Source organism: Barbatula barbatula (genome assembly GCF_947034865.1).
Source record: "Barbatula barbatula genome assembly, chromosome: 13".
Lineage (NCBI taxonomy): Eukaryota > Metazoa > Chordata > Actinopteri > Cypriniformes > Nemacheilidae > Barbatula > Barbatula barbatula.
This window is the reverse complement of record NC_136776.1, coordinates 21498369-22047837: the sequence shown is the minus strand read 5'-3', so window position 1 is coordinate 22047837 and position 549469 is coordinate 21498369. Positions and strand designations below refer to the sequence as shown.

At 38.9% G+C, this 549469-nt stretch overlaps 64 protein-coding genes and 1 long non-coding RNA gene across 118 annotated transcripts; 41 read left to right on the top strand and 24 right to left on the bottom strand.

Annotated features, from left to right (window-relative positions):
- The first annotated feature begins 3543 nt into the window (after nt 1–3543).
- Nucleotides 3544–6594, top strand: LOC306903168 (CD48 antigen-like). The gene is made up of 5 exons (XM_079472141.1): nt 3544–3646; nt 3854–4183; nt 4599–4901; nt 4987–5103; nt 6402–6594. Exons 1-5 carry the CDS (start codon nt 3580–3582, stop codon nt 6422–6424), a joined length of 840 nt encoding a protein of 279 aa, XP_079328267.1. The 5' UTR covers nt 3544–3579; the 3' UTR covers nt 6425–6594.
- A 178-nt stretch (nt 6595–6772) lies between these two features.
- On the top strand, nt 6773–9279 carry LOC306903173 (SLAM family member 9-like). Its single transcript, XM_079472146.1, has 4 exons — nt 6773–7224; nt 7341–7670; nt 7967–8550; nt 9045–9279. Exons 1-3 carry the CDS (start codon nt 7137–7139, stop codon nt 8152–8154), a joined length of 606 nt encoding a protein of 201 aa, XP_079328272.1. The 5' UTR covers nt 6773–7136; the 3' UTR covers nt 8155–8550; nt 9045–9279.
- A 794-nt stretch (nt 9280–10073) lies between these two features.
- Nucleotides 10074–12380, top strand: LOC306903171 (signaling lymphocytic activation molecule-like). Its single transcript, XM_079472144.1, has 4 exons — nt 10074–10311; nt 10454–10783; nt 11557–11859; nt 11945–12380. Exons 1-4 carry the CDS (start codon nt 10263–10265, stop codon nt 12049–12051), a joined length of 789 nt encoding a protein of 262 aa, XP_079328270.1. The 5' UTR covers nt 10074–10262; the 3' UTR covers nt 12052–12380.
- A 3178-nt stretch (nt 12381–15558) lies between these two features.
- Nucleotides 15559–18461, top strand: LOC306903170 (SLAM family member 9-like). Its single transcript, XM_079472143.1, has 5 exons — nt 15559–15946; nt 16598–16930; nt 17147–17449; nt 17533–17626; nt 17714–18461. The coding sequence occupies exons 1-5, from the start codon at nt 15898–15900 to the stop codon at nt 17754–17756; spliced, it is 822 nt and encodes a 273-aa protein (XP_079328269.1). The 5' UTR covers nt 15559–15897; the 3' UTR covers nt 17757–18461.
- Nucleotides 18462–22758: 4297 nt separating this feature from the next.
- On the top strand, nt 22759–24945 carry LOC306903014 (uncharacterized protein; the record flags this gene model as incomplete). The annotated part of the gene is made up of 3 exons (XM_079471934.1): nt 22759–22822; nt 23015–23344; nt 23806–24945. 3 exons carry the CDS (start codon nt 22759–22761, stop codon nt 24105–24107), a joined length of 696 nt encoding a protein of 231 aa, XP_079328060.1. The 3' UTR covers nt 24108–24945.
- Nucleotides 24540–27655, top strand: LOC306903148 (uncharacterized protein). Its single transcript, XM_079472109.1, has 6 exons — nt 24540–24758; nt 24938–25287; nt 25884–26186; nt 26270–26378; nt 26479–26546; nt 26739–27655. The coding sequence occupies exons 2-6, from the start codon at nt 25002–25004 to the stop codon at nt 26873–26875; spliced, it is 903 nt and encodes a 300-aa protein (XP_079328235.1). The 5' UTR covers nt 24540–24758; nt 24938–25001; the 3' UTR covers nt 26876–27655.
- A 3940-nt stretch (nt 27656–31595) lies between these two features.
- On the top strand, nt 31596–36460 carry LOC306903144 (SLAM family member 5-like). 4 transcript variants are annotated; one of them, XR_013787523.1, is made up of 8 exons: nt 31596–31830; nt 32027–32356; nt 32962–33264; nt 33350–33469; nt 33568–33635; nt 35283–35422; nt 35508–36190; nt 36306–36460. XR_013787523.1 is itself a non-coding variant. In XM_079472094.1 (6 exons), the coding sequence occupies exons 1-6, from the start codon at nt 31770–31772 to the stop codon at nt 34174–34176; spliced, it is 930 nt and encodes a 309-aa protein (XP_079328220.1). In that variant the 5' UTR covers nt 31599–31769; the 3' UTR covers nt 34177–34860. The 4 variants fall into 4 exon arrangements, 3 of the variants coding, with proteins under 3 accessions (XP_079328220.1, XP_079328221.1, XP_079328219.1); XM_079472094.1 differs by lacking the exons at nt 35283–35422; nt 35508–36190; nt 36306–36460 and adding an exon at nt 34129–34860 and having other exon boundaries at nt 31599–31830; XM_079472095.1 differs by lacking the exons at nt 35283–35422; nt 35508–36190; nt 36306–36460 and adding an exon at nt 34129–34237 and having other exon boundaries at nt 31599–31830; nt 32027–32360; nt 32990–33264.
- A 2443-nt stretch (nt 36461–38903) lies between these two features.
- Nucleotides 38904–43430, top strand: LOC306903145 (SLAM family member 9-like). 8 transcript variants are annotated; one of them, XM_079472096.1, is made up of 7 exons: nt 38904–38981; nt 39247–39531; nt 40165–40494; nt 40710–41015; nt 41427–41552; nt 41640–41704; nt 42746–43425. In XM_079472096.1, the coding sequence occupies exons 2-7, from the start codon at nt 39483–39485 to the stop codon at nt 42794–42796; spliced, it is 927 nt and encodes a 308-aa protein (XP_079328222.1). In that variant the 5' UTR covers nt 38904–38981; nt 39247–39482; the 3' UTR covers nt 42797–43425. The 8 variants fall into 8 exon arrangements, with proteins under 8 accessions (XP_079328222.1, XP_079328227.1, XP_079328224.1 ...); XM_079472101.1 differs by lacking the exon at nt 41640–41704 and having other exon boundaries at nt 38913–38981; nt 39247–39339; nt 39437–39531; XM_079472097.1 differs by lacking the exon at nt 38904–38981 and having other exon boundaries at nt 39063–39355; nt 39437–39531.
- A 2187-nt stretch (nt 43431–45617) lies between these two features.
- LOC306903161 lies at nt 45618–51922 on the bottom strand. The gene is made up of 3 exons (XR_013787528.1): nt 51801–51922; nt 50990–51049; nt 45618–46913 (listed from the first exon to the last, which is right to left on the bottom strand). It is a non-coding gene; the product is annotated as an uncharacterized lncRNA (long non-coding RNA).
- Nucleotides 47413–50911, top strand: LOC306903160 (uncharacterized protein). 3 transcript variants are annotated; one of them, XR_013787527.1, is made up of 4 exons: nt 47413–47686; nt 48357–48686; nt 49158–49265; nt 49745–50911. XR_013787527.1 is itself a non-coding variant. In XM_079472129.1 (4 exons), the coding sequence occupies exons 1-3, from the start codon at nt 47638–47640 to the stop codon at nt 49753–49755; spliced, it is 390 nt and encodes a 129-aa protein (XP_079328255.1). In that variant the 5' UTR covers nt 47440–47637; the 3' UTR covers nt 49756–49791; nt 49876–50749. The 3 variants fall into 3 exon arrangements, 2 of the variants coding, with proteins under 2 accessions (XP_079328254.1, XP_079328255.1); XM_079472129.1 differs by lacking the exon at nt 49158–49265 and having other exon boundaries at nt 47440–47686; nt 49745–49791; nt 49876–50749; XM_079472128.1 differs by lacking the exon at nt 49158–49265 and having other exon boundaries at nt 47417–47686; nt 49745–50881.
- A 755-nt stretch (nt 51923–52677) lies between the features above and the next one.
- LOC306903157 (uncharacterized protein) lies at nt 52678–55278 on the top strand. Of its 5 annotated transcripts, XR_013787526.1 has the most exons (6): nt 52719–53005; nt 53088–53190; nt 53265–53469; nt 53551–53622; nt 53715–53891; nt 54257–55278. XR_013787526.1 is itself a non-coding variant. In XM_079472124.1 (5 exons), exons 1-4 carry the CDS (start codon nt 52739–52741, stop codon nt 53579–53581), a joined length of 606 nt encoding a protein of 201 aa, XP_079328250.1. In that variant the 5' UTR covers nt 52691–52738; the 3' UTR covers nt 53582–53622; nt 53715–55278. The 5 variants fall into 5 exon arrangements, 2 of the variants coding, with proteins under 2 accessions (XP_079328250.1, XP_079328251.1); XM_079472124.1 differs by having other exon boundaries at nt 52691–53005; nt 53715–55278; XR_013787525.1 differs by having other exon boundaries at nt 52718–53005; nt 53265–53622.
- Nucleotides 55279–56394: 1116 nt separating this feature from the next.
- LOC306903142 (uncharacterized protein) lies at nt 56395–62184 on the top strand. The gene is made up of 9 exons (XM_079472091.1): nt 56395–56556; nt 57571–57593; nt 58159–58441; nt 58571–58879; nt 58954–59226; nt 59378–59488; nt 59730–59780; nt 60037–60090; nt 60193–62184. The coding sequence occupies exons 1-9, from the start codon at nt 56514–56516 to the stop codon at nt 60309–60311; spliced, it is 1266 nt and encodes a 421-aa protein (XP_079328217.1). The 5' UTR covers nt 56395–56513; the 3' UTR covers nt 60312–62184.
- Nucleotides 62185–62311: 127 nt separating this feature from the next.
- LOC306903150 (SLAM family member 5-like) lies at nt 62312–66334 on the top strand. Of its 3 annotated transcripts, none has more exons than XM_079472112.1 (5): nt 62312–62505; nt 63864–64193; nt 64299–64601; nt 64824–64944; nt 65306–65992. In XM_079472112.1, exons 1-5 carry the CDS (start codon nt 62466–62468, stop codon nt 65352–65354), a joined length of 843 nt encoding a protein of 280 aa, XP_079328238.1. In that variant the 5' UTR covers nt 62312–62465; the 3' UTR covers nt 65355–65992. The 3 variants fall into 3 exon arrangements, with proteins under 3 accessions (XP_079328238.1, XP_079328237.1, XP_079328239.1); XM_079472113.1 differs by lacking the exon at nt 62312–62505 and adding an exon at nt 63298–63588 and having other exon boundaries at nt 65306–66334; XM_079472111.1 differs by lacking the exon at nt 65306–65992 and having other exon boundaries at nt 62327–62505; nt 64824–65125.
- A 2543-nt stretch (nt 66335–68877) lies between these two features.
- LOC306903159 (uncharacterized protein) lies at nt 68878–71595 on the top strand. Its single transcript, XM_079472127.1, has 5 exons — nt 68878–68919; nt 69035–69692; nt 70699–71031; nt 71137–71202; nt 71284–71595. The coding sequence occupies exons 3-5, from the start codon at nt 70743–70745 to the stop codon at nt 71346–71348; spliced, it is 420 nt and encodes a 139-aa protein (XP_079328253.1). The 5' UTR covers nt 68878–68919; nt 69035–69692; nt 70699–70742; the 3' UTR covers nt 71349–71595.
- A 2019-nt stretch (nt 71596–73614) lies between these two features.
- Nucleotides 73615–75837, top strand: LOC306903152 (uncharacterized protein). The gene is made up of 6 exons (XM_079472115.1): nt 73615–73723; nt 74382–74443; nt 74558–74607; nt 74685–74964; nt 75043–75345; nt 75432–75837. The coding sequence occupies exons 2-6, from the start codon at nt 74398–74400 to the stop codon at nt 75539–75541; spliced, it is 789 nt and encodes a 262-aa protein (XP_079328241.1). The 5' UTR covers nt 73615–73723; nt 74382–74397; the 3' UTR covers nt 75542–75837.
- A 756-nt stretch (nt 75838–76593) lies between these two features.
- Nucleotides 76594–79893, top strand: LOC306903143 (uncharacterized protein). The gene is made up of 9 exons (XM_079472092.1): nt 76594–76732; nt 76920–76989; nt 77078–77124; nt 77208–77469; nt 77585–77899; nt 78085–78372; nt 78557–78667; nt 79090–79140; nt 79244–79893. The coding sequence occupies exons 2-9, from the start codon at nt 76941–76943 to the stop codon at nt 79360–79362; spliced, it is 1242 nt and encodes a 413-aa protein (XP_079328218.1). The 5' UTR covers nt 76594–76732; nt 76920–76940; the 3' UTR covers nt 79363–79893.
- An 8229-nt stretch (nt 79894–88122) lies between these two features.
- Nucleotides 88123–93166, top strand: LOC306903156 (uncharacterized protein). Of its 4 annotated transcripts, XM_079472122.1 has the most exons (9): nt 88123–88182; nt 88774–88891; nt 89447–89497; nt 89601–89676; nt 91649–91981; nt 92163–92216; nt 92315–92422; nt 92724–92791; nt 92883–93166. In XM_079472122.1, exons 5-9 carry the CDS (start codon nt 91693–91695, stop codon nt 92928–92930), a joined length of 567 nt encoding a protein of 188 aa, XP_079328248.1. In that variant the 5' UTR covers nt 88123–88182; nt 88774–88891; nt 89447–89497; nt 89601–89676; nt 91649–91692; the 3' UTR covers nt 92931–93166. The 4 variants fall into 4 exon arrangements, with proteins under 4 accessions (XP_079328248.1, XP_079328247.1, XP_079328246.1 ...); XM_079472121.1 differs by lacking the exon at nt 88774–88891; XM_079472120.1 differs by lacking the exons at nt 88123–88182; nt 88774–88891; nt 89447–89497; nt 89601–89676 and adding an exon at nt 91181–91375.
- A 10734-nt stretch (nt 93167–103900) lies between these two features.
- Nucleotides 103901–105985, top strand: LOC306903154 (uncharacterized protein). Of its 2 annotated transcripts, XM_079472118.1 has the most exons (6): nt 103901–104238; nt 104396–104731; nt 104858–104961; nt 105044–105136; nt 105283–105366; nt 105547–105985. In XM_079472118.1, exons 1-5 carry the CDS (start codon nt 104172–104174, stop codon nt 105298–105300), a joined length of 618 nt encoding a protein of 205 aa, XP_079328244.1. In that variant the 5' UTR covers nt 103901–104171; the 3' UTR covers nt 105301–105366; nt 105547–105985. The 2 variants fall into 2 exon arrangements, with proteins under 2 accessions (XP_079328244.1, XP_079328243.1); XM_079472117.1 differs by having other exon boundaries at nt 104858–105136.
- A 3641-nt stretch (nt 105986–109626) lies between these two features.
- On the top strand, nt 109627–111340 carry LOC306903153 (SLAM family member 9-like). Its single transcript, XM_079472116.1, has 5 exons — nt 109627–109811; nt 109934–110269; nt 110463–110765; nt 110847–110930; nt 111004–111340. Exons 1-5 carry the CDS (start codon nt 109766–109768, stop codon nt 111054–111056), a joined length of 822 nt encoding a protein of 273 aa, XP_079328242.1. The 5' UTR covers nt 109627–109765; the 3' UTR covers nt 111057–111340.
- Nucleotides 111341–132452: 21112 nt separating this feature from the next.
- Nucleotides 132453–140051, top strand: LOC306903149 (uncharacterized protein). Its single transcript, XM_079472110.1, has 6 exons — nt 132453–132696; nt 134257–134571; nt 137253–137558; nt 138126–138233; nt 138625–138686; nt 139036–140051. Exons 1-6 carry the CDS (start codon nt 132645–132647, stop codon nt 139078–139080), a joined length of 888 nt encoding a protein of 295 aa, XP_079328236.1. The 5' UTR covers nt 132453–132644; the 3' UTR covers nt 139081–140051.
- Nucleotides 140052–145706: 5655 nt separating this feature from the next.
- LOC306903155 (uncharacterized protein) lies at nt 145707–147334 on the top strand. The gene is made up of 4 exons (XM_079472119.1): nt 145707–145806; nt 145884–146444; nt 146536–146631; nt 146734–147334. The coding sequence occupies exons 1-4, from the start codon at nt 145764–145766 to the stop codon at nt 146754–146756; spliced, it is 723 nt and encodes a 240-aa protein (XP_079328245.1). The 5' UTR covers nt 145707–145763; the 3' UTR covers nt 146757–147334.
- A 7314-nt stretch (nt 147335–154648) lies between these two features.
- LOC306903147 (SLAM family member 5-like) lies at nt 154649–161593 on the top strand. Of its 4 annotated transcripts, XM_079472106.1 has the most exons (7): nt 155769–156059; nt 157610–157939; nt 159065–159177; nt 159265–159367; nt 159874–159999; nt 160363–160427; nt 160782–161496. In XM_079472106.1, the coding sequence occupies exons 1-7, from the start codon at nt 155999–156001 to the stop codon at nt 160824–160826; spliced, it is 843 nt and encodes a 280-aa protein (XP_079328232.1). In that variant the 5' UTR covers nt 155769–155998; the 3' UTR covers nt 160827–161496. The 4 variants fall into 4 exon arrangements, with proteins under 4 accessions (XP_079328233.1, XP_079328232.1, XP_079328231.1 ...); XM_079472107.1 differs by lacking the exon at nt 155769–156059 and adding an exon at nt 154649–154728 and having other exon boundaries at nt 159065–159367; nt 160782–161593; XM_079472105.1 differs by having other exon boundaries at nt 159065–159367; nt 160782–161593.
- Nucleotides 161594–170933: 9340 nt separating this feature from the next.
- Nucleotides 170934–173266, bottom strand: LOC306903114 (CD48 antigen-like). Its single transcript, XM_079472062.1, has 4 exons — nt 173173–173266; nt 172600–172929; nt 172096–172398; nt 170934–172001 (listed from the first exon to the last, which is right to left on the bottom strand). Exons 1-4 carry the CDS (start codon nt 173228–173230, stop codon nt 171838–171840), a joined length of 855 nt encoding a protein of 284 aa, XP_079328188.1. The 5' UTR covers nt 173231–173266; the 3' UTR covers nt 170934–171837.
- A 505-nt stretch (nt 173267–173771) lies between these two features.
- Nucleotides 173772–178780, bottom strand: gls2b (glutaminase 2b (liver, mitochondrial)). Of its 3 annotated transcripts, none has more exons than XM_079470700.1 (18): nt 178499–178780; nt 178251–178353; nt 177700–177821; nt 177488–177617; nt 177334–177413; nt 177092–177255; nt 176825–176883; nt 176280–176312; nt 176141–176199; nt 175993–176059; nt 175582–175632; nt 175205–175381; nt 175002–175133; nt 174828–174920; nt 174657–174718; nt 174491–174567; nt 174340–174403; nt 173772–174160 (listed from the first exon to the last, which is right to left on the bottom strand). In XM_079470700.1, the coding sequence occupies exons 1-18, from the start codon at nt 178660–178662 to the stop codon at nt 173998–174000; spliced, it is 1800 nt and encodes a 599-aa protein (XP_079326826.1). In that variant the 5' UTR covers nt 178663–178780; the 3' UTR covers nt 173772–173997. The 3 variants fall into 3 exon arrangements, with proteins under 3 accessions (XP_079326826.1, XP_079326827.1, XP_079326828.1); XM_079470701.1 differs by having other exon boundaries at nt 178438–178759; XM_079470702.1 differs by having other exon boundaries at nt 177092–177247; nt 178499–178750.
- A 70-nt stretch (nt 178781–178850) lies between these two features.
- rdh5 (retinol dehydrogenase 5 (11-cis/9-cis)) lies at nt 178851–182868 on the bottom strand. 2 transcript variants are annotated; one of them, XM_079472044.1, is made up of 7 exons: nt 182678–182868; nt 182330–182513; nt 181168–181233; nt 180728–181050; nt 180387–180645; nt 180149–180312; nt 178851–180015 (listed from the first exon to the last, which is right to left on the bottom strand). In XM_079472044.1, exons 3-7 carry the CDS (start codon nt 181197–181199, stop codon nt 179795–179797), a joined length of 999 nt encoding a protein of 332 aa, XP_079328170.1. In that variant the 5' UTR covers nt 181200–181233; nt 182330–182513; nt 182678–182868; the 3' UTR covers nt 178851–179794. The 2 variants fall into 2 exon arrangements, with proteins under 2 accessions (XP_079328170.1, XP_079328171.1); XM_079472045.1 differs by having other exon boundaries at nt 182330–182425; nt 182678–182862.
- A 377-nt stretch (nt 182869–183245) lies between these two features.
- On the bottom strand, nt 183246–185283 carry bloc1s1 (biogenesis of lysosomal organelles complex-1, subunit 1). Of its 2 annotated transcripts, XM_079472047.1 has the most exons (5): nt 184489–185275; nt 184348–184409; nt 184122–184194; nt 183699–183831; nt 183246–183561 (listed from the first exon to the last, which is right to left on the bottom strand). In XM_079472047.1, the coding sequence occupies exons 2-5, from the start codon at nt 184406–184408 to the stop codon at nt 183451–183453; spliced, it is 378 nt and encodes a 125-aa protein (XP_079328173.1). In that variant the 5' UTR covers nt 184409; nt 184489–185275; the 3' UTR covers nt 183246–183450. The 2 variants fall into 2 exon arrangements, with proteins under 2 accessions (XP_079328173.1, XP_079328172.1); XM_079472046.1 differs by having other exon boundaries at nt 184348–185283.
- A 195-nt stretch (nt 185284–185478) lies between these two features.
- tbc1d20 (TBC1 domain family, member 20) lies at nt 185479–189869 on the top strand. The gene is made up of 8 exons (XM_079471446.1): nt 185479–185881; nt 186556–186732; nt 186908–186988; nt 187063–187249; nt 187384–187485; nt 187703–187844; nt 188159–188340; nt 188460–189869. The coding sequence occupies exons 1-8, from the start codon at nt 185824–185826 to the stop codon at nt 188725–188727; spliced, it is 1197 nt and encodes a 398-aa protein (XP_079327572.1). The 5' UTR covers nt 185479–185823; the 3' UTR covers nt 188728–189869.
- A 75-nt stretch (nt 189870–189944) lies between these two features.
- On the bottom strand, nt 189945–194908 carry rbck1 (RanBP-type and C3HC4-type zinc finger containing 1). Of its 2 annotated transcripts, none has more exons than XM_079471444.1 (13): nt 194719–194908; nt 194227–194284; nt 193952–194096; nt 193773–193869; nt 193473–193671; nt 193304–193395; nt 192914–193090; nt 191805–191965; nt 191608–191719; nt 191206–191385; nt 191023–191121; nt 190792–190935; nt 189945–190701 (listed from the first exon to the last, which is right to left on the bottom strand). In XM_079471444.1, the coding sequence occupies exons 2-13, from the start codon at nt 194261–194263 to the stop codon at nt 190621–190623; spliced, it is 1524 nt and encodes a 507-aa protein (XP_079327570.1). In that variant the 5' UTR covers nt 194264–194284; nt 194719–194908; the 3' UTR covers nt 189945–190620. The 2 variants fall into 2 exon arrangements, with proteins under 2 accessions (XP_079327570.1, XP_079327571.1); XM_079471445.1 differs by having other exon boundaries at nt 192914–193087; nt 194719–194889.
- Nucleotides 194656–198537, top strand: rpp14 (ribonuclease P/MRP 14 subunit). Of its 2 annotated transcripts, none has more exons than XM_079471448.1 (7): nt 194656–195030; nt 195159–195273; nt 195879–195997; nt 196164–196248; nt 196402–196478; nt 196592–196670; nt 197452–198537. In XM_079471448.1, exons 3-7 carry the CDS (start codon nt 195924–195926, stop codon nt 197521–197523), a joined length of 387 nt encoding a protein of 128 aa, XP_079327574.1. In that variant the 5' UTR covers nt 194656–195030; nt 195159–195273; nt 195879–195923; the 3' UTR covers nt 197524–198537. The 2 variants fall into 2 exon arrangements, with proteins under 2 accessions (XP_079327574.1, XP_079327575.1); XM_079471449.1 differs by lacking the exon at nt 194656–195030 and adding an exon at nt 195361–195416 and having other exon boundaries at nt 195219–195273; nt 197452–198531.
- Nucleotides 197592–198065, top strand: LOC306903013 (hydroxyacyl-thioester dehydratase type 2, mitochondrial-like; the record flags this gene model as incomplete). The annotated part of the gene is made up of 1 exon (XM_079471933.1): nt 197592–198065. One exon carries the CDS (start codon nt 197592–197594, stop codon nt 198063–198065), a length of 474 nt encoding a protein of 157 aa, XP_079328059.1.
- A 378-nt stretch (nt 198538–198915) lies between the features above and the next one.
- Nucleotides 198916–209504, top strand: pxk (PX domain containing serine/threonine kinase). Of its 4 annotated transcripts, none has more exons than XM_079471442.1 (19): nt 198925–199206; nt 200602–200652; nt 200991–201038; nt 201224–201410; nt 202061–202138; nt 202583–202656; nt 202915–202989; nt 203893–203997; nt 204131–204232; nt 204491–204652; nt 204737–204854; nt 204962–205040; nt 205337–205385; nt 205476–205553; nt 205757–205843; nt 205933–205996; nt 206674–206736; nt 207172–207199; nt 207979–209504. In XM_079471442.1, exons 1-18 carry the CDS (start codon nt 199093–199095, stop codon nt 207186–207188), a joined length of 1551 nt encoding a protein of 516 aa, XP_079327568.1. In that variant the 5' UTR covers nt 198925–199092; the 3' UTR covers nt 207189–207199; nt 207979–209504. The 4 variants fall into 4 exon arrangements, with proteins under 4 accessions (XP_079327566.1, XP_079327568.1, XP_079327569.1 ...); XM_079471443.1 differs by having other exon boundaries at nt 198968–199206; nt 206677–206736; nt 207979–209422; XM_079471440.1 differs by lacking the exon at nt 207172–207199 and having other exon boundaries at nt 198916–199206.
- A 701-nt stretch (nt 209505–210205) lies between these two features.
- pdhb (pyruvate dehydrogenase E1 subunit beta) lies at nt 210206–212899 on the top strand. The gene is made up of 10 exons (XM_079472077.1): nt 210206–210371; nt 210469–210528; nt 210972–211079; nt 211181–211243; nt 211330–211365; nt 211435–211720; nt 211792–211902; nt 212006–212097; nt 212220–212361; nt 212456–212899. The coding sequence occupies exons 1-10, from the start codon at nt 210336–210338 to the stop codon at nt 212599–212601; spliced, it is 1080 nt and encodes a 359-aa protein (XP_079328203.1). The 5' UTR covers nt 210206–210335; the 3' UTR covers nt 212602–212899.
- An 824-nt stretch (nt 212900–213723) lies between these two features.
- On the top strand, nt 213724–216082 carry kctd6a (potassium channel tetramerization domain containing 6a). 2 transcript variants are annotated; one of them, XM_079472241.1, is made up of 2 exons: nt 213724–213817; nt 215023–216082. In XM_079472241.1, exon 2 carries the CDS (start codon nt 215023–215025, stop codon nt 215707–215709), a length of 687 nt encoding a protein of 228 aa, XP_079328367.1. In that variant the 5' UTR covers nt 213724–213817; the 3' UTR covers nt 215710–216082. The 2 variants fall into 2 exon arrangements, with proteins under 2 accessions (XP_079328367.1, XP_079328366.1); XM_079472240.1 differs by lacking the exon at nt 213724–213817 and adding an exon at nt 214169–214368.
- A 4181-nt stretch (nt 216083–220263) lies between these two features.
- ccdc71 (coiled-coil domain containing 71) lies at nt 220264–230768 on the top strand. Of its 4 annotated transcripts, none has more exons than XM_079472007.1 (2): nt 220264–220548; nt 228410–230768. In XM_079472007.1, the coding sequence occupies exon 2, from the start codon at nt 228451–228453 to the stop codon at nt 229450–229452; it is 1002 nt and encodes a 333-aa protein (XP_079328133.1). In that variant the 5' UTR covers nt 220264–220548; nt 228410–228450; the 3' UTR covers nt 229453–230768. The 4 variants fall into 4 exon arrangements, with proteins under 4 accessions (XP_079328133.1, XP_079328135.1, XP_079328132.1 ...); XM_079472009.1 differs by having other exon boundaries at nt 220270–220293; XM_079472006.1 differs by lacking the exon at nt 220264–220548 and adding an exon at nt 220825–220949.
- Nucleotides 230769–233078: 2310 nt separating this feature from the next.
- stab1 (stabilin 1) lies at nt 233079–257881 on the bottom strand. The gene is made up of 69 exons (XM_079471491.1): nt 257693–257881; nt 256411–256541; nt 256208–256323; nt 255381–255466; nt 255209–255278; nt 255032–255127; nt 254826–254936; nt 253961–254148; nt 253740–253870; nt 252995–253122; nt 252833–252909; nt 252586–252726; nt 252352–252489; nt 252197–252268; nt 252002–252115; nt 251867–251920; nt 251587–251667; nt 250277–250435; nt 250111–250173; nt 249918–250016; nt 249753–249839; nt 249553–249664; nt 248132–248318; nt 247950–248043; nt 247629–247784; nt 247188–247283; nt 246957–247052; nt 246076–246123; nt 245685–245812; nt 245480–245588; nt 245292–245369; nt 245047–245148; nt 244652–244756; nt 244417–244551; nt 244218–244346; nt 244057–244110; nt 243850–243963; nt 243586–243781; nt 243230–243325; nt 243103–243148; nt 242703–242782; nt 242487–242612; nt 242162–242235; nt 241994–242065; nt 241795–241914; nt 241644–241691; nt 241480–241560; nt 241186–241332; nt 240975–241109; nt 240835–240894; nt 240534–240710; nt 240246–240332; nt 239886–240032; nt 239420–239476; nt 238938–239142; nt 238665–238814; nt 238466–238570; nt 238244–238351; nt 237641–237834; nt 237410–237554; nt 236601–236734; nt 236057–236222; nt 235849–235955; nt 235434–235553; nt 235075–235224; nt 234844–234957; nt 234437–234583; nt 234084–234191; nt 233079–233966 (listed from the first exon to the last, which is right to left on the bottom strand). The coding sequence occupies exons 1-69, from the start codon at nt 257744–257746 to the stop codon at nt 233928–233930; spliced, it is 7680 nt and encodes a 2559-aa protein (XP_079327617.1). The 5' UTR covers nt 257747–257881; the 3' UTR covers nt 233079–233927.
- A 2461-nt stretch (nt 257882–260342) lies between these two features.
- nisch (nischarin) lies at nt 260343–274668 on the bottom strand. The gene is made up of 21 exons (XM_079471850.1): nt 274468–274668; nt 273809–273892; nt 273523–273705; nt 272842–272890; nt 272128–272291; nt 271951–272046; nt 271784–271879; nt 271499–271651; nt 270714–270782; nt 270450–270635; nt 270220–270348; nt 269849–269962; nt 268759–268852; nt 266745–266860; nt 266213–266262; nt 264857–266092; nt 264578–264764; nt 263189–263339; nt 262958–263086; nt 261837–261998; nt 260343–261648 (listed from the first exon to the last, which is right to left on the bottom strand). The coding sequence occupies exons 1-21, from the start codon at nt 274546–274548 to the stop codon at nt 261032–261034; spliced, it is 4146 nt and encodes a 1381-aa protein (XP_079327976.1). The 5' UTR covers nt 274549–274668; the 3' UTR covers nt 260343–261031.
- Nucleotides 274669–275792: 1124 nt separating this feature from the next.
- Nucleotides 275793–277085, top strand: LOC306903067 (uncharacterized protein). Its single transcript, XM_079472010.1, has one exon. It carries the CDS (start codon nt 276193–276195, stop codon nt 276808–276810), a length of 618 nt encoding a protein of 205 aa, XP_079328136.1. The 5' UTR covers nt 275793–276192; the 3' UTR covers nt 276811–277085.
- Nucleotides 277086–284309: 7224 nt separating this feature from the next.
- nol8 (nucleolar protein 8) lies at nt 284310–290342 on the bottom strand. 2 transcript variants are annotated; one of them, XM_079472191.1, is made up of 17 exons: nt 290280–290342; nt 289587–289724; nt 289419–289481; nt 289249–289327; nt 289022–289172; nt 288873–288941; nt 287137–288747; nt 286395–286562; nt 286196–286309; nt 286021–286114; nt 285795–285918; nt 285532–285618; nt 285170–285447; nt 284957–285086; nt 284783–284844; nt 284588–284670; nt 284310–284506 (listed from the first exon to the last, which is right to left on the bottom strand). In XM_079472191.1, exons 2-17 carry the CDS (start codon nt 289705–289707, stop codon nt 284447–284449), a joined length of 3294 nt encoding a protein of 1097 aa, XP_079328317.1. In that variant the 5' UTR covers nt 289708–289724; nt 290280–290342; the 3' UTR covers nt 284310–284446. The 2 variants fall into 2 exon arrangements, with proteins under 2 accessions (XP_079328317.1, XP_079328318.1); XM_079472192.1 differs by having other exon boundaries at nt 290007–290296.
- A 260-nt stretch (nt 290343–290602) lies between these two features.
- On the top strand, nt 290603–333251 carry cenpp (centromere protein P). Of its 2 annotated transcripts, none has more exons than XM_079471647.1 (9): nt 290603–290673; nt 291277–291414; nt 291620–291777; nt 291957–291979; nt 292715–292803; nt 298695–298791; nt 330988–331067; nt 331354–331445; nt 332020–333251. In XM_079471647.1, the coding sequence occupies exons 2-9, from the start codon at nt 291290–291292 to the stop codon at nt 332133–332135; spliced, it is 780 nt and encodes a 259-aa protein (XP_079327773.1). In that variant the 5' UTR covers nt 290603–290673; nt 291277–291289; the 3' UTR covers nt 332136–333251. The 2 variants fall into 2 exon arrangements, with proteins under 2 accessions (XP_079327773.1, XP_079327772.1); XM_079471646.1 differs by having other exon boundaries at nt 291957–292045.
- ogna (osteoglycin, paralog a) lies at nt 299594–305111 on the bottom strand. The gene is made up of 6 exons (XM_079471648.1): nt 304873–305111; nt 303172–303226; nt 302885–303049; nt 301784–301986; nt 301532–301624; nt 299594–301353 (listed from the first exon to the last, which is right to left on the bottom strand). The coding sequence occupies exons 1-6, from the start codon at nt 305023–305025 to the stop codon at nt 301183–301185; spliced, it is 840 nt and encodes a 279-aa protein (XP_079327774.1). The 5' UTR covers nt 305026–305111; the 3' UTR covers nt 299594–301182.
- Nucleotides 312064–316987, bottom strand: aspn (asporin (LRR class 1)). The gene is made up of 8 exons (XM_079471645.1): nt 316763–316987; nt 315985–316220; nt 315638–315750; nt 314957–315170; nt 314445–314555; nt 313579–313672; nt 313368–313506; nt 312064–313256 (listed from the first exon to the last, which is right to left on the bottom strand). Exons 2-8 carry the CDS (start codon nt 316205–316207, stop codon nt 313059–313061), a joined length of 1092 nt encoding a protein of 363 aa, XP_079327771.1. The 5' UTR covers nt 316208–316220; nt 316763–316987; the 3' UTR covers nt 312064–313058.
- Nucleotides 318744–327734, bottom strand: ecm2 (extracellular matrix protein 2, female organ and adipocyte specific). 4 transcript variants are annotated; one of them, XM_079471639.1, is made up of 10 exons: nt 327490–327734; nt 325478–325724; nt 323882–324088; nt 323029–323724; nt 322743–322858; nt 321532–321667; nt 321231–321388; nt 320823–320962; nt 319712–320038; nt 318744–319454 (listed from the first exon to the last, which is right to left on the bottom strand). In XM_079471639.1, exons 2-10 carry the CDS (start codon nt 325713–325715, stop codon nt 319286–319288), a joined length of 2187 nt encoding a protein of 728 aa, XP_079327765.1. In that variant the 5' UTR covers nt 325716–325724; nt 327490–327734; the 3' UTR covers nt 318744–319285. The 4 variants fall into 4 exon arrangements, with proteins under 4 accessions (XP_079327765.1, XP_079327768.1, XP_079327767.1 ...); XM_079471642.1 differs by having other exon boundaries at nt 323882–324079; XM_079471641.1 differs by having other exon boundaries at nt 323882–324079; nt 327485–327727.
- ippk (inositol 1,3,4,5,6-pentakisphosphate 2-kinase) lies at nt 331767–343046 on the bottom strand. The gene is made up of 13 exons (XM_079471644.1): nt 342826–343046; nt 340785–340844; nt 340139–340234; nt 339984–340050; nt 339755–339876; nt 338876–338965; nt 338182–338240; nt 337773–337845; nt 337411–337690; nt 334907–335042; nt 334524–334626; nt 334359–334438; nt 331767–334277 (listed from the first exon to the last, which is right to left on the bottom strand). The coding sequence occupies exons 1-13, from the start codon at nt 342904–342906 to the stop codon at nt 334061–334063; spliced, it is 1464 nt and encodes a 487-aa protein (XP_079327770.1). The 5' UTR covers nt 342907–343046; the 3' UTR covers nt 331767–334060.
- A 789-nt stretch (nt 343047–343835) lies between these two features.
- LOC306902321 (protein BTG1) lies at nt 343836–345355 on the bottom strand. Its single transcript, XM_079470791.1, has 3 exons — nt 345196–345355; nt 344894–345030; nt 343836–344417 (listed from the first exon to the last, which is right to left on the bottom strand). The coding sequence occupies exons 2-3, from the start codon at nt 345009–345011 to the stop codon at nt 344074–344076; spliced, it is 462 nt and encodes a 153-aa protein (XP_079326917.1). The 5' UTR covers nt 345012–345030; nt 345196–345355; the 3' UTR covers nt 343836–344073.
- Nucleotides 345356–346202: 847 nt separating this feature from the next.
- atrip (ATR interacting protein) lies at nt 346203–353214 on the top strand. The gene is made up of 14 exons (XM_079470792.1): nt 346203–346453; nt 346865–347178; nt 347262–347338; nt 347420–347590; nt 347669–347784; nt 348104–348201; nt 348287–348370; nt 348449–348575; nt 349018–349677; nt 350700–350842; nt 350928–351019; nt 351096–351182; nt 351759–352017; nt 352631–353214. The coding sequence occupies exons 2-14, from the start codon at nt 346878–346880 to the stop codon at nt 352702–352704; spliced, it is 2289 nt and encodes a 762-aa protein (XP_079326918.1). The 5' UTR covers nt 346203–346453; nt 346865–346877; the 3' UTR covers nt 352705–353214.
- A 203-nt stretch (nt 353215–353417) lies between these two features.
- Nucleotides 353418–357960, bottom strand: LOC306902796 (protein shisa-4-like). Its single transcript, XM_079471635.1, has 5 exons — nt 357558–357960; nt 356299–356458; nt 355914–356038; nt 354683–354892; nt 353418–354591 (listed from the first exon to the last, which is right to left on the bottom strand). Exons 1-5 carry the CDS (start codon nt 357616–357618, stop codon nt 354413–354415), a joined length of 735 nt encoding a protein of 244 aa, XP_079327761.1. The 5' UTR covers nt 357619–357960; the 3' UTR covers nt 353418–354412.
- A 459-nt stretch (nt 357961–358419) lies between these two features.
- On the bottom strand, nt 358420–361991 carry LOC306902797 (protein shisa-5-like). 2 transcript variants are annotated; one of them, XM_079471636.1, is made up of 5 exons: nt 361623–361991; nt 361281–361437; nt 360386–360507; nt 359603–359797; nt 358420–359450 (listed from the first exon to the last, which is right to left on the bottom strand). In XM_079471636.1, exons 1-5 carry the CDS (start codon nt 361681–361683, stop codon nt 359317–359319), a joined length of 669 nt encoding a protein of 222 aa, XP_079327762.1. In that variant the 5' UTR covers nt 361684–361991; the 3' UTR covers nt 358420–359316. The 2 variants fall into 2 exon arrangements, with proteins under 2 accessions (XP_079327762.1, XP_079327763.1); XM_079471637.1 differs by lacking the exon at nt 361281–361437 and having other exon boundaries at nt 361623–361801.
- Nucleotides 361992–363396: 1405 nt separating this feature from the next.
- Nucleotides 363397–368847, bottom strand: bap1 (BRCA1 associated deubiquitinase 1). Its single transcript, XM_079471634.1, has 17 exons — nt 368610–368847; nt 368317–368346; nt 368156–368210; nt 367941–368073; nt 367572–367691; nt 367403–367464; nt 367143–367285; nt 366983–367061; nt 366592–366730; nt 366345–366486; nt 366070–366230; nt 365765–365895; nt 365161–365651; nt 364871–365082; nt 364681–364773; nt 364252–364324; nt 363397–364173 (listed from the first exon to the last, which is right to left on the bottom strand). The coding sequence occupies exons 1-17, from the start codon at nt 368644–368646 to the stop codon at nt 364040–364042; spliced, it is 2235 nt and encodes a 744-aa protein (XP_079327760.1). The 5' UTR covers nt 368647–368847; the 3' UTR covers nt 363397–364039.
- A 1003-nt stretch (nt 368848–369850) lies between these two features.
- On the top strand, nt 369851–381291 carry rad54l2 (RAD54 like 2). Of its 2 annotated transcripts, none has more exons than XM_079471633.1 (22): nt 369851–370006; nt 372420–372595; nt 372710–372968; nt 373099–373211; nt 373300–373413; nt 373509–373744; nt 374064–374246; nt 374326–374459; nt 374547–374743; nt 374828–375170; nt 375333–375510; nt 375584–375808; nt 376108–376226; nt 376567–376676; nt 376797–376896; nt 377048–377253; nt 377336–377511; nt 377595–377791; nt 377914–378092; nt 378178–378267; nt 378391–378480; nt 378726–381291. In XM_079471633.1, exons 2-22 carry the CDS (start codon nt 372472–372474, stop codon nt 379661–379663), a joined length of 4311 nt encoding a protein of 1436 aa, XP_079327759.1. In that variant the 5' UTR covers nt 369851–370006; nt 372420–372471; the 3' UTR covers nt 379664–381291. The 2 variants fall into 2 exon arrangements, with proteins under 2 accessions (XP_079327759.1, XP_079327758.1); XM_079471632.1 differs by having other exon boundaries at nt 369884–370006; nt 372707–372968.
- A 107-nt stretch (nt 381292–381398) lies between these two features.
- On the bottom strand, nt 381399–383530 carry cyb561d2 (cytochrome b561 family, member D2). Its single transcript, XM_079472085.1, has 3 exons — nt 382661–383530; nt 382391–382428; nt 381399–382292 (listed from the first exon to the last, which is right to left on the bottom strand). The coding sequence occupies exons 1-3, from the start codon at nt 382785–382787 to the stop codon at nt 381789–381791; spliced, it is 669 nt and encodes a 222-aa protein (XP_079328211.1). The 5' UTR covers nt 382788–383530; the 3' UTR covers nt 381399–381788.
- Nucleotides 383531–384419: 889 nt separating this feature from the next.
- Nucleotides 384420–391484, top strand: rassf1 (Ras association domain family member 1). 2 transcript variants are annotated; one of them, XM_079471232.1, is made up of 7 exons: nt 384420–384729; nt 385708–386114; nt 386651–386775; nt 389918–390022; nt 390103–390397; nt 390486–390601; nt 390715–391484. In XM_079471232.1, the coding sequence occupies exons 2-7, from the start codon at nt 385823–385825 to the stop codon at nt 390862–390864; spliced, it is 1083 nt and encodes a 360-aa protein (XP_079327358.1). In that variant the 5' UTR covers nt 384420–384729; nt 385708–385822; the 3' UTR covers nt 390865–391484. The 2 variants fall into 2 exon arrangements, with proteins under 2 accessions (XP_079327358.1, XP_079327359.1); XM_079471233.1 differs by lacking the exons at nt 384420–384729; nt 385708–386114; nt 386651–386775 and adding an exon at nt 388456–388711 and having other exon boundaries at nt 390715–391479.
- Nucleotides 391485–391741: 257 nt separating this feature from the next.
- Nucleotides 391742–394555, top strand: tusc2b (tumor suppressor 2, mitochondrial calcium regulator b). Of its 2 annotated transcripts, XR_013787442.1 has the most exons (5): nt 391742–391921; nt 392436–392642; nt 392842–392962; nt 393052–393288; nt 393790–393930. XR_013787442.1 is itself a non-coding variant. In XM_079470942.1 (4 exons), the coding sequence occupies exons 2-4, from the start codon at nt 392491–392493 to the stop codon at nt 393115–393117; spliced, it is 339 nt and encodes a 112-aa protein (XP_079327068.1). In that variant the 5' UTR covers nt 391742–391921; nt 392436–392490; the 3' UTR covers nt 393118–394555. The 2 variants fall into 2 exon arrangements, 1 of the variants encoding a protein (XP_079327068.1); XM_079470942.1 differs by having other exon boundaries at nt 393052–394555.
- A 2255-nt stretch (nt 394556–396810) lies between these two features.
- Nucleotides 396811–408045, top strand: hyal2b (hyaluronidase 2b). 2 transcript variants are annotated; one of them, XM_079471001.1, is made up of 4 exons: nt 396811–397065; nt 402902–403889; nt 406063–406152; nt 406643–408045. In XM_079471001.1, the coding sequence occupies exons 2-4, from the start codon at nt 402909–402911 to the stop codon at nt 407027–407029; spliced, it is 1458 nt and encodes a 485-aa protein (XP_079327127.1). In that variant the 5' UTR covers nt 396811–397065; nt 402902–402908; the 3' UTR covers nt 407030–408045. The 2 variants fall into 2 exon arrangements, with proteins under 2 accessions (XP_079327127.1, XP_079327126.1); XM_079471000.1 differs by lacking the exon at nt 396811–397065 and adding an exon at nt 401179–401803.
- A 986-nt stretch (nt 408046–409031) lies between these two features.
- On the top strand, nt 409032–412810 carry abhd14a (abhydrolase domain containing 14A). Its single transcript, XM_079471957.1, has 5 exons — nt 409032–409238; nt 409549–409823; nt 410934–411049; nt 411180–411415; nt 411506–412810. Exons 2-5 carry the CDS (start codon nt 409552–409554, stop codon nt 411686–411688), a joined length of 807 nt encoding a protein of 268 aa, XP_079328083.1. The 5' UTR covers nt 409032–409238; nt 409549–409551; the 3' UTR covers nt 411689–412810.
- Nucleotides 412811–413142: 332 nt separating this feature from the next.
- mfsd14a1 (major facilitator superfamily domain containing 14A 1) lies at nt 413143–417846 on the top strand. The gene is made up of 12 exons (XM_079471669.1): nt 413143–413462; nt 413788–413883; nt 413967–414029; nt 414106–414233; nt 414401–414515; nt 414587–414805; nt 414891–415004; nt 415095–415166; nt 415251–415363; nt 415822–415919; nt 415996–416147; nt 416314–417846. The coding sequence occupies exons 1-12, from the start codon at nt 413385–413387 to the stop codon at nt 416518–416520; spliced, it is 1455 nt and encodes a 484-aa protein (XP_079327795.1). The 5' UTR covers nt 413143–413384; the 3' UTR covers nt 416521–417846.
- A 48-nt stretch (nt 417847–417894) lies between these two features.
- sass6 (SAS-6 centriolar assembly protein) lies at nt 417895–422554 on the bottom strand. 3 transcript variants are annotated; one of them, XM_079471473.1, is made up of 17 exons: nt 422110–422554; nt 421902–421962; nt 421699–421778; nt 421508–421612; nt 421251–421422; nt 421102–421179; nt 420889–421008; nt 420579–420770; nt 420310–420504; nt 420137–420226; nt 419883–420062; nt 419725–419806; nt 419500–419618; nt 419237–419377; nt 418991–419070; nt 418823–418917; nt 417895–418733 (listed from the first exon to the last, which is right to left on the bottom strand). In XM_079471473.1, the coding sequence occupies exons 1-17, from the start codon at nt 422172–422174 to the stop codon at nt 418657–418659; spliced, it is 1932 nt and encodes a 643-aa protein (XP_079327599.1). In that variant the 5' UTR covers nt 422175–422554; the 3' UTR covers nt 417895–418656. The 3 variants fall into 3 exon arrangements, with proteins under 3 accessions (XP_079327599.1, XP_079327601.1, XP_079327600.1); XM_079471474.1 differs by having other exon boundaries at nt 418541–418730; nt 422110–422474; XM_079471475.1 differs by lacking the exon at nt 419237–419377 and having other exon boundaries at nt 417920–418733; nt 422110–422474.
- lsm7 (LSM7 homolog, U6 small nuclear RNA and mRNA degradation associated) lies at nt 422466–423849 on the top strand. Its single transcript, XM_079471477.1, has 4 exons — nt 422466–422548; nt 422777–422867; nt 423126–423197; nt 423389–423849. Exons 1-4 carry the CDS (start codon nt 422543–422545, stop codon nt 423529–423531), a joined length of 312 nt encoding a protein of 103 aa, XP_079327603.1. The 5' UTR covers nt 422466–422542; the 3' UTR covers nt 423532–423849.
- A 1477-nt stretch (nt 423850–425326) lies between these two features.
- Nucleotides 425327–431245, top strand: tmprss9 (transmembrane serine protease 9). The gene is made up of 15 exons (XM_079470940.1): nt 425327–425382; nt 426027–426198; nt 426338–426465; nt 426637–426704; nt 426784–426959; nt 427153–427194; nt 427283–427396; nt 427914–428079; nt 428166–428440; nt 428631–428773; nt 428853–429237; nt 429581–429749; nt 429836–430101; nt 430181–430317; nt 430774–431245. The coding sequence occupies exons 2-15, from the start codon at nt 426072–426074 to the stop codon at nt 430933–430935; spliced, it is 2358 nt and encodes a 785-aa protein (XP_079327066.1). The 5' UTR covers nt 425327–425382; nt 426027–426071; the 3' UTR covers nt 430936–431245.
- On the bottom strand, nt 431240–432988 carry timm13 (translocase of inner mitochondrial membrane 13 homolog (yeast)). The gene is made up of 3 exons (XM_079470941.1): nt 432744–432988; nt 432203–432271; nt 431240–432123 (listed from the first exon to the last, which is right to left on the bottom strand). Exons 1-3 carry the CDS (start codon nt 432858–432860, stop codon nt 432025–432027), a joined length of 285 nt encoding a protein of 94 aa, XP_079327067.1. The 5' UTR covers nt 432861–432988; the 3' UTR covers nt 431240–432024.
- Nucleotides 432989–434411: 1423 nt separating this feature from the next.
- enc3 (ectodermal-neural cortex 3) lies at nt 434412–444014 on the top strand. Its single transcript, XM_079472193.1, has 3 exons — nt 434412–434567; nt 436651–438448; nt 442634–444014. The coding sequence occupies exon 2, from the start codon at nt 436658–436660 to the stop codon at nt 438425–438427; it is 1770 nt and encodes a 589-aa protein (XP_079328319.1). The 5' UTR covers nt 434412–434567; nt 436651–436657; the 3' UTR covers nt 438428–438448; nt 442634–444014.
- Nucleotides 444015–450844: 6830 nt separating this feature from the next.
- Nucleotides 450845–480599, bottom strand: arhgef18b (rho/rac guanine nucleotide exchange factor (GEF) 18b). Of its 4 annotated transcripts, none has more exons than XM_079470705.1 (31): nt 480463–480599; nt 476571–476692; nt 474928–475346; nt 474334–474481; nt 474116–474242; nt 473159–473210; nt 472467–472511; nt 471938–472015; nt 471742–471853; nt 471019–471196; nt 465987–466051; nt 465691–465745; nt 462939–463092; nt 462747–462853; nt 462526–462666; nt 462099–462349; nt 461788–461913; nt 461573–461690; nt 461245–461499; nt 461054–461130; nt 460799–460977; nt 460648–460721; nt 459991–460176; nt 459540–459686; nt 458975–459093; nt 458820–458879; nt 458540–458587; nt 457618–458097; nt 453438–453762; nt 453177–453302; nt 450845–453060 (listed from the first exon to the last, which is right to left on the bottom strand). In XM_079470705.1, the coding sequence occupies exons 3-31, from the start codon at nt 475092–475094 to the stop codon at nt 452915–452917; spliced, it is 4146 nt and encodes a 1381-aa protein (XP_079326831.1). In that variant the 5' UTR covers nt 475095–475346; nt 476571–476692; nt 480463–480599; the 3' UTR covers nt 450845–452914. The 4 variants fall into 4 exon arrangements, with proteins under 4 accessions (XP_079326831.1, XP_079326829.1, XP_079326832.1 ...); XM_079470703.1 differs by lacking the exon at nt 480463–480599 and adding an exon at nt 478657–478743; XM_079470706.1 differs by lacking the exon at nt 472467–472511.
- Nucleotides 480600–481331: 732 nt separating this feature from the next.
- Nucleotides 481332–525808, bottom strand: insrb (insulin receptor b). Its single transcript, XM_079470829.1, has 21 exons — nt 524563–525808; nt 514832–515380; nt 495260–495581; nt 492878–493017; nt 492501–492645; nt 492170–492384; nt 491957–492083; nt 491565–491815; nt 491195–491362; nt 490913–491111; nt 489522–489787; nt 489283–489431; nt 488977–489133; nt 488798–488891; nt 488645–488712; nt 487675–487904; nt 487486–487596; nt 487236–487395; nt 486876–487005; nt 486589–486723; nt 481332–486507 (listed from the first exon to the last, which is right to left on the bottom strand). Exons 1-21 carry the CDS (start codon nt 524639–524641, stop codon nt 486156–486158), a joined length of 4047 nt encoding a protein of 1348 aa, XP_079326955.1. The 5' UTR covers nt 524642–525808; the 3' UTR covers nt 481332–486155.
- Nucleotides 525809–528717: 2909 nt separating this feature from the next.
- use1 (unconventional SNARE in the ER 1 homolog) lies at nt 528718–532050 on the bottom strand. The gene is made up of 8 exons (XM_079472207.1): nt 531913–532050; nt 530963–531012; nt 530720–530798; nt 530479–530631; nt 530363–530378; nt 530236–530266; nt 529974–530136; nt 528718–529740 (listed from the first exon to the last, which is right to left on the bottom strand). Exons 1-8 carry the CDS (start codon nt 532012–532014, stop codon nt 529558–529560), a joined length of 777 nt encoding a protein of 258 aa, XP_079328333.1. The 5' UTR covers nt 532015–532050; the 3' UTR covers nt 528718–529557.
- Nucleotides 532051–534465: 2415 nt separating this feature from the next.
- Nucleotides 534466–535981, bottom strand: LOC306903011 (GTPase IMAP family member 9-like; the record flags this gene model as incomplete). Its single annotated transcript, XM_079471931.1, has 2 exons — nt 534466–535672; nt 535925–535981. 2 exons carry the CDS (start codon nt 535979–535981, stop codon nt 534689–534691), a joined length of 1041 nt encoding a protein of 346 aa, XP_079328057.1. The 3' UTR covers nt 534466–534688.
- Nucleotides 535982–538450: 2469 nt separating this feature from the next.
- LOC306903010 (GTPase IMAP family member 9-like) lies at nt 538451–539300 on the top strand (the record flags this gene model as incomplete). The annotated part of the gene is made up of 3 exons (XM_079471930.1): nt 538451–538455; nt 538514–539177; nt 539277–539300. 3 exons carry the CDS (start codon nt 538451–538453, stop codon nt 539298–539300), a joined length of 693 nt encoding a protein of 230 aa, XP_079328056.1.
- Between the last annotated feature and the right edge of the window lie 10169 nt (nt 539301–549469).

The window sequence follows — 549469 nt, the reverse complement described above, 5'->3', positions numbered from 1 at the left end:
ACGTCTCCGAGACGTATTGCAGATGAGCAAACTCTGTAAGTCAATAACCATTTCTGAAATAGTCACACAAATTGTTACGTCTTCCTTTAAGCCTTAATGTTGGTGGTTAGAGTGGGCAAGTTTTATAGCGTGATAAAAGAATGGGTCCATAAACTTGAGATAAAAGAAGAGAGTTCCTTTATTAATCCATGCAAAGATCCAGCGTTGAATTTACAACTTGGTTTATCTTTATCTAGATAAAAACTATGTTTCCCTTCACCAACCTCACACCTGACACCAAAAACTCTTTGGCCTTCGTATATAGGTCACACTACGCCACCTAGTGGAAAGCAAAAAATGGCTCCTACACACATAAATGGAAGAAAAGAAGGGAAAAATACTATATAAACAAAATAATGAAATCAGACAGGCAACTGAGAATCTTAACAATGAAAATAAAGCAAAGTGCAGAGTAAACAAACTGTTTTGATTCACTTCAGCGAAAATGTAGCAACAAGCCACGAATCTGAAACGTAACATGTTTCTCACTCACTTTAAAGGTGTATATTCAACCCCATATTTTTGAGTAAAGAGCACCTACATTTATAAGTTATACTTCAAATTAAATTGGAAAAATTTGACCTAATATATTATACAAGTAATTACTTCAAAAAATGGGTAAGTTTTACCCTTTGACAGCAGGTATTGTTCATCTACCTAATTATTATTAGTAATGTATAGCCAATATACATAATTACATTTTACTTGTTAAGAGATGGTTGAATTCACTTAAGAACGGTGAAAGGAGATTGCAATATATTTTTTCAATAAACACATTTTATTTTTAAAACACTTAAATCCTTACATGAACTTACATTCAATTTCAAGTAAGAGACCACATCACTTTTACAAAATCACTCCTTGAAAATCTTACATTTCAAAATAAACATGGATTGCTGACACAAACATTTCATCTTTTAAATATTAAACACTAATGAAAGTACAAAAGAGCCCTTCTACATTCATGTTGAATTACAACTATTGTTCACATTACAAATTCATGAAAATGTTCTATTTTAAAACAACCTAATGTCTTTACTGGATGTCAGAAAATACCTTAAAATCAACATTTCCAGTAAAAAAGCTTATTCTATTAGCTTACGTTTAAGGCTTTGGACCTTCTTGAGGGGGTTTGCTCCACCAAGGTCCAAAAAAAGATTTTGGAACACATCAAAACTGTACTTCTGGTTTCTTAGATGCTCTAGGTTCAGGGCATATATCAATCCCATCAACAGTGTGCTTGTGTGGTTCTGTTTCCACACCCACTCAGAACTTTGTTGCCTTCTATATAGACACATCTGATGGGTCCTGCTCAGCTGTGGGACTATGCATCACAATTACTTTCATTACTTGGTTTGTTTGCCTCTCAAATTCTCCTACCTGTTAAAAATAAAAACAAAATACATGTCAATTTTCACATTAGTTAAATAAACATTATTCACATATCCTCTTATGTTGTGAGGGCTGTCTCCTTTACAAGTCCTGGCAGTCTTGAAAGAGCTCTTCATGGTTTTCCCCCAGGTACTCACAATGAGGCAACAGACAAGTGTATCCCTCAATGCTTTGAAACTAAAAGAGAATATACAGTTGTTCTGTGAGCTCACTGCATCAAAGAGACCATATAAACAGAAAAAAATGTAATTTGTTAACATTCACAAGTTTAGAAAAAGGGATTTTCTTTCAGTGATTGCTAAACATGGCTTAAAATGAATTCCTGTTCTGTAAATTTGAGTGTTTGTCATGTGCTGTCAGATGCTGTTTATGTGGTTAAGGCCTTTTTAGAAAACTGACATTTACAGGATGTGGAATTAGACTATGCTAGTGTATTTTTACGGTTTGTACCGAATGGTTACAGGAATTTTTTTTACTGAAAGTGATCACTTAATGCCCTACTCCCTTCGAAGGGGCGGGGAGTTATTACTTTGCTCACTCCAAAGTCTAAACTCAAAATAGAATATCTGTGCAAAAACATACAACAAATTGTTTAACGTTACAGGCAGAGGGGATTCTAGGTTTTCAATATTAGGGGGGCTCAGCCTCCAATGAGGATACATACAGTATATAGATAACCATTCTCTAAGCACCACATATAACTTTACATTACTTTAATTAGGCCATGTCTGTCATGATTCTCGTGGTGAGACACGGAGAGAGGACCCAGGTGCAGACAGCGGGTAAGGGGTTAACATATTTAATAAATAATAAAACAAAGACCCACGTGGGGGTAACATAACAAAACATGGATACAATAACAAGACAGGACTAAAACTAACTACACTTAGACTTAACAAACTCAAAACAAGAACTACAAATACACTGAACTAGACTTGACAAGACTTGACAAGACTTGACAAGACTTGACAAGACTTGACAAGACTTGACAAGACTTGACAAGACTTGACAAGACTTGACAAGACTTGACAAGACTTGACAAGACTTGACAAGACTTGACAAGACTTGACAAGACATGACAAGACATGACAAGACACATGGACTCACCACACAACCACAATGAACCAGCACAAGACAGAAGACACAAGACACAAGGGCATTAAATAAGGGAGCAAATCAAGAGGGAAACAGGTGAAGGGCATTAATCAATAACGAGGGTAACGAGAGGATGGGAACAAAGACGAGACAGGAGAGAGTATGGAAGGCCATAAGAACAATAATTGCCTCTCTCCACACAAAACACGAGGTTCTGTCATGATCCTGCCACTACACTAAGAGAAACATGACATGATGCAGCAGAATCATGACAATGTCAGCCTGTGGCGCCGAGAAAATAGGGGTATTACACAGAATTTTAACTTTTTTTAAACCCAAAGAAGAAAATAATGGTAGAGCTAACATTTAAACATGTGCCTAAATGATGATATAAAGAAGTTGAACAAAAACTTACCGGCTGCTCCACAAATCCTGTCAGCGAATCGGTAGGATGGTTCCAGGTTTTCCGCCGGGGCGTTGATGAATTCGCACTCAGCAGTGTCATAGCTAATATTTTCGGGTAAATTCTACCTTATAACCTTATAAAAAGTAGGTAGTGTAGGTAGAATGTTCCCATTAATATATATTATATGTATTTTCAGCAAAAACAACTCTGATTTTAATGGGTTTTATTTAACACCCTCCAGAATATTCTTTTACAGGATACTGGTTGTGTATTTTCTTCAATGTGGGCTGTGCTCTTTACTAACACCAACGTTTGTGTGTATATTTGAGTGTTCAATGTGATTGCAGATTGACTTTTCATGATGTTTTTTTAATTCCTTGGGTGAGATTCCCAGTGAGATAATATATGTTTGATTAGTGCACAAGTGCTTCACCCTTGTATGCCACTCTTGTTAACCAGGATTATAATATTTTTTGGAGAAGTTACACTTTATGAGACAGAAATGCATTCTGTGAGCCAACACTGCGCTTTTTTGGATTACTTCTCTATTTTGGGTTTAGTTTCTTGGTGACAATGTGAAGCAGAACAGAACTCTTCTTTTAAGTGGATTATTTGGTACATTTCTTCTTTCACTTGGTATTTGTGCAATGTGCAGTTATCCTAAGAAGATCATAATTTTTTTTTCCTGCCTGTATGTACTATTACTCAGGAATGGTATGTGATATATTTTCTTTTATGGAATTTGAAGATTTAATTTCATTTATATAAGTTAGTAAATTCAAACTGAATTCATTAATTAAACTTCGTGTTAAAAGCATAAGTTTAAAAGTGATTTGATCGCATGATATTTATAGTCAGTAACATACTGCTTGATCTTTAAAAGGGTTTTTATGTATTAAATCAGAGAGTTTTGTGTTTCAGGTGTGTCTGATGTTGATGGAGATGAAGTGAAGTTAGTGTCAGTGACGGAGGGAGAATCTGTCACTTTACACACTCATCTTACTCACATACAGACAGATGATCAGATACTGTGGCAGTGTGTTAATCAAGGGACTCGTAGAGCTGAAATATATAATGGAAATATTTATATGTTTGACAGTAATGAGATATTTGGAGGCAGGCTGAAGCTGGACAGTCAGACTGGATCTCTCACCATCACAAACATCACCATCACAGACTCTGGACATTTTAAACTACACATCATCAGTGACAGAGGAACTTCATACAAGAGATTCAATGTTGATGTCTATGGTGAGTAATGTGCATGCATGGGTGTGTGGAAACCAAAACTCTTGTTTTTATCTGTGCAGTATTTGCATTACAGATAATCTTTACTGATGTCTTTACTAATTCATTTACATTTACATTTAGTCATTTAGCAGACACCTTTATCCAAAGCGACTTGCAGATGAGGAAACATTGGAAGCAATTATAACAACATAGGCAACTAAATGCATAAGTGCATCAAAACTAGTCCATTAAAGCCTAGCACAGTACACAGAGTAGTTCGGTTAGTACTTTTTTTAAATAAGAAGACAGAAAAGAATCGGAGGTTAAAATCAAACAGCTACATGTTGACGGAAGAGATGCGTTTTTAAAGATGGCAACAGAGTCTGCTGATCTTGTAGCAAATTCCTGAATCAAATGCTTATTCTATGTTTTCCAGCTCGTCTGTCTGTTCCTGTCATCATCAGAAACTCTTCTCAATGTTCTTCATCATCAGAAAGATCTTCAGCATCAACATGTGTGTTGTTGTGTTCAGTGATGAATGTGACACGTGTGAGTCTCTCCTGGTACAAAGGAAACAGTTTATTGTCCAACATCAGTGTGTCTGAATTCAACATCAGACTCTCTCTTCCTCTGGAGGTGGAATATCAAGACAACAACACATACAGATGTGTGGTCAGCAATCCCATCACAAACCTCACGCAACATCTGCACATCAATGAACACTGTCAGCTGTGTTCAGGTAAGACTATGATGAATGTTGGAAAACAGTCAGATTTAAGTCATAAGACCGATAATAATGTCTGTTATATCTTTATGCTTCACAGATCTCCTGAGTTCACGTTTGATACTACTGATAGTTGTCGCTGTGATGTTGCTGGTGGTCAGTAGTGTAATTCTAGTAGTCTGGTGTTTCAAAAGGTGTAAAAAGACATCAAATCAAGGTAAGTTTAACATGCACTTTATATAACATAAACCAATGTGAATTTTATTTAGGTTAAATATGTGATTTTTCTGCTTTAAGCAGATCAGACTCTTGAGGAATAGGTATTTTACACAGAAACGGGTATAATACGGTATGATAATTTACCATTATTATCTGTTTCTTCTTTGTATTCTTTGGCTGAAGTATTATATTGTATATCAGTATTTTGCATGGTCTGAATAAAGAAACGCAAAATGGACTACTGTTTGGTAAATTCAACCAGAAATGTTTGTTTATACGTCTATACTGAAACCCAGCATAGACCCAGCATTGAAAATTGTTTTTTTACTTCACTTCAACTCTGCAAACTCATATCTACTAATGAAGACTTCTCACAACTATGAGTTTGCACGAGTTCTCAAGGTTCATAATAACATCACAAGGCAATGTTGTGAAGATATAATTAATAAACTGTCTGTGCTGGTATATGCACCTGATCATTGTATTTCTAGTCCGACGACATTTGAATGAGCATCTAAACGCATGCTATGTTTTCCATAATAAACTCACCTTAAGCTCATTTTATTATCATCACCAAGGTGCTTAAAAGGTTCCTCGCAGTGATGCCATTGATGAACCATTTGTGGTTCAACAAAGTACCAGTCAGTCAAAGGTTCTTTAAAGAACCATCTCTTTCTTACCTTTTTATAATTTGAATAAACCTTTTTCACCACAGAAACAGAACGGTTCTTCAGATGTTAAAGGTTTTTTATGGAACCATTTAGACCAAAAAGGTGAAGCACTATTATTCAAGAGCGTAGCGTGAAGTGGGATGGATTCCCATATCCCACTGAACCACTGAAAGCATTCTGGTATCACTCTGCTAAAGATCAGCTTATTTCACTTAGAGTTTCCATTTCCCGCTCCATCTGCTCAAAAGATAGATTGTCCCTTCGACAGGTACAATCCACTTTACAGCCAGCGCTTCTAGTGACCTCAAAGCAAGAGACTAGGCAACACAGAGCGACAGAGTTGCTGGCAGTCTGAATGGGGCTTTACAGTCATGAAGTGCCATTACTGAGTTGTTAAGTGGTGACGTAAGGAAGAACTTTTTCGGGTCCAAGCATCTATTAATTTCAAGCGGGGCTATAGTTAAACACCTGTTGTTTATGATCGCTGTTTACTCAATTATTGCATATATAAGCTAAACGTTCAATAACCCAAAGTAGGCCTATACATACCGTCTCCAGGCATAAGGAATGTTTGACATCTATATTTGAATAAAAAAAAACTAACCCTCTCTCTTTCTCTCAACAGGTAGTGGTCAAGCTTTTGTTTAAACTAGTAACTTTGTGTTAGCACCTGTTGTATTATTGCTCCTGTATGACATATCAGTTTATTGCTCCCTGAACTCTTTGTAAGTCACTTTGGATGAAAGCATCTGCTAAATGACTAAATGTAAAAATGTAATGTAAATTAATGAATTATGAAAAATAAACCTCTGACTGGCCATGTGGGATTTAGTTATGAAGATAAAGATTTTTGATCGCAGTAGTCCTCTCCATGAGCGTATAGAAGCATTTTTTGTTGTTACCTGTAGCATCTTATTGAGTATTTGGACCTGCAAACAGTGTACATTCGCACCGCATTGATGATGGAACAAAGGGGTAGCAGCCTAAAGGCAGGGCGTGCACTTCAAAGATCAGTGGAATCTGTGTGTTTTAGCATTTTCTTCAGCAAAACAAAGATATTTCCTCGCTGCATTTCTTTCAGTCATTAATCGGCCGAAATGCATTTAAATACACAAAGACTGTAACTTAAGTTACTTGTCGTGAACTGTTTGTTCTTCTATGAGCTCCTGGCAAGTTGAGACAAGCAGCAGATTCCTCCTCCAAGAAGCTGCTTTCATTTTCTCTACAAAAGGCCGTTCTTTAAGATGTCGGGAAACTATGTAGGCGAACTTATATGAAGATAATAACGTTATAAAAAATTCGATGTTTGAAGTTGTTACATTTCGGATGTGATCCTGTAAACGAGCTCAATTTACAGAAGATGTGGAGTTTGGTGATAACAGACCGTCTGAGGAACTTAATGATTCATAACACATGTTGGCTTTGTCTGTGCCTGTGGGTTGCACGTGGTAAGTAGTGGAAAATGATACAAATATAGTGAAATTAAACCTAATGCATTTATTTTAACTTTTTACCTTATAGCTGAATTTCATGGTAATAAATTTGACATGTTTTTCTGTTTCAGGTGTGTTTGGTGTTGATGCAGATGAAGAGACGTCTTTGTCAGTGACAGAGGGAGAAAATGTCACTCTTAACACTCATTTTACTCTCATACAGAGAGAGGATCAGATACAGTGGCAGTTTGTTAATCGAGGGACTCTTATAGCTTCAATTCGTAGAGACAGTATTAATATGTATGACAGTAATATGATATTTGGAGACAGACTGAAGCTGGACACACAGACTGGATCTCTCACCATCACAAACATCACCATCACAGACTCTGGACTTTATAAACTACAGATCATCAGTGACAGAGGAACTTCATACAAGAGATTCAATGTTGCTGTCTATGGTGAGTAAAAGTGATGTCTTGATGTTAATTTTAGGTTTCAATGAGAAATGGCAATGACAAATAAAACTAAACTGGCACCTGTTTTTTCATTCTTGTACAATTAAGCTTGTCGGTACACAAAGCACAATGTAATCATGTTCAACGTAAGCAAATAGGGTGTAGCTGGTTAACATCATCTAAGGATTGCTATTGTTCACAAGTGTTTCGCCAGTCATTGTCATTCAAATGTGTCTTTCTAACTTAATTTAAGTGTTCCTAAAATGATAATACTTAACTTTCTCTTTCATTATTTCCAGCTCGTCTGCCTGTTCCTGAAATCACCTGTAGAAACGCCACAAAATGTTTTTCATCATCAGAAAGATCTTCAGTGTCAACATGTGTGTTGTTGTGTTCAGTGTTGATGGTGACACATGTGTTTCTCTCCTGGATCAATGGAAACAGTTTATTGTCCAACATCAGTGTTGACGATGATGACGTTTCTTAGCCAGTATTGATTGTAAATAATTTAGTCTTATCCATAACATATTACAAAACAATTAATACATTAAGTGGGTGATAATGTAATATGTGCTTTACTTTAAAATGTTTTAGCTATCAAAGTTTTTTTATACAAATATAGTTATATTCCTTTAAACGATATGTTCAATATGTATTAATAAATATGAATTATAAACTCATAATGAAGATATATGAATGTGTTTTGGATTATAATTGGTAAAAAACCCAAACCAGATTCGTGAAACAGGCCACTGGTCTTGGTCTCGACTCTGTCTCGGCCTGCCTTCGTCTTGTCCTGGTATCGGCCCCTTAAAGTCTTGTCTTGGTCTTGACTCCCTCAGGTCTCTTTCTTGTCTTGGTCTTGAATTTGGTGGTCTCGACTGTCACACTACTTCAAACTGTAGGTTCATATTTGCTCAATGAGATCTGTTGTCAGTCTTATGTCTAATCTAATGAGTGTTGACTGTTTTCTGTTGGTTCATGATAGAACACAGGAAACATCTCAAAGCACCAGTAACAGGTCTGCTGGTGGTGCTACTGGTCATAGCCGGACGTTTGGGAGTGTTCTGGAACAAGCAAGACAACAGCACCCACACTGTGTTATTGCAAGTGGTTAACCTTCATTTGGCTGAGGAAACGCCATTTTCACATGTGTAAAAAGGTGACTCCGGAAAAGTTTTATTACACCATTTTTTTCATGTTGCGTGTCATTGAACTTTATTGGAGGCAATCTGGGACGCTCTTTGCTATTGATTTGCACTTTTTCTTCTAAACTATATGCAACCAAAACATAGAGGTAAATTATTCCTATAGACGTAATAAGACTTAAAATCATTTAAAACCTAAAGTACCAAAACTTAGAGGAGCCAAATTCAGTCGTTCATTCCCTATGATTGCAAATTTAGCTTAATATTTGCACTTTTGTACAAACTGAAATTACAGTTTTAATTACATTACATGAAGACACTATTCAAAAAGTACCAAATTGTAAAAATATTATCTGAGTATTTAATATTTTCCACTCAAATATATAACCCCAGAGGGCGCTCTTGTTTAACATTAAATGAAGTGAAACATTAAACAAATCATGATTTATTAAAAGACATTAGACAAGAATCTATTTTATTTATCAGTTTAAGAGTTTATGAATAACTGTTGTTTTAGTGTTTGAAGGATTTATTTTAAGCAATACCACAGTGGCTGCTGTCGTTTCTTTGACAATCTTGTACAAAAGCAGATCTTTGTTCTTGGTGTTTTTTATGTGGTTTTATTTACACAGAGCAGGTGAGAATTATTACTTACCTTTTCATCTCACTGCAAAGGAACTACATCTAAAAAAAATTAATTTAATGCAGGTGCCCTTGCAAAAAATAACAAATAAAAAAAAACTTTATAACTTTACCTAATATGAAGAGATCAACTCATCTAGAGGGCTACTTGTTGGATATGATGAGAAAATACTTTCAAACTTTAAAATGTGGCACAATGTGACATTATTTTTGTTATACTTAACTCTTAAGGTTTATGATTTTTGTTACAGTCAATTTCACCTTACAGTCACCATAACCATTCACAAAAGAGAAACCCCCCGACAACCTTGCATCAGTGGAAATTTAAGGATGTTTCCAAACTGAACCTTAATAGGTTTTATATCAGGAGCGAAAATGATCCTTGTCGTCTTACACAATTCATTGATAAACCTTCTCATTACATCTTATAACAAAGGTAAAATCTCCTTATGTATTGTGTACTGAAAATGCTGTTTTGATTTATGATATATTTTTGATATATTTTGGAGTGAATGGAGTCATTTACACAAAGAACAAACACAAGCTCGCAAAACTGGTCCTTGTGTCCTTGGGGCATTAACCCAACTGAAATTTAAGGAGATGAAAAAATCACGGCATATTTCTACTTTCATATTCAGTGAGCAGATGTGTATAACCTTCTGTGAGCCGTGTCACTGCATGCTGTTAGATTATTTCTTTATATTGTGAGAATATGAAGAAGAGCAGAAATTTCATTTTTTAAAGTGGATTATCTGGCTGACAGCCTTTAAGAGTCATTTCTTTTCTCTCTTCTTGTTTTTGTGCAATGTGGAGTTATTATCAGAAGAGTTTTTTGTATCTATTGCTCATGAATAGTATGTGATGTATTTTCTTAAAGGAATATACATTTGTTTTATAGACTTCTTAAGATGGTCTACAGGATCTTTACAGTCAATAACATTCTGTTTGATCCGTAGCTGGTTTTTGTTTATTAAAAGGTTGGGTTGTGTGTTTCAGGTGTGTTTGGTGTTGATGCAGATGAAGTGAAGTCAGTGTCAGTGAAGGAGGGAGAATTTGTCACACTGCTCAGCGATGATACTAAAATACAGACACAACATCAGATAGTGTGGATGTTTGGACCTCAAGATTCTCGTATAGCTGAAATCCATAAGAAAAATATAGATTTGTATGAAAGTAATAGGGTATTTGGAGACAGACTGAAGTTGGACAGTCAGACTGGATCTATCACCATCACAGACATGAGAATTTCAGACTCTGGGCTGTATAAGCTAATGATCATCAGCAATCGAGGAACTTCATACAAAAGATTTGATGTTCGTGTCTATGGTAAGTAAATTATTTTCATGTAGCTCAGTGGGTGGAGCATGGCACTAGGACATAGGTTCGAACCCAGAGATTGCACATACTCATATACAAATGTATTACATTTACATTTAGTCATTTAGCAGATGCTTTTATCCAAAGCGACTTACAGATGAGGAAACATTGGAAGCAATTATAACAACATAGGCAACAAAATACATAAGTGCATCAAACTAGTCCATTAGTCCATTAAATGTATAGTATAATAAAAATGTATAGTATAATAAAAATGTATAGGAAAAATTTATAGTATACTGCAATGCAGGTCATTTTTCCCAAGAGATGGAAGTTTTTATTACATCCTGATTCATGATGTTCCATTTATGAGGAAGTATACAGTTAAAAAAAATTATTTTACAGATATTGTAGGCTATGTATTTTTATAAATACAGTATAAAACCAAAAAAAATTCAGAAAAGAACAAAAAATGTACAAGAAAAACGATTTTGTATATACTTTGTCCTCGTGTCCTAACATCATTTTTCTTACAGTGTCGACAACAATCCTTTAACGGCTAAATGGTAAAAGCAAAAAATAGCAACAGCATTATGTTAGGTAGAACTCATAAATTAATAGATCACTGTCTTCCAAAAACGGTTAATTTATGTATGAAAGCTGCTGTTTGTCTTGATGGTGTATTTCTCTGGAGGTTTTAATTTATACAGCATACGTATACCTGCAATATACAGATGTTATAATTCCTAATATTATAATAATACTTTGTTACATATTTCCAGCTCGTCTGTCTGTTCCTGTCATCTCCAGAGACTCTTCTCAACGTTCTTCATCATCAGAAAGATCTTCAGCGTCAACATGTTTGTTGTTGTGTTCAGTGATGAATGTGACACGTGTGAGTCTCTCCTGGTATAATGGAAGCCGTGTACACTCCAGCATCAGTGTGTCTGATTTCAACATCAGACTCTCTCTTCCTCTGGAGGTGGAATATCAAGACAACAACACATACAGATGTGTGGTCAGCAATCCCATCACAAACCAGACTCAACAACTCAACATCAAAGATGTCTGTCGGCCGTATTCAGGTGAGACAGTGATGAAAGTTGGAAAACAGTCAGATTTAAGTCATAAGACAAACAATAATGTCTTTTTTATCTTTGTGCTTTACAGATCTCCTGCGTTCACGTTTGATACTGCTGATAGCTGTCGCTGTGATGTTGGTGGTCTTAAGTGTAATTCTATTCTGGCGCTTCCGCACAAAATGTTGGCCAAATTAAAATGAATGATTTTGTATGTAACTTTGGCTGGATGTGAGTAAACTGAACAGAGCATATTTAATTTTGTTCAGCTGTTTGGATTGACCTATAATTAAAACATGCAAATGCCAGGGCTCACATTCAGGGCTATGTACCTGGAATGACCTCAGAAAAAAGAAATCTGTTTTCCTTATACGTGTCATATGAAATACATCCACTTCCCTCAATTAGTTTTCTTTTCAAAAAGTTTTCAATTCATATTTAGCAAAAAAATGCTATTAGATGACACACTTTTTATTCTGAGCTGATATTTAAATAAAAAAAGTTAATAACCTTAAGTGCAACAAGTCAAACTTGCATCACAGCCTGTTTTAGCCGTTGGGATATTATCCGCAGTGATCTTCCTGGTAACACCTATTCCCACATTCTTCACTGTTCATCTACTGGAAATGTGAACTTCTCGGGTCTCCGATGTGTTAAAATATCACAATATAGTCTTTCAGTTTAGCTTTCACAGAGAAATAATGGAACAATACTTCCATATTGTTGGTTATCTTGAGCAAAGTTAAAAACAGTGCACTTGTTTGTCTCATTTTTATGTGTGTGGAGAACATTATTTAAAGTATAATACTTACATTTATATAATGACTAATTTAGTATAGGGCAGAAACTGTCATTTTTCATTATAGTTAGAGCTTAACACACAAAACAAAACAAGTAGTTATAGGCCTTATAAAAGTGTCTCACAACACTGCAGACCTATGTTTAATAGGCTGAACTTGCATAATCTGCTTGAACGAACATGTCAAAATTCCCCAGCAACGCCACAAAAACACGTTCTTACAACATGAAGTAGCATTCAAAGGTTGTCATGTGATACCAATGGCAAAAAAGGTATCCATCAGAAACACTCACCCATAACTTCAGCCACCTGACATGTTTTTACAGCAGCTCTTCTGCCCTCTGCGGTCTGCAATGATGTACCTCAGTGTATTTTCACAAAAACACAGAAGAGTATTTTCAATGATTTTTTTTTAATAGTACATTTCAAGCACTATACAATGTACACCTGTATATTTGCACAGAAATTTAATATTTTTACATTTTACTATTTTTTATTTTATGATGTTTTGTTAATGTTCATTGTTTCTAAAATCATGTTTGCATTGTATTTGCAACAGTAAATAACAATTATTTATCAAACTATGTTAATTCAATAACATAAAATAGTTTGATTTTAATAGGCAGTTCCTCACATCACCACCAGAGGTCTGATTCCTTGAACTTAGAAGTGGAACTTTTCTTAATAATAATGTTTTAAATTTATTTTAAGACAATAATACATATATGTTATACAACATGCAATACTTATATACAAATACATATATAGAGTATTATGAAAATCAGCGCAAAAGCATTTACATTCACAGATTATGAATGGTTCTTGGAAGGCAAAACATAAGCAGCTTAAAGATCTGTTGCTGTTTCTACTTCATGGTAAGTGAAGATTTTGACTGGTAGAAAATGTTAATTCAATTGTTTTTTTATTAATGTGTTGTGACGATATAGACGTGCGTGATGCATTTTGGATTTGATCCAGAAAACAAGCTCACTTGACACAAAATGTGGTGTTTGATGAGAGACTGTGATATGTAAATAAAGCATCTCCAAACAACAGCAACTTTTATGTTAAATAAAATAATTTAGTGATTATATTTCTTTTTTTAACTACTTAGGCTATACATGAACATACTGTACATGAAAAAGGTGATTTTTCCTAATTTTGTGTAAAGGAATCTTATAGTTTCAGGTGTGTTTGGTGTTGATGCAGATGAAGTGAAGTCAGTGGATCTCTCACCATCACAAACATCAGATCGCAGACTCTGGACTTTATAAGCTACTGATCATGATGTTCTGGAAGAGAAGGACTTAAAAATCATATTAAACTTAAAGTACCAAAACGTAGTCATTCATCGCCTTTGATTGTTTTAGTTTCGTAATAAAAATGACGAACAGAACCGGTGACAAAGGGCAGCCCTGCCGGAGTCCGACATGCACTGGGAACAAGTCCGACTTACTGCCGGCAATGCGAACCAAGCTCCTGCTTCGGCCGTACAGGGACCTGACAGCCCTTAGTAAAGGACCACAGACCCCATACTCCCGAAGCACCCTCCACAGGATGCCACGAGGGACACAGTCGAATGCCTTCTCCAAATCCACAAAACAAATGTGGATTGGTTGAGCAAACTCCCATGAACCCTCCAGCACCCTGTAGAGGGTGTAGAGCTGGTCCAGCGTTCCACGGCCTGGACGAAAACCACACTGTTCCTCCTGAATCCGAGGTTCTACTATCGGCCGTATTCTCCTCTCCAGTACCCTGGCATAGACTTTCCCGGGAAGGCTGAGAAGTGTGATCCCCCTGTAGTTGGAACACACCCTCCGGTCCCCCTTCTTAAAAAGAGGGGACCACCACCCCGGTCTGCCATCCCAAAGGGATGGGATATTTAATTGATTAAAATTATTTTATGTGGGTTAGTCAAACAACACATGACCATCGGGAAGTGAAACCTGCCAAACAAAAGATTAAAAGACTTTGCATTATAAATAAAATATCGACTATATACTATCAAATACAGCTATTGGATTTTAAATGAAAATCTATTTACGTAGGAAGCATTGCTCCTCGGTTTGTCGCTATGAGCTGGGGTCATCCGGGAAAAGGTCCGGTGCACTAGAGGGTCAGTCCGCCCCTGTTTTGGAATAAATAAAATCACAAATGGTTCTCATTAAAGGAAACGCGCTCACCAAGATTGTTTAATGTGAACGGTCTCTTTGTTCTACAGGAAACAGTGGCATATACCAGAAGCCAAAGTGTTAGACTCACTAGAAAGTGTGAATCCTGAGGTGGGTTTAAAAGACAAATATACCCTTAACAGTATTTAGTTTCTCTATTAAAAGATATTTGATATGATTTATGAAAGGAACTTCATTTACAAAAGGCTCTATTAGTGAACACGAGAAGGCTTAAAAAAACACAAAATAATCACTAAACCATGTGTACTGATACCCTGCATCTTATGTTTTTATTTATATAATATGTTATCTGTTTGATAGACGAGAGATATCGAGCAAGTTCATACAAGTAGATCTGTAGATCTAGATGCTGTGAGAGATGAAAATCTTTTTATTCTGGCAGACAGGCACATGACAGGAAGAAGAAGAAGAAGTGGCCTGACCACAGAGAAGAAGAAGAAGTGGCCTGACCACAATGATACAACATGTATCAGTATATAGATGAACTGTTTTATGATAATCAAATATATAATTGTTCAGATGATTGTTGTTTACACGTAACTAAAAACTAAGGTATTTAAGGTATTATTTTTACATTTACATATATTTATGTTTACCAGGACAGTTTAATAGGGACTAGTGCTGTGCCGTCATATGGGGAGGGGCGCACTAAGCGGGGCGTGAATTGAAATCAGCAGAATCTGCGTGTTTTAGGCAAAACAAAGATTTTTCTTCACTGCAGTTGTTTCATTCATGAATCTGCCTTAATGCTTTAAATTCCACAAAGTAACTTACGTTATTTGCGTGAACTGTTTGTTTTTCTTTGTGCTCCTCACAGCTCGCAAGTTGGGACAAGCAGCGGATTCCTCCTCCATAAAGCTGCTTTCATTTTCTGGTCAAAACCTGCTCTTTATGCTTTGGGGAAAACTATGTAGGCGAACTTATATGTAAATAACAACGTTACAAAAAAGTGATGTTCGAAGTTGTTACATTTCGGATGTGATGCAGTAAACGAGCTCACTTTACAGAAGATGTGGAGTTTGATGATAAAAGACCGTCTGAGGGATTTGGATCATGATTCATAAATCGGTTTTCCTTTATCTGTGCCTGTGGTCTGCACGTGGTAAGGTTTCACATTTTTTGAAGGATTTTCACATTTCTTAATTTTTCTCATTGACCATTTTAATGTGAAAAAATGTGGATGCGTATACAAAGCATTATGATGATTGAAATGTAATTTAAATGAAAATAAAAGAGTACATTATGGATTACTGGGGAATTATTATATGTGACAGGGGAAAAGTGTCTCTACGAGTGTTTTGTTCAAATAAATAAAATAAACGACCGGTGTGTGAAGAAAAGTGGTATTAAAACAAAAGATCACCAGACAACAAGCTCATTTGTTTAGAGATATAGCCCTACCACTGTTTAATCATGTCATGAAGCCTTTATACAAGTTGAGTCTTTGTTGGTTGAAGCTTTGGGGCGGTTTTGCGGAGAGGGATTATTTACTATGCCTTTGGTAAATTAGGACATTAAAGCAGTTTTTACAATCATGCTTCACAAAAATCTTTTACTTGTGTGCATTTGAGACAATACAAGGGCACTTGTGAATTTTAAAATATGTAAATGGAAGATATATTAAGTTTTGACAGCTCTAGCATTTATTTTAGTCTAGGACTAGTCTCAAACCTTGTCCTGGAAGCTGCCCCACATCCTGTAATCTAATTTTGTGGAAATGAATATTAAAGCAGCATCTCCTTTTGTTCTTCAGGTGTGTTTGGTGTTGATGGAGATGAAGTGAAGTCAGTGTCATTGACGGAGGGAGATGTTGTCACTTTACACACTGATGTTACTGACATACAGACAGATGATCTGATCCAGTGGAAGTTTGTTCCTTATGGGACTATAGCTAAAATCATTAAACATGCCGACTCAAGCTCTATATTTGTTAATGATTGGAGATTTAAAGACAAACTACAACTGGACGATCAGACTGGATCTCTCACCATCACAAACATCAGCATGAATAACTCTGGACCTTATAAGCTACTGATCAAAAGCAGGAGAATGTCATACAGCATTCGATTCCTTCTTACTGTCTATGGTAAATTTCTTGTAAAATGTAAATTTGATGCATTTAAATCACAGTTTTATACCATTGAGTGCAAACAGAACCTTAAGAGTTTTTGCAGATTTGATAATGGAGACATTTAAAATCAGCGGTCCTATATGAATGCTTTATACTAAACAAGTGTGACACTAATGAGAAACAGCTTGCAAAGTTATTTCTGACAGTCCTGACTCCCCTTTGATTTTCCAGCTCGTCTGTCTGTTCCTGTCATCTCCAGAAACTCTTCTCAATGTTCTTCATCATCAGAAAGATCTTCAGCTTCAACATGTGTGTTGTTGTGTTCAGTGATGAATGTGACACGTGTGAGTCTCTCCTGGTACAAAGGAAACAGTTTATTGTCCAACATCAGTGTGTCTGATCTCAACATCAGACTCTCTCTTCCTCTGGAGGTGGAATATCAGGATACAAACACATACAGATGTGTGGTCAACAATCCCATCACAAACCTCACACAACATCTACACATCAATGAACTCTGTCAGCTGTGTTCAGGTGTGACAGTCATAAGTGGGGAAATGGTCAAATTTAAGTCATAAGATAGACCATAATGTCTGTTTTATCTTTGTGCTTCACAGATCTCCTGCGTTCACGTTTGATTCTGCTGATAGTTGTGATGTTGCTGGTCAGTAGTGTAATTCTAATAGTCTGGTGTTTCAAAAAGCCAACAAGGCAAGTTTAAAATGTACTTTATATAAACTATGAAAATAATACTAACCAATGTGAAAGTTAAATATGTGATTATTATTCTTTAAGCAGATCAGACTCCGGAGGAAGACATCTCTACACAACCGCTTCATAATATGCATTTACATTCATGAATGGATCTTTACTGGAACATACAAAACATAAGCACCTTAACGATCTGTTGATGTTTCTACTTTATTTGTATTTAATTTCAGCTGCAAATGTTGTGATGTTAAACACTACAAGACTTTTGCTCAGATTTTTCCCAGATTATCAGTCTGGAGTTGTTGACACCAGGGGGCCTGCATTACAGCAAATGTTTATGCAAGACAATAAATGCAAATGAGATGATGATAGGGCAAGCCGAAATAGCTTTCCGAAAATTTTCCCAGCCCACATTAGAGATCTCTATAATTTAGTTTTTACTAGTAAAAAAACACATTAAGGATATGTGTAATTACAGAGCTCTCTAATTGTCATTGTTACTAGTAATAATTAATAATGATTTGTACAGACCATTTCATCGGTCTGTGTTTGTTTATATTATATATATTATTGTTTAAGTGCCTAATTTAACTATTTAGATTTAATTTATGTTATTCTTTTCTTAATTTATTGTATAATAATTGTATTATATAAATGATTACGATTTGTAGAATTGTATTGTATGTTAATTTTATTAAGTAACGCAGTTTTTTCATAAGGGTAGGTTGTGTCACGCCAGGCTCGGACCGATGTACACACCACAGGCGAATAGGAGGTAACACTAGGGATTTTATTAAAGGAGTTATCCAAGAACACAAAGATGTCCAGAGCGTACAAAAAACCAAGGATGTTTCTTCAAAAAAGGAGGTAACAAAATTCATAACAGGTACCAAAGTAAACGGGTAAACTCCAAAACAACAAGCAACGGATAAATTCCTTCAAAAACACGGGTAAATTCCACAATGGGTAAGTGACGTAAAGCATAACGACATCACTACCAAACAAAGACTGAAGTAAAATTCCTTAACTAAATAGTGTCCAAACAAATGAGATGACGAGCAGCAGGTGCGGGTGTAATTAGAATTCCGGAGAGTGTGAGAGAGCTCTGTTGTAGGGGGCGTGGTATTATAAGTTGTGGCATGTTGATGCATATTGGGAGACTATGGCAAGCCGTTTTGACATAGTAGACAGGGGTAACTGCAGCCTGGAGCAATGGGCGTGCCGAAAGGTAGGGGCGTGTCAAAAGGTAGGGGCGTGCCAAAAGGTTTCTGATTGGTGAAAGGAGTTTTACTGTATTGGCCAATCAGCGTTAAACTTTTGTTCCACACTCCAGTCCAGCAGGCGGCGGTAAAGCACTTATCAGTTGGTTTGCAAACCGTGCCAAACTTTAAGAGGAAAAAAGCCCCTACAGTGGTAAGTAATTTCCTTTAGCCAAAGAAGATGGCGGCGGTAAGATATGGTGCAATTCATCATATGTTTATCTATGATTTATATATAACGTAATTATGTATCGTTGACTGGAAATCTGTCAGTCCAGAAGTAAGAAAAGAATACAGATTGGAGTTTGAGCTCACCAGGTGCGCTTGCTTTGACAACATCTACAAAAACACCTTTGTATACAGTGGCAATGGAAAGAAGGGGGTCTTCACAGCATTCTATTCAGAGAAAGAGTTTGCTGGGTTCTGTTCAATGGACTGCTACTACAAAATGAGTGACTGAATGTTTCTGTTTACTTGAATTGGAAACAAAGCTGAATTTTTTTGTGAATAAAGCTGTGTCTGTTTCCTAAATTGGTTGTCATTTAGCAGAAAGATAGTAAACACTTCAATTCTGTGGTGTTTTTATTAACTAGTTTTCTCTATGAAGCAAAACATTGTTTTCAGGGTAAGGTATAACAATAGGTTTTGTTTGTTAAAATTAATGTATTAATTAACGTTAATTATGAGCAATGGATTTGTTACAGTATTTGTTTTAAGCTTTGTTACTATTGTATTCTGTATTTATTCTAACTGTATATCCTGCACTTGCTAACTGCACTTCTGGTTAGACCTAAACTACATTTCGTTACACTGTACTTGTATATGTGTAATGACAATAAAGTTGAATCTAATCTTAATAAAAATACAGCTGCTCATAGTTTGTTCACTTCAAAGTGCTTTAATGTTAACGAATACAACTTTTAAATAACTCCTATCTAAAAACAGATAGTGCGACTGTGTTAAGAGGCTTTTGTACCCTAAAAATAGTTGCTATTTGTTTTTGATCGCTATATTTAGTATTAAGTTTTGTAAACTTTTTTAATCGTAAAAGACTACAATATGTAAAAATGAGAATATACTATGAAATGTTGAAACAAAATAATAGTAATGAAAGCGAGAAGAAAAGATGAAAGGAAGTATATATAATTTATATTTACTGCTTACAGTTTTTGCAAACTTTAACCTAAACTTGCCGTGGTGATGACGTCAGTAACCCGCGCCATGCAGGCAGTTTTCGCAAAACATTTTGGCACGCCCATACTGTTCGGCGAGACCAATGAGAAACCTTCTGGCACGCCCCATGCCGTTTGCCACACCCTCACCTTTTGGCACGCCCATTGCTCCAGGCGGTAGTTACCCCACTTGCATATTGGCAGTAATATCCTGACTCATTTTATTTTGTGAGGTCATTAAACAACTGTAATCTTGAACAGAGTTGAGCATGTGTTCCTTATTTCATTATATTTTGTTTTTACTGTCCTTGTCTTTCAGAAGATGATGCTATCTGTAGTTGTCCCTGTTGTAACTGTTTGTTTACTGCAATTATTATTTACAAATATTAGAAATGTCTGTACAATCTTGAATCTGCCCCAAAATCATCTTTGTGTCTCTAGATGTTTTTATTGTCCTGTCAAGATCTTCAAATGCCACTGCATATGATACCATATTTAGGTTTTTCAATTAATGTTTTCAATTAAAAAAAACATGTACTCAAGGAGAGGCCGATTAAACAACATGTTGTGCATATAGGAATGACTCTTTACTACTTTGTTTTTGTCAGCTTTATGTAACAATGCAGTTAAACTGAGGGACCAAACTCCATTTAATAATCTGTTAAATTAATATTACCCAATTTGATGGAAAAAAGCAATATGCTGCACAAAAGCCGTTGTGACATTTAGTCAGCGATTCTTCAGTTCAAAAACATACAGTCCACTGCACTATGACTGGAACTTACTGTAAAAAAACTGGTAAAGAACCATAAAGTGTAGGACTCCTATTATTACCACTCCATACCAGAATGTTGTAAACACCACAAATATGCTGGCCCTTTTCACTGCAGCCTGAAAGATGAGTAATTCACTTTTCACTTTACACACTGTAAAAAATTATATCTTTATATTTTGGGAATCATCAGTAGAATAAGTTGCTCCACCACATCTTTAAGCTTGGTGGTTGCTGTAAAGATGTTACAAGAATTCAGCACTTGTACTTCTTTTCATGAATAGTATTTGACATTTAAAAAGTACTTAAAGGGATTATTTGCCAGAAATACGTGTTTTTTTTACGTCTTTGGTGTGTTATATGTTGCCCATGCATGTATTTTGTATTAGCAAAAATGTAAGTGTCGGAACAAAATATGTATTTTATCTAGAAGCGAATGCTCACCAAGACCTGCCTGAAACGCCTCGTGTAACCACACCCCCACAAATTGGCGTCAGTTCCTGGTATGACTTGACTAAGACCGCCCAAATGTAAACGCAAGTAAGATGGGTGGTCTTGTAAATCTCATTGTACCGCCACAGCCATGTCACGGAGATGCTGTGTGTTTCAATGTGAAACGAAGGCCTCTTTGTTTGACCTTCCAAAGGATGAGGCAACTTAAAACAAATTGTTAAAGTTTATGTACAATACTGTTCCAGAAAAGTACAGTCCGAATATTCAAGTGTGTGCAGCGCATTTCACGGACGATTGCTCAGGAACCTGGGAGAGTTGAAGAGCGGATATGCACAGAAGCTTCTGTTTAAAAGTGGGGCAAACCTTTTTAAACCCTAAATCATCTCTAAACATTGTATTACATCTAAAGCAAACAATAATATTCGTTTTAGCCGTGTCGAATGACCCCTTTAACATAGAGGTTAGGGGAACGTTACCGGAGTTCAAAGGTAGGGGAACGTTCCGTTTAAAAGTGTTATATTATGTATTAACGTCAAGAAAACATTTTTGAAAAACCAGCGGGTTACGTTAGGTATTTATTTTCTGGGAACAAATAGCTAACGTTCCCAGAAGTTTCTTTTGTCAGGAAACGTATTAAGCGGGTCCTCGTGCACCTTGACCCACTCTGGCTCAGTTTGCATGTCAGCTTTTGATGTCTGGTGTTTGGGCCTTTACGGTATCTAGCACAACTTCAAGCAGTGGTCTTGTTGTATTTGGTTGGAAACAGCATCAGGTGTTTACTGGATACATGCAGTAGACATGTATGTGGTTTTGACTTCAGTGTGTTTCTACCAGAGCGAGATGAGGAAAGTTCATTTTCTCACAAGCTTACGTGAACCCCCTGACCCCCTCGCATCAGTGGAAACAACTCTTGTGATAACGCTTAACACAGGAGATACAAGACTAGTACATAATTTCCTCTGTGTGCATGTGCTCTGTATGTAAAGCAGTGGTCACAATGGTCACATCTAGTCTGTAAGGAAATCCTTATCAAAGGACGTAACACCATCACATTTATCCTGCAGGTGGCGTTGAAATGTAAATAGTACTGCAATGCCGGACACATGCTGAAAACAAACACAACTAAAATATCGACTATATACCATCAAATACAGTTGTTGGATTTTTAAATGAAAATCTACCAACGTCAAAACAGCAGCATTGTTCCTATAACATCGACCTGTAAGTGATATTTGGCTTGTCAGTTTATTTCAGTTTTTTCTAAGAGAAGGAGGAGTTCAACTGAGCATGTGAACTGATGTGAAAGAGCAGAAGTGCATTACCTTCTGTGAGCCGTGTCACTGCATGTTGTTGCATTATTTCTCTATGTTGGATGTAGTTTGTTTGTGAAGCAGCACAGAAATAATTTTTTTACATGGATTATCTGGCTGACAGCCTTTAAGAGTCATTTCTTTTCTCTCTTCTTGTTTTTGAGCAATGTGGAGTTATTATCAGAAGATTATTCTGTGTTTCTTCTGCTCGTGTTTCTTGCTCGTAAACAGTATGTGATATTTGATTCTTTTAAGGAATATGAAGATTTTATCATCTTATCTTTATTTGTGTTGGTAAAGTAAGAACAGCATTCATTAATTCAACTTTAAATGCGATCAAGATTGTTATTTGAACACTTTACAGTCTGTTTGATTTCTGACAGGTTTTTGTTTATGAAATGAGTGTGTTTCATGTGTTTCAGGTGTGTTTGGTGTTGATGGAGATGAAGTGAAGTCAGTGTCAGTGATGGAGGGAGAATCTGTTACTCTACACACGGATCTTACTGATGTACAGAGAGATGATCAGATATTGTGGATGTTTGGACCTCAAGAGTCTCGTATAGCTGAAATCTATACACAAAACATTAAGATGTATGTTCGTATTGACACATTTGGAGACAGACTGAAGATGAACGGTCAGACTGGATCTCTCACCATCACAAACATCACCATCACAGACTCTGGACTTTATAAACTACACATCATCCATGATAGAGGAACTTCATACAAGAGATTCAATGTTACCGTCTATGGTGAGTCAGCTCATGTGTGTGGGTTTTAACTAATAGTTATTTTTACATCCTGTATAACGCAGATATCAATTGTTACGTCTGTAATTTTTGAGGAATTATACAGTATGTTTATTTTTTGTTACTGTTTGTTATTTGCATATCGTAAAAAAAGGGACAAACCCACATTTCGTATGAGAAAGTAGAAACAGTAATATGCCATAATAGTTGGACAAAATGTAAACAAAGAAATTGTTTGTTATTTGCAAAATAAGTCTAAATTAAATTGATTATCTGTAGAAAGAGAATAAAAAAAGATGTGAGTAAATTCAATACAATGTTACCTCAGAAACACAGTTAAATATAAAAACTGCTGTATTAAGTTATATTTGTCATTATTTTGTAGAATTTATCTTTGATGTTGTAAACTTGTGAGATTGAATTCACTGAAACACTCATTATACTTTTATTCTTTTTTTATGAAGCTCATTTACCTGTTCCTGTCATCATCAGAGACTCTTCTCAATGTTCTTCATCATCAGAAAGATCTTCAGCGTCAACATGTGTGTTGTTGTGTTCAGTGATGAATGTGACGCGTGTGAGTCTCTCCTGGTACAAAGGAAACAGTTTATTGTCCAGCATCAGTGTGTCTGATCTCAACATCAGACTCTCTCTTCCTCTGGAGGTGGAACATAAGGATACAGACACATACAGATGTGTGGTCAACAATCCCATTGCAGTATCCCATTGCACCATAGACGGTAACATGTTTAGCATGGCTAAGTGAATGCAGTCCCCTGAACATCATGGTGTGCAGGTGCTCTGTATGTAAAGCAGTGGTCACAATGGTCCCTCACATTTAGCCTGTAAGGAAATCCTTATCAATGGACGTTACACCATCACATTTGCGTAGAATAACTCGGAAATCAACTCAGAAATGAATTCCACCATCATTAGTTATTAATCCCGCAGGTGCTGTTACAATGTTAATAGTACTGCAACACTGCACACGTATTGAAAACAAACAGGACTTTGCAATATAAAGAAAATATAAACTATCGTTGGATTTTTAAACGAATATCTACTTATGTCAAAACAGCAGCATTGGTCCTATAACATCGACCTGTAAGTGATATTTGGCTTGACAGTTGATTCCAGTGTTTTCTAAAATGAGGAGGAGTTAAAGTGAGAATGTGAACTGATGTGAAAAAGCAGACGTGCATTACCTTCTGTGAGCTGTGTTACTGCGTGTTGTTGGATTATTTCTTTATGTTGGATGTAGTTTGTTTGTGAGAATATGAAGCAGAACAGAAAACTATTTTTTTACATGGATTATCTGGCTGACAGCCTTTAAGAGTCATTTCTTTTCTCTCTTCTTGTTTCTGTGCAATGTGGAGTTATTATCAGAAGATTATTCTGTGTTTCTTGCTCATAAACAGTATGTGATATTTTATTCATTTAAGGAATATGAAGATATTACCGTCTTATCTTTATTCGTGTTGCTTAAGAAACAACAGCATTTATTTATTAAACTTTAAATGCAAGCAAGACTTGTTATCTGAATACAGGATCTTTACAGTCTGTTTGATTTCTGACAGGTTTTTGTTTATTAAACAGGGGTTTTTCAGGTGTTTCAGGTGTGTTTGGTGTTGATGAAGATGATGTGAAGTCAGTGTCAGTGATGGAGGGAGATTCTGTCACTCTACACACTGATGTTACTCACATACAGAGACTTGATCATATACTGTGGATGTTTGGACCTCAAGAGAAGCGTATAGCTCAAATCTTTAAGAAAAGCATTGATATGTTTGACAGTAATGAGATATTTGGAGACAGACTGAAGCTGGACAGTCAGACTGGATCTCTCACCATCACAAACATCACCATCAGAGACTCTGGACTTTATAAACTACTGATCATCAGAAACACAGGAACTTTAGACAAGAGATTCAATGTTACTGTTTTTAGTGAGTGAGTTATTGGGTCTTTCTCCCCGGGAAGTTTTTATGAGATCGTGGTTCAGGTTGTTCTGTCTATTGCAAAGTATAAATTTCTCTTTTTAGTTTCTATCAGTTAATGTTATTATTATTATTAATTTGCATTTGACAGCAAGGATTAAATACACACTTAGAGAGACAAAAAAAACATGAATATCCTGTAACAGCTAAATGGTAAAAGAAGAAAATGGCAATAACAGAACTACAGTATGTTGAGTAAAGATTAGTTAATTTACACTACGTCATTTAGCAGACGCTTTTATCCAAAGCGACTTACAAAGAGTTCAGGGAGCAATAAGCGATATATGTCAAAGAGCAATAATACAATAGGTGATAATACAAAGTTACTAGTTTCGACAAAAGTTTGACCACAACCTGTTGAGAGAAGAGAGAGGGTTAGTGTACATTTAAAAAATATCTGAATTTAACACGACATTGTCTTCCAAACACGGTAAACTTCTGTATGAAAACTGCGGTCTGTCATGATGGTGTATATACCTGCATAGAGAAACTTACAGGTGTCTGAATTCCTGAAATAATAATAATATTTTGTTACATATTTTCAGCTCGTCTGTCTGTTCCTGTCATCTCCAGAGACTCTTCTCAATGTTCTTCAACATCAGAAAGATCTTCAGCGTCAACATGTGTGTTGTTGTGTTCAGTGATGAATGTGACACGTGTGAGTCTCTCCTGGTACAAAGGAAACAGTTTATTGTCCAACATCAGTGTGTCTGATCTCAACATCAGACTCTCTCTTCCTCTGGAGGTGGAATATCAAGATACAAACACATTAAGATGTGTGGTCAACAATACCATCACAAACCAGACACAACATCTGCACATCAAAGATGTCTGTCGGCCGTGTTCAGGTATGACAGTCATAAGTGGGGAAATGATCAAATTTAAGTCATAAGAAAGACAATAATGTCTGTTTTATCTTTGTGCTTCACAGATCTCCTGCATTCACGTTTATTATTGTTGATACCTGTCGCTGTGTTGTTGCTGGTGGTGATAATTGTAATTCTGGCTCTTCAAAAAGTGTCACCATCCACAGAGAAAAAGCAAGTATTTACATGCAACAATATAAACACCTACATAAAAATATTACTAATGAATGTGGAGATTTTTAGGTTAAATATATGATTCTTATTTTTTAAGCAGTTCAGATTCTGGAGGAAATAATATGTTACACATAACCGAATGTGTCTACACAAGCGTTTCACAATACGGTAAGATATTTAATGTTGTTTTTCTTGTCTGTATTGGTTGAAGTGTTATAATTGATATACAGCATATTTAAGTGTGTCCGCTCGTATCGTTTTTATTGAATGTTAAGAATAAAGAAACGCAGTCACCAGCACACAGTATAGATTGAATTATAACATATCTGCTATTGACTGTTTTCTGTTGGTTCATTACAGAACAGAGGAAACATGCATCTGCTGGTTGTGCTGCTGGTCATAACTGGAGTTTATGGAGTGATGTTCAGAATCAGAATAAGCTTTATTCGCCAAGTGTGCACACACAAGGAATTTATTTTGGTTACAGGAGCCCTTAAACACACGGTAAACAGATAACACGATACAATTAATATGAGTCTCAGAGGATAAAAATATGAATAATATACAAAGCGGTTTAGAAATGTGCGAGTGTGCCTAGTAAGTACTGTATTACAATTGTGTACTGTTTTTATACATCTTTATAATATTTAATAGGTATTTACATAAAGTGTAAGAGTAAATATACTGCAAAGAACAAAGAGGAGGTTATGGTGGATGAGAGAGAAGGAACTCTGAACAAGCAAGACAAGAGCATCACAATGTATTATTGCAAGAGATTTGCCATCACTTCACGATCAAAATATTTATATATTTTTTTATTTTCATCAGAAACAACTTTTCACAGGTTTAACTAACATCAAATCTATTTACAACACAAATAATGCATTAGTTAAAAACATGTAAGGATGTTGTTCATCTTTATTGTACTAGTTTTTTTGAAAGATCATATTGGTTGTGTAGGATGTTCCTCATTGTTCTTAAAAAGACAGACGTTTAACATCTCACTTTAAACTTTATTTACAACTTTCCTTTTTTATGAAATACATTTATTGGTGAATTTACTGTTAATAATCCTACTGCATTTTGTAGCTATCTAGCAATATTTCAGAGTCTTTCTGTGATTTTATTATTTCCAATGATGCCACATTTCTTTTGAAGATTTCTAATACACACATGCAGTAAGTGTGAAAATGAGAAAAAGTTTATTACTGCATTTATCCGTACGTTGTGGTCAGTATCTTCTGTAGTTTGCACTCTTATTAAATGTTATTGAAAGTAATCTGGTACGCTCATTTATTTTTTAATGACTTTTTCAAAACTATGTTGTTGATCTGCACTTTATTCAGCAAGTTTGATAAACTCTTGGGGCTTAAGTTTAGCTTATATTTGCGCATAAAAGACCATTTAAAAATATCTGATTGTAAAAATTATAAAAGATTTAATTGGAGAATATTTCTGTGTCTGTCTGTTAAACATTTGCAATTATGCTCCTGCATGTTGATCAACGTATCAACAGAGGGCGCTCTGACAGAAGCTGCTCTGCGTTCGTCCACTTAGCTCTGGAGGTAAAAGGTTTAACTTGATGCTTTGAGGTGCCTGACAAAAAGTGTTGTAATATTATAATGAATAATTTCTCTTTTTAATAAACAAAACACACTGTGAGCCATGAGAGTGTTTCTGCAGCCAGATGGTGTTATCGAATGTATATGATCAGGGGCTGAATATTGACTGACATACTATCATAAAGGGTTCAGCTTATATCCTCCTTCTCTAGGATACTGATGAGAGATCAAATGTGTACTCAAATTGTCCATGCAGCTGATGTTTGTTTAAAGGTTTGTGTACATAGGAAGCGTACACCATCATCACACGCAAGCTTACAAAAGTCCCTGAAAGGTTCTTTGTTGGGCTTTCTGGCTACTAAAACCCTTTAACATCCACATGTTCTGTTGAACAAAAGGTTCAGAAAAGTTTTGGTTTTATGACGTTTATGTGAAAAGCTTTGTGTGGCTGTGTCGGGACATTCACAGGATGTGGTCTGTAAACACACTATAGGAGAAATGAGGTTATAAATGACTGACAGCTGATGTCTGAAGCTCTATTCAGCCAGAAGACTGCAGATGTCTGTACAGTTCGTCAAAATCATTTATTATTTTCATTTGAAATATTAAAATTCAGTTGATTTAAATTCTTTAATGCGGGTTAGTCAAACAACACATGACCATCGGGAAGTGAAACCTGCCAAACAAAAGATGATTATGACAAATAAGAGGAAGCATCCGCAAACGTATCTGTTATGAGTCTCTGTGACCTGATCACCTGTTTGGACTCATTTGATGTTATCGTCATGATGTCATATATTTCTTAGAATGTGTGTGTGTTGATATCAGCCATTGACAAATATTGGTTGGTGACTCCATTAAAGTAAAATGTTTAATTTGTGGATGCTTCACTGATATAGTATATGATGCAGTAATATCTGTCCTACAAATAATCAGCTATTGACAAGAGGAGCAAACATCCATCACAAATGTACATGTTAATATCACATTGTTGGCAGATGAAAAGAAGCGTCTGTCAGGAAACTTATGTAGCGTGCACCTTGACCCACTCTGGCTCAGTTTGCATGTCAGCGTTTGGTGTCTGGTGGTCTGGTGTTTGGGCCTTTACGGTATCTAGCACAACTTCAAGCAGTGGTCTTGTTGTATGTGGTTGGAAACAGCATCAGGTGTATTTCTGGATACATGCAGTAAACATGTTTGTGGTTTTGACTTCAGTGTGTTTCTACCACAGCGAGAGGAGGAAAGTTCATTTTCTCATGTGAACCCCCTGACCCCCTCGCATCAGTGGAAACAACTCTTGTGAGAACGCTCTACACAGTAGATACAAGACTAGTACTTTAATGTGTTTAGTGATGTTTCCAAAACTGGAACTTAATAGGTTTTATATATCAGGAATGAAAATTATCCTTATCATTGTACAAAATTCATTGATTTAACCTTCTCATTACATTTATAACAAAGGTAAAAGCTCCTTTATGGAAAAAAAAATTTCAACCTCTATTTCTCATGACTGATATTGCATGGAGTGAATAGAGTCCTTTACACAAACATAAGCTAACAAAACTGGTCCTTGTGTCCTCTTGGCATTAACCCAACTCAAGTTTCAAGAAATGAAAAAGAAAAACAATTCAGCTTTTAAGAGAATTATAGACTCAAGTACCAAAAACATTTGGGTTCTTGGCCCAAATGGTTAACATTAACCTACAAAATAAAAAAAATCAATAATTCACTGAAAGGTAAACAAATGGAAACAACTCTATCAAACAGGGAAGTCTCGCACACAAATGACATTTAGCCACAGAATTACTGACCTTGTTATTACTGATCATGACAGGTCCGCGTGTTTTGTGTGGAGAGAAACATATTATTGTCAGTCATGACATAATATGCGTTCTCTCCAGTCTCGTCTCTGGCCCCACCCCTTCCTTGTTGGCTTGCCCTGAGTGTTTCATTACCCACACCTGTCCCTTATTATCCTCTGTTAGTTTCCCTATTTAATGCCCTCATGTCTATTGTCTTGTGCTCGTTCGTTGCATCGGTATCTGTGCTTGTGCCTTGTCCAGAGAGCCGCCGTGTTCATGTAGTCTAGTCTTTTTGAGTGTTCTGTTTAGTCTAGGTGTTTTATTTATCGTGCCTGTTTTTGCCCCATCGTGGGAAGTTTTCAGTTTTGGATTTTAGTTTTGTCAGTGTTTTCCCCCATCGTGGGTGTTTGTCTTATTATTTAAGCCTTTTAAACCCCTTCACTGCTGCCTGCGCTTGGGTTCTCCTTTCATCCCCTGACACCTTGCAACGGTTTCCAAATATCAATGGCAGGTTAGTTTTGATCAGATAAAGGTACTATACACAAGTCTAAAGTTTGTCCATGTGAAAAAAAAACAGGTGATGGTTTGCACATACAGAATAAGCTAAATATCTTTCTTGAACAGGAAACAGACTTCCGGGACCTATAGATGCAAAAAAGGTGACATTTTTCTCCGCAGCACAGTCAATCATCATTCAGGTCTCAGACAAAGGTTGATCTAGACACACATTTACTTTTATAAACAGATATTTCTAAATGACGGCAAGGTCAATATTTGATGAATGCGTTTGGAAAAGGTGAGTGAATGCAGTGCCCTGTATATCATTTCATCTGTGTGCAGGTGCTCTGTATGAAGCAGTGGTCACAATGGTCACTCACATCTAGCCTGTAAGGAAATCCTTATCAAGGGATGTTAAACCATCAAATTTACCTAAAGCAACTAGAGAACAAAGAAACCTTCAGTATCTTTGTACATTTATTTCTAAAAATGAACTTAAGCTGATTTCCCTTAAGGGAATATCCAACCATCATTAATTATTTCTCCGCAGGTGCCGTTGAAATGTAAATAATAGAACAGTAGATTTTCCTAATCACTCCCTCAGAATCAACCAGGCAACTCGGAGTCACATTTGATGAACAACTGTCCTTCAAAGATCACATTGCAAAGACAACGCGATCCTGTCGATATGCCTTATTCAACATCCAAAGGTTCGACCCTTTCTCACGGAGCATGCATGGCTGAAGCCCGGATCAGATTCAAGTCACTGACTTTCACTTGATCTGCTCCTGCATACTTTCACACCCTTCTACACCCCATCAAGAACCCTGCGTTCAGCAAAAAATGAGTCTCCCACTCATTCTCCTTTACAACTCCTTCCTGGTGAAACATTCATCCTAATGCGGTCCGGTCAACCACATCTTTCACAACCTTCAAAAAACTACTTAAAACCCATTTCTTCTGTGAATAATTGACAGACAAATGAAGAGGAAAAAAAACACTAACCCTCTTCTCTCAATAGGTAGGGGTCTGGCTTTTGTTGAAACTAGTAACTGTATTAGCACCTATCGTCCTATTGCTCTTTGTATGACATATCGCTTATTGCTCCCTGAACTCTTTGTAAGTCTCTTTGGATAAAAGCGTCGGCTAAATGACTAAATGTACTGCAACTGGACACACATGCTGAAAATCAAACATGGCTTTACAATATAAAATAAAATGTAGACTATATACTATTAAGCTGTTGCATTTTGTTAAAACGGCAGCATTGCTTGTAACATAAGCCTGTAAATGATAAGTGGAAGAGAAGGAGGAGTTAAACTGACAACGAGAACTGAGGTGAAAAGCAGAAGTGCATTACCTTCTGTGAGCCGTGTCACTGCATGTTGTTGCATTATTTCTCTATGTTGGATGTATTTTGTTATGTTGTGAGATTATGAAGCAGAACAGAAAACTCTTTTTTTACATGGATTATCTGGCTGACAGCCTTTAAGAGTCATTTCTTTTCTCTCTGGCTTTGTTTTTGTGCAATGTGGAGTTATTATCAGATTATTCTGTGTTTCTTCTGCCCGTGTTTCTTGCTCATAAACAGTATGTGATATTTGATTCTTTTAAGGAATATGAAGATTTTATCATCTTATCTTTATTTGTGTTGGTAAAGTAAGAACAGCATTCATTAATTCAACTTTAAATGCGATCAAGATTGTTATTTGAACACAGGATCTTTACAGTCTGTTTGATTTCTGACAGGTTTTTGTTTATGAAATGAGTGTGTTTTGTGTTTCAGGTGTGTTTGGTGTTGATGGAGATGTAGTGAAGTCAGTGTCAGTGATGGAGGGAGAATCTGTCACTTTACACACTGATGTTACTCACATACAGAGAGACGATTACATGGCGTGGCAGTTTGGACCTCAAGGGTCTCGTATAGCTCAAATCTTTAAGAGAAGCGTTGATATGAATGACAGTAAGGAGATGTTTGGTGGCAGGCTGAAGATGGACACACAGACTGGATCTCTCACCATCACAAACATCAGAATCACAGACTCTGGACTTTATAAACTACAGATCATCAGAAACACAGGAACTTTAGACAAGAGATTCAATGTTACTGTTTTTAGTGAGTGAGTTATTGGGTCTTTTTCCCCGGGAAGTTTTTATGACATCCTGGTTCAGGTTGTTCCGTCTATAAGAAAGTAAACAGTTCCCTTTTTACTTTCTATCAGTTAATATTATTATTATTAATTTGCATTTGACAGCAAGGATTAAATACACACTTAGAGAGACAAAAGTACATTAACATCCTGTTACAGCTAAATGGTAAAAGAAGAAAATGGCAATAACAGAACTACAGTATGTTGAGTAAAACTAAGTAAATGTACATTTAGTAATTTAGCAGATGCTTTTATCCAAAGCGACTTACAAAGAGTTCAGGGAGCAATAAGCGATATGTCATGCAGGAGCAATAATACAATAGGTGCGAATACAAAGTTACTAGTTTCAACAAATCTTTTGAGAGAAGAGAGAGGGTTGGAGTATAAAAAAAATCTGAATTTAACACGACATTGTCTTCCGAACACAGTTAATTTATGTATGAAAACTGCTGTTTGTCATGATGGTGTAGAATTTATTAGTTTTAATGTATGCAGCATATACCTGCATAGAGAAACTTACAGGTGTCTTAATTCCTGAAATAATAATAATATTTTATTGTCATATTTCCAGCTCGTCTGTCTTTTCCTGTCATCTCCAGAAACTCTTCAAACTGTTCTTCATCATCAGAAAGATCTTCAGCGTCAAAATGTGTGTTGTTGTGTTCAGTGATGAATGTGACACGTGTGAGTCTCTCCTGGTACAAAGGAAACAGTTTATTGTCCAGCATCAGTGTCTCTGATCTCAACATCAGACTCTCTCTTCCTCTGGAGGTGGAATATGAGGATACAAACACATACAGATGTGTGGTCAACAATCCCATCACAAACCACACACAACATTTGGACATCAATGAACTCTGTCAGCTGTGTTCAGGTAAGACTATGATGAATGTTGGAAAAAAGTCAGATTTAAGTCATAAGACAGATAATAATGTCTGTTTTATCTTTGTGCTTCACAGATCTCCTGCGTTCACATTTGATTCTGCTGATAGTTGTCGCTGTGATGTTGCCGGTGGTGGTCAGTAGTGTAATTCTAGTAGTCTGGTGTTTCAAAAAGCGTAAAAAGTCATCAAAACAAGGCAAGTTTAACATGCACTTTATATAAACTATATAAAAATAATACTAACCAATCTGAACATTTTGGAGATTAAATATGTGATTATTATTCTTTAAGCAGATCAGACTCTGGATGAAGAGGTCCTTTACACAGAACCAAACATCTCTACACAACAGTTTTATAATGTGGTAAGATCATTTAACATTATTATCTGTTTCTTCTTTGTATTGTTTGGCTGAAGTATTATATTGTATGTATGATAAACATTAGTGTGTCTGCTTATATCAGTGTTTTGCATGTTCTGAATAAAGAAACGCAGTCACCCAGTTTTGGGTCCAAAAGGGTCAACTTGTTTGGTAAATTAAACCAGAAGATGTTAATGTTTATATTTAAAACAACCCATAACTTTGGGTTGAAACAAACAAGTATAGACCCAGCCTTGAAAACACCCCAACCTTTTATTTTTGCAATGATGCTTCACTGGTTTCAAAGAAAATACAATCCCATATCGCACTAAATGGACAGACAGGTCACTTTACATTCGGGCTCTGCCTATTCACTATTGTACTTGTACTATTTTTGCTTTAATATTTTATTGTCTGGCATGTTTTCTTGCTAAGTGTGTGAAATTCATCTCTTTTATTCAGTCCTTATTTTTATTTATTTCTGTTTTTCTTATAGAATGTTGTTGAAGCAGAGCGCACAGAATATTCTAGTGTAGCGACATGATATGAATAAAATTAATTATTTTTATATAACTTTGGCTGGTTGTGAGTTTTTTTGAACAGAGCATATTTGCTTGTAATGGCATATTTATATTATCTAAGGTTACATGCCGTGTAATACAGTCATATTTATGACGTCAAAGCCATAACACCTGAAAGGAAACCAATGATCTTTCCCATCTAATTTGTATTTTGCCTAAACCCAATGATAACATGCAAACATCAGGGCTCACATTCAGGGCTGTGTGTTCTGTACCTGGAATGACCATAGGAATAACTTTCAGCCCAGAAGCAACTTACTGCATGGACTCTGTTTTCATATACTGTATGTTTGGTTTAGGCTACGTGCATCCTATTAGATGACACAAGTCAAGCTTGTATTGCAGCCTGTGTGTTTGGCCGTTGGGTTAAACCGTTTTTTTATTGTCTTATCAGCACTTCCCCTTTTCTGTATTTTTTTTGCTGGTAACACCTGTTCGATAATATATAGGCTTTTCCTCAATACATTTATAAGTTTGCATGTATAATTTGCTGTGCTATTTAGTGCTTTGAAAACATGTTTGAATGTTATGCAAACTTAGTCTGAATTGTACTTTAAAACAGTGAGTTTACTGTAAATGGAAAATTACAGTTTCTGCCTATACACTGTTTTAGTTATTAAGTATTATTCAATAAACATGCTTAAGCTAGATTCTTTCTGTTTTTCTCCAGACATACCATAATAGACAAGTTTACGAGCTTCCGTAACCACAATAGATCTAGTAAAAGGCTTTATAAAAGTCTCTGTCTCACAACACTTCATACATTTTTAAAGGCTGAACTTGCCGAAGCTGCATCAACTTGTCAAAATTCCCCAGCAACGCCACAGAACAAGTTCTTACATGCAGTAGAATACAGAGGTTGTCGGTCAAAATGTAATCCACCATCATCACTCGCCCATCTCATCCACCCAACATTGTATTTAGCTCATCTGCTCTCTGCTGTCTGCCGGGATGTACTGCAGTGTAAATCACAAAAACACAGAAGAGAATCTCTGGTGATATGGTGCGAATACTTGCTTTTCTGTGTCTTTGGTGCGTTATAAGTTTACATTTACATTTTGTCATTTAGCAGACACTTTCATCCAAAGCGACTTACAAAGAATTCAGGTTGCCCATGCAAGTTGCCCATTCATGTATTAGACACGTACAATTGTGTCGGAACAAGAGATGCATTCTATCTAAAAGTGGATGCTCACTTTCTACTTGATGGTAAGTGAAGATTTTCACTGTTAAAAATATTTGTTTTGATAATAGTGTTTCAGTGTTATTCATATTGTTGTGTGTTTCATTTCAGCTGAGGATGTTCCGATTTGTTATCTATGGCTAAAATACACTACAAGACTTTTGTCCAGGTTTTCAGTCTGGACTTGTTGCTGTCTTTCCCAGTCTGCAGTGTGTTTCTATCTTCAAGTGTATGATGTCTAGTTCAGATTTTTAGAAGTGTTGTAGTTTACTGGTAGACACCAGGGGGCGTGCACATCGAGCAAATGTTTATGCAAGGCAATAGATGCAAATGAGATGATGATGCTTAATAGAAGTCTTTAGTAAATGGATTTTTGTGCAAATTGTGGTTTTCGTGCACTGAAATTATACATAACTCGGCAAATTATTATTATTAGTCATTTACGACTAATGCTGTGAGTCACTAACCGTTTCTGAAATAGTCACACAAACAAAGGGGGAAAAAAGTAACAGACAACTGAGCATCTCATGGTTTATCTGTTGTTTATGGTTTATAAACCCCTCACATCTGCTTTGATAAACAGCAAGACTCGATGCTAGCGGGACTTTCTCACGCTGAGATGTTGATTCTGCTTGCATGTGCGCTTGGTTCATAACCTTTAATTTGCCTTTTTTGTGGTGTAATTTTATATACAGCAGATGTCTCTGGAAAAAAATCCCCTCCCCTTCTCTTTTTACGCTTAGCAGATGTCCAGGTGAGCCATTATTCCTGTTCTCCCAGGCAGAGCTGTACAGGTAAATGTAAGATGTGTTGGCACAACGTGCTTCATCCGTGACCTTGTATGTTCCGTTTCATCAAAACCAGTGTGATAGTTGCCATGAGACCTTAAATGATGTTTGTTTATTACAGACGTCAGTGGAAATGTATACACAACACAGCACAACAAAAGGATGACTGAGCAGACAGTGATAAGGGTTGACCTGATATGGGGTTGAACAAGAGCGCTGAAGCAAATAATAAAAATGTGATGAAAATGTGATGAAAATATATTTTGTAGAAGGCTGGTAACCTTTTGACCCCTTTTGATTTCCATTGTATAGCTCAGAACCACAAAACCACATTTCCAAAATGTATTGTTTTGTGTTTCACAGCAGTGTCGTTGATAGGACTTTTTACTTCTGTGAACTATCACATGAGCATTCTCTTAATATAATAGCATCAGGTTTGACATTATGCAGATCTCAAAATGAGTTAAAATATTAAAGTAACCAAATCGTAGAGCAAACCATCCTCTCAGCGGAGAACCCTCAAGCTGTGGCTCTGATGATAAGATGAGCTTTCCAGATAAACCGATACAAACGTTTCTATGTATCTGGTCACAACACGCAATCTTAGTTCACCCAAAACGTTTTATTCTGTCATCTCAGACTCACACTCAGATATATATTTATTTTTTCTGGTGAACACAAAGGAAGATATTTGAAAGTATGTCCGTAACTAAACAGTTCTCATCCCCCATTGACTCACATAGTATTTATTTTCCCTACTATGGCAGTCAATGGGGGACGAGATCTGTTTGGTTCCTGACATTCCTTCAAATATCTTCCTTTGTGTTCACAGAACAAAGCAATGTATACAGGTTTGGAACAATGTTCATTTTTGGGTGAACTATCCCGTTAAAAATAAAGTTTCTGAAACGAGTTTTGCAGAGATGCCATAGATAAACCATCTTGGTTCCCTACAGAAACTTTCATTCAAGGGTTCTTAAAATAAACTTCTTCTAAGAAAGTTCTTACTTACCTTTTTTTATAGTCTGTAAAAACTTTTTTCCACTATAACGAATATTTTGTGCTACAGAAAGGCTCTTTGTAGGCCTACACTATGTGTGCATGCTTAAAACAGAAGTGTTATGATCATGCATCTTATTTTTTTTCTTTTGCATTGAATTTTTTTGAAAACCCACATATGAAACGTGAGGCAACAGAGAACTTTGCTCTGTTTCCTGACTCATACAGAGAAGTTCTGTGGTGTTTATATAGGTCAGTACAGGGCATCGAGCGTGCAGACCGATGTATAAAAGCGTGTCTATTATTGGATGCATGTGATCGGTTTGCAAACGCTATCTGGCAAACGCATGTTTGCAAATTGTGGGTGAAGAGTTTCTTGTATTCACAAGGTCTTCATAAAACCTTGCCGTAGCTTTTGCCAGGAAGTATAAAGGGTGTTCTTTGAAGTCGATTCAAAATGTTTGCTTTCATACACCACATTTGTATATTTGCAAAAAGTATTTAAAACTACTTTTATGACATTCAGCTTGTACAATGTTTTAGAGCATTCCCAGATGGCCCAGATCCGGGCGGGAACTGGGCCAAACTAGGTTGCTCTCTAGGTTTTCCATGGAAATCAATCTCATCGCAATCTGCAAGAAGACATTCAATGACCACTAAATAGTATAATGTGTCAAATATAAGGCAGAACTTGCATTAGATTGTGAAAAATGGTCATAATGGTCAACAGGTGCTTAAAGTTGAGAAAAAAATTGTATGCTGGACAAGAAATGAGAAAGAATGATCTTCCTACAGTCTTGACAGAGTTTGTGGGTGTGTTGTTCTCACGGAGCACAGAGTCTTCATTCAGCCTTGAGGACAAAAAACGAACTGATATCAATGAATGAAAGCTCCTCTCTATACACAGACTTCATACATTTGATATGCAAGGAACAGCTCATACTGTATATAGTCTGGTATATAGTCTGCCTTAGGATGGGAATTTTTCTAAATCATCAATGCCATTCTTTATGGAGACAATGACGACTGAAAATATAAGACCTTTCTCAAAGAATTGGACTGTGATCGCACCAATGTGAAATAACACACAAGCATGTGTTGTCAGCCAAATCCATTGAGTGTTTCCTTCCCATTTAGGGCGTACTGCATGTGTATCCCTCTCGGTTTGTTCCCGGTGCACTAAAATTCCCGGTGCACTAGAGGGTCAGTCCGCCCCTGTTTTGGAATTAATATAAAATCACAAATGGTTCTCATTAAAGGAAACGCGCTCACCAAGATTGTTTAATGTGAACGGTCTCTTTGTTCTACAGGAAACAGTGGCATATACCAGAAGCCAAAGTGTTAGACTCACTAGAAAGTGTGAATCCTGAGGTGGGTTTAAAAGACAAATATACCCTTAACAGTATTTAGTTTCTCTATTAAAAGATATTTGATATGATTTATGAAGGGAACTTCATTTACAAAAGGCTCTATTAGTGAACACAAGAAGGCTTAAAAAAACACAAAATAATCACTAAACCATGTGTACTGGTAACCTGCATCTCATGTTTTTATTTATATAATATGTTATCTGTTTGATAGACGAGAGATATCGAGCAAGTTCATACAAGTAGATCTGTAGATCTAGATGCTGTGAGAGATGAAAATCTTTTTTTTCTGGCAGACAGGCACATGACAGGAAGAAGAAGAAGAAGAGGCCTGACCACAATGTTACAACATCAGTACTGACAGATGTTATATGATAATCAAATATATAATTGTTCAGATGATTGTTGTTTACACGTAACTAAAAACTAAGGTATTTAAGGTATTATTTTTACATTTACATATATTTATGTTTACCAGGACAGTTTAATAGGGACTAGTGCTGTGCCGTCATATGGGGAGGGGCGCACTAAGCGGGGCGTGAACTGAAATCAGCAGAATCTGCGTGTTTTTAGCAAAACAAAGATTTTTCTTCACTGCAGTTGTTTCATTCATGAATCTGCCTTAATGCTTTAAATTCCACAAAGTAACTTACGTTATTTGCGTGAACTGTTTGTTTTTCTTTGTGCTTCTCACAGCTCGCAAGTTGGGACAAGCAGCGGATTCCTCCTCCATAAAGCTGCTTTCATTTTTTGGACAAAACCTGCTCTTTATGCTTTGGGGAAAACTATGTAGGCGAACTTATATGTAAATAACAACGTTACAAAAAAGTGATGTTTGAAGTTGTTACATTTCGGATGTGATGCAGTAAACGAGCTCACTTTACAGAAGATGTGGAGTTTGATGATAAAAGACCGTCTGAGGGATTTGGATCATGATTCATAAATCGGTTTTCCTTTATCTGTGCCTGTGGTCTGCACGTGGTAAGGTTTCACATTTTTTGTAGGATTTTCACATTTCTTAATATTTCTCATTGACCATTTTAATGTGAAAAAATGTGGATGCGTATACAAAGAATTATGATGATTGAAATGTAATTTAAATGAGAATAAAAGACTACATTTTGGATTACTGGGGAATTATTATATGTGACAGGGGAAAAGTGTCTCTACGAGTGTTTTGTTCAAATAAATCAAAATAAATGAAGAGTGGTATTAAAACAAAAGATCACCAGACAACAAGCTCATTTGTTTAGAGATATAGCCCTACCACTGTTTAATCATGTCATGTAGCCTTTATACAAGTTGAGTCTTTGTTGGTTGAAGCTTTGGGGCGGTTTTGGGGAGAGGGATTATTTACTACGCCTTTGGTAAATTAGGACATTTAAGCAGTTTTTACAATCATGCTTCACAAAAATCATTTACTGGTGTGCATTTGAGACAATACAAGGGCACTTGTGAATTTTTAAATATGTAAACGGAAGATATATTCAGTTGTGACAGCTCTTACATTTATTTTAGTATAGGACTAGTCTCAAACCTTGTCCGGGAAACTGCCCCTACATCCTGTAACCTCATTTTGTTGGAATGAATTTTAAAGCAGGTTTTGTTCTTCAGGTGTGTTTGGTGTTGATGGAGATGAAGTGAAGTCAGTGTCATTGATGGAGGGAGAATCTGTCACTTTACACACTGATCTTACTCACATACAGAGACAAGATCAGATACTTTGGATGTTTGGACCTCAAGAGAAGCGTACAGTTGAAATATATAAGCAAATCATTGATATGTATGACAGTAATGAGATATTTGGTGGCAGACTGAAGATGGACAGTCACACTGGATCTGTCACCATCACAAACATCACCATCACAGACTCTGGACTTTATAAACTACAGATCATCACCAACAGTGGAACTTCATATAAGAGATTCAATGTTACTGTGTATGGTGAGTACAGGTAAAAGGCTTGTCTAAATGTTAAAGGAAAAAACAGGCACTTGTTTCTCAGTGCTGTACAGTAGAGCACAATGTCACTATGCACTGCGGTGGAAAGCAAACACTCATGTGGTCTGGCTGGTCTACATGATGCTGAGGGATCTACGCCATTTGTTGTACATAGATATTATTCAAAAGTGTATTCATGTTCTCTTTCATATTTCCAGCTCGTCTGTCTGTTCCTGTCATCACGAGAAACTCTTCAAACTGTTCTTCATCATCAGAAAGATCTTCAGCGTCAACATGTGTGTTGTTGTTGTGCTCAGTGATGAATGTGACACGTGTGAGTCTCTCCTGGTACAAAGGAAACAGTTTATTGTCCAGCATCAGTGTGTCTGATCTCAACATCAGACTCTCTCTTCCTCTGGAGGTGGAATATCAGGATACAAACACATACAGATGTGTGGTGTCCAATCCGGTCAGCAACCAGACTCAACATCTCAACATCAATGATGTTTGTCAGACATGTTCAGGTAAAACACTTGAAGATATTTAAAGGTGTACTGTTTCATTTCATCAACTATAAAAAGATGAAAATACATTATATGATACAAGTGTTCCAAAAACGGCTGTTTTGTTTTATTCCCGTCAAGATCACATGACAAACCATATTATTACACTAATGGATGATAAATGTATGTCAGCATACGAATATTTCTTAAATTACAATTAATGAAAAGCTTGTTTTGGCGAGTTATAACAAAAAATACCCAAAATGACATCATAGGTCTTTAACTGATATTGCAGCATTTGAACATACTGTAGACATGAAACTTGTTAAATGAAAGGTAATGAAGATTATACAGTTTAGATACTGAATTCAACAACATATTGGTTAAAGTGAAATACTGAAGGACTAATTTTTTTTCTGTTGTTCATTGCAGAAAGCAGAGATTTTCTAGTAGGAATCGCTGTTGTTTTGGCAATTGTTATTGTGTCAGCAGTACTTGTTGCGGCGACTGTAGGCCTATACTTACACAAAACAAAATGTAGTCAAGCAACAAATGGAGGCAAGTACTACCAATCTCTTTTTTTCAAAACCATCTGAGATAACAAATCATTTTGTATTTTGAAAACTGTAATTATCATTAAAACAGTTCAGACTCGTGAAGAAGTGCTTTACGCCGAGACGACATTTTGTGCACGTAGGGTACAGAGTTCGGTAAGAGTTTAAGGAATCGCGGTGTGCGCTGTCTATTTCTGTCTGCCTGTAAGAAAAATCAGCGAGAGAAAAATCTAAATCTGTTTGCAAAGCTGAAGGAGAAATCATTGTTGTTTTGTGCTTCTGCTTCACATCTTCATTTTGTGTGAGAATGACACGGATTGCAATAAACTTGAAATGTTGTATTACATTTACATTTAGTCATTTAGCCGACGCTTTTATCCAAAGAGACTTACAAAGATTTCAGGGAGCAATACGCGATATGTCATACAAGAGCAATAATACAATAGATGCTAATGCAAAGTTACTAGTGTCCTGTTGAGAGAAGAGGGTTAGTGAACGTATTTTTCTTTTTTTCTCCTCATTTGTCTCTTAAGTATTCACAGAAGAGATGGGTTTTAAGTAGTTTGTTGAAGGTTGTGAGCGATGTGGTTGACCGGACCGCATTGGGAAGAATGTTCCACCAGGAAGACGATTTACTGCCCTTATGAGAAGGCATTACAAGACGCCGCTCGTTCGTGAACGCAGGGTTCATGATGGGGTGTAGGAGTTTAGGAGGGTGTGAAAGTATGCCGGTGCAGATCCAGTGATAGTCCTGTATGCAAACATCAGTGACTTGAATCTGATCCGGGCTTCAACCGGTAGCCAGTGGAGAGAGATGAAAAGGGGTGTCAGATGAGCCCTTTTGGGCTGTTGAAAGATGAGGCGTGCTGCTGCGTTTTGAAACAGCTTAACCTGTATTAAGATCCATGCTTCATAGCTTAAAGGTAGAGCTATCTGTAGCCGGCTGTGTTTATATGATTATGAATGTTTGTGATCAGCTCCATGTTTGATGTTTTTCAGTCTGCTTTATTGTTATGATGCTTATGCTTATTAAAAGTGTTTAAATGCACACATTTGTTTGGCATATGGAAACAAATGTGGTTCTTGGTTTGATGTTTTAATGAATGACTGGCATTTACAGGGGCGATTTCATTACCTCTTTTCATATTGACTCGGCATTACTTAAATGTCTCATGTTTCTATTTCTATCTCTTACAGAACCGGGATGAAGGGGAACACGTGCTTTACGCGAGTGTCATTAAGAGGTGACATACATTGTACAGTACAATTGTCAAAACATCTCACCCCTAAACAGTACATGTACATGTTTTCACATTCGTAAACTGTAGCACCGCTGTTTATCAGCCAACAGCATTCATGAGACATCTGTTGAATTCCCCTCTCCATGGCCTGCCTGGCCTTGAATAGTTTAGATGCCATAGGGACTGTTTGGGAATGTTTAAATATTTGGACCATCTCTAGCGTTTCACTGCCTCTGAAGCACATTTTGAGTATTGTTTATAGGAAAATTAAGGAAAGACTTGGTGTAGCCCAGTTTTTCAAATTTTTATCGCAACAGTTACTTGAAGTTGCATAAATGTTTTTTAGAGAACGTGTTCCCACATGATCTGTCATGAGGTCAGTGGAACATTCCATGTACTGCCAATATCAGCACTTAAATGTTTAGTATTCAATATTGCCTTAAAATTATTATTATTATATAGTATGCATATTTCGTATGCCTCCCAGTTTTTATATACTTGCGACATTAACATTTCAACACTTTTGTATTTGCATAATTGATGTTTTCCTCGAAAATATGTTCACATTTATGTGTGTTCTATATCTTGTGTATTAAAACAAGCATTTCTAAGCGGATTGAACCCACTTGAAAGGTCTTTTGAACTGTGTGTGATCATTTACATTTAGTCATTTAGCAGCAATAAGCGATATGTCATACAAGATCAAACTCCTGGACGAGGAGTTGTGCCGCATGCTCCGTGAGATAGTGTCAACCTTTCGAATGTTGAATAAGGCATATCGCGTTGCAATGTGATCATTGAAGGACAGCTGTTCATCAAGGTGGAGTGTGCCGGAAACACGAGTAGTTGTGTCTTGGCCGGGCTCAGCTGGAGATGATGGTCTTTCATCCAAGCTGTGATGTCATCTAGGGTGTTATGCAAGCTGCTAAAGTGGTATCGTTTGGGTAAAACAAGATTTAGATCTAAGTGTGGCCAGCATAATATGATCCATTTAGCCATTCAGCACCTTGATAGCACACATACATCTGGCTTGCGTCTATTTGATGCCTGTATTTACATCTGCAAGACATCTACAATACACAGTTTTCATATATGCAATACGTGTCGGAGACGTCTGCTGTCATCTAGAAGATGTCTGTGAGATGTTTATGATTTTGAACGGATGTAAAGCTGCACTTTCTAAGATGTTTAGCAGATGTTTTTACGCGGCAGATGTTTCCAGATCTTTAGCAGACGTATTGCGGGGAGCAAACTATGTATTGCAGATGTAAATCCAGACGTCAAATAGTCGTAAGCCAGATGGATTGTGCTATCTGGGCATTGATTTTGTTTCTTCCCGAGGTTCAGAATGGGACACATTTTCACATTGTGGCAATCGAGCAGAAAGTAAAAATCGACTGTTAATTAGATTCAACTTTATTGTCATTACACATATACAAGTACAGTGTAACGAAATGTAAATTAATGGCTCTGAAGGCACTTTAGATGCTTTTGGTTTGGTCATTTATTGTGTTAAAATGGATTGAGCAGAACCAGATGTTCTATGTGGTTCACTTTAAATGATTCAATTATCTCTTATATTCGCTAGTGACGTAAGAGTTTCAACAGTTTTAATGAATCAAATGTGTCATTCGTGTGCGAATCGTTCTGAACGCAATGTGCGTTCATACTGGCGAACTCGCTTTGAACATTATACGCTGAATCAACGATCCAACTGCACAGCTAAAGACATTACAACGATGTACGTCATGTTCATTTAAGATATTTCAAGAAATTAAACATACTTGGATGCAAAACAAACGGCGTGAAACACAGCCAGCTACGCAGGTTGCGTAGGCCCCCTGCACCACCAGGGGCCCCCTTGAGTACCGAATCAAAAACACTTAATGTAAACAAGAAGCTATTTTTATAACTTACATTACTTCCATGCATCTTATTTACTTGTTCACTTTAAGTTATTTCATTAAGTGAGCTACTGAGACACTCATGTAGCCTAATTTTCATAGATATTTATTAAGTCCCTTGTCCTGCCCAGATTAAGAGATGAATCACTTGCCAACTAAAGAACGCCTCAAGTTCTTGCCTCGGCTTGCAATTATTGAAGCACTTGTTGTGTACCTGCCCTAAAAACAAGCTATCCGTGTTTTTAATGTGTTCAACTATATTTCAGTATCAGTTATGTCCTGCATATCGCATCTCGTGATCTTGTCTCTTGATAATACCTAGGATAACTTAATCCACCGAAGGGGGTCGAGCTTTCTCATATGTAGCACCTAAACTCTGATCCTCAAATAGCGTCGGGAAAGCAATTCCAGACACACTCGCCCGATTTAGATCTAGATTAAAAACGCATCTTTTCAGCCAAACATTCATTTAATGCAAAATATGCTAAATAAGCCACCAGGAGACTGCTGACGTTAGATTTAATTTAATTTGTTCTATAAACACCATGTTTTTTTACCTTTTTTGTGTTTTTCAGTTTTTCTTGATAGTAAGACACATAAGAACTTGGTGCTTGTTATCACTTTCACATTGTCATTTTCTTCCAGTAATTCTGTCCAAGACAAGTTTTGACATGCTCAAGGCGGGAATACTGGAAGGGTTCAGCCCTTGTTTTGATATTGTGCTGCTCCCATCTGGTCTTGGAACTAACTCTTGAATCGTTTGCCTTATAGAACAATCAACTAATTCCTCTATTCATTTTTCTTTGTATTGTTTGTAAAAGCAATATACACACACACTCATGCTGTCCTGAAAATCGACTAAGGAGGCCAAAAACGGATGTTAATACACTGCCCGTCCCAAAGAAAAGTCACACACTTATATTTCGCCAAGATCTTTCATTAAAAAAAAATTAAGTCGACCACACTGCCCAATGTCTTATAGATTCTCAATGGGATTAAGGTCTAGATTCTTTGGTGGCCAGTCCAGGTGTGCAAATGATGTCTCATGCTCCCTGAACCGCTCTTTCACAATTTGAGTCCGATAAATCCTGGCATTGTCATCTTGGAATATCCCCGTGCCACCAGGGAACAAAGAAGCCATTGAAGGAATAATGGTCTCTCAGTATATTCAGGTTGTCAGCTGATCTCAATCTTTGGGTACAGAACATTGATGAACCTAGACCTGACCAACTCCAGCATCCCTGGATCATACCACTGCCCGTGTGTTGACTTTTCTTTTTAGGTTTCCTGCTGATGTGTGAAGTACAACAAAGGAAAAACACTGCCCTCTAGTGCAGACTATAATGCTGGCGGCATTTAATGTGTCTAAATGTATTTGTTCTGATGAACACAGTGAAAGATATTTGGAAGAATGCTTATAACCGGACAGATTTTGCCCACCATTGACTAACATAGTAGGAATTTATTCATTTTTTATGTTGAACAGTAAAGAAGAAATCTTAAAGAATGTAGGACAGCAAACAGTTCTGGTGTACGTTTGACTGCCGTTGTATTTTTCCTACTGTGGGAGTCAATGGGGGGCAAAATCTGTCTGGTAAGCATTCTTCCAAATATCTCAGTGTTCATCAGTAAGTCTTCAGAATGGTGTTCATACAAACTGCATGCAGATGTATGGGTTTGTAACAAGATGATATACATAAACAGTATATAAATTGAAAATGGTTAAATATAACAAATTATGTAAGGTGCATGTCTTTGAGTGTTTTGTTTATTATACATCTGGCTTTGTTAAAGTATGCTGATATATTTACATTTAGCAGACGCTTTTATCCAAAGCGACTTACAAAGATTTCAATAAGCGATACGTCATAAAAGAGCAATAGTACGACAGATGCTAATATAAAGTCACTATATTTCAACAAACCTATTGAGAGAAGAGGGTTAGTTCGTTTTTTTAGAACTCTAACATCTTCAGAAAATGAAATTCAAATATATCTGTATTTCCCAAAATTGTGTATAACAAACTTAACCTTTTTAATTGATTTGTTTATTTAACTGAATTTGTGCCACATATTAACTGACATACTGCAGTGTTGTGTGGGTGGAGGTGGCCAGCAGAGGGCGTATTTTACAAGCAATCTGTTCATCTCCTGTGGAACCTTGAAGAGTGTTTCCGGTGGATGTCGGATGTTGAACGTCACAGATGGTTGTATGTTGCACCTGTAAATAAAACCAGAGTTCATATTTCCTTCCTGTCTCATAATTGTGCCACAAAGGAAATCCCACATACATCTGGAGAAGAAAAGCAATTCAAAACTCTTACCTGTAAGGAGCGCGTAACACCGCTAGAGGGCGGAGTCTAGCTGCGCTACACAAAATTAATAAATAGCCCAAATGATGCGTCGCTGAATGAAACTAAACAGTAAATAATACATTATAAAATTAATATTAAAGAAATTCTTAAATGAAAAATCGAGTTGCTGTTTGTCTTTGTTAATATTGACAGTGTCCTAAGGGAAACTTGAATAGGAAAAAAGTTTCGCGTTTGTATCAGTGCACACACTAAAATTAAAAACTAAAATAAAAAATATCAGTTTTCCTTTACAAACCAGAAAATACTATTAAGGAGAAGGCGATGTTGCCGACATCTCATTTTGATATCTCGCGTTGTTTCGTGTGATTGGACAATTGCAAGTCAAGGCCCTTCCCAGTTACGCCCCTCTCTTCACAGTTTCACTTTACCTTCACCTGTATCGCAGGTAGCTTTTGATAGGGAACAACTTTTGGAGTCGGTTCTTCCTTAAAATATATCTAGGCTATAAGAAAACAATAGCGTCACAAAAAAGTGATGGTCGAAGTTACTACATTTCGGATGTGATCCAATAAACGAGCTCACTTTACAGAAGATGTGAAGTTTGAACAGGCCGTCTGACGAACTTGGGCCATGATTCATAAATCGGTTTTCCTTTGTATGTTCCTGTGGTTGACATGTGGTAAGTTTTCCAATTTTTAAAATGATTTTCACATTTCTTAATATTTCTCATTGAACATTTGAAAAAAATTGAATGCGTATGCAAAGCATTATGATCATTGAAATGTAAATAAAAGAGGACATTATTATGGATAACTGAGGAATCTCTACAAGTGTTTTACATTTATGCATTTGCCAGACGCTTTTATCCAAAGCGACTTACATAGCATTATCCTATACATTTATACTGCAATCCCTGGGATCAAACCCACAACCTTGCGTTGTTAACACAATGCTCTGAGCTATAGGAAAGCTGTTTATTTGTTTTGTTAAAATAATTACAAATAAACGACCAGCGTGTGAAGAAGAGTGGTATTAAAACAGACAACAAATTCATTAACATTTAACAGACGCTTTTATCCGAAGCGACTTACATTGCATTATACTACACATTTCTTTCTAAGTATCTGCAACCCCTGGGATCGAATCCATAACCTTGGCATTGTTAGCAGCATGCTCTTACCAGTGAGCAACAGGAAAGCTGTTTTTCTTAAAGAAAGTATAAGTTGCACTGTTTAAACATGTCATATAGCCTACAAAAACAAGTTCAGTCTTGGTTAATTGAACCTTTAATCCTGTAATCTAATTTTGTTGGAATGAATTTTAAAGCAGCATCTCCTTATGTTCTTCAGGTGTGTTTGGTGTTGATGGAGATGAAGTGAAGTCATTGTCAGTGATGGAGGGAGAATCTGTCACTTTACACACTGATCTTACTCTCATACAGAGACGTGATCATATACTGTGTATGTTTGGACCTCAAGAGAAACGTATAGCTGAAACATATAAGGGACACATTTATATGTTTGACAGTAATGAGATATTTGGAGACAGACTGAAGCTGGACAGTCAGACTGGATCTCTCACCATCACAAAAATCACCATCACAGACTCTGGACTTTATAAACTACAGATCATCAGTGACAGAGGAACTTCATACATGAGATTAAATGTTGCTGTCTATGGTGAGTAAAGGGAAAAAGTGGACAATAGGAAAAACAGGCACTTGTTTCTCAGTGCTGTACAGTAGAGCACAATGTCCCTATGCACTGCAGTGGTTAGCAAACACTCACAGGGTCTGTCTAAAACAGAAAGGCTGTTCTGTTTTAGACTACCTGTCGAGATCACATGACCAACCATATTATTTGACTAATGGATGACAAATGTATGTCAGCAAATGAATATTTCTTAAATTACAGACATTGAAATAGGTGTGAGTCCAAGTCCTTGGTCTTGTTTTGGCGAGTTATAACAAAAAATACCCAAAATGACATCATGGATCTTTAACTGATATTGCAGCATTTGAACATACTGTAGACATGAAACTTGTTAAATTAAAGGTAATGAAGATTATACAGTTCAGATACTGAATTCAACAATATATTGGTTAAAGCGAAACGCTGGAGGACACATTTTTTTTCTGTTGTTCATTGCAGAAAGCAGAGATTTTCGAGTAAGAATCGCTGTTGTTTTGTCAATTCTTATTGTGACAGCAGTTCTTGTTGCGGTGGCTGTATGCCTATACTTACACAAAGCAAGAAATTGTAAGTACTACTAATCTCTTTTTTTCAAAACCATCTGAGATAACAAATTATTTTGTATTTTGAAAACTGTAATTATCATTAAAACAGTTCAGACTCGTGAAGAAGTGCTTTACGCCGAGACGACATTTTGTGCACGTAGGGTACAGAGTTCGGTAAGAGTTTAAGGAATCGCGGTGTGCGCTGTCTATTTCTGTCTGCCTGTAAGAAAAATCAGCGATTCATTGTTATGATGCTTATGCTGCTTCTTTGTGGTTTTCATAATAAATTGCCTCCAAATAGTATTTGACACTCAAAGGTGTTTAAATGCACACATTTGTTTGGCTTATGAAAACAAATGTGATACTTGGTTTGATGTTTTAATTAATAACTGGCATTTATAGAAAAATGCCAAGATACTTTCTGAAGTCGAGGCGATTTCATTACCTTAGCTTTCCGATTAACTCTGTATTACTTGTTTCTCATGTTTCTATTTCTTACAGAACGCAGGTGAAGGGGAACACGTACTTTACTCGAGTGTCATTAAGAGGTGACATACATTGTACAGTACAATTGTCAAAACATCTCACCCCTAAACAGTACATTAAGATGTTTTCACATTCATCAACTGTAGCACCGCTGTTTATCAGCCAACAGCATTCATGAGACATCTGTTGAATCCCCCTGGCCTTTCTTGAATAGTTTAGATGCCTGTAGTGCCTGAGACAGGTCAGACCTGCAGTAACTAGTTAGATAATATAACAACTTCACCCCTCACCAAGCCTCCAAGCTAGACCAGGGGATCTACACCCAAGATCTAACACAGCAGAACCAGATCTCTGGTTACCATTGCAACCCACACCAAACCATCAAGATAAGACTAGTACGACCCAATGGAATGCTGGGAGATGTGCTCTTTTTATTCCTTGGGGGGACAGACATACAGTCCTATATACATTCATATACCAATGTACATATATCCGTTTATAACCTTACAATGTATTGATGTTCTTATTAATATGACTGTCTTAAACATTAACCAAAAGTAGTTTGAATGAATGTGTATAACTACTGGAATTATTAGATAAGCAGTAATTCATTTAACCAAGATGATATGAATATCATGTTTGGGGTCTATGAGATGCATTTGTGATTTCCTTTATGTTAATGTTTGTTGCATTTTGGTAACTTTTATTGTATTAGATTGATCACACACTTTTATTTCATTGTATTTACTCAAGATTATTTTAGAAAGATATTGAATTCTATATTAACAGAAAACTGTAATGTATGATCAGGGCCGTTTGAAGGAATTTGGGGGCCCCAAGCAAAATGGACATGGAGGCCCCCCCAACCCCCCGCCCCGCACGCACACACGCAAAGCCTACAGGAACCACAGCATAGCCATAAAGTTTAAGTTCAACCACACTTTATATAAATAAAAAAGGTTTACAGTGCATAAACTGCTGTTGCATAAACAGTGCATAAATAAAACATGTTTAAAGTTCAAATACTCATGTTGCATATACTGTGCATAAATAAAATTAAATTACAGTGCAAATACTGCTGTTGCATATAATGTGCATAACATTTTAACATTTTCAACAATTGACCATTTGCAAAAAACACCACTGTACCATAAAATAAAAAAAAATCTGAAATTACCTGTGAAGTACGTTTTACCATTTCACTGTTAGCATATTGAAAGAGGTCACTATTAACAGCTCAGTGAGAGAAATTCACTCTACCTTCATCAGTGGAGGTCTCCTTAGGAAGAGCCTGAGGGCTGAGAAATTTAAGCAAAGCACCTTGAGGGAGAAAGAAAAGATGGTAACACTTAATAATAACAATCATTAATAGATGGTAAATTGATAGTTAATTAATCTTTAGTTTACTGTCATTTAACTGTTAGCAAACAATCTTTTACTGTTAACAAACAATGAAATTATAATTATATGTTTACTAATTATTAGTAGTGCTGTAAATTAACAGTTTATTGTAACACACATTATATCTATCATATAATATATTAGGTATCGGGTAATGATTAAACATTTTTTGTAAACCTTTAAGAAACCATTTTAAAATATCTATAAACATTACATAGATAGACGACCAGATATTCCTAACACTTTGTTAAGGGTTACTAATGCTTAAAAACATCCCAAGCTAATGTTTGATGCACGGAATTTATTGTGTGGTTTTCCTAACCCCCCCATTTGGTAAATAGATCATCACGGTGGAATAGTTAGTATAGCATGCTAACGTTATGCCACTTTCATCAAAACCTATTACAAAGCTATAGCATTGTCATGTCATTAAATACGATAAACAGTGATTCTGGAACAGATCTGCATCTTCCTTATCCCGTTAAAAAACATGTTACAGTAGTATGTAACCATATTCCGTCCGAAGTTGCACTAACTGTTCGTTACAAGCAGCATTTGCCGTCAGGCAGGTTACAGGTAACGTTAGCTAACATATTTTTGCAAGCCTACCTGCTGCAAAATGACACCAAGACAAGAAGAGCTATTTTATCCAGTGTAATTTATCACTTACCACTATCCTGTTTATTCTTATCCTCCTCTTCCTTTCTCTTCTTTCTTTTTTGGGATCCTGAAGCATAATTCCGCTTCATGACTGCCGACGGAGGTTTTGTTTTTGCCGGCAGCAGAGATCACGAAAGGGGCCCCTTGAGGGGGATCCCAATAAAAGTGTCATTGCACTTTACTGCATTGACTGTCAAAGGGGCGCTCAGTTTGTCGTTGCATTTTATTCTTAACCAGTTGTTGTCTTTGGGCCCCAGGCCAGCTCGGGGCCCACGGCCAGCTCGGGGCCCCAAGCAATTGCTTGGTTTGCTTGCCTTGTCGCGACGGGCCTGTGTATGATGGAAATGTGTATATTTGATGTGCTTTTTCATTCACAGAAAATGAAAATTAGAACTGTAAACAACAACATCATATACGTTTGTTTAGAAAATTGCATACACATAAGAATTCTATCACATTCATAAAATGACTTCAAATTGTGTATGATCTCATGGAACAAACAAAAAGCACTTAAGACATGTAATGCTCTTATAACATTGAAATGGGTGTAATTCTATTTCTTTTTTCTATTTTCGTTTCCATCTGGCAACGAATGTTAATGTGACTTGAATATGTAATACCTCTTGTTCTTATGGAATGTATGTATTAAAGCATAAAATAATATAAATAAAAGATGGAAAAAATAATAAAATGTAAAGAGAGACAGTTTCTGGAAACAAAGTAACAGACAGAAGGCACACATAATGTCTTTAGAGCTAATATAAGGTAACAAATTGGTAATTTTGATGAGAATATAAGTTATTTTGTTTAATTTTTTACTTTTCCTCTTCGTCACTTCACACTCCAGGTCAGTTGGTGGCGCTGCTACGCTGAAGGTTGGCTTCCCCACCGCTAATAAACGTTACACGAAGAAGAACAATTAGAAGACGAAGAAGAATCGAAAACAACATGGTCGTCCGCTGTGTATTTGGTTGCGCTCTTCCCCACGTTCTCTTTTCTATCCCCAAACTACCTCCTTTGCGATCCCGCTGGCTCGAATTCCTACATTTCGAAGAAGGAGGAATAAATGAGTATTCGCGTGTGTGCGCAAGGCATTTTACAAAAGAGTGCTTCACGAATCTGAGGCAATATGAGACGGGCAGCGCCAGCTGTCTGGATCTGACGGACACGGCTGTGCCATCTCTGTACACGGTCGGAGTGTCAGTGAATGTGAAGGTTGGTAAAGCGAATAACTCGTAACATTTCTACTTATTACACATTTATTAATCGCCATTTGCACGTTGCATTTGTCTGACAGCCACTTACGCGAGACGTGGCGTGCCAGTGTTCCGCCATGTCTGTGAGGAGCACTGGGGCGCAAGCAGCCATCCCACGTCCAAAGCCGAAAGGATTGAGTAAAGGTAAAGTCACAGTAAAGCGACTTCAATACTTATGTGTCGTTTGTTTGATCGTTTTCTTTGTTTTGACATTTCAGCGATTCAGGTCAAACTTTTCGGCTCTACCAAGGATTTTGGATCCATCTTCAACGCTTCATTTCTAACATCTCCACCCACCAAAAGGCCACGTTTGGAAGATCACGATGAGATCAACAGCACTTCGTTGAGTACACTAAGGGAATCAACAACTTGTGATTCTACACACGAGCCCCGTGTGACTATAAAGAGGACAGTCAAGAGAAAGTGCTGTGTTTGTGATTTTTATTTATTTAGTTGTAGATAATAGTTGTGTGTAAATGTGTTTGTGTCCTGCGTTCTTTATAGGGTTTGTGAACCGATCTACAGTGCACCGTGAGCTTGGATAACAACAGAGTTGTGGACGTACAGCTAGTGCAGGTAAATGAAACCATTACCTCATTATTATATGTTTTAGGAGAGATTTAATGTCTCTTTGTATGGGATTTATATCAAATCATTTATTCTGTCAGAGGAATGAGGTGGGCGCAAGCTCTCGGGCGGGACTCGAGAGGAGCATCAACTGCTTAGAATCTGCAGGGATGAAGATGGGTGCGGTTGTCACTGATCGCCACCCTTCAATTCAAAAGTACCCGGGGGAGCAGGCGTTTATTGGTGTTATTTTTACACATGATGGCATGTTTCAAAAGGTATATCCTTTACAACATGATTAAAAAACAGGAGAAGCATGTTTATATAATAACTTTTGTGGGAAAATTACTCTGACATGCAGATTCAATTTCTACAAATGTTTTCTTATTGGGTAACACATTTTTCTGACACAATTGATATAATTTTTTGGTGTTTCCATCAAGAGATTTTTTTATTTGTGAACCGAGTGTACGAATAATATATCTGCACACATCAGTTTTTATTACTTGAATACTGTAATGTCTTATAAGAAATAGAAACATGTCATGCAAATTGTTCACAGGAGTACCATCGCTAAACATTGAGATATTGCTGCTATCACATAGTACATTATTAAAATGGCGTGCTGTTGATTTCCTTTCAGCGTGCCACTAGTGGTTGCCGTCCCGCGGTATTGCTCATACACACATCATGATGAATATATTTATGATAAATAATGAGAAACTTTATCATTTGCTTGTATATTACTGCAGCTATTACTATTAACAAATAAAGCACTGCTGTAACTATGCAATTTGAAAATAACATTTTGATTTGGGTTATGATTGAATATGTGGTCTTAATCCGTATCGTAGCTGATTCATCTTGTGTACTGACTTTTTAAAGCGAGGCTGAAAACGTGTTTATATAATAATAACGAAATATATGTAGTTTACAAATCCAGAGCTGGTTTAGTGCTTATCACAATTGGTTCATTGACACCAGGCTCCAGTCCATATGGCATTCATTCATTGAGATCCTGTTAATTGATTTTGTTAAGAATCTGCTGGAAAACTTAATTGTAACCGAAGCTTAATTCAATTTCTGTGTTTTGATCGAGGATGTTGATCCTTACGAAAATTGGTAAAAGTTTAGTAACCATGTTTTTGCTGTTTGATTACTATTGGCAGAACCATTGTTTAACTATATTTTCAAAACCATGGTTATTTTGTGGTTTGCTTGGGCTGCTTTGGTCTGATGCAGTTGCTATAGTAACTGAAGGTTTGTAGTTTTGTTTTGTGTAAAGCTCTAACCATATGACCCACAGTTCATGTATGAGTTTTTCTTGATGGAGTAATCAATGCTTTCCTGCTTATTCGAGATGTTCTTTTGTATTTGATGCCGCTTGGCATCTCCGATTTGAGTTCTGAGTATTAAAGAAACCCAATATAGTTACTGTGCAAATGTCATTTGAAGATATTTGACGAAGTGTATAGAGAACATGTTATTTCTCTTGGCTGTTTCTCAGTGTTCTTTCCAGTTTAGGATCTTATTTTTGTTTAAAAACCTCCCATTGTGTAGCGTTTGTTTCGGAATGCAAAATCGATACTTATTTACTTGAGTGAGTTTCTCAAACATTCCTGTAATTTTCATAGATCTCAATAAAAAGCCAACATAACACCTCTATTTCAAGACTTGCAATTCTTGAAGCACTTCACCATAGTCCTCTATTGAGGTCAATCAGGACCAACTATTCCTTTACAAAACAAGCCATCTGTGTTTTTAAGAATATGAAATTATATTTCAGTATCAGTTAACTCTTGCGTATGACAGTGATCTTGTATTTAAACACATCATAACGGAGTAGAGGACATCTCCTATTAGTCTTAAAAACGAACATACTATTTTTTTAACCTTTAGCAATGCAGCACCAAACTCATCTTAACCGAACAAAAAGGACTTTTTGATAGTTACACATATTGGAACTCAGTGCTTGTTTTAACTATCATCAATAACTATCAACGATTCCATTACTTTCCAGTATTCCTGTCTAACAAGAAAAGTTTTCACATGCTCAAAGCTACTGGAACAGTTCAGCCCTCATTTTCATATCGTGCTTACATGTTTCAATTGATCAACTAATTCCTCTTTTCAGTTCTAGTTTCTTTAAAGAAAAAACACTGTCAACCAAGGAGGGCAAAATTGTCAGCCTTGCTGATAATATGACTTCAATGTTTTCCTGCTGATGAATAAGGCAAAGAAAGTTCAATGCAGCCCTCTAGTGTAGACAGATTTTAAAAATCCATGTAACTTCACAGGAAATAAGTGTAAATAAACTTCTCAAGATGCATGTGTTATGTTTTTGACCTCCTCTTCATCGCTGAACACAGAAGATATGATGACCACAAATGAAACATGGTACAGTTTCACTAATATAACCATGACTCATTCATCTTTAAAAAAAATGTGTAGGCCTGATTATTAGTATTTTAGGGGATGGTGTGTTTGATTTAGTTATTGACGTTCAGTGGCACATATCCCGAATATAAAGAGTTGTGGCCAAATAGTCCCCTATAGTTTCAGTTCCAGGTGAAAACACGCAGTTCCGTTTTTAATTAACAAAAGCTATTAATACACATTATTTTAACTGCGAAAATGACGTGAGAAATTCCCTGCGCCCGAGCGTGCGTATTACGGTTTTCGTTTCAAAGCATCTTGAACATGATTCTTTTTGAGAAAGTTTCTTAACAAACTTGGCACGGCGTGGTCATACATTAGGCTATAAGCTAACTGTACACGATATTGAAAATGAAAGTGCACTTCCCCAACAGTGCGGGTGCGCGCTTTTAAGTTTGCGGAACGCGCAGTGACTGATTGATGAATAAACCCGCACGCACGGATCGATCCAACCGGTAAAGAACATGAAGGCATCTCGGTTATTTCTCTTTTTATGTTCCCTCAGTGGTAGGTCGAATTTTCATTTCTACATGAAATAATACATTACTGTAGTATTAATATTTCCTCTAGTGGACCTCTGTCACGAATAGCCCTACACATTTAATTTACACTATATTATTAACCTTAGTTAATTTATACTAACTGTAGCAGCAGATAGGCTACTTTATTATGTATATGGAAGGATTAGCTGTAGTATCCCATGTTTTAACTAAAGTTGAAATGCATAATTGTCCCTATATTGGTTTGTTCATTGCTTGGGAAAAAAGCAGAAGTAATAAGCTTATTTTACTTTAGGCATTCTTTCTCATCTGCTAGTTTCAAACTAGTTTCAAACAACCAAGTCGAGAACAGTTGTTGAAGCATAACTTTGAATGAGCTATTTTCACCTTACAGATCTCTTTTTGTCTCAATATGTACATCTCCAATGTTCTCCAATGCAGAACTATTTAAATTAACAATTCGTTTTTTTAAGATGCATTAGAAAGTTGATAAGAATGTTTATTGAAAAAATGGGAACGACAGAAAATGAAAGAAATGTTGCAGGACTCATCAGAAAACAAACTGTCGGATCATTTCTATGAATGTACGTATTCCTTATAAAACTGTATAAGGGAATTATTTAAACAATGTCATATTTGACATACTCTGTGAATTCATGCGATACAAGGCTGATAAAAGTATATGAGCCCTTCATCCTGTCCTGCTGAAGAGGAGGAGAAATGCCGCCCTCTAGCGGACACAGTGTGCCTCAGACGTCAATAGGCTTACCTATTTCAAAATTAACAAATTTAATTGTTTTAATGGGAACTATATTGGATTGATTAACATCTCTCGTAATGTAAATTGTGTACAGTATCAATTGTTTATGTGAATAATCCATTTGCTACAAATGTCTGGTATGTGCAATGCTTCATTTAGTCTCTTTGTTCTGACCACTTCTAACAAGATGGAAAAAAGAAAATTCTTACACAAATCCCATGATTCGGTTGTATCCATTCATAATTTCTGTCTGTGTTCCAGGTGTTTTGTACAATACCGTGGAGGTAAGATGATCAATTTTTCCTTACTCCTCAAAATATGGGGCAAAAATAAGGGCATGAGTACAATAACAGTTGGCTACCGCAGTGAGGCTACCACATATTACAATATATTTTTACAATATATATATTATTAATTAAATAGTTGCGGCCTAAAACATGTGACCATGCAGCATGTGATATTTTCTCTGCATGTGATAAGATGTTTTTCAAATGGGAATTTACATGGGATTCACAACTAAATGTTCCTAAAAACACACATCTCACGTGTCTTTTCTTTAAGGATGTAACAGATCCATAATATTATTTTGTCTCAGTTTACCCCACAATATTTGGCTCACATTGCCCTGCCATTTCAGATAAAACTACAGACTATATTTAGCTAAATTATTTGCATGTTTTTTATATATTTTTATAGTTTTTTTTAGCCTTTATTCATACAGTATATTGGACAGCGGAGGCAGAGGGTTTGTGGGTGTGGGACTTGAACACGGGTCTCTCCTGCTCGCTGCGTGTTTTGTCCTGTCCCTTTTTATATCTGTTTTTTGAATCACTTTCTCGTGGTTTTCAGATCTCATCTCCTAAAATAACCAGAACATATAAAGCAAGTACAGGAGGAAATTCAAGTCAAAGTTGCCACATCAGATGTTCCGTGTCAGATGTGAAACAGGCTCTTCTCTCGTGGTATAACGGAAGCGATCCTCTCCTTAACCTCACCATTTCTCCTCTTAACACCAGACTTTATCTTGAGGTGGATTTGCAGGATCAAAACAGCTACAGCTGTACGGTTTCCAGATCGGGCGTCAATCAGACGACACATCTGGAAAAAAAACGGATCTGTCTACCGTGTCCAGGTAGCTGGACGTTAATACTTTGGTGGCATTTCATCTTTTGTTTAACTTCATTCTTTGTTTCTAACAGAAATCACTAATTATGCAGATTGAGTATTGCATGTTTTATTTGATCAATGTTTTCTAAAACAGAAACCTCAATGATGCCGGCGAGCGAGGGGGAGTGTGTCACTTTATCCACCCACCTCCAGGAACTACATAATGAGGACGTAGAGTGGGTGTACCAGGATAGCTATCTCATTGCTAAACTCTACGGACAAAACGATGACTATTATGACTGTGACGATGGAAGATTTAAAGACAGACAGCAGCTGGACTTTAAGACTGGATCTCTCACCATCAAAAACATCAGTAAAATCCACTCTGGAACATATGAACCTAAGATCACTGACGACTCACTGATGAACGGGAAATGCCTGACTTATATTGTTAATGTATACGGTGAGTTTAATTTCACTTACCTAAAATGGCTGTAAGGCAGGCCTGACTGATCTTTGTTCTCTGATGTTCTCCAGATTCTCTGCCCGATCCTGTCATCAGCAATGACTCAACACGATGTTATTCATCATCAAAATGTGCCGTGATGTGTTCAGTGAGTGAGACGGGTGGGACTCTCTCCTGGTTTAATGGAAGCCGTGTTCACTCCAGCATCAGTGTGTCTGATCTCAAAAGAAGCAACTTTCTGCGTCTGGAGGTGGAATATCAGGATACAAACACATACAGATGTGTGGTCAACAATTCGTTCACCAACAAAACTACACAACTCAATATGAGTGAATTATGTAAAGGTATGAGAGATTTTTCTGCAAATGGTTTGGCCGTCTATCAGGGTAAACTGGGTATGAGGTGGTTAAGACTATTGTTCAGTCCCAGAACTGTCTCTTGCAAAAAGACTGAAATCTTTTACTCTAATAACTGTTTTCTGTTTGTTCAATACAGATCAACAGAAACATCTTCATCATTATTTCTTTCTTCTTCTTCTTCTTCTTCTTCTTGTTATTCCTGGCCTGATCTGTTTGGGGTACTGCCTGAAAAAGAAGCGTCAAAACGGCTAGTATCACCATCCAACAGCATACATATTCATATGTTGATATTCAGTAAACATGCTTTTATACACCAGGCACCAATAATGATGTGATGTGTACATATTGTACTGTATATATATTTATACATTGTGATATAGTTTATATTTTCTGAATATACAGTATTACATATAAAAACATTGTTTTGAAAGGATATGGGTTGATATTGCACGGCAATGACAATCTCTCTGAATGTGTGTGTTCAGCAGATGGCAGCAGAGGTCAACATGCGGTCACTTATACTGCTGCACAAGGAAATGGTAGTTGATGCTTTACATTTTTACACTACATGGTAAACCACTCAATATGTAAAATAACAAAAAAACAAAGTTTGACAGCATCAACCTTTTGGTTAGATGCTAACACATACAAAATCGCAAATGGCACTGAATGTCCAAAACACCCTAAGTGATGCTAAAAGAACATTGATGAAGTTAAAAGGGACAATACAGAAATACAAATGGTCAGACACTGTTGCATCTCACAACTGTGATGAGACTGAATTTGTGTGTTCAGCAGGTACCAGTGGAGGTCAACAGGAGACCAGTGGAACTGCTGCACAAGAAAACGGTAGCTGATGTTTCATATCTTCACACTGTACATATTACATGCAGTTTAAATCATGAATAGGATGTGAGTGAATATTTAATGGAAATCTTGTTTATGTAACAGGTGCATCTGGAGAGGTCACACCAGTCAACAATCCTAAAGAAACGACATACCTGATAGATCAATCATCATCAGAGGAGTCCCTGCCCTTAAATACATTTTGCTGTGCAAAGTCACAGTGACCTTCTGTTTATACCTAAACACTATAAACCATTACAAGTTTTGGAATCACCGTGGAATCTTCACGTTTCTTATAAGAAGTCAAATCTCATCACATCTCGTCACTAGTGGGCTTATCTGTCATGACCCGACACGGATGACTACATGTGAGAACCGATAAGATTCAGCGTGCGGCCACATGTTTGACCTTCATGAGCTTTACAGGATTACTGTAATGATGAATGGATGCACTTCAAAAAACTATTCACTAGCATTACAACGCTGGGAAGAACCGTATTATTTAGTCGAACTAGAGAATTTCTCTAATTCTACCAATGCTGCAATTGTTTTGAAGTTCAATTTGACTAAAACTATTGTTTTGGTTTTATTGAACGCTGCTTTCTTCTGACTTTCTGTTCATCTAAGCGTCACCTGGCAGTGATGAAGCGTTGATGATTATCATGATACTAAGGTAGAGTTTCACTTTCTGTGTTCTCACTGACCTCAAATATCATTTCCTTCCACATATTTAACGTTTCTCTGCTGTCTACGGTTCCAAATACACCAGTGAGAATTACATGTGGTACATTTGTTTTTAACCTTTATTTTATCTTGTGCATATGAGTGCACAGGCACAGTGACATCATTGAAAGTGTAACTGACTTGAGACTTTTGGAATTGACACAATTGATTTATGTCCGGCTAAAACAGCCACGAATACTGACCTTGTGGATCTTCTGACAGACAGCTTTGTTGGAAACTTTTCTCCATCAATGAAATTGTTTATTGTGCTTATTTATTTATAGCAATAGGCCTACACTTATTGACTTTATTGCAACTTTATTTTTATATCGAACAGCTATTTGTCTGGCTATGGAACCGCCAGCTTATTAAACTGAGTTGCTGATTCAGTTATTCTCAGATTTCCTGTTGAGAGCTGGTTAATATGAATAAACTGTGCCTGAACTTCAATACTTCAATGAAAGAGGGATGTCGGAAAGAAATGGTGCCGGAAGGTTTCTGTATAGACCGCTTCACAAGATCTAAACACTGAAGCCCTTCCCGTTTCACTTATTATATTTTTTAAATCTTATATGATTCTATCTTTGATTCGGGGTGACGTCGTGCATTAAAACCCTTTAACGCAAGGCTAGCTGTGGAGTATCCCTTACTTATACTTTCAAGTTTTCACCGAACAAAAAACAAGATGGTTTAAGATGCTTTGCTGGTTTTAGATGGGTTGGCTCTGGTCTTGTCTGATTTCTGTCTGTGTTCCAGATGTGTCTTGTGATGGACTGAAGACAGAGATGGGCAACACTGTGTAATACTCTAGAAAGTTCCTGATGCTGCTTTATTGCATTATTAAACAGTTTCAGAGTTATATTTAGTTTTTAATAGTTTTCTCGTGTTTTTTGATGAAAAATTAAGACTTGTTAATGTTCAATGTTCATTTATCTTTGAACAAACTGTTGCCAATAAATCAGATAAATATAAATCTACAGTAAGTGTCTGGCAACAAGCTGCATAACTACTGCAATAATGTTTAAATGTTTCTATTTCTGATCCAATGGAGTATATTTGTAAATCATTCATAAACCTTTTCCATTTAATATAAATCTTATAAATTAGCGATTGCAAATGTATTGCATTGTATTATGTTGTTTTGTCACTCTATTATTTTTTGCGTGCTTGGTTTTGTGTTATTTGAGGTCAAAGGATGATGTTTAAAGAATATGTTTTACTATAATAGCTGGTTTAGTGAACTGTGATGGGTTTGAGTTTTATACAAACAGCTGTGAAAGAGTCTCTTTAGTTGTGAGGAATGTATATCAAGATAAATACCAATATATTTGGCTTAAGTTGTAAAAAATAAATAGAAGTTTGTTTGTGAATACTAAGGAGTTGGGTCTGTGCCAACCAACCTGACTGGCATAGCCATGAACATGTGGGGATTTCAGATAAGCAGTCAACAGTAAATAAATCAGAAAATATTTTGTTTATATTCATGCAAACAATAATACGCATTTCCGCAGTGTGTGAGTCGGAAGCATCCCCAAGCATGGAAGCACTTTCAGTTTTATTTTCTCTTATAACGTTACGCTATGTTTAGGGCCATATCTTGTTTCATTTCATGTGGCGATAAGTGAACTCTCAACGCTTTCAATTTGACATCTGAAATGTTTGCTTTCCTTTGCCTGTGTATCCCGATCGCGTGCGGTAAGTCTAAATATATTTGAAAATCGTTCACTTTTTATGAACTGTTGAAAGATGCTTCACAACTGGATTGTTATTCATTAAATGGCGCAAAGTTCCGCGTAACAATTCATCAAAGTCGCACCAAACTTCCAGGTTTCCAGTATATAGGCAAACGTTGTATAGGGCTTATGGGAGACTCGGTTGATGGAGCAAATATCATTATTGTGTTCTCAGGGGTTCTGAAAGAAAAATGAAGATGCACGACCTCAACAGCTGCACCACAAGCCTCATTATACAGAGTTTATATTTTCATGTTAGTTTTATTTTAAAATGTAATGTGTGTATTTGACTCGAAACTGCGCATGCAGGCGTTTGCATAGGCAAAGTGGGAGAGCGAATCGAAAGCTTTTTTATGAAGGAATTGTATGGCAAGCCGAATTATCTTAAATTGTCACAAGCATTACTCGTCGTGATCGCATTTTTACTAGAAGGAATTCAATTCGAGAGCCCTATAATTCAATTGCTACTAGTAAAGATCATGATCAGATAGCTTTCTGTCATGAACGTGGTGGAAGAACCCAATGGCAGGCAGCGGTGAACGGGTTAACAAGTCTTTAATATGTACACAACAAAACAGACACCCACGATGGAAGCAAGTACAAAGAACGAGCACAAGACAATAGACAAGAGGGCATTAAATAGGCAGACTTATAAAGGAGATAACAATGGGCAGGTGTGGTTAATGAGACACAATACTAGGAACGAGATGGGCGGGGCCAATGACGCATATTATGTCCTGATTGACAATAATATGTTTCTCTCCACACAAAACACGTGGGTCTGTCTTGATTCTGTGCACTAGACTGGAAAATCTAGTGGGAATTGAATTACAGAGCTCTCTAATTTCATTAGATTTCAATAATGCAATTGCGACGAGTAACGGGACAATTTAAGATAAGTTGGCTTGCCATAGAAATACGCAATCACATTTCCATTTAGGGATTTCAATGAAGTTGTACGTCAGAGTGAATCAACAAAAGGAGAAGTGCTTGTTGCACAATGCTAACAATACCTGTTGAGAGAGATTATTTTAATTGAATAAAGGTAAGAGCGGTTAACATGTCTGATTCAAAACATTTTAAGTTTCTATAGTAAGTTTCTTCTAAAAGATCAATTCTGCATATGCGCAGAGACAGATTCCCTATTGTCTGTGTGGTTCTCAATGATCCAAACTAACACGGATGTTGTTTGATGACTGTTTATTGTGTAATGCGTTTTTTAAACATTGTGACATAACACAGAATTGAATTGTATGAAAGCCATTAATAATCCATCTCACCATATCTAATACATATCATTTGTATCACTCTTTGTTTCAGGTGTGTTTGGTGTTGGTACAGATGAAGGGAGGTCAGTGATGGAGGGAGAATCTGTCTCTTTACACACTGGTCTTACTCACATACAGACATATGATTTGATAAAGTGGATATTTGAACCTAAAGAATCGCTTCTAGCTGAATTCAATATACGGGACAATTTGACGTCTATTCATGATCCCCTAAACTTCAGAGATAAACTACAGGTGGACAATGAAACTGGTTCTCTCATGATCACAAACATGAGTATCAGAAACTCTGGACTTTATAAACTAACTATCCACAGCAGCAAAGAAACCTCATACGAGAAATTATTAAGTGTTACTGTCTACGGTGCGTTTACACAATACAACTTAACTTGACATAAATGTGTTTACTGAATTCTGAAAGTTTTCCATTCAGAGGTTTTACTTGACTTGTTTTTCTTCGGTTTTCCAGCTCGTCTGTCTGTTCCTGTCATCATCAGAGACTCTTCTCAATGTTCTTCATCATCAGAAAGATCTTCAGCGTCAACATGTGTGTTGTTGTGTTCAGTGATGAATGTGACACGTGTGAGTCTCTCCTGGTACAAAGGAAACAGTTTATTGTCCAGCATCAGTGTGTCTGATCTCGACATCAGACTCTCTCTTCCTCTGGAGGTGGAATATCAGGATACAAACACATACAGATGTGTGGTCAACAATCCCATCACAAACCTCACACAACATCTGGACATCACTGAACTCTGTCAGCCGTCTCCAGGTAGGGTAGCAAAAGAACAATTATTTTTATTGACCTGCTTGTTGGGTTGATGTATGTTTTTCATAACCAACATAAAAAAATCTTTTTTTACAACATTACAGTCATCTGAAATGAAACAGTAGCTTCATTAAGAGTAGATGGATTTTTTCTTTTGTTAGATTCTATTATAATTGCATTATATTACAATAAACCTATTGCTTTTTCTCTCATCTATGTGCACAGAACTCCAGCATTCATTGCTGATATTTGGTGCAGTTATTGTTGCTGCATGGCTATTAATAATCTTAGGTATAGCCTCAGGTGTGTATTACTACCACTACAAAGATGAAATGAAAAAGAGGAGGCAAGTATTTACACGAAATCTAAAGCCGCGGTCAGACTTGACTTTGAGCATGTGAAGATCGTACGGACTCCGCTTTTCAAATTTCTGTACCGAGAGGTCACGATATGACGTTTTTATCAACTATTGGTCTCAAGCACTCCCATGATGCGAATTTGCAGAGTTCGCCAAACTTGAACTTAGCTACGCACTGAAATGCAAAATATCGTTGGACGCGCCTGCGTTTCCGGTCTGTCGGATTCGCATGCGTATTAATGGAAGTCAAAGGAGGGATAAGTCAAGTGTGACCGCGGCATTAGTCTTAAAAATGTAGTTTTTTATAACATTTTAAGATTCTAAACTTCATGTGATCTTTAACCTGCAGGAGAAGAGAATACACACAGACAAACATCTTTTTTCATACCATTGAATGATGTCAAAAAACATTCTTCCTGGGATCAGTCCATGTACATGACCTTTAAAGGAAATAATGATTGTGTTTATTCTTTGAAGTGGGATGCAGTCGAGAAACATAAAATGTGGTTAATTTAAAGGCAGCCACTTCATCTTAAACTTAAGAGGTTAAAACAACAAATTCATTTAACAGCGTTGTTATAAATGTGAACTCATTTAGTTTCATTTTCATATCATGCATCTTCATAATATAAGACCATGTTACTAACAGCCAAATGGCCAAATGTATTTTATAAAATGACATCTGGTAATTTCTAACCTGCTTCGTTTCATCTTTTATAAACTTTTAAGATATTTATTCATATTTACGTAGTTATTAATCAATATATAGGCTACATATTCTATGGGCTGCCAGATATCAAGTGTTACATTTTGTGTCATCTTGGAAAATTGATTTGTTTATTATAAGAGATGAATGAAACTAAAATGTAGACCATTGCTAAATCTTTGAAGCGTAATTTACATTGCAATCCACATTTGCATTCCTTGCTCAAATCCTAAGGTTCCTTTTTTAACATGTGTCACTTTTTTGTGGCTTTGTCTTTGAAACTCAACACACACAAATAAATTCCACTAACTGAGTTTTTGGTTTTGTCAGTCATTTCTTTCAAACCCTTTACTGTATTGTAACTTCAGACCGGAAGAACACAAACAATGCCAAGCTCATGTTCCTTAACAAGAAATGAAAATATTCGGCACATCCCACAAGTGAGACTCTTTAAATTCTTGTGTGAACTTTTCTGAATGCTTTATGCCAAAGTGGTGTGACCCCAAGATGTCAGACATAGTTGACTAAAACATACAGGAACTATTTTACTAGTTCTGCAATGCTCTTAAAAAACGATTCCATACCGTTGTGTTCTGTTTATCTGAATTCACTGTATCCCATGCAATATGTAGTATTTTGAGGCCATATATGATATCCTTTGATAACATTTTCAACAACATTCAAACATGACACCCTTTCTATTAGTTGGGACCAGTTGTGAATGTGAAAGTGGACGTTAAAGATATGAACCAACCAGCCTCCCCTGTATATGATCAGAATAGACATGCCTCTAGATGGCGCGATTATCCATAAAAATAAAGTTTACAGAGAGCAATACCTGCAGGATACTAGATCTGATACTTTGTCTCGCTTTAATGTTTGTATCTCAAACATAAATCAATACATTTGAGATGTTTTGTGAAAGTTAAAGTACAAATACTGTCAATATTTTGCAGGTCTTTAGTTTTGGGTTTTGTCTTTGAGTTCGTCCATTATTTACTCTCCCTCTTGACATTTCAAACCGTATGACTTTATTTCTTCTACAGAACACAAAAGAGGACATTTTGAAGACTGTTGGTAACAAAACAACCCTGCACCCCAATGGTTTTGTGTCCATACAATAGGAATCAATGGGGACCAGAGTTTTCTGGTCACCAGCATTCTTCGAAATATCTTATTTTGTTTTCATGTTGGGGTGAACTATCGATCACTTTAAGAGACATGGGTCTGTTTTAGTTCGTGTGAGCTGATGGTCTTGCAGGATGTGGTTTGTTGGTGAAAAGTTGGACAGGTCAGTTAAGCAGGTGAGAGGTCAGAAAAAATGTAGGAAAGTGCACCATGTCTGGTAGACTTTAGATCTGAGTGCTTTTATAATCATAGCTCATTAATTATAGATAAGGTCCTCCGACATAATACAGGACGTTCAGGATGTTAGAGGAAGTCTATCCGTATGAAGAAAAGAGAACAACTGCATATATGAATTAACGGTTACAGCAAAGAATGTAATATGATATTCCATTAGACGCATTAGGCATTTTAAAACCCTTCCGGGAAGTGGAAAACTAAGCTTCAACTTTGGGCTGGGAGTACATGGTGTAAATTCTCCTGGTCAGAAGGCCCACATCACAAGTTAGACCACTGTATATGAAAAAACATACAGATGCCGTGGTACATGATATGACTGTACAATCTGACGAATTCCGACACATAAAAAGTACAACATATACGGATGCAAGTAAATACTCGGTGTATGTTTGTTTCGTCGTTCTGTGGTCTGTGGAAAAATGCTGGCGGGGATAGAGTTAATGTGCTTAAAATAACTCATGCCTGTAAGTACTAACCCACATGTGAGATAATATGCTCAACCGCGAGTCAGATACCTAAAGCTAATGCAGTAGCCGGGAGACAAAATGATGCTTGAAATAAGACTAACCGATTTAAATTAGATAACGTTTTTTTATACTTTAGAAATTAGGATTAAGTTCCACTGGAGGACTAAAAGGAGTAAGTGGGTGTTATTGTACAGTATCTCATGACGCTATCAAACACTTGGAGACACCTAGAGTATGTTTACACGTGAAGACGAGACGACGCCCAATGTGATATTAAACAAGTTTTTGAAAAGTTGATCCTCTGACATACTACGGGACGTTCAGGATGTTAGAGAAGGTACTATCAATATGAAAGAAAAGAGGACGAACGCATTGATGCATTAATGTTACAGAAGTGCATGCGATAGGAAATTCCAATCGGACATGATGACGCTTAAGGCATTTAAAAACCCTCAAGAGCTTTCCTGTAAGCAGACAACTAAGCATCAATGATGGGCTGGGCTTACAGAGTCTAAATTCTCATGGGAGGTTGGAAGGTTTCCTCAAGTTAGATCACTGTATATGATGAAGTACACAGATGCCGACTTGTCTAGAATTGCGAAGGATCATCAGAGGTGGATAATGGAAACAATAGACATATGGTGGAAACTTTTGCTGATTGGCTTTCAGCCAGGGCTTAATGAGGGCAAACTACAAACCTTTATTACAAGCTTTCTGTGGTGAATCCAACAAGGGTAGTGACACAGTTTTTAACATCTGTCAACCTGTCAGTCAGATGGTTCTTTTATGGCATGTCAATCTTAATGACATTGATGTTTTATGGCTGTTTGTAGGAGTCTATGTCCCCACTTCCTACAGTGTTCTAGTTCCCCTCACACTTTAACCAAAAAACATTTGCTGGCTGATTTTCTAATAGGGTACATGCTGTGAAAGACCTTTGTGTTTTGCAAATTAGAGAGAGATAAAGTAAACGTTTATGTGATGTATATTCTAAGCATATTATCTGGCAAATGAGTGATTGAGACTTTGGGGATCTGCAAAGTGTGATTTGCCCACCTCTCTCCCAGGCCGGTCATTTCATCCAGTCAATAAAGTAAATGCTTATGTGATGTTTCTTCTAAGAGCAAGTTGGTTCAAGGTTAAATACTTTAATCTGATAAATGATTAAAGTGTTTGGGTCAGCCTTTTTTCCATTGTGCCATAAACAAGGTTTTCATTAAAGGAAGCTAATTCTACTGAAATGTCGAGGGAGGGGGTTGTATTTGTTTACATTCTTTTACTTCTCCCCGACCCACTAAGTTGCAGGATCTACCCCGCCCCCTGTCAGCCGTCACCTGACACATCATGTATCTCTATATAGGCTTAATAATATTTGTGAGTAGAGATGAGAGAGACCGTTTCAGGGAGACGAACATCAGCCACAAAGTAAGTAAAAGGTCCAATAAGTTTGCTTGTTTTCCCAAGGTATGGCTGTTTACACACACGTCTTCTGTATTTTTACATTGGATTACTCACATGTTTGTATTCTTTATTTCTGCAGGATTTGGATTCGTTTTTGGCAACATTTCTGAATATTGTTCATCTGTTTCATTAATGAATATTTACGTGATCTGCACAGATTTCCCGAGGCTTATTCCTTAATGCACCTAATGACGTAATGTATCGCACACAAAAATATTGCTGTATTATTTTATTGATATTGGTAGTGGTACTATACTGCAATTTACTACATGTAGTATTTCTAAATGGGTGGTATTGTAAGTAAAACTATGATAATATTAACGGTAATCAATCTGCCAAAAAGAATATGATTATTACTAAAGGGATGGCAAAGGGTTAGATCACATATTACTGTAGCTCTTTAATGTGTTTAATGTCAATGAGTTACACGTCTTTATAAAACATGATACAATTTGAAGCTTCTAAATTTTAGGGGTGGTTTCCCATACAGGTTTTAAAACTAGTCCTAGAATAAATGTGAGAACTTTCTAAAGTGAAAACAGCTTGCACTGGCATCTCTTAAAATGCATGAAGATAGTGCGAATTTTCAACCACACTAGGACATCTACCACCAGGCGGTGCATGCGGAAAGCCTGGAGAATAATAAGCAGACGGTTACGCCGTATCCAAACACGCACGACTGAAGGACAGCTTTTTCTCACCTCTCAATACCATTCACCAAGCACTTTAACCATAATGTATTTTTTGTAAATGTGTATAATGTTCATTGTCAAGCGTGTATTATAAATGTGTATGTTACTTGTTAAATGTGTCAATTGTATTCTGCAATGTCTCCCAAGCTTTTCACTCACCACGTCACATGTGATTTGTGATTTGAATACCATTATTTTGTCTCAAGATGCACACAAGTAATGTTTTTTGTAAGGCATGTTTGTAAAGTTTGTACATTTAAATGTCCTAATTTAGCTAAGACTGAGCCCTGGCTTTTAAATAAAAAAAAATGTTTTGAAGGGATAGTTCACCCAAAAACTGAAATTCTGGCATTATTTCCTCTCGACATTTCAAACCAGCAAAACACAAAAGAAGATATTTTGAAGAATGTAATGTTGACCAACTGTTTTTGGTTACCAACATTACCAACGTTTGTGTTTTGCAGAACAGTCATACAGGTTTGTAAAGACAAGAAGGTGAGTAAATGATGAAAGAAGTTTCATTTTTAGGTGAACTATCACTTTAATGATAATGCCTAAAACTTTTATGCCACCTTGGCTTTAGACCTTCATTGTCCTTATCCGGTCACCGGTAGTGCAAAACACAAGTCAGCTGACTTATCATGGCGGCGCCACGTTCTAGGTGCTTCTTCATCATGTGGATTTGATAAAGCTATATCGGATCTAAATATATATCTATATCTATACATATAGAAATATGACTCGCTACGCAATGTTTCTCTATTTGTATGCACTTGCTACAGGAAATGCAGGTGAGTTTAGAGTTAATCTTCTTTGGTGTGAATTAAGTGCAGTCGTCTTCAGCACGTATAGTACAATATAATGCGATTACTCTTAACACTAAATGACAGTAAACTATTTCCTGAAATCGACGTACAAATATATCCACTCAATATGATACAGCACACACACTTAAGCATGCAGCTTTGGACTGAACGCGTGTTTTGACGTCACGATTCTTTTTTTTTAAAACCTGTTTATTTACTACATACATATTTTTTTTATGTTTCAGGTGTGTTTGGTGTTGATGGAGATGAAGTGAAGTCAGTGTCAGTGATGGAGGGAGAATCTGTCACTTTACACACTAATCTTACTCACATACAGACAGATGATCAGATACTGTGGCAGAGTGTTAATCGAGGGACTCATATAGCTGAAATCCATAAGGAAAAGATTACATTTTTTGAAAGTGACAATATATTTGGAGACAGACTGAAGCTGGACAGTCAGACTGGATCTCTCACCATCACAAACATCACCATCACAGACTCTGGACTTTATAAACTACAGATCAGCAGACACACAGGAACGTGTTCATACAATAAATTCAATGTTACTGTCTATGGTAGGTAAATTATATATATATATCTATTTCAAAGTTACTAATATCGAGTGGGAAAGTGTTTTTTAAAATCTTTTCATCTCTTCTTCCTTTTCCTGTCATCTGCAGAGTCTCAAATTGTCATGAAGCACACACAGCATCTCAACATCACTGAGATCCGTGGGTCGTGTTCAGGTAATGATTGCGTATCTTGGCTTGTGTGTTTTTGTCATGGCATAAGATTGGCAGATCCAGTATTCCGTTTTTTTATTTCAGATCTGAGCCGATCTTTGGACGCCGCTGCACTTATACTAGGCCTGGTGCTGTTGGTCATGCTGTGAATGCAGTTTCTGGAACGAGTGTAAGAGAAGCAGGTGCTCTGAACAAAAAAAACAACCGGCGAAAAGATTCCAAACAGAAAAAAAAACTTGTTTTCAATATTTTTACTAAGCACATATATACATTAACATTATTAAGTAGTATTCATTTAAAACATTCACATAAAAGACCGTCCATCTCATGATCCATTGGGCATTATGTTTGTGAGTGTATAAAATGAACGTAGTGCAATAAAGTGATAGTTCACCCAAAAAATTGAATATTCTGTGATCATTTATTCAACCTCATGTCATTTCACACATGTATGACTTTCTTCTACAGAACCAAAGACATTTACATATTGGGCAGATGCTTTTATCCAAAGCGACTTACATTGCTGTTAGGAGCTGTCACGGCCGGGGGGGGGGTGTTGAACTCAATTGCAGGCAGCAGAAGGAGGTGGGAACACAAAGACTTCATTACAGACACAAAACAAACACACACGATGGGGAAAACACCAACTGAAAACACAACACAATGTACGGCACGGCACGACACAATGTACGACACGACACAATGTACGACACGACACAATGTACGACACGACACAATGTAGGGCACGGCACGACACAACGTACGGCACGACAAGACACGACACAATGTTGGACACGGCACGATACAATGTTCGGCACCACACGACACGGCACAACACGACACAATGTACGGCACGACACAATGTACGGAACGGCACGACACTATGTTCGGCACGACACGGCACGACCCAATGCACGGCACGACACAATGCACGGCACGACACAATGTACGGCAGGACAAGACACGACACAATGTTGTACACGGCACGACACAATGTTAGGCACCACACGACACGGCACAACACGACACAATGTACGGCATGACACAATGTTTAGCATGACATGGCACAACACAATGCACGGCACGACACAATGTTCGGCACGACACGACACAAGGTACGGCACGGCACAACACAATGTTCGGCACGACACAATGTACGGCACGGCACGACACAATGTTCGGCACGACACGGCACGGCACGACACAATGTACGGCACAGCACGACACAATGTTCGGCACGACACGGCACGACACAATGTACGGCACAACACAATGTTCTGCACGACACGGCACGACACAATGTACGGCACAGCACGACACAATGTTCGGCACGACACGGCACGACACAATGTACGGCACGACACAATGTTCGGCACGACACGGCACGACACGGCACGACACAATGTACGGCACAGCACGACACAATGTATGGCACGACACAACACAATGTTCGGCACGAGACGGCACGACACAATGTACGGCACAGCACGACACAATGTTTGGCACGACACAATGTATTGCATGACACGACACAATGTATTGCACGACACGAAACAATGTATGGTATGGCATGGCAAGAAACGGCACAACATGACATGACACCTCACGACACGACACAATGTACGGCATGAACAAGGTAGGTTGGGCAGGAACAAGGTAGGTTGCACACGAACAAGGAAACCAGTACAACGAACGAGCACAAGACAATAGACATTTGGGCATTAACTAGGGAGACTAACAAAGGAGATAACAATGGGCAGCTGTGGTGAATGAGACACAGATGGGAAGCTAACGGGGAAACGAGAGGGTCGGGGTCAAAGACGAGACCGGAGAGTCTCAATGTGACTGACAATAATATGTTTCTCTCCACACAAAACATGTGGCCCTGTCATGATCCTACCACTTGAAGACATGAGGAGGCAGAACGATGACACATTGCATTATACTATACATTTGTATGGTAGTATGTGCAATCCTGGGATCAAAACCTTGACCTTGGCGTTGCTAGTGCCATGCGATAACCAATGAGCTACAGGAAAGCCAAGCCTATACCCATTGACTTGCATTGGTTTCGTGTAATTACAATAGAAGTGAATAAGTCTCGTTGTTCGGTTACCAACATTATATTTAGTATAGTATATGAAATGTATGAGGCTGTACGCACTGTGACACAGATCCGGCTCTGTTTTATGACTCATACAGAGATGTGCTGTGGTGTCTATATTGGTCATTCTTTGTTTATGGGTTATGGTTTCACAGTGTGATTTTTACAGAAAAGAGGGAGAAAAAAGATCTCTGACAGTATTTGTGAATCGTAGTGGTGTTGTGTTTTAATCCCTTTAAAATACTGAAACTGACCGAAGACGAATGCTTTGTCGATAAAAGTCAAAACACCAGACAGGAAGCTACTAACCCACAGCAACATCACAAGAGTCAAGAACACAGACACATACTTATTCTGCACTTTTAGTTTTGTTTTGAATCCTTGTGAAGACGGATTTAGATCAATCTTGACACCATTAATGTAAGTATGAGCACCAACAGAAGACCGTAGACCTTTTCAGACCTTCATTTCTCTGTCATATCATCGTCTTTCATTATTTCAATCTCCTTCAAGCTAAAGATCTTATTGCATTCACACTTTAAGAGCTGACATCCTTAGGTGGGATGAAATGTTCAATAGCATTTTTATTATATACAGGACAGTAATTTTTTCAACCTTTCAATTTATATCCATTTTGCGTGTATGTTTGGACAGTAAGTTTTTTTATATTTTATTTTTTGTTGTAAGTTGCCAAAATGGACAATTCTGGTTTATGTAGAAAGGTTCATAAGCATTTTTCTTTCGGTTTCTCTTGTGCAGTTCAATATTTTTACATTCCTACTTTTACGGACTCACTTTAAATGATACGTTTTGCTTCTAAATGAAGTTTTATTTTATTACTAAAACATATAATATAAACGCATTGAAAGAGATTTGACAGAAAATTACATTTAATTTAACTCCTAGCAATGAGACATCTGACACACTTCATATTAAAACTGTTTTGGAGCTTGATTCCAAAATGCAAATACAAAAATACAAAACATTTATTTTCTATATGTGGTAAATCATTAATAAACGTTAAACTAAACTAAAAAATATTGCATTGCAATTTTTGTTGCTTTGTCCTCTGTTCCAGATGAAGAAGGACTAAAATGTTTATTCTGTTTATTTTGCCTTTTCAACTAATTCTCCTTTCCGGTAATTATTTTCAACTTTTGCATTTTAACACAAAATGTAATTGATTCAACATAATGATGGTTTGTTTCACTACAAAATTCATGAAATTTTAGCCTGAACAATTCTGTGTTCCAGACGTTTCTTGTGATGGAGGAAGGACATCGGAAGACACCCGTGTACCTGACGTAATACAGATTAGAGACTGCAAAGTTCAGATCGCGTGTGTGTTTTATAAAGTTCTTTAACTTATTTTCTCATGCAGATTCCAGCTCCTAACATCACGAGAGATTATCCACCATGCACCGCAGGTACAAGACCGAAATGCCTCGTGGCGTGTTCAGTGCCGAGCATGGCCCGATCTCATCTCTCCTGGTACAACGGAAGCGTTTCGCTCTACAGCCTCATGATTTCTGATTTCAACACCAGACTTTATCTCGAGGTGGATCATCAGGATCAAAACAACTACACCTGTGTGCTGTCCAGTCCAGGCGGCGACCAGACGACACATCTCAACGTTACACTTCTCTGTCAGTCATGTCCAGGTGAGACAGCTCTTCATAAAACTCTCTGACGTTTTGTCTTCAGTGTGATTTATGAGGTCTTGATGTTTTCTGAAACAGGTAGAGAAACATCGATGTCGGTGAAGGAAGGGGAGTCCGTCAAGTTATCCACCAGCCGTGAACTTCAGGACGGAGATGACATCATGTGGTTTTATAGAAGCGCTCTCGTGGCTGAATATTTGGAGAACGTGACCACGTACCATCACTGTGATGATGGTAGATTCGGTAACAGACTGCATCTGGACACTCAGACTGTATCTCTCACCATCAGCAATATCAGTGAAATCCATTCTGGACGGTATAAACTACTGGTCACTAATCGAGAACGTAGAGAATGTCAGAGTTATAATGTGACTGTATATGGTGGGTATGAGTTACATTAATGTTCATAAGAGTATATGTATGTATTTGAGATAAACTCATTACTCTTTTTCATCTCTTCATTACAGAACACAGCCAGCAATCACACCTTTCTCTTATAATCGGAGTTTCTGGTCTTTTTGTCATCGTGGTAATTGTTTTTGCTGCTGTTCGCTACTACCGCAGCAGGAGGGAGTGAGCCGGGCAAAAGCACAAATATCACCCGCATCAGATATGAAGCTTTTGCAGAAAAGTACCAGAAGATATTCTTTGTCTGTGTTTCTAGTTTTATTATCAGAATATGCACCATCTTTGAGCCTTTAGATATAACAGAAACTAGATTATCATAACAATGCATTTAATTCTATTCAATGTAAATGATGTATGTATAAATAATAATGTTGTTTGCTATGTATATCTGGTTTGATCTTTGATACAAATGAAAAATCACATCAAAAACTAAAGAAATGAAGAATAAATGAATCAATTTCGTCTAGTGATGTTTTTGTTCAGTATTTTGGACCTCTTGGTCAAATTCAAGTTCCTTTTTTCCAAATCCAAACTTTGGAAGGAAATGTTTTTAGAGATCCTTTTCAACCAACACGTTTCGAATGACAAACATTGATAATATCACATCTGTCCTTTAATACTGTGTTCAGTTATTGAACTCACTGTCTGAGTATGTCGCCACCTTCTGGTCTTTAGTTGTAAGTACAATTACATTCGTTCGGTGATCAATGTCGGCTGATCCAGTCAATGCAGGTGATAAAGGTTATAACATTTATTTAAAATCTATGTCAATATATTAAAGGATTAGTTCACCCAAAAATGGTCCCCATTGACTTGAGCATCGTTTTTATTCGTACTATGGAAAGTCAATAGGGACCATTTTTAAGGTAAACTACTCCTTTAAGTAATTTATATATTCGTATAGAATCTATTAGATATATTATTTTAATATATGACACTATTACAATATATTGAATAGGCCTACTACATAAAGTTGACGCTTTTTATATATAGCTATTAAAAATATAAGTAGAGCTACTTCAACGGAACTATATAATTTAATAAATAGCATTATAGTTTCCCAGTAGCTTATTTTCGCTATAAAAAAACAATTCAACATTGAACTTGGAAGACTAACAAAATGCATATATGACAGAAGCTAAAGATCAGCTGGCAAAAGACAAATCACGAGACGAGTCTACCAACAGGAACCTTTAGGGCAATAGTTTTGGTTTTCCTTTTGTCTTCAGAATAACGGGTAGATGCCTTTAACCGAGTCACGTCTCATTTCAGAAAACAGCTAAATGATGTTATGAAGTAGACTAGACTAGTGTTCTAGTCTTCCACACTGACGGTGAACCGGACCCTCTGCAGGACACAGGTGGGGTCAAATGTTGAGCATATTGTGTGTGTACCGGTAAATCTCCTTTATAGTCGCCTGCCTCAGATGTGTGTATTAATAATGAAATCTTTACAGAAACTTGACTATTTTTTTATATCAATGGACTTTACCGAGTGACCCAAACGTATAAAATAAATGTATACTTTCAAACACTTTTGTTTTTCAGGTGAAGAAGGATTTGAAGAATATGGCTCGTACTTTCTTTATTCTGCCTTTTCTTCTAAAGCTCTTTTGTGGTAAACGTTACGTTTACTTTCAATCTTCCTTTTATGGGTTTAAGCCAGTTGTTCCTGATGTTTCCCATCATTTCTGTTTGTGTTCCAGGTGTGTCTTGTGACGGAGGGAAGACAGACGACACTTATGTGCCCGAAGTAAAACTGAAACTCGGATAATCTAATTTACAATGTCACAATGTACTTCTTCAGCGTTTTAATAATTCTCTCATGGGTTTCAGATCCCTACAATCTTCCAGCATTATCCGCAAAGAGGATCAAAATGCGTGGCTGTGTGTCTGGTGTCGAGTGTGGCACAAGCTCGGCTCTCGTGGCTCAACGGAAGCGTCTCACTCTCCAGCATCACGATTTCTGATTTCAACACCAGACTATATCTCGAGGTGGATTATCAGGATCAAAACAACTACAGATGTGTGCTGTCCAGTCCAGGCGGCGACCGGATGACACATCTCAACGTTCACCGTCTGTGTCAGACATGTCTAGGTAGGACAGATGTGTCATCTGATCTGTGCCATCATTTACTGTCTGACGTTTTCATTTTAACGCCACTTTTAGTTTCTTAAGTCACACATTTCTATGTTATCATGCATTTTTTCAGGTGCAAACGCAACAAAAGTGGAAGATTTTGAGGGGAACTCTATAACTTTACCCGCTAACTTTACGAAACATGAGAAATACGATGTCGTAGAGTGGTTTTATGAAGAAAACACTGTCATTGCTGAACTCTACAACAATAAAGAAACATATTATGACAGTGAAGATGGGAGATTCGGTAAAAGACTGAAGCTGGACAGTAACACTGGATCTCTCACCATAAGCAACATCAGAACAATTCACTCAGGACACTTCAAGCTAAAAATCTCAAAGAGTTACCAGGAAGTGGAATGCGAGAAGTATAGGGTTACTGTCGACCGTAAGTAAAAACAAAAGACATGTATGAAGAGTTTGGTTGCAAAGTGAGAACACAAACCAACTGCAATTTTGATAGATATTCATTGAAATGCACAATAAAATACTTTTATTCCACATAAATCTTCGTATTTGTTTGACTATTTTGACGTCTGTGCACACTAAGCTATTTTATTTGATGTTCTCCAGCATATCTTCCCGCTCCTGTCATCACCAGAAACTCTTCACAAAGTTCTTCAACGTCAAACATGTCAAAATGCGACGTGACGTGTTCAGCTATGAATGTGACACAAGTGACTCTCTCGTGGTACAAAGGAAACTGTTCGATCTCCAGCTTCACTGTGCTTGAGCTGAACAGCACCGACATCTCTCTTCCTCTGGAGGTGGAAAATCAGGATACAAGCACATACAAATGTGTGGCGAACAATTCATTCACCAACAAAACTAAACTGCTCAACATCAAGGATTTATGCACAGGTATGACAACAGCTGATCTTGTTTATTTACTAAAGCTGATCTCGTATGGCTGACATCAAACTTCCTAGTCACGGGGAGGATGCTCTCGTCCCGTATCTGATTCATGCAGCTGTTTACTCTCTGATAGAATTCAGTATTTCAGGAGTCAGTCTAATAATAAATGCTTCATGTTTGTTCATTACAGATCACAGCTGGACAGTTTTTTATGTTTTTGCTTGTGTTGTTGCTGTTGCTGTACTTCTGGGAGTTTGGACATACAGGATTTGTCAAAAAAGGAAGAGACGGAGTCAAGAGGGCAAGTATCATAGACCTCAACAAGTGTTGTGGGGACACCGTTTGGTCTTTTCATGTGTTTGTATTTTTGTACTTTGTATTATTTTATCATTTCCTCAATCATGCTCCTGCAAAAGACAGCGGTGGCTATTTCACATATGCAGTGGAGATCAAAATCAGAGAACCATTTATGAACACTTGAAGTAATGTAATCTTCATTGTGAAGAATGCAAAGGAATCATCGTTGTGTCTACACCAGGCTGGCAGAACAGTGTTTACAAAATAATATCTTTAGACAAAACTACAATACCTTGAGATTTTTAACAATGAAGATTACAATATTTTAGAAGAAAATCAAGTGTTCATAAATTGTTCTCTAACTTTGATGTATACTAACCGTACGTCTGTCTATCTGTTTTTTTGCATTGTTCTGTGTGTCTACAGATGTCAGCGGAGATCAAGATACGGCCAATGATGCTCCAGCACAAGACAATGGTGACATACGCTTTACGTCATACTACATCTCTACCATGTAAACCGTTGCATTAGTTGTCAAATGGCATCATCACGACTTTGAAAGGAAATGTTTATTTAACAGGGCCATCTGGTGAGGACCGCCCAGACAGCACAACTCATGAGGGGACACGTCTGATTCTCAATCCATCATCACAGAGGTTCATTTCCTCAAATCAGATGATCTGCTGTCCTGTTACATAATTCACTTACTGTAAACATCACGGAGAAATCTTTGTTTCTGATGAAGGTTTTGTTCAAATATTTAATTTTTTAAGTCAAAACATTACAGTGATAATGTTAGAAATGACTATTTCTATTTGAAACTACAGACTGGAGTGAAGACGAGTGTGAAGGTTGTTGAAATATTTAAATGAATTTCTGAAGCACTTCCTGTATTATGGGATTGTTGTGGTTTTCAACTGCTTTTATTTTCTACATCAAATTGGCGCCAGGGTTCACAAAGTGAGGGGGCTTCTATGTTTAATAAAACAATGGCGTCATTAAAACACTAAAGAGCGAGCTCTTGCTTTCTGATCGCTACTTGTCACGTCTGCATAATGGTGAAGCCCGTTTTTTGTCAAGCAATGCAGAAACATTTCCCCTGAACGCAAGCAGACCATTAGCTTGTGTTTTACATCAACACATGAAAGAACAGCACAAGACACTGTTGTCTGTAAAGTCTGTTAACAAATAAATAAAATAGATGTCATAAAAGGGCACTATATATTTTTTTTATCTTGTCGATTCGTTTATTACATTTACATTTACATTTATTCATTTGGCAGACGCTTTTATCCAGGCCACAACTGACCCAATTAATATTAATATAAACCAAATTCATTTTCCAAATGTTTTTAAAATGATTTTGTCTATTATAATTTTAAAGTGAGGGGGCACAGTGACTGAAGTGCCCGGGCTGTGTCCCCCTAGTGCCCCGGCTGTGCCCCCTAGTGCCCGCTCGTGGCGCCGACGCTGCTCAAATTCAAATGTCTTTAGGTCAGTTGATTATTTCATTTGTGTTGTTCTTTAGTATTTAAATCTTAAATATATTGTTTTCAAAGATTTTAGTTTTGTCTGTTTAGTAAAGAGAAAAATTTGAAGTCAACTAAAGGTACAATTTCACTCCATATATTTATGTCCTAACATTTCCCGACTTTTACAACAAGCACACCTAATATTACAAAAGGAAAATATTTAGCAAGAAGATCTAATGCCAAGATCCATACAATTTTACACTAACGTAATACACATTATCAGTATCAAGATTTTGATTCATTGTTGTTCAATTTATTATCACAGTGTTTGTATGTAGTGCTTGTAACAACAAGTCAAGGAACATAAGATGGGAGAAACTGAACCGATCTCTATTCTGAATCAATTGAGTCGATTGTTTCGAAACTGTGTTTATACAACAGCACAGTTCACAAATTCAAGTCATAACAAGACCACTTCGCCAGCAAAGGGATGTGATGGGTTGATCTGTCTGAATCATTTACCTTCCCATTTCCAAACCTGTTCATTGTTAATCATTGTTAAATCAGACTCAATGGCTCCTTGAAACCCTGTTTTAAGAGAAAAGCTTTACCAGCTTTTTTATTTCACGTAGTACTTTTATTAGTTTCCTCAGCAGTTTTTTTTCACCATTATGAAATGTCATGCACATCGCTGACTGTGCGGTTGATGTGATGGATAAAATAGACTTGAAAACAAATACTGAATTTGGTTTAGTCTTCTATGTTGTGCTACAGAAGATTTGTATCTTGATTCAGAGCGGCTTCGTCCATCATGACCTGATTAAGTTTATGGCTTTTGTATGTTTTTGAATAAAGATAATAATAATAATAGACAACAATAATGACTCCAATTCAAGAATAATCAGACCACTGTATATTCGTGCATGTTTTCTGCTTGTAACTTAAACGCATCACAGTGATCTCTGATGGTATCAGATCGTGGCCCTCGGTTTGTGTTGGTTGTTGTAGTACAGGGGAAAATAAGAGGAAGGGGCTTTACGTTCAGAGAACAGCTAGTAACCGCACTCTTGGTTAGGATGTAAAAGAAAGCGTTTATCACTTCAAATAACACGTTACAGACATCAGGCTTACAGTATATTACAGTATATGCAGGCAAATATGAATTAGGCTTTCGTGGACTCGAGTCCTCCTTCAATCTCCCCATATCCAGCCCTGTATGATTTTACAGTGGGTTTATTATATTTGATGACATTTCTAAAACTCTTACACTATTTTAATAAATAAAAAGAGGCTTATCTATGCAAATAACTGTGGGCGGGACTATTGAGATATGGTGATATGATCTACTGATGAAAAACCAAACGTCTTTCAGGTCTTATAACGCAGCGCTAGCACATATTTACGTCACGTTTATTAAATAGTTTATTTTCTTCAGGACAACATTGATGAGGATTTGTGTTTTGACGTGAAGTTTAGGCTGTTTATGTTTTGGTGAGAATGTCGAGGAATAATATTGACAGAAAAACTTCATTTGGTCTCTTCTTATTGATCGTGAATGGTAAGTGTATATTTCATACGAGAAACATCATCTCTGTTTGTCCTTTTATCGAGTGATATGTATTTATTCACTCATTATAATGTTGAAAACAAATTGATTTAGTAAAATAATTGATTTAAAATGATAGTTCACCTAAAATGAAAACTCTGTCTTTGCTTTGTCACTCTCGTGTCATTTCAATCCTGTTTGATTTTCATTCCTCTTATAGAAAAACCATCACATAATATTTAAATCATGAACTTATAATCACAACCGTTCTGACTTGTGTTTCAGGTGTGTTTGGTGTTGATGGAGATGAAGTGAAGTCAGTGTCAGTGATGGAGGGAGAATCTGTGACTCTACACACTGATCTTACTCACATACAGACAGAGGATCTGATACTGTGGAGGTTTGGACCTCAAGAGACTCTTATAGCTGGATTATCTAAGAAATACATTGATATGTTTGACAGTAGGAAGATATTTGGGAACTGGACACTATGGCTGGACAATCAGACTGGATCTCTCACCATCACAAACATCAGTACATCACACGCTGGACTTTATAAACTACAGATCATCAGTAACAGAGAAACATTCGTGCAATTCAATGTTACTGTCAGTGGTGAGTTTATATCATAATTCTTCAGTTTCTGCTGGTTCGCTCTTGACAAGATATTAATATTTGTAGTTCACAACCTACTACACAAAATTATTAGATTTACAGACTGATAGACAAAAGTGTGAGTTTTTCCTCAGGGCAAGAAAATGATAAAGTTATGCTTTTACATTATGCTCTTATGTGAATTATAGAGAAGAATTCTTGTGAATTTATTGAGAAGTGTTGCGTTTTATTTATCCCAGTGGTCCAAAAAGAAGAGGAAGATGTACTTTACATGGACTGAAATGTATACAGAGGACTGTTCCCCAGCTTTATTTATAACAACGATGACGTCATTGACGTCATTAAAACACTAAAGAGCGAGCTCTTGCTTTCTGATCTCCACTTGTCACGTCTGCATAATGGTGAAGCCCGTTTCTTGTCAAGCAATGCAGAAACATTTCCCCTGAACGCAAGCAGACCATTAGCTTGTGTTTTACATCAACACATGAAAGAACAGCACAAAACACTGTTGTCTGTAAAGTCTGTTAACAAATAAATAAAAGAGATGTCATAAAAGGGCCCTATATTATTTTTAACCTCTGCTCTTGTTGATTCGTTTATTAATATAAACCAAATTCATTTTTCAAATGTTTTTAAAATGATTTTGTCAATTATCAACAATTAAATGTCGCAGCTCATGGCGCTGAAACTGCTCAAATTCAAATCACTTTTAGGTCAGTTGATTATTTAATTTGTGTTGTTCTTTAGTATTTAAATCTTAAATATAATGTTTTCAAAGATTTTAGTTTTGGCTGTTTAGTAAAGTGAAGTATTTGAAGTCAACTCAAGGTACGACTTTTACAACAAGCACACCTCATATTACAAAAGGAAAATATTTAGCAAGAAGATCTAATGCCAAGATCCATACAATCTTACACTAACGTAATACACATTATCAGTATCAAGATTTTGATTCATTGTTGTTCAACTTATAATCACAGTGTTTGTATGTAGTGCTTGTAACAACAAGTCACAGAACATAAAATGGGAGAATTATTTTATGGGATTATATGGGTTATTTTATGTAGTACTTTTATTAGTTTACTTAGCAGTATTTTTTCACCATTATATAATGTCATGCACATCGCTGACTGTGCGGTTGATGTGATGGATAAAATAGACTTGAAAACAAATACTGAATTTGGTTTTGTCTTTTATGTTGTGCTACAGAAGATTTGTATCTTGATTCAGAGCGTCTTTGTCCATCATGACCTGATTAAGATTATGGCTTTTGTATGCTTTAAGATTATGCATTTGAATAATAGACAACAATAATGACTCCATATCAAGATTTGGTGTAGAAGTTCTACTTTCCACTTTTTTAATCTAGTTCTGTAGAAACTCATCTATGTGCAGGTGCCTCAAAGAACCTGCAAACCACATTTACAAATATAAAAATGTAGTGCACAGAAGATTAAGATCTTTTTGTGCTGCCAAAATAATCAGACCACTGTATATTCGTGCATGTTTTCTGCTTGTAACTTAAACGCATCACGGTGATCTCTGATGGTATCAGATCGTGGCCCTCGGTTTGTGTTGGTTGTTGTAGTACAGGGGAAAATAAGAGGAAGGGGCTTTACATTCAGAGAACAGCTAGTAACCGCACTCATGGTTAGGATGTAAAAGAAAGCGTTTATCACTTCAAATAACACGTTACAGACATCAGGCTTACAGTATATTACAGTATATGCAGGCAAATATGAATTAGGCTTCCGTGGACTCGAGTCCTCCTTCAATCTCCCCATATCCAGCCCTGTATGATTTTACAGTGGGTTTATTATATTTGATGACATTTCTAAAACTCTTACACTATTTTAATAAATAAAAAGAGGCTTATCTATGCAAATAACTGTGGGCGGGACTATTGAGATATGGTGATATGATCTACTGATGAAAAACCAAACGTCTTTCAGGTCTTATAACGCAGCGCTAGCACATATTTACGTCACGTTTATTAAATAGTTTATTTTCTTCAGGACAACATTGATGAGGATTTGTGTTTTGACGTGAAGTTTAGGCTGTTTATGTTTTGGTGAGAATGTCGAGGAATAATATTGACATAAAAACTTCATTTGGTCTCTTCTTATTGATCGTGAATGGTAAGTGTATGTTTCATACGAGAAACATCATCTCTGTTTGTCCTTTTATCGAGTGATATGTATTTACTCACTTATTATAATGTTGAAAACAAATTGATTTAGTAAAATAATTGATTTAAAATGATAGTTCACCTAAAATGAAAACTCTGTCTTTGCTTTGTCACTCTCGTGTCATTTCAATCCTGTTTGACTTTCATTCCTCTTATAGAAAAACCATCACATAATGTGTAAATCATGAACTTATAATCACAACCGTTCTGACTTGTGTTTCAGGTGTGTTTGGTGTTGATGGAGATCAAGAGAAGTCAGTGTCAGTGATGGAGGGAGAATCTGTCACTCTACACACTGATCTTACTCACATACAGACAGAGGATCTGATACTGTGGAGGTTTGGACCTCAAGAGACTCTTATAGCTGGATTATCTAAGAAATACATTGATATGTTTGACAGTAGGAAGATATTTGGGAACTGGACACTATGGCTGGACAATCATACTGGATCTCTCACCATCACAAACATCAGTACATCACACGCTGGACTTTATAAACTACAGATCATCAGTAACAGAGAAACATTCGTGCAATTCAATGTTACTGTCAGTGGTGAGTTTATATCATAATTCTTCAGTTTCTGCTGGTTCGCTCTTGACAAGATATTAATATTTGTAGTTCACAACCTACTACACAATTTTTAGATTTACAGACTGATAGACAAAAGTGTGAGTTTTTCCTCAGGGCAAGAAAATGATAAAGTTAAAATGATGAATTCATGTTTTTCAGCTCGTCTGCCCGACGAACATCCCAACATCACAGGTATCAATGTCCGTTTACAAAATGTTCCATCAAATCTTAAGTATATAGATACTTTATACTGTAAACAAAAGTATTTCAGAATATCATCTTCATTTCAGACATTTTCTCAATGGCGATCTCTGCAGTAATTATTTCAATAGTTGTGATTGTAAACGCAGCTGGGATCTTCTTCCTGTACAGGAAGTGCAAACATGCTTCTAAAAGAGGCAAGTGCCGACTTCAGCGACTTCAGCGAGCAGATTACACTGTAAAAAATATATTTCAGCTGAAGCAACAGAAATATATTGTAAAATAACAGGTTTTCCCTGTAAAATGACATCATTTTCTTTTAAATGTGCATTTTATTCTGTCATATTTCGTTTTTTGACCGCATTTCTAAAAATCATGCAAATCTTTAAAAACGTTATTTAAAGTGTATGTGAATGCTTTTACATTATGCTCTTATGTGAATTATAGAGAAGAATTCTTGTGAATTTGAGAAGTGTTGTGTTTTATTTATCCCAGTGGTCCAAAAAGAAGAGGACGAGGTGCTTTACATGGACACAGGGTTTTTAAGACAAGATAAACAAAGGGTAAGAATATCCTTTAACATTAAAATAAGCATACAGGTGTGTTTTATATCAAATAAAGCAGTCATTTTTACCTTTTTTTGCTTTTTCACAGAAAGCTAGTGATACTCATACTACGGTACTATATATTCAACAATCCGACACTGATCAAGCCACCAGCTCTCCTTTAATGTCCGTTTCTGCTGTGGTTCCGTTTTAAGGCACAAGACTAAGCAGAAAAACAAATGTATTTTGTAGAAAGCCTGAAACAAGAAAGACGATGCAATAAAGACTGGTGGTGGACAGGCATCTTCATTGCTGCCGTCTTTGTTTATGTGTTATCAAGTATTCAAATGTTCTGCCCGTTCTGTGTAAACTGTTCAAACAACAAATAAACCTCTTGACAAAAAAGTCATAGTACATGTTCTTTACTCTTGTTTATGGGATTCAATTATCATGACTAACCTTTTTTATATTAGTTAACCAGACATTTCATTGCACATGCATACTGAATCTCTATACAAGGTCTATACAAGGTCATCCCAAAACATCCATCTTTAAACAGAATTTTCTCCTGTATTTCTGGCCTTTATGAAGATCACATATTACAACATTATTGGTACTGTAGGGTCTGACCAAAGGTTACCGTCTGGGATCGTAAAACACAACAAGCTCTCAACAGGCACCAGCGAGTCTGGTCCATCTGCCCCATCTAAACACCTTCATCACTGACCAGGACAGAGTCCAATACTCTCCCCTGGACTTCAGATGGAGGAGAGACAGGGCTGTTCACCAAAGTGAGAAAAGTCATGTGGCCCTCAGAGAATAGAGAGGCTCTTTCTCTCTCCTAAACCACAAAAGAATGATCTAAAGTGATATACATGTATCTCCACATTGTATTATTGTCCCCATGTTATTCTACCTCACCTATAACCTCAAAGTTATGTGTGTTTTGTTGTATTCTGTTTATATTTACATTCTTGTACAAACAACAGGTAAATGTTCTTAAAAGCCTTTCATGTTTCATATCGAAATGTTTCCCTCTTCATTCCTTAAATGATCAAGAGGCGGTCCTGAATGAATTGCCTGCTTAAAACTTTAATCGCCAAAACCCTAAAACAAGTGCAAATTACAAACTTTACTTACCTTAAAGTTGAGCTCCTGACCTTTGTCTCTGCTTACCAGTGATGTACATCTAGGATACTTCTAAGATCAAGTGGTTCTCTGTAGTAGCGACTCAAGTAAAACCACCGAAATGACACGAATCGACATTCTTTGGCAAATTCTGTTGACGAAAGCACAAATAAGTCAATATGTTCTACACCGTCTTATCGTATATTTGAAAGTATAGAGAGTGATATCAGTTTTAGTTTATATTTGAGAGGTTGCATTTGAAGAGAACTCTGTGCAGAAGTTGGATTTGACAATGACTTTGTTGTCAGTGCTGGTCACTTACCTTCAGGTACATCGTCCAGACAGCCACGTTTGATCATAACATGCAGCACACGACCCAAACAACCGACCAGCCTTGCAGCATTAAAAGCTTGCCCTGTAACGCAAACAAGAATTAAGAAAAACGATCAATCTTGATCATGTCAGTGTGCTATTGGGTTGGACAAAGTTTTTTTAAGAGTCCCAGCAACAGAGAAACGTAACTCACAGTGGGTTTCAGGGTCTTCGAAGTAATTTAAGATGAGTTTCCCATGTCCTTCTCCAAATTCTGATACTTTGAGGTCCATCGTGTCCGGGTTGATCAGGATACTCCACAAAGGATTGTAGACATTGTGGTCGATTAAGTGTTTGACGGCGGTCACTGCTTGCTGCATTAAATCACAGAACTGCTGTAAATGATATTCTAGATATATTATTTATATTGCCGACTTACAATGTTGATGTAAGTGTCAAACCTCGACCACTTTGGAACACATTTGATGGCGACCTGCGAGGTAAAATCATCACATGTAAGCAATACATCAAACGTTAGTCTTTTAATTCATTGAAATACATTTGAATAAAAAAGCATTACACTGATCACTGTGTTAGGTGATCTGTGTGTTTGATGAATACTAGGGATGTCATGATTCTGCCTACTCTTGTCTTGATGTTCTAGTCTAGGGGCAGAGTCATGACAGACCCATGTGTTTTATGTGGAGAGAAACATATTATTGTCAATCAGGACATAATATGCGTTCTCTCCAGTCTCGTCATTGGCCCCGCCCCTCTCGTTCCTAGTATAGCTTTCCTCCTGTGTCTCATTACCCACACCTGCCCATCGTTATCCCCTTTGTTAGTCTCCCTATTTAATGCCCTCTTGTCTATTTTCTTGTGCTGGTTTGTTGTTCATGTATCCTGCCCTGTTTGGAGTGTTCGTGTTTCATGACGATCCTGTTGAGTATTTGCTAGTCTTGTTGAGTGTTTAGTTTTCAGTTGTGGTATCTTGTTTAGTAGTGTTTTCCCCATCGAGGGTGTTTATGTTTTGTTCCTGTGTTATTATTTAAGTCTATTCGTTAACCCCTTCATCCCTGTGTCTGCCTCCAATTGGGTTCTTCCCCACACAGTTCTTGACAAGGGATGGGCAATGTCTAAAGGGAAACATGGATAGAGTCTAATAATAAACTATTTATATTTAATTTGTTAATATTAATTTATATTATTTATTGTATAAACATGGTATTTACTAAACAATTTGTTGAATATTGTCATGTGACGAAAGTGAAATATTTGCTGGAATCACGATGCCGGCTCAACATCGTCATGTCTGATGGTATCGTCTATCGGCCAAACTCTAATGAACACATCCAAAGCGTTACTACCTTTAGGCCATCGTATCTGCGTGTCCCCTCGTAGATCAACCTATGATTTGTAACAGAACAGTTATTCATTCAAAAACGTCCATAGAATCAAGAGGGGTTCATTACATTCATTGCGATTCAACAGAATGAAAATATCAATATGAATTTCTTTCACCTACTCACTAGATGACTGTGAATCAGCTGGTTCTGTTGGCTCGAGATCATGCTCCTGCAAAAGACAGCGGTGGCTATTTCACATATGCAGTGGAGATCAAAATCAGAGAACCATTTATGAACACTTGAAGTAATGTAATCTTCATTGTGAAGAATGCAAAGGAATTATCGTTGTGTCTACACCATGCTGGCAGAACATTGTTTACAAAATAACTAAAGCACTTCAACAAAAAAAACTATTTTGTGGAAAACACAGTGATCGAAATTTGTACGCTTTCAGATTTCATGTTATTGGTGTTACTGTAATCTGGCACCTGGAGTTTATTTCTGGGACTTTCTAGCTTTCCAGGTTTTCTGATTTTGCAAGATGGTACTAAAGTGATGGGATCAAGCTTTTGGCCATTGCAAGAGAAGTTGGTCGTTCCAAATCTGTGATTTCAAGAATGAATCTTTACAGCATTTCGTACGGCTGTAACAGTGTGTTTTCCACAAAATAAAGGGTTTTTGTTGAAGTGCTTTAGTTATTTTGATAAAACACTGTTCTGCTGGCATGGTTTAGACACAACTACAATTCCTTGACATTTTTAACAATGTAGATTACAACATTTTAGAAGAAAATCAAGTGTTCATAAATTGTTCTCTAACAGATCTGTCAATATTTTTGGATTGTTCTGTGTGTCTACAGATGTCAGCGGAGATCAAGATACGGCCAATGATGCTCCAGCACAAGACAATGGTGACATGCGCTTTACCTCATACTACATTTCTACCATGTAAACCGTTGCATTAGTTGTCAAATGGCATCATCACGACTTTAAAAGGAAATGTTTATTTAACAGGGCCATCTGGTGAGGACCGCCCAGACAGCCCAACTCATGAGGGGACACGTCTGATTCTCAATCCATCATCACAGAGGTTCATGTCCTCAAATCAGATGATCTGCTCTCCTGTTACATAATTCACTTACTGTAAACGTCACGGAGAACTCTTTGTTTCTGATGATGGTTTTGTTCAAATATTTAATTTTTTAAGTCAAAACATTACAGTGATAATGTTAGAAATGACTATTTCTATTTGAAACTACAGACTGGAGTGAAGACGAGTGTGAAGGTTGTTGAAATATTTAAATGAATTTCTGAAGCACTTCCTGTATTATGGGATTGTTGTGGTTTTCAACTGCTCTTATTTTCTACATCAAATTGGAGCCAGGGTTCACAAAGTGAGGGGGCTTCTATGTTTAGTGGGGGGTGCCGGTTCCCCAGAGCTTTATGTATAATAAAACAATGGCGTCATTAAAACACTAAAGAGCGAGCTCTTGCTTTCTGATCGCTACTTGTCACTTCTGCATAATGGTGAAGCCCGTTTCTTGTCAAGCAATGCAGAAACATTTCCCCTGAATGCAAGCAGACCATTAGCTTGTTCGCCAGGAAAGGGATGTGATGGGTTGATCTCTCTGAATCATTTACCTTCCCATTTCCAAACCTGTTCATTGTTAATCATTGTTAAATCAGAGTCAATGGCTCCTTGAAACCCTTTTTTAAGAGAACAGCTTTAACAGCTTTTTTATTTCACATAGTACTTTTATTAGTTTACTCAGCAGTATTTTTTCACCATTATGAAATGTCATGCACATCGCTGACTGTGCGGTTGATGTGATGGATAAAATAGACTTGAAAACATACACTGGTTTAGTCTTCTATGTTGTGCTACAGAAGATTTGTTTCTTGATTCAGAGCGTCTTTGTCCATCATGACCTGATTAAGTCGTGTATATAAGAGTAATAATAATAATAGACAACAATAATGACTCCAATTCAAGATTTGGTGTAGAAGAACTTTTCCACTTTTTTAATCTAGTTCTCTAGAAACTCATCTATGTGCAGGTGCCTCAAAGAACCTGCAAACCACGTATACAAATATAAAAATGTAGTGCACAGAAAATGAAGATCTTTTTGTGCTGCCAAAATAATCAGACCACTGTATATTCGTGCATGTTTTCTGCTTGTAACTTAAACGCATCACAGTGATCTCTGATGGTATCAGATCGTGGCCCTCGGTTTGTGTTGGTTGTTGTAGTCGAGGGGAAAATAAGAGGAAGGGGCTTTACGTTCAGAGAACAGCTAGTAACCGCACTCATGGTTAGGATGTAGAAGAAAGCGTTTATCACTTCAAATAACACGTTACAGACATCAGAGTATATTACAGTACATGCAGGCAAATATGAATTAGGCTTCCGTGGACTCGAGTCCTCCTTCAATCTCCCCATATCCAGCCCTGTATGATTTTACAGTGGGTTTATTATATTTGATGACATTTCTAAAACTCTTACACTATTTTAATAAATAAAAAGAGGCTTATCTATGCAAATAACTGTGGGCGGGACTATTGCGATATGGTGATCTACTGATGAAAAACCAAACGTCTTTCAGGTCTTATAACGTAGCGCTAGCACATATTTACGTTACGTTTATTAAATAGTTTTTTTTCTTCAGGACAACATTGATGTGGATTTGTGTTTTGACGTGAAGTTTAGGCTGTTTATGTTTTGGTGAGAATGTCGAGGAATAATATTGACATAAAAACTTCATTTGGTCTCTTCTTATTGATCGTGAAGGGTAAGTGTATGTTTCATACGAGAAACATCATCTCTGTTTGTCCTTTTATCGAGTGATATGTATTTATTAACTTATTATAATGTTGAAAACAAATTGATTTAGTAAAATAATTGATTTAAAATGATAGTTCACCTAAAATGAAAACTCTGTCTTTGCTTTGTCACATTCGTGTCATTTCAAACCTGTATGACTTTCTTTCCTCTTATAGAAAAACCATCACATAATGTGTAAATCATGAACTTATAATCACAACCGTTCTGACTTGTGTTTCAGGTGTGTTTGGTGTTGATGGAGATGAAGTGAAGTCAGTGTCAGTGATGGAGGGAGAATCTGTCACTTTACACACTCATCTTACTCACATACAGAGAAATACTACGATACTGTGGATGTTTGGACCTAAAGAGACTCTTATAGCTGATTTGTATGAGCAAAACTTTGATAAAAATTATGGTAGGAAGATATTCGGGTCCTGGACACTGTGGCTGGACAATCAGACTGGATCTCTCACCATCACAAACATCAGTACATCACACGCTGGACTTTATAAACTGCTGATCACCATGAACGGAGGAAATCGATTCATGCAATTCCATGTTACTGTCAATGGTGAGTTTATATCATATAATTCTTCAGTTTTTGCTGGTTCGCTCTTGACAAGATATTAATATTTGTAGTTCACAACCTACTACACAAAATTATTAGATTTACAGACTGATAGACAAAAGTGTGAGTTTTTCCTCAGGGCAAGAAAATGATAAAGTTAAAATGATGAATTCATGTTTTTCAGCTCGTCTGCCCGACGATCTCAACACAAACCACACTCAACATCTCAACATCACAGGTATCAATGTCCTTTTACAAAATGTTCCATCAAATCTTAAGTATATAGATACTTTATACTGTAAACAAAAGTATTTCAGAATATCATCTTCATTTCAGACATTTTCTCAATGGCGATCTCTGCAGTAATTATTTCAATAGTTGTGATTGTAAACGCAGCTGGGATCTTCTTCCTGTACAGGAAGTGCAAACATGCATCTAAAAGAGGCAAGTGCCGACTTCAGCGACTTCAGCGAGCAGATTACACTGTAAAAAATATATTTCAGCTGAAGCAACAGAAATATATTGTAAAATAACAGGTTTTCCCTGTAAAATGACGTCATTTTCTTTTAAATGTGCATTTTATTCTGTAATATTTCGTTTTTTGACCGCATTTCTAAAAATCATGCAAATCTTTAAAAACGTTATTTAAAGTGTATGTGAATGCTTTTACATTATGCTCTTATGTGAATTATAGAGAAGAATTCTTGTGAATTTATTGAGAAGTGTTGTGTTTTATTTATCCCAGTGGTCCAAAAAGAAGAGGACGAGGTGCTTTACATGGACACAGGGTTTTTAAGACAAAATAAACAAAGGGTAAGACTATCCTTTAACATTAAAATAAGCATACAGGTGTGTTGTATATCAAATAAAGCAGTCATTTTTACCTTTTTTTTCTTTTTTACAGAAAGCTAGTGATACTCGTGATACTATATATTCAACAATCCGACACTGATCAAGCCACCAGCTCTCATTTAATGTCCGTTTCTGCTGTGGTTCGCTTTAAGGCACAAGACTAAGCAGAAAAACAAATGTATTTTGTAGAAAGCCTGAAACAAGAAAGACGATGCAATAAAGACTGGTGGTGGACAGGCATCTTCATTGCTGCCGTCTTTGTTTATGTGTTATCAAGTATTCAAATGTTCTGCCCGTTCTGTGTAAACTGTTCAAACCACAAATAAACCTCTTGACAAAAAAGTCATAGTACATGTTATATTTATATTCTTGTACAAACAACAGGTAAATGTTCTTAAAAGCCTTTCGTGTTTCATATCGAAATGTTTCCCTCTTCATTCCTTAAATGAACGTGTATACAGTAATGTATTATACACCTTCATCAGCCAATCCTTGCTTTAAATCCATCAGGACTCTGAAACCTTCTTCATCACGCACCAGAACTTGTCCCATCACACCCAAAAGCTGATCTATTTCTAGCTGCGTTTAAGGAGATTGTTGTTTATGCAGATTTAATACTCCCACTCTTTGCATTGTCTATTTCTTTCAATCTTAATTTATTTTACGTTTCATGTGTTGTTTGCCAAAGTTCGTTATTTGTTAGTTAGTTGGTTTGTTTCCTCTTTAATGTAGTCAATAAACCCGCATCTGTATCCACGCTCGAATCGGTTTATTGATCACATCTTATCGTCACTTAAACTCCTTGATTTCCAAGTGTTTGAAGTGTTTTCCAAGGCCAGGAAAGTCATATGTCATAGAGTTAAGGATGGTGTGATGTGTTGCTTGCTAATGAAATGTATTTATTTTGGGGTCAAAGAAATTGAAATGTCCCCATCAAAAATACATTTACAAAAGGGATTTTATGTCCACAGAAAGCCCATTAAATGCCAGTCAAATGTCTACTTAATGGTTTCAACTAAGTAAGTTTTTGGAGAATACAAATAATTAGATTGAAGACTATCATTAATGATCTAATAGCAGTTGAAATTTTCTAGTGAAGACGTGTCGGGTCGACATGTCCTTTTTTATCCAGCTCTATCATCTCAGCTTTTGTCCGGTCTGGGTATGAACTGCGTCATGCCCGCTCTGGTAACAATGAGATAAGACTGGCAGACAGTAGAGTAGTGTTCCAGGTTGATCTTACTAGTGTAACATAAACCTTCTGAATATTTATATTATGATAGTGTAGTGTATGCAAGATTATAAAGATGCGTCTTTAGTCTAGATTTAAACTGACAGAGCGTGTCTGGCTCCCGGACAGTGCGGGGAAGACTGTTCAGTGAAACACAATATTTATGTACAAATTCAAACAACATGCTTATCCTGACTTTTTGTTGTGAATATGCCTGACAAGATTTGATACACTGAAACACATTTTATTGGGCGTCTTCTGTAAATCAGGGAAAAATGTATGATATTTAAAGTATATCAAGTTCAACCGTAACATAAACACGAGAACCTGATTCATCACGCCGTATTCGTTAACTCATATTTGACATTCTTAAAAGTCAGCTTGTTTTAAATCACTTCGACATATACAGAGTTTGTTGTTGTGTACATTGGCGTCTCTTAACGTGGTGTGAATGACATATGACCTGCTAGGTTTCTCTTCATTTCGCGCGCTTTACAGTACACAGATGTACAGTAAACGTAACAGTAATCGCGGTAACTGCTTCTTTTTCACAAAAACCTGGATAGACTTTCGTAGGTTTGTATCGAGTCGAAACCTCAGAAAAGTGCGGAGACTCGCGGCTTGCGGCGTCGGATCGCTGACTGAACTGAAGAACTCGATGTTTTGAAGTGCGCGGTCTATGACGTCACAAAGCCAAACGAACGCTGCGGGACATTCGCTCAAAACGCACTAGAAAACCCTTTTAGTAATGCGCTATTATTGTCAAACGCTTATTTTTATACTTCTTTTTATATCGGATTTGCTTAAAATAGCTTTTAAGCGCACAGTTAGATTGTTTTGTTTGTTTTCCTCCGCGCGTGATCCGATTGGTCATCTCCGCTCTGGTGGGCGCGGCTGCGGCAGTTTTCGCGAAACTTATCTTTAGACAAAATCTTAGATCGTATTTCGTAAAAATGTTTCTTTTGAAGAGGTTTTCAAACCTTTTCTTGATTTATTCATTTTTTCATACGAATAAAACGACAATCTTGAGGGGACAAACGCGGAAGAACTTTTTCTTCGTTTTGAATTGAAGAAACAACACAGGTAGAATGTTCTTAAAATTGTTTGGTGAATGCAGCCGATTCATCGCTTCAAAATGATCCACACATATAAGAGCGCCACCAAAGATGGACACTAGGGGGCAGTGTTTCCACGAAAAGTTGAGCAAATGAATGTGATATATAAGACTGAAACATGTCACCCTAGCTGATTCTCTTACAGTATCTTTCTTTTTATAGCACAGGGTGTAAATCCAACAGTATCTCTCTGTATCTGTATCTGCTGAGGTCTGTGCAACTGTCATGGACATGCTTTAAAAAAATAGTCCCAAACAACAGACAACGATCTGTTTGCTCGACTGTTCCAGACATTTATTGTGTTTGTGTTCTCACTTTTATCTGTGTCTAACCATTGCACATTCGGACATGTTTTTTTTCTCTCCTGCCTACATTTGTTTTACTTTTTGTTTGGTGTTCGGCGCGAACACCGGCAAATAGTTTTAGTTTCTAGGACCTACATCTTTAAACTGACCCAAGAGCGCAGAAGTGGGTTGTCAATGTCAATGTCAATGTCAAGTTTATTTATATAGCACTGTGAAGTTCAACCGAGGTTGGCCAATGTGCTGCACAATTTAAACAGATTAAAATAAATGCAAAAAAACATACAGAAATTCAATCACAGAAAGCCAGTTCAAAGAAACGGAAAGTGAAAATGTACAGTGTATCTCTCAATGTCATCAACCACATGTGCAACTGATGTACAGTACCTATCCTTACAGCAAATTACAGCTTGAATAAGTGCTAATAAGCTATTGAATCAGAATATAACATGATTTTGATGCGAATTGCGCCCATTTGGTCAAGCATTCGGACATGCTTAGGTATTAAGGATCATAATTATGGTGTGAAGAGTGACCGGTTGGGGCATCACTGCTCTATGCAGCCACCTGTTGTGTTGTTACTGTAAATATAATCCGATGTATTCTGGCCAAACACTGGATCTTTACTGTTTGTTTGATATGTATTTGGCATGATTTGTAATGGCTTCATTAATCATAAATACTTTCTCAATGAGTTCATCCTCATGTGAACCACATGACAATGATATACACTGAATATCAAATACAGTAAAAAGAAAAGGGGATGCAACTCTCATTATCGGGGCAGTGATTCGATCTTAGATATTAAAACACGTTTTTTACACATCTTGTGGAAGCTAGAAACCAACTAGTCTGAAACTGAAACCAAGTAAAACTTAAGGTCATTCACTCGATCAAACGGAAACAAAATGTTGCATATATTGGCATTTTATAAAGCATTTATTGGGATTGAAAGATACATTTTTTATTTGCAATACTTCATGTAAATCATGACTGATCCTATATAGAGTGCGCAGAACAGCGAGTGTCACAGTTCTGAAATCGATGACGAAATAACTATTAAAGGATATTGTAAAGCATCGGAAGTTCTGGTACGTTTCAAGATTTTTTTAAACTAATAAATGTCTTACTAAAATGATATACTGTTTACTGAAAAGAGCTGAATTGATGAAAAGAAAAAATCACAAAAAAAACACAATCTTGTTAACGTGTAATCCATTGATTTGGATATAGATATATTGTCCCAAAAGGCAAGAATCATAGATCATTGTTTCCCCTTCTACACCTCTTTAAGCAGAAGTCCATAGGGCCGGAAGGAGCTCTTCACAATTTCTTTCTCTTTCTCAGCAGATGTCCCATCAGGGATGGGGACCAACCAATAGTCCATGTCCTTGATGATTTCCCTCTTCTTGGGGTTGACTCTGTTCTGCATGATGATACTGTAGGTCTTTCCATCCTTCTGCGATTTGAAATTCTTGCTGTATTCATCTGCCACTTCTATGTCTGGAGATGAATAAATTCCTCTCCCGAACATTTGTCTATTGCCCGCCTTGTAGTGGCTTTTTATTATTCCCTCAGCTCCTTTTAAATCGGTTCCATGGTAGGACACCGGCCACTCACCGGGATCAGAGTGGTTCCTCCATCCTTCTGTTCCAAGCCAAGCGTTCCCGTCTGGGTACTTATCCCGCACCTTCAGCGCATAACGCTTCCAACCGTACGGACGCTCGTACGACTCGTTCCCACGCTCGCAGTCAGAATCAGAGTCAGACTTGGACATGTGAGTGAAGTCAAAGTCATACGCTGGGTCGAAGAATTCTTCTGTAATCACGAATAATACTTTTCCCGTAGAAGAGCTTGTGCTTTTTTTTTTCTGGGTTTCTTGTGGTGATTTTTGCGACCGGTCACCAATAAACCAGCCTGCCAGCAACGAAGTCAAATACGACAGAGGACTGAACAACAACTCTAACAGCTCTTCACCAAGAAGAGCAATCTCCGGTAGATTGGTAACGTCCAGTTTAACAGCTCCATCTGAATCTGAAACGTCCGACAGCAGTTTCACCGTGACTCCCAGAAGAGCTGTGAGCCCTTCAGCTAATATAAACTTGTCTTCTGCCATCGTGTTGAGGTTTGGCCTCGTCCAGAGAGCTAGAGCTCTGCTTTAATGTCGACAGGTGACGGATAGGCCTATCTAAAGCGTGTAACACTCATTTGAAACTGAAAGTAAAGCATGATATTTTATAAAGGGCCAAATAAAGGGAACAATGCCAAATATCATTTCTGCTTTCCTGTAAGCGAATACAAAAAAGAAACCCTGTTTATGTAAGCTTGTACAGTCAACATAGCTGTGATCCTCTGTGATGTTCATAGAAAAGTAGACACAGAGATGAATTTGTATTTATGCTCATTTATTTGTGGTGTTTTTTTCACGATCTGTCACCAGCTATAAATTAAAGCAGAAAATGTAAATATATCTTCATATATAGTACCTTAAACAAATACATAATATTGATTTTGTATTATATTAAAGCAAACATTTTGCGAAATCTCCTTTTTGTCGTGAGTCAAAGCACACGGATGGGCAGCGCTCGAAACGTCGCTCGCTGGCGACGCCTGCGACTCAAAACTGTGTACACGCGAACCACACAGTCCAAACGTTAAAAAAACTCTTAACAGACCAATTTCAAACGTTTTCATGAAATCTAAATGTAGTCTACAAACCATTAAATGCTATTCAATAGACAAAGTTTGGAAAACGTATGTCTTAATGTTTGGTGTTCTTCTGTGTTTTAATTGTTACCAGTCAGAAGAAGCATGTTGTATTTCATTTATTTTGATAAAGATGATTCCATTCAGTTTTTATTTGCATAACTACATTCAATATTAGGACTATATTGAATATCCTCTGTAATTCAACGCCATTTTTATTGCATTGGCCTAAGGAAATCTTTTAAACAGGAAACGTTTTAGTCAATGGGTCTACACATGACAGCGTGTCTTCCTGATGTATGTACAACTGATGTACAGTACCTATCCTTACAGCAAATTACAGCTTGAATAAGTGCTAATAAGCTATTGAATCAGAATATAACATGATTTTGATGCGAATTGCGCCCATTTGGTCAAGCATTCGGACATGCTTAGGTTTTAAGGATCATAATTATGGTGTGAAGAGTGACCGGTTGGGGCATCACTGCTCTATGCAGCCACCTGTTGTGTTGTTACTGTAAATACAATCCGATGTATTCTGGCCAATCACTGGATCTTTAGTGTTTGTTTGATATGTATTTGGCATGATTTGTAATGGCTTCATTAATCATAAATACTTTCTCAATGAGTTCATCCTCATGTGAACCACATGACAATGATATACACTGAATATCAAATACAGTAAAAAGAAAAGGGGTTGCAACTCTCATTATCGGGGCAGTGATTCGATCTTAGATATTAAAACACGTTTTTTACACATCTTGTGGAAGCTAGAAACCAACTAGTCTGAAACTGAAACCAAGTAAAACTTAAGGTCATTCACTCGATCAAACGGAAACAAAATGTTGCATATATTGGCATTTTATAAAGCATTTATTGGGATTGAAAGATACATTTTTTATTTGCAATACTTCATGTAAATCATGACTGATCCTATATAGAGTGCGCAGAACAGCAAGTGTCACAGTTCTGAAATCGATGACGAAATAACTATTAAAGGATATTGTAAAGCATCGGAAGTTCTGGTACGTTTCAAGATTTTTTTAAACTAATAAATGTCTTACTAAAATAATATACTGTTTACTGAAAAGAGCTGAATTGATGAACAGAAAAAATAAAAAAAAAACACAATCTTGTTAACGTGTAATCCATTGATTTGGATATAGAAATATTGTCCCAAAAAGCAAGAATCATAGATCAAGAATATTGTTTCCCCTTCTACCCCTCTTTAAGCAGAAGTCCATAGGGTCGGATGGAGCTCTTCACAATTTCTTTCTCTTTCTCAGCAGATGTCCCATCAGGGATGGGGACCAACCAATAGTCCATGTCCTTGATGATTTCCCTCTTCTTGGGGTTGACTCTGTTCTGCATGATGATACTGTAGGTCTTTCCATTCTTCTGCGATTTGAATGTCTTGCTGAATCCATCTGCCACGTCTATGTCTGGAGAGGAATAAATTCCTCTCCCGAACATTTGTCTATTGCCCACCTTGTAGTGGCTTTTTATTATTCCCTCAGCTCCTTTTAAATCGGTTCCATGGTAGGACACCGGCCACTCATCGGGATCAGAGTGGTTCCTCCATCCTTCTGTTCCAAGCCAAGCGTTCCCGTCTGGGTACTTATCCCGCACCTTCAGCGCATAACGCTTCCACCCGTACGGACGCTCGTACGACTCGTTCCCACGCTCGCAGTCAGAATCAGAGTCAGACTTGGACATGTGAGTGAAGTCAAAGTCATACGCTGGGTCGAAGAATTCATCTGGAATCACGAATAATACTTTTCCCGAAGAAGAGCTTGTGCTTTCTTTTTTCTGGGTTTCTTGTGATGTTTTTTGCGACCGGTCACCAATAAACCAGCCTGCCAGCAACGAAGTCAAATACGACAGAGGACTGAACAACAACTCTAACAGCTCTTCACCAAGAAGAGCAATCTCCGGTAGATTGGTAACGTCCAGTTTAACAGCTCCATCTGAATCTGAAACGTCCGACAGCAGTTTCACCGTGACTCCCAGAAGAGCTGTGAGCCCTTCAGCTAATATAAACTTGTCTTCTGCCATCGTGTTGAGGTTTGGCCTCGTCCAGAGAGCTAGAGCTCTGCTTTAATGTCGACAGGTGACGGATAGGCCTATTTAAAGCGTGTAACTCATTTGAAACTGAAAGTAAAGCATGATATTTTCCATACTACGATTCCAAGGCGACCTTTGCCTTTAGTTTATATGCCTATTTGAAATGATTTACTAGAGAGTCAATTGTTGGATTTAAAGTAAAGTAGATCACTTCCGAGAAAAGAGATAAGAAACACTATTTTGATGAGTTGTGCTGACTTCATAATGTTGATAAATACAAAATACAAATAATATACAATGCTTTAATCATATTCTCAAGGTCTCTTACATCTACATGGGTGTGTAACCCATTCCTATTCTATAGCCATTTTCATATATATGCCTAAACTGGCACAGAACTGCTAAACCGGGAGTTTTAGTTTGTGGTGAAACTAAACATCACTGGTATCTCTGTGTTTTTATTGTGTGAATTGTGAAGTTGTATTAAATTGTGCTATACAAACAAATAAATAAACAAACTTTTAGTTTGTGTTTGGATATTGCATTTTATCTAGGATGTCCAGTTTTTATGGAGGGCATATACCATATACCAACTAGGGGTACACCCCTATGTTTTATCATTTGATGACTATGAGGTTATATTGCACAATAAGCTGAACATCTGTAGGGCCATGTAAAGGGAACAATGCCAAATATCATTTCTGCTTTCCTGTAAGTGAATACAAAAAAGAAACCCTGTTTATGTAAGCTTGTACAGTCAACATAGCTGTGATCCTCTGTGATGTTCATAGAAAAGTAGACACAGAGATGAATTTGTATTTATGCTCATTTATTGGTAATGTTTGGTGTTCTTCTGTGTTTTAATTGTTACCAGTCAGAAGAAGCATGTTGTATTTCATTTATTTTGATAAAGATGATTCCATTCAGTTTTTATTTGCATAACTACATTCAATATTAGGACTATATTGAATATCGTCTGTAATTCAACGCCATTTTTATTGCATTGGCCTAAGGAAATCTTTTAAACAGGAAACGTTTTAGTCAATGGGTCTACACATGACAGCGTGTCTTCCGACACTAAGAATGTATGTGGGTATTCACAAAACAAAGCATGTCATGAACTGTGACAGAGAACCCAATTGCAGGCAGCGAAACGGGGATGAAGGGGTTAACAGGTTTTAATAAATAATAAACAAAGCAAACACCCGCGATGGGGGGAAAACACTGACAAACTAAAATCCAAAACTGAAATCAAAGACTTCCCACATGGGGGGCAAACATAACCAAACACAAGACTCACTAGATAATTTAACATTAAGCAGACCAGAACATGACATGACCAAAACTCTACATACAGTGCCGGGAACAGAACAGCATACAAGTCAAGTATAACGAACCAGCACAAGACAATGGACGAGAGGGTATTATATAGGGAGACTAACAAAGGAGATAACGATGGGCAGGAGTGGGTAATGCGACACAGGAGGAAAGCTATACTAGGAACGAGAGGGGCGGGGCCAAATGACGAGACAGGAGAGAACGCATATTATGTCCTGATTGACAATAATATGTTTCTCTCCACATAAAACACGTGGGTCTGTCATGATTCTGCCCCTAGACCAGAAAATCAAGACAAGAGCAGGCAGAATCATGACAGAACCCCCCCCTTAATGAACGCCCCCTGGCGTTCACCAAGGGAGCAGACTAACGAGACAAGACCGACTGGGAAACAGACAACATCCAACAAAACATGGTAAACACAATTAGGGGCATACAAGAATACATGATAAAAGGGTTAGGGTGACATACTAAAAATAACAAACAAGGGAGGGGGGGAGGGGGAACAACAAAGTTCATGGGGGGAACACATGAGTCCATGGGGGGAAGTCCAAAGGGGTTGGGATAAGGGGGAACAGTTTTTGTCCCTGGCGCTCGGAAGCGCGGAGTCCCAGGGGACTTGGGGGACACCCTGGGGGGCGGCGCTCGAGAGCGCGAAGTCCCAGGGGCTCTAGGAGTCCCCGGCTGAGGAACAGGGCTTGAGGCCGGCTGGAAGGCCGGCTGAGGAACAGGGCTTGAGGCCGGCAGGAAGGCCGGCTGAGGAACAGGGCTTGAGGCCGGCTGGAAGGCCGGCTGAGGAACAGGACTGGGCGCCTGCGGGACCACCGGACTTGGGACCACCGGACTTGGGACCACCGGACTTGGGACCACCGGACTCGGGACCACCGGACTCGGGACCACCGGACTCGGGACCACCGGACTCGGGACCACCGGACTCGGGACCACCGGACTCGGGACCACCGGACTCGGGACCACCGGACTCGGGACCACCGGACTCGGGACCACCGGACTCGGGACCACCGGACTCGGGACCACCGGACTCGGGACCACCGGACTCGGGACCACCGGACTCGACGGGACCACCGGACTCGACGGGACCACCGGACTCGACGGGACCACCGGACTCGACGGGACCACCGGACTCGACGGGACCACCGGACTCGACGGGACCACCGGACTCGACGGGACCACCGGACTTGACGGGACCACCGGACTTGACGGGACCACCGGACTTGACGGGACCACCGGACTTGGGACCGCCCTCCGTTGCCTCTTCTTCTTCAGCCGAGCCACCCGTCTGGTGGGCGGCTGAAGGAATGACGAGAAGGGCACGGGCGGCTCGGGATTGGAGGCCTCGGACGAGGACCCCCAGGATTCCCGTCTCCCACGCTTGCCACCAAAGCTGACTGCGGGTGAGGAGGCTGTAGGTGGTGGAGCAGATGGTGTGGTGATGCCCATAACCCCGATCTGCAGGGCACGACCCTCTGGAACTGCGGCCAGCGGAGATGAATAGCCAAGTTGGCCTGAGATCCTGAGCTCAGAGCGTGCGACGGCGCACCTCCACACATCCTCAAACTCCAACGGCTTCAGCGATCTCATCTCCGCTGGCGAAAGAGGGTCCCTCAGACCGGCGTTAAAAAGCACCGCCAGCTCCTCCTCACCACGGACCATCTCCTCTGCGACATCCAGGAACCTGCCCAAATAACTTTCCAAGTCAGTATTCCCTTGTTGGACGCCGCAGAGAAGACGAGGCTTCCGGGCCCGTGTGGTCATTGCTGCCTGCTGGGTTCAGTAATGGCTGGTTCGTTCTGTCATGAACTGTGACAGAGAACCCAATTGCAGGCAGCGAAACGGGGATGAAGGGGTTAACAGGTTTTAATAAATAATAAACACAAAGCAAACACCCGCGATGGGGGGAAAACACTGACAAACTAAAATCCAAAACTGAAATCAAAGACTTCCCACATGGGGGCAAACATAACCAAACACAAGACTCACTAGATAATTTAACATTAAGCAGACCAGAACATGACATGACCAAAACTCTACATACAGTGCCGGGAACAGAACAGCATACAAGTCAAGTATAACGAACCAGCACAAGACAATGGACGAGAGGGTATTATATAGGGAGACTAACAAAGGAGATAACGATGGGCAGGAGTGGGTAATGCGACACAGGAGGAAAGCTATACTAGGAACGAGAGGGGCGGGGCCAAATGACGAGACAGGAGAGAACGCATATTATGTCCTGATTGACAATAATATGTTTCTCTCCACATAAAACACGTGGGTCTGTCATGATTCTGCCCCTAGACCAGAAAATCAAGACAAGAGCAGGCAGAATCATGACAAAAGCATCTCTTTACACATGTTCAACGCCCCCAAACTGTGTTCCACCCATGCTGACCATTGATCAGTACAAACTCTATGAGATAATTTCAGTTTAATGTACTTCAGTTTCATCCTGTGTCTCTGCATGGCTTTCCAGAAAAATGTTTAGCATGACACTCTTGAAAGGAGAAAAGTATTATTTGCTGGTTGTTTCTTCAATATCGTTCCGTGTCACAGCGATATAAGTTTTCATGCAATTTGTGAAGAAAATGTTTGCGGAGACTGTTTATGTTTGCTTGTGTATCGTGACATCTAATGGTAAGACTGACTATCTTCCATGTTATGTTTTTGCATTCCTATTTCCAACCGCTATAGAAAAGTCCACTATTGTGTTCCTTCTTAAAGATAAATGCAGAGAGATCCATTACAAAGATGAGCAAAGTTCCCATTTGTATGAGATCTATTTGTGTTTCAGGTGTGTTTGGTGTTGATGGAGATGAAATGAAGTCAGTGTCAGTGATGGAGGGAGAATCTATCACACTTCGCACGGATCTTACTCACATAAAGAGAGACGATACGATAGTGTGGATAGATGAATCTCAAGGGGCTCTTCTGGCTCAAATCAATACTCAAGCCAAATCTAGGTTTATAAGTGATGGTTACGATGACAGATTCAGAGTCAAACTAAAGCTGGAAAATCAGACCGGATATCTCACCATCACAAACATCAGCATCATTCAGTCTGGGCTTTATAAACTTATGATCTTTAACAGTAAAACTTCATACAGGAGTTTCAATGTGACTGTCTATGGTGAGTTTTGCTCATAGTTTTGTAGATTTTATGCTTGTTAATCCCATTGCAAGGTCTCCCTAAAGAACAATGTATAAATTCAAAGCTTTTTTGACAATTCAATTCAGTTTCTCTTTGTTTCTCCAGCTCGTCTGCCCGTTGTCATCACCTATGACTTTCTAAACTGTTCATCATCGGAACCATCTTCAAACTGCTCCGTTCTGTGTTCAGTGATGAATGTGTCACATGATGTGAGTCTCTCCTGGTACAAAGGAAACAGTTTATTGTCCAGCATCAGTGTGTCTAATCTCAACATCTATCTACCTCTGGAAGTGGAATATCAGGATACAAACACATACAGCTGCGTGGTCAACAATGACATCACAAACCACACACAACATCTCACTGACGTCTGTAAATGTTCAGGTAAGACATCTGAAGTCATCTTCAGCCATGAGATGGACAGGAGACAAAGAGATTTAGAATAAAACATCAAGACGTGAAACATATTAGGAGACAACACGAGCTTTTGTAACTTTAAAATGAATGAGTTTCATGTTTGTGCATCACAGAACACCAAGTCGTGGTGATGTTACTGTTGTTGTGGTCACTCCTTTGTGTCTGCTGGGGATAGGTGTCATTCTCCTATGGTACAGGTAAGTATTTACAAGAAAGAAATATGAATTATTTTGAATTAATAAAATACATACAAACATTTAACAAATGTGAACATCAAACAAAAGATAATGGGATGAACACTTGTCTCTACACACTACTGAATGAGAATGTGAGAAATATGTATTGTCTATTGTCTCTCATGACCGTTCTTTGCTCAGATCACGCTACAATCCCCATTCAGAAAACACTGGCGACACAAGCGATCAGAGTCAACTGGAGATGAATGCCGGATGGGTTTCGCCATCCTTAATACCTGCAGATTTACTTGCAGCAGAAAAATGCTGAGTGTTCATAAGCATAGAAACCATGTAGGTACCAGGGTCAGAAATTAACTTCTCCATCAAAAGGGCAACATTTCCGGAGCATTTTTGATCTCTATAAGGGTTATTTTTAAGAACCACCTTGTCTTTAATATCAAATACTTCAAATTAATCAATTCTGCCAATGAGAATAATTATGTTGTATTGACAGGAAAATAAAAGCTACAAAAGCCATTTGCAAAGGTTGCATCTGTTATGGCTTATAACAAAGACAGTCAATGCTGCTCAAATGTGCCATAATTGTATTAAAGCGGATGTGACATATCCTGCGTATCTCATAATAATCTCGAGAACCTATAGAGCATTGCATACAACAGAAACGTATCTTCGAAGAGTCTTTAGTTTGATCACATTTACAAAAGACAGATGCAGCTGTACGATTATATGATATGCTTCTTCTCTCGGGGGTTAACGCGTGGGCCATAGTCTCACTAAGCAGGGGCGAGTTTTGCCCCTTTCACCAGGATTTTCCCCCTTTTTACCTGACAGCAGGATAGAGGTATTGAGTACTAAAACCAAAACAAGAATAGTTTTTTAAATGTCCGTAGAATGTATCAAACAACAGAGATGTGAGGATACAGCCTGAACATTTACACTTGCTATTAACAAAATGTTATTGATGTGTCTTTAATATATGCAGGTATTTATGAATCTAAATTATGACAAAAGCTTTTTGTTTAGATTAAAAGTTTATTATCAGGTTGCCGTCTGAATACTTTTTGTTTTGCCCATCATTGGTATCTACACTTTTTTGGCGGTACAATAACCTTAATCCAAAATACCACGGCGCTTTGCGGTACAACACTAAAATGTGTTATTTCCAAATGTCTGCGTAGACAAAAACAGCTTTCAACTGTACATTTCATTTCATTTTGAACCAACATATCGAACATGTCTGGTAAAATAACCAGTATTATTCAAACAGACAATTGCTTACAAAGGCCTTTAAATATATGAAAACGTGTTTTTTTAATGTGTCTATTTTTATATTTTATATATATATATTAATGATTCACTATTTTGGTTGTTGTTTGCTTTCTTGCAAAACGTATTTTATCTGCTGTGGAAAAGCTCAGCTTTAATCTTCTATCTATTTAAGAAAGACTGAGAGATTGAGAATTAAGAAAATAAATCATGAAACATTTGCATATTTGTATTCTCTCGGGTGAAACTAAAACGATTCAAAGTTATATTCTTTAAAACATTACATAGCCTATTAAGTTTAGTCTGAGAGCTTTGATGTGTAACAAAGTCTTGTATCTGGCGACATCTGCCGGTCACAAGTGGAAATTCAACCTGGAAGTTTACGGTGGCCGGTCTGTTCTGGGCTCAATAACTCAAACATTTCTTAAACTTGATTAATCCGATTTTTGCACAAGCTACATACACATCTTTGCTACAAATGAACACTTAGAGTTTGTTTCTAGAGCATCGTTCTTGTTCAATGACAGCACGTCACAACTTGCCCCATGGGTGGGGTTCAGAGGGTTAGTTGTAATTCAGTTTTAACTCAAGATTATTCCGTCCATAAACTAAAGGTGGATATTGTTTGCTCACCTGGTCTATAACAGAAAACACAGATTTAAGCCAAACGACAGGATGCCGATGGCCTAATGACAAGTCATTTATGGAAAAAACAAACAAATAAGCCATTTATATTTAGATTTTATGAACCAGCCATACAAATATTTTCTGGCAAATGCACCTTAAAGTGATTCTAAAGGCATAACTCAAAATGTTCCCATGTTTTACTCACACTTAACGCATCCTATGTGACTGTGACTTTCTTACTGAAGAATAATGCAGTCGGAGTTATAATACCACGTATCCATTTACTTCCAAAAAGTGCATCCATTGATCAAAGAATGGTTCGTGAGAACCTTTGTCATGATCACGGGGGTGAGACACGGACAGAGGACCCAGGTGCAGACAGCGGGTAAGGGGTGTTAACAGAAGACTTTATGACAAGACAGGACTTAGACTAACTACTAACTAATTAACTTTAACACTAGACTAGACTAGACTAGACTAGACTGATGAACCAGCACAAGACAGAAGACACAAGGGCATTAAATAAGGGACCAAATCAAGAGGGGAACAGGTGTAGGGCATGAATCAATAATGAGGAAACAAGACCGGAGAGAGCGTATGGCAAGCCAAATAAACAATAGTCGCCTCTCTCCACATAAAGCGTGAGGTTCTGTCATGATCCTGCCACTAGACCAAGAGAAACATGACATGATGCGGCAGAATCATGACAACCTTGACATCATTCATCCAAACATGTAGTATGCAGTACTTGTAATACAGACCAATATGCAAACTTTGCATTGTGTATCCATTCCTTTAAAGAAGTCTTGCACGTACAGTATTAATAATTGGTTCATATTAGTGATGCGCGGATGGCGGTTAAATCCGCGGGCGCTGCGGATGATCCGCGGGTCGGGTGGGTCGGGTAATAAAAATATATATTCTGATTAATTGCGGGTGGGTCGAGGGTTGATGAGATCATTCGTTAATAATACAATTATTTATAACAACATTTCTTTAAAATACGAATGTGTTTTAATAGCAGTTTCAACCAGGCAACCGGCAATTTGCACTCATGTAAAAGAAATACGCGGGTGTCGACAGTGGAGGGGGGTCCTTTTCTTAATGCAGAAATGGAGGCGAAACAGATCCGGGAGAAACTTTCTGTTAGATGAGTCCTCAGAGGAAAAAGTGTTATTCTGGGACAAACAAGATCGCTTATTTCCACGACTGCAGCGCCTTGCTAGGAGAATATTGTGCATTCCTGCAACAAGCTGTGCAAGCGAACGCTCATTTAGTGCGGGTTTTAGAGGCGAGGCGGAATCGTCTGAATCCAGGCACAGTAGATGCTATTCTGTGTTTGCACAGTGCAAAAGAAAAGGCCAAGTAGCTAATGCTGAATTGGCACCGTTTTGCTATCGGACTTTGTTCTGTTTTCTGGAAAGAAAAAAGTTCTTTATTGTTACTTTGAATATCTGTTTTAGGAATGTTCCAGTATAATATTTCAAATTATTTGAGCTGTGTTTGTGTGGCCGAAGCCAAACTTTTTGTTATACAAATAAATGTTCATTTAAAAGCATTTTACGATTCATTTTAATATCGGATATTGACAGACTAGTTCTAACGTCACTGAATCTGATAACATCATGCTTAAAGAAAATAATTAGATGAATTAAAGTGACGATCGGTTGCGGGTCGGGTGCGGATATCTATATCATAGAAAATTATACGTGCGGGCGGATGGCGGGTGGATAATTGATTTGAAGCAGCGGATGCGGGTGACATTTTAGCTCATCCGCGCATCTCTAGTTCATATTTTAGATTTTAATTTATCATGAAATAGCTTTCTTACCCCTACACAATCAACATTGTTAATCATTTTAACTTTGAATATTATTCGATGAAAATAGAAAATTCAACACTGATTTCATAAAGCGTAAACCTCAAACCGTTAAATACTGTTAAATATAATGCGTCTGGATTATGTTTTCTTCATTTGTTATGTTGGGTTGTGTGTTTTTCACTGCACACACATTTGCCAAATTCACAAATTTCTTCATTCCCTTTTAGTTTCATAAACACATACACAATATTCGAACGATATAGAATTGAACACAGTTTTAATGTTGTATCGGCCTGAACTGTATATACAAATCTTTCAAATGAGGCACTTGTGTGACGCACATGGGAAATATTTGCACATCAGTGTGAAGCCCAGAACTGTCTCCTGACATATAAAGAATTTGCGCTGCCTTTCACGAGACAAAGCATCTCTTTACATAACATCAACTCCCCCAAACATTGTGCTCACTGCCCCACCCAAAGGCATTTCCGTTTCATGGACTTAAGTTTGATTCTGCATCACAGGCTGGAAAAAACACTTTTAGAGGCGTTTGGCATCCTCAACACATTTTTGTTTCCAGAGAACTACATTTAGCATGACGGACTTTAAAGGAGAAAAGTATGTTTCGTGGTATTGTTTCATGTCACGGCAATGTAAGGAGTTTTCAGGGAACGTTTGAAGAGCATGTTTGCGGCCGCTTTTTTGGTTTGCCTCTGTATGCTATCTAACGGTGAGTGAGATTATCTTACATGTTTCAAAACGGTTTTCCACTCCTATTTCCAACATAGAAATGTCCATTATTGTGTTACAACTTTCTGGACTTTCTCGTCAATTCGTCTGTTTGTTCTCCAGGTGTGTTTGGTGTTGATGGAGATGAAGTGAAGTCAGTGTCAGTGACGGAGGGAGAATCTGTCACTTTACACACTGATCTTACTCACATACAGAGACTTGATCAGATACTTTGGCAGTTTGCTCCTCTGGGGAAAATAATTGCTGAAATCAATAAACATGCCAACTTAAGCTCTGAATATGATCCTGATGGAAGATATAAAGACAAACTGAAGCTGAACAATCAGACTGGATCGCTCACCATCACAAACATCACCATCACAAACTCTGGACTTTATAAACTACAGATCAGCAGTGACAGAGGAATTTCATACAAGACATTCACTGTTACAGTGTACGGTGAGTTTTGCTTAATACAACTTTTAACAAATGTATTTTGTTTGCTGGTTTCCATCACTATTATGATCTGATGAGTCGAATCAGGTTTGATAAGCGAGACCTGGAGGCCCTGAAGTGTAAATATGATTGTATTATTACACCAAAACTATTGTGAAAGCAATTTCTTATAGTTCTGTTCCTCTTTGGTTTCCAGCTCGTCTGTCTGTTCCTGTCATCATCAGATACTGTCCACAGAATCCGCCATCATCAGAAAGAGCTTCAGCTTCAAAATGTGTGTTGTTGTGTTCAGTGATGAATGTGACACGTGTGAGTCTCTCCTGGTACAAAGGAAACAGTTTATTGTCCAGCATCAGTGTGTCTGATCTCAACATCAGACTCTCTCTTCCTCTGGAGGTGGAATATCAGGATACAAACACATACAGATGTGTGGTCAACAATCCCATCACAAACCTCACACAACATCTGCACATCAATTATGTCTGTCAGACGTGTTCAGGTAGGACAGTAAAATTGTTTCTGATTGTTCCTTTTTTTAGATGTTCTGATGTTATGAGTTGCTGTTTTTCCCCTGTTACAGAATCTAAAGCGGCTTGCATAGTTTTAGCATTAATACTGTTTGTTCTCATATGTGGGATATGTTTCTACTGGAAAACAAGGCGAAGTAAGTATAACAATCATGGTACTTTATAAAATGGTCGATCTTGATTAACATCTTCATGTTTTTGTGTTCATAGAAGCAAGACAAAAGCGACTGCACCAAGGAACAAAAAATTCCATAATTGGTTAACAAAGAAGAAAACCGTCTGTTATTGATGCTTATGAAGATTTCTTGGATGATAGGGAAATTTGAATAGATCATAATTTATTGACATAAATTATTGATATTTACATATTTTGGTCGTTTCTATGTTTTTTTGTCCTTTCTTTTCATCACGGAATCATTGTGATTATTTGGTCTTTTTGTGAGATGTTTTCTGTGTAGCATGGCTCAAATTAAAGATGATCGCTCGTATTTCTCTCATCTGAGACCAAGCCATATCAACTTCAATAAAGAAAGACGAATGCATATCCAATTTTTTTAGGAAACACGTTTTTCTAGGTTGCTTCATAAATAGCGCAAGTGTTGGCAATCCGCACCGAGCTCCCTCAATTGTCAATATGTCTGTATTATTACACCAAAACTACTGTGAAATGAATATGAGAAACCTTCCAATGCAATTGCTTTCAGATCTGTTCCTCTTTGGTTTCAAGTCTGTCTGCTCCTGTCATCATCAGAAACTCTTCTCAGTGTTTTTCATCATCAGAAACTCTTCTCAATGTTCTTCATCATCAGAAAATGAGTGTTGTGTTCAGCGAGTTTCTCCTGGTACAAAGAAAACAGTTTATTGGCCAGCATCAGGGTGTCTGTTCCCAGCTTTCCAGTTTTTACATGGTGTAGACCATTTCAACATCAGATCAACTAAAAAAAAAACGATTCTAACATTATTTTGTCTGGCAGGAATCTGCTGCAAAACGTCCCATAATGTGATGAAGTGGTGTTCTGTGAACAGTCCCTTAGTTTACGGTTCAGAATAGCTCAATCTCGAATCGATAGGAAAGAAAATCTTTATGGTGTTTTTAACAACACCAAGCTGATCTCTTTGCCTGAACTTGTGTTCTGTCATTCAAACATCAAATACTATATCAAACCAAAACTAAGTCTTCTTTCATGTATGCCTTAAGTTCCAAGTTCAAAGATCAGTTTTGTCATAAATGTTCCCTTAAATGTTTTGGAACATATTCGTAACTCAATGAATCGATTATCTGAACCAGCATTCCTGTATCTTAAACAGCGAGGACGGCTCGCAGGTCACAATTCCCAGAGAATGTATGAACTTTATCGCTTTGGATTAAAGCATCGGAAAAATACATGAATATATTGAGTAGAAAGATTTGCAATTGCAAGATTATTAATAAGCATTCAATAACCATTGTGGGATCGAGATTCACGTCTACAGTAAGACGGAGGACTAGGCTACTGTTTGTCAAACAGTTCATAAATTGTTAAAAATTGGTATAAAATGTAAAAAATCATTTTGTAATGATTACAATGCACATTTCTAACGTTTTCCTTTTAACAACTTCAGGGATTATAGAAAAATGCACAACGAATAAACTAAAAAGAAAGAAAATTACAGATTTTTCTTTTAGGCCAAAAATCATTAGGATATTAAGTAAATATCAAGTTCCATGAAGAGATTTTGTACATTTTCTACTCTTAATATACACAAACTTTATTTTTATGAGTGGACGGCCTGCTACAGCATCTCTGATTAACAACTTCAAAGGCAATTTTCTTAATGTTTAGATTTTTTTGCATCCTCGGAATCCAGTTTAAAACTGTTGTATCTCGGTAAGATATTGTCCATCCATCCATCCATCCATTTTCTACCGCTTATCCGGGGCCGGGTCGCGGGGGCAGCAGTCTAAGCAGAGATGCCCAGACATCCCTCACCCTAGACACTTCCTCTAGCTCTTCCGGGGGGACACCGAGGCGTTCCCAGGCCAGCCGGGAGACATGGTCCCACCAGCATGTCCTATGTCTTCCCCGGGGTCTCCTCCCGGTCGGAGGGGCCCTGAACACCTTCCGGGGAAGGCGTCCAGTAGGCATCCGTAACAGATGCCCAAGCCACCTCAGCTGACCCCTCTCGATGTGGAGGAGCAGCGGCTCTACTCCGAGCTCCTCCCGGGTGACCGAGCTTCTCACCCTATCTCTAAGGGATCGCCCAGCCACCCTGCGGAGGAAGCTCATTTCAGCCGCCTGTATCCGGGATCTTGTCCTTTCGGTCATGACGCAAAGCTCATGACCATAGGTGAGAGTAGGAACGTAGATTGACCGGTAAATTGAGAGCTTCGCCTTGCGGCTCAGCTCTTTCTTCACCACGACGGACCGGTACATCGACCGCATTAAGCTGCACCGATCCGTCTGTCAATCTCCCGTTCCATCCTTCCCTCACTCGTGAACAAGACCCCGAGATACTTAAACTCCTCCACTTGAGGAAGGAACTCTCCACCAACCTGAAGTGGACAAGCCACCCTTTTCCGACTGAGGACCATGGCCTCGGATTTGGAGGTACTGATTTTCATGCCAGCCGCTTCACACTCTGCTGTAAACCGTCCCAGTGCATGCTGAAGGTCCTGGTTTGAAGGGGCCAACACGACAACATCATCCGCAAATAGCAGAGACGAGATCGTGTGATCCCCAAACATGACACTCTCCGGCCCCTGGCTGCGCCTAGAAATTCTGTCCATAAAAATTATGAACAGAACCGGTGACAAAGGGCAGCCCTGCCGGAGTCCGACATGCACTGGGAACAAGTCCGACTTACTGCCGGCAATGCGAACCAAGCTCCTGCTTCGGTCGTACAGGGACCTGACAGCCCTTAGTAAAGGACCACAGACCCCATACTCCCGAAGCACCCTCCACAGGATGCCACGAGGGACACAGTCGAATGCCTTCTCCAAATCCACAAAACACATGTGGATTGGTTGAGCAAACTCCCATGAACCCTCCAGCAACCTGTAGAGGGTGTAGAGCTGGTCCAGCGTTCCACGGCCTGGACGAAAACCACACTGTTCCTCCTGAATCCGAGGTTCTACTATCGGCCGTATTCTCCTCTCCAGTACCCTGGCATAGACTTTCCCAGGAAGGCTGAGAAGTGTGATCCCCCTGTAGTTGGAACACACCCTCCGGTCCCCCTTCTTAAAAAGAGGGACCACCACCCCGGTCTGCCAAGATATTGTCCGACCCTGAAAATCCATACATCAGTAGAAATCGTAATTATTCAGATTATGTAAAAATGTCAATTCCGAAAAAATTGACTATGTGTCAGGACCCAGGCTTGAAGTCGGGTCTCTAGCGTGAGACCATCACCACATCAATCGAGCCACACGGGTGAAGAGGTGGAACCCAGAAGATGAGGTTATTGAAAGGGCAAAATGCCCAAACGATAGTAGTTCAACGAGGCAGGGGAAACAAACCCACAAAGCTCGATGGTAGCAAATCCACAAGTCAAAATCGAGTAATTTCTCAAGAACCAAAAACAAAAAGTTATAAGTAAACCCGTCTCAAGAGAGCCGCAATCGCCCATGACGGTATCACACATGTGATGGATGCAACACATATAAACTTAGTGCAAAGAAGTAAGGAAAACCAAGGGTTGAAATACACTCAGGTGCAAGAAATAACTAAAATAAAGTGAAAACCAGGGATCAAACAGTGCAATGGGGGTCTCTAGTGACAAAAACATGGAGCGACAGGCAAGATGCTGACACGTAAGACTGGTTCTGTTGTCCAGGAAATATAAAGTAAAATTCAACAAATGCCTCATTTAATACAATTATTATAAAATAAAATAGGATTTGAATATAAATTCATATGAATAGTCAGTAATTTATTTGTATATCAGTTATATTGCACATTTGTAACAAATATGACCAGATGAAGGTAAGAGTAACCGTGAACAACAAGTAAAACCAGTGTTATTAGCAAACAAGACACGATTAAAACAAAGACTCAAATGTTGATAAATGACATCATGTTAAATGAATACGTTTGTCGTTTCTGCCCTCGAGTGTGGGTGCGTTTTCCCTTCATTCCCATTAAGGGATTATTTCTGTTTCATCTTGTATTTTCTTTCTTCCGTGTGTGGCAGCCATGGGCGGGACATCCAGCCCTATACGACCCCCAAGAGTTTCCTGCGGAGACTTGTCGGTGTCTATCGTCTTGGTTGGAGCGAACTATGTTTTTGCAGCTCTGTGTATTCTTCCGACTTTTCGGTGGTAAATGATCAGACTGCTTTATATCGATGATTCGAAACAATTGCTTTACAGAATTCATCATAATGTTATCATTTGCTATTCTTTGGTGCTGCAGGTGTGTTGGCTGTTGAGACGGTCATTCTTCACACTGGTGTTAGTGAGTTAAAGCCTTATGAAATGTTACAATGGAGATTTGGATCTGTGTTCATTGCTGAGCTTCCTCCTCACAAGGAAGTTATTTTTCATAATAATGGATTCGGAAACGGACTGGGACTGAACGATGAGACTGGGTCTCTCACCATCTTCAGCATCAGCGCAGAATACTGTGGAGTTTACACAGTTGATGTCTCCAAACTAGACCTAATTGAACCCATTATCGAACCGGTCTTGCAGAAGACTTTCAACGTCATTGTTTCTGGTATTATTGTTAGCTTTTACGATCATAAACTTTATTTAAAATTAGAAGACGAAATGATTTTTGAATCATTCCTTTTTAAAACGTATTTGTATTGGTTTTCTAGATCCTTTGTCCATGCCTGTGATCACCAGAAACTCAAACTGTTCATCGGAAAGATCTTCGGCGTCCAAATGTGTGTTGTTAGGTTAAGTGATGAATGTGACCCGTGCGACTCTCTCCTGGCACAAAGGGAACTTTACACTCCACTACTAGTGTGTACGTTCCCATAACTACTCCAGCTGGAGATAATGAATATATGAGAAAAAAGATCCTACGATGTGATTGCAAATCCGAACATCAACCATCTTAACACCTCCCTGTCTCTTCCTCTGGAGGTGAAATATCGGGTCACAAACTCATACAGATGCGTGGTGTCCAATTCAACCGACAATGACACTCAACATCTTCATATCAAGCAGTTTTGTGAGGAATGTTCAGGTCGGCAGTCATCATGATATTTGCTGAGCTGATAAATCGGTATTTCTTATGTACTGAATTTGTTTTGAAAAACTGTTGATGTCGTTCTCTTACAGGATCCCTTTATTTCTTTTAACACTGATACCTGTTGTTCTCGCGTTGTTCTTGGTTGGGATATTTCTCTGGAAGTTTGGTAAAGGGAAGACAAGAGGGCAAGTATTAACTAAAATGAATGAACTATTAGCTTAACCATTATGAATGATAGATGAACACAATATGACGTACTGTAAATCAATACAGTATATTAAACTAACACACCTGCAATATACAAACAGTTTTAACAGGTAACATAACCATTATAACAGATCAACACTAAAACATGGTACTTACATTGTTTTGTCTTGCAGGAATCTGCTGCAAAATGTCCCATAATGCAATGGAGTGGTGTTCTGTGAACAGTCCTTTAGTTTACTAATAGCTCAATCGAGGTAGGACTTAGAATCGTATTAAATTCATATAACTGGTTTTAATGCTTTTGGGTTTTTTAATGTTGTAATTGCAAGCCTCACTTCTTCACTATAAAACACCTTTAATTCCTGATTTTCTGGATCTTCTTGACAGTTTGGTGAAAGAGCTGAATTACATCCATAACAAAACCATATAAACATCATTTACTCCAAGCAACGCCATGTCTTCGCCCGAACTTGTCGTCGCAGGTCATCTGATCGATTCCCAGGGAATATATTGCATATCTTGAACGTGCAAGTAGCTTTGAATAAAAGCATCATAACAATGCATAAATGTAGAAAGAAGACAGATTTGCAATAGCAAGATTGTTTAAAAGCATTAAATCTGGAATGGATGAGGTGATTTACACCTGTTATGAGACACAACAATTTTAACCCACAACTGAGTTGTTTGACTCTTTGGAGTGAAGCGTTTATTTGTTTATTTAAAGGCCATGCAAAATAAAGTAAACTTATACAAAACTTTATGCAAAATAATGAACTATTGCACTAATTCACTGTGTTTATATTCGTCATAATCGTTTGTTTTATTACAAAAATGTTTATTTAAAACATACAGCCACATAAAAATTATTTAAGGTACTATATAAAATGAATGTTAATTGTAGTGACAACAATTCTCCCAGATACCAAATGATAACAGGCCATCATTTTCTTTGAAGAAAACGGATGTGGAACAAAAAGGTCAAAACGACACAAAAGATGTTGTGTTATTACATTTAACTTGTCATAATAAATAATTCTTTTTCAACACAGTCCTTATCTATAATCTAAAATGTGTTATTTGTATTGTACTGCTGCCTTAAATGTATGCATAAATGTAAATAAATGAAAATGATCACAGGCACATCACATATACGACACTGACACATATTTAAATATAGAGGTTGTTAATAAAAGTCTCATGATGCAAAGAATAAAAACAACAAGAATGACCCTTCATCATCATATATAGGGCTTGAGTCAGACTGTTTATAGATTTCAGCTATAATACACGCTCGAGGTACAAACTTCCACTGTATCAGATCATCTGTCTGTATCTATAAAGTGACAGAATCTCCCTCCATCACTGACACTGACTTCACTTCATCTCCATCAACACCAAACACACCTGAAACACACAAACCACATCTACATTCAGAAACAAACAGAAAGAGACAAATTCCTGACTTCCAGGAATCTAGCATCGGAAACATGCAAAGAGTTCAATATGCATTGGGTGTGTCAGATTCGTGTAGCCTCGACAACTCTACTGCAGCTTCTCAAAACATCCAACACAGACAAAACATGGGTTTGATGCACGCATATGCGCTGTAGTTTGGGATGGATATCTAACCTGAAACGAACTTAATGCGGTTTATTTCCGAAATTTTGTTTCGTGTCGCAACGATATCCTTGAAGCTTATTCTTGCAAATAGTATGTCCAATGGCGCTGTTTCCTATTCTGTTTACTGCCTGTGTAACATCATCGCCAACAGTAAGTACCCCTATGTTTTATTGTTCCAAAGAACTACATTCTTGATGCGCCTTCGAGGCATGTCAGTCGGATATTTTCAATGACGCAACAAAGGAGACGCGTTGAGCTTCGGCATTCAGTAGCGTTTTCAAAAGAAAGTTCCTAGAAAGTTATGTAAACAAACAGATCCAGTATCACTAACCAGATAGAAAAGGTACGTGTGTAAATGTCTGAATGTGTGTTATAAGGGTAATGATGTAAACTTATCTGGGAGTGAGTTGAACCATATGATTTCCATAAGGTAGAGTAACCGAACCAACCAGCCATCATGTCCACTGTACTGTTAAAATCATTTAAATGCAGCTTTTAAAACTGCATACTATAGCCTACTAATACATACAAGATAAACAAGCAAAACAGCTATTCCGAAAATATAACTTGAAGTCTGTTTGTCTCTGACTGTAGCTGTGTTTGTGTGTTTCAGGTGTGTTTGGTTTGGATAGAGATGAAGTGACGTCATTGTCAGTGATGGAGGGAGAATCTGTCACTTTACACACTGATCTTACTCACATGCAGACAGATGATCTGATCCAGTGGAAGTTTGTACCTCAAGCGTGTATTATAGCTGAAATCTATAAACAGGCCAACTCAAGCCCTATATATGATGATGACGCGTCATTCAAAGACAAACTACAACTGGACGATCAGACTGGATCTCTCACCATCACAAACATCAGCATGAATAACTCTGGACCTTATAAGCTATCGATCAACAGCAGGAGAACTTACAGCAAGAGATTCAATGTTACTGTCTATGGGGAGTGGAGTTGTTTCATTTTGATAAAATGATATGTACATTTTGTGCATTGAAATCAGAGTTTCTTCATTGATCGCAAACATAAATATTTGTTAACATTTTTTTTCATGTTTTTATGTCTTTAAGTCCTGTTTCTCTTTGGTTTCTCCAGCTCATCTGCCTGTTCCTGTCATCTTTAGAGACTCATTCCAAAGATCTTCAAAATGTGTGTTGTTGTGTTCAGTGATGAATGTGACACGTGTGAGTCTCTCCTGGTATAATGGAAGCCGTGTACACTCCAGCATCAGTGTGTCTGATCTCAACATCAGACTCTCTCTTCCTCTGGAGGTGGAATATCAGGATACAAACACATACAGATGTGTGGTCAACAATCCCATCATAAACCAGACAATGCATCTCCGTGTCTCTGATCTTTGTAAAGGTTTGACAACTGTTGACTATTTCATTACATTTTTATCCAAATATTTGAAGGTTGAATTTAGGTTCAAAAGAAGTTTGGTCGGAGTCAGTTACAAGAATAACCTTTTTCTTTTTGTGTTACAGATAACATCCAGCAATCGGATATTAATTATCCAATGATTATTGGTGTTGTTATTTTTATTCTTTGCATCATGGTACTCTTTTCCTTTTTCTTGTGGCGAGCATCTCATGGGAGTATATATCACCTCGCTGATAGGATTTTTTATCGAATACTTGAAACATAGTCAAAGATCCTTGGTGGGTCGATGTGTCATGATTCTGCTGCATCATGTCATGTTTCTCTTAGTAAAGTGGCAGGATCATGACAGAACCTCATGTTTAATGTGGAGAGAGGCAATTATTGTCTTCCATAGACTCTCTCTGGTCTCGTCTTTGTTCCCATCCTCTCGTTATCCTCGTTATTGATTCATGCCCTTCACCTGTTCCCCTTTTGATTTGCTCCCTTATTCAATGCCCTTGTGTCTTCTGTCTTGTGCTGGTTCATTGTGATTTGGTTGGTGAGTTTATGTCTTGTCAGTTCAGTTATTTGTAGTTAATGTCAAGAGTTTATTTAAGTGTAGTTGGTTTTAGTCCTGTCTTGTCAGGATTCATAATCTCAAAAAATTAAGTGAATTGTTCTTAAAATATATATGAACTTTCACATTTTTGTCCGTTTACCTCTCTAGATTTTTTCCAAAATGTGAAATTTTTCACCAGATTCAAAAAGGTCAAAGAAGCAGAGCTCTTGTTTTTAGATGAAGGACTATTTAGATTTAACATACTGGATAGTTGCGTGTTTAAAACCCCCAGAGAGCGCTATTGAGTCAAATCTGGGTTTCGTATCACTTTCCCAGACTATAATACTCACCATTTCTGACATCTAGTTACATTAGCAATATTTGTTTAGTAAACAGGTCACACATGGGCCAGGGTTTGACAGTCGGACTTGTGAGCAGAAGGATGCCGGTTTGATGCTCAGGTGCCGGCGGGTAACGATTGAGGTGCTCTTGAGCAAGGCATCTTACCCATACTTGCTCCCAGGGCGCTGCAGTCACTCTGCCCACTTCTCCGGGTGTACGTGTGTTCAACTAGTCACTGGATGGGTTAAATGCGGAGGTCACATTTCGTGTATGGGTCACCACACCTGACAAATAGGTCAATTTCACTTTCACTTTACAATACAGTTGAAAAAGAAATATGCCAAATATATATTTCTGAAATGGCCAGAATTAAAGGCAAAAACAAAAGTTTTTTCATTTAGTCTTTTACTGGTTTTACTGTTTGAATAAACAAAAAAAGCTTCTAGACTGAATATGAAATCATATTTTGACATTTGTGGCTGTAAAAGCTTGCATAGTCACTCATGCACAGACATGCACAGAAGCACGTGTTGTACCACATCCATCCTTTCTGTTCAATGAAACGCCCTTGCTTTTACCTTCAGTTTGACCTGTTGTTAAATTGTATATCCGTGTCGTCTTCGCATTTAAGCAGATTCATCCCTGATATGCTGCTGAACTCTTGAAGAATATGGATCTCTCACTTCTCGCTCTCTGCCTGTGTCTCTTCAATGGTAATTTACTAAATGCACATTTATTATTTTAACTTTTGCCAGAGTAACATTATTGCATGTAAATTAACCAAACATTTTTATCCAAATCATTTTTATCAACGTATCGTGTGTAATTCTTTTATTAGCATATTACAGTTATGATATCACTAATAATTATGTGCTTCTATTATTCAGGTATGTCTTTCTAATGCTTTGTGACATGAAATAACGCTTATTTATTGATTTATTATTACGTATTTTATTTATATTGTTTTTGTTCCAGATGGGTTTGGCTTGGAGATTGGACATTATAGAGCCAATGAAGACCCTGTAGATACTGCAGCGATTAAACATTCGGGAGATCAGATGAGATATGCTGAAGACAATCCAGAGATGAGATATTCCGGAGATAAACGAGAGACGAGATATTCTGGAGATAATCCAGAGACGAGATATTCTGGAGATAATCCAGAGACGAAATATTCTGGAGATAATCCAGAGATGACATATTCTGGAGATAATCCAGAGACGAAATATTCTGGAGATAATCCAGAGACGAGATATTCCGGAGATAATCCAGAGATGAAACATCCAAGACATAAACCAGAAAAGGATTATCCAAAAAATGAAGAGGAAAGGACATATCCATTTTTGGGTTATGATCCAGATTATAATCATACAGATAACAGACAGCTAAAAGTGATGGAGGGAGATAATGTTACTCTAGATTCTACAATAACGAGTGAAGATTATAATATAATATGGACTTTTGCATCTCATCCTTCTTACCCTAGTATTGTACTAAAGGCTAATGATGTTTATTATGATAATGTCGAACGATTTGGAGACAGACTGCACCTGGATGCTTGGACTGGATCTCTCACTATCAGAAACATCACAAGCACAGACTCTGGACTTTATTATCATCATGCTTTTAAAGTCACTCCCAGAAAAGAGCCGATGAGGATATTCAATGTCACAGTTTTTGGTGAGTTCCTTAAAATGTTTCTTAAATGTGAGGAAATTTATTAAAAACTGTTCAACAATTCAAATTGAATTCTCCGTGCGGCATATTTGAGAGCAGTTTATGTCAATTGTTTTTTTTTATCTTTCTCGTGTTTTTCCAGAACGCTTGTCAACGCCTAGAGTAACAGGGTCCACAAAATGTTCTTCATCATCAGAAAGATCTTCAGCGTCAACATGTGTGTTGTTGTGTTCATTGATGAATGTGACACATGGTGTGAGTCTCTCCTGGTACAAAGGAAACAGTTTATTGTCCAGCATCAGTGTGTCTGATCTCAACATCAGACTCTCTCTTCCTCTGGAGGTGGAATATCAGGATACAAACACATACAGATGTGTGGTCAACAATCCCATCACAAACCTCACGCAACATCTGCACATCACTGAACACTGTCAGCAATGTCCATGTAAGTGAGTGAGATGAATCTTGTGTTGAACATTTTTTGGGGGAAAGTGTCATTTAAGATTTGGTGTGTCTCCATTACAGCACCGCAGCAACTTTACACTCTTTTGGGATTGTTGGCTTTGCTTCTGCTCATCATATTTGGGATATGCTTTTATTGTTGTTACGCAAGACGTACAAAGTAAGTATGTTGCCATTTATAAGCTCATGAAATTAGTTCTTAAGCTTTTATTTGTGAAGTCCTCTCTGATCTGTCGTATGTTTATTTTCTCACAGGACTCCTCCTGATCAGTTGGTGAACTCAAGTATAACAGAAATGGACTCAATACATTAGTTCATTGTGCAATACCTTTAACTCTCTGTTTTGTGGGACACACGATCTATGAGACAGTCCTGATCTTCTTGTTCTTCTACATGACACTATCTGCCCAGAGAGACGTCTGATCCATTTTAACAACTGAATCATAATAACAAGAATCACCACCAGCAACGCCAAGTGTCCTTATTTGACCTTGTAACCTGCTTTTATTGGTGAAGATCAGTATATGATATTAGTATTTGGGTTGAAATTTTATTTTAATTTCCAAAGCTTTAAAAATGTTATGTTTGCACTTTTTGTAGCAACTTTTATTTGACTGTGAATAACATAAAATGCCAAATATTATATTAAATGAATACATACAGTAAAAAAACATCTTTATATATGCCACATTTATAACATAGTTTAAGCATTCAATTCAACTGTTGTAAATGAGTAAATTGAGGATGATTTATGAGAAAGGTTCGCCTGTCTGTGCGTGGGACAGCAGTTACATATCGTGTATTACAGGTGGATTTTCCCAGGTCGTGGTTGGTTACATGCTGAAATGTTGCCATGATTGTTCATATATTTATGACACCTCCATTGTTGATGTGGGATGGGGAGGGTGTGATACAGTTAAGCCTGCAAAATTATGAAACAGCCCTGCAAACAGACCTGCTGCTGACTTACAAGATTGTTACGCCAATTTTCATTTTCTTGACCTCACAGTGAAAACTTGTGTTTGGAATAATACAGAAGGGTTTCTTGGTGTCCCAAGGAGACTTTTAAAGTCTGTTTTATTTCTCGATCCTACGTTTTTATGGTAAATAGGCTATATGTAAAGAGATATATGTAAATAGGCTCCGTCGATGCTTCCGCCATCTTGGAAGATGCTGTCGTCACTTAATAAACGTCTTAAAATATATAAATGTCTTAATCTTTTTGTATTGTGTTAGTTTAGCAATTATAATGTTTAAGTCTACAAAAGAATGCTACTTTTGAATTATTTATAATCACTCTACACTTACTCACCTTGCTCTCGAGTGTTTTGACTGTTCCAATATTCTGGTCACAAGCTATGTACATATGTACAGATTTGAGTAAATTAGCCCAATTCTACACTTTTATTCCAGTTTCATGCGACACTTTGTCTCTTATACTGTTTAAATGTTTTTATTTGGTGGGGTTGTAAAACTTGTAAAGTCTCTCATGTACAGACACGTGAAGAGGGAAGCATTCGCGTCCATCCTTTCTGTTCAATTAAACGCCCTTGCTTTTACCTTCAGTTTGACCTGTTGTTAAATTGTATTTCTGTGTCATTTTCGCATTTAAGCTGATTCATCCCTGATATGCTGCTTAACTCTTGAAGAACATGGATCTCAGACTTCTCGTGCTCTGCGTGTGTCTCTTCAATGGTAAATGAAAAGATTCACGTTACTATTTTATTCTAACAGTATTGCATGTAAATTATTAAAACTTTTTTTCATAGTACATTTTTATCACCATGTATTGTTTGTAATTCTTCCATTAGTATATCAGTAATATAACTAGGCCTATAATTATACTAGCTATTTTCATTTATTATTGTTTGTATGTCTTTCTAATGTTGCTTGGTTTTAACAGCCTCAAAAATGAAACATTGACATGAAAATATATGCTTGAATTTTATTATTTATCATTTTTGTTCCAGGCGTGTTTAGTGTTGAGACTAAACATAATAAAGACAAAGTAGACTTTATAGATACACCAGAGATTAAACATTCGGGAGATCATCCAGAAACGGAAAATTCGGGACATCATCCAGAGACGGAGCATTCGGGAGATCATGCAGAGACGGAGCATTCGGGAGATCATTCAGAGTCGGAGCATTCGGGAGATCATCCAGTGACGGAGCATTCGGGAGATCATCCAGAGACGGAGCATTCGGGAGATCATCCAGTGACGGAACATTCGGGAGATCATCCAGAGACGGAGCATTCGGGAGATCATCCAGTGACGGAACATTCGGGAGATCATTCAGAGACGGAACATTCGGGAGATCATTCAGAGACGGAACATTCGGGAGATCATTCAGAGACGGAACATTCGGAAGATCATCCAGAGACGGAACATTCGGAAGATCATCCAGTGACGGAACATTCGGGAGATCATTCAGAGACGGAACATTCGGGAGATCATTCAGAGACGGAACATTCGGAAGATCATCCAGAGACGGAACATTCGGAAGATCATCCAGTGACGGAACATTCGGGAGATTATTCAGAGACGGAACATTCGGAAGATCATCCAGAGACGGAACATTCGGGAGATCATCCAGTGACGGAACATTCGGGAGATCATTCAGAAACGGAACATTCGGGAGATCATCCAGTGCAGAACATTCGGAAGATCATCCAGTGAGGGAACATTCAGAAGATCATCCAGTGACAGAACATTCGGAAAATCATCCAGTGACGGAACATTCGGGAGATCATTCAGAGACGGAACATTCGGAAGATCATCCAGTGACGGAACATTCGGAAAATCATCCAGAGACGGAACATTCGGGAGATCATCCAGAGACGGAACATTCGGAAGATCATCCAGTGACGGAACATTCGGGAGATCATCCAGTGACGGAACATTCGGAAAATCATCCAGTGACAGAACATTCGGGAGATCATCCAGAGACGGAACATTCGGGAGATCATTCAGAGACGGAACATTCGGAAGATCATCCAATGACGGAACATTCGGAAAATCATCCAGTGACGGAACATTCGGGAGATCATCCAGAGACGGAACATTCGAGAGATCATTCAGAGACGGAACATTCGGAAAATCATCCAGTGACGGAACATTCGGGAGATCATCCAGAGACGGAACATTCGGAAAATCATCCAGTGACGGAACATTCGGAAAATCATCCAGTGACGGAACATTCGGGAGATCATTCAGAGACGGAACATTCGGAAGATCATCCAGTGACGGAACATTCGGAAAATCATCCAGAGACGGAACATTCGGGAGATCATCCAGAGACGGAACATTCGGAAGATCATCCAGTGACGGAACATTCGGGAGATCATCCAGTGACGGAACATTCGGAAAATCATCCAGTGACAGAACATTCGGGAGATCATCCAGAGACGGAACATTCGGGAGATCATTCAGAGACGGAACATTCGGAAGATCATCCAATGACGGAACATTCGGAAAATCATCCAGTGACGGAACATTCGGGAGATCATCCAGAGACGGAACATTCGAGAGATCATTCAGAGACGGAACATTCGGAAAATCATCCAGTGACGGAACATTCGGGAGATCATCCAGAGACGGAACATTCGGAAAATCATCCAGTGACGGAACATTCGGGAGATCATCCAGTGACGGAACATTCGGAAGATCATCCAGTGACGGAACATTCGGAAAATCATCCAGAGACGGAACATTCGGGAGATCATTCAGAGACGGAACATTCGGGAAATCATTCAGAGACGGAACATTCGGGAGATCATCCAGTGACGGAACATTCGGAAAATCACCCAGAGACGGAACATTCGGGAGATCATTCAGAGACGGAACATTCGGGAGATCATTCAGAGACGGAACATTCGGAAAATCATCCAGTGACGGAACATTCGGAAGATCATTCAGAGACGGAACATTCGCTTCTGGTCACCATATTTGCGATATGCTTTTGTTGTTGTTTTGTAAGACGTAAAAAGTAAGTATTGTGTGCTGCTATGTGATAGATTTTGTTAAGTATTTGTTTAATCATTCCTCTCTGATCTGTTTGTTTGTCTCCTTTTTCTCACAGGACCCTTTCTGATCGTATGGTGAACTTCGCAAGAAAGGATTCTGTTACATTTGTTAATTTTGCAAACCAGTTTGATTCCAGATCTTCTTGTTCTTCTGACAGCATCTGTCCAGAAACAGCTGATCCATCTCAACAATAGGATCAAAATAACATGACTAACTGCATGTAATGCCAAGTGAGCTTATTTAACCATGTTACATGCTTTTCTGCTAAAAAAGGAATATTTTATATTACTATTTGGCCAGCCACGAGAATTTTATTTTCATTTCCAAAACTTAAGAAAGTTCAGTACCGTACTGTTACAACTATTTTGGCACTAGTTCTGACATTTTTCTATTCTGAATATACTGAATAAGTCCAGTGCCACACATGATATTGCATATTATATTAATACAGAGATCCACAAGGAAAGATTATATTAAGATATTTTTTAATACAACATTTATAAAATAATTAAAAACATTAAATTCAACGGAAGTTATAATGAAAAAGGTGGTTTGTCCTGTCTGTGCGTGGGACAGCAGTTAGATATTTTGTATTAGAAGTATAACACAGTTGGTAACTAGTATAATTTTGCCATAATTGTTGCTTTATCAATAAATGTTTGACACATGAATTGTTAATGTGGGATTGGGCGGGTGTGATTCAATATAGCCTGCCACATTTTTAAACGGTTCTAAAAAAAGTCCTTACACACCTACTGCACCTGCCTGACTTTTCTTTAAACAATGTTACACCAAATGTACATTTTCTTGGTATAAAACCGCAACTTTAATATGTGCATTTATTTTTTCTGAAGTAACAGATCACATGCCGTGTGCAGTTCGATAACATCACAAAGAGTTGTGTAGCACCAGTGTGTTTTCACATTTATAAATCAAACCAACTGGGCTGAGGTGTACAAGAATACACTTTATAGTATAGGGTATTTAATCGTGATTATATATATTTAGATTTATAGTTATCATCAGTGTTTAAATATGTGTAGTGTTGTCCTACTATGGACCCTGCTGTTGTAAACGTTCTGTCCGGATCATCACGGTTGGATTTTTACGAGTCTAAATGGAGACATTTACAGTATGTTTCTGAATGTCTAGAATATCTACACAATTATTCAGTTGTGTGTTTATTGTATGTCCAGTACAGAATCGTGACACAAACGCCTGCTGTTCATTCAACTCTCCACTAGACATCAGCACTAGATTTAATCATTGCACCTGTCTGCCATTTCTTAGTTTTGTTCCTGTTTTATAGGCTAATAACAACTGGCACCTGTTTCCAAATCTTCTGTCATACCTCTAAACTTTGACTTTTGACTTTTGATGTTGCTTTTGATTTTGTTTTAATATAGATATATATGTCACATGACGCATGTCTGCTCCAGACACGTCGAAGCGTCCGCCATCTTGGAAGGGTCATGCTGTCGTCACTTAATAAATATGAATTATAACTTTTTGTATTGTGTTAGTTTACCAATTACAATGTTTGGGTCTACACAACGTGTGATATTGATTCATGTTTATAAGCTTGCGGACGCACAGTCAACACTTGTTTTCGAGTGTTTTGACTGTTCCAATATGAAGGCATCTGCTTTTTTCCATCTACATGACAACCTTAGGACCCGTCATACAGGCACACAGCTTTTCTTATCACTGTTATGCTGACGACACCCAGATCTACATCTCGGTTCACCCAAACGATTCCACTGTAGCAGCATTGCAAAGACAAGGCGATCCTGCCGATATGCCTTATTCAACATTCGAAAGGTTAGACCCTATCTCACGGAGCATGCAGCACAACTCCTTGTCCAGGCCATGGTAATCTCAAGGTTGGACTACTGCAATGCTCTCCTTGCTGGTCTTCCTGCAAAGGCTATCAAACCACTTCAGCTGGTTCAAAACGCAGCAACATGCCTCATCTTCCAACAGCCCTAAAGGGCTCATGTGAAACCCATTTTCATCTTTCTCCACTGGCAACCGGTTGAAGCCCGGATCAGATTCAAGTCACTGATGTTTGCCTACAGGACTATCACTGGATCTGCACCGGCATACATTTACACCCCATCAAGAACCCTGCGTTCAGCAAACCAGCGGCACCTTGCATTACCTTTTCATAAAGGCATTAATAGCTTCCCTGCTCATTCTCCTTCACAACTCCTTCCTGATGGAACATTCTTCCTTATGTGGTCCGGTCAACTACATCTCTCACAACATTCAAAAAACGACTTTAAACCCATCTCTTCTGTGAATACCTGGCAGACAAATGAATAAGAAAGTACCCTAACCATCTCTCTTTCTCTCAACAGGTAGTGGTCTAGCTTTTGTTGACACTAGTAACTTTGTATTAGCACCTATCGTACTATTGCTCTTTTATGACATATCGCTTATTGCTCCCTGAATTCTTTTTTAAGTCGCTTTGGATAAAAGCATCTGCTAAATGTAAATGTCTATGGTTGGCTAGTAATGTATGTTCAACACATGGATGTTTAGTTTAGATTTTTAGTTGTTTGAAGCCTCAGACTGACATCACTCCAACTTTAATATGTATGTTCAAAACTTGGATGTTTGCTGTTGTCACTGGAGCGGGAGGGAATTGTAGGTGAGCGGGGAGCGGAATTGATCAGGCGGTCTGGTTCTAATTTGTGAAGGCTTTATTGTCTGCCAGTCATCACTGTGTATTGTACTATCGCTCTGAGCTACAGGTGTGATCCTAGATACAAAAGAACAAAACATCGTGCCTCAGGACCACGGTCGCTCATATTTAACAAATGCAAACTTGCACGTATGTGCACATGATGAAAGTAATGATGAAAGTAGAAGTTCACACGCACGCGTGATCCATCCATGCTGCATTTGGTTTTGCGTTGTAGCTACTTTGCAGCAGATTTGCATCTCTACAGGAAATGGTGGTCAGTCAGAGTCTGAGCTTCTTCATCCATCATGACCTGATCAAGGTTGTGCAATTTGTATGCTGTTGTGGTGAGGAAGGCGGGACGAGAGCAGTGACGCGGGGCCGGTGGCGTGAGTGATAAGTGCAATCAGCTGTGCGCGCACCGGTCCCGCATCTTATCACGGAGGAGATTGGGAGCTTAAATGGATGTTCGTCAGGACTGTTGACGAGAGAGGACCGGGCCCGGACATTTGTTTAGTGTGTGTATGTTTCAGTTACTTCAGTGTTTCTTGTTTATTTAATTAAAGTTTATTGTTTGAATGTTCGCCGGTTCCCGCCTCCTTCCTTCCCTTGTTACGAACTTTGCTACATTGGTGCCGAAACCCGGGAGGAAGGAGGGGCATGCTGTCGAAGAGCCCTCGCTGCCGAGAGGCATCGTGGTGCGGAGCAGTTCGGGCAGCGCGGACAAGGGACGTCCGCCGGCGGCTGCCCGAGGCGGTGGTGCTGGAGCAAGAAAAATCGGCTGGGACGGAGAGCCCGCTGCCGTGCTCCTGGGCCGAGGTGGGATGGCGGCCTTAAGGAGGGAGCGGAGGGGTCGTCGCCGTTGGCCGTGGGCCGGAATCCTGTGTCCAACAACTATGAGGGTGAGGAACAGGAAACGGGGGACCCGCTACTGGCTGCCCTCACGCTGAGGGCCATCGCCAACCGCCAGGAGGCGAAGGAGGATCGGGCCGTCCCCCCGACGTCCAGCACTACCGCATCGCACCGCGAGGAAGAGCCTCTCGGCTGGGCTGAGGACCGAGTGACAGCGTGTCAGGGAACCGGACAATTTTTTTTCTTTTCCTCTCTCCCCTCTCTCGTCCCTGTCGCTCCGGGGGCTCCCGTCTCCGTTCTTTCGTCTCGCCGGTGCATACCCCCAGGCGCTGCCGACTCCGAGACTGGCTCCCCGGGGGGGGAGTAGGTACAGTCTCGGGGGTGCCCCCCGGCCTGTAAGGGGTGATGGGGGTATGTGGTGAGGAAGGCGGGACGAGAGCCGTGACGCGGGGCCGGTGGCGTGAGTGATAAGTGCAATCAGCTGTGCGCGCACCGGTCCCGCATCTTATCACGGAGGAGATTGGGAGCTTAAATGGATGTTCGTCAGGACTGTTGACGAGAGAGGACCGGGCCCGGACATTTGTTTAGTGTGTGTATGTTTCAGTTACTTCAGTGTTTCTTGTTTATTTAATTAAAGTTTATTGTTTGAATGTTCGCCGGTTCCCGCCTCCTTCCTTCCCTTGTTACGAACTTTGCTACAGCTGTCATTTATCTTTTTGTTAAAATAATACACGATTCCAATTGTAACTATTTCACCATTTAGTTCTATAGAAAAGCACGTGCTGGTGCTTCTAAGAACCCGGAAACCATGAATGCTGAACATAAAAATAAAAGCGCACAAACATAATCAGACCGCTAATAGGAAAATATCTCTCGAACACTACCTGTGCATCTACTCTGCTTACATTACAAACATGTCATCTCTGATGGTTGATTTAGATTGTGGTTGGTTTGCGTTGGTTGTTGTAGTACAAGAGGAAGGGGCCCTGAATTCAGAAAACTGCTGAAAACCATACGCTTTATCATTTACACTAAACATTATTACACCAGCTTCAAATATGTCAGTGTATCATTGGGAAACTGTTGTATAGTTAAAAGATACCTCGAACGGGCTTGACCCAGAGCATCCCGTTTTCCGGGATAACATAATCTCAGTTTGCACTTACCCTGCTTACTGAAACGGCCCCCAGTACAAAGGTATAATACACGACGCGTCAACAAGAACACAGTGATACAAACAAGGCGGTCGACATGAACCAAACGAAACCAAATGAACCAGCACAAGACAGAAAACACAATAGGGAACCAAATCAAGAGGGGAACAGGTGCGGATGAAATCATTGACAATCAATAATGTGGAAACGAAACAGGAGACCGTGCATGACCCAACAGTGCCAAAACAAACAATGCCCTGTCTCTCTCCACGCTAAACACGTGGGGCTGTCATGACAAAAACACTCTGTTGGGTCACCATGTTTAAAGTATACAGTTAATACAGCGAAACTGGCCAGACTGGCTTTGACAATGAACCACTTTGGAGCAGTGTGATGGGTTCATCTGTCTGAATCATTTCCCTTATCTTCAAACCTGTGAGTAAGTCATTGTTGTCATCAGGTGTGTTTCAGACTCCTTGGCTCCTTTGAGATCTTGTTTAATGCAGTTATGGTTCATTCAGAGAGTCCTGAACACTTTGCATATTTGTGCATCTTTCTTCTGTGCTTGCATCGTAAATAAGACGAAGGGGCTTTGAATTCGGAGAACAGATGAAAACCACGCTCATGGTTAGAACGTATGAGTTTCTGCATTGTGGACTGTACAACACGTTATAATGACATAGATCAGGCTTATATTGGTGCAATTCGCTAACTATTGTATTTGATAATGCTTTAAGCATATGTTGCATGTTCAAGTTTTACCTCATTATGTGTAATGTTTAATGTAGGTCAAGACAGTAGTTTGGTTTGTTGTGGTGGGCTGAGAAGCGTGCTGCTGGAGGTGTGACTTGTGGCCTGACCTTCCTAGACTATATAGACTTCAACATAAAGACATTAAACACGCTTTTATCTTTATACAGAAAACATAGTTTGCTCATCTGCAATACGTCAGACTGTCAGAAGCCATATAGACCTCTAGAAGATGTCTGTAAGATGTTTATGATTTAGAACGTATGTAACACTGCTCTTTCTAAGATGTTTAGCAGATGTTTTTACGCAGCAGATGTTTCCAGATCTCCGGATCTTTAGCAGAAGTATTACAGACGTCAAATAGACGGAAGCCAGGAGGTTTGAAAAGGGTCGTAAGCTAAATAAATAAGTTATATTTGTAACACTTTCAGCAAGGGTAACATCATGCATTAACATTATGAGCAACACTTCTACAACAGTTTTTATTCTTCATGTGAATTTTTGCATTTACCGATACTGATACAAAACCAAACGTTGTATCTGTATATATATATATATATGCTATAATGAACTCACGATAAATATTCTGTTGCCATATTGATAAAAATGAATAAACTGTGTGTTTATGTTCGGATGTTTTAAGATGTTTTAAGAACTACCTGAATTCCTTATTCATCCTCCCCATCCTCCAGCCCTCTTCTGTCATCTTTATTATTTTATTATTTGTTAGATGAAAAGAAACCCAGCTTTCAAGAGACACGAATGATGATGATTCTTTGGGCGTGGCGAATGGCTTGAGCTGGAGAACCCCACTCGCTTTGTCGCTTGATCTTTATTGAATATATTTTACGTTTTGATATAATGTTGCGTTTTTCGGGACTACGCGAACGGACTTTTGCTCGTGTCTTTTGTGCGTTTTATATACTGTGAGTCTTTGATTCATCATCATGTGAAGGATTTATCTTTTGTTGAGAATGTTGAGGAATATGACTTTTGACAGAGTAACTTTCTTATTGCTACTGAGCGGTAAGTGCATCATCTTTTGTTTGTTCCGAGTGTTTTGTATTTATTCACTTATTCTCGCCATTGTTCTCGTCGTATCCAGGTTGGTTGTATCTATTCAAACAGTATATGATTATCAACTCGACATGTTACAGTGTTGCTGTTAACAAATATGTCGAATATCATTATTATGCTACCTATAAGGCAAAGCCTATGGTCATCTTTATTTTATATGCTATAGTGTAACACGCAGTTATAAAAAGTAGAACGTACTTAAAATTTGCATTCCCCTTTTAACGTTACGTTCCCTTAAATGAATATTCAGTCATTTCCTCACATTCAAGTCTGTATGCATTTATTTGTTGAACACATAGAAATATATTTGGAAGAATCCCTATTACCAGACAGATGTAGCCCCCCCATTGACCACCAAAGTCAAAAGTGAACCAGAACTGTTTGCTGTCCAACACTCTCAAAATTACTTATTTTGTGTTCAAGTTGTTTTGCAATTTGTCTGTATTTTTCCTACAGTGGGAGTCAATGGGGGGCAAAATCCGTCTGTTTATAAGCATTCTAACAATTATCTTTATCAGAACAAAGAAATGTATACAGATTAGGAACAACTCGAATGTGAGTAAGTGATGACAGACTTGATCCCTTGACTAATAGCAGGTGCACACCTATTTTCACATTGTAAGCACAATAATTAATTTATAGCTAATCCCTTAATCGACGTAATTCCATAATTGACCCTATTTTACTAGACGTTCCCGCTCACTTAAACTCTAATGCAGATGTTTGATAAAGATCCGGCAAACGTGTCAGACATCCATTCTGTCTTTATGACATCTGACGGCAAACATCTCTGAAGTATTGCAGATGACCAAACAATAAAAAAACGCCTTGCAGAGGTCAAATAGACGTCTCCGAGATGTATGTGTGCTATGAGGGAAGATTAAGTGTTAAGAAAAGGTCTCATCTTTTTATTTAGGCCTATTAAAGAGAGTTGGAGTGGCTGAGGCCACCTGACAAAATGGCAACAGAGAACGATAAAGATACACTAGCAGCATCACATAAACATATATAAATAAAATAGGAATTTACTCAACATTATTTCAAACGTTTAGTAAATGAAGTCGAATGTTAGATGCCATGAGTGTACCTTCAATGATGCCTGTTGTCTGATGGGTATTGAACGGTTTCTGCAAGCTTTTTAAAACCGAGATGGATGTGAGAAGGCAGGAGTTACGGAGAGATTGACAGCGGCAGTACTGTATGTGCACACTTGAAGTATTAGACAAATCACATCGTAAAGAAAAGTAAGCCATTTTCACAAATGTTGATATCTCGCCGACTGAAATGGGGGACATGTATGGTATATAAAAGGAGGTGTGGTCATCCTAAAGTCATTAATAAAACATACAAAGATTTGTTAAATAAATCGTTTTTGAATAATGTCTCCTAATTGTAGGCAGGTCTTACTTTTTACTGTTGTTTTTTGGACTAAAGTTAAAGATTATTCGTGAGAGAATTTCTCTAAGTTTTGTACACACCGGCCTTACACTGTTTATAACTGTGTTTCAGGTTTGTTTGGTGTTGATGGAGATGAAGTGAAGTCAGTGTCAGTGATGGAGGGAGAATCTGTGACTCTACACACTGATCTTACTCACATACAGAGACTTGATCAGATACTGTGGATGTTTGGACCTCAGGAGAAGCGTATAGCTGAGATATATAAGGGAAATATTGATATGTTTGACAGTAGCAAGACATTTGGAGACAGACTGAAGATGGACACTCAGACTGGATCTCTCACCATCACAGACTCTGGACTTTATAAACTACAGATCCGCAGTGACAGAGGAAATTCAGACAAGAGATTCAATGTTACTGTCTTTGGTGAGTTTAATATCACTTTCTCTTTCAAAGTTAAAGTGATTTAGAAATCATCCGGACAAATACTGTTTTGAACTCTTCTCTTTCATTCAGCTGCTGCAAATTGAGCAGATTTATAAGTCCATTGTTTTTATTAAAAAATTCTTACTAAATAAGATTTACAGAGATTAGTGACATTTAGGACTGGGCTACGTTAACCAATATCATTTTCAGTTATTTTTATAATAACAGACATAATTATTAACGTTATTAATATTAAAGAGACTACCACACTCTCATTTGCTGTACTGACGAAAATGTCATTTTGCTCATCAAGAAAATGTTTTTGACACTTTTATTGAAAAACAAGACTAAAATATGAAATAAGAAAGTAATTTTTGCAGTGTTCCTCAAGTTTATATCGTTTATTTTGATCAAGTAATCTTTTTATCAATCATTAGACAGATAACTTTGGAGATGTGATGAAGTCGTTTTCTGTGTATATACAGCTTGGTGTTATGAACTGTGTAGGAGAACCCAATTGCAGGCAGCGAAACAGGGATGAAGGGGTTAACAAGGACTTTAATAAAAAATAACAAAACAAACACCCACAATGGGGACAAACACTAAATAAACTAGAATACAAAACAGAAAACAAACACTTCCCACATGGGGGGCAAAAACAAACTACTAACTATACACAACCAAGAACAAGGGAACTCTAACATTCAAGGAATACGACATGCACAGGCAAGGTAACACGTACAACGAACCAGCACAAGACAATAGACAAGAGGGCATTAAATAGGGAGACTAACAAAGGAGATAACAATAGGCAGGTGTGGGTAATGTGACACAGGAGGAAAGCAATACTAGGAACGAGAGGGGCGGGGCCAAATGACGAGACAGGAGAGAACACATATTATGTCCTGATTGACAATAATATGTTTCTCTCCACATAAAACACATGGGTCTGTCATGATTCTGCCCCAGACCAGAAAATCAAGACAAGAGCAGGCAGAATCATGACAGAACCCCCCCCCTTAATGAACGCCCCCTGGCGTTCACCAAGGGAGCAGACTAACGAGACAAGACCGACTGGGAAACAGACAACATCCAACAAAACATAGTAAACAAAACTAAGGGCAGACAAGCAAGAACAATAAATGGGTTGGGATGGGACAATAAAAATAACAAACAAGGGAGGGGGGGTGGGGCAAAACAAGAGTTCATGGGAGGAAGTCCAAAGGGTGTGGGACATGGGGGAACAGTTTTTGTCCCTGGCGCTCGGAAGCGCGGAGTCCCAGGGGACTTAGGGGACACCCTGGGGGGCGGCGCTCGAGAGCGCGAAGTCGCCGGCAGGGCAGGACTTGACGCCGGCTGGAAGGCCGCCAGGGCAGGACTTGACGCCGGCTGGAAGGCCGGCAGGGCAGGACTTGACGCCGCCTGGAAGGCCGGCGGGACCACCGGGACCACCGGACTTGACGGGACCACCGGGACCACCGGACTTGACGGGACCACCGGGACCACCGGACTTGACGGGACCACCGGGACCACCGGACTTGACGGGACCACAGGACTCCGAGCCGCCCTCCGTTGCCTCTTCTTCTTCAGCCGAGCCACCCGCCTGGTGGTCGGCTGCAGGAACGATGTGAATGGGACGGGCGGCTCGGGATTGGAGGCCTCGGACGAGGACCCCCAGGATTCCCGTCTCCCCCGCTTGCCAGTGAGACTGGGCGGTTGTGGAGAGGCTGCAGAGTGGTGCGTGGCAATGCCCACAACACCAATCTGCAGAGGACCACTCTCGGGTATCGCAACCAGCGGAGATGAGTAAACTGGGTTCGATGAGGTCGCGGACTCCGAACGCGCCGCGGCAGTTACCCACACGGCGTCGGAATCCAACGGCCTCATCGACCTCATTTCCGAGCGAGAGAGTGGCTCTCTGAGACCGGTGTTGAACAGCACCGCCAGCTCCCTCTCCCCGAAGACGCCCTGTTCCGCAATGTCCAGGAATCTCTCCACATACTCGTCCACAGTCTCACTTCCCTGGCGAAGACTACAGAGGCGACGGGCCACGCTGGACCGGTCAGTGTCCATGCTGCCTGCTGGGTTCAGATTTGGCTGGTTCGTTCTGTTATGAACTGTGTAGGAGAACCCAATTGCAGGCAGCGAAACAGGGATGAAGGGGTTAACAAGGACTTTAATAATAAATAACAAAACAAACACCCACAATGGGGACAAACACTAAATAAACTAGAATACAAAACAGAAAACAAACACTTCCCACATGGGGGGCAAAAACAAACTACTAACTATACACAACCAAGAACAAGGGAACTAGGAACTCTAACATTCAAGGAATACGACATGCACAGGCAAGGTAACACGTACAACGAACCAGCACAAGACAATAGACAAGAGGGCATTAAACAGGGAGACTAACAAAGGAGATAACAATGGGCAGGTGTGGGTAATGTGACACAGGAGGAAAGCAATACTAGGAACGAGAGGGGCGGGGCCAAATGACGAGACAGGAGAGAACGCATATTATGTCCTGATTGACAATAATATGTTTCTCTCCACATAAAACACATGGGTCTGTCATGATTCTGCCCCAGACCAGAAAATCAAGACAAGAGCAGGCAGAATCATGACAGCTTGGGATTTTCTATTGGAATAACTTACATTTCTTTTCTCACGTTCAGCTCGTCTGTCTGTTCCTGTCATCATCAGAAACTCTTCAAATTGTTCTTCATCATCAGATAGATCTTCAGCGTCAACATGTGTGTTGATGTGTTCAGTGATGAATGTGACACATGGTGTGAGTCTCTCCTGGTACAAAGGAAACAGTTTATTGTCCAACATCAGTGTGTCTGATCTCAACATCAGACTCTCTCTTCCTCTGGAGGTGGAATATCAGGATACAAACACATACAGATGTGTGGTCAACAATCCCATCACAAACCAGACACAACATCTCAACATCACTGATGTTTGTCTGACGTGTTCAGGTGATGTCAATAACTTGATTTCTATATCAAATTATATCATTATTAAAATTTGAAATATTTATGATTATGATATTTAAAGATGGTTTCAAAGTGACAACTTATGTTCCGATAACAAGGTAAAGAAACCGAGAACAACCATTACTTGTCCAATATTTTGAATATAGACTGCGATACCAAGCTCAACCGCTAGGTGTCAATGTACTGGACGGTACTAAATAAATGCTAAATAATTACAGGACCAATTCAACAAATAGTTAATAACATAAAAAAATTCAACAAATCGTTTATTTAATAAAAAAATTATAAAAGAAAAAAATTACATAATATGAACATAAATTAAATAAAATGTTGTCATATTATTATTAGACACTAGTCGGACTGATAAAGAAACACAGACCGAAAGATAACTGCAGTCCAGGCACGGCGTCTGATGAAACCATCTATAACTTGTACTACATGACGTATTTATTATTCTACACTATTAGTGTAGATCTTCTGTACAGCTAAAAAGTGACAACGAGTGTAAATATTTATGTATTAAAACTATTTTACATGTTTATATTTTAGATTCTTCCCTCATAAATCTCCCGGTGATTATATCTTCAGTTCTGGCAGTACTTGCACTAGTTGTTGTCTACATTCTCTACAAGAAATGCAAAAGAGACCCGTTAGAAGGCAAGTCACACACAGCTTATATGTATGTGTTCTGTATTCTTTTTATTGTCATATTTTATTTTGCGATTTGTCTTTAATAGTCCACATCCATGGCATTTGCGGTCTATTAATGTTTCCCCGACCTTATTGTTTAGCTGTTCCCTGTTGCCCTTAATTGTAGTGTGTATCATTGTCATTTCTCCCCGTCAACTCATTGTTCATAGCCAAGCCAAGTTTAGTTTCTGTTTCTATGTTTGCTTTGTAATAAAGTGCATGTGGATTTGTCACAACTTTCCTCTAAGTGGATTTAATGACAAAATAGCTTGCTTAATATAATTTTGTATTGTTCATATTTGTGTTTGGTTTGGTAATGATTAAAAAAAGCATTTTTTTCTTTTACTGTTGACTTTAGGTCAAACAACAGAGGTGCTTTACGCTGATTCAACGTTTTATGAACAAAATCCACGAAAAGAGGTACAAGTTTCACAAAGCACCAGATATACAGTATGTGTGTTTATTATATCATACACAAAGCAAGTAGGTATTGCTTTAAATCATCGGTAGATTTGTTTTTACCAAATGGCCTGTTTGTGTACAAATATTCACAAACAATCACATGGCATTTTTGTAAGCCGTTTGTTTTGTTTATAGTGCGTTTTGTTCAAAGAAAAGACGAAGTTTAAGAACGGCATCGGAAAATTACTATTCTGAGATGTCTGATATTCTGCTTTCTGAAAAACATGTTTTGTGCCATTGTTGCCAAATGTAGCTCATCCACACCATCACTTTAACGTCTTTGCTTGTGTGTGTGTGTGTTTTATAGAGATTGAGAGAATCAGAAGCAATATACTCCACCATGAGGGCATGAATCAGTCAGCGGTGACCAACAAGCTCCAGCATCTCAATTCAGCCACATGTGTCTACACTGGATTCAGCAGAAGTTGTATGAAGTCTTATTTTGATAGAATGTATTTTCTTTAAGTATAATGAAGTGTATTGTATAATAGCCAGAACCGGTCCGTCTGTAGCACATGAAGCTCAAGGGAAATTCTCAACTGAAATTAAATGATTTGAAGTGTCCTTATTTGACCTTGTAACCTGCTTTTATTGGAGAAGATCAGTATTTGATATTAGTATTTGGGTCAACCTGGTGAAATGTTATTTTAATTTTCCAAAGCTTTAAAAATTTTATGTTTCCACTTTCTGTATCAACTTTTATTTGACTGTAAATAGCATCAAATGCCAAATATTATATTAAATGAATACATACAGTAAAAAAATATCTTTATATATGCCACATTTATAACATAGTTTAAGCATTCAATTCAACTGTTGTAAATGAGTAAGTTGATGATTTATGAGAAAGGTTAGTCCTGTCTGTGCGTGGGACAGCAGTTACATATCGTGTATTACAGGTGGATTTTCCCAGGTCGTGGTTGGTTACATGCTGAAATGTTGCCATGATTGTTCATATATTTATGACACCTCCATTGTTGATGTGGGATGGGGAGGGTGTGATACAGTTAAGCCTGCAAAATTATGAAACAGCCCTGCAAACAAAAACATATTTCCTCACACACCTGCTGCTGACTTATAAGATTGTTACGCCAATTTTCATTTTCTTGACCTCACAGAAAAAACTTATGTTTGGAATAATACAGGAGGGTTTCTTGGTGTCCCATGGAGACTTTTAAAGTCTGGTTGATTTCTTGATATTACTTTTGTTGTTGGGTTTTGTTTTTAATGTAAATAGGCTATATGTAAAGAGATATATGTAAATAGGCTCCTCCGATGCTTCCGCCATTTTGGAAGATGCTGTCGTCACTTAATAAACGTCTTAAAATATATAAATGTCTTAATCTTTTTGTATTATGTTAGTTTAGCAACTTTAATGTTTAAGTCTACAACAGCATGTTACTTGTGAATTATGTATAATCACTCTACACTTACTCACCTTGCTCTCGAGTGTTTTGCCTGTTCCAATATTCTGGTTATTTGTCACAAGCTATGTACATATGTACAGATTTGAGTCAATTAGCCCAATTCTCTTATTTGGTGGGGTTATAAAAGTTGTAAAGTCTCTCATGTACAGACACGTGAAGAGGGAAGCATTCGCGTCCATCCTTTCTGTTCAATTAAACGCCCTTGCTTTTACCTTCAGTTTGACCTGTTGTTAAATTGTATTTCTGTGTCATTTTCGCATTTAAGCTGATTCATCCCTGATATGCTGCTTAACTCTTGAAGAACATGGATCTCAGACTTCTCGTGCTCTGCGTGTGTCTCTTCAATGGTAAATGAAAAGATTCACGTTACTATTTTATTCTAACAGTATTGCATGTAAATTATTAAAACTTTTTTTCATAGTACATTTTTATCACCATGTATTGTATGTAATTCATCCATTAGTATATCAGTAATATAACTAGGCCTATAATTATACTAGCTATATTCATTTATTATTGTTTGTATGTCTTTCTAATGTTGCTTGGTTTTAACAGCCTCAAAAATGAAACATTGACATGAAAATATATGCTTGAATTTTATTATTTATCATTTTTGTTCCAGGCGTGTTTAGTGTTGAGACTAAACATAATAAAGACAATGTAGACTTTATAGATACACCAGAGATAAAACATTCGGGAGATAATCCAGAAACGGAGAATTCGGGAGATCATTCAGTGACGGAACCTTCAGAGGATCATCCAGTGACGGAACATTCGGGAGATCATTCAGAGACAGAATATTCGGGAGATCATCCAGTGACGGAACATTCGGAAGATCATCCAGTGATGGAACATTTGGAAAATCATCCAGTGACGGAACCTCCAGAAGATCATCCAGTGAGGGAACATTCGGGAGATCATTCAGAGACGGAATATTCGGGAGATCATTCAGAGACGGAACATAACATTCGGAAGATCATCCAGTGACGGAACATTCAGAAGATCATCCAGTGAGGGAACATTCGGAAAATCATCCAGTGACGGAACATTCGGGAGATCATTCAGAGACGGAACATTCGGGAGATCATTCAGAGACGGAACATTCGGGAGATCATCCAGTGACGGAACATTCGGGAGATCATTCAGAGACGGAACATTCGGAAAATCATCCAGTGACGGAACATTCGGAAGATCATCCAGTGACGGAACATTTGGAAAATCATCCAGTGACGGAACCTCAGGAAGATCATCCAGTGAGGGAACATTCGGGAGATCATCCAGTGACGGAATATTCGGGAGATCATTCAGAGACGGAACATTCGGGAGATCATTCAGAGACGGAACATTCGGAAGATCATCCAGTGACGGAACATTCAGAAGATCATCCAGTGAGGGAACATTCGGAAAATCATCCAGTGACGGAACATTCGGGAGATCATCCAGTGACGGAACATTCAGAAGATCATCCAGTGACGGAACATTCGGAAGATCATCCAGTGATGGAACATTCAGAAGATCATCCAGTGACGGAACATTCAGAAGATCATCCAGTGAGGGAACATTCGGAAAATCAACCAGTGACGGAACATTCGGGAGATCATTCAGAGACGGAACATTCAGAAGATCATCCAGTGACGGAACATTCAGAAGATCATCCAGTGAGGGAACATTCGGAAAATCATCCAGTGACAGAACATTCGGGAGATCATTCAGAGACGGAATATTCGGGAGATCATTCAGTGACGGAACATTCGGAAGATCATCCAGTGACGGAACATTCAGAAGATCATCCAGTGACGGAACATTCAGAAGATCCTCCAGCGACAGAACATTCGGAAAATCATCCAGTGACGGAACCTCCAGAAGATCATCCAGTGAGGGAACATTCGGAAAATCATCCAGTGACGGAACCTTCAGAAGATCATCCAGTGACGGAACATTCGGGAGATCATTCAGAGACAGAACATTCGGAAAATCATCCAGTGACGGAACCTCCAGAAGATCATCAAGTGAGGGAACATTTGGAAAATCATCCAGTGACGGAACCTTCAGAAGATCATCCAGTGACGGAACATTCGGAAAATCATCCAGTGACGGAACATCCGTAAAATCATCCAGCGACGGAACATTCGGGAGATCATCCAAACACGGAACATTCTAAAAATAATAGTGGAATGAATTATCCTGAACATAATATAGAAATTAAATATTCTCATAATCATACTGAAATGAAACATGCCAAAAATATAACAGATTTGAAGCATTCTGACGATGATACAAAGACCAAACTTTCTGAAGATTACATAAACAATTCTTTAGACATTGATGTATATAATGATAATAAACATAATGGACAGAACATAGAACAGATAAGAGTGACGGAAGGAGATCATTTTACTCTTTCAGGTTCTACTTCCAGAATGAGAGGAAATAATCAGATAAAATGGACTTTTAGACCTAAAAACCTCAACAATAGAAATGGAAGATATTATAGTGTTAAACAGTTTGGAGACAGACTGCAGGTGAACCCTCGGACTGGATCTCTCCCCATCAGAAACATCAGAACCACAGACTCTGGACTTTATTATCAGAACTCGCACACAGAGACGGCCGCGAGGACAGAGATGTTTAGTATCACTGTTGATGGTGAGAGTCTTAAGTAAACAAATTAACATCTAACGTTGGACACTCTGGAGTTGATTCTGTCATTTTTCTTCCAGCATTTTTCTATTGTTATCCAGAACACCTACCCACGCCTACAATATCAGGCTCCACAAACTGTTCTTCATCGTCGGAAAGATCTTCAAGCTCAAAATGTGTGTCGATGTGTTCAGTGATGAATTTGACGGATGTGACGGATGTGACTTTCTGCTGGTATAATGGAAACAGTTTATTGTCCAGCATCAGTGTGTCTGATCTCAACATCAGACTCTCTCTTCCTCTGGAATATCAAGATACAAACACATACAGATGTGTGGTCAACAATCCGGTCATCAACCAGAGTCAACATCTCAACATGATGTCTGTCCGCCGTGTTCAAGTAAGACAGTGAAGATTAATCTTGTGTTCATTACTGTGAATTGTTCTGGAATAGAGTTAAACAACAACTCTTATACATTAACAACTTTTAGCATTGTTGGCATCGCTTCTGGTCACCATATTTGCGATATGCTTTTGTTGTTGTTTTGTAAGACGTAAAAAGTAAGTATTGTGTGCTGCTATGTGATAGATTTTGTTAAGTATTTGTTTAATCATTCCTCTCTGATCTGTCTGTTTGTCTCGTTTTTCTCACAGGACCCTTTCTGATCGTATGGTGAACTTCGCAAGAAAGGATTCTGTTACATTTGTTAATTTTGCAAACCAGTTTGATTCCAGATCTTCTTGTTCTTCTGACAGCATCTGTCCAGAAACAGCTGATCCATCTCAACAATACGATCAAAATAACATGACTAACTGCATGTAATGCCAAGTGAGTTTATTTAACCATGTTAAGTGCTTTTCTGCTAAAAAAATGAATATTTTATATTAGTATTTGGCCAGCCACGAGAATTATATTTTCATTTCCAAAGCTTAAGAAAGTTTAGTACCGTACTGTTACAACTATTTTGGCACTAGTTCTGACATTTTTCTATTCTGAATATACTGAATTAGTCCAGTGCCACACATTATATTACATATTATATTAATACAGAGATCCACAAGGAAATATTATATTAAGATATTTTTAATACAACATTTATAAAATAATTTAAAACATTAAATTCAAAGGAAGTTATTATGAAAAAGGTGGTTTGTCCTGTCTGTGCGTGGGACAGCAGTTAGATATTTTGTATTAGAAGTATAACACAGTTGGTAACTAGTATAATTTTGCCATAATTGTTGCTTTATCAATAAATGTTTGACACATGAATTGTTAATGTGGGATTGGGCGGGTGTGATTCAATATAGCCTGCCACATTTTTAAACGGTTCTAAAAAAAAGTCCTTACACACCTACTGCACCTGCCTGACTTTTCTTTAAACAATGTTACACCAAATGTACATTTTCTTGGTATAAAACCGCAACTTTAATATGTGCATTTATTTTTTCTGAAGTAACAGATCACATGCCGTGTGCGGTTCGATTACGTCACAAAGAGTTGTGTAGCACCAGTGTGTTTTCACATTAATAAATCAAACCAACTGGGCTGAGGTGTACAAGAATACACTTTATAGTATAGGGTATTTAATCGTGATTATATATATTTAGATTTATAGTTATCATCAGTGTTTAAATATGTGTAGTGTTGTCCTACTATGGACCCTGCTGTTGTAAACGTTCTGTCTGGATCATCACGGTTGGATTTTTACGAGTCTAAATGGAGACATTTACAGTATGTTTCTGAATGTCTAGAATATCTACACAATTATTCAGTTGTGTGTTTATTGTATGTCCAGTACAGAATCGTGACACAAACGCCTGCTGTTCATTCAACTCTCCACTAGACATCAGCACTAGATTTAATCATTGCACCTGTCTGCCATTTCTTAGTTTTGTTCCTGTTTTATAGGCTAATAACAACTGGCATCTGTTTCCAAATCTTCTGTCATACCTCTAAACTTTGACTTTTGACTTTTGATGTTGCTTTTGATTTTGTTTTAATATAGATATATATGTCACATGACGTATGTCTGCTCCAGACACGTCGAAGCGTCCGCCATCTTGGAAGGGTCATGCTGTCATCACTTAATAAATATGAATTATAAATATAACTTTTTGTATTGTGTTAGTTTACCAATTACAATGTTTGGGTCTACACAACGTGTGAAATTGATTCATGATTATAAGCTTGCGGACGCACAGTCAACACTTGTTTTCGAGTGTTTTGACTGTTCCAATATGAAGGAACAGTTACCACCAGCTTTTGAATGGTCAGAGAAACAAAGCTTGAGTTTGGGAGGACTATATTTATATTCAATGATATATTGAAAAGCATGGGCGGCGTTAAAATGTTTTTAAACTGCAATGGGTGCTGTCGAGTCATATGTTTTGAACAACATGAGGGTGAATAAAATGTAAATTTTTGGGCGAACTATGCTATATCTTTATTGAGGTCCATATCACCCTCTCTGGTATGTTCACCCTCTCTGACACGGCAAGTCATATTAGCAATAGTTTGTTTAGCAGGAAAATTAAGTTTTGTTTTACATTACATCAACATTGTCAAACAATCAAAATTGTTAAAGCAAAACTTGTAAATTTGGCTTGAGCTCACAATATGCAATGCTCCAATAATATACAGGGGTTACCTGCCACAAGTTGCCAACTGAATGGAGCCAAATGGTCAAATTCTTCATCATTATTTTACGGTTTAAATTCCCCGTTGAAAAGCTAATTGGCTTAAATGAAAGGGTTTGTTGATACGTTGGTGGGGCTGTAAAAGCTTGTAAAGTCTCTCATGTACAGACAAGCACAAAAGAAAGTGTTGTAACGCTTTCTTAATTTCTTGTCAATGACACACCCTTCCTTTTTTCTTCAGTTTTACTTATTGTTTTACTTCCGTATCATCTTCACATTTAAGCCGATGAAACTGATTCATCCCTGATATGCTGCTGAACTCTTGAAGAACATGGATCTCTCGCTTCTTGTTCTCTGCCTGTGTCTCTTCGGTGGTAAATGAAAAAATGCACGCTTTTTATTTTAACTTTTGCATTAAAAGACACTTTTAATATTCATTATTTTGTTCCAGGTGTGTTTGGTGAACATTTGGGAGACAATCCAGAGACAGAACATTCTCAAAATAATACAGAAATTAACTATCCTGGACATAACACAGAAATGAAACATGATAAAAATATTACAGAAATTAAACATTCTGACCATAATACAAAGACTGAACTTTCTGAAGTTTATATAAGCAATTCTTCAGATATTGATCTGAATAATGATACTATATATAATGGAGAGGACATTGAACAGATAAGAATGACGGAGAGAGATAATCTTACTCTTCCTTTCTTCCAACACCTGCCCACGCCTACAATAACAGGCTCCACAAACTGTTCTTCATCGTCGGAAAAATCTTCAAGCTCAAAATGTGTGTTGATGTGTTCAGTGATGAATTTGACGGATGCGAGTCTCTCCTGGTATAACGGAAGCCAAATACACTCCAGCATCAGTGTGCCTGATCTCAACATCAGTCTCTCTCTGTCTATGGACGATAGAAACACATACAGCTGCGTTGTGTCCAATTCCGTCATCAACCGGACTCAACATCTCAACGTCAAACAACACTGTCGGCCCTGTTCAGGTAAGAGAGTGATGCTGTATTAACACTGTGTTGAGAATTTTACTGGAACGTTTTTAATGTGTGAAAAACTTGTCGTCTTTCTCTGTTACAGAACCTCAACTTCACCCTCTTTTAGCATTGTTAGCAGGGGTTCTGGGCGTCTTAGTTGGGGGGTGCTATTGTTGTTGCAAAGGAAAACAAGGAAGTAGTAAGTATCATGAACTGTTTGTAGGTAGACTCAAGCATGAAAGTCATCTCTTCAGCTTCCATTTTTCAAAAATAAATGATGTGTTTGTCTATTTTCTCACAGGAACCATTATGATCCTAGCCTGAACTGAAATATACAAAAATGTGATTTATTACATTAGTTCACTGTGCATAACAGTATGTTTGTTCTGGGACATCCCATGAGACATTCCTGATCTTCTTGTTCTTCCTCGTGACAGTATCTGTCCAGAAACCTATACAGGGTCAGAAAAACAGGAATAACTGCCGGTGATGGCAAGTGTGACCTTGTTACCTGCATTTCTTGGAGAAATAAATCCTGCCATAATTATTGCATTGTTAATGGAGTTATGACCTTCATTATTGATTAGGGATGGGGAGGGTGTGGCGTGATATAAGTAGGCTTGCCAAATTTCGAAACTGCCCCACAAAATGTATTTTCTTAAACACGCAGCGTTGACACCCGGAAGAAGTAAAGCTAAATCATTTTTGTATATAAAGAAAAACATCAAGTTATTTTGGAGAATATTTCACTGGCTGAAAAAGCATGGACTCCACTAGGTGGCAGCAAAGATCCAAGTCTTGTGTATGTTTCTTTTTTACATTAGTCTGCTTTAAGATGCATGTGCTGTATGCTTTCTATGTTTAATATTTTATTTCCACCATTAAATGCAACTTATTTCATTGAAAAAGTCTTGTAAATTGTGGTGAACATAAATGCTTTCGACTTTCATGTATTTTAATAAATAGGTGACTGCCTCATTCACTTACACTTTTGAGATTCTTGGGCATTAAATTAATTTAATCATTACGAACTGGGGGAGTCGATTCATTCACAAAAATGACTGACACACAAACAGTGTTGACTTTGTACCTCTTTTTAAGAAGGGGGACCGGAGGGTGTGTTCCAACTACAGGGGGATCACACTTCTCAGCCTTCCCGGGAAAGTCTATGCCAAGGTACTGGAGAGGAGAATACGGCCGATAGTAGAACCTCGGATTCAGGAAGAACAGTATGGTTTTCGTCCAGGCCGTGGAACGCTGGACCAGCTCTACACCCTCTACAGGGTGCTGGAGGGTTCATGGGAGTTTGCTCAACCAATCCACATGTGTTTTGTGGATTTGGAGAAGGCATTCGACTGTGTCCCTCGTGGCATCCTGTGGAGGGTGCTTCGGGAGTATGGGGTCTGTGGTCCTTTACTAAGGGCTGTCAGGTCCCTGTACGGCCGAAGCAGGAGCTTGGTTCGCATTGCCGGCAGTAAGTCGGACTTGTTCCCAGTGCATGTCGGACTCCGGCAGGGCTGCCCTTTGTCGCCGGTTCTGTTCGTAATTTTTATGGACAGAATTTCTAGGCGCAGCCAGGGGCCGGAGGGTGTCAGGTTTGGGGATCACACGATCTCGTCTCTGCTATTTGCGGATGATGTTGTCGAGTTGGCCCCTTCAAACCAGGACCTTCGGCATGCACTGGGACGGTTTACAGCAGAGTGTGAAGCGGCTGGAATGAAAATCAGTACCTCCAAATGCCAGGCCATGGTCCTCAGTCGGAAAAGGGTGGCTTGCCCACTTCAGGTTGGTGGAGAGTTCCTTCCTCAAGTGGAGGAGTTTAAGTATCTCGGGGTCTTGTTCACGAGTGAGGGAAGGATGGAATGGGAGATTGACAGACGGATCGGTGCAGCTTCTGCAGTAATGCGGTCGATGTACCGGCCCGTCATGGTGAAGAAAGAGCTGAGCCGCAAGCTCTCAATTTACCGGTCAATCTACGTTCCTACTCTCACCTATGGTCATGAGCTTTGGGTCATGACCGAAAGGACAAGATCCCGGATACAGGCGGCTGAAATGAGCTTCCTCCGCAGGGTGGCTGGGCGATCCCTTAGAGATAGGGTGAGAAGCTCAGTCACCCGGGAGGAGCTCGGAGTAGAGCCGCTGCTCCTCCACATTGAGAGGGGTCAGCTGAGGTGGCTTGGGCATCTGTTACGGATGCCTACTGGACGCCTTCCCCGGAAGGTGTTCCGGGCACGTCCGACCGGGAGGAGACCCCGGGGAAGACCTAGGACACGCTGGTGGGACTATGTCTCCCGGCTGGCCTAGGAACGCCTCGGTGTCCCCCCAGAAGAGCTGGAGGAAGTGTCTAGGGTGAGGGATGTCTGGGCATCTCTGCCTAGACTGCTGCCCCCGCGACCCGGCCCCGGATAAGCGGTAGAAAATGGATGGATGGATGGACCCAAATTAGTAGATTTTATTTCCAAGATTTGTACGTCATTTTAACTAAAACATTTAGTTAAAAACAAGAACATAATTCTATTAAGTATATTTAAATAATTTATTTTCAGAAAAATATACTAAGGCACATAATCAGTTTTTCACATGATGCACAGTTTGCCCGAACTTAACTTCCGGTCTGTTTTTGGTTACAATCTAACAATTTATTTTTAGATTCAACCTATATTAATTTCAAATCCATACTTAAATGTTATTGTTTATTGATTGTATTAAATTAAATGAAAATATCTCAACAGTTATTGATTCTTTGTGGTGGTCTACCGGAAGTTGAATTTGTGTATGTTTATGTTGTTGCTGCAGAAACCGTCTATAAGGAAACTTATGTCACATGCCGATTTGAAAACATGCATACATTTTGAAGATGCTGGGAATGGCATGTTATAAAAGCATATTACCACAAGGAGGCGGCAAGTTTTAAGAGTTTCATAATAATTTTGTTATTCATTTCTAAATCTTGTGTATATCGAAACATAATCATCCTCATTGACACAGTTTAAATTATTATTATTTGAAGTGCAAAGACTAAGGCTTTCCAAAGTTTTTGAAAGCTTTTCTGTTGTGATGCGATTCACAAAGGTTATGCATAAAGCATGTCTTTATTCTAATGCATTCCTCTGGTGCACTTTCTTTGTTCTGCAACATTTTGTAAAAGGATAAAGACTGGAATTTTTTACATGTATTTTATGTTGTAAAATATTTGTAACTGTCTATATCTGATATACTGAAGCTTTACTTAAGTAGGCATCTGCATTGCATGAGGACATCTCTAACATTCCGGGACATTCCCCTTAGAGAAAGATGATCATATGGGTGTAAGGAAACTTGACTCGCTCTGGAGTGTTCATGACACTCTCTGTTTCTCCAGTCCTCCAAACATTTCTAGGACCTGATTCTGTGGTCTGAGAAAACGTAGCCCATTGTCCTAAAACACACAGTCCTATGGGAGGAAGGACGTGGAAGGCTTAATCACATCCAAATATTTGACATATATCCTTAATATGTTACATCCAAATAACAGGATGTCAGAGGAAAGAATTGCTGGTGTCGTGGAAAAGTAATATCCCCGTCTGGCCAAAGTAGCTTGCACCGTCTTCAGCATCTCCGGCAGATCCTTCAAGGTGTCATGGAGGGGCTTGCTGTCCACTGCTCACCACATGATCACTGGGGTCCCTCACGGATCGGTGCTTGGACCGCTGCTTTTTTCCATCTACATGACATCCTTAGGACCCGTCATACAGGCACACGGCTTTTCTTATCACTGTTATGCTGACGACACCCAGATCTACATCTCGATTCACCCAAACGATTCCACTGTAGCAGCATTGCAAAGACAAGGCGATCCTGCCGATATGCCCTATTCAACATTCGAAAGGTTAGACCCTATCTCACGGAGCATGCAGCACAACTCCTTGTCCAGGCCATGGTAATCTCAAGGTTGGACTACTGCAATGCTCTCCTTGCTGGTCTTCCTGCAAAGGCTATCAAACCACTTCAGCTGGTTCAAAACGCAGCAACACGCCTCATCTTCCAACAGCCCTAAAGGGCTCATGTGACACCCATTTTCATCTCTCTCCACTGGCTACCGGTTGAAGCCCGGATCAGATTCAAGTCACTGATATTTGCCTACAGGACTATCACTGGATCTGCACCGGCATACATTTACACCCCATCAAGAACCCTGCGTTCAGCAAACCAGCGGCACCTTGCATTACCTTTTCATAAAGGCATTAATAGCTTCCCTGCTCATTCTCCTTCACAACTCCTTCCTGATGGAACATTCTTCCTTACGTGGTCCGGTCAACTACATCTCTCACAACATTCAAAAAACGACTTAAAACCCATCTCTTCTGTGAATACCTGGCAGACAAATGAATAAGAAAGTACCCTAAGCATCTCTCTTTCTCTCAACAGGTAGTGGTCTAGCTTTTGTTGACACTAGTAACTTTGTATTAGCACTTATCGTACTATTGCTCTTTTATGACATATCGCTTATTGCTCCCTGAATTCTTTTTTAAGTCGCTTTGGATAAAAGCATCTGCTAAATGTAAATGTCTATGGTTGGCTAGTAATGTATGTTCAACACATGGATGTTTAGTTTAGATTTTTAGTTGTTTGAAGCCTCAGACTGACATCACTCCATCATTAAAATGTATGTTCAAAACTTGGATGTTTGCTGTTGTCACTGGAGCGGGAGGGGGAGGGAATTGTAGGTGAGCGGGGAGCGGAATTGATCAGGCGGTCTGGTTCTAATTTGAGCGGTGAAGCGGGGGAGCGAACACCCACGTGAGCAGGGAAATTCTCACCGCTTAGCGTCGCTCACGCTCTGCAACAGGAACACTGTTCGTTTGCATTAAATCTGTATTTATTCCAATGAACTTCATTTTAAGAGGGTAATAAAATAGGGTTATAATAATGATGCTAAATATATGCATTTAAAGAATGACCATAACAATGTCCTTAAAATTACATTTCAGTTGGGGGCGGATTTGCGACACTGCGGTAGACCAATCATAGCAGACTAGACCATCTGACCAATCACATCAGGCTGACAGAAAGGAAGGGATTAGACAGATGATTCGCCGAACGAATCATTTGATAGTTAGTCAAGAAGTAAGCTTATAACACTGACTATTATTAGACATTTTATAAATGAAAATGTTTTTACACCTTGTTGTTGGATACTCCATAAACCAAAGTAGGTCCTTCAAAAATATCACAAAATATTTACTCTTTAATAAATATATACAAACAGACCCATCAAAGCGTTTAGTCAAGGTCCTTTTGCAGAATAAATGTGACACTGGGTTGCTGTTTACTGTATCTATATAAGCATCAGATAAATTTTACCCTGCTAAAACCTGTTCGGTCATTTAATGTTGGCAATACAAATATCGTATGCCCTAAAGGACAGATAGGAGGGGGGAGGTGAAGGCTTTATTGTTTGCCAGTCATCACTGTGTATTGTACTATCGCTCTGAGCTACAGGTGTGATCCTAGATACAAAAGAACAAAACATCGTGCCTCAGGACCACGGTGGCTCATATTTAACAAATGCAAACTTGCACGTATGTGCACATACAGAGACACTGAATGGAAGCATGCATTGATGTGCTTATGCTTATTACCCTGGCAAAATGTTAAAGTCGCTTCGGATTGAGGTGTGCCCTCAACGAACAAATGCAAATTTGAATCTAAAGTCAAACTAAAGTCAATATTTGTAGAGTAAAGGACATGGCAGACGACTGCTCTATGTTGCCACAGGAAATTTTTACTTCTCTTGGTCTGAAAGCACAGGATGCGGTTGATGAGTGAAACAGTGACAGACCAAATATATACCCTTGTGAAACCCCTGTTGATGGCAAGTGTAATGCCGACAATTTATGATGGTGCCTTTTCAACAGTTAAAAAATGAGGAACTATATCAAAGCCTTTGCTAGTTACATCTGGTCCTTCCCTTATTAAACAAGGACTTTTCGGTTTTCCAAAGATCATAAAATACACAAATAAGCCCTACCTTCAAGCCAAACACATCTATGCAAATGTTTGTTCTTTTTCAGTGGTGTCATTTGCAGAGGAGCCATGAAGTCGCTTATCTTAAATTACAGCCTTCCTGCCTGCTTCCATTATCTACACAACCCTGCCTAATGGATGTTGGGCGTTACAGCGCAAACGGGAAATGAGTGCATGATCAGACGCTTTCACATTGAAAGACTGTTGTTCATATAAAATGATGATTGTAGAATGCATCGCCATCCTTTTCCAACCATATTTTTTTATCATCTTGCAAACCAAAGACAAAGGGAAACCTGATCATCTGAGACCGGTGTCTGAGACCTATAACTTGGCAACCGCTGTCATGACGACACAAGGAAACAGATTGGCTGACTTTTTATACACGAGGGAGTTTGGTAGACCTGTCTATGTAGAGAGGAAACACGCCCCTTAAAAATAAAGGTGCTTCAAAAGGCACCCTAGATAGAATAACCTTTTTTCTCTAAATGGTTCCATAAAGAACCTCTGTTTAACAAAAGGTTCCTTGTAGCGGATAAAGGTTATGAAAAGGTTCTTTAAAGAACCTTGGACGTTCCTGTGGCTCAGTGGTTGGAGCATGGCTTTAGCAACACCAATGGGTTTGATCCCAGGGGTTGCACATACTTCAAAACAAATGAGAAGTATATGCAATGCAAGTCGAAAGCGTCTGCCAAATGCGTAAATGAATGGTTCTGTGTGGTTTTTCTATGGCAATGCTGTTCAGAACCTTTGAGTGCAAAGGAAGATTTGTAGTTATAGTTGTTGCCCTTTTGCTTATATAGGAAAACCCCAAAGCAAGGTATATGCACCTGTGGAGGGAAGAAACACTATGTGATTTATAGGAAACAGTGGCCTACCAGAACCCCAAGAGTGTCAAAATATTTTTCGAGTGGGTTTCACGCCTTAAGAAGCAATGATCACTTATCTGAATTAAACTACATCTTGGTGGCTGTAGATGAGATCAGGCGTGACCGTGAAAACAATAAACAACTGTGTGCAGACAGAGAGATGGGATGGAATGAATTCTCTGGACCATCTTTTCCTTTTTGTCCATGGTAAATCATTGTTGCATTTGAACCGATGGCTCATTTGAGATCCTGTTTAAAAGAACAGCTTTTCATGTTCCTTTGACGTTTATTCACCAAAAAACACTTCTAGTTAATTGCATAAGCGTCATCATAAAATGTTACCTATGCATTGTTGAGCACTAATGATGAAAGTAGAAGTTCACACGCACGCGTGATCCATCCATGCTGCATTTGGTTTTGCGTTGTAGCTACTTTGCAGCAGATTTGCATCTCTACAGGAAATGGTGGTCAGTCAGAGTCTGAGCTTCTTCATCCATCATGACCTGATTAAGGTTGTGCAATTTGTATGCTGTCATTTACCTTTTTGTTAAAATAATACACGATTACAATTGTAACTATTTCACCATTTAGTTCTATAGAAAAGCATGTGCTGGTGCTTCTAAGAACCCGGAAACCATGAATGCTGAACATAAAAATAAAAGCGCACAAACATAATGAGACCGCTAATAGGAAAATATCTCTCGAACACTACCTGTGCATCTACTCTGCTTACATTACAAACATTTCATCTCCGCTGGTTGATTTAGATTGTGGTTGGTTTGCGTTGGTTGTTGTAGTACAAGAGGAAGGGGCCCTGAATTCAGAGAACTGCTGAAAACCATACGCTTTATCATTTAGACTAAACATTATTACACCAGCTTCAAATATGTCAGTGTAACATTGGGAAACTGTTGTATAGTTAAAAGATACCTCGAACGGGCTTGACCCAGAGCATCCCGTTTTCCGGGATAACATAATCTCAGTTTGCACTTACCCTGCTTACTGAAACGGCCCCCAGTACAAAGGTATAATTCACGACGCGTCAACAAGAACACAGTGATACAAACAAGGCGGTCGACATGAACCAAACGAAACCAAATGAACCAGCACAAGACAGAAAACACAATAGGGAACCAAATCAAGAGGGGAACAGGTGTGAATGAAATCATTGACAATCAATAATGTGGAAACGAAACAGGAGACCGTGCATGACCCAACAGTGCCAAAACAAACAATGCCCTGTCTCTCTCCACGCTAAACACGTGGGGCTGTCATGACAAAAACACTCTGTTGGGTCACCATGTTTAAAGTATACAGTAAATAAATACAGCGAAACTGGCCAGACTGGCTTTGACAATGAACCACTTTGGAGCAGTGTGATGGGTTGATCTGTCTGAATCATTTCCCTTATCTTCAAACCTGTGAGTATGTCATTGTTGTCATCAGGTGTGTCAGACTCCTTGGCTCCATTGAGATCTTGTTTAATGCAGTTATGGTTCATTCAGAGAGTCCTGAACACTTTGCATATTTGTGCATCTTTCTTCTCTGCTTGCATCATAAATAAGACGAAGGGGCTTTGAATTCGGAGAACAGATGAAAACCACGCTCATGGTTAGAACGTATGAGTTTCTGCATTGTGGACTGTACAACACGTTATAATGACATAGATCAGGCTTATATTGGTGCAATTCGCTAACTATTGCATTTGATGATGCTTTAAGCATATGTTGCATGTTCAAGTTTTACCTCATTATGTGTAATGTTTAATGTAGGTCAAGACAGTAGTTTGGTTTGTTGTAGTGGGCTGAGAAGCGTGCTGCTGGAGGTGTGACTTGTGGCCTGACCTTCCTAGACTATATAGACTTCAACATAAAGACATTAAACACGCTTTTATCTATATACAGAAAACATAGTTTGCTCATCTGCAATACGTCAGACTGTCAGAAGTCATATAGACCTCTAGAAGATGTCTGTAAGATGTTTATGATTTAGAACGTATGTAACACTGCTCTTTCTAAGATGTTTAGCAGATGTTTTTACGCAGCAGATGTTTCCAGATCTACGGATCTTTAGCAGACGTATTACAGACGTCAAATAGACGGAAGCCAGGAGGTTTGAAAAGGGTCGTAAGCTAAATAAATAAGTTATATTTGTAACACTTTCAGAAAGGGTAACATCAATGCATTAACATTATGAGCAACACTTCTACAACAGTTTTTATTCTTCATGTGAATTTTTGCATTTACTGATACTGATACAAAACCAAACGTTGTATCTGTATATATATATATATATGCTATAATGAACTCACGATAAATATTCTGTTGCCATATTGATAAAGATGAATAAACTGTGTGTTTATGTTCGGATGTTTTAAGAACTACCTGAATTCCTCATTCATCCTCCCCATCCTCCAGCCCTCTTCTTTCATCTTTATTATTTGTTAGATGAGAAGAAACCCAGCTTTCAAGAGACACGAATGATGATGATTCTTTGGGCGTGGCGAATGGCTTGAGCTGGAGAACCCCACTCGCTTTGTCGCTTGATCTTTATTGAATATATTTTACGTTTTGATATAATGTTGCGTTTTTCGGGACTAGGCGAACGGACTTTTGCTCGTGTCTTTTGTGCGTTTTATATACTGTGAGTCTTTGATTCATCATCATGTGAAGGATTTATCTTTTGTTGAGAATGTTGAGGAATATGACTTTTGACAGAGTAACTTCATTTAGTTTATTATTGCTACTGAGCGGTAAGTGCATCATCTTTTGTTTGTTCCGAGTGTTTTGTATTTATTCACTTATTCTCGCCATTGTTCTCGTCGTATCCAGGTTGGCCGATCTATTCAAACAGTATATGATTATCAACTCGGCATGTTACAGTGTTGCTGTTAACAAATATGTCGAATATCATTATTATGCTACCTATAAGGCAAAGCCTATGGTCATCTTTATTTTATATGCTATAGTGTAACACGCAGTTATAAAAAGTAGAACGTACTTAAAATTTGCATTCGTCTTTTAACGTTACGTAATATTCAGTCATTTCCTCACATTCAAGTCTGTATGCATTTATTTGTTGAACACATAGAAATATATTTGGAAGAATCCCTATTACCAGACAGATGTAGCCCCCCCATTGACCACCAAAGTCAAAAGTGAACCAGAACTGTTTGCTGTCCAACACTCTCAAAATGACTTATTTTGTGTTCAACAACAAAAATAAGTTGTTTTGCAACTTGTCTGTATTTTTCCTACAGTGGGAGTCAATGGGGGGCAAAATCCGTCTGTTTATAAGCATTCTAACAATTATCTTTATCAGAACAAAGAAATGTATACAGATTAGGAACAACTCGAATGTGAGTAAGTGATGACAGACTTGATCCCTTGACTAATAGCAGATGCACACCTATTTTCACATTGTAAGCACAATAATTCATTTATAGCTAATCCCTTAATCGACGTAATTCCATAATTGACCCTATTTTACTAGGCGTTCCCGCTCACTTAAACTCTAATGCAGATGTCTGATAAAGATCCGGCAAACGTGTCAGACATCCATTCTGTCTTTATGACATCTGACGGCGAACATCTCCGAAGTATTGCAGATGACCAAACAATAAAAAAACGCCTTGCAGAGGTCAAATAGACGTCTCCGAGATGTATGTGTGCTATGAGGGAAGATTAAGTGTTAAGAAAAGGTCTCATCTTTTTATTTAGGCCTATTAAAGAGAGCTGGAGAGGCACCGAACAAAATGGCAACAGAGAACGATAAAGATACACTAGCAGCATCACATAAACATATAAATAAAATAGGTTTTTACTCAACATTATTTCAAACGTTAAGAAAAAGAAGTCGAATATTAGATGCCATGAGTGTACCTTCAATGATGCCTGTTGTCTGATGGGTATTGAACGGTTTCTGCAAGCTTTTTAAAACCGAGATGGATGTGAGACGGCAGAAGTTACGGAGAGATTGACAGTGGCAGTACTGTATGTGCACACTTGAAGTATTAGACAAATCACATCGTAAAGAAACGTAAGCCATTTTCACAAATGTTGATATCTCGCCGACTGATATGAGGGACATGTATGGTATATAAAAGGAGGTGTGTTCATCCTAAAGTCATTAATAAAACATACAAAGATTTGTTAAATAAATCGTTTTTGAATAATGTCTCCTAATTGTAGGCAGGTCTTACTTTTTACTATGTTTTTTTGGACTAAAGTTAAAGATTATTTGTGAGAGCATTTCTCTAAGTTTTGTACACACTGGCCCACACTGTTTATAACTGTGTTTCAGGTTTGTTTGGTGTTGATGGAGATGAAGTGAAGTCAGTGTCAGTGATGGAGGGAGAATCTGTGACTCTACAAACTAATGTTACTCACATACAGAGACAAGATCAGATACTGTGGATGTTTGGACCTCAAGAGACTCGTATAGCTGAAATATATAAGGGAAATATTGATATGTTTGACAGTAGCAAGATATTTGGAGACAGACTGAAGATGGACAATCAGACTGCATCTCTCACCATCACAAACATCACCATCACAGACTCTGGACTTTATAAACTACAGATCATCAGTGACAGAGGAAATTCATACAAGAGATTCAATGTTAACGTCTATGGTGAGTTTAATATCACTTTCTCTTTCAAAGTTAAAGTGATTTAGAAATCATCCGGACAAATACTGTTTTGAACTCTTCCCTTTCATTCAGCTGCTGCAAATTGAGCAGATTTATAAGTCCATTGTTTTTATTTAAAAAGATTAGATTTGTCACGGGGTGTGGACAGAACCCAAACGCAGGCAGCAGAGTTAAATAACAAAAACTTTATTTAAACAAAAGACCCTCGATGGGGAAAACATGATCTAAAACAAGACAAAAGTGTAAACTAAAACTTCCCACATGGGGAACAAAACAAACAAAGTCCTTTGAATAATAAATCAACAAAATCCACAAATTTAGAACAGGAACAAACACGATAATCCATAGACAGGAATAATCCAACAAGGTGACGTGAGGAGGTACGATAATGACAAAATGACAATGAACCGACAAGGGACAGAGGGAAACTGGGCTTGATAAAGGGAAACACTAACAAGGACAGATGACACAGGGAGAGTGGCCACAAGTGACATGGATAAAACACTAAGGGAAAGCTAACAGGAGGATTGCACGAGGCAGGTGAGGGGACTGAAACACTAAGGGAAGGATGGATCAGGGCTGGAGACAAGACTAACACTAATGGACTGCTAACAGGGAAACAAGGGGGCGGGGCTAAAGGACGTGACACCGGAGAGAGAGCATGGCTTCTTAAACCAAAACAATGCTCTTTCTCCACACAAAACACATGGGACTGACATGATCCTGCCACAAGACTCGAAAACCAAGACAAGGAGAGGCAGAATCATGACAAGATTAGGGACATTTATGACTAGTCTGTTAACCAATATCATTTTCAGTTATTTTGATGATAACAGACATCATTTTTAACATTATTAATATTAAAGAGACTACCACACTCTCATTTAATATAGTGACTTCACTGCAAAAATGTCATTTTGCTCATCAAGAAAAAAAATTTTTGACACTTGTATTGAAAAACAAGACTAAAATACGAAATAATAAAGTCATTTTTTGCAGTGTTCTCAGTTGCAGTGTAACTTGGGAGATATGATGAAGTCGTTTTCTGTGTATATACAGCTTGGGATTTTCTATTGGAATAACTCGCATTTCTTTTCTCACGTTCAGCTCGTCTGTCTGTTCCTGTCATCATGAGAGACTCTTCTCAATGTTCTTCATCATCAGAAAGATCTTCAGCGTCAACATGTGTGTTGTTGTGTTCAGTGATGAATGTGACACGTGTGAGTCTCTCCTGGTACAAAGGAAACAGTTTATTGTTCAACATCAGTGTGTCTGATCTCAACATCAGACTCTCTCTTCCTCTGGAGGTGGAATATCAGGACAACAACACATACAGATGTGTGGTCAACAATCCCATCACAAACCTCACACAACATCTCAACATCAATGAACTCTGTGGGTCGTGTCCAGGTGATGTCAATGACTTGTTCTCTACATCTAATTATATAACTATTAAAATATGAAATCTTTATTTTTTAAATGAATACTATATTTATAGGTGGTTTTAAAGTGACAACTTGTGTTCTGATTACAAGGTAAAGAAACCGAGAACAACCATTACTTGTCGCAATAGACTGCGATACCAAGCTCAACCGCTAGGTGACAATGTACCGGACGGTTTCTTTAAATGCTAAATAAATACAGGAACCATTCAACAAATAGTTAATAAACATACTAAAAAATTCAACAATCATTTATATAATATAGTATAAGACACTAGCCAGACTGATAAAGAAACACAGACCGGAAGATAACTACAGTCCAGGCACGGCGTCCGATGAAACCATCTATAACTTGTACTACATGACTTGTATTTATTATTCTACACTATTAGTGTAGATCTTCTGTACAACTAAAAAGTGACAACGAGTGCAAATATTTATGTATTAAAACTATTTTACATGTTTATATTTTAGATTTTCCCCCCACAAGTATGGATCCCGCAGTGATTATATTTGTAGTTCTGGCAGTACTTGCACTAGTTGTTGCACTAGTTGTTGTCTACATTCTCTCCAAGAAACACAAAAGAGACCAGTTACAAGGCAAGTCGCACACAGCTTATATGTATGTGTTCTGTATTCTTTTCATTGTCATATTTTATTTTGCAATTTGTCTTTAATAGTCCACGTCCATGGCATTTGCGGTCTTTTAATGTTTCCCTGACCTTATTGTTTAGCTGTTCCCTGTTGCCCTTAATTGTAGTGTGTATCATTGTCATTTCTCCCCGTCAACTCATTGTTTCTGTTTCTACGTTTGCTTTGTAATAAAGTGCATGTGGATTTGTTACAACTTTCCTCTCAGTGGATTTAATGACAGTTTAGCTTGCTGAAATATAATTTTCTATTGTTCATATTTGTGTTTGGTAATGATTAAAAAAAGCATTTTTTTCTTTTACTGCTGACTAGGTCAAACCCTAGAGGAGGTGCTTTACACTGATCCAACGTTTCATGAACAAAATCCACCAAAAGAGGTACAAGTTTCACAAAGCACCAGATATACAGTATGTGTGTTTATTATATCATACACAAAGCAAGTAGGTATTGCTTTAAATCATCGGTAGATTTGTTTTTACCAAATGGCCTGTTTGTGTACAATACAAATATTCACAAACAATCACATGGCATTTTTGTAAGATGTTTGTTTTGTTTGTAGTGCGTTTTGTTCAAAGAAAAGACGAAGTTTAAGAAAGGCATCGGAAAATTACTATTCTGAGATGTCTGATATTCTGCTTTCTGAAGAACATGTTTTGTGCCATTGTTGCCAAATGTAGCTCCTCCACACCATCACTTTAACGTCTTTGCTTGTGTGTGTGTGTGTTTTACAGAGATTGAGAGAATCAGAAGCAATATACTCCACCGTGAGGGCATAAATCAGTCAGCGGTGACCAACAAGCTCCAGCATCTCAATTCAGCCACATGTGTCTACACTGGATTCAGCAGAAGTTGTATGAAGTCTTATTTTGATAGAATGTATTTTCTTTAAGTATAATGAAGTGTATTGTATAATAGCCAGAACCGGTCCGTCTGTAGCACATGAAGCTCAAGGGAATTTCTCAACTGAAATTAAATGATTTGAATTTTTTTCATTTGCATATACAGGAAGACAAATAGCCTATAAAAGCACAAAAAACAGTTCGATGAAGTAACTGTAGTATTATGGTCTTTTATTTTATCTGACCAAAGGCTGTTTTAACGCATGGCGACCTTATTTATTTAGATTTTGGTTTCGAGTCATATTTTACATGATGTTAAAGTAGTTGTCTTTCGTGCATGTTGATGAACTGGAGCATAATGTCATTTGAAGTCATGCATAACTTTACTAATGTGACGCGTGTCTACTGTACTAAGTTATTAAGTATTTGCATCCTCTATTGTAAACCACCAGAATACTTCTCTACAGAGTATCACATCATATAGTTTTTCTCTTAGTCTTCATGCGTGTTCTTCTTTATTCTTTGTCTGCTTTGTGTGTCACTTCTCCATGTCATTTTATTATTTCCTTGCAACATGTTTTCTGCACGTGAAGAATAAACTGTGATCAAAAGACACGTGTTCACCTTTCCGGTGTGTTTCTTGGTTCCAAAATATATTCGTAATTTATATTTTGTGTTCCAGGAAAGAAATAAAAAATATTTCTAAATAAAGTTGAAGCAGTGCAAGGATGACTTAAAGATGACAAAAAAAAATGATAAAACAAAAGAGTTACATTAAGCTCATATTTACAAAAACTTGACTAGTCGTGTGATGGAACAGTCCTCCAGTGACTGAATGACTGTTGCGGTCACCTCTGTTAGTCTGAGAGGTTTGCAGAGCTTTGTCTTTGCTTCATCAGGTCCGTTCAGACTCCATTGCTCTTTTAAGATCGTGTTTAATGGTTAATTTAAGAAACAACACATTTAAAGAACGTGGAGCATTTTAATGGGAAGATATTGAGCACCGTTAATAAAAAAAGATATGCTTGAATCACTTTATTTTTAATAATGTTGCTGATCCTAATGTTAATTATTAATGATAAATGCACTCATCCGAGCATGCACATGTACTGCATTTGGTTCTGTCTCGCCACTCGCTGCCTGAGCTGCTTCACCATTATGACTTAAATTAGTTTAGGGCCGCCATTTACCATTTGGTAATATGTAAAACTTGTTAAACTAAATGGAAGAATGTAGTGAACCTACAACATCAAGAAGTGTTTTTGTGCTGCACAGAACCACCATTTTGAAGACTTTAGACACTCAATAGCTCTGAAACACTTTGCACGCTCATCGTGCATCTCCTGCATTATTAAGAGTTGAGTCAGTCTGCGGGCCTAGGCTGTTATTACAGAGAGGAAAATAACACGAAGGGGCTTTGAGTTCAAAGAACACCTGAAAACTGCTTTTAGGTTTGGAATGTTAAATAGTGGTGAGAACGGCACTGCAAGACACAACAGGCATCAAATATGTCACCAAAATATATTGGTCAACAAATGGCGACCTGTTGATTTAAGCAAACTGCTTGAGGAATGGCACGGTTTACTTCATATGTAATGCCATCTCTGTTGGTTTGTTGTAAAGTAGGTCAGGACACTATATGGGTAAGACATAAGTGTGGTTTGTAGTGTGCGCGTGTTGCCTACCTGATCACACGCGTTCACTTGCCTCCTATGGCCTGCTGCTCTTCACACTATACATCAATTTCAACAGAATGCAACCAGTACGTACAAGAAAAATATGCAAATGATTGATGCAAAATGTTTCAAGACAGCCAAAACTAAATTATGCATTTGAAGGGCCTTTTAACAAACAATCGTGGTCCTTTCAAAAAGACGTAGCTTACATAAAATGTAAAAAGATGTATTTCTAACAACCAAGCCCACGAAGTGCTGCAAAGGGATAAAGGCTTAGCTATGACTCGAGTGGAATGTGTGGAAGTTATCAATATAATTTTATGTATATCTTAAATAATAATCAAACGAAATATTCATAAATTCCTTATAGCATTTATTCCTTCTGTACTATTAAATGCGCTCGCAGGTGTGATGCTCTTGCTGTACATGAGATACAGAGGAAACAAAGGCAGGTTTAAACAGTAATTATTTAAAGGGATACTGCACCCAAAAAGGAAAATTCTGTCATCATTTGCTCACCTTCGAGTGAATTTGAACATGGAGACATATGGGGGGCAAGATCTGTTTGGTTATAAGCATTCTTCCAAATATCTTTCTCTGTGTTGAATTATATTTATACAGCTTTGGAACAACTCGAAGTTGAGTAAATGATGACAGAATTTTCATTTTTGGGTGAAGTATCCCTAAAATGTATAGTTTAACATTAGTATAACATTTATTAAGGAGTTATCTTTTGTTTACCCTAATCTTAAGGTTTCGAACCACGTGAACATAGATAAAGACAGAAGAAGTAGATTACGTTCATACAACATCTTCTAGACACACTAAGCAAAAACAGGTAAGAGATCCTTTTTAGTACATAAAACACTAGTTATTGGCACGTTCGTCTTTAAGCTAGAAGCTGAATACTAGTACCCGCTGAAACCTTAAAACACGAATTTATCACCTTTTTGCTCTACGGAAAGCTCATTGTAAGGACACGATATATTCCAGTGTTGTTTTAATGGCGCTCCTGTCATTTTAACATTTAAAAAGCATCTCTCTAGCTGGATGAACCAGCCAGTGTTAGACCTTCCTGCTGCAGGAATCTGACTGGGATTTGCATCAAATCCCTCTGATGAGGACGCATTTGAATGTACTGTAGTCGGGAGTGAGAAGTAAAGGGTCGTATAGTGGGCCTATACAGTCAGAAAATGTACTGTATGGTGACAAAAGGTGTGCAGCTGGTGTATGATTTATCATACTGTATTTTCCATCGTTGGACCGCAGGGGTTCTGTTTTGTTTTTGTGACTTGCATGGTACGTGCCATTTCAATGCCCACGTTGTTCTCTGAAAACTGCGCTAACCACAAATAAACCTATTGACTGTCTTGAAACCAGTTTGACTTTCACTTGCTTTATCCATGTTGCCTGCTTTCATGTCATCTGCAGGTGTTTCGTATACAAGCCATGCTGCAACCCATTGTTTATCTAGCAACATTACAAATCCGGTAAGTGTTTTTCCCAGGATAAAGGGTTTGGCTAATGTTCTTCAGATGTTTCTAAAGAGCTGCTCATCCATATAAAAGTACAGCATTAGGATGACGGCAGATTTCTAGTATGTGATTGACTTACATACATCTTAACAGTTGCTATATACCTTGTAAAAAATGATCAGTTTCATGTAAAACCTCGTCTTGCAATGTAAACACAAAAGACACAAGAGCCTTGTCTCATAAAGCTATTGATTATTTCATATCGGTATATTTTCCGTCATCATAAAACGGCTTAGTAAAGCTTGACACTTTTAACACATATCAGATACCGGGTGGAAAATCATTGCTTCAGAAAAAGCACTTTGGTCATCACTACCGTCATGGTGTGCATATCATCTAAGGGTTTGTACTTTTGTTGGGATCTGATGCAATACACAAGTGACAACAGTCATGCCCACCAAAGCATAAACCAACGAGGGAGTCACTCTCTTCCAAGGACTGTCTGGGGAAATAATAAAAACCATATTATACCATCTTGCTTATCAATACATTTCCAAATATTTATATAACTAATTAAGAAAATATACAATTATTATTTATGGTGGTTAATGAAACACCTTAGTAAATAATATATCTGCTGTCTTACCTGAACACAGATGTTGTGTGAGGTTGGTGATGGGATGGTTGACCACACATCTGTATGTGTTGTTGTCTTGAATGCGAAAAGGATACATTACTTTCTTCTAGTTTCTTTATCTTTCCATTGCGTTGACTCTGACAACTAGGCTTTGAAGTAAAAGAATGGCATCTAAAAATGATTATTCTGAGATGTCTGATAGTTTGAACATGTTTTGTGCCATTGTTGCCAAATGTAGCTCATCCACACCATCATTTCAACTTCTCCTTTGTGGATTTTACAGACACTGCGTGAATCAGAAACAATATACTCCAGCGCGAGGACATGAATCAGCCGGCGGGGACTCACAAGCTCCAGTATCCGATTTCAGCCACATTTGTCTACTTTGAAGACACAGGATTGTGTCGAAGTTTTTGTTCTCGAATGTGTTTTCTTGAGGTTTAATGAAGCGCTTTACATTGTTCGAGTCTGAAGTCTTTGTAGGAAAGAAGCTCAAGGGAATTTTTCAAAAGTCATTTTGTTATTTGCATATACACGCAAATGTTAAACGTGTTTCGTCCCTTTCAACCTCTGTTGAACCATTTATAATATTTCTATTCTGAGGATAACTGGATTGTATGGTAAAGCCACAAGAAGACACTCGGACTGCTTTTCTGCAGAGCATCATATTACATTACACTCGCTTTTCTGCATCTTCTGATATTTAATATGACTCTGTGATCTGCGTCACTCCTTTTATTCTTTGAAAATCTGCTCCGTTCTCCATATCGTTTCATTATTGCAATTTTGTAGCAGCGTTTGTTTGCCGCATGCGAAGAATGTTATTGTAAACGTGAACATTGTTGTTTCTCCCTCATGAAGTAAAACTTTTCACGTTTTAGTTTGCAGTGTTTTCTATGCTGTAAATTGTGCATGAAACGACTATTGCCATCGTCCGTCCATATTAATAAGTGTCACCAGTGTGATGATTAAATTATTAAGGTTTCTTACACAAATCTCTGAAAGAGCTTCTTTTATACATTATAAACAAGTCATACCAGCTGGTGGACGATGTCATCATAAACTTCCCTTTTGTGTCGCACGGAAGTAAGTCACAATGCAAGGAAGGAAGACTAAATAAACTTCAATTTCAAAAAGATGTGAAAGTACTGGAGAAACAGCACAGCCTGCTGTTGAATGTTGCACATTAAAACTCCAACAGCATGCCTTTTATGTTCTTGTGTAAGCAAAGACATTTTGTTATGAACGTGGAGGAAGAACCCAATTGCAGGCAGCAGTGAAGGGGTTTTAACAACAAGACTTTAATTAAACAAAACAAACACCCACGATGGAGGAAAAAAATGACAAAACTCAAATCCAAAACTGAAAACAAACCCTTCCCACAGGGGGGGGGCAAAGATAAACTAATTACAAAAGACAGGGCTGTTAAACATCTAACAAAGAACTTCAACACGAGCAAGGTAACAAGGATAACAAACAAGGGTGCTTGGAGCAATGAACAAGCGCAAGTCAATAGACATGAGGGCATTAGATTAGATTAGATTAGATTCAACTTTATTGTCATTACACATATACAAGTACAGTGTAACGAAATGTAGTTTAGGTCTAACCAGAAGTGCAGTTAGCAAGTGCAGGATATACAGTTAGAATAAATACAGAATACAGTAGTGAGAATATAATACAGTGGGCATGGACTATAGAAATATTTTGCAGTAGGTGTGTTCTATAAAAATATGACAGTAGGTATATACTATGAACAATATATACAGATGACTATATACTATGAACATTAATGTACAGGTGGATATGAACAGATAATAATTTAGACTAAAATAGTGCAAGTGACTTAGGTATGCATAAATTATTGACATTGGCTATTAAAGTTGCAGTGCAATAGGTGAGTTAATGCAGTTGTTGAAGTTGATGCAGTTATTAAAGTTACGGTGCAGTATATGAGTTAATGCAGTTAATAGGTTGCAGTCCAGAAGTTTAGTTAATGCAGTTAATAGAGTTACAGTGCAGTTGATTAGTTAATGCAGTTATTGAAGTTATAGTGCAGTTGATGAGTAGATGCAGTTAATAGAGTTACCGTGCAGTTGGTTAGTTAATGCAGTTATTGAAGTTACAGTGCATTAGATGACTAGATGCAGTTAATAGAATTACAGTGCAGTAGATGACTAGATGCAGTTAATAGAATTACAGTGCAGTAGATGACTAGATGCAGTTAATAGAATTACAGTGCAGTAGATGACTAGATGCAGTTAATAGAATTACAGTGCAGTAGATAGGTTAATGCAGTTATGGAAGTGGTCCATTAGTGCAAATGAGCATTCAGTTAAATATTCCTGGTGTGCAAGTGAGCAGTATAGAGTGCAAATGATGCTGTGTGTGTGTAAACAGTCCGGTAGAGCAGATACATGAAGTACTGGTGTGTACAGTTCAGTCATGCATGCAGCCCTGTAGTGCAATGTAAACAATGTTGTAGCAGCATTGGAGTTAAGGGTATGAGAGGTACTGGAATCAGTGGGGGGCAGAGTTCAATAATGAAACAGCTCTGGGAAAAAAGCTGTTTCTTAGTCTGGTGGTTCTTGTCCGGAGGCACCGGAAGCACCTACCGGAAGGCAAGAGAGTAAACAGTCTATGAGCGGGGTGAGAGGAGTCCTTGAGAATGCTGCGAGCTCGACGCAGACAGCGTTTCTTCTGGATGTCCTCAATGGCAGAAAGTGTAGTCCCTGTGATGCGCTGGGCTGTTTTCACCACCCGCTGCAGTGCCTTGCGCTCAGCAACAGAACAGTTTCCGTACCAGACTGTGACACAGTTGGTCAGGATGCTCTCTATCGTGCAGCGATAGAAGTTCACCAGGATAGATGAAGACAGTTGGTTCTTCTTCAGTGTCCTCAAAAAGAAGAGACGCTGGTGAGCCTTCTTGACCAGGCATGAGGTGTTGGTGGTCCAGGACAGGTCCTCCGAAATGTGAGTCCCCAGGAACTTAAAACTGGAAACACGTTCTACAGCCATTCCATTAATGTGGATGGGGTCGTGTGTGCCTCCTTTCGCCTTCCTGAAGTCCACGATGATCTCCTTTGTCTTGGAGGTGTTAAGGAGCAGGTTGTTATCTGAGCACCATGTGGCCAGGTGCCGGACCTCCTCCCTGTATGCAGTCTCATCGTTGTTGCTGATGAGACCAATCACCGTTGTATCGTCTGCAAACTTGATGAAGGAGTTAGATCCGTTCACAGGCCTGCAGTCGAGTGTGAAAAGGGAGTAGAGAAAGGGGCTCAGTACGCAGCCCTGTGGTACACCAGTGTTGAGGGTGGTGGTGGTGGAGCAGATGGGGCCTAACCTAACAAGCTGAGGCCTGTTCGTCAGGAAATCCATAATCCAATTGCAGGTAGAGTTGTTGATGCCTAGGTTTCCAAGTTTGACGATTAGCTTGGAAGGGATGACGGTATTGAATGCAGAGCTGAAGTCTACAAACAGCATACGTGCATAAGTGTCCTTATTGTCCAGATGTGTGAGCACGGAGTGCAGCGCCATGGACACTGCATCATCTGTGCTCCTATTGTTTCGATAGGCGAATTGGTATGGGTCCAGTGTGGGTGGTAGAGAGTCCTTTAGGTGTGCCAGGACCAGCCGCTCAAAGCACTTCATGACAATTGGTGTGAGTGCTACCGGGCGGTAGTCGTTCAGGCACGTCTGGTTTGAATTTTTGGGGATGGGCACAATGGAGGTGGATTTAAAACATGCTGGAACCACTGCTTGGGCGAGGGACAGGTTGAAGATGTCCGTGAAGACCCCAGCGAGCTGCTCTGAACATGCCCGGAGTACGCGACCAGGGATGCCATCTGGGCCAGCAGCCTTGCGCGCGTTGATCCGACTTAGTGCAGTGTGAACATCAGTGGAGTTAAGTTTGATGATTGGGTGGTCAGCAGAGGGTGTGAGCTTGGTTAAATAGGGAGACTAACAAAGTAGATAACACTGGGCAGGTGTGGGAAATGAGACACAGGTGGAAAGCTATACTAGGAACGAGCGGGCGGGGCCAATGACGAGACTGGAGAGAACGCACATTATGTCCAGATTGACAATAATATGTTTCTCTCCACATAAAACACGTGGGTCTGTCATGATTCTGCCCCAGACCAGAAAATCAAGAAGGCAGAATCATGACACATATTCTCAACAATAAAGCATGTGTCAAACTAATTATTTATATTAATGTCCTACTCAAAATGGTGTTGTCATCTTAACATCAACACAAGTCAGGGTTGTCGGCTTCCTCTGTTCTACAATCTTTAAACTTCTGTGCTGAGATCCCAAACTGATATTGTCAATATTGTGTATCCATCTTGTATTGTACATTCGCACTGGCATCATAAGCTTGGCTGATGAGAGAGAGGCGTGGCTACTCCAAAGGAGGGGCTACCTGTGTTACTCCGCCTACAGGCCTATGTTGTTCAAAAGTGATGATTGGTTGAGGAGAACGTGATGCTGAGAAAGAGAAAGGATAAATGAGGGATAAAAAAAGAGAATAACACACATATTTGTATGTCTTGAAAACACTTGGCTATTGAATACGGTATAGGCGGTTGGTTCTCGCAAGAACAGCAAGTGTAAAACTAACAGTAGGCTATAGCGTTTCTCCCCGGACATGTATGACATATCGCTTATTGCTCCCCGAACTCTTTGTAAATCGCTTTGGATAAAAGCATCTGCTACATGACTAAATGTAAACATGCAGGTAGTCGATTTATACAAAAGGACTTTGCATAGCATACAGGCAATAGATAGCAGCTGGATTTCTCTTGTGTGACTTCTGAACAGGAAGTGGTGGCCTGAGATGCTTCAGCCATCATGACCTAAAAAGGTTTATGACTGTAAATGTACAATATTTTAGATGTGTTTGGTTAAAAACCACCCAGTATTTTGATGTGTGTGATGATTCTTTAATAAAAGCATCATTATAAACCTATAATAACCTGTAACTTCCACACCAATAGGAACGTTCCACTCTCACATCTTCAATGCCAGCATCAAAGAGAGACTGGTTTGAGGGGAAAATAAAAGAAGGGGGCTTTGAGTTTAGAGAAACGCTGAAAACCACATTTGTTGTTAGAATACTAAATCATTTCTTGTGTTAGATTGTGGCGAGGACAACACTGCAAAACATATTTTAAATGCAAACATTGGGCGTTAAATATTTGGGTAAAAATAGCTAGATTTTGAATTACAGTGAGCAAAATATGCTCATGAGATAAGCATGTTGTTTGCGTGCCAGTCTTACCTCAATGCCGTATCTGTTCATCTAGGTCGTGTAGGCTACAGTGACTAGGTTCTATAAGAAAGAAAGTGTGGTTTAAATGAGCACATCATGTCCGATCACAAGTGTACAGGTGACATGAGGTGCTTTTGATCGCCTGACCGTATTACTGTCCTAAACGTATAACCAAATATGTTGTATAGACTTACACTCGGGTATAGGAGTGCAACAAGGTTACACGCTTTTCGGTTACACACATCTGTGCAAGCGAAAATAATGACAACAATGATATCAACAAATAATGAAACAATATATATTCAATTATTAAAATGTGCAAGACGTTGTGAGATCAAATATACACAAAAGAAAACAAACAGGCAGGGACTGCATGTTGGCATAAAAAAAATTCTTGTGAATATATTCTATACTATATATATATGTATGCTGTAAATATTATGATTATTATAAGGACTAGTATTAACCTATTGCTATTGTTAACCTATATTATTATATTAATTCATCAAACGAAGAGGTACAATACGCTGAAACAGTGTTCAGCAGACAAAATGAACAAAAGAAACTGTCATTAAACGCCACATGCATTTTTACTTTTACAATACTAGACTAGACTATCAAACCCCTGTTCAATAGACCCTTTGCTCTGTCCTCACCTATTATATCTTAAATGCTCGCAATGTACGTGGAATAAATACTCAATCTTTTTGCATTATTACAGACAGCTAATGGTGCAGATGAAAGGATGTATTCCAGCATCACACACCGATCAAGCAAACAGCTCTCATCTTAATGTCATTTTCCTGCATTTGTCTACTTTAGTCTCTAAGCAGAAAAATACAAGAAAACATGTTTGTAGCTGACGGAAGAATGAGCTGATGGGAGAAAGACAGAAGCGTAGATCTGAGTAGACATCGGTAGGCATTTGCCTGCATGCAAATATGCTGGTTTACATATGCAGTCAGCACAAAAACAAGTTAAAACTCACTGTACCACTTTAATGATAACAGGTGACAAGTTCATCACACTTTTTTTGGTTTTTGTTTGTTTATTTGTTCTCAGGCTAATTGTTTTTGCGTGATCCCAACTCTGTCAATTGAACAAAGTTTCTCAATGCCCTGTTTGTTATGTGTAAACTGTTCAAACAACAAATAAACATTTTTTGTTTCGACTAGAGAGCGACTCATAATGTTCTGCGTTCTGGTTTATCTGGTTAAAATATCGTGATGTTTAAACCTTTTTATTCTGTAGGTAACCAGCTATTTCATTGCACCTACACTGTATAGTGCATCTGCGTGTTTTTAATATGCAAGGTTATCAAAAACAAGTTTGTAAGACAACACTGTGTTGGGATGCTAATGGATTCTAAAGTGCAATTCAGTCCTGAATATCAAATTACAGCATTATCGGTTTATAACAAAGACCATGAAGCACATGGAGAGGATAGTTAACTGATGGTTGATGTGTTACTTGCTTTTGAAGTTTATTCATTAATATTATTTTCATTAAATTGACACAGAAAAAATATTTTCTTGGTTTAATGCTGAAAGTAACACAAACTACATTTACAGCTTCAGCTTTGCGGTGGCTCTTTGACCAGATGGCTGTCTGTCGAAATCTGCTTCAGAAAGCTTTGGCCTAGCCATCAACACCACCAAGTGCGAGTTAAAAAAATTACACCTGTGTATTTTTCATATGCGATATGACATATAAAAACATACATGAACAGGAGTACATTCATATCTCGTGATGCATAATACAATGACAAAACAAAAAGTGAAAAGAACAGACACCTAAATTCATTTTAAATGTGTTTGTGGTGTCCTTAAATGATACAGTAAAGGTCATCTTCAGCTCTAATACGTTCTCAATTTGTGACGCTTTATGTTTAGAGATATCTCAAAAAAAATGTATGGATTAAACCGGTGTTTTTTTTTGGTTCTTGTTTAGATCTGACATAATAAACCAAGAGAGCGACAGCGGTAACGCCCATCAGAGCATAAACCATTGAGGGAGTCACTCTCTTCCAACGACTGTATAGCTCCACAGAGACTGTGGAAATAAAACAAATGTTATTCATTATGCATAAATATCACAAGATTGTTTGATGTTTATGATTATAAACAGACCTGTCATACTATCTCACCTGAACACGGCTGACAAAGGCCATTGATGTCCAGATGTTGTGTGAGGTTTGTGATGGGATTGTTGACCACACATCTGTATGTGTTTGTATCCTGATATTCCACCTCCAGAGGAAGAGAGAGTCTGATGTTGAGATCAGACACACTGATGTTGGACAATAAACTGTTTCCTTTGTACCAGGAGAGACTCACACGTGTCACATTCATCACTGAACACAACAACACACATGTTGATGCTGAAGATCTTTCTGATGATGAAGAACATTGAGAAGAGTTTCTGATGATGACAGGAACAGACAGACGAGCTGGAAAAGATGACCATATAAAGTTTCTTTTTAAGGAAAAATCTACACTTAAGACGGTCTACACTCAAACTGTTTTTATAATGTATCAATCCATGTAAATCACTAAGGTGTGTAGCTTGTGAATTTTAATTGTTGAAATGTGTCATTAACCATCATGAACGATAACAAAAAAAGTTGTTGAGAATTTATATATAAACGCACCAAAGACGGTAACATCGAATCTCTTGTCTGAGTTTCCTCTGTCACTGATGATCTGTAGTTTATAAAGTCCAGAGTCTGTGATGGTGATGTTTGTGATGGTGAGAGATCCAGTCTGACTGTCCAGCTTCAGTCTGTCTCCAAATATCATATTACTGTTAAACAAATCAATATATCCCTTATATATTTCAGCTATACGCTTCTCTTGAGGTCCAAACATCCACACTATCTGATCAAGTCTCTGTATGTGAGTAACATCAGTGTGTAGAGTAACAGATTCTCCCTCCGTCACTGACACTGACTTCACTTCATCTCCATCAACACCAAACACACCTGAAACACATATGAAGAGCAGATTTATTACATTATAGGCAGTAGTGAAGGCTATTTACTAACAATTGCTGTTCCGTCAGTTCAGAAATCAGCTCACACATGAATAAGTCTGTTAAAGGTGGATAAACCACTTAAAATTCAAGTTGATGCTATAGCATATACAGCATATACTATCTGTAATGCCGTATGTCAATCAAATGACAGATAAGCATTCATAACAGAAAAATAAATGGTATATCTTACCTTTTGTGTCGATAACAAAGCAGATTAAAAAGCACAAGAGCATTTTAGAATCGCTCATGTCTCTGTGGTTGCATTTCTCATGCTCGAACAGTTCTCATGTGGTGAAGATTCAGCCAGTAGCTGATGTTAACATGAGGAAGTTATCATCATATATATTTTTTTATGTCAGAATTATAGTCCAGCATATCCAAAATATGTTTCCACATTGCCAGATCATATTCTTTGTAATCTAATAAAGTAGTGTGATTACTGTATTTTATCAAACAACAGAGCAGATTAAACTCGGGACTCTCTTTTTAAACACACCAACCGAATTAACTGTCCGCCTCGAGTCAAGTTATTTTAAACAATGACTACATGTAGACGTAAGACCCCCGTCCACGCATATAAAACCCACTAGCATATAACAAACATCATAGAGTTTTTTGGATGGGGTCGTTGTTGCAAAGAAATAACCGTTGGTGTGGTGGGCTTAGCAACATTCGTGAGAAGTTTGTGTGTGAAAGGCCAAACAACATCACCCTGTGGGTTTTTCCGACAAACCTTCGTCTCAAATTGGTTTGCATTGTAAAGTACGCTAAAGTAAAAACTGCAAACGTAGATCCGACTCTTGCTTTATTTGCTATAGTTTGAACACAGTGTTTCATGCGACTTGCCACAACTTCCGTCCGATCTCTGAGACACAATGGGTCGCTGTCAAAGAATTGAAAGTCAAAGAACATATAAGATGAATATAACACAATTTATTTACAGCAATCTCATATTTACAAAGCAAAATACACTGCACTTTTGTTTCTCTGTAGTGTCTGAAGGAATTCCAGCGAATCACACTCTTCTTTCTACAGAGGTCAGATTGGAATGACCGTTGCCTTCACCTGCGTCACTCTGAGAAGTCTCTGGACTGAAGTTCTGCTCATATTCCTGTAATATCTTCACCACGTCCGTGTGGCCGAACTGCATGGCGTCATCGCGAGGAATGTTTCCCCACCTGGTTAACCAATCGAACAACCAATATCTTTAAAGTCTCAGTTGGTTAACATGCACTACGACACGTAGTCATGATACAAATGAGATTTCAAGGCATATTTATATTTATATTTCATGTGAATTTTCAATTTCGGGCAACTATCCCTTTAAGGAAAAGTTAGGAATAAAGAGGGTCTGTACCGGTCTTTCACAAAGGGGTTGACTCGGCAGGCCTTTGTCAGAAATGACACAACTTCTACATGACCTGAAACAAATCGGACACAGAAGGCATTTTGTAGCCACAACGTTACTCCATTTCTAAAAATGTACGTTTACAAAAGTAAAAAAAGACCTTCTGCAGAAGCCACATGGAGAGGCGTGCGAGCGTCATAGTCCTTCAGTTCCATATCCATAGATGAGAGAGCAAACCTGTGGAAATAAACCCCCCAAAAAACATTTAAGTCGCAATGACGATTGTTTTCTTAAATAGAAAGATATTATCCAGTGTATAAAAAGACCTCCTCAAAGCGGAAACATCTCCACTGTGGGCGGCAAACATCAGATTCACCACTGACTTGTTCTGAAACATCACATACATATCAAAGTTTACACTTAAGAAAAGGATTATCATCCATTGTGTGATAACTTTAACCGATATCTAGAAAACACCTGTTATAAGGACAACTCACCCTGTCGTCACCGGACTGTCTGCGAGGGTCCTGCTTCCTCACAAAGTGTCTCATGTTGTCATAATTGTGGAAGTTGAACAACGACACCAGCTCCTAAAGAAAACAAGATGATGTACGTTCACCGAAATGTATGTCAAAAATGACAGGAAACGCACAAACCAACTGCGCAGTCACCTGACAGAAGCGGATTCCACGGACGCTGTTACCGACTTTGTCCAGAGGGGGCGACCAACACATGACGCCCATCACGTTTGGCACCACCAGCAGCACTGCACCCGACACACCCGACTTTGCGGGTAACCCCACCTGACACATACACAAACACATTTTTGACGTGCCACAAAATCTAAACTTCTAAACTTCAGGTCCCAACTTACGTGAAACGCAAACTGTCCGGAGTAATCGTACATCCCGCACGAATGCATGAGACTGAGCGTGTTCCGTACGGCTTCTGTGCTCAGGACTCTCTCTCCGGTGATTGGACAGATGCCCCCGTTGGCCAACGTCGCCGCCATCACGCTACTGGACTCGCACGTGACCTCGATGGAGCACAGCTATGAGGAGAAAAAAAGGGCAGACGTCTGAAAACATTTCACATACATTCGAAATTATAAACATCTGATGTGACATCTGTCTCAGAGACGTATTGCTGATGAGTAAACAACAAAAATTAGATCTTGCAGATGTCAATGAAGATAACAAATAGACGTCTCCGAGGTGTATGTGGGCTTTGAGTGGTATCACTAGAACATACCTGAAAGTAAAAGTCGAGAGCATCTATCATGTCCGCTCCCAGAGGAAAACACTGCATAGAGTGACATAACAGTTCGTGGTTACGTAATTCAATTACAATATACTTTCAACAAATCATTATGAAACCATATTACATTTAAAATCAAAATTTTGTGGAATTTGCTTGAAAAATAAGTTAATTTCGTTAAATTTCATATGAAGATATATGTTTATAAAGAGTGCAATGTACCATGTTATAGGAAATATTTGATTTCATGTTACCAGTCAATGTGACCAAGGTTGATACGTGTTTTAATAAGTAATTTGTGAAATAAAGCACCCAACACTGCTTGCTCGATTGACTTTGGAACAGTACGTCCTCATGTACATGTAATGGATTATCCTATCATAGATGAATCATTCCAGAACAAACCTTCTTCTCTTTTAGGTAGTACCCTATTGCAAAGTTTCTGTCTCCTGTCTCTTTCTCTGACTGGAACCTGATAAGCAAACATCAAACAAACATTAACAACAACGAAACACGTGCAAAATGAGGACACATCGACAAATCAGAGACTCACGATGCATTGCTGAAGCCCACATACTCTCTGCCGGTCATTTTCTTCACAAACTCCATCACCTGGAACAACAGTGCCATGTTTCTTACATGAAAATCCAACATCAAAAACTCCAAGCAAAAGGAATCAGGATGTAACTCACATAGTCAAACTTCTCGGCCTTGTTGACGCCAGGCTGGACAGGAAAAACGAGTCAAATTGTCAGATAGTTGGGGTCAGATTGAGAGGTTCTGATCCAACAGACCTGTCAATCTCATTCATGACCCTCATACCGAATCATACACACCTACTGTTAAACACACTTTCAATTGGCTGGATAGAGGCCGGACCCCCCATGCATCTGTTCATGGCTTTTTGTGTGGCCAACAACAACACTGTGTGTTCGCACACCTGTGTGCCGACATTCTAGGTCGAAGGTTTCAGCTTGACCTGAATTCTAGTCTCGATCCGTTCATCTATACATGTGCGTTATATGAGTGTTTGTTTTGGACGTCATTATTGATCAAACGTGCAAATAAAAACAACGATCAACGACATCATCTTCATTCCTTTATACTCCACAATGTGCTGATTTGAAAATAAATGAATGATATATTAAAGTTTTAATGTCTCTCTTGTCATATGGGGGCTGAACTGACTGATGTAATGCATCGTGCAACGGCTTCAACCAATCAGAGCGCTGTTTACCTTGATAAGAGAACTGATGACAATCGCACCAGCGTTGACCATGGGGTTGTGAGGTTTATCTGAGGACAGAGACAACGTTCATTCAACCGACGAGATGGCATTGAATATCTTTATTTATGAAGTATTCAACACATATGTTTTTTCTACAAAAGAATATATTTCAAAGTCACATTTGATCTTTTCATGTCGGTTCTTTCTTTACTCTATATGTGCAGTTGTGTATCGTAAGTACATCTACAGGTTGATCGTCTGTGTGCTCTCACCCACCATCCTCATCCAGAGAGAGTTTGTTGAATGTGAATCCGCTCGGCTCCTTCCCCACATATCGGTGAACCCCATCCGTCCCATGTTCGTGCACGGCGATGGCATATTCCAGCGGCTTTATGCACGACTGCAAGCAAAATGGCACTTTTGTGTCCCCGACTGAATGCCTAGGCATCATAAACACTTTTACAACTCCAAATATTTTATAAAGGAAACACATTTGGCGGAAACGTATTTTGATTTACCTTTGGCCATCTACGGTGCAGAGAGAGACGCCCCACAGATCAGGACTAAACTTGGAGAGATGAGGAATGTACTTTGCCACCTGAAATAAACCAGACGGTTTGTCTGACTTGAACCTTACCAAATAAATAACCAAAGGAACGTGTGAAGATTTACCTGTCCATTTTCTTGCTCTATACACCTGTTATAAATCTGATCGATGATGCTCACAAACGCCTCAAATTCAGGAATGATGAACTTCCGTCTGAAAGCCAGACTCAGCAGAACAATGTTGCCCCCCACACACCTGTCAAGACAACTCAATGCACATTCTGAAATCCTTCGCAACAACATTGTGCTGTTATCAAATGAGTGCGTGTTAACCGTACTTCCGGAACAGCTCGCGGTCCATCATGACCTCTCCGGCAGATTCCCGGACAGCTTGACGGATCTGTAACATGCAGTCGCGCAGTCTGGGGTCTGATGTGAGAAGGCCGGTGCTTTTCACGGCCTGTAAACCAAATTCAATGAGTCAAAAAGCGATTCCGTTCACATGCGTGTATTTGTGTGTGCGGCAGACATTTCTCACGTGTCAATTTTTAGATATTGTGTGCAAACGTGTACATTCATATCCTCTATAAATGGGTTGTTTTGGGGTTGGGTCCAATATGGAGGAACCCAACCATCAAGCCGTACAGTAGGGGTGATTACGGACCCTCTCAAAACCCCCATCCTGTAACCGAGCTCAAAACACGTGTGCAAAAATGTGTCTCAGCTGTTGCTCATAAACAGTATCACAGCTGAGATAGACGACCCGAGGATTGATGAAACTTCTTGAGATGTTGCGTAAGGACCAGATTCTTCACAAACTCAAGTTTGAACTGATAAATCTGATCCGTGTGTACAAAGATGTCCAAAAAAATCAAGAAGCAAATCTTACGGAGATGAAGTGCGATACAGGAATTTGATCTACTCCTTGAGTTATGGTGTAGAAAAGCATGTCCTCCAGACCAGAGAATAAACCTGTACCGGTCAAGTTTGTGCTATTGATATAAAAGAATGCCATTAGATTGTAGACTATTATATATAATATATATATACTAATAACAACTTTAAACACGATTTACTTGGTCATATTTATGCATTCAATTGTGCGCCATAATCCAATGCGAAAGAAATGAGACTCACGCAGGTGAATCTGCGGCTGCAGGCGCGCGTGTCCGCGCTGTAACGCTGACCGGTCTTCTCGCCGCTCTTTCATTGACCGACACTGCGCTGTTCTTTACGAAGTCTTTCGACAGCAACCCCATGAGCCCGGCATTGTGCAGTCGCAAAGTCTTTAAAAAGAGCATTTCAAATGTCTCATAAGAACTTGTTCAAAGGTTGGAGAGAAAGAATGGGAGTCGTAGAGGTCCGTGTCGCAGATAAATGCTGTTTTCTGATGCGCGTGAACAGGTGGGCTCGAGTCGGGAGCCGTGTGACATCACCGAAGAGTTCACTGGGTCACGGATTACAGAATAACTTTCACTGTCCAAACATTGAAGTACGAACGGACATTTATTTTTTTAGACATAAGTACGAATCAGAAGTCAGCAGAACAATTTAATATTGAATTCAAATTGTATATTTATCATTAGAAATGTGTACAAACTCGTATTTTTGTTTTTAGTAAGGTTTAATGACTTCATTTTAAAATATTATACTATATTTCATTGAAAATTAAGTATTTGTTTCATTCGAAAGTTGTAGCCTAGTTTTATTAGTGATTATTAGGGCTGTCAAACGGTTATTCGGGATGCGATTAATCGTTTGACAGCCATATTAATTGTATGTGTTTACGTGAATTTGGACACGGAGGTTGGTGCACCGAAAAAAGGAAAGAATCCAAATATTCGTATAATGTTTATTTAATTCTTTATATGTTTATGCAAACTGTTTGCCAACAAACTTTGTCATTAGCAAAAAGTGAATTTGGACACAGAGGTTGGTGCAGCGATAAAAGGAAAAATCCAAATATTAGTAGGCTATAATGTTTATTTAATTCTTTATATGTTTATGCGAACTGCTTACCAACCAACGTGGTCATTAAATTATAGTAATATTATAATACTATATGCAAGGTAATAACTTGTAATATCACTTAGAATTATTGACAAAACATAAACTAGCTGAACAAGAGGCACAGATCGGTGTTTAAACATTGATAACATACATAAATTATTATTTTACAACATTATTGGTAATGTCCATTTAAACAGTTTAAAATATATTTTTTGTGTTTTTTAAATTTAAAAACACCTTTACTTTTTTTTTAAATGACACGTTATTGTCATCACCCACTAACCCCATTTAAAACCTCCAAAATTAGGGGCTCCAAAAATAGACCATTATCCAGTGTTTCATAATGGTGACAGAAGCCAAGACTAAAAATAGAAATAAAATCTGTTACCAGGGTCTCTGGGCTAAAATTCCTTAACCAGAACACTAGACGCCTTTTGCAGGCTTTGGCATCACCAACTTTAACGCAATGTCCACAAAACAAGCAGGCATGTAGGACAGGGGGATCCATAAGAGCTTGGCATCCCAGCCTGCACTGTAACGCGTCCTCGGGTGGACGGCCAGCAGGGCATGCTCCATGCAATTGGTTACTTTGCTGATGTCCGGGTCACAAATGGCATTCATGATCAGTCTCTGGATCTTGATGTCTGGGGTTTAAAGAAGAACATTTTGACTAAAATGTAACAACATGAAAGCAAGTCCATATTTTTGGCTAAAGATCATTTGGTTTATCACACAACAGTTAATACAGAAGCTGGTCTATAATGTTAAATAACTTACATTTGTCCAGGTATTTATCACCGTAACTTTCTTTCACCTCAGTGGGCAGCTGGTTCCAGAGGCGATGTAGTTCCCTCTCGATGGGCTCTAAGCTGGTCACCTGAGTCTTGAAGAATCCAGGTTCGATTATACACACCTTGATTCCAAAATACTGGATATCCCTCCTGAAATTACATGAAGGGTTTGATTAGGTCTACATTTAAAAACTAGATTGATGGAAAGATGGATTGTTGAATACCTCAGACAGTCGGAAAAACCTTCCACCCCAAACTTCGAGATACAGTAGCCCCCACCATTAGCCGCGACTCTGCCCAGCACCGATGCCACATTCACAATTCGACCACGAGCCATTTTGATAAGAGGTAAGAAGTTCATGGTCGTCTCGATAACGCCGATCATATTGACTTTGAGGGTGCTCTGAAAGTCTTCAATCGTCATCCACTCAGAGGGACCCATGGGCAGCGAGCGCCCGGCGTTGTTCACAATACCCCAAAGTCCTGTAAAATTCAGAACCAAGATGTAATGCTTCAAGATTTGTAAGAATCAGATGAGAATAATAAGTTAGCTTAGCGCCCAGACCTTTATCTCCAACTTCCTTTTTGGTCCATTCCGCGGCCTTCTGAATGCTAGCCGTGTTGGTTACGTCCAACATACACGTCTTCAGGTAAGGTCCGGTCGCCCTTTTCAAATCATCTGCCCCTTTTTCTGTCAGACACCCGGCGAGGACGTGGAATCCCCGTTTGTCTAGGCGTTTGCAGACTAGATTCCCAAAACCAGTGTCGCAACCAGTCACAAAGACGTATTTTTCCTTGACGTTGTCAATCTCTAGGTTGTCCCGGCAGAACCAGACCAGAGCCCAGAGCAGCACGAACGCGCCCAAGCCGTGTATCCATGTGAAATCACTGTAAACACAGGAATAGAGAATACACAAACAATATACAAAATTACAACATTCTGTATAGTTGCATCATTGACTCGCTTGTCATGTTTTTAGTGGATTTAAAATGAGATGTTCTTACCTCAAGTACTCGAAAATAGTTTCTAGCTCCATGTCTGACTCGGCGAAGATGTTTTGTAAACAGATGCTGTTTGGTAAAATGCCAAGCAGATAAAACAATGCAGACACAAAATTAGAGAAAGTTGGAGATGCAGTTCCCATAATCAACACAGGGGGCGAGATTATTTAAAATTGATTTTGTAAATTTGTTTATTATATTAGTTTTCCTTCAATTTAGCATAGATTAACCATCAATAGTTAAAGTAAACTGCTGTTTGTTTTATATCTATTATTAAATTCAAGTTACAGCCTATTGAATTTAAACCTTTGTTGATCCACACACGCATGGTTTTAGATTATGTGGTCACAGGGTAACATGCGTAAGGCCGTCATATCTGAGCACATGAGAAATCTTGAGATAAGACTCTTATGAAACAAAGGGGAACATTGCAATCAGTGATAAGGTTTACAGAAGGCTGAGACTGTTTTCTTACAAGAAATGGACAATCCGGTTTCACGGAGGTACTATAAGCTCCTCAGAGCACAAAACCTATTAGCTTTAGAGACTTAACAGTATACAGAAAAAGAGATGATTCATTCAGAAAGAGTGGATGAAATTAACCAGAGACAAATTTAGGCCTAAATTGCATATTGCTTTGGAAAAAAATTACTTTACTGTCTATATGGTTCCTAGTTTATGAAAGGCTCTAAATAAATAAATAAAAATAATAATAATTTTATTATAATGAAGTATTTAAAAAAATCTACAAATATTATATATTTTGTTATAATAATATTCAAAATAATGATTATAATAATTATAATGTCAAAATAAAAGAATTTTTTTAACTAGATTTCATCTTTAAAATTATTTCTAGAACACTGGCTAAAGCAGAAACTACTTGGATAAAAATGGCATGATTTCATATAAACATACATCCACCTCCTAAACAGATAAATAATTCAAAGCAAATTATCATCCTTTTTTATTTAAAAAAAACGTTTGAAACACTTTCTGCTAATCCATGTGACTCTTCACATAAAGTATTTCCCTTAATCTAAAAGTGAATGACTAAATGGGATCTCAAAAAACTAATAGACAAAAGAAAGTTCTTCAATTCAGATTTTTGATAATATAAACATAGGCTTTCCACATAATAACAGAAATGAATTATCGGTCTTACCGTTTCCCTTCTTGGATGGAGCTGGAGGTTGTAAGGTTGTTGGTTCAGTGGTTTGAAGTGGAGCTGCCGCTCGGATTTATCCCTAATGCTGATCCTCTAAAACAGAGTGACAATTTCTAATCTCCATCTCACAGTTTGTGCATTTTTGAGCGCCTGATCCCAAAATAGCCGGGGTGGGCGGGGTCTATTTTGAAGAAACATGCCATTTTAAGAAGCAATGTTTATTTATTTTTTCTGTATTTGTGTTGACAACAAAAGTTTAAAACATGCCCTTAGGTGTGACCTGGCATAACAACTATTTCAAACAAGATATCAATTTTTAATAAATAAAATAGACTCAGTACTTACATTTCAAATCGAGTTTGTATTGCAAATGTATTTATTCCATCTCTGTACAACTTAAATAGTATTACACTTGTATAAGAAATTGTAAATAAATTGCAATTAAAACTGGTGTATGAAAAGTAGCCCGTCTGAAGTTCAGTCGTGCAGTGGACATAGACCTTTGTCCACACTCCGCTCTTTCCTTTTATGACCCCAGAAAACAATTTGTTTTCTTGTGTAAATACAGCTAATCTTGTTGAAAACATGAACGTTACAAAGCGTCACAGTGGGTCCAAACACAGATAATTAGGGTCGAAAATTCGCCACAGAGTTATAAAAGGTAAATCCCATAAATTCTCACCTAGAAAATCTAGAAAGGGAATTCTGGTTTGTAGTTATTGTATAACACATTAATTGCTTAGACTGAATAGAGTATGGAGTTTGCCAAACATAGGTTCATATATAAAGGACACAACATGCCGTCCAACACTTCAGAGCTGTGCTGTCTAGTGCAAAAGCTGTTACGCAATATTAGCATATAATGGCTAGGTTACTTGCAGCTTTGTTAAAAAAAGTGACAGTCCACAATCTATAACACGACAGAGGATTTTATTTTACAAGTGCATTGACGTTAAAAACTTTTAATTAAAAAAGAACAGATATTTCAGAAAAAACAGCGAGTGCAGCAGCTCTTCTAAAATAAATAAGACACAAATGTCTCAAACAAAAGTGTCCAAGGTACCCAAAGGGTAACGTCTCCAAGCTCCCGTCCACTAGTAGTGCGAAAGTCTGTTTGCTCACGAGGTGACGGGCTGAGCCGGGCCTTTGTGTACGTACTCCAGAGCTGTCGAGATCGTCCTCATGTCCATCTCGATGCTTCGAGCCCAGTTCTCCACATCTCCAATTTCCTATCATACAGACGGATAAAGTCAGCTGTCATTTTACGGATTGATGAAATGTTAATAAATGACTGTAGACCGTTTAAAAAATCTTAAAGCAGAATCTGATTTCCCTAAACCCTGTTACCAGATAAACATCTGTGCACCTTTAAAGCTTGGTTGAAGTTCTCCACCATGCTGATCCACTGAGAGGTCTGCTTGGCAAACTGACCGGCTTGCACCTGCAAAGTCTTCACCTCGTGGTCCAGTTTGCGCTGGTTGACGTACGCCTGTGCCACCCTGAGTCGATCACAAATTGATAGACAAGACAGCGATAAGACATCAACATAGGTGCCAACACAGACTACGACATCCAAAACTGAATTCATGCATTAAAGGGCCATTTGCAGTCCTGCTTATATAAATTTGACTGTCTCGAGAAGAATTTGCTGTTTATAAGCTGCTTTAACAGAATTGCATCACAAAGACCTGGATTATGACCACACTGATCGCATGAACTTACTGCAGCCTTGTAAGTGCATTAAATAACACCTTTAAAGACCTAGTAAGTGTCTGGGTCGTGTACTCACCCTACATTAAGATGATCCACCAAAGCCTCTGTTAAACATGTGGCAGCTGCTATAGCATCTCGTCGCCTCCTCTCTGTACACGTCATCGCATTATTTGTGTATACATAATCAAACACTTTATTATCACACACATTTTAATTATATTAAATGCACTAAACATATGATTATGTTCCATGCCACATGATGCACGGCAGTGTGTACATTGTAGATCGTCGAAAACACAAACCTTGTAACTCTTTTCTTTCGTTTTGTTTAGCTTGGTGTTCTTTTGATAAACGGGAGAGCATCCTGGCAAAAGGAAAATAACTTGTATGTTTACCCTAAACACAAAATTGACTGTGATTGTTTAGGCAGTCGCAGAACTCACGTGACAAGCGGATCTACAAACGTAAGGAACACGCGAAGGGTCAAAAAGTATCAACAGCGGTTCCGAACGACATTTCAAAATAAAAGCGACACTGCTTTTGGCTTAACGAACATTATGACTAAATTGACTATTTTTTTCATTACAATTCAACTAAATTAAATACGATGTCAATTTATTTCCGTAGAAAGTAAACGTTTAAATAAAATCATGTGAACTTATGAAAATACGATTTGAATACACTCCAGAAAATAGTACATTTCAATTTAAGTGTGCTGTTTCGTATTGAAGTAATGTGTCAAATAAAGTAAATCGTTTTGTCAAAAAGTATCAACAGCAGTTCAAAACGAAGTTTCAAAATAAAAGCGACACTGCTTTTTGCTGAACTAACATTATGACTAAATTGACCTTTTTTTCATTATAATTCAACCAAATTAAATGCCCTGTCACGATGTCTATTTTTTGCAGAAAATAAATGTTTAATTAAAATCACGTGAACTTATGAAAATTCGATTTGAATACGATCCAGAAAATAGTATATTTCAATTTAAGTGTGCTGTATTGTATTGAAATAATGTGTCAAATAAAGTAAATAGTTTTGTCAAAAGGTATCAACAGCCGTTCAAAAAGACATTTCAAAATAAAAGCGACACTGCATTTTGCTGCACTAACATTATGACTAAATCGACAATTTTTGTCATCATAATTTAACTAAAAAAGAACGCGGCATAAACTTTTAATCATTTTGTCGCTGTTAACCTTCGACACGTTCGGGAATGTAGACCAGTCTGGATCTGCGGGGACATCCCCACGCCTCTAAACATTAACGCGGCTCAAGACGAAAAGTGATTGGTTGCTCTATCTGTCAGTCACATGACCTAATGGGCGGGCCTTGGACAAAGAAAGCGGTGATAAGCGTGTCAATAATTGCGGCGACTTTTATTTTGAACGCTCGCCGCCGCACTCGCTTGTTCTCCTAAAACTCCACTTCCCAGAATCCCCTTCATAAACATCACACCAGATGATGCTACAGCTGCAGATTCAGAAGCGACGTTTGTGAAATGACGCAAATGAGAGTCTGAGATCCCGGTCCGGTTCTGCAGGACACGCGCGTTTAAAACCTTTGACATGAGTAGATCGGCGAGATAGTTTGATCTCTTTTAGCATGTGTTCAAACGGCTAACGGGGACCTGGATGTAATGATGTGGCCTTTTGAATTAGCTGCCATGCTAACGTTAAAGTCTATCGGGTGTTTTTTATGTTGAAATGAAATGATGTAGCTGGATTAAACGAGCGAAAGCCCGCAGGAAAGGGACTGACATTAGCGACAGAACGAACATGAAGGAGTCTCGGAGCGTCGGCGCGTCTTCGGCATTGAATGGACTCGGAAAACAAGGTGTGTTTGTTTAATTAAGATGTTTTTGCCTACAGTATAAATGATCCGAGCCCGGAAAACACCGGAAGAACGATCAGCTGATAAAAAACGATAGAAATCTGTTGGTTTTCGTTATAAATATCACTGTGAACCATCAGCTATACTATTAAAACCACCACAACATTACTTCGTGTGACGTTAGTAGGATTTGGGTCTTATTCCAGTAAGATAGTTTTATTGGTTCCTATCCACCAAACAACATCCCACGAATAAAACTCAACACATTGGTTACCAGCCTGACACCCACAGAAACCATTATGGTTTCTATTAAAACCAACACCATTCCCATTCTTAGCTTTGCATCTAGTCCAGTAATTATATTATTCATCATTTTATCTCATATAATTGTTAAATGTCATGTGGCATTTTTGCATTATTTAATTTTGTAAACACATAATAATATAATATCTGTATGTACAGATGGAGAAAGTGTAAGCTTGACATTTTGTGTGTTATTTTGGACATGACTCTGTGTGAATCTAGATTTTGCATTGCAACATAGGCTATTTCACTTGAATGTCCCTTTGGGAGCTGTTTTGTGCAGAAGAAGGGCAAAGGTTACAAATATTTGTCAGATTGAGACTGTGTTGTGGGAGAGACTTCAGTGTTCTTGTGGTTTGCTTCGGCGCTGGCAGAGTCTAGACGGAAGAAGAAGATGGTCATCGCTCAGGCGCTGAACGCGAAGCCCGTGGACGTGGCCACTCTGAGGCGTATGGCCATCAGCGAAGGCGGTCTGCTGACCGATGAGATACGGCGTCAGGTCTGGCCCAGGCTGCTCAACGTGTCTGTAGACCAGATACCCGAAGAGCTAGGTAAGAGATATGTATACATCAACGTGCACGATTCATCTAGATTGCAAAGGGTTTACGTAACGTCTGAAAAACCTTCCCGTTGTGGTGACATCATCAAGTGTTTATATTGTGTTCCCTTCTGAAATCGCGAATCTAGTTTGCAGCTCAATGATTTCTTCCGCCTTCTGTCCACTAGAAAATGTAGATCGTGACAATAACAAGGACTTCAACCAAGTGCTCCTAGACGTTCAGCGGTCCCTGCGGCGCTTCCCTCCAGGTGAGCAGAACGTGCATTCTCTGCTTAGTTCATCCCTGTAGCCGGTTCTGAGTTTGTTTCCGTGTCGGACGCAGGGATGCCGGACGAGCAGCGTACAGGTCTTCAGGAAGAGCTGATCGACATTATTCTACGGGTGCTCGTGAAAAACCCTCAGCTGCACTATTATCAGGGTTACCATGACATCGTGGTGACCTTCCTGCTGGTGTTGGAGGAACGGCTCGCCACTGCCCTGGTGGAGAAACTCTCCACGCATCATCTCAGGTTTGAGCCAGTCAGAAGGTTTTTAATGTACATGGAGAGAAACTTCGGATCGATTTCTCATGGCAGCCAATCAGTTTTTTATGGTTGTTTGCATTTTCTATATTAGTGTTGACTAACATCATCATGCATCACAGGGACTTTATGGACCCAACTATGGACAACACCACACACATCTTAAACTACCTGATGCCCATTATAGAACGGGTCAACCCCGAAGTTTACGATTTTATGCAACAGTAAGTATATAACCTTAAAGCACAGCGTTAGCAAAGGGACAAAGTTACTTGATTTCCAGGGAACAAGAATTGATCAAATTACTGTAAGACCCGTAAATATTATTTTGGCTTTGATGTTACATTTGTTATGTCAGAATTGCAATGTTTAGTCATCAACACATAATTTCCGTTTTCATTTGTTTCACTTAAAATAAGCATGTCTGCATTTCGTCTGCAGAGCGGAAGTCGGCACCATATTCGCCCTCAGCTGGCTCATCACCTGGTTTGGACACGTACTGTCAGATTTCCGTCACGTCGTTCGGTTATACGACTTCTTCCTGGCCTGCCATCCTCTCATGCCCATCTACTTCGCCGCTGTGGTACGTGTTCTTCCGTCTGATCTTTCCAAAGCGTTGTTGGGCGGTTTGGTCTGATCTACAGGAGAAGTGGGTCGGCAGTTTCAGCAGAAGCTATTTTGAAGCCCCGAGTTGTGTCCGAATAATTGAGATATTCGTTTGTGTCTGGGCTACTTCGTCTGATGAATAGGTTCTTTTGTGTATGTTCTCCACGATAAAGTAAAAAAAAACAGTTATGAACTCAATTTTGTACAATATGGATCCTTACCTTTAGTTCTTATCTGCATTGTGCACAATTATTCTATCTTGTAATGCTCAGAAACATGATTTCTCCTCAGATTGTTCTTCACCGTGAGGAGGAGGTGTTGGAATGTGAGTGTGATATGGCCATGATGCATCATCTTCTCTCTCGAATCCCAGAAGATCTGCCGTACGAGACTCTGATCAGTCGGGCAGGAGATCTGTTCGTACAGTTTCCTCCATCCGAGCTGGCCAGGGGGGTCCATCAGCACAGTCAGGAGTGAGTCCATCCACTTTATTTGAATGTATTGTTTGGCAACCTACGATTAAACTTAATCATAAAAGCAGTCATTAAATACACAATCTACTTTGTCTAAACACACTTTCACTTTCATTCAGAACCGCCGTCTCCACTTTCAAAGACTTCGAGTTGGCGTCCACCCAGCAGCGTCCGGACGTTGTGCTCCGACGGCGAAGAAAAGAGCAGCAGTTACAGCAGCGCACCCTTGAGGCCAAGCACGGAAAAGTCGCTGTTGTCAGACCCACGGCGCGACGCTTCATGAGGCTGGCGGTCATGGGTCTGACTGTGGCGTTGGGGGCTGCAGCGTTGGCCATGGTGAACTCGGCTCTTGAGTGGGCCCCTAAACTGGACATTCTCTTCCCTTAAACTAGCCAATTGACCGCACAGAATGATAGCGCAACGTTTGGAAGAGTTTATATGAAAGGACTTGTGAACATGTCTGCGTTTATTTGCCTTTTTCTTTATTTTTTTAAGTATTTATACACGTGACTGAAGTCGGACTAATAAATAACGTGCTCATAGATATGATAATCAAACATGGTGTTTGTGCTTATGATCGATGTGTAGAGTCTGAAATATTTGGTGAAAAGTGAATCATGAGGCTGCAGACCGATTCTTTGGTTAAGTGGTTGCAGAATAATTTGTTTAGGTAAATGGTTCGTAAAGCCAATTAATGCTTTAAACAATGTCATTTAAAATGTATGTGCATAAAAACACATTCAAACAAACATGAATGTATATTGTTTAAAAGCGTAACCCTACTAACTGAATGCAACAGTTTACGCAAAAAAAGTGCAACAGTGCAGGCAGAAGTCAGCCTGGGTTTTGTCGGGTGTTGCGCAAGTTGTTGCATTCAGTTCAATGTGCCATTTTATGGAGGTTAAGGAATGTTTAACGTAGAAATTAGTTTTGCTTGCACTTCTTGCGAACAACGAGCCCTAGAATATCGAGACCAAACTATTTTGTAGATTCGGCAATTGAAGCTGTTCAAAACCTTTAAAATGCAGAAATTGAATTTGTTTTGTGTAGAATGTAGTATGTTACACACAAATATATAAAGTAAAATAGGAATGAATAATAAAATCTTTTTATTATGCTCACAATTTATAGCCTATATTTATGTTTTCGCTAAATCGTTTCTTAAAATGTCCTTTATTACAGTTTATTTTTTATTTTTAGCAATGACTTGCTCTTAAATTCAGTTGTTTTTATTCAGTATTGTGTAACTCCAGATAAAGTTAAGAGCACACTCTCATCTATCACAACACCACAAAAACAGCATTTCACTACAGTAACATCAAGTGGTTATTTGTCATGGTCCTTTCGTCTTTGTTATTTAATGAATATATTATTAAAATATCACATAATTGCTCATCCTTTTATTTTGCACTAAAGAAGATGTTTCTTGCTTGTTGTTTTGCACAGATTCTTATGAATTGTCTTGAATCGTGTCACCTTTGACCGTGTTGATTTCAATAAAAATAACAGAGTACAAGAAATATTTCTGTTGAAGTTTTGTTGAATATAATCTATATCATGTCGGTAAAAGAGTTATAACATGTCCATTTAAAATAAGTCATAAATGTTTTGTGCCAGCTTTATTCATTTATAAAATATAGTAGACGGTTGCAAAAATGTATTCTTTCATCATGTTATTTCCGTTATGCACATCGTATATGAAAAATGTGCAATGCATCCGATTAAAGCCCTTCCTGTCTTTTTTTATTACATCCCTAATAGTTTCAATTATACCTTGGTTGTACACATTTTGAACATCACACTAGAGCAAACAAAAAATTTCCTTTTACAAATCGAGATGCACCATAAAGCCTCTTACAATTCGTTTCACAGCACTAATGTTCCGCTGACGACAAAAATAAAACAGTGTGATTATTGATCATTGCACAAGTCCCATAGCGTGATTTTACAGAAGATTTTTGATTTAAGACATCAGTTAAGCGTAAACACTTTGGTCGAGATACTTGTAGTCACATCTTCATCCTACTGTTTATCATTTAATGCATAAAAATAACTTAAAGGCACTTTCTATCTTTAAATAATAACATCCAAATTCATGTCCTGGTTTGATCTGTGTTTAAAACACAGGTCTTTAATCTTTAGAATATCTATCAATGTGAATTATCCAGACAAATAAAGGTGGTAAACATTTGATAGTGTCACAGCAGTCGTTGACCCATCATGAGGTGTGGAGTGTGTAAAAGTGTTGTGTTGATGTAGTAAATCAGCAGCGAATGGCGCTTAGTGGCAGTTCTGACACTTTGGATGGCAGAGAACTCCGTTGACTCGACATTTACAGCCACCTGATGTATCTCCAGCACCCTGCGGTGGCGAAACACAACAAGATCTCAGCTTTCTCATTACATTTAATAACACACCGTATTATAAAACAAACAGCACGAAATCTCTGACCTGTGGTCCCCATCGAGCTTGTTTGGTCACCCAGCAGATCTCTGTCTTGCACATCAGACAGCAGATCCAGTCACAGCCGTCCTTTTTCTGGACGATCACCTGACATTTGGGACAGTTCATCGCCTCGCCGGTTCGCACAAGTTGCTGAGGTCAAATGAGCAAATGCTTTAATGACCAACGTACAACTTATAATTACTATCAATATCTTTAAGCCCAAAACGTTCTGCCCACCTCAAGTGTCTCGGTGGTCTGCCGGGCTGCATCGTCGTTCTGTGCTCTTATACGAAGATCATCCTGATACTCCTTACAATTCATATTCTTGTGAATGGCCTGTAACGCCGCACTTTGTGTTAGTTCCTAGTTCAAATGCATTTCTCAAGCTTCAATAAAAGTAATAAAAGTGCACGTGTTTACTTTGCAGAGAAGGCAGTTGGTCTCGTTGCAGATGTCGCATGTGAACTCGTTCACGTCGTCCTCGAAGATGCACCAGCCTGCGCAGTCGGGCATCTTGCAGTGGTAACTGTTCTCGCTGCGGGACTCTGCGATGCTCAGCCTCAGTTGCAGAAACTTCTGATACTCCTCCTGGGTGAGAAGCTGGAGGAAAAATACAAGTTATAATGTTTGAAAACCATTTAAAAAATGTATTAATGGTTGTAATGGGGGTTGCATTGGTTTAAATGGAAGCTGTAATGTTCTCTGTGGGTCTCCAGTGGGATGTTATATGCCGGCTGATGCTTCATAATGTTATTGTAATCTAAACCATTACAATTTCTATTGGGTTTAAGCAAGGAAGTAATAAATCGATTGTCATCTTACAGATTTGATTTCTCTGTCTTGAAGTTTGCAGTTACAGGAGTACTCCTGGTCTACGAAAGGACACGCGACTTCAGCGTCTGTGCAGTTCACCACTGTTCCCTTCAGACATTCCCTGCAGGAGACATGCACAGGTTGAACTTCGGTCTACGGTTCAACCCTGTTCTACAGTTAAATGAAATAAACCCATCGTAAAGTACCTGCAGAAGCTGTGCAGACACTCTCGAAGTACAGCGCCCTCTCCCGGCTGGATGGTGCAAAAGCAGACTGCGCAATCCAATTCTTCCGCGTTGCCCACCAGACTGCAAGTGTCTGTTTCCAAGAGGTCACGGTAGTTATTCTCCCGTTCTTTCAGAATAGACTACGGCAACGAAAGGAACCAGACACAATTATTAGATATCTTTCTGTATTCTCTATTATTTATAGTAGGCCTGCTATATTATATATACACCGGTAAGGACAATAAATGTGATATTAATATTGTAAATATTTGGACGACTATATTTGGTTGGCAGTGATTTTGAATAATAGCATTATCTATTTTTAAAAGGTGAATAAGTATTGTGATAACATCATTACCGTGATAACCTTTGTATATTGTAACAGCCCTAGTTTGTAGCAATAAACACAAATCCTAAAGGAATGTGGGTTCTAGTGTAAGTCCTATGTAAACTTTTACATTACAAAATAAGATCTTGAGCACATGTCTTTCAATAATAAAAGCACTAATATTATATATTACAATGTACTCCATTTATTTTATATATTTAATTGATTTAATAATTTCTTATTTTCTATGATTATTCTAGAGGAATGGATAGTTGTTAAAAGCGCTATTGAAATAACATTTAAATTGAGAGAACCAAGAACCCTTTTTTGCGCTTCACATGTTTTTGCTGTTTGGTTTTATATAACCCAAAAATACACGTGATTTTACTACAGTTGTGTAACGCACTTGTTTTGAAACAAAATGGACTTGAAAGAATCCTTATTTTCATTTTCCGTCTCTTTATTATTTATTTTAACTTAAGTCTGCATCAGATTTCTTGGTAGTTCAACTTGGACTTCCGTCTAAGAATCCTGACCCTAACCCAACAAACGGATCGGCGTAGCCATTTATTTTCATCACACTTACATAAGCATTTATGCATTTGGCCGATGCTTTTATCCAAAGCGACACATTGTATCAGTAAGTGCGTTCCCTGACAAAATCCACAACAATGCCTTTGCCTGCGCTATGCTCCCCCGTCTGAGCAACAAAAACAGCATCTATTCAAGCAGTCAAACATATGATGTCCATTCAGCTAACCTGCGCGTACTGCAGGCTAGCCAGCTCCTCGTGCTGAAGTCTCCTGGTCTCCTCCTCGTCCGGGTGGTACAGGTCTGGAACTTTGTAGTTCTCGGGTTTGGCTGTGCTACACATCTCACATCCAGGACGGGTGGGTTTGTTCAGGTACGTGCACTCTGGACACGACCAGCCGATCTGCTGTAACGTAATTTTTAGATTACAGATCAAGTAATGAACCGTGTAGAATAAACCTTGGGACAACCAAAGAATAAGTACTTTATACAGAAATAACACAATTGGTAAATAAACTGATATGCAAGCAACAATTGTGTCAAAATGATTCATGAATGAAATGATCTGGGAACCAAATCTGTTGGTCCGGTAAACAGATAACATTATAAATAGACAAACCTTAGGTTTGGGAGTTACAGCAATATTTGTCTTCGGACGCACATCTGGAGAGGCAGCCGCAACGTCCAGAAGCTCAATGTTCTCTATGATATCTTCAACAAAAACACATAAGAATCAATAATCTTGAGTTCGATTTACACCACGTAAACCAGTAAATCTGGTTCATTACCGTCTATGAGTTTCTCTCCTTTGTCTTTCTTCTCCTGCTCCCGGCTCAGATTAGCAGCCTTGGCCGTCAGAACAAAGAGGAAGGCCGAGTCGTCGTGCGTTTTGACCCCATATTGATACAAGGTATCTCTGTCCTGGACGAGCCGCTTCCCGATCACCCAGCGCTGGACGGCCGGGTGGAATCCATAGTCCTTACTGATCTGTCATTGTTGGATGCGTGGAAATTGAAGTCAAAACTCCAATAAAACAACAAATCTTAGAACATCGCTAATAAACAAACAATAACACAAACATGATTTACCTTCTCTTTCAGTTCTGATATCGTCGTGTAAACGGGTACCGTCAATGTAATAGGGACGCAAACCTCTGACATCGCATCCGTCACTCCCACCTTCAACCTGCAGCCAATCAGAGCACAGACAAGGTTTGATCCTCAACTAAAAGAAAGCAGGCACACATACTACTGATTTGATGGCATACCTGATTTTTTCTTGGCTGTATGCCTCTGGTCTGAGACTGACACACACAGGGAGCTTCAGATCCAACAGCTGCTCGAGGTGTTTGGTGGCTTCTTCTTTATCTTGGTCGTTGATAGCTTCGCTCAGTAGCCGGGCCACGTCCTCCGCTGGGAAAACAGTGTTAGATTTATCTCGGATACGTTTGTGTGTGAAACTAAACATTAATATCACACTTTATTAACGTTAGACATAATTTATGTGTAGAGAATGAAGGGCAGAACTATTAAAAACACCCACCTTCTTTTATTTTGCTGGAAGCATCGAGGGCAGCCATACTTCTATGGATCTATGAATACTAAAAACAAACAATTTAGTTAGCAATGTTATATTGTATTTTATTATACTATATTACATAATATTATATATTAGTATAACGCACTGTGGACATATCCCATTAATTACAGTATATTATATGATATAGTATAATAAGTTATGTTTTCATGTCATATAAAGTTATGTGGAGTAATAGCAACAATAATATAGATCCTAAATAACTTCCTATTCAAGAAATCAAAAGAGCACAGTGCAATATTGAGGAAAAAAACGGCAGCATCAAAATGTGGTAGTTTAACATCTTTGTCACAATAGTAAAAATATATGTAAAACATATCTTACATGCGGAACTGAAATAGGTCTGGTAAGTGCGGTAAACAGCGAAACAACACCGAAACGGCGCTCGTGAAGGCAAAACAACACAGTGACTGCCCAGAAACACGCACATAAACTTACCATATGACCAACGTTTATTATTCAACGTTTGTCTTCTTCGTCTATCGTCTTCACAGCCGATTAAAACATTTGTTTATTTCCAAGCAAACTAGACAGAAATGAAAAGCGAAACGAAGCTCGTGTTCAGGAAGTTCCCCGAAATCGCCAAGAATGAGAGTTGCGCAACTCTCCATCGAACCGCGAGGTGCACATTTGGATGACTCAAACTATACTATCAAATAAATCGATAAATAAAATAACATTCAATGGAGAAAAGACGGAATAAAAACTTAATGAAAGCACGAATCGTAATAAAAATGATGTAGTGTGATGGTAAGTGCTTTACTTGAGTGAGTCGTGGGGAAACGTTGATGTGTTTTATAATTCTTTATGGATTAACTTTATTTAAAGGGAGTTTATCGCAATCTTTGATAACGTGTTGTTCTCGCATGTTGGGAAAGGCGAGGTGCGGTTCTCGCGACATTTGACGTTGCGTGAGAAACGCAAGGCGCTGTTCTCGCGAGATGTAAAGCGGGGAAATGCATGGCGCCGTGGGTGCCGCACGTGACGGATTGTGTAAGTTTGGTTTTTTTGTTATTCATACTTACGTGTAATTTACGTTGTTTCAGATCGCTTGATTCAATGCATTAACTCGTTTTGAAGCTATGCCTATAAATGCAAAGGAGAACATGTTGCAAAACGCCGTGCTTGCCAACAATGTGCGTGTTTAACGGTACTCTCATTGCATTACATTATTATGGACGAAAGTACTTTGACAGATTCTAATGTTTTATGATGATAAATGGTGTTTGTGTGTCATGGTTGTTTACATGGTATACCTTGCTAAACAATATTTACCAAATCCATTTGTGAACTCTTTGTTTACCATTTAAACCATTAGTAAATTATTTAAGCAGTTTATGTTGGGTCTTATTCCCACCCATAGAACACAACACATTGCCAGTCGAGACCATTTTATTTTCCATTAAAACCAATTCAATTCCCTTAAAAACCATTAAACTCATAAGCATTTCTCTTATTATATTACTATGGTACATGTGCAACTCATCTAAAGGGAGCTTAACAAATCTAACATAAACAATACCACCCATTGGCAATAGTCATGACACCCATTATGTTCCTCTTGTTGACTATTATAACAAATGTTTATCTTTGAGCAGATTCGATGAGTAGAAGAAGAATTTGCAACCACAGTTCTACAAATTATGGAGGAGCCCACAACCTTTGAGCGACGTGTGTACAAGAACGCCTCCGTGTATCACTATATGAAGGTATCCCTGTAAGTGTCACGAGACTGGTCAGTTTTGATCTTGATTATATGCTTCTGCAGATTATAATTGACTTTTCTCCAATTCGCCTTGAATTTTATGTCCTGTTATTAAAAAACATTCATAAAAAGCATTATTTTGTCAAGACCTTCTTTATTTTCTTTGTGATCCTCTCAGAGATTTGGAGAATGGAAAGAGAAGTTTTTCTAACGCACAGTTTAAGCAGTTGATCATATCTGCTCTTAAGGAGCTGTATGGAGAGGTCAGCAAATAGTGTTCATTACATTGTAGATGTAATTAAAGCGAAACGAGTAGACAAATTCCATCAAAACATCAAATCTGGATTGCGCTTGTTTAGATTCTTAGATGTGTATTATAGTCTGCCCTTTATTCTATATATTCTTCTGTATGGCAGGTTGGCGCTGCATTTCCATTCGATCTGCTAAAGTTCGATCAGAGCTCACTTACAGCTATACTGCGTGTGTACAACAAGTAAGCACTTCATATGCTGCACTTGCATTAAAGCAGTTTGTTTTCGTGATAATAGTAAAATTTGGTGTCTCTATGTTATGTTTTCTATTTACATGTATGCATTTGCACACAAGGGGTCTGGTGAAACTGTGGAGCGCTTTAACTTTGCTGGGATCCTGTCAGGATGAGACTTGTGCTTTTAGGGTCATACAGGTGAGATTTTCCAACATTACATTTAAGCTTTTGTACTTTCAAATATTGTATAATCAAATGAGCTTCTGCAACTTGGGAATATGAGTGGTGGGCTTTTTTGTCCTGGCTTTGCGTTCTTTTTATTAGCAGTAGATGTCAGTAAAGAGCTTGTGAATTGTTTGATAATCTTCCAGCAATGACTTGACATAAATACATAAATAACATAATATTATGTAAATGTATGCTTTGAGTCCACCAACTGCATTTAGTGTTTGCGTTTTTATTAGGGATGCACCGATATGTACATTTTGGCCGATAACTGATAATTTTTTAACATTGGGGGCCGATATACAGTATTAAGTAAATATTAATATACAATTTTCAAAGACTGAAAGTAAAAAAAAAAATTGGAAACTGTTTTTATTTTGTTTCTTGATTTACACATTCATAAATACTGTATCTACATCAACAATGTTTTGCTAATAGCAGTAAGTGAATGATCAGGACAGAAAGATACTGGACAGTATTTTAACTGTGAGCAGCGTGCATCTGAATAAATTTAACCTGAGGAGATTATTCTTGATTTATCGGCTATAATATATCGGCCTAAATTGTATTATTGGCCAATCCCGATATCATTAAAATGACCATTTATCAGCCGATACCGATATGGCTGATAATTTATCGTGCATCCCTAGTTTGTATCTCATGGTTTCAAATACTGATCCCCATTGTAGTCAATGTCACGTATGTTCCATGCTTCTGTGAAAGTTTTTCAAAGTTGTTTTATTTTTCATCGCAGGTGTCACCTTTTTTGCTAGCTTTGTCTGGAAATAGCCGAGAACTGCAATTCGGCAAGAGTTTGACATCTTAAGGAGACCCTACAGAACACATACCTTAAAAATGACGTTTAGTCCGAGCAGAAATATTTTCAACCGAAAGATGTGCCGTGTTGTCAACTCTGCATTTTCCGGGTTCCTGACAGTTCCTCCACCTCTTTCAGTAAGGCTCAGGTCGCTCTACGTCGGGGAACGAGCGTCTCTGGCGAAATCATTCAGTGCCAGAGATGTGGCGCTTTTTGCTGAGCTCACTGGAGACACAAATCCTCTCCACCTCGACCCCGAGTACGCCAAATCGACCTCTTTCGAGACCCCTATTGTTCACGGAGTGCTCATCAACGGTCTGATCTCAGCAGTTTTGGGGACCAAGTTGCCCGGCAAAGGTTGCATTTTTCTCCATCAGGAAATACGTTTCCCGGCGCCCCTCTACATTGGAGAGGAGGTGGTGGCGGAAGCGGAGGTTAAAAAAATCAAAATGTCCTTTGCTTTCATTTCTGTTTCCTGCACTGTCAAAGACAAAGTGGTCATGGAGGGAGAGGTCACGGTTATGATACCAAAGAACTCCCAGCGACCATGAGAAACTTTGAGAGGATGTTGCTGTTCACTTTCGTTATGTACAAAATGTGCTGCCAGGAATGCATTTATTTTTGTCCTTATGAAAGATTTAGTGCTTCTGGGATTTGAATTTCTCTCTTCTTCCCTGAGGTGAAGTTTAAATAAACCTTATGTGGGGAAAATAATCAACCTAATGAGTTTTTATGTGTCGGCATTTGTAGCAATAAAAATGGTATGAATTAAATCTCAGAAGTTTCAGAAACAGCAAGAATCAATATAAGTTTAAATGACTACCAATACATTAATGTATATTTTTCCAGGTTCATGGTCTACGTGGTCTTCAAAATAATTGTTTTATATATTCTTTTGTATTATTGTCCAAATAAAATAAATTGAGATAAAAAGGAAGCTGAGCAACTGATCACGTGACTACCTCCCAACTAACCTTTAGCTGCACTGCTAGCGGGGTCACAAAGATGCTTAACTTGCTATACAAGATTATGACGACATATAAACGGATTTTTTTAAACTTATCTTTTCTTTATATCTTTCACAAGAACGATATGACTGTTTTTAGCCGTGAGCCCTCTGTGGTTTCCTGTTTGAGCAACTCATTTGGTAGAATATAACACACAACGTGAAAATATGAATATATACATTTTAATAAAACTAAATTAATTAAGTGTACAGTAAGGAAACCCGATTTATTTTAGATATAAGAATACGTTAAACAAGACGTATTTAACGGCAAACAACTCGACTGCCGAGACTGACGCCGGTAAGTCATCGAAGTACCGCGAGACCGAGTCCAAACCGTAGCACTCGAGTCGGTCTCGCGGTAATGTGATGTCACTTAGCGATCAGTCTACGCAGCGCCGCGTGAAGCCCAACACGCCTTCTGATTCGCGTTTCCCACGTTGTCACAAGCGCCGGAGACGCGCAGTAGAAGTTGAGCGTAACCCCGTCACGTCCCTTTACCGACCGGGGCGGGCTCTCGGTTACACCGGACCCAGCGCTGTGGAATCGGTTTCGTGTTGTTTACCTCCGAGATGGCGTTCATGGAGCAGCAGACGCCGCCGTTGTCCGGCAGGAAGCCGCCGCTGGACGACACCGTGCCGCTGATCGCCGTGATCGAGGCCAGCCAGAGTTTACAGTCGCACACGGTAAACTGAATCACCGCTTTGATCGGTTGTTTATGTCCGGGTGAGACCCGGAGGTGTCGTGTAACGTAGACGAATCTATAAAGATTTGAGTATAGATTATGAATATATGTATTTAGTGGCGGAAACGTGAACGTGAAGTTCCAACTTTACGTTTTCGGATGTATAAGCTGTTGTTGATGAACAACCGATTCTTCTATTAATGTGTTATTATATATTATATATATATATAAATATATATATTTATATATATATAAGCAGTAGATTACATATAATATGTCATTTTTGTCTAATGTTTATAACCAAGAGCAACTCAACAGACTAGGATTGTAATTTCAAATGCAAACAAACACAAATGAAGAAACTAGTTTGTGGATTATCAATTATTTATAGGTTATTGTTGATTATTATATATGTCCCTTATATATTAAGTGTAAACAAACATGTAATATCGACATTTAAAATGAAAAATGTTCATTTTATCAAGGCAATTCTTTGCGAAATAATGTTGAATGAAGTCATATGGAAGTATAAGCGTTTGCATAAACGCTTTATCTATATATGTAAAGATGTATCTCATGTGACATACTATATAAACCGCTCTGGAACTGATCTTGTGGGTTCATGTCTAAATACGATCCTTTGTATTATTGCTGCAAGAACTTTCCTGATGTTGCGAAACCAAAACCACATGAGAGACCTTGGCTTTGCCTCTCATTTTGTCTTCAATTCACTCTTCATTACTCTGTAAACGAAACTGCACACCATTCAGCTCTCGGTAGTGTAAACTTTACACCTTGTTTACAGTCCACCGTAATAACAAGTCAGTTATTTACAATGTGGTCAATCAATAGGCTGACTGTTTTTATGACCATAATAGCTTGTTGATAGATATCTGTTCTTATACACGAGCTGGAACTGTTTATGCGTGAAGACATAGGTCAATGGAAACGTCGGTCATATAACGGATGTCATCTGAAACAGTCGTGCTCATCTCATGCATGAAGCACTGAGCGTATGCTTTGGTTTTATAAAAGCGTCAGGTGATATTTTCAAGGTCAGTCAAACATTAAAGTGTGTGAGTAACAGAATGACTGGGTCGGTGGAGGGGGCGGCTGGGTGTATGAAGAAAAACAATCGTAAAATGCACGGTTTTTAGTCTTCCTGTTTGGTTGCATTCACAATTCGGCTGTGAAAACCACAAATGTGTAAACTCATTATTTAGGACAACAATTGTGGTCGTATTACTATTAGCATGGCAAAAGAATACCGTTTGATCATTCCTCTTTAGAATGAAATGTTATGTATATGTTGTGTGTTGGTCTTAGCTGGTTTCCAGTTGTCAGACCGGCTTTGCGCAGTTAGTTGTTCTCAATTTGGGTTTTCCTCTGTTGACAGGAATACATCATTCGGGTACAAAGGGGGGTTTCCACTGACAACAGCTGGACGGTAAGTTAAACCGGAAACATACTTCTGAATGCAAACCTTTGGAACTACGCAATCTGGATTTTACACATTTTGTGAAATCCGTCAGTAAGTTCTTGTTTCCCACGTTTCCCCGTTTGTTTCCCACGTTCCCACGTTTATGTACGTTCAGCCAACGCTCTTGGTGCCAAAAACTAGGCCTGACGTTCTTTTGACGTTACCCTGATGTTTCCAGAACGTTACACTACTGTACCTTTTTATTCCGGGTCCTTTCAACACCATTGCACATCAATTATTAATATCCGTCCATCTGATCTTTTTCTATTGACTTGGAATTGATTTGCTGTCATGGTTTTTTCCAGGTCATCCGACGATACAGCGACTTTGACATGCTAAATAACAGTTTACTGGTGAGTGCAGAGTTTCTACAAGCCCGTATGGAAAAAGGTCTTTCATCAGCATGATTTAATGCATCGCTCTCACAATGCCCACAATTCGCTGTTGCTGACTCCACACAAATAGTTTTTAACTTTACCCTTCCCGTAAAGTGAAAGAGTAACTACAGGCCGGTTCTCATGCACCACCCTCTTTGCAGATCTCTGGTCTCAACCTGCCACTTCCTCCTAAGAAGCTGATAGGAAACATGGACCGAGAGTTTATAGCTGAACGGCAGAAGGGTCTTCAGGCCTATCTGAACTACATCACGCATCACCACGTTCTGTCAAGCTGCGAGCTAGTCAAGAAGTTTCTCGACACGAACAATTACGCCGCAAATTACACAGGTAAGGGAACCTTACAGCTGCTTTGGTAGATTATTATTGATTTAGGATGCCCAAAGATATTTTAGACGATAGCATTTTAGTACTATTACGATTTATTTACGATTACCTACACAGATGTTTACTCTAGTATAGGGATGGGCGGTATATATCGTTGCGACAGACTAAAATGTCAACTGAAGATTTGTTTTCCGATTTCGTGCACACGAGTTACCCACACCTACTTATTATCATAGCGTTATTTAAATAAGTGGGTGTGGCTAACTTGTGTGTAGCCACGTGCCAAAAGAGATTTTGCATGAAGAAATGTAATCAATGCAAGAGTATCGCAATATACCGTCATCGGCAAAAACACTATAAAAATATTTATCAATATATTGTGTCAATATTATAAATCACAATACATATTGTATTAATACCACACTGTAATACCGTACATAATACAGTGCTTGTTTAAAAGTTTGCCTTAACTAGTAAAGATGATTTTGACTGATAGCATTATTAAAAATGTTTTAAAAGTAATAGATTTTGTGATAACATCGTAAGTGCCTTATGTTTACGAGGTACGTTATATTTACCATAATCTGATATCATGACAGCCCCAAAACACACAGATCTAGCACATTATAATACTTTATGTTTTATTTTTACAGAAATTGCCTTACAGCATGTGTCCATGTTGTTTAGATCTGATCCAAAATGGGAGGTCGTCGAGCCTTTAAAAGACATCGGTGAGTAAAGCTCTCTTTCTATAGTTCCTCTATCTGTCCTGATACGTTATTGCAAAAAATCTGTTTCACAATGAAGATTTCGCAAGAAAAAGTAGTCAGTGCCGTGTCACGGTTTGGCATTGGTATCAGAATTAGTTGTCGCTGCGAAAGCTATAAAAAGATCAGCTTTGATTGAAAGAATAATTATAAAGTTGTATTGATTTGTTCCTTGCGATGACACAGTTTGTAGTGTCAGAGTGTCAGACGCTGCAGTTTACTTTGAGATGTAGAGTGTTCATGACACCTCCATTTCAGAGACTCGTGGGAAATATTTCCTCCGAAAACAGAGCAAGTTTCACAGTCGGGACGGATCTGGGAGGAAACTTTCTCTGCCCTTTACTCAAAATGATTTATCATTGACAGTCACAGGTTTAGATTGAATCTGTGGATGTTTGTTTTTTATAGGCTGGAGGTTACGAAAGCAGTATTTTTTAGTCAAAAACAAAGAACAGCCCAAAGACAAGCAAGTTTTAAGTTGGGTGAGTTTCACTATAAGACACTCGTATACAAACACAAAGCAAGATACGCATAACACCGTTCTTAGTTTGTGTTAATCCAGAACTTTGACCTCGACGTGTTTAATTCTCATTATTATGTAACCCTGATGTAGATCTTTGCGTTGTTTGTACGCCACATAACAAACCTATTAATCTCTTCACGTTATACAACAGTTTTGTGGCGGAAGCTGAACTTTAGCAATATTCGTATCACCAATAAAAGGATTTCTTCAATTATAGGTCGATTTGGGTCCGGATAAATTCTTGTTGGACAAAGATCTCCAGTCTGCAATGAAGCTGCTTCCCAGTTTGTCTGTAAGTCCTCTGTATACAAACCCTATATAGACTTATTTTTTTGTATTGAGCATTTGTAAAAATGTAAATGTAATTTGATTTATAATACCTTTATTAATTTGTGCCCTGTAACTTTAAGAACCCGACCTCTGTTATGATTGGCTGTTTCTTGAGAAATGTACATTCACTTTGTCCATACAAACTACAGACCACTATGCTAGGCTTTAGCATGTGTATAGGAGGCTGTTGCTAGGCGGTTGCCAGGGTATTCTGGATGGTTGCTAAAAGGTTGTGGGGTGGTTATTTAGGTCAAGTAAAATCAAGCCTTTAAAATCCGGTAGAAACGCATCTGAAGTGCATCAGAAACCTTGTACTTTGTGTTACAAATCTGAAGAGCTTTTTTCATGCTGCTTGGACTAACACATAATGATAGAAAATGGCTGTGTTGCAGACAGTCCGCTGGTTGTGAAGATGTACTTACGGATGAACTGACCCTTTCTTTGTGTGTGGGACCGATGTTTGGATGCTTTGTATGCAACTGTCATGCGGCGGCATCATGTGCTCTTGTTTTTCCTGCTCGCCTGGTTTTCTTGCGTGACTTTAGCGGCTGTACTATAATATTCACAGATGGAGCTCACAAAGAGTATAATAGCGTAGCTATAGAAAATGGTTACTTAAAGACAATTTACCCGGGAATTAAAGTTCAACTGAACTGTGAGATTTAAGAAGAGGTATAGTCGTGATGTCTGCATTCCAGAGAAGCAGATTAACGGCGATACGAGCGATTTATGTCAAATGCATGACAAGGTCATTTCGGCTCTTGGGAAAATATTTAGATAAGCGAGAGTATTGCTGTAGAAAATCTAAATGAACTGTTTCTTTGGAGTTTTTTGTGATGATTTCTTATGTGGTTTTGACATGTAGCATCCAAACATCTCTACGGCCAGTTTCGCCACCGCAAGCGAATCGTCTGCACTAATAATTCGGGTTTTCAGCGAGAAAGGAACGCTCAGAGATCACATTTGCAAGGTCAGTTGGTTTTCTTGGCTCTAAAATATGTCAAAGGCATTTACATAGATTTTAGCCATTAAATTCAAGTTAGTTCTGTTTTCTGTCATTCCTTTTCTTTCTTGTTGGGTTATGAATTTTGCCAACTCTTCAGGTGAAGCCAAAAGAACCCTTTCTGAAGAAGTACTGCAATCCCAAAAAGATCCAGGGTTTGGAGCTGCAACAGATCCGAACATATGGAAGACAGATTCTGGAGGTCTGTTTTGATACAACAAATTATTTATCTGTTTCTTAAACACAAACCATAATGATGAAACAACTGGACTTGTTTTGTGTATATATACAGGAATCTTGTGTCTATGTATTTATGCATCAATAATCTCTGTTTGGCTTTTCATTTTTTGCATCATTTTACCTTGAACTTTATTCCCCGTGTATTATTCTTTTGCTATTCCAAATGCACTTAAATTGAATTCTGAAAACCTCGTTTTTGTTTTATCATCCGATGTCACAGGCACTGAAATTTCTCCATGATAAGGGTTTCCCATACGGACATCTCCACGCATCTAATGTTCTGGTAGAAGAGAACACGTGCAAACTGTTGGATATAGAGAATTCATTACTGGGATTGGCGTCGTATTATAGACCATATTTCACACAGTTCAGGAAAATTAATGTAAGCTTCTTTTACAGTCACTTTCTGAAATGGTAAAACTATCATTCACAATCACAATATTATATATGACCTTTTTTTTATCAGACAACAGAAAGTATTGACGTCTATTCATTCGGACATTTGCTTTATGAAATGACGTACGGACGCCCACCGGATGCTGTACCTGTAGATCAGTACCCACCTGCTCCATTCCCCTCCGTAGGTCAGTACGATTATCTGTTTATTTGTAACGTAGAAATATTTTCTGAGATACAACCAATGAGGTGTTGGAAAGCAACATTGATCCTTTGGTTTTCAATTGCTCTGCAGTGTCTGTACTTCAAACCATTCTGTCCACGGAAGCTTGCAAAATGGGAATGCCAACCGTTTCCCAGCTCCTTCAAACGCCGTACGTTTACACATTTAGGTCTACACTGTAAAATAAATAATTTCTGGTAGCTGGGGGGCAAGATATAAATCTTAAAATAAAAAAGAATTCAATTAGCAATCTTTTCCTGTAATGTGAAGATTTTTACCCGACGTTCAAAAATAAGTTTTTGGACAATATACTTGAAAAAAATAAACAGTGACTGTAGCTCAGATTGACATGTAATTATATAGGAAAATTGTTAATTCTGTCATCATTGAAAGCTGTTTGTAGTTTTTGTGATTTTCAATATTATAAAGAAACTCTTGTCGTAACAGGTTGTTCAGTGACGTGTCACTGTTTAACTCCGAGAAACCCCAGTTTAAGGTAAAAGAAAAGAACTTTATCTCAAATTAAACTACATTTAAAAGCTCATTTATATGGAAAATCTCACTTTTTCCACACTTGAAATTACAGACCAGCTCCAAATTAAAGGAGGCATTGAAATCGTCTAAAGAATGTTTAGAGAAGCGTCTGGTGGAGGAACAGAGGACGGTCAGTTCATGTCTGTGTTAGTCTTTTGTGCTGAAATAGTGTTAACTCTCCTTAAGAAATGTTACGCAAATTCGGCAATGTAATAAAGATGACATAATTGAATACGTTCCTGTTTTTTCATGAACCCTGATGTCTGGTTGTGTGTACTAGACTGTTCTTAGAAGACCTGTCAAATTACATGAATGAAACTGTGTGTGTTTCAGATCCATCAGCAGAAGAGGCTGTCGAGAGCACAGTCACACCACGGGTCAGAGGAAGAGAAGAGGAAAAGGAAGATGTTGGCCAGAAAGGTAAATGAGTTTCACAAACTGAATGTGGTGTGGTCAAAATGTTTTTTTTTTAAATAATGTTGAAATCAATCTGGCTATTTTGGTTCCAGAAATCCAGACAGTCCACTTACGAAAATGAAGAGGATCTCTCTTTGAAATACAATAATAACTCTGGTATGTTATGTTTAAGCATTTTTTTATCAAACCATTAACTAAAATGACCAACAAAAAATAAATTGCAGCATTTATTTTAAATGTTAAAAACAATTATATATATATATATATATCAAAATATTTAAAAGGCTGAGTATTGTTGTTGAGATTTGGTCTTTTTAATGTATTTTATTATTTTAAAACAAAGTGCTGCACAATATATAAAAAGACAAAGACAAATTATTAATAATAATTACGTGTCTTATATTAAATAAAAAATTTAGGTTAAAAAATAGATAATGCATAAATACAAAATACATAAATACATTTTCATTACGATCTCGATAACCATTTCCATTGTAACAGCAGTTTCTCTGCTTTCCCTCTCGCTTTAGGATTATCGGTAAGCAGCTAGCTAACATTACCTAGCCTGCCAATGCTTAGCGCTGTGTTAATAGTTTGCATGATAACAGCGATTGCCCTCCTGCTGCTGGATCGTAGGCAGATAGCTAGGCTAGCTAACGTTAGATGAAGTTAAAGGGATAGTTCAATAAATTCTGTTTTGTCATTCCAAACCTATAATTCGATGTTTTTATTTATTACGTTAAATTACTGACTATTGGATTCTACAGAAGCTTCTGTCATTGCCTAAGAATCTCTGACGTTGTTTATGAAGAGTATGCACATTCTCCCTTTAGCAGGTTCTGGGGCGAGTTCACCTCCCACCTGTCCATCCTCACCCACTCCTCCTCCTGGATCAGGTACGTCTCATTTAAAACTCCACGAATCCTTCAACAAAAAATTAGTTTGTCTTTCTTGGTTTATTTGTCGTGTGTGTTAGCAATACAATCACAGTTTTTCTCTACATTACATGCAGGTCTGTATTTTATATTTGTCGTATGATGGGGTAAAATGTTTTCGATTGTAACTTGCTTTAGACAATGTGTTCATTTTCCCATTCTCTCTTTTTCAAAGACGACTAGTCTTGACCTGGTAGATCATCTCTAATCCTTCTAATTCCAAGATTATTCATCAAATTACCTAACCCTCTGAAATTGGTTGCAATCTGCATTCGTTTTACCAGATCATGATCATCATTTGTAATACGATGTGCCTTGTCATTCTTAAATGATCAGTAACATGTGTATGCCTCTCTCTGTCTCTCTCTCTCTTTCTTATGGCTGTCTTCAAACTAGAGCATGCACCATTTTGAACATGTGTGGGGTAAAGTAATTCAATAATAATAATCTATTTCCACCATAAAGTTGCAACTCACCCTTCCTCAGTAGCGTCTTCCGATTAACACCCCCACCCCCCCCCAACCCCGATAAAAACCTGTCGCTCGTTAATATTAATGTATGCGGGTGCATGCAAATGAGGTGTTTCTTGTCTACCGAGAAGGGTTGTGCAACTTTAAATCTTCACAATCTGCAATGGTCTGTTTTGGTGAAAACAAGTGTGACTTTTCGGCAGTTAACTCTCGTGACACTTCGATTGGGATGTTGTGGATTGTGATGTGATTTTTTTCCTCATGTATGTTTGTTTATTTCAGTAATTTATCATTTTTTCATATTTACAAATATTTTGGATAAGGAACATTGCACATTGCAATGACATTGCACTTGTTGGTTAAGAAAGGCATGACCGATGTTGTCAATCACTCATTTTTCTGAAGGTGATTGTAAGTGCACCTTGTATCCAATCAGCACCAAGTTCTTTAAAGTCAACGTGAAATCAGGTGTCCACATTCACTTTCTTAATAACATTTTGAAGATTAAAAAATGTCGATTATGTTATAAAACAGTCACATTTGATGATATTACAATTCCCAATCGCTAATATCTTGTCCCACCATACATACTCGACATCACTCTTAAATAGATTTTACTACGAAAGTGCAATGTGCGACATAACATGTTGGCTTTAAATGTTGTGGTAAGTATGTGTCTATGTTTTTCAAAATGTAACCAATTCTAATAGTCTGTTTCCTCTGATGCACGCAGGAGTGCCTCCAGCACCTCCTCTTCCCACTCCTGCTGCACCGCCTCCTCCACCACCTCCCCCTCCTCCAGGCACCGACGCCAGCCCGCCCTCCCTTACAACCCCCAGTGCCAACGGCGTGGGCCGAGGGGCTCTCCTCGGCTCCATCCAGTCCTTCAACAAAGGCAAACTGAAAAAATCAGAGACCGTCGGTCACAGCGGTCCACGCTTTTGAAGAAGTTGGGAGGGAAAAAGGCAGCCATTCGTCCACTCGAACTGTTTCATGGCTTTTAGCTACGTGGGTCCAGCGGGCGAAGAATGACTTCTAAGAATGACCTCTATGATGTTTGTTTTATTTCCATAATGATTCAGTCAGCGTTTTTCTTATGCTGCTCAAAAGATTCTGCTTGGACCAGCTGTCTGGCACATATTACGAATAAAAACTGGATTTTATGGTTGGTTCATAAAACGCCCAGCAGAGTTATATTTTTTAATGATTTCATGAGGTGAATTGAATCTGACATTTTAATTCCACGACTTGCAATATTTTGCTGTTTTGTTTTCCTATTTGGAGAATTTGGGGTGAGGATGTTTAGCATTTGCCACATTTACCCTTGTGCCTACAAAAGCTGAGAGCGTTCTTTGTTCTCTTTGTAATTTGAAGCGACATTGTTCATATTTTCTCTTTGGAACAATATTTGTATGCCTGTTCTGCAAGATCACAATCAGTACGTTGCACAAATAATAACAAAACGCATTTATTTGTAAGCCCCTTGCGACACGCTGTATGAGATGACTATACAAGTACAGTTACTGATTTACCATTGATATAATTGTATAATGGCCATTGTGATGTCACTTGTGCAATCCATTCCGATTGGTCGTTATCATTTATTAGCAAGTGGTAAGTGGGCTGATCAGTAGAAAATCATTTCTAAATTTGCACAGCTGTTGGAAGAAAGTAACTTCCCCATTTATGCTTACTGCAGGGTCAACTTGAAAACCATGTTATAACCTTGAATGATGTACAGTCATGCACAGTAGTTCACCTTTGACGTCATGTTTTGCTCTTGTGACAGTGAAACCATTTGTATATAGACTCATGGCAGTTAAATACAGTAATTCCTTGCTTTATTATTATTATTATTGTGGGGAAAAAGTTGAACAGCACTTTACCGCTGAATACTAAGCAGTGGTCCTGAAAAAATAAAGTTTACAGAGTTTATGTCAGTAGGGGACAATGTCTTGAGTATCTTTAAAAATAAAGTAAATTTGCAACAGATATTTGCCCTCTGTAACGTTGCCACAATCTGTTAAAAGTACTGGAGCTGACGTCCTCAATGCTTAAAAAAACAAATGTTTTTCCTGTTCTAACACTTGTATTGGCAATATTTTAAAAGAATGATATTGTTGTGTTTTTAGTTGTAAACATTGAGATAAAGACAGTCAATTAAACTGATCTAATGTGATTTATTTACTTGTATATTTATAAATATCTATTTGTTGTGATTATTTTTACGTATAAACATTGTATGAAGAGCTTGGTTCCAAAAATCATGTTTTCTTTTTATTGTGCTTTCCAATTTATATCAATCAAACTGCAGTTTTTTAGTTTTGATTTAAGCCATAATTACTTAAAAAATACAGCTAACACACACAATAAAAACATGATAACATTATAAAAAACATGATTTATGAAAATATTTAAAAACTGAGTTAACTTATTTAACTTCATTTATACATAATGGTAAGTAATAAACCTAAATATGTCCTATGGTGGGACAGGAAAAATGTTGAAAACTGTTAATCATATATTATTTAATATATTAATATTTATAATATAAAAAAGCTTAGGAGAGATTTATCTTCTTTTTTAGTTTTCTTTTAAATGTTTTGCTTTGTCACACCATAAAACACAATGATAAACATAATACATGAAATCATATTTATTAAAAATAAATCAAACAAAGCATATATATATATATATATATATTGTATGACTAGTCGCATTAAAGCTACACTAAGTTGTGTATAATAATTGTGTATTAAATATTTATTATAATAACCTAGAATATATTACAGATGACAAGTTACGTCTCTAACTGAACTTTTATGAATTATTTTTTATTTTATGAATTTATGAACACTTATTTCCACAATTTTCTAACATTTTAAACAGATTTTTCGTATTCTATAAAAAGATTTGTCTTGCCCTTGGACACCAAAAGACACTCCGACGGAAACTTCCGAATCCGACATGATTCCCGTGCGCTGATTGGCTACGATCACCGAGTTTCCTGTTCGGCCTTTACAACGCGCTCTCTGATTGGACGAAACCGCTGTCAGTCCAGTCCCGCCCCCACGCAGAGGACAGTGAAACATGGCGTCGTTGAGGTGTTTCCTGCGTTCAGGAAAGGTATTTACACTGAAAAATTAAGAGTTTATGAGATATAACAGTCGTGTTGTTTAGCTGAGTGTTTTATGAATCATATTCGATGTGTGTTGTCTCTCAGAATGCCGTTTCGGTGGTTTTGCGGAGGGAGTTTCACAGGACGGCGCCGGCCACTGTGCAGGTCAGTGATGCTGCCTCACCTTCAGCAGATGCTGCGTTACATTTTACGCAGAATCTATAACGATCAACAGCATGTTTTATACATGATAATTAGTATGTTTTCGTATGTCAGTTAAGTTTATAATGTCACTGTGTGTTTAGTATTACATGCATGACAGAGACCACGGTAGTAACTCATCTATCGTGGTTATACTTGTGTAGCAATAACTGTTTGTTAGACATTTGTGGGTGTGTATAGTAAAACTAACTTGTTTTTTGTTTAGATCTGCTATGGTAATATAAGTTTCAGGTTATGCACAATTGTGTTTTGGACGTCTACTGTGTACAGTAGTAACACCAGGGTATTTTGAATGTGTGCTTTGTAATTTGGTCATGTACCATAGTAATATCATAGGAATTGGAGATGGCACCACGGTCATTTTAACATTCTTTTAATTATTGCAGATAACAGTGAGAGATGCCCTCAACCAGGCTATGGATGAGGAGCTGGAGAGGGACGAACGGGTTTTCCTGCTCGGCGAGGAAGTGGCACAATATGACGGTGCATATAAAGTAAGTGTTATCCGAGGATGAGACGAGGACGCTGATGTTTAGTTGTATGTTTTGTATTTGTAGATGGACATGGGGATGAATGAAGTTTGCTTGGGTTACAGGTTAGCAGAGGCCTTTGGAAAAAGTATGGAGACAAGCGCATCATTGACACGCCAATCACCGAGGTCAGAGTTTTCTTTTCTTGTGCCTTGCGCGCATGTTATAACGTGTATTTTATTAACAGCGGAACTTCATATTTTGATGTTCTCAGATGGGATTTGCTGGTATTGCTGTCGGCGCGGCCATGGTGAGTTTTTTCAAAAATTGTACAATATGACTGCTACAAAAAATCCCAAACGTTCACTTCTTCTTCCAGGCGGGTTTGAGGCCCATTTGCGAGTTCATGACTTTCAACTTCTCCATGCAAGCCATTGACCAGGTCATTAACTCTGCTGCGAAGACGAACTACATGTCTGCTGGGTTGCAGTCCGTTCCAATCGTGTTCCGCGGGCCCAACGGAGCGTCCGCCGGCGTGGCGGCCCAGCATTCCCAGTGCTTCGCCGCCTGGTACGGACACTGTCCCGGGCTGAAGGTGGTCAGTCCCTGGAGTGCCGAAGACGCTAGGGGGCTCCTCAAATCCGCCATACGAGACGATAACCCTGGTGAGGTTTGCAGCCGATGAGGCAGATGTTCACGATTTGAACTCTTGACTGACGTTTTGTGTGTTTTGCAGTGGTGTTTTTGGAGAACGAACTGATGTATGGAGTTCCGTTTGAGATGTCCGAAGAGGCACAATCGAAAGACTTCCTCGTACCCATCGGGAAAGCAAGGATTGAAAGACAGGGTGGGTAACTGTAGAATGTAATCAATGTTATTGAAGCTCTAAAATGCATTTTCTGTGTCTAAATTGATCACTGCGTGTTATTAATATGAATGTTATGATGCAGGCAACCACGTCACGCTTGTGTCTCATTCACGAATGGTTGGACTGTGTCTCGATGCTGCTGTAGTTTTGGCAAAGGATGGCATCGAATGTGAGGTACAGAATCGTCTTTTTCACTGATTCTTTAACATATAAACAAAGACCACTAGCGTCAGTCTGCATTTATTTTTCGCATGATAACTGTATGGTTACAAACCTAAGTCAATTGAAATCTGCAGGTTATCAACATGCGCACCATCCGACCACTTGACACTGAAACAATCGAGACGAGCGTCATGAAAACCAATCACCTCATCACTGTAGAGGGGGGCTGGCCTCAGTTCGGAGTGGGAGCAGAAATTCTTGCCGGACTCATGGAGGGTAAAAACATTGCTGTGGTTGTTCTGATATAAACGCTGAACAGTCCTCTGTTGGCCTCTCCGAGATAAATAATATTTTTATTTTTCAATTCAAGGTCCTGCTTTCAATTACCTTGACGCCCCGGCTGTTCGAGTCACCGGCGTAGATATTCCAATGCCGTACGCCAAGATCTTGGAGGACAACAGCGTACCACAAATCAAGGACATTATCTTCTCCGTCAAAAAGATGTTGAATGTTTAACCCATTATCTCCATATAAGGACAATGTTTAATATTACATACTGCATCTGCTCTCCCGTTTCTACATCGGTGATCGGTGAATGTGAATTGCTCTCATATCTTGTACATGTTTTTCTGTTACACGGGTCTTTTCTGTTCCCGCATTGGTGCCGTCACACTAAATTAAGATTGTGTTCTCATTTTGACTAAAAAGCGATTTAATGCCAGACATAAATTACGGCCATAAACAATGAACCGTGTCTATTATTATAATTATGATGTAAATTCTTTACCTGAAAAATAAACTTTTATCACAAGGGCTGCAAGACTGACCAGGATTATTCATAAAAATATCATCATTGGGGAAAAGTGTATCTGCTGTTGAGAATGCATGTTTGTATGTTACTTATAGTCCAGGACGCTTTTAAGTTGTATGAGAGTTTGTGGAGTTTGCCGGTGTTCAGGTAAGCAAAGTTTAAGAAGGGTTGGTTCGCAGTGTTACAGGGACGGTTTCCTGGATAAGGATTTTCTTAAACCAGGACTGTACATCAGTTATATTAGGATATTTAAGCCAATTAGAAATATATTTGTTTTACAAAAAATATTACTGGTAACTGAGACTATACAATCACATCGATATATTAAGATACGTGGAAGTTGTTTTTGATCAAGACAACATTTAAGCTCTGGGTGGGAAACCGCCCCGATGAGTTGAATATTGTTGTGTAATACATATTGAGAATGTGTGTAATTTAGGGTGGCAATATCTGGGTCAATCTTTGTAAAGGATAAACAATCCTAAACAAGGATTTTTTTGAGAATTTATTTTATTTTAATTTTTTTAAATGAAAAATTCATAGATTATTAAGGTGATATAAATATGTATTATATGAAAGTAGATGAGATTCGAAAACATGAAAACGACTTAGAGAGCAACAATGGGGCGTGGCTTTGGGGTGGGCGTGTCGTTTCCGGTCACTCCACGTGATTTGTCTCATCTGTCCTGTTCATCTTTACGTTTTTTCTACACGCTGTATTCGTGTAAACGCATTTGCTTTGAGAAACGATAGCATGACAATGCATTTTTATTTAAGGAATTTACCACAATAATCAGATTGAGCCCACAGGAGCGCATACAAACCGCGTTAACAGATCACACAGTCCTCCATGTTTCTGGTGCATCGGACCGTACATCGGACCAAGAGTCGATACTAAAAATCAGAGGCGTTTCAAACGAGGTAATACATATACAACGGTCTGTATTCGCATACATTCGTTATTTATATTTGTTGCTTTAATACGGTGTTCTCGCAGGCGCCTTGGGTGATAAGCGAATGCATCAAATCGCCTTTGATCACTATTGAGCGTTCTGTCTTAATCTACAAGTAGCTTCTCATACAGCTAACTGTTTCATGTATTTATTTGTTTATCTTTTATTGCATCTTTGTGTGGTGGGATGCAGGGAAACCCGTAGTGGGCGTGTTGTAGGCGAAGACCAATTGGCGTATGATCTCGCGCTGCCTTGACGTCATAATGCGATCGGTCTGCGCAGCGCTGCATAAAGTCGTGCGCGCCTATAAAATATAATCACGCATGTATAACGAATGTTTCTATTCAGACTCTCATTTGTACTACACTTGTAACATACAGTTTAAACTTTGAAATTATGTGCATTTTATTATTAAAGCAGGTGAAGTTTGTACCTCAAAAGGCTGTAGACATAATTTTACCATAACTGAATAGGAACCAAACAATTGGCCTTATGGAGAATGGCGACTGGACAAACACGGTTTGTAAATTGTCTTATTTATCTAAAATAATAACACGTTGTTTTTTATTTAAATAAATTTGTCATTTTTACGTTTATGTTTAAAAATATTTATAAACCAAATTTTCACTACATCTGAATAGTGTTTGGTATGCACAGTTCTCGGTAATATTAATAAATGTTACAGTTTATTTAATTTATTTGTTTGATTTATAGGAATCGCTTATTAAATAATGACTTAATTCACAGAGCACTGCGCTAGTAACTCGAAGATTGTGGGTTCGACCCCCATAGAACACAAATGTTGAGAAAAATTATTAACTTGAATGCACTTGTAAGTTTGGATAAAAATGTCTGCAATACTGTATGCAATAAAAGCATAAATGTAAATATGTAAATGTTATTTCGCCATTTGATGTCCGCAAAAAACACCAGTTGAGATCCACTGGTCTTACTGGCATACAAAACGTCATCTGAATGAATGAGTAGCTCAATACAAAAATCATTAACAAGTTAATCCTTAAAGCTCTATTTTCCATACTATAGTTTCCAAAGTAACCATTGTTCATAGCAGTATTTTCAGCTCAGCTCAACAAATCTTATTTAATGCTGCCCACCATCATGGCCACCCAACCACCCTCTGCAATATCCATCCTTTGTTCTTCTTTGTTGTAGATGACAGATACCGTTACCCTAAATGTTGGCGGCCACCTGTACACAACGTCGCTGACGACTCTCCAGCGATACCCGGACTCCATGTTGGGTGCCATGTTCCGTGGTGATTTCCCCACCACGCGAGATGCCCGGGGTAACTATTTCATTGATCGGGATGGCCCTCTATTCCGTTACATCTTGAATTTCTTACGGACCTCAAAACTGACTCTTCCTTGTGACTTCAAAGAAACCGAACTGTTAAGGAAGGAGGCAGACTTCTACCAAATAGAGCCGTTGATTCAGTGTTTAAGCGAAACCAAGCCGCTTTATCCTCTGGACACGTTTGAGCAGGTGGTTGAACTTTCGAGCACCCGCAAGCTATCCAAGTATTCGAACCCTGTGGCTGTCATTATCACCCAGCTCACCATCATCACCAAAGTTCATGCGTTGCTTGAAGGCATCTCCAACAACTTCACCAGATGGAATAAACATATGATGGACACTAGAGACTTTCAAGTGTCTTTTACGTTTGGACCATGTGACTACCACCAGGAGGTGTCCTTGAGGGTGCATCTAGTGGAGTACATTTCCAAGCAAGGTTTTACGATTCGAAACACGAGAGTGCATCACATGAGCGAACGAGCCAATGAGAACACGGTGGAGCACCATTGGACGTTTTGTAGAGTTGCGCAGAAGGTTGAGGACTAAATAATGAGGGCAATGCTTGTAATGTCTAAATTGATCCATGTTATCACTTTATCATTGATGGAATACTGTTGATGAAATATTGACGAATGAATATACACATGGTTATAATAATTTTACACAAACGTTGAATGTGTAAAGGTAGCTACTTGCTTTGAAACGATTTTGGATGTAAGGAACTTGAGAAATGTCTTTAAGGACAAGCGATATATACCTCATATACCTGTTCTCATATCTGTATATGCAAAATGTACTCAAAATATTTTTATATACAGTATATTGCATCAGTGTTAAGTTTGTGTATGTATAATATATCTGCCAATGTTTTATTGTGTGATTTGTGCGTCATAAATCCTCAGTGTGTTAGTTTGCATGATTGTCTGCACTACAGTTCATTTACCGTCTGTTCCTTCCCTTTTAGAATGTAATATATATATATATATATATATATATATATATATATATATATATATATATATATATATATTGTAATTTGCATGTTGTTGCATAACTGAAACTGCTGGAGTGTCCTTTGTGCCACATGTACTCTTTTATCAATATAACACCTCTATGGACGGTTTCAAATGCATAGATTTGGACAGGATGTGGACTAAATTGCACTGTAAATGGTAAGTTGCCATTTTTAAGGGTTTACACTGCTGAAGCAGGTCTGTCACAATAAAATTTATCCAATACTGAATTGCATCCGGACATTTAACAGCTTGAGTCCGACAGATTTTATGTGTGTGAAAGAGTTCCATCATGTCTGTAATGATATTGACCTACGCATTAAAAAGATTGCTTACAATCCCATTCCACAGTGGAGCAGATTTGTATTTGAAATATTTAGTAAAAATTCTAAATATATGATAAAGATGCTTCTTTATGCAATAGTTTTTACGCCTCCAGTTGCGTCAAATGAAGTTGCAGCCCGTTTCATTGATTCGACACTTAACCAAAAACTCAAACCACATGTTTTTCAAACCAAGTCTTATCATTTTAGAAATAAATGAATCCAGTTGTACTTGTGCTACTGTTAAAAAGAAGTCAAGAAAATAATGTGATATTTGTGATCCAAAAAGAGATAATTCAAGGTCAATCAAATCAAATGGTGTTTACTCATGCAAATAAGTGTGCACTCAGGGATGTATAACACAGGGATTAATCTTTACCACCTTTACATGAAAACATAGCAGGTATATATGACAGTATGAGATTCAAGTTCAAGAGTTTAAATGGGTTTGGACAGCTGGCTAGGAAGAAATGGTCTCTCAATGTTGCAAGATATCAAAACTTTATTCCTCAGGACAACAAAGCTGATACGGACCATCCACGTTTCTGCTTCCATTTCATATCATTTTAACCAATAATCTTATCATCAAGTGATTTACATTCTTAGTTTTTTGGCGGTCATCCACACGCCTGACCCCGATATTTATAACTTCTCCGGCTACTCCTTAAATGTGGTGCAAGCACAGGTGGACAATATTTAATATATAAAATATAAAAGCAATATATTTCAAACACAAGTACAAATCATGGTGTCAAAAGTGCATGCAGGTTGGTTTGCCAGAAAATTTCCACTGGCTATTGTAACCAAGTTGTAACATTGTATACAATCATTTAAAAATGTTAGGTAATAGCGGGCCTACTGCCATTAAGAACGTATCTTGTTGCCTGGGATCTATTGGTGGCAGAAAAACAGCACTTGGTTAACAAAAATAAGAGATAACAGGGACTTACCTGATTGGTCTTTCACTATAACTGAAGGCTGGAGAACACTGTATTTTCAGATGCTTTGGAAAGATCTCACTTTGTTTGGCTTGAACGAATAAAGCTAACTCTTTGACACCTGGACATTCTTTGTCTGAGAAATTTTTTAAACTACAAGATCAACTTTCCATTTCAAAATATACCATATTTGCCAACTATATCTACAACAGCCCATATTTGCCAGGCTAAAAGTCTATTCAAACCACCTTAAACTATATTACAAAGCCACCTTAGGTATAATACAACAGCTGCTTTATTAATACAATATTTCCCAAGCTTTGTTTCTAAGCTGTTTGTTAGAAGCATTATGTATATAATGTATTCCATACAATCAATGCGTGCATTTGGTTGATAAACTGTTCAGTTTTTAGTCTGAGCATGCACGTGAAGAGTAATTTCCTTAGACCCTCGCCTTAAAGCTTTTATACATCCGGGTTATCGAATGTTGTATATTGCCACTCCTTTTTCCGTTCTCGCCCATACCTGCTTCATGTATGCGATTCAGCAATCTTCTATGATAAACACTTTTTGTTGAATCAACTTAATTCTTTCTAGAAATTACGCGTTCCCCTAAAAGGTAATAAAAACACTTAGTCTCACAAAACGTAAAAGTACACACACAGCCAAACTTAGGACCAGCAGCTAACCAAACAAAACTTGATGTACTAATAAAGACAACTGAAAGAAACTGGTCAAGCAAGGCAACACACTGCAAGGTAACATTACTGCAAGGCAACATCACTGAACGGCAACACACTGCACGGCAACATCACTGCACGGCAACATCACTGCACGGCAACATCACTGCACGGCAACACACTGCACGGCAACACACTGCAAGGTAACATCACTGCAAGGCAACATCACTGCACGGCAACATCACTGCACGGCAACATCACTGCACGGCAACATCACTGCACGGCAACATCCCTGCACGGCAACATCACTGCACGGCAACATCACTGCACGGCAACATCACTGCACGGCAACATCACTGCACGGCAACATCACTGCACGGCAACATCACTGCACGGCAACATCACTGCACGGCAACACACTGCAAGGTAACATCACTGCAAGGCAACATCACTGCACGGCAACATCACTGCACGGCAACATCACTGCACGGCAACATCACTGCACGGTAACATCACTGCACGGCAACATCACTGCACGGCAACATCACTGCACGGCAACATCACTGCACGGCAACATCACTGCACGGCAACACACTGCAAGGTAACATCACTGCAAGGCAACATCACTGCACGGCAACATCACTGCATGGTAACATCACTGCACGGCTTCATCACTGCAACGCAACGCACCTACCACAGATATCACCAATAAATAAAATGACATACACACTTGATAAAAACAAGAAGGCTAGCACAACAGAGAGGAACTGGAATCCCCTGGTTAGGCCTGGTTTCCCACTGAGGTTTTTTTTCTCCGCCAATGGAGTTTTGGGTTCCTCGCCCCTATTTGCATACTGTTTTGCATTGTTTGCCTGGCCGGGGGGGCTGCCAGAATTTTATAGTCTTATTTAATTTACACTGCATATAAGAATTTATAGTGTGTCTGATATTTGACCTGTGTTTTGACTTGCATAATCTTTTATGTTATACTCAATGTTTTCTTGTACAGCTGCTTTGTAACAATGAAAATTGTAAAAAGCGCTATATAAATAAAGCTGACTTGACAACAAGGAACCAAACCAAACAGGGAGAATATATACAGAGAAAATAAACACAGACACAGGTGGTGTTAATTAGAAGCTACAGAAACCGACAAGAACACAATCTGTAACCAAGGAAACTAACAGGGTATTGAATTCAAATAAACAGGGAACACTTGAAAGAATGGAATTGTAACATAACCCCATGTAATGTAGAATATAAATCGTAGTATTTTAAAATATAAAATCATCTGATTATGTAATCCAGATTACATTTTACTGGTTACTCTTGTCTACAGCAATGTATAGACCTCTTCGCAAGATGTAAACACTGGCCCAGAAGCTTCTCCGGGATCTTTTTTTCATGTAATTTAACCTTAAAATATTCATGTAACATCGCAAATCAGTTTATAAATCTTCTGTTAGTTGTATCTTATTAAAACGTTAACGCAGTGTTAAAAAATTAAAAAAACTTCCAGCATTGGGGGTTTAGGCCTACGTTTTCTACCTGCCTGTCCGCATAAACATTAGCTTAAACCACTGTAAATTCCAACAACAACCGTTAATACATTGTTTGCGTTCAATATTATTATAACGTCATGTGTTTTAATGTCATGTTGTTTTTCGGGTGACTGCCTCGACAAAACGTTGCAAAACGTTTATTAAACGGAAACGGTGGTGCTGTTGAACACTTTGTCGCGATGACGCAAGAGTTGAACTATGGCAGCTGAGAAGACCATTCTTTGGGTTTTTCTTTTTTTGAAGAATTTTCAGAGCCTGATGAAATCGGTATAAATACGTGTTGAATACTGCAAAATGCATGTCTTCAAATATCTTCAATTGTTGCGTATAGCGAGCTGCAGCGGACACATTTAAAGGACTTGGACCCATCGTGTCAGCTGTCTCTTTAAACCGCGTGGGTAACGTTGCTGATTGGGCTTTCATTCTTGACACACCCACCAAACAAGAGAAATCTCAAACCTCATTTCACACCTTTTCCAGGAAACGTGTCGTTCCGCATCGGTTTGAGCTCGAATAAGCCTCATTTGAAGGCAGCATTGAGTAATTAGGTAATTGTCATGAGGAGGCGTGGTTTTCGTGACGTCTCTGAACAGATGGCGTGATCTTTCTATCTTGTACGCCTTCAAAGCTAGCTTGCTAATGCTAACCTTTATGAAACTATCTAGCTTCAATAAAAGAAAGCAGATTACATATCATAAAAGTGTTGCTGCTCTAACAAAAAGTAAATAATGTTTTTACAAATAAAACTAGGGCTAAGTGTCCGATTTCACAATTACGCTTTTTAGGACAAAGTCGGGTGATTTGAACATCACCAACAGCTAAGAGAAATCGGAACCCCGCCTTTAAATGTGCAGTCCATTTTAATAATTGTAAGTTCCACTCAGTTGCAAAAATACCAATCACTCAAAAAAATATGCTTTTACATACTATGACTATACATGCCGTTCAAACTATTTATACAACGCTTTATTACATGGTCGCCCTGCATATACAATATTCCCTAATATCTGTATTTCTTGACATAATATGAAAGATCACTTTTGTTCCACATTCCTCCACCACCGCAACAAGATTATTTTTTTTTAAATATGCACTTACATATAAACTAATTTTAAAGTCAAGCTAGCGATTTTCGCGATGGCCCCGCCCCCTTCGCCCGTCAGCCACTCGAAACAGTCGCCCTCAGAAGCTGTGAGAGCCATTTTTGTTTCATGGCACACAGAGCTCGTTGGGTGTCGTTTTATTGCTATCAGAAGGTACTCGGAATACGGTAAGACATTCTTTTACAAGATTACGCATCAGTTTGATCGACGAAGCGTGGTGTTATATCCGTATATAGTTTATTTTCAGCAGTTACGCCATTGAGACCTCGCTTGCGGTATATGCTCAACTACATTTTCAGTCGGTCTTTTTGCCTGTTAGTTTCCCCAAGTAAACACCCAAAGTGGGGCTGAATAACGTGTGTTGTCGCTAAAGTGCTTTTGTTTAGTAACGTAACGTTTACGTGTCCCGCTGGCAAGTATAAGGTGACTGTTTATCTCCCCTTTTCGCCAACTGAATGTTCCTCTATTGTATTGTGTTGCATCGCCGTTGGAAATCGTATTAAACGTAATTGTAGATCGTTGACGTTCACTGCTACAAACCGCAGGTTTTGTCGAATCATTTCGCATTTTAAGTATCATTTGATATTTTTGCTGCTTTGGTTGCTAAGGAAGATTAAAATAGCTAGACAGGATCTATGTTTTAGTATGCGCGTAGTTACGTCAAACCACGTGAAGTGTCGCAATTTCGAGGCGCTGCGCGATCTAGCGGCTAACTAACGTTACGTGCATATCTGCGTAGACAAATTCGTATAAATGATTTTAGAGGCTGTGTTTTATCACTGTCAACTGTAATTGTTTATACATCTGTATTCAAACCGATATGGTTTTCAATTAAAATTGCGGAAGTTGTATTTACATGTAAACAAACTAGTTTTGTGATTGTTTATTTTGTACGCACAAACGGCAACCAATCGTGACATATGTAACAACAGCGTATCTTGGCGTGCGATTTTATTTTCTTATGTAGATTTTAGTTTGTGAAGATTATAACAAGGTTGAAGACGTCACTTATTTCATTTTTAAACTTAAAACGTACATTTTGTATGTATGCAATAACTAAAGCGCGTGGCATGCTTCTCACGGATTAAAGGCAGTGTAGGCAATCCTTTCCAGAAACGTTTTTTGTCACGCTGGTTGGAAGTGTCTTAACATCCAGATAGCAATCAATAAGTAAAGCGAAACATTGGTATTTATATAATTATATATCGTGTGTGAAAGGCGTAGGGTCAAAAAGCTTTGGACCAATCGCTTCTGGTCTGTGTGTGCGCTCATGTGTCTTGGAGGAGGCGTGGCTTTGGATGGTGATTCGCGAGAGGAAGGGTTCGCATTATTGCACTGCTAGCATTTTCCAAATGATCTACTCCGCCTTTAAGCGCGGACGTCCGAGTTCAACACATGCCCAATAAAAATGAGTGTGTGTGCTTTACCAGATCATCAAAGGGCAGTGTTGAGTCGTGTCATTTACATACCCACTGCAGATTATTGATTGAGGAAGTGATTCACCATTGCAAACAATCCGAGCAAACCAGAAAACAACAAGAACAACAACCAAACAGTGGATAAGGATATGCATCTTCGCTTACTGTTCTTGATTTCAGCGTGTTGGTTTTGTATCATTCTTCTTCGACAATGGCAAACTGCACAGTTTCTGTGTGTGCGTTGACCCCTAGTGGACTAGTGCACTTTTTCGCGCATGCGCTTTTGTACGCGTCATGTCCTATTGACGAAAATGCTGAAGGACGAACCTAGGGCTGGGCGATATGGCCAAAAATTCATATCTCAGTATTTTTAGGAGGAATAGCGGTATACGATATATATCCGGTATTTTTTACCAAAAGGAATAAATGGTTACTCGAAAATCAAAGCCTTTATTAAACCTTCATTTTAACAGTTTTTGAGCAAAATAGAATGCAAATACAGGGTTTTCCCTCCCTGTTTACAAATAAACAGCTTCACAACATATTTTAAATTATATAAAATATTTGATAAATAAAATACAGCACACGCAGTTTTCATTTCCCAATCTTCAAGAAAATTAACTGTAAAACTCATATATGGCTCGCATGTCCTGCTTGACCATAAATCGAATGTTAGCGCGAAATGAGACACTTTTGCGAGCCGCTCGGAAAGCTTCCGTCTGCGTCAGAGCTTCTGTTGCAAAGTACTTGCGACTGGGTAACTGGTATCTTGGGTCAACGGTTTTTAGCAGCGTTTTAAAACCTTCTTGTTCCACTGTTGCAATAGGAACCATGTCTTTAGCAATGTGATAAACTACCGCCATAGTTTTATCGCACCACTTGCGACTTTTCTTTCCTCCATGTCGCATGCTACCTTGTGTGCTGGAGCAGGCAAGCGGGCGCGATCTGGTTCGCGCAGAGCGAGCGCGTGCACGGCATAAAACCATATCGATATGAACGATATAGGCTAATCCCGCATCGCGTTGGGTAAACATATTGATATATCCCTCCAACTCGGTATACCGCCCAGCCCTAGACGAACCATATATCCGCCTTAAAGAGCACCCTGCATTCAGATTTTGCATTCATGCATAATAGTTTGCGCTAGGCAAAGACAAGTTTCTTTTATTTTTCCTATGTTGTTTCAAATGTCAGTGAGTAATCGTGTTAAATGATCGTGATCTCTATATTGACCAAAGTAATCATGATTATGATTTATGAAATAAATGGTGGGTTTAATCCCTGTACAAGTTTAAAGACAATACGAATTTTGGCCTGATCTGTTTGTCCTGCACACACAGCCTGTGTCATACTCCCGCGTATCTGCCCGTGAGGCGCATTTTCCTGACGAGCCATTGTTGACACGCACACACAGATATTTTCGTAATGCTCGTTTATACTTGAGTTGGCTATAAACTACAAGTCACCACAAGCTAATCTGGCAATACGAACGCGTGCATCCTGTGTCATCTCACGCTTGGCTTCGCGTTTCAAACAAATGTAAATTTACATAACTGTTTTGCAAATTTCAGAAATGAAACATTCAGCTTTTAACATGTCAAGTATATAAAAATGAGTAAATCATCCTATATAACCTATATAGTAAACTATTCTAATAATTCAATAAAACAATAGAACATTTAATGGATTTAAGGGTTATAATGGGAGTTGTATTTGTTTAAATGGAAACTATAACCAGTGTACACTGGTTTTTGGATTCTATTGGTGTGATGTAATCTGGCAGCTGGGAACCAACAGTACAAAAGTCATTCCTATTTGAATAATGCCCAAAACACACTACAAAAAATGAATTTTGTAATATTTGAATGGAAACAATTAGGATTTCTGTGATGGGTTTCAGTGTTTTCTTTCAGCAGGGTAACTATACCCATACTGTGCTGCTCACTATTGACAATATTGAGTTGAAGCTTGACTTAAAACTAATTTGCCAATCAAATCGCAATGTCTGTCAAAAAATCGCAATTAGATATTTTCCCCAAATTGCACAGCCCTACTGCACAAAGTATGTGTGTGCCGTGTGGTACAGTGACCGGCCCGGCCATTCATAGGCAACATAATTTCCCATCCTACGGTGCTACTTTCCCATCGTTTTCTATGTAAACACGTGCTAGAAGGATGGTTCCCTTTCGAGAGCGGTCACTTCGACATTGCGGAGACCGCATATGAAACTCCTCTTTTTCACTTTTCCTGAAGTCCTATAGGATAACGCCAGTAAAAAAACTGGCCAATTGTCGCAAGACATGCACAGTATGCAAATACTGACGAGTCTAGACAGTATAATTACAGTGCATGTGACGACAATCCTCAGAATCTTCTGTTTCACGCTGCCATCGTTGAAGACGCAACTAGAACTTCTTTCACCGCATCCGATGGCTTCATTCTGTCGTCTTTGCGCGGGCACCATTGGCCCGCAGGATACTCACGAGCACTGCATTGCCTGCCTGGGCCTCGCTCACGCGGAGGATGCATTCTGCGAGTCTGATTGCGCGCACTGTGCGGACCTGCCGGCGCGTGTCTTAAGGACTCGTAGGAACATCGCTCGTGGACTCATAGGGTCAAGGCTCACCGCCGCCAACGAGCCGCTGGTGAGTCCACCCACCCCGCGAGGTGGCGGCGACAGTTTTCCCCCGCGATTGCGGGCGATTATTGCAATGTTGTAAGTGTTGTTTGTGTAAATGCAATAAAAACACATACCTGTTCACAAGAGGACCTCTTTCCCCCTCACCCACACAATGCTGCGTCCCTTGCCCTGCCACGGTGCAGCGCGAAGCCGCAGTTAGTCACAACTATAACCAGCCTTCCCACGCTCCCGTGGACGAGAGACCGCTGGATTCTCACGCGCGAGCTATTTTCCCGCCAGTGCATTTAGCCTCGCTGGGCCAGCGCGCTCCCCTAGACGGTCCGCTGACGGTAACCCCCGATCATATACGGCCATTATGTCTGTTTCTGGACGCGTGGAAAGCCATTCCAGGCATCTCTCTTTGGCTACTAAACGTGATAGAACACGGGTACGCCCTGCAGTTCAGGCGCAGACCTCCCCGCTTCAGCGGTGTGGTCCCGTCGCTTACGTCAGCTTAAAACGCGCCTGTGTTGAAGCAGGAAATCTGCAGCCTGCTCGCGAAAGGAGCGATCAAGCGTGTCCCTCCGAACGAGCGGGAAAGCGGGTTTTACAGCCGGTATTTTGTAGTGCCCAAGAGAGATGGTGGTCTGCGTCCGATTCTGGACTTGAGACCCGTCAACCGAGCGCTTCACAAGCGAGTGTTCAGAATGACAACTCTAAAACAGATCATGGCACAAGTGCGTCCCGGGGACTGGTTTGTATCCGTAGATCTGAAGGATGCGTACGTTCATGTTCAGATAGCCAAGCGCCACCGACGGTTCCTGCGATTCGCATTCGAGGATTCAGCGTACCAATTTGCTGTCCTCCCATTCGGGCTGGCATTAGCTCCGCGCACATTCTCGAAGTGCGTGGACGCGGTGCTTTCCCCTCTCAGAGCGAGCGTGATGTCCTAGGCTAACTCCTTGCGCAGACTCTCCAATGCTCCACAGAAGAACCACGCGTATAACCAGGAAATGCTGTCTTCCTATCTGCATCTGGCATCTTTATCACTGTTTTTCAAGCCGCCTCAGGTATTTTCATGATAATAAAGTTTGCCAGGGCATCAGCATTGGCGGTTATGCTTTTGTTTTGGCTAAAGGTTGTAGGCTGTAGTGGCTTTGGCTTCTCCCTTCGCAGTAAAATAGATGCTAAGAGAGAGAGGTGATCTCTGAGCCGGGAAAGCGAGAATTTGCTCTTGCGGTGCAGTAGTACTGCAGACAATTTCCCACTGAATGAAAGCTAAGGTTTATCCAAAAAGACGATTATTGATTGGTGCTAAATAGAGAGACCGTAATTTGAATTCATTTTAACCAACAGAAATTGTGCTTGTCAAAAAGTATATATTTAATCGTTTACAGTGTTACACATTAAAGCAAAATGAAAGCCCTCGTGTTACGTTGTTACGATGATTTTATTGTGTATTAAGGACACTTTTACTCATGTTCACACAACACATGTAAATATATCGTAAAATTAAACTTAACAAGAGCATTCGTTGTCGTTCTTGCTATGAACACATTTGAAATGATCCAGCGCTGTCTCAAGTAATCCACAGATAAATTACGTTTCCTCAAGAAATCCGTAAAAGCAAACAGTGACTCGTAGTAATGCGCTCACGTTGTGCGTGTGTTAACTTCTCAATTACGACCTGCATTGTGCTTGTCCACGGCAGCCAGGAAACAGTGACACGTAAGTGACCGGGGCAGTGGCGTGCAGTTGACTGTAACACACAGCCTGCACTGGTGGCAGGCTCGCAATCTACTAGTCTTTCCACATGAAACAACAACTAGATTTGCAGATCACACATGCGCAAGTACATGTAAAAAATGCTTGTGCTGTCTCAAAAACATTTAGTGCCTCGCCCATTCAGGAAAACCCACGCAGGATCAGTGGAAAGTCGTGGTGCAAAGCCAGGCACGTGTATAAACAAGGCATTAGACTAAGACGGCCCAACACAGTCAAATTTTTTTTGCCATAGTTTCAAAACGAACTGAAAATTCTGCAATGCATGCATCTTTCCCTATATCAGACCCCCGTGTCATGTGCTCACAGGCCTGCACAGTGGTGCAGTGTTTACAGACATTTTTCCTTTAGATAGCGCTCATTCAATGAGCGGCAGAAGCAGCACATTCATAACCAAACAGCAGCTTAAAGCTACTTGTAAGTGAATGAATGAATGATTACAAAACATATTTACTGGCATCTGTCATTTTTACTGACTGGACATGATTATAAATTACTTCAACTTTTTGGATGATCAGTTTTATTGAAACATTTCGCAAACATGCTAATTAGCACGTAACATCACCTTGCACCATAGTGATGGGTAAAAATGTATTATGGGCTTATTTTTTACAAGCCTGCAAAACAGGCAAATGCTGTTTACATTAGCTTTCTGTACGTTTATGGCTTTTAATTGCACTATCTATGTGTTCGGCCCAACTACATACACTTGTTCCGAATGTGTTTGGTCAAACCTTACTCCGCTAATGTAGTCCCACTAAAAGGTGTTCCTGTAACTAAAATCAAATTTCTTGCAAAGCTTACACGGCAAAAAGCGGCGACTTCTATCAGTGGATATAGTAAGTAATAGGAGTGTGCCGAGATTTCACGAAATCCGACTGGTCTCGCCAGAACACAACAATTTTGCATTTAGTGTTTTAGGGTGAATAAAATAAAAATGTCGCCATACATGTCATCGTTAAGGATTTCTTTAAAAAAAGTCTAAAATTCTTGTCTCGTTCTCGTGAACCCAATCTCGTGTCTCGTGGGATATCTTGTCACACCCCTAGTAAGTAAATATGACAAAGGTTCCTGCGGTGTGAAAGCCCCTAGCTGCACTCTGACATGCTGTGTAATGAATTGACGTGTAAAATGAAGCTTTCACAGCTAGAAGCTTCTGCGTTCACAGGCTTGTGTATCAGTTTTCAGGCTTAAAGGGATACTCGACCCAAAAATGAAAATTCTGCCACGAATAACTTACCCTCTAGTTGTTCCAAACATGTATAAAGGTCTTTGTTCGGTCGAACACAAAGAGAGATATTTTGGGCTAATATATTTCTGAAGCACCATTGACTGCCATAGTAGGAAAGATGTAAACGTTAGTCAAAAGTGCCCCAGAACTGTTTGTTTTCCTACATTCCTCAAAATATCTTCTTTTGTGTTCAACAGAACTAAAATATTACAAAAAAGGTTCCCTACTATGGCAGTCGATGGTGCTTCAGAACTGTGGTTGGGAATGATTTCTCTTTGTGTTCAACCGAACAAAGAAATGTAAACATGTTTGGAACAACTAGAGTGTTAGTAATTCATGACAGAATTTTTGGGTGGAGTATCCATTTAAGGCTGGTTTTCAAAAAGTTCTACAAAATTGGCATTGTGATGACCGACTCTACAATGTTTCCAAAAGCAACAAAGAATAAAGTTGTGCCTAGTTACAGTCTTTAAGATCAGCAGGCTCGTTTTTTAAACTATTTGTCTCGAAAGCTAAAAATGTAATTCTTCTTTGCATTCATAATTCGTTACTTAAACATCCTCTCTATATTCACAGACACCTGTGGTCCTTATGCATACCAGCTGTTAAAGTGCACCATGAGTTGTGAAGAACAGGGCATGGGAAGGGTAGTTCATTCCTGGGCAAGATTTGCCCCAGCTGGAGAAAGTGCCCTTATGGAGGCCCTAAGGGTCTTTAATCCCATGACAAAGGACCTGACGGACACAGAGAGACAAATGTTTTCCTTTCTTCAAGACTTACGGAAAGAAGGAGCCAAGCCTGTTGTATTGAAGAGCAAAGATGTATACGGATACAGATCTTGCACTGCAGAGACCCTGTCATCCAGGACTGTCGCCAAGGTCCAGAAAGTCCAGAAACCCTTGAAAAAGAAAGGACGAAAAAGTTTGGGAAAGGTCAAGGAGGTGAACTACTCTGCGCTCAGTAGAGCAGCCAAGACCATTCTTCAAAACCAACCCAAGATTCTGCTTACTAACCTTTCCATAGACACTCTTAGGCAGAACAGTGCGTCAACATCGACAACAGAAGAGAAGCAATCTCTTCATGCGTCACAGTGCCTCAAGCTTACAAACATAAAGGGAGCGACTGGGGGCCACACCGCAAGGCTGCAAATTCACTTTGGAAGCACACCCAGTGCTGCTCTACGGCCGCCGCCAGATCTGTCTGGAATTCCGCATTCCGTAAACGGCAGACAGACTTTAAACGCAGTTGCCTTGGACAACAAACACATTTTGTCTTGTCCGATCAAAGCAGACGATGCCCTTATTGGAGACTCTGCTCCGGTCGTCTGTCAAAATGGTTTCAGTCTTAAAGATGGTAGCATTTACAAAAAGATGGAAACCGTGTCCGGGAAACCTGATCTGATGAACGGTGGTCTAGACCATTTCCAAAGGTTTGCCTGGTCCCAGACGCTCACCAATGGCCAAGATCTTTCTAGACTGAATGGAAATGGCCTTGAGTGGAAAGTCATAAAAGTAGATGATTCTGTCACAGACGAAGAGGTGAGGAGAAAGGCACAGAAGATTTTGCAAGTGAATTTGTCCCCTGTGATACAGATTCATCCTCTGGTCAACTCCATATAGACTGCTGGGGATTTAGTTTTCGTTTCCTTTCTTGAATTGTTTGCAGTGTTTCGTTTTGGGAGATAACTCTGGATGGGAGCATTGCAGCGACCTCCAAGTTTTGCATTATCGTCAAGTAATATCATAATCCAAAGATGGGATGTTGTTTGCTCTCACAGTATTTTATCTCCCGATACATCCCAGGACCCTTTGGCTTTAATTTTATGTATTTCTGACATCTTGAAGGAATAGACTTTTGAACAAACACTTATTTATGACTATGCAGGTCCCAGATATCTGTCTTTGTTGAAATATTGTGGGCACAGACTGCTAACTAACTGGACTATGGGAACAGACTTTGTAGAGTGATTTATTACATGCTACTGCTTAAAAAGGCAACGATGCCCTTATCTGGGTGGTCATAGTTTGTCTTTATGCTTTCCTACATCTTAGGATCCTGTTGATGACGACAACACGCAGGTTTTTGACCTCACCTGTTTAGAAATATGTAAGTCTGCCGGCATAGACTGCATATGATGTTTATGTTCTAACACGTTCAGATTGGGGGCACTTTTTCATATTAATTAAATTTCAGGGCAAAATAAATGGCCTTGTTCTTTGAGAAGAGTGATAAAGGACCTGTCTTTGTATTTCTTTAGTGGTTTCTTTCTGCACTCGGTCTTTGTAAATTCTATTTTTTTTCTTAAATTGTGCCAAGCCTGGTGTTTAGTTTAACCATTTTGTTGGTGCCATGACCACAAGGAATTTTCAAAAGCAATGGAGCGCTTGTCTGTTGATATGACACTGCCTCAAAACACTTGAATAGGAGTATGTTAAAATAATCTTAAGGTGGTTCTAGGTTATTTTTATTACAAATATCAGAGTTACTTAATCCATGTCAGTTTGATTTGTGGACATAATTGCTTTCTGAACCAATTTAACCAGATTTGAGAGGTCTTAAAAGAGAACCCACCATCCCGATCCACCTCTACGTTTTAAAGGTATTGAAGGCGAAATATATAAAAAAATACCTGTTATCCAGAGAGTATCCCATTGCCACAGAAAAGTACATTCAGATCTTCTGGTAAACCTTTGTTAAATTCATTCGTGAATTTTCCGTCTCTACATTTTATTTGTTAAGGATATTCATGTGCATAAAGCTGTAAACACTTCAAGGCTGACATTGAGTTTGACAACTAAACATTGAGAAAAAAGCCCAAAAATAAAGCAGTTCATTGGTTCCACAAAGCGTATAAAAACAAATGTCTGAAATTTCGTTTGTGAGTTATGTTAAAAAGATTCATCCTGACACAAAATAAAGCAAAAAGTTTATTTTCCTTTTTAGTTTTCGCTTGTTTTCATAGTTTAATCTGTGACACGCAAAAGCTGTAAATGTCATTGTGGTATTTTTAGTTACTGTTACCAAATTGTGAATTAAAATATGTTTGAAGAAATTGTGTTGTGGATTAATAAGGTCTCTTAGTGTTGCAGTAGCAGAGTTTCCACCATCCAATTTTACAAGCCCCTTCTAACTCACAACTTGGATTTAAATATCAAGTTTGTGACAATTGTATGTTTTATTCAATAGTTAAAGATTTTCAGCCATACCCATAGGATTACCTTTTCCTTGGCACAGTTGCCTTTGGCTTGCTTGCCAAGAACTTTAGGACATTACAGCATATTCTTGTAAAGCTTATTTGAAAGACTTGACAACATTGCAAATTCCAAAGAGTCTTTTAGATCTATTTTTAATGTTTTATGCTTCGCGTGAGCCTTAACGATTGTGCAACATTTTTTGAAAATAAGTATTTTATTTAATAATTATCGCCATTTAAATTTGGCCACACCCACTGTTGGCCAGTCCAACAAGTTTGGTTAATTCTTGACATCGTTGATCAGGGCCTCTTGTGAATTTTGTGCACTGGTTTCGGTATGACCAGGCAATTGACTCCCATTCCCATTTCTACCACTTACACCTACACTTTGTCTCCATTCTCTTTTGGTTGGAGGGTAGCCCTTCAAACAAAGATTTTTCGGGACCTCACTTCAAATGAAGGGTATGATATATTCCAACACGGTTGCTCATTCGAGTATAATGTAAGCCTTTATTTTGACTTTCATAAGGATTTAAACAACAAAAATGTGTTCAGCCCATTCCCTTGCCACTCTGTTTCAAGGGGAAGGGGCGAGGGGTAGGTGAAGGGCTATAAAATAGAATTGGGATTGGGCCTTAAACTGCCTGCAGGGGCAACCACCATTCCACCAAATGCCATGTCTCTAGAACGTGTGGTTTGAACTTCATGACGTCTTCAATAAAACAGGCTTTCAGCATTTTTGTATCTGAACCAAAGTGAATTCATTAAGTTCCTACAAATTAATATTTCAACACTAACTAAATGTGTATTTGGGTTCAAGTAAACCCACCCAACCAACAACATTGAGATCTCATTTGGGTCTCATCACAAATACTTTGGCCTGAGAAAACCTGAGATTGTTGAATTATCGAAGGAATTTAAAGAATGAAATGATCATCTCTTGGAGTGTTCTAGAATTTTCTTGTCATGTCATTGGAATGTGTTTTTGGTTAACGGCCAGTTCTCTTCACATTAACATAAATGGCTGACCTAATAATTATCGTTCGATGCTAAGACAAATGCAATATTCCGTATATCATGGCAGCCTTTAAGTATTTTACAAGGTGGTTAATTAGTACAAATTTACATTATGTCATTTGACAGATAAATGAGATGGTGGGGCTTCATAATCTTTTAGTAATTGATCATTTGTACGAATTGGCTATATTTTAAAACACTTATGAATTATTGTCAAATGAGGCTAGGTATTTACATAATGTTCCGATGAATTAGCATGGTTTTGGAAACAAAACACACATTTCGTTTAGTCAGTAACACCGTGTCTACACCGGACAAGGGACCATGCGATGCGACACACGGCTTGTTCTAATGGGATTGTCGCACCACACTGTGTCCGGTGTGGACACATTTTTGTATTATAATGTGTTTTATTGTCGTGTCCGGATGTAGACACGGTGTAAGGCGGTTAATAACGTTTTAGATTTTCTCAGGTTTTTGCTGCATACACTGGCCTGTGCTCTCTAAACATTTTGGTGTTCATTTCTTTGCTAATCGCCAATCATGTTTTTGTACCAAGTTGAAAGTCTGCCATTTTACCGCAATAGCAAACTACAACACTTAAAAAATTGGTATTACTTTTCACTTCGTAAAATTCTTGTAGGTCTCATTTGTTTGTCTCTTTCACAACATTGCTATGCAAACATAATGAAAGTTGTGACAAATGACACATTGGTGTGGCCAAAAGCCTCCTGTCTAGGGTTTCTACTCCTGTTTCGAGTAGGGATGAGTCCTTGCCTGTGGAAGAGCGCTGAAAATGGGGGATGGGAGGTGAAAACAGGCAGGGTGGAGCAAAGCCCAGCTGTGTTCACTGCAGTGTTTTTTTAGCCTCTGGGTCCTAAAGTCCTAGGAATCTCTTCTAATTTACAGACAATTAAAAACATCTCTAGCAAAGAAAGTGCTACCTTGATCGCTGCAATATATTGTAAGAGCAATGGCTGGAACACAATTACTTTAATGTTTGCTAGTCAAAATCAAACCGACAAGTGTGGTTGTTTTACGGCATTTATTTGAATACTGAATTGTGATTGGTTTATTTCAAATAACAAATCCCTTGATTATTACCCCATTTCCTATTTAAGAAAATGCATTTAACAAACGTTTTTCTTATACAATCTGCAGAGACCATAAGACATTCGTTTGATTTACGTAAAAAGTGTAAACACTGCGGTCTAAACATTGCTTTTTGTTGAAGCGTCCAAATCTGCCCAACACAACAGGGATCCACTAAATAGCGTGAGTTTGTGGGGGAGGGGTCTAGAAACCTGTCTGAAAACATTGAGGCCACTTCACAAATCTGGTTTACGTAGTTTGTCACATCTACAAAAAAAATGTGTGTCATTTTTTTATATAACCAATAGGTATCAAGATGTAAAAGGTCATCAAAGGAAATACAAATTCAGTTATATTCAACCTATAACCCTGTCATTACTTGCAGGTCATAAAGAACGTTGATAACGAACAGGTGGTTGTTTTCCACTGGGATACGTTCATGCTTTGCTAAGGCAACCGACTGCACAAGAATAAAACCCTGCTATTATCTTGATGACACCTCTGAGATTTGGCGCCTGTGGCGGGGACATTAATGAGACCCCTTGTTGTAATCCCTGGATAGCTGATTTCCTTTGCAATTGGTCAAGACTAGAAACCTGTCAAGACAATGGACAACAAAAAATCCTTGAACAATTAAAAAGCACCCTAGGAGGCTGTCTGGAATGTGTTGAGCAAGTCCTTCATTTTTCGGTTTAACTATATACAGGGTTGTTGAGTCAATGTTATTTGGCCAGGTTCTCTTCTCTTTGGCAGTTTCTGACTGCAGGTGACATGAGTTTAGCTCATTTTGTGCTACTCCATGAGGTTGGGTGTGTCTGTAGGAGCCGAGTCCTGAAACAAATTATTTAGTTTAAGTACCACAAATACATGCTTTACAGGTGATAAATGGCCTGTTCAACAAACAGAAGAAAACAGGGTGGCCCAAAATACAGATTAATAAATATTTACCCCGAATGGTTCTGCAAATGCCCTGTATCCACTGTAACAAGGATTAGGAATGGAAACCAGAGCTGGGTTTCCACTGCCTTTTGTGGAAGAACCATCTTCATCATCGTTCTGTTGATGTATACATTAAAAAAAGAACAGCTATCACATTAATATACCTTTGAAAACCATTTTTACACACGTAGAAGCTTTAGCAAAAAAGAGTCAGAATGGTGTCATTGATTGCAAAAAGCTTCCAGTATGTTGGCTAATTCGGAGTAAAAACTGTAAGATTTTTTTTTGTTTTAAACAGAGATGGCGATACAGAGGCAAGTTACAGATTGTATCTTTAAATATGTTTAATTTCGTCAACGTACCTTGAAATACTGGAAACGGAATGCATCGTTCTTATGTTTAAAAACATAGTACGCAAGTCCAGCAACAATACCAATGATAACCAGAAAAATGAGAACAGTGGTCACTGCCACACCACTGGACTGTGTGATGGGAAGAACTGGCGCCACCTAAACAATTACCAGGAAATTAGGTATTGTACATTTCACATTGATTGATTGAAAAACATCTACGTCCATGTCAATAGAACGTTGACTAATTTTAGCAGATCTAAGGATTCAAAGGGCAAAGGATGTTCAACTGTATGTGTGCATATAGCATTTCTCTGAAAGATCTCATTCTCTGCATTTACTGTTTTTTACTGAAATGTGTGAATGCAAAGCTGTCTTCTTATATGCTCCACTGCATAATAACAAAAGTGGTCACTTACATGAACAGAGGGCGCTCTAAACGGTCTTCCAATGACATGGATCAGTCCATTGATGGCTGGAATATTCCAAGCTAATATAACCTTCTCATTTACTAGTTTCTGGGGTTGAGAGTCCTGTAAATTTGTAAAACACACCGATATGATATAATATTTTTTGTGAATTTCCATGACTATTGATTCATTTAAACACTTTTAGACACTAATTTGTCTTGTTGGTTTACAATCTATAACCTGAGCCTGGCTGGCTGAGTTTGAAGGAATGGTTACGAGGAGGTCCGAGCCCAGACGAGACGGGATTACTGTGCCGTTCTTTAAGTCTTCAAAGTAATTAACATTATTAATGGCTGATACGTGATACTGCAAATCCCTCCAAGACAACGTCTGAAAAACACAAATGCATGATAAGACTCGATACCGGCTTTCAATAATACAGCTATAACAGATTTACACAATATTGTTACCGTAGACAATTCAAAATACTGTAAATAATTATCTTTAATGTAATCAATGAATGAAAAGCTAAATAATGCCAATTGCGTATTAAAATGCCGGAAAATCAACATTAAAAAACTTTTTGTATTGACGATTACCTGATTTGCAGCAAAACCATCATTATGAGGTACAAAGACTGTAATGTTTGCCTGGGCATCTGAAAAGAGGTTCAGGAGTTTCTTCCCCTCCTCAGCATCCTCTGCGTATCTAAGTAACGTCTGCAAGAGAAACCCGTAATAAAAATCTAATGAGCGTCTTAGAAAAAGCTGTTTTACATACATTCTAAACTATAAACATCGTATAGACATCTTCTGTCCTGTTAGATATAGACATATAGGAGACGTATTGCTGATGAGCAAACTATGAAAAAAATACGTCTTGCAGATGTAATTGCAGAAATCAAATAGACGTCTCCCGGATGTTTGGTACTATCAGGGCAGAGACTTTTTTCAACAGAGCTCAAGTTGTATTTGAACGCTCAGAGCATTTAAAGCCAGCTTATTGGCGACTTACTCTGTAAAACGCAGAAAAGTTGAAAGTGGTGGCAACAACAGAAGCCAAATCCCCATTACAGAATTCCCCATTGCCAACATACCCTGGTCCACATTCACAAGCCACCTCTGTACCAGACAAAACCATAATTTCATATCAGCCCATTCATATAGACAGTTTATTTTAAAATATAAAATGATATTCCAACTGAGAAGCAATTTCTCCATACCACTCATCCTGTAGCAATAAGCATCGTAGGTCCAACTGACGTTGACTGGCTCTTTGTACAGCACGATGCCCACGTGGTTGTCTCCGCATTTGGCAGAAGGGAACCGGATCGGATAGCCTACTTTCGGTCCCTCCATCCATCCCGCCACACACATGTGCATTCCAAGCTGAAAGCAGGATTACAAATCATGTGTGGATCTACATTCATCGAGTCCAAATGTAACAGACAAAATGTATGAAATAGGGCTGCACCATCATATGGGTAAAATGATAATAATGATTATTTGCTTTTTTGATCAATAATCACGGTTATTAATGTTAGTTCAGAATTTTTATAATCACTTCAACATATTTATTGCACTTTAATAAACATCCACCTTTGTTCTAAAAATGAGCAATTTCTGAGCAATGTTTTGAGCTTGCTATTAATATTGCAGTGATTGTGTTGCATTAATCATGCAAGGCAGAAGTCATTATGGCTATTAAAATATGATTAATCATGAAGTCCCAGTATGAAACAGGTGTTGGTTGGGGATAAAGGTCACCTGTTGGGCGTCAGACATTTGGGAGTAGGTTGCTAGCGCAGCGCCCTCTTTTTCACAAGCTTCTTGGGCTTTGCTGAAGTTTAATTTGTATTTCCCCTCAGACGGTCGCAGATGGAAAACGCCGGCTGTTTTTGCTACAACCAATCACAATGTGTTTACATCCTGCACATAAAAGCTTTGCTCTGTGTTCTTTAAATTATTTGACATTCAACAAAATGGAACATGCATATTCTCAACAACAATATATTATATTACTGGAATAGAAACAGTGCAAGTCCAGTTGCTATGCTGTCGCTAAGGTTTTAAAAATGATTTTAATATCATTAGATGTTTTAATATCATTACTATGCAGTCGCTAGGGTGTGCTGGGTGCTTGCTATAGCCACCCAGTTGCTATGTTCTTGCTAAAGCCTTCAAATGGCTTTAAGCTCATGATTACGTTGTTGCTTTAGCCACCCAGTTACTATGTTGTTGCTAGGGCAATCAAAATGATTATGTCATTGCTATGCGGTCGCTAGGGTGGTTGCGATCCAGTTGCTAAAGCTCATTACTGTGTGAGAATGCCCTGGGTGTTCGCCACAGTCACCCGGTTGCTATGCTGTTGCTAAGGAATTCAAAATGTTTTTTACATCATTACTTTGGGGTCGCTATAAGTTGTCCTAAATGGTTGCCACAGCTACTCAGCTATGCTGTTGCTAAGGTGTTCAAAATTGTTTTTTGCTCATTCACCTTCCAGGATTGGTCGATTTACCAACTAGATCGACTGGTCTTTTCAGCAAGGTCTAAAAAATAAACAAACAATATCTTACTGTGGAAATGAAGGTCTTTGCACAAAGCTTTGGGGTCGCAACCTCCGTTGTCCTCCAAACAGCGGTCAACAGGGGGCACAACCTTCTCCAAACACTGGATCCCGTTTCCAACGTACCCCTGGAGACACTCGCAACGCCTCTCATTCTGACACAAAAAGAAACACTCCACATTTCCCACATCTTGACCACCCTTTTCAATGGTTTTAAAATGAGAAGTGAAAACTCCCTTACAGCTCCAGTAAAAATGCATTGCGCAAAATCGCTGCAGCCTCCATTAGCCTCTTCCAAGCAGCGGTTGATTGGCATACAAACATGCCCATCTCCAGAATAGCCCGTTAGACATAAACAAGTGACGTTGATACCGGTTTGTAGGCAATCTGCTTGTTCGTGACAACCTCCATTATACTCGCTGCAAAGATCTGGAGCTATGAAGACAACGAAAGTCAATGACCAAACCAGGTGTAAGTTAAACCTTGAAATGCTACAATAGGAACAGATCAGGAAGTGTGATTACTTGCATTGCTTTTTTTAAATGTATTTTTACTATTTAATTAATTATTAAAATAATAAAACCGAAAGCTGAGTTTTAAAATATACTGTTAAAGATTACTGAGCAGTGGTTGAGTTAAATCTGGCTTCGCATCTCAATCCGAAACTCAACAAGCTTTCCTATTGCTCAGTGGTAAGAGCGGGGCGCTAACAACGGCAAGTTCATGGGCTTGATCCAAGGGGATTGCACATACTTAGCAACAAATGTATAGGATAATGCTATGCAAGTCGCTTTGGATAAAAGGATATTTGGACATTATATGTTTCATGAGTTAGTAGACCAACCTGTGCAGTTGACACCATTGCCTTCATAAGGCGGCACACATTCACACTGATTTCCAGGTTGACACACTGCATTGACATTACATGAAGGAGAACATACTGGCTTGACTTCTGTTGAATAAAAATGTAAATAAAATGTAACATTATCAAACAATAATGTACGAAACACAAGAGTTTCCTTTGAACTTGTGTTTTTGGGTTTTCAACGTGAACAGTTATATTTACCAAACTTTGTCTCGCAGAACGTGCCCGTCCATCCCTCCTCACAAAAGCAGCTGCCGTTGCCGTCCAGGCCCTCGTCGCATTTGCCATTTTTGGTACAATTACACACTGTGAATAGATACAAACATTACGGTTGTGGACCACAGTTTACCACACAATTATGAGAATAAATCCAGGTTTTAAACTGGGTTAAATGGGGCACCTGTGCAATTGGGTCCAAAGTGATTCTTCTCGCACAGCTCACAGGCCGTGCCTGTAAATCCCGGGTGACATTTACACTGCCCGGTTCCTTCATATCCATCATCACAGTCGCCATGTTCTCCACACGGAGCCTCCAGACCACCGGGACAAACTAAATCACAAAACCAACACAAACACGCTTTGGGTTTTATTCTGGGCTTAAAACTGAACTAGTAATTCAGTCCAATTAAATTAGTATAAAGACTTTAAAAAGATGAAGTGTAAATCTGCTTACCTTGACAATCTTTACCATAGTGGTTTTGGCAGCACTTAAAAGTCCACGCCATTTTTGTGCAGACTCGATTACACCCAATCATAGAACTGTGTGAATTGTACCCGTAACCAAACGAGTACAGACCAGGATAACCATAGGAACCGTGGGAAAATGGCCGTCGACGCAAGTAAGGTGAGAATGATTGTCTACAGATGCTAGTTTTGTTCTGTAAGAAGACAGTAATGGATTGATGCAATTTATCTGCCCTTTTGTCTTGTTTTCCAGTAAAAATATTAAAACAGTTAACATTGATCAACATTTTGTATCTTCGAGTAAAAAAGTTTTTACTCGAAACAACACAAAATGCAGATTAAGACATTTATTTTTGGGCATTGTGGGTTGTTGTGCCCAGTCAATTAGTGGGAATTATTATTTTGTAATTTCTTTATAAAAACTAAGCTTAAGTCATTGACATTATTTTGTAAGAATAGAGATTCACTCACTGTGTCATCAGTTCCGAGAGGACATTTGGGCGTTATAGCGCAAGAACCGCACACTCCCTAGGGACAGATAAACATACTGTGACATTTATTTCCTCAAGGAGAAATAAAAAATAACATAATTCCAAATTTGACATGGAGGATCTGGTGCTTGCTGTGACCATAAACTGGATCAGATCGGATCGTAAAAACAAAATACCCATAGGCACAGAGTTCAGATCAGCACCCCAAAAGGTTTCCAAAAAACTTCACCTCCAAAATCTTATCGTCTCTCCTGATGATATGGAATTCCAGGGGAAAGGATAACTCCCGTCCACAATGTCACAAGGCCCAGAAGAGGCCGAGATCATAAACACACATAACAAGGATTCTTACCTATTTAAATTCAAAAAGTCCCGAAATGTGTCAGTCGTTATATGAGCTCTCTAGACATCTTAACTCATCTTCAAAAAACATAGAGCCTTCACACCTTTGTCTCTGTACTGGCGAAGTCATCGCAGCGCGCACCAATGCTCGGCGGTTCAAGAAGCTGGTCGATCCCATGAATGATTCCTGATTCAAACAGCATGTTTCGCGATACAATTCTGGCATTGTTTCCACCAATTAAAATATCACCCTAAAAAGCAGCATTGAGTGGTGAGTTAAAGATTCATTCCACATAAGTAAAAGTCTTCCAATCTTTAATTTTCTTAGAATCAACCAAATTAATTTGCTTTTCATGCATTTAGGCTTCAATTGAAGCCCGAAATGTAGTATCCACAATGTCTTAAGAACAAGCTTATGACATAAGAACATATATTTTCACAAAACAGTATAGAAAACAACTCACAATTGAGTCTTTGTTGCAGCTGAAGGTGATCTCTGTGCCAAACAATGTCGTCACTTTCTTCTCGGAAGGAAGAGCAACAGCGATGGTCTGTTAAAAACAATGTTGAAGGAGGGGTCAAACAAAACACATGTATTCATGTCGCTCCAAACCATGTCCTCACTTTATATAATCCATAGAGGAAAAGAAAGTCGTACAAGTTTGACATATTTGAGAAATATTTCATTCAAATGAAAATAACACATCCAGTGACACCACAACAATAACCGCAACGACGTGCAAATCGTGTACCTTCTGGTTGCGCACTATGTGAGCTTTGAGGTAGGCCTGCAGTTTGTCGCGATGCTCCTCAGTGTATAACCACGTCTTTCTCTCTTCGGGGAGATTGTTGAAAACGTCGTCGGTTGGCCAGAACATGGTCAAAGGGTAAAAGGATTTATGTAGCACCACATGCATCATTTTGGCATCCTGTTGAGGTTTAAACAAATTTTTTTTTAAATTTTAATATTCAGAATTTTTCATTAATATGTATAACGCTTTCGTGTAAAATTGTACAATAAAAGGAAGCTGTGAGGAACCCAGACTTGTATACCTGAAGAAGCTTGCTGAAGATTTTGAAGCCGTACTGCTCAGCAGCGGCAGTAACGTTCAACTGTAACAGAACATTTTTGGGTTGCAAACTCAATGTTTTTTTTTTCAGAAAATCTGGTGGTTGTCGGTTTAGTTACGTACATCAAGGCGTTTCTCCGGCATGTTCTCCGGCAGTTCGTATGGAAAGAGGACTTTGTCTATGAAATGTATGACTCCATTGACACACTCGTAATCGCTGGTGATGATCTTTGCATTGTCGTTGATATGCACAACACCCTGCGTGACATCACAAAATAACAATAGTTCAAAACTTAAAATCAACATTTCTCCGAATGGGTGTTTGTAAACTCACATCTTTAACGCTGAAGCGTAATTTATGTCCGCCACTGGTGACAACCTCCTTAACAGACCTCAGGTCTGATTCTCGAAGTTCTTCACAACCAACGATGTGATTCCTCAACAGGTCTGGAGTGAAGCTTTTATTCAGCCACATCTCAACCTGAGAAACAGACAAGAAAAGATACTATAAAATTCTTTCCTGAAACATCAGTTTACAATGTTATTATAAATTGAAAAAAAAGTTCTTCGTATAAATCACAGCAAATATTGCTATTTGTGTGATGTGGTTGTGTAAGTGTTGTAGTACCGTAAGGTTAACAACGTAATCAGTGTGAGGTACAAACACTGTAAACGGCCCAGAACTGAATATATCTCGCACTCTGGACATCTATAAAACACAAATGTTTCAAATAATTATTTTAGATATTTTTTTATCTATTAGAAATTGTGTCAGTTTCAATGTTGACTTGCCCCTAAATTTCTTCTGAACCAAGTAGCCTCGGGTTTACGAAGAAACTCCTGTGGACAAGAATTGTTATTTTGTGTAATTAATACATTTAGTATAACTAATAATGAGTTATTCAGCATAACTCATGAGAAATAAATCTTAATCGATACTTACTCTACTGACAGTCCCTGCACAATGAATACCATCTCCTTTGTATCCAAAATAGCAGGAACAATTGCGCTCCCCGCCTCCAAGGTTTTTGCAGATAGCGTTAGGACTGCAGCCGCCGTTATTCTGCAACACGAAATACCATATTTTAACATAAATAAATAGAGAAAATTAATGAATTGATTCTGTCTGTGAAATCGGTTACCTGCCGACATGGATTAAGTGCCAGACATCTATGACCGATGGATGTGAAACCTGACCTGCATGTGCACGCGACCTTGAGCAAATATATCACAAATATAACCAAAACATTTGAACAACTTGAGGATTTGTTTAACAGCTGTTAAAAGTGAATTAAAAAGGTTGCACAAACCCTGTTAGGTCCAGTTTTGAAGCATAAAGCATATTTGTCGCATCCTCCATTGTCCACTAAACAGAGATCGATTTCTGAAAAAATATAAAACAACATAAAATTACACCAATAGACCAAACACTCATTATCGCCAAAAATGTATTTGGCTAGTTGAAATTTCAATTCAGATTCCTAAATTCAGAATTTTGCCCAACCCTGAAACCAGCAACAATATTTTAACTGTTAACAAAATAAACTTTTGTATTGGAGATTATTGTAAGATAAAACCCAGATTTCATTGGTCCACATCAGTCATTAATATACAAGAATTGAATCCCACTATTACCGAGACACGCAAACCCATCGCCCGTGTAGCCACTTCGACATTTGCAATTACTTTCTCCGGGCAGCGTTTTCTCACAGTCTGCATATTCTGAACATCCCCCGTTGTGTGTATCGCATGGGTTAATTTCTGCGGAAGAGTCATTAAGATCAACAAAATGTAAACTATTAGCTACAGTATATAACAGTCTTACCTATAAAACCATAAAAAATAACAAACCTTTGCAGATTGTCCCATTGCCTTCATAACCAGCCGTGCAGGTGCAAATGGGAGGAGCTCCTGAACCTCCAGAGATACAGCTGGAAGAATATAACAATACAACATCTAAATTGTTCTAGAAATGTGGCCGATGTCACAAAACTGTTTTGCTTCTAAAACACATGTACAGGTTTCGATGTACACATTTTTACATGTAGCCATTTATCCGATGCTTTTTTCCAACGTAGCAGAAAAAACAATAGAAGCAATATGTGCAACAAAAGAACAACAATGCATATGTGCAATAAAACTGGTCTCAGTTAGCCTTCCACAGTATACGAAGCTTAGAATATCCCTTTTTTTACATTTTTAACGTGTCCTCACTATTTTTTGTCTTTTTGTTTATATTGTTCATTCTTACTTGGCTTTGTCATCACAAATTCCACCGCAGGCATCATTAACTATCTCTGAAAACACAAATATTAACAACATTAGAGAATAGCACAGTGAGCATGTGACATAAATTGTTGCTTTACTTTTTTACTGACCAACAGAGCAATTCACTCCCTTCCATCCTTTGAAACAAACGCATTGACCAGATCCCTCCATTCCATCCAAACACTTGCCATGTTCACAATGACATACTGTCAAATGACAAAAGGAACATTGTATCACGTGTCGTGCCACAGGGGTCTGTTCTAGGACTACACAAGTTCATAGAATGACTGTTCTGGACAATTCTCTAGATATGACTATGGTTGGGGTTCAATATTTACAGTTAGGAATTGTTTGATTCCATGTCACAACACCTGAACAACACCAATTGTTGATTCTTTCTTCGACAAGTTTAATAAAAACTTTCTTGTACATGTAGAGAACTTGGAGAGTTGCTGTCTGGTTATACCTGATTTGCAGTCTTGTCTGTATCTCCCGGGTTCACACATCTCGCAGGCTGTCCCATGAAATCCCTCATTACAAAGACACTCCCCGGTTCCGTACAGACCGTCTATACACTGGCCGTTATTGGAGCACCAGTTACCCACAGTCCCCGGACATTTGAAGCAATCGTGCCCGAAGTATCCGGGACAACAAGAGTGGTCCTACAAAGATGATCCTATGAGTTGATCAATATGGACTTCTCGTTATTACAAATGAAAAATCTAGATACCTTTTTTTTTTCCAAACATTTCATTTGGCAGCCCGGCACATACTTTCGCTTGTTTCCAAGTCGTGTACGGTATCTACAATTCGGCTTCATGTTTTGAGGGAACTTTGGCTGTATCTTAAGAGAAGAGAAGCATTTCGAATTCAATTAATCAAAGGTCAACTGCTACAACGCACGTTTTTGAAATAAAGTATTTGTTTTTAATCTTACTGGTTTGTTATTAAAAGGGCATTTAGGTGCAGCTTCACAATATCCACAGCGACCCTACGATAAACAATAGAAGTTTGTTAACATTTTCCATCAGGCTGCTAGCAAAATCACCTCAATTTTTGAATTAGCAAACTGGCATGTTGTTAAATTGTCAAACTTACTGAAACTTTTAAAATCACTTCTTTACTGCAGTGGTTCTTGTGAATGTCTAAAACACGTGGGATCCCGAAGATGCTGCCATATCTCACCTCGGTGAACGTTCCATTCAACGGAACGTCATTTGCCATGGTCTAGTTGAGAAAAAGGGTTATAACCATAACATTGCATCTAAACATTGATTTTGTGGTCGATGGTTAATACCTGATTGTCACTGTCGACGTAAAACATGATTTGAGTACCGTTGTCCAAAAAAGTGGTTTTGAAGATTCCATCGCCCAAGTGTTCAGGAAAGAGTTGCTCACTTATAACAACGTGATATTTCACAATGTCTAAGCTCTGTTGATCAAGAAATTGTTTATTTTATTAATAAGATTTTGTTGACCTAATGTAGCAACATTATAACAAAATTCCAACACAGATTCAACCGTCCACTTACCAGCTGTGTAGAGTTTGTTTTATTCAGGTAGTCGCGTATGGCGCTATCGTATGGGATGAATATGGTGTATTCTCTAGTCGGGATACTTCCTTCCAAGTCGTATAGCTACAATAAAAAAGGAAAACAATATGTTACAAAATCAGTAATGAGTGCAATAGTTAAAAAATATGTAATGTTAAAATCTAATTTACAGTAGGTCATGTTAAAAAAGCCAAATGAGTGACCACTGTAGCCCATTGCACTATGGGTATTTATCGAGAATTCAAATTGTACATACTCATTGCAACTTTTCTTTATTATGACGTTTTATAGCTAAAATGCAGAACATCAAATTGACTACTATTTAGAAGATTTGTATTATAGTACTATCTAAAAACAGAACCATAGCAACTCACCAGTGCCGCCTGTCGAAAAAGACTGAATTCTGTTTTGTTATTCAAAACCTCCATTAATGTGGGGGGAGGTGGTGGAATGTCAGAAAGAGGGGGTAGAAGGACCTGAGAGGAACAAAGACAGTTCTGTTTTAGGTCTTTTAGATCCTATAAAATCATCTGGTTCCTATTAGCTTTTGTCCATTGAAAATCAGGATAGTCGCTAAATCCTTAATGCTTATTACATAGCATCTCTGCAAAGTCATTACCATGTCAATGATGTGAATGCAACCATTTATTGCCTTTAGGTCTGGAATGACAATTGTGGCATCGCCAATCATGAGCTCCTAGGGACGCAAGGGAGAACAGGTTCAAGAGAAGCTATCGTTACAAAATTCGTAAACAATCAAATTAAGATTGTAGATATCCTTAGAGTCGGGTTGTATGTGACAGTTACCCTTCCTTTGCTTTGAACCCCCCATTTCGTTTTGCCAATGGTCGGGACTGTTTTACCAACTTGCTGCTTGAGATCTTCAGCGGTGTAGATTCCATCTAAAAAGTGAACTCTACACGAAATGACATTCACGATTAATGATGATATATTGTGATTTCTCTTCTGCAGATCTCAGATATCATTTCTTGATCTCGACCCAAGCACTTACCGTAGGAGATGAGGAAGTCTGTAATAATCAAACCAAAAATCCTCTTTGGAAGCACTGAGGTTTTTGAAAGCGGTTTTGGAGGGAACTAAAGCCGTAACCCTGCTGTCACTGTTGATCACTAAATGCTTCTGCAGGGGCGAATAAAACTATTTTAAATAGTTTTCGTCTTTTGGACGAAGCCAATATCATTCATTGATTTTAAATTAACGTTGCCATGAAATTGATGTAGGGTGCTTTATCTTGCTCTTTCTTTGCATTGATGCGCACAGATAAAGCAACACTGCTATATATCATAAAGAAAGTTTCAAATTTATTTTTCATTCGGATTAACTTTTTCAGAATTATTTACATTTCATGATTCCTTTAATTTAGAAAGTAGCGGTGCACTTACTTCAAGAAGGCGATTGAAGTTGTAAAATTCAGAGTCTCCATCTAGTTCCTAAAAATAATAAAAATATGAATGTTTAGAATTAATAAAAGGTCAAAAGATTGTATATCTATGCCTTGTTATGTGGTTGTACTCTATACAAACAGTCAATGTCAGTTGTCACTAGAGCCGGCCCTTCCTCAAGCGAACTAAGCGGATCCTTAGGGCCTCGCTGCCACTTGGGGACCCCAAGAGCAAATTTGATTAATTCGACACACATCTATTTTCTCATGCTGGGCCATACACAAATTTTTTTCTGTGGTGTGTGTTCAAATTTGTAAAATTACAGACTAAACACTTTAGCTTGTACACTAAATAAAAAAGAAAAAGATGAAATCATACTCAAGGGCTGCGTGGCTTTAAAATGGTGTTTTCAAGTCAAGTTTATTTATATAGCGTTTTTCACAATTATCATTGTGAATTTTTTTTACATTTTTATAAAATCTTTGCAAAGATTTTAATGCATTGAACAATACATTCCACAACCTTTGTATGATTAGTTCCTGTATGGTCTGTGCTCCAAATTAAAGGGACAGTTCAGCTAAAATTAGAAACACTTGTAATGCAAGGTTTAATGTTTTTGTGACATTTCTACATCCCAAACACAACTACAACTAATATAATTGGGTGTGTTAGGATTTTATGTGTGCGAGCAAACAATCAAACATTGACAATAGTGGATTGTATTGTGGGTACAGGGGGACCTCCAAATAAAATTCTGCTTAGGGCCCCATAAAGGCTTGGGCCGGCCCTGATTGTCACACACATCTAAGTCAATGCATGCCACAAAAATAGGAATATTACAACCTATGATATATTTAAATAAACAACATGTGTCACATTACCCTAAGCATTATGCCGTAACACGTGATTCCGTCACCTTCTAATTCACTTGGACACGTGCACCCGTGCGTTCCATCATTATTCAGCGTACACGTCGCCTAAAAGTTTTATAACATATACAAATTAAAATAGCATTGCTCGCTAATATTTTACTTAGGGTTCTGGATTTCGACAGGTTATCATTATAATGCTATATAATATATATAATATATTTGATTGACAATTCTCCAGACCTGAGAGTGGCATCCTCCATTATCTGTCAGACAGGGGTTGAAAATTTTACAGACGACGCCATCTCCCATGTAACCTTTCTTGCAGCTACATTCATTCTGAACAGAAGAAGTCAAAGAAAATGTCCTGGGTTGAAAGGTTATGTAAACTGTAACAAAAACTAAGTTGTTCAAAAACCATAACACAATATGTCTGCCTTGAAACAAGACACATTTACGTATGCCATATGTAAATGGTCTTGTGATCAGAAGGTTGCAGGTTCAAATCTCAGTGCCAGCAGGTCATGACTGAAGTGCCCTTGAGCAAGGCACCTTACCCCTGATTGCTCTGCAGTAATGTGTCACTGTAAAAAACTACTTGTAAGTCGCTTTGGATAAAAGCGTCTGCCAAATGAATAAATGTAAATGTAAATGTAAATATGTTATGATGTCAGTAATCACTACCTGTCCCGGCCCGGTGGCCGTACAGTCCGCATGTTCATGACAACCGCCGCGATTCTCCAGTTGGCAGTTATTAATCTCCACACACAATATTCCATCACCTGTCCATCCCTCCATACACGCACAATTCACTTTTCCTCCTTCGTACATACAGCCTGCCTAAAAACGCGAAGAATCCAGAAAAAAAGATACAAAATGTTCAACCAACGAAAGCGAATGGTGACTGATGCTGTCTGCGTAACATCTTTGTTTAACAGCTGAACAACAGGTTTGTCAAACAGGTTTGCATTGACAGGATTTAATCTATTTAGACTATAGTCTCACATTTGGATGGCACCCGCCTCTGTCAGGTTTCAAACACAGATTGGCTTCAGTACAGGTGTATCCGTCCCCATCATATCCAAGCTGACAAACACACCTACAGCATAAAGTACAACACATTAACAGGAAGCCCAAAACAAAGGATTCATTCAGCAAATTTTGGAATTTAAATCTGGATCACTAACGTGGCTTGATCGTTTTGATAGACACATTTGGCGTGGATGTGGCAGTACTCGAAGACCCTGCCTGAATTGCAGGGGGTGAGAGCCTGGTCACAAAGTTCGCCCGAATATCCCAGCGCACAGGATCCTCTCCTGCACATGCCCTCACTGCCCGGCCTGTTATCACAGTCACCGTGAACACAGCGACAATCTGTGGGAGCAGAGAGGGAGTAGAGGTGAAGATCATGGCGCTGGTGTCATGATTTACTGTAAATAAGGCAAGTAGTAAAGGAAAAGACACAAAAACAGCTTACAAGTTGAAAATGTCGCCTGTTAGAAAAAGATTGAGACTTATTTACATGAATGGATTAATAGATGATGGATTGGGAATGGTTGGTTGGTTGGTTGGTTGGTTGGTTGGTTGGTTGGTTGGTTGGTTGAACGAATGAATGAATGTTGAGTTGTTTTCATAAATGGATAGATGGATGGATGGATGGATGATGATGAATGAAGAATAGATAATAGATGAATTGATGAAAGAACGTACAGATGAATAGATAACAGAAGCATTGCATAAGAAGGAATAGATGATGGATGAATGTTAAGTTATTTGATTGATAGATGGATGAATGAATGAATGAATGAATGAATGAATGAATGAATGAATGAATGAATGAATGAATGAATGGATGGATGGATGGATGAAACAAAAATAGGTAATGGATGGATGCATGGATGATAAAAGAAGAAGAGATAATGGATGAATGGATGGATGGATGGATGAAACAAAAATGGGTAATGGATGGATGCATGGATGATAAAAGAAGAAGAGATAATGGATGAATGGATGGATGGATGGATGGATGGATGGATGAAACAAAAATAGGTAATGGATGGATGCATGGATGATAAAAGAAGAAGAGATAATGGATGAATGGATGGATGGATGGATGGATGGATGGATGCATGGATGATAAAAGAAGAAGAGATAATGGATGGATGGATGGATGGATGGATGGATGGATGGATGGATGGATGGATGGATGGATGGATGGATGGATGGATGGATGGATGGATGGATGGATGGATGGATGAAAGAAAAATAGATAATGCATGGATGGATGACAGAAAAACAGATAATGGATGGATGGATAAAAAGGGAGAAGAGATCATGGATATATGGATAGAAGAATAGATGATGGATGAAAATGATGGATTGATGAATAATGGAACTGGATATATGGAGCAAGAAAAATATGATGAATGAATGGATAGATAAAAGTAGAATATATAGTGTATGGATAGATTAAAGCAAAATAGATAATGGATAAAATGATGGAAGAACAGATAACAATGGATGAATGAATGTCGAAATGAATAATAGATAATAGAAGGATGGATAGAAGTAGCTGATAGATGAACAGATATATGGGTAGAACGTTCACCTTCATCACAGTTGTCTCCATGTTTTTTAAGGTCTACACAGATGTGGCAGCCGACGCCCTTAAACTGCGGCTCACACTTACAGGAGCCATTTCCTGCCATTCCATCAAAACACTATAAAACAAAAAACAACAAGACCTGTAAAACTCACAAAACGTTCTCCCGATGTCTCCTCAAGATTTCTCACCATGAAAATACTTACTGTCCCTCTGTCATAACATGGGTTCTGAAAACCTCCGATGCACGGTTTACAGTCAGGCCCATAAAACCCCCTGCAGCACTCGGCTCTCTACAATAAACATATCAGACGAACTATTACATTTAGAAGAATGACTCTCAAATAACCATCTATAATATTTGATCATACCTTCTGTGTAGTGTTGCAGTATTTGGCACAGCCTGTCTCTGCAAACGAGTACGACCATCTAGGGTCAGCATCTAGTTCACAGCCTCGTAGGTAATTTTCCTATGATGAGAACAAGACCGAAGCATTGTTGATCAAATTAAATGTTCGTTTAAATATCTATAAAATATTGTCAATGAGTAAAAAGTGTAAGTACCAGCTCAACACTTTCAGGTGGACAGTGCGTCTCGTCGAGATGGCTACACCTAACACACGGACCCTTATAAAGACAAGCAAACATTTCAGAAAATTTCCCAGTTGAATGTACTGTAACACTATATGTGTTACAGAAAGCCCTTTAAAAAGGCAGAAAATGTAGTTACCATGATGATCTTGCTCTCGTTGACATCACATCGATGGGGCATTATGGGAACTATAGAGGACGGTACAAGAACTCCATCAATGATGTGAATGATTCCGTTGGATGCAACAATGTCTTTGGTTTCGAGAGGTATTCCTTTATCGCTCAGAAACACTCTTCCCTGCGAGCAAAATAAAAAACACCAAAATTTTGTTTATCATTCATGTTTTTCTTCAATATAATAAAAATACTGCAATAAAACCGACAAACATAAAGAAAAACAAAGATATCGGGAATTAAATTTCAAGTTTCTTGAAACAATTTTTTATTGTTGCTGCGCCACCTATTGTCCAAACCTCACCCAACTTCTTAATTTACATTTGAAATCGTTACAGCGCCACCTAGTGTTAAAACTTGTGTTATTTTTATTGTTATAGGGACTTCTAGTGTTCAAAAATCACCGAATCTTTTATTTGACATATATTCTGTCCGTACATTAGCCATAAATTTTATGGACATTTTTGTTAAAACTGTTAAAACGAAGTTATAACATAATGCAATGCAGTGCAAAATTAGAAATATAGATGAAACCGCTGTAAGAAATAACACAGACAATTCCTTCGTATACAGTCAATTCTGCTCGATTTTTAAAGGGGGGTTCACACAAAACGGGAATTAATCGATTTGCTTAATTTGTCAATGACCAGACGCGAACTCGCATCAGACGAATCGTACGGCGACATTGCGCAATGTCAATCGCGTCTACCGTGCAATTAGAAAAATTTTGTCAGCTCGCGTCACTCACGCGAAAAATAACGACCTTTTCTCCTAGGTACTAAAGAGCGAGGAACGCGATCGTTTGCGTTTGGTGTGAACCCAGCCTTACTTTTGTTTTTAAATAGTGTAGTGACCTCACTAAAGTTCGCCTATGGAGATAAAAACAATAGAGCAGGGGTAGAAAATAGTATGCGTATTTGGAGTGCTGTCCGGGGAGCGGACTCCCAGCTCGGAACCCCAGTGTTCCTGCAGGAGCGGGCTCGAGGAGAGGAGCCAGGGTGCTGGAGGCAAGCTGAAAACTGTAGAGAGAACGTAGGTAAGACAGCTTTGTCTATTTATAGGCGAGCTCGCTTCAGCTGATAGGGTGGATGGAGTGATTGCTGATAGCGGATCAGCCAGGCTGATTATCTGCTCCTGCTCTTCCCGAACTTGTTAATTAAACATCATTAAACACAGAATAAGGCACTGCATGTTTGTACCAATTTAAAGTCGGTTATTTTATCCAAGACTTCCATACATAAATCATGGCACTTCCAAATCAAGACAGTCACTTACATCTCCAGACACGTTGATTGTTAAGATCTCGTTGGCCATGGTGGTGATCTCAGACATACTGGCCAACTGATCCACTGTAACCTGTGTTAATAACATACAGCGATGCATCATTTTCACAAAACACGGCCAAGGCTTTCTCTAGCTGCACCCAATATTTCTGCTCCGAATAAAATTGGTTTCATCAAGCCATTTTATAGTGCAGCTGTTCATTTCATGCCTCATTTCAAAGTCAAAATAACAAAAAACGTGACAAAGAGAAACATTTCAAAAGGTAACTCACAGAGGCCACTGAGAACATGTGATGCTTTAAAAACATCTGAAGTTTTGGTTTGGCCTGAAAGGTAAATAAATAAATAATTATAAAACAGAGGTTTACAACGTCAAACTGTCTTAAAAGCAGGTAATGGACGCTCACGTCACTCAGCATGTATATAATGCTTCCATCCCTAAACCGGTCAATGGCGTTGTTGGATGGCACGAACACAGTCAGCGGTCCCGGACCCCTTACGGGCAGCTGCGTTCCACAGTTCTACAGCAAATGATGACAAACGCGTCTAAAATGCTTGAGTTTGAGAAAGAGACAGATTCAGAGCGAGAGGCGTTCACTCACGTCAACCAGAGACAAGAATCGATTGAATCTGACGTCATCTCTGATAATCTCCCCGATGGTCTTTGAGGAGAACTTGAGGAGTACAACACATGAACATTAGAGGTGGTGCAGCGTTACCGTGGTCTTTGGGTTGCAAAATAGTAACAATGTGATACCTCAATGCTGTTACCAGAAGATTCGATATGAGCAAGAGTGAACGGCTTGTCGATGATGTGAATGATACCATTGGACGCCGGGATGTCACTCTTGACAATGGTGAACAACACATCAGGATCTCTCATCATGATGAATTGCTGCAGCCACAGAACAGATCGATCACATCGAATGTATAGATGGATGGATTGGTGGATGAATCAATGAATGAATCAATAAATGGAAGGAATGGAAACCTTATTGGTTTTGAATCTGATCTTTTCCCCTCCGTACGTCCACAGATCGTTCCCCTCTAAGTCTTTATAAAGCCTCTGTCCGAGAATGAGGTGATTCTTACAAACCGCATTCATGCTTGCCGAGGATTTTCCTAGAACTGTCTAAACAGCACAACATAGTTGTAAATATAGAAAAACAGGAAACGTCATGAGGACATGAAACACAAACAGCTTGGCCGTAATTTCTGTTTTTGCACGCTTCACTCACTTGGAACGGATTCGGTCCCAGTGGAATGAAAAGTGTGAATGGCCCGTGTTGGGTCAATGTCAACTCGCACCCTTGCTCTGAAAACCAAAATGTAATATTCAGCGTGGCTTTTAGACTAACGCAACCTCCATGGTGAATAAAAACTGGGCTTTGGTGACCCACCGAGCAGTCGAACACTTCCAGTGAGATTCCCCGCATCACTGCCCTCTCTGTCCAGCTCCAGTACCCTTTCCATGAGGTTACCATAGCAACGTCTGCCATCGCCAATCTGCCGAGCGTTGCAAACGCATCTGAGAGAATCAAATGTCTCGGTTTATACCCTCATTCTTTATTCAGCATCGATCCCAACATCTATTTCTGATATGACAGAAGCACTCTTTATACATTATATAATGCATTATTTTAGATGATTCTTGTTTTTGTCAATAATATCACAAAACGTTATCGTTGAATCGACTGAGGTAAAGTTGCGCTACCACATTTTGACTATAGAGGGTGCATTAGACGCAACATCTGTTTACATCGCTGGTTAGTCCTGTCAGACATAATAAACTACAATGTATAATTGTTAGAATAAAGCCATGTTCGAGTCCAACCAAGTGTATTTGCGCATTAGCACCAAATTCTACCCTTTTGGACAAACATAGTTTGACATCTTTAATCTACAAATATTATTGCATTATTCTCAGTATGGTATTGAGAGTGTCTCAATAGAATTACATTGAGAGTCATATATAAAATACATTTTTAAAAAGTATAATAAATGACGCAATGCATAAGTGATTTTTCACTACTGATTTTGTAGTGACCTTGAAATTGTAGTCAGATTCAGACACTTGTTAGTGTAGTTTTAAAGGAAGTGAAAGTTGATTGGTCATGTTATTGTGGGGGGAACAACGGGACAGACCTGATTATGTCGTCAAAGAACGTATCGCAGCGGGCGCTGCTATGGCACGAACTCGAGGTGCAGGCCAACTCTGGTAAGCAGCCAGCCAATGGGTCGCTCGACTCAGTTCCATGCAAACACACACATTTTGACTGAAGAGAAACATACGAATGTCTATGAATAAAAATGTATAATGCTGAAACCTTTGGGATTCCAGGTCAATCCCTCAATCCATTGCTCACCTGTCCCGGGCCCGTGTATTCACAGGTGGTGGATTTTTTCTGACAGCCTCCATTGTTAGTGTCACAGGGGTTGACGGGAACGCAGTGTTTCCCGTCACCCACGAATCCCTGTTCACACGTGCACTGAAACGTTTCACTGCTGTATAAACATTTTGCGTTCACGTCACAAATGCCTGGAGCACACACACCTGCAATAACATCACAGGTGTATTGAAAAAGATCCACCTATCATGAATTCATAAAGCTTAATCACATATGATTCAGAAATCATCTAAATGTGGTATTTTATGGTGTAAACAATGGCGCATAATGGCGCAAGTGGTGGTGGACGTTGCCACGGTGTTAGCATGCGGTTGCCGAGGTGTTCCGAGAGGTTTTCAGCATATGGCAGTGTGTTTGTTATGGTGTTCCCAGCGTCTTTTGTGCATTGCTACACGGTTGCTAGGGTGTTGAGTGGTTGCCAGGGCAAAGCCCACAGATAGCACTGTTTCGACTGTAAGATGTCTGCTGATGATCTTGAGATTTGAAAAACAACTGCCATGTGACATCTGCTTAACGCAGTTTTACACGAATCGTAGACAGACATCATATAGCAGACGTGAGCTACCTGTTTTAGTGCAGTGTGATTGCTAGCATGCTGTTGCATGTATCCGTTAATGAGAATGCAAGACCAGAATGCATTGCGATGATGTTTGTTAAAAACATGTAAGTTGCAATAGATTGAGAGATTTTAAAACAAAAATATTTAATGCGCATAGGTGCAAACGAAGTGAGCATATGATGATATCCAAATCTACATCTACGTCTTTAAGCCTGTATGCAAAGTGATTAAAATGTAAAGTGTCAAGTATTGTTAAGGAAGTACCTATACAAGCATGCCCGATCTTCTTATACCCAGGCAGACATTGACACACGGCTGTTCTGTCGTCTCCTTCACAATACGAGAATGCTGGACAGTTTGAACAAGACGAAGACACTATAACGAAAAGAAATGCATTTTAAATGCTTATTTATTTGATTTACTCTATAGTGTTTAAGCAGGGTATTTACACAGGTATTTTGCCGGATTACCTTTATCGCATTTTGGTCCCGAGTACGGAGGTTGACAGTAACATTCTCCGTTGCCATCTGGTCCCGAGTTACACTTTCCATTCATGCAGTTGCACTCTATAACATCGTCATTTCATAAGTACACAGTTGTGTTTTCCTTTAGATATAACAATCATTTACTGAAGGTAAGCGACGGACCTGAGCTGCAGTGATCTCCATAAGCGTTCTTATTCGAACACTCCTGACAGGCGAAACCCGTAAATCCATCCTGTGAGGAACAATACGAGAAAACAGATTATTTAATCATTCATTTCAAGATTATCAGATAAAACAAATGCTGTAACACGGACATGGAAGAAAAGTGTTTTACCTGACAAACACAGGTGCCGTTTCCTGAGTCTCCAGATACGCATGTACCGTAACCATTACATATCTTTCCTGACCATATGGGACAAGCTAGAAAACAATAGGACATCATTTCAACAAATACATTTCAAAGATGTCCCCATCAGAAAGAACTTACGAAAAAGTGATTTTATGTTCATAGAAAGCATATTAAATGTAAGTAAAATGTTTACTTTATGGTTTCAACCAATCAAATTTCAAAATTCGGTTGAAGTAATGTTACATAGATATTGTGTTACACTGAATGATAATGTACAAATAAAAAAACTTGTGCATATTAAAATGAGTAAAAGAACAAGGGGGCATATTACATTTTATTGTTCTTTAAATGAATAAAAATTCTTATTGACAAGTGGGCAAAACCTAAGTAAAATTACAACTTAATAGCATCAATGCTAAATGTAATTAATAATGTCTTTTAATAATGAATGTCTTTTTAGTTGTAAATATGCCTGACAAGGTCTTCGAGATATGAGGGAAAATGTCTGATATTTATTTTTTTGCTCAGAAAAACTCAAATACAATGAAATTAAATTGAACAATTTACCCTATGTTTTGCAAAATTATTACAAAAACAATCTATTTGGATCAACCTGAGGATAGGTGCACCTAATGCTTCATTTCAGATTCAACCCCAGCATCACACCTGACGCGTGTAATTCGTCTTCCAAACCAAAGACTATGAGAGGTACCTTGATTTAAAGTCGTTTCAGTTTATTGTAATATTTCTATTTGTGTTACAATAATGAATTGAAAGTCATCTTAAAGCCCCCTTGGTTGAGAAACACTCACGCAAGCACAGGGGACCCCAGAAGTCCGGACAGCACTTCTGCACCATGTTCACCTTCTTGCAGATGTGCGAGCACCCTGAAACATCCACCTTACGGGTTCCGAGCTCCAATACATAACTGAAACATCATGGACAGGAAGATTGCACACAACCATAACGACAACAGACAGAAAGAAAGATTTCAGTCAACTGGACGAATCGACACCTGCAGTTCCCGGCGTCACTCAATGTTTTCATGAAGCCTCTCGGGCAGATGGCGGCAGGCAACACCGCACAGGACGTGCACAGGAATGTGTACGTGGTGGAGCGAGGGGTGTCGCAGCGGTTAGGGGTGGCCTGGACAAAACGTACAATTTCTATAACCATCGTTTTACTACGAATACCATCGTTAAACTGTAGTTACGGTAGTAAGGCCACATAAACAATACATGTAGTATAGTAAAGTATGTATGATAGTAAACTAGGGCTGACAAACAATTCATTGCCATTAATCACATCCAAAATACAAGTTTCTGTTTGCATAATATATGTCTGTTTTTGTGTATTTATAAAAACATACATTTACATGCATATATTTTAGAAAAATATAAGTTATAAAAATAATCATTTAAATGATTGGTTAATATAAATGAATGTCATGTAAATGTTTCCTTAACATGTATGTTTGTGTGTTTATAAATACAAAAATAATCTGCACATACATTATGGAAACACAAGCTTTTATTCTGGATGCGATTCATCGTCCCCTATAGTAAACTTCCAAGATACTACAGTGTTTCCTTTTGAACCTATAGCAACAGTATTTACTACAGTTTATTCATTTACTATAGTTAATATCATTCATATATATTTTACATTGTACCGTAGTAAATACTCTCATATAGTACAGTGCAGTATTTTTCACGTGGAAGACCTAAAAAATGGCACATGCTTGAAAAACATTATATGGAGACTACATATAGATACTATAGTGTTTGTGAAACCTGCCTATTAGTATGTATTACAATATACTACATCACACTGCAATACCAACGTTTACTATAGTATGCTACAGGATTTTTAATGTAACAATATTATGGATATCGTGTTATCGCAATATGTCTCAATATTCTCGTGGTCACATGACTGTATGAAACGACAGGTCTTCCGTGCCTTACAGAGAATGTTAGAAAAATAATTGATGTTTCCTTTTGTGGCGGTTTCAAGATGCTCAAAAGAATACCGTGGTATTATCACGGCATCACATCCAATAAATATAATAATGAAATATGAATTTTTACTTTTATTTGCACAATACTTGAAAGAATACCAAATTCTCTTATGATCTTTTATTGATTTACTCTATTAATATTGCATTGTACTATTATTTATTGAGACCAAGATATTACAATGGCATCATGTCCAAAAAACAGTAGTATAAATATACTTCTAACACGTCGTTTAACCAAATTTGATTCGTCTAAATCACCAAAAATGATTCAACTTACCTGAAACTGTGAACTCCAGAGTAGCACGAGTCCCACGATGAGAAGATAAGACATGGCTGCTCCGCCAGTGAGAAACAAACTTTGCCACTCCTCAAAAGTTCTCAGATAAGCATGTAAGACAAACCGCAAAGGCCTTTCCTGCGTACAGACCCGATCTCCAGTCACTGGACGCAGCACAGCGCCGCACTTTCAAACATCTCCAAAACGTCTTCTCAGACTCGCTTTCCTGGTGTTCTGTGCATGTCGAGCTGACACCGAGCAGGGGAAGCTTTGATATGGTAACACCGCAGCTCAGAGATATGAGAAAACTGTCTTTTCCTGACAGGAAAATCACCGGATTTCCTCTTCAGCGTCGATGCTTGGGAAGTCCACGGCTGTCAGCTGACAGGATTGCAGGGTTCAGCACAATTTGCAACAGTGCAACAGGCATTGGCACATTTTTCTTTATCACAAAGGCTCGGTGAAACATTTAGTGTTAAAACTCAGGTCATTGTGTTATTCACCTGTAAGCAAAACACCATTTGAATGCATTTCGTGGAAAATACTCACATTTTATCATCAAGTGTGGGATGGAACCCATGACCTGGATGTTGCAAACTTGTTAATACTTCAAAAAGGTTTAACGTAACGCTGAATGTTTTCTGTAACGTGTGGGTTTGATCGTAAAAGCTTTCAAATGTGAAAAATCAATTGTGCAACAGACTGACATTGGAAAGCAGACGTTGAACGTAGTCGAAAAAGAAAAACCGCAGCGCTCACAGCCAAACACTGCTGTGTCATCAGTCTGAGAGTTCCTGCTATTGTGTTTGTCTCCTGAAGTGATAACGTGACAGGGTTTCAAAAAATAGTTTACTTTTAAAATCAGCATTTTCTATTGTTTCGTTTAAGTATCTATTTATTTCAGCTGAGGAGATATAAAAACCTAAACAAGACAGACAATTGTTGAAAGAGTATGGAGGTGTAAAATGATTGTAGATTGTTGAGGTAAAATAACGTGAATTTAGATGAATTTGATGAGAAGTGTTGCACTGTAAAACAAATGTTTTTTCATTCTTAACAATTCATTTTGTTATTATTTTTTTACGTATTTTTTAAATACAGTCAAGACTGCAAATTTACAAGAAAAACAGGGAGAATTGTATTGTTACAGGGAATAAACTGTTATTTTACCGTTTATTTCTTCTGCCAGAAAGTTTCAGGGTTTTTTACGGTTTCATTTTGAAATAGGGTCATAAACTATAAAATGAGAGAAAAATACTTTTAAGAGAAATTTACAAGAAAAATGGGGAAACTATTTTAATATGTATCCTTATATCCTATAATTTAACTAGAAGAAAAAATTGTTTTAGTTTAGTATTTTAGTTTTTCCAGTTGACAGACATTTAATATTTTTTACAGTTTATATTGAGATCTTTAATAATTTTGACTTTTGATTACAGAATTGACAAATCTCAGCTCAGTTTGAGACATTGTTGACGTCTCTTCTGAAATAGAGACATCTGTGAGATTTCAGACTCTTTTCCTTGAGACAAAAACGAGACTCAAGCAAAGGTTTCCTTTTACATTTAATCTCACCCAGATACCACAGGTACATCTGTAAGACGTCGGCAAAAGATCCATGGATCTGAAACCATCAGCTGTGTAAAAACATCTGCTATACATCTTAGAAAGAGCCGTTTTACATCCATTCTAAATCATAAACATGGTTTGTATATATACGTATTGCAAAAGAGCAAACCGTGTATTGCAGATGTAAATGCAGACATTAAATAGACGTCCGGCAGATGTTTGTGTGCTATCAGGGCATTGAGGTCTAGAAGGGATCATTGAGTTACCACGTTGTTCCGGCTAGTACAGAACGCACTAGTACAAGATAAGGGCCTAGATTTCATATCCAAATATCCATAAATTCACATCAATTTTTGCGAACAAGCACACAGTCATTCCAACATGACCTTAATGAAGACCACAGTCAGTCTGCCAAGAAACAACAGGACGTGACGGGGGGTCAATGTGACAATACCAAGCCCCGGTCCTGTTCATTCAACAGCGCTGCGCAAATATTTCCTGCACTCCCTCGCTAACTGGACGTCAGGTTATAATGGCAGCAAAACATCAGAGTCAGTTTCCTCCGTTTCTGAAATGATATGTGTTCGCAGTCAGCCACAAATGTTTCAATTGTTGTTTTTCAACAATAGACGACGACCGCTGGGTTTCAGAGCAGGATCTAGAATTGCTGACCATCAGCATGAAGGGAAATAAAATGGAATTAGATAGAAGAGTTTATTTTTGCGTGCTTAACCAGGCCTTTGGTAAACCACACAACTCTTTAGGGAGTTTTGTTATATCTGCAAGATGCATTGTAGTAATAAAATAAAAATATATTGTGATTTTTAACTATCTTGAATCTTGATTTTTTTTTTAAATGTTAACAAAATGATATAAACAATTATTATATATATTGTAAACAGTGTAAGCATTTTTTGTCATTGTCTAATATAAATTGTTTTATATATTTGCATATTTTATATTGCAAAACAATTGCTGTTGTAATGTAAAGCAAAATAATATATTATTTAGTATTTTATGCAATTGTTTGATATATATTATATTTTATATATTTGTATATATTACATATTTGACGATATATAATGCAACAGAAATAATACTGTATTTTTTAAATGAAAGAATAAACCATGTCTAAACAACATTAACACAATTATTTCAATTTACTGTCATTTATTTTCTTAGAAATTCAAAGTGCACGTTAAATATGAATGTCCACATTAATCTCATGAATCTGAACGCTTGTGTAAACATGTGCTCTGTGGTTTCCTGTTACGAATCAGAACCAACAAATCTGTACAAATAAATCCACTGACTCACTGAACGCTTTCTAAAATACAATAAAATAGTTCGTTAATCAATAAAACAGCATTTATGTATAAAAAAGACGTACATACATATTATCCGTCATTAAAACACTTCGGAATATCAATCCGCTGCGTTGGACGAACGCATGAGTTTACGTAAAATTAAAATCTAACACTGTTGCAAGAAACTGTAAAACATTTCATTTCAGGATGAATGTTGGATTGTACACAGCAGCAGATAAATAAATGAAAAGCAGCGAAAAGCTAAGTCTGAAGCCTGAGGAAGAATATCATAAAACAATTCTGTATATATATATATATTAAACTCGTGTGGACTCTACACTTTGTTTCCCAGGATGCATTTTGTCAAATCTATAAAAAAAGAGTTTATAAAAGCGAAATCTTCACCGCATTGGGAAAATAATTATCCGTTTTTTATTTCCACTGTTTTATTAAGTTTTTTGTCTCAGCCCGTGAGCTCAACCGGCAGCTCTCGGCTGCACAGCGCCTCCCACTGGCGAGCCAGAAGAGAAATCAATCGTTCCCGGCTGTCAGCCCCGGGCACGAAAATGCACCACTGCACCTCGCCCTCGGCACCCCCCTGCGTTCGGTCTCCCTTCCCTTCGCTCTCCGCAAAATGATCCATGGTCAGGTGACACAGAAGATCAGGCCCGGGAACGTCATCGAACACCAGCGTGAGGGCTTGCGGGTAAGTCTGGTATCCCATCAGCACGCGGTCCAGATCTCGAATCCGCCGTGCGTCCGTGAGGCGGTACTTGTCTCTCTGCGGGGGCTCTTTAGCGAATTCGGGTAGGGGATAGCTAATGTGATCTTCGTCCAGCAAGAAGACGTCCGTGCTGGTGAGGATAAGGGCCTTGGGCTGGAGGATGCTTCGGGCCGTTTGGCCCTGGACGACGTGGACCTGGAACACCAGTACGTAGAGAAGGATGTTGAAGGAGTGGGATGGCGGATGAGGGTTCTTCCTTTCGGCCACGATGAAGGTCAGGTCTCCGATCTCTTCTTCGCTGGGGTACACAAACTTGACTTTGCTGGAGTGGACCAGTTCGTAGTTTTCCATTTTACCTGATTTAAGAGAAATTCAAATGAATACGCGCCGAGAGATTTCTCAAAATATGTTCAACAGAAGTATCACACACACAGGTTTTGAACCACATGAGGCTGAATAAACGTTTGACATGATTTTCATTTTTTTATCAACTATTATTTTAAATACTCCGATATAGACTATAAAAGATGACGATTGGTGACACCTGTGCTTTTTTTCCCGAACTGCGAGTAAAAGTCCATCTCAGACGGCTCAGGTGAGGGAACCTTCTCCAGCAGAGACAGAACGGTCATCAGCTGCTGTAGGAACCGGTGTGTACTGTAACTGTCACGGGTCAGACAGGTGATGATGTGATCAGCTGACGGCCCTTGAGAAAGAGAGGAATACCCTCGACTTTAGTTCCATTCATTTTGTTTAGCTTGCTATTACAAAAAATGTACCAGATGCGTTAAAGATTGAGCTGTTTACCAAGTTCACATACATTATACCCAGAAAGCACAGGTGCGTCTGTAAGATGTCTGAGATCTGGAAAACATCTGCTAAACGTCTTAGAAAAGGCAGTTTCACATGCATCTAAAGATCTTAAGACCAGCGAACTATCAAAATACATCTTGCAGATGTAAATGCAGACATCAAATAGATGTCTGCCAGATGTATGTGTGCCATCACAGAATTACCTCTCTGATCTGGAAAACGTCTATTTGATGTTTTATTTACATCTGCAATATAATTTTTTTCAAAACGTCGCCTGTCAGTTGTCAATATAGACGTCCAGATGTTGTCTGTAAGGTTTTTATAATGTAAAACTGCTTTTCTAAGACGTTTATCAGATATTTATAAACCCAGATCTCTGGATCTTTACCAGACACCTCACAGATGTACATCTGACATAACTTTGTTTATTTATTATTTCATTACTTGGGATTTACTACCAAACCAAAACACGCACAAAACAACGTTCGCATTTGCCGGTCACGGATGCATCCCAAAAACAATTTGAAGAATGTGGTAAAGAGCGCTGGCACCCTCCCAAAGGACTGAATTCTCCAGAGATAAGCAGCGCTGAGAAATGCACGAGCGTCATCAATAGCAGCTTTCTTCTGCTACCTTTGTTATTTCTTACATTTTTAAAGCTTTACTATGAAAACGTCATTCATTTACATTTATTCATTTAGCAGACCTTTTTATCCAAAGCGACTTACAATGAGTTCAGGGAGCAATAAGCGATATGACATACAACGCCCACATCAAAGTTAAAGTTTCATTGAAATCAGCCATTCCTCATCTGCTTTATCATTTATTTCAGCTGGGTCATGACAAACTCACCCACGATTCTGAAATACTGATCAAACAGGCCCACGTTGACGCTATGAAGGTCCTTCAGTTTGAGGGTGAAGCTGTAGGAGATGAGGATGTCAGAGTCCTTCTCCTCAGACGGTTGCCAGGTCCACATCACTGCAAGATCAAACACGTCCCATCAGTTTGAATATCCTCAAATATTTCAAGCAAAACAGGTGTCAAACTGATGAGAAAAGGAGCCGAGCAGATGTTGCTTACTGGAATGGTTGGTGAGCATTGCTGCTGAATCGTCCAGGATGAGATACAAGGCTCTGGTGGACAGCAGGACACAGGCGGTTATCTCCACATCTGGAGATCTGTAGAAGAGCACGGAGGTCCACAGAATCAACTTCAGCTCCTCGTTCTCCACCTGCACACGAGAACCAGCCTTCAGTCGGTCTCATACGAGTCTCAGCCAATCACAGTCATTCGTACAAAGTGTTTGGAAATCAAAAATAAAAGTCTTGGAAACAAATGTACACGATTCGCAAATGTCACTGATCATGTTTTGGTTGGGTGTGTTAGTTTCCTGGATAAACGCTCTCTAGGATATCCTGTTAAAACAAGATACGGATTACAGAAGGCCGGAAAAACGCTCGTGAACGAGTGGAAAACAGTTCGGACGATTTCCCTTTTTTTAACACAGCGGCTGCCAAAACGTAACCGAGTCAAAGCAAATAAACAAACAGTCGGACCCAAGAGAGCGGTCACGGACGGGGAAGAGGAGGGTCGGCTTGACAATAATGGGATTGAAACAATAAAACGACCAGAGAATTTCTGCTTATGTGAGAAGAAAACACAACTTGTTATTATCAGCAACTATGATTAAATAACAAATATTTTCTAGTTTTAGTTACATAAATATTATTTGTAATATATTATCTAATTTAAGATGTACCTATTTACTATACTACAATATTTTGTATTAAAGAAATGAATTATTTTAATATTTCAAATAAAATATTTCAAATTAAAATTAAATAATATTCATAATTTAAATGTATCATAACATAAGTAATACTGTTGTCTTAATATTTCCATCAATTTAATATTATAGATAGTGTAAAAATAATATATTATATATCCCAAAAATTTACTTAATATTATTTTTTTATAATATTTATATTATTTAAAGTATCATAATATTATTAAATTGTACGTAAAACAAAAATAAGAAATATTATCTTAGCAATAAAATTGAATAAATAGATATTATTTTAATATTTTATATATATATATATTAGAAAACTTTACTTACATTATGTTTTTAAATATTTATATTATTAAAATGATCAAAATATATTTAAACTTATACTAAAAAAAATAAGATATATTTCCTCAGCAATAAACGGGAATAACTGAGTAAAACCATTACCTGGAAATAAATGAAACTACAAAATAAAATCAAGAAATTAAATCTAAAAATTGAACTTATATAGTTCTATAATTATAAATTAAATGTACAATACAATCACAAAAAACAACATTAAATTGCTTAAAATTTTAAGAAAATCAATATGAAAACTATATAACTATATAACAAATTAAAAATACATAACGAAAATATATTAAAAAAGTAACTTGAGATACCTTCAAAAAGAAACTCACCTCTGCGATGTTGTCGTGAAAGAGGTGTATGAGCTGCTCTCCGTTCAGAGACGAGATGAAACGTAATGAAGAGGAGAGCGTGAGGTGTGAGGGACACTGGTTATCTTCCATCAGTTGTTGAATGAGGGATTTGGCGGGATACAGCAGAGACAGAGACAGATGAGGCTGTGACACTTCACGAGTAACGCTGCGATTCAGAACGACAAAATATAACATTTTTATTTGTTCGACTTGTCGCAGGATTAAAACACCATCTTCCCATTCTAGAGTTTTTCTTACCTGGTGTTTGGATTTCTTTGGGATGTTGTCGAGGGCTCGAGACGACTGTTGCGCTGTAGGGCGATGGTCTTAATTTCTCTCAGATTTCCACGCAGCCGGATGAACTCTTGTTGAAATGTGAGTTTGTCTTGGGACAGGGCGAAAACGACTGTCAGGAGTTCATGACCCCCCATCAACTCTACGACGTGGTCGCCGTGGAAACCGTGAGAAGTTGAGACGCCCCTACACGAGCAACCCTGCTTGGGCTTGAGGAGCGTGAAGGAAAGCGGGATCCTGGTTATTTTGGAGCAGCCACGCATCGCGTTCGCATCCCAGGGATCCCGACCTGCCAGGGCGACGAAGTCGACTTTGAGAACGCAGAGGTGGCGAGGGGTCAGGAAGAGGATCATGGGATTGGAGGTTGGGTCTTTATTGCTTTCAAACAGGCCGATTTGAGATAAAACATCAGTGGGGATTCCTGGCATGTTAATTGAGGTAGCCATGGAGTTGGGCTTGAAGAAATGGATCAAGTGTCCGCCTTTAACACTCGCCTCGTTTTCCTCAAAGTCCCACGAGTTGAGAAACTGTCGGATGAACTGTTGAGCGTTAGAGGTAACATTAGTTTGGTTCACTTGGAGACTAACGCAAGAGTGAAGTTCCTTCAGACTCTGGGTGTCTGAGAAGAACCACCATCGCGTATTGCTGGACTTCACCTTTAAGGAGACGCAAACGTCTGGAACTTCAAACCGAAAGGTCTCGACGTCAGCGTACGATACGACAAAGTCTTTCTCAAGGTAAAGCTCCTCCAAGGTAATCGCTGGTTCTTCTAACTGTATCCGTGCACTGAAAAGCACAAGCGAGCTGTCTGTTGCCACCAAACAAGATGGCCGCTGACTCAAACCTTCTCCAGCGCTGACGCAACAACACCAAACCACCATATTAACACGGTCCGAGTCCTTATTGACATCATCCTGAACGGTTGATGATGAGGAACACCCCATGATTTCTTCACGGTCATCCAAACTCATTTCAAAGTATCCATCTCCCGAGTGAAGACAGTTCTGGTCTGTATCATCTAAAGAAGTTGTGCTGTGTGGTGTCGGGGTTGACTTTTCTTTGTTAGAAGAACGGATGAGAGCGGAAAGTTTGCCGGTGAACTCTTGGTTGGTGCTGTTGTGTTGGAGAAATGAAGGAGGCAGGAGGAGATTGGAAAGACTTGTGGTCCAGGGTTGCCAGATCTCCTCAAAACAACAAGGACTGAAGAACAATGAAGAATCGAATTTATTTTAAATTTACAGTTCATACAGTTAAAACATACAGTTGCATCGATGGATTAATTCTTTGATCTTTTACCAGAGTAAGTGCATAAAAACTAACCTGACAGTCTCACAAGGGACGTCTGCGGACAAACAAGAATCAGTTTTTACCTGCAAAATGTTTAAAAAATGTGTTAAGAAGTTCATATTTAGTATAGTTGTTCCAAACCAGTATAAATTTTTTTGTTTTTCGAGCACAAGGACAATTGGAAGTATGTTTGTTAACCAAACAGTTTGGGAGCACTATTGATTACCATAGTAAGAAACGATACTTATTATGGAGGTAAATGGTGCCCCAGAATTGTCCCCCGCATTCTTTAAAATATCTTATTTGTGTTCATAAGAACAAAGAAATGTATACAGATTTGGAAGAACTTGAGTAAACGAGTCCTTAAAGTATTGATCCCTTAAAGTATTTTTTTAATCTTAGTATTAAAGGTAACATCTAAAGGTTGCATAATATATTTAAACTAACAATGTATTATTTGCAGCTAACTGGGGAAATAATTCTTGAATTACATCAAATTACAGCCATCCCTATATTTAGTGAGTATCTGTACCGTATTAATTCTGTTAAAACAATATAAACCAACCTGCGGGATGACATCACAGGTTTTAGTGTAAACATCATAGCATCTCTGGGTAAATGTAGAATCCACATGAGTTAATATCTCTTTGGTAAAAAACGCTTTCTCTTTACAAGTTACTTCTGAAAAGAATATGAAAAACAAGAGATAAGTAATTCAAAATAACAAATCGCTAAACTACCCATAAATCCGAGACCAATACATGGTCAATATTTGACAAGTGGGAAAACAGGAATAAAGCAAGTCATTTCAACACTAACTTTTACACTTTATGTAAAATAATCCAGAAAAACATCAATTCTGTTTAAAATGACCATGCTTTAGTCAGATAAAACGCTCTGAAAGCTAAAGACATGCAAATGCTTTATTAAAAATAGTCTAGTTAAGGGCCATTCACACAAAGAACGATAACAAAAATTTTAAAGATAACATTTAAAAAACTTGATAGGTAAATTTTATGAAGAAAATGCGAGGGATGCTTTGTGGCAAGCTAGGGTGATAACACATCAAGCCACAAATTAATCTAACCACCCCCCATTTCTCTACGATGTTCTTATGCAGTGATATACATATTGCTTAACGGTTGCTAGGATAATGTGTTTGGTTGCTATGGGCGTGGCTTGAAGCCCATTGATGATGCTCTAAGCTATGAGTGAAACGAACAAACTCCCGAGTCTCTACCTTGTTCCGATGAAGAGATATAGGTCTTGTTAAACGGTTGCCAAGTTAACACGTTTTGTTGCTATGGGCGTGGTTTCGTGACCTAATGTTTTATTCAGGCAACCAATCAGCCCATCCCCTTGTCTCCATGCCACTTTTATGCACTTGCAAACTTTTTATAATGGGAGTCAATGGGACCGGTGGTTAGGTTGTTATTGTTCTCGGTGTGAACGGCCTTCACAGTAAAACATCCCAATTTGATCATAAGGGCAATTTATGTGCGGGTTTAAAAATTCTCTGTGAATACTTGAGAACTTTTAATAACATTTACAGTAACACGTGACTCTTCATATCTACACGTAGTTTGCAAAAATGGAAAGTACATCAAAAGCACCCGGAGGCTGTTGCTTAGTAACCAACACCGATGAGAAAAAGATGGAGATCAAATGACTAATAATTCAGACCCAAACTGAATAACAGCAGCCGCTGAGAATTTGATACTGCAAAGACAAATAAACCCACTTTATATACTTACAAATGAAAGAGAGAGAAATATCAGTGAGGAAATTCAGATTGAATTGTGAATGTATGAAGAGTCCCAAACTTCATTAAACCAGCAATAAAGAAGTAATAAATGACTCTGGAGATCAAAGGAAACCAAAAGTTTCTGATTATTTCTTCACAATCATTTAACGATAAAGAAAAATAACATTTATGGGATTTGGAAACCAATGGAGTTAAGACTGCAAGCCCTCTCAAAGAAACATAGTAAAATAAAAAATGACCCAATTTGACGTTCACCAGTCAATGAACGATACGTTTTCGGGTTTAAAGGTGACGTGTGTAATTCATAAATTATAAAGAACCAAAAAATTACTACTACGATTTATTAACCCTTGTGTTGTTTTAAACCAGTATGACCTCATTTTTATTTAGCGGAACTGAAAAGCGCAGAACATCAGGGACCGACAGTCTCGGTCACCATTCACTTTCATTACATGAATACAGATGCACTGAAAGTGAATAGTGACCGAGTCTGTCAACATTCGGTTATGAGACGTCATGAGAGAACTATCTTGGTGTACAATCTATTACACACGGTTTTTGATGAGCTGTCCCTTTAAATACATTCTCCCGTTCCTGCTCAATATGCAAAGCCCATTTATAGGACCGTACATCACGAGCATCAGCTCAACCAATGACGTGAGTTTCAGGGCTGAACTTTCTGCTCCTCTGACCAATGACGGATGGGAGGAGTGTTTTATATGTTTGTAAAAGTGCCGCTACTACACTAAAAGTAAAATTACACACTTCCCCTTTAATTCTATTCGTCCCAGCGGCGCGATACATACTTGATTACCTTGACTGGAGCAGGTTGAGCGGGACAGAGAGGGAGAGGCGGAGGAAGACGACGACTGCGGCCCACCCGCGGCCGGCCCCGGGACGTCACTCACCTAACAACAATAACATCAGGGCTCCTCTTAGGGAAAGCACAAGCCGGTGGGAATTCAACTAATGGGGATGGGAATTATGCGGGAGGGATATTTGGATCGGGTCTAAAAATACCTTCATTGCAGATACGATATTTTATTGAAGAATAAATGTTTATGTTATTTTTGTGCAAGATTCATGCATGCACGACACCTCATAGTGAACATTGTTGCTTTTTAATTATTTTAATAAAAGATGTATTCAATCTGAAATGTCAATTCTGGAAAATGTCAGTGGGTTGCTATGCGGTTGCAAAGGCATTCTATGGGTTTGCTGAACTATTCTCAATGTCTGTAATAAACGCGCTATGATATTCTGGCTTCTAGATATTCCACGGGTCCATTCATCGCTGCAGGTGTACGGTTTCTTCAAAACACGATTAAAATAAGATATTTATCAAGCACTTTTCTACTCGACATCTGTGACGTTTTAGAGTTATGCTTGTTGTATGAAAAATAAATCTGTTTTCCAAATGTCTTATGGATGATAATAATAAACAAGTTTTAATAAATTATTAAAAAATATGTACAATAATACCATTAATTTCATGTGGAAGGACTGAGGTTGTGTTTAGTTTAGGTGATGAAGTCACTTGCGGGTACTAGCCAGCAGGTGACGCTATAAACCACATTTTATCTGGCTGCTCATTTATTTGTGTTACAACCATGTCAAATAACCTTAGTGTGTTTTTCTACTGCAACAAAGGTTTAAATTAAGCTTCTTGATTACAGAAATAAAATGTGAAGACTTTGAACTCGAGCCCACCTGGAATCCTTACATGCTATAATAAAATGTGCTTTCTAAGGAAGGTTGCTAATGAGTTTTCAACATTCTACATTGAAATGTTTGGTTTACCCTTACAAAACAGAATAAGAACTTCTTTAGCCAAGTTGGAATGTAGGGTCTAAAGTGAAAAGGTCAATCTGTATTCATTTTGCATGTAAAAATCTTGAAAATACCCTTTTCTCGCTGTTTGCCATGCGGCCTTTGGCTTCTTTGGCTTTCTGAATGGCTTTCAGCACCTCGACGGTGTCAAACTCTTTCTCCGTGGTGGCGGTGCCGTCCAAACACACCTGCAAACCCAGGACAAAAGAAAGCTCATGAAAAAATGTGTGTACCATACGCTATGATTCGAACCTTTTCGGTTTGGCGTAATAACGCAACAAAGCCTAAACATCTGTTGTGAATTTTCTTCCGTGTTTCATTTTACTTTTAGGTTTGCAACAAATAAAACAGAAGAGGCCGTTTCAGCCAATCTCGGGATATTTAAAAGGCTATAAAAATGATGCATCGACTAAGGACTACAAATGTTTAACAAAGAGTGTAATACCTCAGAGGCCCGGTCGCAGAACTGAGCTAGAACTTTAGTTCTGTAGTCTGGGATGATACACATGGGGTTATTGGCCAAAGCCAGTTTTTCCAGACAGGGAAGAGCGCAGATGTGTTTAATTTCATCCAGCTGAGAAAATAAAAATAAAAGCAGAAACAGCAAGAACGGTTTAATTTAATCTATACTGAAGTTATTATTTAAAATGATGACTTGAGCAAAAGATAAACTACCTGGCCTAATTTGTTGCTGCTCAAATCCAAGTTAGCTAAAGAGTAAAGTTTGCTGAGTCCAGAGAGGGTTTCCATCTGATTCCCGGCCAGATTGAGAGTCTTGATGTTGCCGAGTTTAGTGTGGACGCCTTCCAGGACTTTGAGTTTGTTGAAGGACAAATCCAGATGAACCAAGTTGTATAAATGCTGCATAGAAACAATGGAAAAACATTCAAATGCCGGCTCAGTATTTCAATAGAAACAGTTTGTTTGAAGACACCATACCTGAAGGTTTTCCACTGAAGTTAACTCATTGTGGCTGAGATCAAGGAATTCAACAGCAGGGATCAGTTTCTATAAAGACAAAAAGGTTGAGATTAGGAATCAAAGATGATCTGTAATTGTGATATTTTACACATAAGGTAAATACCCTTTCGATAACACTAATGTGAACCATAACTATATATAAAATAAGTAATAATGTAATAATAATTGTGTGATTGAAGCTTTTGTGTGTAAACAAATGACAATTGAATATATCTGTCATTGAAAAGAAAAACGAATTTTAACATAAACGTTATTTTCAATATACATATTGTGAAAAATTGCAATATACAATACATTGATAGCTTTCATTGACAGTCGCTCAAATCAACTTGAATTAAGAGGAATACTACACCCAAAAATTTTTATTCTGTCATCATTTATTCAACTTCGTATAAATGTCTTTGTTCTGATGAACACAGAGAAAGATATTTAGAAGAATGCGAATAACCAAACAGTTCTCAACACCCATTGACTCCCATAGTAGGAAAAATGACTTTATCCATTATACCATTGTATTTTTTCCTATTAAAAATAAGCATTCTTCCAAATATCCTTCTCTGTGTTCATCAGAACAAAGAAATGTATACAGATCTGGAACAACTGGAAGTTGAGTAAATGTTGACAGAATTTCCATATTTGCACATATGCTTAGAATAAACACCATTTTAATATAGTTATCGTTATATTTATATTTAGGTATTGTTATTGTTGTGAACGTCCTAAACACAGAATCTGTAACTCACCACTGATTCGTCGGTGCAGCAAATAAAGTTTCGGCTCATGTCGAGAGTGGTGAGCATCTTCCATTTGGGAATAATCGCAGTCACGGGACAATCCGTATCAACCCCCTCCGGCTCCCACTGTGCAAACTCCGTCGCTTCAGGGACTACGATTTCCTGTATATAATAATCAAGCTATTCATTCAATCTCCAGTGTCATTAAAGTGTTTGTGTTCTTAAATTTGTTGTTTATAAAATGCAGTCCTTCTAAAACACAATGATGACAAGGAACAAAGTGACCTCACATACCTTCATGTTGTTGGTTGACAGGTGAATGCTGAGCGTGGCCAGCGTGGGTCTCAGCGAAGGCAAACCTTTGATCTGTCCAGTGACACAATCGCTGATCTAAAGACAGACAGATGTCAATCATCCATCACAGTTTCTCAAATTCATGAATATGGACGCGACATACTCACTTCTATCTGCAGCAGCGCTTTAAAGATGGACAGGTCGAACGGGAGGCTCTGCTCCTCAATGTTACTCGTACCCACCACTCCTTTCATTCCAGGGATCTGAGTTTGCAGAATTAACGTAAACATCTCCAATAGCCACATGGTCACTGATATCGTGTGTGACATCATTAAAACTCAAACCTTGAGATATTTCAGCCGGCAGGTGAAGTCCAGGATGTGCCCGAGGTCGGCCTTGGCATCTCCGTTGGCACAGGTGGGCTTGGCAAGTTTTAGCTGCTGGGTAATGGCGTAGAGCTGCAGGGGTCTCAAGAGAAACACCTCGCCTGCGGCTAACAGCTGCTCACCTGAACACAGACGCATCATTTTATCTTACCAGAGCGCATGATATCCTGAACATTTTAAGGTTGCAAACATGGGATTGTGAATCAAATCAAGTTTCTGTTACAATTTTGCATCATTGAATGTTGCATTTAAAAGCATTGCGTTACAATATCCTTGGGAAAAAAAACGAATTACGTTACTTTTACTTAACTTTATAGTTATTAGCATAGCCATACATATTTATGAGGTTATCACAAAGTAGGGATTTGTTTGGCAAAATAGTTTAACTAAATAACTATTTATTTATATTTCCATCGCTGAAACGTTAATATTTTATATAGGTCAATCACACAAAAACACAGCATCATTCATCTCAAGGTATGGAAAACGGATAGTGCGTAAAAGAACGCTATTAAGATTTTTATCATCTTATGAGAAATTAAACATTTCTCACACAAACCCTACTTAAAATATCCTTTAACGACAGTAAATGACAAAACAAAAGTAATATCCAACTTTTGAAACAATTAATTTTTCCTTTCTGCAATAAATCAAAAATGAGGAATAACAAACCCTTATGAAACAACTCTTCTGCCAAGCCAGCAGCAATTCCATTGATTTCCTGAAAGAAAGGAAGTTCATGTTAACAAAACAACATTAAACGCAACACTTCTCATCAGAGCAAACATATTCAATTCCCTGTCATAGATGAATACGACACTGTTATTTAACACAAACACGAAAATCCTTCCTCATCACACATTATAGGCTTTGTTTCTCGTTCACGAAATGAAAACAGCGCTGAGCTGTAATCCTCCGTTCTGCCGCTTCATTTCCTGAAAGATCTCAGCAGGGAAATGCAGAAAACACTCAGATCTCCATCTGATATCCTGCTGACTCTTTATGCCTTCAAATATTTTGATGAAAGAATCAAAACACAGGCAAAACACAAACACGGCGTTTCTTCAGTTCAAAGCAACTCAGGCCGGTCATGTGCCTTTATCCGACAAAAGCCATTCAGATCAATATCAATACCACCACTGTCAGCGAGAAAACATCACTAGCAGGCACCGCAGCAAACTAATTTTACGGCTGAGATGAGACAAAACAATGCAGAATACCACAGTTCTTGTTAGATTTTCTCGGGATACGAAGAAGTACATTCCAACTGCGGGTAATGTATAACCAGTTTATGACACAGAAAGAGTTTAGTAAATGCATCAACACAATCTCCCGTTCTTTGACAACACTCACGTATAAGTGATAATGCAGGAAGTTGGAAAGCACTTTGGGGGCGGCGGATGGGAATCTGTTCAGCAGAGTCTGCAGATAAACCTCCAGCTCTTTCTGTCTCTTCTCCACCAGGCTTTTGGAATTCTTTCCGATGATCTTCTTGGGCGGCAACAGATGTTTATCGATCTTCTTCTCCGCGGTGAGCTGAGGTGGACAAAAGTCAAGAATTGCATCCGTCACAGTGAACTATAGACGCACAGTCGATGTCAGAGATCAGAATCGGTTCTTTTGGAACGTGTCGACTCACTTTCTCGTGCAAATCGTGAAAGTCGCTGTAACGGTGTTTGACGGTCCAACTGTGATCTCCGACCTTCACTTCAATGATGTAAACCTGATGAGGGCCACACATGCACATTGTTGGAACAGAAATGCCAAAACTTTTTGAATGGATTTAATGGTTATAATGGGAATCCTATTGGTTTGAATGGAATCTACAATGGTGTCTGTGTGTCTGGTAATGCGTTGGGTTCTTTATGTTATATGACAGGTCTGAAGCAACAGAATGTCATTAAATTCAACTGGGGAGGGAAAAACCAATCACGTTATACGGTAATATAGTAATGGTTTAATGGTTCGTAATGGCGTTTATAATAAAAACCATTAGAATTTGTACTGGTTTAGTAATTTAACAACTGACACTTATTCATAAATCAAAATGACCTTTGTGAACCGCAAACGTCATCAGTTATTATTTTGCTCTTTAAAAAAAATACATTAACATTGCACAAATCACGTGCGCATTATTACCAAACATGCAGTCTTACGCAACACGCATGACCGCAAGAAATGTCAAATTAGAAAATATATGTTTTCATGCTTGACAACTAAGAATACAAATGTTTGCGACTCGTCATCCTGTTTTGCATAAACTAAATAACGTAACCAACAAGAACGCATCACACTGACCGTGTAATTCTCCACCAGCTCGGAGCCGACGATGCAAACGCGTTTCTCCGCGCTCTCCTCTACTAGACTCGACGCGTCCATCTTCCGTTCAACGCCGGTTCGAGCGCGCCGCGATGAAAACGTACAGTCTAGCGGTCATCAGACGCCTCCATCTTTGTTGTGGTTGAGGGGACAGCGAAGCTCCGCCTCCTCGTGTTCCTCGCACAGCGCCGCTCTCGCGAGAGCGGAAGACTTTAGCGCCCTCTAACGTATGTAGCGCTGTAGGAGACTGATAACGACGATGGCAAAAAATGTCAGACGTCGCGATTTAAATGGATGCCACGAGTGTGCGGTATATGTTAAAATAGTTAGTAAACAATACACAACGTCAAGGGCGCTGCTTGTCCGTCAAAGCGAAGCTCGACCTGTCAATCATATGACGTACGTGTGGGAGGGCGGGACTTCGTATAGAGAGGGGTTTAAGTCCCATTTTTATCGTTCTATCGATTAATGCATTTATTCACATTAATTTATTTATTTATTCGTGTACGTCCATCTTCCATACGCTTCGTCACGCTCGAGGTGGATGTGTTGCAGAATGGCGGTAGTTTAATTCGTCACTGGTATTTGGGGAAGTGCCCTGTCCTTCTTTCTCCGAGCGTTTCTTTTCCCCTCTATGATTCTTTAATTCGTAACAAAGCCTTTATATGGTGTTCTTCCTCCAAAATGCAACGAATAAACTGTGGACACGTCTTGACTGCTTGACATTTTATTAAGGAATTTCCTTGTCATGTTTGTGGAACAAAACAAATATAAAGAGTTTGTTATCCGTATGTAAAACTAAACTTATAAATGAAAAACATCGACCAAAAGAAACGGAAATAAGGACCAGCCGTACACAGAACAGCCATTAGTTTGTTGTCCCCACATCTCTCGCATACGTCACGTATACACACTTTCTGTCGCGGTAACGTTGCACAGCTGATCTGGCAGCTGTTGGGCTTTCTGTCCCGTATATGGAAGAGGCGGATTAGGACAGCGGCAACTGATCGGGGAACAGAAACTGGGCGAACGCCATAGGAGGGATCAGACCATTCCAGTCAAAGGGAGGACAGACATTTCTGAGACATAACTCAATCGCTGTTCGCCGCGTAAAATGACAGATTTGCTGAATAATATACACGGTTTACGTTTATATATGTATATAAGTAAAGTTTGCTGTTTATATTCGTCACACAGTTTAGAAAGTGTATAAACGTTTGCAACGAAACACCCCTAACCCTTCGACGGCCTTTGGAAGCGACCCAACGCTATATATTCCACGGTGAAAACGGATTTCTGTAGATGTCAACTGTCACTTCTAGACAGGCGTTTAGTCAGAGAAAGACGGAAGACGTAGTTTGTTGGCACTTAAGTTAAGCAGACTACAATCACATTTATTCACTCACTACACGCTTCGATAAGATTTGCTTCAGATATATAGGCAAAAAGACACCGGTGACACGAAAAAAAAGACGAGGAGGGGTGCGACTGATCCTAGATCGGTGCCAATCGCGCGTCAAGCTGCCTATACAGAGGGCACTGCGCCAGGCTATGTGCCATCCAAAGCCAGTGACAAAGAAAAAATCGGAAACGATTGTAAAAAGGTAGAGGACCGCGGGGGCGACCGTGTAGCGAGGCACGAGTAAGCAAACCCCCGAACAGCCTTTGTGTTCGTTCAGATTATGTGAGAGCGCCACAGAGTTGATGCTCGACGCGAAGAAAATGTGCGGAAGGGGCACGAAGTGCCATTGGGGGGCTGGCGGCGACAGGGGTTCAGTCGAGGAGACGGAGAAACTCAAGAACGACTGGAGGAGAGGCAGTGGGCAGGACAAACACCGATGGCAGAAATCGGGAAGGAAGCAGGGAAGAAGGGCGCACTGTCCAAACATGCGCAGAAACCGCGCAAGGGCGGCTGGCGCGGTGGTGTCGTTGCGCCCTGCGCACCGAGCGCCTGGCATGAGGGCGCCTAGGAACACCAACCAGTTCCTCATGCATGAGAAATACCAGATGATGCACATGCAATCGGACTCGGTGGGCACGGAGAGCGGTTCCGATTGCGAAATGGACTTCGCGGACATGGACTCGTACCTGGGCGTGCTCGAGAACGCTCGAGGCGCACTGCTGGACATCCCCGATCTGCCCTCGCCACCTACATTTTACGCACGACAGAGAAACCAGACGTTCTCCTTCTTCAACTTCGACCAAGATGAAAGCATGCAGTATTTCCCATCCGAAGACGACGTGATGCAAAGCGAGGGTTTCATGCAAAGAGACTTCAAAGAGTTTTGTGATACTGTCAGCACTGTGGCACCATGTGTTTAGGCACCTGCCACAGGTAACGTGTTTACGTCATCGCTTTGGTGGTTTTGAGAACACAGTATATTTGTTGTAATGTTGCAAGGCGATTTCTGTGATTGTTTATTCTGTAATGTGTTATGAGCGGTGTGTTGTGGGAGGGGGGAGAGAAAGAAGGAGTGATGCGGGACAGCCAATCACATTCGAGATCATTTGATCGCTCATGGCAAACATAGCAGTGGGTTTTACTGCAAAACTATTTGTCAACGTTTTTTTTTTAATAATAAAACGACATTTTGCTATACACTGTCTATAGTTTAAGTTATCTATATTATTATTTATTTTTAATGATCTACATTCATTTGTTGGCCATTAATCATACTAAATACATTTTGGGTACGTTAACTATAACTCATTCTCTAAATATAAATATGTCGAATAATATTATATATAATGTCGTTTTTAGAACAATGATAACATAGAATATGTATTTTTCTTCAATGATGTTCTGTAAATAAATCTTGATTTAGTTTGACATCGTCACCCATGAATTATTGGAAAAAACGTCAGCAAACCTATTCATGAGTATTCAAGAATGTGAACGTGGTGGACAGTCGCGTATACATTTATGCATTTGGCAGACATTTTTTTAGTATATCAGCATTTAAAACAAAACAGAACACCAAACACCAGTTCATTTTACACATATGAAGAATAAACGTGACACACTGATCTAAATTTGTCAGGGTAATGTAAGAAACCAAAGAAGCAAAACTGAAATGCAATGCTGTGTAGCAGATTTAGAAGCACCCTCCCTACCCTAAACACACACCCTAAACACACACACAATCTCCTGCTTAGTGTGCCGGGCTTCTGAGATCTGTCACAAGAACAATGGCAATGCTCATAAGACAAGGTGTGTGTGAGAGTATGAAAAGGGAGTCCCTTAATAAGCAAATGACCAGCGTCACTAATAGGTTCCTGTTTCAAAGCCCACAATGAGACCTTAGATCGTCTTTAGTCCGGCTATATGAGGAGCTATCAGCATTACCGAGGCAATCTGAGGAAGCACTATACAAGACGCAATAAAAATGCAGTAACGTTACAGAGCGAGGCTAGGCGGAGGCGTCCTTCTAATGAAAAAAGGCCGGCGTTACGGCCCCTTTCCTGCACAGCTTGCCAAGTGCATGTCAGATAATTGTGGTGCAACTTCTGCAAGACAAACCAAGTGTTTTGTGAGACGTGTTTAATTCTATAGCTCGGTTTCTGGCCCATTTACCGGCCATAAAAGAAGTAAACAGCTCCAAGATGGGTTCTAACATAGAACCAAGTGTTTCTGTGACGCCGACCTGAGATAATGACATAATTTACTTTTAGTACTATTGAATTCAATCAGAAATCTAGCATGTACTGTTTTGACTTTAGAAATGCAATTTTAACAGTGTAAGGTTATTCAGAACTTTAAGAGAACTGCAAATAAAGAAAAGAGTAAAGCTCACAAAGCCTGGTTACATAAGAAACAGTTTTTTACATAATGAAAATAAAGCCTGTTCATTTCACATTCCAGAAATGAGAATAAATTTTGTCTTACATCAGTAAATCTAGTAAATCCATTATCTCATGATCTAACAATGAGCAAATGTATTTTTACAGGACTTATTTTATTTATTAATGTTAGTAAATATTGCAAATAACTGTAACTAATGTTAACAAACGTTGTGTAGAATTATGTTCATTTTTTGTTTTTGTTAACAAATGTTTAATGGAACCTTAGTAAAAAAATGATCCAAGACTTTCTTTATGCAAATTAAATGTCAATTTTTAAAGTAAAATGTGACATTTAAATAAAAAAATCTAAAACACTTTAGCAACTTTGCATTGCGTTTATTTATTTAGCAGACACTTTATTCTAAAGCAACATATGAATTAAAGAACATTTTAAATATTTGTCTAAACTTGATGTTCCTTTTCATAGAAAAGTGAGTTATTTTTTCCAACTACATTTCATTCTGTCATGGGGTGTGTACACTATTGACTGTGAGGTTCAAGATAGGACACGCTGGGAACAAGATTTGGCTGCATTGGTGTGTCACATTGGACGAAGTTGCTCTTTGATCTGATCTTAAGCCTTAACTCGGCAAATGAGTAAATCAGTAAATACAGAAAAAAAATCTTATTTTCCAACAACCCAATATCATTATATCATAAATATACATCAGATACTCTTAAATTGCAGATGACATTGTAGAAGACTGTTTTAAAGGGAAGCAAAACTCGGATTGACTTAAAAATCTGAGATGGGGAACATTCAAATTCTAAAGAAAAAGAATCAGCGTGTGATACTGAGAGTAACAAGAGGGGAAAAACAGGATAACTTTTGCTAACTGACAGGCCAGAACTGTAATAAACAAAAGTTTATTTGACAATATGAAACCCTCCTCTCCGTGGATGCCTTGTTCTCCTTGTCATTGTAGTTTTAACTATATTTTTACATAGATCATAAAATGCTTTGTGTAAATGCACCAGCTAGGTGAATAATGTTAACTTCAATAAACATTTTACAAACAGAAGCATGAAGGGAACATGAACGATGAAATGTACTTCAGTTGCACATAAAACGCAAAAGCGATGACAAAGAATGCAAACATCTTCATAAAGTAATTTAACTCAGCGTAAACAAAAAAATGTGCGCCCGTACCTTTAAATGCCCTGGCCTCTCTTAAGGCAACAGTTCAGGGCCTGAGTCTACCCATGTGTGTGTGTTTTTGTGGGGGATGGGTCCCTCTCAAAGGCCCATTTTCACTATAGAAACAAATCTGTGACCCGTGTTGCGAATTTAGCGTGGATAGAGATACAAAATCTCGTCCTTTTACATGTCAGGACAATGCAGGACCATAAGCTTGACATAACCGTTTGACAGGCCGAGCTGGTTATCAATACTCACGTATTCAACAAGAGTGATGTCGCAACTAATGCGCTTGCAGAGTGTTTTTACTCCACCAAAACTTGTGTGTCATAGATACTATACACCCAAACACAAGCAAAAAAACTAATGTCAAGAACCATTTTTACTCAACTAGAAATGTCTTAAAAATAACTATATATAAGAAACCTTGTCCACTACAAAGAAACTTTTTTTTTCACATTTGAAATATTAAAGAAGCATTTTGGCAATATGCAATTGAATAGTTAAAAACTATTTTACGTTCCCTGCAGAAATGCAATTAAAACGTACATTTATACACAAGCTGTCCTCTAAAGCCATTTTATAATACCTTGTTTTAACTGTACATTAATGTTCATAGTATATAGTCATCTGTATATATTGTTCATAGTACATGCCTACTGTCATATTTTCATAGAACATACCTACTGTAACTTTTCATAACTGTATAATATTTTCTCAATATTGTTTTCTGTATTTATTCTAACTGTATATCCTGCACTTGCTAATTGCACTTCTGGTTAGACCTAAACTACATTTCGTTACACTGTACTTGTATAGGCGTAATGACAATAAAGTTTAATCTAATCTAATCTAATATAACATGTGTAAATAAACACTAAGTCAAAATCTAAATGACACATATTATACTGTTAATGTGGCTTGCAATTGTGATAAAGAAAATGTGTACAGTATTTTAACGTCATTTTATGCATTCAACTTTTATGCGGGTCCACAAACTTAACACAATTTCACAGCAATATGTAACTATTCGTTATGAGGTGGCTAACTTGTATGAATTCGTACAATCTCGATTGACTTTTGGGCCAGTGACGGTGGGGATTATGGGAGGCTTTTATCTCTGAACTGTATGTTTATGTCTGATTCACATTGTACGAATTCATACGAATTAGCCAACTCTGTCAGGTAGGTCCACTACACCCAGAAACATTGTCTAAGTAATAAAACCACCAACACCCAAGGGTCAAGTATGACTGGAACGCTACATTGACCAATCAGCAAACTATCAAGAAAAGGGATTACTGTTAAAGACGCTGTGAGCGGGATTATTCATTGAGATTTTGATAAAAACATTCAATCCCAATCTTCCTCTTGCCAATGCTTTATCTATTAACAGCCCCAAAGGCAGTGCTCCGTGTTTACCGCCTCCTCTTTTTTAAAGACGCTTCTAACAAAATAGTACCACCTACATGCAATATACAGCAAACGTGTGCTATATGGATGAGGATTTGTTTGTTTGTTTGTGTAACCATGCATGTAAAACGTGTTTCTTTCATAGGAAAAATATGGTTGAGCTTTGGGTATCCCCTGGTAAACTTGTCACATGAGTGATTATTTTAGATGAACCTTAAAACGAATAAAAAAGTGAAAGTAAAATGAAACATCCTTTCTTAGAACTAAAAAAAGGAATACGAATCTGACATCACGAACAGTTTAAATGTGAGTTAAGGTGCGTTTTAATTAATCATCTGGGAAGGGAATCATTTATTATAATGTGTTATAACCTTAAATGACACATCAATATAGCACCACCCAACCTTGAAATAAAGGACCTTAAAAAAAAGTTATACAAATGCAAAGATTGAATATTTGCAAGCTTATTCCCAATACGCTGCCAAACCATGGTTTATAAAAACAATTTGTATCTCAGTTAATAGGAACATGGTTTTACTATAGTAAAGGGAGCATGTTACCACAGTTTTACTACAAATACCACGGTCACAACTATAGTTATTATGGCAAAACCCCAGTACATGATGTTTATTAATGTGTGTTAATAAACAAACACAAAATAAAGACTGTAGCTTGAAGTCATTTTGAAGTTCTCCTGTTTTTGAGTGCAACAGGATCCAGCCCTTAGCGACACACCCCTTGAATCATGTTCAGCTAATAAACCTCAGCTTGTATAAACACGCATATTGGACTTTTACTAATCTTAGCTTCGGTTTAAAACAACCCGTTTCCTTTAATCCTTTTGTGCCAAAATCCAAACTTCTCAAAGTTGGAAGATAGTTCATTCTCATCGCAAAAACAAACTCTCGCGAGAACGCAGCCAGCCAATCAGATAGCGAAAAGCGATAAAATGGCCGACGGGCCATCATAGGATCCAAACAAGGGCCTTCACGAAAGTCAGGGGGCGATCTGGGGGGGATTTGCGGGACAGAGGGAGGAGTGTTTGGGACTAAATATGTCAAAAGACACTCAAGTGTGGAAAAGTACTGACTTCGGAGCGTTGTCGCTTTCTGGGAGAGAAAGCCGCCCGGCGAAGCGTTACAAAGCACGTACAAGTATTACGCAACATGGCATCTGTTAGTATATGTTAAAAGTGCTTTGCTCACACGCAGTTTTTATAGCTTGTGTGACATTTTATTTGAATAAAGATATCTGTGCAATCATTTGATCTCGTTGCTGTCTATTTGAAAGAGTTATGAATCACCCACGCGAGTTGATCGTGTGATTTTGATGAGAATATGCGGTTCAAAACATGTCAACACGTGCACAAACCCTCTGTTTACATGCGTGTGCGTGTCATCCGGGGGGAGGGGCCACTTGACCCTGCCTTCGAGCGAAGCCTTAGCAACAGGTTACCAGGAGGTTATTCGCACTATGAAAGGAATGCAACTTTTAAGTAAATATTGCATACCAAGCATGCATTTTAGTTCATCACGCTCCTGTCATAACAGCATTCAACGTTTTTCACCTGTGTCAAACAGTTCCTTAAAACTTGACATTTCTTATAGAACTACACGTATTGTAACAAACATGCATTGTAAGAAGGATGTCTGTATCATGGTATGAGTTATTCATGCCAAAATGGAGTATAAAAACTGAATAGGAGATCTATTATTGGCTAAATGGTTCCATTAATAAAACTTTTAATAACCTAAGAAGATTTCTCTTTCAGAACAGTAAAAAGAAGCCTAAAAAGTTATTGGGGAACCAAAAAATGGTTCATTGGCATCACTGTGACCTTTCCACCATCACTTATGAAAACAGCATAGCTTTCAATGTTTGGTTTTAGTCAAAGCCGGTCTTCCGTAGATATGTGTGGTTTCATTGGAAAACCTTTAGAAAATTCCCTGTTTTGTAGTTCTAATGGAGCTTTATAAAAGAAAGCAACCAAAACTGTAGTAAAGGCACCAAATACATCGGTCTAAAGAAAACAAATGCAAACTCAAGATTTAAATTCTCAAAGCAATATTGAAATGAACTATTATGATTCATGTTTTTTGTAAAACTGTCAATCATGTATTTTTGTGGGTTGATTTTGAGGTTGTATTACCCATGTTTTACTACATGTGGCTGTAGAGAGTTGCTTATCATGGTAAAACCATGGTAAATTTCATAAGGCCGGTTAAAATCACCCGGAATAGCCAACATGCCAAAAGTCATTCTGAAACTCAGAGAATCACCCAAGTAACAGACTAGAACAAGCGCTCGCATTTTCTATAAATTATCTGCATTTCTAGTCTTACTATGAAACTTGTATAAAAAAATTCCCCTAGCAACAGAAAGCATTGAGGTAGGTAGTTTTGGTGAAGTGATGTCACACGTACTAGCTGTGACATCACGGCGAAACCGCATGCATCCTGTTTGAACACTGTGTGCGAGCGCATGTCCCAGACCTGCGGATGTGCTGCTTTGCATAGTGATCAAAACCATTGTACTCAATCTCGCACGGTCCCAAATCTACTAATCAAAAAAGCATCGCTTCATAGAATGTCCTGATGGTCTGAACAGAGGAAACTCAATTACAGTTGTTTTTAAAACAAGCTGAATAAAATAACAAATAGTATTAAAGACGGGGACGAAACATAAATAGCTAGACTGTAGATTTATTACACGTTTCATCACAGGACGGAATTGGTAGTGTGAGATTAGTGCCACTCGAGTGATGAAAAAGGTCTTGACCTTTGACAAACTGATATTAAACTCTGAAGGCAACCTAAGTGTCCTTATGTGTAACTAGTTGATCTGAAAGCAAACAATAAAAAAGTATTTGTGTAAAACTTCTTATCAAATATTATACAATGCTATGTGTATTCTTTACTAGCTGACAAGTCAAGCAGGTGCCGGCAGTTTTAGATTCTTAAATACACACTTTTAAGGGATAGTTCTACTAAAAAGGCAGTCATCATTTACTCATCCTTGTGTCATTATGTCAAACCTGTATGACTTTCTTTCGCAGAACCCAAAAGGTATTTGGAAGAATGTTGGAAATCAAACAAGACTGATCCTCATTGACATCCATTGTATGGACACAAAACCAGAGAGATATTTCTTAAAATATCTTCTTTGCTCCACATAAGAAATCTAGAAAGTCACAAACAGGTTTTGAACTACATGAGGCTAAATAATTGAGGACAAAATTATTAGTTTGGGTGAACTATCCCCCAACATAAAATGTAGGCTAGTGTTTGTGAAATCCATTATCTATAAATTGAGTGAAACGCTTTGATGCTCTTCTTAGAAATCTTCACAGACTACGAAAGTTTTTTTTTTAAACAGCTGCTTTGTGTTCTGATGTGGTACGAAAAAGGAAATGACACAAAAACAAATGCATTAGCGAGGAACAGACCACAACACCCCCTAGTGTTATAAATGAACATTTATTCCTTCTGAAGATTCAGAATGTATTGATATGATAAATTACAGCTATTCTGCAAAATGTGACATCTGTTCATGTAAGAAAATACTTCAGGTTTTGACTGTGGGCCTCTGGCGTCTTTTGGCATCTCTGTGTTTCTTACGATACTCCTTTTGAAAGAAAACAACTTAATGTTATAATGAACATTTTAAGCCATTTCAAACCTTCTTCAATCTGATCTTTCGTCATACCTCTTGGAGCAAGGACCTTGTTTCTTCCCAGGCTTCCTTCTGCTCTCCTAATGCAACACTTCTATAGAACATTGCAGGGCCCTCTGATAAAAAGACAATCATGATATCAAAAACAAATACATTTAAAAGCTGTATAAATGGTTTTGTCAAATCGATCAATCGTTTAACAAAGATCAAACATGATTTAAATCTCACCTTTTAAACGTTCATCATCTTGGAAGAAAAAGAAAAACGTCTTCTTCGCTGGAGTCGGTTCTCTGTATGAAAACAAACAAGAACGGTTGTAATACTGCTTATTTAAACCAATCCTCAATGATAAAGGGTCATTTCAATTAAAACAATGAATTAGCATCAAAAGCAAATAATTACTCTATGGTTTTGCTGAATGCTGATAGGTCCTGCTCGACCTCGACCTCCTCATCTGAACTGCTGTCCTGGAAACGTGGATCCGCTTGCCAGGAGAACTTGGCCCCTTTCAACGTCTCGACTTTATATTCGTCTGAATTGTAAAAAATATAGTAAAGCTTTCAAATATGTAAAAAATTCCATATAACAACAATGAAACTAGATCAATCGGTTCACCTGTTTTGCTGGTCGTTTCGGGAACAGCGTCACTCTCAAAGAAGGAGAATTGAAATACACTCGAAGCCTCTTCATGAGTTTGTGAGTTAGTCGTTTCATTTTCTTGATCTTTCTCCTCTTCATCCCACAAAATCTGGTCTCTCGTTTCGGTCTCGTCTTGATTGACTTTCGACGTCCCGAACACGTTCTTCAGATCCGCAGACACGTCAAAGTAAATCTCCTTTGATACTTCAGGGACTTTTTCGGCTTCCTCGCGTTTCTTTCGCCTCGCTGCTTTGCTGTGTTAAACGTTGAAGAAAAGTTAATACTTCAAGCTGGCCCAAGATACACACATGAATGTTGAGTAAAGTTTAATGTAATACCTTTCTGTCACGTTTGGTTGCTTAATCTTGCATTCAAAAGCTGCATGATCCTTACGTGTCGGGTCGTAATGCAGGGCTGAAACGTCCCTGAAATGGCAAACAAAAGAAATTAATGAAGAACAGAAGCCACCTGTAAGACTTAATAAAATGTCTCCGTCAGCTTTCACATTTAAACATTTTAACAAAGTCAGTTTGTGCTTGACCGTGACATTTGTTTCTGCCAAACGAAGTTCAAATATTATAGATGACATATTTATTCATACTTAAACATCTTGGCCTTCGCAGGTTCTACTCTGCTGGTTTTAAATATGCTCTGGAGAATATCAAGATTTTTCTTCTTCTCCTCAAGAAGTTCGTCCTCTGCGTTCTTTGCTGGAGCCGTTTTATCTGAATGAAAAATTGTGTACGTTTACGATTGACCCAACATTGAAAGGCAAAATAAAAATGTTTGCACTCTCAACACGATCTTAAGATGAGATCTTAAATGACCTTCGTCTTCCTTCTCATCCTCATCACTTTCCAGAAATGTGGAACCCATCTGGAATCTCGAATCTGTCCCAAATCTCGACTGCAGTGCCATGAGCTAAAAAAAGAAATGAAGACAGATTTTAAACGAGAATTCAAACAAACACATTTGAATTCTTCTAATCTAAAAGCGACAAACCTTCCGTCCAGCTTTGCCCTCAAACTGGGGCTTGATCTGAAAACGATCTGTCCCGCCATCCTCATCATCCTCATCGCTCTCAAACAGTTTGGTTCCGCTGGATTTCTGTTTCGACTGTAGAATCAGGACAATAATTGAAAAATAAACCCCAGGTTGTGCACATAAAAAATTACTCGTTCTTATCGTGCTCAATATCTGCCTTTTCTTTGGTCGTGATAGCTTGCGAATCTTCAGGTTCAGATTCCGAATCTTCCTCGAAGAGTTTGTTTTTCTGGCTTGCTGGTTGTTTGTCTTGAAGCTTGTTTGAGGTCTCGTCATCATCGGAATCGAACATGATGTGTTTGGCTCTGTTTGTGTTCACAGCATCCTAAAAGAAGAAAAATCTTACAGTATCAATCAAATTGGCTACAAGATGATGTTAACTACACAAACCGTTTATAACCGTACGGTTATTTACCCTGTGAATTTTAACTTATACGGTGTTTACACCAAACGCGTTCCTCGCTCTTTATTACGCACGCTATTTTCTTATGTGCCACCCAATTTGTGTCACCACTTTGTACGTAATTTACTCACGTATAGCGGTCCTTGTCAAACTTGTTAACAACAACATGAAAGTAATTATTTTCTCTTTAAAGGGATAGTTCACCCAAAAATGAAAAATTCTGTCATCATTTACAGACCCTCAGATTGTTCCAAACCTGTACAAATATCTGCTAAACATAAAGGAAGATATTTGTAAGAATATCAGTAATCAAACAGATCTCATCCCCAATTGACTCCCATAGTATTTATTTTTCCGACTATGGCTGTAAATGTGGGGATGAGATCTGTTTGGTTACTGACATTCTTGTAAATGATGAAAAGTTTTTCATTTTTGTGTGAACTATATCTTTTACATCAATCAGGTTGTTGGTTGTTTGCTGCAGGTCCTCTCTCACCACAATTGACAGAGCTCCTTGAATCAGTTTCTTCTGCTGTTCCGTCTCTTTAAATCTCTGTTCCAGAGCCGCAAGACGTTTCTGGTTGTCCTGTTGTTGTTTCTGAGCATCAGGAACGGTTGGGTGAAGAACTGTGGGATGCGAGTCAACTTTCTTCGAAGTGGAAGAACTGGAACTCTTCAGACGAGTTGTGGAGATCTGGTCTTCGGTTTCTGATTCCTCACTGGAAGAGTCGCTGCTGGAGGAGCTGGAGGTGTTTGTTTTCTTGGGCACCTTTTTGTTTGGGCAGTTTGACTTATTAGCACCGACAGGTTTTTTCTCATTGCCGGTGGTTTTTAGACTTTTAACTGTGTCTTGATTGTCTCCGTTTACAGCGAGATCTGATTCTTCGCTGGAAGAATCATCTTCTGATGAAGAACTAGATTTGGAGAATTTGCGTACAGGTATATTTGCAATTGTGGATGGTTGATTCTTTTTCATCGAGACACTTGTTTTTGACATGTTCAGGTCTTTTTTTGGTCTTTTGGGACCTACTTCTGAGTTATAGGCTAAACTCTGGACCGCTCTTTTCAGTCTGGGTTCTGAAGGCACAGGTGAAGGATCTCCAAAGAGATCTTTCGTTCCGATGAAAGCAGGGAGAGGTTCTTGGGTCACCAGATTCTTCTTGTTTACTTTCTCAGGAGTTTCGTCCCCGAGGATGGACGCTAGAATATCTTCTGGGTTATTGCCTTTGTTTTTGCAAGATGCACTTGGGGTCTTGTGGTTCTCGTTGGGTTCTTCTTCGTTCTCACCGTCCGACATCCCCTCTGCATTTTTTGCTAGCTTTTCCAAGTCTGCAAGGGAAAGATCTAATCGGTAGCAGTTATCCATCATAGCTTCATACTCAGAATCAACGCTGCTATCATCATCATCATCATCATCGGTTGCCTCATCGTTACCACTGTCTGATGAAGAGTTAACAGGTTTCACATCTACTTTTTCTTGCTTCTTCCTGGATTTCGTTTGGGAGTCTTGACTGGGCTGTGCAGCTTCTACGTCCTTGGCTTTGTCTGCACAGAGAGGCTTTCTCTTAGCGAGGATCTCATCTGTGTCCGCTGAATCATACTCCTCATCATCTTTGGAACCGAGCAGGGATTTCACACCATCGTGTTCAGCATTGCCCAACAGGACATTAGACTTAACAACAAAGTCATCCCCAACCACCTCAAGGTTGTCATCATCGTCCTCAGTGAAGGTCTGTTTCGTCTTTCTCAAATGTTCTTGAACAACCAACATCCTGATTTCGCCTTCAGTATCACTGTCAAACACACAAACTGACTTTTTATCAGCAGGTCTTTGGTTTCCTTTAGCACCCAATCGGTTTTGTTGGTTCTCAAAAGGTGATGCAGCAATTCCACTGTTTCGGGTGAAAAGGCTTATCAATGAATCCAAGTCTGCTTTCGATCTTTTGGGGCATGTTTTCTGCCTCGGAAACTCTCCTTTTCTTTTCTTGCTGATTTCATCATCTCCTCCTGGAACCTCCCACGTTAGCTGGGACACCGGCGTAACATTGTCTGTCATCTCCAGTCTCTTGATGTTGTGGCAGTGTTTGGATGGATCATACTTGAAGACGTTCTCAAAGTTAAGGAGAAGAGAGCTGCATTATTTAAATCATTAACTTCTCAATGCTTTTGTCAGGGCACATCTACACATACAAATGAATCAATTTATTCTCAACACAAAAGCATAAAGGATATTTTCTTCTTTCCGTTGCATTTGAGGTTGAGAACAGGAAGGACCCTCCCAAATTTACCCACAACCCAATCCTGGATAAAGTGGGAGAATGTAAAATTGTTAATAAAAGTGTTTTTACAACTGCAGGAATGGTTTTACTGAATAAACAAACCTTATGTCCGGGAATTTCAGTTCCTGGAACAGCGGCCTTCAAATGAAAGTTCTCTACGCCGGCTGCTTTGAGAGACTCGCCCACCTTCTCCTGAGAGCTGATCTTTGGGGTTTTTACCTGCTCAAGAATTTGTTGTCGTTCCTCAGCAAGTCTAAAAAACAGATGAAAATTGAACAGATGAAGACATTTTCCTAAAACTATACTAGCAAATGTTGAAAGGCTTTTACCGATGTAGAAAGCTCTCTTTTGCCGACTCAATCAGCAAACTTCCACCTTTCCACGTTGATTTATTTAAGACGCCCATACCTTCAAAATATGAGGAAAATACATAAAGGTGTTTTGCATGACACCAAATCATTTTTAAACAAAAAATAATAGTGTAAATGAATGCATGTACATCGTTTGTATTGAGCGTCTGTGATGTCTATGTTAATGTAGCCAAATGTCTTTAAAGGATTGCCTGCAAAGACAAGACAGAGAAATTGCACATTGAATCACATTAGTTCCAAATATTGAATTGCATTTAACAATAAAAACAAAGATTTTAATTTCGCCAAATTCTTACCATGATCATCATTCCTCGTTATGATTTCCACATCGGATACATCTCCAAATTTTCCAAATCTGTCTTTAAGGTCTTTCTCAGACACTGTGTGGCCGAGACCACCGATGAACAACCGCTTCATGGTCAGAAGTCACTTAACTATTGATCAAAACATACATACACACAGAATTAAACCACAGAGAAGCTGCATATTGAGGTGGCATCAAAAACAGCTCTACATTTTTTATAACGAATCCTTAATTTCATGTTATTTTGTTAGTGTCAGACAACTTAAATGTATTAGCCTATCCATCTTTTAAATACAATTTAGGAGAAATTATGATTATTATTACAATATGAAAATTCAAAAGGTTTGACCAACACCCCATATTAGGACTATAAGGTGATAAAGCACTTAATATAGGTGCCACATTGTTTTACCTTGTTAATTCATTTTTGTTGAAGAATACACAGTTGAAGAATAACAAAATACATTCGCAGAGTCTTTCACTGCAGATATCACGACACATAACGTAAATGGTATATTTGTCAAAATGGTAAACACATGGACTTTTTATGACAATTACAGCTTTAACATACTGCGTGACAAATGACTCGATGCCATACTTTAACAAATCGGATTTTCTAAAACGAGTCTAAAATATCACCTTGATGCCGAGCAAAAACATTCTATAAACTAAAACCACGACTTACAATCATGCCAAAGATTCACATGTAGATCACGGTCCCGCACTATAATTGTTCCGTGCTTAAACTGTGGACGCACTTTTAGTTCCGCGTTGGAACCGGCCGTGATGGAATAATCCATCTGTGACACATTCACCCGCAACAAAGATGAGCGATATTAAAACATTTCCCCATATTCACAACAATGACTTGTGAGGATAACAAACACAACTATTTATTATATCATACAAATTAAAATCACAATTTATGCGGTCTACATTAAAGTGTGTTTGTTCATTTTGTGATGGTTCACCCCCGCCGGTCTCACGTGGAATGCTCCGCTTTGACGCGGGAGGCAGTTGAATCAGTCAGAGTAAAAACAGCACACATAGGACCGCTTCGTTGCAAGAGGTCAAGAAAAGTACGTTTATTTTGTCATTCTCACACATTATATACAAGTTAAAGTTGCACATAATATATGACGTTCGTATAGTAGCGATTAAAATGAATTTCTATCGATTTAACGATTTCTTTCTTGTCAGCGAAGTTTTGATTTGCTCTTTTACTTTACGCTCGCGCTTGTTGATTTAACACTCAGCCGTGTTCGTTCATACGCACAGTTATTAAATTATTTTAAAGCTTTTAATAACCGTACAAGTTTGATTAAACATTGACATTTGTTATAATGAAACAGTCCCGTTACTGTTATGAATATTTTATTGTTGTTATTATTATTCTGTTGTCACTGTATCCGGTCCAGTCGAGGTTTGGATACATTATTGATTATTATTGACCAAAATGATGTCTGACTATTTAAGTTAACCTAAATATAAAAGTATGTACTTTTTCTAGCCTAGCTGTGTCTGCAGACATGTTTCTAAATATGTAGATTATAGTCATTTCTTTATTATTAAAATTCATAATTGTTGGTATTTTCCGTGGGTGAGTTTGAGAGTATAACGGAGGAAATACTGTATATGTTTATGTTATCTAATATGTATGGTTTTGATGTGTGTTTTTATAGGTTTGCAAAGATCATGGAGCAGAAATACGAGGACGAGATCCAGTTGCTTCAGAAGGAGATTGAAACGCTGGAGGCTGAACAGGAAGAGACTTTAAGATCCATTTTCACAGAACCTGGAGATCGACTACAGCGGGAACTGTTAGTGACAACGCTTGTTTACGTCGTGGAGGGATTATTATGGGACGTGTCTGTTAAAGTTCTGTCTGAGAATGTCATTTTGTGTGTTAAAGTACTTTCTCGGATCATACCAGCTGAACAAGCAGAGACAACTGTAGTAGATGTTTGTTTTATTGTATACCTTTTACTCTAACAAAAATATATTTTTTTCCGCAATCTGTTTCAGAAAATCGTTTTTTGAGGAATTGGAAGGTGATGGAGAACAGAAACGCGCTCTTTCGAAGCTCATCACGCAAATCAGAGACCTGGAGAAAGACCTGAGGCGACAGACTGAAATCAACGGCATCAGTCTAAATGAGTGCTTCGTGAAGACGTTGAACAAAAGTGAGATATCTTTCCCTTTAGTTATGTTTAGACAATTTGCTCTTGAATGCAAATGTACTTTTATAATGCTTTTACAATTGCCAATATGTTGTTTGGGAATTGCTGGTTGTCTTGTTTAAACTTTGTGCATTTTATATTGATGATATTTATTTTTATTACATCGATAACTGTCTCCTCAGGTGAAAGCAGACAGGTACAACAAGTAAGACTTGATGGTCACTGTGGTCTGCTTTTGTTTCAAGTTGAGTTTGCGGTGACTGAGATTCAGGTATAACCCACTAGATGCCGAATTTGTACCTGCATCTTTTTATTAATCAAGAAGATAATTTCTGTTTTTTTATTAAAAGTCAATTATACATAATTTGTCCTTGCAAAATGCATGCAGGCATTGTTAAATAACCCTTCATTTGTTGTCATTTCATATGTTTATTTTTACATAGATCGTGTTTTTTATATAGATCAAATAAACACAACATGGGTTTCGCAATGCAAGTCATTCTAATTTCATATGGGTTTATATAGATGATTGAATACTTTAAAAATTAGATGTATTAGATCATATGTGTGCTCCAGTGACATGCTTGTTTAATACCTCTACTGATCACTAGAGGGCATCATGCCTCTATTTAATTACAGCACATTCATCCAGATCTAAGATTCACAGCATCTCTAAAACAAAAGAATACCTTGTTTTACATTGCCATGTTGTCAAAGTGTGACTCTAAAGATGAAGATTTTTGTTGACCGTACCAAATATATAAAGATGTGTTATATTAAACAATACAATTGATTGACAAGAATGACACTTTGAAATGTGTGGTAAGCTGCGTTACGACAAAAAAATCTCTCCTTTTTGTGACAGAATCAATTGACCAAAGCAGACCAATTGTTATCGAGGTTATTTATGACCCTGTTTAACTTTCAGTATCTCTTGCAGGAGGGTAAAGCTCTGCTCAGGAGGATTACAGAGCTCAATATTGTCGTGGATGGCACTGAATTTAAGGATTTCTCTGCGTTTGTGTCCAGGTAGAGTAATGTGTTTAACACGTTTATTATCTTTAAAGTAGGTGGATTTACTGGTGGAATAAAATGTTACTCGTGGTACTACAATTACAGAAATTTCTTTCTAAACCGTGGTCTGTTCCTCAGCTGGTTCCTAATGAGGTTTAGTCATGTGAGACCAGAAGAACGCTTTGTCCCACATAACGATGTGTGGATTTAACGCTAAAAGGTGCCGTGTTGACGGGCTGTGACATGTCCCGCTCATTAAACTGTCAGCAGACAGTACTAGTGAGTAAGGAACGGCCAGCTACCCCAAAGTGTGTGCTCTGTAAAAAGTGAACACGTGGACCACCTCTGGTCGCTTTAGACCAGGGCTATTCAATTAGTTTGTCATGGGGGCCAGTTCATGAAAAGCATCCCAAATGAGGGGTCGGAGAGATATGGCTTGCAATATGAGGGAGGGCACAACAAAAATAAGAAATCCGTTGAATTTTTTCCCATATTCCATCTTTTCTGTTAACATTTTTCTGGATGTTACTTCAGTATACTACCATATTCACGCATAAACTTTATTAAAAAAAATAAAAAAACCTGCAGTAGTTAAACCGTACATGGAAAATTTAAAATGGAAATAAAAATATTTAGTTTTAAAGTATTTTTGTATAATAAATTCAAATTTTTCATAATATTACTTATATACTCATGCAGTGAAAATCAAGAGGGATGGTGCGGCATGATGTGGGTGTGTTATATCTTGTTTAAGTTAACCACACTTATTTTGATGAGTCGCCGCAAAGGGTGTTTGACAGTTGCTTTTCTCACATGAAACAGAAACAGTTCATGCACACAAAAGCTCCACAAGCACATGAAAAACAATTGCAGATTACATATTACATATTAAAACAACATCTGAAAATTTCTACAGTTATTCACCCACAATTTGAATTTTGTTTGCTGTTCGTTGCTACTTTCTGGTAAAAAAATTCTACAATTGCCAGATTCTGTGCCATTCTGTGTTTTATAGTGTAGTGAGGAAGGACGAGAGCCGGGATTCGAGACCGGTGCGTGAGTGATAACGAGCGTCAATTGTAACACGGTTAAATAAAAGGAAGGAAGGAGGCGGGAACCGGCGAATAAACTAACAACAAAACACAACATAAAGTCCAGGCCTGGTCCTCTCTCACTGACGGCCTGGTCGCTCGTCCTCTTATGCTCCCAATCTCCTCCGTGTGTCTTCGAAACCCGGCTCTTGTCCCGCCTACCTCACTAAGTATAGATGAATCTGCTTTATGCCCGGAATCCATGATTCAATCATATGGCCCTAGATATGGGAGCCTGTACGTTGTATTTTAAAAGTTTGTTCCTACATATCAACACGCTAGTTGCTAGTTGTTATTTAAACTGCACATCAACAACATTGGTGCATTGTAAGACGCCGAAGCAGGCTTTTCAACATCCAAACATGTTAATTTGTTGTATTTTGAAACTGCATAACAAAAAAGGGAAATTCAGTGAGACAACATTAACTACGATGCCCCATTCTCCGCCCTTGCCTATGTACTTTTGAAACTGTGGTCCTATTCGTGCTCCCTTACAGGTCAGAAATAAAACATTCTCGTCCTGTTGCTTCTCACAGGAGAGACTGCTGGAGAGTCACGCAGCTCGCCTAACGTCACGTGACTCCTGAATAGAATAGAACACTCGTCACTTTATAACGGTAGGGTCCATCCTGAGTTAACTTTATATATTCTAGAGATTCTTTTTCACACTATGCTACTTGAAGGTCGGGAACAAATTACATGCAGGGCCAGGTTCGCCCCACGGGCCGCCAACTGAGAAGCTCGACTTAAGACTATGTCAAACTTTGAAGCCGGACGGTCCACACAGGCAGCTCCTCAGAGATGAAAGGCAAAGTTTGCTACGAAAATTGTCTGTTTAATCTGTTTAACATTCCTTGTGGTCTAAAGCACAGTTTTTTTGCATTTATTTTTTGGAAAAGTACAGAGTGACGCTCCCATTTAAGTAACACCTTTTGATGTTAGTCTTCTAAAGAGAATACAGTCATTCTGAGATAATTAGAAGGTTTGGATTTTGGCCGAGTTACCACCTACTTTTAAGAGAGCCGGTGGGTTTGAACCTAAATTTGTTCAGTTTCTAGGTCCAGATACATATGACCTCTTGTTCTTTCATGATGAGACCACCAACCTCTGTCTTTAATTCACGTTTAGCTACAATAGATGCAAAATCATTAATAGAAATTCACTATTTAATCCTAAAATTATGATTCTGTTATTATTTACTCTCACATCGCTCCCAATTCCTTTTTTTTTACCTTTTTAAAGTTATTTAAAAAACTCACACTTAGGCTGAAAATGGACAAAAATGTCCATGTCCAAAACCGGTCATAAAGATATTTTCGATCCATGATTTTCACACTTTCAATGACTTAATTTTCACTAGATTCAGTTCTTATCATAACTACCAAACGTATTTTTGTTTTTTTAATTAACCCTTTAAATACCAGTTTGTTTACATGGTGACCCTGTTGTTTTTTCTGAAAATAAAAGATGACTAACTAAATGTGAATCAGATTTTTTTATTTTTTACCATCAGATTCTCTGATATGTTATTTAACAACAATCATTTTCATGCATTGTTATTTTTTGAGCAATGTAAGATTTAAACAAAAGCTCTCACAAAAATGTCCATGTTCAAAAACCCTATAAACAATTCGACTTTTATGAACTGAGGGCTATTGAACTTTCTCTCAGTTAAAAAAAACAAATAATAATCCAAACAGGGGATAAAAACATATATCCAAACTGTATACATACACCTACACAAATAATTTTCAGTAAACACATACAAACCACACTTTGACATCTTTTCTAAAATGTTATAGCTGTATATTGTTTTCGGTTTGCCCTCCTCGTTGTATAGTACAGCAGAAACAGGAAAACTGAAATGCTCCATAGAATAAAATGGAATGTATGATTTATGCTTGCATGGCAAACAGTTAAGAATTTGTAGTTTTAAGGGGTTTCAATGAGGACATTTTTGTCCAAAGGGACCATAACAATTGTATGTAACTAGTTCCAATAAAAATACACAGCTTTGCAAAAGTTATGATGTTTCCATAAACACAGCCAAAACGACAAAGCAAACAAAACTGAAATGGACAAAAATGTCCAATATAGCACACAAGGGTTAAACGAAACAATTAATGGCGACAAGACCTAGTCTGTGAAATCCAGGTTTGAATCAAATAATCTGTGATTATTTACATTATGAGACGAGCATTAAAGTCACAGCCTTTAAATGTACGAAAATAGGACATTGTGATATTATATTATTTTATTGTCATTTCTAAGATCTTGAATACTACAATTGAGAGACATTGAGATTTGAATATTTAACATGACTTCATCTAGTCAATATTGAAGAAATCAAGGTAATATTTTCACAGAATGTTTTTTTTTATTATCATTTTATGTAGCAGAGTAAATCACATTTGTTTTTTGACTGAGGCACATTTATGTCAACCTGGAATAATGTTTATATGTAAGTTTTTCTAAAGACGTGACTATGAGATACAGTATCTCCTACAGTTCCACTTAGTCACAGGAATTTTTGGCCGATATGACAAATTACAGTCAGAGGTATTCTTCTCCCTCGCTGCTGTTTTGGCGGGGATTTGTTTGCGCCCTTTTCTAAAGTACAGCCAAATCCTGGTTGCTGAATGTACATCTGGATCATATTGTCTGGACTCAGAGTCTGTCCTGGCACGAGAGAGTCGGAAAAATACTGGAGATAATGATTCTCGCATACGTCTGTGTTGTCTCTGCAGGAAGAAGCATTTTAAATCCATTATGTTCCATATAGAAACATATTTTGAGCGGCCTTGCGGTCAGGTAGATTCAGACATGTCTGCGGAGACGTTTTAAAGGGCTAAAACCTTGAGCTTGTTCGATTACTATTATTACTCTAATGCCTAGTAGATGTGTTTGTATTAGATGTAATGCAATGTGTATTAACAATTTAAGGTTAAAAAAAGCTGTATTTTCCACATACCGTGCATGTTTGTATCTCCTCTTTGCCCCGCCTCTTCTGAAACACACAGATTTTTTACAAAGCTCATCGCTCTGAAAAGTGAGGTGTGCTTTGATTGGCTAGTTAACCAGTGTATAGGTATTTGTCGAATACTGCAAGCATGTGACGGAAATGTAACGCCTCTTACCATATTGGAGCATCAGGTTCCAAAGCAATTGTAGTGACAGGTACGCTCGCCTTGCGTATACATTTTGGCAGTCTTAGTCAAATCATACCACTGACGGATGTATATTGGTGGGGGTGTGGTTCCGACACTTACATTTTTATGTGTATAAGACAGCCATGAGCAATTTATAACACACCAAAGATACAGAAAAACATGTATTCGCGCCTTTAAAAGCTGCAAAAAATCGAATTGGCGTGGAAAAGTTGTTTAGTACAAGATAACAATTTTTGTCGCCGTGGAAATTGTTAAAATGTTTGTCTCTTGTTTGTTTTGCTTACTTGTTGACATAGAACTGCAGAATTATTGTATAAAATTCGGCGACATCTAGCAGTAAGGTTGCGAATTGCAACCAGCAGATCACTCCACCCCCTCCCTTAAGAAGCACAAAAGGTGGCTGACACAGGATTAAGGTTGTTGTCACGTTTTCGCTTTTCTGCCGAAGGATGTAACATATATACGAACCGTAGAGCAGTTTGTCCACTTAGGGCTACTGTAGAAACAAGGGTGTATGTCGATCGAAATAGCTCATTCTAAGGTAATAAAAACTTAAAGCATTATTATGTAAGGTCTTTATACACCTCTGAAGACAACGCTATGTATATTTTATTGCATTTCTGTCAATTGATCCTCCAAAAGATGACACAATGGACATTTAAGCTCAAAGGTTAGAGCATTGTGTTAACAACGCAAGGTTGTGGGTTGGATCCCAGGGGATTGCAGATACCTATGTAAAATGTATAGGACAATGCAATGTAAGTCGCTTTGGATAAAAGCGTTTATCCATGTAAACATACAGGCTGCTATAATAAAACTGGCATATACGACTGACATTAATACAGATTATATGGTACATTTCTGATGGTCCTCTGTGCATTACCAGAGAGAAGGCGAAAAAACGCGTTGGCACATAGAATGATCCTGACATTTTGTTAAATATGTTTAGTCTCAAAAGTTGTTTTGCATTTAGCATTCTAGGAAAACCTACTTCAAAATGACTTTTTCAGATTTAAGGTCCTCCATCAACAAATCTGAAATCTCATACGGTGGAAATCGCCCACAGCACAAAATGAAGTCTGCCATTAAGGGTAATTTGTCTGTGGTTTTATTTAAACAGCATTAGATGTCAGTCAAACCGCTTGCCTGATTAATGTTTGTAAACTTTCAGCTTACCCACATCCAAGAAATGGACAAACTAAATGGAAAGGCGTACATTATTTGCCTGGCGTTTCGATATTTTCAGGAAAACTTTACTCCAGCCCTTGCCATCTCAGCTGCTGTCTTTACTCTTGGAGTGGGTCCATTAAGTTTCGAGAGACTTACCATTTTTCCATCACTCATTACAACATCAGCCTTTCAGATGAGACTCGAGAATCATGGAAAGTTGCGCGTTGTGCCACAGTTTTTGGGCCCGTGGTAAATCTATGGAAAATCTCAAAATGTCACATAACGTCAGCCTATAAAGAGGATTAAACACAAACACAGTTTATCCTTTTATAATGGATGATCTATCCTTAATTTAACTTCTTCGTGATTACACATTTTTATTTATTTACTTTCTCTTGAAGCTAGCTTTCTGTAATGAACCAAGGTAAGCAACACAATGTTGAGTGTTCTGTAATTTTGTGTCTTTTGTTTTCAGGGTGGAAGACACGAAAGATCTTCTCTTGTTCTTCAGGACCTTGAGGATGTTCTCTGAGAGATGTGAGGAGAGACAGCGAACGTTTCAACACTTTCAGGTAAAAGAAACATGCCAGACTACACATTGCTACTTGACCAATCATGGATTGTTATCTTTAATGACGTGTCTGATGTCATTGAAAGGGCAAGACCAGTGTCTGACTACTAAAGCGCTGTTATGTAGGTGCTGTCTTGTCGTAGATTGAATAATTTGCTGTATTAATGCTAAATACCAGAGGTGCACCGATTGACTGATGACCGGCCGGTCAGTCTCACTTCTTGCCCATTCCAAGCTGATCGTAAACATGCGTGCGCTGCGCACAGCCTGTCTTTCACAGCTCATATACACTTGCATGTGGGTCCACCGTACAGTGAGTCTCTGCTGACTGACACGCATCTTTCATATTCGCTGACTGCACGTGCACGCACACGTATCTTGTACTGTACAGACAAAAAGGTGCACTGTTGATCATCTTTCGTTGCGTCGTCTACTTAGGGTATGTATGCTAACAGTGATGCTAAACTCTTATATAAACTTTGTGTAAAACAAACATAAATTCCTTTCAACCTGATTCCTTGTCTTACGATAAAACGATGGTAATTTCACTTGGGAAAAATTACGTTCAACACGACTTCTACTTGTTTTTAAATTATTAAAAAACGAATAAATCAACCTAAATATGTGATTATTGGACTCAGTTCTTTACTAACAATTATGAGATGTTAAACTTTTTATTGAAATTGCAGCTAAAAGGAACCAACCCACTTCTTTTTTTACTACATACCCAAGATATAGACAATTTATTTTACATTTCAGAAAATAAAGCAATGTTCGTTTCATGAACAGGAACAGACAAGAATGAAGTTAAAGTACTGTTTTATTCATGGGCTTGTAATTTTAGACTTTTGTGAGATGAGTACAAAAGAGAAAAGGGTAAATTAATGACATTTGTTTAGTTATATTTATTATTTATACTTCTTTTCAGTCACAGAGTCCTTGACTTTAAGAGTTGTTTAGGTGAGGTTTCGGCAGGTTTCACATATAATAAAACCGTAAACAGGAATCGGCCAAGAAAATTGCAATCTGTGCATCTCTACTAATTACAGTACTTGCCGGGTTGATAAATCACTTCCGCTACTGTCAGCATATATCTTTTAGTCATGATTTCTTAAGGTTGTCGTACACTATGAGAAACTGTAAAATGATAGAATCTTGCATCCCGTTACGTTTACGAATCGACATGATACCCATCGCACAGTGGGTTGAATTTGTGTGGTCTGAACAATGCATGAAGGGAAGTGATACTGGAATATGGGTGTGAACGGAGCTCTGAAACAAACTAGTATGTAGGTGTAGATGACTTGTAAATAATAGTAGATTTCTTTATAAAGCTGTGAAACATTTAGTTTTCACCTCGTAACTCTTAACTGTAAGGGTCAAAGGCACAAATGTGTCTTTAAGGGTCAGTTGTACCAGGCTTTTTAACATTTATGCATCAGGGACCCCACACCCAGTCTGTAGACTTTCATAAGAATGAGAAAAGTTGCTGAGATTGCGGAATGCCGGACCGGGAACAAATTCCAGGAGCGGTGGATGTGAAAGTTTGGGAATAAAGCCTTTAGAGGCAGTATGGAAAACATTCATATTATTTGCTTGGACCATCGTACTGTAACAGCTGCCAATTTGGAAGGCAAAATGGAACGTTTATAAGCCCTGTTTTTCCAGAGCTTTCTGTGTGCATAATCTTTTTAGGTTTGATTGATTCGCAATTGCTTTACTGTTTCATTGAACTGCAGACGGTTGTTTTGGTGTTTTATAGAGATTTTAGTCAAACTGTAATCTAATGTTGCTGTTGCAAACGACAAATCACAACTAGGTTTGTAGAAAAACGTGTATTTGAACACTTAAGTGAACATAGCGTGTTGATTTCATACAATGTTTTACTGTACAGGTTTAATTCACACACAAGTAGTAATTACAAAAAGTACATAAATATTATTCAGACAGTTCAGAGAAGGGAAGTCAGGAATGACCAGCTGTGGATCCTTGCAGTACCAAACTTAAAATAGCTTCCTCACCCTCGGATTAACTTAACAGGCTTCTTATTTCAGCCAAAGAAAGACATTTTAAACCGTACACGTGTTCTGAGGAATATTAGAAGCTTGACTGCAATTTGTTATGAAGTCACATTTTACTAAACAGCAGCCTCCAGGGTTGATTTACAATGCGTATGAAGTTATTCGAGAGAAGATCAAATTACTTTAAAAAAAAAACGTTTCGGGCAGCTGTTACATAATGTGATACGTATAGTACAAAATCTCATGGTGTAACCCTGCCGTACACTCATTTTTGCACAGGCACCAGGAGACTGAATGACTTTTCCGTCATGGTTTAAGTCATTTTCTTTAGATATCCAAGGACGTCTTGCGTTTCACCTTCGGTTCTGTTTTCATTGGTATCGGCCGATCGGCAGAGACGGCAGGCACGTGAAACTGTTGGGGTATTGAGCGAGGACAATGGGGTTTCCATCCATGCGAATCTCATTCATGTTGGGTCGAATGTAGTAGGTGTTGTTACTTTTGCAGAAGGTGTCCACATTCACCGTTGAAATGTTGTTGTTCTGTATAAAAACAGAATGAGATGGATTCATTTTGAGATGTTTACAGCTGGTTTAGACAAACAGGAATTAATACAATTTTGGATGTCAACGCGGAAGTTCTGAATGTCTGGGATTTTTTTACTTTGTTGGATGAAGTGTGTCTAAATGAGAGCATGCGAAGCATGTGTAACCATCTAACCTGAAGGTGAAGCGTGCGGACGCTCTCCGGGATGACAGGAACAGCCTCCAGTTCATTGTGAGCAAGATAAAGATTGATCAGTTTGTTTAATTTCTGCAAGACAAGAAGTTGGTCAGGATTTGGAGTGCCAGAAATGTGATAATGCGCAAAACATCTAGACAAGAAATACAACAACAACAAAAGGCTGTCTGTTGTGTTGTACTGTTTTAAATCAGGCTCTGTGAAACAAACATTACGTATGTAGTTCTTTACCTTGAACGCGTTCGCCTTGATGCCTTTGGTCTTCAGTTTGTTGTGATTGGCGTTGAATGAGATTAATTTCCCCGGGAGCATCGGTAGCTTGACCAGAGCGTTTTCAGCTAGCGAGAGGTCTTCTAGCATGGTGAGCTTAGCGAAGGCGCCATCCTCAATCTCAGAAATGAGGTTTCCAGTGAAGTCTATTCTCTTCAAAGTCACTACAGGAGATGAACAGAAGAGCATTAAATGAATACGTTGCTGGATTGTTTTGCATGACATTCCAGATATCTAGACAGAACTTTGCCAACATCTCGCCTTCTGTTTTGTTACTTTTAGGATTTTTTTGTACATTTGGTATCGTCCTGTGAGTGATGAGTACTGTTATTTTTTTGTGCTACTTTGACTTTCTATTGAATTACTTTTTATTAAATCGTATATACATATCTTATCTATATTTTAACGCCATATTTCACCATGTGAACCATATTTTTTAAATCGTTACTATTGGTCACCCTTTACGTGTCTGTGTGTTTTGCAGACATTTAACCAAAGAGTTTGTGACTAAACCATATATCTCTGATATTCAGACCTCATTTTTGAGTAAACCTCCTAAATCCACCCCGTCTCTTTAGAGAATGATGTGCTATGCACATTTTGGACAGTATCTGTTTGCAATGTAAGGATAAGTTCGCAAATGGTTGTGTGAATAGGTAACACGTTTTCTGTACTCAACAAACAAACACGTTATGTAACAAATCGATTAGAAAACAAACTGCGAAGACATGCGAAAGCATGTTTGCTCAGATGATCTGTGTTTTTTTTATACATAGACTACATCCTCGTTTCTGTGCACTTATGCAGAGTAGTTTACCACGTGTCCAAGTTTTTGTCAACACGCACATGCTTTGATGAAAGCATCAATGTCTACACAAGAACTCGCAATCACATTGAAATTCATATTGTTGTGTCCCTGACATTTGGAAACATTTTAGATAAGAAGTCATCTGGTTTATATCTGTAACAGACTCTTTGAGGGTAATCCTTTATCCAGTCCAGAAATCATAGAAGAATATTTAGAAAGAGGGAGATCGCCTGGTAAAGTCAAGATGAACTCACCGATATCTCCAAAATCTTTGGCTGTGATCTTTTTTATCTTGTTGTAGCGGGCGTAGAGATAGTTTGTCTCTTTGGGCAGAGCCGGCACTGATGTCATATCAGGGTCGACCTCCTCGCAGTAGACCGATCCAATTAGACACACACACAGCAGGCAAGTCGGAAGGTCTGGAAGGTGTAGACATGTTTCAAAACTGACACATTCTTATTTTATGCTTTCACTTTACACTCAACATTAATAAAAGAGATGATCGCTTATTTGTAGACCGATTAAGTCAATAGTTCTTTACCTGATGGGTCCCCAACAGGTGATAATGTGGATAAGTCCTCGTCATCTGTTGCTCTCTGTGAAATAATCACAATGGTTGTTACGTTTTTGGTTTACAAGACCAATTCTCCAATCATTTTTATATGCTTCTCATTCCTCGGGATAACGTTAAAGGAAGAAGTTAAATTCTGTCATTGTTTTACACACCCGACTATTGTTCTGTGTGTCACAGAAGATGACATTAAGAAGACTTAGCTGGTTGCTCTTGCTTATGCAATTTCAATGAATCAGTCAGTTCTCTAAACATGAAACAAAACTAAAGTAAAAGTGGTCCATCTCGTGTTCGGAGCTTAGAGGCCAAAATCTGCAAACAAATGATGGGTTGTTTTATCCAATGTTTGGGTCAAATAAACATTTTCTTGTTGGGTAAATGAGAGATCAAGCAAATGTTTAGGTTTGTTCATAATTAACCCAATTGTGGATTGACACAATCCAGCATTTTCACATTAACTTCAACTGATAAGTTATTTAGACTTTATTAAGCGTACTTTTCCATCTTCTTCTTTTGTATTCGGGGGAATGGGGAAAGTTAGAAAGGTTGAAGGTTAAGAGTTAATGTAGACTGAATGATTAAAGGGATAGTTCCACCAAATATGGATAATGAAAGAATAAAGGGATAGTTCCACCAAATATGGATTTTCTTTTCATTTATTCACCCTCATGTAATTTCAAACCTGTATGACGTACTTTCGTCTGCATAACACAAAATATGTTTCAAAGACTGGGAACAAAACAACATTGACCCCCATTGACTTCCATTGTATGAACAAAAAACCACAGAGACATTTCTCAAAATATCTTCTTTTGTTTTCCACTGAAAAAACCTGTCGTATGCAGGTTTGGACCTACATGAGGGTAATAAATGTTTTTTTGGTGAAGTATCCCTTTAACATCTCTGACAAAAAAAAAACTGTAAACTCCTTCGGCTCGTTCGGATGTTGCTCTTGAATTTGGGGGTCTGTCCTGACTGGTGTGTGTCTCCAGGCATGTGTTTAATCACCCTGCCAGTGTTTGACCTTATGAGTTGGTGTGGAGCTGTGGGTGGGAGAGCTAAATCCTTGAGGGAACTCCTCCAGGACAGACTGCTTACTAATCAAAGAGCGTCTACACGGCGCCGGACAGCTGTCGGATCCGCCTCTCATTTGGAATGGATTCACTATACATAGTGTTTGTTTTCATAGCTATATAGATAACAACTGTTAAACGTCTTTTAAGTTTTAAACAAGCATACTAGTAAGATGTTTCGTTTTGCAATTGAAATAGAAGTTTGACTACTATTGCATTCTTGGGATCTGTTTGACAGTTTTGTATTGATAATAATGTTTGGTAATGTATTAAAAACAAGTGCTTTAAAGGATCTCAGAACTGACTATTTAGCAAATGTATTATGTAATTAATTGCATATGTCGTCATGTTAAATTTAACAATTTAATGTTTATTGCAGATTTTCATTTAAAAAAAGTAGAACAATTAGATTTTGAATGTTTTACATCTTGGTTACAAGGCTTCATATAGTCTTTAAATTTGTTAAATTAAACTCAATTAAAAATAACTAGCTTACATTGCATCAAACATGAAAAGCAACTCACAAAAAAGACATTTATATACAAATCGCTGAAGATTCAGTTCTGTCCGCCTTTGCAGAAGATATAAACAACTTTACCTTATTTCTCCAGGCTCCTCCATAGTTATCGCCATTACGTGCTACTTCCCATTGTTTGCGGTCAATGTGAGCATGATAGTGTGCACCATATGCTGAAAGCACCCACGATGCCAATACGATCGCCGAAGTAAACATCATCAACCTCGTCCCCATTGTATCTCAAGACTTAAGGACGTGTTCTGTTGTGAAAGAGCAGAAGTGTCTCGCAGTGCTTGGCTGTTTTCTCAGAGCCTGTGTGTAAAATGCGATCTGTCAAATCAGGATTTTAAGCCCCACCACAGGCTGCCAGAGGAGATCCTTAAGTGGGAGTTTATGGAACAGACCTTAACCCTTCGCATACCCATCCAAGGCGAGCAGACCGCAGCGTCGCCTACAGCAGTTGGCTGTGTTTGCGGTCGTCTTGGAAAAAAACGAATTTCATGTGAGAGAAATGAAGCACGTGACTGTGTAGCTTTTGCTCAGAATTTATTGTATGTTGATGTATAAAGAATTTGAGGTGGCATGTCTGTTTTCGCACTTTTCGAATTAAGCTGTAAATTTCTCCGAAACGCAGGAAAAAGACAAAAGTGGGGCATAACTCTCTGAAGCAGAATTCCAAAATTCTTTGATTGTTGTCATCCATCTAGGTCAAGGGGCGATTAATCATTTTCAGAAGGTTTCAGCGTTTTGTTTTTCCAGCAACTTCTTCGTATATTTTAAAGGTTTGCCTAGACACATTTGACTTAAAACGGATAAGTCAGACACTTAAAGATTAAGGTGAGGGAAAACATGTTTGATTAGAAACATGTGACTACTTTTTGCACTTCAAGACAAGACGAAAGAGGCCCGGGTCCGCTCGAAATAAACATGCAAGAGATGGAAATGAGGCCACAGAGAATAGCAATACAGGTGTGTTAGCAATTATACCAACCTGTTAAAAGTTACTGTACTGGGAAATGAGCCAAATACTCAGAATTGTTTTTACAGTGATAGTCCGCTGTAGTACATTCCCCATCGGGGTTGTTTTTGTTTCACCACACGGCTTGATTTGGTTATTTGAACGTTATTCTTGTAAACATAAGAACCAGAGGTTCTCTTATTCTAATGTCTGGGATTTGTTAATTGTTCATCAGCTAGTTCATAGTATAGAACTGATTCAAATCTGCAGACAAAATGGAAACAGGATCTCTGACACAGATTTCAGATAAAATGTTGTTTCTTTAACGGAGTCGACGGCTATTTCAATAAAGGTTTTTTCGGAATGTCTTGTGGGTTTTGGTCTTGGGATTCTAGACCTTCTGTTGTAATTCATGCTTTTAAAGCACTCGACTGTTTCACGACCTCATATTACTCATAAATCGAAAAACTGTTGTTCTAAATACCCCAAAAAAACCCAAATAAATATGAGCTGCTGGCCCAAATGGGGAAATAAAAAGACTCGCTTATGATTGTTTGTTAGATGCACCGATAGTACATTTCTCCACCGATACCGATAGCCGATTATTCAAAGTGAAACCTGTTCTGAAGTTTACATTTATATTTTTATCTTTCTGAATGTAATGACAAATTATATTGAAAATCAAACTGAAAAAACAGGATACATCGTCCCTGATCATCGGCTGTTTTTGCAGATAGCCGTTGTTCTGAATATTTTTTTGTCAACCAGTACCGATTATTAGCCGATATAATGGTGCAACTCTGGTATAAACCTATCTTTATAGTCATTGTGACAGAGGTACAAATGTTCAAACAATTTAGAGAGCTGGTTATGAGGCAGATTTATCAGTCTTGACAATTTAAAGATTCTCATTTATTATACAAACAAGCGTACGACCTCAGACAGATCTGAAGAAGAAAACAATTTATGAAACAAACATAAAACTGTGTGTGCTTGATTTAAACAGCCTGAAATGCAAGATTAGCAGCATTAGATTTTAAACCGTTATCCTTTTTAGAAACATTTAGGCCTATATAAGCATTATTCTATAATTGCGCAGCAAAAATTATCAGTAATATATATCTACATTCGTTTTAACATCAACAAAGTTTTTAATGTAATTTAAAGCAACAACAATACTTGAATTGAAACAATAATAGTAAAATAAACTATTCACGCTCGTATTTACAAAACATAAATATCAAACAAAAAATACAAACCTCAGCTGGAGTTCGGTTCACTACACAAGCGCTACTTCCGCTTTTCAGGGTTAAACTTCAATTTCTTGGCCGGATTACATCTCTACATCTCAGCCGCTGCATTTATCAAGGTACGATCATTTGTACGATGAGATTGGCAGCACATAATTTCTGCGCAACAATCTGCGTTTTTACGTTAGATTGATAAATGAGACCCATTGTGTGTGAGATGCGATGAGATTTGTTGTCCTCTTAAAGTATCCCTCATTTTAACTGTAAGTTTTGCTGCTCTCACGTAACAGCTGGTATCTTTGCCAAATACTATTCAAAGTTGGGTTTGAAAAAACTTTCAAAACAGATTGCAATTCTCCAGGTTATTTTGCTTGAGGTGTCGTTGAAAAAGGTTTTAAAGACATCTTTATCCACTTGAGGTGATTGAAGGTTATTGGCATTTATTGCTTTTACGTCATTATTGCAAAAACTTATCTTCGTAGTCCTAAACATGTGCACTTAGGAACGCAATTAGAGACGGTATCGTCTAGGTTCGCTTTGATGTCTTTGGCTAATGTAAATTCTCATCATAGTTTTATTATTAAATATTATAATAATAACTATTATAACTTTGTTTTGCAATCAATAAAATGCTTAAAAATAGGTTAGCTTATATAAGTGGTTAAAGAAATTTAGAAAAATAAAGGTGTGAAAGTACCCTGAAGATAGAAACAGATTAATTTAACATCGTGATTTGAAAATGACAGCATGCATAGCAAATACATTTGATATAAACGTGCATTTCGGGTAAACAGCTGACATCTGGATCTCTAGGTGTTATGAGGTGGCTATCATGAAGTATCTCGACCGATTTCTCTCGTCTTCTTAAATGTGTTACTGAATCATGAGTGGGTGGCGCGTCAAAATTGCGTCAAAAAAAGTGGTGCGTGTTTGGAAGCGTGGATCACGTCACTAGATACTTGACAGAGAGAGACCACGTTCGCTCTAAATCTGGAGACAGAGTGCATCTTTTTACTTGTTTAGTTACTTTTCCTTTTATCTGTCAAAAATGTATATTGAAATGCTAACTCAAAGCCATATTTATTCCCCCCTTAAAGTGTTTGGGATGTTTTTCGGTAAATGTAGTTGTTGTTTAGTGTTGTTTTTTGTAGTAATGTCTGGAATGAATTATCTCAGCAGGGTTTAACTTTGTTGAAGTGCCGTGACTCAGCGTTTGACTGACCTAGTATTATTATTACGTTTTATTCATTTCTAAACATAAACAACCCTGTTGGACTCTCCCATACGATTAAAAAAAACATTTATTTTGCATGTAATGCGTTCCTTCATTTTTGTAAAAACAAAGTGTGGTCATAGTTATGATGTAAACTGGCAAAGCTACCGAACAAAGCGATCCAAGACCTTTCAGAAGAAATTAAGGGGAATTGTGGCACTTCAAGAGTTAAGTATAAAACACCAAGGTTGGTCAAAGCTCTTTTCTACCAAATTTAACAAGTGTGCCAGATTTCACAACTTTCCTCTCAAGGGTTTACGAGGCTGTCATAGACCCCAGCCAAAAGAAGCAGAGGATTAATAGGAATACTAACAAATGGCAGCTATTCACGTTATGAAGTGTTGGGACTTGACTTCACCTGTTTGTTTTCATATCGGCAACCTAAAGCCAAATCAATCACATATTTGTGAGTAATTTTGAGATTTTGCAAGCGGATAAATATACACAGTTAAAAAATCACTAATGATTTATTGGATTCATTGCAAAGCCTAACAAATCATGTGTCTATTAGCTAAGTTATTCACTCTGTGTGAGGCTGTGTGAAGTTATGAGGACCAAGTCTCGGAGGTTTTTGAAGAATTTGAAATCTGCCTTTTTTTGCGGACATTATTCTGTTAGCGTTTGGTTGCATGTGTCATCTGGTCCCATCTGATTCTTCTTTTGGGTCGAGATGAGGCTGTTTAAATCTTTTATATGACGCATTTATGCCTGCCGTTTTGTGCATGGTTGTGTGCAGGCTCACTTTGGCGCGACTTTGTTTAGTCACGAGGTGTTAAACGTCAACAATAAACGCGCATGAGTATCTTCCCGGTGTGGACAAAGCCTTAAGTCTATTAGCAGGACATAATACACACATAAACAATTAAAAAGCCATTTATACCAATGTTTTCTCATTCTTGACTAGTATCGTACCACAGTATAACCAGGGCTAGACATTAACATTAAAATGACATTCTGAGAATCATCTAACCGACATGTAAACTTATCCAAATTATATTTATACGGATATTTTATTGATTTCAATGTTTAGTAAACTGTAATAACTGTGTACTTGTAAAATCAAAAGGAAGGGCAGGCACTATTTGGACACCATTTCTATAATCAGAGATTTTGTTGCTGTACATCCGAAACCTCGGATGTCCACATTTGAAACATTGTAGTTTTTAAATAATTAAACACTGTGTGGTCAAAGTTGACAAGCACTTTTTAATACTTTTTTGTAAATTCATAAAGACAGACAAACATAAAGGACGACTAATAATAATGATTTACAGCTAAATAAATCACGTAATATGGAGATACAAGGTTTTAGACAGACAGCAGCAGTGTTCTTATTTTTTATATATATTCTTATAGATTCCAATATATAAGAAATAAGTCAACAGAAGTGTAATGGGTGTTTACAGTATGTTTATAATGAAAACATGTTTTGAGGTGGAAAAGTTGGCATAAATAACCAAAAACCCATTGGCAATAATTAAGTGGTTTCAGTTGAATAGTTTTAGACGGCTCTAGCTCGCTTCATGGCGGCTCTCACTAACACGATGACTTTTTCCAGAGCTTGTACTGTATCAGAGAAAAACCACAAACGGTCTCTTATGAGTCGTCTACAGTTTTTTTCTGAGTTGGCCAGACAGAAGCCTCGGCACTCATTCTGTCAGGAGCTTTCACAGCGTGAACGCTATTGCGGCTTGAAAACTTAATGTCCCCAGTGGCTCTTTCAGGCTATTTTGTGAGGACGGGGATGACAGGTGAACAAAACAAAAGCTGTACTATGTCAGGCAGATGGTGTTTGTTTTGGATAAATGTATTGTGGCAGATTTGTTAAGGAATGAAAGTTTGTCCTCTTCTTTTTTGAAAAGTAGGTGGGTGGCTGGTTTCTGTGCAAGTAAAAATGTTTTTTGTCTTTACTTTGAACTGAGAATTTTTATTAAAAAAATGTTGTACCGTCTTTGGCGACCTATTTTTTTCTTTTAGACTGATAGATTCATCACGAGTGAATAAACCCTGACTGTCAGGAGGAACATCATTGGTTAAGCATTGTGTGCGTCCGAATCACTCAGGTGTTTTTGTGGGGCTCTGAGACCCAAACCTGTTGTGAGTTTTTTGGAGACGCCGGTATGCAAGACGTGGCAAAAGCAGATCAGGCCAACCTGAAGATTTGTTCCATATGTTTCCTGAGCAAAGCCTCTCTGTCTCTCTCTTTCTCCCCCCTTCTTGCCCCTGCCCCTCTTTGACTCTTTCTTTACCGGAACCGAATTAAGTTCCAAGGGCAGAGGGATGACGAGTTCTACCTTAAACTGCATAAATTATACATAAAAACTATTTGTTTTGATTCATCATCTTGAATATGCTCTTTTCACACGTATAGTTGTTTCTTATGGCTATGCATGATTCGGAAAATGTAATATTATGCAGGTTTCTTAGTAATTAGTTCAACAAAACTTTGACTGTAATTGACTTAATGTCACCATGAAACAGAAGTTATTTTCCGTATCGTGACTTGTATCCGAGTGAAACGTGTTCTGAAATTAGTAGGGAGGGGCTTTAATTTGCCCTTCCCTTTTTGATTGGTTTGTTGTAAGTTGGGCCTGGAGGCGAGGGCTAAAAATGCCTCGCCATTGGACAGTCAGTACAGTCCTACCTGTTTTTTGTTGCTTATGTCATGTGGTGAAGAGTTGTTGTTGAGAGGGGGAGAGGAGCTTAATGTTTTTGTTTAAAGATTTTCCTGTGTAAAAAAAATGTCTTGTTTGATTTCATGGGGACTTTAATGCAAAATGATTACATTTACACTTAATTCAGAAAATGAGGACAAAGACTTGAATGCAGAAAAGTAAAGATTTAAATGCACACTGAGCAATTACTGTCAAAATTTGCTATGAAATGAGAAATATCTGATTTATTGGAAGATGTTTTACAATATGCAAGAATATACATGAGCAAAGCTGCATGAATTGGCGTTTTGACTTAATTCACATTAATTTCAATTACACACAATATTTATATAATGAATATACAATCAAGCTGATTTCAACAATTATCGGCTTTATAAAATCCTTAATCTTTCAATGAAGCTCTTATTATTCAGGTCAGGGCTTGAGTCGTCTAATCTGGCTGTTATGTTGAGTCTCCACCTGCTGGTGTTTTGTTGTACAATGTAAAAAAATATATATATTGTCTCATAGTAGATTTCATGAAATTAATTGAGTTAACTTAATACAATTGTGTTCTGTTTTATTTTAACCAAAAATTAAGATAAAAGTATAGAAAAAGTCTTGTGATCCTTAATGAAATCAAGTTAATTTTTTAATGTTCAACCCACTTAAAGTTGTGTAAAGGATCTTTACTTGATTATTTTGTGGTCGGACTACATTAATTATTTGAGTTGATTTTACTAACTGAGCCGTGCATTTACAGTTCCCAGTATGCTTTGCACGCGATAGCATCAGGAGAGTTATTTTTGTGAAAAAGTGCTTATTTATGTGCCTTACAATAAAATGAAAGACTTGATAGTGTTTTTGGTTTGTATTTTTGAGTTTCGTTGTTAACATCGTTCAAAAGAGTGGTGCTTGTGCTTAGGTTATGGGAGAGCTCATAATGTGTGTGTTGTTTCACTCCATGAAGAGTGATGGTGCTTTTGCCATTACTGAGACAACTCTCAGCTCACTTGTACATCATATAGGTTGTAACTTGTAAACAATATTAATGTGTTAAACTGATGTTAAAAAAGACGTTAACTCCAATGCTTGACTCTGCATTCTTCTTGATTAATCAGGTGATGTGCTTTAATAATTTAGATAATTTTACTTGATTTATTCATGAAATATTGTGTTAAAAATAAGCATTTAAGTACTTTAAAAGAATTATGGTAACAATATTACATACAATTATTTGCAAGTAAATATCCATGTCATTATTTACAGTGTAGTGCTAGATAGATTTTTTGAAGAAACATGATATTCTGACCACAAAATATGATTATTTATTGAGATAATTTTTCCAAAGAACAACATCTCTATTGGAAACGGGTCAGACAGCACAGCTGGCTAACAAACGCTTATTTCATTTTTGCAAATGTCTGGTACAGTAACTCCGTAAAAGCAGGACCAACCGGGTGATCCGTGCCGATAAATGTTCAGACATTTTTGTTTTGTGATCTGACAGACTTCCTGTCTATAACATATTTGATACTAGAAAACATTCACAGGAAATAAAGAGTTAAACAACATAGCATGCAGTATCAGAAATGAATTAAACAATGTTGAATGACATTTTATGATTGTTCATAAAACATCACCGAACACTTAATAGGTACAAATTAATAATGCCCTCTCTTACAAAATACACATCGTATCTTAAAAACAATGAACAAACTGACTTTGTAAATTGTATTTATTTTCGGTACTTGACAGTCTTTGCTTTATGCTAGCAAATAATTGAGAACATCAGAATTGAGTGATCTAGAAACGCACTACTTTAACTTAATGGAATTCAATGTAAACAATAGCTATGAAACCCTATGAAATTATTGCACACAAGTATAGTTAGTTCTCAACAGAGTATCTAAAAAACCCAATTGAAGCGCACCGTACACCCCGGACTAGATGTCATGCCAGACATGCTGTATTCATGCAAATCCTCACCGAATTCAAGTAATAAGTCTGCAGGTGCAGGTAAATTGGTTTAGCTTTGGTTTTGTACATCACCCCCTGAAAATACATTTTATTGAGTTTATGATGATATTGCGTCTAAATGCTGTCCTCCAGTGGACAGATGGTGGCTCTGCTTATTTTCTATGGTTACCCAGCTGGACAGAATTGTGACTGGAGACGCAGCGGAAAGTGGGCGGCTGAATGTCCCAGTATTTTACAGGATTCGCGAATAAACTGATTCTGGTGTAGAGGGTCTTCTTTACACGGGCTCTCGAAGGGCAAAAGTCATTTACTCCGACATAACTGATGCTGTTGGCGTGCAAGTACAACACCTAGAGGAGAAACGTTTGGACTTTTTAAAATCATACAGAAAATGCAAAAATAGGCACCTTGTGTCTGGATCTTCATATTAGCATCATGCATATTTGTGCTGTTTTATTTACCTGTAAATATTTTAGGTTGTTGAAGCCTGGAGGGACTTTTTTCAGTTTATTGTTGTCCAGATGAATTTCTCTGACTTTGGGAATGTTAGCAAAGGTTCTGTTCTCCACGTATTTGATTTGATTGAAGTCGAGCCACAAACTGTAAAAGAACCTTCAGTTGTGATGTCTGCTTTATATTTATCTACAGGGGGAGTTTATCCCACAGCTTTACCTTTGTAGATTTTTCAACGGCAAGAAATCTTCGGACTCCACTTTGGCGATTTTGTTGTAATCCAAGTGAAGGTCGGTGAGTGATGATGGGAGATCTGTGGGTTGTAGAGGAATAGGATTGATGTCTAGCAGTTCTGCTGTTTATCGCTAGAGGGCGCAGTGGTGTAAATTTCAATTGAGCTCTAGTAAATTAAAAAAAGTAATTGGTCGGGACTTTGGATCTGTTTTAAGCTGCACTCTGTGTGTTTTTTGACAGTAAAGACAAAGAAAAATCAATCAAGTAAGTACATAAAACAGTGTTCACAAGTTTTGCTATCGGGTACAATTTAGCAGGTAATATCAGTCATTTGACTTTAACTCATGGACAGATAAGTTCGTCACTAACCTGTAATTTTATGAGAGTCAAAGGATAACGTTTGCAGCTTTAAAGAAATGGATAATGCAAAAATGACTCACTCAGAAAAATAAAAGCATATGGGTTTGGAACAAACTAAAGGCAACGATTGCCATAAATCACAGTTGTTTTTCATACAATGACAGTGACAATAATAACAAATGTTTTGGTTTGTTCCTCACACAAAGCTTTCATATCAAAGACTTAAAATAAATCACATGTGCCACATGGACTTACTATATGCTTTAATAGTGTTTTTGTCATGATTGATGCATGACAAACACTATGAACTGTACAGAAACATGTGTTCCTTATAAATGATCTTTTTGTGATCCAATAAAAAATAACAGCGACAGGGTTTTAAAACATAAAAATGACAGCTTAGTTTTTGTTTTGTGGCGAACTGTTCCTTTCAGACGTTCTTCAAGGTCCGTGATTGTCTGTTGGTTTTTAGATGAGGCGTTAACTCTTACCTTTAGGCACAGCTGTAAGCTTTGTTTCGGCTATTCTCAAGTAGAGGGCCGCCATGTTATCGAAGGCCCCTGCTTCAATCCCGCTGTTTGCAATTGGATTCGCACTCAGTTCTACAGGGAGATGAATCATTATTTCAAATTGTCATTTAGACGTCACTTAAAGTCAACTCGTCATTGATTCCTGCGTTCTGTATTTCAGAAAGTTTTTTCAAGAAAATGTTCAAGAAGCCTTTAGATGCAGAACATCATGTAGACACTAGGGGGCAGCATGTTCTCTATTTGTAATCTCTAAGCATCTCCTAATAACTCTGCAGGCTAAATTGTTTTATTTTTGTGTTAGACTTTTATGTAAGTCTGTTTATTTCGATACACCACAATGATACTACAACCTGTTTGCATAGCTACTCATGTTGTTTGACACACAACAGGTCATTTTGAGAAAGCGTGCATGCTGACAGCTAGGATGCGGCACGGTTCATGTTTGTTTTAGGTATTTTTAAAAGAGGACCTACCTAAAACATTGAGCTCTTGCATTCCTTTAAATGCTCCTTTCTGGATGGTGCTGATCTGGTTGTCATGCAGTCTCAATGACTGAATGCTCGTTGGAAGGTTCTCGGGAACTCGCGGCAGCAGGTTGTACGACAGGTGGAGAATCTTGAGGTTGTTCATGTTGCGGAAGGCCTTCGGATGGATTTTCGATATTTGGTTTTTGAGCAGAAACAGGGCCTGCAAATAGAGACAGGGAAACCGTAAACGTACAATAAAGCTCAACGACTGTAGGAAGTTTGGCCAGGTATGTGTTTAAATGCATTTGTCGCCTCGAAAACTTAAATGTGATTTCTATTATCATATGAGATTTATTGGATAATCAATTCTGAATATTTGAGGAATGATAAATGAAAAAAAAAATTTGTAAGTTGTTGTTATTTGTAATACGTTTTTCTTCATATGGTATTTTCTACTCGGCAAGAAATGTGACCGTTTTACCGCTAAACACAAGCAAATATTTACCACAAGTATGAAGCGGCCCACAGCAGATGCAAAAATCAATAACACCCAAATATGTGTCTGGAATTCCTCAAAGTTACACTACCACATATCCCCGTCCTAATGGCCCTGGATGTCTCCAGATGTCCTTGTATAAACCCAAATATAACCAGAACACAACTGTTAAAATCATTCGACGTGCTCACATAAAGGTGATCCAAGCCTTTGAAATCATTTTCCTTAATTTCAGTGATGTCATTGTTTTGGAGATCGATGAGCTGCGTGTTTGCAGGAATGTCCTTTGGCACCTTGGTCAGACCTGTAAAGACAGCGATCGTACCTTTAAAAGGATAGTTCGCCCAAAATCTTTTCTCTCATGTCATTTTACTTTGACACAGAACGTTGAAAGAAGATATTTTAAAGAACGTTGGTAACCCAACAACATTGGCTCTCATTAACCTCCATTGTATGGACACAAAATCATCGAGACATTTCTCAAAATGTCTTATTTTGTGATATCCAGGTTTAAAAAGACATGAGATTTAGTAATTACCCTGATCTGAGCACTGCAGAACTCTTTTAGAGCACCGGCACCAATCGGGACAGTCCGGCACGAAGTTGTCGTCATCATCGTCATAATCGTTGTAATCGTCGTCGTCGTCATCATCTGCATCCTGTTGCATGATGTCATCACTCATGAAGTCCATGACGTTGATAGGCGTGTATGGTTTGGCATGACATAGTGTCAGTAGAGCAAGCAGTAAAAAAACCTTCATTTTAGTTGTCACCCTGCGAATACAAACGTCAACATTGTTGTTCTACACAAAAGTAATAATGCCTTTTACTTTATTGCAACGTTTGGAATAATAGATGAAAGATGTTAACCTTCCTTGTGTCTGCCTGAATATTATTCATTTGTGATCGAAACTTAAGTCCGAGTCTGAAAGAGTTTGTTCACTGGGTCAAAGAGAGATTGTTGATCTTAGTACAGTAGGTCTTTAGATCTTTATCTGTAGCTCTACAGCAGCATTAGAAAAAAAACGTTTTAAAATACAAAACTTTCTATCAAAAATAAAACCTGCAAAAGCTGTAATGCAAGTTTTCAGATAAGGATGCATTGTTAAAGAGATGCTCAAGTAAGAGTCAAAGGAAATTAATTCTGAAACACAAAAGGAATCTACACTTCTTAACTAAAGTAAATTTTTACTTTATAATATGTCCATCCATGCATCTTTTAAACAGATCAAAGCCATAAACAGAGACGGTGTATAAAGCATCACCAAGAAAACCCCAGAAGAGATGTAAAAAAAACTGTTTGGAAGAGAACCTACCTGCAGAATCCGTGCAGTCCTCTTTTAACTCGAGGGAGCCTCCAGGGCTCAGATCAGTAAAGATTTGTTGCAGCACAGGTCCTTGAAAGCAGAGAGGTGGAGATCACGCTCATCCAAGTGTGAGATCGTTGAAACAGGGATGGAAAGATGCTGCTGGTCGAAGGCGCTGTTTAAGAATAAGAGCTGGAAACTGCATGCGGCACTGCTGGATGCCTAACTAGCACTGAACACTCACTGTAATCGGCCGTATGTTTCCCATCAGCACTTGAAACGCCGCCAGTTTTGTACGCCTAAATATTGAATGACCAGTCTGGGATACTCCGATATGTTCGTGTAGTGCTTTACATTGCCAGGGGGCGGGCACTGCGTTAATTGAGATTTGTAGAGAATTGCGAAGCCATATTGTATAATTTGTGGGGTTACTTCTGGGACACCTATTTTTGAATCGAACTTGTGAATAAAATACTTTGTTTGTTTTATTGTTCGTATAGATTTAAAGTACGTTGCACTATGTTTGTGTGCAGCGCAAAATTCCCTTTTTTCAGATTTTTAGTGGATTTATAAAGTGATTTCTCCTTCTCATAGGTGTTACGGTAGAGTAACAACAGATGTGTTTGATCAAATTTATTATTCTCATCTTTGACTTTTGTTTGACAGCCAGTGTCTAAATACATTATGAAAAACGTATTCGCTATCGAATGTTTAGCTGATCATGCTTACATTACCTTTCCTTATTTCGAATCCACTGATTTTGTTATATAATGCACAAACATTTATGCATCATTGTCTAAATATTTCATATATTCGAGCATCAATTCATTTGATGCATGTTTTGGACTATCACATCTGATTTTTGTCTCTGTGCAAGTCTCGCGGGACATTTAATCTAAAACGAAAAGTCATTATGTTGCATAATCACTTATCCAGCTTCTGTGGGGCCGTTTGCCCGCAGCAGCACAAACGTAACCCCCCCCTCTCCGTTCTCAGGGCAATACTGGTGGCGCCACATATGCTCGGGTTTGGCTGGGAATACGAAGATGATGGAAGTTCCTCTGTCTCACGGTTTCATTCGTGCTCCTGAGCTTTGTCGGCCAGCATTCTTTCCGAAACGATAACCGACCTCAAACCAGTAAACGGTCGCGGTATGTCGAGTTGGTGCTGTAAATTAAAAGGATGCAGATAACATTGCATCGCTCAATGTGAGGTTCGAGCAGTTCAGGCAATATGTGGATGTGCTTCTATGTTTTAGGAAGAGTGAAACCAGCAATGTTCCTCCGTGTTTCTTTCTCCTTAACTGTGTTATCATCATAAATAGGAATTTCTTTGTCATAGGTTTGTGTATCCAAAAAGTGTAAGCACTGGAAAATTTGTTCGAGCCATTTGTGGCTTTCCACCAAATATTGGCTATTGCTTTTAATCCAGTAAATATAGCAACATTTATCATTTCTAACTTGGAGGATGTTGCTATCTGTTCAGGAGCTTTGCTTGTTCTAAAAATAGGGGATGTAAGTATATTTAGAGACTGCTAGGAGCCAGGTGTATCTTTACCGAGTTGCAAGAAAATCCATGTTAATAATATTTGATTCATGCAAGTCACGGATGAGTTCAAGCTGCTTAGACGATCTTCCGTCATTTCTATCCTTCTAGGAAAACATTTCTAAGACGAAAAAGCTCAGCTCAACCCCAGAGATGGTAATGGTTCACATCTCTCTTCTGAAAAAAAGAAAGAAATTGTAGGAGACTGTGATATCATGTCCAGATCATTTGCTGAGGTCATTCATGAGTTTCAGTCTGCGATGCTTCTGCTGAACATCTATGGATGATTCCTGCAGATGTTTTACAAGGAGATCTTTTAAGATAGAAATAGAAACACATGACATTTAACACTAGTAAAATTGTGTATATATTTGTCGAGATTTATGTATTTCTTTTCCGCGAATGTGAATTAGACTCCAATTACTTTAAACCTTTGAATATCTTTCAGTTACACGGTAAATTTATTTCAGTACAAAAACACATCCTTATTGATCCTTGAAAATGAAAATCTGACTGCTTTAATTTATAGGACACGTTTTTCAAAAACGTCACTATGACAAACATATCAAATTTAATACTGCAATACAAGGAATAAGATACATCTCAATATAGATTACAGAGTTATAGTCGGTTATTTTCCGCCCAAATGTTATACAGTTAATATCCATGGATCCCCTTAAGACACCTACAGAAACACGTTTAGACAGGAGTTAACATCGACATAACTCTTATGATCCCCTGAGCGGTGATCTTGCCTGGTCTTATCATATCTTAAACATGTGAGCTTACAAAAGCTAACAAAACAGACTGGATGTAGAAAAAGACGAATAAAACGGCAGGTTCCAGGCAAGAAAAATCTCCCCGGTAGCATTTTTGGGAGGAAACAATTACGTCATTTGAGTTGATAGCTGCACCATTTCTCAAGAATCTAATTCGTGTTTTGCTTTGGTTTTTGTAGTTTGAAGTCAGCACTAGTTAAGATGGTGACTACTTTATTCTCTGAGGTTTTAAAACCACACTGGAATAAGAGCGAACGCAGGAGAAAGCCGTCAGGGGGATTTTCCGCAGGTCGAGCAAGTTGTTCTCAAGGCGAAGGGCAACTAGATGGGAATCGTCGTCGTTCATGGGGTCGCAGATGGCGTCTTCCGAAACATGACTGTTGGGTGGAAAATCAAATAGAAATCATGTTCTTAGTAAGTCTTCAAAACATAAGCAATTTGGCAAAAAGAGCGCTATAGTATTGTGTTAAAAATTATGTTTATTTTTCTTACCCCGTTGCCGATGTGTAAACATGACAACATTTTATAGGGTTTTGGGTAACGCAAGAAAACACAATTGTCCTGCTTTTCATTACTTTCATGAGCATAGCAGACAGTCAAGGTCAGAAAAGATGATGACAAATGGGAATGGCACCTTATTTTGTTGTTGTTGAGTCTGAGGAAGTGTAGCGTCGTCATCTCATTTATTCCGGCGGGAATAGCCGGAAGCTGGTTATGGTCTAGACAGAGCTCTGTCATGGTGTTGAAAGTGCCAAAGAAGGACTCCGGTTCGACTCCGTCACTGTCCAGTTTGTTGTAGGAGAGGTAGAGGTACTCCAGGCCGGGCTCCATGTGTGCGAACACGTATGCCGGAATGCGTTCGATCTGATTCCCAGCCAGCACCAGGTGAACAAGCGACTTGGGCAAGAACGAAGGCACCAGATAGAAGTTGTTGTGCGAGAGATCTATAGACTCCAGGTTTCTTTTAAGAAAGCAGAGAATAGTACAATTAGGATTGTTTGGTTAGTTTTGAAACAAAGCTACATGTTTTATTAATGTTTAATTGAAAGAAACATGCATGTGGTGTTTGCTTGGTTTATATGCCGAAATGAACAAAATGAATCTTGCAAATTCGGTAACAAGCAAGACAATTATAATGCCCAACCCATCATTTGTGACCCAGGACAACAAAACCAGTCATATGGGTAATTTTTTTTAAATTAAGATGTATACACCAACCGAAAGCTGAATAAATAAGCTTTCCATTGATGTGTGGTTTGTTAGGATAGGGCAATATTTGGCCGAGGTACGACTATTTGGAAATCTGGAATCTGAGGGTGCAGAAAAACGAAATATTGAGAGAATCGCCTTCAAAGTTGTCCATCAGAGGCGTTGTAGCAGGCTGCTAACAAGAAATAGCTTTGTTTTAATGCCACTGTAATGACGTTGTGGAGAGCAGATGAACCGAAAACTATTAAAAAAAAGTCTGTAGGTGTGTTTCTGGACATTTTTGTTCTCGACTTTACGGCATCCACTCAGAAAAATTTAGTTTTGATGTATTAACGTTAGGAAATTTACAAAAAAGCTTCATGGAACATGATCTTTACTTAATACCCTCATGGTTTTTGGGATAAAAGAAATAAATGATAATTTCGAGTTTTGTTGGCTATTGCTTCAAATAAACAAATAAAGATTTTTGGTCCGGGTCACATTTGTGCTGGTCTTTTTTGCTTTCTTAGGTTGGTTTAATTGTTATGGACACATACCTGTGATTGATCCAGGCTAGCGGTGCGATCCTCGACTCGTCTAACTTGTTGTGACGTAGCACGACAACGTTGATGTTCGTGGTTTCGTTAAAAACTGTTTCGGAGATTTCTTCAATGAGATTATTTTCCATGTACAGCTCCTGAAAAGTTAGATTTTGTAGAATAAACTAAAACATTTGTTTCTCGATAATAAAATTTCATTGGTGCGACCTCAAACTACGCCGTGATTGAAGTCATGTTGTTGGTTAGCCATAATTGCCACTTAACTTCCCACAGGTAAAGAAACGGGTTATTTTATAGACCACAAACACACATATGTGATTAAAATATACTTGAGAGGAAAATTGTTTCTGGATGTACGAGTTTCACCACTTGACTTTTGGAAGTAGTTGTTTCAGAGATGTTTACCTGTAAAGATGCAGGTAGGCCCCGAGGAATGGTACGGAAATGGTTTCGGCTCAGTCGCAGGTAAGTAAGCTCTTTAAGAGGTTTAAATGCGAGCGGATTCAGATTTCCTTCACTGAGCAAGTTTCCTTCCATTTCCAAAGTGATCAGACTACTCAGACCTGCCAGGAATTATGAAGCAAGTTGTGTAAATATTTTTTTTCAGAGAGCAGCGTTAGGAACATTTCCCGCTACTGTTGGTCGATTAAATGTCAGCTTGTTACTCTAACTACATTTAACCCTTTACATTTCGACAAACGCTTACCTTCAAAGCTGTTTGCCTCGATTTCCTTTAGATTGTTCTCGTTCACCTTCAGCTCCTGGAGCGTCGACGGGAGCTCGGCGGGAATCTGTTCCAGAAGGTTTCCATCCATGTACAAGCGAGACAGGAATTTAAGACCCTTTAAAAATAAATTACATAAATCTCACATAGTTAACATTTGAAGCGGAAAAATCGTTATATACCGTATACTTTGGAATCTTTTTAATAAACGTTTTCCACTTTTGTTTTCCGGCAGTGCTTTCAGTAAAAGGATCATATTTTCACCATGCAAAACTCTTACATTTGTCAACAAGTGGTTGTTTACAATCCATACGGTTTATCAACATGCAATCGTCATTACAAGTATTTGATTTAACATACAAATAACAAAAAAAACTAAAACGTTTGTTTCAGAACATGGGCAATGCAGAATCCAGTGGAAAACCTTGCGTTATTTATCTTGACTGTACGTCGTGGAATTTAGTTTTTGTTTAAAAGGTTTTGCTTAAAAAGAGTATCAAGTACTAGTGTTTGTGTTACAGTAGGATTTGTAGGAGTCATCTGGTGTTAAGAACAGGGCAGATCATTGCAGAAAAGGTCAAGGTAATTTAGCATTTACAGGACTACAGATGGTTTCCCCATCGCATGCTATTCAACTGGTATGGAAGAAACCGTCGCTTGTCTTCATCACCCGAAGTTCAAATGGAAGACTTGAAGTAATGTTCAATGGAAAGGGACATTATCTCATTTGGCAGAATGCTCTAATAAGAGATCTGTGTACGTACGGTAACTCAATGGGTGTTTAGACTATTTTAAGTCTTTGCACAGTAGTGGCCAAAAGTGATGTACTAAAGCTCGGCTTTAAGAAAAATGTAAGGAAGCTTGGCAAAATTGAATGCACATGAGCAAAATGTATTGAGTAAAGGCCAAAGAGAATGACTCCAGGAGAAAGGATCATCAAATATTAATAACAGATACAATTGTAGTGAGTAACGGACATAACCTTTTGGCCACTTATCTATACTATCACATACTTTTTTGGCACCTGAAATAAAAAATTGTACTTTGCCTCTGAAAACCATTAGTCAGATGTTTGTAGTGTGTTATTTCAAATTAGCTAGATTTTCCGATAGATACATTATAAAACTTTTCGTGCACGTTTTTCTTGCCAAAATGTTGTTTATTAGCTTTTTAGTCCAATCCTTTTAACTTACTTTAAATGATTGTGGATCGATGCCAAATGATGAGATCTTGTTTTTCCCCAAGTCGATCCACTCCAGGTTGGGAATGCCGTTGAACGCTCCAACAGGGATGGTTTTGATTTCATTGCCTGTAAATTCACGATGCATGACAACTTATCAAAATCGGTTTAACTCAGATCTGCAAACATAAACCTTGACAGCCTAAATGTTGGCAGATGCATTGATTTGGACTTAGTCTTGCACGTTTCTTAAGTCATCAAGGTTAAGTGTGTTTAAGTTGGTGTGTGTTCTTCCTCACCCTGCAGGTTGAGCGATTTTAGCTCAGGAATGGAAAGTGGGGGTATGCCTGTAAGTTTTGCATTCTCACAGGTGATTATGACATCGGAGATCGTACATCCCGGAGGGAGCAGGGTTGTAACCCTCTCAGGTTCATCCACAGCTGGTTCAGATTCCTCATCATCTGGTTCTGTTGGCTCCTGGAGAGGTGGGAGAGAAGGTGGGCCCGGTGCTGCCGTGGGCTGCATCGGTGGCATTTGAAAAACGTCCCCTCTTAACCACACAGCATCTTCCTCTGCGGCTTCGTCTCCTCTGAGCTCTTCCTGAGCACGTTCGGCTGCTTCCTCCAGAGCTCTGAGCATCTCCCTCTGCTCCATCTCCATCAAACGAGACCTCTCCTCCTCGTTCCTCCGATGCTCCTCCATCCTTCTCCTCCGCTCCTCGGCCGCCGCTTTCTCCTCCTCTTCCTCTCGCTGCCTCCTCTGTGCTTCTTCTTTTTCTCTAGCGGCCTTCTCTTTTAACTTCCTACCTCTTTCTGCTTCCTCTTTTTTCTGCTTCTTTCTCCGCTTGCGTTCGGTGTCTTTTTTGCGCTTTCGTTCCTTCTCGTCATTCTTCTGGATTTCTTTTTTGGCCGGCTGGCTTTGTGAAATTCTGTTATCGGCCTCAGCCAGAATGTCGGGAATAGGGGAGTGACCGGAAAACTCGAGACCATCTGCGACTGAGAGAGGGGCAGTAATGCGTTTATAAAACAAGATGGGGAGATCAAAGGTCACATTTAAAGGAAAACATTTTCCCAAATTTCGCAATCTGTTATAAACGTACATTTAGTTGAAATACATCATGATGTTTGTGTGCATTTCTGTAACTTTCCAAACCTGGTTGTATGCAAATCGGGCAGCACTCTCCGATTGGTTGAAATTTAAGTTGACACTGTAGGGCAAGACACTTTATTTGGTCACACACCACCTCTCCACTGGAGCACAGACAGGTCACGCAGGGTTTCGGAGACCACACCGTTTTGTCAAACATGGTGATGCCGCGAAAAACACAGTGCTCGGACTTTCCTGCATTTACTGGAAAAACTGAGAAAAGGTTTTTAATGTAAAATTGAATGCAAGTCACTGGATAGAAAAATGTATTAAATACAAAGAGAATGAAGCTTGGAGACACGAGACATTCTCATCCCAACTACTATTAAAGGTGTCATGAATTAAGAAACCAATTTTAACCTGAGCTTTTGTCATATAAAAGCTCATCGTGATTTTAGATGGGGACCAATGTTGTTTGGTTACAAACATTCTTCATAATATCTTCTGTTGCGTTCCGCAGAAGAAAGAAAGTCATTCAGGTTTGAAATGACATAAAAGTCAATGAATTTTAATTTTATCAAAATTTATTTTGTAGAAAGATTTTAGTGGTCACACACAAGTAATGCAGAGACCGAGTCTACTCGAAAGCAGTCTTTTTCTTACTTTGGTTTTATGGGGACTTACGGACCTATTTAATTGAGCTGCTTTGGCATCTCATTTGTATAAATTACAGATGGCTCTTTATTTCTCTCCACTCTGGTTTCCAGCTGTATTTTTTTAACCATTTAAAGGTGTTGGTACCATCCGAGCTTACCCTGCGGTGCGTGCGGATGTTTATGTTCGGCAGAATTATAGGGTCACGTGTAGTCAGCGTGTAATCATGTGGTGAGTTTTCTGACCCGACCATCGCCATCGTATCAAACCATGTCCACTAACCAATCTGCACAGGATTTCGTTATGAAATGATTGGATTTGTGGCACAATGTACATAATATTATTTAACTCTGTCCTCTTTTTTTATTGTAAAAGTGAGTTACAGTAATGCACTAAAGAAAGTGAACACACCAGCATGTTAGAAGGTCAAAAGCAGAAGCGTGACACTTGTATATTTGTTAAAGGGATAATTCACTCAAAAATATGAATTCTGTCATCATTTACCACACCCTCATGTCATAGAAAACCTTCTGTGGAAGATATTTTGAGAAATGTCTCAGTGGTTTTGTGTCCATGCAATGGAAGTCAGTATTATTGAATTTGCATGGCTATCAACATTCTTTTAAATATATTTTCTGGTGTTCTGAAGAAGAAAGTCTGGAATAAGGATGAGTAAATGGTGAACTTTTGGTTGAACGTTTAACTTTCCATGAACCTTGAAACATTCCTTTAAAGCTTTGACTGTCGATGTTGAATTGTGAGCCTTTGTTAAACATGTAAATGAGACGAGACGCGTTCACAAAATCTGCTGTTTCTTATTGACTTTCATTTACACAACATAACGTCTGTTCCCAAGACATTGCCATCTGGTTACTTTCATTCGCTCGCTGTCCCAACATGCACTCAAGGCCAGATCTTAAACTCCGTAAGGTGATCCAAGAGCAATTCTCAACTAACTTGCTTTTTCCCAACATGGAAAATCCAAACACCTGTAAGTTACGTACTAACCTGGCGCCACTTGGTAGCTTGGCTTCGGCTCCTCTGTGTTCTTGTAAGACACAACGAAAACAGATCCAGCTTGTCCGTTTCTTTCTGTCGTCCCATCCTGCTGGAGGACAGTCTGTTTCCGTGCTCGGTTCGGTCCAACACCTCGTCTTCTACCTTGCACCATGGGACGTCCCTGGTCTTTTTTTGCGAGGCTGGAGGTCAGGCAAACGAACAGCGCCAGGACCATATACAGTCTCATTGCTGAAGCCTGTTGGAATAAACGAAGACCTGCGTGTTCCTCATATAACTCTGTTAATGCATGCTTTCTGCTTGGACATTTCCATAATGATAAGTTACGGTATTACAGGTGATCCGGCCCCTAACAGCTTGACCTTGATGGGCCAGACAGCTGTGAGGGAATAGTACCCTTTTGCACCTATACTGTAATGAGGTAAAACTGTTATTTGGGTGTGTGATGGGTGGTGTTTAGACGACTGCTAGAGGTTCTTAGCGTTGCGCTATCATTGGTACATTTGAACACAAGTTATAGGAAGAATGTTGGTCTCAAATCACAGAATGACAGGTTCAAACTAGGGCTGTCACCATATCTTATTTTCACTTCACGGTTATGGTGACCACAAAATGAACACTGATGATATCACAATGTCTGTTTAAATGTTTTTATGGACAAATAATCCATCAAATTAAATTTTTGGACAACAAATAACATTTAAATTTACACATAGGGATTACAGCGAGAGTTATAAGGAATATATGTGGCTCTTTAAGGAAACTTTAAGGCTATGTTCAGATTTGACTTCTTTCTTTTAGATGCTGGCGTCTGTTTTACATTGTTTTACCGTGTTTACAAAAAGTCTTGAGCACTTTTTTCTGCAGCTCAGGGTCTTTTGAAGTTGACAAAGTTAACTTTTCTGAAAAAACGCCCTACGTCGAGCAACTTTTTCACAGCTAACCAATGGCAAGTGAGACAACATGCGATGAAGGTGATTGGTCGAGCAGGATCAAGGTAGAAAAAGTGGAATGGCGGCCGAAATAGTGTGGTATAAATATTTAATTTTCACTTTCAATAACCTTATTATTATTGCAAAGATGCAATATAATTCAGATAGACTTCCGTTACGCTGCCTGTCTGAATCTGTTTCTCTCTTTTTTTAATGTGAACACAGCCTAAATGGATGCCGACTTATTTACGATATGTGAGAATTAAGACAATGTCTCTGAATTGATATTGTGTCACAAATACACAGTCAGCAGTTTGTCCCCGTTGAACATTTTGTCTATAAGAGGCACAATGGTACAAGATAAAGATGAATAAACAAGATAAAGATGAATTTAACTAATAGCTGTAATTAATGTTGGCTCTTTAAAAGTTTATTTCTGTACAAATGGCTCAGAATGTGGCCAAGCGAAAAGCCAGACCAGACAAGGAAAAAATGACAACACGCATTACCCAGAATTACAGTAAGAGAAACAAGAAGAGAATTAAACAGCTGTGCAACGCTGATATGTGTGCAAGGGGCGTCTACAAACTTCAGTCCTACCCTCGGGCAATGTCATGCGGTTGGCATTAAATCAGAGCTGTGTAAAAAAACTAAAGCGTAGAAGAGGTGGAATCAAGTTTTAATTAACAAACTTTTGGGATGACCAGGCTCAGATGGAAAGAATCCATGAGACCGAGAGCCGGAGAGAAAGAGGGGTATAAAAACATCCAGGAGGGGCATGCGGGTCCCCCCTTTCTGTAATGTAAACCAGATACAGTAAAGCAATAAGCACTTTTACAGCCGTGCAGCTGTATTTTAGTTCCTCGACAATGGGGCATGTTTCCCTTTCACAAACTTTTAACAAAGAATCATTGCACAGGACCGTAGAGCATGCAGAGAAATGATTTACACCACACACCCATAAAAATGGGACATGCACCCCGCAGACGGGAAAAAATCATTAGCGTTTAACAAACGTTTTTACGACAAGGCCGAGAGCTTAAGGAGAGGAGAAAATTGTTCGTACGTTACCACTGGTTTCAGGCGGTTTTGCGAGGCCAAATATTTCCGCTCTTTTCCCAAGCACTGTGGGATTTGCCAGCGACGCAAGAAGTGTGTGCGACTCGCTCTGCAGGAACACTGATAAATGTCAAAAACAGAGAAGAGGCTGCTCCAGTGTTCAGTCTGGACTCGCTCAGCCAAAACCTCTCCGGTTCTGTCTAAAAGTCAGACAAATGAAGGTCCTGACTAGATACTGCCTCTCTCAGGAGAAGAACGGGGTGATTTTGTGTCCTAATTACTAGGAAGGGCACTGTATGCAACAAAAGAAGTGGAATCTGGCTTGTCATTACCTTGGGTGTAAAACATCGTGTAAGTACAGAAAGCGGGGTGTTAGTGGACACATTACAGCGCTGGCTCCAGCTTTCAGACTTGAATGTGTCGATCGGATTTTTGGACTGGTTTTTCAGACTGCACTGGACTGGTTTTAGGATGCGTTGGTCCCCCCCTAAGCTGCCCAATGAGACGGCCCTGGATCTCATTTCAGAGGGTGGAGACGCTGAGGTGAAAAGATGGATCTCAGCTGTTTCACTCTTTCCAGTTTCGCAGAGGGCTCAGACCTGGTTGTCTCAACCGTACGCTATAATTAGATTACGCTCGAAATATTTCGTTTGTAAGCCGCATGTATATAACATTATTGTAGTATAGACACAAAGCAGTAGGATATTTGTTCATTATTAGTCTATTTTTAGCACAAATAATAACGATATATAGAAATTCATTTTAATGGGATAGTTCACCCAAAAATTCAGATTTTCTTTAATGAAAACAATGCAGGGATTTCATAGGCAGTGGACTGTACCACAGAGCCTTTGATGGGCTGAAATGACATCATGTTAGTACGAGGTGATGACAAAGTAGCAGATGGACCCCAATGCAAAGCAACGATGAACAGATTCACATCAAACAAATCAAAAGAAATGCATTAATGTAAAAAAAATGCACATTCTAATATAAGCAGAAGTACACCCAGACTCCCCAATAGCTAAATTTAACTCAAAACAAACAACTGAAATAATTTTGATTCAGACCCGTTATATTGATCTTTCTTTGTAGGAACAACACAAAATTAAAACACAAGTCCTTTCTTTTCAATGTTATAAAATAAATATCATCGCTGTCCTTCTGAACCAAATTGTGTCCAAATTGGTTGTATTTCAGGGAATAGAAAAAACACTACTTTTGTCACATGCCATAATTTTGAGGAATTAGATATACAAGTACACGTTTTTGTTCTTTGTAGCATAGCTGTAAGTGGATGAGTTTTACGAGACGTAGATGAAAGAGAGTGGAGATGTTTTGGCACCGCAGGACATTTTGACTTCCCATCAGGTAGTTCGGCCGAGCTCTGTGACTCAGCCAACAGAAACGAACAGATGCGTCTTACTGTTCTTCACTGTGCATACATACATGAGTCTTTCAAGTCAACATCAAAACAGAAGAGGGAGCCCTACGTTATCATTATACTGTTTTACTTCAAATGTCGTGTGCTTTGTGTTTTTAATGGGACATATTCTATGTCAACTTCAAGGAATTTTGCTGCACAAACTTTTCACGTCATTGAGTTTCGAGTCTTTTTGATCTTTACTGGAAGATGCTCACCAGAGAATGATGAAGTGACTGTTTCAAATGTACTTTAAGACCCCCGTACATATGGCGAGCACCGTGACAATTGCAGTTTCAAGGTTTGACTGTACTTCTGTACTTGCGTTCAGACATCTTTTTCCACTGCGGTAACGTCGGTTTGGTTCAGCATCTGGTTTACCGTATTCCCTTATGGAACTTTTAACATAATGGAAGATTTTATGCTCGGCCAGAAAACTTGAGTCGCTGCAGTGGCATGTGCGCAGTCAGCTGATTTTCTGTTCCTTTCCTTTCAGCGGGGTACCTTGAAAAGAATGCACACTCGTACATTAGTACATTAGCCTTGCTTTCAACAAACGTTGATGCACATACCATCATTAAGTGATGGAAATTAGCGCATGCTTCTTAAGTTTCATCATCATGGCTACTGTGTATCCAATAAACGTTAATAAAAACTGGGCTCCAATCCTTTCATTACATTAAAAATGACAATAAGAGTCTAAATGACCCCGATGTGTAAGGAGAATCTCCACATCCAGACAGCATTGACAGACAACCCAAGAGACTCTGACTGTCTAATGTTTAATAACTGTTGACAGGGATTCATGGGGAGTGTAACATGTCGTTCTAGGATCAGACAATAGAGGTCGTGAGTTGAAATAATGGTTGGGTTGTGTAAAGGATGCCAAATTAATAGCTTAGTTCAAGGAAGCCTCAAAGCCTTTTCTTCAGACCAGTGTCACAACTATTAACTAAACTGCACGTTGACCAAAAACCTGCAGATATTTATTATATTACCCAGCACTTAGTAAAACGTGTTCCAGCTAAAAACGCTACAGGTTTTTATAAAGTTAATGGCGGTTTGTGTTAAAGAATGTAACTGTGTTTAGTCACAAGTTAGACAAACCCGCTCAGTGAGTTTTGGAGAAACAAGTCTCCACAGAGGAAACATCAAGTTAATGTTATTTCCCAACTGTGAAATGTTCCACTGTTGAGGAAAATATCTGTAAAGTGTTCATGCTTGGAAAGGCTGTGGAGTGAACTGTTTTAGGAGGAATCTGTCTAAATGATATACTGTACTAGGAACATAATGGTGTATTAACACGCTAATAAATAAATCAAACATGACTCAATCTTCCTAGATGTAAATCATTAAAATACACATTTACATTTCATTTCTGATGAATCTAGCAGGAAGTTCTTTAAGCTTTGGTTCCGGCCGTGTTTGGTTGGATTATGGAAACATGCTAACGGAAACCGTGCCGATTATAACGTGTCAGCTTCTTAACTAGTCATAAAGGAGACGAATTGGAAGCAAAATTTAAGAGTAACTTAACCAAATGGATTGAATTAGTCCTGCAGTGAATGAGTTACTTAGTAAAACACATAAAAAAGTTTCTTCTTGCTTGTGAAATATTTGAAGGACTTTTGCCGTTTCAAACTGTATTTAGTGGTTTCTACAAAAGATGGAAATTTCATCCTTCTGTTTTCCGTTGATCATTTACAGTCGATCTTTTTTCTCGTCTGCGGTTCTGAGCGCTGAAGGTTTGACTATTAAACTTGTTGTAATCATTAAACAACATTTGTAATAATAGCACAGCAGCATTTCCACCCCGCATGCACAGGAAACATCTTCGAACTAAAACATCAATGCTGAAAGTCCCAGACTGTGACTCAATGCAATCTTCCCACATTTTCCCAAGGAGCAAATGACGATATTGCACTAACAATTACATAATCTTCTCAAATCGAGATGTCTCCACGTTTCGTGTGTACGGGCCTCTGTTGTGGTTGCTATCGGCCAATGTTAGCCAGTGTTTTGAATGCAGGTTTTAGGATCGTTTGTCAAACCTTTAATCCTTACATGAGCGTTTTTTCGTTTGGCAGGAGAAGTATCCAGACGTGGTCGGCCTTCCCGAGGGATGCAGGTCTGAGCTTATGGTCATGCAGAGTCCTAAACTTCCCGGGTACGTTCCATCAGATGAAAACGAGAGTATGTATTAGCCTGTAAATTCAAGATTAGGCTTCTGTTTCTGCTTAAGAAGCAAAGATTGGCTTTTTTTGAATTATTTCAATACAGCCCGTGGGAAATCGTTTTTCCTGTTTTAAGCATAAATCTATTTACATTGGAAACACTACATTTGTTTTTATAGCTAACTGTAACATTCATGCCTGTGTTGATTGGGGTTAAACTGCTTCATTGACATCACTGAAATACGGTCGGAAAGAGCCAATGACTATGTATTGTTTTAGGATCTCCATGACCATATTTTGGAAGATTGATGTTTCCAAGGAGGGACTGGTGAAACCATCACTGGACCTCCTTATGAAGCTGCCAGATCAGGGTAAGAATAACTCGAGTGAAAAAGCAGAGAAGGAATATAATCTACATCCAGCCGGTTGTTATCACAAAATAAACCCTGACAGGTCTTCTGTCACCCTGAAGGAGTTTCGTTTGCAATAACTGGATGAACGTTATTCCTCTTATTACACCGCTACTTGCCACATGAGTAAATTATTGGATGCAAACTATCGATTTGAAATACTAGATTAGCTCATTTGGAACAAATGCAAACCTTCTGTACTGAATTTTCTTTCCTGGAGGCTAGAAGCCAAGACACGTTCAAACATAACAAACATGCAATTTGGTGTAATCATATGTTATTAAATAGGCATATTTTTATTTTATTTGCAAATATTTTCAAGATGACTTGCAAGCCTGTGATATCAGTTTCAGCCAACGTCAGTGATGTGATGTCAAACATCCTAATCTCCCAGAGAGCCATATAATAAGTTTCAAATAAACATAATAGATGTAAGAATCCTGCAAGTGTTTTTGTAGATTGTTTATAGATTAACATTATGATGTATAATGGTTTATATAACCTGAAAGTTGTCATTTGGTTTTCATTTAATCAGCTCGTGAAATGGACCAGAACGTGATGGAAAACGGAAGTGATCACTTCAGGAGTCTCCTGCAGATCCTCGGGGTGGAGGCATCCATCGAGGGTTTAATAAGAACCTTGTGTCTGTGAGAAGTCACAAAACCCCAACATTCACACAAACACTATTCCTTCATATCTAATCAGTTTATTCCATATGAACTCCTGTACAATCATGAACTACATGTTTATGCCACCAGTACGCGTCAATCATTTTACATATATGTTCACACTTTATGGAATTATACATCGTTAAACAAGAGCTAGAAAAATAAATACTTTTAAATACAAAATGTTTGACAGCAAAATCCACTTTGTATTTTCAAACGGTTAAATTTTAACATTAGATTAATTCACAGAGGCTGTGATTTTATTTCCTTTGAGACATTACTGTCCGTTCCTAACTACATAGTCACTTTATTATTTTATTAAAGTAACACAACATCACCCTCTCAGATAAAGATGTCTTGGTTTTAAAGGTGCAAGTTGGTGTTTTAAATGAAGGTAGAAATATGATTTGAAACGTTGGTGTGGCGAAACCACACAGTAACACGTGGAAACGCATCAACATGGCATAAAGATCAACTTAACGCACCGCTTTTCTTCCGCGTATAAGGCGCAATACTTTTAACACCAGCTTGAAATCACATTAAGAGAAAAGAGGGTGGTGTGAACGCGGTTTGGCAATATCGAACGTTCGTGTAAAGCTAAAAAAAACACGCGGCAAAGAGGTAAACATAAGCATCAGGTCGTCCGTTCGGCGAACAGTGGCGATGCTCACGCCACAATTTTGTAACAGTAATGTCGGCCCGGAGGTGCCATCTTTAGTGTTAAAGTTGCACTGTAAAATACTGCCGTTCCTATGGCACAGCAAAAAAAAGACACCCGTCACTATTAAAAAAAGTGCAGAATTGTCTTACTGCTAAGCATTCCGTATTGTGCTAATGAAAGCTGGCATGCTGTCAGTCTTTGCTTGACGTATGAAACACGCCCGTCTCTGCGAACAATTACGGCCATGAAAACTCAAGCCCCACATAGTGGTAATAAAATTCAAGATGCTCGGGATGAATTCTTTTCTGGTCTGGGGTTTCCAGCGGAGAACACATGAATGTATTAGTGTCAAACGCAGAGACCGAGTGGACGCAGACAGACAGACGCTTTTATAACAATTTTGAGGAAAATTAAGTGTTGAGATCATGGACAGGCTTTAAAGAAAAAGTTCATCAGAAAAAGGAAATTTGCTCACTCGCACTCGTGCGCTGTTGTTTTAGAAAAACAAATGCCCAAAAAGCATCATCGTACAGCAGTAGCCACAAATTAGATCTGTTAGAAAAACCGCATGAAGGTTTGCCACATTAACAGAATTTTCAATTAAGGAAAACTATTGTTTTAATAAGACACTTTGTTTTGTATATGGAGAGAAACGATAACGGCAGCTGAGTGTGTTACAAAAAAACTCCCATTAGTGAGTAATAATGTTACTGTTATTTCATCTTACGGGTAGTGAAAGGGTTAGCGTGATCACATTCACTAGCATGCAACGCTTCTGTGCTTGTCAGTATATATTGTGATATTATAGTCCGCCAAGGGTCAAAGCTCTTGGAGTGTAACAGAGCAGTAGTCTCACTTCAAGTATCCGATTTCCAAACTCCATGCACAGCGACCGACGACATGGCGAGCTGATGCACTAAAAGGCTTGTTGGGAGGAAACGCCATAAGCCCATTTTGGCACTCGGATGCTAAAGTAGCGCCCAACAGAAGTGAACAAACATACATACGGTCCTTTTTCTCCACTACGGCCTATGACAGACTCATTCTGGCATTCTGTGCTTTAGGAGACCAGCCCCGGTGAGAACATCAGCCACAAACAATTTTTAAAACAGTCACCCCAGCAACAGCAGCGAAACGCACTGCCGGCTTCACGTTGCAGGACGACAAGACTAGACATACAAACAAAATTTATATTTCCCAAACTATTCAATTCTATGAAAGCAGCACTCTTGGAGGTGTGGAGGTTCTCATACAGGGTGGAATAGCAGCGTGCACTCCTGCCGTTCATTATACAAGCCGGAGGGAGGCGAAGTCTGCGTGTTTCGCAGGTAGTAGTTGACGATTTTGGTGTCCAGCTTGTACTGGTGAGGAATTCCTTCGTACGGCTTGGGGTCCAGATCAAGGATGGAGACGGAATATGTAAAACGAGGCTTTGTAGGTTGGATCTCCAGATTCGGTTGGTGTCTGTAAACGCAAACAAATGTTAAACAACACGTATAATAATTATTAAAATCGTTTTGATGTTGAAAAATCAAAACAACATACTCTTCGTCTTCTCCACAAGGTGCAAATGTGATCATTATGGAACAATCTTTGGCGGTCATTGCGACTCTATACTGATGAACCTGGAAACACACAATAAGTTAATTTGAATAATTCGTGTGCATTTTAAATATCAACTTCTCTACATTTACACATTTATGGTCTTACCTTCCCGACTGCATATTCTACGGAACCGTCGTCTTCAGTCGGGCAGTTCTTCACCATTTCCATAAAACTCTCATCATAAGGCCCGTCGACCTGCAGTCTGTTTCTGTAGATACAGCAAGGGAGGAATACATATCTATCATGTGTTTTAAGCAAGCTTCATGATAGAAATAAAGTGGATGTGCATGGAAATCACCAATGGCCACATGCACAGTGCCACCTTGTGGCTGCCTTAAATTAACAAATGACATCTATTCTGAATTGGTCTTTTGCGCCACCTACTGTTAAAATGTGTTAAGTCTTGTATCATAAACAGATGGAACAGGAGCATTTACCAAGCAGATGAGTAACCAAAATTGATCAATATACAAGATAAAACAATTCACCTCTCTTTAGGGAACTCTTCAAGATATTGTTCTACTCGTTTGAACAGCGGGTAGATTCCCTCGATATCCAGGTTGTCCAATATCTGAACTTGGTGAATTTTTGCAAGAACGCTGTCTTTGGGAAGACTATGGTTACCTGTGAATGAAAAAAAATGAAGAACTTATTAAATGAACAGTAGACTGTCATTTATATACAGCAATTATCAGGTCTTACACACACCTCATTCCTAATGTGTTACTTAAAACGTATAGTCCAATATTGATTAGGGTTTCCTATTGTTTTTGTATGGATTTTTATTCTTATTATTATTTTTCCGCCATAAAACGTGTCGGCCAGCCCAAACCGTAAGTCGTAGAAACTCGAGACTTTGTCAATTGGTTGTATCTGTGCAGGTTACTCGGATACAATGAACCAGCCAAATCGGCCCATAGGGGGCGCTATAGCGATGGCCAATGCGTTTGGGCTCAATGCTCGTAAACCGGATGTCGCACAACAAAGTTTTTGGTGTCATTGGAATCCTTGGCTCCAAACTTAAAAAATGGCTATCTCCGATTTCATTTCCTGTATGCAAATGTTTTCGCTAATTTGCATTTTATAAAAAAATGAACTAGTCCCTGGATTTTTGCCCGATCGGAACCAAACCAACGCTGATGAATTCTGTGGAGTGTGAATATGAATAATCATAAAAAGAAGTTGAAATTTCGATTCAGGGTCGCTAGGGGGCGCCAAAACGTCTGAACCGGAAGTAGACTATTTCACTCAAATGACCATAACTCGTGAACCGTTTGAACTATCTTCACTGTAGACCCTCAGTCCGGGGTCACAATAAAAAAGACTCGGTGTTTGGCCACTAGGATGCGCTATAATAGCAAAGAACTCAAAAAAGGCTATAACTACGCAACCGTTTGCCCGATTGACTTATTATTTGGTATGGTGTGTCTTTGTGTCATGCACCATGACTGTATAAAAGGACTTTGACGTTTCTCAAAAAACATGGCCGCTATCGGCCAATGAATTTTGAGCACTCATTAGACAGGGTTAACAGGGGCCGATCGAAACGACACTCGCTGGGCTTGTCCGACTCGTGGTCCTGAAGGTCTGTAAGAAATATGAACTCATTCGGCCACCGGGGGGCGAAGTAACGTTTTTAGAGTGCATAAACAATTGTGTATCACGTGACATTTGACACATACTCAAACTATTTACATCATATGATAGCTCTTCTCATTCTGAACAACTTTGCCTCTGGACACGCTTCTGTCGATCAAACGGTTCGTGAGTTATCGCTGATGATGTCAAAAACCTACTTTCGCGAACTAGTCCTTGGTTTTTCAACCGATCGGAACCAAACCAATGCAGATGACTTCTGTGGAGTGTGAATGTAAATAATCATTGAAAAAACGTTGAAATTTATCTTCATACACGGTAGGGGGGGGCAAAAACGGAACTGAGCGGAGCCTATGACACTTAAACGGACGTTGTCAGATGCTAGTTGTAAGGATTTGAGATTGCTTCACGGGGCTTTACACATATGTGTAGACCATCGCTCTGAGCTCACTGTAAAAATAACACGGTAATTGGACACTAGGTGGCGCTATAACATGAATAATGGCACTAAATATGCAACGGTTATACATCTACAGGCTCTGATACGCTTTGAAAACAAACGTCTCGGCCCAGGAACTTCAGACTTCTTGAGTTTGAAAGCACCTTCTCTTCAATTTAAAAGCCAACAACAATGAAATTCGGATACTTATTAACGAATTGTCCAAATGATTTGACAGTCAGAAAAATAACATTCTTGTAGTATACGTGCATGTTTCTGTAAGCATGCATAGTTTCTATGAGTTCATACCTGTCATTTTTCTGTGTGTGTGCGTGTGTGTTGGACTTTGATCCTTCATGCGTGTGTTTAGGTGTGACCCCCTAACCTGTTCATGAATGCACGACTGCTTTTGACTGCCTTTAACCTCGAAACCCGATAATTGCTGCTTACAGCTATATTTAAATTTTTGTAACTGCAATGTAAGGAATTTATGATGCAATCTGCGGTTGATGTGACGTCAAAGTGCCTTTATAGAGCAACAAGTGGTTAAAGGAGTAGTTCACCTTCAATATACAAATTCTGTCATCGTTTTACTCACCCTTTTGTCATTTAAAACCTGTATGACTTTCTTTCTTCCGCAGAACAAAAGAGAAGATATTTTGAAGAATGTTGTAAACATTCACTTGCATTGTTAAGAATATAATTTTAAGAAATAGTTGAATAGTTCACCCAATAATAAAAATTCTGTCATCATTTATTCACCCTCTTGCCATTCCAAACCTGTATAATCACAAAAGAAGATATTTTGAAGAACGGGGGTAAACAAACAACACTAGCCCAGATTGACTAGTTTCTCAAAATATCTTCTTTTGTGTTGTGATCCAGATAAAATAAACACATTTTAGCTAATGTTTTAAAATTCAACACTACGTATTTCTACGTGCATAAATGACATACCGTTGCGAAGCAGATCTCTGGGGAAGGGACTGGCTTCACAGTACAGACCGGTCTCGGACGAGTGAACTTTCCTGGGCTCTCCCGAGCGATTCGTGTCTCCGCCGCTCAGCAGGGCCGAACAGATGACCTGGATGAACTCATTGAGGATTGCTTTGCCGGACTGATGCCCGTTATAGTGGCTGTTACCTAGAGGGAAATAAGGCCGAAGGTGCTGAATGAGATCGTTCAAGTCGGGCTGCTGTTTGGCATCATCTTGACAGCTGTATATCAACTCTCCACCCTGAAAAAAACAAAGTTGTTGCTGAAATTGGATGCCATTAAAGGTTAACCTTGGAATATTCCTTAAAGTTGTTTACATTTACCTTAAAAATCTTCAAGTTGTTTTGTGGTTCCTCTAACAAATGCTTCAATGCAACAAACATTCGCTGTTTACTCCTGTAATGCAAATGATACCAGATTGTTTTTCAGCACATAATGAAGTGCATAAAGCAACACTGAAAACAGAAGTAAACAACTCAAGATTTATTCTAATCCCATGCATAGATTTGTTTGTTTTAGATTCCATGTGACTCAAAATGCAAAACAATGCATTAATGCATTTATTTTAAGGTTGGTCTTGGGATGGTGAGTCACACCCTTTTGCTGTTTTGAATTAAACATCGATTCATTTTTTCCGAGAAGAATATACGTTACAAATATCTTGGCAACCGTCTGCAAGGTTTGTTTTGGTAAGATTGCACCATCAGTTAAAGATAAAACACAGTGACTCACCCAGAGAAGAGATCCAGGGGACAGTATCTGCTCAGGCGCTTCCATTTGCCATTGGCTAACTGTAAATAACATTGAGTTAGGAATGTTTGCATGTACTTCAGTTACTGTCCTGACATTAAAGATCGAATTGGTATAACCTTGACGTTATCAAAAAGCAGCCTTGCTTACAGAACATTGTGTTATTTCTGAAAATATATTCTTTTGTGTTGCACACAAGTCATTTACAGGTTTTGAGCCACACGACGGTGAATGAATTTGTATTTGTGGGTGAACTGTCCCTTTAAGGACCGTCTCGTCCAAACTCATTTTCTGTAAATGAACCCTCGTGGGACAAATTTCATGACAGTCACTTGAGCAAACAGTACAAATAGATTACAGGATGTTTACACTAAACCACATTATCCTCGTTCCTGTTTTCTTAAATGAATGTAGAAGTTCGCTTTTAGAAATCCAGTTGCTTCATGTTGACCGGTCATCAGATTTGTCCAGATTATCCAATAGATTTCCCCAAAACTAAATCTGTTTAGATTGGTACTGCCTTTACATAATGCTGTTTTTCAGTATTTCCCTTACAGTAGTAAGAATTTGCAATAATGGTACAATATCAAGCTACAAAATATAATTTTCCTTGTGGTTTGGGGTGAAATGTATTTAAGATTGGTAAACAAATGTTTGATTCTGCTTGAATACTTGCCTTGAAATGTTGATGCATGCAGAATCTGCAGACTTTGCGCTTGAACTCCTTGGTAATGTGTCTTGAATAGGGTAAAAATCCACATTTTGGCTTAAAAAAATAGGAAATGAGTCATTACATCACCACGACTTCAGTTAAATAATGAAACATTGTGAATCTGAACAGTTTTCAGTGACACACACATAAGTATTTCACGTCCGATTCCTGCCCCTTTCCCTCATTTGTTTCAAATGCTTCATCAGATCATGTGATGGAGTTACACACACAAACACACAGGCAGGCAGGCACTAAGTCATTCAGAACTGGTGGTTTAGTTCCCGATTCACCATTGGTTCAAAACTACAGTTTACGTGTTTGTGTACATCGCCAAGTGCAGATTCCTCAAGACGTGTGAACCATAAAGGTTCCAGTTTAACCGCTGTGTCGCTAACCCAACACAAAAGCTACTCTTAACTATGTAAACCTAAAATAACACAAACAACTGTCAGCAAACTCGGTAACTAGACATGCTGAGACAAGAGACACGTCGACGTGAATACTGGAAAGAGTTAAGACGCAAAAACCTGTAATCGTGCTGGTTTTTTAACTTATTTAAAGAGAACTTCTTACTATAATAAAATAGTGTTTTATCGTCGTAATTGCGATAACACCACACAAGGCAGGTGGTATATGCAAATTGCATTTGGCAGTCAAATTTCAGTCATGTTTGTGGCGCCTATAATTTGCATGATTCCATCGATAAATCGGATGCTAAAGCAACGGCACGTGCACATAAACCGCACTATCAACAGATGCAATTTTAAGTCGGCACCTACAAGATCTGTAATGTAGCCATGACTGTCAACCTGAACAGAAAAACTGATTTGAGTCGAGGTTTACCTTAATTTCAACGCAGATATGGGGCCTGTGGTCTCTGAGGTGATGGAGGGGGAGTTGGGTGAGGTTGGGAAGGCACAATCCACACCCGCTGAACGTATCCATGACCTTGTCGCAGCGCAACTCTGCGTGAGAGGAAGATCACAGTGTTACGCTACAGTAGGATAATATAGGATTAGCTTCGTCACCCAAGGCCTCGTATAGAAAGAATACAATTTTGGATCATTCGTACCAGGTCGTTCTTGCTGGACCTTCAATGACAGCTGCCTCACAAAGTCCAGCGGTAGTTTGACGACCTCCTGTAGACAGTCAAGTCATCAGTTTCATCACATTCATTGGCTCACCGCTTGTGATAAGGCAAGGTGAAAACACGAAGCGTCTACTTACTCCACTGTGAACGTATTTGTCCCCAAGTAAAGGCTTCATGACATATTTACTGTAATCCACGATGTTGAGAATGTGCCGAAAAGCTTGTTCTGCTGTCTGTAAAAGAGAGAAGAAAATCAGTCGATGTTGCACAATGCAAAGAATTCCAGCTCAAATATTTGCATATTTACATTTACGCTCTAAGTATTTGCTTTCGTACAATAAGCGCACAAACTTTTGTGAGAATATTATGGCTGTCAAATGATGAATCGCGATTAATCGCACCCAGAACAAAAGTTTGTGTTTACACACTATATGTCTGTGTCTTGTGCACATTCATTTTGTATTTACAAACACGTACATATACTTGCATATATTTAAGAAAAAATATGAACGGATAAACATTTATACATACTTTAAATGATTGGTAAATATGAATATCCATAATACCAAATATGTATACATGTACGTGATTATAAATACAAAATGAATAAGCACAGTACATATATTATGTAAACACAAACTTTTATTCTGGATGCGATTAATCGTTTGAAGGCCATAATTGCTGAATTCATATTTACAATCAGATTTACAGCACACTAAAGGAAACACTTGTGTTTGTAGACTAGATTTGAGAAGTGAGATTGTAGATTTGAGGAAGCTTTACCTGTCGCGTATGCACAGAATCTTCTGAGGGAAACTTCAACAAACGGAGAACTCTGCAGTGCTGTAACAGTAAACATTTTGGTGAAGAAACTTCCGCTAATTTCATACATTATTCCAATCATTCAAAATGAAGCGTTCTTACAGAAACCTTGGTGACCTTCCTTTTTGACCGTTTTATCACATTTTTAATGGGATTCTAAGAAACTGTGTGTACTACATAAAACTCAACCATAACCTGAACAGATACTGAAACGGTTCAGAAAGCTACAGGCGACATCAGTTTATTAAACAAACCACAACGATGTAACAAATGGGCTCTTAAAGTGATACTCCACCCAAAAGTCATTAACTCACCTTCGCACTCCCTTAGTAGGAAAAATACTTTGTCATGTTGAACACAAAAGGCGGCACTTTGAAGAATGTAGGACAGCAAACAGTTCCGGCGCGCTTTTGACTACCATTGTTTTTGGAAGTCAATGGGAGGCTAAATCTGTCCGTTGCAACCATTCTTCCAAATATCTTTCTCTTTGTTCATCAGAACGAAGACATTTATACACATTTGGCACAACTCGGAGTAAATAATGATTTTAGGGTGAACTTTCCCTTTAAGCGCACTTGAGTAACGTTTACAAAACAAACATCTTTCCCTTAGAACTTTTTCACAACAGCGTGACATCCCTAAATATCACAATGAAATATATAGGTTATATTTTACACACACAAAAAAAGATCATTGAATAACGCAACTAACAATTACAGTCATGAGATGAGGGGGTGGTGGGAAGGGTACAAAATGGTGTTGCGAATAAAATCTTCAGAGTACGTAAAATGGGCTTTATTTTTTAATGCAAAATGTAGCCTTCATTCACCAACTTTCCTTTTGCTTTAAGAGTGAATTATCGAAGCTCACATTAGCAAATTCATTGTTCTACACTCACGTGACTAGATACGGTTAAGTTAAGATATCAAGAATTTTTCAAATCAAGTCAGCACACATGACAAGTAACCATCTTTGTGGGAGGGTTAAGGAATGTCAGTAAACCGCAAACAGAGACAGACAAGCCCTTGCAGGATTTCTGAATCGGCCACTGCATAAGAGCTTCACCCGCTTCCCCCACCCAACCCATCATGATTACATCAACAGATTAGCCAATGTTTTCTAAGAAAACGTCCTGTTGTTGGATACACGTCGTCACATCGTGTACTGTGAAACGAGCTTTTTTTTTATTTATGAAGGTACAGATGATCATGGAATTGAGTAAATTAGACAAATCTCAATTCTGTCATCATTTATTCACCCTCACGTGGTTCAAAACCTGTTTTGGACTCTTTGTGCGTGTGTGTGTGTGTGGTTTTGTGTCCAAACAATGAAAGCAAATGGGGGTCATCGCTGTTTGGTCACCGACGATCTTCAAAACATCTTTTGTGTTCTGCATAAGAAACCCATACAGGAACGAAATGACACGAGAGTCAATACACACAGACAGAATTGTAGTTTCTGCGCATGTCGTCCATCCAAACAAGGGTCAACCTCCCCCAAAACAATTCAAATATATTGTAAACAACATTATGAGTTACTCAACTGACACGTTTCTAACCTGACCTTTGACCTCTGTAGAAGGGGATCTATATTGTCTCATGGAGACCACTACACCACAACTCAAGACTTCAAAAGACTGATATACTGCCACAGAACAAATCTGACTTTTTGTTTATAATAATTGTATCAATAAAAATAAAGTTTAACGCAGTAGGCGTGGCGCGATCGAGCACGTTAACGCAAGCGCGACGTAACTGTTGGCGAATTAAGTTTATCGATGAAGTCAGCATTAGCCACATAGCTGTTAGCTTTAAAGCCTTGACAGCCGTTTTAAAAATAACAAAAATGTGTTGATTTCGGTTTAGCTGTGATATCACGTCTTCTATTGTTCCCGTCGGGGTCATTCATATGACGTTTGTTCTGGATTCTTGTCGATAAATGAGATTTGACTGAGTTTGTGAACGTCGGCTAAGCTAAACGCTAGTAACTATTCATCGCTCACCTGCGCGTGAGACACAACCAGGCTCTTGTTGCCTTCCCCGTGATATTTCCAGTCGTTTTCGTCCATTTTGTCCAGTTCCATAACCCAGAAGAAGCGTCAATTTGTGGGCACGATCGCAGGTTTGACAGTCCGGGCGCGGCGATCGGCGTCGGGTTGAAAACTTCTGGAGAATCCGCGACTGGCACAGTGACCGCCCGGTGTAGAGGCACTACCGCTTTCGCGAAGACACGCCCTCTGTGCGGTGCCATTGGCTGGACGCGTGGATTCGATGTTTCTATTGGCTGTGAGCGTTTGTCGCTGATTGAACGGAGGAGGTGTCAATCAAACAGTCTCTCTGTGATTTCTGTTTATCTTCTATAAAAATGTTTTTTTTAATATTTTTTTATTTATTCTTTTTTTTCTATGTTTATTGTTTTATTTATTTATTATATTTTGTGTCTTAATTGTTTGGTTTTTATATGATATACGTTTTCAAAAATCATGTTTTTGTTGTGCATTCCAATGACTTTCAATCAAACTGCAGTTTGTTTGCTTTAAGCCATAACAAAAAATACAGCTAACACACACATTAAAAACATGATAACATAATAAAAAACATGATTTCAATTATCTCATTTTGGAACTAAAAGGTTTATTTATATATATATATATATATATATCTCACAATGTTATCCATATTTCGCAGATAAAAGATTTGTTTTTCTGCATTAGTCGTACAGGTTTGGATTCACATGACCATTCACATGTTTGAATAAACCATGCATTCTGCTAATGTGTTGGTTCTATCAATATACATGCAAGTATTTTTATAACCAAAATCAAATAATATTAACTGGTAATAAGCATGACATCTAATTCTGTGCAATTGTTTTAACTAATGGTTGAATCCTGTTCTGTTTGTATTGCACCTTCTTTTCCAAACAACAGACTTGCTTTCAAAGTACATATTTTGATCAAAACTTTATTTTTATAGTCAGGATACTTGGAAAGAATAACCACAAAGACGCGTGTTAGAAATTCATAGAAAAACTTTTAATAGAAATTTAAAAAACACATATTTACCATGACTGTACAGGGAGCTTAAAACATTTAATCAAAATACATCTGCTTTCACAACGAGGTCATTAAAAATGAAAATTTCACCATTGATTTAAAAAAATCTGTTTGGGAAAAGTTTAAAAAGAAGTAAATCAAACGTGAGCAGTGTTTTATTGACCGTGCTCACGAGCACCCACACAGAATCGCTCTTCAGCTAGAACAAGTCATCATGCCGAAGGATTTAGACGGACCCGACTGTCCGATTCTCAGTCCATCTTTGCAGCTGTCCACTGATGTTGGCTTTGTGTCCGACGGAGGCGTGGACTCGTAGAGAACGCATATGGACCCGTCCTCACCGATCCGGTAGGACACTTCAAACGGGTCGACCCACATGGTGAGCTCGCTCGGCAGCAGGGAAAAGAGCCGTTCCTTTGTGATACCGATCGTGGAAGCGGCTCTGCCTATTATGGGATCCATCTTGTGGTTGATCCGGATGCACCTGTAACCTGAACCACGGCAGGGTGCGTTTGGGAACCAGTGGTGCTGATAGTGATCTACAATAAAGAAAATGATTAGGGCTGGGACTAAATGTAATCCTTCAATGTAATAATGGTATGCATTACGTTAATATACCATCTAAAAAATTGATGGTCAATTTTACATATTTCTTTACACAAAGTAAAGCCGTTTAAAAACATTACAAGCATGTATTGCACACATGGTTTTAAATTAAACAAAACAGATTTATACTTTTCTGTTTTTGTACATCACTTTTCACGGCCTTCACTATTCCTCCTCAAAGTCTTTGTCCTTGCTGCTAGATTTGTTTTCATTGATACAGGCAGATTGAGAATAAATGATAAACGTTTCCAAGAACGGACTTTGGCACAATAAAAAGATCAGATTGTAATCTTATTGTGCATTACAAACACCAAATTATCCACCTTTGTCATTATACTCGGCGAGGTATATATTTAGCTCTTTTAAAAAGCCCTGAAGCATTTAAAGATCGTGTTTCGTCTTCTCTTACCACCCAAAGACTCTTCCAAAGAGAACCTGAATTGTTGCAGCTGCTCTTCTGAAAGCAGCCTTGTTCCTCTCAACAGACGAGTCACAAAGTTCGCCGCAGTAGAGACTTCAGTTTTCATTTTCAAGTTTTATCATGGGCTGAAAAAGAAAATGTCAAGTTTTAAAACAATTACACGCGGTGAAACGGTCACACGCATTCGACTACAGTTCCAGCGCAGCTGAACTCGACAGGCCTGGGCAATGGGCTTGACGCGTTCCTTTGTTCAAAACAACACGACAAAACGACCCTTAAAAATCACTAACCGGTTCCAGTGAATCAGGTTGAACGTACAGAGTGTTCCTACGGCTGTTTACGGGCTATTTAACTCGACGTGGTCGCGCAAACGAGTAAATAAATATCTATTTACGACCGCAAACTTCCTCCTCCGGCGGTGATTCGAGCTCTACGTGCAGCTGCAGCTCTGCGGTCGGATGGTAAACACTCTGCAGCCCCGCGGCTCCGCCAATCAGAAGGCGACGTCGCTGTGACGTCGCCGATGGGTTATTTCCATAAACAGAGAGACTTCGTTGAAGAAATGTGTTTATTTGATGTGCTTTTTTATACAGAAAATGATCATTTGTAAACAACAACAACAACATTTGTTTATTCTATTAGGAAAATTCCATATGCATAAGAAAAAGTGGGTTCTATGTAAACCACATTTTTCACATTTTATTTATGACTTCAAATTGTATAAAGAGCTCTTTGAACAAACAAAACAGCTCTTAAAACATCTCTCTTTATTACGAATATCAATGTGACTTTAATATGTGATACCTCTTGTTCTTATGGCATTGATTTAATAAAGTATTAATAAAACAAGGCCCTGCACTGACTGTACTTGTTTTACAAGTACGTTGTTTTATTTGTATGCGAGTCATTGTAAAATATCAGCACATTAATCTTTAATTATTTGACCACAAATGTACGTTTCGTCACTAAATCGCTTCAATTCTGTTTGTATGTTTACCTAAAATATTGAATGTTGTCTGCTGAAACATTTCTGTTACCTTTGTTTGTGTACACTTGGTAAAAATAACAAAATAACCAACTTTGTCAACAAACGTCGGGCGTAGAAACTTTAAACAGCCCCACGAAATACTCCAAGTATATTATTGCGTTTCACTTAAACGACGTCGAATAATTCGCGTTTCGGTCTCCCATTGGACTCACGCGTTCGCCGTAGTACGTGCGCTGCTGGGTCGACCAATCAGATCGCAGCGTCACACGCCGAGGCTGGGTTTTAGCCAATCGGGTGAGGCTCCTCAATCCCTTGCGCTTCCGTCTGGCCGCATGGTCCTCCCCTATACAACCCGAATGAAAGCTGGAGAATATGACTAGTTTATGAAGTCAGTATCTGTCTGTTTGTTTTGGTCATTTATGGTTATGTTAATAAATATAGGTGGACAATTAAAACATGTATGTTTAATGCATTAAATAAATGCATAGAAGAGCGTAACGCGTAGTCGGACAGTAGCCGGTTTACGCACGAGCTGAGAGTGGACAGTGAAACGTCAGCAGGTAATTTATTTACAGTAAATGTTACACTATATAACTTGTGTGAGATCATAATAATAAGATAATATATTGTTAACTGTTTTATTTGTGTTCAATAACCGCCATATTGTGTATTGAGAAAGTCTCGACTTAAGTGTCTGTGATTCTTAGCTTAGCTAATCTTTTTGTGTAGTTATGCATAACTTGTCTTTAAAAGTCATATTTCAGTTTTTCAATATTTTATTCATTTCAAATTGAGTTGTTTTTCAAAACAATTTGTTCAAATCAAAATAAGTTCAATGACAATAGTGCCATGCTTCATAGATATTGCACTGTTGACATAATATGCCCTTATTTTTCTATCATTGCTTGCTATTTACAGTAATGTTAAATTCAGTTCAAATATTGACAATATTCTCTATTCATTTCCCGGAGGATCCTCATCGACATGGAGTTTCCACCAAGCAAGCGGCTGAAAGGCCATCAGACGTCCGCAGAGCCCGATCCATTTGACGACGACATCGATTTCACCCAGGACGACCTGGCGCAGATGGACATCATCGCGTCTCAGGCCATCACGGGTGACGGTCAGAACAGCGGCTCGAAGAGAACGTACAGCTCCGTTTTCCATGTTCCTGATGAGCAGAGCAAAGCTCCTGCGAGATCCTGTCGGAAAACGTTCACCCTGGGAGACGGTTGCAATAGTACCACGTTTGACAGGACGGAACCTCAAAGAAAAGATGCATTTGGTTAGTATATGAGCTCGACGTTCCAAACATGTTTAAAGACGAAGAGTGTCATGTTTGTTTGTGTTATTTCATGTGTCGCACAGGCGACGGGCGTTCCAGCAAAGGTGAAGATCTGCACGTCGAGCAGTTAGAGGAACAGCAGGCCGAACTAAAGAGAAAGGTTTGTTATTTAATGCTTTATTTAATTCCTTCAGAATTACTGGAACTCACTGAAATATCCGCCTGTTTCTGTTCCCCTCAGCTGAAGGAGGTGGAGGAGGAGATCCTGATGAAGAACGGGGAGATCCGGGTCTTGCGGGACTCCCTCAGACTGGCCAATCAGGAGAAGGACCAGCAGAGGCAGGCGCAGCTGGCCCTAGAGAGAGAGAAGGCTCACGCTCAGAGCGAACGAGAGAAGGAGCTGACGAAAAAGGTCGGGAAGGGTTTGCATGATGTCCTCGCAGTGCAAGATATCGTACCACATCTCTAACGTACGTCTGATTTCTCGCAGGTCCAGTCCCTGCAGTCAGATTTGCACTTTAAAGAAGCCGAAATGAACGAGATGAGGGGGAAACTTCAGAGCAGCGAGCGCGGAGGAAAGCTCACCGGCACACCCGCGAGAAACAAGTAAACGACATCTCTCAAAAAGCCATTTTGGTTTTTCTTTGTCTTTTCAAACACCAATACAAAATACTTCATGTCATTCCAAAGTTTTTCGGTGGAACACAAAAGAAGATATTTTGAGAAATGTCTCAGTGGTTTTGTGTCCATACAATGAAAAGTTCAATGGGGGCTTGAAAATATCTTCTTTTTTGTTCTACAGAAGAAAGAAAGTCATACAGGTTTGGAATGACACGAGGAAGAATAAACACAAAACAATTGGGATAGTGGACCTTTAAGAAATCGTCATTGTTGAAATTCAATTGTTGATGTTTTATTGACCCAGCTTTCAGTCTCCTGCCAGTCGAGCATTTATGACAAAGGGAACCTTCTCACCCGAGCTCGCCAAGAAAACATCTCCTATCAAAGTGCATTTATTAGAGGGTATGGATAACTTTTCATCTTTATGTGCATTTCCTGTCTGTTGTGTTTTTATGGACCTTCAATATCACATTTCCAACGTTATCAGATGGCAAACAAACACCGTCCAAAAGATTATCTGCAGAGGAACCACATTCAGAGCAAAGCATCATCTCTGACCTCCATCAAGAAGGTAACGGCTGGTATAATCTTGACTTTAATCTCAGTTTAAAGATTGTTGTGCTTGTGTAATGTTGTTGTTTTACTCTAGGATGTGTGCTGCTCAATCTTCTGCTTCAACAACAGTTAGATCCCAGCACTTTGAGTCTCTGTCACCTGTTGTCGGTCAGACCCGACGCTCTTCCAAACGTCCTATCACAGAACGGCTACGTCAGTCCGTAAGTATCAGCAAAGCTGATATATCCCAGTCTACAGTTTTTGAAGTCTTCTCTCTTTAATATTGGGTTTCAATGCATGGTACTGTTTGCACTTATGAAATGTTTTTGGAAAATCATCAGCTGACATACAACATTAATCATGCATTATTAAAAAAGTTGACTTTCCACTGCAGCATTGTTAACAGTGATGTTTTCTAACTGAGAATAATTGAAAATGGAGATATTGTAAATGTGAAGCTGTGTTCATCTACATCCATTTACATTTTTCAGGAAACATAAATAGTTGAACTGTGTATGAATTCCAGAAATGTCAAATGGTGGTTGCAACAAACCAACAGGGTTTCTATTAAGAAAAACATAGGAATTTTATGATCGTGATTTTCCTGGACAATTTAATACAATAAAGTCTTAAAAATCATCTTGTCTCTTTTTTCTCCTAAAGGGGTTCGCTGGCAACCTCCAGCTCATCCTCTGGAGATCTCCGAGTGTTTTATCGCCCTCAAACGCTATTCCAACAGATCCAAAGTCTCGCCATGTCCGCTCTGACCACGCTAGCAGTCCGCCGACCCACCAACCATGCCGCTCTCCCCTCTCCCCGCCATACCTGCCCTCCCGCTGTCCACTTCCTCCCCCTGCTCACCTTTCACATCACCACGTACTGTCAGACGCTGGAATCCGTAGAGAGCTCGGCAAAAACTTCGCTCCACGGCAGCTCCCTCTCGGCTTCCTCTGACTCCAGCTTAGCCTCCAGTCTCGAGGAATCTCTCAGCGGACAGGAAGAACTCGCCCTGGCGGCCATGAACGCACTTTATCATGTAGTGTGCTGTAGCTGCGAGGCTTTGGAGATAGTTTTATGCCACCCGGATGGAGAGACTCGAGAAGGGAATGACGTGGACAGACCTCGGTGTTCTAAAAGCATCCTTAGTACGTCAGAACATCAGAGCGGGGAAGTGCAGTCGCAGATGCCTCTTCTGAAGAGACTCCTGCAGTTGGCAGATCCTGGGTTCATTACGGCTGCCGGCCAGAGGGAGGCGGTACTGAGCAGCAGTCTCAGGATTCTGTGTGCGCTGGCTGAGAGAGCAGAAGACAACCAACTTACGAGGTTCAGTAGTATAAGGAATAATCTCTCGTTATTGTATAAAAACATGAGACCATGAACAATGCCACGGTTAACCATCAAGCGGAGAGCTGTGTATTTCTTTTGTGACTCATTTACCAGAATTTAAATGTTTATGGGGTGGTTTCCCAGACAGTTTTTATCTTAAATCTTTACTAGGCCTTAATTTAAGTCAGGAAATGTAAGATGTTTTACTCAAAATGCTTTACTTAAAACATGACTAATGTGCATTTTGAGACGTCACAAAAGCAATTATGTATTTAAAGATATGGCAAGTTTTTTCCGTCTGCACAGCTCGAGAATTTAGTCTACGACTAGTGTAATCCCCGTCCGGGAAACCGCCCCTAAGAGTTTAAGCATTTAAAAGTATGATTAGGACGATTAAAATCTTTTAGAAAAGCTGAATCACAACATCCAGATTTGAAGCTTATAGTAAGACAATATTGAAAATGCCGTTTTTTTATAGCTTACTAAAACAAATAAAACGTTTCTTTAAAAAAATCTGATAAATGTTTGGCTAAATATGATCGTTTTGAAACTTTCCTACACAAAAACGAGAAATGTGGAATTAGCGTTAGCAATAAACGTAGCAAGTTCGGTTGAGTCACTCAAATTATTCACTAATAACAAAATTTCTTATGATGAAACTGAAACGAATTAAAAATAATAATAAAATGACAATAAAACCAAAAACTCAAAGTGTTACGCCCCATTGAGACCGCCAAGCGACATTATTCCATTCATTATAATGAAGAGGTGGCGACACAAAGTGGACGTGTCTAGCGACGCAACAAAGTTGAGAATTGTGACTTTCGGGAGCATCTACCAATAGGAGTAAAGCAACAGAGCTCACACCATCAGGAATGTTTGTTAATAAATGTTACTAGATCAACCAAAGCTAGGAACGCCTTCAAATGACCTCGTTGCAAGAGTTTGTGTTTACTTGTTTTGTATATTGTATTGCACATTAATGATTGAAACTGTTGTCTTTCGTTTCTCAAATGTAGACTCAAGGTCATCCTGTCGAGTCAAGCGCTCCTCAAATGTCTAACTCCAGAGATGTCGCACAAAACCGTCCGTCTGTCTGTGAGAATCCTGTCGTTCATCATCTGCAGCAACGAGATGGCCGTTCAGCTCTGCTCACACGATTGTAATTGTTTTTAACGTGTCTTTTTTGATATGTAAAGCATCCTTTCTACATTACCGTGTTAAAGACAAACTGTCTCTTCCCCAAGATGCATGTCCTCTTCTCAGAACGTTCCAGTACGTCACCTCCAGACCAGATAAATCTGCCTCGGAGGATGTGTGGAGCCGCTTGGAGCTAGAGGTGATCATCCTGTCTGAATTGTGATGTGGAGTACCGTAGTGAACCTTGATATTAAATGCGATTTCTCTATCAACAGGTTATACGGTTGTTAACCAAACTGTTTACACACAAGACAGGAACCTGGGCCGCTCTCTGTCAATCATCCTGCCAGTGTATACATGAGGTTTGTTCTTCTTAGAGGCTTACCAAATGATTCGCTTTGAAAATAACGTGCGAGGTCACTACAGAGGCATTAGAGGATGTTGTCATTGTTTATTTAGGTTTATGTCGCAAAATCAACATTGTGAACCTGAACGTTTTGGCTTAAAGATAATTATATATCATTTCCTTAAGTTGCATTAAATTGACCTGTTGTACTAGTTATTTTGTTACTTAACTGCCATATTAATCAGCATTTTGAATAATATTTAAATTAATATTATTTTTAGTAATATTATTATGAATATTGATCTATTTACTAATCTTATACACACTATTATTGTTGCTGCTTTCTTTAGAATATTTATGCATGTTTGGTTATTGTAGTTAAAAACTGAATGAGGCTCTTTGCTTTGAAATGAATGTAAAAATGCCATCAGTTCCTAGAATCCTGTTGTGACATTGCATTGTGTCTTATATAATAAGAAAACAAAATGAATTCAAATCTAAAACAATACCAGTACTGATATTCTATAAATTTAATTATTTTGAATACAATTTGTTTGTTAGTAAATGTGTTTTTTCTGCTGTAACCTCTCAGCTGGTGCGGACGGTTGTGGTGCTGTTACACAGTCAATGGCTGAAAACTAAAGGCAGAGAAAGCAAGACGTCCTTTAATCGGACCTGGTCGGTTCATGGCGTTGAGGTGCTGCGAGAAGCTCTCATGTTTCTCCACTGGCTGCTTCTGAAAGACTCGTCATTCTCAGAACACTGTCTGGACGTCCTGCATATGTACGATCAGGTCATCCCCGCCATCAGAGACACGTTCAGACTGTTCCCAGATCTGACCGAGAGTGAAGGTGAGCCTTCATGTGATTGTAATAATGAATAAAGTTGCGCTCTGTAACAAACTGGGTTGTAAATGAACACACATCTGAACAAATGCGCCGGTGTTCAAATCTTCTGTACCACAAATCACAATAGTAAAGTAGAAAAAATGTGCCCAACCTTTTTATACAATTATTGTGGAGACATTTATTTTGATGTAGCATCAATGTTTTAGTGTATATTAACCTCAAGTGAATTTTGAGCGTATATGATTAATTACGATATATTTGTATATTGCAAATAAACAAAAACTGTTCAATTGTCACTGTCAGAAAATCCTAGAAATTGGGAAGGTGAGATGAAGTGATGATGGGTGACTACATCTGGATCTTGGTTCGTGAGGACAGTATTTGTCAAAAGACCAAAAACAATCATTTGTACACTTCTGATGTATCGAACGGCAAATTTTTAGTAACTGTTATGTTGTTTTAAGCTCAGTGTTATGCCAGTACCTTGTCATTTCTACGTACGAATGTGTGAAATCGTTTTTTCGGTTTCGTTTGTGAGTAAAAAGCAAGGCAAAATGTACAGATCTTCTTCCGATGTTTTGGTGTTTATTGAATTTGCACTGTCGTTTCTCTGCAGAATTGGCTCTTGAAGAGATCTGTCGCTCTGAGACGGAGTACGTTGAAGACATGGACACAGAGGCAGGACCGTAACGGTCACATGCACAATGAAGTCACAGGTTTTGTAATGGACGTCTGTGGTGATTGTCCCATGTGATGACATTCTGATGTTCACTGTATTGTGTCTTGTCATCAGATTTTGTCTTCTTTTTTTAGACTAACCACTAAAATGATTAAATGCCACACAATAAATTAAAATTTAAAAACTGAACCGCAAAAGTGTGAACATTTGGACACGTCCCTAATCATAATACATTAAAAAGTGTATGCCAGAGGTGCTTGTTTTGCATTTCATGATTTAGGACACGGTTAACTTGTGAATTGACAATATCCATGAGAGTGGGTCTAAAATAGTACATCAAAGACGACTGAATTGCACATTATGTCAAATAGTGTTTCAAAGTTACGCAACTGTATTATGTGTATCATTTTGAGCTAATATTACCCACAAACCCTGAAGTTTGCTAGATCTTATCTAGTTTAGGCTCATGAGCTATTTTTAAACGTACTGAACTAATGTGTAATAAACAAGAGTTTTAATTTAATGATCTGCCATATTGTTTCACTATATACACAAGTATGTACTTCCCCATCGAATAAGGAATCATCCTCAACACAACAATGACAAACTTCACTTCCTGGAAACCTTTTGTAAGCCCTCTTCTGTGTAGGTCATAGGTTGTAGACAAATGGAAACTAGAAGCGTAACTGTGTTTTTCGGTAAAAATGTGACATTCAGACTGATGTTGAGCACAAGAACAGGGTTTTATTTGCTGTCGCAAACATGGAGATGCTTGAATACAAACGTTTGAACGTAAAACACAGATCAGTTTGATCTTTACACACTTTGTAAACCTCAAGAATATGACGAAACCAACAAAGCATGTGGAAGATTCAAGTTTACAGATAGAAAGACGTACACAGCCATATATACTCGCTATGCTTCACTCCGGATATACATGGAGACAACATTTAAAAATGTCACCCTCTTTCTAACCTTGCGTACTAATCTTTGCTGTCGCATTCTTGACCCTCAAGGAAAGAAGTCACAAGGGAAATTTCTAAATTGCGTTGCCTCCCTCTTTTAACAAAACTAAAGTTGACGTTTTCTCTGCTTACTCGTACCAGGGTTCCCACTTTGCTACATCTTGCGCAAATGCAGAATTTACGTGGCTAAATAAATATGCAATGTTGGAACTGTGATGTTCACAACGTCGTGACATCTGAACACGATTAATTTAACATCTGCTTATTCTTCATATTCTGTTACGTGCCTTAAATGCGCCGTGGGAACCCTGCGATCAACACGTCCGTGTCGTTTGGTGCAATATGAAACAAGGCATATTCTGGATTTTTGTACACGACAGCGCATTTAAAGCATGAATGTAATTCCACAGATGTACAAACATTAAGCTGAACAACATGCTGGCGTCACATTCCCATTTGAATTCAATGGCATTCGGAAAAAAAACCTTCAATGAGAGTTTTCAATTCTCAAACATTTTCCCTTTACTAAATCAAGAAAAGCAAACATAACACAACGCTAAAAATATGGCTTCACCTATATGACGGCAGGAGTGGATAAAACTAGATTTATATAAAATGAAAGGAAATGTTTAAAGCAACAGATATAATTGTCGTTTTAGTCCTGATGGCAGGATTGTACCCACAGTAGCCGTTCGTTACACGACGGCGTCTGGTTCTGGAGTCACGTTCCGCTGATGTAACAGATGCTTGTGGTTCAGTAACCGGTCTTTGGTTGTTGCATGTAGGCGGGGTTGTACGCCGGTTGAGTCGAGCTGTAGTCGGTCGCTGGGGGCGGGTGACCAAAACCAGGCTGAACGGGTGGTTGGATGGGGTACGAGGCCTGACCGCCATCAAACGCTGCCTGGCTGTAGTGAGCAGGATATCCTGGAGCGCCTGTGAACACAGTTGTAGTTTTATTTTCAAGAGGTCAAGGGATTCAAATGTACAGGAAATGCAACCTGGAGGGTGTGTCTGAAGATCTTACCGGCCTCCTGATATGGTGGCGGGGGTCCTGCTATGTACGGCTGTCCCTGATATGGTCCGGTAGGCATGGGGGGGCCACCATAACCCGGCTGACCCCCGTATCCAGGCTGAGGGGGCATGGGCTGGTATGGTGGGTACTGACCGACCGGGACGACGGGTTGCTGGGGGTATTGTGTGTTTACGACTGTGTGCGTTGTAGTCGTCACTATGGCTGTAAAGAAAGAAACGTTGGATGAATCAGAAGCGTTCGTGATGGGTTCATGTAAATAAGCTCACTCGACGTTTCATTATAAATGATTTTAATGAATCACAGACGTCTTGCGACATGTAATACCCATGTGCGATCTGCTTCCTGTACCACTTTGTTAATGACATGCATTCACGAGCATTCACCCCCCTCGTGGTTGCTGTATGTGAGTCAGCCTGGGCGGGGAATCCCAGAATGCTCCAGCGTTCATTTTTTCCACTGCACGCACCCAAGCAACTCGCATTCCTGTGTTTGTATCATAGACTGTGAGGTCAGACAAAAGTCTTAACCTGCATTTTTTGTTATGAAAAAAAAAATCTCAACTGACTTTCATGAATGATTAAAAAAGAAGCACCGGAGGGCTGAAAGTGTGCGGACGCAACTGAACAGTCACATGATTGAAACCCACCCAACACCTTTATGTGTTAAGTGTGCTATTAGTGTACTTTTAAACTAAATCAAGTTTAACTTTGATTAACAAAATATTTATTAAATACATAAATATTACAAATAATATACTAAATAATAACCAAAAATAAGGTAAAAAGTAATTAAATAAATGGAAATGTATTATTTAATAAAATAAAAGTCAGTTTAATCAAAGTAAAATAAAAAAGTACACTTACACGTATACTTATACTAGTACCTACTAAAATATACTTTAAAATACATACTTAAAGACCATTACCTTCTTTACAAAGGCCACAAAAAGGGTTTGCGCTTTAAAAACGATTGGCAAACGTAAAAGTAAAATAACATTCATGATAACATCGTATACAGTATACTAAACAAGTAAACACAAAGGCTTGGTGATAATGCTTCCATTGTCTCCTTTTTTTCCCAAGTATATAAGTAAATATCAGTTTGTGTTCCTCTAATGTTTTCCCAGCGAGATATTAAAAAACAAGTTAATGCATTTGCTAACATTTGATTAGTGACCTAAAATAAGCACACCCTTGTGGTCTTAGGGAGCGTGCATACTTACGTCTGGGTTTCCTGCACATTTTGTAGAGACAGCAGCAGGGACAGACGCAGCAGACGATGAAGAGGATGATGGAGATCACGATCCCCGCCACTGTCGTGCCAATAATGATAGGCTTGACGTCGTTGCTAATGGGGGTTAAGAAAAAAAGAAAAAAACGATTGTAAATTATTCCCGAAAACGTTTTTTGTGCACGGTTGGTTTATAGATGAGATGTTTATCTGTTGATTGAGGAAGTGGGAGGGGCTGAAATCATTTCCCTGTTCGGGCCATGCATACTGTCCTGTGGGCTTTCTGAATCTCGTGCAATACACAGTTTGGTCCATATTTTATGATTAATTACTAAAAAGTTTCAGTGGCAAACTATACCAAGAAAGGATAAACTTACAACAAACAATCTTCTTGCACATCCTCAGTGAGCATCTCCAGTGGGTTGGAGCAGCAGTATCTGTTGTTGCAGTTTCCGCAGCAGAACTGCAAGAACGCGCAGTCAGCGGACGGTCTGAAGATGCCGTTGCTGGTCCAGTAGCTTAGACAATCGTTATCCGCTAAACAAAGCCAAAAGACAAGAGAAATGCTTTGCATCTTCTAAAACCTCGGATCTCCAAATCCGTTTTCTCAGGAAATTGATATTTTTATACTTTTTAAATGGTCACATAAGGTGTTGTCAAAGTTGAAAAGCACCTAAATGCTTTAGATACATTTTTGGAAAGAAAACCCAGTGAGAAACATAAAACGGCCGATAATTTACCACAAAATATGGAGATACGAGGTTTCAGAAGGATTAGATTCGGTTTATTAGTGTGTAATGCGATTTCTTGATAAAGTTGATAATACATTTTTGGAAAGAAAATCCCGGGCAGAAACACAAAACAGGAAGATCACAATATATGGAGATACGAGGTTTCAGAAGGATTAGATTCGGTTTATTAGTGTGTAATGCGATTTCTTGATAAAGTTGATAATACATTTTTGGAAAGAAAATCCCGGGCAGAAACACAAAACAGGAAGATCACAATATATGGAGATACGAGGTTTCAGAAGGACAGCAGCGTTAATATTGCATTAAAAAAACAGAGAATAACACAATATTAGTTCAGGCTGAGTTGCGTCACTTGTCGTGAGGATATTTTCAAGATTTGTGGCGAGGAAAACGAATCACTGTTCAGATTCACGGCTTTAAAACTCGATTCGTGACGCCATTAACACGCATAAATACACAGAACTTACATAGATCGTTTGGGGAAAAAACTAAATGACAAACACAAACTTGACCGAGTTAACCCTTATTTTATTAGAGCAAGCATATGTTTTTGGATGTATTTTGGGCCGTTAGGCTTGCCATAGTTTTAGGACAATTGACAATAGCGAGACCAAATGTTCGGTTTGGCTGTAAATAGCATCGCTATGGTTACCGCACGCACATTAAAAGCTTGGTTTGGGAGCAAACGAAATACTCACAGTATTAAAACAATGATACCGCGTAAGTTTACGCAGATATCCGGATGATTCTTTAAGATGAATAGATTAAAAGCACTCGCGTTTTAACACGCCAGCGTGCGCGCTTCCCAATGTTTGTCCGTTAGTCATTATTTACGCCCAGTATATGAGTTTAAAGCGTTTAGTTGGATCCTCCGTCTCTCTTACCGACTGTCGTCGTGAATAAAGCCGCGGACAGGAGCAGAAGTACCGGGACGGCGGAGGCCATAGCGCAGCGTTTCCCCTTCACTGGTGCGGATGGTGTAATATGAGACGACGCCTACACCGCACCGACGCGTCTGCGTGAAATCCAGCCGCGGGCGTCAGCAACAAAGACCCGTCACGCGTGTCATTGATGGAGTTGTGACCGGTGGACTCGAAAAACGTTTCCGTGACTAAAACCACTGGAAACGTTCGGACCCCAAACAGAGAAACAAAGCCCCTCCCACTTTGGGATAAACGAAAACGAAAGCGAGACCTTCTAGGAAACGTATTTTAACTCGATGGACTTATTTTTAAATATCTACCCACTTTTCCTGCGTGTTTATTAAAACGTTAACCGAAAATATATAAACCATCAGAGAATTCCCATTTGTTTGTTTATTGGGTTTGATGGAAATATAGCGCCTCTGGAGGTCTCTACTGGTAACGTGTGTCAGGGGAACCATCGCAGAAAGGACGAGAGGTAGTGAAATGTCATCGTTTTAACGTGTTATCTGTGTATTGGTAATATGCGCATGTACATTTAAACATGTTTAAATCGATTAGCAAACCTTATATCGTGGTCTGCACTTGAGGTGCGCGTGAGTCTTACAGGAATGGCGCGAATCTGAGGTAACGCGATTTTGCTTTACAAAAAATTCGAGTCTTTGTTAAATTAGGACACAATAAATATAAAAAAGTTGCTTCAAATGTTTCTGTGTTGTGTTTTTTCACCACAAAAATTCAATTTAAATGAATTAATTTAAGGAAGCTTAACAAGCGTTACTCAATAGTAATATTTAAAGAACCAGCGTCCAAAATGTTTGCAAATGTGATAAAAACAACAGATGAGTTTTTTATTGTGTAATGCGAATACATTTCTGCATAAAGTTTGATAATACATTGTTGGAAAAAAAACACCTATCATTATCATGGTCAAAAATGCACACTGCATAGTTAAAAACACCCACTTCATCGTCCAGCGAGATAACTATTTTACAAAAGATAAAGCACGGCACAGTTTAGAAAGCTTACAACAAATTAAATCAAGTTTATGAAAGGTTAAAAACGTTGCCTTACGTAACACGCTTTATAGAGCAGTTGTCCGTGTAGGGCTATTGTAGAAACAACATGGCGAATTCCATGTAAGGGGACCTGTGGTGTATGCAGATCGAAATTGTTCGTTCTAAGGTAATAAAAACATAACGCTTCATTATGTAAGGTTTTTATACACCTCTGAAGACATAGTTATGGATATTATATTGCATTTCTTTCAATAGATACAACATAATATTTCACACTGGACCTTTAAGCGGAATTCAAACTGTTAGTCAGGCACCCATGATAGTGGTTGATCCAGTGAATGACAATGGTTAGAATATTTCATTATTAGGCAATTTCCATTGCAAAATAAATAACGAAAATAAAATTTGCGATTTTCTATTTAAAATTCATATAAAAAAAGTTTTGTTTGGTCAGACATACCTATCTATGTGGGTCCTGAAATGGAAAAGTTTTGGAACTGCTGTTTTAAGTAACGCATAATAAAAAACACTTGCGAGCCAAACAGCGATTTTGTTTTGAAAGAGAGAGAGAGAGAGTCTCAGCCATCTGACTATGAGAAGCAGTAATCTGACATGTCACTTTAAGGCGTATTCATAGTCATGCAGGAAAGTGCCTAGTCCTCCACAATCCAGGGATGAATGATGTGACAGACGTCTGTGGTTTAGTAACCGCAGTTTGGTGTCTGCGTGTAGGCCGGGTTATAGGCTGGCTGATTGAAGGCGTCAGTTTGTGGCTGGTGAGCGTAACCTTCCTGAGCAGCTGTGTGTATCGGGTACGGGGGCTGACCGTAGCCTCCTGGAAAACAGAGGACAATCATTTGACCAATTGAGTTTCGTCCTCTGCAGACAATCATATGACCAATTGAGTTTCTTCCTCTTCCTGCTTCAAGTAATAGTAACGGTCGCATATTGGGTGGATGTGTTTACAGGCATTTTGGTGATTCTTACCGATCGTTTGATATGGGGGTGGTGGTCCCGCAACATATGGCTGTGTCTGATATGGTCCGGCTGGCATGGGTTGCCCTGAGTAAGCAGGCTGTGTTGGCACAGGTTGGTATGCTTGGTACTGACCTCCCTGTACCATGGGTGGCTGCATAGTGCATTGTGTATTTACGACTGTTGTTGTTGTTGTTCCTACCACAGCTGTGCGAAGAGTCAAAGTTAATGAAGATAAACACCATATACAGAGGAATACTGAAACTGAAAGGGTAGTACATTCAAAAAATGTAAATTCTTAATTTGCTTATCCTCAGACTGTTGTCTTTGTTCTTCTAAACACAGTTCTTGATCAGATCTCGGCCCTATTTACTGCCATAGTATGGAAAATAAATACTTTGGGAGTCAATGGTAGGCAAGATCTGCACGGTTTCTGACATTTTTCCAAATATCTTCCTTTGTGTTTAGCAGAACAAAGACATTTATACAGGTTTAGAACAATCTGAGGGTCAGCAAATGATGACAGAATTTTCATTTTTGCTTGAACTGTCCATTTAGGGCTGAATCGCACGGAACCAACAATCGGCAGAAAACACCAACATTCCAAATTCCCATTGACATTGATCCAACAAAGGTTACGAATATTTCAACCATCCCAAATAATGTGTCCCAAAGAAGCTTTTTCTTAATCTGCCATTATATTAATGCACAAGAACACCGTTAAGACTCAAATTCAGCATCACACACATGTGAAGTGCTTAAGATTTACTTCAATATGTGAGAGTAGTAACTTACGTCTTTGTTTTTTGCAGCAGCAGCAGCAGCAACAGATGATGATCGCAACGAAGATGGCAATCCCCGCTATTAGCGTGCCAAGGGTTGCATTGCCTAAGGTTCTGCTTGCAGAGTAGTGAGACCTACGGTATGTTAAGAAGCCTTAGAAACGCATTTAAAACCTTTTTTTTATATTTGGCATTTGTACAAATTGAGTGAAAGTGCATTTAAGACTTCATACATTAGTTTCCTGGGAACGGAAACCATGATTGCGACTTTGCTGATGGAGGAAATCCAATTCAAATTTTTGTGTTTCAAAGCAGAAGCAACTTTGCATGCTAAGAAATGTGAAAAATTTACTTTGGTTGTCTCGTTCTGTTCACGTTGATTTTACAAATGTGAATGTGATATGTTTATTGAACCGAAACGTTCCGCATGTTCAGTTTTTATATTTATATGCGTTGTGCAACATGCAACTGTAGAGACCACAAGTTCTCTAAAGGAAGTGTGGGGGGGCTGGTAAATGCAACACATAATGCAATGAAACTTCACAAAAGTCATTATTTGGTGTTTAAATCTGTTCACCGGCTCGAGTTACCTTTTAAAAGGAACATGGAATGAAAAGGTATTAAAGTATCTTATAAAAACGTTGATGTATATCTCACGATGAAACTAAATGACTAATGATGGAACATGTGGGGGACGACTACAATCATATGACGGCTTCAACAGACCCGAAATTATTTTTGTAAACGCTATGATTTCATTTTTGTCATTTCAGAGTTTGACAGCACAATTCACTTTCATTATATTAACATTATAGGGTGGCAAGAGCATTTAAAAATACATATACTGTACATTTCCTTTTTCCTACAAGAACTAACTAAAGGAACACTCGTGAAGTAAAGTTTCTTACACACTGCAGGTGTCTTGAGCGCTCTTAGATAACTGAAGTGGTTCATACGAGCAGCAGTATCTGTTCTGACAAGTCCCACAGCAGAACTGATAATATCCGCATCTTTTGAAGGGATTATCAATGCCATCACCGGTTGTGTATTTTAAGCAATCCTCAGCTAAAAAAAACACAAAGACCTGATGAACAATGATGTTCTTAGTTCATTTTAAGACCCTTGGTTTAGATCCTAACATTAAATCCATTTACACAGCATCGTTTCATTTGGTAAATATGAATGCATTCCTATGAGATAAAAGCGTGTATAAGTACTATAACCAAGTTTTAAGCATTACTTTCACTCACCAGCTGCCACGTGGAATAAAACCCCAGTCAGGAGCAAATGAAACAGAACTCTGGAGGCCATCGCTCAGCTCTTCTGACATATGACGATGACTACAGTGTGTCAAACCAGTCTGGTGAAGACTCATGAATATGCCTTTGATGTGCATAACCAATCAACACTTTTCTGTTGCGCAATGTATAACAGGATGCAGATTTATCGACTTCCCCTCCCATTCAAGCAAATGTCACTTTACTGGTAAAACGAAACAGAAAGTGTAACATTTTACATCGTTTTTAAATGCATACACCTAAAAAAGTAACCAATAGACAAAATTCCATCTGTGGCCTTTAGTCGAACAATCTCAGGGTTGAAATGCGGCTTTGATAATCATCGACTTTCTTTGGCAACGCAGGTTTTAAAGGGATAGTTCACGCAACAATTTTATTTCGGTCATCATTTGTCGCGTCACGCCGGTGTAGACACGGTGTTAGTCAACAGACTATGAGAAAAAAATTAAAAATGCTAACCCCCTAAAAAACTTCTCAGTTTAATTTAAATCGATGTATGTGAGCTTTCTTTATCTGAAAACGTTAGCTGGATCAGTTTTTAAATGAAAAGCAAGCTATTAGGCCAAGGTGCACAACAGGAAGGGGCTGCTTGCTCACATGTAGCTGAATAAAGGTGACTGCACGTTCTTCAGGAAGTGTAGGGGGGGTCGATGTGGTAAACACTGCTGTACAAAAATCTCACATCTAAGCTTTTTGAAGTCTTTATTATATCAAGTTAGGACGAACTTTGCTCGCTTGATATTAACAGTAATCTGTCAATAGAAACATTGGGATGAAATAGAAATATTCCTTTGAAAACATATTAAAGTGATAAAGTTGCGATCGTTTTACTTCCGTATTTTGCCACATTTCCGAGTTAAAAGGAATTTCAAATGCGAATTGATTGTATGCGTAAAAACATATATATTTCAAAACATTTCATATTTTAATTTCAATGGGACTTGAAAGATTTATAAAAATTTGACATTACTCAGTTTGTAAACATAAAACACTGATCAGTCTTACATTTATACTAAGTTGTGATTGTCAACGACTACATCAAAATACTTGTTTAAATCATACTTTAACAGGGTGTAATATTTTGCACTACTACTTAAGGAATAAAAGACTGCATCTCATTCCAAATATCGCTTGCGGTCGGAGCAAATATGAAGGTAGAAGTGTATAAAAAACAAAATGCAAAAGTTGCCTCTAATGCAACTATAAAGGCTAGTTCAATGGTTGTGATCTAGTAACCGGTCTTTTATGGTTCTATGTAAACAGGATTGAAGGCTGATGGTGGGGTGTAGTCTGTGGGGATATTGGGTACGGACTTCCATTAATGACAATCTGCTGCGGAAGGAACTGCGTAGTCACGACGGTTCTCATCATAGCTGCATATGAATAAAAGGCATCACAACTTTAAGCACGAATGAACCAGTCTGTTTAGATGAGGCTTTTACATTTTTGTAGGAAGATGAATCAGACACTTACGTGTTGGGTTTCTGCACTTCTTATAGCAAAAACACTCAATAAACACGCTTCAACTTTAACAAACTGCTTTCACTTGCTTAATGTCACCGCAAATAAAACCGCGAACCGGAGTAAAAATATAGAGGCCATCGCAGAGCTCTCGGTGGGTTAACCTTGCAGTTAATGTTTTGCGCTCCTGAGGGACGAATAGGGCACGTGGAGTCGAGACGGTCCCCCCCCTTAAAGAAACTACGAACTGTGTGAAAACAAGTGCCACCCTTGAATTCTGAAACGTATTTATTTTATTAACTAGATCTGACAGTCCTATGCAGGACATCAGATTATACACAAATACATATATACAGACAGAAAGACAGACACAGCGTGTCTGAGACAAACACCCACTGGTCTCCATATCCACAACAACCTTCAATCGATATAAATGATTAAACAAACCATTTTTCCATTTTTACAACATTTAAAGTGAACTTGGCTTTGCACAAATTATTGTGTAAAACAAACCAATACGCAATCTTGAACCATCATAAGGATTTTGCGATCTTAAAATGGCTCTGTACCAACCAAGGGTTGTTTCTGTATTAAAAACAATGAAAATGGCTGATCCCAAGCTACTCTAGAATCCTGTTAGGTCTGGCAATTGGCCCCTTTAGTAACATCACAAGTTTTGCATGTTTGGTCATGTTGATGGACAGATGATCTCCAACAACCAATCGAAAAACTGAAGAACAATATTTCAATCAGCATCATCGCTAACACTGTTAATGAGGTGTCTGGTATAGTTGTTCATCTCTTGAAGTGAGATGTGCTAGCATTGTTGAGTCCTCGAGTGGCTGATTTAATTGTACGATATTAACAAAATAACTGTCTGTGTCATCTGGTTCTGCTTTTCACGACGTTCATTGACGCTTGGCTTTGTATGGCCGCGAGCGCTTCCGTCGATCAGGTTTTCGTTGTTTGTGCAGTCGCCCGATGCTGACGCCCTGCCGTCGACGTACAGAGATGTTCTGTTCCACTAGACTTGCTAACATACCTGAAGCACAAAAAATGAGGGAATGTCTGATTAACTCATTGGAGAGGTGGACAAGATGGAAGAGGAGACGGTTTATACCTTCTTGTGCCAGCATTGAGATGAAGGTGCAGATAAACTCGTCGTAGTTGTGAGTTCTTCTTTGGTCATCGATCTGATAAGGACAACAGCGTTACTATATTTATATATAGACTATATATAGACGGTTTCATCGGACACACATACAAGGCCCTAGCTTCCGGTCTATATTTGGTTATATCCATTTATTTAATAAATTGATATTCATATTTTATAGTACTTTAATTGTATTAAATTCAGTTAAAACTTCTAAGCAGTTATTGATTCTTACCAGAAGTTAAGTTTGGGCCACATAACATTTGTACGTCTATAGATTTTTTTTAAACAAATCATATTTAGGTTTCATTTTTCCTGTTTAATGTAAGGAAGTCAGTGTGAGAACATTTTTATTTGGAGAGGAAAAAAGTAAAAGTCTTATAGTCATATACTTGCCTTGTATTTTTTCCTTTTTTCTACTTCCTCTTTCAGACACACTTCATAGTTGGTGATGTCCGCTTCCACATACTTCAACAATGCTAATAACTCCTGAGATGGAAAACTCAATTAACCTTTACATTATTAAAAACAAGTTTTTTTTTTCAAGCAATCATGACATGCAATGCAGAACAGTTTTCGTTCTTACTTTTGGCGTGTATTTTTCTCCAGTAGGTTTACTGTTGTTCTCCAGCTTAACGGCCGCCAGGTTCTCTGAGTCGGGTTTGATGTCCACTGGTTCTTTGGCGTCTTCCTGTTTTACCTCCAATGATGGTCCCTTCTTCACATCCTCCTCTCCTGCTGCACCGGGCACCTCCTCCTTCTCCACCCCAACTTCATTTTTCAACCCTTCCACCGTTTCTGTGGGTAACATTCATTTATTTGAAAGCATTTATGACACATTTTGGGTAGGAATTATGAATAAATGTACGCGTGTACCTGTAGGAGGTAGAGAGTATATGAGTCCATCCTCCTGCAGGCGCAGTAACGCCGAGCTCACTACCACCCCCAAGTCGCGAACGGCACGATTGTGACGCGCGTCTAACCTGAGCAGCCCCTCCTCCTCCCCAAACAGCACGCGACTCATGTGGGACGCCACGGGGCTGGAGGGTCGCGTCGCGGCCTGCGATCGTGCCGGCGAGCGAAGCGGCGAGTTGAACGCGCTACCGATCTCTGAAGCCGTGTCTGTGCTTTCATTACTCGGCGTGGGCGATGGCTGGCAGGCGGAGGTGATGCTGATTCCGCCCGTCCGGCCCTCAGTGCGCACATTCAGAGGTGTGGAGCCCGTCGTCAAGGCGTCCTTCCTCTGGGCTTCCTTCTTCAGTTTCTCAGCTAAAACGCTGAGCGCTAGAGGTCCCTCCATACCCTTAACTCCGCCCACTCCAGTGCGGCCCACGGCTCGGGGGCGGAGTCCAGTCTTCCGGCGGAACCTGCAGATTACACGCACAAGGGATGAGGCCACATAACATCTTACAAAAAAAGAAAACATTTCGACTTGATCAATTTGAAATATATAAGAGACTAATGAAGAGAGTTTACACACCTGCTGGTGGCAACTGTAGAGCTGCAGTCCTCCTCTTCATCGTCAAAGTCGTCCTCATCGTCTGAATAAGGAGGCTGAGGGGGACCGGATGCACGTGTACGACCGACACCCGCAGCAAGATCCTCCTCTTCCTGTCAATCAACAAAAACACACGTCGACAAGAAAATCAGGTGTCTGTACGGCAACTGTTGACTTGATCTTTTGTAATTAAAAAATATTGACGTTGTGATGTTGACATAAGAACGACAAAGCAAAGATTTCCTATACAAACAAAATCATCCACTCATTGTCTTGTTTGGTCTCACCTGCATAGGAGACTTGGCGTAGTTGTGGTTGTCTAGAAAGGCTGGTAGGCGCTGGACGATGGGGATGGGACTGGGAGCAGTCAGAGGGGCCGGCGCTGGTTTAGCCGTGGTTTTGACTTTTCCAGCAGGGCTTGGTATAGCGGCACCACCTTCCTGAGTTTCTAAAGTCGGAAGAAAAAGCATGTATCATGGTTAGGTCCAGTTTTACTGCCTAGATTTAAAAAAAAAAACAATGTCACTACATCACTGGAACAGAAGCAACTGATCTGGGGTACCTGTGGGCGGAGTCTGCTCAGAATCCAACGACACGGGTACGTCTGCCCCCTCCTTTTTCACAGCGGGTGACGTGTCTTCTGAAGACGAGGAGTCTTGTTGTTTACGGTCTAGGGCGGACTCTTGTTGGGACATCCGAATCACCTGTAGTTTTTACACGAGTGTGGAGGAACACAGTTAGAATTGAGCACAACAGACAGATCCTCCACAATGAGGATTTTATTCAGAGGAATAAATGTTCACACTCACTTTCTTCTCTTTGACCTGCTGGAGCGCTTCTAGAACAATCTGCCTGTTTCGTTTCAGGACGTCCAGCTTGAACTCGTATTTTATCCTGCGGTCTGGCACCACCGCCATCAGATTGAACCGGATGTCATGATACGGCTCACTGAGGGTGAGAAGAAAATCTATATAATCCAGCAGTTTGATGATATTTATATATTTGCAAACACATGAATGCCAGTAATTTAAACCATAAAGTCATTTCAGTTTTACTGAACATTACCAAAATACATTTAAATGATTTGATTTGAAAAAATCTTTGATAAATGCCACACAGAGATTTTCATGAATAATTGATGACAAAGATGTTGCACTATATGTTTAAGGTTATGAAACATGTATTTATAATTTACATTACCCCGCATTTGCAAGTCCTATTCTCTCCATTATGACGCGTCTGGCTTTATCCGTCCACTCCTCATCCTCTCCCCACGGCCCTGAGCGAGAGAGAGGGAAATAAAGTTTCGTTCTCTGTCTGTAAATTAGAAAATTCATATTTTATGAGGTTAAATTCTCACCGTGGTCGATGGGGTACACCTTCAGTCCATCCAACTCAAAAAGCCTGTCTTTGATCGGCACGTAACTGACGAAGTGAAACGCCTCCATCGTTCGGACGGCGCTGATGCCGTTCTGCTTTTCCGGCAGGTGCCGTGGCTCCGGTCTGTGTTGAAATTAAAAAACGATTAAGAAAACTAGATAACCGTGAGATCAAATCGTTTTAGTTAGCAGGCCTTAATAAATTGTTGTTTTACAATGAAACATTTACACCTGACAATACCTTGCATGGCTGTTGTGGGCTTTCGCCAGTTCAGGGGCATTTCCGATGGCGTAACCTTTGCTCTGAGAAAATAAAGATACGCTGTCAAACATGGTGGAGAAAGAGTAATGCAGGTATATGCATCAGGATTGAGTGGAGAAAGTGTGTCGTCTGTGTGCATTTAACTGACCTCAGGACTGAAGCCTTTGGTGAATGCTTTCATGCGACTCAAAGTGGTTCCTAACTCCACACCGCTGCAGTTCAGAAGCACACTGAGAAGGGCGTGAGTGGCACAGGAGTTTGGTATCAACTGTACAGACAAAATAGTTAATTCACTTAACATGAAGGCTATATACATGAACTAAAAACCAAGGTACTGCCTGAAATGGCTCAGATTATCGTTGGCTCCATGACAAATATTAAAAACTTTATATTTATATGATAAAATATTATGTTCGCACGGACAATATTGAATGTGTTGTTTAAGTCTGAATAATTCCTGGGTTGCGATGCACAGAAAGTAGACAAAAGGAATAACCATCAAACGCAAAAAACGCACTTGGTGAGCAAAAAACATGTCATTAACAATCTCATCGTCAATGACAGAGGTTTCGTCCACCAGCGTGGAGACTTTACGCCGCGATCTTCGCTCTTCGATCCACTTGAAGAGGAAGATGAAGCCGTACACAGGACTGAGGAGAAACGATACAGAAGAACCTTAGATATCAGCCACATTAGTCTATGCAATATTTACATTCAATGACGCAAGTTCACCTTTGACATTTGTTCTGCAGGTCATAGATCTCTTCCACCTGAACACCTTTCACACCTGTATACAAACAACAACCACAGTTAAGACACTCTTTTCAATTAAATATATGGTAATGACCGCCATGAAAGCAATATGCATTTATGGAATGACAACAACTACTCACCAAAGTCCTCCAGCAAGAGTGTGAATAACCCTAGAAATAAATATAATACGTAAGAAAAACATCTTTATAGTTATAGTCTCGATCTGAAATAATGAAACACGGTTGACTTCTTATACGTTTCTGAAAACAGAAAACCCATTTAACAAATCTACAAATTCCACTCCATGCTATAGAAATAAACTGGGAGATGACAAGTTGAATTATAGCATATAATATAATGTTTATGTGTTATGAGTCTGATACACCGAGCTTTTCGTAATGATGGACATAAGTCTGACTATGTAAAGACTCACCCGGGTCACTTTCTAACTCCAGCCAGCCTTTATTCATTTTTGCAGATATCCGACTCACCGAACCCCCGTTAAATCGCCCTCCAATCCATAACGTTAGCGAAAGCGTGTAGAAATCATTTGATTATATACGTTCGAGCCATCTTTGGACGATTCGGACGGCTAGTAAACACAAAGAGCAGAGCCGTCGGCGGTGTTGACGTCATTTAGCTGCGACGCGAGCCTGCGTGTAGTTCAACGAAGGGACGCTAGGAGCAGCCAAATCCTATTAAAAAATGTATATAATAATAATTTATCGTGAATTATTACCTGTTTATTTTGTTAAACTATATCTCTACTTGCGTTTAAATCGCTGTTTGATAAGATTTGTGTCTAAATATAATTTTTAACAATTATCAGGATTAACCATTTGTGTAACTTGCTGGTGCATAACAGCGACAGTGAAATACAACGAACAAACAAAAAGAAAAGTATATCCTCAATAGGAAAAATTGGGAATATGAATAAAGCCGTGGCTCAAAAATTCAGAATATTAATATGTATGATTAAACGTAAAAAATATTAAATATTACAACAACAACAAAACAGAAAGAGACATTAACTGTGCAGTACAATAATATATGATATTACATGAAATATTACGGATACATTTTCTATCAATCATGGATATGTTTTGTCTGAATTTTACGCAATGAGGCATTTTCTATATTTATTAGGCATGTTAATTTATAATAAGACATAATTCTAATAATTGCGAGAAATATTTTCAAAATTACAATTTTATTTGTAATCAGTGTCAAGCTAAATATAACATATTGTGGCCTATATAAAAAAAATATATATAGTGACACTTGATAAAAGGGCTATATTTTCAAATTTTCTATATTTATTAATTTATAATAAGGCATCATTATAATAAATGCGAGAAACAGGTAAATATTTTCAAAACTACAATTTTATTTTTAATCAGTGTCAAGCAAAATATAACACATAGTGGCCTATATAAAAAAATATATACAAAGATTGTATACAGTATACCATACATGCAAGTAAATTCAATTTACTGCGTATACGCCTCTACCATAAACCATGTATATTTATGAAGAAAGTAAAAAAATAAAAGGTAAGCATTCCTCAAAATAAATTTAAGTTTTAATCTCCTTTATTCCTGGAAAAGATAACGATTACACAATAAGACACTTTATGCAACTTGGTTACGAAACCCCCGGAACACTTCGCAGAGCGGAACCATTAAACACAGCATTTGCGCCTCGCCGGGAGTTTGACGTCGGCGCTCGCAGAAAATTGTTCGATAAAATAAAAGAGCCGCTGAGTATTTCGACAATTAACATGATAATTTAATGAGGCGCAACGCAAGTGGGCGATTTTAGCAGCGAAAGGTAAGACGATCGCCGTACGGTCGCGCGCGCGCGCGCTTGATGAGCGACAACGCGCTTTGTTAGTTGCCTTTTACCTCAGTTAGCACCGATGCTAACGTCAACAATAGAGAGCATCTCGTGCTAGCGTGCTAACAGCTAGCGCACGCTTCGTGTCTGAAATATGTTTTTAGTGCCGTCATAAACATGACGCTTACACAACATTGAAAGACGCCCACATTTTAGTTTTGAGGTGGCGACGTGTGTGTGTAAACGGTTTTATTTAGGCTGGCTGTACGTCTGTTAGCCGCGCTGCTGGTCACTCAGTGCAGTTATGTAAGTAAAATGTTCCTCAGTTCTAAAAGACTCGAACATGTATGTGAATTGTTACACACGTATGTTATTGCATGCGTATAATAGAGTCAACGTGCAATAACGTGATGTTTTTTGTGTTTATGTGGCGACATAAAATAGTACCTTTTTGTAAGTTTGAACGGGTGCTGAATGCACCTATGTTGTTTTTACACCCTGTCACAGCTTGTTTTATGCATTATATGTGATGTTTTGGTGATTTATGTATGCGATGGGTTCACATGGGTTGTTGTTATGCAACGCACGCCGACAGATTGAAATCAATGGGTTTTAATGGCGGGTGGCTTTAGGTCAAATGTAAGTGCATCGGCTGTTTCATAATGTTTTACAGTAGTGAATTCAACACTTGTTTTATTGAAAAAAGAAGTTATGGGACGTATACTTGTATACGAAAGTGGCACGTAAAGGTGAATGAAACGCATTGTTATGTAAAATGTTATGTAAGCACAAAGGGTTTATAATAGGGAATTGCTCATACTGACAGTGGGCAGCTGATGTGAATGGGACACACACACGTGTACATCTTTCACAAAAAGTCATTTGGGAAGATAAATGCTAAAGTACAAGACATCAGTTGACTTATAAATTGTGTTTGTGTATAGAAAGAGAGTTTATGTCAATACAATGCAAGCATTGTTAAGGTCCAAATATTCTTACTTTGAAATAGTTTGCCTTAAAATCCAGGTCATGTACATTATATGCTTCCGTTGTTCGAAAAAAACATATGCAAAACTTTTTTATGTTCAACATAGGAAAGACATGTCACAAGTATTTCATTCTTAAGGTATTTTACTGTTACTTTGGGGATTTAGAGATAGATAAATAGACATATTGATAAAGATTGTTGTATTGGAACGGGTTGTGCTGTACTGTGTGAATGTGTCAGTGTGTCAGGGGCAGTATGGCCTACATTCACAGGCTGGGAACTGTAGCCTTCTTATATAACTCTGTTATGTAAGTAGGCCCGACTCTCTCGTTCTTTCTCTGACTTCCTTCTGGTCCCCAGACTCCTTATTTGCTCTTCTTGTTCCTAATTTTCCTCTCCCAGCGATGTTTTTCATTGAAGGTCTTTGGTAGCTCTTTGTTCTCCTCAAAATCTTGCTTGGAAACGAGATTATCAGCCTGTGTGATTCTGAAGGGAATCACTTGACCTTAAACTAGGTTTTAACAGTATTTATATTTTTACTTTGTTGGTGGCTTTTGCTGTTATGTTATTATGCTATTCGTAACTAAAACTATACCACTGACGATATGTATTTAAAAACTGAAAAAGAAAATGTTTTAGATTCTTTCTGATTGTTGATCATGTTCCACATGATCTGCTTTTATCTTCGAAAACTTGGAAGATACGTTCATTTATAGGCAGTGAAATCATTCATTTATTTAAAACGATTTCCATAGAATATATTTCACTGGTCGCTTTTTTAGATGTTGTTTTAGCAGGTGTTCAAAGACGTAACGCATCAAGCAAACAGTCGACCATCAGGCAATCTGTGCACTAGTCAAGTCAGCTTTATTTATATAGCGCTTTTTACAATTGTCATTGTTACAAAGCAGCTGTACAAGAAAAAATGACTATAAGTAAAACATAAAAGGTTATGGAATTCAAAACACAGGTCAAATATCAGACACACAATAAATTCCTATATGCAGTGTTAATTAAATAAGACTACCAAATTCTAGCAGCCCCCCCGGCCAGGCAAAACAGTATGCAAAAAACAGTTTAAAAACAGTTTAAAACCTGTCAAAGAAAAGAGGACAGGCAAATGAATTTGTGCTCCGTATATAAACGTTTTAAAGAAGCATCACCAGTTTGATGTTCAACATTAGTCATTATATGAATTAATAACATTTCGAAAGTTAAGAAATATTAATTTAATCTTCAGAATCTGTATTGTCATTGGCAGATATCACTTTAAATTATCGGCGGACAAATGTAATATTGGTTTAATATCTTAAATTATTGCTCTTATAGATGAAAACACGATTTGCATTTGAAACTGTTAAATTAATGTATTTAAAACATTACAATTCCCAGTTGATGTTGATCATTTTTGTCAATCAGGTGGTCTTGATGATTATGTGTAAGTAATGCTCTTGGAGACTCAGGGGACGCCATGTCAGAAGAGGCGATCTCAGGAAGCGACCTGGAGCCCAGCCTTAACAGCGAGGAGGAGATGGAGGAGGAAGAGGACGGAGAGGACGGAGAGAACGACGGCGATGATGAGGAAGATGCAGGCGGTGAGCTTCACAACAAAGAGCTTGAGTGATTAAAGGCATTAGACTGCTGTATAGCTTAATGGGTGTTTTTGGCTGTAAATGAATTATTGATCGCTTGGTATTGTGTTTCAGCAGACCAACTCGAGAGCATGGAGACGGCAGATCAAAGAGATCCGACTAGCCCCGCATCTACCTCACCGTCTAGAGAATCTACCCCCGACCCCTCGTCCCGTCCACCCTCTCGGACGCCCTCCTCCACTTCACAAGCGTCATCGCGACCAGGTTCTCAACCCCCCTCCAGCCCAGACAGCCGCAGCAACACATCTGCCAATGGCAAGACAAAGAAGAAAAAGTCCAAAACCTCGAAGCCTGCTCACTTGAGGAGGAACATCCGGTATTGAGTTTCATAGTCTCATATAAACAGTTGACCCTCAGCATGATTTCCGATCCACACTGTGGCATGTTTAACATGAATTAACCCAAAAGTGAAAAGTTAGTATTAAGCTCTCCTTTCTGGCTCACAGACAGCTCCTTAAGGAGCACCAGCTTGAGGCGGGAACCAAAGCCGCACAGCAGGAGGAGTTAGAGAGACGGCGCCGTTTGGAACAGCAGCGCAAGGACTTCCCTCTTCATGCAGGTGAGAGTCACCTGTGCCAATGTTGAACACACCATGTAGTGTACGTATGGGGATTTATAACCCTTTTCCTGTAATTCTCCTCTCTAAGACATTCTTTCTGGAGTCCCAGGGCCCAAACAGGAAGTGATATGTCTGGACAGCAGTGGAGATGAGGGTGAAGCTAAAGAATCCCCGCCCCCCCAGTTACCCACACGGAGAGATGGTAAAAAGGATATTTAGTAGTAAAAAAGTATTCCTCATTATTTGATTGGACTATGAAAAGCTTCTAAAAGTGATAACCTCTGTCCAACCCTCCAGATGTGATTGAGCTGAGCTCCGGGGATGAAGATGCCCTAAGGATAAGCAGCGAGGAAGACAACGATGAAAACCGTTCGGTCACCCCCGGCACGGAGGAAAGTAGTGGGTCTCATGTGAACGATACCCTCAACCTACCTGACAGTCAGGGAAGGGTGCTAGTCAATATTAATCACCCCGGAGACGAGGAAGACCTGTTCCTCGCCCCACAACTCGCCCGTGCAGTCCAACCTCACCAGGTAAACGCACACCCGCTTACACACCTGTCTAACTACATACTGAGACCTCTCTTTTATTCAGCTTGTGCTGTCTGTGAATTACATTATAGTACCTAGCATCACCCAGAGCACCCTAGCAACCACATAGCAACATGCTAAAAAACCTTTAGGACACGATAGCAACTACATAACATCCTGACAAGCATTCACAAACCATTAAGGATTGTGTCGGTGAGATTTGCAATGGACAAGCGCCATCTAGTTGTTTGTTATTTATGTTGAATTTTCCTTTCTTTTTGCATTTCTTTTTCATCTCAAAATGTTTGGATTTCTCTTTCAGATCGGCGGTATTCGTTTCCTGTATGACAATCTGGTGGAGTCTCTCGAGCGCTATAAGAACAGCAGTGGGTTCGGTTGTATTTTGGCTCACAGCATGGGGCTTGGCAAAACCCTGCAGGTCATCTCCTTTATTGACATCCTGCTGCGGCACACTGGATCCAAAACTGTCCTCGCTATTGTACCCGTGAGTGTCTGTCAACAAATCTTGAAATGATGGATGGTTATCTTTCCTTGTTTTCAAAATCAACTTGTGTCCTATCCAGGTGAATACACTACAGAACTGGTTAGCCGAGTTTAATCTCTGGCTGCCTGCTGCTGAGTCCCTTCCCCCCGACACGGATCCAGCCCATGTGTCATCTCGAACCTTTAAGGTTCACATCCTCAATGATGAGCACAAGTATGAATAATTACGTATTTAGTCCAAACGTAACACAGCAAAACAGTGTTTCAGTGGTGATGATTGTCTCTTCCGTGTCTCGGTCAGAAACACGGTGGCCCGGGCTAAAGTCGTGGAGGAGTGGTCCCGTGACGGAGGCGTGTTGCTGATGGGATATGAAATGTACCGCCTGCTGTCTCTTAAAAAGAGCTTTGTTACCGGACGCAAAAGGAAGTCTAAGAAACCTGCGGGACCTGTTATTATCGACCTGGACGAGGAGGACAGACAGCAAGAGCTCATGAAAGGTTCGTGAATCTGTCTTTACGAAACGAAGAACTGTGCCGAAGTCCAAATTCTCACATTAATTGACGTTGTTCTGTGATATTCAGGAATCGAAAGAGCCCTGTCTCGGCCCGGCCCAGACGTTGTAATATGCGACGAGGGTCACCGTATCAAGAACTGTCACGCCAGCACTTCCCAGGCATTGAAAAACATCCGGTCACGGCGACGTGTGGTGTTGACCGGATATCCTCTGCAAAACAACCTGATCGAGTACTGGTGCATGGTGGATTTCGTTCGGCCCGATTTCCTCGGTACGCGGCAGGAGTTCAGTAACATGTTTGAGAGGCCCATTCTGAACGGCCAGTGTATAGACAGCACACCTCAAGACGTTCGGCTCATGAGATACAGGAGTCACGTATTGCACAGTCTGCTGGAAGGCTTCGTTCAGAGGTGAGTTCAAGAGTGCCGCCCTAGTGGTGGTGATGAAAATGCCATTTGGCCATTTTATCTGTTTGATTTTAAGTCATTTCTAAATTGGATGAATATAAATATATCTGCCTGAAAACGCATTACAAAAGTCACAGTATGCTAAAATGCTGTCTGCATTCCCAGACGAGGTCACGATGTCCTACAGATGCAGCTGCCGATGAAAGAAGAGCATGTGATCCTGGTACGACTGTCTCGGCTACAAAGAGCACTCTACACTGAGTTTATGAACCGCTTTAGAGAGGCGGGAAACAGCGGCTGGCTCGGACTCAACCCGCTCAAAGCTTTCTGTGTCTGCTGCAAGGTATGCTAACTGACTGTGTTTGACCTTGTTATATTGTTGGACCGAATACTTATGTTTTTTACTTATCCTGTAGATCTGGAATCATCCAGATGTTCTGTACGAAGCACTTCAAAAAGAGAATCTGACCAATGAGCAGGATTTGGATCTGGATGATCTTAACTCCAGCGGTGGGACCCGGTGTACCGCTCCTGGAATAAAGGGAAAGGCATCTGACCCTGCCAACAGCAAGGTGGCCATGGCTGCTATGGGCCTGAATCCTTCACAGGAGAAGGCCAATCAAGTTATTACCTATGAATGGGTAAGAACCCAACAAAACTTGGTCTACCAAAACTACAAAGTCTAGCAATTACTTCAATTGTTTCTTCCACTGTTTTAGTTTAGTTTCACTTTTGAATACTGAACAGTAAATAAATTGTGTCAAATGTCAGTAAGCTCAAGAATGTGATGTCAATGCTCTGACAGTATTTTAAGTTTTTTTCAGTAGTTAACATGAATTGATTTCTGGGTTGCATGTTTTAAAATGTTTTGCTGTATGTCAAAGTCTTGTTTGAAAAAACATGTTTGTTCATGTAAGGTCACTTCTAACATTTGTTTCAGGCCAAAGACATCATGAGCAACTACCAGACGGGTGTGCTGGAGAACTCCGCAAAGATGGTTCTACTGTTCCACCTGATTGATGAAAGTGTAGGCCGAAGAGAAAAAATCTTAGTTTTCAGGTATGATTTGTTTAGTACTCCTATTAAAGCTGCAATCTGTAAATTTTGATTCATGTTGATGTCAGTTTGACTTTTGACACATCAATGTCAAAGTAAGTAAAGAAGCCAGATATGGTGATATAGGGAGAAAAGTTACGAATTATGGCTTTAAAGGTGTCAAAATGTTTTTTTAGATAAGGCATAGAACCGTCCACTGTTTCCATTTGTCACACTTTACGGTGTACAGATATTTTGCTTTTAGTATAATCTCTCATGTCATATCCTAACTCCTCAGTCAGGCTGTTATTTTGTTTACATTAGCGAGTAAAGTGTCTCATTTATCTGCGTGTGATTCTTGCAGTCAGAGTTTATCCACGCTCACGGTTATGGAAGATTTCCTCAGTCGGCGGCCCATGCCAATCCAAACAGAATGCGGTGCACGCAACTGGGTCCGAAACATCAATTACTACAGTGAGTTTCAGTCCATTTATGAATTCCTGTGAGTTTAACGTAATGCCAGCTGAGCTACTAGTGGAACAATTGGTACTTCACAATTCCTGTGATCTAAAACATGACATTGTCTCATTTAAGGGCTGGATGGAAGCACATCGGCTTCGGAGAGAGAGAGACTCATCAACCAGTTTAATGACCCGGCAAATAACCAAGCCTGGGTCTTTCTGCTGTCCACCAGGTGATGAACTACAGCAAACATGCATATTTAGACATTGGGCAAATGTTTCTATCCAAAGCCGCTTAGTGGGCATCGAACCCATCACCTGGGTCTAACCCGTTTTAAAAACTGAACATCGGTTGTCTCGACTAACTTATGGTGTTGTCTTCAGGGCCGGCTGTCTGGGGGTGAATCTGATCGGAGCCAGTCGTGTAGTGGTTTTCGATGCCTCGTGGAACCCGTGTCATGATGCGCAGGCCGTGTGCCGCGTGTACCGCTACGGTCAACGCAAACCTTGTCACATCTACAGGCTGGTCTGTGACTTCACACTGGAGAAGAAGATTTATGACCGTCAGGTGTCAAAACAGGGCATGTCTGGTAAGAACCGGGTTGCGTGTGTTTTCCCTTTGCGTAACATAGATCATTTCTGATTTTAATGGTGTGTTTCTGTGTAAACCAGATCGAGTCGTGGATGACCTGAACCCTGTTCTTACCTTTACACGGAAGGAGGTGGAGTCTCTGCTGCACTTTGCAGAGGAGGAGCCCAATCCCAACCAAAACCAGATGCCCACGAGTGAGGAGATGGAAATTGTCATTAAACAAGCATGTCTGCGTTACCCACACCTTATAACCAAGGTGGTACACACACTTTCACTTTTTGGCATGTTTGATCTCTAATGCTAATGTTAAAGTGGACTTGAATGTGATTGTGTTCACAGCCTCCATTCCATCACGAGTCTCTGCTGATGGATCGCAAAGAGCTGAAACTGACCAAAGCAGAAAAAAGAGCAGCCAAGAAGAGCTACGAAGATGAAAAACGGGCATCTGTGCCGTATCAACGACCCTCTTACGCACATTATTACCCAGCCAGTGACCAGAGCCTCACCAATATCCCTGCCTTCAGCCAGAGGAACTGGTGAGTCTGTCATAGAAGCCAAAAAGTGTATACATGCATAATGTTAATATAACGTATATGTAATGTTTATTTAACATTGCAAGGTGTGTGTTTCGTCCAATTAACCCAAAAGTTTCTTTCAGGCGTCCGCCCCCTCATTTAGAAGAGAAGCCCGTCGCGAGCGTGAGGCCGGTTCAGTCCACACCCATTCCCATGATGCCTCGGCAGGTGCCCATGGGCGTCCCTGGTTCAAGCGCGGGATTCCCTGTAAACTACTTGCAAAAGGCGGGGGTTTATGTGCAACGAGTCGTCACCACCACTGGTACAATAATAAAAAGCCATCAGTTTGCGTGTTTGCTTTGCTTTGTGTTGAAGGCTTGAATTTTTTTACTTGTTGTTTTTTGCAGATATAGTCATCCCAGGGTCGAACAGCAGCACAGACGTTCAAGCCCGGATCGGTGCAGGAGAAAGTATTCATGTTATCAAAGGATCCAAAGGTAAGAGTGAAATAAAGCTATTTTAGAAAATTGCCCAAACTTTAGAGAAATTGGTTGATCGAATGAAAGTGAGTTATTAGTCACATATAATATTTGCTTTACATTCTTGCTTTTCTGATACAGGCACGTACATCCGGACCAACGATGGAAGGATATTTGCTATTCGCTCCGGAAAGCAGAGAGCGCCCGATGAGGCAGCTACAGCTTTAACAGGTATTGCTTTTATTCCTAGACCATTTCACAAAAGGTTTTCCACTGAAAGTCAAAATGGACAAAGAAAGCTAATTCTCGTAATTTGTTTTCTTGACAGCAAGTTTTTCTAGCATTTTTTGTATTCTGTTCAACATTTCAGAACCCATTTAAAGTTATTGTTAGTACCTTTATCTTTAATGCAAAGTTTAAACATTCATAGATTACCACCAACTTTAGCTCAACGGCTTTATTTCTTCTTTCCACAGAGGACTCGGGCCCTCCCATGCATCCTGTCAGCAACGGCCGCACGACCCCACAGGAGCAGAAGCGTTTATCCCCCGAAGCGCCGCCTCGCCCCTCCTCTCCAGACAGCCCTCAGTTGCTCAGAGAAATCCACAGTAAAGAAACCGCTTCCGCAGGAGACAACTTCACATCTCCAACAATACCCGAAGCCTCTGGCGTGGACACACCCGCACAGCACAACCGCGTCCCCGACCCGCATCGGCTGCTCAACAGCGACATCATCACATCCTCCCTAGACATTCAAAGTTTAAAGCGGAAACTTTCTGAAAGTCGGACGTCTAAACAGCCTATCAGCAAACGGACCTCGACACCCGCCGGCGCAGCTGGAAGTTACCCTGGATTTCCTCTTAGCAGCGGCTTTGGGTTTCCGCCAATGGGGATTAACCCCGCCCTATTGGGTGCCCTAGGTCACCTATCTCCGCCCACGCTCGGAAGCAGGTCGCATCTTATGCAGCAAGCCGGGCAGACGCTGGGTGACCTACATGCCATGTTCTCCACAGACACTCTCGGTCTTGGCGTGACCAACAGCTCGCTTTCTTCAACTTGCTCTACCAACACCGACACCACCTCCACAACCCACGCTGGTATGCTGTCCTCCTCTTCATCATCAGTGCCGTCGTCATCATCATCGTCCTCCTCTCTCCCTCCATTTCTGATGAATCCTGGCATGGCAAGCATGCTCTCTGGTTTTCAAGTACCGTTTACCCAGTCTTTGTTTTCGGGTTCCATACACCCGAGGGGCTTAACGTCTACGTCCACCCCTGCTTCGACCACCTCGACCTTCCTCTCGCCCTCAAGCCTGCTGGGGCCGGCGTTCAGCCGCCCCAACATGTACCCCTCCCTTGCTGAAAACGGAGGAAGTAGCTCGGATGATGACGTCATAGAGGTGATGGGCCAGTGAGGTACGATTTGCGAAACGGAGAATCCCATTGGACGACGGTGAAATCCAATAAATCCAAATGCTGAATATGCATGGAGTTAGGAAAGGTGATATATATTTTTCTTTACAGTAAGGGACTAGAGCGCAGGGCTCCTACGAAGAGCCTTGATCATCGCTTCTCTCTCTGGGCCTGGATATACGGACCACTCCCCTCGAGAGAAATGACTGATACTAATGTGATTTTCTTTTCAGACTGTTTGCATTCGTAAAAGATGACTTTAGAGATACTTAGTCATTTGCTAGACCCTGTAGCATCACCTGGAATGATAAAAGAAGACATGTGACCTTTTTTATTGGTAATTGTAAGTACTACTATTGCTTTTTGTAAACGGTGGTCCACCATGAATATTCTTAGTTGTCTTGACCATTGAATTGGCAGACCGGGCGGCGGGAGGATTCGTAACATTTGCGAAATGTCAGAAGCCATGCCTAGTGTTCGACACCACCAAGACCTTTTCTTTATCCTTTTGAAAAAACAAACAAACAAAAAAACCTTAAAACTCGAATGTATTCTCATGTTAGCCTTTAAAATTGGGTGAAGGGGTGTACGTTTAGTGCGTTTAGTTCGATATTAGCCTTAAAGCAGACAAAACGGATCTGTGTTCTCGTTCAATCGCGTAGCAAAAGAAAAACCATCCTTTTTTCCACATCATGGATCATTTTACCATTGTGTAGACTGTTATGCGACCCTACTAGCTGTTGTTGTTTTTTTTGGTTCGTTTTGCTCAGTCATGGTGTTAGTTGGCAGTTTCATGTGTTGGGGCCACAAATCATGACCAAAGTGTTCGTTGGGCAGTTTCAAAGACTTTAAACGTGTTAAACATTTGTGTTAATGTTGAGTCGTATATTCGCTCTCTGGTTGACCTGTGACTGACAAATCCCTCAGCCAATAACACTGTTCATTCTCTGTGCCTATTAGAGCTCTTTATTTTGACTCCTCCCACAATTTACGTTCTGATCAACATGTTGAGACCTGCGAGTCTGCTAACGCTGTTATATCAATTCTCTGGTGTGCATTCAATATGTGATTTAGATTTCTCCCAAATCTTTGTTTTGTATTACGACATGTATTCGTTTTTTTTTTACTATGTACAAATTTATTAGAAATATTTATTTATGCTGAAGAGTAATTTTGTTTTCGTTTTTTTTATTTTTATACATTTTTAAGATAAAAAGGTCCCTCTGTCAGAGTGGTGAGGGTTTTCCCTCATACGCAAGGGATAGACCGCGATCTGTGAGCATCTCGGCAGTCGGGACCCATAAACGCTGTCCCAGGAGGTGCGCACACGTCATCTCATGTTCCCGGCATGAGGAGGGGTAGAATAAAATGACATTGTATTTATTAAATATTGTTTTAACATAAATAAACTTGACTCCTCCTGTATTGAGAATACGGTTCCATCACCCAGTCTCGTTGTGTTTTTGCAACTTTTTGTAAAAATAAAAATCAGTTATTGAGCAGGTACATAAAACAATCTGTTTGAAACTCTCCTTATCTTGATAAAAGATAAGAATATTGATTTGTAATTTGACTTGTTGGGATTTTGCTGTAAATATCCGTTTGTCTTCAATAAAGATAAAGATATGTGAAGCTGGAATTTTATGTTTCAAACAGAAATGGCGATAGAGAGGCTAACGATATGGATTGCAGCTATATATATATATATATATATATAAAAGAAAAACAATTGCATTAGAAATGATGCATTGTTTTATATTAAGAGTGGAATATATATATGCATATAAAAGAAAAAATGCTTTGTTTTAGTTTAATACAATAGTTTAATTTGTATTGGCGAATTAATTTTTACACAACCCTCCTTACAATAAGTAATTTAATGATGACATCCGTTAATGTATAATTGGTTGCGCATTTAAGGATAAAAGAAAATTGTTATACAAAAATACATCTCGAGTCCGTTTATACACAAAAATGTCGTAGTAGTTACAAAACACTGAGTATCTTCTCAGACCTACAATTACAAAACCAAAGAACAAATAAAATGTCTCCATTAACATGGGTCAGTAGCTCCCAGCGTCTGATGCTCCTCATGCTTGCAAACCAAAATATCCATCTTTAAAAATCTCAGTACTGCTGTCGTTTCTTGGTCATATACGCATTTGTTACCTGACTCATAATAACCAGAGCGCACAATGTTGGGCAAAGGGCTGCCAGGTACCAGACATACCCGCTCGCATTACTGCTGAACCATGCAGAACACGATCCGAGAACCAGACTGATGCTGCCCAGCAGGTACGTGAGTAAACCTGAGGTGGCGTGGTAGCGCTTCAGTTTTGCCAGTGACCAGCCTTTGGCCAGTTTGGGATAAAGTAGAGAAACTGCTCCCAGAGACTGTAGCACGACAACGATCACAGTTACCAAACCGATCAAACCGTGCCATGATGTGAAGTGTGGCTTCCCACTGAGGTTCTTGTTGTAAACGATGGCGATCAGACCCACAACGGCACAGAAGACACAGAGACACTGTAAAATCCAGTGTAGGCGCCCTCTAGTTTTGTGCTTCAGCTTTCCAACAGGAGAGGAATGGGGATTGAACAGGAGAATGGCTTCGGTCATGAAGAAGGAGAACTGTGTTGAGAGAAACAGACTCATCAAGTTAAATATAAATGTGATAGTTTATACGCTAAAGCTTTTAATCATGTATGGTTGTTTATCATGATACTTACAGCAAGGGTCATTAAGAACGGATGCCAGGAGAACAGACCTGTTGGAAAATATAATGACTTTTATTTTGAAATGTAGATAGTTTTATGCATATTATGCATTATTACTTTGACGTCATTATAGTGAGTAAAAAGTGCAGTACACCAGGACTTTAAACTTGTATACTAAATTAAGAGCAAACATGTGATATTTTTCTAAGAAAATAAAATATTTATATGAACTTAATTCCATAAATTCTCATTAAACGTCCTCGTGTGTTTTATTGTACTTACTGGATCCAGGTTTCGACAGTACAGTTATGAAGCCAGTGAACACAGCACACAGCACATGTGTACAGATGCCGCACACTGTCCTGCTGTAATTGTACAATTTAGGCTCCGGTTCGTGACGCGCCGACATTTTAATCTTCCACTAGACCTCACAAATGGACAAACGGATACAAATCGTCACATACAGGTAATTTACACACATTTACAATCGCATTAGTGATAAATAACGGCTTAAATCCATTTAAACTCCTTTCAGACTCTTATTCATTCGAGGCTTCCGCTTTCAAATCAACCTGTCAAGATAAAAGCTCTGTTATGTATTCAAGCCGAGTCCTATGTAATTTGAACATATTTAATATCAATTATAAACACGGCGTCTTAAAATATCTCCTTTAATGAATCACTCGCATACGTGCGTTATATGTAAGACTTTTATTTGATCTCTCTTTAAAGTCCGTTATCTCCTTAAGAAGTGACTTTTACTTTGGAAATTGCAGAGTTCCTGCGTTCTAGAAATTCCTGCGGTCATGCTGACGTGGGATTTCACGTCTTTCCATTTCTTGACCTGCAGGGGTCACGCTTTTTTTCTGAATAAAAATAAACCCAAAATTCGTTGTTATCTGTCTCTGGGATGGCTATCTGGGCCTCAATCATTTAAATAATCTTTAAAAAAAACTACTATTTTATATTCAAAAAATACGGTGATAAAAAATAAAAAATACTACATTGTTTTTCATTCATATCATTGTTTATAATCTATAAAGAGCACATAAAGAACCACATCTCTCACAACCTTCAAAAAACTACTTAAAACACACAGACAAATGAAAAAAAAGTACACTAACCCTCTCTTGGCTCAACAGGTAGTGGTCTGGCTTTTGTTGACACTAGCAACTTTGTATTAGCACCTATTGTACTATTGCTCTTTTATGACATCTCAGTTTATTGCTCCCTGAACTCTTTGTAAATCGCTTTACAAAAAGCAAAATCTGCTAAATGACTAAATGTAAATGTATAAGTCTTGTTGTTATAATTGCTTCCAATGTTTCCTTATCTGTAAGTCGCTTTGGATAAAAGCATCTGCTAAATGATTAAATGTAAATTTATAATTAATATTATTTAGAAATAAATGCTATTTCATATTCGCAATTTGATGGATCTAACATTCTATAATACCCTATTATATAATTGGGGATTGTGAGATTTAAATATCTAAAATAGTTACTCTTCAGAGAGAACAGTGTAGTGATTGTTCACCGAAAAATCGCGGTAATTGGAGAATGAGACATTCACAGCCAATTACCGGATATTTGTCCTCTACAGAATTCCAGCCCGTCCTGAGACTCGTTGGCCTCCAGCCAGAATGAATAGAGAACCCTTTTATCCACTACTGTGGTCCCCATCCCATCCTGCAAAACATCCGCTTGGTGTCTCAAACGGTCCCATGTTGAATCAAGTCCCATAGAGTTGTGCCAATATGTAAGTGTATGTTTAATTATCCACAAACACACATACATACATACATACATACATACATACATACATACATACATACATATATATAGGCTATATAGGCCTATATATTAAAGAATGCATTAGAAAATAATGTAATAATACACCCACAGACAAATGTTCAGAATATAAACCCCGAGTCTTCGTTTCTAATCCCGCAGGAAATGATGTCTGCTCCAAAAACAGAGCGACATCTGAAGTAGGACAGATCACGCCAGATTAAGCGTTAATCTGTCCGGCGCGCATGCGCAGAGCGGGCAGATCTGCACGGAATGTACAAGGTGCGTTTGAGGAGATGAAACTATCGACGCGGGTTGCGAACAGTAACCGAGAGTGACGCGCACAGACACGATGCGGAAAAGCTCAAGCGGTTTGAGGAACAGCCCTGACCGCGAAGCTTCGTTTCCTGTATGAGTTTTGGATTCTAACGGGACGTATTTTTCTTTCCTTGCGCAATGCCGGTCGCGTCCTCTCGCGCGATGCCCACGGATTACGCGTTACGTGAGATTTAGTTTGAGGCGTTAAAATTCGTTTCAAGAAGTTGTTCGTTTCGGTTTAAGGTAAGTCGTTAACCACTAACGTACTTAAGATACTTAAAATAATAATGATATAAATAATAAATTAACGTTTGTTTACCAGCACAACCACGTCAAATACGATTAATACAATAGCATACGTAATCTAGTATAGTTTGAGTCATTTATTTATTTTCTACTCTGTGCATTGCTTACGTGAGTGTATATTTATGCCATTTTTTGTTTATTTCTGTGATTTGTATGCTTTTGACGCCAAATATAATTAAATTAATGTCACGTTTTTTTTCACATTTACTTTTTTGTTTCATTTATACACGTTATATACCATATATCTTATTCTCTCCTAATGTTTAATTTACACTTCATTAAAATTCTTTTTTTATTTGTTTGTTACTTTGTCTTATTCGAGTCTCAATCAATTGGACATTTTCACATTTATTATTTCTGTTTATTTATAATGTACACATTCATACTATTTCATAGATTATTTTAAATTTCTATGTATATTTATCTACATATTTATTTATATTTGCATTCATTTTTGGTGCATTATTTATTTGCTTTACATCTGTGACCCAGTTTTAAACCCCTCTCTGTTCAGTTCTGTAGCCCTTTGGGTTGCCAGGATTAGGACAGAAGCCAAAAGAAGTGCATTACAGCAGAACTCTTCACACACATTTCCTTCACTTGACTACAGATTACAGTCTGTACAAATGTTGTCAAGTGTTTATTGTACGGCTAAAGATCTGTCCGTCTCCATAAACCCGTCTGTAGGGGAATGTTGCTGCTTAAAGACTCTTTGTCCCACGCAAAGTAAATATTTCATCTCCTGCTGTACAAATATCAAGGGTGTCTCAAGAAAAAACGTATGCACAAAATGGTCGTGTATAAAAAGCATACACAATTTTACGATTTAAGGAGGGTTAAACATGTTAGTCGATTTTGAGGATTAGAGATGATCACCAAATATAATCTAATGTTATTTCTGTGTTTCTCCTTTAGATTAATCCGGATGCTGTTAACATAAACTCATGAAAAACATCATCTCATGCAGTATTTTTCAATGCCTGGATAAGTAGTGCAAACTGAGCGATGCTGTGCATCTTACTTTCCGAAGATGGCCAAATGTGAGCTAATCGAACTACAGGACTTGACTCCAGATGACCGTATTGAGTTAGCGCCCCCTACTGGCTTTCCGCCCTTCTCGGGGCATACTCTGGAAAGATGGGGCATGGAGAAGGTGGTGCGGATGGTGGGGGCGAGAGTGCGCTTGGAGGACCCCGATAGGTTGACGGCTACACTTGGACGGGGACACGACTTCCAGCCGAGCAGTCAGACGCAGCTCAGCTGGTGCGACCTCTGCGGGGAGTTCATATGGGGCATGTTCAAACAGAGCCTTCACTGCACACGTGAGTCTCTACTGTGTGTATTGACACATAACTTTGACGGACACACGGAAACCATCGTTTCCACATGGATGTTTATGTCCTACAGTGTAAAAGGAAGTTTATACAGGCAGATGGAGTGTTTACAGTATGCGTGTGTGTGTGTTTATTTTAATGTTGGATTGTGCATTTTATTGAGGACATTTAAATTGGGTCACAAATCAATAAACAACAGCGTTATGGAAAATGATTGACCCTCCAATTGAGTAATGTGGTTCAAAACCTGTATATGACTCTTTCAAGATATTTTGATAAATGTCTCAATGGTTTTGTGTCCATACAATGGAAGTCAATGGGGGTCAGTGTTGTTTGGTTACCAACATATTCCAAAATATCAACTTTTGTGTTGTGCAGAAGAATGAAAGTCGCACAGGTTTGAAATGACAAAAGGTTAAATACATGATAACAGAATTTTAGGTAAACCAAAATGCGCTGAGAAGAACTACTGCAACACAAAAGTGAGGATATGAAACCTCATGGTTTTGGTTTTGTGTCATCAGATTGTCAGTACACCTGTCACTACCGCTGTCAACCCTTCATTCAACTGGACTGCACCTTAACCTCTAACCTCATCTGTGACCAATCAAACTACTGCGAGGACACTATTGAGACGGACACGAATGTGGTGAGAAAACGATCACAGTGTTTGTTTGTGTGTGATGTTACAAAGTCGTACATTTCTTAAATCTTGTGTGCGCATATAAATTAATCCGCCCTGTCGTCTGTTACTGGACCTAGTTTTGTTAGTCAGCACGCCATATGTCACCATGGCTCATTTTATTGCCGGCCTGCACACGCCGTGCCACGCGTAATTTACGACAGCGCCGTAGGAGGAGAGGTTGTCTAGCAACTGCACAAAAAAAGCATCTGCTTTTCGGTACATGTTCTGTTTTGACTCTACGGTTTAATATAAAAAAGGCTTTTTAAGATATTTTCCATTTATAAGAGATTCAATTCTCGTGTTTTGTTGGCTTATATATATTTAAGGTGGCATTTAGGTCATTTATATGGAATAATTAAGGGCAATAATCACAGTGACACTCTTTGTCTAAGCACAGATTCTCTATTGATTTTATTTAAGCGTGTCTTTCTTTAGTAATCATGTGAAAGTGATACGGGTGGGAGGGGATGACAGCTGGGTGAATGAACTAATCAGCTCTGAAAGTCAATGGTGCTTCACAAAGAACCTTTTACCTAATTACAAATGTGCAAATCATTTTAAAATCTCATTTGGCTCTTTCTATACTTGTAATCCTTCTGAATACAAGCAACACTTTTCCCAGCTACACGCTTTACAGAGGCAGTGAGCCTTACAATCCCCAAATTCTATTTTAGTCACCTATGTGTGAATGTATTATACATATTATATAACACGAATCAAATGTTATAATTGATTAAAATATTAACAACATTCATGATAATTATAAATAATTACTGTATGTTTTTAGCATTATATTTTAGCATTATAACGTATTTTATGTCCCAAGCATTTAAAAAAGCAATCTATTAAAAAACAGCAATAAAATGTAACAATTCATAATTATAATAATAATATATTTGTTCATATTATTTTGAACACTAATTCTTTGTCATAATTCACGCCCAAAGTGTTTAGAAACAATTATAACAATAATAAAATGTTAAAACCAGTGCTCGAATTGAAGGTGGGCACCCCCATAACAAGTAAAAAATAGACTTAGGGGGGCCCTCAAATATTTTTATTTGAGTAAAAATAATATTGACAAATGTGATTAAATTTATACACTGGATTTGGTCAATTTTGTGAAATAATTATTTACAATAATTGATATTAAGTTTGTTTATGGGCTAGTTGTCATGTGACTTTAAATTTGAAACGCCAAACAAACATTAAATGTCATTTCTGTTCCGCCTGTATTGATTTGATCCGAAATACAGTAAAAGCCTGTTCTTTAATGTAAGCCTGTTTTGAATAAATATAGTTATGCATATTATGATGAAATATATTGTGTATTTTGTATAAATTGTATATTTTCGACAAGAACCCCCACAGAAAAAGTCTTATGGTTGGGACCCCAATAAGACTTGATTCAATTCAAGCGCTGGTTAAAACTATTAACAAAAATACTACTACTACCACCAATAATAATGCATTTATTTATTTTATTTTTAACATTTTAATTCTTTGTCATATTTAATGTACAAAGCGTTTTTAAAAAGCAATCCATATGCCAATTTAATTCGGGAGAGGTCCGTTTTGAATGGAGGGAGGGGCCGTGAATTCAATTCAGGGGGCGGGGTCAACGGAAGGGTGGGGTTACAAGTCACGCCTAACGGTTGCATCCTGATTCCACGAGGTCGGTCAGACGGCCACATCATCCACAGACTCAGTCACATCCGCTCGGTTTATTCACGGTGTGCTTCGGTTCGGCGCGATAATGACGGACTGCGAGTGGTTCGACATGACGTGGGGCAGCGGCGCGAGCAGCGGATACTGCAGCCAGAGCGACTCCGAGCACGAGTTCGAGCAGTTCTACACCGCGCGCACTTCCCTCAGAAAGACCAAAAAGCGCAAAGATAAAGTAAGTCACGAGTCGATGTCTCCGCAAACACGCTGTGAAGTTTACGCTTGTTGTAGTTTGGAGGGACTCTGCGGTACGAGATTAACGGGAGAAGTACAAGTAACGGAAATCGAGTTGCGCTTGTTCGCGTTTCCGAAAGGCGCGTGTGCGCATGCGCGTGTTTTTCAAACGACGCGTTTCCGTTTCTAAACTTCAGGACGTTTCTGACACGTTTTGTTTAAAAAGTTCAGTACGGTCTTTATTCAAGTTAAATATAGGAAGTGGGGGTGTCGGGGGATGGGGGGGCTGTGAATGACAGCAATGAAGTCACGCTAAGCATCACTCACTCAGATTAACCAATCAAAGGATCCCTACAGCCGCCTTATGGTGTATTCTTAGTATGCACACTAGAAACCAAAAGGGGTAGTTTGATCATTTATTTTGGGTGTTTTGCGTGAGTTTTGGGTTGAGGATAATGAAATTCTAGTGTACTACATTTGTTTTCTTTATTTACTTGATATTTCAATGAATTAACCAATCATGTTGTTAGTAAAATGTTTTAATTTATTCAACTCTAATTGTCTGTAGAGCGCTTTTCACAATACATATTGTTTCGGGGCAAGAATGGTGTCTTACAACTCGAACCCCCCCAGTGAGTGAGACAATGGCAATAATGTGCGAGAAGATCAGGAAGGAGCTTTAAGAGGAACCAAGACATTTGGTGGGGGGTGAAACGCAGGCGACACACAAATGTCAGGAACGTATTGCACATTTTCGTATTAACCTCAATCTTGTATCGGTTGTCAGGTTGACTACTTCTGAAAAATTCCAAAGCCTGCGTCTTAGTGTGCGTGTGTTCCCACTTCCTGTCTGTTTTTTATGAGGGAGGGGTTTCCTGTGGCTTCTGTCTCGATGAGCTGAGGTTGAAGGGATCTAGCTGTAACTAATAGTGTATCTGGGTTTAATATGTAATCTCGAATGTAATTCTGTACTTGCTGTTACTATTAATAAAAGCATCTCAACCACAGCAAAATCAGTACTTTAATCCAAAGCCGTTTGGTTTTTATCTAAAACATGCAAATAACAGGATTTACGAAGAACTGTATGTCTGATCTGCCTGTGTCCCATTTATTGTTTAGAACGTGTCACCCAATATGAGTCTCTAAAGGTTTATTGCTGTCCCCTTGTGGTCATATGTTGTATAACACGCATCTCTCTGTCCAACAGGATGAACAAGTAGACTGGAGAAAGCAGGAGCTCTCCAGCAGTGAAATACAGCAGAAGGTAAAGGAATACAACGCTCAGGTCAACAGTAACCTCTTCATGGTTTTGGTAAGTATCGGTTAAAAATATAAACTATCGTGGGTGTTTTTATTTGCCGTTTTAACGTTTTGCTGTTTTTTTTCTTTCAGAACCGTGATGGTTCGTACACTGGCTTTATTAAGGTCCAGTTTAAGCTTGCCCGGCCCGTGTCCATCCCGCCCCCGCGGAGCGCATCCTCGTCTTCTCGGGACGGCGGCTGTCGGGAGGACAAAGCACTGAAGCATCGCACGTCGTTTTACCTTCCCAGAGATACAGTCAAACACCTGCACATCAGCTCCAAAACCCGGGCCAGAGAGGTGATAGAAGCCCTGCTGAAGAAATTCACCGTGGTGGACAACCCAGCCAAGTACTCGCTGTTTGAACGCAGCGAGCGACAGAATCAAGGTGTGATGTTTTAAAGTTTGTCTATTTTTGTGCAGGTTTTAGTGTGGTTCCTTTTTGTTACAAATTTTTTTTTTGAATACATTTGTAGTGTATCTGAGGAAGCTAACAGATGATGAACATCCGCTTTTTCTGCGTCTGTGTGCCGGACCCAACGAGAAAGTCCTCAGTCTGGTTCTCAAAGAGAATGAAACTGGGGAAGTTAATGTAAGTTTAAAACACACTGATGGAAAACAAATGCGCAGTTATCGACAGTACGCTATCTTTCAGACGTGTAATTTTCTGCACGATCGTTTTGACATTCTTGTCCCTTCTCGCAGTGGGACGCGTTCAGCAATCCCGAACTGCAGAACTTCCTGCACATACTGCAGCGAGAGGAAGAGGAATACGTGCGGCAGATTGTGAAGCGCTACGCCCTGGCACGAGAAAAGATGAAAGACGCCTTGAAGAACCTCGGCACGCCGGGTTGAAACGTATATGGGCTGCCTTTCTTGCCTCGAGAAACGGAAACGTACATGCTCATCCCAGAACGGTTTGAGTCGAAAGAGTGTGTGAAGGACCCCTCAGTCCATTGGGACATAACGGGTGGGAAATGCAGTGCGAGTGTGACTGGTGCGTATGCAGAATTTACACTGAAAGAAATACTGCTGTCGTAGCTGGACTCAGTGGAATGGCTGCTGTGGTGGAGTGACGTCTTTACTGAATGACTGTGGTGAATGAAACAATGCAGAGTCCTCTTACAGAGTATTTTGAGAGGAATATAAATTAAAAATTATTTTATTGCATTAACTATATGAGTCGACATTACAAGATGTAGTGAGAATTATATAATTCATGTCGTCAGATATGTAATATCTCTGTATACTTATTTGTTGATATTTTCCTGGAATGATAAATAAAAATTATAATATTTTCCTCATTGATGTGACTTGTTTTATGTTAGGAAGCTGCGTACACATTCATTTCTAAGTATTATTATGACAACAAGTAAATCATTCACCTTACTGTCATTCAGTGGTTATAGTGGGTATTTGTAAATAGTCTGATTTGTAATTTATAAACAAATAAAATAGAGTCGTTTAATGAAAGCAATGATCAGAATGTCGGTAAGTGTGCAGATTAACAAAACTGTTTAAAATACATTATATTTTGTGAATGCTAGTTTGTCCTAGATTTGACATTTTAGCTGTTAACATAAAAAAGACTTATAATATTTCTAACACTGTAAATAACAAGTATAAATAAATAATTTACTCCGTAATCGCAAACGACTTGAACAAGACATGGAAATTCATTGGTTAAAAATCTGTATCAAATTATAAGACAACAAACTTTTATTCTATCATCGCTCCGCTCACGGATGCAGTAACATGTATTTCCGGTTCCTGTTGAAGCTGCTCAGCGTATGTGCGTTCACTGTGATCTGTTACGGCTCGGTTTTTATTTTAAATATTCAACAAATCTAAGCAAACCGGCTTTAATCCGAATGATTTCTACTCCTGTTTAATTCACATCAAGAGTCTCTATGTAAGTAAATGTCATTATAATAAACAGTGAAAATATTGTGTTTAAAACAGATAGAGGACATTATAATACTGTTAGCCGCACTAGCATAAAAGCTTCATGAATTAAAAAAGTTAAATTACAAGAATTATTAAACGTTATATGGATGTTGACACATCATTTAAGATTTAGTAATAAAATATAATAAAATGTCGACTCGAGGTTTAATAAAAGGAATACAATCTGTCATATTTTGAGATGCTACATGCTAATGCTAAAATTCTCAGCTACGTAAAATATGACGTATGTCAAAAGAATAAAATCTGTGTGTAGAAAGGATTATGTGTCAGACATCTATTAATTACAATGTTTGACATTTGTAGTAAAACGATACATCGAGGTTTGTGGTTGACATTATCAGTCATGACCTTAGAACGTCACTTTTTACCAATAAAAGTCCAGCGGAGCTGTAGGTACATCATACAACACCATTTAACAATGAAGGTCTAACAACGTGTCGTTTTTTATCTTCTTCAAGAGCTGCAGGTCCATTGAAACCGTGACCCGGACCGGAGGAGAATGTTCTCTGGTCCATGATGGGGGGCAGCGGATCTAAAGGAAGAGGTTACTGGCCCTTCTCCGGTTCTGTTGGTGGAGATGAACCTGTCACAGACGGGCAGGAGCAAAGCCTGGCGAGGGTCCGGAGTATCAGACACGCGGCCCCTTTCGTGTTAACTAGAAGGAGGTAAATGTAAACACAGCATCAGCCATTTGACTGAAAGTTAAATTCAGCGAAAGGGGTAATGATACTCTGATGTTTGCAACGCTTTCAAAACTATTTTATTAACATCAGCTTTCTCAAGAATCATTCTTTGGTTTATTTGAGCAGTTTTGCTGAGTGAACTCTGCCCCTGACTGCTTTATTTTTGTATTTATTTGCTCAGCTCTTTGTACTTCGATGAGGACGGCGATCTCGCCCACGAATTCTATGAGGAAACAGTAGTGACGAAAAACGGCAGAAAGAAAGCCAAACTAAAACGAATCCACAAGAATCTCATACCTCAGGTACACCATTCCCCGACAAACATCCTACAAATGTTTGTTGAAATAACGGGACGCGTCTAAGTTGCCTTTTTGAAATTTTCTCTTCTTAGGGAATGATCAAGTTGGATCACCCTTGCATCCACGTTGATTTTCCGGTCGTCATCTGTGAGGTTTGACACGGTCGTATGTCATTGATCCTGCAAAAATTCCGTCCTCCTCTAATTTCCTTCCAACTGCTGGATCCTGGACACGCTTGCTGTGTAGCTCCCCCTTGTGCCAGGGAGGGCTCGATGCGTGTTGTGTGGAATCTCAGCCGACAGACCGCGAGATACTCCGGCTGTCTGCCCGTAAGGAGGCCACGGCCTGACAATGATGTCCTGACTCTTAATTTTCTTGTAACCCGCCACATGTACGACTATTATGGGCTGTACGGCCGAGACACAGATATGGTTTCTGTTTGAATGTATGCTTGTTTGTTTGAACTGATATATACGGTCATATAAGTAGAGAATATAGGAGCACATCATGAAGGACCCAGGAGGAGAAACAAATGCAAACGTTGAAACTTTTTGGATTTTGATGTGGCTTGAGAAAGTTCATTTTAGATTTTGTAAGCTCTTCTAGAAGCCCAAGGAAAGATCAGGTTATTTATGAATGCTTTAATGGACAGGCGTTGGTGATGCTTTACAGGTTGCCGGGACTCTGTTCCTATAGATAACGCATTTAGGTTTAGTGCATATAAACGTACGGCCTGACATTTTGCATGTAGTTCCTACAATCTGATTTTTCAGCCCATAGAAGAAAATCAAAGGCTGTTTACTATGCTGTGATTTGTTGTGTGCTGACAGGATGATGGAATCGCTGCTGCTCCTTGATTGGATGGTCGGGGAGCTGATCGACACAGTGCTGCCAATCACTGTTCTGCAAGTTTTTATTTATTATAGCTGAAATAGACAGATGGCATTAAAGAAAATATCACTTTGAAATGCATATCAAACTGTGTGTGTCTCCTAATTAAAAAATCGTTGATCTCGGATTTATAAGTCACAATTACACTTTTAACATCCAAACATCTCCTTTCACGTTCTGTCAAACCCTGTTTTGTGTTCTCTTTGTGGAAAGTGCCAGGGACATTTGTTCAGAAATGAAATGAGATCAGTTTTTGGACTTTGAAGGTTCTTGTTTTTCTGACATCTGTTGATCGTTTTGTTGATTTTATTTACGCTGCAGGGATACAAACCAATACTTCTGTCTCTCTTCTATGATCAGTTAAATTACATTCCATCCCGACTCAAAAACTTCAAAGCTGTCCTATCAGTCGCTGACCGCCCCACCCTGCTGTAATGTGTGCTTTTCCCAGTGTCCTCCAGGTGAAATTTATTGTTCTTCACCAGCCTGAACTTTGCCTTCCTAACTCCATTTTCCATTGACAAATACGGTTATCAGTCTACTGACGGAATCTTTAATCAGAGCGTCGTCCTGTTTGCCGCAAACTGTAAACGCAGGACATTTACGCCTATGGAAATAAACCCATTACCCTTTGCTGTGTAGGAAACTCTTCCTGTGCCGGAAGTGTATGATTGATGCTTCCACACTGTAAAAAAAATTTTGTACAGATAATTTTCATATTTTTTACATATTTAAATATTACATATTATTTGTTACTAACATACATGTTATGTTACTGGTGTCCCAACTGCTGGAAAATCCGTTTTTTGTGTAGAATGATAAAATGGGAAAATCCATAGACTAGATAACAGGAGAGACAGCTATACTCCCAAAAAAGCCCACATTTGAAATGATATCCTAAAAAATTATTTTCTTTAATACACTGATGTACTGCATGTCACACACATTGAGTTTCATTATAATACACGACAGCACCCTCAAGACACTTGTTTGTGTGTTACATGTTGCTGAACACAAAAAAGTTGCTAAATATTTTTGCAAACTTTTATTATTTAAAAGTCAGGAGTAATCAGACAGGATTATTCGTATTATACTTCTCGTGTTTTTATTGACACGTGCAAAGAACAAATGTATACGAAGTAATACGACTACAAAACACCTTAACGTTTACGTCGCATAGAACTAGAAACAAATCAAGTTATACCGTGAACATAAATTAAATCTTAATGAATAAACAAGAATAGTGTTTGTTTGTCAATAAAATGTAATATAATATTATATATATACATATATATGTGTAAACATGACTGACAACATTAAGTCACGTGTACACATTCAACTATTCTGATCATGTGTAGATGCTTAACACAGTATTTTAATCACACATCAGATATTTTCATTTAAATATTTCAAACACTGTTGCTACTATGACAAATACACCAAAGTGAGATAAATATACAAATATACACAGTTCAATAGAGAAGTGCATGAAACTCTTTCAACACTTCACGCAGTTGCTACTGAACATGATGCGGAATGTGGTGTTGGTGTTGTGTATCACACTGAAATCTGATGTGTGTCAGATCTACGATAGATTAGATAGATAGATTTTTGCTCTGATTAATGCTTGAGACCTAAAATATTCATATATTTCAAACATTTTCTGTTAACCAAAGTTCCACGAATGTTCCATGAACCATACATATGACTTAATTTCATCATCTTTTTTGACAACGTGTCCTTGGGTTCTCTCTGCATTGACGCACATCAGCCAGATTCCTGCTCCATCAGGACTCGACTTCCTGAGAGAATGCTTGATCTTTCATTTTCCCACAGACGCGTATCATGATCTGACTGTCGAAATCACAGGACTCTGGAGAGCAACATGCTGATGTCCAGTACAACTGGAAAGAGTGGTACGCATCCTCTCCATTCTGACACCGGAAATGCCACATATCTGTCTGTGATTGTGGATCAAAATCTTCCCAAAATTGACTGTGGAGTACAAGTACATACAGCTTGAAAGCATTTGAGTTTCATATTATGAAGACAAATGATGTCAGAATGTTGGATCAAATATTCCTCTTCCTGCAGTTCTTTTCTAGTAATACTTGTTTTAAATAAAGTTATTGCTGAGCTCAACTTTTCAGAGAGCTGGGCTTTTATTCTGTGCTTTCCCCACAGAAACATGCTACTGACTCAGCAGTGAAGAGAAACGGGTTCAGATGTTTACAGCCTTCAGACGTGATGATGGCTTCATTCAGGAACAGAAGGTCAGACATCCATCATCCATCTTCCGCCATCACTGACGTCATTGTTGAAACAACAATTTCAAAACATTATGTTTATATTTTATGACAAACAAAAAGCAGCTAGGTCATGCGGAACACAGATGCTCAGGATTCGGGGTCGTCTGCAGGGCTTCGGTATTTAGATGATAAAAAGGTTGTTATAAGGCGTTTATATTTTGTTTCTGTGTGGTTGCAAGGGTGTTCAGGATGGTTGCCAGGGTGTTCCTATAAGCTTGCTAAGGTGTCATGAGTGATAAAGGGCATTGCTATGCAGTTTCTAAAGCAACCAACAAAATATGTTATAAGAATGTTTTGCTAACATTTAAATTACGTCTTCAAAAAGAACGTTTTGTTAGTGTATGTTTCATAAACGATGTTAGAATTTTTTTTTTAGCAACATCTTGTAATGTTTTGAGAACGTTTCGCAAAACATATAGTAGATAAACATACAGTAATTGCAAGAACACGTTTTGATAACTTTAAGAAAACGTTTCGAGAATGTTCTATGAATATACATTTTTCTATTGTCCACCAGACACAAATCAGTTGACGACTTCACAGCTTTCTCTCTTGACATATTTGTCCAACAACTACAAGTCGGACATGAGAGTCTTTCACATCTCCTTGGCAACCGGAACCAGGGGCTGCCTTGGGTCTTCTGCAGGGGCTGGTCTGAGGTCAGTCCAAACAACTCAAATCCAATTCTTAATCACAGCGACGGCAGATGAAAAGACGGATGTCTGGCAGGCCGCCAGGGGCTGGTGAAGGCTTGGTAATGGGCAGGAATGTGTAGGAGGTACAGAGGTGTGGTCTCTCCAAGATAGAGACAGACGGTCGGAGCAACTGTGCATTCAGTGATACGCGAACTGAAGCAGGTGGATATCGAGAGCGAGAACGCCTGGAGACAGACAGACCTTTAGTACGGTGAGTTCATTGAACATTTTGCCTGACAGTAAGCTTTGTATTTAAAAATTGCTTTGTTGAATAGTTATAATCGTGTCGATTTTTCTTGAATTTTCTTTAATACACTCTCTTAGATAATCTCATGTTGTCACAAACCTATTATTTGCAAATGCAAAAGAACGCTTTAAGAGAATGTATCTTTCTCTTTCATTGAAAGTGAATAGGGGCTGGAGCCGCTACGCTTCAAACAGATCAATGCACCATAGCACTGAAATAGTCTATGAGAGCGTATTTGAAGTTTTCTACCAATTTTCTCATAACTCATAATTGTGTCCATGTGCACATGCTTGACATCTAGATTGTCAGAAGACGTTAATGATATAACAAAGTCTACCGAAGGGAACTACTTAGCGGTTTCTGGGTTTCATCGTGTCGCGTTTTGGAGCTCATTGTTTGTTTGTAAATGTCAGAACATTCAGGAAAGAAGAGAAAGCCACACAGGAGGGACACTCAAAATGACAGAATTATGGGTGTACTGTTTCTTTAAACGGCAGCTCTCTCACAGATGTGTGAGAACGAATTCAAACATCAGGAAGCAAACACCTGTCAAAGTCATATGGTACATTTTCACACATCTTGATTAGGGGTAAAAAAATGTCTCGCAGCTGTTTGGTCTGCCGTTGTGTTTAAAAGAGGCTGTAAGGTCTCTGTTAGCTCTTAAAAACCTTTATTAGTACAAGATGTGGTCGGGATCGAGGTCTTCCGCCCGGAGCGAGACTCCAAGAATGTCCCTCTCCTGCTGTGGACAGAAACAAACATTCACCCTTTGCTGGACAAATCACAGTACGAATAGACAAATGTATTGTCTTCATGGCTGGCTACTGGACGTCAGGCAGAATTCAAGAGATTTGGGGGTTTTCATGATGTCTGCCCTTCAAATGCAACATCAAAGTCAACCCCCTTGGCCAGCAGCTGTGGGTGGTTTCCCCTCTGTACACCCCCTGCAACATTACCACTATTATAGCAATGACCGTAACATCATTACACTGTAACAAGTGGACAGGCTTTTTGTTTTCTGTAGGCGATCTATAGGGATTCATAGTTTGGGCCTGAATAAGCTTTTGTTCTTGCCAGTGAAGGATGCAGTTTCAACACATTAGCATCCGTAAAGAACAAGTGGGGTAATCTGTTACCCACAGAGTGAACTTTTAAAGTAAAAGAGCGCATAGATATGAAACTTCTGTCATTTATTCGTTCGGCATAATAGGGTAAAGTTAACATATATTTACTTTACAAAGGTGTCAACAAAATCCACTCGCAGGGTTCCTCGAGTTTCATTCACGAGTCCCTCGTGAGTTTTATGAGGCAGCATACAGGATGGACTTAAGTGGCACAGGAAACATCTCTGCCCTGCCTTAAGCTGACTTCCTGTCTCTTAAAGGTTAAATGTCAGGCTTCCCGGCTTCAGCAGTTTTGTGATGTAATGTCACTTTTGGCTCCTCTAAATGTTTCCATTCGGAGTATAAAACACAGTGTTGTGAAACCGAGTTAAATAAGATTTGTTCACTGGGGCACGTATATAGAATGGTTCAAATCTATGTTTATTTTAAACACATCGTTCCCAACAATATCAACTATTAAAGAAGTTGTAATGGTTTTAATAGGATTTGTATTGGTTTTAAAGGAAACTATAAAGGGTTTAGTGATGGAATCTATCGGTGGGATGTTGAATTCTACTGGAATAATGCCCAAAACCCACTAGAAAAATTTGTTTCGTAGGGGTTTTTAATGGACAAAGCGAATCCCTGCTGAAAAAAAACAATAGAAACCGTTAAACAAGTTATAATGGTTTTAAAGGAATTTGTATTGGTTTGAATGGAAACTGTGATGGTTCTACTGCTATGCGATGGATTCTATTGGTGGGATGTTAAATCCTATTGGGATAATGCCCAAAACACACCACAAAAAATTATTTTGTAATGGTTTTAATGGAAAAACTAATGGTATTTTGATGGAAGCCATACGAATTCACAGTACACAGGTTCATTACTTAAGTAAAAGTACAGATATCCCTTGCTAAATTTGACTCAAGTACAAGTAAAAGTACTACAGTCAGAAGTGTACTTAAGTAAAAGTACTGAAGTACATGTTTTTAAAAGTACTTGAGTATCAAGAGTACAAGAGTACAAGTACTGCCACGGTGCTTACATTTATGTACAGAAACGTCCTACATGGAGTTACGAAAGATGTTAATGTTAATACCTTGGAGAATGTAAAAGGAATTTAAAGTAAAATCAAGTAATTTTAATCTTTTTACCATGTTGCTAGAGTTTTAATGGATTTTTGCACCCACATTTAAACCGAACCGTTTTAAACACACCGCATACTCAAGAACATCAAAGCAAATACTCCGCTTACATTAATGTGTAATATTAGAAAATAAAATTCAGCAAAACATCATGTGTACAAGTGAGTTTCTCTGTGGCGTTTCATCCAAACCTGTCGAAATTTCCTCAGACCATACAAAAACGAACCACAACGAAACCAAATGATACCACATTTATAACCACAAAACTTAAAGAAAGTAGTAAAAAATAACCCACAGCCAGATGTTGTCATAACCACCACCAACGACTACGTTAATCGACTATGAGACTAAACTATAAACCAACCATTGATGAGATTCAGCAAACAAGATTAAATATAAAACATGTCTTACCTTGTCGCAGGATTGTTTAGCCTTGATTCTTTCAGCAGGGTTATGAACCATCAGCTGTTTACCATTAAAACCATTATACGATTCCTTCAATCCTTCATCTAGTTTCCTTCATCCTTCATCTAGTTTCCTTCAATCCTTCATCTAGATTCCTTCAATCCTTCATCTAGATTCCTTCATCCTTCATCTAGTTTCCTTCAATCCTTCATCTAGATTCCTTCAATCCTTCATCTAGTTTCCTTCAACCCTTCATCTAGTTTCCTTCAATCCTTCATCTAGATTCCTTCAATCCTTCATCTAGATTCCTTCAATCCTTCATCTTGTTTCCTTCATCCTTCATCTAGTTTCCTTCAATCCTTCATCTAGATTCCTTCAACCCAACCCTTCATCTAGATTCCTTCAATCCTTCATCTAGATTCCTTCAACCCTTCATCTAGATTCCATCAATCCTTCATCTAGATTCCTTCAATCCTTCATCTTGTTTCCTTCATCCTTCATCTAGTTTCCTTCAATCCTTCATCTAGATTCCTTCAACCCTTCATCTAGATTCCTTCAATCCTTCATCTAGATTCCTTCAACCCTTTATCTAGTTTCCTTCAACCCTTCATCTAGATTCCTTCAACCCTTCATCTAGATTCCATCAATCCTTCATCTAGATTCCTTCAATCCTTCATCTTGTTTCCTTCATCCTTCATCTAGTTTCCTTCAAACCTTCATCTAGATTCCTTCAACCCTTCATCTAGATTCCTTCAATCCTTCATCTAGATTCCTTCAACCCTTTATCTAGTTTCCTTCAACCCTTCATCTCGATTCCTTCAATCCTTCATCTAGTTGCCTTCAATCCTTCATCTAGTTTCCTTCAATCCTTCATCTAGATTCCTTCAACCCTTCATCTAGTTTCCTTCAACCCTTCATCTAGATTCCTTCAATCCTTCATCTAGTTTCCTTCAACCCTTCATCTAGTTTCCTTCAACCCTTCATCTAGAATCCTTCAATCCTTCATCTAGTTTCCTTCAATCCTTCATCTAGTTTCCTTCAATCCTTCATCTAGATTCCTTCAAACCTTCATCTAGTTTCCTTCAATCCTTCATCTAGTTTCCTTCAACCCTTCATCTAGTTTGGGTCTTTCTTCGGATTAAAAGGTGTTTTATCGGTTCCCATCTGCGAGATAACGTCCCCTAATAGAATCCAACACATTCCCACTAGAGACCATTACAGTTTCCATTAAAACCAATACAGCTCCCATTATGACCTTTAGACCCTTTGAATTTCTTCGATTTCTATTGTTTTTCACTCTTTTTTAAGCACGTAAAGTATGGGCTGTATACCAAGGTATTGAATGAATATTATTAAAACAATTGGTACTTGTTGCAAGACCTTTACTTCTGTCTTAACTGTTGGTTCCGCCCTCTTGTGATGTGGCGAAGAATAAACACAAATCCGGAAGAAGAAAAATGCAGAACTCGATAAAAAAATCAACTGTTTCTCGCACAGTGAAACGCGTTTCACGTCTTAACTTAACCCCTTCAGCGCTTCCGTAGAAACGCTTCTTCATCCCCAGCGGAGAAGCGCGGGCGGAACCAAATCACGGAATGGGTGCGACCGACGCAACAAATGTACCTACAATCTGCTTTAAAACCACGAAAAACAACTACAGTAAATTACGACAGACTAATGTTTATTAATTACAAACCACTGTATAATAGCAGAGGATATATTTGACGGTTAAAACAATCGATCCAATGGCTTCCTAAGGCTGGGTTCCCTCAACAGTGTTCAATCGTCCGAGGGCCGAAGTCTCCGCTCGTTTAATCATGCGGTCAGATGATCCAGCTGTTGTATCAGATCGCTTCGCGAGCTCAGGGCAGGGATTTTAAGGACTTTAAAACAATGCGAGTGTTAACTTTGTGTTAAAATGGCATCGGGTGGATCGCAGTTATGAGGTTTCGCGATCGAATAAATAGATAGACGCAATGTTTAGTGCTGATGAGTGATCGGACGGATCGCCGGCGTGCTTGAACGGATTCAGTCCGATCCATGCAGGTCAGTCTGTTCTTTAAAAAGTGGTTACGATTAACTTTACGTTGTGTCACTGTTTTGAAAGTTTAAAGAGGAAGCGATTTGTAACGTGAAACAATTTAACAGCATAACAATCAATCTGAAAAGCATGTCAGAAGAATACTATGGTGTACTAAAGGATAATACCATAGTACACTTGTGTGTGTCTTATAGATACTACAGTGTACTTGACTAGTAAATATTATAGTTTACTAAAGTAGACTATTTATTACAGTTGATCAACTGTACTGTTGAACACTATATATATGCTATAGTATGCTATAATGAATACAGTCTACTACTACAGTGAATTAAATACTATAGCTTGCTACTGTAAGTGTTCTATTCTATACTTTAGAATACTACATATAATACTATAGTTTTTATACTATATATTCCTATACTATGCTACAGCATACTACAAATTAATCGTTTATTTTAGTTCATTATATTTGATAGTATACTACAGTGTTTATCACTGTTTATCAGTGCACATGTGATACAAAATACTATAGAATGCTATATAAAGTCTACTACTATAGTTATTAAATACCATATTTTACTACTGTAATTTAACCAGTTTATAAGTATATTTATACTTCACTTATTAAAACTACATATAGTACTATGTAATGCTATAGTTTTTAAACTATACAACTCTTATAATATGCTGCAGCATACTGCAATTTAATAGTTTATTATATTTAATTATATATGATAGTGAATTATATATGATAGTATTCTACAGTATACTTATACTACAAAATGCTATGTATATAATAATATAGTTTTTATACTTTATATGTATGTAAAAATGAACATTTATCGGACGATACCGATATGGCCGATAATTTATCGTGCATCCCTAGTATCATTGTATTCATTTTATTGTAGTAAAATATGTTTTATATCATCGTGTTTCACCCTCAAAAATGATGGTGACACACAACTTAAACATAACCGTAAACCTCTTAATAAGTGCTTCCCCCAAGAGAACCCATTTACAGCATCCACAACGTTGTTCCACCTCTCGGATTTTACAGATGGACATTTAAGATGTTCACAAGCTGTTTTGTGTTTCAGGTCTGAGATGGATAACGTCATGCGTCCCTCAGGGAGGGCCCGACCTCAATCAATTTCCTGGCTGCAGGTCCTGTATTTGATGCACGTCTGGACCTGTTTACAAGCTCAGGTATTGAAAACCACTCGATGGCCGCTGTATTCAGGCAAGCCTCTGCTGTTGGCTTGGAACGCCCCCACTGAAGACTGCAGACCTCGCCACGATATAATCTTCCAACACGACCAGTTTCAGATCGTGGCATCTCCGAACGAGGGTTTTACGGGTCAGAACCTCACCATCTTCTATAAGGACCGTTTGGGGTTGTACCCTTCTTACGAAGCGGATGGCACCGCAGTCAATGGCGGGCTTCCGCAGGTCACCAGCATAACGCAGCATGTACAAAAGATGCCGGATGGCGTCAACAAATACATCAAGGACTCTATGTCCAAAGGCCTCGCCGTGATTGACTGGGAGGAGTGGCGGCCCCTCTGGATACGTAACTGGGGCCCTAAAGTAATTTACCGCGACCGATCTCAACGCTTAGTTTCTGAGAAGAACCCAACCTGGCCCCAGGATCAGGTGACCAAAGTGGCCCAGCAGGAATTCGAGCTCTCGGCCCGCAAATTCATGTTGGACACTCTCAGAGAGGCCAAGAGACTACGGCCCCATCAGCTCTGGGGGTTCTACCTATTTCCTGACTGCTACAACCACAATTACCAAACCAACCTGACAAATTACATGGGACACTGTCCAGATGTGGAGGTAAAGAGGAACGATGAGCTCAAGTGGCTCTGGATGGAGAGCACGGCTCTTTATCCGTCTATATACATGGGAAAGATGCTGAAGGACAAGGTGTCCGGAAAGCAGTTCGTACGGAACCGGGTCAAGGAGGGGATGAGACTGGCGTCTGTCGGGGACGGTGCGGCCAGGCCCGTGTTTGTCTACACGCGGCCCACTTATGGAAGCCCCACTCCTCCTAGTAACCCCCCTGAACTTCTGCTGCTGTCAGAGGTGAGGGTTTTATGAATAAATTCAGTCATTTATTTACCATCATCATGTGTTTCAAACCTGTATGACTCTTTCTTCTGTGGAACACAAAAGAAGATATTTTGAGAAATGTCTCAGAGGTTTTGTGTTCATATAAAATCAGTGGAAGTCAAGGTTGTTTGGTTACCCCCGTTCTTCAAAATATCTTCTTTTGTGTTCTGCAGATCAAACGATCTTTGGGTGAACTGTTCCTTTAAAACTTGGTGGCAAAGTGTTTTAAAGCACCTGATTTTTTTTATTTGTGGATAAGAAAATTTTTACCTCCGAGTAAGACTTAAAGTACACATCAAGCCCCCTAGAAGTAACCTAAGGGTACAGTATTTATGGCACATAATTCACCCCTTTGAAGGATTTAAACGTACAACCTTTTGGTCTCCAGCCCAGATCTTTAACCCTTGCATCAACATATTTGTGAGGCGGGTTGCAAAAAAACATTAAGCTACATAAAAACGTTTAGGCGATTTATGACAAGACAAGAAACGCATATATACGTGTGATGGTCTGTTGGCTCCTGAAGTCTTTTGGAGGATTCCCGATTGGTCCTGAGATTAACGTATATCAGGAGCCAAGTGGCATGCTTTTTGTTTTCTTGGCGGCGCGCGAAGAACTCGATGGGACGCAGGTGTAGAGAATTTAAGCAGAGCGATACATATCATGGCTTGTCCTAAATATAGCACCAAGGCAGGGTCGTCTCTGCTTTCCAGACACAAAGATTCAGCTGTGTTCAGCATTGTTCCTTGGGTCCTACTGGTCCTTGGAATCGCATGCCACGATGCATTCAACTGCTCAGATAACCAAGGCCCTGAAGTTAAGTTCAGCATGTACTAAATATGATGCTTAAATACATGTTTAGAATGTCTCAGCTTCCTGCCGAGCAAGAGCCGACGAAGCCTGACAAAAGGTTCATTTGAGGTGTGCCATGTATGTATTTGACATGGTGGTTTATCGAGTTAAGTACGTTTGACCTCAAATTGTGTTTGTATTTGGCCTCATGTTGCATTTTAGGTTCCTCAGCATCTGTTTTCCACTGCTATGAAATATTCGTCAACCAGAGAGAAATCCAAACTTGTGGTTTTATCACCAAACTCTCCAAATTTCTCAACGACAGGTCTCAAACAAGCAAAATAGAAAACTGAGCCGAGAGAAATGCCCCAGTTCTACTACAACAAACACTGGGATTTCTTGAGGTATTATATTTATAACTGAATTAACTTTTCAGTGGTTTAACGTCGAATTAACTCTCCAAGCTGCCGATGGAGGTCAGCACAGAAATGTCTCGTAAAAGGTTAAAAATAAACTGCTGTAAAAACTTGACAGTAATTACGTTTCAGGTAATTGAAACCGAACTTGTTTTACGATGCTGCGTCGTACGTTTACGATGCCTCGCTGCCGAAGTCGAACAAATCATGACAACACAGCAGTATTTTGTTCGTTATTTAATAAACTAAAAACTGACGTGAATACTGTTGAAAGTAAACATAACACAAAGTTTTCTTCATTCACCGACCTGGGTTATTTATTTTAGATCCTGATACCAAACGGGTTCACAGCAGATAACATTTCAAGGGTAATAGGACTTCTTAAATATTTGAGTTTGTTATAAACTATCAAATCTGTACTCTTTGATCTCAAAAATCTGAAGTTGTCTAGATAATAAATGAATGTTTCGTTTGTGAAGGAGCTCTTGGGAAAGTTTGTTTTGTCTAGAAGGGGGTGACGTTACCTTCTGGATAGAACAAATGAATGATTGTGAGTCATCACAGCATTAAGACAAAGTGTGTGGTCACAATGGAAAATTGAGCTCTTTGTCGTCAATTACCGGTGACGCTCGTCGTGTCACTCTTCACAAATATACAAACTGTAGACTGTTAAACAAATATGCACGCAGACGTTCTGTTCGAAAATACTTTCTTAATAAGGTTTGTGCTTTGAGATTTGATGATGCAGAGGGATTATTTGCAACACCACGATGTCTTTTTCCATTTGAGAAAAAGTAACTTGTGCGAGGAACTGGCTTTAATATTCGGTGATAGATGAGCTACTATCTAAAACACATGTTTGGCTTCCTAACACGGGTCAGATCATAAGTTAAGTGTTATAAGTTCAGCTAACTTATTTCTGTCTCTCCCCTTTGTAGATGGATCTGGTGTCTACTATCGGCGAGAGTGTGGCATTGGGTGTCGCCGGCGTTATCTTTTGGGGCGATTCCACGTATGCCAGCAGTCGTGTAAGTTCCACGTTTCTATTGCAAAAGTGGTAGACCGATTATGGTCGAATGTAGAAAACAGGGTGTAGTTTCTATTATAAATATGAAACTGCTAGCTAGCTCTAGTTGTTTATTTTGATTGGATGAGGTTTGATATCTCGTAACGGCTTTGAATTTTTTCGTTGTTTATGACTCCAAGTCTGGGTAATTCGATTCTGATTTGGCTTCTTTTGTGGCTTTTTTTCATCGGCAGAGTAAAAATTAAATAGGGTTTTGCCTCAAATGAAAGCTATTTTTTTTTTTATTACATTTTAGTTTTTAGAAGCAACCGTATAAAAAGAAAACAAAAATGGAACAGATATGACAAGCTATCAGCTAATTTTGCCTATTTTAAGCCTTGCCCAAGACATCGGTTTGAACGTTTTACCACGCTATTGCACAAATTTACCAAAATATCCTGTTTAAGTAAACTCTAAAAGTTGTGGTTGGTTCTTCCTCTTGTTCCCTCCAGGCGAGCTGTTCTACATTGAACGAATATCTGCGAGGGCCGCTGGGTCGGTACCTCCTCAACGTCACAACGGCTGCAGAGCAGTGCAGCCGGGAACTCTGCAACTTTCACGGACGCTGCCTCCGCAAACAACCCGACACGGACACGTACCTGCATCTGAGCCAGAGCACCCACAGCATAGAGCGTCAGGGGAACACTCTGAAAGTGTCAGGGCAGATGGGAACAGAAGAACGCAATCGCTTACGAGAAGAGTTCCAGTGTCAGTGTTACAATGGGTACGTGGGGGAGAACTGTGGCCAGAATGAGCTGAACAACAGGGCGATGGGGTTTTGGACCACCTATTTGCAGGCTCTTCTGCTCCCGCTGGTACTCTTAGGGTTCCTACACTGAGGCTGGGAGAACTACTCTGAGGATACACCAGACCTTCTCTTAGGGAGATGGGCTAGGTCGACAGGAGACGGAAGTCTTTCGTTAGTATTTGGACGTCGAAAGCACAAACGCTAACATGGAGGCTTTTTGCAGAATAGCGATGGCTATGTAGGGTTGTTTGAACACAGAGCCCCCTGCTGTATGGGAAGCAGAACTGCAAGCAGACAGAACTCTTCAGTGTGTTGTTGTTGTTGTGTGGACGTGCCTTTTTTATATAAATGATGTGCTATAGATCTGGAAGTCTGTCATCCAAGGCCTTTCATGTTTTATAACTTATGTAAGACCTTCCTTTGTCCTGTCACACTTGTGACACTGCTGCCTCATCAAAGCTTGTTGGGAATCTGTTAAGAACGTTAAGATGTCGAGGTCATGTTTGTATATTCAATCTTACTGCAGACGTTTTGCTACAAAATGCATCATTTTCATGAACTCAATTTTTTTTTAAGTTTTTGAACTACTTCATCATATTCACACTTTGACCACTGCTGGATGGTGAGACATGATTTGCTTAACTTGCTCATGTACATATCAAGTCAGTATATTGCAGATGTTTTTGCCTTGATGCCTTTCATTTCCATTTTTCTTTATTTACATCTGCGGGGTAAACTGGTTATATATTATGTTTATGTTTATATATATCCAGAACTAAGTTGGAATGACATGTCATGATCCTGTGTTTTTGACATGTTGAATGAACCATGTGACCGTAAAACTGTGTTTGTATTGGTTTTCGTTGTGGTCCCTCTTTATCCAGATTCAGTACAAAGGAACCTCTTTCAGACAAAAATAAATCAAAAATATGCCTTTTTTTGTATTAAGCTTGATGCCAAATTCAGTTTTGCTTTCCAGACTTGTATAACAAGAAGTTTACAAGACCTTTTACTTCCAGAATGAGTTTCATCAGGTGTTTGAGAGTTTATTATTATTCTGAAATTGTCTGTTTATATTTTTGCAATAAATCTTATAAGCTTTAAGACTGTGGACTCCCTTTTTTGAATTTCCCCTTCATTTCTAATGTACCTTCAGTCACTTTCTGTTATAGATCCGAGTAAACTGAAAGAGTGCGTGTGTGTAACAAGTTTGATTCCCTTGAGAGGAGCCTGTGTGTCAGATCTGAATAACCAGAAGAATATGGACAGGAGGCCCAAAGTCTGAGATTGTCACATTTGCTTACATTGAAGTCCACTACATGCTCTTTGAAACATTCTGAGATCATCGTTTCCTCCGGTGATCTCATTCTTTCGGACCCCACTGTGTTTATCAGATCTATATCTCTAAAGAAGTGGCTGTACTTTAGATCTTAAACACAGATTTGTAGATCCATATTTACTCTCATCCTCACTGTTGGTTTCTTCCACCCCTTCGTTTTCAGGGTCCTGCCCTAGTTTCGTTACTTTAAGGGGGGTAGACGGTGCCAAATGGAACATTATGAGGCTGGCAGTACAGAGAACGCCTTGTGTTTTAACACAAACCAGATATCCAGTCTCGGCTAGGTTTCTTCTCATTATCCCCCCCCCACACACAGACCTCCAAGACCCCCAGCAGGGGCCTTCCGTTCGGGATCCTCCGCTCATTTACTGTTATGTCTGAATTATAATTCAGGAATCCGTGGCTCAGACTGTTCGCAACTCCGTCGCAATATGGAATCCACATGTCTTGCATGCTTTCCTGAGGACATCATCTCTACAATTAGAGAAGACCGATGTAAGGCCAATAACTTGGACAGAAATAACATCATTTAATCTTTGGATGCTTTTTTCTATTGCGGTCAAATGACAGCCTTGTGCACATTTTCAACACCTTAAGTGTGAATTTTCTAGTTGATGTGATTGAATAAAGGTTAATGTGTTTTTTTCACTATTGCAAGCACTGTGGTGGTAAGGCAGCAATCCATAGAGCTATAAAGACGTGAAATAACATGCATTTAAGAGACATTATTTCGCAACCACACACAAGAAACGACGAACAATGTGCTTGTAACCACAGGAACGAAGAACGGGCAGTAGGCGGAACTTAAGCAAGGGTGCGCGTGTTTCCGCACGGAACTATTATTGTGCGCGGCGCGATTGAGCAGCGCGAGTGTCTGTCAGTACATGCGAATTATGATCAATCTCAAACTTTCACAACATCATCGATTATTTAACATTTCTTTCATTTTTGCGTCTTTAAGGTACGTATTGAATGCACGATCTATTTGCCACGCGGTCGCTTTATTCGTAAAATTATATAAGAAGCATCATCTGCGCACTTAGGGTGCCGCTATTATTACAAAAATACAAATAACGTTAATGTACCCGCAATACTTGCCAATGACACAAATGAAGAATGTATTGTGTCATTTATATGGCATGCTATGTTAAGTGTCATCCTCTCAAAATGGAGTCCGATTCTGCAGTAATTAAGGGATTAAACGGGGTCGGGTCGTTTTCGTTACGCGCGTCAGCTTGCTGTGTTAATCGTCTGACATCTTATCAATGCAGATCATGAATTTTTTCCGCAACCGATTGGTGGTTTTGGGGCTGGTGTTATTGGCCACGGTGCTGCTGTATCTGCTCCTGCCCTCCATGCGTCAGGGCAGTATGGAGCCGTCGCTGGAGGTGCAGCAGCGGATGGGAATAATCGCCGCGTCCCCGCCATCACATGCGCAGTCCGGCATCAACATCACGGTGAGGACGGGACAGCTGCCCGGGGACCCGCCGCTGTTCTTCAGGGAGGCTTTGCCAGTGGACAGCGCAGGAAGACAGATTCTTCCCAAGTAAGATCGGATTGAATTGATAAATGAGTCAGTTAGGTTACTGGTTAGTGCACTGGCTGTGTCACAAATTCTAGCGAGCACCCTACCTAGGGAGCGTCTTGCCTTCGCCACAATGTCAAAGCAGAGTTAAGAAAGACACACTTTGTCTCATAAATGGGTACAAATAAATCGTCCTGTGGTGTGACAGCAACATTTTAAAACAACGTATTAATAATATATCATTTTATATTTGTACTTGTATTATTAGCACCTATCGTACTATTGCATGACGTATCGATTATTGCTCCTTGAATTCTTTGCAAGTCGCTTTGGATAAAAGCATCTGCTAAATGTAAATGTAAATATTAGTAATATTTATAATATAAAATGGCATAGGAGAGATTTATCTTAGATGTCCGGTTTATTAGTCAAGAATCCAAATAGCTGTTATTTGCTTGGAAGTATTGCACACAAACATTAACCGTGTTTTTTCTACAGCATAAAACCACAGTAACAACAAATGTACTATTGTCTCAACACAGAAACCTTTGTTTGACTTTAACTAATTAACATAACTAATTTATTCTTAAAGGAGTAGTTCACCTTCAAAATTAAAATTTTGTCATCATTTACTTACCCTCTTGTCATTTCAAACATGTATGACTTTCTTTCTTCTGCAGAACACAAAAGAAGTTATTCTGAAGAAAGTTGGTAACAGCACAGCCCCCCATTCACTTCTATTGCAACCAATGCAAGTGAATGGGGGGCTGTTAACAGCATTCTTCAAAATATCTTCTTTTGTGTTCTGCAGAAGTCATACAGGTTTGAAATGACAAGAGGGTGAGTAAATGATGACAGAATTGTCCTTTTGAAGGTGAACTTCTCTAATTGTGGTTCCTAAAAGAGGTCTGCGAGAGAACATCCATAATGAAAATCAACCAAATTAACTATAATCCGACTGTAATTACGTCAGTTAATTTTCATAATGTTTCACCCTTTTCTAACATGCATCTAACATCATGTATTAAATCCGCTCATTTTCGTTGTTAAGCTTAATAAGATGAATTAGTTGAATTCATAATTTCCGTCAATTGAATTCAAGCTTTATTAACAGGATCTTTTCTCTATCAGGTTGCAGATGGTGCTGCTTCACGGTCAGGCATTCACTTCTAAAACCTGGGAGGAGCTGGGAACACTCGTCCTGCTGGCCTCGAGTGGATATCAGGCCTTGGCCCTCGATCTGCCCGGTACTAACTCCTTCCTTTCATTTTAACAGCGTACTAATTTCTGAGATGTTTACGATGTTAGCAACGTCGAGGCCATCGGTCCAAATGCATAACATGAACAGCAGAGGTTGAGACGTGGAGTCTTTTGCAGGTTTTGGGAACTCCCCTGACTCTGAGTCGGTAAAGTCGGACCAGAGCCGCGTGGACTTGATTAAGCGTTTTCTGGAATCTTTGGGGGTCAGATCACCAGTGTTACTGAGCCCGTCTATGAGCGGCCAGTACGCCCTGCCCTTCCTCCAGAGACACAGCGCCCAGCTGCACGGATTTGTGCCCATCGCCCCTGTGGGCACCCGCAGCATCACCCCTCAAGAGTATCGGGACATCCAGGTGTGATGTTCGCACATTTCTAATTTGGACATTTTGTTGTAATGCTCAGTTAAGTTGAATTCTTTTTCTCTGTCATTGTTTGTGTCATAGACTCCCACACTGATCCTTTATGGGGAGTTGGACACTAATTTGGGCGCCCAGTCCCATAAGAATCTGATTCAGCTGCCCAATCACACGGTGGTGAAGCTGCCGGGAGCAAGACACGCCTGCTACATGGACAAACCCCGCGAGTTTCATCGCGCCTTGCTCGACTTCCTCAGCAAACTGGACTGAGAGACAGACAGACAGACTGAGACAGACTAAGTCTTCAAAGAAGAAAACAGACTAAAGAAGATACCGAAAGATAAAAATAAAGAAATGCAGAGGCAGAGCAGAGACTAACAACTCTTTAGCTTTTTGCGAGTTGGCCAAACATTCGGAAAAAAAAACAACGCACTGGAACGGCCATTTGACTTCTTGTGTGTGCGGCGTTATGAAATTAAATGTTAAAATCTATCCACAAAAAAAACTTTAACGATTAGATATTGTAAATATGACTCTGTCTCGGTGGTTTTGTGACGGGTTCAATGTTGTTTGGTTTTCAACTTTCTCCAAAGTATCTTTTTCTGTGTTTTGCAGAAGAAAGACAGTCATACATGTGAAAGACATTTTGTTTTTGGATATGGTTTGGGACTTCACATTATTATCTTACAAAACATTTTTTAGCTCAAGTGTTGCTGACAATTTTAGTCTCCTGTGGCACACAAAACTCTCCATGGCAAGAACTGACTTCTTGTTTATTTGTAGCAAACCATCTTACTGCGTCACGGAAGGAAGTGTAGACTTTTCACACCAGCACTTGGCACATGGAACACTATATGTAGCAGGTGTTTGTGCCAATGACTCAACCCATGGTTTCACGAGCTGAGAACTAGAGGAAGTTTTGTCTGTCAATTCGCACCTTATTATTAAATCTCGCAGTGAGTAGTTCCTTGCGATATTCTATGACTATACTAAGACTGCAGAGAAAAATAAAGGTGTTCCTGGAATCATTAAATGAATTGCAGATGTGCCCTCCTCACATATTTCATATTGCATCATCGGTTCACATATTTATTGTTTATTTGTTATGCTTTTTCCTGGCAAACTGAATTGTGTGTGGTATTTATGTGCTGTGGTCTTTTTTGTATGTTTATGACCTGTAAATATGAATATGTTGTACAGAACAGAGAGGCATCTCTGTAATGTCGATATTTCTAACATCAAAACCTGAAATCCGTCTCCACCGAGACTCAATTCAGAACAACAGGCAAGGTACACCAGAACCGTGAGGTATTTTTGTTCGGTGCAAAATAAAGTCAGTTCATTTTAATTTTTGCATTTGTGATGTATATTTATAATACAGCAGATCATCACATCAATTCACTCGTATACATAATAGTAATACAGATCGTAAACTTTTACGTAGTATTACAATATATTATTTATATGTATATATAAAATGTGTAAAACGTAATGACTTTGAATCAATGAAGAATTATAAATTAAGCCTGACTTTAGAACTTTTAAAGGTATAATAAAAAAGAAGTCTACTTTAATGAAAGATATATAATACAATTATACATTTAAATAAAATATTGATGTTAAAATGATAAATAATAAATAAATAAAATATTTTGAAGAAAAAAAACTGTCGTGCTGTGTAAAAAGTTTAAACCCAAAACGTTGCGCTATTCGTCCATATCGGCAACCTGTGAGCGCATTGTGTGTGGGCGTGGCCAAGCCGAATCGAATGATTCCGACGTCATGACGCACACCACGCGCTCGACCTGGGGAAGATGGCGACTGTGTACATCACCCTAAACTGAATGGCCGAAAAGCAGCTACGAGATTCGCGAGATTCCCCCCATCTTCCCTTCATCGCGTCCCGCAGGACGTTCACACACACGCGCTTCCGTTAAAATCGCGGCGATCTGACTAGGATGATAATATGACCCAGAAAAAGAAGAAGAGGGTGAATCGCAGTTTGTTGCTGGCGAAGAAAATCATCATCAAGGATGGAGGAGCGGTGAGTATCCGCTCCTTATAACCACGTTTAACGTCGTATAAACGTCGTGTTTGAAAACACGGATGCGATGATTCAACATCAGATGATGTATAACATCACCTGTCATTGCGTTTCCTCTATGTAACCATTACAGTCTTCACAAAGATTTAAAGGGACAGTACACCCACAAATACAAATTCAGCCACTGTTTATTCGCCCTCATGTTGTTCAAAACATCTAAATGACTTTTTCTTATGTACAACACAAAGAAGTCTCAGTGGTTTTGTTTGTGTCCATACAATTGAAGTCAATGGCATTCAATGCAATGTGTCCTCTCTCTCTCCAGCCTCAGGGTTTTGGCTCTCCCAGTGTTTATCATGCAGTTATCGTCATATTCCTGGAGTTCTTCGCGTGGGGGTTGCTGACAGCACCTACTTTGGGAGTAAGTTTAACTTGGATAATAAACAGGTTCAATAAAGGTCCCATGGAGGTGTCACTGATCTCGTACGTTTTCTGCGTCCGCAGGCCCTCCACGAAACGTTTCCCAAACACACGTTTCTCATGAACGGCTTGATTCAGGGAGTGAAGGTACGCGCTGCGGTTCTTTTGTTTTAATAGTGTTCCGTCTGATTGTGACGATTGACGTCCGCGCGTCTGTCCGCAGGGTCTGCTGTCGTTTTTGAGCGCTCCTCTCATTGGTGCTCTGTCGGATGTTTGGGGAAGAAAGTCGTTTCTTCTTCTCACAGTGTTCTTCACCTGTGCTCCTATTCCTCTTATGAAGATCAGCCCTTGGTTTGTGATCAATGGCTTTTGTTTGAACGATATGACATTTGGTTGATCCTATTGGTCGCGCAGCCACCGTGTGACCTAACCAATTCATGCTATACGACTTTAAGTTCTCAATGATTTAATTTGACCTCGTTTAATTTTTTTGTTTTGTTCGAAATATTGTATTTCAGGTGGTATTTTGCCGTCATCTCTGTATCCGGAGTGTTCGCCGTTACCTTCTCGGTTATTTTTGCCTACGTGGCCGACATCACCCAGGAACATGAACGCAGCATGGCTTACGGCATGGTACGTATGAACGATCCGAAAAAGCCTTCGCTGTTGAATCTCTGTTAATGCTTCAGTCGTTGTCTTAAAAGGTTTCCGCCACATTTGCGGCGAGTCTCGTGACAAGCCCGGCGATCGGAGCGTATCTCAGCCAGGTCTATGGAGACAGTCTGGTTGTGGTTTTGGCTTCTGCTATCGCCATGCTGGACATCTGCTTCATCCTGGTGGCCGTGCCCGAGTCGCTCCCTGAGAAAATGAGACCGGCGTCCTGGGGCGCTCCGATCTCATGGGAGCAAGCGGATCCTTTCGCTGTGAGTTGAGCTTTGATTGCTTTGTGTGTATAGCGATCGCAAACAGTTACGTTTGTTTTATGGGATGTTCTCCGTTTCTTTGCAGTCTCTGAGGAAGGTGGGCCAGGACTCGACGGTTCTCCTCATCTGTATCACAGTGTTTCTGTCTTACCTGCCTGAGGCTGGACAGTATTCAAGTTTCTTTCTGTATCTGCAACAGGTCAGTCAAGGCAAAGTTTTATTTTGTGAATCGAGTCTGTGAAAATCTCTACACAAAAGGCCATAAAGTTGTCTCGTCTTTGTCGTTCAGATTATGGGATTTTCCCCTGAAAGTGTTGCTGCGTTTATTGCTGTTCTCGGGTTGCTCTCTATTGTTGCTCAGGTCAGTATATTTAAGGTCGATTTATTCTTATGAAGGGTATACGGTGGTAAATGGTTTATAATTTGTGTTTCTCTGTACCTGCAGACTGTAGTGTTAAGTTTACTCATGCGTTCTATTGGGAACAAGAACACAATTTTGCTGGGATTGGGATTCCAGATTTTACAGCTCGCTTGGTACGGGTTCGGATCGGAGCCATGGTAAGACCCACTACCTTAATTTGTGTTTTTGTAGTTTTTTATGTTATTTATATTTTGTATTTGCTTCTATTTTAAATATTTTATGTCAACAACTGATTTTGTAATTTTATTTACCATTTAATCTGACCAATTATTATTAAATGTTTACTGTTTGTTATGTTCTTGTGTCATTTGACTATTTATCATTAATTATACATCTTTGTTTAATTTGATATCAAGTAGTCTTCATTTTTTTTATAATTGTTCATTTATTAATTAATTATTAACTATTAACTGTTTACCAATTTTGTTATATGCTTTTGTCATTTTATTTTATTAATATTTCATTTAACACGCACACATATTTTTGTTTGAATGTCCGGATTTCATAATATCTCTTTTAGTTTCGTTTTTCATTTCCATTTATTTACTTGACGGCCTCCGATAAAATTTATACACAATCATATGCAATTTTGTAGGATGATGTGGGCAGCAGGAGCTGTGGCCGCCATGTCCAGTATCACTTTTCCCGCTGTGAGTGCCCTGATCTCCCGCACGGCCGATCCGGATCAGCAAGGTCACTTTTTTATTTGATCTAGTTACGCGTTTTAAACCAAACCGGGGCACTAAACATCTTTCTCTTATTTCCTCAGGCGTGGGTCAGGGTATGGTCACGGGCATCCGCGGACTGTGTAACGGTTTGGGTCCAGCCCTTTACGGTTTCATCTTCTACATCTTTCATGTCGAGCTGGACCAGGTTCCAGGGAAAGAACCGGATGTGCACCATCGCGATCATCAGCAACAGGTGAGTAAATGCACATGGTTTTGTTTTTAAACTGAAGAGTTACATCTGCTCGCTACATCGCTTTTAATGGTTTGGATAACTGAAAGAAGATTCTATTTGGAAACACATTCTGAAATCACTTTGGCTTCATGTTATGCGTTTCTTTCTTTGTGTGTTTCCCCAACAGAGCTCAATAATCCCGGGACCGCCGTTCCTCTTTGGTGCGTGTTCTGTGCTGCTAGCGCTCCTGGTGGCGCTCTTCATCCCCGAACACCCCCATATGGGCACTCGTGCGGGAAGCTGGAAAAAGCACACGTCACCCCACGGGCACCCGCATAGCCCCCACCCGCCCGGAGAGGCCAAAGAGCCCCTCTTACAGGACACTAACGTGTGATCGGCTGTTCGAGTACGGGTCCGATGAAAGAGCTACGCATGGAAGCTGTTGTATATTGAATCGTAAAGCTATATCAGAAATATTAGAAGTCAGTCCTTGTTTGGAGATCCACCTTTCTGCAAGCATTTCATTGAAATATACCAAAATATTTCTTTCGGGGTGGAAGATCTCTAGAATTTGGATCAGTATCGTGAATAGAGCACCACTTTTTAAAGAAATGTGTATAGAAGAACATATATTTAATGACGGTTCTGTCTAAAGGCACTATTGCTATGGCTTGTATTTATTCTTTTATTTGGTTTTGCCTTTTCTTTCTTTTTTACCTTGCTTTCTGACTTGTTGTAGCTCTTCGTTACCATAACTCACTCAGGGACATTGACCTGGTCAGGGACGTATCCGAAAACAGCGTGTTTCCCGATCAGAAGGGTCGAGCGACATCGCAAAATACGTGTTCTCGTGCAAGCGAAACAAATTTTAGCCAAACTAAAGCAAATTAAATTTTGTCGTCAAAACATTCGCCAGAATTTGAGCCAAATTTGTGCAATTGTAAAAAGACGAATACAAGCTACTGCTCAAGTTGTTTGTAAATGTTAACAAAAAATCATTTATGGAACATGTGGTTGTGCTTCATCATGAACGGCCTTAACTTGATGGTTCAGACTTTCAACGTCACAATGGAATGATCGTGGTACAGCTTCATATCGTTTGTTGCTTATAAGTTTAACTGATGCTTGTTTTTTCATACCACTTACAAACAATGGTGCCTTCCCCAGCTTACGACGCATTGTTGATGGGAATTCGAACATGTAAGAGAATCAGAAACAAATTAGATACATCAGACATCTTGTAAGACTCTTACTAAATTCGTAGATCAAGAATGCATTATGTCTCTCAGTCTGGATTCATTTAAGCCTCGCGTTTATCTTTTGAAACCTGTTTTCGTTTACGTAAATAAAACTTTAAAAATGCCAACCGACAGTTGTGCGTTTGCGAGAAAAGGTGAAAGTTGCCAGTGGCCTTTCTGTATTTCATTTAGTTAGAAACAGATGAACGAGTTTGTTTTGAAGACGTTTGACCAAATTTACATTTTATTGGAGAGTTCATATTAGTTGAGTGCTTTGGATATTTATGAGTTTCTGTAATATATTTCACTTCATTTCAGTGTGCTTTTTTACGTTCTGTGGTTCTGTTGTGCTGTCTTCATTCTTAAATTTTAACATATGGTGGATTTTTTTGACTGATGTAAATATACCGCAAACATGCATTTCAATAAAAGTTGAATATTTTGATGTAAGGGCGATACGGGTGTTTGTACTTTAATCTTTGAATTTAAGTGAAATGAGTCTTCATTAAACACATAAAAGTAATACACATATAATAGACGACACAAAAATAAAACACTTGTCAACAGGTATTTAATCAGTTAATTGACAATGAGACCAAAAATACATTAACATTTTCCATATTGGCAAATGTTTTATTTTTAGTAAGAAATAACATGACATCACGGTTATTTTACGCTATTGTTTCTGGTTCAAATTGAAAAGTGTATTAAAACTGCACAACAAACAATTTGTTATTACACACTTCAAGTTTATTCATTTTTGTCCCAAAAGTGTTGGCTATAGGCAAACAAGCAGCCAACCAGACCGGTTCATGATAAAACAGAAGTACTAAACAATTAAAACAAATATGTACACACAATGACAACAATTATGTACATGTTTATACAGCCATTTGCAAACCAAAGACACTCCAAGACTCGAACTTCAATAGTTACATCTGGGTCTGAGAATGGCAGCTCTTACAAAAACAAAAGGCAATATTTCCTGGAATCATTTTTGTATGGCACAAGGTGAAGACACTTATTGAAACGAGAGGTTTGTAAGCGCCGCAGTTTTAAAATGACAGATTTAGCACCATTTCAAGTTAACTTGGAAGCTCTTCAGTCTAAAATCTCACAGCAAGTGGTTTGTGTTTGTAAACAGATCAACATAGAAAGTTTAAAATAAATCTGGTTAAATAAATAATTGAACATTTTTAGACAAACAAGTCATTCAACGATATATTGGCCATTGTGGTCCACACAGACAGCGTAGTGATGAAGTGACGTCCATAGAAAACCCAATCTTTTCGTCATCCCGGAAAGTATGCGGAGGCGGCAGACGGTGGTGTTGGTTTTACGCCAGCTGCGTTGAAGGGTTTCTGTACTTCTGCAGATGAGGCCAAAATGTTTTAATCCATCAAAAGTCCTTCAAGGTCTAATGAGAGTAGCAATTACAAAGTTTTATTTGTTGGTTACCTCGATTCAGATGCATGCTGGGTAGGAGACCACGGAGAGGTATGCTGTCGTCTCTTCTCTCAAAGTACTTTGAATCCAAACCAACAGGTTCTCCGCTGTTAAATTCAGGAATACAGTTGAGACCAGTGAAACTACAAATATAAGGAAATAAATCGAAAATAAACTCACTTCTCTTTATTTGAAGGTTGTTGTTGCTGTGTGCTCCCCACCTCTGTTGAAGACTTGGCATTCATGGGATTAAATTGGACCTAATTAAAAAAAAGAGAATTCTAAGCACTGCACGAGTTGTGTTCACGCTAGCAGTCGGAACCGGAGTCAAACAGGCAGAACTAAAGAACATGAAATCCAATTTTTCAAAGATTGGATCCGATCAAACAAGATTAGCATTAGAAAGAGAAGAAAGACGAGGCCTGCCTTTGGTCCAGCCGTCTGATTGTGCATGGTCAGGACAGAGCGAGGCCCCGAGCTCACGCAGGAAAGAGGATATTTGGAGTTTATTGTAGAGGTGACGGGGAAACCCTGTCCCAAAGATGAGGGGAAGCCTTTGCTATCAAGCTACAGAGGAAAAGAACGTCTAAATCATTTATCAGTCACACACCATACCTGACTTCTAACCACACTACATCTACACTCAAAAACGGCTCATTCATGCGAAATAAAGTCATTAAACAAATTACCAGATTGTGAGACACACTTCCTGTTCTAAACCCTGGCGCAGGCGTCTCAAACATTCCAAGAGCTTCTCGTTTCCGAGAGAGCTGGTTCTCGTTCAGTTGCTTGTTTAACCAAGTTATCACTGAGGTATATAAGAGCAAACCAAGTTCAAGTGGTTTAAAACATTACAATAAATTGTAGTTTTAATCTAAATTAATTTTACTTAATCGGTTCTTCTAAAACCTCACCGTTCTCATTGGTTCTCAGCACCTCTCTGCTCTCGTCCAGTTTCTGAACCGTAGCTTCCAACTGCTCCTTCCATTTTGCTCCCTAAAAACAGTAAGAGGGTAAATTACGTATTCGGATTTTGTAACCGCAGTCGTGCGATGTGAACAGAGCAGTCCACCTCCTCTTCCTTCTGCTTGAGTCGTTGCTGAGTCTCCTGAAGCTCATGCTGGCCTCTCTGCAATTTTTCCGCGGTCTCCTGCAGGACCTTCTCCTGAGTCACCGTCACGGTGTTCTTCACCTTGATCTTCCCCGCCAGAGCCTTCAGATCACACTGGAGCTTCTTGATGATGCCGTTTGCCTGTAACACCAGTTTGAATCGTTTAAGGCCGACTCAGCAAGATGATTCTTGCTGACGGGTAAAAGTTGACAAACCTTGATGAGTTCCTCAGACAGAGATTTAACAGTGGCCTCCAACTTGCCGATCTGCAGTTGTTTGCTTTCAACATTTCCCTCAACTGAGTTCTATCAAAGAAACAAAAGGTTGGCCTGCATATGAGAAAACTTTCTTGATATTTACCGATAGATAGAAGAATAGACGGACTGACCTTCTGCTGTTGCGTCGCTTCCAGCACTTCTTTGGTCCGCAGCACGAGCTGGTCTTTATCTTTGTTCTCCTGCTCAAAGACGGCCACTCGCGTTTGCAGCTGGTTGACAAGACGCTCCTTCTCGTGACACTCGGTGTCAAGTGCGCCGTTCTCCCTCCTCAAGGACAAAACCTGCTGCTTCGACCGCTGACACTCCTGAACAAATCACGGACGTTACAGCACCATCCTGTTTTGATTTCACAAGCACGTTTCTTTTCATGACAAATCACCTCTTCCAAACTCGCCAGTTTGGCCTTCATGTCTCGGATGGTGGAGTCGCTCTTGTATTTCTTATCGATGAGATCTCGGTTGTTGTTTTCCAGCTCAAGGACCCTGCTCTGGAACTGCTGGGTGCTTTTGTGAAGGGCCGACTCGAGCTCTTGGCGTAACTGTTCGTTCTGTAGTTGCAGCCGTGTTTGTGTCTGCGGAATAAACACCATCAATGTGATAAAGCCGGAGGTTATCTCAGCCACCAGTGTTGTCAAGTTTTGTTTATTCAATGGTTCCGCCAATATAAGTCAACCATTTGACTGGAGTTACCTCCAACGCTTTTTCACGCTCAGCTGTGAGATCTTGCATGTGTCCGCTGGAGAGAGAGGTCGTTTGGGACATCCATTCGGATCGGAGTTTATCCAGCTCGCGACTTTTCTCAGACAGGGTCTGGGAATAGAAAACACATCCCAAAGAATAAGTATTAATTTCGCTATTTCTGTCTATATGTCGTATGGACATATACGAATGAAAAGTCCTCACTTGTTGTGCATAATTGAGCTGCCGAGTCAGATCTTCCTCCGTCTTCCTCAACTTCTGTTCCAAAAGGTGTTTTTCCTCCTGCAATCCCAGATTCACTTTTTAAGCGTGAAAACAAATCATCATGTCGCAACGTAGCCAATGCGTTTTACCTTCAAAGAAGAAAGACAGGTGGCCAGGTATTTCTTAACGTCTGTATCAGATCCGGGAAGCAGTTTCAGAGAAAGATGTGTGAGATGTTTAAACGCATTCGTCTCGACGATGTTAAGGTTGGAGGGACTGTGATCAAACGCTGATGAAGCTGACGCGAGCTGCAACAGGAACCTATAACAGAGAGAAAGAAATTGGATTTTCACGGATTTTCAACGCACTCATTGAGAGATTTACAAGGACGATGATATATTCTTACCGTGGGCTGTCCTTGTCCTGTTCAGAGATACACTGTTCAAGCAGGCCTATGAATTTTTGAGGGAATGACGTGAAGTCTATCAACAGACCCTGTTGTACTTTTAAACTGCAAAGGGAAGATATAAAGATCAATGAAAGCAACTACCGATATAGCACATTATTGCATCAAAACATAAGATCAGATCGTGGTACCTTTGAAAATCCTCTTCTGATATGACAAGGTTGTATAGAAAGTATAGATCAGTATCATCTGTCAGCCTTACAATTAAATCCTGTTTAACAAACATAGACCAACACACATATTGTTTTAATAGACACAAATTAAAAGAATTGTATTATATACACACGTAACATTAATAATAGCAAAACTAACACACAAACATGATATTTCTCACCCTTCTATGAACTGGATTTGATGTTGACTGCAGTTCAATACTGATGCGAATGACTGAACGCCTGTATGAAGTCAAACCAGCACTTATAAAGGCAAATCAAGCTTGTATGATGTCCAACACACAATTAACATAAATAAAGAAGTTAAAACACAACTTCTGTTTTTATTTACATTCAAGCTAACGTTACACATATAAAGGCCGTTTTTACCTCTCGTCTGTGTCTTTATTCTTCACCAGCACGTGTAACCTCTCGTTAAAAAGTAGCTCCGTCATTTTCCGAATAACTTTAAAAGCGAATGTTTTAATAAAAACGCAGTTTATTCGCGTTTTGTGTAGTCGGATGAATCATTTGTTGGTTTGTTTTTTGGCGCTTCCCTCCCGCGTTTGTCCGTTTCTCGCCGGAAGTACCTACCTTATCAAACTTCTTCGTTTATCTAAATCTTTTACGTTTGGTGTATTTTAACAACAAATAGTAATGTTTTTAAAACGCCTGTAAGTGTGATAACGCGTACGCGTGTTCGTTTAAACGCGATATAATTAAAAGTATATTCCGTCCAGTTCACCGAAGCGGGCTGTGATTGGTGGAGAGTCAGGCGTCAAAGGTTAACGCCGAGGGGGCGGGGCTGAGAGAGATTTTGAACATGGCGGTGAGTAGCAAAAGCGTCCACACATCGTTCACTTTATACGTGGATTTATGACCACATGGCGTTTAAAAACAATCACGTAAACACGAAAACGTGCAATATTCACATTAATAAAGTTCGCTGGTTATTGTGACTTTGATTTGTTGCTAATTTTCCGGTTAGCACCGTTGTGAAGACCGTTTTGTGTTCTAGGCTGCACGCATATACGTGATCTGTGGTTTTGCCTTTTAGGATAAAGAGAAGAAAAAGAAGGAAAGTATATTTGATTTGTCGAAATATATCGACAAACACATCAGAGTGAAGTTTCAAGGAGGTCGTGAAGGTGAGGGACTGTTGTATTATTTAAACAGCATTTATAATAGACTGACTTGATAATATGTCCATTGTCAAATTTCAAGAAAAAACACTTGATAATAAAAGTCCTTTTATTTTTAAGTTAAATGATGTCATCTAACTACTTCTTGTGTCATGTGAGCTGTCAAGTTAAAAGCTGAATGCCAAAAATGGGTCCAAGTCTGTATAGGCATACGTTTTTATATTTTGTATAATTTAACAAAGCTTTATTTGTTGTTTGTTTCAGCAAGCGGTGTCTTGAAAGGCTTTGACCCACTGTTAAATCTTGTGTTGGATGGCACAATTGAATATATGCGAGGTAAGTTAAGTTAAGTTACACAGATTGATACAATATCACAATATATACATGTTATTTAAATAGTTTTATATGTTGTTATATATGTTGATATTAACATTAACCATAAATAACTAATGTTGACCGATCTCTTGATTGGGTGTTTGTCCGCTACTTGATCCAAATATTTAAGGTGATTCATTATCTTCATACAGATCCAGATGACCAGTATAAACTGACTGAAGACACCCGGCAGCTCGGTCTGGTCGTGTGTCGAGGGACTTCTGTCGTTCTGATCTGCCCACAGGATGGGATGGAGGCCATTCCAAATCCCTTCGTTCAACAGCAGGATGGATAAACCGCACACTGGCGCAAACACAGGCGGACACCATGCAGTGTTCTTTTTCTAGCGCTGCGAGATCTGTTTTCTAGATGTTTGCTAAAAAAAACGTTAGTTTTTGTTTGATTTGAAAAAATGGATAGTGATGTCATTTTGTATTTAGACTCAGGATAAACGTTTTTGTTTCTACAGTAAATGAAACCGATGCATTGTTGATTTTTGTGTGTGTTTACTATTGTTTTCTGTTTATGAAAACAGGCACGTAGTGCTTCCCTTGTTCTTTCAATGTTGTCGTTCATTTTGACATTAATAAACATCTGGGGTTTGATTTCTTAATCGGCATATGAAAATGTTAAAACTGATAGTTACTGTGGCACTCAAATAGTGTTTAACCACAGACTTGCATTTGTTTAGAAAAGCAATTGTAACACTGATAGAAGATTATCCTAAAGGTGAATCTGTTTAATCTTTATGAAAACTGTATTTTGAAAGGTTTCAATACAACAACCGACACCTTCAGACAACATTATTGTTTACTTTGACTTTTTTTGCACCTAAGGCTTAGCCTTAATGTACTTATTTATCTAGTACTTATATAGGCTGAAATACAGTTTCTTTATGTTTGGGACAAAGCAAAATAATAGTTCAAATGAAAACCTTAATAAAAGGTTTCCGCATTATAATTCTTTAATAGGAATTCATTTTAATCACTACAATTATAATTTTTTTTGTAAAACGCATTAAAACGTCAAAGTGTATTTGTAATTTTTCCACTTAAATGCACAAATATTTTTTTCTGCACATTCTGGTATACTGACAGCCTACACGTTCACTATAGCCTTTTGAAGAGCTTGGACACAAGGGTTTTTCCACAGAGAGAAGAGAAGGCCGATGGCTATCAGATCGAGTGATATCAGGCATTTACGCCTCTGAGCACCGCCACAAAGACCTGCTTGTAACCTTAGGTGGTGACTAGAAGTATAGCCTTCCCTCTGATCTTTAAAGCAATACTTTAAAAACATGAATTGCACTGTGATGTATGCCATGCCTCTGCTCTTTTTACATCAGTGTGGCACCCAGTTCTGGGTTTGGTAACACTGTTATAGCGGTGCGGGTCTGTTAACTGATGGTTAAAGGTGTAAGTGGAGATCCTGTCTGCAACTGTGCCAACCCTTAATACTATTCAGGGCCAGTCGAGGAAGGCCGGTGGTCGGAAGTCTCTCTTGCGTTAAAAAATCCACAGTAGAATGAATCCTATGTTGTAAAAGAGACAATAAATCAAAGCTAAAATACATTAAAATATTGTTAAAAATAAAAGACGTACAAATATTGGACAAAATAGAGCCTGAAAAGTAAAATAGGAAAATAGAAAAAGCATTAGGCCTACCAAATGGTGCAGAATGTATGCATAATATAAACATATGTTTGTTTTAAATGAAATAAAAACAGCTACTAATAAAACAATGTCTCTAAATCTCCTATTAAATGTACTTTTAAGATTATGTCATTTAACTCTTTACTAGAACAAACAGTCCATTGTTTCTCTGAATCCCACAGAAGCCTAAAACAACTGGGCGCGACTTTGTTGATGTAACGAAGTGCTTTAATGGCCGACGCTTTAATGCATATAGAAAAGTCGTTTATCAACATTTGCGTTATTTGTAAAAAAAGAAGAATGTTTATGCGGATGCTGCAGCAGTGACCAATCAGAGATGACATTACGCTGACACCTGCGTAAAGCCACGCCCACACGCGAGAGGACCGCGTTACAGTACGACGCACTATAAAGATTCCGACATCATCGCGTTTCTACGGACGTATAGCTACTTATAGATCAGCTGTTTTCTTAAACAAATGCGGTGTGAAACGGTAAGCATCTTTTTTATAAACTAGTCGTTTGTCATCATTTTGATGACATTTGAGAAGTTTTGTGGTTGTATTGTTTGTATACTTTGAGTGAACCTCCACACAGAATGAATTCAAAAATGTTTTTTAATTTTAATTTAATTAAACAGTTTCTTTTAAGTATATCGTTTCTTTTATTATAATTAATATATGTATCCAGTTAAATATATAATACTGTTATGCTCACATGCATGTCACAATCTGCCTGCATGTAAAAATATAAATACAGTTTTGAGTTAAATATAGTTAGTGTTATCCTATGTTTTTGACATATTGTAGTCAGTATTATCCTATGTTTTTGCCATGCACGTATATGTAATGAGATCATTGTTGTGGCGTCTGAAATAATCAACAATATTCGTAACATAAAACTTCTGAACTGGCAAAGGTTTGTTTTGGCTTTTGACAGCCACTCCTTGCATTGTGTGATTCTATGACCCATGAAATAATACGTTGGCATCCCACCGGGATGATTTTCACCTTTCGTACCCACGGGAGCTTTTTCTACGTCTGAAGTGTTTTTGTTTGTGAGCAGAAATGAAGAGCAGGAAAGCTTTTACCTGGTCACCTGTCTGCTTTTCACACCTGCATGTTTCCTTATGTTGTAGAGTTTGGGTGTCCAGGTTGGGTTGCAGGCATTTGTGTAGACTGAAATGGAGAAGAAAGACTTGAATAAGTTGCCCGAGGGAGAATTCCGGTTCGGTTCCTCGTGCAGATGTGTTACATTAGCAGCCATACTGATTCTTCTTATCATCGGGGGTGCTGTGGGCTTCATGACAGGTACAAATCATTTTATTTGAAAAACGCCATGACATTCCCCTTGAGACATTTTATGGAGTCTTAAATGTGTTTTCGAATAATCTGTGCTCTAAAACAATCTCATATTTGAATGTCCTTTGTTTTATTTTTGGTATTTTAGCTTACTTATTAGAAGAGGAACATTATTTTATGGAAACAGCGGAATTACAAGGACTCGGTTATGAACCAGAGCTGCAAGACAAAACATCAGGATTTTCTATAGTTCTGTCTTCAACTCTAAAAGCAAAGGTACGATTTTTCATTCTTTCTTTATAATACATTTTTTTTTGCACCTGACAGGTCTGACAAGAAATACTTTTAAAACATAAAAAAAAGTTAACTTTTTTCTTTTGTTATATATACAGACATATTATATATACAATACATGGTAAACTAAACAACATCTTCACTCATTTACAGATCAAAAGTATTTTTAGCTCCTCTTCAGTGGCCAACCATTTCATAGACTGCCAGATAGTTGCATACGGGTTTGTATTTTAATTGAATGATATGCTGTATATTGACATCCAATAAATGTTTTGATAAAAACTGTGTTTTACCTTTCAGGAATATCAACGGGGATGTGATGACCACTTTTCGTTTGGTCTTTCGGGTTGCCCAAGCCCAGGGGTTCACCGAGAACTTCATTCAAGACTTTCTTCGCTCTGGATTTAAGGTGATGTTGAACGGGAAGCCCATCGTTGTGCCGGAATACGGAGAGATCGAGAGCATCATTCTTCTCGGTATGACATCTGTAGATGTTTAAAAACAGCACCATTGACATATTTTCATTTCACTGATCAACAGATTAAACCAGACTAAATGTTTTGCTGGTCTACGCTGGCTTGATGTGTTTTAGCGTGCAGATATACTGTCCTACAGAAAAAGTACTGAAATTATTTCATTTTGACAACTTAAGTATTTTTTTTATTTCAGGGGCAAGTGGAAAGTCCTTTTATGAAATCGGCAATGACTTAAGTAAGACAGAATTTGGTTTTACTTTTTCTTTGATGATAACACCGGGTCTGTCATTGAAAGCTCTTGCATGTCTTGATGTTTTCTTCAGGTAAATGTCCTGTAAACACGTTCACGTGCAACAACGGCGAGTGCGTCACAAAGCTCAACCCTGAGTGTGACCTCATATCTGACTGTGTAGACGGTACAGATGAAGCCTACTGCTGTAAGTATCACAACATCAATCAATTTTTTTCCATTTAAATATATTAAAAAGTTTGTAAATTAATAATATATCAATAATTAGTTAATGTAACCTCCGTAACATTTTCCACCAAATTGCTTGATTATTTTTATTTATTCTGAAAGTTTTTGTGTATTCATTTAATAATTTTTTCTTTATATCATGCTTAAGGTGTTTACGTTTTAATAAACCTTTAACCTAAGTATTGCTATGATTTTTTAATCACACAGCATATAAGTGCTATTACTTTTATAATATAATCTATTAACATTTTGCATAAATTAATATGATAAATTATTAAGTTTAAAATAATTATCACAATTGTGCATTGTTTCAAAGCAGGTTTACAAATATAAATATTATTGTACAAATAGAAGAGACAAAAACAGCTTGGAAATGAGAAAAAAATTATAGTGATAAATTTTGGGGTATATTATGGGAGCATTTTATTATGTTTTAGAATATAAAAATGCTTTTCTATGATCTTCATTGTTTCTAGCCTGTGGAACACGTCCAGCCATGGGTAACCGTGTCGTGGGGGGCGAGAACACTCGTCATGGGGAGCTGCCCTGGCAGGTCAGTCTCCGGCTGCGCGGGCGTCACACCTGCGGTGCATCGATCGTCAACGAACGTTGGATCGTCAGTGCCGCTCACTGTTTTGAAACGTAAGCATTTCTGTACTCTCCTTCCAATCTTTCCGTAGACGTCTTTGCAATATATCTTCCGAATATGTCTTCTCTATATAACAAAGAGAGTACAACTCGAGCGATTGGACGGCGTTAGTGGGAGCCAATCTAGTAGATGGGAAGGAAGGAGAAGCTACGGTGATAAACATCAAGTCCCTGACTGTGTCTCCGGACTACAATCCCATGACCACTGACAGTGATGTGACCGTACTGGAGTTGGAAACGCCTTTGAGATTCAACCCTTACGTTCAGCCGATCTGCATCCCATCCTCCTCTCATATGTTCAGTCCGGGACAGAACTGCATCGTGTCTGGTTGGGGAGCACTCAATCAATACACAAGTGAGTGTGTTACATGTTCCTGTAGTTCAGTTGGTAAAGAATTATGTTAGCAACCCAAAGGTTGTTGGTTTGATTCACAGGGAACAAGCATAAAGCCAAACCAATACACTGTTAGTCGCAAAAACATAATAAATCCATTTTGTACCATCCATTGCCTTTTTCATGACTAAAGTGCTTTGCTTTTGAACAGATGAGGTGCCTGATACATTACAGAAAGCAATAGTGAGCGTAATTGATTCAAAAGTTTGCAACAAATCAACGGTTTACAGAGGAGCCATTACAAATAACATGATGTGTGCCGGTTTTCTTCAAGGGAAGGTGGACTCCTGTCAGGTACGCCTAGTGACAAACTACGGGAGTACATTACTTTCTGATCTACGAGAAAGTAATTCATACTGTGTTTGGCCTTCAGGGAGATTCTGGGGGTCCTCTGGTCTGCGAGGTGGCCCCCGGACGTTTTTTCCTAGCGGGTGTGGTGAGCTGGGGCGCAGGATGTGCTCAGATCAACAAGCCCGGGGTCTATTCCCGCATCACCAAACTCAGAAATTGGATCCTGAGCTACACGGACTCCAAGATGGTTCACGTCGCACCCACGGTCCCCAGCTTCACGACCACTGGCGCTAACCTTGTTAAAGCGATGAAACCATCGCCAGATGTTTACAGTAATGACTTTCACCCTGCACCCGGGAATTGCAGTGGTAATTACAACTGTGGTGGAGGAGAGTGTATCAGCAAGATAAACCCAGAGTGTGACGGAGTCGCCGATTGCTCCAATGAGGCAGACGAGAAAAACTGTGGTAAATTGAGACTTTTGTTCATTTGGTAGTCAAAGGTTAGTTTGTCAAAAATGGTACAAAAGGCAGTCTCATCCACAATCTGTTTCAAAGACAGACACCTTGGAAGCTACAATGAGTGTCCAAGTGATGAAGTAAAATATGGACAAACCCAACCGTTGGGTGTGAATTACCCTATGGTGGATTGAATCAAATATTGACATTTTTGAGGAAAATTGAACCCAACTGTTGGCTTTGTCCACATGTTACCCAACAATAGGTTGAAACAACACAGCATTTTTCTGTGATTAACCGTTGAACTAGATTCATTGAAGAGCAATTAAACGAGGATCCTGTCTTTTTGCAGTCTGTGGCCGTCGTCCAGCTGTTGGCCAAGAGAGGATTATTGGGGGCATCACAGCTCGGAGAGGCGAATGGCCTTGGGTGGGCAGTCTGCAAAACCAGCGTGCCCATCGCTGTGGAGCTACGCTCATCCACTGTAAATGGCTTCTGACCGCAGCACACTGCTTCAAAGGGTAACGTACTGATGACCCATGGCTCTTCTTTCAGACTTTTGTACCCGAAAAGAGCTTTTTGGATATCTTGGGGTTTTCATTACCAGCAATCTGAATCCCGCCGGCTGGACGGTGAGTCTCGGCTCCGTCATCTGGTCTGGAGTTGGATCACTAGCCATTCCGGTGCAACGGATCGTCCCCCATCCTGGTTTCAATGGCACCAACATGGACTTCGACGTGGCCCTGGTGGAGATCTCCATCCCGGCTCCGCAGTCCTACACCATCCAGAGCGTGTGCTTGCCGTCACCTGTGCACAGCTTTACAAAAATGATGGAATGCTACATTGTCGGATGGGGGGCGGTTAGGGAGGACGGTGAGTTTGGACCTAACCCTAACCCTAACCATCTTTGAGGGTTTGTCCGTCATATTTTACACTTTGTTTCTCTTACTAGGGACGCTAACCAACTTGTTGCAGAAGGCACTGGTTGACGTCATCGAACATCGGGACTGTCAGACAGCTTATGGTGCTAAACTTACCAACAATATGATGTGCGCTGGATCAATGGAAGGGGCTATGGACACATGCATGGTGAGTTTTGGTTGAAACTTTTTGACTTGTGAATAAGGGCTTAACTAACGATGTTTAATGCACTAAGGCCCGGTTTCACAGACAAGGCTTCAGGCTAGTCCCAGACTAGCTAGTCTCAAAATGAATGTGTGACCTGTCTAAACTGAATATAACTTGCCCAGAAATATCGAAAAATAAATCAGTGCCATTTTTTGTCTCGGGATGCACACAAGTAATGTACTCTTGTAAGGCATTTTGATAAAGCGATGTATATATCTTAACTTTTCAACTAAGGAATAGTCCTGGCTTAAGCCAAGCCGTTTCTTTGAAAACCGGGCCATAGTCTTTTATGCACCTTAAGACATTCACCGTGGCTCTTAAGCTGATTACATAACCCAGCCCAATGTGATTCAACCATATCACTGGGTTTTCAGCTGACTTTTAAATGCCATGCCAATGTCTTATTTCCTTTAACAGGGTGACTCAGGGGGTCCTCTGGTGTGCCGGGAGCCACAGGGTCGGTGGTTTCTGGCTGGGGTGACCAGCTGGGGTCACGGCTGTGGGCGAATCGGCTTCCCAGGGGTTTACATACAAGTCACAGCTGCAAGAGAATGGATATCTACATACCTCCCTTTTTAAACATGATGGATTTGATGCGAGTCACAGCCAACTGGATCAAATAAACCCGGTGCTTCAGGCGTCACACGGACACCCTTACCAAGATCAGTTATTTATTTTTGGTATTTATTGTCAATGCATATTGGTTCACGATACAGTATAACCTTGATGGGATATGACGACGGTTGAGGAAAATCCCAAAAGAAATCCAATTCTGTACAAATCTAAAATGAAGAGTAACGTTGTGTAATGGTGCTATAAATCTGTCTCTGCATACTTTTTTTGTAATGCGACACAAACATTATCAATAAAAACGGACTTGTTTGACGGCATTTATTGGCATTCCATTAAAACAGCGTAGTGACAATTACAAAAAATCTTTCAGGACATCTCTGGTAGAGTTTGCCTCTGCATCCAAAGCAAAGGCAGGTCTAAGAAATGCTTGTATACAAAGTGATCCACTTTTACACAGGATCACAGGTAAATGAGCAGCGGGTTTCTCAACAAACCACGAACAGACAATGAGACAAACGACACTCCAGCTATGACAAATGCGTTTTGTTTGTCAAAGGTAAGAAGCACCGTCTGGCAGCTCCTGGTGAAGAAGCTACAATTATTGCAACAAAGACTGCCCTTTGTGACAAGGTTTGTGGAACAGAGGTGAGTATTCCCCTCCGCGGGCGACAGACCCACTCAGATGGTACGCTGTGTTTTGAGTGGTTCTTTGCTGAATGGATACCAACACAGGGTGATGAAACCTGCCATTGAAATTAAACAGAGACTGACAGAATACAGAATGGGCGGAGCTAAAATCGTATTCTCTTCCGTCTTATTCTACACATCATTTAAAGCGTAAGAAATAATCGACCCACAATTACTATCATAATGAAAACTGGTGAGGAATTCCATGACAAATATATATAATATGCATTGTTGTCGACGCCTCGAAATAAAGTTAAATATGTCCATGTACAGTTTTAATCCAAGCACCTGGTTCCTTCTGTAGCCTACAGCTGTTGTTTTGAGGTAAGAGACCCAATGCACCTGTCGGGGCGGTCTGGCATCACTACCTGCGGACTTACAGAGGAGATACAGGCCACCATCTTCACATCAAATGCGTGCTCTTTCTCTCTGCAATCTGGAATTATAAGCGCGGGAGACCGTGTTCCACGCATCCATATAGCGATCCATGCACATGGCGACGCATTTCTAAGAAAACGGAAAGATGTTTTGATACTTCCTCAAATAAACATGAAGATAGAAAGTGATACGCATTTAATGCAAATACCTGTTCGGAATTGTCCAGCGTGCTCCCCGGCTTGCCAATGCACTTCTTGAAGCATTTGTCAGTCATTCTCTGCAATGCCAGACAAATACAATTAGACGCGAAGTAAAGTTTATTATGTCATTCCAAGTATGACTTCTTAATGACAACTGCTGACAATTTAAGATTTAAGCCTTTAAATCAGTGTGTATTATGACAGTGTGTATTAATGGGGTGACGCCATAGTCCATTTGTACAATTACACAATTAAACTAGTTACTACTAGGGTACGATAACCACAGATCAGCACGGTATTTGCGGTTAACCGAAGGCAGTGCAAACCGTAATCAATATGAAAATAGTTCACGTTTATTACATTAAACTATTGAATATTGTACTAAAGGCATATACCGCGGCATACCGTACGATACCGTATCAAGCTGTACAATGTCTTAAAAGACAACAAGCAATGGAGCTCTATTCGTTTAAACAGGCACACTGAAATAAGATCATATAATTTATTAGGAAAGCAAATGATGAAGCTTAATAGGTTAAAGTCACAAACCTGCAGAAGCTCTTGCGCATTAGCAACCGCGATCTGAACTTTGACTTGTTCCATTATAGTGCCGGTGTCCATTTTACCAGACGAGCCTGACGAAAAATCTGAACCAAAACTGTCCATTTTACACACTATTGATATAATAAAACCGGCCCGGAGATATTAAAGTCTGTGTCGCTTCGGCACATGTGATAGCTTTGCCCTTGAGATGAACCGGAAGCGCACTCGAAGACATCCGTACGGTTGACTTCTGGGAAATGACGTTTGCGCCAACAAATTGCAAACAAATTAAAAATAATATTAAATAATACAAAAATACATTACAACGTATAATAATAGTATGTGCATTATAATTTAATTAATAACATTAATAACCAAATTATACTTACGTGGCTTTTGCTTGTCGTTGGCTCCCAATACGAAATATTAAACGCAAAATCAATACAGTAACACATATTTATATGATTCTTCAAAGAATAGCATTTCTGACATTAAAATAAACTTTCAAGTTAATAAAAAGGCTTGTCGAACTTGTACAGCAGGTGGCGCTGCATAACAACATATATTACAAACATGCCAGTCTGTCCTATCGGATCTTTGTTCATAATGATTTTTTCATGCAAATACGCGAATATATATATATATATATATATATATATATATATATATATATATATATATATATATATATATGTATCTAAAGAACAATGTGCTTTGATAACTTTATAAGACATTTATCGGCAGTCATTTACAGTCAGTACAGTATCTGATCACTTACAATGGTTTGGCTTGGTTGCACAATAACTTGCCTAAGAGAAAAATGCAAAGTATGACAATAATGCGTTTCCTGTCTTAACTATGTTGAAAAGAAAACATTGAGACCGATACTAAACGCCATTATTAACCGAGACTCGATACCATTGCAACAAAAGTATCGCGGTACAGTGTAGAGTCATGTATCGGATGGTTCTACGGGGCTTAAATGTGTTATAATGTAAATATGATTACCATATTTGCAGGCTACATTTACGTGTGCCATCTAAAATCATGTATAAAATGATTTCTACGTTTGTTAATCTTTTAATAAATGCAAAACATTGCGCGATCATAATCGTTGTTATTATTATGATTGTTTTTAAACATTTGCAATGGTGTTTAATATTTATTTCTGATCTTAATATTCACGTAAAACATGCATAAAATAGTGATGCGTTAATATTTACTATAGTAAACTGTAGTCAAATTATTAGTAGTGATGATTCCAGTAGTAAATATTAAAGTATATTACAGCATTTACTATAGTTTACATTCACTATAGGATACATTAACAAAGTACAAACATGTACTATGAAAACTACATTATAGTACAATTTATGACAGCTTACTATAATATAAGTATACTACAGTGGGAACAAATACTGTTTGATCTTCTTCAAAGAGATATATATATATATACATTAGATGTCGCATTCTCTGGATATTGCTGATTTTACAGTCAATTCCACTAACGCATCTCTATGCCTGCACCATGTATTCGTGGTGTTTGAAAGTCTATGCGCATTCACGTGGGTCTTACTCATTCTCCTCAAAGCCTTCTGATGACTAATAAAACACCTGTCCTGAGAACACCTCCTCCACTCGGGCATGTCACACGCGGAAAGAGGCGGAGCCATTGCGATCCACGCGTACTCAATACTGAAAGCACAGCTGTAATGTTCGCCAGTGTATAACAGGCAGCTCGAGGAGACGAGAAATGGTACTACTGAAGTTTTAAAGCGACAACACTTTGAAGACGAATGCGTGCTGTGAAGAGTGTGGATGAGAAATACGGTGAGCTCTTACTTTATTTACATTTCTTTACGTACTACTTACATTCTTTCTTTTTAAGCGTGCTACACGGTCTGTGTCTACAACTAATAACGTTACGTACTTTGTCTAAAACTAATAACGTTACGTACTTTGTCTAAACTAATAACTTTGCGTACTTTGTCCACAACTAAAAACGTTGCATACTTTGTCTACAACTAATAACGTTACGTACTTTGTCTAAAACTAATAACTTTGCGTACTTTGTCTACAACTAAAAACGTTGCATACTTTGTCTACAACTAATAACGTTGCATACTTTGTCTAAAACTAATAACTTTGCGTACTTTGTCTACAACTAAAAACGTTGCGTACTTTGTCTAAAACTAATAACTTTGCGTACTTTGTCTAAAACTAAAAACGTTGCGTACTTTGTCTACAACTAATAACGTTGCATACTTTGTCTAAAACTAATAACTTTGCGTACTTTGTCTAAAACTAAAAACGTTGCATACTTTGTCTACAACTAATAACGTTGCGTACTTTGTCTACAACTAATAACGTTGCGTACTTTGTCTAAAACTAATAACTTTGCGTACTTTGTCTAAAACTAATAACGTTACGTACTTTGTCTAAAACTAATAATGTTACGTACTTTGTCTAAAACTAATAACTTTGCGTACTTTGTCTACAACTAAAAACGTTGCATACTTTGTCTACAACTAATAACGTTACGTACTTTGTCTAAAACTAATAACTTTGCGTACTTTGTCTAAAACTAAAAACGTTGCATACTTTGTCTACAACTAATAACGTTGCGTACTTTGTCTAAAACTAATAACTTTGCGTACTTTGTCTACAACTAAAAACGTTGCATACTTTGTCTACAACTAATAACGTTGCATACTTTGTCTAAAACTAATAACTTTGCGTACTTTGTCTACAACTAAAAACGTTGCGTACTTTGTCTAAAACTAATAACTTTGCGTACTTTGTCTAAAACTAAAAACGTTGCGTACTTTGTCTACAACTAATAACGTTGCGTACTTTGTCTAAAACTAATAACTTTGCGTACTTTGTCTAAAACTAAAAACGTTGCATACTTTGTCTACAACTAATAACGTTGCGTACTTTGTCTAAAACTAATAACTTTGCGTACTTTGTCTACAACTAAAAACGTTGCATACTTTGTCTACAACTAATAACGTTGCGTACTTTGTCTAAAACTAATAACTTTGCGTACTTTGTCTAAAACTAATAACTTAGCGTACTTTGTCTACAACTTAAAACGTTGCACACTTTGTCTACAACTAATAACATTTTTCACAGTATTTTTCGTGATTACTAAGTTTTTTATTTTGCTACAATATATAACTACACATTTCCTAAGTGTACTTTAGTGTTCAAGTGTATTTAAGTATTCAGTATTTGATCCATTTGTGTTTTTCATGACCGATGTTGTTGCACTTACAGTAACTTTAGTATTTTAGGGGCAAATTATTGTAACGATAATGTTTTGCGTGTAAGTGCATTTGAAGGTATTGTCAGCGGTTTCTTATATTTTCCAAACTCGTCTATTATGCGCATTTTAATACACGTAAAAACTTTGTATTTTACACATTAGTATAACATTTGTGTTTCATTATTTTGTTCCTGTAGCTTAACTGGTAGAGAATTCAGGTCCTGGCTTTGATCTCCAGGGAACCCACATATTGAAAACATTTACAGATTGATAATGATGAGAGATGAGTTTTATTCATGATTGAGATGAATAAAAGCTTCTGCTGAATGGTTAAATGTTAATTATTTTAATACTATGTAATAACGTTTCTCAGTTCATGCGTGCGGTTTTTATGAATAGCTGAAATTATCACTAAAAGCAGAAACGTTATCAAAGATAACAGGAGGTAAATCATTAACACTTGTACAGAACAAAATGCACAAAAGGTGAAAACTGAAGATAAATAAACACTAGAACATTTATTGCTGTTTAATCACATAAATTGGATATAGGTTATTCTTGTGTGGTACTAGTGATTTGAACCCTTAAAATAAGATCTATAAAGGGAACTAATCTAAAGAAACATTTTGTTTGTGTTTTGTACAGTTCAAAGATGTCTGTCAGTAATCACGAGAACCGAAAGTCAAGGTCAAGCGCCGGGTCCATGAACATCCATTTGTTCCACAAGACGTCACACGCGGACAGCCTGCTCACCCAGCTCAATCTCCTACGCCAGCGGCGTCTCTTCACCGACGTAGTCCTGCAAGCCGGACGCCGGGCGTTCCCGTGCCACCGGGCTGTGCTGGCGTCTTGCAGCCGCTACTTTGAGGCTATGTTCAGTGGGGGTCTTAAGGAGAGCCGTGATGACGAGGTCAACTTTCATGACTCTTTGCACCCAGAGGTGCTGGAGCTTCTGCTCGACTACGCCTACTCTTCGCGGGTTATCATCAATGAAGAAAACGCTGAGTCCCTGCTGGAGGCCAGCGATATGCTCCAGTTCCACGACATAAGAGATGCCACCGCCGAGTTTTTGGAGAAGAACCTGCATCCATCGAATTGCCTCGGGATGATGCTTCTGTCTGATGCCCATCAGTGCCAGAGGCTGTACGAACTTTCTTGGCAGATGTGCTTGGCTAATTTTGCAAATCTGTACCACACCGAGGACTTCTTAAGCCTGCCAAAAGATAAAGTCCAAGAGCTCGTTTTAAGTGAAGAATTGGAGGTAGAAGATGAAAGTATTGTGTACGAGGCTGTTATTGACTGGGTACGAGCAGACATCGTGAGGAGACATCTTGACATTCCCGACCTCCTTCGGTGCGTCCGTCTTGCGTTACTGCCGGAGACCTACTTGCTGAAGAACGTCGCCTCAGAGGAGCTCGTCATGGGACACAAGGTGGGCCGCGAGATTGTGGAAGATGCTGTCCGTTGTAAAATGAAGATCCTTCAGAACGATGGAGTTGTCACAGGCTTCTGCGCTCGACCCCGAAAGGTCAGCCAAGCCCTTTTGCTCCTAGGTGGCCAAACGTTTATGTGTGACAAAGTCTACATGATCGATAACAAATCGAAGGAGATCACACCCAAAACGGACCTCCCCAGTCCTCGCAAAGAATGTAGCGCGTGTGCTATCGGCTGCAAGGTGTACGTCACTGGCGGTCGAGGGTCTGAAAATGGGGCTTCAAAGGACGTTTGGGTTTACGACACCCTTCACGATGAATGGTCCAAGGCTGCACCAATGCTAGTGGCTAGATTCGGACACGGTTCAGCGGAACTTGACCACATCTTGTATGTTGTTGGTGGACACACATCTCAATCGGGATCATTTCCCGCATCCCCATCTGTGTCTCTCAAACAAGTGGAACAGTACAACCCACAATCCAACAAGTGGACGTTAGTAGCGCCTCTTCGAGAGGGCGTCAGCAACGCTGCTGTTGTCGGGGCTAAAAACAAACTGTTTGCTTTTGGTGGGACTAGTGTTAACCGGGACAAGTATCCCAAGGTTCAGTGCTTTGACCCCTGTGAGAACAGGTGGACCGTGGCCGCAACTTGTCCTCAGCTTTGGCGCTACACTGCAGCGGCGGTCGTCGGCAACCACGTCGTGGTCATTGGCGGAGACACAGAGTTCTCGGCGAGCTCAGCTTATCGCTTCAACAGCGAGACGTTCCAGTGGACCAAGTTCGGCGACGTCACTTCCCGAAGAATTAGCTGTCATGCGGTGGCATCTGGGAATCGGTTGTATGTGGTCGGGGGCTACTTTGGGGCGCAGCGGTGTAAAACCTTGGACTGCTATGACCCATCCACAGACTCATGGGACAGTGTAACCAGTGTACCCTATTCACTTATCCCGACCGCATTCGTCAGCACCTGGAAGTATCTTCCCTCTTGAAGAAAATACAACTTCTTTTAGGTAAGCATTGCCCCATACACCATTACAGCCAATGTTACTGTTGATGTATTGCTAATCATATATAATCAATATAAAAGAGCGAAAATAAACTGTCCCAGATCTCTCAGATCTCGAAAACCGTAATTTTATTCGTCGATGAATAATCTCTACCCCTAATTAGTACTGCTGGGTGTCAAATAAAAAATAAATGTTGCTTAATCGTTTAAAAGGAATGTGGCGGCACAAATTACAGAGTAAAAGCTTCTCTCTAGGGCTCACAGACTTTCCAAAATGCTTCCAGAAAGATCAGGTTCCTGCTTGCCGTTATACTCTCTATGGTTGGGACCGAGATCATATTTTTATACACTGTCTTGCCAAAAAGATGTTTACAAATCTTTCCAATCAAGTCTTTAAAGTAACGCCAGGGCCTGTGCATTGTTCTCACAAGCGTACATAGAGCTCAAACAATGGGATCACAGATGGAGTCGTGTTTAGGGAAGGTGTGTTGGTTTGAGGATTATAGCCAGTAATTGGCAGGAAGACTTGAGGATGGACACTACCCCTTACATCATTCAATGTGCTCTATTTATTCTCAGATGGGCCCCAGCTAAAAGAAGTTTAAGGGTGCTATTCAAAGAAGAATCATATCAAGGTGCATCGTAAAACCATCGCTAGGTTGTCTTGCAAAACAGCTTGTCCTGTTTAGCACACTGACAGCTTGGTACTTCGAGCCCAGCGTAGACTTAATGGATAGAGGCCTAGGGGAACTGTTGTTTGCTCTTTCTCAATACAAAACAGATGGTCTGGGTGGAGACGAGCAAAGAGGAGCCTGCAAGACCCTAGATCAGTATGCTTGCAGGGGACAGGTTTATTTCATCCTGTTGTCAGAGTGAAAATAATGCAGTCTTGTGAATGGCACTAATTTGTCCTTGACTTTCTTTGAACACAGGCTTGTCAGAAACAGTGGTGTGAGGCATGCAGAGTAGGGTGTAGCTATATTTTTCGCTTCTTAACTAACAAAGACATCAGAAGCTGTCAGCATTTTAAAACGGGCGAGGAATCGAAAATCTTTTTGATGTCCAAACCATACTTACACCCCATACGTTGTCCATGCGTTGCGCTAAAGGTGCAGACATGCTTTCTGCTCAAATATTTTCTTTCCGAGTCAGTCACGCCCATTGAAACACAGCGAGCTTTAGTCTTTCCCATCGTTGCATGTCAGGGCGATGACTCATTGTTTGACTTTGGGTTAGCATAATTAACTCCTGAGAACGTGTCTGTAATACAATAGAAAGCGATTTAACCAAAAGGCAAAGCATTTTTCTAAATCAACATTGCATTACCTGTACACGATGAAAGTACATTTTGGCACAATGGAAACAATCGCAGGTTTTATTACACGGGGGGGTTACTCTTATCTAGTTGGCAAAGCTACCAAACCAAACTGTAACATGAGCAGCAAAGAGGAAGTTATTAAGGTCCGATTACTCTTTGGTCTTGCAGAACAGACTGTATTTACTGGCACACGTTCAATGTGAGACTGTGTTGGTTATATGACACACCTGATCTAGGCCAAGGGTCAGTGGCTTTGCAGATGGCTTTATTATCCGTGGAGCTTGGAGAGGGTGGGCAACAGTGACCCTCACGGTCAATACTAATGTTTTATTAATGCCTGACATTTTAAAAGCTCACATAAAGATCTTTTATTTTGGCATCTGCGTCCAGCCTCCTTGCGAAACGCACGTGCGGCCCTGAGGCTCCGCTCTATTTGCATAAAGTTAATCGAACTGCATTCACTTCTTTGTCCCCGGAAGGGGAACCTGCACAATGAAACTGAATAACATAAAGGCGTCATATTGGTTACCAGTCGTAAATAGATGAAACGGGCCGTCCACCCTCGCACCCACCATGCCCGCTTATTGCTGTAATTAATCAGAATTACGTAATATTCGTACATCAAAAGAGGTTAAAAGGTTGAGACTGGTATACAGACTGTCATTGTGCTCTCAAGCCGGGGGCGCACAAGCTGAAAAACTGTATTCTTGGTAGTTCAATTAGAGCAGAGTTCTGCAGAACGATAAAACATATATAAATTGATGATTTATGCCCCTTCCTGTCCACGGATGTTAGTTATATTACTCGTTCAAAGTAATAACGCTTGCTCATTAATAAACATGGATAGAATATTGAGAGACTGCGCATAATGACGATCAGTAGGCGTTAACTAATAAATAAGGTGTTGATTAGGTATCGACTTCGTAAATGAGCCTTTCTCAAGATCAATAGGATGAATTGCACGTTTACGGCAAATTGGTAGACCCAGCTGTCATTATTTCACCCCGCGACCCTCATTACAGACACTGAAGCTGTAAGCTAAGCTTTTACTTATTTATGGAGCTTTATTTATTTACTATAAGCAAAATGTTTTTTTTCCACATGTTATCTATTCTTAAAACATTTGAGTTAAAATTATATTTTATCTTTTAATTCTATTTTATTATTGTTTATTAGAATTAAATCATTTTACTTAAAAGTGTCAAAAAATAAATATACTAGCTGGAATCCAACATTTTCGTGCACATTTAAGTGAAAAAGTTTTGATTTTGTTTGTAGCACATAAAAAGTTCAAAGCTTGCTCCTTATAATATTGATTTATGAGTTACGCTGTCGGGTACGTTTTTGTGGAAAATATCAGTTTAACGTCATTTGACCGAAACGCACATCAAAAAACGTATAGTAACCTTCAATTTTATGTGTCAAACAAGTGCTTACAGAGCAAACGTTACGAAATTCAGCTTTGATTATTGCGTATATACAATTTTTTAAAACTATTTCATCTTTATACAAAACGCTAAACTAAAGTACAAATATCACAGTGCAAAGTTCTAGTAAAACTAAAAGGATTCCAATAATACAATGTTGCTTATTTAAGAAAGGATTTACACTTTTCGACTGCTCTAGGTGATAAAGATCTAATAAACACAAGCCGATTGAATCCCAGGCATGCGTTAGGGGCTTTGAGACTCGCTTTAATGGATTTTTTAAGGGATGAAAACAGGGCAAAGGTCACCTGCCCTGCTTCTGGTTAAGAAGGGTGAAACCAGTGACCCTTAAGCGGAGCTCGAACGCTCTGGAACTCCGTCGCTTACGCAACAGTTAAGAGCTTGAAGAGCCCTGCCTATATCCATGTGGTTTGTGTATGGCATCCCATCCCGCTTCTTAAATTAAAGCGTCTGCCATGCCACCCAGAAATAACATAAAGCTAAAACCGTCTGAAGCCGCTGTACCTGTGAAACAGTGATAGCTGTCAGGTATTTTTAATTTTGCTGGGTTGTTGTGTTCCTCAGTGAGTAAATGCTGTGTGCATGGCATTTGAACCTCGAACTGATGTTAATATATCTGAAAAGCCCTATGTTCAATGAAGAAAGACAACATTGCTATATTACACTTTAAAAGAGAAAGTTTACCCAAAAACTAAAATTCTGTTAACATTTATTCACCCTCATGTCATTCAAAACCTGTCAACCTGAACACAAAAGAAGATATTTTGAGAAATGTCACGGTGGTTTTGTGTCTATACAATGGAAGTCAATGGGGTGCAGTGTTGTCCGGTCGCCAACATTCATGAAAATATCTTCTTTTGTGTTCTGCTGAAGAAAGAAAGTCATACAGGTTTAAGTCTGCGAGTAGACGATGAAAGAATTTTCATTTTTGGGTGACTGTCCCTTTAAACGGTCATAATGTCCAAACGCTGATGTAAAGAAACCGCTTGTTTTATAGGAGGTGGTAAAACATGTTGTGAAAGTGGTAATTGGGTACAACGGGCCAAACCGTGACTAACTTTGACCAAAAACCTTGATCCTTATGGGTTTTATGGGCTTTCAGGACATGAGACGCATTTACTAGAAAAATAAAACGCTTGTAAAACATGCTGTGAGGAAATTCATCACAGGCCCAATATTTGGACACCAGTTCGAACAATTTGCAGTTTAAAGTTTACATTGTAAAAGTTGAACACAATACACAATATTTGATCTTCTACATCTACACTTTTCGAAAGATCTTGTTGACAAGCCACATATATTTTACTCAACTGACCGAAACGTGTTGTCATACGGTCAGTTTCACAAAAGGAATGTGAAGGTAAACCATGTGAAGCTCTCAACACGTGTAACTAATTCTCTCTCTCTCTTTATTCGTCTTTAGATATCCGCCGCTCTCTGGAATGCACTCGGGTGCCCCCCAAGAGGCTCTGGAATGCCGGGGGAGGCGATCTTTCTCCCCATTCACATGGACGTCGCGCTGGAACCCAAGGGTCAGGGCGAGTGAAGGGATAACCATGGCAACCAGAGCCCATCTGAGCTTACTTGCAGTTCTGACCTATGCCCAGAAGCGTTTGACTGTAGCCGAAATGCAGAAACACTGTGAACGAACGTGCACATTCAAATTCAGACTTTACTCATTAACACGAGTTATTTCTAACGTGAAGTTTAAATACGACTGCTTAAGTTTTTAAGTGCGCTCGCTCACACAGATCCTGTGAATGTGAGTATTAACGTTGCTTACGGTGCTCGCCTTTGCAAACTTCACAGGAGGATCTTTGAACGAGAAAATGTACTCGTAAGAAATGTTTTGTCCGGCCACGCTGCCTTTTGAAGTAGAATAATGACTCTGTCGTCGAATTTGTCATGTAGGAATTTTCAGAAAACTGATCTGCGCTGTATTTTTACTATACTACTGTGTGAATAGCCTGACTAGGTGTGTCTCAAGAAAGTGTCCGTGAGATATTTCACTCCAAAAAACAGAAGAAGCAAAACAATGATGCATAAAGGAAATTAAGCCTGTTTTGTTCAAATTTCCTCCCAAAGTATTTAAAAAAACCAATACCAATGTGCTACCAATAAATGTATGCTCATTTAAAAAAGAAATAGGAAAGAAAAATGGTGGTATAGGGGAACAATGTGCATTTTAGTTTTAAATATCTCACAGTCTTAAAATGAGAGATTTTGATCTTCTAAAACACAATTTATTCGTTTTGAATCTCAAGAAAACATAACACGTAGTTTACAATGTGAATGACATCCGTTGACACGCTTTGTTTCTAGGATGGTTTCAACTATTAAAGCTGTAGGGATTTCTTCCTAATGGTTTTGTGGCAAACCTTCACCGTTGACTAAACTGTTCTCTAACTTTCTAACTGTTGCCGTACATGTAGCTCTGACATTGTTTTATGTACATTTGTGAAGTCTTATTTTATTTTTATGTCGATTTTGCACATTTTGTTGAGACGCTGTCCTTCTCACTGTTGTATAAGGGTGTGTTTTTAAACGCTAGACCTTAGAATGTGTTGCTTTAGGCCAAAGTAAAGCAGCACCGATGTTACCAGCTAAATTTCAACATGTCCTTTATTTTCGCGTTCAATGTCTTAATTTTTGTTGATTTTGACTTTTTGATATCCCTGTTTTTAGTCTGTCTGTCCTGAACACGGGTCTTGTTTCTATTAACACTAAATATAACTGTTTCTAGCATTTTTCAGACACAACGTGTGGTGTTTTTTCATTGTGAAAATAAACGATTTGTAAAAGTAAGCTTTTTCTCAGTCATTGTTTGCAAACGTAGCATCTTGTACCATAGCAGATGAGTCAATCTGTGTCAAGAAACGTCTACATCCTTTCACAACTTGCTAGATAAATTCCTTGGAATTCAGTCACACCCAGTCATTTCAGGTCTTGGAGTCGATCTCAACCACAGCGATTTCCAGCCGCTCAAAGCAACTTGTAGCGAAGCGTCAAACACATTTTACGACCCAACAGCGCCGTTGTCCAGATTTTGTTTGAGAAGGGTGTGGGTTGTGCATGTTGTGGCACCGGCTCATTCCAGTCATACCAGAGCAGGTGCTATCACTAGATATGCCAAGCGATGGCACACAGACAGAAAACTTCAAACTAGAATTCAACACATTAGCAGGAGAAACCCACAGAGACCAAATATTGTTTCCATTAAAACGTATACAATTCCAATTATAACCATTAAAATAAAACATTCTACGACGGATTCTATCGTTTGTTTGCTTTTTCAGCAGTGATGTCATTTTCCTATTTCCCTTAAGTAATTCAGTCACAGTCAAAACACACTCCAAGAGACTCATTGATAAAGACACTGAAAGAGAAAAATGATTCGGGTTGCTTTCGTAAACGCTGGCCTGATGCCTGGCAGACGACTTTGAATCAAATATGCATGCGGAGGTCAAAAGGCACGCACCCGTGCACTAATAGACCCCATCAGACACGGCGGAGAAAGATGCCAGATGGGAAAAATCCCGAAAACAGCTGGGTGCTCTCCCGTGGGGAGGAAAACTGGCCTTTCCAGACAGATGTCTTTGTGGAAAGAAATGAGAGAAATTATTTGAAACTACCACCGCCTTTGGGAGTGTTATACATACTGTAAAATATAATGTTTAAAGAAGACATTTAGTTGATTTTTGCCTAAATATATTGTACATCTTATATGAAGGTCAACTGATCTGCCACTGTGCATTGCTGGGACGAGGAAGAACAGATTTGTGCAAAACATTTAGCAAATATATGTTCCAAAATCCTTTAACAACTTTAGTCACACACTCAATTTCTTCCAACCGGGCGTGTCGAAGCACCGCGGCCTTCAGGTGCAAGCGCAGATGGGGAATAGTTGAATGAATGCGGCAAAACACAAAAAGGCACGCGGGCACATCTTCCTTTCAAGGAGTTTCTGGCGGGATTTGTGTGTGCGAGCGAGCTTTTTGTGCCGGGCTGCCGAGACTGGTCAAAAGCACTTTTGTCATGCAAAATGAAAAACGGAAAACCTCAAAAGGATTCCGACGGCAACGCAATTAATGCGCCACGCATAAATAGACGGTTGAAACTTGGCAGAAGACAAAAGACTGACCAATGGGGTGGTTTGGTGGGGGTCCTGCTGGCCACAAAGGGTACAGAAAAGGGCCGGGTGGCGTAGTCGGCTTCTGTGTGTGTAGTTGGTTAATGCCTGTTGTTGTGACCCTCAGCCGAAAGGGTGCACTGGGGTGGAACGGACACGGGGGAGAAGGGGTTGGAAGGGGTCACTCTCCAACCCCCCTTCGCTCAAATACTGGCGTGTGTCTGCCGGGCGGATGCGTACAGCTGGGGGTCTCCAGGAACACAAAGATCCCAAATTAGTGGAGAATGGGCTTCCAAACGCTGCCCCCCATTGAGATATTACCTCGAGGGCCGGTGCCAACGGCGTCCTTTCAACCGTCCACCCCTTTGGAATCCAGTAAATGAACTAATGAAATTGTTATTGCGCCTCCCAGAGACGTCTTTTGCGATTTACATCTTGTTTACGCTAGGAAAAGTAGAAGGCTTCAGGCGGTGAGGTTCATTACCTCAAACATTGAAGCTACATCCACACTTTTAAAAAATGCCATAAACACTTTAAATCTGTTTTTGTTAATGTTGCTAGACAAGTCAAAGCAATGCAAATGTTACGTAAAGACAAAAAGATGAAACAGAGGCCGTCCACAACTTCAAACAGATCTTTAATCCAGTACTTAGAGGTTCATCTTTGTGAATTCCAAGAAGGAACTTTGAGTTGAGATGTAATCTGTTAAGAACATGAATGGCACTTGTGGTATCTTCAAGACCCATGGTTAAACTGGAATGAGCCGCTCTAAAAAGTGTTCTTCACTCTCTGGTTTCCAAAGAATCTTGCAGTCAAAGGTTCTTTCCTTTGTACCCTTTTCTACTCCAAAAACCTTTAGCGCAACAAAACGTCTATTGTCTCAAATCCGAAAGCAACTTTCTCAACAAACATTCTTAGAATCTTAGAAGTTTATTTAAAACAAAGACATTACATTACACAATTCTTAATTCAATAAATAAATCAATTCTACTAGTTGCTCGCTTTATAGCTTCATTGATCAAATCAATTCTATGAAATGACATAAAACTGTTCCCCCCAGTTTGAGATCCACTGCTTTATGGAACCATACAGCCAAAGAACGTTTTAGAAAATGTCTTTTTTTAAGAGTGGTATGGCATAATGACAAATGCAAGGTGTGTTAAGCAACACTGTTAAACTTGAAAGATTTATGACATTGACGCCTATTTTAACATGACTTACACAACTAAATGAATTCGATTATCTTAAATATCGCAAAAATAATTGTGGTATAATGAGTAATGATTGATCATGTTCCATTGAAAGTACATTCACACCTAACGGGGAACATTCACAATGTTCTTTTGGTCGTAAGAACAAGTGTTCTTGGATATCAGCAAAAGTTCTGGTAGAATTATTTAAAGCGCATTTAATCAATTATTACGTTATTGCTTAAAACATTATTCTGATGTTGTTTATGGGTATTGGTCAGACATTCTGAAATAACGTTTTTATAACGTAATGGGAATGTTAGAAAAACGTTTTTAAACATCTTTTTGTTAGCTGGGTTCACAGCTGCAAAACAACAAGACATTGAATTTAATTTAATTGAGTCTCATCTAATATATCTTTGTGCAAGTAAACATAAAAAAATGGTATTTAGATATCCTGGCTTTATGTCAATGAATGATCAGTTTACATTTGAATATGAGGCAGGAAGACCGCACATAAACTAACACGCTTTGACATGCAAGAAAACATCAATCTCTCGGCGAAACACATCGTTCGGCATTAAACACAAAAGAGATGCGGCCTCCTCCATCCGCCCTGCTAAAACATCTTTTGTTGAGATGCCATGAAATAAGGAAGTCATTTGTGAAAATAATTGTGCAGAAATCTGAGCCTCTTAAACCGAGCCGTGAGCGTTCCTAGTCCAACAGTAACAGACAGAATAGATGAACGGCGTTCTGGGAGAAACCAGTAATCACTGTTTACACAATGGAGTAATTACTCTGAACGCTTGGGTTGGGGGGGTTTACTGACAGGTCTACTGTAAGGCCTACATTAACAGTGAATGCATTATGTGACGAGGCCGCTTTGATGTTCGGCTCTGTGTTGCCGATGGCCTCAGGTTGAGGCGTAGCATCGAATTTAATAACGATTCTCAAATCTGTAGGTGAACAAAGGGATCCTTTCACCAGTGGAGTTTCACCAGTTGCGAAAAAATGCACTTATTATCATAAATGTATATAATTTTTAGTACACTACAATTAACGCATTCGTAATCAAAATGGATATTTGTATGAGGTTGGCGCCATAAGTTAGTAGGTTGCACGTGGGATAACTAGAAAGATAACGCAAAATGATGATGATTTTTAGTTTGTTTTATCCAACTTTTTTCTTGTTTTGAATAATTACGTCATATTGAGGCTTCTGTCTTCAACATTCAAAAGAACGTTGCAAAGTCTTTTGCGTTCTCACGTGGGAGGCGAATTCTTCATCCTCAATTGCTGATTAAGACAGCGGCCTGTTGCCGTGGAGACACGCCACGTTCTCATTCATTCCAGGGATGCTTTGCATGTATGGATGCATGCCGCATGAAATATTTCCCCATCGCCATAATGCCTCTTGTTTGTTTCCAAAGAATAGGATTCAAGTTATTTCTAGAAATATTTGAAAGGGAGTTGCACCTCTAGGCAGAGACGCGGAGAGTCACGCTCGGACCTTTTCATGGGAAAGCGGGTGTGGCATATGGCGTGTTTGCCCGTCCTGATAGGGGCTTTATAATTACCGACCACTCAACTCAAAAGGCACTCAAAAAGTGACATCAGGATGAATAATACAACAAAAGGAAGTGAGGCGTCCGTCTGCACACGTCTCTAGGGTGTTGGGGTGTCAGACTCGATCACTCGCAGGGTTAATGATGCAGCTGCGAGCGGGGATGTACCGTCCTTTTTGTGATTTTTGCACCATCTGATGCGCACCTAACCATCTGATGTGTCTTTGTGTGAATCATTGTGAAAGGGTTGTGGATTCAAAGCAAAATGGACTACAAGTCAGAAATAGATTTAATGAACTTACAATTACTGCAACATGGCTTTACGAACAAATGTGACTTGGCTAGTCTTGTATGAATGAGAGCCAAGGTGTAGCGAACAATATTTGGGGTTTTATAGCCTTCGATGTGCACACCGCGATATCAGATTTTGAATACAAGTATATCGCGGCAAAATATTTTATTACGGTATCTGCTGGGAAAATAAAGTGATAGTGCTATCAGTCAAATACGTCTTTTATTTGGTTTATTTTGTGTTTTCCTTTTTTTCACAATATCAGCGGAGGGAGGCGAGAGAGAGTTACTTACGATGATATTATAATACTATAGAGCCCCGGAGGTTGAGGTCAGGCAATCTGAACTCCGCCATTTTAACAATAACGATAATTGAATTTATTTCAAACAATAATTTAAATCCAGGCTGTATAGATATAAAAATCCAATGATTTTTGGCATAAACTGGCATTTGTGGCTGTTAATAAAATGTCCCCGTGCTACTTAAGACTGGTTTTGTGGTCCAGGGTCACATTTGTAGTGTTGACACGTTATCAATCATAAGGGTTAGTAATACCGCAACTATTTTAAATACCGGTATATTGTGATACCCCTAGTTTGACAGAGAATACTGGACAAAAACTGTCTATTAAATTAACCTAGCAAAATAGTTTTTGGGTGCATACTGAAATACAGTAACAGTTCCTGAAACAAGTCACACAGATCACTGACATTTAAAAAACAGCCAAGCAGGAATCGTAGCTCTATAAAACTTGTTTCATGAACTATTTGGCACAAAATCAAGCTTGTATCAGCGTTTTCATCAAAGACTGCCGAGCACACCCGCGTCCCAAAAAAGACTTTCCGCCCTGTAACTAAATACACAAAGATTTGACTGTGACAGCACATTATGAGCAGGCCACTTTGTTGGATAACACGTACGAATAAACAGCGCACGTTGGTGCGCGCTACATCACCCATCTGCAACCTCATCTGCCGAGACATACTTTGCTATTCTTGCAGATAAACAGAACAATAACTTCATTCATAAGAACTGTTTATTTACCGTCTGCAGAAAACCTGGTCTTCAAAGTCTACCAAGCAACACGGAAACGCCATGAAGACGAAGGTCGTTTCCATGGACACAGTGCCCAAAAAAATACAAGCACAATACTTTATGGGGTCAGCGAGACCTGTGTTTCAAGAGACATGACAAGTCGTCTAGACGTTGCAAAACTGTTACGCAACCAACAGACGAATGGTTGCGTGTGCTGGTGAAAAGAGTTTAGAGTCTCTTTTTAGTATTGGTTTTAATGGTCTCTGTGGGTTTCTACTGGTAATGTGTTGGTGGTACTGATGGGAACCAATAAAACACCATTAAATCCCATTAGAATAAGATGAAATCATTTTGTAATGGTTATAATGGTATTGTAGTAGAAACCATTCAAATTGGTATTAAATAAATTTTTAGGACATTTGATCCAGTTTGCAATAACAACTACCTACAAAAATTATCGTGTTTATTAATATATTGATTTTAAAAGGGAACCAGTTCTAACCTGTAATGACAAAAATAGGCTGCGGAGTAATACAGAAAGCAAGTAGTACCGCGGTTTTCAAAATCGCCGGCGGTTATCGTTTCAGTGCTAAGTGTAAAAAAGGCAAACAAATGAACGTTTTGGATAACACAGCAAGGAAAAATGCATCTCAGACATGTCATATAGTCTTATTTCTTGTTTACTTCTGTACTATCAATTATTTTCTCATCAGAATTCCTCTCAGAGAAGCGCACGCCTGAATTCCAACTATTTTACGGTGCGACGGGACCCGGGTTTGTTTTCGTCTGTGGCCGGAGAAGTCTGCGCAAAATAACTACAATTAAAACGTGACACGACTTCAGACGCTTGTCTGGGATGGAAGGAAAACTAAAATTAGCAAAGCGCAGGACACGGATGGAAAGAAAACTATTACAGAGACAAAAGCGGGAGACATCATCTGTAAAGAGTTACACGGGGACCGGCCGCGCTGCTGTCAGATCCGGGCTGGATAAACGGGAAACCACAAACGGGAAACATTTGTTTTTAAAGTTCCACTAACATTATAAGGAAAAGTTTTTAAAGCCACATTTGTTTGGCTGATGAAATGCTGTTTTAACTTTGAGAAAACATGACCTAGGTGATGTGCCGTTATTCAGCAATAACACACGGGTTATTATGACATCTTAATTGAACGCACGCAGACCGGAAGTTAATTTAGGATTAAGTTAACTTCCGGTCTGTGTTGGGTTATACAATTTATTCCAGATTGAATTTATAATTATATTAAATAATACGAATATTTGATTGTTTATTGTATTAAATTGATTCTTTGCGGAGGTCTACCAAAAGTTTGGGGCACATAACCTCCATGTCGTTGGCGGTGAAACAGTCTATATACTGTATATACATAGTGTCGAATGCAAGTAATGCACAAATCAAACACATTTTTAAAAATATTTTATTACTGAAACATCTCTAAAGGCAGCGCATTTAAGTGTTCACAAATATTTCTATTATCCTCTCTGGAGCAAATACAATGTCGTGGTAAAAAATAAAATCGAGCGTGCTAAGAACTTCATGAAGACAAAACCTCACGCAAAACCCAGATTTAACACTTGAGGTCCCCTTAATATGTTCTTGTGTCCAAAAGTGGCTAGTGTAATCGCAAAGATTTCTTTTTTGGACATTTTATATACTTTGACAACAATACTTGACCAAACACTATGACTCTACATGAAAGACAATAACCACGCCCAACATAATGGTTCAAATGACAACGTAAAGAGACAGGAACATTTAACTCACATTTGTAAAGTTACAAAATCAAAACGGAACTTTGAGGTAAAGTGCTCTGCAGCTAAAAAAGTGAACGTTTAGTCGCTGACTTGAGAGAATTTACTACTATGTGATAAAAATCACATGACATTTATTTACAGTTTGCTGGTCAAAATTGATCTGCTACAGTATAAAAAACACGTCCCTTCACTTGCCCCTTCAAGCGTTAAACTGGAACAAAATCGACATTTTCACAAAGATGAGCGTCAAAACTTTCTTTTCTTACATCAAGCAAAACAGATGAAATGTTACTCGAAAGCGATGCATCATGTCGTTTATAAACAAACAATAATACACTCAGACTGAATAACAGACGTCGTTTTCATAAAGAAAAAAGTGCCTACAAAGGAATAAAACTAAATTTTACCCGGACAGCGTTTTACAACCCTCTCTAATTCCAGTGGTCACGTGACAGCCTTGCACAAGATCTACATCTCATCTACGAAATTCTATGTACAACATATACATACAAATCACACTGTCGTCTATAAACAAACTACAGATTGGCGACTTCATACTTACAGCCATTATTAAAATTTAACAAAGAAATGGAGTATTTTAGGTACTAGTCTTTGGTGGAAAGACGGGAATCCAAAGTTATAGTAACATTGCACAGTGACATTGTTTCTGGGGTCATCAGAAGAGGAACTCAACTTTAGGGCAATGAATTAGAAACAAATGTATTGAATGTCGGTGGTGATATAGGGAAAGCAGATTAGAGAAACTGCTTAGCCGAACAAGAGATCAAACTAAAAAACCTTCATTGCGATGTGAAAATGGTTTGGCGAAAATGTTTTGTTAGAAACTGCCAAACCTGCCAAGTAGTTCATGTGCCGGTTACATGAATGAATAATGTTTTCTAGCTGGCACTCTTTTTAAAAAGAATAGTTTGGGTGAATCTAACAAGGAAATATTCAAGTCATTTTATACGAAAATGATAAATTGAGACATTCTCATCATTTGTCGTTTTCTTGATAATGTAGGTACAAATGGCCTGAATGTTTCTTGACAGTGTTTGTTAGATTTACATATTCAACTTCAAATATATTTAAAATCCAAAATTATTGTTAGCTAAAAGAGTTTCCTTCATCATATAAAAACATAAAATAACTGCTGAATGAAAACTGACTGATAAAATCTTGAATTCTAACTTTCCTGCTGTTGATTCTTTTTTGTTCTTCCATATTGTAGACCGTGCTTGGTCACAAAAATTTGTTTGAACATGAAGATTCTGACTTTGACCCAAATTCAAGGGTCTTTACAAGCCAAAATCAACACATCAGTGCTTTATCACGAAATAACACCTTCCAGAGTGACCACAACATCATTTTCCATCCAAATTCCATGATTTAACATTAAGTGGAACATTGACGTGGTTCAAAACTGCTCGCCATAACAATAAGCGACCCAAAACATCCACATATTCTTCGTTGTGTCCATCAGGAACGTATGCTACAGAATTGTTCAACACGTCTTTTGGTTTTCTGTGACATACGGTGAGCATTTTTTGTACAATCTAAAACGTATTTTCCTTCGTTGTATTTACAAACTTCAATAAAAATGGTAAGCAGTTAAGACTGAGCAAAAAAGTCTCTACGTAAAAATTAAGACCGTTTCATCATAAGGTCCAATATGTCTTTCCATTGGAATTTCCCAGCATGCCGTGCAGGGCGCCTAGAAAAAGATAACGTCTTCCTTGGCGGCCTCGTCGCTCACAGTGTAAGGGCTGGTGTGCTTGATGTTCTGGATTTGGGATTTGAGAACGGTGGGTGTGAGGCCGGACTGGGCATCCGCATAGCCATCCGGGGGGCTGAGGGAATCTGCAGAGCGAGCAAACAAACAACAGCTCTGTCAGTTGGGCCTAATGACTGTTTACACAGCAGGTCAAGGGCGGTTGAGGCACGGCGAGGAATGTTGGGAGGGCCTGTTTGATTACCTGAGTGTGACGGTTGGGGTTGGAGGGGCTGCTGGTTGGGGCTGATGGGGCGGCGTGCTTTTAGGTTTCCCTCTGAATCTCGTGCTGACAGCTTGATGGGCAGCATTTGCTTCATATCAACAGAGGCTGTGAAACAAGCAAAACAGTTTGTAAAGTCAACACATTCTCCTCCAAACAACTCAAAGTACACAGAGACCACATCATTGTTGCTGTCCCTTTTTAATGTGGCTGTTCATAAAAACGTATGTGTGCTAAGCTGACCCAAGCTCTCGGTGCGGTGTGAACTCTTTCCCTTCACGCTCTTCTCTTTCCCCTTGCTGAGGGCAGCGAGTTTGGTGGGAATCTGCTGCTGGACTCCGCCCTGCTTGTGCAGTTGGTTGGTGGTGCTGACGAGGTGGATGGGAACCTCCGTTTTCGTCGACAGGGTGTTGCAGGAGCTCTCTCTGCGCGAGTGGACCTCTGGACGCTCAGGGTAGTCGGCAGGGGATGCGGAGAGAGAGGCCCGCAGGAGCGCCTTTTGAGGAAGCGACTGGTCCCCCAGTCCACCGAGCAAGAGCTCGCCGTTAAAGCTTGAGGAGAGAGGAAGCTGTAACAACAAAAGCAAATGTGTTAATAATCAAAATGATACAGCGATATTCTGAATTCTATTAAAATTATTTTAACACATTTCCAATTTCTTGACACGATTGATCATTTGCTAACCATGCCATTTATGCCATTTGCTCTGGACTTTGGTATTTAAAAACAAACGCAATGCATTATCGCACAGACATGATCTTTAAAGTCAACTTGTGAAGAGCTCTTCGCTATGTTTGAGTGAACACGGAGGAAATGCCGAGCTTATGTGTCGCATGGGGAATCCAGTCTGTTCAGGAATTGGCGAGATCCACAGGAAGAAGGCAAATTCGAAACACATGCTGCTTCTTGGGCCGAGCGAAGGCATTCTTTGATCTACTCGTGGACACACTTTGTCAACACAGGCAAAGAATGTAACAAAATTCGAGGGCGCCCACATGAAAGGACTGAGTTAAACATGAGGTAAAGATTAATAACGGACGTCAGCGACTGACAGTTTAGTCAGCTGGCTACCCGCCAACCCTTTCATCCCAGGTAACACTTTGTACGCTATTCGGAGGGATAGTCCACCCGGGGCGACTTAAAGTTACCATGCCTTGCTCGAGGGGTGAATGAGTAGCGCGGTTTTGGGGATGTACTGAACTCAAACTGTGTTCGAATGATTAATCGTGATGCTTCCAACACCCTTGGACCTGGAGGTGAAGACGGAGCAACCGTACTGTCCAACACGTTTACTTAAAGGTGTGGAGAAGATTGACCTGAAACTTGTACCGCCCGAGTCGTTTCACCACGTTCCCACCCGGACAACTCACAACTTTACCCTCCAATTTTAACTTTTCTAGGAAAAGAAGGGATGTATGGCACAACTCATAAATGTAGGCGTATGTTGAACCCATGACATTCTTACAAGTGATGTGCAAACCTGTATTCTAAAATATTCAGTTTAAATAAAATCTTAAAATTTAAATAAATCAAAATGGCTATATTTTAGTATCGTCAGTGCCCCTTGACCCTTGTTGGAGGGTCATTTTAAGATCTAGATTCTAGAAGAGGTTGGAAAAACCTGAACGTCCCAACCTGCCCAGGCAGTATCACCTGAAGCAGTGTCAATGCGGCCTTTGTCAAACACTTTTCTTAGGGACAGATGCTTCATTGTCTCCTCTCCTGAGGTGCCTTCAGTAAATATACGGTTTCCAGAGCTGAAAATATGAGGGGTGTGCGAGGTTTTCCCAACAAAAGCTTGATTGACATCACATAAACAATTAGGACGGGCCGCATTCCAGCGGCGGTTTTAATGAAAGCTTGCTGGCAGGTAATTATACGTTGCGGTTTTCCCATCTGAAAACAGCCCTGGATACTTGGAGCAAATATTCATTTGGAGCTCTTGCGCTTTTCTGCTCGAATCTAGAAACGTCTCTAGTAAATCACGGTGCTAAATACCTGTTGGTGAAGGGTCGCTTGGATTTTTTAACCTCAGACAGCTGAGCAGTAAAACTAAGCAAACCTCGCGGCACAAAAACAGACTCCATGGAAACACGAGCATCTGTGTTTATAACTGGCCATAAATCTAACAATGACAACATACATCTAGAGGCCCATAGTTGGACTTTACAAAGTGCATGGAAAATATAAAGGAAAGAAACAGATTTAATGTTGTCAGAGTTATCAGTGCTCTAAAAAGTCATAACACGAGAACGGAAATGAGCAAGAAAAGAATCGGCCACGTCAGAAAGTAAAGCAATATATCTCACTTGACGGATGATGACTGACATGGTAATAAAACAATCCAGCGTAATAAAACAGAGCGGAACGTTGATGCTCCAGACAAAAGACGTTCGGCTCAATTAGTAAACCGTTAAATCGTTATAACGTTGTACCTAAAGTGCCATGAGCAATTATGCTAACGTCTATCGACCGTCCAGACAAAAGAAACAAAAAGCATTAGTTTTGTACGACGTGACCACTGCAAACAAAAGCTTCAGACGGACAGAACTTTATCAACAGACCGAAAAAGTTATGCAAATTCTCAATGTCTTTGTTGTTATGAAGCACAAATGCAAACTTTGAAATGCCGTACGGTCTTTTATCCCAAGATCTGAACCCCCGGCAACAAGGGCAGACGGTTGATAGCTGCAGAAAAGCGCGATAAGCCCAGTTCACAGGAAAAGGCCAGGCGTGACCGGACATGCCTGCATGACCTCATATGCATACAATAAACGTGAAGATGCGGTAACTTGCTCAAAGAACGTTGTTAGTGTCATTGTATAATTCAAAAGCATCCGGATTCTAAAATGCCTTGACATGAACTTGAAATACAGCCATCTCAACTCATTTTTAAATGAGTAATCTACCATTTAAAGCTGCGTTTCGTAACTTTATGTCTCTCTGTTTAAAACATAAAATTGCAGGTTACTTAGCGTAATCATTGTCAAACGACGTAAAACTGATAAGGAATCAAAGGGGAATCAAATAATAAAATGATTATTATTCTAAGCTTACTGTTGTGTATTGAAGAAGGGAGTTTTAAACTATGTTTTATGGTGTGAATAATAAAAATCATCAAGAACATAATAAACCAGGTTATAGATTGCAGCTTTAAGGAAACAAAGGTCTTTCTAGAAACTGAAGTAAGGGGATCTGTTTGTTAAACACTACCAGCCTCATCTCACACTGCGACACGGTTTCAGTATAGCTGAGAAACTGCAGACCAGGTCAGGAAATCACACAATAAGTGTCTTTGTTAAACTGTTTGCACAGAGACTTGCTCTTCAGCGAGCGAGCTGGTTAGGACTGTTCAAACAGCGCCCGTCCGAGCTTCTCTTTTCTCACAGATCTGCTTTGCTAATCTAGCAGGTTTATCATAGAACCGGTAGGGCAGGGTGGCAGATAAATCATCAAGACTTGAGCATGAAGTCGAGCGGCTTCTGTGTTGCCTCACAGTGACACATTGTTTGCTCGATTGTCCTGGCAGAGCGGTGCAGAAAGGAGAGCGTGGGAAAAGCAGACGCTGTCTTACCTGGCACACCTGCGCTTTAAATAAATAATAATAATGATAATGTGACATTGAATGGGAACAGTAGGTGACATCAGCCTAATTCAATGTACCAGTTCCTGTTGTCCTAAATGCATGACTTCGAAATGACTGAGAAAAATGGTTTTCAAGGTCTATACAGAACACCTCAGAATTTTTGCACGAATAAACGTTAACAAAAAAGATTTTTCTAAACAAAACCATATGTTTGAACTAAAACAGGCTAGCTGATGCAGGAAAGAGGAATTGATCGGTCTCTTAAATAATGTAAATCACAGCTTCTGCGACGGTCACTTCGGACGAATATCAATTGCGCCCAAGTAGAAGGGCAGAGCTCTAGAAGTGGAAATTCGAAAGGGAGACTAGTAACTGTCTCTCATAACATCGCCGTTTCCATCACACGGTGACCTGAATAATAAATATCAACGCCATTTTATCTTGCCGTTACCTTGATTCTGGTTGGCCAAACGAATCCAGGTGCTGGACCAAAGTCGTTTTAGACACTTGAAAGTAGATTCGTAAGAAAGAAAAACTGTATATTTTGCTCATGCAAAAAAAGAAACCTGTCGCAATGCTTGGGCGTTGCTATGGGGTTGCTAAGGTGTTTTTATTCAGTAGCTTAGGGTCTAAGAGGGTAATCCGCCGGCCCAGGTAAAAAAATCTCCCCCTAAAGTGCTGGTTTCTAGATAAGGTGGTGTTTAGTTGAAAGGTATGTGTTTACAATGAGGATGGTATTAGCAACGTTACTTTTATGTCTGTTGCAACTGTGCGTTGGCAGACAGGAAGTGTTTCTTCAAATCGTGACATCGTAACCCAAAGTGGAACACCCCTCACCTGTCCAGCCTCCTGTATGAATAACGCGGCAGCGTTTGGCACTGTGTTGTGCTTCCTCAGCTTCCTCTGCTGTTCAAGTCTTTCCCTCTCTTTCTCCACCGCTCTTGTTGACTCCCGCAGCCGCTCCAGGTCCTGCTGGTACGTCTGCTTCTGCCGTTCCAGCTCCTGTCTCTCCTCGACCAGACGGACTTCCAGGCGGCTGCATTCTTCCTCTTTCTCCTTCAGCCGCCGTTCTGCCACCTCAGACAGCCGTCTCTGCCTCTCGCGCTCCCGCTCCCAGCGGGCCTGCTCCTGTCTGTGCTGGCTCTGGAGACGCTGAAAGTTGGCCATCTCCTCGCGGTGCTTCTCCAGGTTCCTCTGTTTCTCCTGTTCAAGGAGCACATCCGTGCCACGGCTCCGGCCGCCAGAACGCTCCCGTTCGGCGGTCAGGAGAGAGGCCCGCTGGAGCTCGATGTGACTGTCCTGCTGAGCGACGATGGCCTGAGCGGAGGGACAGAGAGGGGGTTTAATGTTTGAATAGCTGTTGAGACATACTTGGTAACTAAGGCTTGAAGAGTGTCATGTGTTCTCAGCTGCCTGTCGTTGTGTCCGCTTTGGTAATAAAGTGTCTGCTGAGAATGTAAATGGTATGAACATAAGATGAAAGCAAACAAGTGAAACAAAACTAAAACAACAGTCGAAGACTAACAAACCGGAGATGAGGGAAACCATTGTGGAAATACATTATTATAGTTGTCTTAACCATCTGATCCGATTAACATCACCCACTAACATCCCACATGCAGAGACCACAGCATGAGACGCCTTAAGGTGTGAAATTCCTCAAACAAGACATTTCTATCTCTGATCTTATCTCAGGGGCTTCATTTCCTGAAACGCTCTCATTGATACAACAGTCGGTCAGTGCGTGTGTGTGTGTTACCTGTAAACTGTAGAGCCGCTGAGACAGCAAGAGGACTCGCTCGTAGAACTGGATGAACAGGAAGACAATGACAGCATTAGTGCCAGATATTGAAAAGCACCGTTCTCACCATCGATACAATACCAGCATTCCTGCCAGGTTAAACAGCGCTGCATTAACCGCTGGTAAGGTGCGGCGGACGCAAAGGTAACTATTTAAAAAATGCATTGGGTGGCCTAATAAAACAATGCACTCGTTTATTTTCTCACGGGAAATTGTCCGGTCTGATGTGAGATCATACCTCTGCTTGTGGAAATCTGAAGGTTGACTTTTTGTGGCCACCGGGTGATGAGGTCTCATCCTGTGAGAGACAGACATTTTGCGTTTCAGCCAAATACAGTCTATATAATCACAACAGAATGGACGATAGAGGACAAATACGTTAATTCAACTCACCAGCTCTTCCTGGATTTGACCTGAATAGACCTCTTTGATCTGCGGGTCTGAGCTGGCCCGTTCGCTGCGATCCCTGGATCTGCCCGCCACTCCGGAGACCTTCTTCTTTATACTGACGTCTGTGTGAACACCAATATACACATCTTACACACGGACTGAATCCCAGATGGGAATGTTTGCACTTTTGAAAACGTATTTAGGCAGATGGTACGGTGTCATCTTGTCCTCGATAAAAACAAATAATTTGGCCTACTGCAAGGGATTGTGGGTAACTTGCAAACGAAAATAACTTGATTATGTCTGAAATGTAGCATACACAAGTAATATATATTCCCGGGTCCACAGAAAAGTCTTAAGGCTAGTCTCAGTCTTAACATTAAATATGATCAAAAATATCACTTAATATGTCAGTGCCATTGTTTTGACTGAATATGCACACCTGACATTTTTGAAAAGGGACTTGAATATCCTAATTTAACTAAGGCATAGTCCTGGCTTAAGCTAAGCCTTGTCTGTGAGACAAGGCCCTAGTCTTATATTTATTGAAGTTTAACATGACGCTCACTTTTATGCAGTATTTTAGGAGAGCTGTCGTAGCCCCCAAAGGTGTCGGCTCTGCGAGGAAGCATGCTCAACCCTGGACTCTGGTTTCCTTCAGTCTGAGGAGATGTTTCCTGCACACCGGATGCCAGGAGGTTCTGAAGGTTCTCCGCTGCAGAGAAACAAAGTTCCTTTAAGCTCCACGAACACTCTCAAGTGATCCCAAATACAATAAATCAATAAGAATCTAATGCTTCTTGACATATTTTGAACACGATTTCAATTTGTTTCAACGCCTGCAAAAAATGAATTGAAGGGATTTGTTTGATAAAATACAGCAAACGGAGCTGTGAGAATTGATGGATAGACAACATATTTAATATGATGATTTGCACGTTTTCTGTGCAGGTCCGCTCATACAACATTCTTTTAACAAGTAAAACGAATGCAACAGGTGAGATGCCCAGACATGTCACCTTCTGTGATGGCTCCTTTGAGGAGCTGCTCCCCCTGCTGGAGGTCGGAGGCATCGCCCCGCAGGAGCAAACGTGAGTGATGACTGAGGTCTTCTACGCCGGCCACAGATTCGACCAGATCTGAGAATAACTGCAGTTTATCCGTGAGGCTCTGAGCGATCTCAGCGTCCTTCAACATCAGCCGCTCTGAAAGAGAATCAAAATGGGATTATGTTTAATCTTGTATGCAAAATATAAACAAAAAAGACACGTGTGTTGCATGTGTGTAGTTACAAACACAAGTACGCCCTCTAGTGACCAACAGTCGGCTAGCTTTTCTGGAAATTTAACACATTAATGATCTTCAAGTCTCCAAAATGCTGTACAATCAGAGAACCATCCCAAACCAAAATATAGTGGTATAGTAAAAAATGCAGACAAACACAATCAGTGCCTATTTTGTCAATAAATATGCATTAAAATGCCTCAATATTACATACAAAATCATCATAATATTTGTTCATTTTATATCACATTAATCAGGGAAATGTTTCGGAATATTTGGGGTATTTAATAATATAAATTGACCTGAACGGTATAACATAAAATGACAAACTAACCACAAAGGTGTTCTTAGATGTCAAACTAAATAACGAATATACAAACTGCAAATGTTACCATGAAATTCGCGGAATCGAACGACCCTGGCCTCCTCTTCCTCACTGAACAACCTCTCCTCTGTATGTGGACAGCTGAAGAACAGAAATAAAAATGTAAGATCGACTGAAAATTAAAGTACACATTAAGTATGTTTTAATAGATCACACACCTTTCCACGGCCTGTCGGATGTGCGTGATCCATGTGTTGCGCTCTTCTTTCGAGGCTGTGTGGATCTCGTACATTTCGGGTCGGTTAGAGGAGGCGCAGATGAGGAACATGGCCCGCTCCTCGTGAGCGACCTCCCGCACGATCAGCTTCTGCAGGGAGATGACGGACAGCTTGTTGTCCTGCCAGGAGAAAAGAAACGTTAGTTTTCGTTTCGTTTAGATTTTCCATTTTAAATGACGTCAAAATCACACTCACCACAGTAGAGAACATGTATCTCTGATCCTTCTCTTGCAATAAGACAAGAACGTCAGTCAGCAGTAGAGCCAGAATATCTAAAGGCAGAAATTAAAACATTCTTGACTGTTATAAAATAGGAAACTTCACAAGTTAAAAAATACAATTTTAATATTTTACGAAATAAAATTTATTAATCCTAAAGCAGGTACCTTTGAGTCGACCAGACGCGGCTTTCCAGCAGACCGTGCCTTCTTTCAGCAGCCTGCGATGGCCCTGGCACAGATCCTCCTTGCGGAAAACGCGTCCGTCCTTGATCTTTCCCAGAGGCTTGGGTTCCATCTTGGAGGAGATCTCTCGGAGCCGAGCTTCCTTTTCGTAGCGGTTGACCTGAGCGTCCACCTGACCGATGACGTCTTTGATCAGGCCGAGAGCTTCTGCCAGACCTTCATGTTCCTCCGTGCCAGCTGCAAAGACACAAAGTTTAATTTGCATTTCATGTTTCATTACATTAACTAAGAGAATGTGAGGGATAATAACCTTCTGTATTGTGCAGGATTCGCTCCACTAAAACAGGATACTTGGTGATTCGCTGTGTCACCAACAGGATGCACTCTGGAACGCCCAACCGCCGCACAATGGACAGATTGCTTATTTTCTGAAATGCACAATAATTAAATATATAAAAGAGTGCATAGGGCTACAGAGGGCATCCGGTAGAAAAGCATTCAGATGTGGGGCAGAGCTTTACGTACCCTAATGAGGTTCTGAAACTTCTTGTTGCCCTGAAGTTGTTCTTTGTAATAGTTGACGGCCTCAGTGTGGCGACTGCAGAAATCCCCGTAACATTCTTTCATTCGTTCCCCGAGCTCTCCGGAAAACTGCAAACAGGACAAAAAAAGAATTATGAAAAAACATTTACATTTTTATATTCAATTTATTTCTGTTTAAATGATCAAAATATGCTTTGCAAATAATATTTTCAACGGAACACTACTCTGTTCTACTCTACAGAAACAGGAAATTCTAACCAGGAAGTGTGAAACGGGAAGTTTTTAGCATGTACCTGGGATATAAGGATGTCTGAGAGTTGGTTGATGGCATAATCGTGTTCGCTGCCCGTCTGCAGGGACTCTGCGCGCCGCTCCCTGAGGCGGGACAGGAAGTGACTGTGCAGCTCCAGCAGGCTGTCAAGCTGCGGAAACAGACAGTCCAACCTCTTGTCGTCCATCTGTAAGGCCTCGCGCAGCTCTCGAGCGTACACGCGCTGCATGATCTTCAGCGTCCTCATGTGATGCATCTCCGTCTGGATGAGCTCTGTGAACATTTCATTATTACTTTTATCAGTGACTCACTCACAGACGTCACATGATCCAAATGATTTTATTAGTTGATTTTACTGTTATAAGATAAACAAAAAACATCCAGTAAATCATGTTCAGCAGGCATTATACTATAAAAAGGTAGGTGTGCAGTTGTGATGTAACACTAACCGTATATAACGTCCTGTCTCTTGGTCATTTCCTTCGAATGCTTCTTCAAGAAGTTGTTATCCACGGCCAGACTCCAGGACTCCACTTCAAAGTCCTGCATGATGGAGTCCAGCTCGCCCCGCAAAGTGGTGTAGTACGCATCTGAGCACCAAAAAGAACCAATAAGCGCTGACAAATGCATTCAAAATATCCATCTAGCCACATGCGTTGCGACCACTCACCTTCCACGATGAGCGACTCGGGTGTTGAGGAGACGAGAGACACAGTGTCATCAGCAGGGCGCTTCATCCTGAACGCATCGACCTCGTCCATATCTCCTGTGACAGAGCTGATGGAGAACTCATATGATTATGAGAGAACCTTCCCCACGTGTATCTTTAAGGGTTAAGACATATAAGCTAAACCTGACTCACCCGCTGCTGCTGTTCTGGTTGGCTGTATGATTGCTGGAGGCGGCTGGTTGGGCGCGGTGTCCTTTAGGCGAAACGGTCATACCTGAAGCGCAGCGAGCCGTTCGGGACGAGCCATCGGCGGCGAGCGTCTGGGCGGAGTGGGTCTCCCTCAGAGCTGTGGGGAAATGAGAAGAGTTAGAGCGGTAACAGTGCCTCAAAAGCGAGCGAGGCAGGCTCTCGAGGATGCGGCTGGTGAGGGGGTCTCTGTGGAGGACGACTCGAACCCCGAGCCGGTGGGACAGACCCCAGGAGGCCGGGGGACGAGTGTTCTTCCGATGAGAGCGGCGGATTCTGGGTAGTGCCAATGCCATGTGCAAAGGATGGCAAAAGTGAAGGATGGCAACGTAGAAACCACAGGGACAACGAATGTCTGCAACTCGGCAAGTGGACGGTGGGCTTTATAAAGCGGTGTGTGGGTTCTAGAAATCTCACACGCCCCCCCTCTCTCTCTCTCTCCTCAGCAACCTCCTGTTGCGCTTGAGGATTTTTTGATGGAGTGGGAAACAGTCAGATTAGAAAGATCAAGTAAGATGTGTTATTATCTCCAGAAAGAATCAGCGATTAATAGCTAACTTTATTTCCCTACCGCCGATACACCTTCACCAATGCCATATCACAATATCTGATTTTTATTTTTTTACCGAACTGATATGTTTGGTCAATTCAATTTTACCCTTAACTATATCTATTAATTAACATTGATAAATAAATGTATAATTATTAACTAATGACTTAAGAGATATTTTATATGTTAAGAATGATTTATTATATAATAAATGTTTGATAAATATCTTAATTTGTCGTTTTAAATAAATAAGTATATTTACAATAAACATGATTTTTGACCAATTATTTATATTATATATATATATATATATATATAAAATCATATAAATTACACTGACAAGCTCGAGCAGATTAAACCAGAGGCATTATAGTTTAAGTACTTATTTTTTGAGTTTTACGTTCATTTTAGTGATTAGTTTAGGCATTTTTGTATATGCTTTTGACATTTTATAATTTATCTGTTCATAATTTTTTATGTTGCTATATAAGAATAATTAATTTTATTTTATTTGTTTATTATTAACATTATAGTGCTTTAAGCTTCATTCCATTAATTTGATTTGTATTTTTTCATATAGTTTTAGGTCAATATTTGATTTGATTTACATGAACAGAAATGTTAGTAAACTAAAATAACCTTGGATTAAACAAATATTTAATAAACAAACACACCAAATCTAAAATTAAAATTGTCAAATAAAAACGAAAACGCTTATTAAACGTCACATAAAGAAACCCTTACAGTCCTGAACTACAGAGTTAAATAAAGTACCACATAAACTGATAAAATATCCTAAATAATACATAAACGTATAAACATCCAGAAGCGTCAGGGTAAAGCAGGACATTTCCAGATCTTTTCCGCCGGGGACTGAAGCATCAAGTCTCATCCGCGCTTCTTAAAGCAATTACCACCTCGCTCATGGTCACAGTGGGAGGTGTTTAACGAGACGCCCGGAGCCCTGAGTAATTGCCACACCGCACCGCTTTGACCAAATGCTCATTCGCAGTGTACGGAGGGGTCGTCCGGTCCTTTTCTAAGATGAAACTCCACTTGAGTCAACTCGAGAGCTCTCACTTGCTTATAAGACAATGACTAAATGTTATTTTTATGGTATCTTGAACTAGAGATTGAATATATATATGACTATGATAACTATATTATTTTGTTTTCAAACGTAAAAATGATTTGACTTTCATATTTTCACAAATTTAGCGGTGCTGATTTCTTCGGAGCAGCTGGCAAATGGTCACCGTTCTCCATCAGATTTGCTGGAAAATTAATTAGGGAACCGTGATTAACGTCTTAAGTGCTTCTCTGTGGGACTGCAACGATGAATCCCAAAGAACAACAGCCAGATGACATTAATTTGCTATCAAGGGACACCAATCACATCTCCCGCCCATTGCGTCTATAAAACAGGCCGATCACATGCAGGAGAGGAGAGCAAAACAAGCTCGGCGTCATTCTCTTCCTTTTTCACATCACAGATCTGTTGTTTTTCAGCCGTGGTGGGAGTAAGTTATTATTCATATTAACTGCCAATGGTACTGTTGAAATAAGACAAATTCATTGACGCCCCAAACAGTCACCAGTGTTTACAACATCATTCAGGCAATTTACATCCTTATTCTAGCAATAAAATAAACACGGATTACAACATTAGTCCGTCGTCACTGTTTTTGAAACAGCTATGAATTATATTTTCTAGATTAAATTGAGAAATTGCCCGCTCTGAAAAAATACACATGTTTCATTCTGTGAACTACTAACAATATTTCTCACAAATTTCAAATATTGTTTCTATTTACATTCATTTGCAGAAAACGAAAACGGGGAAAAACTGGTGAAAATAGCAGAAAGGATCCTCTGTATTTTTTCAGAACTCAAACAAGTTTCACTAATAAAACAGTAATATTTCTACATGTATTTCGGGAAACTTCGAAAAAAAAATGTGTCATGCTGTCAGTCTTTTACATTGCTGATGGATGACTTTGTCACTCATGAGGTTTGACTTTCTTTGATATTCAACAAATATTGGCCTTGAATGGACACAATGCATCTAGAAATGCTGAATAAATGAAAATTTGGAGATGTCTCTCAACGGTGCGACGGCTGTATTATGTAATAGTTATATCTGCTTACCTTGATAATTTGACTGAGCTGCAGAGGTTGATAACTTCTGTACTGAATCTTTATTCTGTGCACACAAAACAACAAATCTTTACTAACCCCGTACAGTTCTGGTTTATCTTTAACAAACCACACACCCTGCCACTCCTGTGACCAAAGATAAGACACTCTAAGAGTGAAGCGTTTCAATTTGATCACTCAAACTCTTCTGGGTCTCTAACAAACATAATCTACCGATATTTAAGTAACCATATTGAATAACATCCGACATTGAATAGCTAAACATGATTTATCGAAATGAATCTTACCTTGTCTTTACTGCTACACTCTGGTAACAGGGTCCTGCAGGTCTTATGGACGTTCACGGCACAGTCTGGAGATCAAGCGGGACACCAGCGCGGCACAGAAAGAAACAAGTTGACGTTGTCATTATCAGAACCCGTTTATCTGCATTCAGACGATTCGTAAAACAAGATTGCGAAATTGACTCGTGTTGGTGGGGGCACGAGATGGAGGGCTGCTGTCGTAACAGAACATTTACATTGACAAAAACACACAACATGACTATTTTTTCTTTGAAAAACAAAAGAAGATATTTTGAGAAATGTCTCTGTGGTTTTGTGTCCATACAATGGGAGTCAATGTTGTTTGATTATGAATATTCTCGAAAATATATATTTCTGTGTTCTGGTTAAGAATGAGAAGTCATACAGGTTTGGAATGACATGAGGATGAATACTTGGTGAAAGAATTTTCATTTGGGGATGAACGATGAACTGTCCCTTTAATCAGAAGCGGACGTGAAGCTGACATGAAACTACATCTGTGGGTATAGTAAGGCTAAAACCTCTCAAAGTAGTGTGAATTGATTCAAAAGAGCTCGACAGCAGCCCTGTGGGCAATTTTCCACTTTTCACCCCCCAAAGTGACAGATTCCATTCATTTAGTCAAACCCAAGGTTCTGATCAATGATCACACCATCACGGGATGGATATAAATGACATAACTGAAAAAAACGCCTCCAAAGCACATTAAAGACCCGAATTTTTTTACAGCATTTACAATGTCCGTCTAAAAAATCCCCACAATATTGTATGATTTATCAAGCCTCTTTATTTCCGAACTGAAACACCTTTTCCTTTTCCCAAGATTCCCAAAAAACAGCTTCAAACAGAAAGTGTCAAGATCAAACAACTATTTTCTGGATCATTACAGGCTTACAAACGGAAGAGGAACTAGCGCGGTCACAAACGCCGGGCGTAATCCGGTTATCGAGTCACATGATCGGCTCGTTGGAATGTGGAGGCGGGCGAACCGTGTGTTAAGCATGTTGTGTAGTTGTTTATTTCACACTCTGACAAAGGCTCAAGAATAGATGCTAGGAATGTAACAGTATCGAAATCTCACTGTGCGATAATACCTTGGCATAAAGTCCACGGTACGGCATTATTCCAAAATATAAAATGACAAATGATGACTTGGAAGCGTTCCCTTAAGCATCCTCGTTTCTTTATCCTCGAATCATAACTGTTGCTTAGAGGTACGAGTTATGAAATGGGTCAAACGACCTACAAATCCTTGCACCAGATGGACCTTCCCAAAGATAACATCTATCATTCTTTCCAAAATTCTCTATGTAGGTCCGGATGAGCTATCGTTTCATACCGTCATGTGATCACGATAATATTGAGACAATTTTGCCATTGCGATAACACGATATTGATAATACTGTTACATCCCTATTCAGATGCATCAACAAACTGCATGCAAAAAAACATCACAAGACAAGACTGTTAAATGGTCCTTTTAAAGGGATAGTCCACCACAAAACCGTAATGATCTCAGTATTTATTCATCCTTTTGTCATTCAAAACCTGTATATAACAGTTTCTTCTGAGAAACACAAAATAAGATAGTTTAAGAAATTTCTTAATGGTTTTGCGCTCATAACGGAAGTCAACGTTCATCAAAAATATCCTTTTGCGTTCTGCAGAAGAAAGTCAGACAGGCTTGAATGACACACGGTTGAATAAATGATTCATGATTTTCATTTTGGGGTAAACCGTCTCTTTAAGTTTAGCTGGGGGTGGGCGGGAGTAGATTGGCTGAAGTGAACAGCTACTGCCAGATGCATTTAAAAGCATGTGACTATTCAGAATCAGACCTGCATGCAAAAAAGTCCAATAAAAACACGCACTCGGAATCAGCCGTGATAAGCTCTATGGAAATAAGAAGAGTGTGTTTTAAAGCAATGTGCATCATTATTTCTCCCCAAAAACAAACAGGTAACAAAACATATCATCTTACGAATCTCTCTCCTTGAACATTTTGTCAAACACAAGAACGCCTCGTGATAAACCTCTATGATTTAACATTATTCAATCTAAGCTTATATCTAAATACAGGAAAATATACAGGAATCAGAATATAATAGAAACCAGAGTCAATAGACATTCGCCTGACTAGCAACACCCTAGAAACGCCCTAGCATCCATTTAAAACACCATAGCAACCAAAACAGGACTAGAGCATCATGTTGACTCTCTGCGCGTTTAAAAGAAAACTGTAAAGCCTTATAATAAAATAATTCTAATACACCACGAAATATAAGCTCTATTAAATGCAGCCAATCCATACAAAAAGACTCAAGCTGAACTGCACTCGATCGCATGTTCGTGACAATGAGCCAAATAAACGCATTAAAACCTCACAATCTGACAAGCCACCTTAAATCCTTTCACGTTTTATTAAAACCCCCCGAAGTCATTTAAAGCTGCGCATAACAACATACGACTGACCTGCTCGACTAGCCAATCCAAACTAACACAATGGACACCTGACCTCGTACGCAGACGCTCTCTAAACTTTCCACTTTATTGACCCCATATCGTCATATAACCGAGAAAGAAAAGACACACGAGGCTCAAACCCCGCCGGTCCGACACATATAAAGGCAGCGTGCAGCTGTTTCGTGTGTTTATTAGCTGCGCTAGCTCGCGCTGGTGGACAAACACCTGTTACACAGACTCACCGTTCCGCGGGAAACGCGCTTATGACGCCACCGCCGGTCGCGTTGCGTGTCGGGGCATCGCTTTAAAGATCTTTCAGGGTTACCGTGATGACCGCCTTCCCGGTAAAGCAACCTATGGGCATCGCTTAGCAACCGAAAAACCGACGCCAGTTGCCAACGCTGTGTTTAGATTTGCAGCGTCCCCGCTGACCGCAGGGGATTGTGGGAGATGCGGCGCATTCCACAGGCTGCTTTGCAGATTTAAAGAGACAGTACTTCAGTTTCACGTTGATTTCTATATTTGATTTCTACATTTTATTTTATTTCTATATTTTGTTTTATTTCAATATTTGATTTGATTTCTATCTTTTATTTTATTTCTATATTTTATTTTATTTTCTTTCTACATTTTAATTTCTTTCTATATTTTATTTTATTTCGATATTTTATAGAAACATAGGTGATATCTGTATTTTATTTGATTTCCATATTTTATTTGATTTCTATATTTTATTTGATTTCTATATTTTATTTGATTTCTTTATTTTATAGAAATATTGGTGATATCTAAATTTTTTTATTTCTATATTTTATAGAAATATAGGTGATTTCTATATTGTTTTTTATTGCTATATTTTATTTTATTTCTATATTTTATTTGATTTCTATATTTTATTTGATTTCTTTATTTTATAGAAATATAGGTGATTTCTATATTTTATTTCTTTATTTTATAGAAATATAGGTGATTTCTATATTTTATTTTATTTCTTTATTTTATAGAAATATTGGTGATATCTTAATTTTTTTATTTCCATATTTTATAGAAATATAGGTGATTTCTATGTTGTTTTTTATTTCTATATTTTATTTGATTTCTATATTTTATTTGATTTCTATATTTTATTTGATTTCTATATTTTATAGAAATATAGGTGATATCTATATTTTATTTTATTTGATTTCTATATTTTATAGAAATATAGGTGATTTCTATATTTTATTTTATTTCTATATTTTATAGAAATATAGGTGATATTTATATTTAATTTGATTTCTATATTTTATTTTAATTCTATATTTTATTTGATTTCTATATTTTATTAGATTTCTACATTTTATTTGGTTTCTACATTTTATTTGGTTTCTACATTTTATTTGATTTCTATACTTTATAGAAATATAGGTGATTTCTATATTATCTTATTTTTAAGTATTATACTTATGGTCAGATTGTTTACTTTTTATTTCTTATTCTTTCTTATTTTTAAATCATATTTCATCTTTACATTACTGTTTATTTGTTGTTCTGGTAAAACATCAATATTGTTGAATGCTTATAATAAATTGGATGTCGGACAGAGGCGTCTTCACTTCTCACGCCTGTGGAAATACATCAGGATGACTTGTTTAATAAGCAGTGGTGTGCATAATATTTCCAGTCACCACCAAATGGCCTTACATGTACAGCTGGAACTGGGTGACTATGTTTTTGTCCCTTTAAATAATAAACAGCTTTGAGGAACTGTCCGGGTGCTCCTTTCTGTAGACTCCAGTGACACTATCCTAACTTCCTGTTTAGACTGTCTTTTGATTGGCTGCCGCATTTCAAGTCGCACATAAATTCCCCTCGAATATGTTACAGTGTAAGTGAAAAGTGACAAATGGCTTACGTATAGGTTCGCATTTTAACTTTGTACCTAATGTGTGTCTAAAAATGGAAATATTTCCCCAGTGTCAAGAGAGTAGGCTACAAGAAATGGACCATGTCCTTTTTTTCTCAAACTGAAACTGGTGCGATGCCTTAATGACATATAAGGAAACAATGAACACGTTTCACGAATGTAACACACATATAAAAATAATTTCATCATTCACTCATCTTCAGAGAGTCTCTTTCTCCTCCAGAACCCAAAAGAAGATATTTTGAAGAACGTTGATAACCAAACAACATTGACTTCCATTGTATGAATACAAAACCACTGAGACATTTCTCAAAATATCTTCTTTGTGTGACACAGAATGAATGAACTACGGACCAGTCAAACATCCTTTTTTAAAGTTCCCCAGTCATTAAGAAACCTGATCAAATCAAACTAGCTCATCCCAGTCCACCCACAGTGCGGTGAAGCACACAAAGCTGCAAAACAGCCATAGCTCATGCAATGCTACTCTATGTCACCAACTCACATCTTCTGTTAATGCACTGATGTTGCAAGCGGTTCCAAGACTTTCCACACACATGCAGTGATCATAACACGTCAACATTGCTGTGTTATTTGTGTTCTTGGCGTAAGCGGTGTGTGTTTTCGGGGTGATGTGTTACTCACTCAAACACTGCAGGCCATGCTTTCGCTGCAGACTCTTGCTGCACAGTGAACACGTCGCCCAGCTGGAAAAGGAGCCGGGCACTAGCTGGTGCCCGCTGACGCTGACACGCCGCACCTTCTTGTACTCTTTGAACTCTTTCTCTGTGTTTTTGTGCTGCTCTTTCTCACGGGTCTTACCCTGAAACGAGAAGCACAAGAGATATGTGTAAAGCTACAGTAGTGCGATTCACACGTTGGTGTTACTTGGACTTGGATAAATTGTGTGAAAACGTCAAGAACATCCGTGTACGATGTTACAACAAGTTTGGGTTACCAAAAAAGGAGAAAACACAAAATACACAAAACTGACAGTCATATAGCTCAATTTGTTTGTGAGAAAAGCATTCGAATAGATATTGTGATAATAACGCCACAGCAACGTTTTTGTCCAAGATAACTGTGATGTCAAAATCTAGTATTGTGACAGCTCTAGTTTAAATAATAAAAAAAATATTAGATTGATTATATAACCAAAATCATTACAAATACCAAATTGAAAAGTTAAAGTTCCAGGTCTAAAGTCTTACATCGCTTGAGCTGCATTCACTTTTTTTATTCTGTGGAAGTCAAAGCGTCCAACTGAATGGGGAAGTAACAATGGCCAAAACATCACAGCAACCATCCTCAAAAAAAGACGTAGAATTTCGGTTCGAGTTTGAATGGTGTCATGGTGCGTCTGTTTACTTTGTCTTTGTTGAAGGATCCCGTCATTCGGTTCCTAAGAGTGCTGAGGGTGCGCTTGACTTTGGTCCCTTTTTCTGAACGTTCTGGTCGTTCCTCTTCTTCATCATCGTTTCTACAAGTCACAAACCAAAGTATTCAAGAGATTTGTTTGAACGCAAGATTACAATAATGAAAATATCACTAGAACAGTACTCACTCGTGGGAGAGAAATTCATACCACGTAACATTTCCAGAAAACTCTTTTCTTTCTGTGCTTGAAGTTCTGCGTTTAGCTCTGAGGACAATCCAGGAGAGGTCAGAATTATATATCATAGCTTTGCCAACATTCATGTCTATGACCACAACTATCACACCATACTAGATCATTTTTGCGTAATTGTTCTATTTTGCATACTTCAATGCATACTATTTTTCAAAGTTCACTCCGTGGTGAGCTAGCATTCTGAACATATCCACTTGCCCTTCTGCAGCCCAGTTATCGTGCCAATGTTTCATGACCTTGTGAAAGCATGCCTTGCCTTTCATGCAAGTTTTTCGAGATAAAGCAAGGACATCCCAGACTAGCAATAGCCTCGTGGTTAAAAAAAATACAGCTCGATGGATAAACATAGAGAATAAATGATATCATAAACACACAAATACACACAAAAGGTTCAAGACAACCAGGCCGGTGTACTGTTAGTAGGGTCGGGGTACGGCAGGCTTCCTGCACGCTGTTTACTTACCCGTGATACTGTTTAAGCTCTTGTAGAACTTTCTGTACCATCAGCCTAAGACAAACAAGACACTCAAGCTAAGAATGTGTGGCAGAAGGGAGGGTACATGGGTTCGGGCTACCGTCCAAATAAAACCGTCAGCAAAAAAACTACTGTACTCGGCAAACTGCTCCAGAGCATCATCGCCAACATTACATCCCTTCCAACCTTAAACCAGAGAAGTGCTTACACTTATTCTTTTTTCATACCACTATTTAAGTTATTAAACATTATTTTCTTCCATAATCCATGTTTTAATATGAATGGTGCGTAGTGAACGTTATGTAGATAAAATCTCAATTTTTACCTCGTCTAACATGATTTTCTTTTCCTATCTCTTGAAGTGTCTTGTAATGTTTAGTTTGTGTTCTACGATGTGTTCGCGTTATTTCTAGTCAAAGAGGAAGTTTGGGCGTGTCATGTCATGTCGTGTGGCTCCTCCCCATAGTGTTTAATCCATTGTATTTAGTTTACGTCAGTGGTGTTCAGAAGCGAAGTTCAAATCTACGTCATAAAAATTGTTGGTTCATATTGGCGGAAACAAGTGGCAGAAATTTTGAATGCTCATATTTACGTAATATGAATCTTGTCAATTTTGATTTCACGGAGACTTTAATGTTTCTCCTTTAACAATGAGCAGTTACATAAATGTGGAAACTTACACGTGACATTGTCCCTCCACAGACTGAAGCCCTTCTTCTGTCTCCTGATCCTCTGTAAATCCAAAGGAACACAAAATCAGAATGACATCTTCCGCATATAACAATATACCAGACAACCATTATACTAAACATTACAATTAAAGTGCAATTTTTTACTAGAAATAAATACTTTAATAAGGGCTGTCACAACATTTTAATAAATGATCAAAAATAAATAAAGCTGTCAGTGTTTGTTTCGTGTCTTATATTTTTTTGGGCCAATGAATCACATTTAAAATACCTAAAAGTGTATAGCAAGGTGAAGAGAGATACAGTATATTATATTATATCATGTTATGTTGTGTTATGTTAGCCGGCTGCTTGTACAGTATCCTGCTTATTACACGGCTACTGGAAATGTGAATTTGCAATGTTTAAATAGCTTTTTTTACCGTTTACTTTTTGTTTAAGGTATGAAACAACATACAAATGTCATGAACAGGCAATTTGGTTGAATCATTTGTAAATATGTCTCATTGTTATTAAAAGATACAGTATATTTACATTTAATGTGTAAAAAAAACCTGTCAAAATGATTCGTTGCATTCGGGTTACCGTGTGTTATTAGTTTTGAGAGGTTGTTATCTGGGAATAACGAACCTGCAAACCTTCTAATACGATCTCCTTTCACACTAGTGATGTTTACATTTAGGGGCGTGCCTTCATTATTTATTTTCTCCAATAAACGTAGTATGATTTATTTATCTATTCCAATGGTCGACTCTGTCACAACGCTCAAATTCATACCACGTTGTAAAACCGCTATAATTTCCCGTGAGATCAAGCTTGTTTTTACAGATTTCCTTTCTCGGCTCACTGCTGCCGTGGATTTATGTGATCACGTGAGCACATGAGAATCTGTCTCCTGTCCCGAAGGTTAAAATCCGGTTAATGAGACAATCACAGGGTTTCTCTGACCTGCGGCCTCTCTGGCAGCCTGCTGAGACGTTTCCAGTATGCGAGAGACCCTGTCAGCCTGAGACTTTTCTTCGGTGGCAAGAATCTCGGATCTGGAATACACCATCTTTCCTGATGCGTGTTGCTTCTGTAAAAAGAACAGAAGTGAGTGAAAATACCCTTTATACACGGCTGTCGGGGTTGTTAAGAGATGTTAAGAGTTGTGTAAGGACAGTTACAGCTCTTTTGGGGCTTTCAGTTTCGATGGCACCAGGCGTCTCCTCGACTGAACTCTCCGAAAAGGAGGAAGATGGTAAGTGGGAACTTTGGAGACGCTGCATCTCTTGTTCCCCATCGCTGTCGATGTCGGTGGTGTCTAAACTGAACCTAGACACACAGACATACAAATATTATTATATTTCAACATATCTAGAAAAAAAAGAAACAAATGTGACTGTAATTGTTCGAAAACGTGAAGAGCACGGAGGAGAGAAATGAATGTAGTTGTAGAGATAAAATAATCTGGATTTGGGTACATTGAATGAGAAATGAGAAACATATCGAGACATTCAATATGACTTTTTCATCTCTGATGAAATATCTGAAGCACAGATGAGACATTTGCTCTCCGTTGAATAATTGAGATATTAAAGAGATCTCGTCTGTGATTTTTCTTTCGTATGGGTTTGGTCACTCACCCAAAAATGAAAATTCGGTCATCGTTTACTACCAAACAATTGAACATGTAAATGTGATGAACTACACTTGGGTTACACCTGTGAACTTCACACATCGACTAAAATCCCTTTAATGGTTAAAAATAAATGTCTAACCTTCTTCCCAGGTCAATCGGAGACAGTGGCATATCAGAGCTGTGCCTGCGTGACGTGGACATGGACCGGACTAAAATCGGAATGCTCTCCATTTCTGAATCCTCATCATGCTCTGGTCCTGGAAAATCCTGGAACTCTGACGTTCTTATAGCAAACAAGCGGTCCATGGTTTCTCCTCCGGCAGAAGATGCGGAGCGATCTCGCCGGTACGGTTCAGAATTCAGTTGGAATCCACTCCCCAGTGTGGAATCGCGATCACAAACAGATGTGATCAGAACGGGAATCTGTGTCTGCGGTGGGTCAGTGTACGCCGTCGATCCGAGCTGCAGATCTCTGAAATACTCAGAATCTCTTAAAGAAGAGCTGAGGTCCAGAAGGTCTTCCCCACTGCTGCAGTCACTTTCAGACAGGAAGTTCCTCTGAAAACAGGAAGTCAGTAAACAGATGATCACAGGTTGCAGAAATACCCACGTTCATGTCTGTCTCATGCTGGTGTCATTCATAGACTTCTCATGTGATGAAAGAGCAATTGTCTACTGTACACTTATGAATACGCCTATTCGAGCATGCTTTGTTTAAATAATAAAAAAGAAAGACACTTCCAGTCAACTTCTCTCAGAGAAAGGGTAGTTCTTTATTTAATTTTTATTTTTTTTAAGTCCTGTTTCCCATGAACATACTGTGCACTCAGTACAGTAACTATAGTAATAACTAGGTACTAACCCTGAACCTACCCCTAAACATAAACGTATAACATGTAGATACTACCCAGTTCCTTATGAGGTAAGTACACTGTAAGTACACTATAGGTACAGGTTCTGTCAAATAAAGTGCGACCGAAAAAGTATACTTGGTATATTTGCATACTTGTTCTGCATCCGGGTTGCCGTGTGTTATTAGTTTTGAGAGGTTGTTATCCGGGGATAACGAACCTGCGAATGTCGCGACTGGCCAATCAGAATCAAGCATTCCAACGAGCCGTGTAATAAGTATACAATTAATACCTCAATAAATAGGAACATAGTACTATACATGTACCAAGCGCAAAAAGTGTACGGTAAAAGTTCACATAAAAGAAGAAATGCAAGTACTGCTTACTTGCAGTATAACAACTATTAAACTAGTAGTTTATTGAGAATATATATTTTTATAAACTAAAATATGTGCTATATTAAAGCATAGTTTCAGTACAGATGAAAACGAAACTGTAAACTACACGTGTACTCAAAGTTTAATGATGTTACAGTTAAACTATGCTTCAAAGTACACTAACAAGTACAACTACAAAGTGGTCCAATTAAGTTTTAAGTAGTATTGTAATAGTATTGAACACTGCATACTAGTATTATAAGTATACTTACTACATTAAGTAGGCTAGTCAAGTCAAAGGGACAGCTCAGTAGTTAGAGCATGCACAGAGAAAGATATTTGGAAGGATATAAGAAACCAAACAGATCTCAACCCCGATTGACTGCCATATTAGGGAAAATAAATACTATGGGAGTCAATGGGGGATGAGATCTGTTCGGTTACTGACCTTCTTCCCAATATCTTCCTTTGTGTTTAGCAGAACAAAGAAACGTATACGTCACCAAAACGTTAAACTCCTAACGCTATGACAACATCATCTTGCTTGTGTTCACCTGTTCCTCAGAAGCGCTGCTGAAGAAGACGTCTTCTGGGATGGAAACTGGAGATAAAGAAGAGGAGGAACTGGTCGCCGACGCTGGAACATGCACATGAGGGCATGGCTTACACTCTGATGCTGAAACACAAATGTTTCACCACAAATTTAGCCAGAAATACGAGCTTCAAAAGCAAGCGCGTGTTGCTCTGTGGCCTTCCCTGTAACTTACACCCTGCCACTCAAAGACAAAACAACGATGACGTTTTATATCTCTTCCATTTATTGAAATACCAGAATCGTGACAGCAGTACGTAGGTACGCTTGAGTCCCAAATGGCCGTCTCTATCTAGCCTAATGCAATGCCAGAACATATCATTCACTTTTATTAATTGTTTATTTAATGACATCATCTGAACAGTTGAAGCTACAGACTCGTCCTATCAGCCCGGCGGCAGCGAGCGTAAACACAAGATGTGAATCGGTTGTGAAATGGAAGCGGTGGTTTACAGAAGCAACGATCGGGGTTGTGTTTGATAGCGTATACAATGGAAGTCAACGGGGGCCAGTGTTGTTCGGTTACCAACCTTCTTCAAAATATCTTCTTTTGTGTTCTGCAGAAGAAAGAAAGTCATACAGGTTTGAAATGACATAAGGGCGAGTTTCTGTCTGCTCTATAATTATAATAATGATGCTGCGGAGCCTGATAACATCCAGACATCACACCAGAGGGATGACAACACACTGAACAGAAGCTGATCCATCTCCAGGATGAATGAACCGTACAGTTTTTTCAGTCATAAATCATAACAGCGCCGGACGGACGACAGACTGGGAGAACACGGAGGCTGTTCGCATCCAAATTAGACGTGTGATATGTAAACTATAAAGGCACACCGTGACACTCGTCATGTTCAGATATCCTTTTATGGCCGCCACGTCTTTACTGTATGATCTAACGTGAATACTTAAACAAAGAGGCCTCTCTGCTTTTCCAGGGGGGGATCTACCGCAGCCAACCACCGTTAGGTATTCGACTAATAAAGCTTCTTTTGCGTCCCAGGGTTTCATTTTCTTAAATATAGTCACATGAAAATCACTCGTTTGGCTTTGTTATATACAGCTAGTTTTTATATAGTTTAGTTTGAGGTTCCATAATTCCCTCAAATATGAAAATGAAAAGGATCTTCACAAGTCTTGTGTATGCGAGCAGCTGAAACCCCGGAGCAAGCCAAACGTTTGCCAACTGTAAATTGTAGAATTATGATGTCGTGCGAGTCTTAAACCTATTCAAGAGGATTATGGGGGCGACCACAGAGCTGGACGGGTTCTTCTGTGCGTTATGTTTTGAAGTCATTCAGAGATCCGTGAAATTGCCCTACGAGAACATGAAAGTAGTTGGAGCTTCATTTGAACAGATTTTTTTCAAACGCAAACTAAAGCAACTAAAAGTATATGATGGCAATGCTAGTAACATTGATTTAAAGGCTTTGCTGAAGGACGCAAAGATAAAAAACTTTGTGCTTTTGCTTATCTATGAAAGTTTTCTTAAAAAATGTAGAATGTAAGTTTATGCATTAGAGATTAACAAAAAAAATCCTTTTTGTAATGCATTTACCCCCCACATTTCTTAGAATGAGCAAGTTTCCTGCTCTAAAGTTACCCGTTTGTGCCCACTTATTTCCCCTTTCCGACAAATTTCAGGGATGACATAATGACGTCAAGTCTGGTTTCGCATGCAAACACACGGCCATGAGCTTAACGTGGAGCGTGTCGCATCCCATTCACATGTGACCTCATCTCTTGACCGGCCATCAGCAACAGTTCGTCACATTGTGATGTCAGAATGTTCTTAACCACTAAGTGTTTGCTTGGAGAACAACAAACAGAGCGCAGCACACCTTCGGCTATTTATAGCGCATGACACCAAAACTGTGCAACCACATTAGTCACACTTCTGCAGAATACATGTGAGTTTAAGTAAACAACACTTAATAGACTTTCACAGCCATAAAACGTCAATTAAAGAAACTGATACCACCACACAGTACTTCTGTAGGAAGCTGAAAAAGATTTCCAAAGATTGAAAAGGAAACGACATGTACCTCTTTTGAAGGACCAACGTTTCATCCAGGAGAACGAGGGCCAGGAGTTGTGGAGAGGCGGATCGGCCATGTGGACTGGAGTTTGTGAGCGAGAGATCGGAGCGGCTAGAGCTCCACATGCATATGAGAGAAGCAGCAAGGATTAACTAACATATGATTCAAAGTCAAGAGGCTCTCCAGCGGGTTACAGCACGGGGCGGGTGGGAGGGATGGAGGGGCGGAAGAGAAAATGGAAGCAAGCCGAGATGTTAACAAAGGGCACTTTTGGAGAATATTACCCCTGGTTTTGTACTGTGGTGGTATCATGATGGTATCAGTTGTTATGATTTTCATAAAAATATGAGAAATGAAGGGTTTTAATATATGCAAAGTCCATATTTGACCCAAAGGGTGCTAAAACAACCCAGCATTTTTGGATAAGTAATGGTTATGTTTGAAGATTGACAGACTTCTTAACCATTTCAATTACAGTAGTGCCAACCATGTCCACAAATATCAATATGTTGTAAATGTCAACATGAGGTAGTACTAAAACAATAAAACTATAGTCAATCAAAAAAAAAAAACATGATTATTAGACTTTCACTGTAATAAAATCGGGTTAATATTCCATCTAGACAAGCATGCCGAAATTGATATTTGTTCAAATCAAATCCCTTTATGGTCACTCAACCATACACAAGTGGCAACAGTAGGTGAAAGACTTGAATTCTGTATTAGGAATGCACGAGAATGATTTTGGCTAATCTCAAATATGCTGAGATTTCCCTTTTTCTTTTAGTCGATAGTTAATACAGATACAGGCCTATAATTTTTCCCCCCTTTCATTTCCTCTTCAGTTTTTAGTGCATCATCTCCAAATTTATACGGGTTAGAATGAAATCCAACAATGAGTAGCACTGTGATTATGATAATATGCTGTTTTAATAACCAAAAACAAACAAAAAATTGACATCAAATCAACCACTGCTGATTTTTTTTCTGGACAGAATCATTTGTAATCAAAATATTTTGTGCATTTAACATGTTGAAATGTCTAATCAGTCTGATCAATCTATTCATATGCAACATTATTTACAAGACCCTTTGTTATGGTACTGCATCAAGTAAAAACACAAAGTGATGGCAAGGAAGTTGAAGTGACGTGTGGCATGAGAGGAAAGTTCAAGGCATGGCACATCAGATTAGCATATTGTACACTTCGCAAAACTATAAAGATATGCTACATCCTCTAAGACAACCCAGCTTTCAAACAGAATCTTTTTACTGTACTTGTTTCTCACTTCATCTGTTAAACAAAGAACTCATTTGGACTAAAACCGTAAAGTGGAAAGTAATCATGCTTGACCTTGTTTTTAAGAATGAAAAGTGAACGGCGGCACCTGTCATGCACCACACGGCACAAACAAGAGTCATGTTGGTTCCTCTTTAATAAAACAAGTTCATTTCCAAAACAAAACCAAACTCATTTCTACTCTCTCGTGATGTTGCAACACACTTCACAATACCACTGCGTTTCTGCTTACACAGTTCCTTATAAGAAACTTCGACAAAGAAGGGAAGCAATAATGGCTGAAAAACAGCACCCAAAAGACAACAGAAAGAGCTCATGCATGCTGAAGATATCAAGCTTCGCTCAAAACTCAAGCATCACAGTTTACCTGCATTACCAGAAGACAATGCATTGCTCGGATTCAATTCAAATCGAACATGCGTTTGAGCCATATGGTCTTCTACTCAATTTTGTCAAAACTATTTATATTTAAACATGCATAACACATTCAACAAACAAATGAAACTACTCACCCAAGAGCTAAAACCGAAAACAACTATTCTGTAACCAAGACGAAACGAACTGCTTGTTAAAACAGCTGAAAAGAGCAGAGCGCAGTGTTAACCACAGCTAAAACTAACAACTCCGTTACAACTTCCTCTTCAGACTCAAATACACACGTTGCATCTGCAAACGCATAGTGCTGAGAACTACAAAGGTGACACAATTACAACGTACTTGAAACGGATGTTTCAATTGAAACTGTAGGAAAACTGTAAACCTCAGAATTGTTTTGCAAGTGCACTGGTCAATATGAAAAAATGTTTTACACAAAAAAAAATATATTTTAGCTCTACGACTTTTGAGTGCGGATGACGAGAAGCTGAACGGAACCCATAAGCTTGTGGTTGACATGGTGAACTAACCTTTATAAAAAAGCGTGCGCCTTGCTGAACTAGCTGAGGTTATATATATATCTCAGGTTCACTAGGTTAGGAAGAAACGAGTAGCACTTAAAGTGAAAAAGACATGTATTGACCACCATTTCACCCGCCTCATTTCCATATAATAAATATAGGAACCGAATTGGTCCATTTAAAAATGGCTTTGATGAAAATCGTCCCAATCCCACAAACTATTATTACTATTTTACGAAGTGGCCAACTCGTACGAACTTGTGCAATCTCATTCGTGCGTTTTAGTATGATCTGTTTTTGCGCCAGTGATGGGCCCCATTGCTTATCGCCCTCATGGTCGTACAGATTGTACGATCCACACTAAGAATTAATACAAATCAGCCACATCGTAAAATAGTCTAGAATTCCTGGGAGATCAGGCTGACCCTTTGAAATGATTTCAAGTGCAAACTAAAAACAAAACTCCAAAACCTTTCTTTCGTAACAATTTTTTAATTCATAAATTTCATATAAACAGTTAATTGTTGAATAATTTACACACAGCAAGATTTATTTTCATACCATTCCAACATTTACTGTACACGTCACTGCCCAGCTCTCGTTGAGTCACTTCACTGTCAATTGGTAAAAATGAGTTTGTCATGGCACAGTTTGATCTCGGTCAGATGTGTTTTTGTTGTTGTATGCAAGAATATGACTGTGGTTCACACGATCATGCACAGCAACTGCAATGGCACAAATTCGACCAGCGAGAAAAAATATTTAGGGCCAGTTGTGGTTTATACATTTTCACACATACATCGCCTTATGATTCCAAATAATATACATAATGTACAAAAATATACATCAGTATATTTTTTACATTATAGATAAACAGATAACAGCTCCGGGGATTGCCTACGTGTACGAAGAATGAATACAAATAAAACACAAAATGTATATAAAATGTAAGAAGGAGAAGTAGGGATTAAACGAAACAAGTGTAATGATGAAAGCTAAACTAATAAGATACATAAGAGTGCTGGCAAACAACGCTAAGCCTTCAAGACCAGCGGCATTTTAACCAAATCTGTGCCTCTTTTGTTCTCATTAATCTACGTGTGTAAGATGTCAATTGTATATTTACTGAACATGTCAATTGTGTTTATTTTTGGTAAACTGTAGCGCAACAACGCAAATAACATCTGTAAGGAAACTGCAGTGGTCTTTTCCGGTTTTCACATTGAAAAACGATTGTTTATTTAAACGGTCGCCTTTATGAATTCGGCATGTAGAGGAATTTTACGTATTATACAAAGCAAAGGGCAACAATTTACAGATACAAAACGCTGACAAAGGATATGCAATCATTTCTCGGATGGCAAACAAGTAGTTGTACATGAAAACAAAACAAACAAAACAACAATGCAAAGGTCGTACAAAGAACATGTGAGGTCGAACACCCAACGACTTTTATCCGATCAGTGTCGCCCAATCTGCAAAAGTAAAAACGATGTCTCGAAATCACAGCGCAACATCGTGAACGAACGACATTCCGCTTCCATCGAAAAGAAAGCTATATACATTGATAATGTTAACTCCAAAATGTACATGAATAGTAAAAGTTTACAGTCAAAAAGTCACTGAATTTGCCCTTCCTATTCTGACTAAAAAAATAGAAATTAATATCTCTAAGCGTAATACTTTTTCCTTTTTAAAAACAATAAAATACATACAATGCCTTGTGCTCAACCTGGTCTGTTTTCTAGCTCGCTGTAGAAAACCGCATTTGGGGCTTCTTGCGAAAGTTTAACCAAAATAAGACAGTATTTATCAAAATTATATTCTTTTATCTTTTAGATTTTTTTTACATTGGGAGCTGCCAAAGTTGTCATCTGGGTAACATTGAATCTATCCTACGATGCCGGGCGGTTTGTTAGGAACACAAGCCAGATCACATCAAAGCAGAGACAAGTTCAGCTTAGTTGAAAAAAGAAACAAACAACAAAAGAAAATCATTCACATGTACCAATACAGTAATATTACGCCAAGTAAAAGAAAGACGTTTCCTGTACCTATGTAGAAAAAACTTCCCATTTGTACAATAAAGTGGATTTCTCGACCTGAAAGCAAAGAAAAAAAAATCCGGTACAGGGAGTCTGTTGGCCAGGTTTGGCTTGGAGGATACTTAGGTTTTTGTGCAAGGCACTGTGGATCAAAGCAGTAGATGCGCATCTGTTGTCCACCAGGGGGCGATCAATCCATTACCCGAAATGCAATGCAGAGGCAACAGCGATGCAACATGCTTCAAAGATGAAGTCAACATCCAAAAGAAAGGATTGTTTCTGCAGTTTTCCGTTTGGTTTCGGCATCTTAGTTTTTCACGTAGATTGAGCAAGCGGTGGATATTGACGCTCCTCCAAAAAACAAACTCCAAACCTCATCCCCGTGAGGAAAAAATATTTTTCTATGGCACATGGACTGTCCACCAAAAAAAAATCAATGCACGTAAAAGGAGAGGCAGGTAAAGTCTGTGTGTACTACAAACTATGGCATTGATAGATCATTTCACAGTAGAAAAACACAGATGCACGTTGAAAAGACAACATATTGACAAAAATCACATATGGAAAAAATTAACAAAGGAACAGTGAACAGATTTTCTGCATTTGAGCCATTGAACTTGGGGCAACAATTTTGACTTTTGTTCGTAAAATATCCACAAATCACAAAACAATTAAACGCGACTACGGTTTTATGGGAGCTTTTGAGTTGTTGTGATTCAGTAGTGACTTGAAAAGTTAATTTACTATAATATGCAGCTTAAATCCAAAAACATTGACATAAGTGGCTTTCATAAAGATAATTTTTGTATTTAAATAAGTGCTTTTTTAAAGATGAGGAAATAATACCTCAAAATACCTGATCAGCGTTACAGAGCCAAATGGTGTGCCATACAATAAAACACACCCTACGTTATAAATATTGGCAAATTTTATGCCATTGTAATACTAAATAATTTCGTTACAATCGTTTAACTTAACCGAAAAATGGCTCCGTGTTTTTAAATCGAAAAAAGACCCGTCAAAGTGAATCTTTGGGTTCAAAGCTTCCCAAAGCAGAGAAAAAACTAAAACAAAAGGGGAAACAGTGATTTGTTTTTTGGGGGGGAACTGCGAGAACAACAGATTTGGGCATTGCGTGTCTAACAATTCGAATCTAAGAAATCGGTCGAGAAACTGTTTAATAACTACAAAGAGATGCAACTTGGCTCTGATACATTTCTAACAACATGCTGAGGTAGACTGTGTCCAAACAACCAACAGAAAGATATAAGCACTAAGAAACCCGCTGCCTCTAACCTCTCCAGCTGTCTCAAAAAAAAACTAAATTGACTCAAGTTTTACCCGCCTCAAAGTATTTAAATAAAAGCTAGCCGGGATTTACATTATCATGAGGATCATAAAATAAATAAGATATTAATATCTGCCTTTTCAAAGGTCTTGTAATTTAGGTCTAGAAGTCTGTTGAGAGCTACAGCAAAAGAAAAGCTAATTTTTGCAAAACAAAATTTCTTCGTAGCGGCGAATGATGAGCTAGTTACATTTTTCGTTCCTTTCTGCTATATACACATCAAACGTAAAGCCAGATTACCAGAATAAAAATTGGTGTGAAATAGTGAAACTTTCGAAAGCTGTAAACGTGGATTTTATCCTTGTTCTGTCTCCCAACCACGAATAAATATACATACATAAACACATATACACGCACATACATGAAATGTGCACATTTCTGGATGACGGACGAGGAGAATCCAGTAAAAAAGTCACCCATCTGCTTCTATCAGAGAAGGCACGAAGTGGAGATATTGAATGTTTGTTTACGAAAACTGTCGACCGTGAAGATAGAGAAAACGCGCAGTCATCCTGACAGTGAGAAGTCTTTTACTTACTTGATCTTCAAAGATTTCCCTTATTCCGAAACTAAAATGTGAAGGCCATTTGCTTCGGAGGCGAAAAGGGCCGGTGTTCCGCAAAGCTGTATACTAAGAACACTCACGTTTTGATAAAGGTCCTCGGAGCTGTATGTGGACCAGGGTTAACTTAAAGGAATGACAAGATCTGATAAAAACATAGTCCAATTTGTGTTTATATTCGACCCAAAGTAAACGCATTCTGATTTCCTTCGCTGGCCGGCACTACAGGTATAACGAAACAACATGGTCGTAAAAACCTGTCTAATGAAAACTAAGTGTTCAACTTTACCTGTTACGCCTCTAAACACAAGTCAACCGCCAAACGTGCCAAAGACAATCTTTTATATCACACTAAACCCTCAAAACCTTCTCAAAACCTTCTTTATAACAGACAGAATCCCAAGGATAAATTTTGCATTTTAATCAAAAGAAACTAATTTGTCTATGGAAATATATATATATATATATATATTTAACATTAATTAATTTTGAATTTAGACGTTCCCACCAGACCAAAAATGCTCCCCCTCTGTATCACTGTGTATCACTGTGAGTCAAAATTTGAGATGCAGTTTTTTTGGTTAGACAATAAAAAAACAGCTTATTAAAAAACATTATTTGCCAAAAAATATGGTATAAGCAAAGCCTCTGATGAAAAACCTTAGAAAAAGACATTAGAATTATGTACAAAAGTTGTGAACATTTAAAATTCTGATACCGAACAATATTTTATATATATATATAATATATATATATATAAAATACCTACTCTATATCAGAGCAGCAGCTATTGGTCAGTCTGAAGAACTCTTGTCCGATTTGTAACTGTTAAATATCCTTCAGCTGGTAAAAAGGACACCGGAGTAAAAGCTCAGGGAAATCAGAAACCAAGCAAATAAATTAAAACTCATTCAGCGGTACGCAAACATCATCTGGGTGAAGTCAAGACAAAATAATTCCTTTACGAAAACGAGTTGTTCTCAAAGAATATATGCCATTGCGTAGATCCACACTGAAGAAAATTTCATCTTAGGAAACGATCACGCACTGTATAGGCCACTTAATAAAAGGCCACTATCGTGAAAGATTCCCTTTGAAACATGAAAAACAAAGGAACAGGAAATAAGCATCTGAGGGAACAGGAAGTTCCGAGGTGATGTAGCCGAAGCAGCTTTCTGGTTGATGTAGTCACGTTCACAGTTTCTAATCCCCACCTCGGAGGAAAAGTCTGCATCCATGCTAGTTTACTGATGAGAAAGAAACGACAACAAAAAAAGACCTGAGATCTATATCTTTTTAAGGGCCTCTGCAAAAATAAAATGTCCTTTTTAAAAATGACAGAAGGCGGCCAATGTTAGGACGGACTGAATCGGGGCAAAGACAAAATGCGTCCGTTTTTGCCGCCATTCATGTGCGCGTAGGGCACGTGCTCCTCGTAATTGCCCCGCAGGCCCACGGAGGGGCCGCTGTCTCTGCTGGGGCTCTCCTCCCGTTGCGAGCAGGATGACGGGTCCAGTGGAATGCTCTCCATGTTCTCAAAGTCCATGTCGAAGTCCTCGCTCTCCGGCACTTTGTTGTCCTCGCTGTAGAAGAAGGAGACTTCCTGGAAGCTTGGATGCAGGTCTTCCTTGATCATCTCGATGATCTCCTGGAAGGTGGGCCGCATCTTGGGGTTGTACTGCCAGCACATCTGCATGAGGTTGTGCCTAAAAACAGACAATAATCTTACCATCCAAACTATCATGTTATGTTGCAGAAGCCAACGATCCTACAAAAGTCAAACTTACATCCTCTCTGGGCAGTTTTCTGGTTTGTCCAAGTATCCTCCATCCATGACGAATTTGAGGACCTGCTCGTTGGACAATCCCTGGTAAGGCTGCTCGGCAAGTGTGCTGATCTCCCATAACACAACGCCGAAAGACCTGAACAAAAATGTAAACTGACTGAACTGTTCCATTGCAGTTTACGGCAACTTAAAACATCTTCGGTCTTCATCATACAAACTAGGTTTCCTCCCGTAAAGAGTTCTTCTAATGGAAACTTGGAAAGAAACACGTAGTAACGCATTACCCACCAGCAGTCTGAATGAGCGGTAAAGACGCCATCTTTGAGCGACTCAGGCGCCATCCATCTAACGGGCAGAAGTCCCTTCCCACCTTTACGATAGTAATCGGTCTCGTAAATGTCTCGGGTCATGCCGAAATCTGCAACGAATCAAAATCAGAGACGTTTTACACTGGGTAGTGTTATTGATAGCAAAACCTCAAGTCCAAAAACTTGGATTGAACACAAAAGATGAACGTTGAAAACCAAACAACATTGACCCCTATTGACTTCCATTGTATGAACACAAAACCACCATTTTGCCAAACATCTTTTGCGATTTAGATTTTGGGCTGAACTGTCCTTTTTAAAATAGTGTATTCTTTCCTACCTCCAATTTTCACAGTAAGATCTTCGGCCACCATGCAGTTTCTGGCTGCGAGGTCTCTGTGCACAAACTTTTTAGCATTGAGGTAAGCCATGCCGTCTGCTATCTCGGCTGCCACCTGGATAATCTCCTTCAAGGTGGGGGGTGGACGTCCTGGATTGTTCTTTAAAAGAAACCAGAATGAATGAATTAAACACGCGCGATTAAGACATGTCTTAGGACAACCTTCATGTTTCTGTACATGAAGTCTAACCTCAGCATCAGGTCTGAGGCTACGCAAAAAGCTTTTCAGATCTCCGTGGGTCATCAGTTCCATGACGACCAACGATGGCTGCCCCTTAGACACCACGCCCAGCAAACGTACCTAGCCAAACATAAAATAAGCATGTTAGACGCTATTAGATGTTCTCAGTCGTAGTGGCTGGCGAGATTCGGCACTTACCACGTGATGGCAGTTGAAACCTTTCATGACGGACGCTTCGTTGAGGAACTCGATCCTCTCGCGGAGGCTCGCCGACTCGTTGACGGTCTTGACGGCCACTCGCGTGTCAGGCTCGCCCTTCACGATGTCCTTAGCAAAGCCTTCGTAAACCATTCCGAACGAGCCTTGGCCGAGCTCTCGGAGGATGCTGATCTTCTCGCGAGGCACCTCCCACTCGTCTGGAATATAAACTGAGAACGACGACACAAACAATTGTTAATAGAAAATAGACGGACATGTTATATTTTAGTCTAGCGCTGGAACTAACAACATTTTTATCAATACGAATTGCTGTAAATCGGGATTGGTTTATAATTAAAAACAGATAAAGCCTAATTTTATTTCCTTTAAAGAACAAATTTAAAGACTATAAAACAATGTCAACTGTTAACGTTTATACTAAACAAATACAAGAAAATTCTATATATTTATAAATGTAAAAAACGGTATAAATCTACATTTAAATGTATAAATATGAAAACACAAAAAATTATTAAAAAAATAAACAGAGACTAAGAAAACATTTCGTAATAGAAATATCAAAACTAAATTAGTAAATAATTTGTTAATGATATAAAGGCTATAAAAACAATGTAAAAAATTATTAAATAGTAAATTAAAGAAGTAAAATATACATGTAAATATTTTAAAAAGCTTTTTTTTTACAAAAATAAACAAATGGACTATAAAACCATACAGTAACCAAAAACAATAATAAAATAGTAATTTGTATAAATGCTACAAAAACCTGTCAAAATAAATAAAACAAATAAATAAAATATGTGTAAATCTAAAAATAAAATGCATTTACAAATATAAACTTTCTGAAAAACTATTTGTGAAAAAAATTATATATAAAAACAATTTGTAATCAAAATTGACCATAAAAGTCAGGAGCCTTTGTCGCCATTGATGCATCCAAAATTCTTACCATCATTTGCACTTAAATACTCTGGGTTCGAGGATGCTATCAAGGGCCCAGTCGGTCCTTCAGTTTGTCTGGAGAAAAAAAATCAGACATTGATCATCAAGAGCATTGTATAGATTAGATAGATTTAAATAATCGTAAAGAGCTCATACATACTTCCTCCTTAGAATAATAAAGACTGTGCTGGCAAGAAACAGCAGTACAAAGATGACGATGACTGGACCGATGATGATTTTCATATTCGTGTCCCCTGCCAAATGCATTTTAGATTAGAGACGGCAACGTTCAAAATATCGTAAAAAGACACAACAGTAAGTGCGGACGGTCGAACTTACGGCTTGGAACGAAGAAGTACGCAGGTTCGGTCCAGGAGCCGTTGCCGGCCAGCGAGGTAGCGCGGATTCTCACGCTGTAATTACCAGGATGCCCTACTCGTAATCGACATCCGTGGTTCTTCTCGTAAGTGATTCTGGACACGCATATTTGATCCTCCTGAGAGACCGAAAGGAAGTTAGAAAATGCATTCAAGCTTCTGTTGAAACCGTATACTTACGGTCTCATCATTAATCAAGATATTAATAACCACATTATTGGGTATTGACAATCAAGATTCCTTAAAAGTCAACTTTGCTAACACTCACGTAGTGATCGGACATCCTGAGATACTTGACTTCATACAGTATGATCATTCCGTTGGGCGCTTTCGGTTCCTGCCATTTGATATAGACGAACTCTGGTTCGTCTGGAAGCATTTCGTGTGTCACTGGCGCCACGATGTCATCTGCTTTTGCTAAGAACACAAATAAGAAAGAAGCTGACTCACCAGAACATGAAATTAAATCGGGTTAAGGCCAAACGCCACCCGTCCGGGAAATCTTACCTTCAGGCAAAGTGCGCGCGCTGACGAATGTAGGCAAGCTGCAGCGGTCGGGTTTCGTGGGATGGTTGCACGCTTGGATCTCGATCTGATAGCTGGTGAAGTGGAGGAGGTTGAAGATGACGGTGGATTCTTTGGCACTGACCAGCCGTCTGATTTTCGCTTCCGGGCTCTGTGTGGTGGAAAAGTCAGGCAGACTGGGGGCCGATTCTGGAAAGTTCGGCACGGTGGCGTTGGCCACGCCCACTGAGCGGCGACGTCGATTGGGTCTGCGGGTTGAGAGTTAGAATCGAAAGTGAGAAATGTTCCAGGTTATGATCCTGATGACATTAACAGAAGAGTCTAGGCTTAAAGGTTTTAAGGGGGAAGTCTTTGTGACCTTTAAAAAGTCAAGCTTTCAAATAAAAAAATAGCTGACCTTTGAAACACTCCGAAACAAACAACTGACTTGATAAAAACAGCAGATGGAGCCATAGATTCAGGGTTTACAATTAAAACCATTAAACATCTATGTTAATTGAAATAAATGGAGTATAACTTAAACATGTTTCCATAGCGATAAATAAAGTCGAGGCATAAAAATAAATAAATATATAAATTAAAAAGACTAATTAACAAAATTTTAAAGAACCTAAAACTAAATAAAAAAGTAAAATTCAAAATATATAAATAATAAATGAACCGATTTGATAAAAAAATTACACTTAAATGAACATGGACACTAAACATATAATCGTAAAAGATAATTTAGAATATTTAAACAGAAATACTAAATTAACAAAATTGGTCAAAATTAAACTTAAATTACCATAAAAAAAAATTCTAAATATGTGAATAGAAATAATAAATGAAACAAATTGTATTTAAAAAAAACAAAAATAACATGAAAACAAAATAGATAATAATTTATAATAAATTAAAAATATTTATAAAACAACCAAAAATAAGTTGACACTACAGCATTCTATTGATTTTAAACCCACGACAGGAAAGTTTCTGGCAAGATATTATCCCGCATGGCTGCGCTCGTGATATTAATGTTAAGACTGGCAACCGTTGCCACGGGATGAGTTTCACAGGCGGAAACCATTAAACCAAACTGCATTCTTCAAAAAGGAAACGCACAAGGTAAACCACGTACACAGGCTTACGGGCACAAAAACCTGGAGAGAAAACAGCCAATGTCTGTTTCTGCAGCTCACTCGTGCTTTAAAGTAGTGGTACCCCTTAAAAGCTAACCAATGATTGGCTGTCATCACACATCTAAGACGAAACAAGAATGTGCAATCTATTATACTTATATAATATGAAAAAAAATCATATTTGGGCCTCTTGAAGGCACAGATAACACCCAACAGAACACACGACACAGCAAGAGAAAACTGCCATCATACTTTGGTTCGAAGACTTCGTTGTGGAGGTAGTTCTCAAAGGTCTTGCGGAACTCCGTCTCTTCTGCTTCTTTTTTCAGCTGCGTCTCCGTTTTAGGGCACGTGCAGCATCGGCCGGTCATGCCAGGCACCTTCGTTTGGTTCCAGTTCTCTTCCTCCTCGTTTTCAAATTGGGTGGGCGCACGGGACGGCACTTTCATCCCTGTACAGAGCGAGAACAACAAACACTGAGATCAGAGACCACCGTGAGATATTCCTTAACACTTCCTGAGCAATTACGCGTACCTTGCTGGCAATAGTCGAACTTGTAAAGCTCGCTGTCTTCTTCCTGTTTGTGGCAGACGACCAGGTAGTGGGTGATGTTGCCGTTGGGATCGGAGGGCGGCTTCCACTTGAGAATGATCAGTGAGGAGGAGTTGGAGGAGGAATTGGGGTCCAGCGGTACAGAGGGTCCTGTTACAGAGAGGAAACAGAGCAGGACAACGTCAGGAACACTGCCGTTCTCGGATGACAAGCTTTCACGAGTCATTTAATTCACATAACACTCGAGCTAAACCCATGGGCCAAAACCACGAAGCATATTCTGGTACAGGATCAGTGATTTGCGACTCTAGGTCACCATGGTTACAGATCACCTCTGTGACCGTGCACTTACGGGTCGCATTGGTACGGACGTATATGATGTCGCTCTTGGCCCCGCGGAGCTGGTGGTCGTCAGAGGCAGCGAGCTGGGTTTTGACCATGATGGCATACTGGGTCCAGGGTTTGAGGGACATGATGAGAAGGCCTGGTTCTTTCTGCCCATTGCCCTCATTGGAGCGTTGCGGAGGCTCCACGTCAGCGATGGCCCAACTGTTGGATCCACAAGCGTCCTGTCCGTCAAATTCAGTCACGTTCCTGTAAGGCCTGAAAAGAAAAGATAAAATCTTATTGACTCGGATCACATTCAACACTGGAACTTTCCTGTAGCTCAGAGGTAAGAGCATGGCGCTTGGATAAAAGCATGTGCCAAATACATTAATGTAAACGTGGAACAAGCACACTCACGCTTCTTTATAAAACACCATGAACCCCAACAAATCTCTGAAGTCCGGTGGCCAGAATGCCTCCCACCTAATGATGATCTTGTCGTGGGACTTGCGGATTTGAGTAAAGCGGAGAACTTTATTTTCACCTGTAATAGACGATCGACACGAATCGTTCAATGTTTAGAGTTAAATGATGTGAATTTGGGAAAAGAACGAATGATATGAGCCTTACAGAACGCTTGGTCTCCGTACGTGGGGATGTTAATTTCGTTTTTGGGGATCCTGTCTTTGGTCCCTGTGATCTCTTCCATCCTGAGGATCTCAGATTTGCAGAGCTTGCCGTTGTGGAGGAAAAACATCCTGCCCTGCAAGATTTTCAGGTTGTGTTTGGACCAGTCCCAAAGTTGTCTCAGGTTCGGATTGTCCAGGGCGTAGAAGGAATAGTTTCTGAAAGACAAATGATGCGTTTCTAAATCAAGACTAGTGATAACCCAATATCAGTCGGATCGGTCAGTTTCAGCCTGTCAAATAAAAATGTATCTTTTTAAATGTCCAATACATACCCGGGTTCCTGGGCTTCTCCACGGATGACCCGAAGCTTGCGGAGGAAGGAGAGAGACACGAGGGCGTACGCCCTGCGGATGCTCAGGTAACCTGTGATCTCCTCTAGCTGACCCAAACTGGACTCCAGCTCGGCAGCGATATTGTCTGAGGAATGAAAGAAAATATATATTTTCACAATCCTTCATATGCCATTCAACACACAAGCTGAATCAAGAAAGCACCAGTCATGTTTCTAACGCAAATATTGGTCATGGAAAAAAAAATAATTAAAAAAGTCAAATTATTATAATTTCACAATTATTACAAAACATAATTTGCAATTTTATTACTCATGAGAGAGATTGAAAGTGTATGAATAAGCGACGTCTGTACGCACTTCCTCCTCGGATTCTGATGATCAGACTGCCACTGAGCACCGTGCAGCCACGCAGGGCCTGCGACGCCATGACAGAGTCCACCACCTTCAATCCCGTACACAGTTTGGGACAGTGACCAGCACACGGTGTACAATTCAACCTGCAAAAAAAACGACAATCGGGTCATTTCCCCACAGATAAAATAAACTGAGTGCTCTTCGCTCCGATGCGCACATTTGTTGTGATGTCACAACCCTCTGGTTTTGCTATTTTTTGCAATGCCTCCGAGTAAAACCTATTGTTCCCCGCTCACCTGCTTACGTTTGGAGCAAACCCAAATACAACGCAATCGACTTGTTTTAATTCCGAGCAACAATTTTATAAGATACAGACGATCAGTTGTGGACTTTGAGGGCGAAGACGAAAACACGATTCCATTGAGACACAACAAAATACCACGGATTGTTGCGTTGGCAAAAACTCAGAAGAATGCAATGCCTTCAGCAGTTGAGTATTCAGGCACCTTTCCAGAAATGGAATTTTACAGGAGCGCTCCCAGCAGTCAACCGCCGCATCACGGCAAACACCCAACTTCAATGCTTTGCGTAAGGCGAAGCGGAGCCAACCGAAGAGACGAGGCGAGCAGACCGACACGAGTCTTCCTGACGCAACTTCAGTAATACGTTCCAAACGGCACAGAATGAAACCAGATACAGTCAACGTGCCGAGTCCCTGCGGTGTAGAGGATTCGTATAAATCTGTTGCCTAATTTCATCGCTTTTAACGAAACCTTTTTGGTGTGTGTATGGAAGGGAAGCTTTAAGTAACGTTACGCAATTTCGCTCTAATCTTGCGTCGCTGGATGGGAATTAACAGCAGTTTTTCCCAAATTAACCTGGAACAAAATTCTGTAAAATCCCAAGCTGGGACTTCATGTATCACCACAATATTCCCTTTCGATTCAAGTCTTACTTTATTCTGTCGAAGGATAAAGGCTCATTTGCGCCAAGACTGATATGTAAAGATGTATAACGTTATACATCTTTAAAAATCGATTTCACATTTTAAAACGTTTTTTAGGGAAAATAAACAAGACAACAACTATAACAATAGAGTGTAACAATCCCTCTGATGGAAATATCATTGGCTGTGTTTTATTGTTGTCAAGCAAAATTCTATTAAAATTTAAAGGACCCGCACATTTAAAATATGAATCTACAGAACGGCAGATCAAAATAAAAAATATTGTTTTGAACACCAATATAGTTATCTGCATATTTTTTGTTCATGGCATGAATCGGTCTTAACTAAACAAATAAAGCAGCACTAAAACGCGCCAGAAAGGGGTAAAAGATCATGCGCAAATTTGTGTTTCTCACTTTCATTTCAATTCATTATCGTTCATGTGCCGCTGAGTTTTTTCCCAGCTGTGCCGTCGTCTTTGGAAAAACAACAGGGAGAAAAACAGTGGGGAAGAGCCGAATGAAAGGATGGGGCACGCTGTCACGCAAAGTCACTTAATGCTGCACGACTGCCTTTCACAAGGACGAAAGGTGGCCGGACAAAAAACACGAGCGGATTACGTCACTCAAAACAAAATTCCAGGAAAAGCGTCATTCCGGCAAGGTTCTTAAACAGCAATCCCTGAAACGCAGAGACAAAAGGCCACAGTGAAACGGGCACCTTTTAAAAGAGCCAGAGACCTCGCCGCACGCAAACAAAAGCTGCTATTGTTCCCGCGAGGTTTACCAGCGCACACTCTCGTTTGGGACGTTAATTCACGGTTCATTCGTGCGATGGTAACAGCCACACATGAAGCTGGACACGGCAGACCAGTGTTCACGCGAGCTTCCGGACCAGCCAAATGGACTCGGTCTCCGGTGTGAGCTTCTAACATGCAATATTGTTTTGGTTTGCAATTGGTCCTCATTATAATTCTGTACAGTCTGACAAATTCAGCCAGGTTGCAAAACACCTTCGCTGAAATAACCAGGGTGGCATTTTATTGCACTCTTAACCTGACACAAGTCATTATATTCTGCTTTAATTTGCTATGACTGTCGGGTGCTGTGTTTAGATTACTGTCGGGTTGAGCGGCTGGTTTGTTCATATGCAAGACGACACAAACAAATAACAGCTTGGACTAGAGATGATTCATGCTGACTGAATATGATTCACCTCTTTAACCCATTCTATGTAACTGTGAATAAAAAAGTAAATTAAAAAGAATAATAAGTCAGCTCCTAAGTAGTAAAAATTACACTTATTTTGTATATTTCGAAAATAAATTATCACATATTATAACAATTGAAACATCTACAAATACTATTTCATATTGACAACTAAACAATTAAATGAGGCCTATTTAAAATCACAATCTAAGGAGCAAAACTAGTACTTACGATGTGGAATTCATGGTGGTGTATCCAGACGGGCATTCTGGGATACATGCCCCGTTGTGAATGACGTACTGGTGGCAATCGCCACTCTTGCCCCTGCACTGATTGTGGAGGTCCTGGCAGAATTTAAAGGACACGCAGTGCCATCCCTTGAACATGTAGAAGCCCGGGGGGCAACGGTCCACGCAGGTGTCTTCAAACAGAAAGTTGCGACAGGCCACGCATTTGGTCGCGTTTCCCGGCGCGGAGCAGCCGCCCAAACACTGGTCGTGACAACACTCCTTGTAGGGGGTGCAGGCACCATGCTTGCATTCGGAAGGGCACACTGCGAAAAAGATAGAAAAAAAGATGTTACGAACGATAAAAATGAACCATATAACGTTCTTTAAATGAACTTCATCATAAAAATCATGTTGAACAAAAGCGGGGATGAGCTGCATGGAAAGGCAACGTGAGGTCACGACTGGCAGTTCTGTGCCTTTCATCATCGCAGGAAGGAACTGATTGAGAGTTGTGCTTGACCGCGGGGCCATCTGGAAGAGAAGCTTGTGCTTCGCAGGGTGTGAAAATAAATGAATACAGCCGGCTGTAAGTCATCTTCCCTATTAAACAGCAAACACTCACACTCGCTGCCTGCTAGACCACACCAAAGACTCGACACCGGGGCAAACCACAGCCTTCCAGAAACATGTTTGGTATAGCGTTCTGCCGTTTTTTTTTTTGTACGCATTCAGTACTGTCGAGCATGACAACATCTGTATGGATGGAATAGGACCAGATGATCTAGCAAAGTGCTCACGGTGCATAAGATGCTATATCCCACAATGCACTCGACGCTCTTTTCTAAATGTAACCAGTAATGTCAACCACAGATCTTAAAATCACATTGACTCATTGGATTAGAATGCTAAAGATAAACAGATTATCACTATTATGTACTGTACAAGCACTACAAAAATAATGCAAAATAAAACCGGGGACAGAATAAATAAAAAAAAACTATTTTCGTATGTATTTATTTTTAACTATTGTATTGACACAAAACCACTGAGACATTTCTCAGACTATTTTCATTTTGTCTTCCACAGACGAAAGATTTTGAACGTAAATAAAAATAATGCAACTCATTTATATTTGGGTGTACTATGACTTTTTAACCTTGAAATCTATATTTAATTTTTTGATTTGATTTGTTATTATGTATTTTTGCCTCTTTGTATTTTAACATATACAATAAATGAACGCCGTTGTATAGTTTGCTCAGTCTACAGAGTTTACCAGTTTAACATTTCACTTCAGGTTGTATATGTATATAACTACACGTGTAACAAATAAATATCCTTAATCTTAATGTAAACACAGCCAGTGTGTTTCTAAATCTAAACGTTGGATTTATTCTACATCAAAACTTAGCACATAAACAAATAAACAACATTATTGACCAGAATGACCAACACCGACATTAAAAAAGCTTTTATCAGTCTCTGTTGCACTGTACAACCTCTCATTACCTTCCCTACACTCGCACATCGATGCCTGTCCACAACTGACTCACGATCCAGTCCAGATTTTACCTCCAGCTACAGATCCGCCCTCACCCTTAACCAATGTTTTTGCTGTCCGTGGAAGGCAGCCATTCAATGGCCTCTTCCAACAGAGCGAAAGATCCGCCCAGCGTTAACCCCCGACGCTCCGTCTGATGGGAAAACCAAGGCGCTGGATACGTACGCGAGGGCAGGAGTGAGCATGCACGCTCTCAGCATTCCACACATTCACGGACGATTGCAGACATCCAACCCCCCCACGGCAGTCTCTGCATCGTCTCCACAAGGATGAGCCCTGTGTAAACACACACATCTTCTCTCTGCGGCTTATGCGCTCCTTACTGTTTTCATTCATGAGTATTGTCATATTTCTGCTTTTTAATGGCAGCGATACGGTGAACGTTGAAATGTTTCTTTGTGATAAGTTGATGGTTATGTAAAGCTAAGCCGAACGACACGTCACACCCTCACTGGGTTTAAGAAAGTTACATTTGAATTCCAAATGTATTCAATCTCATGTTTCTCAAAACATTTATGTGATTTTGACAAAAGAAGATATTTTGAGAAATGTCTCCGTGGTTTCGCGTTCATACAATGGAAGTCAACGGGGGCCGATGTTTTCTTCAAAATATATTTTCCCTGTCCTGCAGAAGAAATAAAGTCATACGGGTTTTTGGTGGTAAAAAGATGTTGGGAATCGCAACGGATTCTGGAATCTGCAATATTGCGTCTATAAAACAAACCCATTAAAAAATACTTCAATCTTTCATAAATAGGATTCCTAACGGCTAACTCGTCTCTTTTCATTGATTCTGATGTCTGTATGCACATTTAGGTTTCACAACAGCGCCATTTCTTTTCATATGTTGGGGGTTTAAGTGTGTGCGCACTTTGCCGCAGGAGCGAACGATGGACCTGCTTGGACAAGTTGTGGGAGCTTCTGTCATCAAACACACACGTCCTACAACACGTACAACATTAAGACACACACAAGCGAACGGAGAGCTCAAATGACTTGATGCCCCTTTCTAATGCTTATCAGAGCTGCATTCTACCGCCGACGGCTTTCCATATCCAGACCCTTAAAGGGATAATTACCCTCGAAAATGAACATTGTTCAATCTTTTAATCTCCCTCAGATTGTTCCAAACCTGTTTAAATATCTTTGTTCTGCTGAACACAAAGGCAGATATTTGGAAGATTGTCAGTCACCAAACAGATCTCGTCCCCCATTGACTTGATACCGAGGTATTTATTTCCCTACTATGACAGTACATGGTGGACGAGAACTGTTTGGTTACTGACATTCTTCTAAATATCATTTATACAGGTTTTGAACAACCTGAGGGTGAGTAAATGAATAACACAAAGAATTGTTTATGTTGTGTTTTGTATCAAGTCAAATTTCTGAATGGGGTATAAAATGTTTTTGGACAGTGCGTCTGCCATGTTACATGGTCATGTGACCCATATGCTCTTTGACGTATTAACAACAATCTATACGTGAGAGTGATAAAAACGTAAGTTATTTGATTTACTTTTGAAATTCGACCGTTGCTCAGCTCCCGTGGCATCATGGGATACCTAAGTGTTTTACGAATCTCGGTGGAAGTAGTAGACCATCAGAGTATTTCTCGCCTACTGTTTCTTGCATATTGAGGTTTACTATTCATGAATTTTCCGCCTACTATATAGTATGGTCTCCTTGTGTTACCCTGACAACATAATCTATTATAATTTGAGCTGTTATATGCGATCTGCGATTTAGGCAAAAACGATAAAGGCAAGAGTTAAAAATGACAGCGTTACCCATGTTTCAACAGAGATTAATTCAAAAACGAAATGATCTGACAGCCGTTACAGCTGTGAAGGACAAGGAAGTGCAAAGAAAAACACGTTTCACAGAATTTCCATTGGGTTTACCCCTACATTTGGAACAATAACAGATTAACTGACCGTATCCAAATTGCATGACTAAGGAAACACTTCCTTATTGTATATGCAGGACGTTGGACCCAAAATGAGAAGTTTCAGGTTATCTATACACAGACATTTGTTCGTAATGGCGAAGCTGTTTACAAAGCAATCAGCAAACGGCAAATCGACCCCTGCTCAACGCTGTCAAAGGTTATTCTTGATTCTAAGCAAGCGGTCAATGACAAAACTCAATTAGTGGACCATAACCAGGGGACAAACGGACCATCGGGACGGCCCAGAACGTTCCGTGACCCAGACCTTGATTCAATTGAGGTTTCGTGGGGAAGAACAGTGAGTCACCTGTTATCTAGATGGTTTGAGATGGCTCTTCGCTGAGCACATCTGTCTGAAGGAGTTAACTCATAACAGCTGTTATGACAAACTACGTCTCTGCATGCCCTTGATAAGGATAGTTCATCCAAAAATAAAAGTTCTGTCATCTGTTATTCACCATCATGGCATTCAAAACCTGTGTAGGACTATATTTTGAGAAACGTTTCAATGGTTGCCAACATACTGAATTCAAGTCATACAGGTTTGAAATGACATGAGAGTGAGTAAATGTTGAAAGAATGGATTTTTGTGTGAAAAAATGATTTGGCCTTAATGTACATCAGTACTGATCGCATCTGATCGAAACCCATCCCTTAGGTCCAGATAGGGTCACGCAGCATGTCTGGACGCTCGGACAGAACCGGCCCGTGAATATTGTTTAGGCGGGAAATGATTACAATTCAACCTGCGGGGAAAGGGTCACAGCATGTCGGAGAAGACGTGAACATTACAACAGATGGAAAAGCAAGAATCCGAAACAATAACTGTTGCATTGTGAGGTTCAAGTACTGTGCGGTCCAATTTTTTGGTGTTAAGAAAACGAATACGCTGCTTGAAATAGCTTAACTGACCATAATGGCGTATGAATTAAACTTGTGGAAAAGTATTACTTTAATCCACGTAACTAGATCACAAAAAAGCGCTAGTCGTAAGCCGGCCATTATCTTTTCGAGCTGGCAAATGAAGACTCAGGCGACCCTCTCCGCAGGTGTAACTGTCGCGTTCCAAGCCGACGTGCCAAATGAGGACAGCCTTTGTTCGGTCAGGCCCGCTCTAGTGGTTTCGCCTCGTGGGAAGGTTAACGGAAAACAGCGCTGAAATAAATCCTCAGGTTGCACGAGAATCCATCTGACTGGATTTAAGGCCGTGCTGTAAAGAGACCCCAGAGAGTAGCGGCAGCAGAGCGAGATTACGACGGGGTCAACTCGGACCCTGCTCTGGGAACCTGCAGCGGCGCAACTGCTTCATATACACAAACTCTCGTCTGGGATTACATGGGTTTTTTCTCTTGTATCTGGTTCATAATAGCAGCACAGTCTCACTTGGTGTCAAAGAGAGGGATAGATGGTTTCCTGGGTTACGGCGATATCTGAATAACTCCTAATCTGGATTTCTCGTCAGAGGACTCGGGGTGAGCCGGGATGAGTTACGGGTTTGATTTCACAGGTGCTATGATTTCCGGACTGCTGTGCAACTATAACTAGAAGCGAAAACCTTTTTCCCTTCAGTGATGAGAAACATACATTCTTTGACTTTCTTTTGGGGAAAGAAAAAAAATGTTTTGTGAAGTAAATGGCGCCCAATGTTGTTTGGTTACCAACATTCTTTCAAATATCTTCTTTTGTGTTCTGCAGATGAAAAAGTCACGCAGGTTTGGAATGACATGAGGGTGGATTAACGGGAAAAAAAAATCCTTTTCAACTATCACTATTATCAATACTTAACCAAAAATATGAATAAAATAATGTAATACAATGTTAAGTTGTAATAGTATCGCTTACGTTATCAAGCATCGCTTGCTATCAACATACTAAAGGGCAAGTTATGGTTTTGAGTAAGACCTACGGCGTAGGCAACAAGACTGTTTTCCTCTTTACTTGTGCGTCGTTGTCCGCGTCGACAGGCAATGACCACTAGGCGTCAGTGTACATGCACTTGTTGCTTGTGTAACCAAGACAAGAGCCGAAGAAGAAGCAGCTCGTCTGAGAAGAAGCAGCAGTGATAGCAGCAAGTAAACAGTCACTTTTGTTGCAGCTTGAGATCTTAAATACAGAAGAACAAATCATTTACTTGTGTAATTCATTATTAAATGCGCTATTGCTGAATATTTGGACCTGAGGGAGTTGTTCAAACCGACCAATCACAACGCTTGTGGTCCGCGATGTAACATTTTTGGATTGGTGCACGTCAGGCTACGCACAGTTTATGGCGTAGGTCCTACGCACGGCCATAAATTACCCTTAACAAATTATTTAGCAAAGCACACAAATGACCTCTCCCACAACATCCTACATTTGACCACTACATCCTTCAGGCAACTGTTCCATTCCTGCAATATTTATTGATGGGAGCTGCTCATAGATTGTCAAGTAAGGAAAGTATGACTCACATTGACTGGACAATAGGAAAGCAAACCCAAAGAGACGAAAACAAACACTCACACTGCTAGTTCAAGGAGGAAAAATGGAAAATAAACAACGCCTTCATACATTCTCTGTACTGTATATTCTGAGGCAAAGCTCGAATATAATGCACACAGGTAATACTTTACAAAAGAAAACTTTGTTTACTTCCTCTCATTATTTTGAGCTCATTTAGTTATTATCGTGACTAGTTGTCATATATTTTGTCACAAGACACGTATACACCAATGAGATTTGAAGTTATTGCCATATCTGAATTTAGCGCTTCGATGTGTTTGTTTTGGTATAAATAAATATAAAAATATATATAAGGTTTTACTTATTCGTATAAAAGGGTATCTTATCAGGTAAAATGAGAGAATTTTTATTTAGGGCAATATTAAAACGTCATATATTGTGATATGTAGGCCTATGTTATGTAGGAAGACCTATCATGGTCCGCATAAGCAACATGCAGTCTCAAACAAATGGAATTCTGGGAAATGACACACTTCTTCAAAGGAGTAAATGGTTAACAGAAATCCATAACATGCAACATATGAAAAAGCACACAGACAGCATCGCCGTCAATTTGACGCAGCCCACAGAAAAATGCATCATTTGCAGCCTGTGTCCCAGTGAAATTATTCCATCATAAAAAACAACATCCATACATTAGGGCGCCGCCTGTATGGGCCATTAGGCTGGCAGACGCAGACTCTACTGTCACATTTTGTATTGCACGGCAAGAGCCACAGATGGGTAAAAGGATGAGAATAAACAAACATCGATGTCTCTTTTCAGAAATGCAGTAATATAGTCATCTAAAGCAGCAAAACAAAGCCAATACATATTCTGGCTCATAAGAGAACAAAATCTAAATTCAGTCCGGGGGCGAGGGCTACCCAGTGGTCAACGTTTAGACAGGGGGCAGTAAGGGCACTAAATGTTAAAGATTAACAGCCGCCCTGGCGACCTACAGCACAGTGATAAACAAGTGTTCCGCTCGGTCAGCTGACTCGCCCGGGCCCTGCCCTTCCTTAGAAAGAAGGCGAGTGTGGGTGTGGGGGGGTTGCTTGCGACACAATGCAAGCTCAAAAGAGGCCGGGGTAGGGGGTGTTTGCACGCAGAAGGATACAGCATGGTAGGCGTGATAAAGCTATAAACAGCCATTCCAGAGACGAGATCAGAGCGAGAAAGTTACGAGCATGTTGTCTCGGACGCAAGCAATTACACGACATAAACGCTTCGTCAACCATGTGACTAAGAGATTAGTAAAAGTACTCCCGACGGCGCACCGGTACAACAACTCGAACAATGATCTCAACTAAACTTGTGTCGGTATTCAACATAGTAAGAAAAATAGTAAGCAAAACATTGAGAACAACACTAAAGATGCAAACGACATTGTGATAATATCATGCACCACGATAAGACGGTGCAATTATCACGGTATTAACATCAATACATAGTCTCAACAACGATTTCCTCCGATAGTAAAAAACAACAACTTCGCATTACAATCATTTTGGACAATTTCGTGCCTTTCCGATAACGTACGTTTTCTGCCACACTTGGCATCTTAGACCAATTAGGTGACCGGCAGAACGTTAATGAAACCCATTTCCTAATTGAAGGAATTATTTTTGAGGCTAGATGAAGTGAGTCCCTGTGGGCTATGCACACGGGCACCTGCAAAGAAGAAAACATCACAGATTGAGAGGTTTTATCGATAAAGATACTCCGGGATGGTCCAAACACACCACGCAGATTTTTTTATTTGTCGTTATTATAACCTAACTGTTGTAAGGGCTTGGGTTAATAGAAAGTTTGCATATATTTTCTCAATGTTTTTTTTTTAAACCGAACAAGCAGCTTTAATATATTTGCTTCTATGTGTCATAAAAGGTTAGAACGAGGCTAAGGGAATGTAACGTACGCCACACCAAATACCTCTTCGGCTTACAATCACAGCAGTCAGTCCAAACACGGGACTAAACTCCCCTCGCAAAGCCTCTACTGTGGCCGTAGGCAAGGACGAACCCATAGAAAACGAATGCGGGTCTAAAACGTATTGATTTTTTTCTCCTGCCAGATTTGTGCAAGATTCCTGACGTTGCCGTCAGACCCACCGCACTGCGGATATTCCTTTGCAAGAAATGGTTATATTACTCAAATATAACGTTAGCATACATCACCATTGATACTGCTGAGCTTCAAAACTATTTACACACACGAATTCCATAAAAAAGGACCTTAAAAACGAACGCAGCTGAAGTCTGGGTAACGTCTGGTGAGCGACTCGCTCTCCCGTTCGCTTCCTCAAGAAAAAAAACACGCAAATTATTATTACATCAGTTTAAATACAGAGTGCTTTTTCATGAAAATAATAAACTTTTTTTTGAGTACATAGGATTCTCAATTTTAAAATCTAAAATGATGCGTAAACACTTAAGTACGGTGCTAATCTCTAACAGTTAGTTGAATAGATTATTGTTGATATCATTTATTAATAATAACAATAAACATTTTATTTGTTTGTACATTTGGTATAATAACATGTAAACAGATTATTATTAACCCTAAAACAGTACATATTTGTTTACTATAACATGTATAGGCTTCATTAGTATAACTATAATTGTTTTTATTAATAATACAATACCTTTTATAAACGTTTACAAACATAATTTTTTTAATAATTCTTTTTCATTATTTTTTTATAAACACATTTGAATGAATAAATGTACAAATTTGAGTTTAGCAAACACCAACAATCCCTCTGAAGTCTACCGTCAAAAACTTGCAAACGCTGCAAAGAAGAGATTTAAATGGAAAGCTTAAAACATGCACGGATTTGGCACATTCATTAAGTGCATCGCTAAACAAAGACAAACGAAACCTAAAAAATCTGACAAGCTGTTAAGCACAAAAGCTGATGCCACATGATGCTCAAAAGCTTGATTTACATAAACTTCATTAACAGCTAGTTACGGGAATCCTATGCGACACACGCAGTATCGCTTATCATAGTTTTTAATGAGATACGATAACCCCAAAATACTCCGCTGTGAACCGCTTGGCCCCATTGAAAGCGAGCTAAAAATATGTCCCCCACAAGCCTCGCCAAGCGTTTCTGTACTGCTCCCCCGTCTAAAGTGCGAACCATCGGCTTGTTTACATCTTTTCTTGGAAGGACTGTGAACTGGCAGGGTTCTAGGAGGCTTAAATTGGATCAGAAGAGCGTGTTTTTGTGGGCCTGACTCACGGTTCAGTGCGGAATATGGCGCGGTGACAGAATCCAGAGCTTTGCTTTTCCAAAATTGGCTGATTTAGGAGGGAATTCCCCCAGACTTAGTGCAAGGTAACTCGCAGCTGTACGACTCGACGGGCCAAGTTTAACTTCGCCGTAAGGCCCAGGTGTTTGGGTCTGGCCCGGCGCAAACCAAATCTTCGCAGTTCGTGGGGGGACAGGTCGGGTGACTCTTTGAGTCAATGCTCTGTGTGGGGGAACCCACAGCTGGTTCCTGCTCCGAGGGAGCAAAGGAACCAGCTTTGATCAAAGCCGAAATCAAAAACTGCCCATCGTCCGTGCCCCGTCATCTGATTAGAGAAAATGCGAACGGTCCTCCCTTTCGTCACTCGCCAGCTGTGGGGTTTTACAGTCGTGGCACCAGGCGTCCAGATGTACGACGAAGTGGAAACGAAGGCAACGATAACAACAGCCTGAGAAAAACAAGTAGGAGGGGAATATCTGACAGTGACATGTTGCATTTATTTAATATTGCCTAATTACAAGCGGACGGCGATAAATAACAGCCGAGTGGCTCGTGTGAAGCAAAAACACACCCCTTTACGTGGCATGTCCGGCAACAATTCGGGAGGTATGGATTTGGTGATTAAGAAAACGTCCTTGTACGTGATATATCGGGGTTGCACAGTAGGTAAATTATGACGGATCACATGTCTTTTCTGTACTGTGTTCAGGTTGTCATTCAAAATTTGGTCCAAACATCAACACAGCTTCAGAGCAAACAGAACGATGGCAATAAAAGGAAAGTATCATGTAAACAAAAGACCCCATTTCTTAACCACCACCTCTTAACTTGACGTCCATTCACAGCACAGGTGCACTGCCGTGTCTGACGGAAACAGCAAGGAGATCGTGGTTATGTGACACGTCCACGGCTTGAAAACAATCTTCTACCTCACCCGCAAGGAGGGAGGGCTTGTTGTTCACAAACAAGTTATGCAATGCCTTCCCTTCGGGAAGCTTCGGGTCATGCCGTCTGCCTCCGGTGTGTTGACTATTGCTCATTAGCACTTAGCGATGTGCCCGCACGCTTATTACAAGTTATTTTTCATGCATATTGCTTGATAGACATGTTTTCTTAAAAAGCAGATAACAATATTTATAAGCAGGGTTGCCATTGACCCATATAATGGTAATATATATATATTATCAAATTTAACAGAGCAAATGAGACAATATTATTTTATATAACACTTAACACACAAAAAAGCTGATGACACATAATAAATCAATAAAATATATTAATAAAATAAGAAATATAAAAATAGTAGAATAAATATATGATTATAATAAAAAAACATGATTATTCTTGTTGCTGTTATTAATATTATCCTTTGACAAAATGTGTTAATCTGTTAAAAGTATTTTAATATATTTATTACAATTTATACCAATTATATCTATTCTTTTTAAAAACGGTTGTTAGCATCTCATTTGAGTGTTAATTATAATAAACACACAAAATGTATTTAATAATTTCAAGCACCAAATCAAATCTACATCTACAAACGTATCACGTAAAATGATGAAAAATAACATTATAACAGGACACTTTTTATTCATTGCTAATCAAATTAGCCGAAATGTTATAAAATAAATAAACTTCAGTGGACAGGGCAGGTGGAGAACTTCACAAACACTACCAACATTTGCTGTTCTGCAAGTAAAACAAGTAAAAGCTACATCCCGTTTCACATGACTCCCTGGACACATCTGATATCCAAGGACGGGAAGATTCTCACAAAAGCAGAAAATACCCAAAGTATTTTCGGTGAACTTAAGAAGGTGCCAGATTTCTTGTCAGTGTGTATTTGGATGGTTTCCCTTCACGCAAACCCGTCTAAACACACACAACCCATCACACGCACTTGCTCCTCATCGCAGCTGCTTCACTGTTGCCTAGCAACCCTGAAAACACACGTCGACGACCCCTCCTCACTTATAATGTGTTGGGCGCAACTGATGGTTCACTTGCATTTTTGAACCAAAATGCTAATATCCGGTGGCGTCCAAAAAAGACAACTATCGAAAATGCTCTGATTTGCATTATTTTTCACTCCACTTTCTTTAAAGATTTCCTAATCGGCATAATAATGAAAAAATTCAGCAAATAGAATGAAAATTGTGCTAGTATTGATTTCATTTCTTGTGACCTTGATTCAAAAGTCGATGACGCAAATTTGCTTACATTTAACTAATGACCGACACAACACGGGAACATTTCTCATTTATCTCCACCAGATAACGTCTATTTTTTCTGGATTCAAGTTAAGTTTTCAACAAAACAAGTACTAATTGAACTACATAGCAATTAAATTGAATTTTTAACATTTACGCTTATATACTCCAGCCACTCGGACAAAAACAAACCAACAAGTGACACCCGAGACCGAAAACATTAATCTGATCGTATTTAATCCTGCCAATCTAAACACAAAAAACAACAACAGAGTCTCCAGATACGCGGAGTGACAGCGATACATTTGTTCATATTTTACAGTCAATGGCCGCATGCAAATACTGTCCTCTGTTTACGTCGCATGTTTACATGCTTTTCAAATTTGTAAACGTCTCCTTTTCCCCGTCCAAGGGCAAAGAACAGCTGAAGGAAGGAACGAGAGCCGGGTTTGTCGGAGCGGCGTGTCAGTAATGCGATGCAAATGCAGGGCGTAAAACCGCTGCCATTGATAAGCTGGAAGAGAGAGCGAGCTTTATCTCCCTCAGGGCTTCCTGTTAAGCTAATGAATGGAGGTTGGCGTAGTCGGCTGAAGCCAAACACACACACACGGAGTCAAGAAGGAAGTACAGCTGTTAAAACTGTTCTTCCAAAACGTCTAATCCAATACAACCTGCGCTTGCTAAACCAAACCGAAGCCACCGGAAAACCGAACGCCAAATGAATGTTTTTGTATACTTACTTGGCATTGATCAACACATGACGGTGACATTCATTCACAAAAAAAAGCACGTGGAGAATATCATCTCACCCCAGACATTGTTTTGCGACAGTTGATCACAAAATGACACAAAAAAATTACGTATATTTTATATATCATAACAGAAAAGTCATCTTTTGCTGATGTTCAGTTATGTCAATAGGTACATATTTTATTAAATTAAAATGGAACGGATACATTTTCCTGTCAGCAAAAGTGACCTAAAATTACCAAAATTACTACTTATTCAGACAACCTGTTTTACAGTATACCTAATAAATATATAAAAAGTATTTATACATCTAACTAAATATGGAAAATGCATATCTCTGGCTTGCTTGCTTGCAACCATTTGCTGGTGGACAAAGAAAAGCTGACTTACGGATAATTTGGCTAGTTTATTTAACCCTAAATGAATAGATTTCTAAAAAAATGGTTACAAAATAAAACAGATCGCACAACTGGACCATAAAACTCCCAACTAAACTCGCTTATCAGATGATGAGTCAACCAACAAGACTCGTCCCGATTCGATCATTTCAAGCTGATGTACCAATGCAGAAAGTTTCAAAATATCTGTCACATGTAGCACAACGCATCGCTTTTCTATCTAAGAATCGCCTGCGGGCAGCTACCAGAGGGCCTCACATTTCCTTTGCAGACACGCATCGTAACCGTCTACACACGCAACGTACACGCTTACCTTGAGACGTACACATTCAAGAACGCCTAAACTACCAAACACACAAGTCGACACATCGATTTCTGTGCAAACGGTCGTGCCCCGTGTTTTGTTGGTGCAGACGGTACCGAGGCACGGAGAACCGCACGGAGCAATACATGTGGACAGTATCTGTGCCAGAGTTCAAGCAGTGGGGTATCTGAAACCCTCTCGTGCTCGGGCGCAGCCATCTTTGACGGGACGACTCATGAAACGCCTCCTCTGATCCTCAATCAAAGACGCTTTGTGCAAGAATCACAGACTTCGCCTACAGGGGGGTTTCATTAGATGGAGGGCTACAAAATAGGTATATACAACGTATTTAAATGAAAAGGCTGATATACAAACATGTAACGAAATAATAAAAATATAACAATATAAGAAAACACTAACATATACTGTATATTGGATCTATATAAATAATAATAATTTTAACAAGTCATTATATTAATTTATTTAAAGCAAAAAATACTAGAAAGTTATTTCAATAAATAACTCAAATTTGAGCTCTCATGTACGATTTTAGCGCAACCGTCAGATTGACACATTTTGATTTTAGTTTTATTCCTATTTTAAATTAGCTTTTATTTTTCGATTTTGTGTTAATTTTCAGTTAAAGTTTTAGCTATTTTGGTATAAGCCCTTGTCATTTTATAATTTATTGGTTTATTTTTTATGTTGCTATATAATATTAATACATTATTATTTAAGTTTTTGTTTATTATTACAATTTGACTACTTACTTCAGTTTATTTCAGGCAACATTAAAATTGTTCCTTGAGTTCAGTTTTTCCAATAATTTTGAGGTCAACATTTTATTTGATTTCAATGAACAGGAACGTTTCCAAGTTTTAATTTCGGAGAACTGAAACAACCTTGTGCGGACGTCATTTGACATCAACCCATATAAAGCTGCAATACTTTAACAGACGAAGATGATAAAGGCGAAAAATGTGGATTGCGAGTTAAAAACAGGCAACACATGTGTTTTGTTTCAACAATTGCTTTAAGTAAGTGTTCATTTCAATGCCAATTGAATAAGGAAACTTGAGAAAACTCGTGTAAAACTGAAGTGGCATTATACAAAAGGAATCACGTGTTACAACTCCTTTTTCTTTTTTCCAAAATTCGCAGAAACGCCAAAGAAAAAGCAGTGTTTCTTGCACAAGCTGTGCAGACGAACCTCCAGCTGTTTTGCTGTGAAAGAGTGCAGCCGGGCAAAAGAGCAGTGAAGTGGTGAAGAAAGAACACTCGTGGGCTCCTTATCTGTCCCGCCGAGGGTCTCTTTACTCTGAGGTGGGAAATGAACGACCTGCTCCGAGATGGGTTTGGAAAAGCACACTTACCCTAGGGTGCTTCCGAGGTGCTGATACTTGAAAGTAATTTCCCTTAATAGCAGACGGAAGCGGAAATCTCCGCCTGCCCGCTAAGATCACACAACACTGTAACATGCTCTACACGCGTTCTTCTCATTCTATCGACGCAGTTGACACAGAGAGTTTACCCCAGAAGTCTACAGGCTTCAACACAATAATCAAACACACCGTTTACTGATCCATGCGTTCTGCATGCTTATTAAACAGCATATAAACAATAACTTTTTCATGAAAAGTGCATACTGAACAGTGCATACATACTAATCAAACTCCCTACACATTATCCCGCGCACCCTACACAATAATCGTGCACCCTGCTTATTGATCCTTGCCTTCCATTCCACATAGTAATTATATACCCTGCATACTAATACATGCACCATGCATCTGCGCATTACTAACTGCAACGAATCTAACTTCCTGCACACGGATCCATGCGCCCTACTAGGAGTGTTGCGGTGATGGAATTTCCCACCGATGATTTCCCACCGGTTAATCGACATGTTAAAACATGCATCATGGTGTTGTCGAAGATGCAGCATTTTACTTTCAGTTTTAAAACAGTGGCAATTCGGGAATGGCGATTGCTTGAATTAATGGTGGGTTCAATATCTTTCTTAATAAAAACACACAAAACTTTAAAAGAAGTTCAATGACATTTGCTTATATTAAACACAGACCTAATCACAGCACACATCAAGCAAAAAATAAACACCACACAAAAATAAAAAACGTTTACAAGTTTAAAATAAATAAAGAAGGGAATACGAAATGAAAAACGTTTATGTTCAGTAAACGCAAAACTAAGTCAAATCCATCAAAAGGTGTGGCTCTGTTAAGCACCGTGGTTATTGTTTAAACAAGAATCTGACCCTTACAAAAGGCAAAGATTTAGATTTAGGCAAAACAGATATGAAGAGATGCCCTTCAGATATGCAGTTATTCATTCTGTCTCCACGGAAGATCGACGCTAAATGTGATGCATGAGACAAAACAAACAAGTACACAAACAGTCCATCGTCCTTCCATAAAGGTTAGATTTCTACGGCTACATTGGCTTTGTCAAAGGTTTATCTGTCAGTGAAGGCCAGCGTGAAGATCAGGGAAACATCAGGCGCTTTCCAGAGACTTTCAGCTGAACCATGACAACCAGCTTCCGTAAACTCACTGAACCCGTGTTATCTATGGAGAGCGAGCGCGTATGACACATACTGGGGATTTATTACTGCACGTCAGGCCTTGCAAAGTATATTTCCGAGTATTTCTCCTGCTAGAGCAAACAGTTCAAGTTGACTTTGTAGCTCATTACTATGGAAAATATATTACATTGTTTTATTTACAGCAAATTGTAAACGATTTAATTTATATACATCAAACGGGTATTTCATACAGTGGCAATATCACCTTAGATCCCTAGGAAAAAAAAGAGTGCAATTTTTCTATAATAAACTTTTTTCAACATTATCTGCAGAACCGTTCGTCCCAAAGTGCATCTTGTGTGCTTCAAGGCAAGCAAAGCTAAATCTGACCTTTCGTACAAAATCCACACGGCCAAATCTGCTTATGATTTCCTTTGGGACCCTGAATTTTAAAAAATACAAATGTGTTAAATACTAGTCCTCCATTTCATCATCACTTTTTTTGGTTAATTTGCAGGTTTACATTGGATTTAATATGTCACAGAATGCCATTGTGATCTCACGTTGTACCACGCATGAAATGTTCGCATAAAAACCCTTACGAGAAAACAATTGTCCAAACGTGTGCCAAACAGGAAAAGGAAATGTTTAATAAATACCGGCAAAGTAATTTCCACTACGACCAAACAAAAACAGCTCGTTTCTCAACAGCGCAGTTTCCAGGGCAATGCTTAAAACAGCTCAATTGAGTTCTGGTGGCCAAGAACAAAATGGATCTTGTGCTACAAAACCAAACAAACATTTATCTTGCTTTCAGCTAATCGGGTTAAAGTTAAGCGAGGTTAAATCACAGCGATTGATCCGGAGAAGAGCCAACATGAAGTCCACGATGCACAATGACATCATCGCAGGAGGAAAAAAATGCTACGACAACAAAAACCGCAAACGCGCCGCTGCTGAACCTTGACCTAAAAAACTCTAGGTTGCGCAAGTGGCGCTGTCGACGAAACGGATCAACACTTACAATAACAGAACACAGTGTGCCAAAGGAAGAGACATCACTTATCTAAAGAGCAGAGCTGCTGTTTGTACTCGCCGGCTCTCTTTGTTGTAATACACGTTTATAGAAGAAAAGAAAAGGGAAGCTATAGCCAGTGTTCCAATGGTGTCAAAGCTCTTGGGGGTCCGCTAACCAGCCCTCAAAAACAAATATGGAGCTGCCAGTACAAGCATCAATCACATAATAGTTTGGATCACAGTCATTTGACCACATGCATAAAATGCCCTTAAAATGTTGATAATCCGTTAAAAGATCCACATGAGGGAGAGATTGAAAGATTATTTTGTCTGTGTTGTATATATTTGTTTATTTTGCAAACATTTTATTCACAAAGAAGAATTTCTTTAGATGTCACCCAGGTTTGATGTCTGTCTTGCTGAGATTTCGCTTATTGTAAAATCTCTTAAACCCATTGATAACGAGAATAACAAGTTTTTCTCAATTTATGATCATATTTTTCTTACTAGCCAAATTGATATGTTCCTTTTCTTTTTTATGCATTTAGATTCTTGTCCTTTGAATTATTTTAATGCAGTGTTGTTTCCATTTTTTGTCAACAATGTTTTGTTTTAGCGTGATAATTTGACAAAATAGTCATTTGGGGCTTTTAGTATCTAGTTTTAATGAAAAACCAGGGGTTTTATATTTATAATATTTTAGACTTTATCAGGTGTCCCTTAAGGCTTATGAGGGGTCCGGGACCGCCCCAGTCCTCTTTATGTGACGATTATTAACTTAGTTTTGTCAAAAACTAAATTTGTCAAAGTAAAAAAGCAGTAAACAAGTACAAACATCTAACCTTGTTTTATTTTCTTTAAGAAAAATTTTAAACACCAAAAAATCTGACTATGTCATACATTTGTGCATGGAAGGGTAAACACTGTTTGTTCATTTATTTATTATAAAGGCAAATTAATCCTTTAACAACACCACAGATTTCGTCAAATAAAAAAACGGAAATTAAAATAAAACAAATAACAAATAATAATAAATACATTTATTAATAGAAAAATATTGGAGGAGGAGAAAAAAAAAGAATATTGAAAGTCTCCGTCTATAAACCGAAAAACTTTATCTTTATTTTAAAGTCATCCTAGACCTACAGAAACATTCTCCTTAGTAAAAAACATCCATAATACTAACATGAAGTTGGTAGAGGAGAGACTGTGTTTACGTTTATCGTTTATCAACTTTACTCTAGAAATAACAGTCGACACATAGCACACCAATTCATGCGAACACCTGCAGCTCTGCTTCGAGCATGCAATGTTTTTTTGTTTAGCCAAGAATGGAAAATGACTCGCACAAAAGCACCTGCACAGATTGTATCTTCCCAACGCTTGCGTTTCACCATCTAAACTTGAAACGGTTACTGTGTCGCCAACATTCGATTCGCCGTATTTAGCTGGGACACGAAGAAACAAACTTGTCAAACATGTCAAAACATTAGCAAAAAAGAGACTTGATAAGTGCTGAACCAAAACAACACACCAGAAGAAAACGGTAAAAAAGCGCTCCCACTTATACGGTAACTCTTTCCCCCCCTTTTCATCTGCGGTGTGACAGAATTCCTAACAGGAACAAGAAAACACAACGGTTGGGTTAAACAAGCAAACACCAGACGGTTGTGGTCATCTGGCATGAGAACCTGTGTTTCTTTCAGGACATGGAGAGTGGATGCAGCATTCACACTCTCTCACCCCAGAGCCTGCCCATATAAAGCAACATTGCATCATGGCCCAGGAACGGGGGCTGCTTTGACATTACGCCCGACTAAACTTTCACCTATCACATGACAAAAAGTGACTTGAGGCAAGCAGGCCGCTGCCCTTTGAAGATCAGGGGACACCTCCCAATCGCCAACTTAGACCTTTATTTGGGATGATGTGAAATTGTCGGAACGCTAATGGTCTTACGGAAGAACCTGACCTCAACAGCACGGATTCATCACAGCTTACATCACTAAACAAATACGTTTAGCTACACCACTTGGGAATGCACAGAACACAAATGCTATACTACTAAAATAGTACACACATGTATTAAAATCGTTTTTTAACATTCTTGCATTCGAAATCAGATTGGGGCAATATAAAAAACAAGCAAAATATATAGAAAAGCATCAAATTGAAACAAACATCTGCGTTTGTTGAAAGTATTAGCGATCATTTGATAAGCTAAATTTTTCGCTAACTGCTAATCAACTTCCGCAGCGGTCTTGACTTTTCGACTGCGTATTTTCACCACAGCGTCAAACTCTAGATCTTCCTACATACGTTGACTCTACTCTTAATTGATTATCGATTCCCGACAGTGTTTGAGGCCGAGCAGACGTATCAATCCCCTCCATTTCAAGGTGATGGAGCAGATTCAGGTGTGAGGTGAACAGAAAACAGGCGAGGTGACACGAGAGGGTGGGATGCTCTCTGCTGTGAGATTAGTATTGGCTGGTGTATCAAAGCAGCTTCCTCCGGCCAAGCACAAACCCGCTCTCATACGCGCGCATCGTGCCTCTTTGTTATTAAAAGAAGCTTTGACTTGCAAATCGGCTAAGCCGTCAACCCAAAACCTTTGTTTACTACAAGCAGGAGATTAATTGGCTTGAAAGGAGGTCGGGTCGCTATAAGGGCTCAGAAACGTATATCTTTCAAATTGATGCGGAAGACATCAGAAATGGCAAAATTTGCATTCAATTCATCACAATATTTACATTTTTGAATAGAAAAGACATTGCTATGGTTACTGTTGGGGGAAAGAGAAAGAAAGAGAGAAACACCATATACAAACGATTTAAGGGCAAATTACGACAACATCCATCCGAGCAACCAAATAACAATGTTTCCTCAAGAGACACAACTTAAAGCACCTATGATGTTTTAATAGAGAATCTTTGAAAAACAAACAAAGAAAAACAAAAAACTTAAGCGAAACTCGAAATGTTTCACTATAAATATGCTAAAGGAAAAAGATAATCCTGGACGTGCGGTTTTACTTAAACAAATTTGAGATACACCACGTGCAAAAAATGTCACTAAATAAATAAAACAACTCACTTTTCTGGCAATGATCCTGGTTCCAACAACGATCCCCAAAATTCCCGTTGATGGTGGTCTGCATGCAAGTGATCATGCCGGAGATCGTACCCGGGCAAACGTCTCCGCACTCGCGATCGTCTTTATTAGCCACTATGTAGTTATCCTCCACCGAGTCCAATATTTTGGACCAGTCGAGCGTGGACAGGTAACAGAGGTCCGGGTTCTTCTCAATGCGCACTGCACCCCGCGTGATGTTGCTCAGGCTGTGGAGGCCGATCTCCTTTAGCTGGAGCATTTCGAACATGACGAGGGCGTAGTTGAAGAAGAGGTTGTTGCCGCGGATGACGGTGAGGTTGGGAAAGAGGTCAGAGAGGCTCTCCAGGCCGTATATGCGGAAGAGGAGCAGGTAGTCTGTGATCATGACCAGCTTGGGGAAGCTCAGGCCACGAAAGTCCTCTATTCTGGTCTTAAACATCAGCAGGATTTTCAGGTGGCCCTCGATCACCGTGCAGTTCTCGAGGACGTGCATGTTGCTCACGTTGTTGCGGATGTTCGTGCTGGGGCAAACTGCAATGAGAGAGGGATAGTGATCAGTATCTATTGGTGTTAATCGAGCACAATATTTTAACTTTTTTATCACTTGACAGCCCAAAACATTTCTTGCCCGCTATTCTAATACATATTTATATGCATCTATTACTTAGTTACAACATTAGTTATTATATTTATTTTAATATTTATAATCAAGTATTTAAATTCGAATATATTTTAATATAATATTCTATATTAATAATGAAATATTAAACATAATAAGTTATTTATATTATATATATGCTATTTCTTTATAATAATTTAATATATATTTATATAATATTGTTATACGTTTATATTTTATGCTAGTATGATAATTATTATTATATATGAATATGAAAAACTATGCACACCAAATGTTACTATTCCTAATACTATGCAATCATAGTCACAATACGCACAATTTTTTTTTATAAAATGCAAGACTAAATACAAAAATAGCACATACTGTTAAGATTTGTAAATCTCCAAACTTACAAATATTACAACTTAAGAAAAATTATATGGATCACAAACTTCAAGACAATCATATTTTACTCAGGACAATCATGTTTTATCAACAAAAAAACCCACTAAACAATAAATTACATATAAACGGCACGAGAAATTATCAGCGCCGGGCGATGCTCAAAGCGTGTCTGCCCGCCAGCTTCTCTCACTTCATTCATAATCCGACGGCGCGCACGCTGAGGCCGCGCGCAGTGAATTCATTAGCCGAGCGACAAGACAGCAGATGCTAATAGATAACACCACGCACAACTCCATTCAGAGGCGCTTCATTGATTCAAATTCAAAAGAACTCTCGCAGGGCATTCTCAAGGGGTGGGAGAGGGGTTCCCTCCTTTTTCACTGTGAAAATCATTACAAAAATATTCACAGCTGCCTATTTTATACTGAAGAGTACTACAAAAACCCATTTCACGAAATTACAAGTGTGAATCGTGCAACTTAGCGACTGCCACCTATTCTAAGCCGAATCTCCATTGAAAAGACACGTGTGGAAAACAAAGCCCGGTTCTCGTGGAGACTTTCTTCTGCAGAACACCAAAGAAGTTATTTTGACGAAGGTTTGGTAACCAAACAACACCGAACTTTCATTGTATGGCCACAATACCAATAATAATTTGTGTTTCACAGAAATAGTCATACACGGGTCTAGAACCACACAAGGGTGAATAAACGACGACAGAATTTGTATTTTTGGTTGACCTAGCCCTTTAAGAAAATATTTAAAGCGCTGCCTTATTTCTAGGACACTAATCAAATGTAAGCAAATTTGTGACACTGACCATGTAAACTCCTTCACAGTTTTGACAACCCTTATGAAAATGAACCACGGTTTAACTATAGCAACCATAGATTTTGGTTTTATTAGTCGTGAAACCACACATTTACTATGGTCTCACCGCTCAAATATACATTACAAAAACTCGACCACAAGCTTCTTAATGCTTCAACCACCTTCGCTTTGAGACGGCACGATGTGAAATCAGGACACATTTGTGTTTTATTATGCCCGTCAACACTTCCAAGGTCAGGTGCAAACAGATACACAACCTGTTTTGGTCATCTCATGAGACCTTGAACGCTCGTCTGTTCTCACACTTGATAAACTTCCTCTCTTGCCATCCGCTAAATTACAAAAACTGCCATGAAGAGGGGGGCGGCGAGGAAAGTGGACACCGGGCTGCTTTACGGGTGATTAACGGGTGTCACTGGGGTGACGTCAGGTTTTAAGTTGCTGCCTGTTTATGCCAGCTTCGTGAATGCCGCAGCTGAAAGTGCAACAAACTAGTAACAAACATCATAGAAACGCCGGCTAAACAGGGCAGGTTTGCTAGTTGGTTGAACATGACAAAACACGATAATGAATTTCAGGATCACTTGTCTTGTACTGTACAGATACAACAAGGTTAGCTACACCTTGTGCGTTCAAAATTAACATTCGGGGGTGGTAGGCGGCACCACAAACAACGCTTTCAAAGCAACTGTAAAGTCGTACAAGCAAGCAACAAGTAGTGCACGGAGATCTAGAAAGATGTAAAGATAAAGACGAGCCTGAGAATGGAAGTGTGAGAGACTCTGAACCGACACGTCGCTGGTGCTTATCTCGTAAACCCATCGAGTGTGAAAGTATCAACAACCCAACCGATGCACAAACCTTTCTATAGCACTATAATTCATAAATGTTAATATTTAGACCGTTCATGCCACCTTGCAAAGTAAAAAAAACAAGCAAGAAACTGAGCAACAAACAGAAGTCAAATGACATAAGCCTGCATAAATATGTACGTTTAATATTAAGTATTTATTGTAATATAAGGGAGTGTATTTAAACTGACCATGACATGGTGTGACTAGACGTTGCAAAACAATTTTTACATCAGTTATAACAACCAAAATCAACATTCAAGTCTTGAAAAGTTCGTGTTTAGAAGAGCGATGAGAAAACATTCAATCCTTAGGTTTAATAAGTAAGAAGCTTATTATAGCTTTATTATTTTGTACCGAGTTTACTTTTTGCTATCTACGCTTTCTTGAGCTGCAATGCGTAACGTTTTGCTCCATATCGCCATCTGTGTTTTAAACATAAAACTGCAGGTTTTACCCGATAGATTCAACTAAGTTTAGCGTTGTGAATCAGCGAATAATGTGAATACTTCAGTTGTTTATTTCTAACCAATAAAAGCAACAGAATGCAGCTTTCGTTTCAAAACACATTTTTCAGATCTATGCCAACCGCTCTGCTTCTGACATGACGGCAGGGCCATTCTGGAGTTTATGCTGCAGAGGGGCCCGGCGCAGGGGCACTGCAGGTGGAAAACATTTTTTACCCTGCAGCACAGATCGGGGCGAATAAAGGGAAGGTGGGGGGGGTCGCTTAAGCTGTAACATGAGCTTCGCTATCCGTGATGTAAATTAGGCGGGTTGTTAGCGATCACACGGGAACGCATGTTCCTATGGCCTCTTATGTGAACGTAAACACACACTCAAGACAATAGGACTAGATATACGACTTCCATAACAGGGCTGGGGGGCAATCGAGAGACCTCAACGCTCACTTGAAGATTCAATTTGATCACACTTGGAGCGGAAGCAAAACATTAACCTGTACAGTTGAAGTTTGACTCCACAATGAACCGCACGATTCGCTTTGGTCAACGTCACGAGTAAGCTTGAAAATAGGATAAACAAGTGTTAAGAAAAGCCCTTCACGTCTTAAGCTGAATTTCCCAGTGTTTACATTATGACAGTCTTCCTTATTTTTAGCTTCGCATTCCCTATTGAGAATTGAATACGCTTCCAGCAATAGTAACCAGCGCTTGGAAATTGGAGCGCGGTGGCTCACAGACCACATGTCAGGAAGATCAGAAAACGGGTTGCTTGGGCAATAGAAATAATATAACACTTTATAGTAACTTTGTATTTGTCACTATGGTTTAAAGGGGTAGTTCATCCAAAATAGTTATAACAATAATAATTTACTCACCCTCGTAATTTCAAACCCGTTTGACTTTCTTTATACTCCACAACACATAGAAAGATATTTTTAAGGATAACGGTAACCGATCAAAGGAGTTACCATTCACTTCTATTGTATAGACACAAAAACAATGCAGCTTAATGGGTAAAGACATTTTTCGTTTACCAGCATTCTTAAAAATATCTTCTTTTGCGGAAGAAAGAAACTCAAACAGGTTTGAAATCACAAGAGGTTGAGTAAATGATCTGACTGATGGTAAACAAGTGAAGGCTTGAAAAAAATTATTAAGTCTAAAATCAACCTCTATTCCCTACAAATAAAAAGGGAACATTTTGAAATAAAGTCTATAAAATGGTCTACAAAGTCTAATAAGTAAAAGGCAAGTGCTGCTTAAAGTTTAAACTGAAAACTTCATCCCATTATTTTGTCTCCACAGCAACAAATCAAACTCTCTTCTCTATTTTGTCCTTCGGACAACAAAAGATGCTTTTAGCCTAAACAGTCTAGCTCTACAAAGCCAAGAATTCCTTCATCAGGAAGTCCCGACCAATAAGACCCAACCCCAGTCCAGCAAAACCAATCGCCGGCATTTTCGCAGCAATATGTTTTTGTGCAAAAATGTACAGTCAAGCGGTCAAAGCATCGAATATCAAAAGCTGTGGGGTAATAACGCTCTCACCGAAAGACTTCTGCCCCATTACTGCTGAAGAGACACTAGAATGCATTTCCTAGTGCTGCTAAAAGCAGTGGCGCCCCTCGGGTCAACGGGGACGTGGTTTCCGACAGCAGAGGTATGCCGCTCCAAAACCAGATGGGAACTGGCATCTCCGCTATTTGGCTATTTCTTGTGAATTCGCAGCCTGTCCGCAATAGACAGCCACGTATTTAACATAAAAAAAGAGTCAAGGATAGTCGTCATATATTATTTACAAGTCATTTATTTATATATTAAACTATGCGACTACGTCTGGCAACTGCACAACACGCAGTTATTTTCTGGGTTGCAGAGTGGAAGTAAGCTGCAAGCTAACAGCCAAGATGACAAAAACCAATACTGATCAATTTCTCATTCAGACGGCTGATGGCCGCACAGCGCGTTCAGGCACGACAGCAGATGAATACGGCCAATGCAGCGTGGCTCTCTCCCGTCGTCTCTGGGCTGGATCCACAGAGTTACAGCGGGGAGAGGAACAGCCGCGTGTCCGCAGGGGCAGACAGGTCACTTTAATGGGCTGTTTGTCTGTTCTGGAGACCACCGGCTCAGACCGCCTGCTGCTGGGTAAACCTGCATCTACCATAAACGCTCTGCACGCTCTGTCAGACTCAAGAGGCGGATTCTATTGAGCGGACTCTGTGAACTCCGACGAAAGACCGTAGCAAAAAGTGGAAAAAATATTGCAAGCAAAATATAAATGCAGATTTATAGAACAACAAAATCGTATTATAGAAAGCCAGGGACGTATCAGTCAGAACAGAATAAATCGGATACAAACAAAGTGAATAGAATGCACTGAAACAAAATGGAAGAATAACAAAAAAACGAATCTCACTGATGTTATTTTTTACCTCTCCATAAAGAAAATTATAAATGCATTTCCATTCCATTTTTGAGCGAGTGTTCATGCAACATTAGACAGCAATGAAATATCAATTCATTTCCACTATTTGTTTTTCCGTTCCTAGACGCTAAACTGTTGGTTTTTCCATTCTGGATGTCCTTAATCCAAGCAAGGCGAGACATGCACACAACATACAAACCCCTCCATAATGTAGGTCACACAAACTCAATATGAACCTTTTCATAAGTTCACATTCACACGATATTAAATACAACAGTATTCATACACATTCAATGCGGGTTAAGTATGCATTCAACCATTTGGCACCACAAAACGGTTGCATTCAAAACCAAGACCCACTTCATTTCCAAATCTCTTCTGACCTGTCAAATTTAAAAAGCTGACATAAACTAAAGAAATTAACTCGATTATCTAGACAAAATAAACAAAGTTCAACAAGTTTCCGTGTTATAATTAACAATAGGTACACTGTTTCTTTGACACAGTAGTAAACCATGGCCAATGTCTCGACCTGCGGCGCTAGGCTCACTGTCATATTTGGACAGATATCTAAAATTTCCTCGCAACATGCCCCAGGCAGAAGCATCTGCAGTGGAGACTAATAGGTTGCAAGAAATATTGCATCACATCAACCATAAATTTCACCAAAAACACTTTCACCAATTAGAAGTCGCAATAAGAAAATTGCCAGATATTTCCCTTACGTTTCAACCTACATTAAATGAAAGTTTAACGTTTGTATTGTTTTCACGTCAGCATAAAATTTTTATTCACGTACAATTTCAATTCCTTGTAAACGCATTTTTGCATTTAATTGAAAAGTACTTCTGTCTTGCCTTAATACACCAAAGTAGGTCTCAAAACTAAGTTGTGCATTACCAAAACTCACAGAAGTAAAAACCAAAACATGGAAAAACACGTTCGAGCTTGGCCCCTTCTCAAAGTCAACGTCTGACCCCGGTTATGTATGCATAACTGCACTGGACGAAAACAAGTGGGCAATGAAGGTGACTGGGTTTGCCGTTCGCACTAACAAAACCCTCTGATAAACAGACGATTGATGAGGCGTACAGGGACGGATTACCGTGGCCGGGCGATGCGTTTGAATGGGCGGCTCGGGTGGGATGATGCTAGTATGTGCCGTGTGAGGGGAAAACATAATAGTGACTGACTCTCTCCCACTAAGACACAGGCGATTTCTCACCTACCAAAAAGATCAATCCAATATAGACCAATTTATAAACGTTAACAGCAAATACACCCATTTTCACAGCCGTGTAGAGAAAACCAACATAAAACATGCCTGTTTTATAGACTTCCTAGGTCTGTTTGCAATATACTTCAACACAACCAGATCTGACAATCAAAATGGGGCAATGAAAACCGAATAACGCTCATTTCATTCAATGTCTTGGAATCTCTTTCGTTTCTAAACTATCCGGCACTATTTATTCAAAAGGAAAGGGGGAAATTTAATTTAGCCGCAAAGTAAAACAAATTAATGTCGCCCAGTTAACCCTGTTGAAAGGTTTATTGGCAGAATAAAGATGAGTATCAAACACATTTACGGCTGGTTAACTAAGAGAGAATTCACATGTGTTTCTGCCACACATACTGGTCCAAACCCAAGTGAGATATGAAGTGCAGTGAGCATAAAGGAGCTTGTCGTCATACTCCCTGTAAAATCAACACTTGAACATTTTCTTAATCTAATTTAGTTTAAATGTATCCAATCAATCATGCATTACAAATCATACAAAATCAACCATTTACTTGTAGAATAAATGTATTAAAGTCTTCTTCTCATTGCTTTTAATTTATTTTTTCAGGAAAACTGGTTTTCTGGTTACAATAACTTTTCTTTAAAATGTAAAATGTTTTGTTTGTAAAATGACTTTGAATTATCTTCTGCGGAACGCAAAATAATATATTTTGAAGAACGTTGGTAGCCAAACAACATCGGCCCCAATTACATGAACACAAAACCACTGATACATTTCTCAAAATATCTTCGTTTGTGTTCCAAAGAATATACAAGTTTTGAATGACACTGGGGTGAATAAAAGATCTATATAGTTTCTATTTTTGGGTGAACTATCCCCTTGACCCCCAGCAAATGCTGCCAAAGCGTTCATAAATACAAGTTTCCTCTCCGTCCATACGCTCTTAAAGGTCTCAACGAACGTTGACCGCCGCATTACAAGCGTGGTTTAACAGAGACATTGTAGCATGAGATCACTGACGAATAAAGCCGCATGGACACAAACAGCAACGGATCATCAGATCAGATTGTTCAGGCATGTTGTAATAAGCATCGACCTCGTATGTGGGTCATCTAAGGGGTGTCAATGAACGAAACATGCTAGCATGAATCTTTGGTCAATGAATATTGACAAGAGGTGTTACTATGCATTTAAGAAAAAGATTATTCTTTGTTTTTTATAAAAAATCTAAAGTTTTAATCATTTTGCAAAAATGAATACGTCTGGATTCACAGAGTATTACATTAAAAGGCACGTTTTTGCATCTTCAAAATATGCCCACACGCATGAACAGGAGCCTGTGAAAATGCTCTGATTTCCTGGGAAAATCCCACCCTTGAGATTCGGAGAGCTGAACATAGAGCTCACATGCTACTGGCAAATGTTGGGCTACGTGACCTGGAAGACCAGAGGTCAACAGGCAGCAGACGTTCGACCGAGTCGCAAAACCTTCAACGCCAAGAGCACCTACAGGGTGGGCCACTTCAAAGACATTCCACACGCTTGGAATTCTGGGAGACATACCAAAGCAAACTGAAGAGTGTCAGACGATCCCAAACAGGTCTACGGAGGCCGATAGTAAGATTAAACAGTGCTATTCCAACCTATTACTGTCTAAGTATTTGTAAATAGAGCCAATGTGCTTTGCAAATTGATAACAATGATAGTTCACATCAAAAGCGCTTAGAAACTGGAGATTAAAAAAACAAACAGACAAACCGCTGGTTTCATCAAATGGAGCAAAGTTATGGCTGAATAGAGTAATACTGCAATGAGATTCGTTTTAGTAACAAGCGCTTTGAAGTCATAATAATGCAAGAACAAAATAATCTAATATAGATAAAACATTTCTGTGCATTTTCCCACTTCGCAATATGAAGGAATCTCTAGAACGCATCCAAATATGTCCAGATCATAAAATCAATCCCGCATTTCCCTAAAGCATCAGCTATAACAAAAACATTAACAGGTGACGATTCCCAAATATAAGATAATGTTCAGAAATAGAAAACCTTAAAGTATAAATACAAAAAAAAAAAACAAACATTGACACCAAACAACCACAGAGAATAGTATAACCAATAAAAATCCCACTATAACCATTAAACCCCCTACAATTCCTCTTATTTTTTCTGCATAAATTGGACAATTTTTATCTGAAAATCCACCAGTTCAACACATAAACAAAGTAAAAAAACAAAATGACAGACATTCATTATACACAACAACCACATAAGGGTGACAGTTAAAATATATAGAGATGTATTTATATATATACATCATAAAATGCCATCCACAAATAACATTTTTATATAAAATACCGAAAGCAGTTTGTTGGAAACCGAGAATCTCTTCAGTGCTTCGACTTGTTTACACGCTTCCACACAGAACGTGCGTCTTCCTGCGTGCACGTCCCCGCGACTGGAATTCAACCGGCGGGCTCGCGCGAATCCCGCCGAGTCCAGTCACGAGCGCTAATCTGGCCTTCGGGCTGACGCGCAGAACGCCAGGCCTCAGGAACGGCCCATTTCGTAAGGAAGCGGGTAAAACGACGCGTTAAAACACACGTTTGACTTCAAACGTGAAATACTCCGCTACAACCGCGATGTCGTTTCGGTTATAAACCATCAGTGCCTTCGAATAACAGCTTGGAAACACGTATTTCGGCGCGGCGACTAAACGAAATCGGTCACGTGTGAGAAACACCCCTCCTCAAGTCATTTGGAAGCCGTCCGCGCGGAGTGAATTCCACAAGTCCCCCGTGTTGTTAGCTGAATTAGTACAATAACATGGCCGCACACATATGTCTGTATTAAATTGCGCTGTACTCACTTTCTCCATTTAACGATCCGCACTGGCACACAACGTAGACGAGCGTGACCAAAACAACCACAGAGGCGTCCAGCCGCATTATTCCTCGCGACGCGTTTTCCTTCGCTTTGGAAATTCAATCCAAAATGGGGTTTAGATGAAAAACAATGGAAACAAACTGCCCCCAAAACCGTGTCAGCCCCGGAGACAAGTTAAAGGAGACCCCCTAAGAAGGGGACCCAGGGGTCCGGCGTGCTTCGCTTCAGATAATGTCCAGTCTACTGGAGTAACACTAGTGCCTGCTACACAGCATGGGCGAAGTCAATATTAAATAACATGATCTTGCGTAAACAAATAAAAGTCATTTTCAACTGTTGTTGTGATGCATCGTTTCGCCTTCAGTAGATGATGAGGAATCAAACGTATGCATTTCTTCTGTATACATCCACACTTCTAAGAAACTAGGGGTACCCCCAAGGGTACGGCACCTTGCGATTGTTTCATAACCCTATTTTGAAGGGTATCCGTTACCAGGTTGCGTTATTAAATAATAAAAGCCCAGGGTGGGTATCTTAGTCGTAGATGTCCACGTCTTACAGAAAATCAGAAAGTGTTTCCCAAAGGATAAAATCTTTAAAAAAAAGTGTCGGATGTGTAGAGAACAGGTGCAAATAAACAGGCCTTATTCCACAGGTTTCGCGCACTGCCAAATGTTTCTGTTATGGAGACAGCTCGCCCTTCAAGACGCGTCGGAAAATGGACATCTCCGCGTAAACGCGACTTCTGCGTTTCTCCTTTCAAACGAGCCGCAACATTAAATATCAGCACGCTTTCGTGTTTTTTCAACGTCTTCCGACGCAAAACAAATGTGATATTGGTATTCCCCCGAAACCTTCGCTCCCAGCACAATGCTGCCGAAGTGTGCGAGCGTACGCGCGTCTCGGCCGCGTTGCGTGAATCTTCCACGTTGTTAATCAACAGACTCGCGTTCGGCGCGCCTCCGGTTTGCCCACGGAACCTCTCGATTCGGTCCGCGAGACCTCGGCGTGCGGTTTAGCTGAACTCGTTGGCGTGGGAATGGCCTAAAAGTGGGAAAACTTCTCGCGTGTTGTCGGCGGTATGGTTTCCCCCCACTCGTCTCTCCCTGTGTACCTCTCCACCAGTAAACAAGCGCTGCCAGTCAGCTGGGGTAGAGCGGCGGCGCGCGAGAAAACACGGGGCGGATCAACGAGTCTGACATGGAGTCTGTCGGAGAATTCTGTAGAACGTAGAAGCTGGTTCACGGAAGTCGTGATCATTCTGTTCTATTCTACTCTATTCTATTCTACTCTATACTGTTCTACTCTATACTGTTATATTCTACTCTATTCTGTTCTATTCAATTCTATTCTACTCTATACTGTTCTACTCTATACTGTTCTATTCTACTCTATTCTGTTCTATTCAATTCTATTCTACTCTGTTCTATTATATTCTGTTCTGTTTATAGGCTATATAATGTATATATGTAAACTTATAATGTAATTCAATTATGCTATTCTCATTACTACAAAGTGATTTTAATGCTTTTAAACAGAGTTTACAACTAAAGCGAAATGTTAAATATTCCCTCAATTTCCTCAAATTATGCAAATGTACCTGCTTCCCAAAACAGAAATATAAACATGTGATGATGGAACAATAAATAGTTATTATATTAATAGTTTGCCATTCATGTGATTTGTGCACTTGACAAGGATGAAGACATCCACCTACTTACTAAAAATTGTAATGTAATTGGACTGTTTAATCTGTGAAAGCACACGGGCACGTCTTGGTTGATGAAAAGATGTAATTGATCTATGTGTATATTAACGTTCATATACTGACCTGACACCAGTAATCCAAAATCATTTGTGATCATATTAGTGCGCCTCTATTAACCCAGCCGGCTGCACACGTCGTTCGGTCGGATGGTCAAAGCACGTGTCACATGCTTCCAAAACAAGCTCCCCAACAGCTTTGATACAATTTCTATTTTTATTTCTGATGACATAGTTATGCTTGATAATCAGTGCAATAAAAAACATCAATTTTGTCATTTATTATTCTATGATTTTATAACAGCTCTATATCTGCATGAGGAGAAAAGTGTTATATTGATCCATCCGGCCACACCTTGATTTGCACAGGGACATATAAACCACACTTTACTAAAGGAACACAACTGAGCAAATGTCAAATGCGTATAAACAAACATTGATCGAGCAAATATTGATCCGCTGTTCCATTACTTAAACCCCTGTGTCGATAACAAGAGATTTTGCAGGTGGGATATTGATATTGTATTGTTAAATGAATGGATCTGCTATTGACTAGCTACATAAAAAATTTAATATTTATAGTGTTTAGTTTATATTTACATTGTTTATATAATGTTTATTTTATATAATCTGTCTGTCTGTGGATAATTTAACCACACCTACAACTGTGTGGTGCGCTCCATAAGTGTTTACAGGAGAGCAGATTTCCCCAAACCGCCCATCCTGAAGGACCAGCGGCATAATTACACCGGCTCCTTCTGAGAGGAGATGGGGAGGACCAAAGCGGCACAACGTTCCCACACTCGCCTCCCTGCTGGGGCTTGTTGCAACAACTTTGTTTCAAACAAGCTCTCCACCCCCCACGCACCGCAGTATCACGTCTTCACTGACTTCTGTCAAAAGAAAAAAAAGCTGAACACAACTCAAGCTGCTCTCTTAGATGATCTCTGTTAGACCTATCAGATTTTAAAATCGGTTATTCAACCAATAATCTAAATTCTGTCACTAAGTATCCGCCCTCATGTCTAAAACTTGACTTCTGTGAAGTGAAAAGAAGTTATTTGGAGAAATGTCTTGTGTCCATACACTGAAAGTCAATGGAGGTCAATGTTGTCTGGTTACCAACATTCTTTAAAATATATGTGACCCTGGTCTTATGGGTACATTCTTTTAGTTTAAGCTTTTTACTGATGTATGAGTTGTTAGGACCATCTGGCGCAGATACAGCCATTTAAATTCTCTGGAATCTGAGGGTGCAAAAAAATCTAAATATTGAGATTTACAAAATATCTTCAAGGAACATGATCTTTACTTTATTTCCTAATGATTTTTGCTTATTTTGCCAATAAGAGTGATGTTTGTTGGCCACAAACGTCCTTCACATTCCATCTCTTATCAAAGCTGAAGAAAACATTTGACCATGAGAAGACACAACACGCTGCATTTCAGGATTCAAACTTGAGGTCTGGCAGCACAACTGTTCACTAATACAAATGCTAAACAGATTCCAGAGAGGGCCGGGTTCATTGTGTCAAACCTTTGTGAACTGAAGCGGTTTCCAGGAACCCGCAGCACCTGCTGGGTTCTCCTGGGGTAGAGCGGGGGCCCGCGGGCCTGCAGAGGTGTCGCTTCAATCCCTTCACCCCGAATAACCTGCCACCTTCAGCCCACGCCGGGATCAGAGCGTACACTGTAAAGACGGCAGGAACTACTAAATTAAAACTTGCAGGCGCTTTATTTACTCCTTTTACTCCAAACTTCAAAGGTGGATCGACTTGCTTTGTAAAATTGGACTTTTGGATCCCCATGAAGAGCCTTGTCACAGTAACAATGATTTATGATAAGTATTAGGGGACATAATCTAACAACAGTTGGGGGCAATAAGGAACTTTATTCAAGAGGGTTAAATGTTACATAAAACTTTACAAGTGCTAAACTAATTAATACAATTTATCAAGGCAAAGGCGCTAACAATAATAACTCGGGTATAGATAAAAGTCTTACATTTTCTTTTAAATACCAATAATTTCACTCAGGAAAATTGCATATTTTACATACGTAAATTTAGCTCACTATATTATCCTACTATCTTTGAATATGTTTGAGGAAAAAATCTAAGAATACAGTAGAATATGATTTTGCACTTTTCTCAGTGAAATGATTGGTCATTTATGACTTTTACTTATAACCCAAGTAATAATTAAACTTATAAAATTACGATAAAAACGATAAAATAAACTTTTATGAAGATCGTCTTTCCTTGTTTGTGGCTCTCGATTTAGGCTTTACAAAAACTCAAAGTCTTACTACAATAATCTCATATATGAGATATTTTATATATAAAACGTCTAAATTATACAGAGGACAAGGAAGTGGATTGCAAAAATTATTTTATTAAATTACCCACAATCCTGTGTGTTAGTTTCACAAATACCTTCATTACCACTTCATCGGGAACCCATTTGATAGGAAAACAACAATATGGCTGTTCTGGGGTCAGGTGGAACAATCAAAACCAACATGAGCAACACACACCGAATAATCAATGATAGTCCACGGAAACCGACACATTTAGACCCATCAATAGACCAAACGCTCAATAAACACAGACGTTAACCAATGACATGAATGATCACCATATCTGAGCAATCCTTAATACTGCGCAGGGCTTTGTGGTATATAGGGAACTGCAGGCACACATAGATCTTAAAGTAACCGGGCAGCTAAATATGGGGCATTTATTTTCCAGCTGAGTTCCCTGAGGCCGTTCTGTATCCGCCTTTCCTATCTGAGCCGAGTGTGCCTCCAATGAGCAAAAATACTTCCCGATGCTTGCCAGAACTCTTCCTGTACAGCTGATTGACACAGCAGGCCTGGACAAGCCTACCCAGACCTTAAAACAGCTCACAAGAATCAGAATAGAGCCACGGTCCGTTTACATATCCATCGTACATGGGAAAGTGACAAATATGGATATTTAATAGCAAATGATGTATGCGGATATGAATTGAAATACCTGAATTTGTTGAGCATCACAATATCAATCCCAATGGCATGCAGGAAAGAATGAACATTTCTTGGGAACAAAAACAGAGGGTGTCATCTGATAATCTGACAACAGCTGAATTTGAAGCTATATCAGACCATGGCTAGTGTCTATCTGTTAATCCGCTACTGAAGATAAAATAAATCTAGTCTATTCTAATGTCGAACATCATCGGAGTCTCGGGAACAGTCTTATAAATAAGATCATGCTTATAAAAGTAAAGGACACGACTATAAGCATCAGCCACAGAAACCAGTTGACGGATTTTTTAGTGTGTTGCTCCAGGCGCTCGGACTCCGTCTTGAGCTTTTCGAAGTTCATGTCGGCCTGTCGCATGGACTGAGTCAGTGTCTAAATACAAAGGAAAACATTTTAGATTTGCTTGACCAAATATCATTTAGTTTTGAAAGTTCAATATACAGTTAGCAGATTGTATCACTAATATACTGGCGCCCTCTAGTGGACAGACATTGTAACATCATATAGGATTTACCCTGGTAATGCAAAATAAATTCATAAGTCATAAATAATCCTTTTTCCTATACATAAACAGTTGTAGTTGTGCATAAATCAAGGCATCATACCTGGTTGTCTTGTTTAATGATGTTCTGAGCAGCGAGCGTGTTGTTTTTCAGGTTGCGTGCAAGGTTTAACATATCTTCAGCCAGTTTCTCCTGTATGTTGTGATGCTGTTGAAGAATCGAGTCCAGCTCGGCGGCGGACTGTCGCTCGTCCACAGGGATGCTCCTGAAGAACCGTGGAGAAGAGAGGGAGGATTTATCAGGGTTTTTCACCAGACATTCAATTAAAACAAGAGATTTGGAGTAATGTGGTATAGTAATCTACCTTCTGTGTCTCAGATCGGAATCAAATGAACCTGTTCACGGAGGACAAAGAAAGGAAAAGGTCAATAATGATGTCTGGATTGTCCTTTGATGCAATATTAGTGAGATAGATTAGAAATAATACTTACCAGAATTGGAACCCCCCTGTTAAAATACGGAAGACGACATTTTATTCAGCTAGATTTAATCAATTTTTATTTGATATTACATCACAGTTGTAGTTAGAAGAGAACAAGAGTCATACCGTGCTCATCAGTTCCCTCTTCATCTCTCCAGCACATCGTGCTTTGCTCTGTATGTGCACTGTCTTGCTGGCTGGCGTTCTCTCGCTGGATATTGTAGGCGTGCGCCCAGGAGCCAGAAACTGATTGGCTAAAGATTTCTCTGCCGGAGACGGCTATAAACAATGTCGAAAAAAAGGAAACACTTGTACGTGACCAAACATTAGATACTATATACATGGATAAATTATTTTAATAACTGACCAGTCTTTCAGCCTCCAGGAGACCCTTGAGGAAGTCCACTTTGCGGGTGTAATCCGTCAGTATTTCCGGCATTGGTTTGCTGAGGGAATCAGAAAAATGATTCGTCATCTATATAACCTCCTGTATAAATCATTTAAACATCACTCTCAATTATTACTATTGTCATATTAGTTTGTTCACATAGTAAAACATGAATAAAAGACCTACGGCTAATAGTTGTAATAGTGAACCCATTGAATGTACCTGGGACTCTTCTTTAAAGCCACAAGCATTTCTTCCAGAGCACCAACATACTTAAAACAGAAATGAAATGCCATTACATACCAGATTCATTTATTAAATAATATATAATTTATTAAACACATTAAAAGGATCAATTAAAACCATAAATGTCACTGTCCAAATAAAAGGACAATTTTACGTTAAATATCACACACACACACACACACACACACACACACACACACACACACACACACACACACACACACACACACACACACACACACACACACACACACACACACACACACACACACACACACACACACACACACACACACACACACACACACACACACACACACACACACACACACACACACACACACACACACACACACACACACACACACACACACACACACACACACACACACACACACACACACACACACACACACACACACACACACACACACACACACACACACACACACACACACACACACACACACACACACACACACACACACACACACACACACACACACACACACACACACACACACACACACACACACACACACACACACACACACACACACACACACACACACACACACACACACACACACACACACACACACACACACACACACACACACACACACACACACACACACACACACACACACACACACACACACACACACACACACACACACACACACACACACACACACACACACACACACACACACACACACACACACACACACACACACACACACACACACACACACACACACACACACACACACACACACTTGCTTTTGAAGTAGTTTAGTCTCACATAAATGGGGTTGATGGTATTGGCTTGGTTGTTTAGATGCAGAATATTCACTGTTTTTAAAATAAAGTATTCACCATAAGAACATAACATTAAAGGCATTTCAGTGTTAATATTTTACCTTCTCGAGTCTCCATTCCGTTTCGCCTCTTTTGTCTGAAGCCAAAGACTCACAGCGTGATAATAATCTGATAAAATTGATCTCCAGTCTAGACGTGGCCATATTTGACACTTACGGCGGAAGTCGCGCGATTTCTGCGGAAACGGAAGCCGAAAAGGACTACAAATGAAAAGTCTCTCTTTGTTTCAGGAATGAATCCCTTTTCATACAGAGACCCTGGAAAATACACAGAAAATGTGTCCAGGAATTTCCCCGGGATCCTGAGATTTTATCCATGATTTACTGGAATCTGTGCGTGCGTTCAAAAACACATCCTTTTTATTATTATTATTTCCAGAGACATAATACAAAAATAGTACATCACATTTGCCAGAGAGAGAGAGAGAGAGAAAGAGAGAGAAAAAATAAATAAAACAATACAAACAACAGAAAAAAAACACGCATTAAAGTCAAGTGCTTTTAAACTATTACATGTTTTCAGAGCTTTTTAGTAATCCAATTGTTTCAGTGCCATAACATATATTTTAAAATCATTAACAAAGTGTGAAATGTTTGGTTTACACGAGGCTTCAAAAACACATATCCCGTAAAGACACGTGACGTCATATACTGCAATGTAATGTGCATTCCTTTAGCAGTGTTGGGCAAGTTACCTCCAACATGTAATTCATAATAAATTACTTGTTACTGTAATTTAAAAGTAACTGGTTATTGTATTGTTCAAGAAACAACAAATAAAGATAAGAGGAATAGCAGGTTTTTATTCCATGTGGAACACACACATATGTCCATTACAACAACCACTTCCTCTAGCAAATGCACATCATCTTATACAACACATTACTGCCATCTGCAGGAATCAATTAGTACTCATCACAATAGATAATCATTACAGTTATATTACAATATTGCTGTCTTTGAATTGTAATGCGTTACACTCCTTATTTATCAAAATGCTGAAAAAACACAATAGAAATTCTAATGGTTTCCGCTCAAACTCAACTGGGTTATATTAATACCTGTTTTGTGCATTATTTGAGTATGATTTAATGGTCTCATCAATAGAACCCAAACCATCCACCAGAAACAAGTTTTGTTTCCATAACAACCTATACAATTCCTGTCATAACCATTGAACCCAGTACAATATATGTGATGGTTTCTACAGTTTTTTCAGCAGTGTATGCATTCTGAAATGCTAATATATGGTTTAGTGCTGCTGACATATACATCCAGCGGGGGGCGATGTGTTAATGCATAATGATTGTGTTCATAAATGTCACCTTTTACTCGGTTGTGCAATCACATCGCAGGAGGGGCGGGACAAATACATCTGGCGCAATATACAATGTAACAATCGCTAATGCAACCTATAGCCTGATGACATGGTGAAACGCGTAACTTACTTTCGGAACCAGGTTAATAATCATAGCATTTTGATCGCAGATTTTTCTGTGTTGTTAACATTTACATTTAGTCATTTAGCAGACGCTTTTATCCAAAGCGACTTCAGGGAGCAATAAGCCATATGTCATAAAAGAGCAAAAGTACAATAGGTGCTAATACAAAGTTACTAGTGTCAATAAAAGCCAGACCACTACCCGAGAGAAAGAGAGAGATGGTTAGTGTACATTATTTTATTTTTTTAATTTGTCTGTGAACTGATTGAACAAATAGTTTCGGTATAATAAGATACCCTAATTTCAATAGCAATATTACTGCTACAGCAAGACGAATACATTACTGTAATATCGTTACTTTTGTAATGCGTTACTCCCGTTCCCTTGTTGTTTTTAGGTGGTTAAATAGTGCAATTTGTTATTATTACTGCCTTCCTTTATTTATTGCCAAATAGGCCTAAATATTCTTATTATTCTGTTGCATCTATTGTTGCTTTTTGCAAATGACAAAGACGTCAGTTTTAAAACAAACTTTTTATTTATATTTTTCTATTGGTAAATGCAGCACAACGAAGAGCATGGAGGCACAAAAACACAAAGTAGACTTTAGCACAACAAGATTACGCTTAAGTTTTATCAGACAGAGATGACAGAGAAACTGATAATAAAATCTGATCCTGCTATTAAAGTACTTGGGGCATGTGACATCAGGGGCAACTAAACATGGGGACAAAAAATGTTGCAAATAAATTAAGGTATGGCTAAGATTAACCACCAATTTATTGTTCATTATTATCACTGTTTTACATTGTACATATATAATTATTAATTTAACATGTTCTTTTGTAAGTCATAAAAAGGTGAATCTTGTGTTTTGTCAAACTGTGCCCAAAGGGACCCCTTCCCCCCCACTTACCCCACAACTCACTGTACCCGGGCCTCCAGGGTTGACCCAGAGAGCACTATTTTGCCCACTGGCAGTTTAATGTTGACCAATAGACCACTTTTCTTTCAGTTTACACCAATGGGCGAAATTCAGCGGAAGAAACTATTCTGCCCCATCGGAGGTGTACCAGAGGACCAAATGCCATTCTACCCATCTGCAGATAAAATAAAACAATAATACACCGACATAAAACTTGCACTTCTATGTTTCCTGCAATCCAAATCTTTAATAACAATCCAAACATACACCAGGGAAATGCAAACAGTTACATGAAGTTACATATAAGACGAGACAAAGAATAAAGAAACACAATGTTGGGTGAATTATAAAATCATACCAAATCAAAACGCTCTTTAGTTAAATTTAGTTACTGCTAAATAATCCCAGTTCATACAGTATACAGGAAATAGCTACAAAGTATCCGTCTTATTCACTCCAAAAAAAAAACCTCCAGCAGCTTCTTAAAACTCCATCCTGCAACATATAGAATCAACTCTGTGAGTAAATCTGTCCAGTCCCATTCAGACTGGTCTTGTTTCTCCTCTTCTTCCTCTTTCTTTGGCTGATCTTGTTTCTTCTTTTCTTCCTCTTTCTTTGGCTGGCCTTGTTTCTTCTTTTCTTCCTCTTTCTTTGGCTGGCCTTGTTTCTTCTTTTCTTCCTCTTTCTTTGTCTGGCCTTGTATCTTCTTTTCTTCCTCTTTCTTTGGCTGGCCTTGTTTATTCTTTTCTTCCTCTTTCATTGTTTGAATCATCTTCAGCATTTCATTGGTGTAACAGCCTCCATTTCTTCTCACCATATCTTCTACACTTCTGATTATATTCTCAACCTGAACTGTGTTGTTCCTGTAGTTGTCCTGACTGTTGTTCCAGTATTTATTATCAATAACATGACAGCCACCTCCAGACTTATCAACAAACCTCTTCAGTTCACCATTCCCTTTAACAAAATCATGAATTTTTTGATTAGGCTCAAGGTCATCCCCGTGAGTAAAGACAATCAATGAATATTTTAGAGCTTCTACCCCAAACAATTCATTCAGTTGCTTTACAACACCTCGTTCGTGTTCAGTGAATCTGGCGACTTTAAAAAAAATAACGAAAGCATGAGGTCCTGGTGAACAGTGAATCATGCATCTCAGTAGTTTTTCTTTCATGGTTTTCTCACTTCGTTTGGTATCAAAAAGTCCAGGTGTGTCTATAAGATTGATTCTGCGGTGATTTCTCTCTCTGGTTTCTGATTTACATTCAGAAGTTTCTGAAGAGGCTCCACAGGAGGAAGTGAAAACATCTTCACCGATTATTGTGTTCCCTGTGCTGCTTTTTCCATCTCCAGTTTTCCCCACAAGCACAATCCTTAATTCTTTCTCCTGTTTTCCTACAAAGAGATTATGAACGTTACAACTTTTACCAAAACACTGTCAATATATATTCATAATTGCAAAAGGGCTGGAATAAACATAATTTTTGTATTATTATTATAAAGTACAATCACATTCATGTCCGCCTTCCATTTTACACTATTTTTATTCACCGCACTCATAAAATTTGATGACTGAAATTGCTTAATCAAACTAGTTATATAAAGAATGACTATAGCTTCAAATGTCATGTCTTTCAAAAAAAACTATGGCAGTGTAACCACAAATGAACGAAAAGTTATGTCCGACCTTCTCCACACATTCAGCAACATTGACCCTAATGTGAGCTTCATTTGATCCTTTCATAATAAGTATCTTTTTTATTTACACACCCAAAACCCAGAATAACTGACCTGCAAAGCTTGACATCTTCTTAGGTCTTTGGAAGGTGTTGTACGGTAGACGTATGAATGTCCTGGAAATGTAAAATAAAACAATAATACATTGACATAAAACTTGTATAGTCTTGTATGTTTTCTTTAAAATATTGCTTGACTGCAGGTTGAAGTGAGTGAGGTGTTTTCTAACTGTTATGCAAAGCAAACAAAATAACAGAAAGTACCTGTCCAGACAGTTGCAAGAACTCTCAAAGGGCTTTAACTTTCAACGACAAGCACAGCAGAAAACATAAATTAATGTATTTCTTTAAAGAATGCTACACTCCTTAACAAATATACATCCACAATATCTTGTACCCACACCCACATCTTACCCCTCTTCACATCATTTATTTATTTATACTTAAATCGAGTACTTTATTGGGGTACAAGGTAACACTTTATAATACTGTTTCATACGTAATAGGTAGTTATGCAGGAACTAATGCAGGACAAATGCACTGTACTCATAATTTATAACTAATAAGAAAGAAAGATGAACTAACCAGCAGGTAACAGCAGCAATTATAAAAAAATGTTGAAGAAACATTTGTAATTCAAAATAATCACGCTCTTTATTTATACATTAAAGTCAGATTGTGGCACTTTTGTTATTACATTATTGTAATTGTTTACCAGAGAAAAATACTTAACTTTTACCTTTCCCAAATCAATTGACACCATTTGTTGATCTTGAATAAGTCATGATTCCTGCGAAGGTACGAAAGTACTTATATAGTCCTTGCCCGTCATGAAGGAGTGGCAAAGGCAAAGGCAAGGAGATGCAGTCCCTTATATCTGTCCTTGAGAGTCAATTGCCCTGAGAGAACTGTCTGGAGAGGTATGTTTCTAAATGACTATGTAAAATGTTTCTGCTGTTTGTCTACAATTTTCTGTTAATTTGTTTGCTTTGCTAAACAGTGCATTTTTTATTTTTTTGTACTTGATTTCATCGCATTATACTATTTAAACCTGTATATTTTACAGACTATTCCAGTTATATGTCAGTGTATAAAAACAAATAAACCATCTAAATCATTTCCAGGACATTTATACGTCTACCGTACAACACCTTCAAAGATCTAAGAAGATGTCAAGCTTTGCAGGTCTGTTTTTCTGGGTTTTGGGTGTGTAAATAAAAAAGATACTTATTATGAAAGGATCAAATGAAGCTCACATTAGGGTCAATGTTGCTGAAAGTGTGGAGAAGGTCGGACATAACTTTTCGTTCATTTGTGGTTACACTGCCATAGTTTTTTTGAAGGACATGACATTTGAAGCTATAGTCATTCTTTGTATAACTATGATTTAGCAATTTCAGTCATCAAATTTTATGATAGTAAATTATATATTCTTATTTAAAATAAGTTGTGGCCTGGGGGTTAGAGCGTTGGGCTTGTGATCAGAAGGTTGCTGGTTCAAATCTCAGTGCCAGCAGGTCATGACTGAAGGGCCCTTGAGCAAGGCACCTTACCCCTGATTGCTCTGCAGTAATGTGCCACTGTATAAAACTACTTGTAAGTCGCTTTGGATAAAAGTGTCTGCCAAATGAATAAATGTAAATGTAAATGTCTGAGTGCTCAGACTAAGTAAAGCTGTCAACTGGAGCTTTTTTTACAATAAACTATCAATACAAAAATAACTTCAACAAGAGAATTTGTCAAATTTGAACTGGCACAGAGATTAAATGTTACCTACCATTTTCACATATGTATGAATACAAGTGAATGGGAGCACAAATTTGGTGAGACTACACATGATTTAAGGTGATTTCATTACCTTCTGTTGGACTTAAGCATGGTATTAGCCTGCCATCCAACCCCACCCCACAAAGACATTTTGACCAACCTGATACTAATGAATGTGTGAAAAGACAAACATGAAGCTTTATTTTAGCCTAGACTGGTATTACTACTCGGAAGACCAGAAAGAACAGATTATATTTTATATAACCTATCCCTTGTAAATCACTTTGGATAAAGTGTCTGCTGAATGTAAATGCAGATGGGAAGTGAGTGTCACGGTATATTTATATTTTACATTTCTTTGAGTAAGATTTTGGAAAATATGTACTTTTTTGAGTAAATTCAAAGGTGGGTATTTTTTGGAATGAAGAAATTTACATTTACTTTATTTTAAATGCATTACAAAATATATTTCAGAATGTATATTGCAATGTTGCTGTCTCTTTTAACTTTTAACTGTAATCTTATTACAAACTGCACCGAGACTCAAGAGGCTGAGGATCCAATTGCAGTGCGTTTATTAAAGTCCCAGTGAAATAAAAAAATTATATTCTTATTTTTCATGAAATATTAAAGCGTTTATAGTAAATAGCTTATCAATGTGGGTGATTCTCTTTTTAAAGTTCATGTGCTTTAATGATTATCAATCACAAATGGCGTAAATTAGACAGCATCAGAGTCTCATAAAAAATACATTTTGAGAGTTTTTGGTAAAGTTGTAATGTTCAAAATCTCTTTGTAGGAACACAGGAGAAAGATTTAAGAATTGCGCTTTTGGGGGGAACTGGAGATGGAAAAAGCAGAACCGGGAACACAATACTTGGAGAAGATGTTTTCACTTCCTCCAGTGCATCCAGTTCAGTAACTTCTGAATGTCAGTCAGAAACAAGAGAGATAAATCACTGCAGGCTCACTGTTACTGACACACCTGGACTTTTTAACACCAGGCTAAGTGATGAAATCATGAAAAGAGAAATACTGAGATGCATGATTCACTGTTCTCCAGGACCTCATGCTTTCATGATCGTTTTAAGAGTTACAAGAACAACAGAACGAGAGCAAAATGTACTGAAGTACCTGGATGAATTGTTTGGAGAAGAAACTCTTAGATATTCAATCGTTGTCTTTACTCACGGTGATAAACTTGATTCTGGTAAAACTATTAATGATTTTGTTGAAGATAACAGGGAACTGAAATGGTTTGTTGATAAGTGTGGAGGTGGCTGTCATGTTATTGATAATAAATACTGGAAGAACAGTCAGGACAACTACAGGAACAACACAGTTCAGGTGGAGAATATAATTAGAAGTGTAGAAGATATGGTGAGAAGAAATGGAGGCTGTTACACCAATGAAATGATGCAGGGAAATATACTGGAGGTAAAGCAGATACCAGGAGTGCTCCAGACTCGTATAAACTATATATTTAAACACAAACGAATTGTATGTGGTATTGTATTTTGTTTGATTCTACTGAAGTTATTCAGTGTGGATGAAGACTGAGCTACCCCAAAGCTTTGATTTATTAGTAACGATAAAGGTGCTATTTGTTAACGTTATAATCGGCTATAACAATGAACAATTTCAAAAATATTTATTAATCTTTGTTAATTTTAGTCGATGTCAATACAGTTATTCATGTTAGTTCATAGAGCATTTACTAATGTTAACAGACACAATATTTGATTTATAAAACGTTTTAGTAAATGCAAAATTAACATGAATGTTTTAGAAGTATTGTTTAATGTTTGTTCATGGTAGCTAATGCATTATCTAGTTGTTTACAAATAGCACATTATTATTAACTGTTACCGATTTATTTACATTGATTTATATTGAATGTACAAATGAATGTGCTAATCTGCTCTGGTGTAAAATGATACCGTGTAACTAAACAGCTTTACTTTTATGTTGCAGTTTTTGTTGAAAGAAATGTCACATACATTTTGTATACTGTATTTTATGTTTTACAACCTGTCAATCCACGTTATTAAAATTTAAAATTGTAATTGTACAACTGTGTTTTTTTTAGATGACAACATGATGTTTTTGGACTGGGGTTTATTCTGTTATATAGTTGTGTTCAAACAGGTTCCTAGTGTTCAATGCTCCCTATAGGCACGGGATATCTATCTAAATTAGAGAGAGAAAAAGAAAATGTTCTTATGTGATGTTTCTTTTAAGAGTGTGTTGTTTCCTTTTTTTATTTATGAGTTGACCTCTGGTTTAAGACTTTAAGCCGACAAATCATGAAAGTGTTTGAGACTTCAGAATTCTTATCATTGTGCCACTTTTGATTCAATGACATGCCCTGCCATGTTCTTCCTGGTCATGGAGGAATGGGGGATTGTTTTTTGTTAGCACCTCTAATGGATGTGTTCTAACAATGTATAAGCTTAAGACAATGAACCAAAAAAAGTTTGGGTTTCCATTCTGACTGATTTTTTACGATCTGGTGTTAAGGAAAATCTTTAATGTTTGTGTTATTGATTCTTTTTGATCGTTTTTGCATTCAAAATCAAGGGATAAACATCTCAAGATCTACAAGAAGGATAGTTCTACCACCTAATTTAGTTCTACACTGTTTTATATAATACATGTTTATGTTCAGATGATATCTCAAGATCTATAAGAAGGATAGTGCTACCAGGTAAAAATACTTTACAGTAAAATACTAATTTACATTTAGTAATTTAGCAGACGCTTTTATCCAAAGCGACTTACAGATGAGGAAACATTGGAAGCAATTATAACAACATAGGCAACAAAATGTCATGAATCTGCCTTCATGTCATGTCTATTCCTGGTCTTGAGGCAGATTCATGACAAAGTCTTTTGTTTTATGTGAGAGAGAGATGTTGGGTCGATCGGCTTTCTTGCTCTCTCTCTGGTCCGTGTCTTTGTTCCCGCCATCTCGTTTCCTCGTTAACCTTCCCTGAGTGTTTCAGTACCCGCACCTGACCCTTGTTAATTATCCTTTGTCTGTCTCCCTTTAAAACATCCTCGTGTTCATTGTCTTCTGCTCGTTCGTTGTACATGTTTCCTGTACTGAGAGTTCATTTGTTCATGTTCCAGTCAGCTAAATGTAAATTACCTTTGTGAGTGTTCTTATCAAGTGTGTTTAGTTATCAGTTTATCGTGTCCCCTGTTGTTTTGTTACCCCATCGTGGGTTTTTGTTTTGTTCCTGTTTGTGAATTAAATCCTTGTTAACCCCTTCATCCCCGCTGCCTGCGCTTGGGTTCTCCTTCAGTTCCTTGACACAAAATACATAAGTGCATCAAAAACTAGTCCATTAAAGCCTTGCACAGTATACAAAGCTAAGAATAGTGAGGTTGTAAGTTTTTTTTTTTAATAAGAAGGAAAGGGAAAAGAATTGGGATAAATCAATCAGCGATGTGTTGACGGAAGAGATGTGTTTTCAGTCGTTTTTTAAAGATGGCAACCAAGCCTGCTGATCTTGTAGCAGCAGGTAGATCATTCCACCAATGTGGAACAGATCCAGAGACGGTACGGGAGAGTGACTTTTTCCCTTTTTGGGATGGTACCACTAGTCGTTGTTCATTTGCAGACCGCAGTGATCTGGCAGGAACATAGATCTGCATTAGCGAGTGGAGATACGATTGTGCGGACCCGGTGGTGGTCTTGTAGGCCAGGAGCATAGCTTTGAACTTTATGCGGGCGGCAACAGGGAGCCAGTGTAACCTGATGAAGAGCGGAGTTACATGCGCTCTCTTCGGTTCATTGAAGACCACTCTTGCCGCCGCTTTCTGGATCATCTGGAGAGGTTTGATTGTGCAAGCAGGAAGTCCAGCCAGAAGCGCATTGCAATAATGCAGTTTGGACAAGACAAGGGCTTGGACTAGGACTTGCGTAAAGTGCTCCGATAGGAAAGGTCTAATTTTCCTAATGTTGTAGAGGATGAATCTACAGGACCGGGTGGTGCTGACAACATGACTTGTGATGTTAAGCCGATCATCGATTACCACTCCCAGATTTCTGGCTGTGCTGGACAGTGTAATAGTTGATGTAGCCTAAAAATACTGTTTAAGCTACCGTATTCTTTAAAAAATGTAGAATAGTCAAATAACTTATTCGCATCCTGTTGAGTACAGACTGTGGCACAGCGTTGGAGGATTTAAATGAAGCTTCTGTTAAATGAGTTGTAGGTAAGGATGTGTTTATGCTAAATAGGTTGAAGAGTTTTTGGGGGACTCAAACACACCCACATCCACTTTTCACAGCTTAATTTATGAGCCTGCAATAGACTAAGACTATAACTGTTTATTTTGAGTTTCAAACCTCTTCATCGCCATTATTTCATGTTGTACATCTGATAGCAAAGAAACCCAATAAGTCTAAACATTAAGTGTTTCTGTTTTACATTATTTTGAGGGCATTTATTTGTAAGTGTTCAACAAATGGTTTCATGTTTTTTTTACGGTTTGCTTCAAATCTAAACTTTACACAAACAAAGTATAAGCTGAATCAACTTTCTCAAGTTTCTCATTTAAACTTTCTCATAACGTTTTCATTAGTGTTTTTTGAGCTTTATTTTCTTAACCACTTCTTAGTTATAAATAGTTGCATGGAAACTTCTTTGCCGTTTATAATTGTTCAGGTGATCTTTGTTTTAAATAGTTCTTTGATTTTGTACAAAAATCTCCTCCTTAAAGAGTACGTAACATTGGATTTTTAAGGTCCTACTTTGGTTTATGGAGTGTTTAACAACAAGTTTATGTGACTACACATGTAAAAACACCTTGGGGTTACCCCTGCACAGTGAAACCCTTGGGTTATACTCATTTGGTGTCATTTGAAAAACGAATTGTCACCATTGTTACCTCAGAAGTTCTTTCTTTGGTAGTTTACATTAGACGGACTTCGTTTCTCAACGTAGAACACAGGTTCTAGACATGATACACAGGCATCACGAACGAGCGACAGTGTTTTGGGGGAGTGAAGTTTTCACGGCAGTCCCAGCGTAGACACGCAGCGGTTAGAGACTCGGACTAGGTCACGTCTCGTTTGCGTGATTCAGAGTCAACTACCTTTTTTACAAGCCAATAACTTTGTTATCCATTTACCTTCAGACAACAAAAATTTACACAAAACCAGAATTAACAATGCCATACAAAGAGCAAAACAACGAACATATAACTGTTAAATATTTTATCTCATCAGTGCTTGTCAGCAACTCTTCTCAAATCAGTTTCACTTTTCAATATGTGGTGGTTGATTATGTCAGAAATGAAAAGCTGATAGGGTTGGATCCTAAATTTTCAGTTTTGCGCATATGGATTGAGAAAGCTTAATCCACAGATGCTGTTTATTTCAAATCTTATTGCCACAACATATATTTTCACTTGTTTTGTAGGTGAGAATGTTTTGCTTTACATTCTAATCTATACTATTACATTAATGCATTTGGCAGACTCAAAGGAACACAGAAAGACTATTAAAGGATTATGCTGTAGGGGAAAACTGGATTTGGAAAAGTGGCACAGGGAACACAATACTTGGTGAAGATGCTTTCACTGCCTCCAATAAAGCCTCTTCGGTAACTTCTGCGTGTACATCAGAAAACAGAGACCAATATCACATCAGAATCACTGACACACCTGGAATTTTTGAGTGAGGTCCAATTGAAAGAAGAAACACTGAGATGATTCGCTGTTCTCCAGGAACTTGTTGAATCGCCAGAGAGCAATGAACCTTGCACCACCTGCTGGTCTTTTGAAGCAATTGTTTTGCTCACCTTTTTGAGTGAGAGGTCAAAAGTTACTGAGAATTTTCTACAGAGCAGATTTTAGGTGTCAAAATTGCCTTTTATATCAATTAATATTAATTTGGTCAGTTATGAGTTCTTTACCACAAATAGAAATAAAATGAAAATTCAGTTTGGCTTAATATAGTATAATGAAGATTGTCTACAGTACATTGTCTTTATTTTATTTATTTGACAATCTTTTATTATAATGTATGTAAAACTGCTTTGCAACAATGAAAATTGTGAATTTGTGTAAATAAAACTGAACTGAACTGAAAAGATTAGCTCATCATAGTTTATTAAAATAACAATTTTGCTTCGGTTTCACTGAAATTAAATTAAATATTGGCCTAAAAATTATTGGAAAAACTAAATAAATTTTAATGTTATGATACTAACATACAAGCAAACAACTAAAAAAAATGAATTAATCTTATATAGCAACATAAAAAGTAAACAATTTTTAATATGACTGCTATAACTTTGACTAAAATTTACATAAAAAAGATTAATCTAAAAATAAAAGAATTAAAAACGTTAATATAACTAAATAAAACATATCAAAACTGTAATAAACTATTAAAAATCGCCTGTTAAATATCAACTGAGCTTGCTACTACATTTACTACATTTCGTTACGCTGTACTTGTATATGTCTAATGACAATAAAGTTAAATCTAATCTAATCTAAAATAGAAATAGAAATATATGCAGGTTTATATACTTTGCAATAAAGAAAATTGGATTAAATGGTACAAATTTGATCAAATCAGAAATGCCCTGCATTCTAAAAAGTTAAAGAGAACTTCCTACCGACTATGAAAAACAACAGAAGAAAAATGTCTAAAGATTCTGCTCATTTGTGTGAACATGTCATAGGCCTTCTGCGGCACGGGGTCGGCACTAGGACAGTAACAAAATACAACTAGATCTGACGACTAACTAAACACAAGCAAGGGTACATATAGTGTCCATGGGATGGGTATCAGGTGTGGGTGCAAAGGATGATGGGAAATGGAGTTCGTGAGAGTCAATAGTCCGGGGAAAGTTAACAGGTGAATCTGGAAGAAGATGCTGATGGAGTGGATGTGGCTGATCATTGAGGAGAGCTTGTAACACTGTTATGAATAAAAACCAAACAATCTCATTGTTAAATACAAGCCCCTGTCCTTCACTTGTTATAGGTTCCTTTTTTACATGCGCTTCAATATAAATTACGAAGCGTTATGTGAAAAGCAGTTGTCATATCAAGTGCTGAGAAAATCTTGATCTACTTTGCTCCTTTTCAATCAGATAATGAAGCAGTCTCGTGGTTTTCGTCTGATCAAAGCGTTAGATCTCACAGATCATGCGTTTTCGATGAAACAGAAGATATAGTTTTTCAGTGCAAAATGTGTTTTAGATGCTTCTGAACACAACACAGCCTGTCTATAGTGTACAAACTGTACAATGTCTTTGAGTCATTATTCTAAGTCAAACACAAATATCAATTCAGACTGTGTATAATGCAATATAAAGAAACATGATCACAACATTTCGTTGTTTTGCTCTGGTGGGTGCTGGGCTTTATCTTTTCATTATGAGCACGCTATGCTGAGTTTGGCTTGTTATCAGATAGGTTCTGATCTTCTTGACCCGTAGTCAAGCAACACATGAATATGATCAATTCAGATTCAAGTGTTTTAAGTGCGTCTATACTACTACCCATACTTGTTGCTTGAAATATACTTGTTAGCCACTGTTTAATGAAACAGACATCAACACCTGCAAATTTGCTCTGGTGGTAGCTGGGTTTTATCTTTTCTATCAGCGATGTATCGCGTTCCATCAGTTAGCTTTTGGTCTTTGACCATGGCAGACGTAGAGTCTAAGTCAGGCACAAAGACACCGGCACATTATCACTCGCTTTTAAAACATTGACCATATTTAACATAATAAACGCCATTCCTCTATTGCCGATTAGAAAAAGGCACTGCTGACAGAAATGAAGTTGAAGCATGTAGCACGGGTGTAAGATGTCTGCCAAACGTCTGGAAAACATCTGATGTGCAAAAACATCTGCTAAGCATATAGAAAGAGCAGTTTTACATACATTCGAAATCATAAACATCTTACAGACGTCTTTTGGATATCTCTATGACATCTGACAGGAAACGCCACAGAGATGTCTTGCAGATGTTAATGCAGACATTAATGCAGATGTTTGTGTGCTATCAGGGTTTACGCATGCGCAGGACACCATAATGTGGATTTAAAACTTAAATGAAAAGTTTCTTTCCAAATTAAATCGATATTAAAGAAAAATTTGTTTTTACATCATTTTAAATTATAAATTCTTATTTAAATAACATAGCTCCAAAGTCTCCTGATGTTAGAATATTGGATTCGTCATCTGTTTAATATTGACATTCGTGCTCTCCTCTGTTAGTTCGGGAATTGATGTCATAAACCAGTACACCCACGATAGCCATGCTCACCAGTGCCGAGATGAACAGTCGGATCGCAGCTCCAGTACTACCACAACAGTGTTCTAAAAGAAAAATGAGCATCGCTTGAATCATACATCGTTTCAATAAATAATATTATTTATTTGCTCCGTTAACATATTGCACTGCTGATGTACCTGTACATGGCTGACAGAGATCAGTAAGGTTGAGATGCTGAGTCTGGTTGGCGATGGGATTGTTCACCACACAGCTGTATGAATCATCTAAACACTTCAGCTCAAGAGGTAGAGAGAGAGAGATGTTGAATTCGGAGAAACTGACGGAGGACAGTAAACGCTTTGCTTTGTACCAAGAGAGACTCGCATGTGTCACATTCATCACTGAACACAACGACACACATTTAGAGCTCAAAGGTCTTTCTGGTGATGAGACGTTTTGTTGAGAGTCACTGGTGATGACGGGAACGGGTAGACGAGCTGGAATAGATGTAAGTTAGGTTAAAAGTAAGTAGCTTATGTAGCATAAGGGCTGCTTTAATTTTGTCTGTCTCTACTTACCATACACGGTAATGTTGAATATCATAAGCGGGGTGTCTTTTCTGGTAGTGAACAGTTTATAAAGTCCAGAGTCGGCCATTGTGATGTTCGTGATGGTGAGAGATCCATTCTGAGTGTTCAGCTTCAGCCGGTCTCCACTTCTCCCATCATAATTATTATATACCTCACTCTCATTTGAACTGATCTGAGCCACAAGAATTTGTTTAGGACCAAACTTCCACAGCATCACATCTTCTTTCTTTAGTTCAGCTGGTAAAGTGACAGATTCTCCCTCCGTCACTGATTCTGACTTCACTCCATCAGCGCCGTACACACCTGGAGAACAAAAGTACACTGTAAATAAACTGTAATGTTACATTATTTTACTGGTATTTTTTTTGTACAAATTTTCCACGTAAAATGACCAAAGACTTCATGTGTGTATTTTTTTAATACGCTCAAAAGCAGTAAAATTACAGAAAAAAATCCCAAATTTACAAGAGAAACAGGGGGAGAGTGTTATTGTACAGGGAAAACCTGTTATTTTACAGTTTATTAAAAGTTTTTTTTAAATACGGTAATAAACTATAAGACGACACATTTACAAGAAAAATGTGGACAACTATTTAATTTATATCCTTGTATCCTTTAATTTTACAGAATTTCTTTCGGTATATTTCAGTTTTTCCAGTTTACTGAAAATGTAATTGTTTTTCAGATTTTTTTTACAGTGTACTTCATCTTTAACTTTATAAAATGTGTTGCAAAACAACTGGAATATATCGAGGTTTTTAGGTCATCTAATGATTTGTGCCTTTTTATGTGTAAATTCTATAAAGTCCAATCTAATATCCGCATCTTAAAAAAATTAAGTCATATCTCACATGAAAAATCAAAACAAAGTTGAATTGAGATGTAAGAGAGAGAGAAAGAGAACATGCTTGTTGTGTGTTTAGTTTGTATATTTTATGTTTTGACATAAAAGTGATTTTCTTACAATATTGTAATACTGTATCACTGTACAAAAAATATAAACAATTTAACTTGCGCACCAACAATTTGTGCGAGATGTTTTTCTCGAAGTACTACAGAAAAAGTGTACTTTTTCAACCATCTTGCAAATTTGCGGTCTATTTGCACAGTGTATTTCATGTTAAGTTTCCACTAACCCCCATAATGTGTGTCTTATTCACAGTTTGTGTTTTGTAACAAATCTGTTAATATTAATAGTTTCAAATGTTGAAAACCATTTTGTCTGAATAAACCTCAAGCACACTATAAACATTTTCTACTCACCAGCTAGACTTAACATGCAGAAACAGGACAAAATCAAAGAATCAAACATTTTCTTCATCAGCTCGTTCAATGATCTCACTCCGTAGTTGTGAAAAGGCTAGATTGGAAACGTTTCAAGAGCGCTTTGTTAAACCATCGAAGGAAGTGCGATGGTCTGTGATAGGGTGGTTTCTTAAGACGACACTGTGTGTGGTTTTGAGATGTTTTGTGAGAGTCATGAATAAATGAGAATTCAGTGTGTGAAACACCAGGTTAAAGTCTAAGAATCGAGTTATGAGAATCACATTTCATTATCATTTCAATATTTGACAAGAGAACATACTTTGTCAATAGTAAACATATCAAGGTTATATATACACAGAAGGCTCTTTACGTTATGTAGGATGATTTTATGCCTTTATGATTTTATGCCAAAAATGACTTTAGATTGGTTTTTCTCAGGCAGGGTATATTTTTATGTTTACCTGTTGTCTATCAGAAGGATGGTGCTTTGAATAATGCATCAATGACCATTAATTTCATATAACAACTTTAGGTTCTTGTAAAATGTCCCAAATGAAACTCTAGCAGTTCATGTCGTATGAACAGAGATGGGTCTCTTTATGTCACCAGAGAAAATGACAACCATCTAACCATTAGGAAAGAACCAAGTTGCATCCCCGAGCTTGTAAATAACACCTTTAATGTGTAAAAACTGAGCGGGAAATGAACACAGAAAGCGAGAGTGAAGTGAAAAATTCTCTGTGATGTTTATTTACTCATAAAGTGGTTTCAGAATACAGAAGTGGGACAAATACCACCAAACTGTAGTAGAGTAGAGATTTATTTGTTATTTAACTTATTTAACACTGTTAAATGTGCCGGCTTCTCATGCTTAACATGGTCAACTTGTTAAAAAACAAGTTGGACGTATACGTCATATATGACGTCGTGTTTCTGTGCTTGATACAGTACACACCCCCAGCACTTGTTTTGGAAAGATTTGTATAATTCCTATTCCTTTTATAGGCCATTCTCCTGAAAAAGCACGGCAAGGAAAAAGAATGAGCCCACCTACGTATCGATCCGATTGGTTGTTCCTCTTATGTGGTCCCAGCACCCCTGTTTTTTTATTCTTTATAAAAGTACAATGCAAAAATACAAGACAAAGCAATGTGGTACAGTTCAAAGTACGTGAAACAGAGAATAACAACAACAACAACAAAAACATAACATGTTTATTTATATTAAGTTTATTACTTTTTTTGTGTACAGTCTATATCTATGTTTCATCAATACATTGTATCTCTCATGAAAAAACAAAACAAAGCTGAACAGAGACGTAAGAGAGAGAGGAAGAGAACATGCCTGTTATATGTTATATGTTTTATGCGTTTGATTTGTTGTCAACGTTTATGCCGTCCTAAATGAAATGATGTTTAATGACATAAAAATGTCAAACTAGTTATGATACAAATGTGCTAATATTGTCAGATACAGACAGAACTAACATGTGAAAGCTCGAGAAAGAACCTAAGTTACAAAACATGTAATCTCATCCATCCGAGTAAACACACCAAGAAAACATTTTCAACTCACCAGATAGACACAAACAGGACAAAATAAAAACATCAAACATTTTCTTC

Bases quoted from the DNA above. Each gene is read 5' to 3' on its own strand.
- pdhb (XM_079472077.1), top strand. From the start codon at position 210,336: ATGGCGTCGTTGAGGTGTTTCCTGCGTTCAGGAAAG. The intron at 210,529-210,971 runs GTCAGTGATGCT...TAATTATTGCAG, and splicing joins CGGCGCCGGCCACTGTGCAG to ATAACAGTGAGAGATGCCCT. The intron at 211,366-211,434 runs GTGAGTTTTTTC...TTCTTCTTCCAG, and splicing joins TTGCTGTCGGCGCGGCCATG to GCGGGTTTGAGGCCCATTTG.
- LOC306902321 (XM_079470791.1), bottom strand. From the start codon at position 345,011: ATGAAAACTGAAGTCTCTACTGCGGCGAACTTTGTGACTCGTCTGTTG. The intron at 344,418-344,893 runs GTAAGAGAAGAC...TCTTTATTGTAG, and splicing joins TTTGGAAGAGTCTTTGGGTG to ATCACTATCAGCACCACTGG.
- LOC306902797 (XM_079471636.1), bottom strand. From the start codon at position 361,683: ATGGCCTCCAGAGTTCTGTTTCATTTGCTCCTGACTGGGGTTTTATTC. The intron at 360,508-361,280 runs GTAAGAAACTTT...AACATACCGTAG, and splicing joins GCTCAAGACACCTGCAGTGT to GTCTCACTACTCTGCAAGCA. The intron at 359,798-360,385 runs GTAAGTTACTAC...CTCTTCGCACAG, and splicing joins CTGCTGCAAAAAACAAAGAC to CTGTGGTAGGAACAACAACA.
- LOC306903149 (XM_079472110.1), top strand. From the start codon at position 132,645: ATGTTGAGGAATATGACTTTTGACAGAGTAACTTTCTTATTGCTACTG. The intron at 134,572-137,252 runs GTGAGTTTAATA...TCTCACGTTCAG, and splicing joins ATTCAATGTTACTGTCTTTG to CTCGTCTGTCTGTTCCTGTC. The intron at 138,687-139,035 runs GTACAAGTTTCA...TGTGTTTTATAG, and splicing joins AACAAAATCCACGAAAAGAG to AGATTGAGAGAATCAGAAGC.
- rpp14 (XM_079471448.1), top strand. From the start codon at position 195,924: ATGGAGGAGCCCACAACCTTTGAGCGACGTGTGTACAAGAACGCCTCC. The intron at 196,249-196,401 runs GTCAGCAAATAG...TCTGTATGGCAG, and splicing joins TTAAGGAGCTGTATGGAGAG to GTTGGCGCTGCATTTCCATT. The intron at 196,671-197,451 runs GTGAGATTTTCC...TTTTCATCGCAG, and splicing joins GTGCTTTTAGGGTCATACAG to GTGTCACCTTTTTTGCTAGC.
- pxk (XM_079471440.1), top strand. From the start codon at position 199,093: ATGGCGTTCATGGAGCAGCAGACGCCGCCGTTGTCCGGCAGGAAGCCG. The intron at 200,653-200,990 runs GTAAGTTAAACC...GGTTTTTTCCAG, and splicing joins CCACTGACAACAGCTGGACG to GTCATCCGACGATACAGCGA. The intron at 201,039-201,223 runs GTGAGTGCAGAG...CCCTCTTTGCAG, and splicing joins TGCTAAATAACAGTTTACTG to ATCTCTGGTCTCAACCTGCC.
- tusc2b (XM_079470942.1), top strand. From the start codon at position 392,491: ATGATGGGGGGCAGCGGATCTAAAGGAAGAGGTTACTGGCCCTTCTCC. The intron at 392,643-392,841 runs GTAAATGTAAAC...TTATTTGCTCAG, and splicing joins TTCGTGTTAACTAGAAGGAG to CTCTTTGTACTTCGATGAGG. The intron at 392,963-393,051 runs GTACACCATTCC...TTCTCTTCTTAG, and splicing joins ACAAGAATCTCATACCTCAG to GGAATGATCAAGTTGGATCA.
- rdh5 (XM_079472044.1), bottom strand. From the start codon at position 181,199: ATGGAGCTAGAAACTATTTTCGAGTACTTGAG. The intron at 180,313-180,386 runs GTATTCAACAAT...ATGTAATTTCAG, and splicing joins GGTTTTTCCGACTGTCTGAG to GAGGGATATCCAGTATTTTG. The intron at 180,016-180,148 runs GTAAGTTATTTA...TTTAAACCCCAG, and splicing joins TGATAAATACCTGGACAAAT to ACATCAAGATCCAGAGACTG.
- LOC306903153 (XM_079472116.1), top strand. From the start codon at position 109,766: ATGTTTGCGGCCGCTTTTTTGGTTTGCCTCTGTATGCTATCTAACG. The intron at 110,270-110,462 runs GTGAGTTTTGCT...TTTGGTTTCCAG, and splicing joins ATTCACTGTTACAGTGTACG to CTCGTCTGTCTGTTCCTGTC. The intron at 110,766-110,846 runs GTAGGACAGTAA...CCCCTGTTACAG, and splicing joins TGTCTGTCAGACGTGTTCAG to AATCTAAAGCGGCTTGCATA.
- arhgef18b (XM_079470703.1), bottom strand. From the start codon at position 478,726: ATGGCCGATCCGCCTCTCCACAACTCCTGGCCCTCGTTCTCCTGGATG. The intron at 474,482-474,927 runs GTTAGACATTTA...CTGTGTGTCTAG, and splicing joins CCGATTGACCTGGGAAGAAG to GTTCAGTTTAGACACCACCG. The intron at 472,016-472,466 runs GTAAGTAAACAG...GATTGTCCTCAG, and splicing joins GAGCTTAAACAGTATCACGG to AGCTAAACGCAGAACTTCAA.
- mfsd14a1 (XM_079471669.1), top strand. From the start codon at position 413,385: ATGACCCAGAAAAAGAAGAAGAGGGTGAATCGCAGTTTGTTGCTGGCG. The intron at 414,234-414,400 runs GTTTGTGATCAA...ATTGTATTTCAG, and splicing joins CTTATGAAGATCAGCCCTTG to GTGGTATTTTGCCGTCATCT. The intron at 414,516-414,586 runs GTACGTATGAAC...TTGTCTTAAAAG, and splicing joins GCAGCATGGCTTACGGCATG to GTTTCCGCCACATTTGCGGC.
- LOC306902796 (XM_079471635.1), bottom strand. From the start codon at position 357,618: ATGGCCTCCGCCGTCCCGGTACTTCTGCTCCTGTCCGCGGCTTTATTC. The intron at 356,459-357,557 runs GTAAGAGAGACG...GGCTTTGTTTAG, and splicing joins TTTATTCACGACGACAGTCG to CGGATAACGATTGTCTAAGC. The intron at 354,893-355,913 runs GTAAGTATGCAC...CTTTCTTTACAG, and splicing joins AATGTGCAGGAAACCCAGAC to CCATAGTGACGACTACAACG.
- abhd14a (XM_079471957.1), top strand. From the start codon at position 409,552: ATGAATTTTTTCCGCAACCGATTGGTGGTTTTGGGGCTGGTGTTATTG. The intron at 409,824-410,933 runs GTAAGATCGGAT...TTTCTCTATCAG, and splicing joins GGAAGACAGATTCTTCCCAA to GTTGCAGATGGTGCTGCTTC. The intron at 411,050-411,179 runs GTACTAACTCCT...AGTCTTTTGCAG, and splicing joins CTTGGCCCTCGATCTGCCCG to GTTTTGGGAACTCCCCTGAC.
- LOC306903154 (XM_079472117.1), top strand. From the start codon at position 104,172: ATGCAATTTGTGAAGAAAATGTTTGCGGAGACTGTTTATGTTTGCTTG. The intron at 104,732-104,857 runs GTGAGTTTTGCT...TTGTTTCTCCAG, and splicing joins TTTCAATGTGACTGTCTATG to CTCGTCTGCCCGTTGTCATC. The intron at 105,137-105,282 runs GTAAGACATCTG...TGTGCATCACAG, and splicing joins TGACGTCTGTAAATGTTCAG to AACACCAAGTCGTGGTGATG.
- insrb (XM_079470829.1), bottom strand. From the start codon at position 524,641: ATGCGGCTGGACGCCTCTGTGGTTGTTTTGGTCACGCTCGTCTACGTT. The intron at 488,713-488,797 runs GTATGTATGAGC...TTTTTTCTCCAG, and splicing joins TTTATTATTCTAAGGAGGAA to ACAAACTGAAGGACCGACTG. The intron at 487,006-487,235 runs GTAGGAAAGAAT...GATTCGTTGCAG, and splicing joins TCTTACTGTGAAAATTGGAG to ATTTCGGCATGACCCGAGAC.
- LOC306903155 (XM_079472119.1), top strand. From the start codon at position 145,764: ATGGATCTCTCGCTTCTTGTTCTCTGCCTGTGTCTCTTCGGTG. The intron at 145,807-145,883 runs GTAAATGAAAAA...ATTTTGTTCCAG, and splicing joins CTGCCTGTGTCTCTTCGGTG to GTGTGTTTGGTGAACATTTG. The intron at 146,632-146,733 runs GTAAGTATCATG...ATTTTCTCACAG, and splicing joins CAAAGGAAAACAAGGAAGTA to GAACCATTATGATCCTAGCC.
- LOC306903144 (XM_079472093.1), top strand. From the start codon at position 31,770: ATGTGGAGTTATTATCAGATTATTCTGTGTTTCTTCTGCCCGTGTTTC. The intron at 31,831-32,026 runs GTATGTGATATT...TTTGTGTTTCAG, and splicing joins GTGTTTCTTGCTCATAAACA to GTGTGTTTGGTGTTGATGGA. The intron at 33,265-33,349 runs GTAAGACTATGA...TGTGCTTCACAG, and splicing joins ACTCTGTCAGCTGTGTTCAG to ATCTCCTGCGTTCACATTTG.
- nol8 (XM_079472191.1), bottom strand. From the start codon at position 289,707: ATGAAGCGGTTGTTCATCGGTGGTCTCGGCCACACAGTGTCTGAGAAA. The intron at 286,115-286,195 runs GTTTGTCGCTTT...TTCTTTTTTTAG, and splicing joins AGGGCAAAGCTGGACGGAAG to CTCATGGCACTGCAGTCGAG. The intron at 284,507-284,587 runs GTATGACGAAAG...TTCTTTCAAAAG, and splicing joins CAAGGTCCTTGCTCCAAGAG to GAGTATCGTAAGAAACACAG.
- rad54l2 (XM_079471632.1), top strand. From the start codon at position 372,472: ATGTCAGAAGAGGCGATCTCAGGAAGCGACCTGGAGCCCAGCCTTAAC. The intron at 375,809-376,107 runs GTAAGAACCCAA...CATTTGTTTCAG, and splicing joins AAGTTATTACCTATGAATGG to GCCAAAGACATCATGAGCAA. The intron at 377,792-377,913 runs GTGAGTCTGTCA...AGTTTCTTTCAG, and splicing joins GCCTTCAGCCAGAGGAACTG to GCGTCCGCCCCCTCATTTAG.
- tmprss9 (XM_079470940.1), top strand. From the start codon at position 426,072: ATGGAGAAGAAAGACTTGAATAAGTTGCCCGAGGGAGAATTCCGGTTC. The intron at 426,199-426,337 runs GTACAAATCATT...TTGGTATTTTAG, and splicing joins TGCTGTGGGCTTCATGACAG to CTTACTTATTAGAAGAGGAA. The intron at 429,750-429,835 runs GTAACGTACTGA...TTTCATTACCAG, and splicing joins GCAGCACACTGCTTCAAAGG to CAATCTGAATCCCGCCGGCT.
- LOC306903173 (XM_079472146.1), top strand. From the start codon at position 7,137: ATGTGGAGTTTGGTGATAACAGACCGTCTGAGGAACTTAATGATTCAT. The intron at 7,225-7,340 runs GTAAGTAGTGGA...TTTCTGTTTCAG, and splicing joins GTGCCTGTGGGTTGCACGTG to GTGTGTTTGGTGTTGATGCA. The intron at 7,671-7,966 runs GTGAGTAAAAGT...CATTATTTCCAG, and splicing joins ATTCAATGTTGCTGTCTATG to CTCGTCTGCCTGTTCCTGAA.
- rassf1 (XM_079471232.1), top strand. From the start codon at position 385,823: ATGGCCAAATGTGAGCTAATCGAACTACAGGACTTGACTCCAGATGAC. The intron at 386,776-389,917 runs GTGAGAAAACGA...TCTGTCCAACAG, and splicing joins TTGAGACGGACACGAATGTG to GATGAACAAGTAGACTGGAG. The intron at 390,023-390,102 runs GTAAGTATCGGT...TTTTTCTTTCAG, and splicing joins GTAACCTCTTCATGGTTTTG to AACCGTGATGGTTCGTACAC.
- LOC306903171 (XM_079472144.1), top strand. From the start codon at position 10,263: ATGTGGAGTTATTATCAGAAGAGTTTTTTGTATCTATTGCTCATGAAT. The intron at 10,312-10,453 runs GTATGTGATGTA...TGTGTGTTTCAG, and splicing joins GTATCTATTGCTCATGAATA to GTGTGTTTGGTGTTGATGCA. The intron at 10,784-11,556 runs GTAAGTAAATTA...ACATATTTCCAG, and splicing joins ATTTGATGTTCGTGTCTATG to CTCGTCTGTCTGTTCCTGTC.
- LOC306903150 (XM_079472111.1), top strand. From the start codon at position 62,466: ATGTTTGCTTTCCTTTGCCTGTGTATCCCGATCGCGTGCG. The intron at 62,506-63,863 runs GTAAGTCTAAAT...TCTTTGTTTCAG, and splicing joins GTGTATCCCGATCGCGTGCG to GTGTGTTTGGTGTTGGTACA. The intron at 64,602-64,823 runs GTAGGGTAGCAA...CTATGTGCACAG, and splicing joins ACTCTGTCAGCCGTCTCCAG to AACTCCAGCATTCATTGCTG.
- tbc1d20 (XM_079471446.1), top strand. From the start codon at position 185,824: ATGAAGGAGTCTCGGAGCGTCGGCGCGTCTTCGGCATTGAATGGACTC. The intron at 186,733-186,907 runs GTAAGAGATATG...TCTGTCCACTAG, and splicing joins CCAGATACCCGAAGAGCTAG to AAAATGTAGATCGTGACAAT. The intron at 188,341-188,459 runs GTGAGTCCATCC...ACTTTCATTCAG, and splicing joins GTCCATCAGCACAGTCAGGA to AACCGCCGTCTCCACTTTCA.
- ccdc71 (XM_079472007.1), top strand. From the start codon at position 228,451: ATGAGTTGTGAAGAACAGGGCATGGGAAGGGTAGTTCATTCCTGGGCA.
- LOC306903159 (XM_079472127.1), top strand. From the start codon at position 70,743: ATGGAGGGAGAATCTGTCACTTTACACACTAATCTTACTCACATACAG. The intron at 71,032-71,136 runs GTAGGTAAATTA...TGTCATCTGCAG, and splicing joins ATTCAATGTTACTGTCTATG to AGTCTCAAATTGTCATGAAG. The intron at 71,203-71,283 runs GTAATGATTGCG...TTTTTATTTCAG, and splicing joins GATCCGTGGGTCGTGTTCAG to ATCTGAGCCGATCTTTGGAC.
- cyb561d2 (XM_079472085.1), bottom strand. From the start codon at position 382,787: ATGTCGGCGCGTCACGAACCGGAGCCTAAATTGTACAATTACAGCAGG. The intron at 382,429-382,660 runs GTAAGTACAATA...ATTTTCCAACAG, and splicing joins ACTGTCGAAACCTGGATCCA to GTCTGTTCTCCTGGCATCCG. The intron at 382,293-382,390 runs GTAAGTATCATG...CTCTCAACACAG, and splicing joins CGTTCTTAATGACCCTTGCT to TTCTCCTTCTTCATGACCGA.
- ogna (XM_079471648.1), bottom strand. From the start codon at position 305,025: ATGGGGACGAGGTTGATGATGTTTACTTCGGCGATCGTATTGGCATCG. The intron at 303,050-303,171 runs GTAAAGAACTAT...TACACCTTCCAG, and splicing joins ACCTGTTGGGGACCCATCAG to ACCTTCCGACTTGCCTGCTG. The intron at 301,625-301,783 runs GTAAAGAACTAC...CTTGTCTTGCAG, and splicing joins TCAAGGCGAACGCGTTCAAG to AAATTAAACAAACTGATCAA.
- nisch (XM_079471850.1), bottom strand. From the start codon at position 274,548: ATGGACGCGTCGAGTCTAGTAGAGGAGAGCGCGGAGAAACGCGTTTGC. The intron at 272,047-272,127 runs GTTTGAGTTTTA...CTGCAAACTCAG, and splicing joins GCCGGCTGAAATATCTCAAG to ATCCCTGGAATGAAAGGAGT. The intron at 270,636-270,713 runs GTATGGTGTCTT...GTTTCTATGCAG, and splicing joins CTTCAGTGGAAAACCTTCAG to CATTTATACAACTTGGTTCA.
- rbck1 (XM_079471444.1), bottom strand. From the start codon at position 194,263: ATGGCTGCCCTCGATGCTTCCAGCAAAATAAAAGAAG. The intron at 193,672-193,772 runs GTAAATCATGTT...CAACAATGACAG, and splicing joins TATCAGAACTGAAAGAGAAG to ATCAGTAAGGACTATGGATT. The intron at 191,966-192,913 runs GTTAGCTGAATG...TCGTTGCCGTAG, and splicing joins CTAGCCTGCAGTACGCGCAG to TCTATTCTGAAAGAACGGGA.
- LOC306903156 (XM_079472120.1), top strand. From the start codon at position 91,315: ATGTCGAGGAATAATATTGACATAAAAACTTCATTTGGTCTCTTCTTA. The intron at 91,376-91,648 runs GTAAGTGTATGT...CTTGTGTTTCAG, and splicing joins CTTCTTATTGATCGTGAAGG to GTGTGTTTGGTGTTGATGGA. The intron at 92,792-92,882 runs GTAAGACTATCC...TCTTTTTTACAG, and splicing joins TAAGACAAAATAAACAAAGG to AAAGCTAGTGATACTCGTGA.
- hyal2b (XM_079471001.1), top strand. From the start codon at position 402,909: ATGGATAACGTCATGCGTCCCTCAGGGAGGGCCCGACCTCAATCAATT. The intron at 403,890-406,062 runs GTGAGGGTTTTA...TCCCCTTTGTAG, and splicing joins AACTTCTGCTGCTGTCAGAG to ATGGATCTGGTGTCTACTAT. The intron at 406,153-406,642 runs GTAAGTTCCACG...TGTTCCCTCCAG, and splicing joins CCACGTATGCCAGCAGTCGT to GCGAGCTGTTCTACATTGAA.
- bloc1s1 (XM_079472046.1), bottom strand. From the start codon at position 184,408: ATGCTCTCCCGTTTATCAAAAGAACACCAAGCTAAACAAAACGAAAGA. The intron at 184,195-184,347 runs GTTTGTGTTTTC...TGACGTGTACAG, and splicing joins CGAAAGAAAAGAGTTACAAG to AGAGGAGGCGACGAGATGCT. The intron at 183,832-184,121 runs GTGAGTACACGA...TGATCGACTCAG, and splicing joins GTGGATCATCTTAATGTAGG to GGTGGCACAGGCGTACGTCA.
- LOC306903168 (XM_079472141.1), top strand. From the start codon at position 3,580: ATGTGCAGTTATCCTAAGAAGATCATAATTTTTTTTTCCTGCCTGTAT. The intron at 4,902-4,986 runs GTAAGACTATGA...TATGCTTCACAG, and splicing joins ACACTGTCAGCTGTGTTCAG to ATCTCCTGAGTTCACGTTTG. The intron at 5,104-6,401 runs GTAAGTTTAACA...TTCTCTCAACAG, and splicing joins TAAAAAGACATCAAATCAAG to GTAGTGGTCAAGCTTTTGTT.
- bap1 (XM_079471634.1), bottom strand. From the start codon at position 368,646: ATGAATAAAGGCTGGCTGGAGTTAGAAAGTGACCCGG. The intron at 367,465-367,571 runs GTCAGTTAAATG...TTATTTTCTCAG, and splicing joins CCAAAGGCTTCAGTCCTGAG to AGCAAAGGTTACGCCATCGG. The intron at 366,231-366,344 runs GTACCCCAGATC...TTCCGACTTTAG, and splicing joins TGAGCAGACTCCGCCCACAG to AAACTCAGGAAGGTGGTGCC.
- sass6 (XM_079471473.1), bottom strand. From the start codon at position 422,174: ATGACGGAGCTACTTTTTAACGAGAGGTTACACGTGCTGGTGAAGAAT. The intron at 420,505-420,578 runs GTGATTTGTCAT...TGATTTGTTCAG, and splicing joins AACTGGCGAGTTTGGAAGAG to GAGTGTCAGCGGTCGAAGCA. The intron at 419,071-419,236 runs GCAGGCCTCGTC...TTTTTTAATTAG, and splicing joins ATCAGACGGCTGGACCAAAG to GTCCAATTTAATCCCATGAA.
- LOC306903170 (XM_079472143.1), top strand. From the start codon at position 15,898: ATGATTCATAAATCGGTTTTCCTTTATCTGTGCCTGTGGTCTGCACGT. The intron at 16,931-17,146 runs GTAAATTTCTTG...TTGATTTTCCAG, and splicing joins ATTCCTTCTTACTGTCTATG to CTCGTCTGTCTGTTCCTGTC. The intron at 17,450-17,532 runs GTGTGACAGTCA...TGTGCTTCACAG, and splicing joins ACTCTGTCAGCTGTGTTCAG to ATCTCCTGCGTTCACGTTTG.
- ecm2 (XM_079471639.1), bottom strand. From the start codon at position 325,715: ATGAGACTGTATATGGTCCTGGCGCTGTTCGTTTGCCTGACCTCCAGC. The intron at 321,668-322,742 runs GTAAGTTAAAAG...TTATTTTTAAAG, and splicing joins TCGATCCACAATCATTTAAA to GGTCTTAAATTCCTGTCTCG. The intron at 320,963-321,230 runs GTAAACATCTCT...CTAACTTTTCAG, and splicing joins GCCTACCTGCATCTTTACAG to GAGCTGTACATGGAAAATAA.
- LOC306903114 (XM_079472062.1), bottom strand. From the start codon at position 173,230: ATGAGCGATTCTAAAATGCTCTTGTGCTTTTTAATCTGCTTTGTTATC. The intron at 172,399-172,599 runs GTGCGTTTATAT...CATCTTTTCCAG, and splicing joins ATTCGATGTTACCGTCTTTG to CTCGTCTGTCTGTTCCTGTC. The intron at 172,002-172,095 runs GTGAGATAGTAT...TTATTTCCACAG, and splicing joins CCTTTGTCAGCCGTGTTCAG to TCTCTGTGGAGCTATACAGT.
- timm13 (XM_079470941.1), bottom strand. From the start codon at position 432,860: ATGGACAGTTTTGGTTCAGATTTTTCGTCAGGCTCGTCTGGTAAAATG. The intron at 432,272-432,743 runs GTTTGTGACTTT...CTGGCATTGCAG, and splicing joins ATGCGCAAGAGCTTCTGCAG to AGAATGACTGACAAATGCTT. The intron at 432,124-432,202 runs GTATTTGCATTA...CCGTTTTCTTAG, and splicing joins CGCTGGACAATTCCGAACAG to AAATGCGTCGCCATGTGCAT.
- LOC306903148 (XM_079472109.1), top strand. From the start codon at position 25,002: ATGGAGGGAGATTCTGTCACTCTACACACTGATGTTACTCACATACAG. The intron at 25,288-25,883 runs GTGAGTGAGTTA...ACATATTTTCAG, and splicing joins ATTCAATGTTACTGTTTTTA to CTCGTCTGTCTGTTCCTGTC. The intron at 26,547-26,738 runs GTAAGATATTTA...GGTTCATTACAG, and splicing joins CACAAGCGTTTCACAATACG to AACAGAGGAAACATGCATCT.
- cenpp (XM_079471646.1), top strand. From the start codon at position 291,290: ATGGAGCAGAAATACGAGGACGAGATCCAGTTGCTTCAGAAGGAGATT. The intron at 292,046-292,714 runs GTATAACCCACT...TATCTCTTGCAG, and splicing joins TTGCGGTGACTGAGATTCAG to GAGGGTAAAGCTCTGCTCAG. The intron at 331,068-331,353 runs GTACGTTCCATC...GTATTGTTTTAG, and splicing joins CAGAGTCCTAAACTTCCCGG to GATCTCCATGACCATATTTT.
- use1 (XM_079472207.1), bottom strand. From the start codon at position 532,014: ATGGCCACGTCTAGACTGGAGATCAATTTTATCAGATTATTATCACGC. The intron at 530,137-530,235 runs GTAGATTACTAT...ACGGTTCTTCAG, and splicing joins TCCGATCTGAGACACAGAAG to GAGCATCCCTGTGGACGAGC. The intron at 529,741-529,973 runs GTATGATGCCTT...CTTTGTATTTAG, and splicing joins TCATTAAACAAGACAACCAG to ACACTGACTCAGTCCATGCG.
- LOC306903142 (XM_079472091.1), top strand. From the start codon at position 56,514: ATGAAGGCATCTCGGTTATTTCTCTTTTTATGTTCCCTCAGTG. The intron at 56,557-57,570 runs GTAGGTCGAATT...TCTGTGTTCCAG, and splicing joins CTTTTTATGTTCCCTCAGTG to GTGTTTTGTACAATACCGTG. The intron at 59,227-59,377 runs GTATGAGAGATT...TGTTCAATACAG, and splicing joins TATGAGTGAATTATGTAAAG to ATCAACAGAAACATCTTCAT.
- LOC306903160 (XM_079472128.1), top strand. From the start codon at position 47,638: ATGATTCATAAATCGGTTTTCCTTTGTATGTTCCTGTGGTTGACATGT. The intron at 47,687-48,356 runs GTAAGTTTTCCA...TATGTTCTTCAG, and splicing joins GTTCCTGTGGTTGACATGTG to GTGTGTTTGGTGTTGATGGA.
- gls2b (XM_079470700.1), bottom strand. From the start codon at position 178,662: ATGCTCTTTTTAAAGACTTTGCGACTGCACAATGCCGGGCTCATGGGG. The intron at 177,822-178,250 runs GTAAGATTTGCT...TTTGGTTTACAG, and splicing joins CTGTATCGCACTTCATCTCC to GCCGTGAAAAGCACCGGCCT. The intron at 177,256-177,333 runs GTAAATCAAAAT...TATGATGCCTAG, and splicing joins TGCACCGTAGATGGCCAAAG to GCATTCAGTCGGGGACACAA.
- LOC306903143 (XM_079472092.1), top strand. From the start codon at position 76,941: ATGGCTCGTACTTTCTTTATTCTGCCTTTTCTTCTAAAGCTCTTTTGT. The intron at 77,125-77,207 runs GTAAAACTGAAA...CATGGGTTTCAG, and splicing joins ACGACACTTATGTGCCCGAA to ATCCCTACAATCTTCCAGCA. The intron at 79,141-79,243 runs GTGACATACGCT...TTTATTTAACAG, and splicing joins TGCTCCAGCACAAGACAATG to GGCCATCTGGTGAGGACCGC.
- LOC306903152 (XM_079472115.1), top strand. From the start codon at position 74,398: ATGTTTATTCTGTTTATTTTGCCTTTTCAACTAATTCTCCTTTCCG. The intron at 74,608-74,684 runs GTAATACAGATT...TTTCTCATGCAG, and splicing joins AAGACACCCGTGTACCTGAC to ATTCCAGCTCCTAACATCAC. The intron at 74,965-75,042 runs GTGAGACAGCTC...TTTCTGAAACAG, and splicing joins TCTCTGTCAGTCATGTCCAG to GTAGAGAAACATCGATGTCG.
- LOC306903157 (XM_079472124.1), top strand. From the start codon at position 52,739: ATGGTCGTCCGCTGTGTATTTGGTTGCGCTCTTCCCCACGTTCTCTTT. The intron at 53,191-53,264 runs GTAAAGTCACAG...TTGACATTTCAG, and splicing joins GCCGAAAGGATTGAGTAAAG to CGATTCAGGTCAAACTTTTC. The intron at 53,470-53,550 runs GTGCTGTGTTTG...CGTTCTTTATAG, and splicing joins AAGAGGACAGTCAAGAGAAA to GGTTTGTGAACCGATCTACA.
- LOC306903145 (XM_079472096.1), top strand. From the start codon at position 39,483: ATGATTCATAAATCGGTTTTCCTTTATCTGTGCCTGTGGTCTGCACGT. The intron at 39,532-40,164 runs GTAAGGTTTCAC...TTTGTTCTTCAG, and splicing joins GTGCCTGTGGTCTGCACGTG to GTGTGTTTGGTGTTGATGGA. The intron at 40,495-40,709 runs GTGAGTACAGGT...TCATATTTCCAG, and splicing joins ATTCAATGTTACTGTGTATG to CTCGTCTGTCTGTTCCTGTC.
- lsm7 (XM_079471477.1), top strand. The intron at 422,868-423,125 runs GTGAGGGACTGT...TGTTTGTTTCAG, and splicing joins GTTTCAAGGAGGTCGTGAAG to CAAGCGGTGTCTTGAAAGGC. The intron at 423,198-423,388 runs GTAAGTTAAGTT...ATCTTCATACAG, and splicing joins CACAATTGAATATATGCGAG to ATCCAGATGACCAGTATAAA.
- ippk (XM_079471644.1), bottom strand. From the start codon at position 342,906: ATGGAACTGGACAAAATGGACGAAAACGACTGGAAATATCACGGGGAA. The intron at 340,845-342,825 runs GTGAGCGATGAA...TTACTGTTACAG, and splicing joins TGGTTGTGTCTCACGCGCAG to CACTGCAGAGTTCTCCGTTT. The intron at 334,278-334,358 runs GTATGTTGTTTT...TTGCGTTTACAG, and splicing joins CCTTGTGGAGAAGACGAAGA to ACACCAACCGAATCTGGAGA.
- aspn (XM_079471645.1), bottom strand. From the start codon at position 316,207: ATGAAGGTTTTTTTACTGCTTGCTCTACTGACACTATGTCATGCCAAA. The intron at 315,171-315,637 runs GTGAGCACGTCG...CTCTATTTGCAG, and splicing joins AAGGCTTGGATCACCTTTAT to GCCCTGTTTCTGCTCAAAAA. The intron at 313,257-313,367 runs GTAAATAAAACA...TTTCTCCTCTAG, and splicing joins ACAACCTAAAATATTTACAG to GTGTTGTACTTGCACGCCAA.
- kctd6a (XM_079472240.1), top strand. From the start codon at position 214,342: ATGGAGAATGGCGACTGGACAAACACG. The intron at 214,369-215,022 runs GTTTGTAAATTG...TCTTTGTTGTAG, and splicing joins ATGGCGACTGGACAAACACG to ATGACAGATACCGTTACCCT.
- stab1 (XM_079471491.1), bottom strand. From the start codon at position 257,746: ATGTCTTATCTTCTCATCGTGGGACTCGTGCTACTCTGGAGTTCACAG. The intron at 243,782-243,849 runs GTATCTAGATTT...TCATCTTTGTAG, and splicing joins AATGTTTGGAAAAAAAAAAG to GACCACTCTTGTTGTCCCGG. The intron at 241,110-241,185 runs GTGAGTTTACAA...GATGTCACGCAG, and splicing joins TACGCTTCAGCGTTAAAGAT to GGTGTTGTGCATATCAACGA.
- atrip (XM_079470792.1), top strand. From the start codon at position 346,878: ATGGAGTTTCCACCAAGCAAGCGGCTGAAAGGCCATCAGACGTCCGCA. The intron at 347,785-348,103 runs GTAAACGACATC...TTATTGACCCAG, and splicing joins GGCACACCCGCGAGAAACAA to CTTTCAGTCTCCTGCCAGTC. The intron at 350,843-350,927 runs GTAATTGTTTTT...CTCTTCCCCAAG, and splicing joins TCAGCTCTGCTCACACGATT to ATGCATGTCCTCTTCTCAGA.
- enc3 (XM_079472193.1), top strand. From the start codon at position 436,658: ATGTCTGTCAGTAATCACGAGAACCGAAAGTCAAGGTCAAGCGCCGGG.
- LOC306903147 (XM_079472105.1), top strand. From the start codon at position 155,999: ATGTTGAGGAATATGACTTTTGACAGAGTAACTTCATTTAGTTTATTA. The intron at 156,060-157,609 runs GTAAGTGCATCA...ACTGTGTTTCAG, and splicing joins TTTATTATTGCTACTGAGCG to GTTTGTTTGGTGTTGATGGA. The intron at 160,000-160,362 runs GCAAGTCGCACA...ACTGCTGACTAG, and splicing joins CAAAAGAGACCAGTTACAAG to GTCAAACCCTAGAGGAGGTG.
- LOC306903067 (XM_079472010.1), top strand. From the start codon at position 276,193: ATGCTCGACGCGAAGAAAATGTGCGGAAGGGGCACGAAGTGCCATTGG.